The sequence below is a fragment of the Drosophila virilis genome, chromosome 5 (assembly GCF_030788295.1).
Source record: "Drosophila virilis strain 15010-1051.87 chromosome 5, Dvir_AGI_RSII-ME, whole genome shotgun sequence".
In the NCBI taxonomy this organism is placed as follows: Eukaryota; Metazoa; Arthropoda; class Insecta; order Diptera; family Drosophilidae; genus Drosophila; species Drosophila virilis.
This window is the reverse complement of record NC_091547.1, coordinates 8,118,631-8,676,343: the sequence shown is the minus strand read 5'-3', so window position 1 is coordinate 8,676,343 and position 557,713 is coordinate 8,118,631. Positions and strand designations below refer to the sequence as shown.

General features: G+C 41.8%; 58 protein-coding genes and 4 long non-coding RNA genes across 146 annotated transcripts; 31 read left to right on the top strand and 31 right to left on the bottom strand.

Annotated features, from left to right (window-relative positions):
* Positions 1–1,143: 1,143 nt before the first annotated feature.
* Positions 1,144–4,109, top strand: Jhe (Juvenile hormone esterase). Of its 3 annotated transcripts, none has more exons than XM_070210466.1 (6): positions 1,144–1,298; positions 1,854–2,080; positions 2,137–2,280; positions 2,358–3,275; positions 3,345–3,643; positions 3,703–4,109. In XM_070210466.1, the coding sequence occupies exons 2-6, from the start codon at positions 1,868–1,870 to the stop codon at positions 3,899–3,901; spliced, it is 1,773 nt and encodes a 590-aa protein (XP_070066567.1). In that variant the 5' UTR covers positions 1,144–1,298; positions 1,854–1,867; the 3' UTR covers positions 3,902–4,109. The 3 variants fall into 3 exon arrangements, with proteins under 3 accessions (XP_070066567.1, XP_070066566.1, XP_070066568.1); XM_070210465.1 differs by having other exon boundaries at positions 1,196–1,660; XM_070210467.1 differs by having other exon boundaries at positions 1,198–1,325.
* Positions 4,110–16,220: 12,111 nt separating this feature from the next.
* Positions 16,221–17,929, top strand: LOC6625004 (uncharacterized). Its single transcript, XM_002050639.4, has 3 exons — positions 16,221–16,965; positions 17,026–17,193; positions 17,256–17,929. Exons 1-3 carry the CDS (start codon positions 16,740–16,742, stop codon positions 17,501–17,503), a joined length of 642 nt encoding a protein of 213 aa, XP_002050675.2. The 5' UTR covers positions 16,221–16,739; the 3' UTR covers positions 17,504–17,929.
* spin (Protein spinster) lies at positions 17,780–31,414 on the top strand. Of its 3 annotated transcripts, none has more exons than XR_004304003.2 (9): positions 17,780–18,591; positions 25,040–25,397; positions 26,692–27,018; positions 27,529–27,790; positions 29,686–29,784; positions 29,850–29,996; positions 30,061–30,205; positions 30,294–30,462; positions 30,637–31,414. XR_004304003.2 is itself a non-coding variant. In XM_015174603.3 (8 exons), exons 1-8 carry the CDS (start codon positions 18,264–18,266, stop codon positions 30,669–30,671), a joined length of 1,701 nt encoding a protein of 566 aa, XP_015030089.1. In that variant the 5' UTR covers positions 17,783–18,263; the 3' UTR covers positions 30,672–31,414. The 3 variants fall into 3 exon arrangements, 1 of the variants encoding a protein (XP_015030089.1); XR_004304002.2 differs by lacking the exon at positions 27,529–27,790 and adding an exon at positions 27,137–27,398 and having other exon boundaries at positions 17,781–18,591; XM_015174603.3 differs by lacking the exons at positions 27,529–27,790; positions 30,294–30,462 and adding an exon at positions 27,137–27,398 and having other exon boundaries at positions 17,783–18,591.
* A 1,528-nt stretch (positions 31,415–32,942) lies between these two features.
* Positions 32,943–34,931, top strand: LOC6626339 (zinc finger protein rotund). Its single transcript, XM_002050641.4, has 3 exons — positions 32,943–33,115; positions 33,186–34,138; positions 34,191–34,931. Exons 1-3 carry the CDS (start codon positions 33,101–33,103, stop codon positions 34,222–34,224), a joined length of 1,002 nt encoding a protein of 333 aa, XP_002050677.1. The 5' UTR covers positions 32,943–33,100; the 3' UTR covers positions 34,225–34,931.
* LOC6626340 (uncharacterized zinc finger protein CG12744) lies at positions 34,730–37,074 on the top strand. Of its 4 annotated transcripts, none has more exons than XM_002050642.4 (4): positions 34,730–34,846; positions 35,947–36,294; positions 36,383–36,939; positions 37,000–37,074. In XM_002050642.4, exons 2-4 carry the CDS (start codon positions 36,277–36,279, stop codon positions 37,043–37,045), a joined length of 621 nt encoding a protein of 206 aa, XP_002050678.2. In that variant the 5' UTR covers positions 34,730–34,846; positions 35,947–36,276; the 3' UTR covers positions 37,046–37,074. The 4 variants fall into 4 exon arrangements, with proteins under 4 accessions (XP_002050678.2, XP_032292070.1, XP_032292069.1 ...); XM_032436179.2 differs by having other exon boundaries at positions 35,947–36,298; XM_032436178.2 differs by having other exon boundaries at positions 35,947–36,302.
* A 1,890-nt stretch (positions 37,075–38,964) lies between these two features.
* Sec24AB (Protein transport protein Sec24AB) lies at positions 38,965–46,352 on the bottom strand. The gene is made up of 10 exons (XM_070210464.1): positions 46,199–46,352; positions 42,042–44,719; positions 41,857–41,983; positions 41,299–41,798; positions 41,008–41,233; positions 40,325–40,947; positions 40,030–40,262; positions 39,867–39,964; positions 39,669–39,807; positions 38,965–39,611 (listed from the first exon to the last, which is right to left on the bottom strand). Exons 2-10 carry the CDS (start codon positions 44,682–44,684, stop codon positions 39,500–39,502), a joined length of 4,701 nt encoding a protein of 1,566 aa, XP_070066565.1. The 5' UTR covers positions 44,685–44,719; positions 46,199–46,352; the 3' UTR covers positions 38,965–39,499.
* A 146-nt stretch (positions 46,353–46,498) lies between these two features.
* Positions 46,499–57,557, bottom strand: LOC6626342 (oxysterol-binding protein-related protein 9). Of its 3 annotated transcripts, XM_002050644.4 has the most exons (15): positions 57,139–57,557; positions 55,099–55,227; positions 54,158–54,379; positions 54,015–54,092; positions 52,264–52,540; positions 51,434–51,557; positions 50,082–50,498; positions 49,870–50,021; positions 49,707–49,808; positions 49,472–49,646; positions 49,276–49,411; positions 49,122–49,208; positions 48,531–48,652; positions 48,330–48,435; positions 46,499–48,264 (listed from the first exon to the last, which is right to left on the bottom strand). In XM_002050644.4, exons 1-15 carry the CDS (start codon positions 57,259–57,261, stop codon positions 48,178–48,180), a joined length of 2,337 nt encoding a protein of 778 aa, XP_002050680.1. In that variant the 5' UTR covers positions 57,262–57,557; the 3' UTR covers positions 46,499–48,177. The 3 variants fall into 3 exon arrangements, with proteins under 3 accessions (XP_002050680.1, XP_015029108.1, XP_032292635.1); XM_015173622.3 differs by lacking the exons at positions 54,015–54,092; positions 54,158–54,379; positions 55,099–55,227; positions 57,139–57,557 and adding an exon at positions 52,614–52,799; XM_032436744.2 differs by lacking the exons at positions 51,434–51,557; positions 52,264–52,540; positions 54,015–54,092; ... (1 more) ...; positions 55,099–55,227; positions 57,139–57,557 and adding an exon at positions 50,702–51,025.
* Positions 48,743–50,093, top strand: LOC116651058 (uncharacterized). The gene is made up of 2 exons (XR_004304098.2): positions 48,743–48,913; positions 49,525–50,093. It is a non-coding gene; the product is annotated as an uncharacterized lncRNA (long non-coding RNA).
* Positions 52,907–54,016, top strand: LOC6626343 (uncharacterized). Its single transcript, XM_002050645.4, has one exon. It carries the CDS (start codon positions 52,990–52,992, stop codon positions 53,971–53,973), a length of 984 nt encoding a protein of 327 aa, XP_002050681.1. The 5' UTR covers positions 52,907–52,989; the 3' UTR covers positions 53,974–54,016.
* Positions 55,523–56,964, top strand: LOC6624815 (very long chain fatty acid elongase AAEL008004). Its single transcript, XM_002050646.4, has 5 exons — positions 55,523–55,671; positions 55,768–55,864; positions 56,093–56,186; positions 56,253–56,502; positions 56,565–56,964. Exons 1-5 carry the CDS (start codon positions 55,656–55,658, stop codon positions 56,915–56,917), a joined length of 810 nt encoding a protein of 269 aa, XP_002050682.1. The 5' UTR covers positions 55,523–55,655; the 3' UTR covers positions 56,918–56,964.
* Positions 57,558–57,691: 134 nt separating the features above from the next.
* On the bottom strand, positions 57,692–60,871 carry dpa (disc proliferation abnormal). Its single transcript, XM_002050647.4, has 7 exons — positions 60,668–60,871; positions 60,303–60,613; positions 59,319–60,241; positions 58,881–59,252; positions 58,459–58,825; positions 57,944–58,396; positions 57,692–57,881 (listed from the first exon to the last, which is right to left on the bottom strand). Exons 1-7 carry the CDS (start codon positions 60,738–60,740, stop codon positions 57,786–57,788), a joined length of 2,595 nt encoding a protein of 864 aa, XP_002050683.1. The 5' UTR covers positions 60,741–60,871; the 3' UTR covers positions 57,692–57,785.
* A 277-nt stretch (positions 60,872–61,148) lies between these two features.
* Positions 61,149–69,447, top strand: didum (dilute class unconventional myosin). 3 transcript variants are annotated; one of them, XM_002050648.4, is made up of 17 exons: positions 61,150–61,587; positions 62,202–63,015; positions 63,079–63,317; positions 63,378–63,866; positions 63,925–64,018; positions 64,076–64,305; positions 64,454–64,477; positions 64,580–64,693; positions 64,757–65,643; positions 65,703–66,247; positions 66,308–66,443; positions 66,573–66,670; positions 66,759–67,470; positions 67,530–67,661; positions 67,719–68,241; positions 68,312–68,536; positions 68,593–69,447. In XM_002050648.4, the coding sequence occupies exons 1-17, from the start codon at positions 61,558–61,560 to the stop codon at positions 68,728–68,730; spliced, it is 5,430 nt and encodes a 1,809-aa protein (XP_002050684.1). In that variant the 5' UTR covers positions 61,150–61,557; the 3' UTR covers positions 68,731–69,447. The 3 variants fall into 3 exon arrangements, with proteins under 3 accessions (XP_015030092.1, XP_002050684.1, XP_015030093.1); XM_015174607.3 differs by lacking the exon at positions 64,454–64,477; XM_015174606.3 differs by lacking the exons at positions 66,573–66,670; positions 67,530–67,661; positions 67,719–68,241; positions 68,312–68,536; positions 68,593–69,447 and having other exon boundaries at positions 61,149–61,587; positions 66,759–67,184.
* On the bottom strand, positions 68,841–71,176 carry mEFTu2 (mitochondrial translation elongation factor Tu 2). The gene is made up of 3 exons (XM_002050649.4): positions 70,594–71,176; positions 69,771–70,536; positions 68,841–69,716 (listed from the first exon to the last, which is right to left on the bottom strand). The coding sequence occupies exons 1-3, from the start codon at positions 71,011–71,013 to the stop codon at positions 69,517–69,519; spliced, it is 1,386 nt and encodes a 461-aa protein (XP_002050685.1). The 5' UTR covers positions 71,014–71,176; the 3' UTR covers positions 68,841–69,516.
* az2 lies at positions 71,153–73,268 on the bottom strand. The gene is made up of 4 exons (XM_002050650.4): positions 72,861–73,268; positions 72,725–72,802; positions 72,285–72,647; positions 71,153–72,225 (listed from the first exon to the last, which is right to left on the bottom strand). Exons 1-4 carry the CDS (start codon positions 73,218–73,220, stop codon positions 71,203–71,205), a joined length of 1,824 nt encoding a protein of 607 aa, XP_002050686.2. The 5' UTR covers positions 73,221–73,268; the 3' UTR covers positions 71,153–71,202.
* Positions 73,269–73,410: 142 nt separating this feature from the next.
* On the bottom strand, positions 73,411–75,608 carry LOC6625258 (uncharacterized). Its single transcript, XM_002050651.4, has 5 exons — positions 75,237–75,608; positions 75,017–75,169; positions 74,826–74,957; positions 74,396–74,761; positions 73,411–74,331 (listed from the first exon to the last, which is right to left on the bottom strand). The coding sequence occupies exons 1-5, from the start codon at positions 75,585–75,587 to the stop codon at positions 73,477–73,479; spliced, it is 1,857 nt and encodes a 618-aa protein (XP_002050687.2). The 5' UTR covers positions 75,588–75,608; the 3' UTR covers positions 73,411–73,476.
* A 93-nt stretch (positions 75,609–75,701) lies between these two features.
* LOC6625259 (zinc finger protein 41) lies at positions 75,702–77,710 on the bottom strand. The gene is made up of 3 exons (XM_002050652.4): positions 77,160–77,710; positions 76,749–77,102; positions 75,702–76,689 (listed from the first exon to the last, which is right to left on the bottom strand). The coding sequence occupies exons 1-3, from the start codon at positions 77,568–77,570 to the stop codon at positions 75,736–75,738; spliced, it is 1,719 nt and encodes a 572-aa protein (XP_002050688.1). The 5' UTR covers positions 77,571–77,710; the 3' UTR covers positions 75,702–75,735.
* A 13-nt stretch (positions 77,711–77,723) lies between these two features.
* PIG-G (phosphatidylinositol glycan anchor biosynthesis class G) lies at positions 77,724–80,981 on the top strand. Its single transcript, XM_002050653.4, has 7 exons — positions 77,724–77,961; positions 78,036–78,594; positions 78,660–78,790; positions 78,846–79,060; positions 79,117–79,331; positions 79,402–80,135; positions 80,204–80,981. Exons 1-7 carry the CDS (start codon positions 77,741–77,743, stop codon positions 80,979–80,981), a joined length of 2,853 nt encoding a protein of 950 aa, XP_002050689.2. The 5' UTR covers positions 77,724–77,740.
* On the bottom strand, positions 80,906–84,067 carry Orc1 (origin recognition complex subunit 1). Its single transcript, XM_002050654.4, has 3 exons — positions 82,617–84,067; positions 81,692–82,561; positions 80,906–81,626 (listed from the first exon to the last, which is right to left on the bottom strand). The coding sequence occupies exons 1-3, from the start codon at positions 83,914–83,916 to the stop codon at positions 81,025–81,027; spliced, it is 2,772 nt and encodes a 923-aa protein (XP_002050690.1). The 5' UTR covers positions 83,917–84,067; the 3' UTR covers positions 80,906–81,024.
* Positions 84,068–84,168: 101 nt separating this feature from the next.
* On the top strand, positions 84,169–86,100 carry LOC6625262 (zinc finger protein Paris). The gene is made up of 2 exons (XM_002050655.4): positions 84,169–84,446; positions 84,503–86,100. Exons 1-2 carry the CDS (start codon positions 84,186–84,188, stop codon positions 85,103–85,105), a joined length of 864 nt encoding a protein of 287 aa, XP_002050691.3. The 5' UTR covers positions 84,169–84,185; the 3' UTR covers positions 85,106–86,100.
* On the bottom strand, positions 85,237–91,518 carry Drat (Death resistor Adh domain containing target). Of its 2 annotated transcripts, none has more exons than XM_015173621.3 (3): positions 91,262–91,518; positions 86,274–87,110; positions 85,237–86,208 (listed from the first exon to the last, which is right to left on the bottom strand). In XM_015173621.3, the coding sequence occupies exons 2-3, from the start codon at positions 87,008–87,010 to the stop codon at positions 85,791–85,793; spliced, it is 1,155 nt and encodes a 384-aa protein (XP_015029107.1). In that variant the 5' UTR covers positions 87,011–87,110; positions 91,262–91,518; the 3' UTR covers positions 85,237–85,790. The 2 variants fall into 2 exon arrangements, with proteins under 2 accessions (XP_015029107.1, XP_002050692.1); XM_002050656.4 differs by lacking the exon at positions 91,262–91,518 and adding an exon at positions 88,145–88,410.
* A 204-nt stretch (positions 91,519–91,722) lies between these two features.
* On the bottom strand, positions 91,723–93,822 carry SmydA-1 (SET and MYND domain containing, arthropod-specific, member 1). Its single transcript, XM_002050657.4, has 6 exons — positions 93,567–93,822; positions 93,042–93,493; positions 92,553–92,981; positions 92,381–92,488; positions 92,140–92,324; positions 91,723–92,078 (listed from the first exon to the last, which is right to left on the bottom strand). Exons 1-6 carry the CDS (start codon positions 93,696–93,698, stop codon positions 91,837–91,839), a joined length of 1,548 nt encoding a protein of 515 aa, XP_002050693.1. The 5' UTR covers positions 93,699–93,822; the 3' UTR covers positions 91,723–91,836.
* A 210-nt stretch (positions 93,823–94,032) lies between these two features.
* Positions 94,033–97,948, bottom strand: Usp20-33 (Ubiquitin specific protease 20/33). Its single transcript, XM_002050658.4, has 5 exons — positions 97,597–97,948; positions 97,187–97,523; positions 96,377–97,127; positions 94,906–96,311; positions 94,033–94,846 (listed from the first exon to the last, which is right to left on the bottom strand). The coding sequence occupies exons 1-5, from the start codon at positions 97,675–97,677 to the stop codon at positions 94,542–94,544; spliced, it is 2,880 nt and encodes a 959-aa protein (XP_002050694.2). The 5' UTR covers positions 97,678–97,948; the 3' UTR covers positions 94,033–94,541.
* Positions 97,949–98,733: 785 nt separating this feature from the next.
* On the bottom strand, positions 98,734–104,744 carry LOC6626366 (ATP-dependent translocase ABCB1). The gene is made up of 9 exons (XM_002050659.4): positions 104,622–104,744; positions 103,247–103,466; positions 102,762–103,042; positions 100,754–102,701; positions 100,204–100,509; positions 100,008–100,147; positions 99,378–99,939; positions 99,167–99,313; positions 98,734–99,098 (listed from the first exon to the last, which is right to left on the bottom strand). Exons 1-9 carry the CDS (start codon positions 104,735–104,737, stop codon positions 98,898–98,900), a joined length of 3,921 nt encoding a protein of 1,306 aa, XP_002050695.1. The 5' UTR covers positions 104,738–104,744; the 3' UTR covers positions 98,734–98,897.
* Positions 104,745–106,275: 1,531 nt separating this feature from the next.
* On the top strand, positions 106,276–110,026 carry Snrk (SNF related kinase). 2 transcript variants are annotated; one of them, XM_070209883.1, is made up of 9 exons: positions 106,276–106,483; positions 106,796–107,078; positions 107,153–107,371; positions 107,440–107,615; positions 107,693–108,047; positions 108,105–108,224; positions 108,300–108,405; positions 108,464–109,108; positions 109,179–110,026. In XM_070209883.1, exons 2-9 carry the CDS (start codon positions 106,870–106,872, stop codon positions 109,905–109,907), a joined length of 2,559 nt encoding a protein of 852 aa, XP_070065984.1. In that variant the 5' UTR covers positions 106,276–106,483; positions 106,796–106,869; the 3' UTR covers positions 109,908–110,026. The 2 variants fall into 2 exon arrangements, with proteins under 2 accessions (XP_070065984.1, XP_015030094.1); XM_015174608.3 differs by having other exon boundaries at positions 108,279–108,405.
* Positions 110,027–110,477: 451 nt separating this feature from the next.
* Opa1 (Opa1 mitochondrial dynamin like GTPase) lies at positions 110,478–115,349 on the top strand. 7 transcript variants are annotated; one of them, XM_015174609.3, is made up of 14 exons: positions 110,478–110,636; positions 110,729–111,023; positions 111,087–111,222; positions 111,496–111,612; positions 111,726–111,788; positions 111,862–112,451; positions 112,513–112,886; positions 112,942–113,106; positions 113,161–113,348; positions 113,956–114,428; positions 114,487–114,605; positions 114,669–114,753; positions 114,820–115,024; positions 115,079–115,349. In XM_015174609.3, the coding sequence occupies exons 1-14, from the start codon at positions 110,608–110,610 to the stop codon at positions 115,141–115,143; spliced, it is 2,904 nt and encodes a 967-aa protein (XP_015030095.1). In that variant the 5' UTR covers positions 110,478–110,607; the 3' UTR covers positions 115,144–115,349. The 7 variants fall into 7 exon arrangements, with proteins under 7 accessions (XP_015030095.1, XP_015030097.1, XP_015030096.1 ...); XM_015174611.3 differs by having other exon boundaries at positions 111,726–111,800; positions 113,956–114,442; positions 114,501–114,605; XM_015174610.3 differs by having other exon boundaries at positions 111,726–111,800; positions 113,161–113,339; positions 115,079–115,348.
* A 405-nt stretch (positions 115,350–115,754) lies between these two features.
* Positions 115,755–127,406, bottom strand: LOC6626321 (monocarboxylate transporter 3). The gene is made up of 3 exons (XM_002050662.4): positions 126,653–127,406; positions 117,084–118,996; positions 115,755–116,993 (listed from the first exon to the last, which is right to left on the bottom strand). Exons 2-3 carry the CDS (start codon positions 118,987–118,989, stop codon positions 116,839–116,841), a joined length of 2,061 nt encoding a protein of 686 aa, XP_002050698.1. The 5' UTR covers positions 118,990–118,996; positions 126,653–127,406; the 3' UTR covers positions 115,755–116,838.
* A 1,391-nt stretch (positions 127,407–128,797) lies between these two features.
* LOC6626322 (ras-like GTP-binding protein Rho1) lies at positions 128,798–130,591 on the bottom strand. 2 transcript variants are annotated; one of them, XM_002050663.4, is made up of 3 exons: positions 130,345–130,591; positions 129,725–129,955; positions 128,798–129,643 (listed from the first exon to the last, which is right to left on the bottom strand). In XM_002050663.4, exons 1-3 carry the CDS (start codon positions 130,498–130,500, stop codon positions 129,434–129,436), a joined length of 597 nt encoding a protein of 198 aa, XP_002050699.2. In that variant the 5' UTR covers positions 130,501–130,591; the 3' UTR covers positions 128,798–129,433. The 2 variants fall into 2 exon arrangements, with proteins under 2 accessions (XP_002050699.2, XP_070066386.1); XM_070210285.1 differs by lacking the exon at positions 130,345–130,591 and adding an exon at positions 130,020–130,142.
* A 336-nt stretch (positions 130,592–130,927) lies between these two features.
* On the top strand, positions 130,928–132,227 carry RpS23 (ribosomal protein S23). Its single transcript, XM_002050664.4, has 3 exons — positions 130,928–131,053; positions 131,505–131,664; positions 131,886–132,227. The coding sequence occupies exons 1-3, from the start codon at positions 131,050–131,052 to the stop codon at positions 132,151–132,153; spliced, it is 432 nt and encodes a 143-aa protein (XP_002050700.1). The 5' UTR covers positions 130,928–131,049; the 3' UTR covers positions 132,154–132,227.
* A 331-nt stretch (positions 132,228–132,558) lies between these two features.
* Mgtor (nuclear basket protein megator) lies at positions 132,559–141,156 on the bottom strand. 5 transcript variants are annotated; one of them, XM_032436739.2, is made up of 6 exons: positions 140,879–141,156; positions 136,789–139,937; positions 133,761–136,726; positions 133,332–133,687; positions 133,132–133,265; positions 132,559–133,066 (listed from the first exon to the last, which is right to left on the bottom strand). In XM_032436739.2, exons 1-6 carry the CDS (start codon positions 141,027–141,029, stop codon positions 132,713–132,715), a joined length of 7,110 nt encoding a protein of 2,369 aa, XP_032292630.1. In that variant the 5' UTR covers positions 141,030–141,156; the 3' UTR covers positions 132,559–132,712. The 5 variants fall into 5 exon arrangements, with proteins under 5 accessions (XP_032292630.1, XP_002050701.1, XP_032292628.1 ...); XM_002050665.4 differs by having other exon boundaries at positions 133,132–133,262; XM_032436737.2 differs by having other exon boundaries at positions 133,332–133,690; positions 140,879–141,155.
* A 3,100-nt stretch (positions 141,157–144,256) lies between these two features.
* On the top strand, positions 144,257–157,734 carry Sox15 (Sox box protein 15). Its single transcript, XM_002050666.4, has 3 exons — positions 144,257–145,723; positions 154,950–155,632; positions 155,699–157,734. Exons 1-3 carry the CDS (start codon positions 145,671–145,673, stop codon positions 157,369–157,371), a joined length of 2,409 nt encoding a protein of 802 aa, XP_002050702.1. The 5' UTR covers positions 144,257–145,670; the 3' UTR covers positions 157,372–157,734.
* A 381-nt stretch (positions 157,735–158,115) lies between these two features.
* On the top strand, positions 158,116–160,621 carry VGAT (vesicular GABA transporter). 2 transcript variants are annotated; one of them, XM_015174614.3, is made up of 3 exons: positions 158,117–158,308; positions 158,785–159,057; positions 159,119–160,621. In XM_015174614.3, the coding sequence occupies exons 2-3, from the start codon at positions 158,867–158,869 to the stop codon at positions 160,413–160,415; spliced, it is 1,488 nt and encodes a 495-aa protein (XP_015030100.1). In that variant the 5' UTR covers positions 158,117–158,308; positions 158,785–158,866; the 3' UTR covers positions 160,416–160,621. The 2 variants fall into 2 exon arrangements, with proteins under 2 accessions (XP_002050703.1, XP_015030100.1); XM_002050667.4 differs by having other exon boundaries at positions 158,116–159,057.
* A 459-nt stretch (positions 160,622–161,080) lies between these two features.
* Positions 161,081–173,569, bottom strand: Sdb (SAXO downstream of blistered). The gene is made up of 6 exons (XM_032436775.2): positions 173,456–173,569; positions 171,355–173,066; positions 171,003–171,269; positions 170,864–170,931; positions 170,745–170,806; positions 161,081–170,681 (listed from the first exon to the last, which is right to left on the bottom strand). The coding sequence occupies exons 2-6, from the start codon at positions 172,888–172,890 to the stop codon at positions 161,260–161,262; spliced, it is 11,355 nt and encodes a 3,784-aa protein (XP_032292666.1). The 5' UTR covers positions 172,891–173,066; positions 173,456–173,569; the 3' UTR covers positions 161,081–161,259.
* A 3,871-nt stretch (positions 173,570–177,440) lies between these two features.
* On the bottom strand, positions 177,441–187,315 carry cg (zinc finger transcription protein combgap). Of its 25 annotated transcripts, none has more exons than XM_070209791.1 (13): positions 186,875–187,313; positions 186,607–186,720; positions 184,175–184,311; positions 183,883–183,971; positions 183,045–183,392; positions 182,329–182,510; positions 182,014–182,119; positions 181,589–181,913; positions 181,358–181,522; positions 181,143–181,290; positions 180,950–181,083; positions 180,290–180,878; positions 177,441–178,735 (listed from the first exon to the last, which is right to left on the bottom strand). In XM_070209791.1, exons 3-13 carry the CDS (start codon positions 184,309–184,311, stop codon positions 178,520–178,522), a joined length of 2,439 nt encoding a protein of 812 aa, XP_070065892.1. In that variant the 5' UTR covers positions 186,607–186,720; positions 186,875–187,313; the 3' UTR covers positions 177,441–178,519. The 25 variants fall into 25 exon arrangements, 22 of the variants coding, with proteins under 22 accessions (XP_070065892.1, XP_032292446.1, XP_070065890.1 ...); XR_011416880.1 differs by adding an exon at positions 179,237–179,607 and having other exon boundaries at positions 178,550–178,735; positions 186,607–187,315; XR_011416881.1 differs by adding an exon at positions 179,237–179,607 and having other exon boundaries at positions 178,550–178,735; positions 180,950–181,080; positions 182,017–182,119; positions 186,607–187,315.
* Positions 187,316–187,421: 106 nt separating this feature from the next.
* mRpS16 (mitochondrial ribosomal protein S16) lies at positions 187,422–188,130 on the top strand. The gene is made up of 2 exons (XM_002050670.4): positions 187,422–187,732; positions 187,787–188,130. Exons 1-2 carry the CDS (start codon positions 187,616–187,618, stop codon positions 188,069–188,071), a joined length of 402 nt encoding a protein of 133 aa, XP_002050706.1. The 5' UTR covers positions 187,422–187,615; the 3' UTR covers positions 188,072–188,130.
* ReepB (Receptor expression enhancing protein B) lies at positions 188,113–190,463 on the bottom strand. Of its 3 annotated transcripts, none has more exons than XM_002050671.4 (4): positions 190,239–190,463; positions 188,654–188,886; positions 188,483–188,582; positions 188,113–188,417 (listed from the first exon to the last, which is right to left on the bottom strand). In XM_002050671.4, the coding sequence occupies exons 1-4, from the start codon at positions 190,387–190,389 to the stop codon at positions 188,356–188,358; spliced, it is 546 nt and encodes a 181-aa protein (XP_002050707.1). In that variant the 5' UTR covers positions 190,390–190,463; the 3' UTR covers positions 188,113–188,355. The 3 variants fall into 3 exon arrangements, with proteins under 3 accessions (XP_002050707.1, XP_015029098.1, XP_015029099.1); XM_015173612.3 differs by lacking the exon at positions 190,239–190,463 and adding an exon at positions 189,478–189,740; XM_015173613.3 differs by lacking the exon at positions 190,239–190,463 and adding an exon at positions 188,949–189,030.
* On the top strand, positions 189,115–190,457 carry LOC138911338 (uncharacterized). Its single transcript, XR_011416883.1, has 2 exons — positions 189,115–189,306; positions 189,397–190,457. It is a non-coding gene; the product is annotated as an uncharacterized lncRNA (long non-coding RNA).
* A 194-nt stretch (positions 190,464–190,657) lies between the features above and the next one.
* LOC6626757 (solute carrier family 25 member 35) lies at positions 190,658–192,607 on the bottom strand. The gene is made up of 3 exons (XM_002050672.4): positions 191,995–192,607; positions 191,796–191,931; positions 190,658–191,579 (listed from the first exon to the last, which is right to left on the bottom strand). Exons 1-3 carry the CDS (start codon positions 192,240–192,242, stop codon positions 191,037–191,039), a joined length of 927 nt encoding a protein of 308 aa, XP_002050708.1. The 5' UTR covers positions 192,243–192,607; the 3' UTR covers positions 190,658–191,036.
* A 343-nt stretch (positions 192,608–192,950) lies between these two features.
* LOC6626758 (uncharacterized) lies at positions 192,951–195,381 on the top strand. The gene is made up of 2 exons (XM_002050673.4): positions 192,951–194,083; positions 194,144–195,381. The coding sequence occupies exons 1-2, from the start codon at positions 193,208–193,210 to the stop codon at positions 194,294–194,296; spliced, it is 1,029 nt and encodes a 342-aa protein (XP_002050709.1). The 5' UTR covers positions 192,951–193,207; the 3' UTR covers positions 194,297–195,381.
* Positions 195,382–196,392: 1,011 nt separating this feature from the next.
* On the top strand, positions 196,393–203,948 carry LOC6626759 (uncharacterized). 7 transcript variants are annotated; one of them, XM_032436569.2, is made up of 5 exons: positions 196,393–196,547; positions 196,772–197,115; positions 197,993–198,182; positions 201,729–201,899; positions 203,205–203,948. In XM_032436569.2, the coding sequence occupies exons 3-5, from the start codon at positions 198,095–198,097 to the stop codon at positions 203,591–203,593; spliced, it is 648 nt and encodes a 215-aa protein (XP_032292460.1). In that variant the 5' UTR covers positions 196,393–196,547; positions 196,772–197,115; positions 197,993–198,094; the 3' UTR covers positions 203,594–203,948. The 7 variants fall into 7 exon arrangements, with proteins under 7 accessions (XP_032292460.1, XP_032292466.1, XP_032292463.1 ...); XM_032436575.2 differs by having other exon boundaries at positions 196,772–197,219; positions 198,011–198,182; XM_032436572.2 differs by having other exon boundaries at positions 196,772–197,235.
* Positions 203,949–205,761: 1,813 nt separating this feature from the next.
* On the bottom strand, positions 205,762–207,167 carry LOC116651011 (uncharacterized). The gene is made up of 2 exons (XR_004304034.2): positions 207,051–207,167; positions 205,762–206,331 (listed from the first exon to the last, which is right to left on the bottom strand). It is a non-coding gene; the product is annotated as an uncharacterized lncRNA (long non-coding RNA).
* LOC6626760 (uncharacterized) lies at positions 206,278–208,174 on the top strand. 2 transcript variants are annotated; one of them, XM_002050675.4, is made up of 4 exons: positions 206,278–206,529; positions 206,589–206,738; positions 207,093–207,856; positions 207,985–208,174. In XM_002050675.4, the coding sequence occupies exons 1-3, from the start codon at positions 206,415–206,417 to the stop codon at positions 207,212–207,214; spliced, it is 387 nt and encodes a 128-aa protein (XP_002050711.1). In that variant the 5' UTR covers positions 206,278–206,414; the 3' UTR covers positions 207,215–207,856; positions 207,985–208,174. The 2 variants fall into 2 exon arrangements, with proteins under 2 accessions (XP_002050711.1, XP_015030104.1); XM_015174618.3 differs by having other exon boundaries at positions 206,811–207,856.
* Positions 208,175–234,517: 26,343 nt separating this feature from the next.
* On the top strand, positions 234,518–269,139 carry twz (BTB/POZ domain-containing protein twz). Of its 4 annotated transcripts, none has more exons than XR_011416933.1 (5): positions 234,518–234,658; positions 234,717–235,111; positions 235,269–235,385; positions 235,445–237,097; positions 257,974–258,036. XR_011416933.1 is itself a non-coding variant. In XM_015174620.3 (5 exons), exons 3-5 carry the CDS (start codon positions 266,912–266,914, stop codon positions 268,180–268,182), a joined length of 1,059 nt encoding a protein of 352 aa, XP_015030106.2. In that variant the 5' UTR covers positions 236,867–237,097; positions 257,974–258,036; positions 266,899–266,911; the 3' UTR covers positions 268,183–269,139. The 4 variants fall into 4 exon arrangements, 3 of the variants coding, with proteins under 3 accessions (XP_015030106.2, XP_015030107.3, XP_002050716.2); XM_015174620.3 differs by lacking the exons at positions 234,518–234,658; positions 234,717–235,111; positions 235,269–235,385 and adding exons at positions 266,899–267,006; positions 267,090–267,607; positions 267,737–269,139 and having other exon boundaries at positions 236,867–237,097; XM_015174621.3 differs by lacking the exons at positions 234,518–234,658; positions 234,717–235,111; positions 235,269–235,385; positions 235,445–237,097 and adding exons at positions 257,055–257,148; positions 266,899–267,006; positions 267,090–267,607; positions 267,737–269,139.
* Positions 238,251–238,865, top strand: LOC138911401 (uncharacterized). The gene is made up of 2 exons (XR_011416996.1): positions 238,251–238,316; positions 238,413–238,865. It is a non-coding gene; the product is annotated as an uncharacterized lncRNA (long non-coding RNA).
* Positions 238,703–240,467, bottom strand: LOC6627035 (uncharacterized). 3 transcript variants are annotated; one of them, XM_002050678.4, is made up of 6 exons: positions 240,314–240,467; positions 240,182–240,256; positions 239,561–240,125; positions 239,275–239,440; positions 239,037–239,209; positions 238,703–238,913 (listed from the first exon to the last, which is right to left on the bottom strand). In XM_002050678.4, the coding sequence occupies exons 1-6, from the start codon at positions 240,328–240,330 to the stop codon at positions 238,902–238,904; spliced, it is 1,008 nt and encodes a 335-aa protein (XP_002050714.2). In that variant the 5' UTR covers positions 240,331–240,467; the 3' UTR covers positions 238,703–238,901. The 3 variants fall into 3 exon arrangements, with proteins under 3 accessions (XP_002050714.2, XP_032292152.1, XP_032292153.1); XM_032436261.2 differs by lacking the exon at positions 238,703–238,913 and having other exon boundaries at positions 238,957–239,209; XM_032436262.2 differs by lacking the exon at positions 238,703–238,913 and having other exon boundaries at positions 238,957–239,209; positions 239,561–240,110.
* On the bottom strand, positions 246,005–247,360 carry LOC6627036 (CRISP/Allergen/PR-1). Its single transcript, XM_002050679.4, has 2 exons — positions 246,640–247,360; positions 246,005–246,570 (listed from the first exon to the last, which is right to left on the bottom strand). The coding sequence occupies exons 1-2, from the start codon at positions 247,278–247,280 to the stop codon at positions 246,405–246,407; spliced, it is 807 nt and encodes a 268-aa protein (XP_002050715.2). The 5' UTR covers positions 247,281–247,360; the 3' UTR covers positions 246,005–246,404.
* Positions 269,140–277,055: 7,916 nt separating the features above from the next.
* On the bottom strand, positions 277,056–325,397 carry Egfr (epidermal growth factor receptor). Of its 2 annotated transcripts, none has more exons than XM_015173609.3 (6): positions 324,488–325,397; positions 282,262–282,484; positions 281,003–282,183; positions 280,806–280,938; positions 278,517–280,740; positions 277,056–278,447 (listed from the first exon to the last, which is right to left on the bottom strand). In XM_015173609.3, exons 1-6 carry the CDS (start codon positions 324,603–324,605, stop codon positions 278,214–278,216), a joined length of 4,113 nt encoding a protein of 1,370 aa, XP_015029095.1. In that variant the 5' UTR covers positions 324,606–325,397; the 3' UTR covers positions 277,056–278,213. The 2 variants fall into 2 exon arrangements, with proteins under 2 accessions (XP_015029095.1, XP_002050717.1); XM_002050681.4 differs by lacking the exon at positions 324,488–325,397 and adding an exon at positions 292,010–293,405.
* On the bottom strand, positions 298,787–304,953 carry LOC138911397 (uncharacterized). Of its 2 annotated transcripts, none has more exons than XM_070210198.1 (2): positions 303,402–304,953; positions 298,787–303,324 (listed from the first exon to the last, which is right to left on the bottom strand). In XM_070210198.1, the coding sequence occupies exons 1-2, from the start codon at positions 304,652–304,654 to the stop codon at positions 303,219–303,221; spliced, it is 1,359 nt and encodes a 452-aa protein (XP_070066299.1). In that variant the 5' UTR covers positions 304,655–304,953; the 3' UTR covers positions 298,787–303,218. The 2 variants fall into 2 exon arrangements, with proteins under 2 accessions (XP_070066299.1, XP_070066300.1); XM_070210199.1 differs by having other exon boundaries at positions 303,380–304,945.
* A 372-nt stretch (positions 325,398–325,769) lies between the features above and the next one.
* On the top strand, positions 325,770–328,020 carry LOC6627039 (uncharacterized). Its single transcript, XM_002050682.4, has 4 exons — positions 325,770–326,256; positions 326,320–326,730; positions 326,793–327,191; positions 327,249–328,020. The coding sequence occupies exons 1-4, from the start codon at positions 325,854–325,856 to the stop codon at positions 327,917–327,919; spliced, it is 1,884 nt and encodes a 627-aa protein (XP_002050718.1). The 5' UTR covers positions 325,770–325,853; the 3' UTR covers positions 327,920–328,020.
* A 51-nt stretch (positions 328,021–328,071) lies between these two features.
* MESK2 (misexpression suppressor of KSR 2) lies at positions 328,072–344,843 on the bottom strand. Of its 13 annotated transcripts, none has more exons than XM_032436777.2 (9): positions 344,297–344,843; positions 340,038–340,303; positions 338,843–339,248; positions 335,486–335,581; positions 334,540–334,733; positions 334,341–334,461; positions 333,235–333,799; positions 333,087–333,171; positions 328,072–329,563 (listed from the first exon to the last, which is right to left on the bottom strand). In XM_032436777.2, the coding sequence occupies exons 3-9, from the start codon at positions 339,064–339,066 to the stop codon at positions 329,175–329,177; spliced, it is 1,674 nt and encodes a 557-aa protein (XP_032292668.1). In that variant the 5' UTR covers positions 339,067–339,248; positions 340,038–340,303; positions 344,297–344,843; the 3' UTR covers positions 328,072–329,174. The 13 variants fall into 13 exon arrangements, with proteins under 13 accessions (XP_032292668.1, XP_032292670.1, XP_032292669.1 ...); XM_032436779.2 differs by having other exon boundaries at positions 338,843–339,244; XM_032436778.2 differs by lacking the exon at positions 340,038–340,303.
* Positions 344,844–345,024: 181 nt separating this feature from the next.
* Positions 345,025–348,018, top strand: TAF1C-like (TATA box-binding protein-associated factor RNA polymerase I subunit C-like). 2 transcript variants are annotated; one of them, XM_015174622.3, is made up of 2 exons: positions 345,025–345,371; positions 345,427–348,018. In XM_015174622.3, exon 2 carries the CDS (start codon positions 345,451–345,453, stop codon positions 348,016–348,018), a length of 2,568 nt encoding a protein of 855 aa, XP_015030108.1. In that variant the 5' UTR covers positions 345,025–345,371; positions 345,427–345,450. The 2 variants fall into 2 exon arrangements, with proteins under 2 accessions (XP_015030108.1, XP_002050720.1); XM_002050684.4 differs by having other exon boundaries at positions 345,026–345,339.
* Positions 348,019–348,095: 77 nt separating this feature from the next.
* LOC6624768 (uncharacterized) lies at positions 348,096–349,613 on the top strand. The gene is made up of 3 exons (XM_002050685.4): positions 348,096–348,316; positions 348,373–348,892; positions 348,952–349,613. The coding sequence occupies exons 1-3, from the start codon at positions 348,096–348,098 to the stop codon at positions 349,216–349,218; spliced, it is 1,008 nt and encodes a 335-aa protein (XP_002050721.2). The 3' UTR covers positions 349,219–349,613.
* Positions 349,614–349,965: 352 nt separating this feature from the next.
* LOC138911398 (uncharacterized) lies at positions 349,966–350,306 on the bottom strand. Its single transcript, XM_070210200.1, has one exon. It carries the CDS (start codon positions 350,258–350,260, stop codon positions 350,078–350,080), a length of 183 nt encoding a protein of 60 aa, XP_070066301.1. The 5' UTR covers positions 350,261–350,306; the 3' UTR covers positions 349,966–350,077.
* Positions 350,307–351,144: 838 nt separating this feature from the next.
* On the top strand, positions 351,145–366,140 carry Fkbp14 (peptidyl-prolyl cis-trans isomerase Fkb14). Of its 2 annotated transcripts, none has more exons than XM_015174624.3 (6): positions 351,145–351,518; positions 354,005–354,188; positions 364,588–364,633; positions 365,250–365,292; positions 365,358–365,557; positions 365,754–366,140. In XM_015174624.3, exons 2-6 carry the CDS (start codon positions 354,007–354,009, stop codon positions 365,931–365,933), a joined length of 651 nt encoding a protein of 216 aa, XP_015030110.1. In that variant the 5' UTR covers positions 351,145–351,518; positions 354,005–354,006; the 3' UTR covers positions 365,934–366,140. The 2 variants fall into 2 exon arrangements, with proteins under 2 accessions (XP_015030110.1, XP_002050723.1); XM_002050687.4 differs by having other exon boundaries at positions 351,349–351,518; positions 365,358–365,545.
* Positions 366,141–366,656: 516 nt separating this feature from the next.
* Sara (Smad anchor for receptor activation) lies at positions 366,657–372,597 on the bottom strand. Of its 2 annotated transcripts, none has more exons than XM_032436027.2 (9): positions 372,491–372,597; positions 372,129–372,209; positions 371,275–372,065; positions 369,670–371,215; positions 369,244–369,519; positions 368,174–369,185; positions 367,988–368,108; positions 367,485–367,649; positions 366,657–367,418 (listed from the first exon to the last, which is right to left on the bottom strand). In XM_032436027.2, the coding sequence occupies exons 2-9, from the start codon at positions 372,181–372,183 to the stop codon at positions 367,266–367,268; spliced, it is 4,119 nt and encodes a 1,372-aa protein (XP_032291918.1). In that variant the 5' UTR covers positions 372,184–372,209; positions 372,491–372,597; the 3' UTR covers positions 366,657–367,265. The 2 variants fall into 2 exon arrangements, with proteins under 2 accessions (XP_032291918.1, XP_002050724.2); XM_002050688.4 differs by having other exon boundaries at positions 369,670–371,224; positions 372,491–372,596.
* A 129-nt stretch (positions 372,598–372,726) lies between these two features.
* On the top strand, positions 372,727–504,790 carry Sdc (Syndecan). Of its 3 annotated transcripts, XM_070210104.1 has the most exons (7): positions 372,731–372,876; positions 373,858–374,225; positions 476,014–476,121; positions 498,346–498,478; positions 499,097–499,687; positions 503,201–503,377; positions 503,448–504,790. In XM_070210104.1, exons 2-7 carry the CDS (start codon positions 374,106–374,108, stop codon positions 503,618–503,620), a joined length of 1,302 nt encoding a protein of 433 aa, XP_070066205.1. In that variant the 5' UTR covers positions 372,731–372,876; positions 373,858–374,105; the 3' UTR covers positions 503,621–504,790. The 3 variants fall into 3 exon arrangements, with proteins under 3 accessions (XP_070066206.1, XP_070066207.1, XP_070066205.1); XM_070210105.1 differs by lacking the exon at positions 499,097–499,687 and having other exon boundaries at positions 372,727–372,876; positions 498,346–498,760; XM_070210106.1 differs by lacking the exon at positions 499,097–499,687 and having other exon boundaries at positions 372,730–372,876.
* A 1,786-nt stretch (positions 504,791–506,576) lies between these two features.
* On the bottom strand, positions 506,577–509,611 carry Acox57D-d (acyl-Coenzyme A oxidase at 57D distal). Its single transcript, XM_002050690.4, has 8 exons — positions 509,378–509,611; positions 508,786–508,948; positions 508,438–508,730; positions 507,965–508,370; positions 507,392–507,898; positions 507,234–507,339; positions 507,010–507,165; positions 506,577–506,952 (listed from the first exon to the last, which is right to left on the bottom strand). Exons 1-8 carry the CDS (start codon positions 509,517–509,519, stop codon positions 506,692–506,694), a joined length of 2,034 nt encoding a protein of 677 aa, XP_002050726.1. The 5' UTR covers positions 509,520–509,611; the 3' UTR covers positions 506,577–506,691.
* A 137-nt stretch (positions 509,612–509,748) lies between these two features.
* On the bottom strand, positions 509,749–512,550 carry LOC6624763 (acyl-coenzyme A oxidase 1). Its single transcript, XM_002050691.4, has 7 exons — positions 512,313–512,550; positions 511,863–512,025; positions 511,512–511,804; positions 511,051–511,456; positions 510,488–510,994; positions 510,323–510,428; positions 509,749–510,260 (listed from the first exon to the last, which is right to left on the bottom strand). The coding sequence occupies exons 1-7, from the start codon at positions 512,449–512,451 to the stop codon at positions 509,844–509,846; spliced, it is 2,031 nt and encodes a 676-aa protein (XP_002050727.1). The 5' UTR covers positions 512,452–512,550; the 3' UTR covers positions 509,749–509,843.
* Positions 512,551–513,427: 877 nt separating this feature from the next.
* On the bottom strand, positions 513,428–516,351 carry LOC6624764 (acyl-coenzyme A oxidase 1). Its single transcript, XM_002050692.3, has 7 exons — positions 515,960–516,351; positions 515,459–515,621; positions 515,108–515,400; positions 514,647–515,052; positions 514,080–514,586; positions 513,915–514,020; positions 513,428–513,860 (listed from the first exon to the last, which is right to left on the bottom strand). Exons 1-7 carry the CDS (start codon positions 516,096–516,098, stop codon positions 513,444–513,446), a joined length of 2,031 nt encoding a protein of 676 aa, XP_002050728.2. The 5' UTR covers positions 516,099–516,351; the 3' UTR covers positions 513,428–513,443.
* LOC6624765 (acyl-coenzyme A oxidase 1) lies at positions 515,482–519,365 on the bottom strand. 2 transcript variants are annotated; one of them, XM_002050693.4, is made up of 9 exons: positions 519,166–519,365; positions 518,592–518,754; positions 518,241–518,533; positions 517,773–518,178; positions 517,210–517,716; positions 517,042–517,147; positions 516,828–516,983; positions 516,496–516,769; positions 515,482–515,621 (listed from the first exon to the last, which is right to left on the bottom strand). In XM_002050693.4, exons 1-8 carry the CDS (start codon positions 519,302–519,304, stop codon positions 516,509–516,511), a joined length of 2,031 nt encoding a protein of 676 aa, XP_002050729.1. In that variant the 5' UTR covers positions 519,305–519,365; the 3' UTR covers positions 515,482–515,621; positions 516,496–516,508. The 2 variants fall into 2 exon arrangements, with proteins under 2 accessions (XP_002050729.1, XP_032291919.1); XM_032436028.2 differs by lacking the exon at positions 515,482–515,621 and having other exon boundaries at positions 516,406–516,769.
* A 477-nt stretch (positions 519,366–519,842) lies between these two features.
* On the top strand, positions 519,843–521,478 carry eEFSec (eukaryotic translation elongation factor, selenocysteine-specific). The gene is made up of 2 exons (XM_002050694.4): positions 519,843–520,126; positions 520,184–521,478. The coding sequence occupies exons 1-2, from the start codon at positions 519,868–519,870 to the stop codon at positions 521,473–521,475; spliced, it is 1,551 nt and encodes a 516-aa protein (XP_002050730.1). The 5' UTR covers positions 519,843–519,867; the 3' UTR covers positions 521,476–521,478.
* A 142-nt stretch (positions 521,479–521,620) lies between these two features.
* bisc (TM2 domain-containing protein 1 biscotti) lies at positions 521,621–522,626 on the top strand. The gene is made up of 3 exons (XM_002050695.4): positions 521,621–521,976; positions 522,041–522,243; positions 522,305–522,626. Exons 1-3 carry the CDS (start codon positions 521,717–521,719, stop codon positions 522,388–522,390), a joined length of 549 nt encoding a protein of 182 aa, XP_002050731.1. The 5' UTR covers positions 521,621–521,716; the 3' UTR covers positions 522,391–522,626.
* Positions 522,627–526,544: 3,918 nt separating this feature from the next.
* On the top strand, positions 526,545–556,520 carry cv-2 (crossveinless 2). 2 transcript variants are annotated; one of them, XM_002050696.4, is made up of 8 exons: positions 526,545–528,240; positions 543,026–543,425; positions 546,215–546,300; positions 552,033–552,129; positions 552,193–552,375; positions 553,273–553,488; positions 553,563–554,008; positions 554,803–556,520. In XM_002050696.4, exons 2-8 carry the CDS (start codon positions 543,128–543,130, stop codon positions 555,799–555,801), a joined length of 2,325 nt encoding a protein of 774 aa, XP_002050732.2. In that variant the 5' UTR covers positions 526,545–528,240; positions 543,026–543,127; the 3' UTR covers positions 555,802–556,520. The 2 variants fall into 2 exon arrangements, with proteins under 2 accessions (XP_002050732.2, XP_032291945.1); XM_032436054.2 differs by lacking the exon at positions 526,545–528,240 and adding an exon at positions 542,758–542,879.
* The last annotated feature ends 1,193 nt before the right edge of the window (positions 556,521–557,713 follow it).

Genomic DNA, 557,713 nt, shown 5'->3' with positions numbered 1-557,713 from the left:
AGAAATAAAAGATGTATATTGTAAAAATGATGTGACACGCTGGAAAGCAATAAAAAGCTTATAAATTTGTTGCATATATATACTATAAAATATACTATATTATTATATTATGATATATAAATAGAATATCTATGCATACGAGCTCTAATTACAAATAATACGATTATCACTTGGCTTTGTTTTTTTTTTTTTTTAGGTGTTAATAATAGAGTTTTTAGACAACATCTGGCTGAGACAGATAATGCTCTAAGTAAGTTCAAGATGTACCTATAAAAATGCACATCGGTGTCTTATGCATATGTAAGCATGTAAGTGAAGCGATTTTTCTCACAAAAGAACAGTTTCTATAATCATATGTAAGTGAGGAGCCACTCAAATGGGTCGACTTATAAGTAAAAGCGGAGCTCCCCTTGCCATCAAGAGCCCAGGTCTTATCAGAATAACTCAAAAAAAAAGAAGATAAAAAAATTTCAAGTCGAAGTGAGTAGACGAGCGTGACCGACTAGAAGATATCCTGAATTCAACCGAAACTCTTCAGCTTTCTGTGCTACTTCTTGCCATTAATCCATACTATCTATAGGAAATGAGGCCTTGAATAACTCGGTTTTCCTTAGTCGAATCGAAATGAAATTTTGCGTTCTTAAATATGGAGTAGAAAAGTGTGTGTAAACTTAAGCGCCAGGCTCTAAGTCTAAAAATAAGTTTAGTTTCTCAATTGCGCGTGAAATCGGGGAAAGGTATCCAAGAAGTAAAATATATATTATTTTATATGTGCTTTAGGATAACCTAGATACCAAGTTTGGCGCTTGCAGCTCCTATAATCTTCGAGTTATGCGAAAAAGTTGTCTTTAGTATAGATTCTTATAGATATTATGAAAAAGTCTGTTTGCTTGTCATCGAAGAAATATAGTATATATATAGTAAGATATAGAATATTATATTGTTCCAATTTCAAGTCTCTAAAAAGACAAACATGTTCAGGTTGACTCGCATAAACACTTCAGCTGCCTTTGCTACCCCCTTTTTGCTCCATTTTTCCACGCTTTTAGGGTATCAAAAAAAAAAGAAGAAGAATAAAAAAATCAGCAAAAGAAAAGAATTGAATGCGAGTAGATATATTCGTTTGAGCAGACACTCGTTTATGCATAACACGGCCGCAAGCGAAACAGGATAAAAGTGAAAGTGAATCGTTTGTCGTCTCGTAGTGCGGCTTGGGATCTTCGCTAGGTCGGGTTCCAGACGCGCGCCAAGTTAAGAGCTGTTCGATTCTCGGATCGGATCGGATCGTATTGTATAGCGTGTGTTTTCGATTGAGTATACGCCGTGTGTGTGCAACAATTTGTTCGAGTTGTTTGAATAAATTTTTAATTGAATATCGACAACAACTTTGGATCTACATAAAAGCGTGACACACACACACACACACACACACACACACACAAGACACAACAAAGTTTTTCTTATTTATTCATTTTTTAATTTTTGTTTGAATAAAACTGAATGCTTTGGCTTACAAAGCCGTCAGATAAATTTTGTGCGCTGTCGCGTTAAAAGCTCGCGTCTAAACATTCGTTAGGGTATCCGCAGAAAGAGACAGAGCTAGAGCGAGAGAGAGAGAGAGCGAGAGAGAGAGAGAGAGAGAGAGAGAGAGTACATATTGGTAAGAGAAACCCTTGGGCTTGGCCAAGGAAACCATTTTGGTCGTGAAAACATTTATCTTATGGTATTTCCTAATTGATCTCGCGTTGAGATCATCGGCAAAAGAGAAGCTCATTTAAGGCCATAAACAAATGAATACATAAATTATCTGAGCTATGCATAAAATTAATTCGTCTTCGATTTCGGTCCAACAGAAGACACATTCGTCATGATTCATGCGGGATTCGCTTCAGTTTTCTTGCTGCCCCTGCTCCAACTGGCCGCCGGACAGCTGGTTACTAATCCCAAGGCCTTGCTTGTGTGCGGCAGCAGCTTGGGCTGCCTGAGGGGCATCCACATGCCGGGCTATCAGATCAAGCGATTCGAGGCCTTTCTGGGCATACCCTATGCCCAGCCGCCTGTCGGCGAGCTGCGCTTCAGCGTGAGTTGTTCGCATAGTCCATATCCTTTTGTTTTAAGCTCTAGGCTCGCTTCCAGAATCCCAAGATCATGCCCAAGCTGCGCGGCATTTACAATGCCAACGCCGCGAAGCCGGACTGCATACAGAAGAACTATCTGCTGCCTACGCCGATTATCTATGGCCAGGAGGATTGCCTGTACCTCAATGTCTACAGGCCAGAGGTGTGTGGGGAGGGGGGGGGAGGGTTAGGGAATTCAATTTTCTTCTTAATCCTAATCCAGCTTTTCCTAATCCGCAGCGTCGCTCCGGGCAGCCGCTGCCCGTCCTAGTTTACATACATGGCGGCGGCTTCTTCAGCGGCTCCGCTGGGCCGCTGCTCACCGGACCCGAGTACTTCATGGACACCGGCGAGGTGCTGCTGGTCACCATGGCCTATCGGCTGGGCGCCTTGGGTTTCCTTTCCACGCAGGACGCCGCCATGCCCGGTAACTTTGGGCTCAAGGATCAGCAGCTGGCGCTGCGCTGGGTGCAGCGCAACATCAAATCCTTTGGCGGTGATCCGCGACGCGTAACTCTGTTTGGACAGAGCGCCGGGGGCGTGGCCACGCACATGCACATGCTAAGCGCCCGATCGGCGGGCCTGTTCCAGCAGGTGATCAGCATGAGCGGCACAGCCAATGTGCCCTTCGCCATAGAGCCGGAGCCGCTGCAGCAGGCGCGCCGAACCGCTGCGCTCTGCCAGGTGGCGAATGCCTGGAATCTGAGCACGCCCAAGCTGGCGCGCGCTCTCCGCATTGTGGATGTGGAGACGCTGCTGAATGCCGGCGACGGTCTCAAGTTCTGGAACGTGGATCACATGGCCAACTATCGGCCCGTCGTGGAGCAAAGCTTCGCCACCGCCGCGGAGGAAGTGGAGCAGGAGGCGTTCCTCAGCGTGCATCCGCAGACGCTGCTGGCCGAGGGCAGCTACAGGCCGGTACCCTGGCTGCTGGGCACCGTGCCCGAGGAGGGCGCCGTTCGCGTGGTCAACATCATGGAGAACGCGACGCTGCGCCAGGATTTCAATGGGCGCTTCGACGAGCTGCTGCAGCAGCTGCTCGAGCTGCCCCGGGAGTTCAGCGCGGAGCAGCGGGCACACACGATGCAGCTGGTGAGCGAAAAGTATTTCCATAACAGGAACGAGCTCAGCGAACAGACAGTACAGGGCTTCCTCGATGTAAGCAACGGCAAGAAGTTTTAGAGTAAAAGAAAGAAAAGAAATGAAATCCTCTTCAACTAACTGCAGCTCGTCTCGGATCGAGGCTTCAAGCAGCCGCTTTACACTGCCGTGCGGCAGCATTTGGCCAGCGTTCACGTTAGCCGGGAGCCACTGTACTTGTACAGCTTCAACTATCTGGGCCCGCACAGCTATGCGTCCGTCTATACGAGCGCGAATGTGGGCAACAAATACGGCGTGGTCCATTGCGATGATCTGATCTATCTGTTCCGCAGTCCCATGCTCTTTCCTGACTTCGAGCGCAACTCGACGGAGGCGAGACTCATACAATCCTTTGTGGGCTACTTTGTGCACTTTGCCAAGTTCGGGTAAGATCCCAAATCCATTTGGATGCATCCCAGATCTGATTTGTTTGGATTTTCTTTAGTAAGCCCAGAAATGTGGAGTCGCTTAGGTCCTGCTCGGAAGCGGTTCTTCTGTCGCGGCCCGAGGGTATTTGCGATCATCATGTGTTCCAAAATGCGCCCAACGATCGGCCGCAGTTCGAGGTGAATGTTTCGCAAAGGTTTCGTGCGACAAGTGCCAAATTCTGGTCTAATTTATTGGCAGAACCAAAGCATTATTAGGATTATAATTTATTAAATATCTTAAGCTAACATTAAGCGCCTTTAGAAATACAATATAGTTTATGTATATATATACACACAAGCTGTGCTGATTGACTGATTGAGGAACGACGCACTGTCTTGAACTCCACTAAAAGGCGTGGAATATAAGTGGAAAATGTTACCCTGGAACTTTGTCTATTTAATGCGTAGAAATATAAACTAATTTTCATATGTTACCTGTGAAAGTTGTTTATATTTTTTTTATTTTTCTTAACTGATTGACTGATTGATGACCAATTTCCCTAATCCAACAATTACTCACGCATGCGTGGAATATAAGTTGAAAATGGACATGTGAAATATTGTTAATGCGTGCGAGCTACAACTAATTTTCATTATTGTACTTGTATTATAACTTGCTTACTTCTATTCAATTGTTGATTGACTGACTGACTGGGTATTCAAATCCTTGCATGGACGTGGAATATAAGTGGAAAATGGACTTATGGAATTTTGCTGCTTTAATGCGTGCGTATTTTAATTAATTTTCGCATGTGCCTTGCAAAAATGATTTATTTATTTTATTAACTGATTGATTGATTGACCAGCCAATTCCCTGCACAAGCAATATTTCACACAGGCGTGGAATATGCGTGGAAAATGGGCTTATGACACTTTGTTGCTTTTATGCCTGCGAATCAAAACGAAGTTTTCTTAAACCTAAAACCTGATGCTCTACTTTCCTTGAAACTAGTAACGATTTACGCAAGCTTTTGCCAAGGTCGAAACATGGGTGAAAATCGTATGATTAATTGCAAATAGTTTCAACAAGGAAATCCGCGCTGACTACTCGTTTTTTTAATGTTTATTTTTTTTTTGTTGTAATTAGTTCAAATTGCTGTCTGTGTAATTCGTTGGGAATTTCGCATAATAGTCGTCGCAGTATTCGCCCGATATGTGCCTTCAAAGTGTTTCACATTGATGTGGAACTAGCGCTGACACGTGTCCACGTTTCGGTCTGAACTTCATTTCTACAATTGCATTGAACAATATTATACACTATCTTATATATATATATATATTTATAAAGAATTTGGTTTGGTTTTGTTGCTTCTGTTACGGAACTGCTTGTTCCTCAGTGGGCCGCGCCGGCAGGCTCATCGGATTCTCTGGGTGTGGTCCCATCCCTGGCCCGCAGTCCGCACAATCGATAACAACAAAGCTACACGTCTGTAGCAAAACAGACTCACACAACACTACTCAAAATGAACCGCATAATCGATAACAAATATTCGGAACTACTAACTCATGAACAAAATACACAGCTGTAACAACTATGAAAATGTAAACAACAAAGGTAAGACACTCAATATAAATTAACAAAAAAAACACTATTTATCCACCTTACTCTTCCAGATCGGGCCCCGGTTCCGGACCCAGCGTACCCGCCCTACCATGAGACGATCACCTCCACTCGTCTCCCTCATTTTGGCCACCAAATGGCCTATATTAGCCCGTGTCGGCCATAATGCCCACTCTCCCCAGCAATATTATTTTAGCCGGACATGATTTCTTTCAATAGGTGCGTATAATTGGTTGCGTTTTCTTAAAATGTATAACAATCATAATCATTGCTTATGGCATTTATCTTGCAGCTGTTTAGGATCTCATGCAAGCGGATAATTCATTAACTTCACAGGTGCGTATTACTGCTGCATATACTTATACTAATTGACACAGCGCATTAATTCCTAAATTTTTCTCTTATCTTATAGAATTAATTTTTTTTATTTTTTTACAACACTGAATGGAACAGGCGACGAAACACTACAAGGATATTGCTAGTCGCCGCAAAAGAAACGCGCAATGAGGCACTTTAGAGGCAATCGTTGCCCCGATTTAGGAACAATGGCCCGCACAATTACTTAAAACTGGGTATGTCACGTATTGTGTATTGTATGTATTAAATCGCTTAATTCTACCTTACCCTACCTAAAGAGCTCTCTGGGGGTGGTAAGGGGCGATATAAATGCGTAAATTCAAATTAGGTAAATATGTGAGCATAGTTCGCGCAAGAGTTAATTTTAGATTTTTTTTTTTTTTATATTTTACAGGCGCAGAGGCGTCACCGTTGGAGTTTTCCTCACCGTTCGCACTCTAAAGTGAAGCTCGGCGTAAGTGCCTATGTATGTATGAATATATTTTATAAATACAAATTAACCAAATTTAACGATAAAAAAAAAAATCTACTCCTTTTCAGGGAGTGCAATTAGGAGTCTTCTTCTGACTCTGCCAGGGGCTCGAACGAGGATGGGCAAAACAATGGAACGGACTCACTCGGTGGATGTGGGCGGGGTCTCGCCTGTGGCCGCTTCTTCGTTGTTGGAGCCCGGTCGTTGGTGGCTCGTCTCGTCGCCTTCACGTTTGCGCCGACGCTTGCTGGCGGCGTCGCGGATATGGCTGGTTTGCGCCGCTGCACTGAATCCTGGCCTTGAATATTTCGTGGGCCTCTCTGGTGCGCGAGCTGGTCTCCTTGGTGCCGGAGCCGTTAATTTTTGGCTTATTTGGTTCGTCTCTCGTCGCACTTAAATTTTTAAGTCTCTTTTAATTTTTTTATTATATTTTCTTTGTGATTCGAGCGGTTTGATTTATGTAAATTTATTACATGGCAAAGAACACAAAAACAAAACTTTTATTCGTCTGTTAAGCCATTGGTATTATGTGCCGGCTTAATTTTTCAGAAGGGAAAAAATTTTACTCTGTCAAGCAGAAATGCAATGTCCAACTTTTTTGCTCACTTCGAGCTGGCACGCCCGCCGTTAACCGCTGAACAAATCCAACTCCCCCACATTTTTGGCAGCCACACCATCGGTGCCGAATTTCGGCACACGCATACATTTGCGAGGCGGGCACCGTTGCTGCTCATCTGCACAGCTGCATTTTTTTGGGTCAACGGCCCAAATGAAGGCCAAGGGCATATCCAAGGGCATGCGATCCACTCTCCTCGTATTCCCTTTAAGAGCGAAACGGGCGGCCAATAGCAATCGTCGCTTTTGGCGCCGTGGATCGCATGTCTGGCGTTGCCACCCTTCAAAACTTTGGGCTCCGCCGTGGGCCCAGCTTCACCCCGCATACTCCGACCATATGCCAAAAAGATATCGGCGTGGCCGATAATATCGCACGCAACCAACTGAGTAACCCTCGGTGCTGCCGATAACGTCAAATGCAACATCACCACGCAGATTATTGTAACGACATGAAGGACAGTTACAAGGAATCTGCGTGCGCATTTCATGGATTGACCCAGCCGGCTAATAACGATGCCCAACGTAGGCCACACCCACGACAAGTAATCTATATTTTTTTTTGCTGACCCAAAAAAAAAGGAGGGACTGGCGCTGCCGCCGCCGTTGCCTGGCAAGGAGGTGAGCAAATTACGATTATGTTCGTATATCTTTTGCGTGGAAGACGCCTAGCACGCGTCCCTGGAGATCTTCCAACTCGTAGGCGTTGGTTCCCACGGCTCGGACGACGCGGCTCTTCAAGAACTTCCGGGCGAACTTGGCATTGAAGGCTTTGCCGAAGCTGCTTAGTGCGAAGTTGCGCCTCCACACTTCCTGTCCCGGTTCCAGATGGAGCTGTCGCGCGCGGTGGTCGTACCGTTGGCGACTTCGCTCGTATGCGGTGTGCAGGTGGTCCTTGACTTGGCTTCGGATTACAGCCAGTCTGTCCTTTGCGTCAAGGTCAGAAATACTGTGGTCGGCCAATGATCTCAGCTTCCTGGCCAGTTTGTAACTGGAACCATTCAGGTACATCTGCTGTCCAAAGACCGCGAAGAACGGAGTGACTCCCGTAGCGCTGTGGACCGCATTCCGGATCGCCACTTCCACCTCTGGTAGGTACGCGTCCCATTCCCGATGATCCTGACCCAGGTAGGTTCGGATTGCCGACAGCACTGTGCGGTTCACGCGTTCGGCGGCGTTGCTCTGAGGCGAATACACTGGTGTGCGCAGGTGAGTAATGCCAAACGCCTGGACCATCGCATCGAACGACTTTGACACGAATTGTCGTCCATTATCCGAATGGATCACTTCCGGCACGCCAAATTTGAAGAACACCTCATGCACTAGGAAGTTCACGACATCCGCCGCGGTGGCTTCCCTCATGGCCTTCAGGAAGGTAAACTTCGAGAAGTGGTCTACGACGACGAATATCCACGCATGCCCTCGTTTCGACCGTGGATACTTCCCCAAGAAGTCGATATATAGCTTCTGGAAGGGGCGGTCGGTGCGCACTTCTTCCCCAATTCCGACCTGCATTCGGTAGTTCTGTGCCTTGGTCTCCTTGCATGTATCGCATTTCCGAACATAGTCCCTGACTTGTATGGCCATGTTGGGCCAATAATATTGCCTGCGCAGCGCGTGCAGCGTTTTCCTCATGCCTCCATGAGCTGACGTCTCGTCCGCGTGTGCTTGTTGGATGAGTCCTGCCGTCAGCGACTCCGGCACCCAGAGCTTCCAACTTGTGCCTTCGACCTCATCCTCCAAGCTCTCGTGCACGGTCCTCTTGAACAGAAGTCCGTCCTGCACTCTAAGGTCCGGCAACTTCCCTTGTTGGCTCATCACCTCTCTTATCAGCTCTCGATATTCGGTGCTCTCGAACTCCGGGGTCTGAAATCCCAACAGATCTTCCGGGGTCAGTTCGACCTCTTCCACGCTTCGGGACAATGTGTCTGCGACGACGTTGTCGGCTCCCTTGCGGTACTGCATGGAGAAAGGGAACGCTTGCAGTTCGAGGGACCACCTGGCTAATCTCCCGCTCAAGTCTTTGAGACTCATAAGCCACTGCAGACTCGCATGATCGGTGATTACCGTGAACGGCATCATCTCCACGTACGGCCGGAATCGATGTATGGCCAGTTTGGCGGCTAGGCATTCCTTCTCGGTCACCGAATAGTTGATCTGGTGCTTGTTGAGTTTGGCCGAGAAGAATGCGATCGGCCTTTCCTGTTGTTCGTCGTCTAGCTGGAACAACACGGCTCCTACTCCGTAGTGAGATGCGTCGCATTGGATGAAGAATGGTCTTCGAAAATCTGCGTGAACTAACACCGGGGCTGTGGTGAGGGCTAACTTTAAGCTCTCTATGGCTTCTATGGCCTCGTCGCTCAACACAAATCTACCCGTTCTCTTCTTAAGGGCATCAGTCAACGGTACCGATATCTCAGCGAAATTCTTTATGAATCGGCGGTACCACCCCGCCGTACCTAAGAAGCTTCGTAGTTCCTTGACCGTCCTCGGATTCGGGATGTTCCGGATCGCTTCTACCCTTCCCGGATCCATGCGCAGCGTCCCGCCGCCTATGATGAAACCCAGGTAGTTTAGGTTGCGGAAGCAGAATTTCGACTTCGCCATGCCTATGGTGAGGTTCGCGTTCCTCAGACACTCGGCCACCAATTCCAAGTATTTTAAGTGCGTTGGAAAATCTGCCGATATTATCAGCAAGTCGTCCAGGTATACGAATACGTTGGACCTCAGATTCGCCGGGATTACCTTGTCCATGAGCCTGCAAAGCTGTTGAGCGGCGTTGCAGAGCCCGAATGGCATGTGGCGGAACTGGTACAGCGGCCTCCCTGGTACAGTAAACGCCGTATACGCCCTGCTCTTCTCCTCCATCTCTATTTGCCAGAACGCGAACTTAAGGTCGACGCTAGAGATAAAATGAGTCTCGTCGATTCGCGATAGGATGCCCTCGATGCATGGAAGCGGGTACGCGTCTTTTACCGTTACACTGTTTAATTTCCTGGCGTCTAAGCAAAACCTGTTCTTCCCAGGCCTCATCACCACCGTCGTCCGGTTGCTCCAGGGGCTGTCACTCTCCTCGATGATGCCCAACTTTAGCATCTTATCCACCTCGGCCCACACGATCTCCTGTTTGGCCGGGGACAGCGGATAATGTCTGTCTTTCACGGGTTCTGCTCCCTCGATCAGCTGAATTCGGTGCTGCAGCAGGTGAGTTTTCCCTAGGCCATCCTTCTCAAATTGGAGAAATCTGCGCTTCACGCTTTCCAACTGACTCCTCTGATCGTTGTCCAGGTCCCACATTTCCGGATCCGTTACGCAGTCGTCGTCGTCCCGGTAATAAGCCACCTCTGGGTTCGCTACCGTTACCTCAGATGCCTCTGGTGGTGTTTCGGACTTTCTGGCCGGACCGAGCAGCTCTGGTGCGATCTCAAAGGCTCGCCAGAAGTCGATTCCCAGGTATAGTTCCTGTCGCAGGTCCGGGCACATGTAAAATACGATATCTTCCGTTCTATTCCCGTATTTCACAGGCAGAACAACGCGACCTAAAATTGGGCGATTGGCACCCGCCGCTGTCCTCACCATCGATTCGTATGGCCGCGCTTCCCATCCCAGTTTCTCCACTAACTCCCGGCATCCTTGTCCCAACAGACTGACTGAGGCCCCCGTGTCCAGCAACCCTTTCATTTTGGCTCCAGCGACCTCCACTTCGGCGAATACTCGTGGGTCTATACTCTCCTCCCGTCTCACCGCTTCGACGACCTGGCGCCTGGTAATCCTGCGTCTGCGGAAGCGCGCACGTGCCTTCACCATTCTCCGGGTGGCTAGCGTCATCCCCTCCAGCTGTCGCTCACCAAAAATTCTATTTCGGGCCGACATGTATGCCCGAACACGTTCTTCGTATGGTAAGCCCCTAAGTGTTCCTCCTTTGCTTATACTATTATTATAATTAGCCTTATCCTGATCCTTATTCCAAATCTCCGTCTCCTTTCCAATGATTATTGGCTCTGGTAGGTGCCCCTCTCCTGCTTTCCCGCGGTCGCCGTCCCGGAACGCGTCTGTCCCGCCATCACCGCGCTCCCTCTGGGGTTTCCCGGACAGTTTTCACACTGCGAGCAGAAAGTGTCCGGCTTTCCACACCTATAGCAGAATATTTTCCGCTCCTTGGACAGGCAGTCTCTAAAGACGTGGTCGAACTGTCTGCAGTTCCAGCATACAATTCGGGATGAGTTCCTGCTTCGCACGAATGCCTCCTCCAGTTCTCCCGGTGGCGTTTCTGTAAGATGCGGTGGAACTTCAACCTCGTGGACTACGGGCCTCGTTCCTTGTGGACAACGCGACGGCTGAAGGTACCCAGTCCGGCTTCTGCGACCCATGTGCCTCTCCACTTCTAGGCACTCTTGGCGCAGCTCATCCACGGTGAGTACGTCCATGGCATAAATATATTTCGCCAGACTTTCTTTTAAACCACGCTTTATAATCCTCACCAGCTCTCGGTCTCTCAGCGGCTTCTGGAATCGCGCGGCGAGTTGACGCATGTGGTGGATATAATCATCCACCCCTTCGCTGGCCTGTTGCTCTCGTTGTAGAAGCTCCTGCATTACCTCGTGTTCCGTCTGGTAGCCCCGGAACCTGTCCAAGAGGGCATGCCGCAGTTGCATCCAGCTGTCGACCCTAGAATGCCGCACGTGCATCCAGTACCACTCGCGGGCGCGGCCGGTCAGGAGCAGGTGGAAACCGCGCAGGACCTCCTTCCACGGGCACTGATACTGCCTCTGCAGGAACTCTAGGCGGAACACGAAGTCCTCGACCGAATTCATCGCGTCCTCGCCGTCAAACTTGACGTTCCACCGCTCGAGCTTCATGTACGCAGTTTCTCGCACGTTGGCGTACGCCTCCTCCGGTTGAAAATCATCCGCTCTCCGGTCCTCTACTCGGAAATGGCGGTTATTCGGGTTACGCCAGTTCCTCGACTGAGCATCTGCCACGTAAACTGGGCTGCTGGACGAATACTCCGCCCCTCGTGCGCCTTGCCTACGTGGCTTCGGTGGCACCGGTGGTGGAAATGCCTCGCGCTGGAACACTTCCCGTTCTTTCGGGATGGCGCCTGTTCGCGGTCCCGGCTCGACATGTCTTGGCGGCTTCGGCGCAGTGTTAGTCTCGGCGGTTTGGCTCCCTGGCGGCCTAAGCACATCAATGATGCCCTTCATCATTTCCATGAAGCCAGCTCGCATCTCCTCGCGGATGGACTCGCTGATGCCAGATGGCAGAGCATGCAGATATGTTTGGTGGGCCTGAGCGATCGCCGCGTTTGCCGCCGATTTGAGCACTGAGTCTTTCGGGGCTTTTGGGAACTCCAGGTTCCGTGGAGGTCTATCCTGTTGCGCCAATTCTTTCTCCAAGTCTACCAGGTGACCCTCTTTCGGGATCTGTCTCTCTGGAAATCCCCGGAAATTCATTGGCGTTCGCACCAGCCCTCCAGCTGGGCGCGGCGGTGGCAGAGCCGACGCCCCATCAGCGTCAGAAGCCCAATCAGACACCTGTTCCTCGGCCATACTTATCCCTTCTGAGAACAGTACCCCTCTCTTCTACAAGGCTTACAACCCTTATAAAAACTTTACTAATATTTCTAATAAATTAATAAATAAATAAACACCCACTAACAAATCTTACTAATAAAGAATAATAAATTAATACACATCGACCACAAAAACACTCACAAAATTAAATTTTTTTTTTCTTTCTAATTAATTTCAAATACTTGGGGGAGAGAAGACAAATCCTAACACAGGCTAAATAATCTACGCATAATCTGGACAGTGGACAACACTTAAGCATTCGTCCCATGCTCAGTTCGTCAGTTTGACTGACGGACGGCATGCAAGGAACGCTACCTTGAAGGCTATTTGGTTTCTGTCGCACTTCTGTGCACCCTTAGAGTATGCTGTGTGACAGGTGCGGCGCAGGATCGGCTCTATATCGTCCTGGGTCACCTGCCTCCGAAGCTCATTTAACTACGGCCAGCACACACCAAACGTTAACACAGAGTGGGACAAAACAAATAGAAAACATTAAACAAACTCTAGTCAGACCTACCCTAATATCACATTTCGTCACAGGTTATTTTGTCATGGCGGCTACCACCAGGCTACGATTGACGGTCGCGAACGTTCACCAACTAGCAAACGTGACTTACCGTCATCAACCGCGACAAGAAAACACCCCATGTCAATGGACACCATGGCAAGATCCGTCTCCGTCGCTCTTCTGGCCATCCTTGGGATATGCTGTGTGACAGATGCGGCGCAGGCTCGGCTCTATATCGTCCTGGGTCACCGGTCTCCGAAGCTCGTATAACTACGGCCAGCATACATCCAACATTGACACAAAATGAGACAAAAACAACTAATTGAATAAATAACATCTGACTAAACTACCCTAATATCACATTTTTTTTACCATGAGATGCCTTTGTCGTTGCGGCTACCACCAGGCGAACGATGGATAGTCGCAAATGTTTCGCCAACATGCGAACGGCCATCAACCACTACAAAAAAAAAACCCCTCATGCTTATGGATGGATATTCAGATAACCTCTACTTCCGTCGTGCTTCTCGGATTCCACTACACGCTGCGCGATTATGAGCTACCTACTCGTGCCACATAAGACTTCAGCGGTGTGGGTCCTGAAGCCAAGGGAGTCCTTTCCTCTGTACCTTCATTTTTATCGTATTTATTTTTCTTTGATTACACACCGACTTCAAAGAAGCCGAGTGCTTCTTCAAATTGGGCGCCATATTGTTACGGAACTGCTTGTTCCTCAGTGGGCCGCGCCGGCAGGCTCATCGGATTCTCTGGGTGTGGTCCCATCCCTGGCCCGCAGTCCGCACAATCGATAACAACAAAGCTACACGTCTGTAGCAAAACAGACTCACACAACACTACTCAAAATGAACCGCATAATCGATAACAAATATTCGGAACTACTAACTCATGAACAAAATACACAGCTGTAACAACTATGAAAATGTAAACAACAAAGGTAAGACACTCAATATAAATTAACAAAAAAAACACTATTTATCCACCTTACTCTTCCAGATCGGGCCCCGGTTCCGGACCCAGCGTACCCGCCCTACCATGAGACGATCACCTCCACTCGTCTCCCTCATTTTGGCCACCAAATGGCCTATATTAGCCCGTGTCGGCCATAATGCCCACTCTCCCCAGCAATATTATTTTAGCCGGACATGATTTCTTTCAATAGGTGCGTATAATTGGTTGCGTTTTCTTAAAATGTATAACAATCATAATCATTGCTTATGGCATTTATCTTGCAGCTGTTTAGGATCTCATGCAAGCGGATAATTCATTAACTTCACAGGTGCGTATTACTGCTGCATATACTTATACTAATTGACACAGCGCATTAATTCCTAAATTTTTCTCTTATCTTATAGAATTAATTTTTTTTATTTTTTTACAACACTGAATGGAACAGGCGACGAAACACTACAAGGATATTGCTAGTCGCCGCAAAAGAAACGCGCAATGAGGCACTTTAGAGGCAATCGTTGCCCCGATTTAGGAACAATGGCCCGCACAATTACTTAAAACTGGGTATGTCACGTATTGTGTATTGTATGTATTAAATCGCTTAATTCTACCTTACCCTACCTAAAGAGCTCTCTGGGGGTGGTAAGGGGCGATATAAATGCGTAAATTCAAATTAGGTAAATATGTGAGCATAGTTCGCGCAAGAGTTAATTTTAGATTTTTTTTTTTTTTATATTTTACAGGCGCAGAGGCGTCACCGTTGGAGTTTTCCTCACCGTTCGCACTCTAAAGTGAAGCTCGGCGTAAGTGCCTATGTATGTATGAATATATTTTATAAATACAAATTAACCAAATTTAACGATAAAAAAAAAAATCTACTCCTTTTCAGGGAGTGCAATTAGGAGTCTTCTTCTGACTCTGCCAGGGGCTCGAACGAGGATGGGCAAAACAATGGAACGGACTCACTCGGTGGATGTGGGCGGGGTCTCGCCTGTGGCCGCTTCTTCGTTGTTGGAGCCCGGTCGTTGGTGGCTCGTCTCGTCGCCTTCACGTTTGCGCCGACGCTTGCTGGCGGCGTCGCGGATATGGCTGGTTTGCGCCGCTGCACTGAATCCTGGCCTTGAATATTTCGTGGGCCTCTCTGGTGCGCGAGCTGGTCTCCTTGGTGCCGGAGCCGTTAATTTTTGGCTTATTTGGTTCGTCTCTCGTCGCACTTAAATTTTTAAGTCTCTTTTAATTTTTTTATTATATTTTCTTTGTGATTCGAGCGGTTTGATTTATGTAAATTTATTACATGGCAAAGAACACAAAAACAAAACTTTTATTCGTCTGTTAAGCCATTGGTATTATGTGCCGGCTTAATTTTTCAGAAGGGAAAAAATTTTACTCTGTCAAGCAGAAATGCAATGTCCAACTTTTTTGCTCACTTCGAGCTGGCACGCCCGCCGTTAACCGCTGAACAAATCCAACTCCCCCACATTTTTGGCAGCCACACCATCGGTGCCGAATTTCGGCACACGCATACATTTGCGAGGCGGGCACCGTTGCTGCTCATCTGCACAGCTGCATTTTTTTGGGTCAACGGCCCAAATGAAGGCCAAGGGCATATCCAAGGGCATGCGATCCACTCTCCTCGTATTCCCTTTAAGAGCGAAACGGGCGGCCAATAGCAATCGTCGCTTTTGGCGCCGTGGATCGCATGTCTGGCGTTGCCACCCTTCAAAACTTTGGGCTCCGCCGTGGGCCCAGCTTCACCCCGCATACTCCGACCATATGCCAAAAAGATATCGGCGTGGCCGATAATATCGCACGCAACCAACTGAGTAACCCTCGGTGCTGCCGATAACGTCAAATGCAACACTTCTGCTTTTAGTCAATTGTCATATAATTATTGACTTGTGCTTGATTAACATTCATTAGCATTTGCGACAAGTTGCCTGAGCTGGGCCAGAGGCTCTCTTTCTTTTTTTTTATCGAAGCGGTATTGATTGACTGATTGATTGATTGATTGATGCATTGCTGGTTCGCTTGCTTTCCAGCCTCCAACAAACAAAAAGGGGGCTAGACATATAAAGACGCTAAATGGCAAACAAAGGCACGTTTAGCAGAAAGCCACAAAATGACACGAGCGCAAACAAGTCTCGCATTGCGTATACGTCACCGGACACCTGCCGCCCATTGATGCAGGCGAACAAGTCAGAGAACGGCCAAGTCGACGCCGAAATACCCTAACCCACACAGTTAAAGTAAAGTATGTAAAGCTAGGAGAGCCTGTCAAAAATCGTTTCCTATTTTGAACTGCATTTTCTGCAAATTTAACTACAATTAAGCTTTAATTGAAAATTTACATTCATTATTTTATCTATTTTTCACTAGAATAAATTATTTAATATATAAAAATTTTTTAAAATTCTTTTTACTGTCTTGTTTTTATTTTAATTACATTTTGAAATGTTTGTTTTAAATACGAAGAGCCAAAATTTATGAACTTGAAGAAACTGGCTCACAAATCGAACTAAAATGTTGCCCGGTTCGAACCAGCGACCAACAATTGTGTTAACAATAAGAAGAAGAAACTCCAAGCTATGCGTTTGCATAAATTCAACTAACCCATGCTCAGATGTAGGGTATAAAAATGCGGTTACAATTTGTGCCAGCCAAATGTGATCCAATAAACAATTGAGCTTATTTACGGCTGCGTCTGTCTGAACTATAGTTGGATTTTTCAATATTTATTGGCATGCAGATCCGATTATATTAATAAACATATTAGCCAGACATTTCTAGTATTCTCGTCTTGGGGTTGGCATTTGCATTTGGCTCAAAGTTCAGTGCACTGTCCGGTCGGGGTTCATTGGCTGTTGGTGCTGGGCCCAAACATGCAATGCCCGGCGATTTATGCCAATTAAAATCAATATATTGCGGGTCCTGTGTGCGTCCTGTCCTGTCATATCCTGCGGCTAAATTAGTTGCATTTCGTAGCGCAAGGCGGCAAGTGCAGCATGAAATTGGCACGCAAACTGATTGTTTGGATTTTCCCACTATTTGTTTTGGGTTTTCTGCTCACCGTGAGCGAGGCCTATCTGAATAGCGTCCGGGTGGAGGAGATACCATTCAAGCGCACGCCGTCGCGTCCGGCCAGTCTGCAGGGCAGTCGAACGAGCGGCATACATTTGATCTCCAGCCTGGAGCATCGTCGCACTTTTCTGCAAATATTTCAGGTGCCCTGTAAGTAGGCTCGACTTTCTCTATTGATAGAGCCGTACGCTAATAGAGTCTTCATTTCAGACATCATGTGCTTCTATGCAGCGAAGGGTAAGTGGCCGTATGTGCCGGGCTTTCTGAGATCGCGTGTGGATAGCTCGGCGAGAAGTTTCTTTCTGCAGAACGACAGCTATATAAAGGACTTTTGCACCAAGTGGATACAGGTCAAGGAATGTTTTAGGCCGATTTTTGGTAATAATTTCTGCACAGCTTCGAGCACATTAATTTGTGTATTGACCCAGCTAAGATTTCAGACAAATCGAATAACTCGGATGTGGAAACTCTGGATGCCCAGACCTTAAAGCAGCGCTGCGATAAGCTGGTCGCCTCGGAACCGGTGGTGCCCGTTGTCTATTTTGACAAAAATCACATTGGCAATGTTAGCTCGGAGACTATATTGAGCACCATCGAGTTCCTTGAGAGCTTTTTACCGCCGCCCACCAAAAAACATAAGCGCAAGAATCGTGTACGTGGGCGCTTGGATGAAATGGATATTGAATAATATATATATAGTTACTAGCATTTAAAATTTTAAGCACCATTGTCACTTGATAAATTCAATAAATAACACAAAACACCTTTGAGCACAAAGTTTGAAATGTTCGTAATTCAAACATGGCGCCGATTTTGCACATATCGATAACAACGCGTTGCCACCTGGTCATAAATACAATTTCTGTTCAATAACAGCAGAGCTAATTGAATAACAGCAGACCTATTAACAGTTCAGCAAACTGTTAACGTTGGGGAATGCCATCGATTGAATAGTTGTTTAAGATTGTTGAACGAGTGCGGACGTGTTGCGGACAATAAAAGAACGAATAAAAAGAATCCCCGCAACTGCATATAAAAACCAGACGGACGCATTCAATTAGTGGACATATAAATGAAATAAATGTGTAAAGGTTGATTAATTGCCAATTGAAAAGAGCAACAAGTGCAGCGAACAAGTTATTTTCTAAAAGAATTGAAACGCTGCCAAAGTATTTAAAGCGAGCGAGCGGCGAATAGAAATCTGCCACCAACACATATTTTCACATTCTTGCTTCCTATCCAAATTCGTGCATCGCGTGTGTTTTACGCGGCATCGTCGACGTGTGTGTGCGTGTGTGTGTGTTAAATACAGAGAGAGCAAGAGAGAGACTGTAAAATACTTTTGCCGCAACCTCTTTGGTGCCTTAAGGAAACTTACGTACGTACGTGCGTGCGGGTGTGTGTGTGTGCGTGTGTGTGAGAGAGAGAGAGTTGTGCAAGGCACGTGAATGTCGCTGAAAAACCATCCGGCATATCAACCGCTACCGACTGCAGCGGCCGCAATGGACAATCCGGCGATGAGCAACAGCAGCAGCAGCAGTGGAAGCAACGATGATGTTGCCGCACTTGCTCAGAGCGGACTACCTGCGACATATTCGTCACAACAGCTAGTTTCATCGGATTCAGATTTGATGGAACGTCGCCACCTACGTGGAAATAGTATAGTCGATGAGCCCGGATCCCGTTTAGCCCGTATGGGGCACTTACAATGGTTTACTGTTGCAACACTCTGCTTTGTTAATCTCATCAACTACATGGATCGCTTCACAATAGCTGGTAAGTTTTCGGTTCGATTCAATTAAAGTCAAGAATTCCAATTGGACGCGTGACCCGCATGTTGCACCAGTTGTCTGACGCTGACAGCTACGTCACTTTCTCCAATTGGACCTCTTGATTCTATGTTGCTCTCTCGTTGATGTTAGTGCTGCTCTTAACTGATAACGCACAGCCACACGTTTAACTGTACGTCACGGCTGCTGCTGTTAACACTGTAAACATTCTGGCTCTGACGTATGAAGCAAATTTCAACGCTCTGCATATAAAACAAAAACAAAAATCGTCTGACTAATCACATTAGAATCATACGACCTGCGCTAATGTATTTTTTATCTATATTATTATTTTTTTTTTTTATTACTCCCTGCACCTAGGCACCTACTCAAAGTAGGTGCAAAGTAATCAATCAGGCATTTAGCTAATTTACATACATAATCTTAACACTTTTGTGCGAAATGTGCGCCTGACCTGGCGTGATAAAAATATTCCATTCATGCATGCCAAATGGGGTACAAAAGTACCAAAACTGGGATATTATTTAGTCAGTTTAACATATTGGGAAATCATAACCCTTTTACATTGTTTTCCTTGGTTTCTATACGAATAACAAGATATGCCTATATAATGGTACTTTTTTTCAGCCTGGTACATTTTAACATGTGCTGTAAAACAATTCCGTTCAAGTGGCAACTCCGTCTGCCCAACACTTATTTACAGGAACTTTCCATAGTGTGGCTCAGCTTTAACATGATCCCTTGTTTACAGTGGCTGCGAAATCTGAAGAAGCTTATCACACAGCGCAGTGTAACAGTATATTTAAACAGAGACGTGTTTACATGTAATTGTATTAGTTGCGTGGCGTGATTATTGCGTGAATCACAATCGTTGCAAGTGAGGCGATAAACAAATGTAAACTTGCTTACAGCGATAACAGCGCAGTAAAGGGGATATCAGGTATTGGCTAGTTCGCGATTCGAATTTAAATCAATTATTATTATTATTGGCCAATTGGCTTCAATGACCCATCCCTCAGTTCTATTCTTCATTATTTAAATTAGTATAAATTATTTATCTGCTGTTTATTCATATGTGAAATTTGCTTGACTTGCACTTTGACTTGACTTTTTAAGTTTATAACTACTGTTATGCATATAAATTAAACTTGGACTTTTGAGCTTGATCAGCAGTTTTTGCAATAATTAAACTTGTCACTGGCAACAGTGCGAGGCAACAGTGAAGAATCCAAGGGCACACGGCAGCAGCGTATGTTGTTAGCCAACACTGGCACAGTAAATTTAAATATGCACATTTAACATGCTGCTTAACACGGTTTCGTTTTTGTTAACTGGTTAACTGGGACGCACTCGTTATTCATTAATTATTATCAAGCTTGGCTTAGGACTTTATTGTCTGCAGCGAAAGCCATTAACCAACACTGGAACCGAAATCATGTAATTGCCCATTACTTTCACTAAGCCTGTAATGAGGGGCTACCAAATGCAGAAGTCGTATGATTTTTTAATCAGTTATCGGTAGGAAACTCATGACCACACTGACAGGAAATGGTATTATATTTAAATACGTATAAAAATACATAATATATAAACAAATTGGGCGATAAGTTTTACATACGGGAACACCAACGCACCCGATAAACGCATATTCGTCATGCTGGTTATTTGAACGCTTATTCACATTCACAATCACATTCACATTCACACATATCTCTTTACGCTCTTATGTGGGCGTGGGGCAATTAGTTAACATTTCTCCCCATATACGTTTATTTGCATTTACTCGCTTAGAGCTGTTTACTTGGGGTAGCTTCAATCAGTCGTAAACTGAAACGAATGATTATTTACTTGGCACTCGGTATTGCTTTTAGACCTTAACTGCTTGAGTGTGAGCAATGTGTACATTTTTGACAGATATTACGTGGTTTAAGTAAAATATATATAAATGAAACAACTTAATTTATGTAACAGAAGTTACAAATTTGACATATAAGAAAAAATATACTACATACAGGAAGATTTATTTATATATTTAGTCAACATACTAGAAGTTAACTTGGTAATTAGTGTAACATAAAGAAAGATATTTGCCATTAACAATTTAATGTAAGCAGAAGCGAGTTCTGTTGGTTAACATGATATACAAACACTGTTATTAGATTTGATGCAAGCATAAGGGAGTTCTGTTAGTTTTTGTTGTTTTAGCTGCCTTGTCGTTTCATAACAGATTTTGCGTTACAGCTACTTAACATGACATACAAATGTTAATTAAAGCGCACACTTAATACTGTTATTATAAGTTTATGTAAGCAGAAGGGAATTCTGTTAGGTTTTGTTGTTTCAGCTAGCTTGTCATTTGATAGCAATTAGTTTTGATGCGCCACCCACCTGATTACTACAATTGGCGATAACCGTTATCAGTGTAATTAGCAAATTATTTGCGCTTATCAGAGACAAATAAATTGCATTTCGGAGCCAGATAGTTGGGCTCGATTGCACGTGATTGAAACCACTTTAAGCCAATTTGCGAGCGCCATCGATTTTGGCTAAACGATAGCCAACCTTCATGTCTTCAAAAATTTGCAAAATGATAAATAAACGTTTGCCTTTCAATCCATTTCAACACGCGCTCATTTACATCAACCGTGAGTGTGTTGGGCAACCTTTAGCCATATTGTTGTACGACTGCGGCGTTTGCATGTGTGTTATATCGCCCGATGTCTGGCATGAGTTGAACCTTATGCATTTGCTTATTATGGCAGGCCAGAGCTGGCCTCAGTGTTGTGTTGTGACCCCAAACGATTCTGAAAACTTTCAATAAACATTTCTCACATAATGCAAAATTATCGCCTGATCATGTTTGCTTGGCTTTATTGTATTTGGTTTGAGTTTTGAGTAAATCACATAACAAATTTTTTGCTTTCATTCATGCAGAATCTGCTGATGCCAGCTGTTGACAATTGAACGTATAAATAAACCTATATATCTGCAGACATACATATATATATATATATACAATATTCGCATGTACTGAACTTTGTGCCATATGACAGGCGTTCAGCGAGTGTCGAAGAGATCCAATATATATTTGTACAAATTGTACATAAACATTTTATCTCAAAAACAGCCCTCTCAGAAGCTGGCGGCTGTTTTTCTTCTACGTAACACTTTGGCCACTTTCCAAGGCAAGGATCAGCCCAAAGAAATCCGAAAACTTAATCTTAGTACAATAATTTTCTGCAGCTTGCAGCTTTCGGAATTTCTGCTATGATTATTTACTGAAAACCCAGTCGAATGTTAAGCCAACGAAAATATTACGTGAGGTTTTGCTATTGACATTTTGAAGCGTCGTCTTTATATCTCTTTGTATCTTTCAGTTTGTGGTTTATTTTGCATATTATTCAGGTCTCTTTTACATTTGGCATAACAATTTATTGTTGAATTCAGTTTTAACGTATTGTACAAAGTTGCCAGCGCAAAACTTTCATTTTGTTCGCTATCAAAAAGGGGGAAATATTTACATGATCACGAGTAACATTTATGAAGATAGTCTGTAAGAGATTAGGAGAGAAAATTGGACAGATCAATGATAAAGATCGCCCCGATGGTCAGGAAAATGCCCTATAGTATTAAAATGGCACATTTCTGCCCATTAATATATTCTTGAGTGGGCATACAATTAAATCAAGTGATTGATTAAACAATTCCAACACACAATAATGTAAAAACATTCGACAGGTTGCGGTTCCGTTTACTTAATTTCCTCTCTTTAGCAGCACATGCACAATAACATTAACATAAATGTAAGAGCTCTGACGTTCCTTCCATGCTAATTCTTTACATTAAACTGCTAAGTTCCTTCAATGTACATATACATATAAAGAAACGTACGTACGCGCGCTGTTAGCTTTAGATCATAGGCCAAGCACATTTTGGTATTGTATATTTTGTCTGTTTATTGTCGCTTTCGCATTGCACAACTTGTCAAATGTTGTCGTTGATTTTGCTGCATTTTTGCATTATTTTTAGCGTTGCTTTTGTTTTCTATGTCAATGACCGGCGCAGGGTAAACGGCGACAGCAAAGTGCGACAGCGACCTGTAAAAAGCGCAAATTCAATTCACAATAACAACATTAACATAAGCAGCAAGCAGAAGAAAAAGAAGAAGAAGAAAAAGACGAGGTGTGAACAGTTAGAGAGGCTGTGTATGGAAGCTTTGCCTTTATGTTGTGTATTGATGCGCGCAGCTTTTGGGCGATTTCTTTTTTTCTATACTTCCAGCTTACAAAAGAAAGTTGCATTTACAAAGAGCAAGCTTTCCCAAAAAAATGTTAATTACGAAAAGCAAAAAAGACAAAAAAACACGACATTTTAACAATGCCATTTAATGCTGTCTGGAACATCTCAAAGTTGCAGCTCTTTTTGCTTGAAATTGCAATTCGTGCGAGTTTTCAAGGCCAATCACAACCGCTCTCAACTTGGCTGCAACCTCTTTTTTTTCATATTCACATTAATGAGACATACCGACGGTCCAGTATGTGCAGCAGTCGTTCTTCTTCTTAACCAACTGCTGCCAGACAAGATTCCTTCACTAGCTGGAGATTAATCAGTTCCCGTCTAGACGCGTCACAGCGTCAAATGAGAGCGTCATCGAAAGAGAGCGAGAGCGAGAGCGTGAGCGTGAGAGCGCAGACTGGTTCTAAAATTACGCGCAAGTTTCTAAAACCGGCAAAATAAAATTCCCGATCGCAGTTTTGTCGCCAACAACAACAAGCTGAAGCCAGTCGTTCGCTGCGACGTCTTGCCTCTGCTTTCGTGCGCTATCTGCAGCGCGGGCGCAGCGCCATAAACAACCGCAAAACCTTGCCAGCAATGTCTCTCGTTGTGTGTAAATAGTTGCTCTCTTACACACACACACACACTCACACATATATATATACACAACATAGATGTTTACAAAAATTTGTATGGGGCTTACACACCCCACATTGGATTTATCGCGTGGCGCTCGCCACTCACCGTTACGTCACTGGGCAAACAAACGCGCTGATTGGTCGAAAAACATCGTACGATAAATTTCTCAAAAGCGAAATGAGACACAGAAAACAAAAAAACAACAAATACACAAACAAAAACGTCAGCCGCACATTTGCGGCCTGCTGATTCACTTCGTTTGACTTCGCGCCACGTCGTCGAGTGCAGTGCTCGGCTTTTAGTAGTCGGTCGTTTCACGTTTTGTTCGGTCTCCACTTATTGAGTTTTTTTTCTCGGCCATGTATCGCTTTCCGCTTTTCGAATGCCGGCGCTTGCAACTTTACCCACCCCCGCTGAACTCCTCAGCAACCCTAGCTGATCATCTTTAATTTTTTATATGAATGTATTTATGTTGTTTGCTTTTTCGGCTCTACGGATCCGTTAACTGTTAACCGTTGCTGTTAAAGGCCAGCGCACGTATGCTTGTATGTATCTTAAAAGTTGCGACGGCCCCGTTAAATATAGGAAATGCATTGAACAGTTCAACTGTTGTTGGCTAGGTCGTGTCAATGTTATTATTTACGATGATTCTTAATGACTTGCATATCCGTCTAATAATTTGAATTCTATGTTTGTGGGCAAGCATGAGATAATCAGCTGGAAATATGCATAAAAAGAATGTCAGGGTTTTTAATATATTATTTTGGTTTCGTTCAGTTCCGCATTTTGCGTTATCAGCTCAAATGTTGCCAAAACAAAGCAAACATAATCTCGGTTACTTTTCATTTATCAAAAAAAAAAATTGATTAAATAATTACGACAAGCATAAGGTTAATTTCGTTTGCCTAGTTCTTATGTTTTTGTTTACATTTCAGGGCTTATGAAACCCAACTTGGTGATTCAATCCCTATATATATTTAGACAAATTATTCTAAATTAACAAAAAAAATACGATGTGTCAGTGTGACTATTAATTTAATACCCCTTTAAATACCGACAAAGGAAAAAAGTTTACTTTTGTAGTTTCCACACATTCTGATATTTCCTATAAACTTCAGCTATCTATAAATACTTTATAACAGCGCTGTTATGTTAATTGAACAGCTTTTGCTGTGTTGCAATGCTAGTTAACATTCTGTTGTCGAATATAACTCAATGTAATGTTTATTGAACAGCGTTAAGGTTAGTTCAATGTTAGTTAACATTCTGTTGTTGGCTCTAACTCAATATTTGTGGACCTATTTTTAAGCATAGAATCATGAGTATTAATAGCTTAGTTAATGAACTAACAGCCAGACCCTGGTTTTAACTTACGTAAAGATTTAAACGAGCGGATGCGATATTTGTTTAACCAATTAACAGGAGCAGCTGCTTTAAAAATCACGAGCTAGTCTCGAAAAGGCAACAAAATATATATCTATCATATATCGAATCTTTCGCTTTTGATTTCTCTCTTGCAGGTGTTTTGACAGAAGTGAAGGAAGACTTTCACATAGACAATGATAATGCAGGCCTGTTGCAAACAGCATTCGTAATATCCTACATGATATTCGCGCCCCTCTTCGGCTATTTGGGCGATCGTTATTCCAGGCGCTGGCTTATGGCCGTGGGCGTGGCTCTGTGGTCGACAACAACACTTCTGGGCTCGTATATGCACACCTTCGGCTGGTTCATCACGTTTCGCGCCCTGGTCGGCATCGGCGAGGCCTCGTACAGCACCATTGCCCCGACGATCATCTCGGATCTGTTTGTGAACAGCATGCGCTCCAAAATGCTGGCAATGTTCTACTTTGCCATACCCGTTGGCTCTGGTCTGGGGTAAGCTAAATCAACAGAAGAAGAAAACTAAACGGACTGCCGAAGTCGGGATAATACGGGGAAATTTTGAAATATGTCGAAAATCGATGTTTGGAGCTTGGGATATCTCTCAAAACAGGGAAGATATAGAAAATTGATTGAAACGATTATCAAATGAATTTTACTCTACCGATTCAGCTATAGTCCATTTGTAGAAACAATGTTTTCAAAGTTAAGGGAAACTAAAGTCTATTAAGATCTTAGGAAAATTTTGAATACATAATGAAAACTGTTAATGTTTAAACAAAACATGTTCAAGCGCCACAAATTGTGTGCCTTAATATTCGACTCATTGTGCGCATATCAGATATGTTATATATATGTGATATATAGCACAGAGTCGGTACTCGATTGAATATGATTCATGGCAAATACATAAATAATCGGAAACTGAATGTCTTAAAAATATATTCACAGACAGCCTTGGCTATAAAGAATCGGTTGTTGATAGAGCACAAATATATATATATATTTTTTTTTTATATATGTGCGTATATATATGCTTTACTTAGGCAACTGAACAATAAGAAGTTAGGAATAAGGAACTGAATTATCTGAATGAAATCATGGAATGGAATTTTTTTGATCCAATGGCCTAATCAGATGATAAAATCATATATGAACTATAAATGAAATTCTGGCATTAACATTAATAGCATTAACATCAGCATTAACATAAACATTTAGGCAGTAGCGTTAACAGAGACCTAACAGATTTTCGAGTTAGTTGAACTCGTTTGAAAAGGCGGGCAACTGTTGAGCTGGAAACAGCAGCACAGCTAGAGGGTCTAGCGTTCCATATAGATAGTGGTACAAGGTTATTGGGGTTTACTGATAAGAGCCGCAATCGTATCTGTGGCCATCGTCTGGGTCCGTCACGTGTGTGCGTCCATCAGATCGGCAGGCGATGGGTGCAAAGTTCGCTCACGCAGCAGCCGTGAGAATTGCAAAGAGAATTGTTGGCGATTCACCTTTTGGCTGCAGTTGAAAGTTTAATTGCGAATAAATGTAGTTTAGTTTGTTTCTTATTTTTTTTTTTTTGGTTATTTATAGAAATCGGCAAATCAAATGTAAATTTAAACTCAATTAAGGCGGCGGCTCTCAAGTGGGGTCAATTGTTCGAATCTGCTCCAATTGACAGGCAATTCAGGCCCCTATGTGCCGCATGCCTCACGCCACTTGCCACTTGCCACATGCAATCACTAATCAACGCATTTGTTCCCCCCTCTCTCTCTCTCTCTCCCCCCGCCCGCAGCTATATTGTCGGCTCGAAGACCGCACAGCTGGCCAACAATTGGCGCTGGGCCTTGCGTGTTACGCCCATTTTGGGCGTCATCGCCGTGATGCTCATCCTGCTGATCAAGGATCCGAAGCGCGGCGAAAGCGAGGGCCAGTCCGGCATGGAGCCAACCAGCTTCTGCATTGACATCAAGGAGCTGCTCAAGAATCGCTCGTTCATGCTGTCCACGGCGGGCTTCACGTGCGTTGCCTTCGTCGCCGGCGCTCTGGCCTGGTGGGGACCCACCTACATACATCTGGGCCTCAAGATGCAGCCCGGCAACGAGAATCTCCAGCTGGACGAGTAAGTACTCTAACTGAACTAACCGAAACGCTGCCCCCCCACACACTTTCTGATGTGGAAAAAAAGAACATTTAAACAGTTTTAGCTTCTTGTTGTTGTTGCATCCATCTTAAAAAAGTGTCTCCTACAAATTTGGCCTAATCGCAATGGCCGCAGGCCTAATTGGTGTGCCGCTGGGCTCCGTGTTGGCCCAATATTATCGCAGCCGGATCGAGAACTGTGATCCGTATATTTGCGCCATCGGATTGTTCATATCGGCGCCCATGGTCTTTGTTGGCCTGATAATACCGCGCATCAGCGGAACGCTCTGTTTCGTATTCGTGTTCGTGGCGCAGGTGGCGCTCAACCTGTGCTGGTCCATTGTGGCCGACATTTTGCTGGTAAGGATTAGCATGGATTCAACTGTTAACAGCAACAGCAACAGCAGCCACGCCCTAAAAATGTTAACACCTTTTAATTGCCAATTTGCCAAACTTGCATCAAAAACCAAATTGTTAACAATTTTTATAGCGTTGCATTCAAATTTGGCCTAATTACCATGATCGCTGGCGTTGTGGGCGTGCCGCTGGGCGCAATTCTGTCGCAAGCATTAATGAAACGCTGGCCGACCTCTGACCCCGTTATCTGTGCCATCGGCCTGCTGCTCAGCGCCCCGCTGCTGACCGGCGCCTGTTTGATCGTCTCTAGCCAAACGACTCTCGCATATATCCTTATATTTTTCGGCCAATTGGCCATTAACGTGAACTGGGCAATTGTTGCGGACATTTTGTTGGTAAGAATCAAAACGAATCGGATTGCAAACAATTCTCAAAACAAACGTTTTTTTTTTTTATTTTTCTTTTAATTTTGCACAAATGCACAAATCTTTGTTAAATCAAATCTTGTTTTGAGTATTGTAATTGGCTTTTGTAATTTTGCGCACACGTAGTTTTAATGTTTCGATAACAATTTGTATAAATTATTAACTATTTACTGTTATAACACGCACACACACACACACACACACACACGCACGCACATTCTAATATTGATGCTATAAATTCCTGTAAGTTTATAGCGCATTCACCTGGTGCTGGTCTCGCATTTAACACTTAAGTTCTGATTAGAATTGTGCCATAACAAATATAGAAAATAGCTCAAAATCCATAAGCTTTATATATATAGAAACTACTTATATAGTCAGACGAGTTCTATATAGTCTTGTTTTGTTAACTGTTCTTGATTCAATTTAACTGCCAGATCGTGTATATATATATCATTTATAGCTGTCTTAGAAATTATTGTTCGAAAATTGAGTAATAGTAAGAAAAAACGTCGTTTTAGAAAATCAAGAGTTCCAGAGCGTAAATATTTTATATAATTTAATACCCATTTTGCTTTGTTAGCTTTTAGATATATTTCTTTTCTAATTTCTTTTCTATACATTATTGAGAAATCGTAAGAAAAACTGCCTTTTCAACAATCAAAAGAGTTCAAACTCATATTTACCCAATTGTTGGGTTCTCCGTTTCATTCGCATCCTTTTGATATACTAAACTTCCTTTCTGAGATAGTCCTTTCATTTGTAGAAAGACAATTTCTGGCAAATTTCAAAAGAAACTTTTTGTTTGGTGTTGGTTTTTTAATGCTCTTCGAGCATATCTTATAAATTAACACTTGACTTGCATACAAATTCTCCAAAAATATCCTTGACACATCCTTTGCATTGTGAGACTCTGGTGTTGGGCTTTTGTCGTCACCCTTCCAACTGTTTGGCATAGCCAACCCCCAAAAAGCAGCCACCGAGGGTGCCCCCTTCCCACACTTTAGCCACCCCAAAGACCCCATACAAAGGGCTTAGGGAAATAACATTAAAGATGCCGGCTTTTTGCAACCCCAAAAATGTTCGATCTAGAGTGGAAATTCCCCCGCCCAGGCTTTTATTTATGTATCTATTTCGATCAGCTGTTGTACAAAAACATAAAAACATTTGGCTGCAAACACGTAACACAGTTTTCCGCTATGCCACAGGTTTCTATTTTGGGCATGAGAACAGTTCCGCATTGGCCACGGGGCGTATGAGAAATGCTCGCCTTCTGCTGTTCCCAGTTAATGCAAAGAACTGAAATCAAAAAAAAAATCAAATTTAAATTGGCAGACAAAAAGGGTGTTCAGGTAGATAACTTTTGATTGTATTCATTTTGCGATATCTGTTATCAGTTTTGCTTAATTTACTTCTTTTTTTTTTTTAATTATTATTTGTGACACACGACACACACACGCTGCACACTCGCCTGCTTATAACAGTAAACAGTTAATATAGTTGATTATTATATTTTTGTAATTGTAAAGAAATAGTAGAACAAATGTAGACAACAAATTGCCGCAGTCAAGTTTTGGTCGGTCAGTCGGTCGGTCGAGCGTACAGAACTGTTCCCAAGCGAGCAGCTGTTCCCATTTGCGATTCGGGTAATCTGGGACGCAAACCAGCGACTGTTGCGATACATTCTTAAGTGGCGCCATCTCTTGTGAGCTTGCGCCAATGCACTTGCACACGCACACCTAATACACTGCTTAACACTGCTTTTTGTTCTACTTGTTGTTGTTGTTGGTAACACTGCTTGATTTAGAATTGAATGTTTTTGTTTTTTAATGGACAACTAATTAATTCTGTTAACCCTTATGCAGTACGTGGTGGTGCCCACGCGTCGCTCAACGGCGGAAGCCTTCCAAATACTCATCTCACATGCGCTGGGCGATGCCGGCAGTCCGTATCTCGTGGGCGTCGTAAGTATCCGACATGGCTTCCTTGTGAAATTGCCTTTTAAATTTATAATTTATGTATTTTTCAGATTTCGGTGGCCATTAGAAAGCATCTGAGCTCGGCGACGACAAAGTTTATAAGTTCGAACAGCATGCAGAGCTTGTCGCAAGTGTTGGAAAATGCCACGGAGACCGTAACGGAAACCATCAAGGATATGTCGTATCTACGCGCAGAGGTAGACAATTAAGATTCTGCTCAAACAGAAATATCCTTAACAATGTATCCACTTTCGCTTGCAGGCCACGGATGAAGTCTTGTCCTTCGAGTCACTGCAGTATTCGCTGTTCTCGACGACCTTTGTGGAGGTGCTGGGCGGCATATTCTTTCTGATCACCGCCTGCTTCATAATCAGAGACAAGGCCAAGGCGACCAGCGACAGCCTGGGTAAGCATTCAGCAGCGATTTAGATACATGGGGTCAATGGGTCATAAACTCTATACTATAACCTTTCCGGCGCCTGTCTCAACAATAGGCAACGATTTGAGATCGGCGCCAAGACAAACCAACCCAAAACTGCTGTTCGATTCGGATTGCCTGGTCATGTGCACAGATATTGCGATGCGAGAGCGCGCGTGAGCCAAATATCTAATTTCAATTAGCCAAAATTGTATTTGGCCCTTTGTTTTTGGCCCTAACACTCGGTAGGTGAAGCGCACAGTAAATTGTGTTATCGAAATTCTGTTCCGTTGCCTGTGCGAGTCGAACTAACCCTTCATGTTGGCAGCATGTCCAGCTTTAATTGTTGTTGTTGTTTGTTTAACTTTCTTATCGCATCATTAACTATATTTGAGCTTCTTCTTCTTTGTGCCTTGCAGCAACGAATCAAGAGCAGCGCCATCGTAATGCCTAATGCCAGCCGTTGCCAGGCGATCCAAGGAGTTATTCGACGCACTCAGCGCGAACTGATACCGACTGAGAATCATCTATAAAGCCTATTTATAAACCCTGCGCATCTAGTTGTTAAAACTATATATTTTTTACAAGTGTATTGGCTTTGCGTATTTTGTTTTTTTAGTAATTAGAAAAGGGCGTGTTCCTATCACTCATACTGCTTCTATGTAAACATACAGAAACGTATATGGATATATATATATATATATATGCATATAAATATATATATATATATATATATATCTGAATATTGGAGCGGATAGTCACATAAATTATGCACTAAATCATCAAATTTTACTTATGTGTATTTACAATTTAAGCAATAACATTTGATGCGCCTCCTTTTAGTTGAAGGCCTCTGTCCCAATTAGATTTATAGATAACATTGTATATAGTTGAAGCATCTAAAATCGGTCTTAAACTCACGCTCGCCTATCTCAGACAAATTGTTTTTATTGGGTTACACACACATTAATCTATCTGTACATATTTTAGCACCCGGCCATAATTGTTAAGCGCGTAGTCCGTACATACATTTAATCGTACTATATATATATATATATATATCTATATAGATATATTTAATTTTAATCGTAGCTAGAGTTCTTAACAAATTGCTAAAGAAAAACAAGAAATCAGAGCAAATATGAAATATGTTTAACAAATAAAAGCGAAACCACAAATTGCATTATTCTTATCAAATGTCGACAAGAACGCATATTAAATTTAGGCTAACAATTTTAATTGATATTATTATTAATTTACGCACACATCGAATAAAACCAAATAATAATTGAATTTATGGTTCTTACGTGACTTTCGCATCGAGCTGTTAACCAAATAGAATAGCAACAAAAATTCATCTGCACAGCCGAAATACGACAAAATTTTGCTTTGTTGCGCTTTCGCTGCCTATAATTCTCAACTGGTTACAGCTGCGGACTGAGCGCAAGTCTCGTCGCTTGTCTAGAATGTACAGTTAAGTCTGCTGCATGATAAGTCCTTGTCCAACCTGCTCAATCGAGGTGTTGTGTAAAGGATCGGTAGGTTCTGGAAGGTAATTTTTTTAGGGAGAAACACAAACGTGTTTGTGCTTGATCCGCAACAGGTAAACTAACCGTACACAGTCGACGCCATTTTTAAAATATGTCAGCTTAGTGTTGGAAAAGTCGAAGATAGGACAAGAATTTGGGTTACAGAAGACTGGACCGAAGTAAACCCGATTCTCTTTGAGGTACAGTCACTGCGTTCATTTGCAGCCTGACAAAAAAAAAAAAAAAACAGAATAATGTTGTTGCAATTAATAAAAGGGTTACAAGATGAAAGCTGAGAAAAAAACAACGCCAGGGGTTGAAAGCTGTTATTTTTTTTTTACTAGATAAATTTTGAATAAGTGATAAGACGTGCATCCTTTTTAAAGCCAGTTGCGGTTATTTGCCTATATTTAAAATTTCTAAATCAGATAATTCCTAATGCCTACAATCAGTCATGTTTTTAAACAGTTTTGAATATTTGATGCTTTTAAAAATTAATTAACCATTTCAGCAGAAATTTCGTCATTTTGCAACACTTACGCAGCAATTAAATGCAGCAGAAGTGCGCATGCCACTTTTTATTATCTATGCAGATAGTTGTTTATCTCTTTATCTACAAATATTTGCAGACATTTGCCCTGTGCAGGTATTTGCTTAGATGTCCTTTTTTTTTTTTTTAAGTCAGCTACAACGCGAAAAGCTAAAAAACGACGCAGCAAACAGGTTTCTAACGTCGAGTGGAGACTTTAATAATCAGCGCGCGTCGGTTTAAAAGAAAATCTACAAATTATATTAATGTGCGGGTGTAGAAAGCGAATATCAATTTATAATGCATAATCTCGCCAAAGATCTGCGACTTGTTGCATGTGTGTGTGCATAATAATACACAGCAACATATCTATGCACACACACAAGCATGAGACGCACATTAATTAGTGTGCGTGCGTGCGTGCGGGTGTGTGTGTGTGTGTGTGGGTGGAGGGTTTGTTTTGATTTCGTGCATCGCTATGAGCGCTGCCCTTGCGTTTTTTTTTTTAGGTGTCCGTGCAATTGAATAGAACAGTTATAAAATAGCCGCTGCTGCGAAAGAAAGGAGAAACGCAAATTGCGAGCAAGAAGACAGATAAGGGGAATGAGTTAGAATTGAAACAGGACAGAATCATTTTTTCACACACACACACACACACACACAAGCCCTGGTAGCGTGCATGTGTATGTGTGCGAAGTATATAAGGAACGTTTGAGAAGAAATTCAACTCAGTTCGTTGTGAAATTTCTAGATGAGCACAACTCGAGCTTAGCATTTGGCCACTGTATCAGCTAAAGCAACGCACAGAGATAAGAACTTAATATTATGGATCACGAACTTGTAAGTTAAGCTTATATTTGAAACTAATTGACAGCAGCGTTTAATAATTAATTGGCATATTCGAAAACAGCTGAACACGAAATTCGATTTGCCCAAGAGTCCGGCGCCAACTCTACACAATGACGATAGCGATGATGTAGATGATAATGATGTAGAGTTTGTAGGCACAATAGCGCCACCTGCTGGCGAATGGCATTGGCATCCCAATCAGAATCTGGGCACAGCGCCGCCGCTTTTAGTCACTCCCCCACTCTCCCCGCTGGGCATGGGCATGCAGCAGCCGAACATGCCGCTCCTGACCGCAATCCTGGCCCAGAATAACGGCGCCTATCCCCCTCAAGGCTATATAGTGCACATACCCTGCTTTCTGTGCCAACAACCCTTCAATGACATCGACAGGCTCCGGGAGCACCTGACCATGCACGCCGCACAGCTCAACTTCCATGTGCGACCGCCTGCATTGGATGCACCCAATGCGTGCCGCCTGCCCCCGCCAGCCGGGATTGAGGTAAACGCCCGGCTGGCAAGGAATACGTCAGATCCACCGACACAGGGCAAGGCCAGGACAGAAATCCACTGTGATTATTGCCCGAAAGTCCTCAGATCCACAATGTCCCTGCAGGCACATCTGAGGCAGCACCGCCAGCCCCATGAAGCCCAGAATAAATGGTGGACCAGAAAACAATTGAGATGCCCCATCTGCAAGAAGAGCTACAAGCGTGACAGCTTTCTGCTCAAGCACATGGCCTACAAGCACGGCGAACAGTTGGATCAGACCCGTACGGAGTGTCCTCCATGCCCGCCACGCCCGGCACCAGTTGCCGAACGGGAACCGCCCAAACGTTGCGTTTATAGCACAAATCTATTGAATGCCGTTGCGGCGGCCAACTACAGCCCGGCCACGGAATCCGCCGCGAAATACGTGCCGCCCAGCGACTCGGCCCACTCGGCTCGGCAGCTGGATCCCAGCCTAAAGGCGCCGCCCAAGCAAAAGTACGCGCTGCGTTCGCCCTACTTCAATCCGTAAGTCCGAAGTATATTGATATGTTTCCACACTAATATTCACTCTTTTTAGAAATCTCTGGGTGGACCACGATGCGTACATATAGAGAGAGAGAGAGAGAGGAATTGCGCTCATAAGGCTATATAATATTATCTATAGATTAGATTCTTAATCCTAAGTTAGTTTTTTAATATTTAAATCAGTTCAGTTTAAGTTGAAGCTTATCGCAAGCGAGAGCTTTTCCTACTTGGCAGCTAAGCTGTGCAAATGTATGTATTTCCTTCCATTGTTCAGAGCATCTGAACAATCTAGTATATATAATGCCCATATATATATATATATATTCTTCGATAAGAACTCCTCGTTTAGTTCGTGAAAAGGCAAACGAATGCGACACCAAAACGAATACCGAACCGAACTGAAAATCGCAAAGTTGATCAGTTCTTTATTTGCCCAGCTCCACAGACTATATATGCTATATATGCACTATATGGAATGAATCTGAATGTGCTGATAATGCAAAAATGGAACTCTCCACGACTAAATAAACAAAACGCCGTTGATAAAGCTTGAAATGCGATCGGTCGTCGCTCGATTTATAAAAACAACATCAGCATAAAAAGTCTTAGCAACAATTGCGATCCATTCAGTTGGGAACCAGCCCTAAGCCGGAAAGCAACAGGGATCTCGATCATATTACATTTGCGTGTGGAATCGTTGAATGGATCGTAAGTACAGTCAATCGTATTTTAATTCTGTGTTAACAATAAGCAAAACGATGCAATATATATTATATGTTTCATTATAAAAGAACTCTGTTTTATTTCACTAAATATTTGCATGGGGTAAGTATTATGTCTTTTCCAAGCGATCCAAGCTATCAAGAATTTAATATATCTTTTTACAAATCTTTACATTGAATTGAATTCGAATCGTTCAATAGATTTCTTTTAAGAAAGACTATTATCTTTTTTAAAAGAATCATAAAGAACGTTGAGTTTGTTGAAGATATCTTAAAACGATTCTTCCATATATATATATATGAATATCTATAAATATTTTGCGAAGATATCTTTTACGATCGTATGGAATAGTCGTGAGGGGTAGAAATTAATGGCACATCTGGTGAACATGTGTTCGCAAGGGTTTTCTCATTTTGCGCCTCTCCAAAATAACTGTTATTTCGTTATATTTGGACGATTTGCTGGTTTCATTGCCAAATCGTTTCTCAGATTTGCTCGAATTTGTACTTAGTGATAAGATTAATGTTAATTGGAGTGGAAACTACGATTTTCTTTAGATAATCCTTAATCAGTTAGACTTTATCGAGGGAATCTTAAAGTAGACTTGAATTTTAGGAAATAAATTTTAAGTGAGGTTTTAAATTCAACAAATGAGGCTTCATTTGAAATTAGTTCTTAGCGAAAGAAGAAATTTTACCAACAAGGCGAGTCATAAGTGAGCTCAGCTCTTCAAAGACTCTCTTAGCTCGGGTTACGAACATAGGAACCAAAAGTACACAAATTTGTTTACATACATACATATTTCTATGATTTACCGTTTTTTTTTTAATAGTTTTTTCGTCATGAAAAATATGAGACTTTCAAAAAATTGCGGTAAAATAATTATGAGACGAGTTTTAAGCATGTCGCAATGCATACATAAGTACACACATACATGCGTATGTAAATACGGTTATGCTAAATTATACAGTTATACATAAGTACATACTGTACACACCACTGTTCGTAGCATAGATAAGAGCCAAAACGATATTTGTTTTTTGTTTTTTGTTTTGACTTTAACCGTCGTATTCTTTTGCCTTTAGTGTTGTACACACATGCACATGCATACACACTCACACCCACACACAACAGACACACACCCTTAGGATCTTACTATCGCATTGAAACGCAGTTCGGCTTTGCGCCGCTCGCAGTTGTATTTTTATGCTCGACAGAGACGGAGCTAGGAAAGAGAAACGGATGCAAAGAAAGGAAAAAAACAATTAAAACCTTAAACAACGCCGCAATACAATAATCCCAGAGGAAACAACTATTTAGACTTGTATACAGTTATATACACATACTGAGTCAAATAGAATATATAATATTTGCACACAAACATTTTGGGGCTTCAGCGTAACCTTGGCAGCAGTATGGCGTTTAACTTGCATGTATGTATGTATGTATAAGAGTTATAAGAGTTCGATCTCTACGTTTAGTATAAGTAATTAAGAAATTAACAACACTGACCTTTTGCAGCTGAGAGATATGCTGAACCAATTGTCATCGCTGTCAACTGATCAAATTCCTATCGAAGCACGAAATCAATTAATGTATAAGAGAGCAGCTGCCCAAATGGAAGAGAGCGAATATGACGACTGTCCCAATGTGGAGCTGGAGGAGGGTGGCATCAACTGTTTCCTCTGCCAGCAGCTGTTCACGGACATTGATGAGCTGCAGCAACACTTTCTGACTCATTTCGCGGAATGTCCCGCAAATACAACTACAAAATTCTTCGAATGCGATGTTTGCGGCCGAAGCTTACGCTCCGAACAGGAGTTGCATAAGCACCAGGAACGTTTCCATGCGGCACACCTGATTAAAAAGGATATCGAAACTCGAAATCGATTTCAATGTGAAAAGTGCAATAATGTCTACCTGAGCCTCGATTTCCTGGAGAGACACATACAATTGGCGCACAATGTGGGGCAGACGTTTGGCCAGGCTCCTCCTGCACAGCCGCAACAGATGACAGTTGTGTTTCTCAATCCACCTGCAAAACAAAAATATCCACCAAGGTCGCCCTTCTTCAATCCGTAAGTCTTGATTACAAGTTTTCCAACTTCATTGTAAATACTTTTTCTTTTTTTTTGTAGAAATCTTTGGTTAGACTGCGATGCCTATGTATCAACATCTCAATGAGTAATAAATTTCATTCGCACAAAAACATGCATATTTGGGATTTTCTTTCATCATGCGAATATCTAACTTTATCTCTATGTATAAAACTGTTTGTCCTGGCTGACTGGCTGATTGGTGATCAAGGCACAGTCCACTAGAGTTACCTTATCTGATTCAATCTGCTTCAAACAAAGTTCTACTTAAAAACATAATAAACACATGTTGCGGGGAATTTGGGAAATTTCACCCGCAACAGTGGTAAATTGGCGGAAAACGGTTGTACGAAAGTTTTCTCATTACCGTCCGATCGGTTTACAATCTTCGAGAAAATTTATTTGAAACATGCCACGGAAAAGGCCTGCCAATCATATTCTCGGTCAAAATTCATGCGAAAATAAACACAAGTATACATACATGCATACATATATACATACACACATACATATATATATATATATAGATATATATATATATATATATATATACATACATACATACATATATGCATGCATACATACATACATACACACATACATACATACATGCATACATACATGCATGCATACATACATGCATACATGCATGCATACATACAAACATACACACATACATACATACATACATACATACATACATACATACATACATACATTCCTACATACATACATACATACATACATACACACATACATACATACATACATACATACATACATACCTACATACCTACATACCTACATACCTACATACCTACATACCTGCTCCGCCCCCTTGGTGCTCCTCCGGCTCCTCAGCTTCCAGCGTTGAAGCCGCCTGCGCCTAACTTCTGGGTGAAATCTGCGACCCTTACTTAAATTTTTGAGAATCGAGGAGGAGAGCAGCTTCAACAAAAACGTTTTTTTTATTTAAATTTGCCGCGCAACAAGACAAATTGTTGTGCTATTGGTATTTTATGCGACAATATACATGCATACATATGTTACATACATATATACGCACATACACAGACGTACACACATACACACAAATACATACATACATTAATACATACAGACAATATCTCGAGTAAATAAATTCGGATTTTGAAGAGATATGCATTTTATGACTAATTCAGTCGCTGTAGAATAGAACAAAAACTTGATCCGGGCAGAGCCGGGTAATTGTTAATAGTATTTGGACATACAAATTATTTGCTTTATTTAAAATTTTATTTTTGCTTTCTATTTATATTATATATGATTTATAGTTTATAGTACAACATACGTTTATTTAATTTCGCGCGGAGTTAATGAATTTCAATGAAATAAATTGAATATTCGCAATTCCTTGAATCGTATAAAAGTTATTACCTGCAACTACTTTGCTTGTGTGTGTGTGTGTGTCACCTTGAATTACCTAAGTGTGTTTTTCAATTATTTACTTGCATTATTATGTATAATATATGTTTGTTTTTAAGCTTAAGACAAACGCTCCTTAAGCAGTCCATGCATTATCAAACAATACCAACTATATATATATATACCTACTGTTCCCAATACAAACATTGAAATAAGTTGGCTAACTACATACTTTAGAACGAACTAACTGCATACCATCGATTTGTCAATCCAATACCTTATAGATTAGACTATATAAAATTATTATTTGGAAAATAAATACTACGGAAAACAGCTGAAGCAAAGACAAAAAAGCAAAGCAATAACAAGCAAGCAATTAAATATTATAAATAGGAAAACAAATTGAATTAATCGCAGAAAAAAAAAATAATATGATTTTATATATAATAATTAAAGGCTTTGTTTTTTAGAAACGCAAAGCACTTGTGTGACTAAAAACAATATACAATTTGGGTTTATTGCTATAATAAATAACTTTGCTCTTCACTCTTCTTACAAGTATTTGCAGGCTATGAGGACTAACAAAAAAAAAATTGTGACAGCTTTTTGCCTTTCATTGTTTATTGTTTTTGTAATTATTTTGTAAGTTGTTTTGCTTCTTTTTTATTTTTAGTGCAACAAATCAACAAATAAATAAATATATGCACTTTTTTTTTTTAATTATCTATATCAAGGAGGACAACTATGTTTTTCTTTTCTCTCTTTTCTCTTTCTTTTTAGAACGAGCTACGATCTTCGCAATGTGCAGCTCTAGCTGTTACTTAGTTCTATTATATTAAACATTCTCATTCATTTACTTGTCTTATGCACTTAGTTTTACATATCTTTGTTTCGTGGAGTGGGGAGGGGGTGCTGGTTGTGGTGGTGGTGGTGGGGGATTTTATGAACATATGATGCGTATCTAATGTGAATCAGAGCTGGCTGCAGCAACTCCTCCTGCCTGGCCCGGCTTGTCTGTCTACCTTTTAGTCAGCAGAGTTTTTGTTAAATTTACTTTTTTGTTTAGTTTTTCTTTTTAAGTTCGGATAAACTCGTAATTATGTTGCATACAATAGTAGTAGGATTTTCGACTTATGTACTATTTAACCTGAGCCCGAATGTGTTGCAAAAATTCATAATATGACAAACTAGATTCACTGCGATCGTCCGTTAATCTCTCAATAAACTGCGCCTTCGCAGTGCTCGTATCCCTGCAAGAAGCAATTAAAATAAGCATTTGATTTGACAGGAACTACATTGGCACTCACCTGATAATTTGCACTAGCGGCGCGTAGGGCTTGTCGTAGTTCAGACGCTGTATAAAACGCTTGAGCGCATCGTTCTCGGCGCTGACCACGTTGGGCAAACCGTACACATAATCGGCCAGTTCAGAGGTCGAGCTAATGCCTGCAGATGAGTTGCGTTAATATCGAAGATAATTGGCACAATCATTGAAATTAATTTACCCAGCAAAGCTTGCAGCACATCGGTGGGCACATTAATGCCGACATAGATCATAATCAGCGTGCCGCAGTCCATCACAAATATTGAACGCGAGTCCAGGCTACAAGAAATTGGAGCCATTAGCGAGAGCTCAATCGATATCTAGGGATGGGGTTAAAAACTTACTGCTCCGCAGATAGTTGCAGGCGTTGCATTTCTGGCAGCAGTTCATCATCATCGTCGTCGTCATCCTGCGTTGTGCTCACATTGGTGTGGCGCACATGGTAGACGAGTGCATCGATTTTGTACAGCTCGGGATAGATGTACTTCATGAGCTGATCCAGTGGCATCGTTTTCATGTTGTCCATTGCGAAGACGCGATCATCCAGGCGCGTGCTGGTGCCCACGCGAAAAGCGGGCTACGGGACAAAAGAGCAACAATTAGATACACCAATTATGAGAATTATGGGTTGGCACTCACATGCTTGAGCAGTGCCAAAATGTAGAGGGGCAGCAGGGCCAGGCTTCGTGGTGCTATCAGTTGGCCACTCTGGCCGGAGGGCAGATTTTGTGCAATCTTAAATGCATTGAACACGTCGATGGTCGCATTGATGAAGGCGTCCCGTGCATCCGATAGATTCGATGCTGTCGAACGATCCACTGCCATTTTGGAGAGCAGGCCGACAATGGCTTCTGTGTCGGCGGCATGCATTACCTCAGGCAGGGACGAGGTCACCGGCAGGCACACAGTATGGACACGTATGCGTCGTTCGCCCTCGCTGTTCGTATAGAGCAGCGCCGCTTGGAAGCAAATGGTCTTGACATCGGTGAGGCTCTCCTCGTATGATATCTGCATGCCATAGCCGGCATCCGGATTGACATTGGGCAGCGACAATAGATCCGTGCTGCGCACAAAGAAGTTGCCATGGAATGTGTGCACCTGCAAGCCACGTGTGCAGCGTATACGCATCACCGCCTCAAAGCCGATCTTGCGGGTGAGATAGCGCTTGAAGCACTGCTTAAACGATTCCACCATATGCTGTTTGGTCCTCTGGTAGAGCGGAAAGTGGTGCACACAACCACCGCTGTGTTTACTAACGCCGGCTGCGCAACATGACAAAGGATTAGTTCACATCTATATTTCCTCCCTGGGTAGAGACTTACATATGGTGGCCATGTCGCTATACTGTTGATTCATCAGAAACAGATCGACTGCAATCTGATAGCCGGAGCACTCCAGAGCGAAACGCTTGTAGAAATCCGTCGCAGGATTCAGATGGGCCACATCTTTGGCCGAGCGATTGTTGGGATCTTCTCGCGCTTCCAGCGCCCCGGGTCCCTTGTTGGGAAGGCACGATTGAAATACGGTTATACGTCCGCCAGATGCTTGCTGTGTACGTGTAATAAGAATTATATAAATTAGATGCTTCAATTATATTGCCGCCGAGCGCTCACCATCAGCTTAAAGGCCACCTGCAAGGCCGCACCCAGGGCCGAGCCCGGATCATGGGTGTGCGCAAATCGTTTGGGCAACTGCTTGAGCAGATCCCTTACCAGTTCCTTGCACTCCTTGAGATTAACCAACAAACTGTCTGGGCGCGGCAAGAAGGGATCGTCAATATCCAGCAAGGTCATCTCGTGCGGCTGATTTAGACCCTCGGCCATGCTGTAGAAGTGCACAAAGCTATCGTAGCATATAAAACCCACTTGGGTGCGCGCATCACCCGGCATCTCGTCCAAATGGCGATTGAGCACCGAACAGGCTGACTCCAGATAGCCGCTCTGTTGCGCTATTATCGACACATCGAACAGAAACAGATACATGGCCGGCTGCGGTGGACGCAGCATGTACTCTGACGGCGCTATGAACTCGATGGTGCTGGAGCGCACCTCGGGTCGTCGTGTCACATCGCCATAGGTCTTCGTAGCCGGATCGAACTGGAAGTCCTCGGGCACTGCGCATTGGAGTACATTAATCAATGGGAATCTACTCATAAGCTTGGCTCAACTTACACTCATTGACGCGATAGCAGAGATTGCATTTCCACATTTTGCTGTCCACAAAGTAGACAAACGGATTAATATAGGTGCGGCACAGGCGGCAGCGCACGATATTGACGCACTGTATCACGGGCAGGCTCTGTGGAAACAGCTAATCGTTAACAATTTGTTAATTTGAAGAGATTTCAAGCACTTACGTTGACATCGCGAAACGGATGAATGACTATGCCGAGCGGCAGACGCGACTTTTGCAGCAGCGAATTGCTCTCCGGGATTTTGGCCAGCGTGCAGCGCATAATGCTCGGATTGCAGTTGATAGACTCGTGGAACTGATTGTGCAGCACAACCTTCGGCGGCGCAATCGTTGCCGGCGACAGTATATGCCGGTTCTGCATCAGATCAACGGTATCCTGGCCCCACAGACGACTGAAACCCTGCTGCGTCACACTCAGCGGTTGCTGCGCCACGCCCTGCGCCTGATACTGTAACGGCGCACTGCCCGGCTGCACGCCAAACATTCCGGGTGCACTTAACTGCTGTTGTTGCTGCTGCTGCTGTGGCAGCGGTTGCATCGCCTGTGGAAACGCTTGCTTATACGGATATTGCTGTGGATGGGGAAGCTGTTGCTGCTGCGGGATCTGTTGCTGCTGTTGCAGATGCTGCTGCTGCTGTGGAGGATGTTGCTGTGGCATTTGCTGCTGATGCTGGTGGAGCTGCTGCTGTTGTTGCAAATGTTGCTGCTGTTGCAGATGCGGCTGTTGTGGAGGATGCTGCTGCTGTTGCAGATGTTGCTGCTGTGGAGGATGTTGCTGCTGTGGATTCTGCTGCAGTTGCTGCTGTAGCTGTGGCTGCTGTTGCTGCTGTGGCTGCTGTTGCTGCTGCGGCTGCTGTTGCTGCTGCGGCTGCTGTTGCTGCTGTTGCTTCTGCTGCTGCTCCATGGTTGTTGGCGGTCCAAAGGGCGGCAGCTGCACCTGCGATGCCATACGCTGATTTGACGGCAGCGGCGGCGGCACAAAAGCCTGCGGCTTTTGCAGTGCAGTCGGCATGGCGGGCATAGCACCAGCCAACGGCTGCCACATCGGTGGCCGTTGCGCTGTTGGCAGCGCAGCGGCACTTTGCGTATTGTTGTTCTGCTCCGCGACAGCTGGTGCAGGTGCTGCCGGCACTGGCGCTCCCGGCACTGGCGCAGGTATGCCGTATGCCAGTTTCTGTCCGGTGGGCGGCATTGGCCTTGGCACCATCTTGGGTGCTGCCGAAACGGCGCCATACACGTTCGCTGGACTCCCGTTGCGGGGCACGGTGGCATTGAACGGCACAGCCATGGGATTGGGCAGGCTGGGCGCCAGTCCACTCGATGCCAGCAATGTATTGGCGCCGCTGGTGTCCAATTTCGGCACGGGCCCAGCCAGGCCCGTTGCCACGCCACGGTAATCCTTACGCGCAAAAGACGCGGCCGGACTAGGTCCATTACTGGGATTCAAATTCATGTTCTGCATTTGGCTAGCCATACTGGAGACCTGGCTGACGGGTGGTTGCGCCTGCTGGGACGGCAATGAGGCGCCCGACTGACTGGCCGGCTGTTGAGGTGGCGGCAACGTGGGACACGACTGGCTGATCGCTAGCTGTTGGGGCGGCATTGAGGCGCCCGACTGACTCGCCGCTGGCTGTTGTGTAGAACCCGACTGACTCATCGTTAGTTGTTGCGACGGTAATGGGGTGCCCAATGTGGAGCCCAAGTTGCTGGCAGACGGCGGCATTGAGGCGCCCAATCCATAGCCCGACTGACTGGCCACTGGTGAAGACGTGGAGCCCGACTGACTCATTGTTGGTTGTTGCGTCGTCCTTGAGGCTCCCAATGTGGAGCCCAAATTGCTGGCAGACGGCGGCATTGAGGCGCCCAATCCATAGCCCGACTGACTGGCCGGTGGTGATGATGTGGAGCCCGTCTGACTCATCGTTGGTTGTTGCGACGGCGTCGAGGCGCCCAATGTGGAGCCCAAGTTGCTGGCAGACGGCGGCATCGAGGCGCCCAATGCGCTGCCCGATTGACTGGCCGGTTGTTGAGGTGGCGACAACGTGGAACCCAACTGGCTGATCGTCAGTTGTTGCGACGGCATTGAGGCGCCCAAGTTACCGGCAGACGGCGGCATTGAGTCGCCCAACGTAGGTCCCAGTTGGCCAGTGAATGACTGCTGAGCCGGCGGCATCGAAGTGCTCGAGACGCCCTTCGACTGCTGCTGCTGCTGCTGCTGCTGCTGCTGCTGCAGCGATTGCATTGAGTTGCCCAACGGACCCGCCATAAACTGCTGCTTGGATGGCGTTACTTTTGGTGGTGCAGCCGCCTCCGCCGAGACCAAGCTGGCATTGCCACTGACCAGACCAGGCGATGCGGTGCGCGATGAGTTGGCGCTCAGTGCACCATTGCTGCCATTGGTAATGGGCGCAACTGGCGCGGCGGCTGTTGTGGGTCCGTTCAGCGTGGGCGGACGCAGATGCACGGGCAGATTGGTGAGCGGTGCCGTCGGCGCTGGAACATTGCTCATGGCTGGCGGCAGAAATTTGTTCTTCGCATTGTTATTGAATTGAGGTGGCAGCAATGCAGAGCCAGTGGGCGTGGCATTTATGGGATACTGCGTTGGCTGTTGAGGGAAATGATGGGCTGGCTTCTGCGGTGCAACGGGCTTTTGCTGCTGCGACGGCTGCTGTTGCAGGTAAATCTGCTGCTGCTGCTGCTGCTGGAGCTGTTGTTGCTGTTGTTGCTGCTGCGGCTGACCATTAACCAAGCTGCCGGAACTGCCATTTGGCGCGGGTGGCACAAAATTTGTATTGTATGCTGACATTCTGCGTTGGGCACAATTCAATTCATGGAATGCAGCTGAAAAGATAGAAGGAGGGAGAAGAGTAAGTAAGTAAATAGTTGAAAATAACAATTGTTCTTGCTTATTGGCAACTGGTAACTTATTTGCCTCCGTTTCATTAGATGTGGCTGAATAAGATGCTTTTGGTATGGAAATCTCTACGAAATATGGATGGCAAAATAGATTTTAAATCCAATTCCGGAATACCATGCCCATGTCTGATAAATGTATGGAATATCTTAAATTGATTGCCGCACGCAGTTGTCTAATTTGACGTGTTGGGTCTGTACGTGAAGGCCGCAGCTGGGGAAACTATTGTTGTTGCCTTATCTTATCGTCTCAATGGCAGAACCTTTATAAAACCAGAACTAGTTGACTCAGCTCTTTGCATAATCGCTGCCAAACGTGCTCAGATAACAACAACAACAACAACAACAACAACAAGAACAGACGCTATATGAACTAGATTTAACATATTTAGTATATTTGTTAAATATAATAGATACAAAACTTTATTTATTTAGCTGGCTGGCACTTTGCTTTGGCACCATTATTTTCCGGCACAATTCATTTGAATAATACATATATAGCCTAAATCAATAACAACAATAATCCGCTAACACCCAAAAACAAAGCGGGAACAACTTGAATTTTTAATTCACAACAAAAGCTGACAGCAATTGCCATTTGCATTGCACTTTGCGTAACGAATTTTTCTTGAACTTCTTGTTCGCTTTTTTATGGAGTTTATGCCCTATTACAGGGCAAGAATCTTTTCTAGCTGTTACTTTTGAGCTGTTTCGGCATTTGTTAATTTAACTAACCGCACAGAAGCGATTACTAAAGTGAATAATATTAATTATTATAAATTATAGATTTCATTCGATCGAAAAAGTAACTTTCCAACACTTAGAAATTCGAATTTTTACTTCTCCAAAAGTTGGCAACACTGTTTTCCAAAACTAAGCAAATTGTATGCAAACAGCCTAGCTACTGATATATATATATATATAGTTATTATATACAGTCTGTAAGGTAGGGTATTTAAAATGCAGCTACCCAAAGATAACTTTTCGTTTTTCACTGGAAGAATGTATCAAGCTACGTGGTATTCAATTTACACACTGCGAAAGCGAACAAAAGCGACGCAGATTTGGCTTTATAAAGTCGGTGGACTTGATAAAGCGTTTATTGAACTGGGAATGCGACATTGAAAGTGAGCTTAAGCTTTGTATGCCTTTACTGCTACTGGTGCTTCCTGCCGATCAGTTGCTGCTGCTGCTGCTGCTAATTATGCGCTCTAACAAAGCTGTTAAATATTTGTTGCGTTTTATCAACCGTAATTGGCCATGTGATAAGACTAACTACTATTTGCTGGCATAGTACAGAGCAAATTATTCTATCAGCAAACGTTGATGATGACGTCGTCGTCGTCGTCGTCGTCGTTGCCGGGCAGTGAACGGAGTGTAAGGGCATTTTCCTTTTTTTAAGCTTACCTTTCTTGTCAATGTTGCCAAACTAATGGGATCGCTGGAAAAAGGGCGTTGGAACGTATGTTTGTGTGTGTATGTGTGTACTTGACCAGCACTTGCACTTTGTAGTTGGCTCTTCTTCTTGCCCTGCGCTCGTTAATTGACTTCTGTAGCATGCACACACTTTTCACTGCGTTTTCGCCCAATGCTGTGTGTATTATTCTTCTATTGTGGTTGCAGTTGCAGTTCCAGTTGCAATGGGGCGTTTTGTATTAATAATTCCTTTGCAATTGGCACGCAACAAACGAAATTTCTATTTTTCTCTTCTTTTTTTTTTTTTTGCTGACAATGAACAACGGCGCTGCCTTGCGGGCTTCGGCCTCTATCGCACACACAATCACTCTCGCTCTCTGTTAATCAGTGAGCGATTTTCGCGTTTTCGCGTATGTATTTGGTGCGTACTTGTTGAATTTATTTAAACACTGTTCCAGCACCGATTCACCGTTTAATTTAATGGACCAATTGCGTGCAAAACTTTTTGCATTGCAATTTCAGCCTCTAAATACACCTAAACACTAAAATTTAGAGCCACGTCAATTTGTGAAATAAGCTGGCACCACTACTAAATGTCAAACTGCAGCGTTGCCACTGTTCACAAATCAGGTTCAAATGAACGAACTCCTTGGCGCGTAACTCACAAACTTTCAAAACCTGAACGTATGATATTTATTTGCACTAACAATGTTTATTTTGTAATAATAGTATAATGGCTGATTTATATTTTATGTGGGTAGTGTGTTTTATTTTTGTATAACTTCTAGGAAGAAATTCGTTAAAATATTTGTATGTAGGCATTTCAGTATTGCTTTCATCTTTTTTATTCATATGTGGCTGTCTGTATATTTGTGTATATTTGATTATTTTTAACAATATTAAAAGCGTAATATTCTTTATTCGTTTCATTTTGCGTTAACTTTGCGTGAGAGTATTCGGTAGTTTACAAAGAACAAAATATAGCTTTGCTGTGCGGTAGTTGAAATGTTGGCAAATGCCAATTAAATTATATGCTAACTATATTTGAATACTATAAATTGATTTTTTTGCCTTTTGCAGACATTTCGTTGGAGTTTTAGCTGCGGGTTTGTAAGTAAAGCTTTCTTCTTTATTATTGTGACAATGGAATTTAATAAAATATATAATACTAAAGTTAACGTTATTTGTTTTATTTGACAAAATCAATTGTGCTGTTGCCTAAACTTTTGAAAACAGGAATTAATTGTTAATAGTATTTGTATCTATTAGATATCATTTGTATTGTATTTCATCTATTAGAGTCTTTTATTTAAAAAATAGAATTTCTATGCTTAAATCTCTAACATTTTTCTGTAATCTACAACTTTCGTATTACATATCGCATAATGTGTTTTCATATCGTAAAAGGTATTCTTTTAGGTGTTCTCTGTTTTGCAGTTTACTGCGATTGCCTTTGAAACACGCTAGTACATATGTAATTAATAATATGTTGCTTTATACGAGTATGTTGCGTAGAGACTATATATTAAATTGTTTGCTCTCTATATTATTATTTATTGCAGTTTATATTAGATTTATTAAATTTCAACCATTGTTTCTTTAGGTGCTTACGTTGTTTCGTTCAACTATTGCTGCTTTTAACTGTCTACTTAAACTTGGCGTTTGCTTTTCTGTTTGTTATGTGTGTTATGTGTATAACTATTTACAATTATTAAACGGACACTAGATGTTTCCTTATCGCTTATCTCATATCTCATTATTCATTATACTGTAAAACATTAAGTTTCCTGCATATGTTACGTTGTATCGTCGTCAGTGTTTGTGTCTGGGGTTTGCGCACTTCAGGATATTATACAATTATTGAGGCTTCTCATTCTTGATATGAATCACATATATCTTTACATGGAAATATAGATATATATGACGAAAAACATTGGTGTTGGCGTTTCTTCTCGCTGCCAATTCATGCATTATCTTTTGGCCTCCTTTTCCTGCAAATACATGCGCTGACTCAGCGGCTTTGTATATATCCAATTATCGCCGACCGGTTTAAAGTGCTTTGAGTAAAATTAAGTTTATAAATTTATAATATTTTACCCCAAACAGCATAAATCTAGCATACCTTATGCTCCCAAGCTAAGTCGTATTCCTTGCGAACCTTGGCCTGATCACGCTGCTGCTGCTCCACAACAAATTTGGCATTTGTGGCGCGCTCAATGTCATTAAATCTATTTAGGATGGAGTTTAATATATTATTTAAATGTAAGTTTAATTTCTAAATAAATAAATGCAGCTAGTTAGTTATGCAAAATAAGAATTTTACTTGAGTCCCGCAGTCACTTCCTTCCAAACACGCCGCGATTCATATTCATCCTGCTCAACGATTGGTCGAACTTGTTTCTTAAATATGGGTATGCGATTTACGTCGACGAATACTTCGGTTTTCTAGAAAATTAGAGATTCACGTGGGTAGTCAGCATATGAGGAAACAAAAACACAGAGAGTCACAACATCTACACAACAATATGATGTAGTGGGAGTTCAAAACGTGGGCAGGCAGTTTAGTATTGGTTTTGGTTTTGTTTTGGGTTCAGGTTTAATTTTCTAGATAAACAAAGTAAGCACACACAGAGAAATGTGTTCCCAAATTATTTAAGAGAAAAGTACAAGTATCGCTAAAAGTAAACTGGAGCAGGTTAAAGATAGGTAGGTAAATAGGTGGATAGGTTGAAAGTTGGAAAGATAGTTAGATGTGGCTGCCAGCTCGTAGTGTTGTTCGAGGCAGCGTATAAGGCGTTTACAGAAAAGGATAGCCAAAAAGGGTTTTAACTTTAACAAGTACATTAGCAAAAATTGTTAAATATACAACTCTACACACAAGTATTATAACTTAGGTTGCCAACATGCAACTTACGTTCTTATCATGCCACTTGGCCTCCATTAGTCCGCTCCACTCGCCGGCAATCGAAACAAAAGGCTTCTTATCATTGGGCGAATAGATCTAAGTAGAGTTATATAACGCATTATATATTTGGGAAATTATATATATATATCTTTTTTTAACGCACCTCGGCGCTGACTTTGTTGCGCTTGCCGCCATAAAAAGGCTTTGTGAGAAACTCCACGTTGGCATAGTAGCCGGTCTGTGGGCATTTGATTTCGACTGAGCCGCCCAGCTCAATCCAAGGCACCGTTAAAATAGACCTTGAAAAAAGCGCAAGCATTTCATTAATGTTATTAATAATATTTTTAATTATTACATACCTGCCATAACCGTTTGGAAACGTAACAATGTACTCCTCGCTGCGGTCCACCAGGGTAACGACACCCTCGCCAATGTTGTGCACGCCAATGGATAAGCCCAGGAATTTCGATTTCGTCCAGACATGAGCAGTAAATGTTATTTTCTTATTGTAATGCTCTGCATAAAAGGCTGAAACTGTAAAGCAAAAATGCCGATCAATTGATGCTTACGGATTCGTGGCGAGAGTTAACCCACTTGGCGGATGATGCGACACTTGCTCTGCTAAAAATGTTAGCTGATCCCGCCGGCACCAGGGTACAGGACCGTCACGCACCTCCTTTTCATCTTGGGTTTCACCTGCAGCATAGAAAACAAATTATAAACAACGAATTGGGTCAGCTTATTGCTATGGTGCTACCTGGAATATCCCAGTGGCACTGAAATACTTCGCCCAGTATGGGATTGTAAGGCTTTTTGGCCACCGCGCTCTTACGACCCGCATGATAAGCGCTCATATACCAACGGCAAACCTGCACAATGCGATCGCGTGGGTCATCCAGCTCCGAGATTCTGGAAATAATTTTTCTTTAAGATAATTATTTTCTTTTATGAAATATAGAGCCAACTTACTTGAGAAACAAATCGGGATGGGCAAAGTAATCGGCATACATTTCGAGCAAAGAGCGGCGCTCCAAGATGAACGTGGGCAGCACCACCTTGGTGAGATCCATGCCGATCTTCACCTGCGACAAGAGATGCGTTATCATTGAACCGTGCGCTTCCATGCTGAGATCCATCTCCTCCTCCTCTTCGTATAGTGCATCATAATCGATGCCATTGTCATAGCTAGACGAGCGAGAGCTTGGCACTTTGCTCGACCCAGTCTCATCGATTTCCGGCAACTTCGAATGCCCAACAGTTGTTGTTGTTGTTATAGTTGTGGTAGTTGGTTTTGCTGCTGTGGCTCCGGCCAAATCGCCGGCGCCAACATAACTGTCCTGCGGCTTTTCGTGCGTGGGCGATGTCTCTGCAAAGCCGCGCGTGGCGCTGCAAATGAATTCCAAACTTGTTGATTAATATTCTGTACGCCAAATGACCTGGATCTGGATGTATGTAGAATTTAAATCTTTAAATGATGTCAGCCTTGGCACACGCACGCGGCTCTCAACGTGCCTTGGCTCAATTACAATTTATAAAACGGACACACACGCACACACTTACACACGAACACATTTGCAAGAGGTGCTTACCTTAGGCTAACGCGACGTACCCACTTCTTAAACATGGCAACACTAGCGATGCTGTCGGATGTGGATGCGAATGCAGTTTAAGCTGCATACGAGTCTTTAAAATGGCGATTGCAAACTTTTGTTTTGCCTACATTGCGGCGCCAGCTGTGCGCAACAAAGCAAACAGCTTATACATACACACCACATACACACACACACAAAAACCAAGGAAACACAATTGCATACACACACAGAAACATAAATCAAAGTGGATACTATGAGCAAATCGCCATTTGAAAGAAGGAACTAAATTGAAGAATGGCGCACAGTCAACAGTCGACGGTCAGCGACGAACGCAACTACAAACTGACAGGACGAAATCGTAAATTGCACGATGTACCCCGGAGGCCTGGGCAAAGGACGACAACAACTGCTTGTCAGCTGTGACGTGTTGGCGTTGCCAAATCGGCTGACGTTGCAGCTTGCAAAATTGCATAAATTATTTACAGGCGACTGACCAACTTAAGCACTATGCACGCAAATGTATGTGTTTCGGATACCTGTGCTGCAATTTGCATTGAGCATGCGCCCTCTGAATACAATTTTAAGAGAGGCACCTATATATACATATGCAAGCAAACATGTATGTATGTATATACAGTACATACTTTGCGGTTGTACGCATTTTTGTAGCCGGCATCCGTTCACATGGCAACGCTGGCAGATAACTGTTGTTTATCTGTGCACACTTACCATCCAATTGGTGAGCTACCCACACTGGTAAACGGATCATCGTAGGCATCATAAAAGTCTTCTTCACCTTCGCTGCTTGAATAAGAGGTTTCGGGTACGACCAGACCTAATGGCGCAGTGGTGGCTGTAATGAAACGAACACATGCATACATATATCAAGCAATTGCATTTTACGCAAGTTTCAATTGCCAATTCATCGATTAGCAACTCATTAACAAGCCACTGGGGCCATACATATGCACCCAACATACATACACACATACGTATGTGTGCGACCCTGAATGCATGTAATGGCATATTTGGTTCACCAGCACTACATACATAATGTGCATAAAATGCTTGCAGCGGCATACAGAAGTTTTAATACCCTATGGAAAATATTGCTCAGTATTGGACAATAAAAATGTTTACGTTAATTACCAGTCAAATTTAAAATGAAAAATGTTTTAGAAAATTATTTATATGAGCTCCGGAAAAAGCTTGAAGCTGTTATAAAAATTATAAAATGAATGTAAATAACAGTCTAGTGGATCTTTTCCATCTATCCTGTTCAATAAAAAAATAAATAATTCATCGGAAATAAATATGACAAAGCTTCTAGTAACTAAAATATTTTTCATAAACTGCTTACAGATAAACTGCTTCTCAAATAGTTATCCATGCAGAAACAAAGAGATAAGATAATAAAAGCACATGCAGATTATGCCATTGCAAATCCCTGCACTAATTCAAGATACCCGCTCTAAGTGTAAATCAAACACTCAAATCTAAAGAAACATGCAGCGAAAATGTGACCGTCAGAATGTATTTTACAGTTGGATGACATTTACCGTTTTCCGTTGCTGAATCATCCTCATCGTCGCCCGCCAATTCGCTCTTGAGAGCGTCGTTCGCCTTGCCGCTGCCCCCGCTGCTGCTGCTGCTGCTGCCGCCGCCACTGCGACCCATGGCCGCCGGTCCCGTTGCCGCTGCCATCAACATGCCAGACGTTGTTGTTGTTGTTGTCAGCGTAGTGGTGGGGCCATTGTAAATGCCATTGATGGGGTGTGCCATATTTTTGGCAATTTGTAGACTAACAATCGAGTGTTTGATATGATCCAACATGGCCTGCAAATGCAGAGCATCAAAACAAATCAAATTAGAGAAGAAATAAAAAGCCAAGGCGAAAAGGTGTCAAGACCTCGATTAAATAACCATGTCGGATGGACTGCACCGCCTTTCCGGCTGCCTGTTTATTATTTTTGTTCCGCAAAAACAGTTTGCCTCGAAGTTTGCCAAAGAAATGAACAGCTGGGTTGCGACTGCAGCTGGCGCGAGCTCGCAAAATTTCCCATACAACCACCTCATGCATATCTAATAATACACCCGGCTGGGCCCAGCTAAGGCTCTAACCCTGAACTTGCATTGCAAATCAATATTTCATCTGCTCGCCTGCCAAAACTGTGACTAAAAATTCCAAAACAACAAAAAAAAAAAAAATGTTATAAACTAATTGTAAAGCATTTCACATTGTTCACACACACACACAAAAAAAGGGGAAATTATTCTGGCTAAATATGGCTGAGGAGCTGCTTGATCCCATGGAGCATAGCATAGACGAGCTACGTGACCAGTTCGAGCGATACAAGATGCGTTGTGCACAATTGTTTAATGCGAAAGACGCCCAGGAAGATAAGTTACTCATGGAAAAGCAGCTGCAGGATCTACGTGCGGATTTAGAAGAGTTGCGCACAGAAATGACAATTCTGCAGATACGACAGTCGGAACTGATTGGTTGGCACGATGCGGATGCCATCGAGGATGGCGAGCAGTTCGAGGCCGACGCCAAAGCTGCCAAGCTGGAGCGAACAGAGTTGGAGGAGGAGTCGGATGGCAGGCTGATTATCAGCTGCGGCTCGAGCCCGTGTGTGTTTGAGCATTGCCGCCGACGCGTTGATAGCCAGCTGCTATTGCTGCACTACCTCTGCGATCACAATGAGACGGTCGCCTCACAGCGCTGCCACAAGCTGTGCGAGGACCAGCGTGTCGTGCTGTCCTTTGATACCCGCAGCTGTCACTTTAAGCAGAACCATGTAATTGGACTGCTCGCCTTTAGCGGCTCTCCGCTGCAGCAGCAGGAGCAACAGTTGCTGGCATCGCCGCAGGAGCATGGCCACCTGGCCAGCGATGTGCCCGTCGTGGTGCTCATTTGCAAGACGGCCGCCAATTCTGCACTGAGGGATAAGCAGCTAGGCAACCGCATTCTCACACATGCCAATCCCAAGGATCAGGTGTTTGTCATTTGGCTGGCAACGCCAAACGATCAGCTGCAGTTGAATGCCGCACTGAGACTGTGCGGACGCGATGCGGCCCTACAGGCTAGCACCATAGTGGCCGTGCGCCAGGTGCTTCAAAGCCAGGACACGTGCCACTTTATGCCAGCGGATGCCAGCCATTGGCGTCTATCCTTTGGCGAGTTGCAAAACATTTCGAATAACTTTCGCGACGAGCTGCATCTGGAGATTGCCCTAACTGAGCTGGGTGGCAGGTTGTTTGTTTAGTTATGCCTTTGGCTGCTTAATAAATGTTGCGTCTAACTCACACTTGCATTGTCCTGCAGCGCCTTGCACTTGGCCTGCTCCGCGGCGTCGCTTAGCTCGGCGATGCGTTTGTCCAGCGCCTGTTTTGGGAGTAGAACTCAATTACACAACAGTTTGGCTGCATATAAAAGACTGGCACACTTACATTGGTTTGGTCTATCATTAGCTGCAGATAGGCATCCGCTTCGGAGACACGTCGCCCCACCAGCTCCAAGTGATTGGCCCGTTTGCTGCTCGACTCCTTCGTGTAGCCGCCGGCAAGGTAGAAGGCGCTCTGACTGTCCCACAGACGCGAACGATTCGCGTGCCGTCTTATTGTGTCCTCCAGACGTCGCACCCACTGCTCACGCTCATCGCTGTGCCGAGCCTGTCGTTGGGCGGTTACGAGGTTCGGTGTTTGGTGTTTGGGTTTGCCAATAAGTTTTATCGTTACAATAAGTTTGAGCAGCGGCGCCAAAGCAAAAGGCGGGGTGCAAATGCAGAGCCAAAAACGAAATCAATGAAAATAAATAAATGAACTTGACCGAGAGTTTGGGTGTGTGTCAATCTGAGTGGGTCTTCAGAGTTCAAAATCATATCAACATTTATTTGGATACCCTGTAAAGCGATTGCAATACGTATATTCCATGTCTAGACTATTATAGCAAAAGAGAGGGTATTATAATTTTGTCATGAGTTATGTAACGCATAAAAGAAGACATCTCCGACCCCATAAAGTATATATACTATAAATCGGTTGATACAGTCATGTCTGTATGTTCCTCTATCTGTTTCTATGTCAACTACTCTCTCAGTTTTAAAGCAAAAGCAAAATATACCGTAAGGCAAATGTCTAGAAGGGTATCCCTAAAATCCATCTGGGTATAAAAACTCATCTCTAAAAGATCTGTGTAAAGGTTCCTTTCAGAAGTGTTTTACCCCCATCCTGTAGAAAACTGGAGCTCATCGATTCCGGCCAATCTCGTTTACAAACCTAAGCAAAAATCTTGGTACAAACAAGACCGAAATCGGTTTTTTCGCCAATTTTATATAGAACATTATTTTATACAAACAATAATTTATACGATTTCACAGAATGACAATTACCTGAAAGTGAAAGGTCTTGTGATCCACAGTTATGGTGAATGTATTATCCTCCTGATCGTCGATGCCAATGAGCGCATCCTTGAGACGAACGCAGCCGCGTCGCACGCCTTTCATCATCTTCTCCTTGGACTGTAAATGTTAAACATAGAAACACTTAAACAAATTAAAACAATTGTAAAAACTACGCAATTTGTAGCGGAAAAACTTTGAGAACGCATCGGTCTTGTCTGTGACGTGTGCCCGTAGGCCAACGTCAGGCAAGAAAAACAAAACACAAAAAAAAAAAAAAAAAAAAAAAAAGGCGAAATGGTCAACGACACAGTTTAAAATGAGTTGTTGTTGTTTTTTTTTTTGGTATTTTGCATAAATTAATGGTGTTTGTTACGAAGCTAAGCGATTAAAAATCAATGCGAGCATTTGACAATTGCCCAGATATCAGCGATAAGTCGGTCGCATTGCAACGTGAACAGTCTCGGGGCTAATCGGCACGGATTAATCCGCCAAATACGCAGGACTCTTAGAGTAAACTTTCACAAAAAAAAAAAAAAAAAAAAAATATGGATGCGCCAACAAGTGAGAATCTGGGGCATACTTGTTATTTCTTCAAGTGCTCAATTAAACTTTATACATGAATAAATATATATATTTATATATATATACTTTTTTAAGCACAAGATTTTGATCATCCTGCGGTAATGTCGACGCCTTGGTTTATGCTCGGCGCCTTGGCTATATATTTGCTATTAGTTACGAAGCTGGGACCAAGGTGAGTAGTATTGAATCGAGTTCTCAGCTATAAAATGTAGAATTTTAATACGATTTTAAGAATAATTTAAGCTCGCCCTCTACACTTTGTACATTGAAATAAAAACAATGGCAAGAAGTTAATTAACAATTCAATTGAGCTGTACTCTATTCGCCTAATCCGCGCGTAAGGGACTCAAATTCTAAGTTTAATCAAATTGGAACTTTTTTTGTTGTTGTATATTTTAAGCTATATGCACGCTCGAGCGCCGTACGAGCTGAAGAAACTGATCATAGTTCATAATATTGTGCAGGTCATATCGTGCATATTCGTTGTCTACGAGGTGGGTTTACACATGGCCTTTAAACTGGTATTCTTTTGAGTATTAGGAATTTGGATAACTTTGCAGATATTGCACATAACCGAATACACAATCATATACTTTTGGAGATGCAGCGTCTTGGAGGAGACGCCCGAGCGTATGAAGCGTCACTTTCGCTTGGCGTATTTCCTCTTTTGGCTGAAGCTGTCCGAGCTCATGGAGACAATGATATTTGTGCTGCGCAAAAAACAGAGCCAAGTGACCAAGCTGCATGTGTTCCATCATATAACCACAGTAACACTCATCTATATGCTGATCAATCATAATCGCAAAAATGGTGCGTGAACTGTTCCGTAGTTTTGCCAAGTGTATATTCATATGTGATTTCTCATCTTGCAGGCTGCGATGCGCTGTTTCCCATCCTGCTCAACTCCAATGTGCATATTATTATGTACATGTATTATCTGACTGCCGCCGTGGCGGATAAGTCCACGGTGCGTGCTTTGATGCCAGTTAAGAAGTCAATCACAGTTATACAAATGACACAGTTTATATTAATTATGGTCCATGCCACATTTGTATCGATGAATTGCGGCGTGGACAAGAAAGTCTTTATATATTTCATATTTGTGATTATGCTCATGCTCTACGGGTTCTACGACTTCTATCGCAGCTCCTACCAGAGCTCGCAGCGCAGAAAAAGCGAAGCAGCAGCAGCCGCCGCAGCCGCAGCTCAGGCAAAATTACGTTAAATAAATAAATGTATATATGTATAAATGTGTTCACACAAACAAACTCATGTGTATACGCATTTTTTGATTAATTGGCGACGTTGATTGCGGGAAGCGACTCGGTTAAATTGTCGTTGACTGGACAGATAAGATAACAATTAACGCAGCTCCAATTTAAGTAGATAAACGCCAAAAAGTTTCCATCACTTGTCAGATGACAGACAGAAGTGAGGATCACTTACCGTATAGTAGGACAGCAGGCCCGCATTCTCGTCCAGAACGAAGAAGCGATACTGCCAGCCCTTCATCACGTTTGTCCATTTGCTCAGTGTGCCCTCCAATGTGCCGGCCGAGGTGGATGCCATGTTTCAACTGCTGCTGGGGCTGCGTATGCTACAGCTAATGGGCGCCGATGGGGATGCCGTTGCCACTGCCACTGCCAATGCCGCCGTTGTCAGCTGATCTCCTGGGCTACCGTTTGGGCGGTGTTTGAGTGCGATGTTCGCTGGTGTTTATGCCTGGTGACGCAACAGTCCTCCTACTCGCTCGTTCAATCCAAACTTTACTACGCCTGTAGCAGGGCTTGGAAAAACAAAGCATTTATTGTTATGCCGTGATTGTGCCTGCTTATTAATGGTTCGCTTGTTGTCTCGCTCAATAGAGCGAGTGAGGTAATCGGAAAAAGGGTTGTCAGTGCACGCAAATTTCGCTGGTATTTTTACTTTCTTCAATGCGGTAACACTGTCTTTTTGTTTACATTCAATTAATCGGCGGCAAAAACTTATCGGACAGCACTTATCGAAAAAACTATGAAATTGTGAACTTTATTTAAAAACTGTTTTCTTACAACTAGGAATGAATGAATGAATGTTTTTATGCTGCAATGAAATTAACAAATTCGTATAGTGTTCTTGCCCATAACCACTATCGCGCCCTCATCTTGCACCTCTTTCAGGGCATCTTCAAACTGTTCGCGTGTAATCATCTAAAAATAAGAATGAAATTAATGTATTTATAAAGTAAACAGAATTTAAACAAAGAACTTACAATCTGGGAACCTTCCTTAATCTCCTTAAATAGCTTCTGGTACGGCACTGTCGGCACTTTACCCTTCTTTTTAAGATTCTCTTTGATGGCAGCCACCAGATCAGCGCGTTTCTTGCGAGCTGCTGTAGACAGGCCCGTGGTGAGGATGCCAACATCGATTTTACCCGACAACGGATCTGTTGCCGATTGTTTCAATGCCTCGCGATGCAGTCGCCAGGCCTCCTCAACATCTTGCAACTCGACGGCATTGCTTAGCCGCACCTTGGCGTGCGCCTCCGATAAACGTATCAAGCTCTCCAGTTGGCGTGGATAAGCTGAAATCTGACCACGACCAGCGCCCACCTTGCGCATGTCTACGTACGCCTGAATTAGACGCTGTTGTGCCTCATCCGACAACGTGGGCGAGAGGTGCTCTCGCGCATAGGCAATGTAGTCACGCAACACGCTCATATCCTGTAAAAAAACAGGGATAAATACAAACTGGCAGATGTGAGGTCTTAAAACTGAAGGCTTACAAACATGGTGTCCTCCTCCTCGTGACGGGTTACATAGTAAAGGGATACCAAATGGCTGGCCAAGCGCTTGTCGAAGAGCTCATCTTGTGGGTCCAATACCAGGAAAATCAAATCAAATCGGGACAGCAGCGTATGCGGCAACTGTACATTGTCGATGATATTTTTGCGCTTGTTCCACTGAGACTCGGCAGGATTGGCGGCGGCCAAGATAGAAGTGCGTGCATTCAGCTGACAAATGATGCCAGCTTTGGCAATGCTCAGAGTCTGCTGCTCCATTACCTCGTGCAGCACACTGCGCGTCGAATCGTTCATCTTATCAAACTCATCTATGCAACAGACGCCATTATCGGCCAGAACGAGAGCGCCCCTAATATATAATAGATATTTTTAATAAAGTTCATATTTGAATTCGCATTACGTACGTTTGCAAGACCAATTGACGTGTCTCCGGATCCTTGGTCACATAAGCGGTCAAACCTACAGCGGAAGAGCCGCGGCCGGAGGTATACTGGGAACGTGGCACCAGATTATAGACATACTGCAGCATTTGTGATTTGGATGTACCGGGATCGCCGCAGAGCAGCAGATGTATCTCAGATCTAAAGTTTTGGCGGCCAAGTGTCGAGTGCTTCTTCTTGGTGCCGCCAAAGAGTTGCAGCAAAATGCCCTTCTTGATGTCATCGTTCTCGTAAATGGACGGCGCAATGGCGCGTGCCAAGCGATCGTATATATCAGGCTTCTTCGACAGCAACTGCAGCAGCTCAATGCGTTCCGGTGGAAAGATGTGGTCCTTGCTGCAAGTAAAAATGAAATAATTTAGCCAAAATGGACAAATCAGTGGTAATTAAATAGAAACTCACCCCTCCTCCTCCTCGTACAGACGCTTGTTGTCCACCTTACGGAAATGCACCACATCGACGTGCGTCTTGTACACGCTCTTCACATTCGGTCCCTTACCCCTCAGGGGCGTGGCTCGATAGATGCCAGTGACAGTAATGCGATCGCCAGGCTGCACTTTGTCCACCAGATCGTTGTGTGCATATAGCAGGACATTGTGTGGTGTCTGTCCGGCAGCCATGTCATCGGGCGATTCCTGCAGCTTAATGAGCTGTTTGTCCGTAAACTCACTGCGATTGTGTATGATCCGGAAGCAGTGATTGGTGTTGCAGTTGGTGCACAGTGTTGGCTGCGCAATGCGTCCACGATCCACCTCGACGGTGGTGCAGAAGGAACAAATGTTGCACATGAAGAACGCCTCACGCATTTCCGGTATGACGTTCGAGGAGCGAATAACCATGCCGCTAATACTAATCAGTTGATCCATATCCTCTGGGTTCAGAGAGCGCATGTTGCGCGTCTTATCCGCATTGAAGGGACGTACCTGAATCTGGTGCTCCAACAGGGCGGCCGGATAACGCTCAAAGAACATCTCATTAATGGCCATGTCAAAGCCGGGTATTACTTCCTGGGGATAGCATATCAATTGTCGATATAAATCCTGATCGAATGTTTTTAAATGCGCGCAATTGAGATTTAGATAGGGCTCCTCCAGCGTGTGAATCTCCTCCAGCTTTTGCAGGTACAACGGCTGATTGACATCAATGTTTTCGGAAATTTCATCCTGCTCGGCGCTTGGATCGATGAAGCGCATAATAAACGATTTAAACTTGGACTTGCATTGGCTAACGACCACATTGGTGCCCCAGACGACCAGTTGTGGTGCTGCCGAGGACTCGGATACAGGATCTGTGGGCTCCGAACCCTTCTCGGCTATGGTTTCCAGCTGCAATGGTAAACAGCTTAGATACTCAAAGTCAAAGCAAATAGCTTATCCTGCTACTTACACCCGAGGTGCCACCAATGGCCACTTGGCGCATGCGCTTATCCGTGCGTATATCTGGGCGCGCACGCAATGGTGTTCCACGAATGCCGGAACGCGGTGTACGTATAGAGCCCATGGAGCTGGGGGTGCCGTAGTTAAGGGGCGAACTCAAATCAATCTCACTCATGCCGCCCAAGCCACGCGCCGGACTCGTGGCGGGCAAGCTAACATTAGCCGGCGACGTGGGCGGCAAACTAATGTTATCAGAGGGCCGACCGGGCGCACGACCAGGCCCCATACGCATCGGTGTTTCTACATCCTGCGCGGCAATGCCTGCATAGACATTTACATATGTACATGACAACTTTTGTAATCTCAAAAACTTACCTCTGGTGGGGGTACGCGCTCCTTGTTTTGGTGTGCCAGATCCGACATTGGGCGAACGAGCGGGACTTGACATTTTTTGTTAGTTTTATATGGGTATCAGTTTTACGAGTTCCACAACAAATAGCAGCACTTTTTAATCTGTTTGTTGACGAGCCTGTGGACAACGCGCCGTCTTTGGCTTTGCGCGGGAAATGTTGACAGTTGCAGCTGTGACGCAGACGCGCAGTGTTGCCAAATGGCTGCAGGTAAGTGTGCAGTGCTGGAAAATGGGTTTTTAACTGTTGCCGCGAAAAAGTCCAATTCGAAAATTCGATTTAAAATTGATATAGATTTAGAGTTTTAAAATTGTACATGCGCATTTTCAAATATGACACCAGTCTATCCATATTAAATCCCTACCATTTGTAACTTTGTTTACTCGGCCTAAACTGTGAAGCCATGTGGCAACCCTGCCCTTTTTGGCAACACAACATTTTACGTCAGTCAGAGTCAGTTTAGAGGCGGCGACGAGGCGAATTCTGTTTTTGTTAGCAGTGTCTTCTAAATTACCAATGTAGCTAAATATATGCACATCTACAATTTATTTTTTTAAATCATTCTGGCCCAACGTTGTAAATTTATAGTATTTCAAATTCTTAACAATGGCTCTATAATTACACAAAAGTGAAAAGTTGATAAAACCGAAAAAAAAAGAAAAATAAATAAGAGACTCTCTGACATAAAGGGAAAAAGTCAAATTTGCTTAACCCAATTTGGAATTGAGAAGACAAAATCTAACGGGTTTTATGCGCATATCAATCGCCTCGTTGTTACCGTTGCGGGAGTAGAGCGGTGCGTAGAGTGTATTAAGTGCCCGAAGCTGTACTTGGGCACTCGGACAGGCTGTAATCATGTCAAGCGAGGAGATGCTATACGCAAAGGTACATTTACACATTATATTGATGCCCCACAAGTGCATTGTTGGCAATTCCGCGCTGTTGTCGTCGTCGTCGAGCCCAGCGCTCCATAGTGTTAAGAATTGGGGCTTATAAAAACGCATACATAATAACAATAACAACGTGTGCTGCATGCATACGAGTGCATGTGCATGCGTATGTGTGTGTGTGTGTGTGTGTGTGTGTGTATGTGTGTGGTGCAATAATTTCCATTTTTGCATTTCTTAATTTTTTACAAGCACCTTGCGCGCCCGCTTCGTCTAAAACAGCCCCTATTGATGTCATGGCAGAGTCATGGTGCATTTATAGGCAAGAAAATATATTAGAAATGAATCACATTCTTATCAGAACTTTCGCGCTGATAAGCGCGTGTCTTGCTTGCGTGCGTTGGCTTCAATTACAATAGACAGCTGCATGTTTGTGTGTGTGCATGTGTGTGTGTGTGTGTGTTGGGTATGGGAAAGAGAGGAAGGGGGGCTAGCTCTGGCTTAAGGCGGCTCAAGTTGCCTGGCATTGAGCCGCAATAGTTGCAAACTTGTCCCAGGTCATGTTCAATGTTTTGATACACAACTCTCTCCTACTCTATGCTCATTTTTTAGGGTTCCAAGATTTGGATACCCCATGCGGAACAGGTGTGGGAGAGCGCCACATTGGAGGAGAGCTATCGCCAGGGTGCCGGCGTATTGAAAATTCAAACCGAATCGGGTGCCTTGACAGAGATTAAACTGAAACCGGATGGCAGCGATCTGCCGCCGCTGCGTAATCCTGCGATTTTGGTGGGCCAAAATGATTTAACCACGCTATCCTACCTGCACGAGCCAGGCGTTCTGTATAATCTGCGCGTCCGTTTCTGTGAGCGCTCAATTATCTACACCTATTGTGGCATCATACTGGTGGCCATCAATCCGTATGCGGATCTGCCGCTGTATGGACCAAACATTATACGCGCCTATCGCGGCCATGCCATGGGCGAACTGGAGCCGCACATATTCGCACTGGCCGAGGAGGCGTACACGAAACTGGAGCGTGAGAATTGTAATCTAAGTATCATTGTTAGCGGCGAATCGGGTGCGGGCAAAACCGTATCCGCCAAATATGCGATGCGTTATTTTGCCGCCGTTGGCGGCTCCGAGTCAGAGACACAGGTCGAACGCAAGGTGCTGGCATCTTCACCGATCATGGAGGCCTTTGGCAATGCCAAGACCACGCGCAATGACAACAGCTCACGTTTCGGCAAATTTACCAAGCTGCTGTTCACGAATCACATGGGCGTCATGTATCTGCAAGGCGCCACCGTGCACACATATCTGCTGGAGAAGTCTCGCGTGGTCTACCAGGCACAGGGCGAGCGCAACTATCATATATTCTATCAGTTGTGTGCGGCTCGTGCCAAGTATCCAGAATTGGTGTTGGGTAAGAAGTGCACTTTAACTTTTTGAAATCTTGTAGAAATATAATCTAATTTTGGTCTTGCAGATCATCAGGATAATTATCAGTTTTTGAAAATGGGTGGCTCGCCAGACATTGAACGCGTTTCGGATGCAGATCAGTTCAATGATACGGTACAGGCCATGACAGTCCTGGGCTTTTCCATACAACAAATTGCCGATATTGTCAAAATACTTGCTGGCATTCTGCATTTGGGTAACATACAGGTGTCCAGGACATACAAGGACGGCAGCGACGAGGCAGACACCGAATCGTGCGATATTTTTGTGAGTGGCCAGCAGCTGTACAAACAATTGCCAATTGTTAATTATTTATTATGCTTTTAGCAAAACGATCTGCACCTGCAAGTAACTGGAGATTTGCTGAAGATAAATGCTGATGATTTGCGACGCTGGCTATTGATGCGTAAGATAGAGTCGGTTAATGAATATGTGCTGATACCGAACAACATGGAGATGGCGATGGCCGCAAGGGATGCTTTGGCCAAGCACATCTATGCGAAGCTCTTTCAGTATATTGTCAATGTGCTGAACAAGAGTCTATTTAACGGTAGCAAACAGTGCAGCTTCATTGGCGTGCTCGATATCTACGGCTTCGAAACGTTCGAGGTGAACTCGTTTGAACAGTTTTGCATAAACTATGCGAACGAAAAGCTCCAGCAGCAATTCAACCAGCACGTCTTTAAGCTAGAACAGGAGGAGTATCTTAAGGAGGGTATTACCTGGACAATGATCGATTTCTACGACAATCAGCCATGTATTGATCTCATTGAATCACGCCTGGGCGTGCTGGATCTGCTCGACGAGGAGTGTAGAGTTAGTAGCTTAACTAAACTTTATTTATCTGCCGTAAATTACTTTTGTTGCTTGACAGATGCCCAAAGGCTCGGATGAGAGCTGGGCGGGGAAGCTGGTGGACAAGTGCAACAAATTTCCGCACTTTGAAAAGCCACGCTTCGGAACCACAAGTGAGTGCTGCACTAACTAGTTGAACTAGCACTAAATCGTTTCTAAAATATTTTAAGGTTTCTTTATTAAACACTTTTCGGACACGGTTGAGTACGATGTGAATGGTTTTCTAGAGAAGAATCGCGATACGGTATCCAAGGAGCTAACCAGTGTAATGGCACAGTCGAACATGCTGCTCTGCAAACAGGTCATGGTGCTCGAAGAGGTGGACACGCTCGGCACGGATGCGAACAAGAACACAACCACACTTGGAGGACGCGTTGTGATTAGCGCCAATCGCAAACAGGTTTGTGAGCCGATCGCTGGGCCACCAATAACTGCTTAAATAGGCTCGTTGTAATGTAATTTGTATTGCTACTCTGTATTTCCATACACTTGTTGTCCATCAACCACTGTCCACTGTCCAATGTACACATCGCCAACTGGGTCAACAGCAACTCAACGAGACGCGTCGAAGAGTTAGTTTTGTTTTTGTCTTATAAGCAACTTGAACTTTATGTGCTTTTGTGCTGATGCCATGTATTGTTTATGTTTAATGCTAATTTCTTTGACTTGATCAGGTGGTGCCCTCGAAGCAGCACAAGAAAACTGTTGGCTCGCAGTTCCAAGAGAGCCTGGCTTCGCTGATCTCAACATTGCACGCAACGACTCCACATTATGTGCGCTGTATCAAGGTATAGATTTATACTATCAAATTGTATGATAAACAAACAAACACTCATTCTATCTGATTGCAGCCCAACGATGACAAGATTGCCTTTAAGTGGGAGACGGCCAAGATTATTCAACAGCTGCGTGCCTGTGGTGTGCTGGAGACAGTGCGCATCTCAGCAGCCGGATTTCCTTCTCGCTGGCTTTATCCTGATTTCTATATGCGGTATCAGCTACTGGCGCATCGCAGCCAAATCGATAAGAACGACATGAAGCAATCCTGCCGCAATATTGTACTCAAGTGGATACAGGACGAGGATAAATATCGTTTTGGTAATACGCAGATTTTCTTTAGGGCCGGTCAGGTGGCCTATATGGAGCAAGTGCGCGCCAATCTGCGCAAGAAGTACATTACCATAGTGCAGTCTGTGGTACGGCGCTTTATTAAGCGACGTCGCTATCTGAAACTGCAAGGCATTATCTTTGGTATACAGCGGCATGCACGTGGCTACATGGCGCGCATGCGTGCCCAGAAATTGCGAGAGGCGCGCGCTGCTCTCATATTGTCCAAGTATGCGCGCGGCTGGCTGTGCCGCCGTCGTTACTTGCGTCTGTGCCACTCTGTTGCCGGCATACAGCAATATGCTCGCGGTATGTTGGCACGCAACAGGTTCTTTGCTATGCGGGACTATTATCGCGCTGTGCAGATCCAGCGCTTTGTGCGTGGTGTACTGGCACGTCGAGCCTATCAGAAACGTCGTCGCAGTATCATTATTTGTCAGTCGGCGGTGCGGCGCTTCCTGGCGCGTCGCCAGTTCAAGCGCATGAAGGCCGAGGCGAAGACCATATCGCATATGGAGAACAAGTACATGGGCCTCGAGAACAAGATCATATCCATGCAGCAGCGCATCGATGAGCTCAACCGGGACAACAGCAATCTGAAGCACAAGACCAGCGAAATTAGCGTATTGAAGTCTGTATACAGCCATTTTTATAGTAAATGTACCTAAGTATTCTTCTGCTGTTTTGTAGAATGAAGCTGGAGATGAAGAAAAACCTGGAGCACGAATTTAAGAATATAAAGGCCGCCTGTCTGGATAAGGATAAGCTGATCGAGGCGCTCAACAAGCAGTTGGAATCGGAGCGCGATGAAAAAATGCAATTGCTCGAGGAGAGCGGTCATTCGCTGGAGGAGTGGACTCATCAGAAGCAATTGTGGTGCCTGGAAAACGAAGAGCTGCGCAAGCAAGTGGACTCCATGATCGAAATGGCCAAGAGTGCGGAGGGCAGTCAACGCGACCGCGAAGAGCGCATGCTTACCGAAATTGACAATAAGGAGCTCAACGAAGCCTATCAGCGTGCCATCAAGGACAAGGAGGTGATCGAGAATGAAAACTATTCGCTCAAGGAGGAGCTCAGTCGCTACCAGCAGCAGCATAACGGCCTCAGTGCCTATGGCATGCATCACACACGCAGCGCCAGCAATGCGTCCAGCCAAAACGAAGATGATGTGGGCTATGGCTCCGCTAAGAACACCCTGGACGTACACAGACATCCGGAGTTGATGAATAAGAATGGTGCGACTCATGCATAAGCATAGTTTGAATTATAGATTAACGTATTTGTGTTGCCCGTAGATTCATTCTTCGATAGCACCAGCATTGTAGTCAAGCTGCGCTCCATACTCGAGGAGGAGAAGCAGAAGCACAGGAGCTTGCAGGAGCAGTACGTGAAGCTGGCAAGTCGAAATAAGCCTACGGAAGATTCATTCCGGTAAGTAACGCGCAGTTAGGCAATTGTTTCGAACGAACACTCGCACACACACAATCACACACACACACACACACGCCTATAGTTAGTCTAATTACAATTATGTATATTATTGCCACACACTTGCCATAGCGTCTCCGAGCTTGAGGTAGAGAACGAGAAGCTACGCAGCGACTACGATCAGCTGCGCACGAGCATTAAACACGGTGTTGAGATCAACGAGCTCAATGGTAACATTCGTCATGGGCCTTCATTGCAGTTGTTATATCCAATCCCTTCCCTTGCTTCCCCCCCTCTCTTTTTCCTTTGTGTTCACAGCACAACATGCAGCCCTGCAAGAGGAAGTGCGTAGACGACGTGAGGAGTGCATCCAATTGAAGGCCGTCTTACTGCAGCAGAGCCAAACGCTACGCTCCATTGAACCGGAGAGTCTACAGCTGCGAGGCAGCGATGCCAGCAATGTGCACGAGCTAATGGAAGCATTTCAGTCACAGAAGCTGGTCAACAGGCAGTTGGAATCGGAGCTGAAGGCCATTACAGAAGAGCACAATAGCAAGCTGATGGAAATGACGCAGGCCATCGAGCGGCTCAATAATGAAAAGGACGAACTACAGGAGGTTCTTTTCAAGAGCATCGATGAGTTCGATCAGGCCAATATTGATACGCTGAAGCAGAACGATCGTTATTTGCGCCTGGAACTGAAAAAGGCCATAACCCAGTACTTGCTGGTGCAGGATGAGCTAAAGCTGGCCAATGCCAAACTGAAGGCCTACAGGCAGGACGGCGGCAAGCTAGAGAATCAGCTGGAGGAGGAAATGATACGCAATAAGGCAGCCAACAGCAGCAGTAGCGACAACGATCTGGGCGCCAATGTAACCAAACAAAAGTCTCAAAATCCACTCGGACTGATGAAGTTCCACAACAGCGATCTGGACAAGATCTTGCAGCGTCTGCTGAGTAGTCTCACACCACGCACTGTGGTCGGTCTGCTGCCCGGCTTCCCCGCCTATCTTATCTTTATGTGCATTCGGTAAACAACTCAAAATTTCTCTGTATATATCAACTTGATCGATCTATAATTATTTGCAGCTATACCGATCTGACCAATGCCGATGAGGATGTGCGCGAGCTGCTCAGTAAATTCGTAATGCAAATCAAGAAAATGCATAGAACGCCCCATCCGATAGAGAATCGCGTCATTTGGCTAGTCAACTCCATAACGTAAGATCTTCACACATTTGCCAAAAACAGTTCTCTATAGTTTTCATCATTTTGCAGGCTGCTAAATTTATTAAAGCAATACGGCGATGTTGAGGAATACGTTAAATTCAATACGGAGAAGCAGAATCAGCAGCAATTGAAGAATTTCAATCTCTACGAATATCGACGCGTTATACTCGATCTAATTGTGAATCTATATCAGGCGCTCGTTATGCAGATACAGAGCCTGCTGGATCCCAAGATTGTGCCGGCCATATTAAACAATGATGAGATTCAACGCACTCGCCATGCGCATGGGATGCGTAATCGAAACACAGATTCGTCATCATCACCCGAGCACGGAAATGTGCCTGCCTGGAAGCAGCTAATTGGCCAACTGGAGCACTTCTACAAGCAGTTCCAGCACTTTGGCTTGGATAGTATCTATGCTGAGCAGATATTTAGCCAGCTCTTGTACTTTGTCTGCGCAGTCGCGCTCAACTGTTTGATGCTGCGTGGCGACATCTGCATGTGGGAAACGGGCATGATAATTCGCTATAATCTGGGCTGCATTGAGGATTGGGTGCGCGACAAGAAGATGGTGAGTAGTATGGTTGTCAGTTGTCGGTCAACAATCAGCTTAACTCTGCAATTTTTGATGTATCCTGCAGTCAAATGAGGTGCTGTTGCCATTGGCACCATTGAATCAAGTCTCCCAGTTGCTGCAGTCCCGCAAGAGTGAGGAGGATGTGCAAACCATTTGTGATCTGTGCACGTCTCTTAATACTGCCCAGGTGTTAAAGGTTATGAAATCCTACAAGCTCGATGATTATGAGAGCGAAATAACCAATGTATTTCTGGATAAGCTGACGCAGAAATTGAATGCTAGGGAAATGGTAAAGCTGAGCAAAATTCAATTCACACATTTACTCTAATACACTTTCACTTTCAGTCCAAGAGCGATGAGTTTACAATGGATCAAAATTTCATACATCCTTTCAAGGTGATGTTCAAGTACAGTGACATCAAGCTGGAGGAGATCGAGTTGCCGCCGCATTTAAATCTCGACGAATTCCTCACAAAAATATAAATTTAGTATGCGAGTGCGTTTCAACCAATTATTTTGAATGTTGCCATTTGACGTGACTTATTTTCTTTTGTATTATACGAGTCTTAGCTAATTGTTGTGAGAAGTCTAAGTTCAGTAGTTCCTGTTTAGTTTAATGAGAAAGGAAAGCCCCAACTATCGACAATTCAGTTCCCTTTTTCTTGACCCGTACTGCTAGCCATTTTTGCCAATTTTTTTTTTAGTTTTGTTGTAGCTAATTAAAGCGTGTTTAGAACGGGTTTGAACCAATGCAATATATGAAACTTATTTGTAATTATAAATGAGGGAGTAAAACTCCAGCAGAAAGCATTCCTAAGTTGCAATAATAAATTAACCTTGTACCTTAACTTATACATAAAATGAAAAGTAAACATATTCATATATATGAAATGTACTTAATGAACATTGAAATGTTACAGAAATATATGTATACAATGGCCGATTTGTTGCCTTAAACGTTTGGAATGTAGAGACTTGTTAAGATAATAAGTACATATATATTTATATATATCTATATATATATATATAAGTATATATACATATAAAGAGCGCTATATTTGTAAAGATTCTGTATTCGATTTATGTATTCTCATATTTTTTGTAAGTTATATGTATTAGCGTGTTTTGAAGAACGAGCCCCCAAACGTAACTGGGCTGTATTAAACAATAAAAAGTAAGCCTTGGCATTTGTTTGAAATATGACAAATTTATATTAAATACTCGTGTACGATAAAATTTAAAGGAAGAATTTGTACAATACAAGAGCTATTAGCAAATTACCGGCGCCTTGGATAGCTTATTCTTGGGCAAATCGAGAGATGGCAAACGGGTCGTTATCATGCCCGTTGCCACCGTTGCTCCATTCTCCCGTATTGTAAAGGCCTGACCCGGCGTCATGACCATTTTGCGCAACAATGTGACGCGCACCTGACCATGCTCGCCGGGCATCAACATAGATTCGCTGGGCACTATAAGGTGTTAGGTAGTGAAGGTACTTTGAAGTTAACCCATAAAGAACTTACCGATATCAATGCGTGCTGGCAGATTCCATGTCATGCTGAATAGCTGTTGTATATACTTGGATAGCATGGGCTTGGAGCGTCCACCCTCGGCACGAGACAACAAATACATGGAGCCTTCAAAGTGATTGGATATATCCTCAGAGCCGGACGCACATAGCAGCATGCCGCGCTCTACAGATGAAATCTTAATGCCACGCAACAGGGCGCCTACATTATCGCCGGCCAGTGCTTGCGGCACACTCTTGCGGAAGATCTGAATGTCACTGACGGTGGTCTTTAGGTTCTGGCTAAAGCCCAACAGATCGGCTTCGGCATTGCGCGCTATGGTGCCGCGTTTTATGGTGCCCACCACAACCGTGCCGCGTCCGGGCACCGTAAATGCATTATCAATGGGCAGAATAAAGGGTGCCTTGACATCCCGCTCGGGTGTCGGTATATACGTGTCGCAGTGCTGCAGCAGCTGCTCAATGGCGGGGACACCAAACTTAGACTGATCGTCGCGTAGCGCTAATAATGCAGAGCCGCATATCACTGGACTGTTGACGCCATCGAAACCAAAGTCCGACAACATTTCTCGCATTTCAATCTCAACCAACTCGAGCACCTCCTGGTCGACTAGATCCGCCTTGTTAATAAACACCACAATGCGTTGTATGCCAACCTGCTTGGCCAGCAGCAAGTGCTCACGTGTTTGGGGCATTTGTCCGTCCGTAGCGGCCACCACTAATATGGCTCCATCCATTTGGGAGGCACCCGAAATCATGTTCTACAATGCAATCAGATTGAGTTTGATAGCCATTAATGCATATCAAAAAAAACGTACCTTAATGTAATCCGCATGGCCCGGACAGTCTGTGTGTGCATAGGTGCGTTCCGCGGTTGCATAGCCAATGTGGCAGGCATTTATGGTTATGCCGCGGGCCTTTTCCTCAGGCGCACGATCGATTTGTTCATAGGGTATGTAGTCTGCCAGACCTTTTGTTGATAGGATTTTGGTAATTGCCGCCGTCAGTGTCGTCTTGCCATGATCCACATGCCCTATGGTGCCCACATTACAGTGTGGCCGTTCACGTTGACTGGGTTCCGGTGTCGGGTTGTCTTTAATACTGGTGGCATATAAACGGGAATTAGCCCAGCATCTGCTGAATGTGCGGCCATTGGCGGTGGTGGTCAACGCACTGTTAAGCCTCCGTAGAGCTACTGTGTCGCATTGACTCCACAGTTTAACCAGAAGACCTCTCATAGTCAGCAAATACGATGCACGTAATCGTTCGTCGTCAACTCGCACGCCGCGTAGTCCAATCAAAACAAAAGCAGCTGATTTCTTCGGAGCTGTTGCCGCAAATTTCAGTGTTGTAAAAGAGCCAAAGCCAAAAAGGGAATTTTATTCAAACTAAACTTTTCCGAATGGGAAATTTTTTGGAGTGTTTTTTTATTTATGTGAAACATCTTCTGATTGTGGGAATGTGTTTGAATACAATGCGGTTTCCGTTGATTCCACAACTTTTGAGCTATTTCGTATGATTTTATGCGTACGCTTCATATGAACTCCCAGGCTAACGCGCTCCGAAAACCTGGTATTGCACAGGCTGCACTGCAGCGTCTTCTCCTTGTGGATGTGACGATGCTTGACCAATGCATTTGCATTGGTAAACGCCTTTTGGCAGACCTCGCATACTTTATCACGTATATTGAGGTGCGCCTTGATGTGATCCTTGAGATCGCGTTTGGTTAGAAAATCCTTGGGACACATAGTGCACTTGAATGCCCGAATTTTCGTGTGCACAGCGGTTACATGGTTGCTCATTTGAATCTTTTGCTTAAAGGATTTGCCACAGAACTCGCACACAAACGGTTTGGCTATGTGCGTGTCGTCGTGGGTGCGCATGTGACTGCTCAATTGGCTGGAAAATGCAAAGCTGCGCTCGCACAAGCTGCAGCTGAATGTCTTGCCCATGTGCACGCGCTGGTTGTGCTGTTGTAGATGACAACGCCGCTCGAAATGATTCTCACAATAGCTGCACTTGAACCACCCGCCGTCACCCAGCTTATGGACCCTGTACTGGTGCGCCTGCAGGGCGTGATCCGTGCTGAAGCTGGTCTGGCACACGTCACACGGAATTTTTTGGCGGAATGTTTTCGTCCTGAGGAAACTCTTGCATGTCTCAATGTAACTCTTCTCAGCCTTCAATAGGCCGATCGTCTGCGTCTCTGTGAGACCTTTGATTTTGCGGGAATACCATTGCCGTAGATACAGCACACTGTCGTAAACATCATAGTGGGTAATAATGCCCAGGGGAATCTCTGTGGCCAGCAGCTCAGTCATTTCTATGTAGGCTGATCTGCGAACATTAAGATTGGCGAAATCCTTGTGCGCCGGATCGTACAATTGTGGAAACTTCGAGTACAGCTCTATAAAGTGTGTTGTCAGCCGATTCGTTTCTGTGAACACCAACTGTCCAAGAGATAATAGTTTTACGATAAATGCAAATATTCTCTTCAAGTTTGACTAACCTTAATTTTGTTGTCGCCACTTTCCACATCACTCTCCGCCTCCTCCATATCACAGCGTTTCCCAAGGAAACTATACATTTCATGATAATACAGAGGTAATTTTGTTAATTTTTTGGTACGCTTCTGACGGCTTATGGTCGCGTACTGGCTATGTAGACTGGCAATACATTTCTTAAGCTTGTACTGAGTGAGATGAACATTTATGGTCGTTTTTAGCTGATCAATTAATGTAGCATGGGCAGCTGTGCGTTTCTCCTTGTCCTTGAAGGAAGAGTGTTTGGGATCCCAGAGACAAGGATGTCCTTTATAGAGTTCAATGAATTGCGTGATCCGTGGATTGCGTCGATAAAATGTCGGATTAAACTAAATACATTTATATGTGGAATATAACTTTTTTAAATCGTTGCGTTTTTCTTAAGGCAATAGATTAAATTGCTTACTTTCACAGTTGGTGTAAAGCTCTTTTTGATGCATTCAGCGTCGGTTCTAGAAGCATCGCCCTGATATTCCAGTGCCATCTAAATGAACGTAAGTAATTATTTAAAATGATGTGTTTGAAGAATATAAAGGACTTACCTCCTCATCACACTCGTATTCGCTATCGTAATCGTCTTCTCTGTCGGTCGATGCGTTTGGCAAATCCACAAATGCTGCTTCGGCTAAACAATCCTTATTATCAGCTTCATTATCATCCTCGACGTCGGTTTCGCTTTCAATTGGCATTGACTCTGATTTGAAGTCCGGGCTGCTGTTGCAGGAAATTTTGCTCTCATCCGATTCCAGTTTGTGTACATTTCTTATATGATAGACGAATTCTTGCCATCTTTCGAGGCTTACTTCCACGTCGCAATTAGTTTTGCAATATGCACAGCTCAAAACAAACTCTTCGTAATTATTGCGCACCAGGACCGTACCACAAATCACCATTTTTAACATATTTACCACATTTATATGCTGTTAATTATTTAATACAAGAAATCATAAACAAATTTTAATAATTGCAACTTCAGATGGTTGATCAAAGAATGTGTTATCGATAAAAGTCATCAGCTGTTTAAGTGTTGGACAGCGACATTTACAATAAAATCCTTTAGAGACGCGCGCAAATGTTTAACACGGACGGATATTATTATTTTTATGTAATTAGTAATATTTATTAAGACTAAACAAGCAGAGGAGGAATGAAGATTTTTTAGCATAATTTTTGTGATTTCGTATTACTATGAACGGTCTTGCGATGTCGAGAAAGACTTGTCGGGCAGGTGAACGCTGCACCGCATTCGTCACATTTCTTATCCTTGATATTCAAATGGGCCTTCATATGATTTTTTAACTGGACTCTCTTGCGATATGTTTGATGACAAATATCGCATTCAAATGGGCGTAGATTCAGATGGAAGCCATTTATGTGGTAGTCGAGCAGAAGTTTTAGCCTGAAGGATTTGCCACACAGCTCGCACACATAAGGCTTTTCGCCTGTATGCACACGTATGTGTACATTGAGGTCATTTTTCAATGCAAATGTGCTATCACAGTATTCACACTTGAGCATCTTTTCACAATGCTGGCGCAACTTGTGCCGCTCCATGTCGTGGGCCTTCTCAAAACGACGCGGACACTGGGAGCAGAGATACGGCAGCTCGCCCACATCATGCACCTTTACCAGGTGCGCGCGGAGCAGATAATCGATAAAGAAACGCTTATTGCAGTATTCACAATTAATGACGAGGCTTTCCGACTTGGGCGGCAGGAAACTACACAATTGCAGATAATGCAGCTCCGTCTTGGTGCAAGCACGGCGCAATTCCTTCGACTTGACGCGACGCAGCGTCATATAAGTCCATTTGCGCAATCTCATGATGGCCAGATGAACCTCAGTTTCGTTGACACGCAACTCCGGCGCAAGCAGCTGCGCTATCTTAACATACGCTTCCGTACGTGCATCTAACGACTTGAAATCCGGCAGCGAACTGTCATACAGCACCGGAAAATTGGCAAACGTTTCAATGAAGGTTGTGGTCACATCGTTGATCTCCTTAAAGTTAAGCTAAAAGAAGATATGCAAATATATTTAATAAATAAATTTAATGACATAATTATATGCACTTCACCTGAATTACATCCGACTTGGACTCCTCGTCGTCGTCATCGCTAGCCCCAGAGTAATAGCTGTTCGAGAGGAATTTACATTTACGCAGATAACGTACAGCCATTCCGGTCAGTTGGTTCTTGTCCGCCTTTTGGGTGGCAATCGCGAACTGTTTGAACAACTGTTGTATGGATTTCTTTAATTCGATTTCGGTGAAAAGCACATTGACTTTCTTGTCCATTCCTTCAATAATTGCATTGTAGGCTTCTGTTTCAGCTTTCTCATTTTTATAAGATGTATCGTTTGGGTTCCACAAGCAAGGGTGTTTCTTGAATTCTTCGATGAAGTGGAGTACTCGTGGATTTTGCCGAATGAATGATACTTTTAACTACAATCGTTATATGTTAGTAGAATTAAGATTAATATATTTATTCTACAGTTAACGTTCATACCTTGCGTTTTATTGACATTGGATTAGTTCTGCTACGTCTGAGTGGCTTCCCCTCCGGTTCAGAATCAGATTCAGAATCAGTGGACTTGTCGCTTGCCTCTTCATAGTTATCGCTCTCATTTGACATATTATTCTGAAATTTATTCGAGTATTTAATACTTTATAGACATAAACATAATACAATTTACTTACCACTATTTCCTCCTGTAATTGACTTTCATTGTCATAGCTGTCTGCGTCCATTTTTTCCAAACAGCCATCTATGCTATTGTAGGAAGGGGACGTAGGTGCTTCCATTCGTATTGGGGATTGGTCATCCTCTTGCTTTAAGATGTCGATGGTTTCCTGTAAAATGCATAATGTCAAATGAAAACTGGCAAACGTTTTGAGGAAATATATGTATCTTGCTCACATAAAGTACTTCTTCCTCTTGCGGCCAACTTTCGCCCTCTTCTTTCACATACATGACATTGTCAGTGTCTGCGAAAGTCTCAAAGAGCTCCTCCGGGGCACATTCGATTTCATTTTCGCTTAGGGCGCTTCCTTCATCCGCATCATCGAAACGGTGAGCATTGCGAGTATGATACACGAATTGTTGCCAATCCTTTAGTTCGCTTTCAATCGAACAATATATGCACTTCAAGTGGAACTCGGTGTAGTCGGTATTGGTTAATATGCTGCCGCATATTTCCATTTTTAGCGGTTCAAGTAAGCGCACGAAAACGAATAATTTATTTACGTCAAGTTGAATGCAGCTGCTCATCTGCTTCTCGGCTAGTGTTGAGAAACATAGCGAACATTAATCGATTTATGTATACAGATATCGATAACATTAGCGTCTTATAGCGCTAGACTAGGAAATTTAAAAGGCAATATATTGTTTTCATTACTTTTTTTAATAAAGTGGTATTTCAAATGTCTGGAACGACAGTCTCGGTAGATTTTTGAACGTTGTTCCGGACAATGTTGTGCGTACGTTTCATGTGCGAGTTGAGGCCTACAAATTGTGAGAATCTGGCTTCACAGAGTTTGCAGACAAATTTCTTAATTTCCGAATGTATTTGTCGATGCCTGATGAGCGAATGGCAACTGGTGAATCCCTTGCCGCATGTCGTGCAAATCTTATCTCGTATATTTAAATGGCTCTTGATGTGGTCCGACAAATCAACCTTCTTTAGAAAGTCCTTCGGACACATGGTACACTTAAATGCCCTGATCTTGGTGTGTATGGCAGTGACATGCAGCTTTAATTGAGATCGCAAACGAAAGGCCTTGCCGCATTGCTCACAGAGAATATTATTACCGGTATGGGTGCGTATGTGGAGGCGAAGGTCTGAGTTAACTGCGAAAGTTCTGTCGCAATAATTACACTTGTGCGTCTTTCCAATATGAAAACGTTGCATATGCGTAGATAGCTCAGCGCGTCCCACAAAACGACGCTCACATGTTGAGCACTTGAAGGGCAACTCTCCGATGTTATGCACCTTGCACATGTGCGCTTGCAGCACATGATCTGAGGACGTCTCCTGTTGGCACAATTCGCAAATTAGCTTTTGCTTGAACATTTTGGGTGGCAAAAAGGCACAGGCTTTCAAATAAAACTGCTCCGACTCATTAGACGTTTTAATCGCATGCTTTGTACTCTTATAGTACCACTGGCGCAGGCACTGTATGGCGAGGTAAATGTCATCACAGTTGATGCCGCCACTATGTGGCACCACGGTTTCAGCTGCCATCGTTTCATAGGCTTGCTTGCGAGCCGCAATGCTTGAGAAATCCTTGTGTTTATTGTCGTAGAGCTGCGGAAAGTTGGCATACAGGTGTATAAAGTCTGTCGTGAATTGGTTGCGCTTCGAAAAGTTTAACTGCAAGGCGAAGGTGTCTTTAAAAACTATTTAAAAACATTATGATTTTTAAATGGTACCTGAATTATTGAATTTTTAAAGGCGTGCATTTGATCTTGACATGCTTTTAGGAAGGCACAGCTGGTGTAGTGATTGAAGGCCACCGAACTTGGCTTTTGGCTGCCGTTCAAAACACGCTTTTTAACTGTATTGTACTGAATGTGCAACTTGTTAATGGCTGCTTTTAGAGAATGCTCTGAGAACATGACCGATATTTTGGAGTCTAGCTCCGTTATGAGCTGTTGATATGCAGCTTTACATGCAGTTGGATCTTTATAGTTGCTATAGCCGGGATTCCAAAGGCAGGGTTGACTCTTATAGGACTCTATAAAGATCAGAGTGCGCGGATCTCGTCGAAAAAATGATGGATTGAACTGATATATAAGCAATTTTAGTAAATATATTCTTGCTCAGAAGACTTGTGTACTTACCTTGTATGTAGGCGAATATGATATGGATCTCTGTTCCTCGTCATCTTCCAACTGAGCCCTTAATTCACTCGCCGTTTCAACTGTGTCATTTTCGCTCAAGCTGGTCTCGGACAGCGATGAACAGGGTCTGGACATATCCGCCTCTGCAAGGGTATTGTATTCGCTGTCTACTTCAGGCTCTTCAATGGGTGCGCTCATGACATTTTCCTCAATACAGTCCTTATCCACAGCAATTTGATCTATTTCCAAACAAATTGAGTTGTCCTCAGGCTTTAAGCCGTGAGTATTCCGAAAGTGCAACACGAATTCCTGCCATTTGTCGATTTCCATGTCTATTGTACAATACGAGCAACGCATTAGAAAGCTTTCAAATTCGCCAACTCTGCTCATAATAAAGCCGCAAGTTTCCATTTCAGTTTCCAATATTCGTTTGGCATTTAATTAAAATTATAAACAATGCAACACACAATGGCTTGTAATCAGCTGGCTTGCAGAGCTGCCAGCTAGTTTTTCACGTCAAATAGGTAGAAATACGCAGCAGCTGGCAACTCTGCTACAGCTCTACAGTAGTATTTGTTTACATGTCAGGCGACCGTACGGGAGCTGGATCTTGTAATGTTCAAGCAAAACAAGTTGCAATGGACGAGCACAAATGTCGCCTTACATACACGTTCTATATGCTAACATTATTCCTGTGCGGCGCACTGCTCTTTCTAATAGGCTTCTTTCCGGCTTCATACTCCGTTGCAGAACAGGAAAAGACCGTGCCCATTGACCGGCCAACAACACTACACGGTGAAAAGTAAGTTGATTATCAGTAGTTATGAATACTTAAATTTAGTTGCCACATGTACTCACGCCTACGACTGCTTGCAGACTGAAGCCACCGCCGGCCAACTATGACTCTTTTATACTTTTTCTGATCGATGCGTTGCGAGAGGACTTTCCCAGAGAGTCGACAATGCCGGCGGTCCATGAGAGAGCTTGTCTCAAGCTGAGTCTCCACGTGGACATACCGACTGTGACAATGCCACGGCTGAAGAGTATCACCACCGGCACATTGTCCAATTTCATAGACATTGCGCTCAATGTGGGCCACACAGAGCAAGTGGAGGATTCGCTGCTGCATCGCCTGAAACAGCGCAAAGCTGTTGTTTCCTTTGCCGGCGATCACACTTGGGTTCATCTCTTTCCCAGTGAATTCACACGTCAGGCGGCCAACAATGATTCATTTTACGTAAATGATTTCAATGAGGGCGACAGAAATGTGACCAGTGTCCTAGCGCAGGAGCTGGAGAAAAACGATTGGAAGCTTTTGATATTGCATTACTTGGGCTTGGATCACATAGGTCATGTTGAGGGCAATGCCAGTCCCAGAATTAAAACCAAACTAAAGGAAATGGACGACGCTGTCAAAAAGATATTAGATCATAAGGTAAGTAATTTATGATAAGTATGTGCTAAGTCTGCAGTTAATCTAATCTTACATTTTATACACAGAATATGGCCAACTATTTACTTATGCTGACCGGGGATCATGGTATGGCCGATGGCGGTGGCCACGGCGGCAACACGCCCGCAGAAACCACGGTGCCACTATATTTGTATAGCAAGAACTGCAGCAAGTATGCGTAAGTAAAGAGCTACTTCTTATGGTTTGACCTTTGCAATAACCATATTTCTTAGGCCAAGCACAAAGCGCTACAATCAAATTGATTTGACGCCCACGCTGGCGCTGCTGCTGTCGATTGAGATACCGACCATGTCCATTGGCTGCATCATACCGGAGATGCTGCAGACGTTAACGCTGGAGCAACAAATGTATGCCTACTTCTACAATGCGCATCATCTGCTGAACAAGGCTCGAGTCAAATTCGGGCATGAGAACGTCCGTAGTAGTGGTAAGACATACGCGTATGAACCATGCTATCCAGTAACTAATTATGTTTATTCCTAGACTACTATCATTGGTATCAGAACGCTACGTTGCTGCACAAGCAGCTGCTGCAGCCACTGCGCATTGGGGACGGCAGCGGCGCAAGCAAAGTGCATTACCAGAACGCCAAGCTCAACTATTTGCGCGTTGCCCGTGAGATTTCCGGCCAGCTGTCCGAATCACTGGTGAAATTCGATTACGGATTTATTGCCGTGGGACTGGCGCTAACAACTGCGGTACGTCTCGATAATTATTCAGTATTGTATATTTTATTTAGGACGTACTCTTATGTACTTTCCTTTACAGAGCTCCTTGCATCTTATATTGAGCGTATTATTTCTGGACGTTGCTGCAGAGCAACTACATTTGCATAGGCTGAATGTGGTTCAGCTGCTGTTCTCTCTGGTCATCGGAATCCTACTGAATGTAGTTGCTCATTTAGTGGATCTAGTGCTGACCAGTTCCATGCTATACGGTCTTCTCTTACTGCTGCCCATAATTGCTTCCGTTTATTTAACCATTGATGTGGTTCAAGCACTGCTCAAGATCGCCCTGCCACCTCTTTACTCGCGACGCTTGAAGCTATCTATACCCTTGCCAATGCCGCTACTGGTGTGCTTTGCTATACGCATGTCCACGTTGGGCTCCTCGTCATTCATTGAATTCGAATACAAGACCTGGTATTACTTGGGCAGCACACTGTTGCTGCTGACCACACTCAGGACGCTGCGTCGTCGCATTACCAAAGCGAATGTGGAGCTGGATGGCCGGCATCTGCACAAGATTGCCTCGGCTTGCGTCTGGCAGCAACGCAAGATCTTCGTGGTGCTGATACTGCTCACACTCATGCGTTATCTGCATAGACTGTCGGCCATTAAGAGCACGCTGATGATATTCTCCTTATTTCTATATTGGGCACGCCTGCGCAAATTCACCGACACAACACAGACCGTATTCAAGGGTCTTGCATTTCTGCTAGTCTACTGTTTCCGTGGCCTGAACGGTCAGGTGCACTTCTTTGAGGTACCCGAGTATGTGGCGTAAGTTTTGCATATCCTATATACTTTAATTTATCAATAATCTAATGCTAATGTATATTCTACTGCAGCGCTCGCTGTATGTTACCCGTGCTGGTGCTCTTCTGGTGTTGCCTGGCGCTGGTCTTCGTCCTGGGCTACCGCACGGCACTGCCGCAAAAGAAAAGCGGTCTCAGTTTGCTGGATGAGCAGCCGCAGAGCAACCTGCTGAAGCTGCTGCAAACGAATATGACGTGTTCGCTGATGCTGGTGGCGCTGCTTTACAAGGTGCAAAATATTGTGCTGTTGCCCACGATGCTCATCACGCTGGACGAAACGTACAAGCTGTGCGATGCGTATGGCACCACCGCGCGCAAGTTCTCGGTGCGCATGGTGCATGTCTACAAGATAATCATGACCATATTTGTGGCCAGAATGTTTTACTTTTATCAGGGCAACTCGAACAGTCTGTCGACAATTGACCTGAATCCCGGCTATATTGGCCAGACTAGCTATAATCCCATCATTGTTGGACTCTTTGTAACGCTGAACACCTACAGCGCCGAAATACATTCCTTTCTGTATCTGATTGTGCACACCCTGCGCACGGATCTGCGCAGCGTTGGCATCATCCAGTTGCAGCCGCCATATGCTAAGGCAGCCGATTCGCTGGTGATCCCACTGTATGCTGCTCTGGTATTGCTGCCGGTGGCCATTTATCTGTGCCTGATGTTGGTCTTTCGCTATCATCTATTTATCTACTCCGTCTTTTCACCCAAAGTGCTCTACGACTGTTATACTGTATTGGTATTCTATTTGGTATTCCTATCAACGAGTTTGTACTTTAAATTGTTTAAACATGACGCTTAATTATTAAATAATTTAAAAGCTTTAAAACTTTAAAACCTTACTTCTAATTGCCCTCCACACGAAGCGCATAGTGTATGTCATCGGCGCTAACGTTGAGCAGAATCTTCTGGTAGAGATCATGGCGCGAGTGCTCGGAGATGATGAGACGCTCGGCGCCCAGTTTGGAGCATAGATGTAGAGCGCGTCCCGGCGCTGGCAGCGCCACGCCCATAAAAGCAGCAATTGTCTCGATCTGCGTGTAAACGCCCATAAACGTTGTCTCCTCGACGCCGGTGCGTGTCACCTCCGCTGCAACGGCTTGCAGAAAGATCTGCTCCAGTCGTGAACAGTTCTTGATAGCCTGCACCTTTGCACTGGCTATCATCTCGGCCAGCGCCTGCTGCACATGCAGCATAGTCACACACTTGGCTGCACCTCCTGGCTGAGATTCGACGCTGTCGGCAATTTCCGTCGCACGACGACAAATATCGAGGGCACGACGAGCATCTCCAGAGACGGCGGCTACTTTACGTGCCACCAGCTGCACAGCCTCGCCCTTGAATGCCTCGGAGCCGGCCAGACGCGCAGTGACAATTTCCTGCAGCTGCTTATGTGTGTAGGGCTGGAAAGTAAGACGTGTGAGTCCCAGACGTGACGTTACCTTGCCTGAAAGAGTATTGCAGGGATTAGCTACTGTTTACAGATATGCAGGAAGTTGCTTTAGTGCTTACCCATCAGCAAACGCTCGGGCAGATCCATTGTATTGGCTATGGTGACCACCACGAGCCTGGCCGCCGATTTTGTCGGCCAGTCGAGCAGATTGTAAACCACATCCTGGCGCCGATTGCACAGTATGTCCAACTCGTCCACCAGCAGCACCGTGGTCACGCGACGCGGCGCCGCCGTTGTAAAACGCTTCTCGAGCAGCGTGTGTGCATGCTCCCAGGACACGGTTTTGCCCGTCAGCTGCTTGTAGATCTGCACGTAGGCCTGACGCGGCTCGGTCAGACGCATGCCGTTAATCTCCAAAAAATCAAAAGCAGGCAGCTCATCCTGGGCAACCAGTCGCTGCAGCGTGCGAATGACGCCAGTGACCGTCGCCGTTTTCCCGGTGCCCGGCACGCCCGAAACGTACATACAACCACCGCACTGATCCTGAATTTTGCCTTCCAGAAAGCTGTAGATATTGTCAAACTCCTTTTCGCGACAGGGCAAGCTCTTGGGCACCACCGAAACGTGCAGTTGTTCGCGAGCCAGCTGCAACTGCGACTTGTGCCGCTCGTCCACGAGCTGATGACGCTGCTCCAGGCTAGGACTCAGCTCGCCGGCTCGTATCTTCTTCAGCTTCTGCGATGGCGTCAATGGAGCACTCTCCTTGAGTTTTGTAGCCGTTGGTTGCTTTGCGGTACCCGTGGTGCTCATGCGCCGCGGACGCGTCGGTGTCTTTTGGCTTGACATTTTGGGCACGTAATCGGCATCGGCCGCCTCATCCGTGAGTTTGGAGCGACTTCTCTTGGGCGTGGAGATGATCTCGTTGTCTTTAAATATGCGCTGCTCCACAATATTGGACAGCTGAATGCTGCGTCTGGGCGTGCCCTCGGCTGTAAATAAAATAGGATTAATAAATGCCCATGCACGGTTCGGTAAGTTACCTACCCAGGCGTGTGGTGGCAGACTTGAGAATGCTTTTGCGGCGCGTGGAGGGTGTCAGTTCTGTGCCCGCAAACTCGAGCAGCTCCTTGGACTTCTTTGTGGGCGTATGATAGATATCTCCAGTGCTGACACCCAAACGCTTGCGTCCCTGTTTGCTGCTTGGTGTGTCGCTGATGTTGTCAGCGGCCACTACCAAGGGATCAGCAATTATATTATCGTCCAACGATTCGAGACGCACCGATTTTCGTCGCTCGGAGATGCGCAACTTAATTTTCATGTCATTCGACGGCGTCTTGGGATCTGGCGTCTGCTGCACAATCGAATAGTTCAAGCAATCCGAATCAGCTGTGCTGTCGGCGCCCTTGTCCAGACTTAAATTCAGATTGCGACGGGCGGCTGATGCGCGCGACTTTGGTGTTGCAACTTTGGGATTCTTTTCGGTCAATGGGGAGGCCGTTAGATAGTTGGCATTGATCTCGGTCTCGACACCGTCAGCTGATGCCACTGCGCTCAGGCTCTTCTTTTTCTCGGATAGGCGTACCACGCTGCGGCCGCCCACAATTTTGATGGGCGACACCTTGTTCTCGCAATTGAAATAGTTGTTGACGTCAACGAACTCCACTGGAGCAGCACTGTCTGCGGCTGTGGAGACGCGTCTGCGCGAGATGGATTTGCGCGCGGAGCCCGCACTAGCATCTCGGGTGGAGCGTCTCTTGCGTGCCGAATCCGTTCCATCTAGCTGAATCTCCAGGGGAATAAGGCGATACGCGTTTCTTACCTTTAAGAATTTGTAGCGCGACACGAACATTGGACATTTATTGGTTACGTTGTGCTGTTTAATTATCTGCTGGGCAGTTTGCTGGGAACTGCCTTCCAGCACAAGACACTTGCGAAAAATGGAGCCCAAGGCCACGTCGTTGTCGTATAGCCGATGCTCCTCTATAACTTCAATGTCGAAATCTAAGGCCAAGCCGTCCACATCGAAATACTTATGCGGTATGGCCTGCGGGCGTGAGTACCACTGGACTATAGCGCGACAGGATTCCTTGGCGGTCATTTCCCGCAGCTCGTAGAGATGTAGGATCTTGGCAATGTCACAGCCCTCCACGGTGTCGGGCTCTGCTGCATCCGCGTTGGCAACCAAAATGTAGTCGCCCACAGTCAGTGTAAGTGGTCCATACACACACTTCTTATAAAAGTACACGTTTCTGTGCTCCAAACTCTTGACGGATGCGTCTCGGTTGTGGCTGCCGATCCAAATGACCTGCTGAACAGCGCTATTTTCATTTTCGTTATTAACCATCACGGTATATCGTGTATGTATGTCGTCAAATAAATGTTCTTAGTCAGCTATTGAAGAAATGGGTTGTGTTCTACTTTTGCTCTCTTTTTTTTTTATACAACAATAAAATCAGCAGTTTGCCGCGCTAGGCACTCGTTTTGGCGCAAAAACAAATTGTACTCGAACGATCATTAATTATTATCGATGCTTTCAACACAAGGTATCGATGTGTTTGTTAGTGTGTAGTGTGTGCAGCCCTGGCTTTGAACTTCTTCAACACTGAATAATTAATGAATCATCCGGAAGGAGGGCTTATGGAAGCACAATTCAAGGATTTGTGGACTTGCGGTTTCTTTTTGTCCAAGGAACCGTACAAGGAATTAGCCATAAGATGTTTTATGTGCGACAGATTGTGCTACACCATTCGAGAATTTCAAAAACACTTGGCGCTCACACATTTGAACAAAGAAGAAGAAGGAATAAATAAGCCGGTCTCAATAAAAACAAGTCCGTTGAATAACGATCCGTATCTGGGGCTCTGCGAAGTTGAGGTAAATAAATAGAATTAAATCATTGACATTAAGTTAGTAATCCGCCAAAATTATAGACTGCACTTCAGCTAGCTGAAGTTGTTAGTAAAATAAATACTTGCGACAGGTTAGAGGAGGAAGAGATTTCCTACGAGAATTATTGTGCTGAAAAACTTGAATACCCCATTACTGAATCAATTGTTGACTCTGTCCAACAAGCAACTACTCCAGCCACAGAGAATATTATTTGTGAACAGTCCAAAAAACAGGAGCAGTGCAAGAAATTCAAAAAGCGCGCCTCTAAGACCAAAAAGGATGACTTTGTGTGTGAGCAATGCGGACTCATATTTAAGGAGCGCTTTCGGCTACAGGAACATCAACGCGTGGCACACGAAAAGCTGCGTCGTTTCCTATGCAGCAAGTGCCCCAAGACGTATGCCCGCAAGACCCATCTAAATGATCACATGCGTTCCCATTCGCAGCAGCGCGACTTTGTCTGTAACGTGTGCGATAAGGCGTTCCGACGCTCCCAGGAACTGACCCGCCACAAGCTGCGTCACCAGCCGGCAAAGAACTACAGCTGCCAGCGATGCGATGCCAAGTTTCGCCAGCATTCGGGCTTGTATTATCATGTCAAGATTAAACATAGCAAGCACAAGGTAAAGGCTGGCGCATGTTAGTGGAGCAGCAGCTGGAGGAGAGGCTTGTACATTGGTATATATTGGTATGCGTATGCTTTTATTTATGATTACTGATAATTGAATAAATTGTAAGCTTTTTTGGGTACGTATTGAGTACAAGTATCAAGCAATTTGAATCAAACATTTTGCATTGCATGCATAACAATTTTTTGTTTTTTATTTATATAACATTTATTCTGAACGTTTTTTATCTCGCTTCTATTTTGATGGCCTGTGATTTTGAGTCCAATTAAATAAATCAACATTGAAGCATAAACGACACGTGAACTACATAAAAGTGTACGCAAATCAAGTCGTAAAAGTTTTTTTTGGGCTGCTTAAATTAAAATCAATCACAATCCATATATACATACAAAATATAATAATACTAAAAAATGCTTAAAAATTATGAAGTTAATGAAATTAATGAAATCACTGGTTGCTTTCAAGAGAATTGAAAACTTATTGAAGGACTAACTCAAACAGTACGTTAACGAATGCTTGCTACGAATATTAAGCACATATTTTAGTGTTTGGTTTGGGTTGGGTTGGATGCGGGATCAGAGGAGCCTGATCCGCTAATTCGCTTGAAAGGTGCGCCAAGTGTTTTGTGTGTGCGGTGTGGGTGAGTAAAACTAACAGAGATATTCATATAAGATGAGTTAATGCTTTTATAGTTGCAGATCTATTCAATATCGTGGAAGCGGAGGATGGCGCGACCGGGTATTTCGGAATTGCACAGTTTCTGTATGACCTCGGCGGCCTGCTCGCACGGGAATACCGAGTACGGTGGCGGCTCGATCTTTTTGTTTGCCACCAACTGCACCAGTTCGGCCAGCTGCTCGGCGGTGCCATTCGATATTGGTATTATTTCCTGCTGGTACTCATTCGATAGCCTGGAGAATTTCGGTAACAGCTTCTCGGCCACCTCCTCGCTAATCAGCACGACGCCGCCCTTGGACAGGCAATGCATGGAACGATGCAGACTTCTGGAAGTTGTGCCAAAATCAATAACCACATCAACAGCGCCGCCACACACGTCCTTGGTGCGCTCAATGAGCTGCGGCTCATACAGACACTCGTTCCACTGCACAACGCTGACACTGCATGCAAGAATTAATATTTAGTTTAGATAGTTGGCGATAAGTACGCGGCGTAAAATGCTCACTTCTTAATCTCTGTAGCTAAGCGGAAACCTTCGTCCCGGAGACTGGCCACCGTTATGTCCACATTGTGTGCACCAGTCGATGCAAAATGATAGGATGCAATACGCACCGCCCAAAGAGCCAAGCCACCTGTGCCAACGATTAAGATTTTACACTTCTTATTGGGATCCGTGGCGGCGCGCTGATTTAGTATCTCCGTGACAACAGCTTGCGCTTTGAATACAGCATTCATGGCCAGCAGTGCGCCTGTCGGCAGCATCGCTGCCTCCTCCATGGGCAGACTATCCGGGATCGGTACAATGTGCTTCAGATCGGGCACCACCAGCAGCTCTGCATAGCCGGCAGGTGTCTCATCAAACGGATAGACAATGACGCGCTGTCCAATGCGCAGGCCACAATTGTTTGCCTCTGTGATCTCCGAGCCCAGCGCCTCAATTACGCCGGCCACCTCGAAGCCAGGAAAGAATGAGCCCTCACGTATGCCCTGATGAGCCGGCGATGACATCGATGTCATCGATGTGCCCGACGGGCAGTAATCACTCAACTCCGACGAAACTGACGACACGCTGGTTATCGAATTGGAGCGGTCTCTGCGACGATAGCAGGCGCCAGCGCAGACAATCTTGATGCGAGCGCCATGTGCCGGTGTATCCTCAATGGGCACGAAAAAATTAAAAACACAATTCTTTACGCCCGGTCCGGGCGACTCAATTGACACTTGACGGCACAATTTGTTCATGTTGTGCGTGTTGTGATGATGATGTTCGGAATCGGTCGGCGGCAGAGCAGACGTCAAGGAGAGTGCGTCAAGCGACAAAGAAGAGGTATCTGTTGTTCCGCTGAAAAATAAGAAAATCACATTCAATTTAAGCATATATATATGTATTAATATGCGTGGATACTTATTTATACTTGTCGGGAGCACAAATTTTATTTGCAAAAATATATTTTCTAGAGATTTAGAGGTCGTACCAAGATCAAGAAGATATTTAGCAAAGAAATCAGTTCAGTATTGTAAGAATTACGAAAGAACATATTGAATACACAAAACTGGACTTCTAATTTACTATGAAATGTTCAAAAGAGCCTCTCGATAAGATAACAAATAATAAATTAAATAAATTATTTCGCCTAATATCTTAGTACAAGCATATGTAATGTTTATATCAAATTGCTTAGCATTTATTCTTTAGACGAGTTCGTACGCGCTTTATCGTTTACATAGCCCGATTTGGAACAAGGTCAATTTGTTTGCCTTTTGCTTTGGAAACTCATTTGTTTTTCATTACACAACAAAAATGCATGGCAGATTTTTAGAGAGCCATGAAATAATATTTGATTGATCCTCACATCATGATATTAAATTTATTTCTAAACAACTTCTCTTTGTTTCCTATATAGAATAATCTTAATTTCAATGTCAACCACAATAAAGTTGACTTTAATGTAAAACCTATTTGCTTTCTGTACACGATTCAGGTGGAGACAATGGGGGAGTAGCTTGTGTCTAAAATGTCAAGTGTACAGGTGTGCTTCTATATAAATATGCAATAGATCTTTATCAATTTATGCAAACAATTCGTTATGTTTTATTTATTGAGCATTTGGCATGACAGTATTTATGAATATTGATCAATTCACTTGACAGATTGATGTAAGTGTTTGCGCCCTGGCACGAGTATCCGATAATTACAGGTAGATACTAGATAATTTATATAAATTCAGCGTGTGCTGGATTATTTTGCATTTATCTCATTAAAATCACTTGAAAAATTTCTATTTTATTTTTGTTGCACTCATTATGAAAATCGTTTAAAACTTTAGTTTTATGACAGCAATTGAGAAAGTCAATAAAAATCTATATGGGCTTTACCTTATTGAGCTAATCATATTGTGCTGCTGACTGCAAATATCGACCGGCATTTTATTATTTTATTGGCTTTGCTTATTTTTTGTTTGTATTTTTATTTTTTAATTAGCGATAATACACATTAAAAATGTTATTAACTTTATTAACTATGCTTGTTTAGGTTCTTCAAACACTTTTTCACTGTCTTTACACAGAGTTTCACAGATTTTTCTTTTTTTTTTTCTTTTTGAATTGTAGTAGCTCTTTCCAGCACTGGACTTGTCGAGCGCAATTCCAAAGAACAACTGAAATTTTCCTGAGACGATGCACGCTCTAAAAAGCAAAATAAACCGGCAGCAGCGACGACGTCGGCGTCAGCAGAGGTGGAATGAGTTGAAAAACCAAAAGCTGCACACACACACAGTTACACACACATACACACGGATAGATACATAATACAAGCACGCAATGCATGCACTGAGCGCGTGTACTGAGAAACACATACAAACTAAATTTGTTCTAGATGCTTGGATACCTCAAAATTGCTAATTTTAATGGAATATTCAAAAACAAATGAAACCCAAAGAATATATTATTCAGTGCAAATATCAGGCGCCCACTTTTTTGTTAGATTTCCACTAGTTTATTTAATATTAGCTTTGATTTGAACACAGCAATTTTTGTCAGTGTTAGCAGCCAGTGTTGTTGTTTATCTTTTGTTTATATTCATTTGTATGTGTGCACATATGTCCGTTAATCGAATTAAAAATTCTGAACAAAACAAATACGGAGCGGTTCGTAAACATAATCAAAGTAAAAAACAAAAACAAACTGTATACTATATTCTATTTACCATAGATATATGTATATACGTACACATATTAATCGGGGTAAGCGGCAGATTTATGGCCAAAACAAATATAAACAGAACTGCGACGCGTGGTGGTGTTGTCAACCGGCCCTCAACTCTTATATTCTCGACATTTTCTATAATATTTTTAAAAATATGTTAATGAATTAAGAAAAACATCTTACGAAAAAACACTGCATTAGTCACGTTCCAAGTCGCTGCGTGTGGCATTACGTAGTAAGAAAGCTATTGAGATAGTACACTACTCATTGATTATTTTTATTTACAATTAAAAAATTGTTATTTATTGTTTGTTTCAACTCAAAACAAATAAACAACTTTGTACATACACAAACGCATCGATTATATACGCACACAAGCTTACACATGTACATACATATCCACACTTATCTAAGTGTGAGCGCTTTTTGTTTGCTAAAGCGAGCAAGAGAGATGTTTGAATGGAAATGAGGGTCAACACCAGTACTACCACAACAACAACAACAACAAGCACAATACAGCCAACAAACATGTGAGTGCTGCGTGATTATCACGCACTCAACGCGTGCAAAATACATGAGCCGGCAAACTGCTCGCTCTCACACACTTTGTCGCTCTCGCTCTCTCTCTCTCTCTCCCTCTGTTTCTCTTTTTCCATCTTCTTCTTTCTTTCTCACTCTCTGCAGCTCTTGTTTTGGTTCTCAATCTCACCCTCAACTCCGCTTGGCTGTGAAAAAGCGCATTGGCCGTTGGCCGCAAGCTACTCAAGTTATGGAATTGGTGCGCTAAAAACAGAATGTGGAGATAGAAAACGCAATGCACATACACATGTACACATGTACATAAAAACAAACAGACACATACTATATACATACGCACATCTTTTGTGCGTAAAGCTGTCTTTGTTCTTTGTTGCCAAACATGAATTTACGCCTTAATATCTTCGCATCCTGATAATAAAAATTTCAGAAATCATTTTGCAGCCTCGTGAAAATGCGATGAGGTCAATTTTTGACTGAGAACATTTCGCAACACTTAAAATGTAAACATATTGAATTATACGATATGCATATATGTATGTATGTACATGTATGTGTAAATACATACGCAGTGCTTTACGGCTGCAGATCGAAAAAAGCGAAAGTCCCATAAAATTGGACAATGTAAACCTTGCGACACACGAACTTATTGCTACTTCACATATGCATACGCACAGATATTAACATTAATTAAACTCAATTTATGTTATCAATAAAACTCTCATGTTCAATAAAAGAAATAATGCCAATGGCACAGTAGATGGGTCAATTGTTTGTGAGATCAGCTCATGAAGGCTCGTCAAATGCTAAATAATTGATTTATTATTATTTTGAGCCACACTTTAATTGGAAATGGAATTCTCCATTCAATTTAAATAATAGAAACATTCATTTGAATAATGATTGACAATGCATTTGTGGCGCCAACGTGCCTTAAAAATGTGGCCCACTTGCTTTTAACGGCATCCCACAGTTGCTCCGGCGGGCAGCTGATTTACATGCCGGGGAAATGTAACAAATTATGCATCAGTGAGATATTAAATTTTTATTGTATTTGCTTGCATTTAACCGGAATCAACTGTACACAGGCCGATGCTATTTTTAGGCCCTTTGTGTTATTGGCGATGATCAACACAAAAGACCAGCGTCCACGTTTGCGGCTTGTGATTATGATTTCTGATATGAATTTAATTTACAATCGTCGATTATATATGTCCATCTATATATACATATACACACACACACACATATATATATACTATTAGAATCTGAGTGCGGATTTCTTTTGTTTTCAATTTCAAGACTGGAGCACTTGCGTTGTCGAGTGGAATATCCAGGGACTGATAGGATGCCACGAGCTGCTTTTTTATTTACTATGCACTCGATGGTCATTGGAGAAGTTGTTTATGCATGATAGCATTATAAGATTACAATTTAAATATGTTTTTATTATGGTATACAAGAATATTATGTATGTATGTATTATGTTGGCTTGAATGTACATACATGTAGGTAGATGTATATGTGAGTGGGTTCACGCAGACGCCCAGTTTTGGCACGCCAGTTACGAATTACGCAGTAAATGTGCCACAGGAACACAATTTGCCAATAACACGGAAATTTGATACCCAAATCTGAGCAATCCTTGTTTTTGTAGGTTTTTTTTTTTTGCTAACGGGGTGTACCCAATACAATACGCCTCGTCCATATGTCATAAACGAATTGCGTAATTTTACTTAATTATCAGCTTACCTTATAAAAAATATTATTATAAATCGACACAATTTGTAGTTACTGGAAGGTTCTCCAGTTAAAAAATCTTCTTTGCTTTTATCAAAATAGTCCAAAATTGAATGTTAACTTTGTCCACGCTCCTAAAGCGCTTTTAAAAATGCAATACTTTTTTGCGCTACTTGTTTTTCTTGCAAATCCTTTTTCACTGTTATAGACAAACGTTGCCGCACGGCATACAACTCAAAGGAGGAAACGTTTGACTTTGAAATCTCCTTTGCTGGATACTAACAAAACAGCAATGTAAGTGTAAATATAAGAAACGCGTCTGCGCAGTTTAAGTGCCAAAAGTTTGCATTTCAAATTTAACTACCAGAGCTCCAACGTATTTAACAGCACAGCTCTTAACAAAACTGAGCAACACTGAATATTCCACGCCATTTAGCTGACTGATATGCACAGCGTGACAAAAAGCTGGCTACTCTAATATTAATTATTGTTAAGCGCGCCTTTATTTGTTGTGGTTTTTTTTTTAGACTTTCACCAACAGCACAAAAATCAATAGAAAAAGGTCAAAAATAAGTGTAAGTACGTAATTAAGATATTCTAATAACCATGCGCAATGCGTCACGATTGATTTTCGCCTGTTTTAAGATATGCCCCTCGACAAATATGTCCGATTCGTATTGCAAATAGTTGACGCACTTTTCCACATACAGCAAAGATTCCTCAAGCATTTCCCTGGGCGATAGATTCGATTGTAGCGCGATGCGTCGTGTATTCTCGGAAATAGCTGAATGCAGCTCAAAGCAGAGTGTACCCAGCATTCGGACTTCACCTATTTCATAATTTTAGTTAATTGCGAATACATTTTATATGAGGTTAACGGATTGACTTACAGGGCGCTAGAGTTTCATAGAGTTCAATCAGTTCCTTGGCATATTTCAATTTCAATTGCAGATGCTCATCGGATAGTATCATTAGCTCCTGCTGATCCTTAGCAATCAGCTGCACCTGCAGAATCTTAACCTCGCTCAGGTGATAATGTTGCGTGGGCAACCATTTCTCGTAGTGCTTAAGATATCTGGGAGTAACAATGAAGAGTTGATCGCCAGTTTTAGGAGGGCAACCTTGACTTACTTGAAACCATTTTCGGCCGTTTTTTCCATGCTTTGAATATCCTGACTGGCGCGCTCCAATATGCCGTCCACGTACTTTCGCTGCACTTGTTTCTGGCACTCGCGACAGCTGAAACCAAAGACAATTTCGATTTAATAATCTCGTTGGAAAGACGAACCGCAAAAACACAAACCGCCAGCTGCCATGCCAGTCGTCCGCCTTGATCGGCAACAAGAGGCCGGGACACTTGCGATCCTCGCACTTGAGGGCGCTGTAGTTGGTGCCCAGCTCGGTGACGTCCAGGCAGCGCTCGCAGCTGCATTTGAAGAGCTTCGTTTGCATCAGATGCCGCTGTCGATCGGCAGTGCCCCACACGGCGTCCGAGTAACAAATGCTCAAATGCGAGTTCTTTTTGATCTCTTTCGGGGCCCAGAGCATGCAGTGTCCGTGCTTGTTGAAGCTCTTGGCCAGATTTGGTACACACGAGTTTTCCGTAAACGAGGCCGTATAGAATACCGCCACATGTGGCGGATCCGATGTGGGCACCTCGTGTCCATTGATCTGCAGCGCACCAACGGCACGCATGATCTCCTCCTCGCTGAACTTCTGCGTGCGAAAGAATCTGTGCGGGGCAAATGCATTAGTGGAAATATGCACAACATGATTGCATGGATGCATGTACTTGGGTATGAACTGTCCAATGCTGGCCAGGTCAGCCTTCCATTGGTTCGAGCCGCGACGTGTTTGCTCCAACGTTTCCAGCTGCTTGAATTTCGCCGCATTGGCCGGATTCGTCTCGCCAATGAGCAGGCATCTCACCGTGCTGACGCAGGTGTACAGCGGATGCGGTCCATTGAACTCCTGCACGTTCACCTTTTGACCGCGCTCCTGTGTTAGCTGGCACTCGGCCCTGTGCTCGTCCAGCGCGTGGCACTCCGGCCCGCACAGCGGCCAGCCGCACTTGTCGCAGGTGATGTGATCGTTCGGCTCGATGCAGTTCAGGCAGCCCATGCAAACCGGCGCCGAGATTTGGGACGGGCCGCGCATCAGCGGCGCCTCCTTAATAACAATCTCATACGGTTTGATGTTACGTGTGGCCACCAAATGGCGACCCAGCAACTCGTTTTGCGCTATCTGCAATAATTCAGTTTTTGAGGTTAGAATGTTTAGGCAGCTAGCAATTGAATCAACAAAAGTTAATTGGAACCTTAAATGGATAGCACTGGGATTTGTGCGCCTTCCAGTCCTGCTTCTGATGCTGCACCGAACAGTATGAGACCTGGTTGCAGTTGGAGCATTTGTTTTTTGTTGCAGTCTCGCACACTTGACACGGATTCATTCTTTTTCGCAATTGTTCTCTGGGAAATGCCGCCACTCAAATTATAGATTTTCAATTAGAGATTTTCGACACAATGCATGTGCATGCACACACGTTTCCGTTTCACTGCCTCAGACCAGAGCAGCGCCGAGATGTGGGACAAGTGAGATGGGCATATATAGAGAGCATGTAGAGAGCCCGCACGGGGGGCTCTATAAATAGACCACACACAATTAACGTGGGGTGGACCAGTGCTGAGCACAATTCAGTTCTAGTTGGCATCCCAATTGCCCCGAACTAACAGCTGATGGGATGCCAACATAACAGATCCTAAACAGGAAATTCACAAATAACGTACAGTTCTTGAATCGTTTAATTAGTTTTGGTTTTGGCTTTTGTGTTTGTTACTTAAGTTCTTTTATTTTATGTGTTTGCACCATTGGAGGCAACATTATGTACAATTTGTGTGTCTGGAGGTAGTTAAGGAAGGGAGTGGGTTGGGCGGGGTTATTGGGTGTAAATGTACACAAAGCGTTACACTCGCTTTTTTTCATTTTAGATAACTTTCATTCATCTTATTTGGGGGTGGTATCTACAACAACAACTCGTATCTGACGAGGGCTAACGTTGTATGTGTATAATATTTGTTAGCAATCCATACGTTTCAATTTATAAATACAATTTTTACATAGTTTATATATATATAAATATATATATATATATATATATATATATAGCCTCCACCCCATTAAACAGTGAGGTATTTAACTATTTCTAATGCCTAAACTTTGCTTTTGGCCTAAACATCGGCAGCGATTGACACTCATAAAATGCTTCAGTTTTCCGTTTCGCACTGGCTGTCGATCATATATCAGTCTCCTCATTGGCTCCATTTGCCTCGCGCAGCATCACAAATTTCTGCAGCTTAACATTCTCTTTGTTGTTATGATTGCGCAGCTTGTTTCTCTCGCGCTTCTTATCCCGCGCCCCATTAACCTGGAAATTATCACTTTGGAATGGTATTGTGTATTCTGTTTGAAATGCAGTTCCTGTCTCCAGCGTTGCCGTCGCTGTCGCTGTCGCTCTTTGTTCCCTGTCTCGAATATCGTGGTCAGCCTCAGTTTTAGTCAATGCTCCAGAGGCAGCATCCGCTTGCGGATTATAGAGACCTTAACAGTTAAATAATTCTTTAATATTGCTTATAAATTTGATTGCTGCCCATATTTACCTCTCGCACCAAACATCTCGGAGTGCTGTTTGAGGGCATTGCGATTTCGGCCCCGCTTACGCATATTCATGCGCAAAGCTGCGACCTTAATGCTTCTGGCATTCGAACGACGACGCCTTGTGCTAATATTGTTGGTACTGGTTGTGTTGCCATTTGGCATCGTTTCTGTATATGCTGAATCGGGCTTTGTGGGCGGCAGATCCTGCTCAGCTGGCCGCATTTCAGGCCCTGGCGATGATGATGGCGTTGGACTATCGTTGTGGGCTCTGCCCAAATTGCTTTCCGTGTCCGATTGATTGTATTGGTAGATGTCAGTGGAAATGTCCAGATCTTCATCCTCATCCTCGTCATCGTCCTGATCGATTATTTCAATCTCATCGGCCTCATCATCGGACAACGCACTTCTCAGCATTATTTCGGGTCCACCGCCATAAATGCCGCGTAGAAATCGCCAGAGGGGCGCATTCAGCTGCGCATAGTCGGAGCCAGCGCGCACACAGCTGATCGCCGAGCCGTTCAGCAAATTGGTGTCGGCAATGCCCTCGTTGTTAATGGGTCCGGGCTCCTTGTGGGTTATGCCGCGCAGAAACTGCTGCCACGCGCGCAGCCAGGGCATGGCAATCGCATAGATGGCAGTCGCGTCCAGTTCACTTTGCTGCACATTGTATTTGGTAAAGACGGCCAGTTCGTATTGCTGGCGGCGATAGAGCACGTCGGCGGCACGCTTGCATATGTCGCACTCGAACATAATATTAACGGCCGGACCGCCGCCAAAACGGTTGTAGAGAAAGTCCCACAGGGGCTGCGGAATGGGCACGGCAATTTGACTAATTAACGATGCTTTGGAATGTAGAATACCACCGTGTGGGCACAGCATATCCTGATTGTTGATCGGACCCGGCTCTGAGAACGTGGCCAGCCGTGATAGCCACTCGCGTGTCACATAGAATTGTATATCGCCTTCGTATAACGGATTCGAGGTGGACAAATTAATGGCCTCCTCGCGCACCATTTTCATTTGGGGATTGTGTTTTTGGTAGAATAGCACATACGCCTGGCAGTTCTGTACTACATCGGGCGTAACCTCCATCACAAGCTGATCATCAAACTCGTACCAGCGTCCATTCAGAGCGTTGCGCGCATAGCACGTATAGTGACCGCCTCCGACAGTGCCATGGTGACAAATGACCGAGCATAGATTGTACGTGGGCACCAGCGATGTGCAATCCTTATGCAGATACGGCCGCATATCGAAGCCCTCAAGCGGAAAGTACACATGCGAGGATATCTTTGAGCTGTAGGAGAGATCGTGCCTGAAACGCTTCAGATGGATGCACAACACTTCCGGCAAGTTGAGCACACGCGAATACTTGATGCCCGTACGCAACTTGTTGCAGCGTTCGCAGCTGCAACGGAAAATAAATAGAGATTACATATTTGCTTTATATGATAATCAATTCGCCCCGTTTACCTGTACATATTGTCGCCCTTGAGCTCATCTGCGCTGAAAAAACTGGCCATGCAATCATAGAGCGTTACAGATGGACCGAATATCCATGAGCGCACCATATTCCACATCCAGGCAAGCCAGCCCTCATTGCTGCGCGCCGATGCCAGGTCGGCTGCATTAAGGCTCTGTACACTCAGGCTGTGTGTCTGGTGCAGCACATTCAGAAAATCACGGGTCGGTATGGGCAACGATAGATCCTGGAATGTTTCCTCGCGTGTAGAGATCCGATCACAAGTAAGGCACTGCACAGATGATAGCAGTTTGCCGTCGAATACATCGCTGATAATTGAATGTGCCGCCTCCACTGGCTTCGATTCTTGAACTGTCTTCGGGCTTTGCTGTTGCGTTGTGGATGTATCTGATATGGGATTGCTGCTGCTGTTCCGATGCGGCGCTATGTAGTACTCGGTCTTCATTAGAACTTCTGAGGAGCGCTCCGAGATGCTACTCTCACAGGTATCGTACTCGCTTTCTGATGCCGTGGGCGTATGACATGCCTTTGGTACCTCATCGTAATTCTCATCATCGGTTTCGCTTGCCTGCTGCTGCTGTTGTCCTTGTGGTAGCTGCGGCTGTGGCGGCTCCGTTAGCTCCTCGTGCAGCTGATCCATAAAGCATCGCAAGAATTCTTGTGTGTCATGTTGCTGATAGCCGCGAAACATTGGATGTACTGACCGAATGCCATATAAAATACCACGCGGCGCCAGGAAATCTGCAATAATTGAATATTAAATTGAGAAGCATTTCAAATGAGTTGCATATTCTAATTACCCTTTGGATCGTCGACATCCAGCCACATTTCCTGCATCAGGCGTTGATAGCTTTTAGCCAGACCAGCCGGCTTAGAGCGCGGCGTGCTTGCAATATGCTCCACAAGATCGCTGCAGTTGATAAAGTAATGCGTCACCGGAGATAAATTACTGAGCGCCTGCAGAGCCGAATTCATGTAACACGTATTCGCAATGTTCTGCAGGCCGACGAGGCCAGTGCCCGAGCCCGTGGCTTCATCATCGAAGTCATCGCGCCTGGCTAACGAATTAAGCGAACAGCTAAAGAGTTTTCCTTTATCCTGGTATCGCATGTTACGCATCGACAGGCTGTTTATCGTCTATATCAACAAGAGTGCAGGGTATGGGAAAAATTGAAAAGTCATGTAACAGAGTTTGATTCAGCTGGCTCACCTTTTGACCCAGGTCCAATTCGGTGCAGTGTTTACTTTCTATGTATGAGCATTTTTGTGGATTGTTGAAACTCAAACTCATTATATGGTTCGCTTTCGAATGATTAATATTACAACTTTAATTGAGAATTTTGATTAGAGTTAGTTTTTTTTATTTTTGTGGTGCTTTAAACGCTACGCTAGCGAATGTAACTACTGCATTGACCAGGCGGTGTACTGGAAGACCGAAGCTTCCAGAACATGCAAGTTGACCGATGGTTGTATCCACGAATTTTAAAGGACAAAAATCTACCACTTTCGCTATAAAAATAAAAAAAAATTGTTTTTATGCCTTCAGACAGTTCGCTCGAATATAGAGATGGACGATACTTACGCACTTGTTACTTTGTCACGAGTACATATTGCACAGTAGCGAATCGAGTGTAGGTCAAAACTGCCATATTGCTATTGTGACCCTTTAAAAAAAATCAAGGAATTCTCACTTAAGCAGGTTTTGAAACAAATTATTTAATCTATTACATAGGTTCTAGTGTCGGCTTGGCTGGAATTGGCTTTACATGGGTCTCAGTGGCGGCCAGTCGATCAGTTCGGTTGATCCGATAAGATAGTCGATATTTTGCTGTCCTTGGCTGAGTAAAAGAGCGTTAAAAATAAGTAGCGCTTGTTATTCCAATAAAATGTGGGCCTTTTAAGATTTAGGAATCGATTTGATTAAAGTCGCTTCTGTTATAGTTAGAATTTGCCGTTGTTATCGATTGAGCTGTAACCAGTGACCTGCTAAATTCAAAAATTCAAACAGATTCCTGTTAAACTATGAACTAAGACGCGATTTAAAAGAAAGAGTTCACGCTATTAAAATGAAAATCAGTTAACTTAGTTTTGGGCCAGTCACATCATCAAGCTAGCATCGGTTTTTTTTACCGTCTAGTTTTTGAACTTGGTTCCGGAACCGGAGCAATATGTTATTTGTGATCGCTGCAGAGAAAATTATATAATTACCTAATGTACGAACTGGAACTGAACTTCTTGAAATTAGTGTTGAACAATTTTGTTAAGCAATGAGCGGGAACAAACCAATTCAAATTATTTGTGTTTCTCAAATGATGCTGTCGTTACGCACGTTATTGTCGACCGTTGATGAATGTATATAATATTTTAAAGCTTTGAAATATTCAAATTTTCATTAAATTCTGCAAGTCTGCATCTTAACTACTAATATGTTAATATGGAAATGTGTGAATATATTTATATTACAATGCTAGTTGCGCTTTGATTGCAAGGCTGCAATTGATCGAAAGCCAACTACGTGGTGCCAGTTTGCAATTTGTGCAGTGTGTAGTAGAGTCCACGGTTCTGGAGAAGCTCTTTGTGGTTGCCGCTTTCACAGACGACTCCGTTCTCAAATACGTAGATAATATCCGAGTCGGCAATGGTAGACAATCTATGGGCTATGCTAATTGTGGTGCGTCCCTCGGCAGCCACATCCAATGCCTCTTGAACGATCTGGTTGGGTAATAAGCACGAATAAGCATTCAATATTTTGCATATAGCAAAAACAGTTGCCAACATACCTTCTCACTTTCCGCGTCCAATGCGGAGGTAGCCTCATCGAGCAGAAGTATTTTTGGATTTCTAATTAGGGCGCGTGCAATGGCAATACGTTGTTTCTGCCCTCCGGATAGCTGCGCGCCCTTCTCACCCATTCGTGTTTCATAGCCCTGGCAAAAAAGAAGGGACGCTATTATCATATACCTCAGCGAAGCATATTGGATAGAGACTCACCAGTGGCAAATTAGCAATGAACTGATGTATATTGGACTTCTTGGCCGCCGCTATAATCTCCTGGTCGGTGACAATTCGGGAATTGTCACCATAGGCAATATTTTCACGTATGGTACGATCGAATAGTATCGGTTCCTGCGAGACAATGCCCAGCTGCATGCGCAGATTTGAAATGGCCAATTGTCGGATATCGTGGCCATCGATCTGCACAGCGCCAGCGTCCACGTCATAGAATCGCTGCAGCAGCTGAATACAAGTGGATTTGCCGCAGCCTGACGGACCCACCAGTGCCACTTTCTTGCCAGTTTGCACCGCCAGAACTAGGTTCCGGAGCACCTGGACTTCCTGACGGGTCGGATAGCTAAATTGCACCTTATCGAACATCACATTGCCGTTACAGTGCCAGGGCTTCAAGGAGACGCCAGGACTGTCAGCAATTAGTGGCTTACGCTCCAGGAATCTCAGTATGGTCACCGCAACACTTATCCCCTTTTGCATGTTGGGAGCAAAGGCCAAGGCGCTGCCGATGGATGCCGTGCCTATGATCAATGCCTCCGATACTCTGCAATGGGAAATGTAACATACTTATAGGTTATTTTTACAAGGTTTGTTGAATTCGCTGCGGCTCACTTGAACACATCCCCGAACTTGAGACCCCGATTGACCACACACCAACCGCCGTAGGACATGCATGCCGCATAGGCAAAGAACATCATTGAGTTTGCCAGGCCGTACATAACACCTCGATAGTGCGTATTCTTCTGGGACGTCTACATAATTAAATGGGATTAATATATGTTTGTCGGAAGCACGAGAGTCTGCTCACCTTAACGGCTGGCGACAGCGTTTCGATGTAGCTGCGATGAAACATTTCCTCGCGTCCTAGGGAAACCACCGTGCGAATATTTGATACCACCTCAACGGCCAATTTGGTTGTGTTCTCCATTATTTTGGCATTGCCCATGTTCTCCTGTTCCATGATAATGCTCTGCATATAGAAGGAGATCAATATAAAGGGCGTAAACGCCAAAGCCACCAGGCCCAAGCTCCACTCATAGTACATGGACAGCGCGATGCTCAGCAGCAAGGTCGCGACCGATTGGATAATGCTGCCAATGCGCTGACCTGTCGCCTGCAAAGATAAATACAAAATATATAGCATTTTGTGATAGGGCCAATGTTCCTAGTAAGAATACCCATGTTAATAATCGATATTAAAAAAGACTATCGATAGGCAAGACAGACGAGGCATGGGCTATAAGTGCGATCTCTCGAGATATCGGAATAGCAGGGACATTGTGAAATTACAAAAACCGTTAAAGAGCCAAATGCAGTCTACAAATGTAATATTGCTTAAATATTTTCGATATACTTACGCCCTGTACAGCGGCTGCATCACCGGAAAGCCGAGCGCAAAGACTTCCAGTGCCGTTGGCACGATCATCAAACCAGGCTACCTCCTGCTTCAGCATGCTACTGAAGAGAAGACCTCTTAGGCGCTCCGTGAGGCGTTCGCCCGCAATGCCGAAGAAGAATATCTGCATAAATGTGGCCAAGCCAACAACAATGCCAGCGATCAGGAAGTACAAACTATACTGGGACGTGTTCTCCCTGACGTAATCATCGTTCTCGGATTCCATGACCTGCAGAATGCTGCCAAAGAGCATGGCGAAAACGGGCATCGCGAAGCCCATTATGATCGAACATATACAACCCACTGTGATTTGCATCCATTCCGGTTTGTTCAGCTTCATGATGCCCCACAAGATAGAACTCTTATTTTTGTCCTTCTTTGCTTTTTTCTTATTCTTTTGAAGTTTCGGATCTTCTTCCTCGTCGACAGCGTCGTGTATAATTTTAATTTCCTGTTCGTCCTCATCCTTTATATCGAGGTTCTTATAGATGTTTCCGCTGGGACTGAGAGCGCTGCCATCGTCATCCCCCATCTGCGTGGTTACCAAATTGAAGTAATGGCCCTTTATCATCATCAGTTCCTGGTGAGTGCCGGTCTCGACGACCTGGCCATTGTTCAGAACCACGATCCTGTCGGCACGACGTACTGTGGACAGACGATGGGCCACAATGACGGTGGTACGACCCTGACTAACCTTCTCCAGGGCTGCCTGCACCTTGGCCTCGCTGGCCGTATCGAGGGCGGAGGTTGCCTCATCCAACAGTAGTATTTCCGGATCACGAATCAGAGCGCGAGCAATGGCAATACGTTGTTTCTGCCCCCCGGACAATTGAGCTCCACGTTCACCCACCAGTGTCTCGTAGCCCTTCGGAAGTTTTTTAATAAATATGGCAGCATTTGCTGCTGCGGCTGCCGCCTCAATGTCCGCCCTAGTGGCATCCTCTCGGCCATATCGTATGTTCTCGTATATGGATTGGCCAAAGAGCACGGGCTCCTGGCCGACCACTCCGATGCGCTCGCGCAGCCATTTAATGTTGATATCCTTGATGTTGGTGCCGTTAAAGAAAATGTTTCCGGCCTGCGGATCATAAAAGCGCTGCAACAGTTGTATGCAGGTTGACTTGCCACATCCAGAGGGGCCCACCAGAGCCACCGTCTGGCCGCGATGGATCTGCAGATTAAGCTTTTGCAGAATGGGGATCTCTTTGCGTGTGGGATACTGGAACTCAACGTTGCGGAATTCGATGGTTGTCAGCGGCTCATTAAGGCTCTTGCCACGCGGCTGGATTGGATTGATAGTTGGGATCTGCTCAATGATGTGGAATACCTTGGCACAGGCACCCCTTGCTATGCCAAATGCCTCAATATACGGAGATGCCGAGCCTAAGTTCATGGAGCCCATCATAACCGAGAAGAACACTGTTATCATCGTGCCGGCCGTATAGTTCTCATAGTATGGATCGTGGCGACCGTTGATAACCAATCCAACACCATACCAGAAGGCCAGGCCATACGAGCCGTAGATTAGGAACCACAGGAGGCCGAAACCAATGCCGGAAAACATATTACGCTTAATGTTCAGATCCTTGGCAGCGACGACTTTCTCCTTATAGGCGGCGACCTCCTTATGTTCGCCCTCAAACGCCTTGACTGTGCGTACTCCGGACAAAGCTTCTTCGGCAACGATTGCGGCGCCAGCATACATATTGACCTCCTGCTTAGCCAACTTGGATGTGGCTATGGCGACAAAGCTCATGGCTATTAGGGTCACCGGCAGACTAGACAGGCAGACCAAGGAGAGCTGCCAGCCCTTGACAAAGGCAAGTATAATGGATCCAACGAACGCAACCATTAAATTCACAAAAATCACAACTTTTTCGCCTAGACCATTCTCCATCTTCGCTAGATCTCTGTGGAGTTTAAGAAGCACTATTTAAATCACTGGCAAATATTGGAAGACTCGTACTTACTCGTTCATTCGGCTGGCTACCTCGCCGCTCGGATTGATATCGTACCAGCCCATGTCCTGATGCAGCACAGATTGGAAAAACTTGGAACGTATGCTCATTATTTGTGAGTGGGCAGCATAATTAAAGCATGTGATGGCCATGTAACTGCAGAAGAGCATTACAAGCCCAATGTAGGTCACGTTCAGTGAAAACTTTTGCACCGCGTCCAACAGGGCCTCGGAATTGGAGGATTCCCTTGTATAAGTAGTTTCCTGTCCACGTCCACTTGAGTTAATCATGTCCTAAAATTTGGGAAATAAGAGAGCATTAATATTCCAAGCGAAATAAGGTGCGATTTAAGGCTCTTAAGAGAACTTTCTCTTCATATTTTATCAACCTATCGAGCTAGGTTTAGGGGAATTTCTAATCAACAAGTCAGATCACTAGGACTAATCTTCTGAGGAGATCTTCCCAAATAGGTCAAGATTGCATATTGATTTACTTACGTTAGCAAGATTTCCAAAGATCAAACTGTTTGCTGGCGTTGTCAGACCCATTGCAAGCGAGCAGAGCAGTCCGATGCAGTAGAGGATTCGATCCTTTTTTGATGCATAGCGGAACATCGTGAAGAAACCAACTGGCTTGATGTCTTCTTTCGGTTTCTCGTCCTCATCGTTGTCCGCCGGTTCTTTATGCTTGGAATTCTTTTTTTTCTTATTCGGTTCGCTATAATAATTATATGCCAGGTACACGCCATTTTTGAGATTAAATCAAACCTATTGAGTCCATAAGTTGGCAATAAGCCACACCCCCTCGCACGCGATTGGATCTTAATTTAATCTAATACATTTCTTATCGCTGACCCTAACGCCAATTTAGCAACAATTTGCTTGGTCATGTGAATATGCATACATACACCCACACACACACATATATATATGTATATATGCACACATTAATACATATACACATGCATGCATCCATACACACATGTATTCATACATTCATACATGTATGCATGCATACATAAATATATAAATACGCATGCGTATGCATACATGTAAGAATGCATACGCATGCATACATGCATGAATGCATACGCATGCATACATGCAGGAATGCATACGCATGCATACATGCATGAATGCATACGCATGCATACATGCATGAATGCATACGCATGCATATATGCATGCATACATTCACATGCATGCATACATACATACACATGCATGCCTGCATACATACATACATACATACATACATACATACATACATACATACATACATACATACATACATACAAACATACATACATACATACATATATACATACATACATACATACATACATACATACATACATACATTACTACCTACATATCTACATAGCTACATACACACACCTACATACCTACTCCGCCCCCTTGGTGCTCCTCCTGCTCCTCCGGCTCCTCAGCTTCCAGTGTTGAAGCCGCCTGCGCTTAACTTCTGGGTGAAGCCTGCAAGCCTTACTTAAACTTTTGAGAATCGAGGAGGAGGGCAGCTTCAACAAATACGTTTTTTTTTTTTTTTAATTTGCCGCGCAACAAGACAAATTCGTCTGCTATTGGTATTTTAGGGGACAACTTACATGCATACATATCTTACATACATATATACGCACATACACACACGTACACACATACATACATACATACACACATACATACATACATACATACATAATTACATACACAAATTTCAATTCTTGTATTATATATATTGCTTTAAGTGAAAATCTTATGCAATTGTCGGGCTTGTCGGAGCAAATTTATGATTTTATAAAGTTGGCACAAATGCACAAAACTTCAAAAAATCCAGGATAATTATTTAACTCACAAGCTTTTGCGTTCTTTCTCCTTGGCAGTAAAGGATTCACTCAAGACAATATTCGTTCTGTACTGCGACATTCGACTATCGTCGTCCTTGACGGCATTTCCGTATGATGCGGTCATTATATATGATATTAACTTTTAATATTGGGCACTTAGTTTAAAGGCCGAACTGCATAACACGACGGTTAGTAGGAGACTTGCGAAATTGGCCAAAACAATTGAGCTTATATATGTGTATTGTTGGGCCCTAACTCATATTTGTCGATATCGGCTCATGTTTATCAATTTATTGTGCCATTAACATGTTAAGAGTAGGCGCAAAGAGCATGACCACGGACTAAACTAAAACCAAACAGAAATCAAGTCACGTTTAAATAGAAAAAGCGTTAATTGTTTATAATCTAGTTGAAGTCCAAATTTGTAATTTTTTATTTCAAATTTGTATTTATATTTATTTGGGCGCAATTTAATGCCAATAAACCGCTTAACAATAAACGGAATTTAACGATTTACTTTTAGATGTCATCATTCATTTTTCAATCAACATTAAAGAGAGCGATTCGATTCTCACTCTCTCCCTCTGTCTCTTTCTCTCTCTCTCTCTCGCTCTCTCTCTCTCTGTTTATCCTTATCTCTATCGCCAGCTATCAAAGCCGATTACATATTCAATTTTCTTGTTAATGGCCAAAGCTTCATCAATAGAACGTGATTCCAGCAGATAACAGAATTTTACAAGGTACTTAAGAAAATTGTAATATGAAAATTAGAGAAATCAAATGAAATAACCGAAGAGCCGAAGATTAAATACACTTGCAGGCGTATACGAGTTTGCAAATATGTGTGAAGAATAGTAAAGCTCATAATTGCTGGGAGCTTTATGATAAAGTAGTATGATCTTGATAAGATTTGGCTCAATTATTTGGAGCATAGCGAATTTAATAAATGTTAGGTATGGTCAAGATATCTGGATACTTTGAAATGTTATCCGTATAATAATATAATTAAATCTTCAAAATCGTTTGTCTATTTATAACAGAATTTGAATGTAAAAAATTCGTTAAATAAATATTAACGAATGAACGCACCTACCCTGCAATTTAATTATCAGTATAATATAATAATAATTTGACTATATAATATAATTTGAATTGATCCCGCCCAATGCATCATAAAATTGTTAAACACTGAGTTCAATCAGTGACTCAGCTCAGCGCGAACTAGCAGTTCTTTTGAATAAGCTACTTTATGTTGGCTAATAATTAATTCGTTTTTTCAAAAACTATCCGATAAATCAGCTTAGAATTAATGTGTATAGTTTCATAAAATGTGTATCTTCAATAAATATGTATCCTATTCTTAGATAAGATGTTGTGGTGCAAGTCTAATACGTTTAGGTAAATTTTGTTCAAGATTGGCAACGGTGATAGGCAAGGTTATTTTTTAAATATATTAAAATCGTTACTAACGATTAAATTGTTCAATTAAATTATTCAGTTATTTACCACAACTTATTAATGTATGCTAAACAGAATTGGAGTGCCCTTATTAAGAAAGCGCGCTCGCCGTTAACAACAGTTTAGCAAATGTTAAGTTAGCTGTTAGCTCAGGGCAGCAAAAAATAAATGCGAACTAGAACTAAATGAACGACTATCCAGTTAGATGAGTCGTTCGATCGAACTTATTCCGAACGATTCGATACAGCTCTAGTATACACAAAAGGTTTAAAATAAGTACTTTTCTTGTGTGATAAACAGCAAAGTGTATTAAAGGACACTTTGAAACGCAACTTAAAAGCAAAGTTCGCAATAACAGACCGCAACATGGAGCCTACATTATAGTTTTGCGTGCATCGGCTGCTGGAAAACGGTAACAACAGCCCTGCCCCATTGCTTCCCCCTTGTTTAACGACCCTGTTCCCTAACTGCACTGCTATTCCTGCCTTGGACACAGGACACAAAAGTGAAAACTTTTAGACTGATTGGAAATCATATTAATAAATAGACTGTGCAGAGAATGAGCTCTAATGAGATTAAGTGTTATAAAACCAAATGAATTATACAGAATGAGTGCCATCATAAAATATTTAGAACATAATATTTCAATTTCAAGCTGTGTGCACCGCCTGTCGTTGTGAAGTACTGTACTAAAACGGGCCACTCATAAAAAATGCATTTCTAGTGGTTTTTCAGTTAAACTCAGAGAATTGCAAAGTCAACACCCAGGGCCAGTCAGTGGCAGAGATAAGCAGGATCATGACCTTGGAAACACAACCGGTTGGCGGGGGGTTGTGCGATGGCAAGATTGCTGGACTATATGATCTAGAGGAGACGCTCGGCTCGGGCCACTTTGCCGTTGTGAAGCTGGCCCGACATGTGTTCACGGGTGCCAAAGTGGCAGTGAAAGTCGTCGATAAGACAAAGCTAGACGAGGTGTCCAAAGCGCATTTGTTTCAGGAAGTTCGGTGAGCCACGAATTGCATTTGAATATTATAGCACACAGAATCTGACCAAGCTCATCTAACTCATCTCCGCTCAGCTGCATGAAGCTAGTCCAGCATCCAAATGTGGTGCGGCTCTATGAGGTCATTGACACACAGACCAAGCTATATCTGGTGCTGGAACTGGGCGATGGTGGCGATCTTTATGATTATATAATGAAACATGATGCCGGACTGAGCGAGGAGCTGGCGCGCAAGTATTTCCGGCAGATACTTCGCGCGATCACGTACTGTCATCAGCTGCACGTAGTGCACAGGTAGGCATAGATAATTTATAGAAACATACGCATACATTTTACGTAACCATTTGCCGTGACTCGTTTAGAGACCTGAAGCCGGAGAATGTCGTATTTTTCGAAAAGTTGGGCCTTGTCAAGCTCACGGATTTTGGGTTTAGCAACAAATTCTCGCCGGGCCAAAAGCTGGAGACATTTTGTGGCAGTCTCGCATATTCGGCCCCAGAAATTCTATTGGGCGATTCATACGATGCGCCCGCCGTAGGTAAGTGTATCTGTATGTGCGCGTTCGTTTATCACATGATAAGCTTTTTTTTTTTAATTATTGACATTATCTGTTAGATATTTGGTCACTGGGCGTTATACTGTATATGCTGGTTTGTGGCCAGGCGCCTTTTGAGAAGGCCAATGATTCCGAGACGCTGACCATGATTATGGATTGCAAGTACACGGTGCCTTCGCACGTGACACAAGAATGTCGCAGCTTAATTGCAACAATGCTGGTGCGAGATCCAAAGAAACGCGCCACTGTTGAGGAAATCGCATCATCAGCTTGGCTTAAGCAAACCGATGAGCCCGACTCTGTGGAGCATTCACTGCCACTGGTCAGCCGAGAGCAGCTAAGCGAAGAGGATCATGCCTTTATTATACAGAAAATGATAAACGGAAACATTGCGTCCAAGGAAGAGATACTGCAGTCAGTATACGTTCAAGCTTCTATTAATATTTTTACTAATGCAATATTTTAATGCAGAGCTCTGGATAAAAATAAGTACAATCATATTACGGCCACATATTTCTTGTTAGCTGAACTTCGTTTGCGCCGGCGGCGAGAGGAGGCACAGAAACAAAAGATTCAAGAGGCTGGCCTAAAGTGAGTGGATATACGTAAACATATATTTATATATACATATTGCTTATCATTTAGACTGGGTGACGCTAATCGCAGGCCCGTCGCAGATAAGCCGAGTCCAACGGAAAGTCCCAAAGCAGTTGTGCCTATTAGCATTAATGTGACGCCGGCAGCACAATTTGGCAATGATAATGCCAAGCCCGTAAGTTTTCAGCATACGAGCAACAAATTGATAACTCTTATTAATTAAATGTTCTTAGGATAAGCGAACTCGCAAATGCAGTATTGTGCGGGAGGAGGACGAAGAGGAGTCCGCCAATGAGGGCTGTGGCATTGGAAATGAGCTAAAAGTGGCTTCAACGCGACGCGAGTCCATTTCTGATGGACGCCTTAATCGCTCGATTCAGGAGCGCAGCAGCTCGTCAGCACCTGTACCAGCAGCCGATGTGCCAACAAATACACGCACAAAGATTGTTGTGTCCGTTGATACGACGCTTGCTCAAAAGCTAAAGCAAATGGAAAAATGTGCCAAGGTGGATGAGGATACATTAAGTGGCCTAAAAGAATTAGAGATTGGAAAGCTAAAGCCATTGCCCAGCAGTAGCAAGAATCCTGTGCTGACGCATCGCCGTACAAAGTTGAACAAGATACGTACGCCATCGTGCAGCAGCTCCGAGGCATCGGACGATGATACAAAGACACGTAACAAGAAGAAGATTAACAAATTTGTTGGCGATACTCCCATCAGATTTCGTATGCATCGGCGAGACTCACATGATGACTCCAGCGACTCGCAGGATCAATTATATCCGCCACCCGGCTCCAATAGCAGTGGTGCCAATTTCATTTCAAATAGCAATTCTGGCGTGAGTGGCAAGAAGGAGGAGCAGGGACAGTATAAAGAGGTAAATCGTGCACGAACAGCAGCAATAAGCTAATATTTAAATAAATTTCTCTCTCTTATTACTTTTCAAGCCAAATAAGTCGGAGGAAACACGCAAATCTCACACACAAAAGAATAGGAAACAGCATAAGGAACATGTTGATAAACATTCCCAAGCGGAAAAACAGCAATTGGCGGGCTTAGATTGTACCACAACAACGCGAAGACGGCGCATTCGCGAAAGCCAATCTCTGGATCGCATTACCGAGGCTCAGGAGTACGAACTGCGTCACCGCAGCAATATATATGAAGCAGCAGCCGCCAGTGGTGCAACAGCTGTGACAGGCCAACAACATATCGAGCAAAGAAATTCATTATTCAATTTAAACACATTCTCAGTTGCCGAAACTAAAGAAGAATATGACGAGGAATCTGAAAGCAGGCCGGACAAAGATACCACGGACCAAATTATGAATACATTGAATGCAGCCAAAGCAACACTACAGCAAAAGCAATATTTTAATGACAACAATTATAGTAAGAACTATAATATCTTTAATCATAACAACAACAACAACAACAACAACAGAAACAACAGTAGTAGCAACAATAACAATAACAGCAACACCAACACCAACAAAAAGAAATCCAACGAAACACCAAAAGATATTTATAATCTAAACTCAATCGAGGAAATCGATTTGATTTTGGAAGATAAAAGCCTTACCAAAGCAATACATGTTACCGGCTCTAAATGCTTTGTTACTATGAAGAAAATTCGTAGGCTCGGAAAGTATTTTCCGGTAGTGAACTTTTCTTAATAGTTATCGTTAAAAATAGCTGCAAAGTGCATTCTAAATCTTAAAACGTAGAAAATATGTAGGAAATATGCATGTACGTGTATGTATAACAAAAAAAAAAAAAAAAAAAAACAGAAAAAGGAAAAGCAAAAAGTTTATAAAAATACATATACGACAATTTAATATTAGCTGTAGAGTAATTTAATTTATTATGCAATCTTAAACTAGCAATAAAAGAAAGGCACATTTTTTGACATTATGCTAAACTCATTTATTAATGAGAACGTTGCCTAATCTCGAAACACCATTCGCACAATTAGTTTTCGTGCATTTCCGAATAAATGTTTGTATTCTATGGCGATAAGTGTGTGCGTACAATGTACAAACCAATTCAAATAAAGTCAATAATATAAACACCATAAAAAATGTTTAGAATGCCTAAAACTTAGGTTTCAACTTTGCGCGCCGCTTATACTTCAAATCGATTGTGTCTCGATAATCGATAATCGAGCTTCCACCAACTAGAGATGTGCAATATACTGAATTGTGGGTCATAAGTACAACTGTAACTGGTTACTTCTCGTTGCTTATGTTAAGTAACAGGTACGTGCATGGAGCTCATCACTATTATGAAATTTTTGTGGAGAAAAAATTGAAAATAATATTTAAAGGAATATAGGCATAGTAAACTGTGTGAAAACTGTAGCCTCAACAAGCAATAATGTTGCGCATCTATCAGAACACATACCGGTAAGCATTGCACGTGGCAATCTCAAGCCGGTGGCAATTTTCATACGCCGATTTCGTCATCGCCTCTCCCCATGTCGAATTCGCATTTGCAGGCGAACCGCAAGAAAAGCCGTTGTTTACTCCACCAAGGTGATCTGCTGCAATCATTCCACGCTATGCAACATCACCAGGCAACCCCGCCGCAACGGTGCAGGCGCTCAATGGGAGCAGCACCACAGTCGCAGCCACGAACAGTTTCTGCTTGCTGGCAATCAAGCGAGAGGCTGGACAATACCGCCCCACTCCCGCGGCTACGGCATGTTCGTGGTACGTATTCTAAAAGGCGCCCTCAAGCTGCGTTACCTTGTGCTGGGCGGTGCCATTGGCGGTGGCGTTTCATTAAGCAAAGTAAGTAGTAAATCTAGCAGCCCATTGTTATATAATGTGCAAATTGCAATTGTACACGTGCAGAAATACGAGGAATGGAAGGAGGGGCTACCCGATATGAAGTGGCTAGAGGTTGCACTGCCTCAGGGTGAGAGATGGAGTCAGTTCTCTCAGAATCTCATTGAAATGGGCAGCGTAGTTAAGAATGCCATTGACATCGGTGAGTTTCTTCTACGCTTATAATCTATGCCTAATCTCTCACTTTAAATTGCCATAACAGTTAGTTGGTTAATGGGGTAGAGGGTTAAGAGAGTCTCTATCGATGCACCATAATTCGCATATACTGTTTTTCGTAATAATTTATTCACTCGCCTGCTTTTTGGCCGTTTGGTTTGGTTTTTGACATTTGTATATTCAATACACTTCGCTGGGGCATATTGCTTGAGTTTGGCCTGAGAATGTTGTTATTGATGATATTGGGGTTTGCTTGTAGATCCGAGGCTCAAGCAGCTTGGCGAAGATAAATTGTCGGAATGGCGCTCGTGGTTCGATTCTCGCCTGGACGATGCAATTGAAGCGGCCGACTATCAAGGAAATCAAATTGTCGAAAGTAGGTTACACATTTCAAATCAATTTGCCGAACATAATGCATTTAAAGTGAGAGAATTTATGTTCGCCCAACTGTTTAACTAATTAATACACCTGCTTCAAACTCAATTGCAGCCAAGGAGGATATCAGGTCCAAGACAACGGTTGCAGCCCTGGGCATACCCGCAGACGAAAGTCGTAAGAAATATGGTTAGATATAGAGTTTTGATGGCATACACAATATTTATTTTACCCATTGTTTATTTTTCAGAGAAACTGCAGAGCCAAGTGGAAACGCTTCAGACTGAAATTATGAATGTGCAGATCAAATATCAAAAGGAGCTCGAGAAAATGGAGAAGGAGAATCGGGAGCTGCGTCAGCAATATCTCATACTTAAAACAAATAAGAAGACGACGGCAAAACGAATTAAGAAGTCGTTAATTGACATGTACTCCGAAGTGCTGGACGAATTGTCCGGCTATGATACGGGCTACACCATGGCCGATCATTTGCCGCGTGTTGTTGTTGTCGGTGATCAGAGCAGCGGCAAGACATCAGTGCTAGAGTCTATAGCCAAGGCGCGCATCTTTCCACGTGGCAGCGGCGAAATGATGACTCGTGCTCCTGTCAAGGTAACGCTTGCGGAGGGTCCCTATCATGTGGCCCAGTTTCGTGACACGGATCGTGAGTACGATTTAACCAAAGAGTCTGATCTCGCTGATCTACGTCGCGAGGTGGAGTTCCGAATGCGCGCCTCTGTGCGAGGCGGCAAGACGGTGAGCAATGAGGTGATTGCGATGACCGTCAAGGGCCCTGGACTGCAACGCATGGTGTTGGTCGATTTGCCAGGCATCATTTCGGTACGTAAGTAAGGGATTAAATCAAAGAACCCTAACTTAACATTGTTTCAATTATTTTTAGACCATGACAGTTGATATGGCATCGGACACCAAGGACTCCATTCACCAAATGACAAAGCATTACATGAGCAATCCAAATGCGATTATACTGTGCATTCAGGATGGCTCTGTGGATGCGGAGCGCAGCAATGTCACCGACTTGGTCATGCAATGTGATCCTTTGGGTCGCCGGACAATATTTGTACTTACCAAGGTCGATTTGGCCGAAGAGTTGGCGGATCCTGAAAGAATAAGAAAAATTCTCTCAGGTAAACTGTTTCCCATGAAGGCCCTGGGCTACTATGCCGTTGTCACGGGACGTGGACGCAAGGATGACAGCATAGATGCTATAAGACAGTACGAAGAGGACTTTTTTAAGAATTCCAAACTATTTCAGTAAGTAGCAGGTGCTGAGTGCATGATTGTCTCTATATCTTGATTATCTTTGCAGTCGACGCGGGGTTATCATGCCACACCAGGTGACGAGTCGAAATCTGAGCTTAGCCGTTTCCGATCGTTTCTGGAAGATGGTGCGCGAAACCATAGAACAGCAGGCGGATGCATTTAAGGCGACCAGATTTAATCTGGAAACCGAATGGAAAAACAATTTTCCCAGGTAAGACAAGTTACAGATTTCGAAAATTTGATATTTATGGCATGTTTGTTATAGACTACGCGAATCCGGCCGTGATGAGTTATTTGACAAGGCCAAGGGCGAAATACTGGATGAAGTTGTTACACTGTCACAGATCTCAGCCAAGAAATGGGATGATGCACTCACTGCCAAGCTGTGGGAGAAACTATCGAATTATGTCTTCGAAAATGTTTACCTACCCGCTGCACAGTCAGGTTCTCAAAGTAATATTTTGTATATATAAGTATTAAGTTCTAAGCCAAGCCCAACGCTTCGATGGGGGGCAGAACCATCCACCATTTACGTGTCTGTGTTTGTGTGTTAGCAGGAAATTCAGATGAGGGAATCACACGCGTACACAGCGAAAACGAAACCAGTTTCAATTCGCGCATCTCCTTTCCATTGAATCATGTCTTTAAATATAATGTGTGTGTACTTCCCAATTCCACTTTCATTAGCGCCATTTAATCGGGCATATTTCCGAAAAAATGTGATTCAGCGAGTTTTTTGTTTTTATTTATATTTCTCGGAGTCATGTGCGAATAAGGCGCGTACTTGCCGGAAAGTGTGATTTCAAGATTTACGATAAATACCGAATTTTGACGCGAATCTTGCCAAGGAACACGTTTAACCCGATATTTTAATTTAAACAGCGTTAATTTGATCAATGAACACACTAAAAAGAAATTAATTAGGCATATCTTAATCATTGGCCGAGTTTTTACCAAATGTGTTTTTGTCGTTTTGTTGATCATTTTCGCATCTATGTCTATGCTATATAAAATCACAGTTTATCAGAGAGACTTAACTTCTGCAATGTTGTTCTTCTAGATTCCTTCAATACCATGGTGGATATTAAGCTGCGGCAGTGGGCAGAGCAGGCATTGCCCGCCAAATCAGTAGAGGCTGGCTGGGAGGCACTCCAACAGGAGTTCATATCGTTGATGGAACGGGCAAAGAAAGCGCACGATCACGATAATGTATTCGATCAGCTCAAGGCGGCCGTTGTGGACGAAGCCATACGTCGGCATAGCTGGGAGGACAAGGCCATAGATATGCTGCGTGTGATCCAGCTAAATACATTGGAGGATCGCTTTGTGCACGACAAAACGGAATGGGATCAGGCGGTTAAATTTCTGGAGAACTCTGTTAACACCAAGCTGGTGCAAACCGATGAGACATTGTCCCAAATGTTTGGACCCGGACCATGGACGCGTTTCGCGCACTGGAAGTCACTTACGCAGGATCAACAAAAGCGTCGCAGCGTCAAGGGTGAACTGGACAAAATACTCAAGAATGATGTGGTGCGTATGGCCAAGTAAGTTGAGTCCTTAAACTATTCAAGAAGTTTTTTTATTGTAGAAACATTTACCCAGCCTAAGTTACGATGAGCTGACGACGGTGCGCAAGAATTTGCAGCGGGATAACGTGGAGGTGGACACGGATTATATACGTCAAACATGGTTCCCAGTCTACAGAAAGTGCGTAGCTCACATTATCATTTGATAGCACTTATCTTATTTAGATCCTTTGAATACCATTAGACACTTCCTGCAGCAGGCGTTGCAGCGGGCGAAAGAGTGCCGCAAAGCGTACTATTTGTACACACAACAAGGCGCCGAGTGTGAGGTGTGTTTATGCTCGGTAATAATCTATCCCAGCCTTGCCTAATAATGCTTGCTTGTGTCTCCACAGGTATCCTGCAGTGATGTGGTACTCTTCTGGCGCATACAGCAGGTCATCAAGGTGACGGGCAATGCGCTGCGGCAGCAGGTTATCAATCGGGAGGCGCGACGCCTGGACAAGGAGATCAAGGCGGTGCTGGATGAGTTTAGTGACGATGAGGAGCGGAAAGCTCATCTGCTCACAGGCAAGCGCGTGCAGCTGGCCGAGGAGCTAAGTAAGTAGATACTCCCTCGTGTATTTGTGAATATTCTAAACGCATTTCTTGCAGTTAAAGTGCGACAAATTCAGGAGAAACTGGAGGAGTTCATTAATTCATTGAATCAGGAAAAATAGGCTATTTGGTGTGCCATGACCAAAGACACAACTGCGTTATCTATTTAATGTTTTAATTTAAGCTCAAAAACAACAAAACAAAACAAAACAAAACGAAACGTTTATAATCACAGTCACGACTTGTTCATAACGATTTTCCTTATTGTTTAGTTATTACGCTTATTTTGTGCAGCAATGAGTAATAAAGGATTGTTAGTTTGTATTTAAAAACAAATGCGTTTCATTATGGATCAAGGCAACCAAATTCCAAGCATAATTGGGCCATCTTCAGGAGACTATGAGAACATTAAACTGGAAATTCCCAATGTTTTATAAAAGTATTACAGGCACGAATTGAGGATCACTTTTTAGGAATTTTACCAGGAAGCAAATATTTGAATGAACAGTATATAGTTCTAATCAATTTCTCGAACATTTTGCTCCTGGATAGGTTTTAGTTTTACATAGTATCTGAGCTCTTAAAGAATATATGGCATATATATATATATATATAGGACACGTGAAATTCTAAAGTTAATCAAAATGTTATCAAAAAGGAATATTTATCCGTCTGTAATTAATTTATAGCTTGATATAAAATATATATTTTAAAATAAAAACGCATAATTCAATTTTGTAAATTACTTAAATGTTTTTTTTTTTGTTTGTTGTAAAATGTATATAACTGTTAAACTAGATAGATAAAAGATAACTACTCGTATAGTCTGCTGTGTTGTTTTCTTCTCTTGTTTTTCTTTCTACTATATATATAGTATATTAGTTCATGTTTTTACATAACTTGCTTGAGTATGTGTATAACTATCTATCTATTTGTGTATATATATTTATATGTGTGTGTGCCAGAGCAACACACATTTTCCAGGTTTTGTTTGTTTTTCATAATCAGCCAACGAGGCGTTCTGAAGTTGGATTTGGATAGTTGGGTGCAATGACCTCAACAATAACAACAACAACAACAGCAAGGTGTGAGTGTGTGTATGTGTGTTTGGCTTACAAACTATAACTTAGATATGTACAAACTATGTAACAAGTCTGGAGCAGTAGCTAACAATTTAGTTAGTCGAACTTATTGAATTAAAAAAATGCAACGTCCTCATCTCTTAAATTGGCAGTCGAATTGTGGCCCAGCCATGTGCTCAGCTGCTAAATATGATTAAACATACCTCATCATCATCATCATGATCATCATCATCTTAGTTTCCCGGCACACCCATCAACATGGTGAGCACTTAAGATTGAACATGTTATAAATGTGTTATAGTATATATAGAAAAAATGTTTAGTTACAAATTGATCAATCTATAATAAAGTTTGATCTAGGCATGTACTGTGTGTGTGTGTTGGTGTGTGTTGGTGTGTGTTTAGATTGAGGCGAGGCACTCGATAAAGCAAAAGGCACAAACATTACACTTAGACTAAGGCTACCTAATCTAGATCTAGACAAATACGACATATCAAGTACATGCTTCAAGCATGTTCGCATTTCGCTGCTTTTTCAGTTACTTTTTCAGCTGGTTTTTCAGCTACTGCTACTGCTTCTTCTTCTCAACTGCTGTTCAACAAGATCGAGTGATTGGCAATTAGTGTTAAACTAACCACTTAATGGGACAAATGGAGCGTTATCATTTATTGTCGCGCCTCCAATTGTCGCCTGGGTTCTTTTTTTTTTTTTTTTGCTGCTGCTGTTACCATTTTTTAGGCCGTGGGCAGCGGCTCGTGCTTGGCATTGCGCCGCTGCTCCCAGTTGGAGATGTAGGTCAGCGGATAGCACAGGAAGGCGGACAGCAGGATGAGGCCGCCGGCAAAGTAAAAGGCCACATTGTAGCTATTGGTGGCCGCATACAAGGCGCCTGCCATGAGAGAGCGAGAGAGAGAGAGAGAGAGAGTGGGAGAGAGATGAGCAATCTATTTGGATTCACTTTCGTACCCTGTTGACTTACCCGCTATGGGACTGCCGATGGTGGCGGCGAGACCTTGGAAGAGCATCAGGAAGCCGAATGCATTGGTCAGCTTGTCCAGGCCAATCAGCTCGACGGCAATCAGGGAGCGCAGCGCCGAGAAGCAGGCAATGCATATGCCAAAGAGCACAGCGAACGACCATTGGGTGGTGGCATTGATGACCACGCCGCTGAAGATGGTGGCCAGGCCGCCGGCGGTGAGCGCAACATTGTTGAGCCACAGCGGCTTGACGCTGGGGAAGGAGCTCATCGAGCCGCAGACAATCCTGGCGATGGTGTTGATCATGCCAATGCCGGAAATGACAGAAACAGCCGAATCCTTGTCCATGCCGCCGGCAACGGCGCGATCCGTCAGAAAGGAGAAGGGCACAAAGAAGCCCATCATGGTCAGGAAACCACTGAAGGCCAGGCACATGAAAGCCGGCGACTTGAGCAGGCTGGTGTCCAGCATGGTGGAGAGCGTGCGACGCACTGCCTCCGGACAGATGCGGCAGCCCTTCTGTCTGTCTTCCAGCATATCCTGCTTGGTGGGCAGCCGGGTGACGGACATGTGGTAGGCTAGCGAGGTCTGCGACTGGTATTGCGGTATGCGTGTCAGCGAGCCCGTAAAGAAGATGTCATCTCTGTACATGGGACGCGACGAGGACTGCGACTGGCCTGGATGATGGGCATGCTCGTGGGCGCCGCCAGCGCCGCGCTTGGCCAGATCCTGGGGCCGACGGCCCGATACGGTGTGACGGCGCGCCTGTATGCTGGCCGGCTTAGCCTCCGTCTCCAGCAGATTATCGTTCTCGGCCTCCTCCTCATTCTCGCCCACGGTGGTCAGCTCCTTGTGCAGATTGAAGGTCAGCTGCTGTGGATCTCCATTGGGCGTGGTTGGCTGCGACTTGCGCAGCTGCTTCAGCTCGGTGCCCTTGCTGGCCTGGCCCGATGGGCGACGCTCCAGATTCATGCCCTTAAAGATCTCGGCCGCCGTCGGGTAATGATGACGCTGCGAGGCGCCCATATAGGTGTTGTGCGCCGAGTTGGGCATCGAGTAGGCGAAGCGACCCTCCGGCAGCGGCTTCGTGAACGCCGCCTGATGCAGCTGCGGTGTCGGAGCCACCGTATTGCCGTGGCCATTCAGCTTGGTCTTCTCCTCGTCGTCGATGACGGTGCCGTCCTTGGTGACGCCCAGCGTAATGGGCTGAATGGGACGGAAGGCGAGGCCAAAGATGGCGCACGACAGGATCATCAGTCCCTGTATGGCTAGCGTCATGCGCCAGCCGGTCTTCTGGAGCAGCACTTCGGTCAGCGGGGCAAAGACAAAGGTGCCCACGCCGGAGCCGCAGAGCGCCACACCCGTTGCCAGTGCGCGATACTTCTCAAAATAGAAGCCAATGATGACCACGGCGGGTATATAGACCATGCAGAAGCCAATGCCGCCCAGCACACCATACACGATGAACAAGAACTCCACACTGGTCGCATAGTACGAGAGACCAAAGCAGATCGAGGCAAAGATGGCGCCGGCAATGGTCACCGGACGGAAGCCAAAACGATTGGCCAAGGCGCTGACAAACGGACCGGCCATCAGATAGCAGCCGCTGAGCAGCGAGGAGACGAAGGTCACATAGAACTTGCTCACATGGAACTCGTTGATGAGGTCATTCTGAATGATGGCCGAGCAGAAGACGATGCCATCGATGACTGTGCAGCAGAGGAAAGAGGCAACCATTACCACCCAGGCCCAGCCGCTGTCCGGCGGCACCACAACCGCTGCCGTATCAATATCCTCTTCCTCCTCCTCCTCGCCAGCGTCCGCTTCCGGCTTGTTAGCCGGATGCTTGGACACGAGCGCATTGGCCGCCGCCAGCTCGTCCTGCGATCTTGTGTGCTGCGTGGGCATTCCCTAGCTGCAATATATATATATATATATATACATACTATATTAATATACTTATTAATAATGAATGTCGCGATATAATTGTTATGCGAATGTATATTTATCAGCTCGCCCACACAAATAATCGCGGTCAACCTTCACACAGATTGCGCATACGCCCCCTTAAACGCAAATCGACTTTCCCTTTCAATAGATATACTATATATGCGATATTATATTTATAATTAGTCACGTGTGTGTTCTCTTGCGTATTTATCATGCATTTGTATCTGTATCTGTATCTGTATCTGTATCTGTATCTGTATCTGTATCTGTATATGTATCTGTATATGTATCTGTATCTGTATCTGTATCTGTATCTGTATCTGTATCTGTATCTGTATCTGTATCTGTATCTGTATCTGTATCTGTATCTGTATCTGTATCTGTATCTGTATCTGTATCTGTATCTGTATCTGTATCTGTATCTGTATCTGTATCTCTTTCTCTATCTTTAGCTATGGATATATCTATGCTTAGCTTTTGTTTATTTCAACGACGTCAATTGGTGTGTTGTGCGTGCGTGTGTGTGTGTGTGTAGGGGGGTGGGCGTGTATGGAATGGGGGTGGGTGTCAAACGTCAACGTCCTCCTCCAACTCAATTTCAGTGCCAGTGCCAATGTCAAGCAAACGACAACAACAACAAACTGCGTCAAAAGCTGCTTAAAACAATCGCAACGAAAAAGCGAAAACAATTTAGCAAAAAACATTTATAGAATTTTCAATAATTATGCGCCCAGCTTGTCCGTCAATTTTCCAACAATTTTCTCAGACAAACAATTTGGCATTCTTATTTCTTAATTTTTTTTTTAAATTTGTATATTGTTTTTTAGCACTCGTTTTCTTTGCACCCGCTCAAAAGCGAACGACCTTGATGCTTTATTTTTGGCCTTATCTAATCTGCTGCTGGATCTGGATGCACGAGCTATTTGGCTTATGGCTGCCATAAACTGAAATATACTGCAACATTTTGTTGCGACACATTTATTTGGCTTACAAAATGTTTGTTCTGTCCGCCAAAATGTGCTCAAATGTTCGCTGACTTTTGGCTAGACTACTAATCAAGATAGAGATGAATTTGTTGGGCTTACAAAAGGTTTTAATTGTTTAAATCAAAATGAGATATGATGAGGATGAGATATGAGCTATATATGATGGCCATTTCCATAAAACTTGTTGCCTTGCTGACAAGAAATTTCCTCAGCTAGTTCCACAATAATTTACAGACAAGCCGAAGCCCTGAATACCAATTTATATTAACCTTAAAGGCAAATCCCAAATTAAACTCCAATTAAAAACAATTATTTTAAACTAAGCTAGACTAGAATTTAGCTAGTTCTAAAGCATAAATTACTATAACTTCAACAATTGGACTTATCTAAGCATTTTTCGCTAGATGCCAATTTTGGATAGAGATCAAATATAGCCCGAATCATGTATATGAAAATATATATGTCTTGCAATATTTTCAGAACAAAGGGCATTTCTTAATTGAAAACTAAATTGTTTGTTTGAGTCCTATCAAAATATGTGTAGCAACAACGTGTGCTCAAAATTTACGAAGCGAGCCAGGCAGCTGGTTCAAACTGTCAAAACAAATATCGACTATTTCCAGAGTCTCTAGGCCAAATTTTGGACTTTTGAATCGCTTGGGCTCTGACAAAGTTAGCTGCTAATGAAAAGTCGCGCCTATTTACCCGCTTAAACGATGTACTTATATATATAGACGATTTATGCTATATTTTATATAGATACGAGGTCCTGATACGAACCAATCCCTATAATCCATCCATATAAGGCTAGACTAGTTCCTATCTCTGGGCAGATAGGCGAAGATTTACGATGCAAGAGATTTGTTTTATATGCAAATTAACAAGCACTTCATAAAAATGAATTATTCGAATCATTTTGTGCACACGACAACCCTGAACCGTTTTTTATTGCCTGGCAACTCCGGACGTAGGTTTTTTTATTTAAACAAAAAAAGAAGAAGAAGACAAAACTGGCGATTAGCTGCTGATTAGAGGATTGTAAATAGTTTACTATCTGCCGAAAAGCAGCTCGTAAACTGTGGCAAATATTATAAATACCCTAAAGTTGTGGGACGTGCGGTGTAAATCAATTGATTTGACCAGATTTGCTTTGGGCCAACTATTTGGGTTGCAGATAAGACGGCCTTAGCCGGATTTGTGGCCCTATCGACGACGCATACCCTGATAATGCCTCAGCCACTTGGCAACCCGCTTGGCATGTGACTTTTCATAAAATAATATTCGATAATTTGATTTCCTTGATTATTGTTGGCGACGGTTTATGGCCTGCCATATATATGCATATATATACAAGTCCGTCCGTCTTTAACACTTTTGTTTATTATGCAATATTATTATTATATTGAAGAGCGGGTCTCGTATTTCATGTGCCCAATGGCCGCCCCTAGGAAATGGCTCAGCACATTGCGCAAACTGTGCCCAAAGAAGCCGGTCAAGTGCTTCGACTTCGGCTTCGTCTTCGGCTTCTGCTGGGCTCTTGACTGGCCGTGCAGCTATCCCAACTATAAATAGAGCCCGTTGTCAACTTGTTGAACGAAATCGAACCATTTGTGTTATTTTGTACCAAGTACTAACCACTTGTGGACAGCCGGGCACGCCTAGTTCCATGTTTCAGACAATTGCCCAATGCCATTCCAATGCATCGACTCGCCGAATACCCTCTAATCAAACAGAATGTGCTGTCAAGACACTTTTGCTCGATAGGAACAAAACGATATCAACTAGAATTAACCAAACTATTTCTCTGAGTGTAGCTGTTGTAAAAATCAAGGCATCACTTTATGTGCCTCATAAAAATCTTCACTAATACGACATAAATGACATTTTCTTGTTGGTTTTGCATACCTCATCATATGATTGTTGAGCTTAACTCTCTTAACAGGGCATCTGCTAGTCGTGCAACTGCAGAAGAGACAGGCTCGTTTTCTTATTTGCTTTGCCCTGCCGCCCGTTTATGTCATTTGTACAGCAGACAGTAGATGGTTGTGGCCTGGAGCTGTTATCCTTCGTCTGGTTGTAAGCTAATCCCGCTGTGCGCAAACACAAGCGCCCATCCATCAACTGACCCCCATCCGTCTCTCCCCCTTCCCCACTCTAACACACACACTCTGCCCCTCGTGCCCCTTGCTGCTGTTGCAGTGGCGTCTACCGAACAGTTGTCAGCGCCAATTGTGACTGTTGACAGCTCTTAAATTGATGCCCGTCGATTGAATTAATAAATATTATAGGTAAAAACATATGGACAGAGAGAAGAAGAGAGAGAGAGAGAGAGAGAGAGAGAGAGAGAGAGAGGGGGAAAAAGTAGCGTTTCATGTTGTTTTTCCTGTTGCTGGTTTTTCTTTTTAGCATAACTATGCGTACACATGTATCTGTATCTGTATCTGTAAATGTATCTGTATCTTTGTATCTGTGACCATTTCTGTATCTGTATCTGTGTTCTGTTTGTTTGCGTATCTCATTTATATAACATGCGTTTGTACATGTCCGGCCGTCTTTTCCGTCCATCTTTGCTTTACCTTTTCATTCTTTATAGCTACATGTGGCATGTGTCTGCGTGCATGAGTGTGTGTGTGTGTGTGCGTGTGTGCGTTTAGCTACATTGTGCAGCGATCATTAAACGATTTTCTGCTCAAAATATTAATTAGCTGACGCTTCTGTGCTGGCGGGAACGGCAACCTGTTGTCTGCAGCCAAATAAGGCAACAAACAGCAATTGCTTTTTGGCCCAAACGAATGGCTAATTGTGTGAGCGCCACTTCAAATAGTTGGCCCAAATTCTGTGAAACACTTTAAACAACTGTCGCTCGTGGCTGCTGTTGTTGTTGTTGTTGTTGTTGTTGTTGAATTTGCTTTGAAGTTCATTGAACGGCCTTTCACCCAGGCCCACACCCAAACCCAGACCCAGACCCAGTTGGAGCCCGTCTGACTTATAGCCCAAAGTCCATGAGTCGCGCATGCGCAACCGAAGTGCAGAAAGTTGGGGAAAATAACATTTGCTTAATTTTGAATGCCATGTGTTCCTCATCGAGCTTCGACTTTAACAGAACATATTAGCATAAAAGAGAGAACCAAAAATCTTAAATGAGAAATCATTCATGAACTAAAGCTCATTATCTCATTATCACAAATGAAATATCTTAAGAACTTCACAAATAATCTTATCTTTAGTTTAAGAGAACTCAATTAATTTATTTGATAAGTTTATTTCCATGGGATCTATTCCATGGGATCGCTTAAAGCAGATAAACAAATATTTCTTTTATAGAAAAGTTAAAATAGAAAAACCTCGTTTTGTTATCATATCTAAGCCCATAACTAATTCAAAATTATGTGTTAAAGTTGGACTATATTCATTTTGAATAAAAATAAAAATACATATCCCTTTATGTAAATATTTGCATTCGAGCATCTTGGTGCTAAAGTCCAACTCTGTCTGCAAGTGTATTTAAACTTTGGAACACGTAAGATAAGTTCTTCATCTTGTTACAGCTGTGGCATAGATTATACAGGCATTGTTTATAAAGTTGATATAGCATATATGTGCATATATGTTATATATACTGTATAATATAGCAATACGCACTTTATCAGCTATTGTTGCTGTTGTAGCTGTTGTTGCTGTTGCTGTCGGCACTATCGGCATGAACAAAGGCTTGTCACGGCTCTGTGTGTGCTGGCCAGTGTCAATGAACAATTAGTGGAGCGATCAATGGTCGCCCGGGTCTATGGTAGAGCCCGAACCCGAACCCGAACCCGAACTAGAACTGGAACCCACCCAAAATATAGCCGAGCGCTCTTTGTCGGAAGTGGAGCATGCGATTCCAAATCAATTAACATGTTCAAATTATGGAAAATACAACGAAAAGTCAGCAATTATTGAGGAAGCTGCATTTGAGAGCGAGAACGAGAGAGAGAGAGAGAGAGGAAGGGAGATGGAGAACTGATTTATAAGTTCGTTTGTATGCATATAAAAATCAATTATTAATTGGGTTATCTGCACGTGCCCAGTTCAAGCTGTAACTAGGCACAGATACAGATACAGACACAGACACAGACAGAGCCACAGATACAGATACAGCTGCTCAGTTACAGATACAAGTGGAAATTGGTGACCCGATCGCATTGACATTGGCGCCAAAATGCTTTCGAAATTGTAAACCAAATCTGATAACAAATGCGCAAATATAAATATATAATATAAATATTAAAAACAAAAACAAGACTAACTGCAGTTGCATTCTAAAATTGTCATCCATCTTATCAAAGCTATCAATCAACAGCTCGGCAGCAGCTCCATAAGCCATAATCAGCTGCGAATATGTAAATATTTTCTAACTGATTAACGCTGTTTTTTTTTTTTTTTTTTATTTTCCATAAGCTGTGGAAAGATTTTTTGTGCTCAATTCGAAATAGAAAAATAAAAGGTACCACACGCAAACGCACTCGGGCATATCCAATAAAAAACCTCTAAAAAAAACCGCAAGAATTATAAAAAAAAACCTCAGTTATTTGGCAATGAATGACTGAAGGACGGACGGACGGACGGACGGGCGGACGGACGGTCTGTCTGCGGTGCATTGTAAATGCGAAAAACTTGTTTACTGCACATAAATAACTGATATAGTATATATATTAACAATCTTTAGTTACTTAAACATATTCCATTCCATTTGCTGCTTAGCCTGGTTAGCCTTTGCTTTTGCTTTTAATTAATCAAACTATTTGCCACACAGCCGCTGCTTTAAACGTAATCAGGCGTCTTGGCCAATTCGGGTCAATATCTGAATCATCTGAATCATCTGATTCAGTCTCAGTTACAGCTCCGACGTCATCTCCGACAGTTCTAATGCTTCTTAAGCTCGTGCCCATGTCATAATTGTGGGCAAATGTTGGGGTCAGCCAAGCGGGTTGCTATTGATATATATATATATATATATATATATCCAATTAGATATCATCTGTCAATGATTAGTATCCTAGCTGCATAGTTATCCATTTCATAAAAGATTTACTTGATTTCGAGTTTTCTTTTTGTGCTCATAGCTAAGGAACTTGCCTATGTATCTAAGCTAAGATCTAAGATCTTAGAGTATTTGAGCATATCTTGAATATTGAAAGAACTTTAAGAGCTAAATCTTAAAGGAGTCAGCTCCTAATGTATTGAGCTCTTATAAATAACCTAATCTATCTTAAAACTGTATCTTAAAGTCTCGTCATTGGCTACAGGGTATCTGCTAGTCGCACCCGAGCCAATTGAATCACTTTTACTTATTTGTCTTTATCTTCAAGTATTTTCCTTATTATAATTGCATCCGCATCTTGATATGATTTCGAGCAGTCACTTTTTTCTGCGACATTATCTATGTGTTCTTTATCTTTGAGTATTTCAACATTTGTTTCCCTCTATTAGATTTTCATTCACAAATTGATCAACTTGAAGTTGATCAAAATGAAAAATGATTAATATAGTTAATTGTTTTTGCTATTTTTTTCTTTCTGCAACCCATTTATGCAAATCGAGTTATCAATAACGGATCAAGCTGCAGCTGACTTTATTTTTTAGGCGGCAAAAGAAAAAAAAACAAAAGGCCAAGAAGTTTTCGCGAGAGATCAAAGCCAGAGCAAAAGGCCTTGAACAAATGCCAACATATTTAGTTTCTTTTTCCAGTTTGCGCCGCATTGATGGGCCTTCGATGGGTGAGTCAGCAGATAAAGAGTTAAAAAAAGCAGGTCGAAAGGGTGTGTCGCACTATTTTATTTCATTTATGTTTATTTTTGTCCAATTTTGTGGGTTTTCCCCAGTTTTTCTTTTCTTCTTTTTTGGTTTAATTTGCCTGGTAATTGCGGCGGCAATTAAGATAAATGCAGATTGCTCGAATCGGTTCTTGCAGATACATTTGCATAACTATCTGGCAAAGCTACGCAAAAGTATCTCGGTTCGTCTTTTAAGTGCAGGCTTATTATCGATCGATTCTTAAGCTGATTTTCTTCCGTTGTTGTTCAAGTTCAGGAAAGAAATAATGGGACGGGAAAACAGAATACAGAAAACAGAAAAAAAAAAACAGCATCGGTAACAACGTCAGCGAAATACGCCCATAAAAGGCACTCGAAAGCCGTTTACGTGTTAACGTGTTTCTGGTTCCCGATTCCTGGTATTGCCAACATGATGAGTCTTCAGGCAAAAGGCCAAAAGACGCAGGCGGGCACATAATATATGTATATATATATTTGTTGTATCTTTTTTTAAGTTAGAACATTAAAATTGTGACTAAGGTCCCGGCCGGTGTGCGCCGCGTCTCTCAATTGGAGTTTGTTGGCAGACGGCGCGACGTGTGTTTATTTCTTCTTCTTCTTCTACTACTTTTTTAGCCAAAAAACTCGTTTCTGGCCGCGCCAGGGGCTGGGCTGTGCGACGGGGCGCGGTCATGTGACACAGGCATAATGCCAAGTCTTTTTAGCCATTCATCTGTATCTGTATATTTAGCTGGCCGCATGTGCGACTGTGTGTGTGTGTGTGTGTGTGTGTGTGTGTGTGTGTGTGTGTGTGAGTGTGCGTGTTGGCCCTCTTGTGCTTACCTTTTGATGTTGACGATGTTGTTGTTGTTGTTGTTGTTGTTGCTGCTGCTGCTGCTGTTGTGTTTGGCGCGTTGCGGCGTCTGTTGCAGCTTTCAATTTGTTGCGTTGAGTATTTGAATTTTGAAAACAAAACGGTTTCGTTTAGATTGGAACCCGGCCCGCTGGCTTTTCAGTTTTTTGGGCTATTTCTGGCGCCCGATCGTGGGCAGTGCAAAGAATTTCTTATGCGAGAAAGCGAAAGCAAATGTGAACGCAGCACACAGCAAAAAAAGCGAAAGTTAACTGTAAAAAGCGCCTCAATTTAGAAACTGAACTGAACCGTACGCAAGACGAAGAAGAGGAGAGCGAACGCGCTTATAAATACTTCTAGTATATGTATCTGTATCTGATTATCTGTAGCGGTTTAGCAGCTGTTCGTACGATCCCCGTGTGCTCTTATGAGTGTGTGTGTGTGGTTGTGTGTGTGTGCCTATATGTATATTATACTGCATATGTGTGGCATATGAAATGTGCGACCTGCCTCCGAATGCGAAAGGCACGCGTTTCAATAAATTCGTTGTGATTCGTGTATGTATATACATATACCTATTTATGTATACATATATATTTATTCAATTCTATTCTATTATTTTTGTTATTCTGTTTTTGTGTTTTTAAGCTCTTGTTTTGATATTCTGTTCTCAGCGGCGCTTTGGCCTTTTTTTTTTTGCGTATTGATCGCGCGCTTACCGACCGATCCGAGCGACTGACTAAAGATAACTAAAGGGAAATGGAAATGTGTTGGCAGTATAAACCACAAAGCAGAAAGCAGCAGCAGCAGCAGCAGCAGCAGCACGACAGCAGCAGCAGCAGCAGCACCAACAACACTCCGTCCGCACAAGCAGCACAAAAACAGTACGCAGCAGGCTGCTTCGCGATACGAAGGCACCTTCACACGAGAACTCACACACATGCGCTCAGGCCGAGGCGTGTATTTGTATTTGATGTTTGCTTGTGCGAGTGTTTGTATTTGCTTTTACATTGTTGTTGTTGTTGCTGTTGTTGTTGTTCGTGCTTGTTCGCGCGTTCTTGTAAACGCACATTATCAGACAACACAGAACCGCCGCGCTGCGCCTCGCCTCGCACCGTCCACCCACTTGACTCGCTCTATCCGCTACGTTATCGTTCATGCGGCGTCGTGAATGAAAATGACACAACAACTACAACAACAACAACAACAATAGCGCCAGCGTCAGCCAACATTAAAACAGTTACAACAACAACCGGCGTAACTATAAAAACATGGCGTGCTGCCCATGTCTAAGACGCTGCGCATGTGTGAGTGTAACTGCATCAGTGTGTATGTGAGTGTGTTGGCCTGTGCGTAGGGTACGAACTTGCTCACGCTAAATTGCTGAGAGTGTAAGCTCACACACGCTCACTCTCTCACTCACTCACGCCACACACACACACATCTCTCTCTCTATTTTGACATACGGCCACTCTTGTTGTCGCCCTCACCCTCGCTATCGTCTTTGTGCTCGCCATACAAAATGGCCTGCCAAAAAAAAAAAAAAAAACAGCAACAACAACAACAAGCGCACACACACATTGTACGTATACGCAATGCGATTTCGATACCGAAATCAGCCAAGTTGTTGTTGTTTGTGTTTCTTCTTCCAGAACTCTAAAAATTTCGATGCTCTTCTTTGACTTTGTCGATGGCTCATTTTGTTTCTTTTATTTTTAAGTTTCGTTTCACAGAAAATAAGAAGTTTTTTTCTTCATATTGAATACGAGGCGTGTTTGCCTGTTTGCCCGCTTGTGTTTATATTTGTATTCGTAATTATGGTATATTCAGTGTGTGTGTGTGTGTGTGTGTGTGTGTGCTCTGGCTTTTTCCACTGACAAGATATTTTGAATGAGATCCATTCACGTTTTCGGGCTAAAACTTATCTTTTTTTCTGATACACACACAGACACTCCTTTTTGGGCGTAATAATTTGAAATAATTACCAGAAATTATGAAATACTCCAAGCCAAATTAACAGTGGGCTGGCATGATTGGGCATAAAATAGATCTGCAAAAACGCAAATCACGAGAATTCGGAATTCGAATTGGAATTCATTAAGCGTTCTATGAACTTCAAATAAGAGTTCTTTCTATTTGTTTTTTTTTTGTTTGAAGTGGGGAGGGGGGGATTATGCTTATCGCATGGCATACTTTTAATTTGGTTTTGGGCAATTCTCGAAATTTCTGCGTTATAATTATGCATTCGACTGTGAACTTATCATATATATGGGCATTTTAATGCCATATCGTGTCTGGCACGTGACGTGCAGAGCCAAATCTGAAAGCCTATCAATTTGTTGAATATGCTTTCGGTAATTTTGAGTTATGATTGATAAGCCGCAGGGCCAAGCCAGAAAAAGTACAACTGCAATGACAAATGCCCAAAAATTGTTCTAATATTAAATTAGATAAGAATATTAATTTGCCTTCAGCTGTGGCAGACAGAAAATACCCTCGAAAATAGCTTCGGAAATACCAGACAACTATCCAACTAGATATATTCCTCGAATAATATGAAAAACCATTAAAGAAACCAATCGAATTTGATTGAGTACTTTTCCATTGAACAATCTGAATTTAAGCGGAAATTGTTTTTTTTTTTTTTTGTTAAATTGATAATATCAAAATATAAATGGAAGGCGGAAGTGAACGCAAGCAGCATTATTTTTGTTTTTGTTAAAACCATGCGATAAACGTGAAAATTTCAAGAATAATCATAATATTATAATTTAAAGTAGCCTGCACGATAATTGCAAACATCTCGCTCGCTTCTTCTTCTTGTGCACCTGCAAAGAGGCTCTGGTCGCCGTTTCGAACACCTCGCGCACACCCTCCTGCATTTTGGCCGAGCATTCGAGATAGGCAAATGCGTTGACTATTTCGGCCATGGTAAGCCCCTCCTCGGCCGTGACGGTGTGCTGCTTTTGCATGGATAGTTCCTAAAAATTGAAAAATGACAAAAAAAAAAAAGAATAGCTTTGTAGCTCAATGTAAATGTAAGCCTGGAATGAAGCACTTGCCTTTATGGTGTCGGGATCATGGCGCAAGTCGCGTTTGTTGCCCACCAAAATGATGGGCACATTCGGACAGAAGTGTGTCACTTCGGGTATCCATTTGTCCTGTATGTTTTCCAGCGAATCCGGCAGATCAATCGAGAAGCACATGACAATCACATCCGTATCAGGATAGCTTAGAAGCCGCAAGCGATCGTAATCCTCCTGCCCGGCCGTGTCCCACAGCGCCAGTTCCACCTTGAAGCGAACAGAAATCGATTAAATTATAGGCAAATCGATCGTACTACATATGTGTATATACATATATGTATGTTGCCCCATTAAAAGCAACAATTATTTAAAAAGCACTTGAGCAGCGAGCTGCTGCTCCAGAAATCAACAGCGAATGCGAACAACCTCGACGTGATTCATGCGCCAAATGGGGGCCCAGCCTGGGGCAGGCACATAGTGCGAGTACTAAAATAAGATCTGTACTAAATATCGCAAGGTATACACACATGCAACACAACCATATAAATACATATAAATAAATAAGTGCGTGCAATTGTTAGTGCATATTTGCAGCTTTGCTCATGCACAGAAACAAAGGCGCAATTGTTGGCAAATACGTAAATAGTTGTGCAAACCTGAGATCCTTCAACTTCCACATCCGCAACATATGTTTCGAATACTGTCGGCACATAATCCAAGGGGAAATTGTCTTTGCAGAAGACAGTCAACAGGCAGGTCTTGCCACATGCCCCATCGCCTACAATTACCAGTTTCTTGCGAATAGAACTCATTATATTAATAATAACCAATTGATGGCACTAGAAAAACAATTGTTTTTTTTTTTTTTTTGTTAACTCTACACGTATGACTGGAGGAAATGCTGTTTGCCAAGGAACTGTGCGTTTGTTTAGTGATGGAGGCGATGTGAAATACCTTTTTTGTTTATGAATACTGCGCTACAAAGAAAATACCATGGCATATGCATCAGGCAATGATGTGCTCTACTGCACATTGCATAAATTAAGGAATTTACATTCTTAAGCAGACACTTATTGTGCAAGTAATCTAAATAGAAATTCTAGTAACAAAATGTGTCAAACATTTGTAGGGTAGCTAATGTTCGAATAACAGTTACGTTCATGTCGTAGTTTGATGGGCAGCACTTTGGCACAGAGTTGTTCACGTAAATTGGCAGTTCCGAAAACTATCGTACCACAAATGTTGGCGTTTCGATATATCGATAGCATATTATCAGCCCTACAACATTTGCAAAGAAGAAGAAGGAAAAGGCTCTTCCTCTTTCTTTTATTTCCGCCATTGCCTGAGATAGTTGGAAAAATATGGGTGAGTCGTTGAAAAAGAGTGTATTTTGTGAGAAATACGCAAATTGCGTCGTTAAACAAAGTGCAAATCGAATTAAAATAGTTCTGCAATGGCAAGTGTAAGTGAATTTAAAAGCACCGGCGCTTTTTTATGTTTTAAACCTCGCCCTCACTCAAAACTTGCAAAACTTCGGCTGCAATTTGTTAGTTGCCCAAAATCTATTAATACCAAAAGAATCGTGCAATATTGTATGTCAAACGTATGTTTAACATGAACATTAACATGTAGCACAATTATTGCAAGTGTTATTTGTGAAAATTTTTGCACACAACGCGCAATTCACAGTGACGTATTCAAACTAACCTAAAAGTGCCGCCGCTGCAACGGCCATTTGTTTACATTGTGTTTGTTGTTTTTGAATTTAATGAAATATAGTTAAACTAATTAAAACATGTATTGTTGTAATCAACAGGCAAGCCTAGAGGTCTGCGCACTGCCAGAAAGCATGTGAACCACCGTCGGGACCAGCGTTGGGCCGACAAGGACTACAAGAAGGCTCATTTGGGCACCAGATGGAAGGCCAATCCCTTCGGTGGTGCATCCCACGCCAAGGGTATTGTGCTTGAGAAGGTGTAAGTAGTTGCTTTATTTATTTATTGTTATTTTAATTTGTAGCCAACGCATTCGATGTCTCGCAGTATACTTTTGTGTTTTGTTTATTTTGAAAATCAAATCACAGGATTATACTGTGAGTTATCGGCTGTAGCAACAACAAAAATCCATTTTAGACACAAAGCTTTATATGAGTCCACGGCAGAGACTAATCGAAACTCTTTCTTAATTGCTCTTGCAGTGGCGTTGAAGCCAAACAGCCCAACTCTGCCATCCGCAAGTGCGTGCGAGTGCAGCTCATCAAGAACGGCAAGAAGATTACCGCATTCGTGCCCCGTGACGGTAGCTTGAACTACATTGAGGAGAACGACGAGGTTTTGGTTGCCGGTTTCGGTCGTAAGGGTCATGCCGTCGGTGATATTCCCGGTGTCCGTTTCAAGGTCGTCAAAGTCGCCAACGTCTCCCTGTTGGCACTTTACAAGGAAAAGAAGGAGCGCCCAAGATCTTAGATGACGATACATCTATCATTTTCCAGAGTTAGGGTTTTACAAAACTAAATAAACAAGAAAAAAAAAAAACAAAACTGACACGCTTTAGTTCCTTTGCAAATTGACGTATGTAGTAAAACGGGAAAAGATCGGCTACCTTCGATATATGATATAGTAGCTGGTGGGACTTGACCCAAAAAGTTGGGAGTAGTTACTGGTAAATTGCTTAGTTGAGTTAAAATATCTTAACTGAAAGTTCTCAGGTGAGAACGACAGACAGTTCCTTTGGTAACAATAAAAGGAAATGATTTTCTTCAAAATTAATATAAAACCGGACGGATGCACTAGATGCTTATACTGCTCAGGATTACATATTCTTTAGAAGATTACAAATGTTTATAGATTTCTCTTGACAAAGTTAATGTATTGATTTTTCTTCTTGAGCATTTAATATGTGTAATATGTATTTTTAGTACGCGGCTTATTCATAATAATGTATATATAATTATATTTAAATGCCTAGAGCCTTATAAACTAGCAGTGTGGATTAAAGTCAGCCTGTGCCAGACTCTTCGCTCGATCAGGGGTAACTACCTCCGCCGCCGCCACCACCGGCATTGAAATTGTTTGGTCCAGGACGACGCATGGGTCGACGGCCGCGGGAACGATTTGCAAACATGCGATTAGAGTTGGGTGAGCCGCTTGGCATATTTGGATCCTGGTTACCTGGATGCCCGCCGCGCATATTGCCCGGCTGTGAGTCGCGCTGCCAGACAATGCGTGCCGGTCTGTTTGTGTTGCCGCTGTTATTGTTATTGGAATTGGTGCCGCGCATCAGGGAACGACCGCCACGGCGGGTGGGTACCGTGCTGCGCAGCGTGCGAAAGCGTGTGTTCTCCGAAGGGGATGTGGCCTCGGCTTCGCGACCCTCCTCCTGGAAAGGAACACATTAAGTTGTTATTTGTGTACACACACATGAATATATTTGGAATAGCTTACCTCAACTTCGACGGCCTGTTTTTCGCCCTCTGACGAGACGCCATCGGCGCCCTCGTTATCCTCGGAGGGCCCTTCGGCCTGGTTATCCTGGTTTTCCGTTTCCACCGACTGACTTGTACCCACATTGGGATCTGCTAAAGATTAATGGCTTATTTATTATATTGCCGCTGCAGTGGACCCCCCCACTCCACTCTACTCACTCTCATTGCTCAGCTGCTGAGACTCCTCCGCCTGGCCAGCGGCGACTGTCTCTTCGGCGAAGGCTTCCTCTGCCTCGCTTGCATTCTCCGCGCCCGTTGTCTCACTTTCATCCGGTTTGTCTTTGGCCTCGGTGGCCTGGCTGCTGCTGCTGCTGCTGCTCTGCTCGGCGGCCTCATTTGGTTTCTGCGGCGAACTGGCAACGGTAGCTGTGCAATCGACGCTGGTGCCGGCGGCGCTCTCATCCGCCACTGCCGCAGCAGCCTCCGCAACAGCTGTGCCGTCGACCTCCGTTTCCACGCATGTGGGCTGCTCGCTAAAGTTGGACACCTGCGGCGAACTGACAATCTCCACGGAACTGCTGTGGGGATACACACGGTAAAATAATAACCATAACCTTTTGGATGAATTTAAGTCAGTAGCTAGCTCACCTCTCAGTGCGACGCGCTGCAGCCGTTGATGTGGATGGCGCCTGCTGCTTCCAGTTGACCTCGGCCTGTGGCAATTGGAGTCCGTTCGATTCGCCGCTGCCACTGGTTATGGCCTGGCTTTGGTTATTCTCCTGGGTCGAGACAGTGGCTGGCGAATCTTCGAGCAGTTGGCTCTCGGCCTGGGCCTGTATCTGGACTTGTTCGATATCGACTTCGTTGTGTTGATCAGGTGCATCGGCGCCTTCATTGTCCTCCATTTCGTTGTCCTGCTCGTAGGAATCCTCGTAGCCCTCTTCCTGCTCGGCATCGCCGCCATCGATGGGCCCCAGCACATCTTCCTCCTCATCATCGGAGTCCACGACCTGAATATCATCCTCCTGGTCACGTTGCGAAGATGTCGGCATCTGGTCCACATCCATGCCGGAGTCGCCAATGTGCCCGGCAGACAATTCGCCGCCGTGCATGGGCGTACGCAACCGTTTCGCCAGCTTGACAATCTTCTCGGGCACGCCCTCCTCCGCATTGGTAGAGGAGTCGCCCTCGACATCGCGGGGTCGCTTGGAGCAGCCGGCCTGGGTGGTGGTCACATTGCTGCTGGACGGCGTGTGGCGACTGTGACTGCTGACCACCGTGGACGAGCTGCTGCTGCTGCCCGATGTGCTGGGCTGCTGTTGATTGCTGGCATCCTGTACGCTAGGAACCGTTGGATTCTGTGTGGATGTCGATGTGGTTGTGCTGGTCGACGAGGACGACGACGAGCCCTCCACACGCGGCGACACCAGCGCCACCACCTGCTGCTGTGCACCGCCGACAAAGACCTGTGCATCATTCTGTTGCGGATGCTGCACACTCTCCGCCTCCTGGGAGCTCTCCGCCGCTGCTGTGGCGCCCATGGGCGGAATTGCAGCAACGGCCACAGCTGCCGAACTGGTCGAGGGCATATAGTCTGTGTGTGATGATGTGGGCGATGAGGAGGCCATGGACTCCAGCGTCGCGCTGCCCGTGGTATGCACCTGCTGCTGTGGCGGCACCAGGGCCGTGTTGCCCACAGCAGAGGAAGAGGAGGAGGAGCTACTGCTGCTGCTGCTGCTGCTACCCGAGGCAGCGGCAGCCGATGATGAGGTGGACGTCGATGTGGAGGTTGATGTGGAGGCGCCTGGCTGCTGGCTGGTGGGCAGTATGGCAGCTGTGCGACTGTTCTGCACGGAAATGGGCCGGATGCTGGCCAGAGGCGTCTCGCCGCCGCGCCAGGGCGTCACCGTGGCCGATTGCTGCACTGTGGCTGAGCCGGACATGGGCTTAACGTTGGCTGTGCGCGGCGAGGACTCCGATATGTTGCCCTTCTCGGCCATGCCCACCGAGCTGGTTGAGGGCTTGGTGGACTGCTGGGAGCCCAGTTGGCGCTGCAGCTGATTGATTCGCATGTGCAGTGATTCGTTTTCGCGCATAAGACGCGCATTAATGTCCTTGTGGCTGGTAATGTGCTCCTGCAGCTCCTTTTCGAGACGCAGCACGGTTTCGTCGTAGCTGGTCTTCGTGCCGGCGAGCGTTGTCTCCTGGTTGGCCAGCTCGGTCTTGGTCACGGTCAGCTCCTGCAGCAGCTTTTCGATCTTCTGCTTGGACTCGCCGCTCTCCTGCTCTACACTTGAGCGCGACTTGAGCTCATCATGCTCCTTCTGCAGCTGCTCGTGCTGCTCTTTGGTGTTGCGCAGCAGATTGTTCAGCTCGTCCAGCTCGGAGCGAACCTTCTCCAGCTCGGCAACGGTATCGTTGCCGCCGGTCTGAGCCTGGAGGCCCGTGTAGTAGTCCTTGTAGCGCTTGGCCAGCTTGCGCAGCATCAGTTCCTTGCTGTCCTTGTCCTGTATGACCTTGTCCTTGGACTCGAGCTCCTCCTGCGCCTTCATCAGCTCCTCCTCCTTCTGCAGCAGGCGGTTCTTTAGCTCCATAATGTCCTGTGCCTGGCGCGTGCTCGTCTGTTTGAGCGCCGTGGCCTCCTCCAGCTGCTTCTTGCGCGCCTCATCCTGCAGCTGCAGCTGTTTGCTCAGCGCTGGCAGCTCGTTTTCAACACGCGCCTTAAATACGGCCAGCTCGTCGATCTGCTTCTTGCTCGCATCCTTTTCAGCTGTAAGCATCTTGGCCAGATGCTCGCGTTCCGCCTGCAGGCGCTTGAATTCCTCGGGATTCCGGTTGCTCTTCTCGACCAGGGCATTGGCACGCTGACGCCACTTGATGGCCTCGGTGCGTAGCGAGGTGTTCTCCACGTTCAGCTCCTCGATCTTGGATGTCAGCTCCTTGTTGCTGCACTGTAGCGGGAACAGCTCCTTCTCCACGCTGCTGATCCGCTCCGTCAACTCGGCGACGCGTTTGGTCAGCGTGTTGCGCTCCTCGCGCAGAATGCGATTGCTGTCGGTGATGGCATTGAGGGTTTCTATTTTGCGCAGCACTGCCTCGTGCTTGGATGCGGAGACGACATCGGTTTCGCTCTTGGAGCGCTCCTGCTTGAGGTAACCGTTCAGCTCGTCCACCTTCTTTTGCAGAATCGTGTGCTCGGAGACGAGGCGTGCGTTCTCGGCCTTCAGGATGTCCAGCTTGGCCGCATACAGATCCTTCTCCTTGCGCAGGAACTTGATAATCTTCAGCAGCTGCTCACTGTTCTTAACCTCATCCACAGACGTCGAGCTATTGATATCGAATGTCGAGGAGCCGTCAAGCAGCGATTCGTTGAGTGTCAGCGATGAGGTTTGATTGGACGCAGATTGGGCGAGTGCGGCCAGCTTTGTAGTCAGCGCCTCGATCTGATCGTGCAGACTGGAGTTGAGTGCGTTCAGGTCGGCGACACGTTTCTCCGACTCCTCCTTCTCCTTTTGCAGCAGACCCTGCGCCTCGGCATTTGCCTTCTGGAGTTCATCGTGTGCCGCTTGCAGAGATTCGCGTCCACATTTCAATTGATTCAGTTCGTCTTGCACCTGGTAACAAATTTAAGAGTTATTATTGAGTTTCTGAGAATCGCATAGAGGAGCCCACATACCTTCAGGAAGTCCGCCTTGAACTTGGTCAGCTCTTGAATGTCAGCCGAGTGCAATACCATTTCATTGGCATACTTCACCTCGACGGCATTTAGGGATTCGGCCAGCGTGGAGTTCTCGGCGCGCAGAGTGCGTATGGTGCGACCCGATTCGGTTAATTTCTCTAGGACATTCTTCAGCTCCTCCTGGGCCACCTTCAGCTGGTCCGATTGATTGGTGGTCTTGCTCTGTTCGGTGACATTGGAGAGCAGCACCTCGGCCTCCAGATCGGTGACGCGCGTCTGCAGCTCAGCCTCAGAGTTCTTGAGTTTCTTGATCTCGGCCTCGGATTTGGCCACGATTTCGGCGTGCATGTCGTGCAGGCGCTTGATTTCGCTCTCCGCGGACTGGGACATCTTGTAGAACTGATCGCCGTGTTCGCGTGCCTTGGCCAGCTCCTTGGTGAGGGAATCGATTTCGATTCTGGCCTGCTCGTAGCGCAGCTCGAACTCACGCGCCTTTTTGTTGGCAGCTGTGATGGGATTCTCGTCCTTGGATGGGGTCAGGCTCTCCTGCAGCTTCTTGCTGAGATCGTTTACCTGATTGACCTTGACGGCGAGCTCCTCGCGCACACTAATCAGTTCCTGGTGCCACTTCTCGGCCTGCAGTCGCTCCTCCTCCTTCAGCTTGTTGGCCGTCTCCGTTTGGCGCTTGAATTCGTTGACCGTTTCGCGGAACTTCTCCTCCTCCTCCTGGAAGTGACGACGCTGTGCGGACAGTTCGCGCACCGTATCATCGAGGCGCTGTTCTAGACGCAGGCGTCCCTCTGTCTCGGAACGCTCCAGATTGGCTTTGATGAACTCCAGATTGTTTAGCAACAGCGCCTGGCTCTGGTGCTCACGATTGTAGCCTTCCTTTTCGGCCTGCAGACGGGCAGTTGTCTCCTTGAGCACGCGATTCTCGTGCCGCAGGCTGTGCGTCTCCGTTTCGGAGGCCGCCTGCTTGCGATGTGCGGTCATCACCTCGTCCTTGAGCATGTGCACGGTCTGCTCGTGCTTAATAATTGTCTTCTCGTAGTTCTTGGTGCGATCCTCCAGCGCAGCGATTTGCTGTTTGTAGGTGGCGATGCCCTTTTGCAGTAGTTCCATTTGCTCCTTTTGGAACTCGGAGGCGTTCATCAGCTTGCAATTGACGGAGGTCAGCTCGCGCACCTCCTTGCGCATCGAATCGAACTGATCCTGGACGAGTGCATCATTCTTGCGTTTCTCGCTGGTATAGTAGTCGTAGTTCTCCTTAAGAGCGGCATACTTCTTGGACTCATCCTCCAGCTGCTGTTCCAGGCTGCGTATGCGTCGCTCCAGCTTGGCCTCCGCCTCCAGCTTTTGCGTGTTCTCCACTGCCTTCGCTTGGTCCGCTTGCGACTCGTCTATAAGCACGGTCGAGTCGTCCAGATCTATAATCTGACTGCCCAGCTTCTTTTGGGCGTCGAAATAGAACTTCTTGTAGCGTTCGCACTTGGCCATCAGGGTGGATATTGTGTTGTTCTTCTGGTTAAGGGCCTCCTCCATTTCGACCAGACGCTTGGTGGCCTTCTCGAACTTCTCCTCGTACGCCTTCAGCTGCAGCTCATCATTCTTTAGCTCGTTGGCCTCCAGTTCGGTGGTCAGCTCGCGGATTAGCGACAACAACTTGACATTTTGCTCCTGCAACTCGACAATGGACTCGAAGGTGACCAGATCTCGACTGATGGCATCGCTTGAGTTGTGTATGAGTCCGGGCTGGGTTTGGTTGCGTGGCCGATTGACACCAGCACGTAGGCAATTGAGCTCGTCGAGTAGCAGGCAAACCTGGCGACTCAGATCGACCTGGGACTGCTTCAGCTTCTTGTTCTCCTTGACATGGCGCGTGACATCGAAGTGCGTCTGCTCCAGCTCCTGCTCGAGACTCAGCTTCTTGTCCACCAGTTCGTCGCGCTGCTGCAGCAGCAGCTGATGCGCCTCGGTCAGTTTGCTGTAGTCATCGTCCTGTTTCTTGAAGACTGGCGCACGCTCATTGATCTCCTCGACAATCGATTTGATTTGCAGCTTGAGCTGTGCGTTCTCGCGATTCTTGGCTTCCAGTTCTTCTGAGTTTTTGGCATACAACGAGTAGAGCTCGGTGAGCGACATGTCGGAGCGCATCAGGCGACTGGCAACAGCAGCCGTCGGCGCCAGCTTGCAAATGGCGCTCTCCAGGCTCTGCTCCTTGGCCTCCTTCAGCAGATCGTTGGCATGTGCAATTTCTGTTTTCAGTGCATCAATTTTCTTATTCATGGAGTTCAGTTCCTCGGCATGGTTCTGCTTCGCCAGCTGGAACTCAGTCTCCAGCTCGCCGTACTGATCGGTGGTTTCGGTCAGCATGCGCTTCAGGTCCGAGATGCCCTTTAGCAGCTCGTTGCGCTCCGTGATGTTCTCGCATTCGGTATTTTTGTAGATCTCGACCAGCTTCTCTTTCGTGTCGAGTTCCTTTTTGAGCGTGTCCACAAACTTTTCGGTTGCCATATTGTGCTGGAACATTGTCTCATTGAGAGCCTCGATTTTCTTGTTCAGATCCTCAATGGTCTTCGAATACTGTGCGTTCTGGCCTTGGAGTATTTGCAGCTCGTCACACTTCTCCTTGAGCCGCACCTCCAGGTGCATGATGTTCATGGCATGATCACGGCGCAAGTTCTGTAGCTCGGCATTGTTGCGATTCAGATCGCTGCTGAGCAACTGAATCTCGTTCTGCAACATGGAACGCTCGCTCTCCAGCCGGCGCTCCTTGATGTCCAGGGACACCTCCTTGCTTTGCACCTCATCGAGACGCGCTATGGCCTCACACTTGGCGGTGATGGCCGCACGCAGCTGCTGTTGATAGGTTTGCAGGTCCTGCTTGAGCCGCTCAAGCTCGCCATTCTGCCGCTCGATCACTTTAAGCAGCGAGTCACGCTCATCGACAAAGGACACCTTCTCCTTGCGCAATGTGGACAAGTTTTGATCGTAGCTTTTCACAGATTCCTGCAGCTGGTCACGTTCGGCAGACACTTGATCCAGCTGGGCGCGCAGCTCGGCTACATTTTGCTCAAGTTTGGTGAACTTTACCTGGTTATCGAGTATTTGGCTTTGCAGCTCTTCATTCTTCTGTTCTGTTTCACCTGAGAGAAGGAAAGAGAGAGGTGATGAGGGCAGGTCATATGCAGTGCAGTTGTGTAGAAGTAATAAATATTGCCTATAGTTGTATATTGATGCCCTAACAAAGCCACTTTACTCACTGAGACGATGCGCGGCGGCACGTTCTTTGCAATATTCGTCGAAAAAACCATCTATATAGGATTTCAGCTTTTGCTGCACGCCGGTTGGTAGCTGTTCCAGCTCAGCCGGCGCAAATATCTGTTCCAGCGACTGTGGACCACTGAGATCCATGTTTGGAATGCTTTTATTTATTGTACGCAATATTCAATTGTCAAATTTTTTCTTAACTTTGTGTGCAAAAAAAATAGATTTGCAAACGACGCGACGTACTGTGAAAATTGCGATATACCTGGCAAGTGTGTACCTATCAACTGGAATTGTGTTATTCAATTGAACAAATGAACATATTCAGTTATTTGTGAACGAACCTGTTCAGTGTTTCATGAACCATTGCAGCTGGATTGGTTTTGTTAAACACATACGTTTGGTACTTTAGGTCTTAATTTGCACATCAAAACAACCTCATTCATTAATACATTAAGGCAGGCAAACATTATTGCTTGAATTATGCTTTCATAGCATATTTGAATAATTTCGTGACGCAGCAATTTCTTCTCGTGAACTGAGAGCACATAACTTGGAAAATCCTAGCAATCGAGAAACTGAGTAGCTATATAATGGCATATAACAATTAAATAAATACACTGATTTAGCTAAACACTTTAAATTCATGATTTAAAAATGTTTACCACAATGAACTACAATGCGCAACGCTGACGTCAGTGTGTACACACTTGCTGCGGCTTGATATTTTTATTGCTTTGCACAATTCCTACTTTCATGTGCCGGCTTTTTTAACATATGAAATAAAACTCATATAAACAAATGAAACTGCTGCACTTACTCAGGCGATTTGCAGCGGCACGTTCTTTGCAGTATTCGTCTGAAAACTTCTCGATGAAAGCCGACAATTTTCCCTGTATATTGTCTGGCACTAGTTGCAGCTCCTCCGGTTGTAAAATGCTGTTCAACGACTGTGTGCCGTCAAAGTCCATGTTGTTAATAGCAAGTGTAACACTTTTAAATTGTTTAATTTATATTTTAACACAATTTCACAATATTATTTTGTCAAAAAAAATCCGAGCGCGACTCAGCGTTCTTCACCATACCGACTTAGCGATGTACTAAAGAAAATTAGAGACATCGATTACTACATAGAGGTGCTAATCGAAAATAATCGGTATACCGATACATCGTTAAACGCATGTTAGTGCTGCATATCGTGTAAAAGTATCACAGCTGGTCATTTAACAGCACTGTTAAGGCGCGAAAATTTAAATACTACTGTAAGGTCTCTGGAATTTAGGTTTTTATAATTTTACAGCCTTGATAAGTTTTCATTGCAGGAAATGCCATTTTATAAATATAAATTAAGTATTTTCTGTGTCATTAGTACATTTCTTTGTTATAAAAGCTATTTATTTTACGTTATTCAAGTGGGTCTTTCTTTTACCTACCGCAGCGGCTGCCAAGCCATGGCAGCTATTGCACACAGCGACCTCATCACATTATTGGCTTACATAACCCGAAACGTTGAGGCAAATCCAAAACAGACAGCAATCAGCATCAATGTGTGCGCTGCAGCTCTTCATTCAACGACGACAGAGGCAGAGGCAGCGTCTGGACCAACGTGTGCCGCCGCGCTTCATCTCTGATAAGCGGCAACTGCACCTACAGCGATATGTTTTCGCGATCACCAGGTACACTGGGAAAAATCGTATGGCCGCCAACCAAGCGGCTGGTTGTGTGGCCAACAGAGAATTTCTTGCAGTGCAACGGGCGGGCGATCTGCTTATCAATAATTTGTTTTCCTTTATTTTTTGTTTTTGCTGCATTTAGGCAGAGATTTGCTGGCGATAACGACTCAAGTGTCACACGCCCACATTTTTGGAGCAGCGGGCCAGAGGTTGCCGTTGCCGTTGCCGCTGCCTGGACCCATGCCCATGCATTTAGCTGAAGCCATTTGCACATGCGCCACGCCAATAAACTTGTACCCACCACCGAGGCACGCTTTGATCCTCATCCACAGTCTCCGACTTGAGCTCCAGCAACTCAAAGGGGGTCGGCACACGCTTGCCGCGTTTCGTTTTCTCTTCTTTGCTTTTGCGGTCTGGGCTGTGTTGCCCAGTCTGCCGCCGTCTCCTGTCCTGGCTTGGCTTTCTGGCCTGGGCTGGCCTGGCCTGGCCGGGTCTGGGCACTGCGCATAAATCGACGGACCCAGCGAGCGCCGGCGGCAATTATCGCGATATGATAAACAAATATTTTTGCATCTAACCCACGTCGCCGACTGAGGACCAACAGTTTCTGGCATTCTGGCGCTTAATTATGAACTCTGTGCCTGGCTCTTTTTTTTTTTTTTGGAGGGTTTTTCTTTTTTGTAATATGTGTGTGTAGTTAAGAGCTTTACGCGTGGCCGAATGCACTTTTACCTGGCTGGCAAAGTACCTGGCACTGTCGAGGGCTTGGCCTGGCCCAAGTTGTTGCAAGTATGCAATTTAGAAGCTTATCGCTCTTCGGATACGAATCGGTCGGCGTTTTGGCTGCATGCGAAGTGGGTGGAGGAATGATATAAAAATTAAATATGGCTCTATTTGAATATTAATATTTGTATACTCTAAAAAAGGGCATATTAACTATGAAATGTGTGTGGCAGCTAAAATAATGCCGTTGATTCTATAATGTATTTATGATCTTGGACAATTTGAAGCAAAGCTATTTTGTTAAAACTCTGCATAGATTGTTTTTGTTCTAGGCAGCGCATATGCCGCAGTCATCAGGATCGGATGACTACTATATCATATAGCTGCCAAAATATTTTGCGATATATTCTTATGCTTTTTTTTATAAAGATATTTTAATCAAACAGAGCCACAGCTAATTATGATACACTCCCAAATTATAGGCCACACCTAACTTATTGGTATATTATTTAAATTATATTTAATACTTTATATATATATATATATATAAATAATATGGTAAATTCTATAGGAACAATTGTTCGGAAAACAAGTTTTTGGTTAAGCAAACATTTTTTTAAGCTTAGTACAAAAATGTGTATAATTAGTATAGAATTATGCAAGGGTATTTAAACTTCGTCAAAACGGTTTTTTTTAAGGGTGGCTTTTGGCTGCAATTCATGAGTTTTATAATCAAATTGCAGCTAGTATTTACCTATTTTATGAGATGGGTTTATTTTCAAATTTGTACTCCTTATTATGGCATTAAAATTTAATTAACATAAGGCCTATATTCATTGTCTTTAAAAATTAAGATATCGCCCGACTAATAGCAACTAATATTGTGCAGGCGATTCGGGATTTTTTTTCGGAATATTTGGATTAATTTCAAATAGAATTCATAAATTGGAAATCAAATTTCTAAAAAAAAAATCAAAGTCTATGATCTTACAGATATATATTTGTTATTGGATATATATTTTTGTAAATATTTAAGCTTTTTTTATGGCTTTTATTTATGTAAATCCATTCTGGAGCACTTTTGGATATTAACTAATTATTTATTATATTTTTATGTAGATAAAATAAAATATAATAAAATACTTTCAAGTCTTTTATCAAATGTGCAAAAGGAAAGATACTCTGATAACTTTATATATATATATATATATCTTTATATATATATATATTTAACTTGGCTACAAAGGTTCCGCATATTACAATATTTGCATACGCTGCTCTGTGTGCGCGTGTGCTTGTGTGTGTTTGTGTGTGTGTGTATGAGCAAGCCATGTATTTGGGGCTGGCACACACACCAACACACACAGCCATTTGTGTGTCTCCACCAATTGAAACAAACCAAATGCAAAGTCGTCTCTCCCACAACACATTAAAAGCCGAGAACTGGTTTTCGTGCTTTCAGTGTATGCGACAACTGTCCAGAGCAGCAGCAGGTGGAGAGCAGGGGGGAGAGGGAGAGGGAGAGGGAGAGGGAGAGATAGAAGCTGTCGCAGCTCTCAGCTCAGCTCAGCTCAGCTTAGCTTTGCTCGGCGATCGGCGATCGGCGTCTATTTAAAATACTCGCAAAGCGGCAAACAGGAATATTAAAATAAGTCTGTTTCATTTGATTCAAAAGAACTTGCCGCACACACGCCTGCCGCTTCGGCTCGGCTCCGGTCGGCTCGGGCACACACTTGCCCCAGAATGAGACTGCGTTCGTTCCGCTTAGCTGGGCAGCTGACAGTGCCACTGTCAGTGCCGCTGCCGCTCTCTGGGGTCGAAGCTGCTCAGCTTCAAGCTGGGCCAAGACTGCGCAAAAGGTTTTGCTCGTGCGCTTTTTGGCCTTATGCATTCGACTGCGACTCGCGGCGAGATCTCAGTTCCGTTCACAGAGGAAGAGAGGGAGATAGAGAGAGAGAGAGAGAGAGAGAGAGAGAGAGAGAGAGACAGTGTGGCCGAGGGAGTGGGAGAGCGAGAGCGAACGAACCTAAGCCAAGTTTCGCCAGTTGCCAGTTGCCTGTTGCCAGTTGGCAGTTGCCAGTTGCCAGTTAGTTAGCTAGCGGTTCGTCATCGGCGTGGTTCATGTGTCTCCTCTGACTTTTGGCTGGCTACGTCTACGTCGTCACCGTCGTCACCGTCGTCGTCGTCGTCGTCGACTCCGGCAGCAGCTGCGTTGCGCTTATAATCATAAATATATCTACATACAGCGCGCGGCGTGTATCTGTATCTGTATATCAGCTATAATAGTATATAGGCCCGCTTGTGCATTTTCCCAAGTGTATTGTAAACTTGTGCGCCAACAACAACAACAACAACAACATCAAGCAGCAGCAGCAACAGCAACAGCAACAGCAACAGCAACAGCCTGCTCTCAGTTTGTGTGTTGTTTTGTTTTTTTTTGTGAAATGTTGAAGCCCTTGATTTTAAGCACCAGATACGTTCATTAGTCGTCGCAAGACTTTTCGTGATCGTAAACGCGTTTTTCGCCAACCTCTCTTGATCTTGGCTAACGTGAGATTCCAAAACCAGCAACAGCAGCAGCAGCAGCAGCTGCCAGCGGCAAAACAGTTAACAAAAAGCAATCCTTAAATCCAATATAAATTTCAATAAAAATGTGCGAAATACAAAATAAAATTCTATAAAGCCACAAAGTGGCCCAAAACAAAAAAAAAGTGTTGTTCACGAGCTCTGGGCTGATTTGTAATTAAGAAGAAAAAAAAATATCAAGCTAAAAGTAAAATCATTGCGAAAATTCTCAAGTATGGAGTGCTTAATGTGGGTTAGGGCCTAAACTAGCACAACAAAAACACACACACACACACACCCGCACAACAAATAGACACAAATTCACACATGCCAGTTAGAAGACAACAACAACAACAACAGAGACGAATGAGCAAATTTATGGCTGGTTGTTGTTACTCTGGGCCAAATGGTACCACGGCCAGCAGTCGCTTAGGGAAAAAACTAACGGAATAATGCAACATTAAGCAAAATGCTGCTGGCCCTGCTAAAGCTAAAGCAAAGCCCAAACCAGCAACAACAACAACAACAACAGCAGCAACAACAACAACAACCTGCAACCATCGTCGCCGCCTTCGTCGTCGTCGTCGTCGTCGTCGTCATCGCAGTCACCGTTACCACGAAACGTAGCTGTAGTCGCTGTTGCCGTATAAAATGGAACCCTCATATGATCACGAACATCCACATCATCTGCTAACAAATTACAAGTAATATTTACATTTTTCCCATGCTATAAAAAAAAAAAAAAACAAAAAAAAAACCAACTCTAACTACAACATTTTTTTTTTTTTCTCTCGCTGTTTAATTATATCCAACCGTAGCGAAGATACATATCTTTCAAGATAATAACCATAATGAAAAATGGAAAAATGCGCTGGTATGGGTGAAGAAATTCTCTAGTTGTCTCGTATATGTCGCTGGCTCTCCTAAATACATATATATATATATATATATATATATATATACATAGTGGTATATAAGCACAGACTACGACTATGACAGCCCAAGGTGGGGGGAGGAGGGGGCTGGCGCATTGCAAGTCTTAGTCACACACTAACGGAAAGGGGAGCCGGGGTATGGCTTGCCTTATATGTCTAGATATTTACAAAAGTTTTGCTTAGATTTAGAATTTGTTTCTACATAGCATGGCCACACTTAAGCCACCCCCTACCCGCGCTCCACCTGTAGAGACTCTTCTGCCAAAGCACTTGCACTTGTGTGCGTATGTCCGCTTTGCGTTTCACTGTGTGCGTTCTGTGTGAATATATGTAAATGTGTTAGTTAGTTAGACCTAGAACCAAAATGTCTTGACTCGCTCTCAGACTCGGAGTCGGACTCGGACTCGGAATTGGTCAAGTGGAAAGTAAACCAAGAGCGCCTCTCAGCATGGTCAGCAAGAAAGTATGAGAAAAACCATAAAAAAAAAAAAAACAAAACAAAACATGAAATAAATAAATAAAACAACACTATATATAAGTCGGGTAGAGAGGTCACCATGCGGTTTCGCTCATTAAAATGATTTAGTTTTGATCTAAACTCTCTGATAGCTGTGCATGATATTAACATAGCATTAGGCCAAAACATTTAAACAACCTTACGTTGCGTCCGGTTCAGATATCATTTTATATATACGGAATATATTAGGAAAGAAGCATACATACACACACACACTCATATATACTTGTATATGTGTACTTTTTAGACTTCTCGGAAGGCTGGCTTAAAGGGCAACATATTTTACGCAAGTCTGTCACATATTTTGTCACATTTTTGGAATTTTGTTTTTTAAGGTTTTTCTGCGCTCTTTGATCCTGATCTATAAATCAATCCATCTAATAGGTAGACACATCAATTTAACCCAGCTTCGAGGCTTCAACTCAATTGATTTGCATTTTCTAAGTAATTTTTTTTACAACTCCGTTTCGGACAATGCCGATTCATATAATCTTTAATTTAATTTCCCATTCTAAATGAGTTCTTAAACAAATTGGGTGCTAAAATATTTCAGTTTCCCTTCAAACTTGTTTACACAGAATTGAATATAAAAAAAAACATGATTACTTTCTCATGCTTCCTGCTAATAGGCATATAAATCAAGAGTCGACAGCTTAATTGTCGCTGAGACTTGGCTAATAAGTTTAATAAGTCCCTCTCCATCATTTTTACTATATCGTAAACGTTTAATAAAGGTTAATTCAGTGTTAACAACGTGTTGAAATATTTTGCAATTATAAACCAGGAGAGAATAATCGGCAGAATGCTAGGAAAGATAAATAATCAATTAATGAGTTAAATTGTTTAATAAGAATGTTAGAAATTGATAAAATTATTCAAACACAGTGTAATACAAGCTATCCTATTGTCAAACCCCAATTTCATTGAAAAGATAAGGTAAAAGCACCATGATTAAGGTTAGTCTAAGAACCTTTCATTTCCACAATCGGAAAGACTTTGCCAGCGAATGTAAGTCCTGGTTCCTTTCCGACACAGCTTTAACTGGTTGAGAATTGCAAGCGTCAAGCCAAAAATAAACAGCAAAGCGTCCATTTTCGGCGATTTTCATAAGACAAATATCAAAAATGTCTTTCAGAAGTTCTCAGAGATTTAAATAATTCAAATTACTTAAATTTTTCAAGCTTTAGTTGAACGCATTTTGCAAGCCAAATAACTGCACAGCATTTAAGCCCGATCTATATATATCCAAGCTATATATATATATATATATATCTAATTTTATGGCAGCCAAGCGCTGCGAGGGAGTTTTGGTATGTGCGTGATAAAATCCATTACATTTCAGTACATTTTTCTCGAGTCTTATTTTTTTTGCTGTGTTTTTTTTTTCATGCTCTTTAAATGGCTTTTGTGTGTGAGAACTGGGTCTTGGCGTTGTTGTCTTTGACGACGGCTGAAAAACCTCATTAGCCGAACCCATTCGCAGCCGCGTTCCGGCTTCGGCTTTCGGGCGCTTGGCCATTCGTGGATCTCGGGCCCTACCAGAAGAGAGTAGCAGCCCGCCTACCCCCAGGCCCCACACCAATGCCTGCTTCATTAGCTTAATTATGCACGAGAGTAGGAATCTTTAGGCCATATGCAACACATCGATCTCTCTCATATGTGAGACCCGAGACCTTAGGGCTCAGACCTGGTACTGAGCACGCGGTCTCAGTCTCTCTGTCAAGATATTGCCACAGGTAGCTGCGTTCACCTTTTGAGATTATGTGGTTGTTGTTTGGTTCATTAAAGCAGCGGCAAACGCGCTAAGATGGCGGTTGCCCGGGCCGGATGCTGTAGCTGTTTATGCTTATTGGTCAACAACAAGCAGCATCTACATACACACACACACGCATACACACAGATACACGCACACGCACACACAGGTACGCACACGCTTATGCATATGTATGCATTGCGACTGCGTCGTTAAGTTATTCCAGTACATCACACCTGGGCCGCAGTCGCCTTGGCACCACACAGCCAACCATCAGCGACAACAACAACCACACACAGGGCCAGCTCTTGGCCTGTCCCCTTCGCCCCGTCTCCCCGTCCACCCGTCCCCTGCCCGTAGCCAGACTGGTTTCTGTAAAGGCAAACTGAAATGAGTTGAAAAACAAATGTATTCGGGTTTTGGGGCGCCTGGCACCAGCAGCCAATAGACTCTGCAAATGGAGCAGAGCAGATGCTGCAGATCTTGTACACAGGCCACACCCACCCAGAAAACCAAAATGGCTTTTATTACCACAACTTTACAAGCCTCTGAACTGAATATGGCCGGCAATGTTGGCACTGCTCTTAATTAATGGCATCACCAATGAGCCAAGCAGTTGATTAGTAAACAAATATGTAAATGCAAAGTAGCAAATGGATAAAATGTAGAATCATCAAGAAATATAAAGAACCATTCGAAATAATTAAGTCTTAGCAGCCTTGATTTTGCAGTAGTTCTTTTGTTGTCGCTAATTAGTAGCTGATAAATAATAATATATATTGCTTGACAATAATCTATTGAAATCGCAGTCCTCACTAGATGAACTTTCTAGTAAGTCAGACATTAACGAAAGGAAGGAAGTCCAAAGTTTCCTTAAATACATGAGTTAATAGCTTGCAACTACAAATTCATTAAATACATGGAATAATGACTAATATATTAGCAATGATAATAATAAAAATAATTATTATATTAACAATATATATATAATAATAATAATTATATTGATATGAATTTAAATCATAACAATAATGATAATGAAAATAATAATACTGGCAATAATAATATTAATAACATTAATAATCACTATAATAATAAAAATAATAATAACAATACTAACAATAATGTGTAATGACTGATAATACAAATTTATAATAATAATATGAGTAACAACAATAATAATAATAATAATAATAATGATGAGTAATTTCATAAAAAATCTTAATTTATAACATGAATGAAAATAATAATATTGATAATGAATAATAATGAATAATGAATAGTAAAATTGATAATAATAATATAAATAATAATAAAAATATTGAAAACAATAATAAAACGAAAATAAGTATGATATGAATAAGTATGATTCGTATTATTTAACGAATTTCTAATAATAATAGTAATAGAAACTAATTACTTAAATATAAAATAATAATAATATCAACAATAAAAACAATGACAATAATAATATGTATACTAACAATAAAAATCATATACTTAGTCGAAATCCTGATCAAATTCAAGCCAGGCTAAGAAGAAAGAGCGAAATCCATAAAAGAATTTCTTTTAATTATAGCTGAAGCCAAAAATCGTGAAACCTGTTTATATATCATGGAGTCGTTAAAGCCTACCTATTACCAATATTATTGTTGTCATTGCTGATAGCATAAATATATAGTTTATGTTATCAATTTTTTTTTATAAATAGTTTTGGTTAAGAATTAATACTTTTCTGAGACTCGAATCCGGAGCTAAAAGGTCTTAAAAAATTAGGTTTTAATTATAGTGGGAATTACACGCGGTAAATGATAAGGTATTTTACTACGAAGCTTTCAATGCGAATTTTTTCTGTGTAATGAATTAATTTTTAATTGAACTTTGGACTAAAAGTTTTCACGTAATAATCGAAGGGGAAGGGTTGTAAACAAAATAACAAACTTACGATAACGTTTTCTAATAAGCTTTCATAAGATATTGACAAATAATTGTCTGTTTGGCTTTCAAATATTTGCAAAGTTCAGACTCGAAATTAAATGGGTTAGGTTTTGATACTAATTTCAATATTTAATAATATTATCATAATATATAATATAATTTTGCAGATCTTTAAATACTTATAGACATATTCGAAAAATATATATAAAATATCTATTGTTATATGTATTAAAGATAGTAGCATATTATTGAATGAGAAAATCAACTTTCCATTTGGTAAGAGAAAAAACAAAATGTCTAAAAATATAGTTAAGTTAATGCCATGTTCTCACGTGCCAGATATCTGTCAAACTATATGTTTAATTCGAAGAGTCTGCCATTAGAAATATTTAGAATTTTCTCCAGTCACAGTTTAGACTAGAAAGCAAATGCCCGACAGTTATTTGGAGCGTGAGAATAAACAATTAACTGCCAAGTTGCATGTGAGGGTCGATCGACTAGACGAGCTTGTGGCAAAAGCTGCTCACTTTCGCTTGAGACTTGAGATTAAATGAAATATTGAAAAAAGATTCTTGCTAATGCGAACATAATTAACACAGTATAATCAAAACTCTTATGTGGACTGTGGCAAGAAATGGCGACAAAACGCCGCCGCCTCTTTTTTTTTTTTGCTTTTTCCTGTTGCAAGTTTGTCGTCTGCGCAGCTTGAGGGGGTTTTAGGGGGCAGCGACGCGGACAAAACTTAAAAGGCTGTCTTCGCGCAGCGACACATGAATCACAATATGCTAAAGGGCTGACACTCTCTCCAGATCAATGCGGCTTCTGAATGAAGTTTTGCGGGCTTGTTAAGGCCAAAGCCAAAGTTGCCTACTTTGCGGCAGCCGCCAAGTTGCCAAGTTGCCACAGTTGCCACAGTTGGCGGGTTGGCGAGTTGTCGAGTTTCAGCAAGCGGCGCAGTTGAAGCCACCAGCAGAGTCGCCGTTGCGGTTGTCGTAAACAAAACGTTGCACGGTCCATGGTCCACGGTCCACGGTCCACGGTCCAAAGGCAAGCGCGGACATTCAGTACTTGGACGGAGCAGACAGCAGACAGCATCGAACGCTGGACACTGGACAGGGAGACAGGGAGACAGAAGGAGAGAGACAGCGGGCAGAACGAGTTGAAGACAGAGACTGTGGCGGGACAGAGGAGCGCAATGTGGAATATGTGGCATTTTGCAAAGATGTTGACATTTTGCGCGCATAAAAATGCCAACTTACCGGCCACTGTATGTGTCCTATTTTAAAATCAGGGCCATGGCTAAGAAGCTGCCACAGCCCCGGCTCGGACCAGAGCAGGGGCTAAGCCAAAGCCAAAGCTAAAGCCGCAGCCGCCGCGTCGTCGTGGATCGTGAGCGCGCGCTTAGGATAAAGCAGACCAAAAGCAAAGCAAACCGAAGCGAAGCCCAACTCAAAGCCAGGGACCAGTTGGACAGGCGTACAGACCAGGACGGTATAATTTTGTGTAGCTTGGCAAAGTATTTAGCAGCAGCAGCAGCAGCAGCAGCAACAGCAGCAGCTCAGCGGCAGCCGCAACCGAATATCAAAAACGTAACGATGTCACCAGGAACCCTCAATAAATTATCCAGCTGTAGCTGTAGCTCTGGCTGCAGCTGAGCCTGGGGCTAGGTCTCAATGCTTTTGGGCATGGACCTTAACTCTTTCAGTTTTGTCGGCCTGGGCGCTCTTGGCCAAAAGAAAGCCTGAAACTAGAGCGCCTAGTTGCGCCAAGGTAGCCTGGCCCCTGGCCTGGCCTATGTGCTGGAAGCTAACAATTAGGCCGATCTCTTGTAGCCGAGGCCCCAAAGTTGGTAGGCAAAGGAGCAGACGACAACGGACAACAGACAGCAGACAACCTGGCCCGCTGCCTGGGTAGACAATAGACCAAAAGTGTAGTGGGCAGCAATAAATTCAAACGGTAACAAATCGAACTTGGGGCCAAGACAGCACGCACACACAGGGAACGAGAGCCAGAGCCACAACCAGAGCCAAGCGAAATGAGGAGCATCGGATTCGAGCGTCGGGCGTCTCGGGGTTCTCCCTTAGGGAGCCGAGTCGGAGTCTGGGGCTGAGCTTTGGTAATATTTAAACTTGTCTCGTTTGGCTGCCGCTGCCGCTGCTGCTGCTGCTGCTTTGGTTCTGCTTGAATTCCTGGAAGCCGAATTACTTTGAAATGTGTCGATATGTCGCAACTTTTAAAAGTTATGCATAAAGGTCTGGGGCCCCCGAGCCGGAGCATACAGCTCCTGCTACAGCTACAGCTTCTTTGCTTACTCTGGCAACCTGGCGACTGTGACTCGGCGGCGCGGCCTCCTTTGATAATACAATAGCTGCACGCGCCCAATTTACATTTATGTCCACTGACATTAAGGAACGCAAACGTTGCAGCATCCCAGCCTTCCAGCCTCGAGCCTGGTCCAGTTTTTGGCCCTGCCCCTTGGCCCTCGTCCACCACCCGGCATTCGCCATTCTCCGATTCTCAGTGGTGTCTGCTATAAACGCAAAGTTTATACCTTTTGTTTTTTTTTTTATTCCTTCCTTTTTCTTTTTTGTTTTTGCGTGCCAGCAACGTGAAAATTGTCAACGTATTTAGCGGCGATTTTAAATATCATTATAAGGCGGGCTCTGCCGACATTTTATTCTGTCCTACGTAATTTTCAACAGTAGCTCTCATAAACACACAGTAAAACATGCTTAAACGATTTCATCTCTAATTAGGAACCGTCCTACCTTTGCGGATAGCGTGCTATCGAGGCAGTTTATATGCTTGCCTAATCGTTTCTAAAGATATATTTTTTAATCTTGATTCAAGCCTTAATTACTTGAACATATGTTCTCATTTAAAAACATATATATTACATATATCCATATATAACATATGCACATATGCACTGCATAGAGTACGCAGAAATTATTATTTTATAGCCATGTTTTAGAAACCGGGTATACGTACATAAGAAATAAATACTGAGCAGAGATAAAGATTATTAGATATATATAAACAAGCGTAAAGCATTAAGACTTAAAATTATGAGAATCGCATAGAAAGGCAACACCTCAAAAGGCTCCTTTAAATTGAAGCAAGAAGATATTTATGTTTATACATAAGCATATATACTCATGCACACATTAACATATGTACATACATATGTATATGTTTTTTCTACATATACAAATACACAAAAGCATACATCCACATACGCAGATGCACATACATTTTTAACTTTAGATAATTGCCGACATAACACATAACAACAAATATTACTTCTAAACAAAGCATTACTCCTGGCCTTAATTAAATTAATGAGAATCGCAAAGAAGGGCCCTATTTATAAATATACAAATTGCAACGCCGCGAAGGGAGTTATCAAAGTTAGATTAGATCTCCAAAACATCACTTATTCGCCAAATTTCCACTCGTGGATTAACTTAAATCCAATTCTTACAGCATGAGCTGCGCGTTGATTATCAATCAGTAACAGTATAAAACAGTCAGTTAAGCTATATTATGTGCTGTTGGTTCAGGTTTAAGCATCTATTGTGAATTATTTCAAGTAAACTTAAGGTTTCTATGGTTAAGGTGAAAATATTATGGAATATTGTCAAAATTATGTATATTTATTATATGGTGCTTAGCAATGAGTGTAAGAATAATGCGTGTCAACTAAACTTTCAACAGTCCGTACCACATTATGCCAATCGAATTATAGGCTTTCTGTCTAAATACGAAAAAGCATAAGACTTTTGTGAAACATAGCAGAAGGTGATCAATTTTTTAATTTTTAGAAATATAAAGTTCGATTGAACGAAGTCTATGATTCATGTAATATGAGGATCGAAATATATATATATATATATATAAATTCCACGAAAAACGAATGATTTACATTTTGACCTGACTACAAACTTTGAGACACATATCATTTATAAATGCTCCTGTATAAGTATTTTATATTTTGTTTTGAATATTTATTAAAACAAAAAATAATACTATTTAATCTTAAATCAATTCCAAAATCACAAAATAGCCCCGAAAAGGAATCCTGACCGCAGCCATAATTTGTTCAAATGAAAATCGTTTGGGAGAGATTTAGCTTTAAACATAAACGTCCATTTATTGGCTTTATTCAACCATATTTGGTTAATGCCAATTAACGGTAGAGATCAAATTTAGCCCGAAATTTCTATATGAAAATATTTACGACTCGCAATATTCTCAGTAGATCGGGCAATTATTTGTTAAAATTGAATAATTTCAATAAAGTTTTGTAAATATATGACAAATCTGAGCTTATGGATGTGGAAAACTAGACTCACAAAACTAACGAACAATATATGAGAAAATTGTATATCCTAATTTTCAAACTGTAAAAAAAGTTGTTTAATTTCTTAAATAAATTCCTGTGAATTAATTGACCTACTCAATCTTGATTTAATTGATAATTTACTTATGGTGTCTGGTAAACAATTTTTGTTTAGAATCAAAATCAATAAATTTGTTTTTTTTTAATAAAAAACTCTTGAAGTACTAAAACTTACCCGATCTCCTTGCCACATGTCCATTAAATTTTCTTTTTTGGATTCTTTCTTTCTCGTTACGTTGCATGCTATTTCTTTTAATTAATTTCCGAATGCAATCTGAGCTTTAATTGAATATCTCGAGAATTAATTTGAGATCGGTATCTGAAAAAGAATTTAGATTAAATAAACTTTTTCCAACTTCTAAGACATTTTCCTCTTACATTTCAGTGCTAAGAAATATCCTCATGTGTCCCGAACGCCGGAATATAGCCACTCGACCGTGGGCAGCGATTATCCGGAGCATGGTGTCTATCTGTCCGACGGAAGATTGCTGCACGACAGCCCCAGCGATGGCATCTACCATGTGAGGCAGGGCAGCGAGCACTCCTCGCCCAGCTTACATTCACCAGCCATACAGAGCGCCGGCTACGACAATGAGCACTCGATGAACGAGGCGGCGCTCTCGGTGCACAGTCACAGCCACTCGCCGATGGTGTCCAGTGCGTACAGTGTGGGCGGGAGCGCATCCTCATTGATCAGCAGCAATATACCCCTGCTGGGCGGAGGCGGCAGCTCGGTGCTGAATAAGTTCTTGTCGCATCCGCATGCCAGCATGGTGGGGGCACAGGATGAGTGCGGCGGTGCCTCGCATTCGCCAATTGAGCCGGCGTCCATGTGGAGCTATGATTACAAGGGCGACATATGCGCGCCCAATTGCGGCTATCTGGACCGGCACAAGGCGATGGCCAGCGATTTGAAGTACAGACCAGGCGGTAACCAGTCAAAAAGTGCCAAAGAGTCGCGCATCCGCCGGCCAATGAACGCGTTCATGGTGTGGGCTAAGATCGAGCGCAAGAAGCTGGCCGACGAGAATCCCGACCTGCATAATGCAGATCTCAGCAAGATGTTGGGTAAGTACACAGCTCATTCTAGTTGGTCGAACACTTCCATCTAATGCCACTGTTTGCGCCTTCCAGGCAAAAAGTGGCGCTCCTTGACGCCACAGGATCGTCGACCGTATGTGGAGGAGGCGGAGCGCCTGCGCGTCATACACATGACCGAGCATCCGAACTACAAGTACCGGCCCAGGCGGCGAAAGCAATCCAAACTGCGCACCCTGCAGCCGGGCAAGGAGCAGCAGCAAAGTGAGTTGGCCTCGCAAACAGGCGCAGCGGGGTCGTCCAAGACAACGCCCAAGCTATCGACGCCGCCGCTGGCGACGGCCACAAGCGCCAGCTACAACACGCCCACCGACGACAGCCGCAACTCGACGCCCCATAATGTGGGCGGCCTGTACGAGCAGCCGCTAAAGCCCAGTTACTCGCCCAGCTCCGTGGACTGCTACAGCAATGCGGACAGCACGGAGCAAATTGAATCTCTGGCTGCCAGCTGCAATGAATCCTCTCCAGTCGCAACAAATACCAGCTACGACAGCTCACTGCTGTTAAAGAAGCTAACGAAGCCGCCGACGCCGTCAAGTCGTGCTAGCAAGCAGCGCAACGACAAGCACTCCAAGGCGGAAGAGAAGTCCAAGGCACAGCAGCAGCAGCAGCAATCTTCGAGCCTGTATGCCTCATATCCACTGACCAGCTCCGTGGCTGTGGTTGCAGCGCGCGGCATGTATGTGACGTGCAACAATCGCGGACTGCTGGATCATGGGCACTCGGTGAAGGGCACCTTCTATCCGCCAGTGTCCAGCGCGGATGATGATGCCAGCTGCAACTCTATGCGCGGCAGCAATTCCCTGCAGCAGCAGCAACAGCAGCTGCATTGCAACACCAGCTCCAGCATTTGCCCAACCAGCTCCAGTGCATCGAACGTGATGGCTGGTGTCAGCGAGCAGCTGAGCAGCTACACGGTGGCCATGGCTGAGAGCAACAACGCGAGCAGCCTGCGGCTGAGCATGAACGAGCTGGGCGCCGTTTCCAATGATTATCTGTCCGGCGTGAATGCCAATGCGTATGGCATGCAGTATGAGGATTTTCTGCGCTATCAGACCAACGAGATGGACTACGATCAGCTCAAGGAGACAACGGACAATGGTGCACAGAAGTGTGCCAAATATCCGGATACCAATCAGAACTATGATGATTACGAGGCGGAGGCCTATAACAATGCCATGTTGCTGGCGGCGCCAGCGCCGCCTAGTGGCACCAGCTACTACACCCAGTTGCCTTATCCGCTGACCAGTAGCGCCTGCACGCCCAGCGGCCTAACCGCCTTTCCGCTGCAGCTAGCGGTGCCGTTCCAGCAGGCCTCAACGCCAGGTGGGGCAACTGCCTACGGGCAGCCCATGCAAAGCAGCTATCTGCACTATGGCAGCTACTATGAGGCCAATGGAGCAGGAGCACAGCTGCTGCCACAGCAGACGCCAGCAGCGCCACCAGCCGCGCAGACAGGCACGGGTCCTGCAGCAATGGCCATGCAGCATCATGGACATCCACACGCCCATCATCATCATCATCACTTTGCGACCAATGGTGCCGGCAGCTCTGCTCCGGGCATGGTGGGTGTCGGTGTGGGCGTGGGCGTCGGCGAGATGCTCTTCGAGCAGCAGCAGCATCCGCAACAGCAACAGCAGCTCCAGCGCAAGGATGATGAGATTAGCAATATCCTGGCGGGTGTGCGCAAAACCTGCTACAGCAATTGACGGACGCAATTGCATCTGGTTTGCCGCCTGAGTTTTTAATACTCGCGCGCAGCTCCTGAAGTTTGTTATATTTGAATGTAGAGTTTAGCGCTTGGTTTACGGTACGCATAAGTATTGCCTCCCGCTCCCCCGTTCTTTATATAGTGTACGATATTTAGAGTTTTTCTATTATTATTCAATCATATGAAATATGTTAAACTTAAGTTAGTTTGCATTGAAATAAAATCAAATTCGCTATGAACACGTACCGCGTTTTAATTTCCGAACCTGTTGTAAAACTGTAAATTTGACAGTCGCCAGGGCTGCCACATGTGCGACACATGTACCAAGGCTGCCACTTGAAACAAAAATGCTGTACCAAGGAAACGTACCACAATGTATTGGTAATTATTATTCGAGTAAATAAAGATTATTTCGAATCAGAATTATTCCTAGTTATTCAATACATTCATCTTTCGAATTGTTTAACTGAAGCAACATAATAAATACTTTGAGATTGTACATAAGCGCGGTGAAGAAACTTTGTACCATTTTCTAGCAAACAAGGTACTGTGTACTATTTAAAAACTGGTACAGTTTGGGTACATTTGTACCAAATGTGGCAGCCTTTCAAATGGTACACTTCAAATTCAAATTCGAGTGGCAACTTTGCCAATGACATCTGACTCTGTTCCACCAATATATACAGCATCTGCCAGCCAGCTAGCGACTGCGCAGTCGTCCACAGGAGCAGGTTGTACGGGGATAAAGAGGAAAAGAAATTTTCTTTTCTTGCTGTGGGGTTTGCTGAAGGGCTGCAGGATTTGCCTGAAACGTTACATAAAATTACAATAATTTCATTTTAAATTAATTCCACACTGCGTCCAGACAGACAAGAATGCAGCTATTGCGACCACGCCTCCAGTTCCAGATCGAGTTCCAGTTCGAGTTAAGCTAAGTGAGCAAAGATGTGTAAAATTCAGAAAAACGCATTCGCATAGGGCGCCAATTTGTGCGCTGTATAAGAAAATTTTGCTTAAAGAAATTTCCAAAAGAATTAATTTCCAACAAAAATTCAGTTATTCTTTTTAGTTAAATGTGTCTTAAGTTAAGTTCGTCTATGTGAATAATAATCAGAAATTGAACGGCCGTAATTCGACAACATTTCAACATTCAGACAAAATCGATAAGGTTCAGCATCCGTACAATTCGCACTACTTGATAGCCACAGAGGGGGCCGCCGTCATCCACCCAACCACCAACCACCCACCCACCACCCAGCAGGGGCAGCAGCATTCGCATCAACCACCCCACCTGATAGTATTCTCTCGTAATCGCCATCAGCATGTCATTCATAACGAAATTGAAAGCGACACCATTGCCGCCAATGCCACCATTGAAGAATATACTCAATGTGGCCATGCAAACGGCCAGACAGCAATTTCCAGAGCGCAAGGATTACCAGCAGCCACCCGGATCGAGCGGTAGTCATCCACAGCAGGGTCAAGGTCACGGCATGTTTCCGCCAGCCGATGCGAATGCCGCGAATGGCAGCGATCAGCCCACAGAGATGAGCTCGAATCCCTTTCGCAATGCCACAAGCTGGTCGAACGAGGAGGCCGAGGGGGACTATAAAACCGAATACCAGAGCACATCCTTTGTGGACAATGAATACGATGGCAGATATCAGCAGACCGATGGATTCAGGTATGTACCCGAATTAAATGCGTGAAATGATGCAGTTGCTCATGGTTTCGTCGCTTTGCAGGCAGGGCAGCATCGCCTCGGAGGCCAGCTCATTTGTGTGCGAGGGTGAAGGTGGCGGCGGCTCCAAGATCGACGAGTTCCAGGCTGCCTGGAACGTAACAAATGCCATTCAGGGCATGTTCATCGTATCGCTGCCATTTGCCGTGCTCCATGGCGGCTACTGGGCCATCATTGCCATGGTGGGCATTGCGCACATCTGCTGCTACACGGGCAAGGTGCTGGTGCAGTGTCTATACGAGCCGGATCCCAGCACGGGCCAAATGGTGCGCGTACGCGACAGTTATGTGTCCATTGCCAAGGTATGCTTCGGTCCCAAGCTGGGCGCGCGGGCCGTCAGCGTTGCCCAGCTGATTGAGCTGCTGATGACCTGCATATTGTATGTGGTTGTCTGCGGTGATCTCTTGGCGGGCACCTATCCGCAAGGCTCGTTCGATTCGCGCTCCTGGATGCTGTTCGTGGGCATCTTTCTGCTGCCCATGGGCTTCCTTAAGTCCCTGAAAATGGTATCCACGCTGTCCTTCTGGTGCACCATGTCGCATATTGTGATCAATGCCGTCATCCTGGGCTATTGTCTGCTCCAGATTGGCGACTGGGGCTGGTCCAAGGTGCGCTGGAGCATTGACATGGAAAACTTTCCCATTTCCCTGGGCGTCATTGTCTTCTCCTACACCTCGCAGATATTCTTGCCCACTCTGGAAGGCAATATGATCGATCGCTCCAAGTTCAACTGGATGCTCGACTGGTCGCACATAGCCGCTGCGATATTCAAGGCGGGTTTCGGTTACATCTGCTTCCTCACCTTCCAGAACGACACGCAGCAGGTGATAACCAACAATTTGCACTCTCAAGGCTTTAAGGGCATGGTCAACTTCTTCCTGGTCATCAAGGCCATTCTCAGCTATCCATTGCCATACTATGCTGCCTGCGAGCTACTGGAGCGCAACTTCTTCCGCGGCTCGCCAAAGACCAAATTTCCGACCATCTGGAATCTGGATGGTGAACTGAAAGTGTGGGGCCTGGGCTTCCGCGTGGGCGTCATTGTCTCCACCATACTTATGGCCATATTTATACCACACTTCTCGATACTAATGGGTTTTATTGGCAGCTTCACGGGCACAATGTTAAGCTTTATTTGGCCCTGTTACTTCCACATCAAAATCAAGGGCCATCTGCTCGATCAAAAGGAAATGGCCAGAGATTATGTCATCATAGGGCTGGGCGTGCTCTTCGGGGTTATTGGCATCTATGATTCCGGCAATGCCCTGATCAATGCCTTCGAGATCGGTCTTCCATTTTAAATATTTAACTCCCAATTGTTGCAAAAACTATTCATAGATCAGTTAACGAAAGCTCTAATCAAACTGGTTACTACCAATACCTAGGTATACATATATTTGTTGGGTTTGTGGGATTGTATTTTTGGCAAGTCTTCCAAAACTATCCAGTTATCAAAAACAAAAATGCCAAAATGCAGTCCACGATCGAAGTAAAAAAAGTAAAGAAACGTGTAACAATAAACTTAGTCTATAAGAAATGAAACGCAAGTCTTCCAAAACAAGCGAACAAATGTCTTCCAAACATTGAAATATATATAAAAATCCTAAGCTAATTTAAGTAACGAGTATTTAAAGAGATTATATAGAGGGGAAAACAAAAACCAACTTCCAAATGAAAACAAAAATAAACCAATATACAAATCGAAATGTATGTAAATCTATTAAAAAAAATAGATAGAACTCATTGATTATTTATATACCAGCATATAGTATATATATATATATATACATATATATAGTTGAAAACGTTTTTTTAAACGATATTAATTATACAGTTACTGTACTTATACATACGATAATAGCCTTTAAAAAACGACACACTAGCATCTTTTAAAAATTCTTAAATAAAACCATCATCTCAAGTTGAACAAGCATCTCCTTTTAGCTGCAAGAGTAAGGATTCTAATTTTTTTGACAAAAATGATATGCTCTTTATTGGTTAATCTTAAAATTGAATATTTTGTTTTTTTTTTCTTTTCAGGTAATTAGTTATTGTATAAAAAAATATTGTCATGGAAGCTTAGGCGCTACGTGATATGTTATGAAGACAAGACAAGACGTACGTTCAGACGATTTCATGTATTATTCAGTTAGAGGTTTTATAAAATTTATGATCGTGAGTACTTCTGGTATGTTGGAATGCACCTTGTTTAATCTTATGCACAGCACAGGTTGTTGTTGTTGGGGCAGTTATGTATTCGCTCTTGTAGAGACTGGAGCCGGTAAACTTGTCGTTGCCCAGACTAATCGAGGATTGATTGCCGCGACGCGAGGTCACAATCCGTTCGCTCTGGCCATGGGCATTGTAGGCGGATGAGGAGGGGAAATCGATGCCGCTGGACAAATGCTGGCTACCAGCGCTGCGATGACGTGTCACAAGACGCTCGCTCTGAGATTGGGATGGAAAATCAATGCCGCCCGATGCGTATGTACGGGTGACCGTCGATCTCTCCAGGTTCGATTTGTTGGTATCAGCACCGGATATGATGCGCGACATGGATGAGGAAGACGAGGAGGTCTTAATTTGATGTTCCTTGTTTTCCTTGTGTATGCTGCAACTGCGACGATCCGTGGCGTAGCCAGTATTCAAATCCGATTCCCGATTCTGACGATGGATGCTACTATAGCTCTGGCGATCACTCGAATGGACATTGCTACTCGGCACCTGCTCGTGCAGGTTCAGAATACTCTTGCGCTGCATTTTTCCGTTAGAGGTTAGACTGCCGTTGACCGCACTCGAGTCGGATGTCACGTTCTTGCGATGGAATACCGAGTTAGACACATCAGCCTCCGAGGAAAACTCGCTCTTTCTGTGATGGAAATGCTTCGATGAGCTCATATGCGAAGTTGAGCTGCTGGTCGTGTTGTTGGTCACCGAGCTGCTGCCACCGACCACATGGGACGTGGATCCATTGCTAACATTATTCGTAGCTGTGTTGCCCGAGACTATATGGGATGTTGAACCTTCGGTTTCAGTTGCATTCCTGGTAACTAGCCTGCCTGAGACTATGCGAGCCGTAGATCCTCCAGTTTCGGTCACGTTCCTGGTAACTGTCCTGCCCGAGACTACGTGAGTTGTTGACCCTTCAGATGCTGTCAAGTTGTTGGTATCTGTTCTGCCTGATGAAACTACATGATGTGTTGTGCCTCCAGTTTCGGTCACGTTGTTGATCGACGTGCCACCTTGGTTTGTTCGTCTTGTTGTTGTGGAGGTCTGAAGGGCGCTGCTGTCATCCGTTGAGCCACGGATTTGCTCTGTTTTGAGTGCACTCTTCTCCACAACATTGAGATTTCTTTGCATCGACGTTGTTTCCTTGTGTACGTTTTGTGTGTTTTCAATATTTGTTGTGGTCGTATTTTTGGACACATTTTCAATAACATTTATTTTAGCTGGTCGCTTCACATATTCGGTTTCTGGCTCCTTTTTGGTTCGGCCACCGACAACAGTTGTTACCTTTTTCGTTGAAACAATAATCAGGCCATCTACCGGGGCTTGGCTGTTGGAATCCACTTGCTTTATTGCATCCTTGCCGGACACAAAGTTCATCTGGTTCGTTGTCTTTAGTATTGTAGTATCGCTACCCAAGCTGATGGATGAACTGTTGTGCTTGTATTTCTGTGTACGCTGAACTCGGTCGACGGCGGTTTTATTAGTGGTTGATTTGTAATCATCCTTTCTAGTCACTGTCATGGAACCTTCTAACTTTAAGTTATCTACCGGTCGCTTGGCAGGCTCTCGCTTCTCTATTACCGTTTTGCTATCGGTTTCAGTTCTATCAGTTCTTTTGTAAAATTCACCTTCTGTCTTCAAGTTGTCCTTAGGTTTCTTTTGAATTGGTCGTTCTGCAGGCTTGAAGGTCGTCTTCTCCGGCGTATAGAATTCTCCTTCAGACCTTAAGTTATCGCTTGGCTTCACTTGCTCGGGTCGCTTAACGTGACGATAGTCTTCTTTTTTAGTGAACGTCATTGACCCCTCGGTCTTTAAGTTGTCCTTTCTTATAATTGTTTTCACCTTTTCAGCTGGTTTAAATGATTCTTTTTCTGGAATATACATTTGGCCCTCAGGCTTCAAGTTATCTACATGTTTCTTTTGCTCAGGTCGATCTGCTGGCTGGTATTTGGGTTTTTCCGGAGTAAACATAACACCTTCCAAAGGTTTTAAATTATCTTGTGGTTTCTTCTGCTTAGGTCTTTCAACGGGCTTATATCTAGGTTTCTCTGGAGTATAGAACTCGCCCTCTGGTTTCAGGTTATCCTCTGGCCTGACTTGCGAGGGACGCTCACCTGGGCGGAACTGCGGCTTTTCGGGACTGTAGAATTCGCCTTCAGGCTTAAGATTATCCGTCGGCTTCACCTGTTCAGGACGAACAACATATTGGTACTCTTTCTTTTCCACAAACGTCATTTCACCCTCGGTACGCAAGTTATCCTTTCGGATGACCTTTTCCGTTTTTTCTGCCGGTCGGAACACTTGCTTTTCAGGCGCCACAAACTCGCCCTCAGGTTTAAGATTGTCCACGGGCCTCTTTTGAACTGGCCGCTCTGCGGGACGATATCCAGGTTTATCGGGAGTGTAGAACTCGCCCTCTGGTTTCAGGTTATCCTCAGGTCTGACTTGCGAGGGACGCTCACCTGGGCGGAACTTCGGCTTTTCGGGACTGTAGAATTCGCCTTCAGGCTTAAGATTATCCGTCGGCTTCACCTGCTCAGGACGAACAACATATTGGTACTCTTTCTTTTCCACAAACGTCATTTCACCCTCGGTACGCAAGTTATCCTTTCGGATGACCTTTTCCGTTTTTTCTGCCGGTCGGAACACTTGCTTTTCAGGCGCCACAAACTCGCCCTCAGGTTTAAGATTGTCCACGGGCCTCTTTTGAACTGGCCGCTCTGCGGGACGATATCCAGGTTTATCGGGAGTGTAGAACTCGCCCTCTGGTTTCAGGTTATCCTCTGGTCTGACTTGAGATGGACGCTCACCTGGGCGGAACTTCGGCTTTTCTGGACTATAAAATTCGCCTTCAGGTTTAAGATTATCCGTAGGCCTAACCTGCTCTGGACGCTCGGCTGGCCTGTATCCAGGTTTATCGGGAGTGTAGAACTCGCCCTCTGGTTTCAGGTTATCCTCTGGTCTGACTTGAGATGGACGCTCACCTGGACGGTACTTCGGCTTTTCTGGACTATAAAATTCACCTTCAGGCTTAAGATTATCCGTTGGTCTGACCTGCTCTGGACGTTCGGCTGGCCTGAATCCTGGTTTATCGGGAGTGTAGAACTCGCCCTCTGGTTTCAGGTTATCCTCTGGCCTGACTTGAGATGGACGCTCACCTGGGCGGAACTTCGGCTTTTCTGGACTATAAAATTCGCCTTCAGGTTTAAGATTATCCGTAGGCCTAACCTGCTCTGGACGCTCGGCTGGCCTGTATCCAGGTTTATCGGGAGTGTAGAACTCGCCCTCTGGTTTCAGGTTATCCTCTGGTCTGACTTGAGATGGACGCTCACCTGGGCGGAACTTCGGCTTTTCTGGACTATAGAATTCGCCTTCAGGTTTAAGATTATCCGTAGGCCTAACCTGCTCTGGACGTTCGGCTGGCCTGTATCCGGGTTTATCGGGTGTGTAGAACTCGCCTTCAGGCTTAAGATTATCTGTTGGCTTAACCTGTTCAGGACGAAGTACATACTGATACTCTTCCTTCTCCACAAAAGTCATTTCCCCTTCGGTACGTAAGTTATCCTTTCGGATGATTCTTTCTGTTTTCTCAGCTGGCCGGAACACTTGCTTTTCTGGCGCCACAAACTCGCCCTCAGGTTTAAGATTATCCACGGGCCTCTTTTGAACTGGCCGCTCAGCTGGCCTATATCCAGGTTTATCGGGAGTGTAGAACTCGCCCTCTGGTTTCAGGTTATCCTCTGGTCTGACTTGAGATGGACGCTCACCTGGACGGTACTTCGGCTTTTCTGGACTATAAAATTCACCTTCAGGCTTAAGATTATCCGTTGGTCTGACCTGCTCTGGACGTTCGGCTGGCCTGAATCCTGGTTTATCTGGAGTGTAGAACTCGCCCTCTGGTTTCAGGTTATCTTCTGGTCTGACTTGAGATGGACGCTCACCTGGGCGGAACATCGGCTTTTCTGGACTATAAAATTCGCCTTCAGGTTTAAGATTATCCGTAGGCCTAACCTGCTCTGGACGCTCGGCTGGCCTGTATCCAGGTTTATCGGGAGTGTAGAACTCGCCCTCTGGTTTCAGGTTATCCTCTGGTCTGACTTGAGATGGACGCTCACCTGGGCGGAACTTCGGCTTTTCTGGACTATAGAATTCGCCTTCAGGTTTAAGATTATCCGTAGGCCTAACCTGCTCTGGACGTTCGGCTGGCCTGTATCCGGGTTTATCGGGTGTGTAGAACTCGCCTTCAGGCTTAAGATTATCTGTTGGCTTAACCTGTTCAGGACGAAGTACATACTGATACTCTTCCTTCTCCACAAAAGTCATTTCCCCTTCGGTACGTAAGTTATCCTTTCGGATGATTCTTTCTGTTTTCTCAGCTGGCCGGAACACTTGCTTTTCTGGCGCCACAAACTCGCCCTCAGGTTTAAGATTATCCACGGGCCTCTTTTGAACTGGCCGCTCAGCTGGCCTATATCCAGGTTTATCGGGAGTGTAGAACTCGCCCTCTGGTTTCAGGTTATCCTCTGGTCTGACTTGAGATGGACGCTCACCTGGACGGTACTTCGGCTTTTCTGGACTATAAAATTCACCTTCAGGCTTAAGATTATCCGTTGGTCTGACCTGCTCTGGACGTTCGGCTGGCCTGAATCCTGGTTTATCTGGAGTGTAGAACTCGCCCTCTGGTTTCAGGTTATCTTCTGGTCTGACTTGAGATGGACGCTCACCTGGGCGGAACTTCGGCTTTTCTGGACTATAAAATTCGCCTTCAGGTTTAAGATTATCCGTAGGCCTAACCTGCTCTGGACGCTCGGCTGGCCTGTATCCAGGTTTATCGGGAGTGTAGAACTCGCCCTCTGGTTTCAGGTTATCCTCTGGTCTGACTTGAGATGGACGCTCACCTGGGCGGAACTTCGGCTTTTCTGGACTATAGAATTCGCCTTCAGGTTTAAGATTATCCGTAGGCCTAACCTGCTCTGGACGTTCGGCTGGCCTGTATCCGGGTTTATCGGGTGTGTAGAACTCGCCTTCAGGCTTAAGATTATCTGTTGGCTTAACCTGTTCAGGACGAACTACATACTGATACTCTTCCTTCTCCACAAAAGTCATTTCCCCTTCGGTACGTAAGTTATCCTTTCGGATGATTCTTTCTGTTTTCTCAGCTGGCCGGAACACTTGCTTTTCTGGCGCCACAAACTCGCCCTCAGGTTTAAGATTATCCACGGGCCTCTTTTGAACTGGCCGCTCAGCTGGCCTATATCCAGGTTTATCGGGAGTGTAGAACTCGCCCTCTGGTTTCAGGTTATCCTCTGGTCTGACTTGAGATGGACGCTCACCTGGACGGAACTTCGGCTTTTCTGGACTGTAGAATTCGCCTTCAGGTTTAAGATTATCTGTTGGCCTAACCTGCTCCGGACGTTCGGCTGGCCTGTATCCGGGTTTATCCGGTGTGTAGAACTCGCCCTCTGGTTTCAAGTTATCCTCTGGTCTGACTTGAGATGGACGCTCACCTGGACGGAACTTCGGCTTTTCTGGACTGTAGAATTCGCCTTCAGGCTTAAGATTATCCGTAGGCCTAACCTGCTCTGGACGTTCCGCTGGTCTGTATCCGGGTTTATCGGGAGTGTAGAACTCGCCCTCTGGTTTCAGGTTATCCTCTGGTCTGACTTGAGATGGACGTTCACCAGGACGGAATTTTGGCTTTTCGGGGCTATAGAATTCGCCTTCTGGCTTAAGATTATCCGTCGGTCTGACCTGCTCTGGACGCTCGGCTGGTCTGTATCGAGGTTTATCGGGAGTGTAGAAGTCGCCTTCAGGCTTAAGATTATCTGTTGGCTTAACCTGTTCAGGACGAAGTACATACTGATACTCTTCCTTCTCCACAAAAGTCATTTCCCCTTCGGTACGTAAGTTATCCTTTCGGATGATTCTTTCTGTTTTCTCAGCTGGCCGGAACACTTGCTTTTCTGGCGCCACAAACTCGCCCTCAGGTTTAAGGTTATCCACCGGCCTCTTTTGAACTGGCCGCTCAGCTGGCCTATATCCAGGTTTATCGGGAGTGTAGAACTCGCCTTCTGGTTTCAGGTTATCCTCTGGTCTGACTTGAGATGGACGCTCACCTGGGCGGAACTTCGGCTTTTCTGGACTGTAGAATTCGCCTTCAGGCTTAAGGTTATCCGTCGGTCTGACCTGCTCTGGACGCTCGGCTGGCCTGTATCCAGGTTTTTCGGGAGTGTAGAACTCGCCCTCTGGTTTCAGGTTATCCTCTGGTCTGACTTGAGATGGACGCTCACCTGGGCGGAACTTCGGCTTTTCGGGACTGTAGAATTCGCCTTCAGGTTTAAGATTATCTGTAGGCCTAACCTGCTCTGGACGTTCCGCTGGTCTGTATCCAGGTTTATCGGGAGTGTAGAATTCGCCCTCTGGTTTCAAGTTATCTTCTGGTCTGACTTGAGATGGACGCTCACCTGGACGGTACTTCGGCTTTTCTGGACTATAAAATTCACCTTCAGGTTTAAGATTATCCGTAGGCCTAACCTGCTCTGGACGTTCGGCTGGCTTGTATCCGGGTTTATCGGGTGTGTAGAACTCGCCCTCTGGTTTCAGGTTATCCTCAGGTCTGACTTGCGAGGGACGCTCGCCTGGACGGAACTTCGGCTTTTCTGGACTGTAGAATTCGCCTTCAGGTTTAAGATTATCTGTTGGCCTAACCTGCTCCGGACGTTCGGCTGGCCTGTATCCGGGTTTATCCGGTGTGTAGAACTCGCCCTCTGGTTTCAAGTTATCTTCTGGTCTGACTTGAGATGGACGCTCACCTGGGCGGAACTTCGGTTTTTCGGGACTATAGAATTCGCCTTCAGGCTTAAGATTATCCGTCGGTCTAACCTGCTCTGGACGCTCGGCTGGTCTGTATCCAGGTTTATCGGGAGTGTAGAAGTCGCCTTCAGGCTTAAGATTATCTGTTGGCTTCACCTGTTCAGGACGAACTACATACTGATACTCTTCCTTCTCCACAAATGTCATTTCCCCTTCGGTACGTAAGTTATCCTTTCTGATGATTCTTTCTGTTTTCTCAGCTGTCCGGAACACTTGCTTTTCTGGCGCCACAAACTCGCCCTCAGGTTTAAGATTATCCACGGGCCTCTTTTGAACTGGCCGCTCAGCAGGCCTATATCCAGGTTTATCGGGAGTGTAGAACTCGCCCTCTGGTTTCAGGTTATCCTCAGGTCTGACTTGCGAGGGACGTTCACCAGGACGGAACTTCGGCTTTTCGGGGCTGTAGAATTCGCCTTCAGGCTTAAGATTATCCGTTGGTCTGACCTGCTCTGGACGTTCGGCTGGCTTGTATCCTGGTTTATCTGGAGTGTAGAACTCGCCCTCTGGTTTCAGGTTATCCTCTGGTCTGACTTGAGATGGACGCTCACCTGGACGGAACTTCGGCTTTTCTGGACTGTAGAATTCGCCTTCAGGCTTAAGGTTATCCGTCGGTCTGACCTGCTCTGGACGCTCGGCTGGCCTGTATCCAGGTTTATCGGGAGTGTAGAATTCGCCCTCTGGTTTCAAGTTATCCTCTGGTCTGACTTGAGATGGACGCTCACCTGGGCGGAACTTCGGCTTTTCTGGACTGTAGAATTCGCCTTCAGGTTTTAGATTATCTGTTGGCCTAACCTGCTCCGGACGTTCGGCTGGCCTGTATCCGGGTTTATCGGGAGTGTAGAATTCGCCCTCTGGTTTCAAGTTATCCTCTGGTCTGACTTGAGATGGACGCTCACCTGGGCGGAACTTCGGCTTTTCTGGACTGTAGAATTCGCCTTCAGGCTTAAGGTTATCCGTCGGTCTGACCTGCTCTGGACGTTCCGCTGGTCTGTATCCGGGTTTATCGGGTGTGTAGAAGTCGCCTTCAGGCTTAAGATTATCTGTTGGTTTAACCTGTTCAGGACGAACTACATACTGATACTCTTCTTTTTCCACAAATGTCATTTCCCCTTCGGTACGTAAGTTATCCTTTCTGATGATTCTTTCTGTTTTCTCAGCTGGCCGGAACACTTGCTTTTCTGGCGCCACAAACTCGCCCTCAGGTTTAAGATTATCCACGGGCCTCTTTTGAACTGGCCGCTCAGCAGGCCTATATCCAGGTTTATCGGGAGTGTAGAACTCGCCCTCTGGTTTCAGGTTATCCTCAGGTCTGACTTGCGAGGGACGTTCACCAGGACGGAACTTCGGCTTTTCGGAGCTGTAGAATTCGCCTTCAGGCTTAAGATTATCCGTTGGTCTGACCTGCTCTGGACGTTCGGCTGGCTTGTATCCTGGTTTATCTGGAGTGTAGAACTCGCCCTCTGGTTTCAGGTTATCTTCTGGTCTGACTTGAGATGGACGCTCACCTGGGCGATACTTTGACTTTTCTGGACTGTAGAATTCGCCTTCAGGTTTTAGATTATCCGTAGGCCTAACCTGCTCTGGACGCTCAGCTGGTCTATATCCGGGTTTATCTGGAGTGTAGAAATCTCCCTCTGGTTTTAAGTTATCCTCCGGCCGGACTTGAGATGGACGCTCGCCAGGTCGGAACTTCGGTTTTTCGGGACTGTAGAATTCGCCTTCAGGCTTTAGATTATCTGTTGGCTTAACCTGCTCAGGACGAACTACATACTGATACTCTTCCTTCACCACAAATGTCATTTCCCCTTCGGTACGCAGGTTATCTTTTCTGATTACCTTTTCCGTTTTTTCTGCTGGCCGGAAAACTGGTTTGTCAGGTGTTAGGAACTCGCCTTCAGGCTTTAGATTGTCCACAGGTTTCTTTTGAGTTGGCCGTTCAGCTGGCTTATATCCAGGTTTATCTGGAGTGTAAAATTCGCCTTCGGGTCTTAAATTATCTTCTGGCCTGACTTGTGATGGACGCTCAGCAGGGCGGAATTCGGTTTTTTCTGGACTATAAAAGTCCCCTTCCGGCTTCAAGTTGTCCGCGTGTCGCACTTGGCTTGGGCGATCTCCCGGCTGATATTTGGGTTTTTCAGGACTGAAAAATTCGCCCTCTGGCTTCAGATTGTCTGTAGGTTTTACGTATCCCGGACGTGTCACATATTGATATTCCTCTTTTTCGACAAACGTCATTTCTCCATCCATACGTAGATTATCTGTGTGTATAATTTTTTCGCGTCTTTCGCCGGGCTTGTAGGGCTCTTTTTGCGGAACTAAAAACTCCCCTTCGGGCTTTAGATTGTCTTCTGGTTTTTTTATCACTATATAGTCTACAAATATGTCTTCGTTGTTCTTAGGAATGTTATCGTCTTTCTTAGACCATGTGTTAGTACGTATCCTTGAAAAGCTTTCGTCGACGTTATCTAAGGAAATGAACAATTGTTTAAAAAACTATAGCAATTGTTGAATAATTTCATGGCACTCACCATCTATTTCCACAATTGTCGTTTCTGTAGATTTCTTTGTGCTGGTAGAGCAATGATGACGCCTAAAAGAGAGAGAAACCTTAGTACACAACCTTTGACTTGGATAGATAAGTACTTACCCGCAAGTACATATCTCACAGATGCACCTCTCACTGTGTGTTGTTGTCTTGTTTTTATCGACTCCGCGCTGGGAAGAGAGACATAATCCATTTAATCAATTAAAATTAATTATGATTAATTTAAGATCAAGCTACTTACGGTTCTTGAATCGTCTAAGCGTTTCTTATCGGTGCGCACATAATCGATCTCATCATAAATATTCTCTGTAATATTTTTGTGTTTCGATGTCTCGTTCAGATTCAGCGTTATATTCTCATTGTTCTCCGATATTGATGTATTCTTCTCGATTTCGACAAACTCATCCACATATATGGTCTTCTTGGGCGTCTCCACAATCTTCTCAATGACATCCGTGTGCACCTTCTCGTCCAGCACACGCCAATCATTAATGCTCGCATCGAATATCTGAAGGAACACAATATAATTAATATCAAGAGCTGCCCAAAACAACCCCCAAAAGGAGGTGCACACCCCAGCCGTGTCCACTCACCTTTGTCACCTCCGTGGTGGTCGTTATGTTGGCCACATCGGTATTATCTTTCTCGATTTCACGGGCAATGTCATTGGGCACAAAAGCTTTCGTATCGGTATACGATTTCTCGTCCACAACAGTCCATTTGCCGAGCTTTGTGTCGTACACCTTGGTCGTGTATGTTGTGGTTGTTGTATTGATGACATCATCAACTATTTCGGGATAGCCCACATCGTTGACACTGTCCACGGTCCGTTCGTCCACCACGCGCCATCGATTGTTGCGCCTGTCATAGATCTTCTTCTTGTATGTGATTTTGGTGGTGCCATCGGAATCCCTGCTCACATAACGCTCAAATGTGGGCACCTTCTTGTTGCTGGCATGCGTGCTGCCATCGCTAAGCTCGCTCCAGGTCTTCGTCTTCACATCGTACACCTCCTTTTTCGAGGCAGATGTCGACTGCTTGGTGCTGCTGCGTTTCAGTGTGCTCTCCTCGCTGCTGACCTGCTGGCTACTGGACTTGGTCGTCGACGAGGTGGCTCTGTCCACAGCTGTTGTGCTGCTGCTGCTGCTGCTGCTGGCCACTTTATCGAGCGAGGCATTCAGCACAGTCGTTGATGACGTCGTGCCGTTTGTTGTGGTCACAACCGGTTCGTGCGACGTCATCGTTGTCGATGACGAATCGCCGGAGACACCCACAGCTGTTCGCAGCTTCGACTTTGGCACGCTCTGAGATTCGCTGGTGTTGGTGTTGGTAATGTTTGTGTTCGTGTTGGTATTGGTGCTATCTGTGACAACCTGTTCGGCCACATCAACATATTTACTGCTCGATGATGTCATACCGGTAGCGGCTCTCTCGCTTGCAATGAGCGTTTCGCTGGCATCGCTGCGCTGTTGGCTGGAACTGGTTGTCGACTCGTAGTAACTGGAGCTGCTTGCCTCCTGGCGGCTACTGGACATTTTTGATGTGGACGCATACATTTTGGATATGCTGCCAGAGCTGGCGGACGTTATAATGCCAGGCGTTGTGATTTCGACCACCTCGATCGGTACCGAGAAGACCGGTTCCTTTTTCTCGCTCTCCAGCAGATCAATCGACGCAATGATCTTCTCGTTTGCGTAATCCTTGGAGATTTTGGCACTGCTCGTGCTGCTGCTGCTAAATAGCTTCGACTGCTGCGACTGTGATTGCGTTTGACTTTTCGCCGTGTACGAACTATAGCTTTTCCCACCGGCTGCCAGCAGACTTTCACCTTTCCGCTGCACCTGGACGGCAGCGGCGGGGGTGCTGCTGCTGCTGCTGCTGCTAGCGGTGGCAGGCGCCCCGCCGTACGAGACAGATTCATGCTCCATTGATGTCGAGCTGGTGTTGGTTGTTAATGTTGCCGTCGCATTCGGACCCAGTTTTTTGGTCAGTTTCGTCGCTGACGCCGACGCCGATCTGGTTGTGCTCGATGTGTCTAATGGCGGTGGCTGCGACGGCGACTGCGACGCCGACGGCGACTGCGACTGCGACTGCGACACTTGTTTTGTTTTATTGCTTTTTGATACCATTTTGTTGGTTTGATTTTCACACAGATGAGGTAATCACTGACTTTGTGGAATGAATAATGTTGCACTTGCTTGTTTATGTATATTAATTGTTATTAATTTTTTTTTCGTTCGGATCTCGTTATGGTTGTTGTTATTAATCACAATTATCGCTGGGTTTGCCACTCAATTTTTTTTAGCTATAAGTATAAATGGGTTGTTTAGTAATCTGTGCGGTGTCTCATAATTTCCACCGGGAATGTCGAAATACTTATTTTTAAATAATGTATTTATTATACTTGCACGACAAACAGACGCACACACACACACACATACGTACAAATATATGCGCGAGCCACAGTTCAAGTTGAAAATGACAAACGGTGGCACTGGCGCACGCACACACAAACAGACACAAACAGACACACACACACGCACACACACACACAAAAAACGGTGCGACGTAACGGGCGACACTTGAACGTGTGAGCTATTGAGCGCCACAGGAGTGGGAGCGAGAGCGTAAGCACAGACACAGACACAGACACAGAGAAACAAACAGTTAGACAAGACAAGAAGAGACACAGACGTTTTATTCGCTTAGATGCTCAATTGGGCAGATTCGTGCATATTTCGTATTCGTGGGAGCACTTGAGAAAGATCAGCAACCGTCGCGAAGCACAACTCAAAACGTACTGATCAGCGCTGCGGTTGTCTGGAACCGCTTTCGACCGTATCTGTTGCGCTCTGCCAGCCAAAAAAGCGACAGCGCCGCAGCAGCGCGTTCGTGGGCTTTGCTCCATCGCGTTGGCAGCGTATGCACGCGTGCGTGCGAGCGAGCGAGAGGCACTGTGCGCGCAGAGCTTCGCCTTCGCAAAAAGCCTGGCCAGATCGAAGCTGCTCGCGCGTAGGTTGCCATTTGAGCGTTTCGAATGTGTGTGTGTGTGTGTGTTTGCGAGTGAGTGTGGTTAGAGAGTAAAATGCGTAGGCTTAGCGCTGCTGAGACGGCACCTTCTTTTTTTTATTGCCACGCAGCGAGTTCAATAAGCCAATAAAAACAATATGAAAACAAGAAAATTGCTCATTTCGAAAGTGGCCACAAACAAACCAAAACAAACAGCGGCGTTTTCTTCTGCTATTTTGTTAATCTTAGTTTTTATTACACACACACACACACACACACACACACACAGATGCCGGCCAGAGCTTAGCTGAGCATCTGCGAGTGTGTCAACGGATCTCCAGAACGGGCCAAAAAATTAGCGCTCAGACCAAAATTGGCCGGATTAATGACAGTCGTTGTATTTATCCGGCGGATGGATGCACAATTAAAATATAAATATGTAACAGATATATGTACATACATATGTGCTTATATCGATTAGTCAGCTTTGCATGTCTGGCTCAACGGATACGTGGGCGCATCCGTGCTTGTAAAGCGTTCGAATAAGCTCAGACTAGATATACTCAGATATATTTTATTGTGCATTCGCGAGAACTGATGCTCAATTGATTTATAGCGGCCTTAGGTGGGTGTTACTCAAAATTATGCTGCGAGTTGTTCTGCCCATAAAAAGAGCTCTCAGCTCGCAGACTAACCTTTATTTAAGTACGTACGTATATATGTGCTATGGCAGACAGACAGCCAGGTTGAAGTTTAAACAATTCGACCTCCAAAATGCAGCGTAGACAGGCGCACACAGTTAAATCTTAGCAAGAAAACTAAACTCAATTGTTGCTTAATTCGCAGCGACAGTCAACTTATGACGTCATCAGCCAAGACTCATTTTCATGCGAGGCTCTCGAGCAATCAAAACTTGTTTGCCGCGCCGACACACACACATACATATAAAAAAAATTTAAAAAAAAAAATAACAAAAATAGACAACAAAATAAAAAATAACAATTAAGTGGCAAACAAAAGTCGCACTGTGGGTAAAAAAAAAAAAATGAATAAAAACAAATTTGAAATTCAAAGCACAATCGCAAAATTCGACCCGAATTCGCCAACTGGATTAAAGACAAATGTGTCCAATTGGAAAACCAGTAGGAATTTGGTGCATTCGCCAATTTAGAATATTTCGTATAATGTGCAGCGTTCAGTTGGGAGTATTTGTTTTTTCTATTTGGAGGGATGATGACATCTTTTGCCATGTCACGGACTTTTCCTTGGAATTGAATTTGAAATTCAGAATTGCGAAGGCAAACCACGAAATGTTTATACGCCACTTGTGCAAGCACAATTAATTTTAATTTAATGCTCAAGAAAATGAACAAAAAATAAATGTAAAATAAATAAAAAACGAAGACAAGTTAGCGAGTGCCCATGTCAGGCCCTTATACGGTTTGCATGCCGAAAATAAGTACCCAACATGTCCGGCAATGCACTTTTAGGGCACAATATTTGGCAGGCTCTCAATAAGGTCGACAGGATGATGCAATCCCAGGCAAGAGCCTCACGTAATTGTATAATAATGCATATTACATGCTATACGCCAGTAAGAAAAAACATAAACAATTAACAAACTATTGAAATTATGAATGAGATGTGACGACTTGAGGGCTGTGCATGTCAAATGTTTGATATGTACGTGCCTTCCCTAGGAGCGCCATATGGTCAAATCGTTTTGGGTTTTTCGTTTGTTTTTTTTTTGGTTAGTAGCTTCGTGACTTCATGTAAAAACAACGCTAATTATTTTTTGCATTAAGTCAAAATGATTACGAATAGTTAGCAAGCGCCGCAAGGCGAATAGCAGACCTAGCTATACCCTGTACTACGTACAATTCTGCATAACTCGCGTAATTATCAAGCGATTATTGTGAAAGTTTCAGAATCGTTCCTTAATATGCTCAAATATATCCATATCAAATCTCTAAACAATTACTTCACATTTGTGCAAGTTATCTGGTTTTAAATAATTCAGATACTGGAGCATTGAACCTTGAGATACATTATATATACGTAGATTTGTCTCAGTTTTAAACATACTTTAACCCTTTCACAACTGGTCTAGACCACGTTAACTCGTTTAATGGGTATGGCTAGTAAAAAATGCTAAACATTTTCGCTTTATCGCACAACAAAACGAAGCTACACACATGTTTGCTATGTATGGGTATTTGTATCTTATCTAACTGGGAACTCAACATGTATTAGGCTGAGTAAAATTCCTGAGAATGTTATACATATATTAACTTATTCGACTAGAAGAGAACTTGCTTGGCTAACCTGTTTACTTATTACCTAACAATGAAACGCTTTAAGTAGCTGCCCGGAGAAGAGAACGAACTCGGATCAAGCCAACCGCCGGCTGATTCATAATTCACAAGGCACAATTCCATTTTGGCTCACAATTGTTCTGTTTGTTTGTTTAATCGGCCAATCTATAAATAAATTATTAAAGCATTTGCAGGCAACATTTCTTTTGGCCAACAATTGTTATTGCAGAAAGTGAGGCCTCTGTTATCTGAGAAATATAAACGATTTGACTAATGTTTTTACTTTGCTGCCAATTTGCAATTATGTATGACATCAACATGAACTGAAAGATACTGCCAAAATATTCGAAAGATCCGAGGCGACTTGTTGGACTCATTGGAGAACAGTCCAATTAGAATAGGCATACCACACTTACATATGTTCGGCTTTAGTTAACAAAGTTAATACAGAAAATCAGAATATTGGCAGAAGTTTTAGGTCTAATTTAGCCACACTATTTAAATTAAGGATATCTTCAATAGGGATTCAAATTAAGGATGAAAACTTAGTATTTAATTACAAGATATGTTAATTTAAAAAATTAATAGTTTCCTTTTTACATTTCGAATCAAGTCTAAAATAAAAAAGAACATTTTAATGCTTTTAAGCAGGCGCAATTTCATTTTGAACAAAAATTCAATTGAATACGGTCACACTTTGATTACGTACAACAATTAATTGAACGGCTTTGTCAATAATTACAGTTACACATTCTTTTTTTTTTATTATTCATAGTCGTATTTTCTTTAAGGCTTACATATTAAAATATACGCTTAATATTAGGTTCATCTATTTATCGGATTATGTTATCGATTTACTTGTTGCATTTATTTGAACGCATTCCTAACGTTAAGGTATAAGTTGTTTGTTTTCTTTTCTTTTCTTTTTGTTTTTGTTTTAAATGTATTTTTACAGTTTTGATAATAGATTTGTTTGTTGGTTTCTTTCTTTCTATCGCATTTCATCTTGCCACAAAAAGCGTGCATTTATTGATGGAACTGTGTGTGTGTGTGTGTGTGTGTATGCGTGTGTGTGTGTATGCGTGTGTGTGTGTGTGCGTGTCTATAAACTAATTGTTTTTTCTTTTCAATTTTGCATTATTTACGGTTGTCTATAATTTTGTTACACAACTAAAACGTTACACTTATCAACTATTTATGCTTCTATATTTATTTTGTTTTTCTTTTTCCCTCTGCTTTCCGGTCGTATTTAAAGTTTTTCTTTAGTTATTGTGCCAGGCACCTATTCCAAGAGTCGCCTGTGGGCGTGGGCGTGGCCGCCCCCAACCGAACCGGCTACACTCATTGAATATTCATTCTTTTATTTTAAATTTCAGTTTAGACCTGTTTTGCATTCACTTAAGTTCTAGTTCTGGTTACACGTTGCAAGTTGTTTTGTTTTTTCTTTTCCTTTTTATGTACAAGCTTGAAAATGTTGTCTGTCTGTGTGTGTGTGTGTGTGTGTGAGTGTGCTGGACAAACGCCCACGATCACGCCCACAACAACATGATCGCGACGCAGAGTGCGGTTCGCAAATGTACGTATTCATTGTAATTATAATAATTATAATTATAATAATAATAATAATAATTGTTAATTAGCGTGCCTAAAACTAAACGTAGTTGCAGTTGTTTTTATGCTTAATATTTATTTTTCTCTTTTTTTTTTTAATATGTATACATAGTTTACAGTTAGGCGTTATATGTTTAGGCATATGCCATATACATACATATATATATATATATATATAGATAATTCTTTCAATTTGTATATATATGTGTGTATATACATATGTGCGTGTGTGTGTGTTAAAAGTTACAATTAAAATGTAATTAGATAAAAACTTTTGCAACTTATGACGAGGTTCTTGTTTTAGATGCGACCAATGCATCACAAAGAAATTATAACAGAATATCTATAGTTACAGTTACAATTGTATTTGATGTACATATGTGTGTGGGTGTGTGTAGTATTTGTGTGTGGTGTGTATAGCTAGGTGTCTATTAATAGCTAAATGGTAACTAAATTCATAAAACTAAGGGAATCGCTTAACTCTCATATACGCTCCAGGATCTCTCATTCACTTTTAGCTGTGTGTGTGTGTGGGTGTAGCCTGTAAAAGCTGCCCTCTTGATAAGTTCTATATATCTGTATATATATATATATATCTATATAATTCTGCTTGTGTGCGTGGGTGGGTGTACATATGTGTGTTTGTGTGTGTGTGTGTGTGTGGGGAGCAATCTTTTGCCGCGCAATTGCAATTGCACAAATTGGCTTTGTATATTTACAAAAAGTTACAACAAAAATGCTATAAAATTAACTGCGCTTATCAAATTTAATCAACTATCTCTCTCCCCCTTTCTGCTCCCTCCTCTTCCTCCCTCCTCCTATCTTATTCAGCATGCATGGACGCCTGCTGCTGTTGCTGCTGCTGCCCCGCCTGCTCCTCCTGCAGCACATTTCGACAGATCTCGTATTTGATGACCTTGGCATGGCCACCGGGCATTATTTGCACCTCCACCTGGGTGGACTGTTGTCCCGCGGCGGCAGCCGCAGCGGCCGCTTGTTGTTGTTGTTGCTGCTGCTGCTGCTGCTGCACGTCAGCCTCCTGCAAAGAGTTCAAGGCTTTAGCAAATCTTTTCTGGCTCAACAATAAAAATAACTTAAATGTATTCATATATGGAAAATGTATTTATAAAAACTAAACTAAAATTACGCTCAAGCAAAATTGAAAAAAAGGGGCGTGGAGGGGGAGGGATGGGTTCTAACGAAATCGAAACATTTCAAAATTGTAGTTTGCATTTGTTTTTGATTTTTCTTTTTTGGGAATGAGGGCACATTTAACAAAGAGCACAGAAAACTAGGGTATAGCTAAATAGGTAAATACACAAAAAACAACAACAACAACAACATACACAGAGAGAGACAACAGGCACAGACACGCAAAAAAACAAAAAAAAAAAAACAAAGAAGATAATAATTGTACATAAATAATTATAGGACACATTGCTAAATACACATGACAATAATACGTATGTTATAGTATTTGATTATTGGGACAATTTGGAATATATATTTTTTGTTTTGTTTTGTTTTTTTTTATACACACCTAAAACGCGCACAGTGAAGCCTTTATTTTGCGTGCACGTATTACAGAATATTGTAACGTTTTTACTGTAGTATTTTTGATCTATGTTTTATTTTGGTTTTATTGGTTTATCAAGTTTTTCTTTTCAAAGAGTCTGCCACACACACACACACACGCACAGACACACACGCACACACAGACAGACGGCACTTTACAAATAGAATTTGCTTTGGTATTTACGAACATTCAGGCTGTGTGTGTGCGTGTGTGTGCATATGTGTGTGTGTGTGTGTGAGTGTAAGTAGTTATCTTTAGCTTTTATTATTGTTCAGTTGATCTTGTTGATCTATTTCTTTATTGTTTATTTAGTAAGAAGTAGTTGGTACAACAAGCTGCAAGTATTCGAAGTTAATTAATTATCATTTCGTGATTTTCATTATTGTTTTTGTTTTTGTTTTTCTTTGTTTTGTTTGTGATTCATTTTACACAATTATATATTTCAAATAAAACATTAAGAAACGCAACACAAGAATTTCAAAGATATGTTTGTATGTAACTAGTTGCTGTTATTTTTATTTATATTAAACTAATCGGAAAATAAACTTGGAATAGAGTTCAATGGAAAAAGAAATGAAAGTTTCTCAACAGACCGACACAAAAGCCTCGAGATCTACCTACAACATTTAACTTAAAGCATTTAACTGCTGGTGTTTTTAATATTATTATTATTGTTATTGTTGATACTCGGTAACAATTGCTTAGTTCGAGTTAATAGCTAAATTAAATTGCATAGCTTAGAGGCTAGACTAACTGCTCCCACATAATATAAAACTAATTAAATTATATGTTAATCTATGCCAGTTTTTAAATTTATTTTTCTTTCTTTTCGTTCTTTTTTTTTTTATAAATCAAAGCAAATTGAAAACACAATAATTTAAATTGAATTGAATAATTGAAGATATATATATATATACATTTATATGTATATATATATATATATGTGTGTGTGTGTAGGTAGTATCTATGGATTGGGTGTGGGGACTTGTTGGGTCTTGGGCTGGGCACTTAGCATACCTGTTGCTGCGATATGGCTGGCTTTGTTTCCAAATGCTGGCGCTGATGCAGCATCAGATGGTTCTTTTGGAAGAATGCCTTTCCACACTCGCAGACATGGGTGCGCACCGTGCAGCCGCCGTTTGGATGTCGTCGATTGTGCTGCATGAGGCCGTGCTTGGCGGCGAATCCCTTGCCGCAGCTGGCGCAGAAATGCGATTTTGGCTTGTTGGCCGGCGATACGGTGACCACATGCTGTTGCTGCTGCTGTTGCTGGATGTGCTGCAGATGCTGTTGCCCATGGACGGGCATTGTGGGCACGGCTGTGACAACCGCTTGCGGATGGGTCGAATTGGCGGCCTGCACCAGCGTGGTCTGCGACATCACCTGACCGGTGGATGATATGATTTGCACCGGCACCGGACTCTGGCCCACCAAATTTGGATTGGCCGTTACCACAGTGCCCGGATTGAGGCTCGCCGTGCTCAAAAAGTGACCGGGCAGCGCTGCTGTCAAAGCGCACAGATCGGTCATAAGGCTCTTGTCGCCCGTGTGCAGTCGCAAGTGCAAGGCGAGCGCCTCCCGGCTGTTAAACGCGCTGCCGCATTCGCTATAACGACCAAAAGTTTTATTATTAACAAAATGTTAAGTAAGGAATAACAGCCATATAATTAGTATTACCGGCAAACGAATTGTGGACGCGCAACGCCATTGGCATCGGTTGTGGAGACGGTGAGCAGCGTTGAATTAGCCGGATTGCTGACAACGGTGATCGTCTGCGGATGTCCTGGATGATGATGCGGCTGTTGTATCTGCTTGAATTTCAATTTAATTAAACATGATGCACCAATTGAGTTTAACTTGTTAAGCATACCTGTTGATTGGCTATAATGGTGGCACTGCTCGTATTGGGATTGACGCCGTTGTGCGCCGCACGGACATGCTGATGCAGTTCCGCCTTGGTGAGGAAACCTTCGCCGCAGCTGACGCAGGGATGCGCCTGCTCGCCGGTATGTACGCGCCTAAGAAACCCCGAAAAAAAACAAATGTTATTAAAAACTGAGCTTGGAGTATAGACAGACGGCTTACCTCATGTGGGATACTAGGGTGCGCTTCTGTAGAAATTCTTTGCCGCAAACTGTGCAGGAGTGTGGTATCTTGCCGTGTATGCGTCCGTGATTAACCAATTGAAATTTGCGTGGAAACGAGGCACCGCAATCAGCACAAACAAATGGATTCAATGAACCATGAAAGCTGCAAAACAATTTGCTTGCTTTAGTTAATGTATTAGGTAAGACAGAGTGTGTCTGCGCTACTAACCGCGAGTGCATAATCAGGTGATTCTCCTGTGCGAAACTCTCACCGCATTCCTCGCAGACGTAGGGACGTTCGCCGGCGTGAAATTTACTGTGCGTGACCAGATGACGCTTGAGGGGAAATGCACGTCCGCACTCCTGGCACACAAATGGCCGCTCCCGACTATGGACACGCGAATGCGTCAACAGATGATGCTTAAGCGTAAAGCTCTTCTTGCACTCCTGACACTGATATGGCCGATCCGTCGAATGGAGCAGTAGATGCGTATTTAGACAATGTTTGTGCGCAAAACTTTTGCCGCAATGGGTGCAAATGTGTGGACGTTCGCCTACAGAGTGAACAGATACAAAGAGAGTGTGGGGAAGAGAGTGTTGGGGGGTTAGACCTGCTCGCTTTAATAATGGGTATGTGCTAGGAACAAGAACAACCACCTGTGTGCACGCGTGCGTGTGTTGTCAAATGATGTTTGAGCAGAAAGGATTTGCCGCACTCGTCACAACTGTACGGGCGCTCCTTTTTGATGGTGGCGTCGGTCTAAAATGGAGAATAAACAGAGACGACGGAAGAGAGAGAAAGGGAGAGAGAGAGAGAGAGAGAGAGAGAGAGACGTTGATTACTATTTATTTAACGCGAGGAATATTTAATTTATAAATATACTATTCTTTTTTTTTAAATTAATTTATTTGATTTGATTTGATTTGATTTGTTTAAGTGTTTTTGTGTAGCATAAATGTTGGGCTTACTTCGCTGAAATGCATTGATTCCTGTAGTTCGGTCTTTGGGGACAATTCTAATGTGCCTGGCTCCAACTTTAAGTTGGGTGCGTCGCCCTGCGAGTCCTCGTTCTCTTCGAGTCCTTGTATTACTTTCTGTACTTGAACTGAAATACCAGGAAGTATGTCACCTAAGAGTGTTGTTGCACCGCCAACGGAACAATAACCAAATGGAATTCAAAGGAAGATATCAAAAATAAAAGAGAAGATAAACAAAGAAAGAAAATCAAAAGTACGAACCGAACACAAACTCAACAGAACGAACAGAAAAAAACAAAAAAACCAAACAAAAAAAAATTAAGAGAAAAGAAAATAAAAATATATATATTTTTTATTTTTTTTTTTTGTATATTTTTAGAAAACGAAAACTAAACTAAAAAAAAAAAGAAAAGAAACAAAACAAAACAAAATTCAATTTTGAACCGAAAAATAAAAAGAGTTGTATATACGGTAAGCAGGGACGCAAAACGTAACGCAACGTAACGAGACATGATGTAACGTAACGTTGCGTAAGCGCATAACGTAAGGTGACGCAACGGGTAAGCAACGAGAATACACCGAATACCAGTGCCAGAGGCCAGAGTATAGCAGTAGCAGTAGAGCAGTAGAGCAGTTGAGCAGTTGAGGAGAGTTGTAGGAGGAGAAGGAGGAGATATTCGAGCACAACACAGATTTGAGATGCTTACTTGGTGTCGCGCCTGGCGCCGTCGAATGATGGTGGTGGTGGTGGTGGTGGTGCGCTCCGTCGCCAGCGGTGATTGTGTGCGTCTGATGGTGGCCGTGGCCGGCTGCAATGGCGCGCTTGATTAAGATCTCATTGCATTCCTCTTGGGTCAGATGCAGTGCACCAATTGAGCTAAAATGCGATTTGGCCGCGGCCGCGGCAGCACCCGATGTGGTCAATACCGTTTGTCCAGTTTTGGCATCAACAATGCTGCCATTTGTCAATGTATGATGATGTGCAGCAGACGCCGGATCACCTCCACCTGCTGCAGCCGCAGCTGCTGCCGCTGTTGCCTGATCGACCAAAAGATCTAATGCGCCACAGCCCGCCGCCCGCCGCCCGTCGTGTGTATTATGAGTGTATAGAGAGTAGGTGAATGATGTGGAAAGGGGCGGGGAATAATGAGGGGGTGGGTGGTAGTGGTAGTGTTGGTGTTGGTAATGCGTGACAGCAATACAAGAGCAAACACAGCGACAACAGAGAGAGAGAGAGAGAGAGAGAGAGAGAGAAACAGAGTTCCAGAAAGTGAATATTACATTTAGTGGGGGGGGGGGGGGGGGGGGGTGTGGGAGAGTACAGCGAGCGAGCGGAAAGTAGCGAGTAGAAACAGAGGAGTAGAGAGATAGAGAGAAAGAGAGAGAAGAGAGAGAACAATCGATTAGCGAAAACCCCTAACGATCGATTATTCAAATCAAATCGATTACAACACATCAACAACGCGTGCAACACTAATTGTATTTGATTTCTCAAACAGATTTTCGTTTGTTTTTAAAAACTGATTTTTAACGACGAACACTTACAGTTCTTATCGAGCGAATTTATGCTCAACACCTGTTGACCAGAGTCCTGTTTTTTGACCACCGTCGATGCGGAGCCTGTGGTAATTACTCTGTGGATGGATAGAGATAGAAAGAGAGTGGGAAAAGAGAGAGAGAGAGAGAGAGAGAGAGAGAAAGAGCGCATCGAAGCGGACGAGAAAAAAACGAGGCTTTATTTTAGCTTTTTCTTGTTTTATGGAACTTTTTTTTTGTTTATCTTTTTTTTTTTATGGTGAGATTCTGATTGTTTTAAGTTTTGTCTTTGAAAACGCACCTTTGTGTTCCGGGCGCAAATGAGGAATCGTTCACCACGAACATGCGCCGAACGACATTGCCCTTATTGCTGCTGAGTGCACCTTTAACATCCTTTTGTACGGCCAATGATCCATCCGTGGATAACAGATAGGGCATCTAAAACGGGTGTGTACACATTGTTTTCAGTATAACTCAGATGCACCAAAAAGTCTCCACAAATACGATTCATAACGGATGATGGATGATGTTATTTTGATAGCATTTTATACTCGATTTGTTTTGCTTTTGATTGTTCATGTCTGTTGTTAGTTTGTTTGCTTGCTTGTTTGATTGATTGATTGATTGACTGATTGATATTGATTGATTGATTTGTCCCCAAAAACCGAACAGATTACAGGAAATGCAAGTGCAAGTGTTTTTCAGCGTTGCTCAACACTGAACGCCGTTGCATAACACATTAATTAATCCAATATACATAGTTTTGGGTTAGGTTAATTAATCTAATTCTATGCTAATGATTAGTACAAAAGTACAGTTGCCACTGCAATTATCGATTCATAGTAGTATTTTTGTATTTTATGTTGCGCTTTGTTGTTTTTGTTGTTCATTTTGTCTTATTAACACGCTACACCTGCGCAGCGCATTGGCGCAGCAACAGTTGATAAAAAAAAAGAAGAGAACACTATGCCAAATGAAAGGAATGCAAGCAGCGGTGGCGGTGGCGACAGCGGCAACAGCAGCGGCGGCAGAAGAACAAGAAGAAGAGCATACGAAACAGCGACAGCAAAGCGCGCGCTTTTTCCACTGCGCTCGAGCAGTGTGTGTGTGAGTGTGTGTGTGTGTGTGTGTGAACGTGTGTACAATTGGACTTTTGACAGATTGTTGAGCGCCAAAACGTAAGCAAGTGTAATCAAAACACACGCACGTACCGCACGCACACTAATGTACCGAGAACTGGGTGTGTATGCGTCCGTAAGAGAGCGTCGTATTCAGGTGTGCGTGCGTTGCGAGTGTGTTAGTGTTGAATATTCAACGAACGGCGAATTGACGTCTGCCGCACACATGCACACAAAATGGTCGCCAGAACACGGCGGCGAATTCAAACACAACGAAACATCGTCTGCGTGTGTAAGTGTTCACAAACGTGCGCAAAGAGGAAGGCAGAAACACAGCGAAATAGGGTTGCACTCTCATGCCAACGAAAAAATGTACTGCCAATTGTATAAGAAAAGTTGTTTTACAAAAACAAAATGAACGCACAAAATGAACAGAAACGCAACATAAAAATTTATGATTAAAAACCAATATGAAATAAATTTACAGTAAATTAGATGAATGGAAAAATATGCTTATGTATATATATATATATATATGTTTATCGATTATATTCGATTGCTTTTGCCAACGCCATACTATAGTAGATTTCGCCTACCACACGTTTAATAATTAAACCATATAGTTTAATTAAATTGCCTTATCACGGGAGAATGGGAGTTGCATTGAAATCAGCTGCCGCCGCGTGTTGCAGCGCAACGTGCGTATTTTTGTTTGTTTGCATACAATCAAATCTACATGCATACGTATGCTATGTATGTACCTTACGTACGCATACTTTTTACAAATACCAAATTATGAATGTTTACGAATGAAATGGAAACGAAAAAATTTCGTATAAATGTATGGTAAAAGAATTCTAACACACTCGCTCGCATTCGCATGACCAACGCAGTTACATAAAAGTATATGTAGCTGGTTTTTTTTCTTGTATTTGAGCCTTCACGTATGTATGCATATCGTATGTGTATACATACACGCGCTCAACCCTGCGTACGTACATACACATATATATGGCCGATGCACTTATACATACAGAGCGCAAAACCAGCGAGTGAGCGAGCGAGCGAACGACGTAGCTGTATCTGTATTAGTGATGGGAGCGTGACATATAATTTTGTCAGCCAATAACAATTATGTCGTGCTACATGAAAATTATATAATTTTAAATTGAGAGATAATTAAATGTGCTTTAAAGCTGTACTTTGTATGTGAATAGCAGTAGCACTTTTGACACTTTAGCAGAGAATTAATGAGATTTAAACTCTAATCGTGTTATTCGTGTACACGACCACCATTAGGTGGCCATCTCTAATCGGTGTGCTTGTGTGTATGTGGCGCTGTTGTTAGGCCAACAACAACGTACAAAAGGGGAGCGGAGAGAAGACACAACACGATTCGCTGTGGGAAAGCAACAGCAACATATATTACGTGGGTGGCTGGAGGGGGGTTGGCTAGCTAGTTCGTTGGGTCGATTGGTTATTTAGCAAAGCAGCTTGCACTTGCAAAAGCACTCGCATTCGATATAAGGAAAGAAACAATGAAAAAAAGAATAAAACAAATTGATATGCAACGAAGGAAATTCGAAGTATACATACAAATTGAGACTTCACTTACCGATTCCCCACTGACAGTGTAGTTAATATTTGGCGATATCTCCAAAACTGATTCTGCGGCACGATTGCCGTTGTCTGCAAAACCCCAAGTGTAGCCGAAGGGCGGCGGATTGCTCTGTGCAGCGCACATTATAAATGAGGCAAAGCAGAAAAAGGGGGAGGCGAAAGAGAAAAAAGCGCAAAATTTCCAAACGCAAATGTAATTGCACTTTTCTGTTGCTTGTATTTGTATTATATGTATATGTATGTAGTTATACAAAATCACGTACAAAATACTAGCCTCCTGCTGTACGTCGACGTCGCGTTTTTGATGCAATTTGCAATATTTCTCTCTTTTTCACTATTTGATCGCGACAAATATGCGACGAAAACGAGCGACGAGTGCGGCGACGAACTACACACACCGAAAAGAAAGTCAACTTGCTTCTGTGGCTGAGGCGGGCGCCATTTTTTTCCGTTCCCTCGAAAAATTCACTTCGTTGGCGCTGGCGTGCTTCTTGCTGCTGCTGCTGCCTCAAATTCAATTCAATTCATTGATAAGCGCACTTTTGAATTGGTGTGTGTTGGTGTGTGTGTACGCGCTATGTATTTATGTGCCGTATTTGCAATAAAATTTATAAACAAAATAAACGCACACAGTTTTTTTTACCCCAAATATAAATTCACAGACACAGACACCACTGAAAAATTCCTTAGTGTTCGTGCTCGACTGCTGACGCCATTTTGTATGAGTGACCAGTGTGTACACAAAGTGCACAGCACACAGAGTTGCACGAATACAGTGTTATTAAATACATCCACGTCACTTTACAGCGTACATTTGGTCCTTCGATTATGGTCCTGTAATTAATTTAATGCTCTGCTATCAATCTTGCGAGTCAAAGGCTATTCGATTTCTTTAAATTAATATTTCGATAACAGCTAACTTGTTTGTTGACTATCGATATCGTTTGTCGGTCTGTTTTCATAACACATTTTCTTGTTAAACAAAGTTTTGAATAAATCCTGAAATGTCCCTGTCACCTGCCAGTGGCATTGGCCGCTTCTATAAGCACTCGGCCAAGATAATACGTTTTGTGCGTCTAGGCTGCACGAATCGTCCATTCTATCACATTGTTGTTATGGAGGTCTGAGTCTCACTTTCAAGTTCCATAACATATCTCACAAATCCGTGCTTACAGCGCCGCAAGAACCAACATCAGCCTGTAATTGAGCAAGTGGGCTCCTACGATCCGCTGCCGAATACATCGAACGAACGTTTGGTGGCCCTCAATACGGAACGCATACGCTATTGGCTGGGCAAAGGCGCTCACATGTCCGAGCCGGCGGCCGAGCTGTTAGGCATCGCGGGCTTACTGCCCGTTCATCCGCGCACCTACATGACCGCCTGGCGCAATCGCAGGGCAGCAGCGGCGGCAACAGCAGGAGCGGCCACTGAAACCACTGAGAAAGTCGCGACGGCGTAGTGTGTTGCATTATCCATATTCATCTACTCAATAAATAGTCATTGTTTTTTTACAATTTATGTGTAACAAGCCGAGATTTCACTATAAACACATCTAATGCATGTATAATAATATGTATCATCAATTGGAGGGGTTTTCAAAACCACGCGGCATGTGCCATAACAATCAAGTATAAATTTACAAAGTATGGACAAAAGTGTTCGAAGATAAAATTTGGCGTGAGGCCCTTCCTGGATGCGGCAGCTACAAATGCTTAAGGAAGCGAATTAGTCCAAATAGCGTATTTAGTCATTTTTTAGCACACTGCCCGCCTTCCGCATGCCATCATCAATGATCTTGTCGACAGCTGAAAGCGTAAATATTTAATTAACAATTTGATTTATCCCAGATTTGAGGTCATATATCACTTACATGCATGATGCTTAAGAAAATATGGTCGCACCAGCTTGTTGTAGATGATAACCGATCCATTATTCTCCATAGGAAGCATGCACCAAATAAGGAATCCACACTGGCGAAGAGAAAGGCGATAAATACGATTAATGCCAATATTAGTTTACATGTAAGAGACTTGGAACTCACTTTTAATAGCCAATAGAAGGGTATGACTTGGGTCAGAACGTGGGAGAAGAACTCAATGACTGTGAATATGCCAAAGGTTACCCAGTACGTTAGCCATTTGGTGTCATCCTGCTTGGTACTTGATTCTATGGCATGAATGGACACATATGCCGGATACATAACACCAATAATATTGCACAAGAGCTGGGCACCCCAGCCAAATATCAGATAGAGCGCACAGAATGCGGCGGCACCTAAAAGAAATTTCAATTTAATATCCGTTAAGTGTATAAACTTTGACTTATTGCTAATCTACCAAAGCGCACAATCGGATTCTCTTTGAAGAGCTCAACTAGCTTATCTTCCAATGCCTCGAACGCCATGAGCTCTGATCTCAATCTGGCTGTGCTCTGTCGAAACTATCAAATGCGATTGCCCTTTTCGGTTTTTGCATTTGCAGTGTGGCGCATCTGTGTGGCTATTATTAACCTTTTAGCTCTTGTCATATCTGCACTTGATATCTGGCCACGCGCGATTCGCCTATAAATTATAAATGTTTTGTACCTCAGCATTGCCATGATCCAAGCCCAAAGAAAACCCAGCGGCCAGTGTTGCATTACCTGCCGGTTCGAGCGGACGGAAGGCGACGAATAATTGATTCCCAATTGGAGAAGGTTTGCAATTAATTATCGTTAGTGACGTCACATCCTCAACTAATGTATTTCGCGTACATTTTCTGTTATGCTACTGTACCGTGTCGACAGACGAATCACAAGCATCGCACACACACACACACACACACATGCGCACACGCACACATGCACAGACAACGGGCGGCGACTCACCTGAGCCAATATAGACCACGGGCACTCGAACATTTCGACGCACCGCCTGCCGCTGTTTTATTAGCATAATATAATCCCAAAGCCACATTTAAGGCTTTTCGGGTAGGGCTTTTATCACAGCTGTGTTGTTACTTTTAAAGCATGACACACACACACACACACATATGTATGTACGTTTGTGTGTTCACCTGGTCGCACGTCTATATACACGTGTACAAAACGCCACGAAAGCACACTACGCGGTCAAAGTCGAAGCTGAGCTTGACCTTTTGTGTTGCCAATTAAAAATATACGTTTGTGTAATATATTTTTTTTTCCTGATTTCGCGAAAAACTCAAGTGTTGAATGTGCGCCACAATGGGCAAAATGTACGCTACTGCATTTGTATGTGAAGTAAACAAAAAAGAGCAAAACGTTTATGGAAAAATATACACACACGCATGTAGGCTGCTCGCATATGCATGGGTGTGTGTGTGAGAGCGAGCATTGTGTGTGCGCCTGTGTGTGGAGCTGTAAAAAGTATTTAGTTCTAACAGTAATCCCAGCCTGCTTTTCTAGTATAACAATTGTGCCTATTTTGGCGCCCGCATGACATGTTCGCCTTACTGCATTATAACAGATTGCGATTGCTATTTATAAATGCTGAAAATTCCACTTAGTCATGATGCGTAGCCACGTATTATGCAGTCGGCGGGGGTGCGTCAAGGTCTAGTCCTGTTCGATTGTGAAGGACGTTGAGTTTTGATGGAGACGGAACTCACCAGTGAATATCTTTACTCTATCGACGCCAGTCCGTTGCTCCACGAGATCGAAGCCTTTGGTCCATGGCTTGGCGGGGTCACGCAGCGCTCTGTCCACGGACACCTTTGAGTTGTCCAACCATTGCGTTACCTGGGACAATTGTGTGGCCATTGTTAACTATTAATTTCAGCAACTAATTGATTTAATATGCGTCGCCGACTAGTTTCATCAGTGTTGTTCCAGTTTTTCGATAAAGATAATCTGTGAAGTCACCGCAATCGACCGACCGCCACAGCGACTCAAATTTGCGCTTGCAGCCAACTTCACGTGACGCAAACATGGCGCACCAACATCTTTTTAATTGTGAAATTCAACCGGTTTACTAATTTAATTTCTACAACTCCTACAGTACTTATATAATAAATTATAGAAAATTAAATGAAAATATAAACAAAATAACGCGTTTTATTAAAATAAAAGTATTGCACAGTTATAGTTACTAGCTACAGGATACTAACAGCTTAGCTAAGTCCATTTCTTAAATTTGGTTAACTTGTAAAGCTAACGGATTTGCAAATATTATTTCTTTGCATTTCTCTCTTCACATTTAAACCGTCCATTAAGAAATTGGTCATAAAGACGCAAGTACAGCTGCTAATACTAATTAGACAGCATTGAGTGCGCTTTAGGGAGGGGGGCGGGGGGACGATTGAGTCTGGGAATGGAGCAATTTTGGTCATATCGGTTTTGTTTGAACAAAACTAGCAACAATTATACAAATTTGTACTTAGCGTTAGACAAAAAAGACTAGAACAGCACTAGGAAGAGTGCGCTAATTTAGGTTGATATTTCTCCCGTAGGTCGAGCAGTTCGTCAAAGAACATTAACACCAAAGTGGAGTGCGGTGCGATACGCAGATAGTTGGGCCAGAATCCCTTATACATACCGTATATGCCCTCGGTACGCAGGATCTTTATGCAACAATCCAGCCAGCCCTTGTACTTAAGGCCCTGACCCTGCGCATCGATGCCCTGATTATACATGCGCGTACTAATCACATCCGGCGGCGTAATCGCTACGGACATAATGGAACCGGCAATCAGACCAGAACAGAACGAGTTCAATGTGGGCTGCGTGACCAAATCGTATTCCACCAGCAGCGTCTTTGTCTTGCCAAAGGTGGCTATCTGGGCGCCAGAGCCGACAGCGGCTCTTGGCAAAGCGGCCAGGGAGCCGCGCCAGAGACCGGCAATGCCGCCCGTGCTATATATATCCCGGAAAGCGCCGCTCATCGATGTGTGGGCATGCTGATGGCCAACGGCAATCTCTCTGACAGCCTGCGACTGTAGCTGCGTCTTAATCTACAAGCATTGTAAGAGTGGGGAGCAGATTATTAGACGCGTGTTATCAAATGTAATTATGGTCTTATCTAAGCCGAAATCATGGCATTGCTTGCTCAGCAATACAAATTAGCGCACATGATGCCGCGCGTCAAACAATATTTGACATTGGGCGAACATATAGATAAGTTGTCTAAATGGGGCATGCTTTATGTAACAGCCTCGCGCTTCGCTTACCATGAAAAACGGACTAGAAAAGTAGGAGCCAACGATGCCGCCCACTGCGCCCCAGACCAGACCCAGGCCAAAGGAGACCTCGCCCTTCTTATCGTGCATCCAATGCATGTTCATCGCTTTTGTGTAAATGCTCAACCTGATGATGAAATAGCCAACTTTGAGTGAGAATCAAGCAAGCAGCCGCCCGATCTTTGCTTACCTGAAGGAGTTGATGATGAACTGAAAGTAGAGCGCCGGCGTCAGGCCCTTCTGCAGGCCTCTCAGTCCGTCATTTTTGGCGACTGTGATGAACGCCCGTAGGACGCCTCTATAGGGCTCCACATAGGATCCTCGCGCCGCCAGCTCGCCCTGCAGCTGTATGCGCGTCTTGATAACCTCTATGGGATTGGTGAAAAGTGTGGCGCCCACAGAGGCCAGGCCGCCCAGTACAAAGTCCGATGTCGCCATCAGTTTGCGTTCACGTTGAGGTTGACTAGAAATAGCTCAGCAGGATTTTTTTTGCGTGACGGCAACGGCCGATCAGGCATATTACGAGGCGGCAACAGCAACAACTGCTCAGTGCACAGGTGTTCTAAGAGATTCACAATTAGGTAAATGATTTTCAGCGTTCGATTTTGCTCCTTTAACAACTGCCGGCGTCTACTGACTTATTAGAAATTAAATAAATATAAATAATGTTGCTCGGCGCGCGGGGTGCTGCAACCGTGTTGTGTGTGGTTGGTTAATGTAATGGGCTGTGGGCACCCTAAAACTTTAAAATTTGCTGCACTGTTATAAGCAGCGCGGGCTAATTTGCTACTACAACAAATGTTGTTACTCGCCTGTTGGACTTGCTAAATATAACTAACTAATACGGTCGATGCACGATAATGGTCTGAGACATGATTTAATGGCCAAAAGTTGTTTTTAACGGCTGTTCAAACACAACAGCGCATGGCGCTTTAAATGTTATTTAACATTTTAATCGCAGAGCTTTCAAAACAGCTGTTGCTTAGTGTTATCTATCGATTGTTACGATACTATGTTTACTAATTACTTTTTAGACTCAAGTAAATTTGTATAGAATTTAAAATACAAACAATTGAAATTGTCATAAAAAGAAATCCTAATCTAGAGCCGTCGCAACCGTTAGCAACAATTGCAGGTGGATATATTGATATCGACTATCAATACGCCGATAAGTCTAACAATTTATTTAAGTGTACAGCCCTGGCTAGCCTTGGTAGTCTGGCAGCCCTGGCACAGATGCAAAACAACAAAAATTCGTGGAATATTTTAAACATTAACAATAAAAAGAAACAAACAAACGAACGTGTATGTCTGCATTTACATTGAGGCACATATAGCACGCACGCAGGACGTGCCGCACAAACAAGCACGGACGCACTCACGCAGGACGTGCCGTTAACAAAATGAATAAATGCTCCGTTTATTCCCTGCTCAAATTGACGCTTGCAATTGCGTTCTATGCGCCAACTGCAATTGTTGGGTACAAAATTGTGCGTCTGCAGGATAATCTGTGCTCGGATAAGCTCATCTATACGCTGGCCAAACCCTTCCGTGGCGATCCAACGCTACGGCTCACCGAAGATCACGACTCGGGCGCCATTATAACACAAACTTGGAATGTGACGCTGCCCAGTTTTGGTCATTCGGCAAATAAAATCAAATACGACTGCCAGTTCCGTGTCCAGACCAACGATCGTCCGCCGCGTGGCATTTACACAATCATCACGCGGTTGAAGTTCAGGATCGATCCGGTGACCAAGAAATGCATCGACTACATTCAATTTACGAGTGGGAATCGTTCGCCCAGCGAACGCATTTGTAGTGATATCTCCATTGATGGGCCCGCGGGCCGTTTGATATTCGATCAGCGGGATCGGGATGTGCATGTGCATATCTTTATTGATCGCGATCGGCATATATTTGGCGATCCACTGGAGCTGCGCATGGTGCTGACCGCCCATTCCGAGTGTCAGTTTGCTGGTGACTTTTTATGCAATCCAAAGGATCAATACTCTTGCATTTCGCGTCATTTTGTGCGTGACAATATCACCAACTGCATGTATCCGTGCCGGGACGAGGGCACCTGCTTCCACGATGCCATTCCGCCCGAGGAAATGGACACAACGAATGTGGCTCTATCGGCCATAACATCCCTCATCTTTACCATGCTGGGCGTCGGCTTTTGTGTGTGGATCTGCTGGAAGTATTGGAACTGCATCACAGTACAACAACATGCCCATGAAGCGTCCGCCGCTCGCTTCAATCAGCGACGTCTGCGGGTAAGTACATAAATTATAGCTAAATTAATTATGTATTTAACGAAAATCGGTTGCTTTCAGTCCGATGTGCCCACCATTGAACTGCCCACGGCGCCATCATATGATGAGATGCTGCCACATGATTTATCACCAGGATCGCAGGATCATCAGCAGCAGCCGGCAACGCCCAAAGATTTGCCACCCAGCTACGAGTCACTCTTCCCCGACAGATAAGGGCTGCCGATAGTTAATTAGTTGATTGCTCTGCTCTGTGCCAGACGATAAGAACCAAAATATGTTGGCGCCAAACTCACATTTAATGCAGCACAATTGTTGTAACAGTTCCATTACTAATTAGGTATTTTTCCAATTACATAAAGTAATTGAATGTAATTCCACAAAACAAACGAAAACAAGTAATTAGCAGGAAGTTATGCAATGTAAATATGCACCATCGTTATAGTTGTATGCGCTGATTTTATGTTTTCGATATTCGATTAGCTTTAGGCCAAAACTAAGATTATTGTTTTATATACATAAGATCGTGGATAAATGTGTTCAAACGCTAACTAATCAAGTACAACCAACTACAGCAGCTAAAATTTTAATTATGCGATTCCCTCCCGTTTGTTTATGTTTTTTTTTTTTTTTTTTGTATATATACGCGAAAATTATGTTTTTTTTATGTTGATATAATAATTGTTGCTAAACAGGTTTTTATGTCAAAAGCTCTGTCGTTGAACAAATCTTGTAGTGTGGCATTCCGCAATCTCAATCAAACTCAAATAGAACTCGAACACTAATGAAATCTCAAGAAATTAGTTACACACAATTCTACCAACTAAATGCGAAACTACAATTAAAACTAGTTAGCGAAAATTTTGAGATTCCATTGAATTAATTGTAATATAAGTATTAATCACTGATAACTCTATGTATATGTATTAGCTGCATGGTAAATCCACAGAATTAGCGGCATTCCATCTAGTTGTACCTGTACCATATACATACATATATATATTTAACTATATACAAAATGCTTTTGTGAAACAATGTAAACAAAAGACAAAATACTACATAGAAGAAAAAAAAGACATAAATTATGTTATTGTGCGCCTTGGTCGTCAATTGTTTAAACAAATCAATAAGCGATATTGTATTATGTAAGCAACAGTATATATTCGAAATATTTAATTGCAAAAAAAACCGATTAAGTATAAACACTAACGGTCAATTTAAAGCACACACACACACACACACACACACACACACTCACATATACGTATACTAACTATAAATAAACGAACTAAATGTTAAAATTGAACTCTTTTATGGGCCAGGGGCGCGGGCGAGCTACACCAGTTTACATTCAACTTTTATTTACCAAATGCCTGCACCTGGTTTCATCACCTGGTGACACACAGAGCCAAAAACCAGATGATTCAGCCACGGGCTCCCCAAAAATACAACAACAACAACAAAAACAAACAAACAGCAAAAAAGAAAACCAGTTACAATCAGCAAAGATTGGCTCGGTATATGCTTTATTTTTTTTTTAAATTTATTTTTAGATCTAGTTAATTGCGCGTGGAGAAAGTTTTAAGTGGTGTTTTTCTACCTAAACTCTTGATTAGTAGAAAAGGAATTTTTGGTTCTAATCGCGATTTTGTACACATATTTGTTTCATTACATTTCCCTAAATAAAAATAAAAAAAAAAACATTTATTTAAACATAATCAAATAATAATTATTGTACTTATACTAATGCTCTCTTGGTTCTTTCTTAGTTCCAGTTTCGGTTCACGGCTTAGAAGAACCGGAACTTATGGCTTGAACCGGTTCGTCTTAACATATAAAGTCTTCACGTCTGAAGTCTTAATTTGACACGCAATTTTAACACTTATACTTGATCTCTTTGGCTACTGTACTGAACAACAATTAATCATATAAGGCTAACAATCTGATTGCAACTTTTGAAAAGCTTTCAATGCCAGTGTCAAACCTATCTTAAGTTCAGTCGAAAACTGGACATTGGCATTGGGCAAGTTCAACGCCAGGTAGCTGAATAAAGTAAATCAATTATATGAAACTACAAAGAAATCAATCAAATATGTTTAATTTAAACAACCATTCATTTTTTCATCAACCAACAAGAGTCAATGTACGGCCCTTTGTTGGGATCAAGTTCAGGGCCAATCTCGGAACTAGCTCAATTTTCCATATGTTGCTTTATTTGTACCTGTCGCCAATTACAAACTTGTTATAGTCTGTAATCAGGCCATTAATTTGTGTTGATCACCTTATTTTTTTAATGTTCGGCTTTATCTAGAAGAAGTCTGTTGTCAGATAACGTATCGTATATAAACAGTACAATCGTGTCGGCTAGAACGCAATTGCCGGGCCGACGTTAATTAAACTATGTCCACATTGGGAATTAAGTCATTTGAGAATATACGAGGAATGGACGCAAACCTGTTTCCAAGCTGTAAATATGAAATGACAACTAATGACAGATGCCACAATCTCGATTGTTTCTAAGTGAAGACAAAAGAAGCGTGAAAATTGTGAAATTCACGTGGTTTCTGCTTTTTGGCTGTCTGTCGAGGGCATATCGAATAGATGGGCTCACTTGAGACCCTTAGCTTTGATACTTGATTTGTCGCATTCTAAAAAATTTCAAATTCAATATAATGTTCTATTTTGTTTCAGCTTGGGCTTACTGGTTCGGCAACTGGTTCGCCAATTGGTGCGGCAACTGGCTCGGCTTAAAGTTCGATAGGCGGTTCGATAAAAAAAAATGAATTCCTGTTTTAGTTCTTTTCGGTTCGGCTTCAATCCTTGCTTAAAATAATTACATAACTATATTTAATAAATTTTTAAAGTTCGTTCTGATCAACTTGTAGTCATTTGTAGGATATTAAATGTGCAGCTGCTTTGCGATCAGCTTGACGGGCTTGTTAATTTTATAATTTTCCAATTAGCATGTCTGCGGGCCCAATAAGCATATCAATATATGCTTAGGGCCACGCCCTCCAGCTAAACTGTAAAATGCTGTGAGACACACTTTTTATTCTCTTCGTTTTATTTTTAAACAGAATTCAAGAAATGTGCAAAATAACAAAAGCGACAACAGAAACGAAAATGTTGGCTACATGAGGTGCTATTGTGTATATGTATGTGTGTATGGGTATATAATTATAAATTACACCAGTGCGTGTGTGTGTGTGTGTGCGTGCGTGTGTGTGAAGTGCAGAGCAAAACGCGCGCGGCAATTGCTCTGCAGTTGCCTTTTGCATTGCCGGCTGCGACGGTTGTTGTTGTTGTTGTTGTTGCTGTGCCTGCTGTTGTTGGTTTTAGCCATTTGCTTGGCTTTGGTCAGTGGCTGCAATTAGCCATGTTACGCTAAGTAAAAGCAACGACAAAACGCAAATTGTTGAAATTACTTATTGCCTAGAAAAATTAAAAAAAAAAAAAAACGAGTTGAAGCCGCGCCGCGATCAACGCGCAACCGGTTCTCCGTGTGTGTGTGTGTTGGTGTGATTCAGTGTGTAGTGTGTAAGGTGGCGGAGGGGGGGGGGGGGTAGGTTTTACCCATACCAGCTCGAGTCAGTCGACAGCAGCTGTCAAGCAGCAGTTGCTGCGAGCTGCGCTCAGTCGGCAACACAAACCTGAACCAGAAAGATCAATTCGCGGTGTCTGCAAAGCGCGTCGAGTGCCACTGAACTTGCGGTAAACGTCAAATTGAGGGAGGGGGTCAACCCGAACAGCGAACACCGAATACTATTACTGCGCGTGTTGCCTCAAATTCGAATTCGAATTAGAATTCGAATTCAATTGAAAGCAAACGATTTATTTGAAATATTATATGCAAAATATTTTATTATTGATTGTCAATTGTCGTTGTGGAATTCATTTGATTTTGTTTTAAAGCCAACGCGGAAACGTTAGTTTACTTAAGCAGAAATAGCAGAAGGTCGAATACAGTTTTATGTAAAACATAAATAAACAATTTGTGCCCGTGTCTAAATATAAATGCATAAACTTTACTTGAGTTCATATAAAACATTCACGAATATGACGACTGCCATTAAAGAGCACAAAATGCTGTTAATTATTGCACGTAAGTTAATCAAAAATTCAATTCAATTATTTTTAATTAAGATTGGAAATGTTCTGGACACTAGTTAGCAAATTTTGTAGTTAATTTGTATTGGAAATTCCCCTGCTAAGCAGAATTTCCCTTTTTCGAATTTCCCTTTAACAGCTTTAACAGTATGCCATTAGTTAACAAGGTGTTTAACTTGAAGTTAAATAGGAAGTTTTTACCATGGGCTTAGTTTTAAAAAACTTTGCGAATATTTTACCTTAAATTGCGGCCTACGTTTAGAGTTAAACTAAAAGCGAAGCATGTGAATTATGTGGGTTTAGTTTTTATTATCATATTGTTGTTATTGTGGATAGTTATTTAAATGTAATCCGAATAATGCAATTGCTAATGAGCTGTACTTCGTACTTGACTTAAATTATTCATATAGAGAATATGCATGGGAAATTTCCGCGGTAGTTCTCATTAGTGAAAAGGTTGAGCAGCTACACAATACATAAAGGCTTATATCTCCGCAGCTCAATGAAGTCGTATGGGCGGGCTGTCAAAATATCAAAGGTGTCTTCCTAATACACTAAGAACTTGTTAACATTTTGGCAGGCGAATCGCATCGCATATCATATCATAATTTATGACGAAATTTGTGCATCAGCTGATAAAAATGTTTGGCTAGTCGCGCAGGCTTATATGAGTGTAATCGTGGCTAAATGCTTTATGGGCTCGCCAACATCTGTATAGAGTATGAAGTGCGTCTGTTTTATTGGTGGACTAGACAATATCGTATTGTCACAGCTTATCGGGCCCATAAACAACGCTAACGATGTCTATAGATAAACGGGCATGTGATCTACGGACACGATAAATATAATTTAATCAAATCAAGTCAAGTCTTCAGTTTCAGTTTCAGACCAACAAGTTTAATTGAATTATAAGCCGTAGTTCGGCATTGAGGGAGCTCTCACCCTCTCGCTTGAAACGGTTTAACGGTTAACCGGTTCGGCCTGCACTTTATGCTAATTTTCACACAAAATTCTGTTTGGCTTGTCAACAAGGCATTGGACTCCCCTTGTGATCGGCGCAAAAGCTATGCAAATTACGGTCCCCATTCCCACACTCCACACGCCCCTCCCATCCATACACGTATGTGCGCCATGTCGTATACTTAATACTTATTAAATCGAGTATACGGCACGTGACCGCCTGCTATTTGTTGTTGTATGCAAATTGAAAGATTCTGTAAATTGTGAAATGCGTACACTGACCCGAGAGAGGGAGAGAGCGTTAGAGAGAGAGAGAGAGACAGAGAGAGTGGGAGAGTTGCTTGGACTATGCCACGCGCCTTGACTTTAAATTCAGTCACAAATGGGCGAAAAGAATGTGCAAATAGATAAATTTGACTTTAGCACGTATTTGCCATTAGACATTTAATTGTTCAGCTTGTGCTCTTATGCTCTTGTACAGGGTATCAATGGTGTGTCATGCACAGAAGCAGACATGAAAGAGTCCATAATGTACATATATATTCTCGATAAGTATCAACAGCCCAGCTATAGTTATATAGGAATGATCGCTCGAGAATTGAGTTCTTTTATGAATATCTGTTTCTTATTCAAGAAATCTTTATCAAACTTGGCATTTAATTTAGTTCTATTATGAAGCAAAGAAGTAAGCAAAACTGGTTTGGGTTTGGCTTTTTATATTATAGAGTTTCAAAGGGAAGAATTGATAGGAAAATATGTACGGAAGACTTTTGTGTTTATTAAGATATCTTGTTTTAGCTGTCTACTCTTAACATATTCGCAAACTTTGATCGCATCGGACTACTATATCAAATGATTCCTATAGGAATTGATACCCTGCCCTAGGCGTTTCGTTCATTCTGGTCTTTTCTTTTTGTTTTTGTATAGTCAGACACTGGCCTACGCGCATTTTATTATATTATAGCATATTATATATTATTTTCTTATCAGCTGCCGCATTTTGCGCTCTATAATTAGCCCCTGGGCGCTTTTAAATGATTTTATGATATGCTTAATTGTGTGCTTAACGTACATCAATCTTCAAATTGAAAACGAAAAAAACAAAAAATACAAACAAACTTGATTTTTTGTGAAGTATTTGCACTTCTAATCGAGCTCGGAATGAATCAACAATACGGCTAAAGTGCTTTTTAAGTGCCACTGCGGCATTTGGCAATTTTATCAAACAAATATAAAAATAAGTTTTACTTTTCTTTTCATTTTTGAATTCCAGCTTGCCAGACTGGCGGCTGCCACGTACTGCCCAATTGTTGTTGAGTCAATTTTTTTATTTCTTAGATTATTATTGCAAAATGCACAAATCCAATATTTGTATATATCATATACGCGACAGCTTATTGGCGCAGTTGTTGTGGCTTTCTGTGGGGCTAACTCAGGTGCACACAGCTTGGCTGGCCTTGGTTCCGTTTCAGTTTTCTACAAACGTTCGATGATAAAGAGAGTTTGATACAATGCGTCTTCAGTTTGTCTGACACCATTTTGCGGCAACGGGGCGTATGCATAATATTATTTTCATGCAAGTAGACGTATTTTGTATTTAGTGTGAACACGAGTACCTGCTGCCAGTTGAGCCTAGGGCAACAATTACTGTGTATGCCACATTTGCAGCCACATTTGGCGTTGTGAAATTGATAAAAGACAAACAAAAAAAAAATGCCAGTTATCAAATGTCAAAAGCTATGGAAGTGCCGTGTGCTGTAACATAAAGATAGGCATGATTGACTCTATGATGACGAGCAGATATTTATGTCGCTGACACAAGTTGGTTTCTAAGCGCTGCAATTTGCCAGACAAGCTGCAAACTCATCGAATCGAATGTTCCGGCAGTCTTTGCTTGCAAATGACACAACTCACAAACAATAACAAAAGCTCAAGAGCACACTTAAACAATAACAAAAACAGCATCATAAACAAAACTAATAACAGAATCTTTTGTGTTGTTTTGCCTTTGGTTTATTATATTTTTTTGCACCAGCAACTTGAGTAGTTGGCTATTTTTTTATTAGGCAGGTGCTTGAACAGGTAATCAATTTAGCTGCCATCAGACGAACCGACGCCAAATGCTTATCGGCAATCCGCCAGAGAAATTAAACGCTCTCCCATTATTTATGTTTTTACTGTTGCCCAATTATTTACCCATTTATCGCTTTATAATGAACAATTTCGCGCGGCTAAGTTCTTAAAAAACGCGCCCAATTCTGGGCTATATTTAGAAAGCAAAGAGACATATTCCTTTTTATTGGTCGTCAAGTGTTTGTCTTCGTAATTTGCGCACGCCCAAAATGAGGAATGGCCGCGTACATAGATAATATAATAATATACTATATATTTATATATAAGCATAGGGGGAATCATGTCCATTGATAGCTTATCTGTACGATCGTTCGTAGTAAAAAAAAATGCCATCAGCATTATTTCGTTTTGATTTCTTGTTACTGTGTGCGTTATGTTTCTTGTTTTATCAGCAGAATGCCCGGCTCTATAATATTTTGTATTCAATTTTTTTTTTTCACCATTTCAGTATTCAGTGTCTGTGCGACCGGAGCACATGCTCAGTCCTATCTGTTAACCTTGGAGAACGTTCTTACGCGCCAGCTGCCATATAATCTAACGACTGTGAATGGTACAAACGAGACGGATCTGTTTGCCGAGCAAGTGGATAATAATACAAGAATATTTGTCTACAAAAATAGTAAGTATTTCGATTAGAGATTGATAGAGCTTAAAACGACTAGGGTTTACTCTGAACCTTCTTCTGCCTATATTAAATGCAGCTCGCACAAAGGTTTGTTAATGGGATACCTTATGTGCATATGCTATTCGAGCAGCTACTTGTCAAGTTTGGAGAGTCTAGCTTATCGAAAACCAAAGAGATTTGCTCAGAAATACGGACATTCGATATCGATTTTTATCGATCGCTTGGTAATTGAGCAAGTAATCGATGTGGACCTTAGTTAAACATTTCAAGTCTCTAGCTGCTGAGATCCACGCGTTCAACAGATGGACGGACATGCGGGCGGGCGGACAGACAGACGGACGGACGGAGGGATGGACTGACAGATTGACAGACAGACAGACAGATAGATAGACACAGATGGACACAGCTAGATCAACTCGACTATTGATGCGTGTCACGAATATATACATATACTTAAAGGGTCGTAGATGCTTCCTTCTGCTTGTTACATACATTCACATAAAAGCAATATACCCTTTTTAACCATTTTCATTTGCTACAAATCCCAGTAAGGAAAGTTGAGAGTAGAATTTCAGTTCTGAGAATAAACTTCCCTGTCATAGGCATCGTTGCATTGTTGCAAATACAATTATCGATCTATATACCATATTTAATTCATTTCAAGTGTTTTCCTGTGAGTTAGAAAAGGTCTGTTACAAGGCATACAAAGTCTACAGACACATCAAATAATAATAATATATCAACGTTTTGCCGTTATTAACCATTTGCAGTCGTAACTTACAACTTAATAATTGGTTGACAAACAGGTTTCAATAAAAGCGTTTAGCGTTCAGTCCAGCTGGGAACCAGACAGTCCCCGCGTATCAGGTGCTCGTTGGACTGTGACGCGTTTCACAAAATCGAACTCTTCTTGCGTCATCAACTGAATGACACATTTAACAATTGTCACTTAGATACAGTGAGTTTTAGGGGAGGGGGGGAGGGGTATCTATTGGGCTAAAAGAACATATTGTATAATATGCTTTAATAGGGCTTCCACGAGTGTTTTCTGTACTCAAGAAACGCAAGTCGAATCGATTCAGATTATTCACTCGAAGTAAAGTGATATTTAAGAGTACAAAAGCTTATCCAATTGTCAAATTACCAACTGTGCCACATAAAGGAACTTTTTGGGCTTAAAAGTCCTTCCGTTTCACAGAGGACGCCAGAGGAGCCTTGCCTTTTCAGCTATCAATTTGTCGCTATCCATTTTAATTGACTTTTCGCTAAAGTTTGTTTTTGATCTTTATTCGATTTCAGCAGTTGTTGAGCCCAACAACGAACTATCTCAGACGGCAATGGATGTGATTACCATTGTGTGGTATGTGGCCACATTTCTGGCACTGGCCGCCTTCTTTATGCTGATGGCCTGCTCGGATCGACGTTGTCGGGATATGCGTGGTCGTCAGGCGAATGCCACGCCCAATGAGACACAACGTGCACCGCCGACGCCGTCGCCATCGTACAGTGAATTCGCGCCACCGAGCTATGATACGGTTATCAAAATGCAACATGCGGCCAAGACGAGCATCTTTGTGATACCCTTCAACAGTGAGGGTAAGGGCAATGATGAGCCGAATGCGTCGCCCGTATCCCCCGCACCCGCCAGTATCTACACAATTGATGAGCGGCCAAAGCCGCAGAAGTGATAAAACTTTAGCTTTTATCCGTATGCGGGTTGTATAATTAACATCTCTGTGATATTTACTGTGCATGCACCTGGTGCCACATGCAAAATGCCCTCGTTTTGGCCAAAAGCGAAGCGAAGCGGACATTTTTGTAGTGCAGTGTGAAATGTATTATAATTAAATGTATTTTGTAGCAATTGTTAAAGATTAACTGTAAGCGATATATATATATATTACTATTAGTTGAAATGTTAACAAAGACTGAATGACAGAATATGCATACATATTTTGCAGTAGTCCATTTATATTTAGTATTTACTTTGCCTTTTCAATTACATTAATTCTAGCCTCTTGTTAACTAATAAAATGTATAAATTTCCATTTAAAAGCATGACGAATACTTCTTTGATTCTGGTTTGGGATGAGTATGCAAAGATGTGAGATTTCGCAGGAAAATGATTCACACGTTTGAAAAAAAACCGAATTTTTAAAATTTTTCCCAAGCAGTGCAAACAAGGGCTGCACATAACAGCAGTGCAGCACTGTTGAGGCATAACAAGCAGTGTGTGTACACGCAAACGCACAGCCTAGCAAGCAGTTTGAGTGGTTTCACCATACAAGTAGCTGGGACACAAACCATCAGGGCGCATTAAATGCATTTTTCGAGAGAGAAACTTTTTAAATTCCGATATTATCTATAAAATCGAACGCAAGTACACTATATACAAAAACAATACGTTTTCAATTTGTTATTGTACACTCCATTCGTAACCGTGATCCAAATATCTACATACACACCTCAAGTAGTTCATCTCCAGCTGTCGTTGACAGGTGTTCAAGCTGAATTAAGCAATTGTACTTCCCACCTTTAAATCCATTATTTTCCAGATAAGAACGTCAGTAATGTCAACAAGCTGCTGTTCTCTATTTGCTTTGCACGCAAAACTGAACGTGTTCAACATAAAAAAGTAAATGTTATCAGTTCGCGATGACTAAAGTCGGGGATTTTCAATGAAAGTTCTCGGCACACTGATTATTGTATCTCAGGGTCAATCAATAGTGATGATTACTTTCAAAACTGTTGCGGAGAGCATCCGTCAAGTTCATTCACAGTTTAGTTTCGTGAGCGAAACACACGTTTTATATTTTCTATACTAATTTGCACAACTTACAGCAATCCGAGATGCAGAGTACAGAGTACAGGGTATTTTTGTCTTCTAACATCAGCTCTTGGGCGTTTGTTTGTCTGATTCGCTAATGATGATTGTTATTAACTGGGGTCAGCCATCTGTTTAATGGAGAACATTCTTGCAGAGCATCACATGACGTTCTTCTGTTTCGTTCTTGCACATTTTGCTGAAATTGAATTTGTTTTCCAAAAAGACAAGACTTCTGACAGACGGACCCAAACACGATCACGAAATCCATGCGAGCTGATAACAATTACAGATTGTTTCTACATCCACACACACACACACACACACACACACACACGCGCGCGCTTTGGGAGCGCCGAACCAGATCATTTGCTTCAAAATGCAGTTAAATCACGTTACGCCTCGATAAATGCGGTTAATCATAAAGAAGTTTTACTTCTTGATTGCTTTATGGGCTGGCGCCTCCTCGAATACCCCGTAAACAAAGAGATGCCTAACGGGCTGTCATGCGGTTCTGCAAGTGTAATCTACACTCTCCTCAATGCGAAAAATGGAATTCAATTCGTTTCATATTGTTTTTCATCCTTTCTAGAAATCAATAGAAATTAAATATTAATTACAATTTTCAGGCAATTTCAAAAGTTCAAAACAGAAATGTACTCAAAGATAAGAACAGTATATGGAATACCCTAAAAAAATGAATCTCTCATTAAAATTAATTTTCTAACACTAAAAGATTTATAAATTTAATCCAAGTTCTGCTGTACAACCAACCAATTAGAATGTTTCATGTTTCCTGACAAAATAACAGAAAAGTGAGTCAAAGGCACTTAACCAACACTACTAAATGTACTCTTTTTTAAACTAGATTTTCCAACACTTAATACAATCCAAGTTGTTCTCAAGTTTTTTTCAAAGCATGTAGGTTCTTCTATTGCTTCCAGCACTTAATTTAAAATGTTTACAGGGTAACTAGCTGGCCGAGCATTGCTCAGCGCTGCAGCTGTTCAATAAATAAAAAGAACTCATAAATACGACTTGAATCTAAATATTTGATGGCCCATTCATTAAGTTATTGGCGTGCTTTTCAGAGCGCGTGAGTACATCAAATGAATTATGTTTTTATTTGGTTCGGGTTCGGGTTTGTTGTTGTTGTTGTTGTTGTTGCTGATGTTGCTGTTGTTGTTGTTGTTGTTGTTGCTGATGTTGCTGCTGCCGGCTGATCTTTTATGCGCCGCTCGTCGTGTTGGGTTTTCCTGGTGTTGTTTGCAAACGCGCCAATATTATTAATGGCTCTCACGCTCTTCAATTGAACTGAGCGCCCGCATACAGCACTATCTGCTATGGCTAGCAGCCCCCCTCCATATGACAGCCCCCCTTTCCCCATTGTACCACTGCCTCTGTCTGGTTGTCTGTTGTCGTCTCTGGCTCTCTGGCTGCCTCAGAGTCAGCCTCTGCCGCGTCGCGCATTTGTCGATCGTTCGTCGAGTTGTGCAAAACAACGTTTCGTGGTTTCTATTCGACAAAAATTTTTGTTGAAAAGCATCTGGAACGGATTTGGAGACGCTCAGTGCTACGCAAACCGTGCTATCGTGTGGATTACTTTGTATACGCAGTGATCAAAAAAATAAAAAATAAAATAACAAAAACTCAATACAAATAGAAACAAAATAAAAGATAACAATATGTCAAATACAATCAAAGTTCTTGGCCTGTGCCTGGTGTCGGCCCTAGTGCTGCAATTGGTCTGTGCGGATATCGAGACAAACGAAGTGAACGACAATAATAGTCCCGAATATAGTAAGTGCAGCTGGACACAATATAAATGGATTCCATAATATAATATAATATTTATGCAGTGCTTCAGGGCGTGCGTGTCTATCCCAATGATCGTCATTGTGTGCTCGTCGGAGGATTGTGTGTGCACACCAGCGATTGCAATCTGCCCACAACGAACAAGGGCCTGTGCCCCACCAGCGCCCATCTGGGCGTGGAGTGCTGTTACGAGTGTGAGTATGGAGCATATGAATAACTATTAACTGGAAATAGCGCCTTGCTTATAACGCCTTAACATCTCACAGTTATTTATCCAAACGCTTCTCGCAATTCCTAAACAAAATTCCCACCCAAACTACTATTTCCTATATTAATTATTGATTAATTGGTATTACTTGATGTACTCATCTGTTGTTCTTGTTTTCGTTTACGCTTTTCCCCACATCATCAACTGTGCCCAAAATATCTCTACTAACCACGTTCGTCTATCTTCGCCTATTGCTCCACTGTTCCGCCCCACCTACCTATCCCCCACGTTAACTCACCTGTAACTGCATTCCTTCCCCAACATCACCTGCCTGTTGCAGTGCCGGTTAGACCAGCGCCGTGTGCGCAACACCTGGGCGCCTGCATGGAGTACTGCGGCCAGGCACTGCAGAGACCTGGAACGGACTGCAAGAACGGAGAGTTTTGCTGTGTTTTGATCTAGACTACGTTATGTAATATAATCTATAAATCAATGAGCATCATTTGTCAACTGTAGACTATATTTAACGATACTTTAACTTATATATTGTACGAATAATTTTTATATGAAATATTTCTACTGTTCTAATAAAAAAAAAAACAAACACTGTAAATATTTTGAAAAAAAAAAAAAACGAAATGAATTTGAATTATTCACATAAAATTGAGAGTTCTGCTTAATTCATATCTGCTTATTTATAAGATTCTAGAAATTTGTCAAATGGGTTCTACTTTTTAAGATTTCGCTTCTCTCCAGGGTAACTTCTAGTCGAGCTTATAACTATGCTTGGCACTTGAGAATCGATCAGCTGAACTATAAAGCGCCGGAACGGAATGGGTTTTATATTATTTACAATGCTTCACTGTTTTACGAAATTGAGTTTAACTGGATTTTGTACGCCTTCCTGGTTGGAACTTATCTAATTAGTCTCTCTTAGTAATGATTGCTATTTAAACCTCGACCTGATGTCGCAGCAGACTCTGTTCAATATGTCAACCAAGAGGAACCTCTTATGTCTCGGCCTGGTATCAGCTCTAATGCTGCAATTGGTCTTGGCGGATATTGACTCATTCGAGGGAATTGATAGCGATGCTCCTTACACAAGTACGTGAATTTGAACTTATCCAAATGCTTATCGCATTTGCTAAACTTATTCAAGCAATTTCCTATATTTATTATTGATTGATTTATTGTTCTCGTGTTCACCTGTAACTCCACCGTTGCCTTCGAAGAGCCATGTCCTTCAAATCTGGCGATCTGCATGACGTTTTGCGCGGAGGCTCTGCGTATACCTAGAACGGACTGCGAGAATGGAGAGTTTTGCTGTACCCTGGTATAGTTTATATAGCTATAAATCAAAAGTTTATTCTTTAAATGATTATAACAAAATATATATACTTTTCATCGATATAGGCTCATATACTTGCTCAGATTTTGTTATTCATTTTGATATGGTATATAACAGGGTATCTTCTAGTCGAAGACATTGCTTTGCTTTTGTTGTTCAATAAACAATTAGTCTCATAAATTTCAGAGTATTTCAGAGCACGTGAGGAGCGTGCGCGTCATATGATCGGATGAATTAATTGGGGCTTGGGCTCGACGGGCTTCTTCAATGGACGAGCTTTAATGGAACCCAACGTTGCGAAGGCCGCTAAAATTATAAATAATTCTTAACTGAATATTTACAGCTTTGCTGGGTGGAGCCCATTTAATTAGACTCACATTCAAAGGCTTCTTCTGTCATCAGCCTTTGTCCATGGATGTCAGAATAAAAAGAGTTAACAAAAGGTAAGTTAGAATAAATGGGCTCTTCAGTATAAATATTATTGAAATTTGCTTTGCTAGCCTGTAAAGTTCTTCCTGATTTGTTTGCTAGTTAATTTTTAAGAATTTCTTTAAATATACTTTCAGTTTGTCGGCCAGCATTTGCTTTAATAAACTTTGCGTTTCTAAGTTCTATAAAATACCTCCCCATACCAGAAACAATTTAAACATAAATATTACACTCATCTTTTGAGTTTCTAGAAGAAAACCAATATACCCATAGTCTGTTTTGTGAACAGAGCATGAAAGGCCACATAAATTCTAATTGATTTGAAGTATTTGATGGTCCATTCAAATGATTTGCTTTGAGTGCATTGCAGAGCGCGTGAGTCGATCACATGTTATTGGACTCTTTGGTTGGGTTTAATTGATGCTGATCTAATTTAATAATGCTCCATCTTTAATTGTCGTTGGGCTCTCTCCGGCATCCAAATGCTCCTCTAATGATGTCGTGTGATCTGCAGATAATGTGAAGGCCTTTCATTAGAGCCCAGTAACAATATTCTTTGATACATCTATACGAAACACTTCAAGCATTTGATACTCTGTTTAGATAGTGAAAAAGAGTATATTGGTTCCGCTGCCCACCCAGTCAGCTGATGGCTGGACTAATCTCTATATGTCAAGCTGACATTATTAATAAATTTCTTCATGCGACAACTGTACGAGTAATTGTTGTGAAATATTTGAAGGGCTGTAATGAAATGCTCTGTCAATATTTTGAATTGTATTTCGAATACTGTCTCTCTCTCTCTCTCTCTCTCTCTCTCGCTTTCTCTGGCCGCTCACATGACTAATGTGTAAACATCGCACTGATTATGTAAGTGCTCGACGGGCTGAATCATAGCCAAAGAAAGAGCCACAAAGGTTGTCCACCAGGTCACTCAGGCGGTTCTTATCAGCGAGCCGCTCTCTCCGGGATGATATAGGGGCCCATGCTGATGATGATGATGATGATCATGATGATGAAGATGTTGATCATGCTGATGATGCTTGTGTTTGGCTTTGCGAGTGTCACGTGTCCATATATCAATGCCTGTACAGTTGTGTGGCCAGAGCTCTGCTTCAGATCAATCTTTAGCGTAATCTCTGTTCTATTTTGCCATCTATATATATGTATATATGTATATATAGAGAAGGAACTTTGTTATATATACCTTAGCGCGTATCGCCCCGTTTTGGGTTTCAATGTCAAGTTCAGCGCTGGTTCAAGCTGACAAGATTCCGATTCCGATTCCGATTCTCGTATATTCCATAGCCTCAGGCCTTTTTCAAGTGAATCTTTTTTGGAATCTGTGCACACATAATATTATAATATGATTTCTTGATTTTAAAAATAAACGTCCTTGCTGAGCATTCGCGTTCGAAACATTTATCAGACAACAGAGGCACGTACTCGTGTCTGGCTCTCAGTTGTACGTTTAGCTTTTATTATTTATGCTTTATTTATGTTGATTCAGTCTTCTTTTTTCTTTATTTTCTCTAAATATTTTATAGTTGCGCGCGATTTCGCAGCAAATTTTTAAATCTTTATTTCATGTGGTTATTTATAGTTGAGTTTTAGTTGAGTGGGCGATTGTCATATTGAAATCGTGCTGGACGGTTTTATATTTTTCTCGTAAGTTGAATGAATTGAGCCAAGGCAACATATTGAGTGAGTGGACATCACTTCAATATTTCTAAATAAATGTGCTCTCCATTTACTCAGTTAATCGCCATCCTATGTTGAAGGTGTTGCGGAAGGCAACTATGAAAATAAGGATTCAATAGGGCAACTAGTAATTCTTGGATTATTAGTTTTTACTCAAGTCTGAAGTGTTAATCACAGAGAGAGTTAATCAAAATGAGAGTAGTCATAGTAGAGATAAATCCAATTAAATCATCGTCAGCACAAGTCTTCTTATTAAAGCATAAAAATCATCAAGCCTCACTTGAATGCATGAGAATCACATAGAAGGGCTTAATTTAAAAATACGTTTCTTTTTCAAGTTTGCAGCGCAGCACAGTAAAATTGGGGTTGCGTTTGCTATAAGAGAACATATGTAGGGGTTAATACCCAGCAGAGATAAGCTTTTATCGTTAGTAGGTCAGTTTTCTAGATCCTCCGTCTACTTGACAGCTTACAGCCAACGGAGTCGGCTTGCGCAATCAGCGATTCCCCTTCATAAATAACATTTTGACAAAGATGTCTTTGAAGTCAATCGGACTAGACTAGGAAGCGCATCTTCCACATAGCGGATGATTATGGCGAAAAGTGAAAATGTGATTGAGAAGCTAATCGTACACAAAAAACAACATTTGAAGAGAAGTGTGCCTGCGCGCTGTGCTTGTCGCAATTCCTGAAAAATTTAATTAATTCCAGAGGTTTTTGTTTTAAGACGCCTTGAGAGATCTTGAGATCTTGAACGATGTGCAAGCTAACCCAGTTATGGCATGCATTACTTGGTATCTATGCACATCTTATACTATATTGCAATTCCTCAATTTGCACAACCTTCTCCAATGCCAGTGAAAACGACAAATGGCTTTGAACATGAAACGGCGGCCTTGTCTGGTGGACATTGAAACAGTGTAGATAGTCTGTGGGGCTATATAGTCTAGATGACCATGAAATCTACAACATAGGCCTGTTTCAATTGAGTCGAATCATTTAACTGCGTCTTAGAATATACAACTTGAGCTGTCTGTCTTGGTCGGGTCGCGGGGGGCAGGCGCGAACTATTCAATTGCGATTTGAACTTTTTCAAGTTGTTTTCATCGTTTTTCTTAATTTTTGCACAAATTCGCAATTGACTTGAGACAAATTTAGTGAAACAAAACACCACGTAATATTATGTATATAGAATCTTATAATTATTTGGTATATTCTCTATTTTTTGTTGAAACGTTCTTATCAGGCTCGGCTCGGCTCATGTCAAACAGTTCGTTATTTATGTGTTTTTGTTTACGTTTTCGGTTTCGATTCGAAAATTCGCTTGAACTATGAGCTAATTGTAGACTTTAATTTGCATTTCTGATACCCTACAACAATTGACAATGGGTATAATATTTTTGTGGAAATATATGTAACACACAGACCGCATAAAGTATAAAGGTATTTTCTTGCTCAGGACGTCGAGCTGAGCCGTTCTCGCGATATCTATTTGTCTGTCCGTTTGTTGACTTTTTCTAAATCGTATGCAGTATCAGTATATCGATAACATTTGATTTTCTCTTATACCATATCTCCCATTATCATAATATCGATTCATATAGATTTTCCACCTATTTTACACGCAGAATAAGCTTAACTGATTTTCCGACATATTCTGCCATATTCATAATATCGATAAATATCGATTTGAAAATAAAGGTACATGAATTACAAACTCTTTTATATCTTACTCATTCCGCAAAGAATAATGAAAATAGTCATTTTAATAGGTAGAGTAAGGCCACAATGAATCCCTGAAATTTTCTGCGCCGTACAGCTCAAATATTTTTGATACCTCACGCAATTCTCCACAGGGTATCTCTTGATGCAGCACTTTAAATCGGAACGCTCTAACTTGCATTTTTGTTATCGTCTTATTTTATTTAGATTTTTGTAGTCATTTTCAAAGCGCACTAATAAATGCTGCAGTGGATAGGGGTTGATGAAGGATGGGAGGAGGATTGGAATTGTGGGGGAGGGGGGGGGGGGCTGGTTTGTTGTATTTGGGATGCGCTCATATTTCATGTCATAGTTCGCACTCATTTTTCACTTGACATAAACTGCGTCTCATCGCCGCGGGCGCTGCAACGCAATTTGCATGCACGAAGCAACTCGTGTAGTTGCCATGTCTTTTTTTTTATATATATATTTTGCCTTTTTCATATTTCAGTTTTAATTTTTATTTTGCATGTGGCTGCGAGTATAAAAGAAAATGATTTTGTGGCATAAATTAACGCCAAGAGGCACACGAAACACTATTAAAAAATACACCACACATGCGCGAGTCGCACATCCTTCAGCCTGCCTGCCTGCCTGCCTGTATGTGTGTGTGTGTGTGTGTGTATGTTTGTGTTGTGCTGGGAAAGGATGCGAATGTGGACGCAGATGAGCAAGTCAATGGCTTATAGAAAAGCCAGGATATTCAGTGCTCAGTGCTTCATACGCCGCGTTGCCATCGCCATTTGCCGTTGCCGTTGCCACATTCTCATGATGCTATGCCTTCAGCTTCGTTCAGCTATCTATCTCTATCTTCCTCTCGCTCTCTCTGTTGCTCTCTCCCTCTCTCGCCTCATACAATTAATCCTTTTTTCTCATTTCCGCTGTGGCACCTTCTCGCTGGCTCTTTAGCACGCTGTCTGCCTGCAAAATGACTTTTTAAGTTAATTTCTTATATGTGCCGAGCATGTTGTCCCACAACATGGCCAACACTCACACACACACACACACACACACACTTACTCTGTATGGCTGATTGGCTGCGCAGTAATCACAACCCAGCTGAGCTTTAACTCTGTCCGTTTTGCATGCTATTAATATTAACTGTTAAGACGCAAATTCCCATTCAAATAAGTAAATATTTTTTTTTTAATTTTAACAGTTCTTGGCAATTGAAAAGATAAATGTATATATATATATATAACTTAAGCAAATTTTATCTAATCGTTTATTTCCTTCAAATGCACGCTTGCGTATAGGGCAAGCAAGCAGTTCAAATGAAAGCAGTGCAAACATGACTTTGATCGCGCTTCATTAGTTTACCTTTTTACAACACTGTTAACGGACAGCTGATTTTTCTGTTAATTTGAATTATGACATTTACTTGTGCTTCAATTGTTATTTAAAGAGAAATCATTAACAAAAAGGCGTGCACTAAGTAATGAAATTTGGTTTGTTCTGTTTTTATTGCCAAAGAAATTGCTGAGAGTTTAATAGGATTGCCACGAAACTCATTAAAAGCAACAAATGAAGACTCTAAAAATTTATATAATTACACAGAATGGAATGGAATTTGGTTAAGCTGCCAAGTTTGTTTGTTAGTTTATTTCATTTAACATCTTTGAAATTCGCTTTTTGCTTTGCCTGACTCTTTGCACGCCCTGCCAAGTTTGTGCTACACTTTATTTAGCGCTGTTTCCACCTTTGCTTTTTACTCTTTCACCTTTAGCTGGCATACAATGTGCGTACGTGTTGAAAATGAATTTCCTGCACACAACAAGCTATAATTTTTATGCAAATTGAAGTTCAAATGGCATAAAATGCAATTACTTAAATTTCTTTGACAAATATTCACGAGAGGCGCTTGGTACGCCCCCCTTCAGTCACCTGAACTGGTTCTGGCCATGGCAATAAAACCCATTAACAACATGCAAATGAAAGCAAATTTTGTGGCAACCCCTTGCGAAGAAGGTGTTAAAATTTTGAGTCTTTTGAAGTGACACACAAAAATTCTTGTCAACCAACAAAATGACATAATAATTTCGGGGGGGACCTAGAGCTGGAGCGGGAGACACGACCAGCGGTTCAAGCGGCCGGGGGAGAGTTGAAATTTTAACAATTAGCAAAAAATGTTGTGTTGCCAACATACTAAATACAGAAATTACAGCAGCCCGCGGTGCTTTCTCCAACTTCTTTGAGATATCATTTTTTTTATTTACTGCCGTTCTTTATGCCGCGCTGCTAACGGGATTAACCGCAATTTCTTTAATTAAAATTTCACCCCCCAAACCAGGTGGTGACGGGGGGGAGGGGGTGCGGAAAAAGGATTGTAAATTACGCTGTCAGTCAGTCGTCTGTCAACAACAATTAAAACGGGAAGCAACATCACAAATTAAAAATTCATCTTCCGCTGCGGACCTGCAACACACAGATAACTCATGTTCTATTCTACAGCAACAACAATTTTCTTGCTTTCCCTTCATACATATATATATATATTTTGTTTTTATACTTTTTTCCCCCTAACTGTTGTTGTTGTTTTTATCTATGCTAAGCATGTCTACTTGATGTGCTACTGGTCCCTTTTTAATTTGATTGGTGTGGCTCTTCTTCGTGCCGGCGTTTCCGGTTTTTCCTGCTGCCACTTACCTTTCCAGCTTTTTGATTGGCATTGGGGCGCAGCAGCGAAGCAAAAAAAGGGGTTAATTAATTTGTGTTTTGGCATATTTGTTCTTGGCACAGACCTGACAAAGTCTTAAGTTTATTTCTGTGCAGTGGCAACGACTTGAGCGGGGGACTAAAAGAAAATGCTTTAAGTAGCTAGGTGCTAGTGCAAAACTCTTATGGTAATATATTCCATGGGAAACATGGTATGCAGGCCGTAGTAATAGTTTAATATGCAATAGAAATCAGTTTGGAGCTGTGTTTAGAAATACCTTAAAAGCATCTGTTGTAGAGTGAATTTTGATATTCACAAATAATAGAGCTGGAATTTAGCCCGCATTTTGTTTACGAAAATATTTACGACTTACAATATTTTCTAGCAAAACGGGCGGTTGATGGAACTGTCTAATTGTTTTATTAACATTTTTAAAAATTATTTGAAGCTAAAATTAAAATCTGATTTTTAAGATACATTAAACTAGCTTCACGAATCGAACCAAAAGGCGGCGAGCTGGCTAAATGACAGGTATATAAAAAAAAAAACAACGAATAAGAAATAATATATCACAGGCTCTTCAAGTCTTTGATAATATCTTACAAGCAATGATTTCTCGCTTGCCAAGTGGAACCCCTTTTGAGAGCACTTTTTTTTTACCCTGCCAGTGTTGTAAGCTACAAATGTAACAAACTTGAAGTTAAATTTCAATTATAGTCGAATTTTTTTTTGGCTTCAGTTTGATGAGCCAACCTTTTTCTTATTTTGGGTCGGACGTGCCTGAGGTACATTGTATTGCTTGTTAACGAGTTGTGTACTTAATTGAGTATTGGGTTAGGCCTAATTGGAATGTAGTTGCACTTTGTGCCGAGAAAAAAAAAACAACTGGCTCATCACATATAGATTAATCTATATTATATTCATAATACATTTATATTATATTTATATGGAGCGTATTTATTTTGAAGCCCTGTCAAATTGCGTGGTTTCGGCAGGCAAACTTTTTGTGACTTTTGTTGCGTGTGCAAATAATTTGCAGCTCGTTTGTTGCATCATTAACAATGTTGGGGGGTGGCAAGGCAGAACTTTTATCTAATTAATGGAAACTTCAGCACAATGCTGTGCTGTGGCATGAGTAGATCTTTTGCTTTTGAAGCGTATCGTTTTGTTGACAGTGAAGCGACGAGCTCGGCGTACAACATGGCGTATGATTGCTTTTGTGTAAACAACGATGAGGACAGACGGATGTCTATGGCAAAAATGGTTGAGAGAGGGCGACTCAGGGGGGGGGGGGGGCAGGGGATATACTTGGCATGTCTTTGGCAGTTTTTTGCCACTCTTCTTTTTGAGCTGCGTAAAAGTTTTTTAATTAGCAACAAAAGTAAAGGGGTTAATAACGCGACTCGACTTGAGCTGAGTCGTCGAGTTTTGTTGGCTGTTGCCAAAAGTTTGGCAAGCTAACAATTAAGTTTCGGCTATGTGCGGCTGACATGCGAGGGGTGCGGGCGCGGGCGCGGGCTGGCGTGTGGGCGTGGCCACAGATAATGGGCATTAAGCAACACTTACTGACAATTAAGTTGAGCCCGCGCCAGAGAGCGCGCGACTGCTATCCTTCGCCCCATTGTTGACTTTTTTCGGGCTGTAATTACGCTTAATCGCGAATTTGCAACACGCTGCATGTGGCAGGCAGGCAGACAGCCAGGCTGGCAAGGACCTGAATATGCGTTGCGTTGCGCGCTGTGAGAAGCTGCTTAAATTGTGGCAATAACCCGCAGCAAGTGCCGCGTATCGTTTGCTTGACCAGATGCATTTTGCACAATCTGCACAATTCAAACAGTTGAAGCGGCCAGATAAGCTCAAAATATTCATGAGCTTGGTTTTATGAAGTGCTAACAATGCGTAAAGCTACAATCATAATCAGGGGAGGCACTGGGGCAGGAGCAGGGGTGGGCTAGGGCCACACTTAACAGCAAAAAACGCAGTCGAACACCTTTTGTGGCAGCTTCTGTGTATGTGTGTGTGTGTGTGCCATCTAGTTGCTGTCTGTCTGCCATTGCCCCACAGAAGTTTTTCCATTTTCCTCTCTGAACATGGTCATGCCCTATGCTAGCATTTTTTTTCTATTCCTCTACATTTTTTCTTCTTCTTTGCCTTTTCGCGTTGCTTTCTTTTCCGTGCTTTTGCTCCCTGGGCTGGGTAATTTTTCACTTTCGCAAGATGGCAGCGCATTTTAATGAGCCAACCAACAACAGGATATGCGGTCAGCCAAGGAGTAGCAGCAGCAGCAGCAGCAGCCGCAGCAGCAACTGACAATAGGACTCAGGACACTGGACACTGGCCAGGACACTCGCTGGATAATTTGTGTTGCATTTGCATTTTCATTGGTGCGATATGTTAATGACTTTGCTTACTTTTCCCCCTCTCCAGCTGCTGCTCATCGTGATAATGTTGTTGTTCACTGTCTGGACAGTAAGTTTTCTCTGTCTGTTTTCGATAGAAAATTATTCTGGGTTTCCTTTTGGATTTGTTGTCTCGATTAGCATAGGCAAACGACTAGACAACACCGAAAAGTTTTATCCCATAATTAGCTGCATCATTTATCATTCAATTGTGATGCCAGACGGCTTCAGATAGTTCCCAAACTCTGTTTTAAATACATGCATCGGGGATTTACTTTATGGCATATTTATCATTTGGGGATATTTGACAGTGGCAATTGGAAGAAAGAGAGAGAGAGAGAGAGAGAGAGAGAGCAGATAACAGCATAGATCAAAGTGTTTGGCTTCAGGTGAGTCGTATCAGCTACTATATAAGTATTATAGGATCTATTATGATTACATCTTCTTCTACAAGTCAATAAAAGTTAAGTCCTCTTTTTTATTTACATGAATACCAGAGCTTAAACTAAAAAAAAAACTGAATAAAAGACAGAAATAACTAAAGAAAACTAAAATTAAAGTTGAAGATAAATAAATCAAATAAAAGCTGCTGCTTCAAAATTTTTAAGGAAAAAGTGCAAAGTTAACTCAATAAGTCATTTAATATAAAGAATTGTGCATGTTTATTGTAAATTTATATGACAAAAAAAAAATAGACGCAATTTCAATTAACCGTATCGAGAGCTCAAATAAATGTCCAAATGCATTTGATTTATTGGCAATTGCCTGAGCTACATATGTAAATAGTTGAAATCAAATTTACATTGTCTATGATAATAATTTATACACGAATTTTATTAAACGCTTCAAATACGACAAAGACCGAAAATACGGGCTGTTAATTATTGTAAAAACTGTGTGAAATTATTGTAAATATCATGATATTTGCCATCCTGCGTGTTGATATCGAACAACAACAACAACAACAACAACGAACACTTGCAAACTGTTTGCCCAACTGTCTATTTATTTACATTTTCCGGTGCATTTTATTAAATACAATTTTGTACGTTTTTGCCACGATAATATTGCCAAATGTGAAATGAAGAGAAAAATTACATTTAAAAGTCAAAAATGCAAAAGTCGTTTAAAACATACAAAACTCAATTTCGCATCCATGTGTGTGTGCGTGTGCGTGTGCGTGTGTGTGAAAAACATTAAAATAATTGTTTTAAAATCCTTTTGTCAGAAAGTAAAGTAAATTATAAACACACACACACACACACACAGAAAGAGAGACAGACTGCACTGCGAGTCTGTGGAGCCTGGCAGGATAACGATAACACGTCACAAGTCACAGGATTTCACTGAGCCATTAAAAACGTTGCCACACACACACACACACAAGCACGCACACACACACACACAAACAGAACGTATGCCAGCTGCATTTGTATCTGTTCAACTGCAAAAACATTTGCGAAAAATTAATTTTATACAAAACGTTATGCAAATTTTTATGCACAAAAATATATAAGAAAATCTATTAGTGCACACAAAAATAAATGAAAATGAAAATGAAAAAAAAGAAGGAAAATACTGCTCGACTAGGCTATATATATTCGCTGTGGGCACAAATAGTTGCTTAGCTATACTTGAGAAATGCTTGATAAACCTTTAATTACTGAAGATATTCGGTGTATACCCTAGAAGATACATAGACAATAGTAGGAAATAGGAAAGTGTATCCCCTGGAAGATACATGCACGATATTGGCACTCATTTAAAGCGAACAATCATTTAATTTATTCTAATAAATGTTGAAGTCGCAAAGTCTATATAAAAAATTTCAATGAACTATCGCCATATTATCTTCCTGGCGATAGAGTTACCAGTCAGTGGTAACAGGGGTTCTAAGCTTTTGTCAGTTTGGTGTGGAACTAACATGGAACCACACGACTTTTATGAACAGCTCTTTCTCCACACCTTAGGTAGGCGACCCGTTGTAGAGTCACAGTTGTTTACAGAGTATATCAAAAATGGGAGCCAATTGCTGGTAATATTTTGATAGTTGCAAATTTCAATATATGCACGATACGCATATTGTTTGTACATTTGCATACAACATGCCACATGGAACATGCAACATGCATTTTCCATAAAGCTTACCTCATCAGGATATGCTGGAAAATGTTTCAATTTTATTCATTGTACAGCAATTTTTCAAGCAATTTCGTTTGCTGTTTTTCCTATATATATATCCATTTTTTTTTTTTTTTTGATATTTACCCTGCTCCGGCGCTGGGTGTGAGTCTGAAGTGGTTGGGCAGGTGAAAGTCGACTGCTTTTGTAAGATGATGTTGGCCGTGCCGCCAAAGTAAAGAGCACTTTTTGGTGCAGCTGCCTTCGGTTGGGGGTAGTTGGGGAAGTTGAAGCTCATTTGGATGGCTTTACCTTTGGCGCTGGCACTCAATACAATTGTACAATATTTATTTAATGTAAATGAGAAACGAGAAACGAGCCACTCACGTAGTGCAGGCCAGTTCAGGCCATAGTCAGGCTCATGTGGCCCCGCCCCTCTTTGGCCAACCCTCGATATGCAAAATGATATTGAACATTGTGTCGATGTCGAATTGCCTCTCCTCTCCCTTTCTCTCGCTTTCTGTATGTGCCCAATGTGCCAATGCATTCAAGCAAATTAAAATTGGAAATTAAATGTTTACGAAGTACGAAAATTTTAAACGAAAAAGTAATTGCTTTTCATTCTGCCTTGAGAGGCTGCTGTGCACCGAGTCAGCGGAGGGTAAGAGCCACACATATATGTGAATTTGGCAAAAGTACAACTTAAGGTTAGTTTCCTGAGATTTTGGCTTTAGCTTTCGATAAAGTGTTTCCTAGCCGGATTGCCTGCAGCCACAATAAAAAAGCTAAGCATGTATCACAGGCTCAATTGTGATTCTCTTAACCTAATATTGTTGATAAAAACAAGGTAATTAAGTATTAGCTGGGAAAGTAATAACAACAATTTTGCAATGCTCCCAAAACTCTAATAAGCCATAACTAAATTTAATTGAACTTTCATGCAAATTGATTTGTAAATGAATAGACATACAATTGTTTAATTTAATTTCGCGATAGTCCAATTGCAGTTATTATTTTCTGATATTGCATATAGTAGCTTATAATACCAGACGAAGGAAAGGGAAAAAGAGAGAAAAAAGAGAGAGAAAGAGTGCAAGAGACATAAGTACAGTATGAGCAGCACTTAAAAATTAACTTGACGTTAAGGACTTGGTATAAATATGCGTTTGCTTTTGAAATGACAGCTCAGCGTAGAACTTATCAATTAAGGAAAGTAAGCCTGAAATTCATATGATGCAGTGCATACATACACACATACGTACGTACGTACGTACATACACACACATGCATACATGCATACATACATACATGCATACATACATACATACATACATGCATACACACATGCATACATATATACATATATACATACATACATACATACATACATACATACATACATACATACATACATACATACATACATACATACATACATACATACATACATACATACATACATACATACATACATACATACATACATACATACATACATACATACATACATACATACATACATACATACATACCTACATACCTACATACCTACATACCTACATACCTACATACCTACATACCTACATACCTACATACCTACATACCTACATACCTACATACCTACATACCTACATACCTGCTCCGCCCCCTTGGTGCTCCTCCTGCTCCTCCGGGTCCTCAGCTTTTAGCGTTGAAGCCGCCTGCGCCTAAGTCATAGGTGAAGCCAGCCTTGCCTTACTTAAAATTTTGAGAATCGAGGAGGAGGGCAGCTTTAATAAATACGATTTCTTATTTAAATTTGCCGCGCAACATGACAAATTTGTCTGCTATTGGTATTTTATTAGACTTGCATACACACATACACATACGCACACACACTTACATACATACATACATACACACATACATTCATACATACATACAAACATTCATTTAATATTCACTTATATGGATTTTAGGAAAATAAACCCTAGATGACAAAATATATAGATGGTATAGCTATAGATAGGAATCGAGTGCAACAAGTGAGACAAGCTGCTTTTTATTTAAGGCATTCAGCGCTTGCTGGGGGGAAGGGGCCAGGCTTTTGTCTGCGTTTCACCTGAAGCAGGTTGAATGAACAGCCGTTAGACACATGCTGTATTTGCGATTGGACGAGCTCTGCTGAGCTAAAAGGATGTTGCGTCTGCCGTCGTTGTCGTTGCCATCGCTGCAGTGCAGGCAACGTTGTTGGCAGCGACTTTTGCCATTTGCAGAGGGCATCATTATCCTGGCATTCAAGTCCTTGGCTAAGGCTCAACAGCCCAACAAGCATCGGCAACCAATGAGTGCGCTGCCATTCGCTACGGTTGAGGTTCTGTCAACGTGAGATGGCGACGATGATGTGGCCGGAGCTCGAGGAAACTGCAGAAATGATATCCTGTTTTCATATGCGGCGTGTGTATGTGTCTGTGTGCGTGTGTGTGCAACAACTGCAAGTTTTGTTTGAGTTGTAGCCGCAGGTTTCATTGTAATGTGCTGGTATCTTGTTGCCAGCCAGCCAGTCAGTCAGCCAGTCAGTCAATCACTCAGTCAGTCAGTCAGTCAGTCAGTCAGTCAGTCAACCAAGCCGAGCTGGTTACGGTTATGGTTACGGCGGAAATGGCTATGGTTTAGTGGTTCCTCTGCTGTTTTCTTTTTCCACTTTTTAATTTCCGTTTGCATTGCCTTCGGGTGGCCAGCGCCAGTCCGTCTCCTGAGCTGAATATTGTTCTTGTTGCTGCCGCATGACTCTGGCTCAAAAGTTGGCCACAGGTAAGCGGAGCCAGAGACATGCAGTTCGAGTGCTTCGCTTGCGTTCTCCTTGCTTGGCCACATTCTCGTTGCCAAGAACAACATGAGCCAACGAATTTTCGTAGGAAACGCCAATGGCCAATTGGATATAGTTGTTGCTGCTGTTGCTCCTGCTGCTCCTGCTGCTCCTGCTGCTGCTGCTGCTGAGCCGTGCAAGAATGTTGAAACCTGCTCAGCAGCAAGCCAAACAAGAAAAGGTCCGGCACAGCGTAAATTGAAAGGCGAGCGTTAAATTCCCCATTGGCCAAATACTCGCAGCCACTTGCTATGTATTACAGCCACTTCCGGCGGGCATGACAAAATCCTTGCCCCCACGCTGACCACCCCCTCCACACACATACGGCCGCCCATCCTGCCTGAAAGTAGCCCCCGGCTGTGCGCGTGTTCGATTATTCAATCCTGGTTTTTGCCCACTTCGATTCACAAATCATTTAAATTCATGTAGTTAAAATTATGAACATGCAATGTTTACTTTGTTGTCGCTGCAGCCGAAACTAATTAATATTAAAATATTACAAAAAAACTGAATCCAGCCTAAAATTATGCAACGTTTTTTATTTGTCGCTTGGCCTGCGGCTAACTATTAATTAACATGTTAATTACAACTTTGCAGTTGGTTTTTTTTTCAGTTTTCTTTTTTTTTGTTGCCTTCTCTGCTGACATAAACGAAATGCAATTTTATAAAATGTCGCCATTTTAATTTTATGCATGATACACACACCACACACACACACACACACACCCAATTGCGGGTGGGGTGGCAGCTCTTTCTAATCGAAAGCTCGCTCAGGTGTATTATGTCGCTTGGGTAACACGCCAATATATATATATATATATGTATTTATTGCGCAATGGCTGGAAAAAACCATTAATATTCTTATTTGCTTAGCCGTTGATGGCAAATTGGTAGGTGCTGCGCGTTCCCTGCATCTCCGAACCGCTCACCCTCGTTCTCCCGCTCGCAGATAGTTCCCTGCAATTGTCAGAATGGGTCACAAGTTAAGCATGTACGACATGTAGAGACATTCGCCTGTCGGTATTAGGTCTGGACTTAAAAGTGATAAAAAAAAGGTCATCCCATCTTCATGTCACATATGTTCAGCTCTCATTTATATTTTCAATTTAAGGTACAGGGTATCTCTCGGCTGACAATTCTCCCATTTCTACCTGTAGTGCTCCACTTTTTGATTGGCAATCTAAAATGCGCTGGAGCTTAGTTTCGGGCAGCATTTCGTAGCTCTATATAAATAATCGAACTGCATTTTATTGGACAGCGGACGCGTCCACTTTGTAGTCCGGTTGAGCTGGTCGGGAACAAGCTGTTCCGGCTGTTCCGCCGCCAGCTAGAGCCGTACACCCGGGCCGCCGTGATTGTCAAAGGATGGCGGCTACGAAAATAATTAAAAACTCCATTTAAATGCAGATTAGCTGGCACATTTTGTGCACAGCTATAAAATTATATGGCCACACGCTATGCACACACTTTAATAGAATCAAAATCAACAAACGAAGAGGTAAAAGCCTGGTGCCCGCGCCTAAAACTATGCAAATCGCAGCAACTGCCACGCGGCGGCAACATTAGAAATGCATGCAACGAGCTGTGAAACGCGCGCCCCTCCCCTTCCACTTCCTCTGGCGGTTTCTGTGCTGCACATTGGCGCGTTACATATTATTTATTTATAAATATTGTTTGTAATAAAATCAAAAATAAAATTTATATAAAACTAATCAAATATGTATTGCCATGTGGCATGTGCAAAAATGTACAGCGATATAGTTGCAAATTCTAAGTTTTGTTTACATTGGGCATGTGTGTGTGAGTGAGTGTCTGTGAAATGATGTATTTGAAGTTATAAAAAGGTATTTTACCGTTGCAAAAATAAGCTCTTTTAGAGCTTTAATATCAACGTTTGTTAAGTTGCTTCCAATCCTTTTGGAAGCTTTTACGTGCTTTCAAAGTTTCTTGGAGCACAAAATAGCTTTGTAAAGTTTGATTAACTGTCTGCAATCTCCAGCGAAGCTTTCATATGCTTTCAAAGCTCCTTATGGAACGAAGTGCATACTCAATATGCCCATTGTATAATAATTTTATCTACTTTAATATGATTTTCCCAAAGCTTCTTACCTGATTAATCAAATTTTACAAGATAGCAAAAACTTGGAAGTGTATATTAAAAGCTTCACAAATATATTAAGTGAAGCTGTGTATTTTTAAATATATTTCTCAAGCTCGACTTTGGAGAATATCCAAATTTTTAACATATCAGGGTAACATTAACATTTAACATTTACAGGGTATATCAGTATCTTTTACCTTTTCCATTATGCAGATTGCATGTTATTTATAATGCCAACTTATTCATTACACTAATGCATGTATAAATCAGATCTATTCAAAAAACCCTTTTCTGTACAGTTTCGACTGCCAATGAATAAATTATTTTAGGCATATTTTTTATAAATGCATATAAGCCAATATCGCATATCATTGTTAAAGCTTCCATTAAATTGTGAGCCTCTATCGCACTCGTCTTATTTGCACTCTTAACATTACTCATACGACATGTCCGCCCGCCTGAATTTCCCACATTTTTTGGCCACTGATATGGCCCGCTGTCAATCAGTGTAACAGCATTTAAATATATGTACGGCTACTCAATTTGTATATGTTGCACAATCGGACGCAATTTCATGCATTTTTATAAATATTCTGCGGCGTCAACAAAAAGAAATAAAATAATAAAAAGAAGCAATTGCACCGCTGGGACAAGGCCGGGCCAACGGATCAGACATCGCGTTGCAAGTCATCAGTTTTTATGCTCCTGCAGTGACATTTTGCATGGCACATGAACCTGCATGGATATTGCGAATTGTAAATGTTCGCAAAATCCATACTCGACTGCAGTTAATAATAATGCAGCTGCCTTTGCTTTTTCCCCATACTTTTTGTACATTTATTTTTGCGAGGTACAGAAAATATTGTACCAAAAAACTGACAACTATTCAATCACCCAATGGAATTACTGTGCTTGAGTTATGTTTGCTCTGAAAGTCAAATATATAGTGTTTAAAAATTGGAATAATTTAAAGAAATAAACAAAAATATCTCCAAGTGTCCTTTGAGAAGTCTGTTATCGAGCTCGATTCTGTTGTTCGAATTAGGAATCTTCTTTTTATAACATTAGTAGGCTTAAGAATCCTCGAACTTACGATTGCCATTCAGAGATTTTCAGGCTTAAGCCTTTTAAAGAAGTTTTTCTATTGTCGTTATGGTTAAAAGATTTTCAGCATTCCGAAGAATATTAAATTTCTTAATTTCTCACTGAGCTGAAAATATGACAAAGGCTTCGAATGGGATTTGAACAAAACTCGAACACATTCCAATAAAACATAACCTAAGTGAAATACTTGTAATAGTACTTTTAAGGTATGCCTGTACACCTTATCTATTTTACCTGCTTTTCTTTGGGGTATTCCGCGCTGGAGACGTCTCTCCCAGAGCTTCCGTTCTGGCCACTAAATCAACATTTACATCAAATGGCAATTTACAGTTTATGGGCCTTTGCAGATGAACGCGTCCGGTTTGGGCTGATAACTGCCTTCGTTTTCGTAGCCCAATTTTTAATGCCATCCGTTTGCCAGAATATATTTTACTGTCGTAAAATGTGTCCTGTCCAGTAATATGCACAAAAGCTTTGATGAAATCAAAATACGGCCGAAGTATTTTCACAGCCAGACACAGAACACTCGCACACTCGCACACACACGCACACACACGCCGAAAAACTTTACAGCTCGTTTGTGAGGTACGCAGCGTGTGTCCTGCGGCATCCTTTGGTTTCACCATTTTTTTTCTCTTTTTTTATATTTTTTGTTGTATAAATTTCATTTTTGGTATGTTTAGAGGTTTCCTGAATGGCCAGCGGCATATTTTATGTACAACTTCAACACTGTAAGTATTCATGTGTGTGTGTGTGTGTGTGTGAGCGTGTGCATGTGTGCTCTGTTATCGCACTGCATTTATGTATGTGTGCGTGCGTGTGTGTGTGAATGTGTGTGCGTGTGCGCCGCGCGGTTACTTAATATACAAAGGCCTTTAATTTCGACTAAAGCTAAATAAACTTTGTACCCTTTGGTATCTCTCTCTCTCCCCCTTCTCTCTCCTTCTTTCCTGCGCACCCCCAACACATGCCAGAGCCCCCTTTACATACACCTGCGGTCATGCCGCCACCAGAGGACAACGTATGCGTGTCTGTGTGTGTGTGTGTGTGTGTGTGTGTTTGATGTTCGGCCTGCGTTCTTCGGTGCGTTGTGTTTTGATGGTGTGTCTGTTGCTGTTGTTGTTGCTGTTGCAATGTCCTTGGGCGCATATTTGCATGTTTTATTGTATCTGCTCTCAGTTTAGGAGCTCTCCCTGCCACCTCTGACCCACCGCCCCCCGACCTCACCCCCTCCTGCTATGCGTGTACCTATGTTTTTAATTCTTTACATCGATATTTGGCCGCTGGCATGCCAAAAACGCGAGCCGCTGCCAAAGGTTGATTGCGGTTCGGCGGTATGGGTGGGCGGCTCATTTCCATTGCCTGGGCGCTGTCGGTGGCGGGGTCGGGGGCAGGAGGCCTGCCTGGGCAGCGTTAGCGGCAATTTTACTCTCGAAATATGCATGATATGTGCTACACCTTTTGTTATGCATTTGTTTTGATGTTGAAATGTTGCCCGCTGGCGGCCATTTTGTTGCCTCAACGGGAATGAGTTGCTTCAAGTGCCGCCCCCTTAAAATACCCTGTAATTAACAAAATTGGAAAATAAAGTGTTGCGCGTTTTACTTAGCAGAATGTTTAAACATCTTGTTTGCTTAACTGTTGTCTGCCTACCCATCGATTGCTGTCAAAACTTGTGCAGGGTACCTAGTAGTTCATACAAATTCATATATTATAATATTTGCTTGGCGAAGCAGTTGCTGTAAGGCAAAAATAGCGATAATTGTTGTTGCAGCTTAGAGTATTTAAAGGGGCTCGAGGGGGGCGACCCTCGACACAGGGTATCTTCCAGTCGGTACATAATTATTGCATTTGGCAATTCGGTTTGTAATTCAAGCTGATCTCCTGGAAAATTGTATCTTAAGTGAGATTGCTGTTGTTATATAAGCTAATAAAATATATTATAGGGTATCTGAATGTCGACTACGTTTATTTGATGTTCTTCTTGTATAATACCTATAGAAGATAATCGAATTTCAGCTGCAAAGAAAAGCTAATATATGTGCAGTTACCAAAGCTAATTTAAATTAAGCGCACTTAAGCAGACAGGGTATCTGCTAGTCGAATATACTTTTATTTTTAATAATTTCTTGTTTTAATTTAAAGAGTTCGGCTGCTAAATTAAAGCTGAAATATGTGCTGTTGGCCAGGCTAATTAAAATTGGCTTCTGCTAGCGCAAGAATGCGTTGCATACTTTCAGCAGCACACACACACACACAAGCACACGTGCACACACACACACATATACACACGCACACACACAGATGCTGACTGGTATTTATACGCTCACATATTTACACGTTAGTTTTCCATTACTTGACATTTTCTTTGCCTCGAACGCGGCTATGGCAGTTGGATTTTTTAATTTGCGTTATACGAGGAGTTTCCTTTTGAGTAGCTTGCGGCGCCACCCACACACATACACACACGCACACACACACGCACACACACTGACACACACACACACACATGTGGAAAGGGCAAGGAGCGGCGCAACGTAGCGTGACAACCGCCAGCGTCGAGCAAATGTCACGCTTGACTCATTTCCGTCCCATGATGTTGCCGGTGCCGCAGTCGCAGCTCCTGTGGCTGGCTGCAACAGCAGCCGCAGTGCAAAGAAAGCCACATGACAATATTGGTTGCTTGGCGGCCAAAGCTGGTAGGCGACACTCGGTGAGTGGGTGGATGGTTCTCTCTCTCTCTCTCTCTCTCGTCTCTTTCACTCCGGGTGGAGGCAACCTCTCAGCCGGAAGCACTTGAGAACTTGCAATGGCCGTCGGCCATTTTGCGGTCTCGTGCGTCACATCGCATCGCATCGGAGCAGCAACCGGCAGCGGCAGCTGAAAATTCCCTTCGTTTTCATTATGTTGCGGCTATGTCCTTGCCTCATGCACCTCCTCAGCGGCAGCCTCAGCCTCAGTCGCAGTCGCAGCCTCAGCCTCAGCCTTCTCGTTATGTTTCTTTTCAGTGAGGAGCCACGTCATCATTATTATGAACACCGTTATGGCCAGCAGCTATATATTCCAATTTGTTGTTGTTGCTGTTGGTCGGTGCTGCTCCCACTCACCCGTCCCCACCTCCTGCTACCCCTTTTAGCCAGCGGTTGTTGCTTTGCTTTTGTCTGGTCTTCAGGGGGCCAGCTCTTGGGTGTTCTTATATGACCGCCGCCAAGTTATTGTAGCCAGCGCTTGTTATATATACCCTGTAATGCATTCAAGAGATTAAAAGTGGGTGTTATGCAGCTGTGAGCGTGTATGTGACAGACAGAACAAGTCACGTTTAAGGCTTCAAGTATGGTTAATTATTGAAATGGGTCGATCTACAATAAGTTTGGGACATTTTATTTGGAAAGCAGCTGATATATTGCATCTACAAAATTGATCTCTTTTAAATTTGCTTTTCTTCAAATGCTTTATCTCTCTTTCTAATTGATTTTGTACCCATTTCTCTCACTATGACAAATGGAAATATATCGATAAATTGTATAGGGTAGCTGCTAGTCGCTAACAAGCCTCCTATTTCAAATTTCTTTCTTCCCATATTCTGGAAAACTTCAATAACTATTTTCAATGACAATTTGCAATGTATGGATAAATCTTTTTAATTTCTTAACTTCATTTTTATATAGAATATCTCGCCGTCTTGACCTATTGTGCGTCGAGTTCTCATTTGTTATTGTTATTTATTTTCAGCGCTTTTCAGCGGCTCGTTGACAAAAAGTCTTGCCTGCTATTTATAAGCCGCAACAATTGGAAATGTTATGTGAGCCGCCTGAGATACCTGAGGCACTCGCTGCACTAGCTAATACCCTGGCATTCTACTTACATTTTAGCGTCCGCTTTTCATATGCAAATAATGCAGCTGGCAGCAGCGGCAGCCACAATAATAACAATAATCGTGCCACATTTAGATAGCGCACACAGAAAATACCAAAAAAAAAAAATAAATAAATAGAGAAAAAAATATATTAAAACGCTTTTAGCCAATTGAAGAGTTTAAACATTGGCCAAGTATAAAATTTGTTTGCATACCAAAAATGTTAAGTTGCCCGCTGCCAGCAGACGCTGCCTCAGCCTCAGCCTCAGCCTCAGCCTCAGCCTCAGCCTCAGCTTTCAACCTCAGTCGCTGGCTGTGCCGCTTATCTGGGCGCTGCTTGCAACATTTGCTGCGGGCCTTTTTACTTTTGGTTTTTCGATACGAGAGGCCGCCTGGATAAGGTGCAGGGTGTGGGGGGAGGGATGGAAGCAGCAGCAGCGGGTGTGCTGCATTCAGTGTGTGTGAGTGTGTGTGTGAGTGTGTGTGTGTGTGTTAAGTTGGTCGCATATACTTTTGGCCTCGCTTGGTGTCGGTGCCTTACCGTTGCTCCAAGCCATATTGTTGTTGTTGTTGTTGTTGCATTTGTTGCCTTTGCTGTTGCTGTTGCTGCTTTTTGGCATCTGCTCCTTGGCCCTAAGCTGATTGTTACTTTATGAAATATTTGCAAGCAACTTTATTTACAATTTTTCGGTTATTTATTGTTTGCAATTTATGCTTGAATATTCGTATTCGCATATACGAGTATATTCATTGTTGTTGTTGTTGCTCTTCTTGTTGTTTTTTGTTGTGTATTTGGTCAAGTTTGAGTAACTGATTTATCGCATCGCATTTGCGTCGGTGTGAGTGTGCCTGTGTGTGTGCGTGTGTGTGTGGGTGTTGCCATATTGAAATGAGCGCCAAAATATAACATATCCATCCACCCACACACACACACACACACACACACACATACAAACATAAAAAGGATGTTTGCCGCAAATATTTGATAATATTTTTAAATTTTTAACGAATTTTCTAAGAATTGAAGCTGCGTACTTCCTTTTATTTGCAATGCAGATATTTTAAGTATATTTTAAGTCTTATTTTTATGATCCAAAAAGCTAAAACAAGTATCAGTTACAAAGGTAGATATATGATTTCTATTGAAGTCGTATGTTTTGGTATGATAAGCTGTTCTTCTTTTTAATTTTTATATATTCAAAGAATATTTATATGCTAGTTGTTAGCATTGAGCTTCAAGTTATCGCTTGCTTTAATTTAAGTGTTGCACAGCACTTTTCCAAGTTTTTAGCCCCAATCAAATCAAACTAAGACTACATTTTCAATTACTTGAATGTAGTTGCCCCACCCCATTTTCCCCACAGCACTGCAAATACAGAATATTTCTAGAAATTTGTGCATAGATCATTTAGCATTTCGGCTTTTAATTGCAACTGTCTAAAATATATACGAGGCACAGCCTGTGCCTGTTTTGGTTAGACTCTTTTTTTGCTGTTGTTGATGGACAAGGCGCAATTAAAAATAAAGAAGAATATGAATTCCGTTTGGGCCAAATTGAACATGACATTTGTGCTGGACTGTTTGAGTTTTGCTAATGAAGCAGAGACTCATATTGTATTTGTTTTGTTTTGTTTTGGTCGGCTTGGCTTGGCTTGGCTATGAATTGGATTGGATTTCCATTTTCCAAAATTGAGCAATTCGTAATGAAACAGTTGCTGTCATTGGCAAAATGACTTAAATTGCAAATATGCAATGTTCGAAAGGCTGCAAAATGCATTTCCCATTGACGAAACGGGCCCCATCAAAGAATTTCTCTGCATTGAAATGGTCGAGGAATGCAATTAATGATCCCAACATAAAGTGAAGCGAACTCGAAGCTGCCTCCTAAATTCTTTATATTGTTGTCTGTCAACTTTTGAGTTTCTTGTGGAATGCATTTGCCTAGCTTAAAGACACTGCGTTGCTTGAAATTCAACGCTCAGCTGCATTTTTGATAAAGGAGCATAAAAATCAAATTTCGCCTGAGGCTCAACATTTGAGCCAACATTTGTTTGCTTGCAAATAAATTTATATGCTGTGTGTTGTTTACTTAATGCCAAAGCTAGTTAATAAAATCATTGAAAAATATTGTTTTAGTCGAGTTTTTACTTAAACCAAACTACGCCCCTCGACAACTATGAAATGCAATTAAAATGCAATAATCTGTCGCAGCGCTGATTCCAATTGCTTAACTCGCTGTCAGTCTCTGGTAGGGAAGGGGGGCAGTGGAACAGCGGGCGGGGGCTTGGGGCTTGGGGCAGGGAATTGCTATCGATATTTTTGCATATGGAAGCGGGCTTGTGGTCTATGTTGCCGGTGGTCAAAAGGCAACTGCAATCAAAATTGCAAATACAATAATATGAAAAGCACAATGAAATAAATTGAAATACCTCAAGCTATGTAAATGGGCAACCAGCCACATGGACACACGCACAGGCCGACCCCGAACACACCACACACACACACACACACACACACGCTTGCACCTATGTAGAGCTTGGCAGAGCAAATATGAACGAGACAACAACAACAACAACAACAAGAAGAAGAGTGCGCACTGGCGAGTGTCACAGCAACAACAACAAGAACAACAAAGAAAAAAAGTTTACTCGCCTTCCCTACAAACTCCTACACCTACCCGAGGCACCAATGGGGCACCATGTCAGCAAGCTCTTGCTGGTAATAGGAACAGCTGGCAATATCAACGAACAATTTACCTATGCTATATAAATCAGAGCAGATACTATATAAATCACATTAAATGGATTTTGTGGATATACTTTACGACTCTCCGGTATTAAAAGTATATATCGATCCATGGATACTTATATCTGTATACAGATAAAGACGGCGGGGCTCCATATTCAGATATAGAAAGTCTTATACATATAGAACAAGACAAGTGGAATGGCTAGAAGCCCAGAAAAGGACTTTTGTTATAAAGATAAAGATAGCCCCATGACCTAATGACAGTATTAATAATATATATAAATATATATACATTGTTATATAGATAATGTCAAGACTTTTTTTAAGTGTAGTTCCATATATCTTTTATTTAGTTTCATCCACAGATGTATTCAAATGTATCAATCTATATTATTAAGTGAAGTATGTTATATTTATGTACTTTCCAAATGTCCACCAAGTAAAACCTATTCTCAAAGAATGTATAATAAGGTGTATGTGCTGAAGAGTTGACTGAATAAGTCATGTGCCTATGGGAATTTAAGATATATAAAACAATATATAAAATAACTGATATTTTTGATTTACGAAAGGGTATATTAGATTCGTGTATCTGCCTGTTTTTTGGCAAGGAAATGGAGAAGGGCGCGTCTACGTAATCAGCATTTGTGGCGCTCGAGGTCATCCGCAAAGTCTTCAGGCGACATCGTGTTGCATGCGGCATAGCTACGTTCCACAACGACAACAACAACAACAACAATGAGAGCAACAGCTACAACAAAAGTTCCGTGTGGCTGCGGCCCAGAATGACGACGACGCCGCTTCATCTTCCTGCCTTGGCCGTTGCGGCAACTGCGGCGGCGGCTGCTTGGCCTGGGGCAACATTTTGGGTTGGCTGGAATATTATAATTACAAGCGAAACAGGCCCCAGAGGTGCCCAAAGCAGCGCCCAACGTTGGTTGCCCATGACAACATTGCCAACGACTGTGATGCCCAAATGAAGCTGAAGCTGAAGCTGGAACCCAAGCCGAGCAAGAGAACGAGAACGAGATTGGGACTGGGATTGAGACCGGGACGAAGGCAGAGACCGGGTGAGGCGCCTCAAACGACTGAGGACGCAGTGACAGTTCCGCTTTTAGCCTGGCCCGGCTGTCAACCCGTGTGTGTGTGCGCTAGCCAGTTGCATGCAACTTGCAGCTGCTACCGAGCTGAATGCTAGTTGAGCTCTGACTGATGGGCCCGGCGAGGATGGCTCGCTTAGTTGGCCAGCTGCCGCTGCTGGGCACAAGGCAGATGTGGCACCAGTTCTACTCGCAAATTAAGACACAAATGACTTAACAGCCAGAGCCAAAAACGAAAAACGAAAAATGAAAACCTAAAACAACTTCATTCAACTGATTTTCGTGTGAAAATTATTGAAATACATTTCCTAAAGCCAACATCAAATGACTCGAGCAACGACTTTGACTGCAGTCCATATACATGATCCCATACCATTTGGTATTTCGTATTTCGTATTTCGTATTGGGCCTAAGCACTTTCCTCGTCGTCATCGTCGTCGTCTCCGTCTACCTCTAAGCGGACATTGGCGATTATCTTGTCCACGACTGTGAAATAAATGAGCGTCGTAGTCCGTACTAAGGATAGCCTCAGGGCCATTGTTGGCGCATTGTTGCTTCAAAGAAAAACAAAAATACCAAAGATAGGTTTCAATTTATCAGTGTGTGTGTGTGCCTGAGTGTGTGTGTGTGCGCCAGTGTGTGTGTTTGTTGTGTGCGATGTGGTTTTGTCTTCAAGGCAAACTGATTAAGAGCCAAAAAGTTCCCACATTTCATATGTGTGTGTATTTAGCAGCTTGTGGGTGTGTTAGTGTCTCACTCTCTGCATGTGTATGCCGATGTGTGTGTGCGTGTGTGTTGGTGTTGGTGTGTGCATGGGAATGCCCTTAAGTTCATTTGGGCCCTTCGAGCGCATGAAACTCTCTGCGTCTGCGCATTCAGACGCAACCTTTTGTACAGTTGACCCCATGTTTGCATAGATTAAAGATTAAGTCAAAAAATATTAATCTGATCCTTAGACCTTATGTCCTTGGCACCCTTTTTAAACAAAATAATAATGTATTCTACCGGAAATTAGCTAGGAAAATGAATTTAACGAATATTTCATGCAACTCGAATTTATCCCAACATATCTAATAAACAAATATAGCTTATAGCAGGGATTTATGTATAGATATATGGATCATTTAGACCATTTATATAAAGCATTATTTGCGCTGCATTAGAATTAACTTTAAGATATTTTACAGTGTCTATAAGCTCATTGACCTTTCCAACAAAGAGCTATCTTAATTTAAACACTAGTTTTTTTCTACAGCAGCGATAAGATTATGGCAAGAGTTTAATCAGAATTGGCAGCGATTGTGCACCCAACAATTCGATCGGGGATTGGCATTATCTACCTATGGTATGCACACATGTATATATTGATATGTATACTATATACATGCACTCATAGGCCCATACACATTCTTGAATTTCCATTATGAATTCATACTTGCAAATTATCTTATAATATCGTTTAAAACGTGCTGTATACAAGTTTGACAATCAGATGTTAAAGTACCCTTATCTATTTCTAAAAATAAGTAACTACACATATTTGTTAAACGAATTCATTAACTTTTCAACTGTGCGGCAAATCAGTCCATTGAAATGTCTTTGATCCAGACTTGCTACAACGAACAGGAAAAATGTTGGTATGGGCCGGAAAATGGGTTATTTAGCGATCCCAAAATATCCATAGGCGAAGTGGTTTACCAAGCGCTCAAGACGCAGCCAAAAAATATATTTCAAGTATGTATGCGAAAAAAAAAAACAAATTAATAATTAAAATAATTAAAATAATATGTAGATGTCCCATGATAATGGACAAGTTGAGAGCAATGCGGAGGCTTTGTCTGCAGCTGTTCGCATAGCCCAGTTCCTGAGCTCGCAAGGACTCTCGCACAAGGACAATGTCGGGCTTATAGCTAGAAACGACATTCATGTTACTCACGTTTTGTTGGGTTGCCTTTTCAATGCCACGCCCTTCCATGCCGTCAATCCGCAGCTGGAGACGGAAGCCATAGCTGCTCTGTATGCGATAACAAGGCCAAAGCTGATATTCTGCGATGGCGGCGATTACGAACTCTTGAAATCCCTAACTAAAGACTGGAGGCCAAAGATTATAACGCTGATCGATCATGTTGGGAATGTGCCCAGCATTGAGGATCTCTTGGGATCAACCAAAACGGCAAAGAACTATGCGTAAGTAGAATTCAGAAAGGGAATCAATTGGTAACTAAACAGAATTAAATAACTTAAGAAACTTACTGCATGCCAGATGGTATGGGATATATTTCCGATAGCTGTCGGATAACAGATATATCTAATTATATTTGTAACTTATATAAACATTTTATAGACCCGTAAAACTTGTGCATGGCGGCGATCAAACCATGGCCATTGTCTGCTCCTCGGGCACTTCGGGCTTACCCAAGGCTGTGACAATAACCAACTCTCAACTATTGCTGATAGCACCGTGAGCTTCAACCTTCCAGATGATCTTTCTTGCATATCTAAAACCCTATTCCATTGCAGCGTCAGCGGCATTAATGATGTGGTGTACACAACCGCTGGCTATGATTGGTTGTCCGCCATAAAGTGTCTGCTGAGCAGCACCCTCAACGGAGCCGTTCGCGTTGTTTCGCGTCAGCCCTTCAGCACGGAGCTGATTGTGGATATTGTCAGGAAATGGCAGGTGACTTACTGTTATCTGTCGCACTGGCAGTTCAATGAGCTGTTCACCAGTCCGTTGGCCACGCCGGAGCATCTGTCCAGTCTGCAGTTCGTGCAGTACAGCGGGGGCTGGGTATCGGCGGGCGTTGTGCAGGCAGCTCAGCGCATCATCGAATCCACGCTCTTTGTGTGTGTGTACGGCACAACGGAAACGGATGGCATAGCGGTGTGCATAAATCCGGAAACGGAAAATCTGGTGGGCGCTTTGCTGCCCGGCATTACGGTGCGGATCGCGAATGAACAGGGTGACAGGCTGGCGCACAACGAGATTGGCGAAATACTGATAAAGACAAACCAGAACTGGAATGGTTACTATGGCAATCCGGCGCAAACGGCTCAAACGCTCGATTCCGAGGGCTGGTTCCACATGGGTGATCTGGGCTACTTTGATAAGGATAATAGGCTTTATATAGTGGATCGCAAAAAGGATTTGCTTAAATACAAATCCATGCACTACACACCCAACGAGATTGAGAGGATCATCATCGAGTTGCCGGATGTGCAGAAGGTCTGTGTGGTTGGCATTAAGGATCGGTTATATGGTGATGCGGCTGGCGCATTAATTATCCGCAAACCCAATAGCCACTTATCCGAACAGCAGGTCATCAATCATGTGGCCGAACGTATTCCCGTCGAGTACAAGCAGCTCCATGCGGGCGTTCGCTTCGTGGACAGAATTCCCGTCAATGCCAATGGAAAGCTGCTGAGAAATGCAGCTAAAGAAATATTTAAAACCACTTCAAGAATGCCCAAAGCTTCGCTTTAAGTTCTATTAAAAATGTATCAATCCATTTATTAAGATTCTATTAAGTATATCATTGTATATCATTTTTATCCAGAGAACGTTTATCCGGACACTGGAGAGAGTGGATTGACAGACAACAAATGAAAGCAAATAGTAGATACGTCATTACTGCTTTTGATCCCGTTTTATATTTGGATTGCATGCGTCAGCTTCTGACAGAGAGTGTGGATTATGAACGGCATGAGCGGGTGGGGTAATTCATATGTCCACTGCGCTCGCGCCATTGGTCGTCTTGCTTTTGATCCCGTTAACTGAACGAACAGTGTGCAAGACGGATAGCCCAAATGTCGCTTCGGTGTGGGCGCAAGCATAATTACGCATTTAGTATGTGCGCGTCTGCCTAATTGATCGTACGTGTTCTCCGCGCGTGTGTGTCAAGTTGTTTTATAAAAAGTATAATTAACTAGCCTCGAGCTAAATGCGGTTACTTAGTGTGTTGTGCATGTGTAAGTCCAATATATTTGTGATTCCATAGTTTAAAATAGATAAAATAGTCATCAAAACGCAAGCTGTTTAGTTTTTGTTGCACACTTTTTGCAATGAAAAAATGGAAGCAAATTGGCGCATTTTATAACTGCACACACAACCAGAGAGAGTGGAGCACAAAAGAGAGAGAAAGAGGAGAGCATTCCAAAGCTTTTCTTAGGCAAGTAAGTAAGGCTCAAATAATGACATGTTTATTTCCATGGGATAAGATAAAAAAAGCTCATGTTCAACAAGCTTTGGATAAGCGAATAAAAATAAGTTTAATGCATTATAAAAACCTTTAGTTGGGCAAATTAAAAGCAAAGAGTTGCCATTCGGATCAAGTTTTGTTTCGTTTAATTTGCTCCCTGGGTAAGAATTTCTTATATATATATATATATATATATATTTTTTTTTTATAGTCTTCATCTAGCCATCGGCTGCATTTCATGTGAAATATGTATTACGAAAAGGAACAGAGCAATGGGAAATTCCCTTGCGGCGATTTATTAGTAAAAAATGTTTCGTGTTTCGGCGTCTGCGCGTCGCATTGTTCGTCGTGTTGTGTTTACGTTGTAAGCTGTTGCTGTGCGTTGTTGCTGTTGTTGTTGTTGTTGTTGTTGCTGCTGCTGCGTTTGCCTTTTGGCCATGATAATTTAGATGATGTTGTTGTGATAACAATACACACACACACACACACACTGAGACACGCACGCCCTAGCTAAACCCAAAGCCAAAGCCAAAAACTGCACGAACAAGTTCGATGTTCGCCTCCTTTGTAGGAGTCTCAGGGGTAAACTGGAGGGGGATTTCTTTCGGTTTCTGCCTGACTCTTGCCTATCGCTGGCCTACAAGAATTTATGGTCAATGTGAAAGTAACCTTGATTTATGGCCCCCATCAGACCATCACCTCAAATAGGTTCGAATTATATAAATTGTGCCATATACATAGGTATAAACTGTGCAGGTGCCCTGGGCAAAAAGGATTAGCTCGCTGCAGGCTATGGATACATCTATTTGTTGCTAAGCTCGTGTCCCAAACGGTTGTCAGAGGCGGCGGCAGGGGGTAGGGGTGTGGTCAGGGTAAAGGGGTGTGCACTAAGCATAATTCACATCCCACTCTCGTATATCAAAGAATTGTTAAATTACTTAAAGGAGAAAAAATACGCATAAATTTAATTAAATCAATCAAATGAATGCTGACAAATGGAGATAACATAACATGAAGATACCACGATACATCTATATATATATATATATAATATAAATTTAAAGTATATCTTGACATCTTTCAAATAGAATGACAGATTTAAAAAAATGTATTTTTTCCCAAATCAACTCAAATTGGATATCATAAAAATCGTGCATATTCTGTAGAAATATTTACTATATCTAGATGCTTGAGTGAGTAAAATATATTGTAAATTTGTGTAATCGATTTGATATGAAAATGTCTCTAATTTTATTTAATTTATTTTTACTTTCCCCTAATGCATCCAGAGCGAGTGTAGCTGGAAAATCGGAAAAAGCTTGAACAAATTTATAATGCTATGCACATAGAAGTATATTGAATTTGGTTTCGCTTTGACACAGGACTGATGTTTGTATTGGCATATTTGAATTTCGATTTGATGGTCAAAATTGCAGTAGCCATAATATTTTTCTAACACTCGCGCAGTTTAAATTTATGCATGGCGGCTCTCTAATACCATTTAGAATAACAGAAATAATTTATTATTTTTAACACTTTACAATTTCAGTATATTGTGCGATATCGTTTTTATTATCGTTGCTGTTGTTGTTGTTGTTGTTGCTGTTGGTACTGTTATTCTTGCTGTAGGTTTTAGTGTTATTTGGGATAACAACAAAAGCGAATTGTTTATTTTTCATTTGGTCAAGCGGTGCTCAGTTTGAGTTGGGTGGATTGGAATGGGATGGACTGAGGTTTCGGCAGGTGGAGAAGTGAACGCGTTCGAGTGCGTGTAGATTTCAACACTTATGCTGAAAATATACATTTATAAATATTTAACAATAAATTGGGCAATAAATGCGAATGGAGTAAAATTTTATTACTCTAAAACTGGAAAACGGAACTCTAAAGTTTGCAATTTAAAATATGGGCACCTTTAGCAAGCGCATTATATAATAAAAGCATTTCACCACAAACCCAGCCGATTGCATTTTAGCCAAATATCGTCGCTCCTCACTCGCATATTCTGTAATGTCATAACCCAGCATATAGCCAAGATAGGCTAAAGTGCACAGAAGCAAGAGAATTGTATAGGTATTCCAGTCATCTACAAAATTAAGTCCAAAATAGAGCGTCTTTTGTTTGTCTAGGTATAGTTAAATTTAGACTTACCAAAAAATTGAACTGTGCGTTTGGCTCTATCGACTATTTTGCTGAATTTGGTGCACTTGTACCGTTGAAAAGGACTCACTAGTAGGATACTAGCATTAATCTGTGGTAATACATCCCGTTGAGGCTCGGCAGCGTGCTCCAAGTATGGCTTGTATGAGAGCGGTTTCTAAGAAAGGATTGCTAAAGTAAACAACCAAGCAGTTAACTGCTTGTGGTCCTCCCATTTACATACTGTTAATTACCGTTAACAGCTATGCGAGCCACATAACAGTATGTTAAAACTTACCTCTACTCTGCGTCGCTTATATTGAACTGATTTTCGGCTTGTGTCAGCTGTGTCATAGCAGCTTTCATCTGTTGAACAATCGTTTTTCTTTTTCTGATGTTTAGTTTTCTTAATTTTCCTTGGATTTATTTTCTGCACACTTGGAAGTGGCATTCCCTCTTCCCTATGATCAGGTTGTTGTGGCTTGTGTAGCTTAATTGTCGGTATACCATCCAGCTGTTTAGTAAAGTTGTTGGCTTGCTGAGTAAACTTGGAATCGTTTGTATGTGCCTGCGTTCTTATATCCCAAGGATACACATGTTGAGGTAATCCCATTTTGTTTTCCATGTGCTTTTGGATTTTTTCATGCGCTCGGCATTCCATTTCGTTTTCGCCAAGTAAAGTTGACAGCTTGAATAGATCCTTGTTGGCTGAGACGGCACAACGCTCCTGCAGCCCAGGAAGATTGAGTTGGGCCTGCAAATGACGATCACCGACGTGGCCAACAGTTTTGGTTGTTATCTGACCATCAGCCGTTATTATTACAGAGCTGGCACACACCGAGTCCAGCCTACAAGTACGTGAACTACACTTAATCACATAATTTCAGAAATTCAATTAAGCAATTAAGTAAAAACTTACGATTCGGATACAAAATCATTGTTTCTGTATAACTCAACTACCTCAGGAGGAGCGCCGGACAGTTGGTTGTGCTTGCTAAACAAACATTTGGCTAGCTTATTTTCGCCGGCTGTTTATTTGAGATGTACTCACTGTGCGGTCGACCACATTCTTCACAGTTGAAAACCTATATAAAATTTAAAAAATAAAATACAAGGCTGAAAAAAGTAGAAAGAAACTGTTTTCAAAGTCTTAATAAATTGAATAAGGAGTGAGAACGCTTTGCCTGCCTAGAAAGCAAAATTCCGACATATGTGTTACAGTTTAATATAGATTAACATAATCAGTTAACAGTAATTTGCTGCAGTACAGATATGTTAATTCAAGCGTGCAAGCAGTAAACTGCTTGACATTAATATTGTATACCAAATAATGATCTCACACATGAAATATATATGTATATACACAAGCATCACATAGCATACATACATATATTTATTAAGTTTGCCAAGCGCACAAATTATACAATTTGTCCCTTTGGGGATTTAGTTGGCAAATAACAGAGCGGAGATTGAAATGTTGCCACATGGCCACTGGCTTTATAGACCGCTGTTGCTGCTGTTGTTGTTGTTGTGGCTGGCTACCTTTGAGCTGCGCAGGCGCAAAACCGCAGGCCATTTGCAGTACCCACTAGCCGGTCGCACACACACATACACACGCACACACCCCCCCGAGAGACTCCCCTCCATGGACATTGCCTCATGCGATCTCGTCTCGTCCTGCCACATTGTCCTTGCCGTGCCTCGTTTTGTCCTCTGCTCGCTCATCAAAGCGGCAAGGTCCTGGGGCAACATTAGCAAACCGAAGCGAACGGCGTCGCTGCCGCGTTTCTGCCGCCGGCTGTCGAGTTTTTCACGCAGCGACGCTTTTTCGCCGTACAGTCAACGCCCGCTGCCAGCATCCGCAACTCCTTCAAACCTGGGCTGGCAGTGGGTGGCAGCCAGCTGTACATAAGCCTTTGTATATACCCAGCGCCTGTTTCTGTATTGGTAAGTGTGTTTGTGTGTGTGTGTGTGTGAGGGACTATTCTGTGTGTAGCTGGCGGCCATTTCGTGCGGCGCAACTAAATGCACTTGTTGTTGTTGTTGTTGCTGCTGCTTCCTTTTTTAGTTGCTGCTGCTGCTGCTGCTGCTGCTTAGCCGTTACTTTGCCATTGCCGGCAGCTATTTGAGGCTGGAATGTGCCTGCCACAGGCAACGGCAACGGCAACGGCAACAGCAACAACAGCTGCAGCTGACTGACTTCTACTTTGACTTTGAGTCGCCAGCTTTCTTTTCTCTCTTAGCTTTAATTGACTTTAAAGCTGCCAAAATAAAAGCATATATAATCTAGGATGAAAACCAATGTGAAGCTGAACCGCCTCAAACACAGAATTTCATTTGGGCTTAGTTTTAATTATTAACCGAATCTTAAGACAAATTAAAACATGATTTATATGAAATATTTGTAGCATATTGAATTTTGGATTTGTTCCATTAAGATATTGAAAATATCTAGCAATTCAAACCTGAGTACAAATCGGTTCGAACCGCGAACCGAACTTTTTTTGGTTTGCCTTCCTGCATATAATATATGTATAGATACTCAATCAGAGTGGGGCAATTATTTTGCACATACCAGTGGAGGCAGAACAAACAATTTGATTTTGTTGTGCAACTGACAGTTGCATAATTTCTGCATGAATGCCACTTTCAAATTCAATGCACACACACAAAATTCGTTTGTTGTTGCCTTTGTGTGTGTGTTTGTGTGTGTGTGTGTGACTGTTAATTAAATTGTGTCTAAACGTGCCGCCGTCATTTGCGTTTGCTCTGCGATTGCTCAATGAAGCGCATAATTGCATAGAAAATAGAAAATTGATAATGCTTTTGAAAATTTCGTTTATACCCAATTCTCATAGATATCAAAACAATCTCAGCGAGTTTGAGATGAGCAAACGGGATTAAACTTCAGTTTAACCCTACCAAAAATAAGCACACGCCTCTCAGGCATTAATAGGCACACATAAAAGGGTGCAACTGTGTTGGAAACGGGCTTAATACATTATCCGAAAGGTGTTGTACTCTACAGCGCTAAACGAATTAGCTTTTAACAGACTTTGATTCCTCCTCATGAAGTGTGGTTAATACTAACATTTCAAATTTTCTGTGTTGGAAATGTCTAAACTATGATTCAGTGTTGTCTAGCGCTGAAACAAAACTGTAATTTAATTCATTGAGTAATAATTCAATGAATTTAATTTTAGGTACGCATTGTCTACTAATCTAATAGACATAATTTATATTCTAGCATAACATCTAATTTCTATAAATGTTGTATACTGACATTAAAAATTTCCAATACTAAAACAAGTAAATGATTCGTTTTAAACAATCTTTTGTGCAGCTTCCTCTAGAAACCTTGTCTAGTAAATATAACATATTAGATGCAGGGTAGCGCACAGTCGCCCAGTCTTAAATGGGCTAGAAACTTATGCCGCAGCATCTTGGCATAAGAATGGTGCACGGAAATGCCGGCATAGCTTCCGTTATGCCGTTTGCTTTAGATTCGTGGATGGGCGGAGAGCAAAAGGCTGTGCGGATGGGCGTGTGGGGTCTGGTTGGGAAAACCGCTTCAATGCGACGTTCGGTTAAACAAAAGCAGCGCTTGCGATGTGGCAAACGGGAAATTAAACGTTGCAGAGTTGCTTTCGTTGATGTTACTGTTGTTGTTTTTGTTGTCGATGCGGCGTATGTGTAATATTATTGGCACACAGCGCACAATGCGACAGAATGCCATATGTTGTTGTTGCTGTCCGCTTTTCATTCAGCATTGCAATTATGTATGAGCAGCAAGTGCTGATAACAGCAGCAGCAACTGCTGTGGCAGCAGCTGCGGCAAGTGCCACCACGTTGGCCGCACAAATGTTGGCAAATAACAATTGCCATTTGGTCATTAAGTGTCGTTTTTAATGGCTATTTCCCTGAGTTGGTATTAAGTGCACTGCGAGTTATCTTCAAGTCACATAAATTGTCAGCTGATAAACGCGGCCAGAGCCAAAAAGTTGGCTAAAGCCCGACCGAAAACTAGCTGATATAAACGACGGTTGCCCAAAAGAAAATTTTAATTAAATGTCGCCGCAAACGATGCGGTAATTCGAGCTGCTAGATGCAAAGCCACGAAAACTACAGACACATTCATTCAAGCAGCAGCAGTTGCAGCCACAATTGCACTTGCATTATTTTAGCAATATGAAAATTATTTTGGCTGCCGGCAAGCGGCTCAATTTATCACAAAATGTACCACACTTCAGACTATCCCCAGCTTGTCGCCCTCACACACTCTTGCTCTCTCTCTCACTCTTTCTCTCACTCCTTGTGGCAGGTTGCACATGTCAAGCGTTTCGGATTGCACTTAATACCCATTTTATGTTGCCATTGCAATTGCATTTCCATGTGTCAGCAACATTTTTAGGCGCCTTCGAGCGCTGTGCTTTGCGCTATTTCTGATGGCTAATTTCTAGTCCATAAATAACGAGGCCGCTTCACTGTGCTGCATATTTAAATCGGGCCACATTTCAATGTAAACAGCGAAAGAAAGAAATCCTTATTTATACCCTATTCAAAATAACTAAAAAGGGTATAATTAAAAAGTAATTTTTTATACCCTATTCAAAATAATTGAATCGTGTATCGTACGAGTGCATGGAACAGGCAGAAGGCGGCCTCAGGACAATGAGTTTAGTCGATCAAGCCATGCTGGTTGGTCCTTTGGAATGAACCCGTCTATATCGGACGGGTTTCCCATTTTCATATTATCGATTATTATCGATATTGAGACGGGGTTTTTATCAGAACTTAAGATTTATAGGAGCTTTATACACCATACCTTGCATATAGGTTGTCGTATATTATACACAGATTAAGACTACAGAACGCCCTCGCTTAAAGCAATTCTTGTTATACCTAACACCTAAAATTCTAGCATTGTCTCAGTTGACTTTTAGCAGGACAGTAGAGTGAAGATCGCTGGCCTTAGAGTATCTCCAAGTCGGGCAGTCCTCATTAAAGCCTGCTTGTTTTTATTTCGGATAGTACCATAGAACAGGTAGCATACCAAGGCATAGAATCAAGCACTACGCAGCGCTGGAGGACATGCGGCGAAGGCCACAACAACAACAAGACCAACAACAACAGCAACAACAACAACTGCACAGCACGGTCTGTGTCTGGGCACTTTTGTTTGGCGTTGGCGTTTATGTGGCAGACATTACTGTACGAGTAACCCACACGCCAAGTTCAAAAATTCATCATTGTTGGCGTTGGCTGCATTGTTGCTCTGCTCTGCGCTGCTCTGCTCTGCTGTCCTCTGCCTGTTGCCCCCCTGTCGCACTCTGTATGCTTCAGCCTGCAACAAGCCGCAAACGAAACTGACGCTGATGCCCGGCAGCTACTTTTGGGATGAAATATTATAATTACAAGCGAATAGCCCCAGGCCACGGAGCAGCAGGAGAGACAAGAGGCAGGCAGAGGCAGAGGCAGAGGCAGCAGCCGCAGCAGCAGGAGACCAAAATCAGACCGAACCAAACTGAACTGAGCGCTCGAGCTGCAGCCAGTTTGAGTATAGCCCCAGGCGCGCTCCCAACATGTTCGTGCGGAGAACGTTGAGAAGCAGGATGAGTAGCAGCAAGAGGAAGAGAGGCAACTTCGTTGTGTTTACATATATGCGACGCTCTGCTCGCACTGCTCTTCTCAGCTGCTGCTGCTGCTGCTGCTGCCGGCATTCGTGATAATTTAGATGCGTTTGCAGTGATAAGACTTGAAACTGGTTTGATCCGAGGAGCAGCATGTTTGAAGCCAACTGACAGACTTCGATTGCAGTCTGAGTGAGAGGACGAGACAAACTTGGCGTACAACTGTTGTGCGTGGGTTGACTGCTTGATACAAAAGACAAAGAGAGTGAAAGGGGGAGGTGAAGAAATGGAATGAGGCAAAAGCCGTTATTAATTGCAACTTAATTGCTTGAAGCTATTTATTAAGTTTTTGTTTAATTTATAAAGCGGACAGCGGACAACTACAGACAAATAAATACATACATAAGTACGTAATATTATTTGTCCGTGTTTGTTTTTGTATTTCACTCGTTTTCATTTCAATTTACTGCACGTCAAGCACAAAAGAACACACACACAGTGTGTGTGTATGTGTGTGTGTTTGTCTGTGTGTGTGCGCTTTCCTCATTTTACATAGCTGTCAGTTTTATTGAAAATTAGCCTCCAGTTAATTTTGTATACCATTAAATTTATACATGTTTGCCTCGCTACCTTTCTCTCCTTTTCCCCCACTGGGCTTGTGTGTGTGTATGTGTATGTGATATATACATATACAAAAAGTAATGCATGCAGATTATAACTTAAATATGAAATGTCACGCATTGACAGGCAGTTTTGAAAAGTGTGCAACAACAACAACAACAAGACATTAATACACCGACAAGTTTTACACCTTCGGGGCAACTGCGCCGCTGCCACTCCATTTATGAGGCAGTGCCAGAGCCAAAGTCACAGTCCGAGTCCGAGTCCGAGTGGAAGTCGAAGCACCACCAGCATCATCAGAGCAGCCAACCACAAAAGGCGGCCACAGACCAGAAACAGGAATTGATGCGGCTCTGGCATACCCATCAATAAGCAAATCTCAAAGGGTCTATACCAAAACGTAACACTCAGAAAGAGTTTATAGAGAAAGTCTATTGATTATGTTTCAAAGGAGTATTTAAAACTTTATGAAGAAACGTAAATCAAGTCAATTATCCAAGTTAACTCCTCATTTTACTCATTATTCAATTCAGCTGTTGAAAACAAAATGTTATTTCAAACAATGTAAATATCAAATATGTTCGTTTAAGTGCATTTTCTAGAGGGCATTTGCTAGTCGAACATTCTTGTGGCGTACCCGGCTTTTAGTATTTGCTTTGAGGCGAAAGTGTGCGCTCTGGGATGTGGTTATTCGGGCCAGATATGATAAGGGTCATGTAACTCTGCCCAGCCGGCTGAGGTGTGTGGCAGTTGGGCTGTGCCCCGAAATGCTTGGTATGTAATCAGGCCATGTCTCTTCTTCAACTGATATACCCAAATTTGTCAAACTGCTGCTTAAGCAAAAGGCTTTTCAAGTGCTTAACACGTGCTTAATTGGATAAGTGGAGCTCCTTAGAGTTTCCACTCCACATATTTGCAGATTCTTTTGAAAACCGAGTCCAACATCGGAAACATGTGTGGACATTGATATTCCTTGGGCTTTATTCGGATTAAGATCGTATTGTTGCTATGAACATGTGGATAGTAATAGCAAATCAGGCTGAGACCATCGATGAACCTGTCGAAAGCGATGAAAACAATTAAAGTCTGATTTCGAATGGAATCTCGCAGTCTCTGCGACACTTACATGGCATAGGAGCAGCCCAGTTGATAGGTTTGCGGCTTAATCATGCGCGTAAAACTATTATCACCAAGAATCCTATAATACTTTTGTTTCTTGTGTTCAACCTTTTGGGGGAACTTTAGTTCAATATGCGTCTCGTACCAGCTGCTCAAGACGAACGGTATGAAGTTTGTGGAATAAATGTTCTTCAGAAAAAAGCTACTTCGTGCCACATCGATGTGTTGGCCTCTGACAACTTTCCTATATACTCGTGGATCTAGTCCTTTTCCTGACAGATTGGCTACAATGTCACAGTCTATTAGGCGCTGGCAGTATTTGTGATGGCGTCTAGCCAGCTCGGCCAGATTATTGTCCCAGGACATTTCCAGCATGTCGCAGGCATCCAGCTTGATGGCCAGCCGATTGCGCAATCCATTGTGGCCAAAGAGCAAAAGTTTCTTGATTTCCCTGTATTCCCTATCACGAAGATTGTAGATATTCATCAGCGAGGGGCAAGCTATGCGTGCGCCGAGATATTCGAAATTGCCATCACAATTCATTAAATTATTATCTTCTGGCGGTATAAACAATCGATTCTCATCAACAAAATTATTTGTTGCTACACTGTGCAAAAACAGCAGCACACAAAACCACAGAAGCGACATTTCCCAATTCAAATAGAATTGTGTTGATTTTCAAAGTGTTTTCTGTGTCATAAAATACAAGTGTTGTGTTCTGACTTATGTTTGTGATGTGAATCATCTTTGAGATATTTTCGAGAGGCTTCTTAATTAACAAAGTAATTTCAACTGGGTAAAGACCAAATTCCATTTTCTTTATCTTTATAAATGCATAAGCAAATGCTTACCTAACTAACGTAACTTTCTTAATTATGATCAAATTTAATTATAATTAAGGCGTAGTTCGTTCTTGGCTCTTCCCACGCTACCTTACTTCACTTATGCTGTCTTTAAGTTGGCTCCAACTATTCGCACACTTATTTTGGCCCACTTCTCAGCACACTTAACGCTTTAGTTGGGTTTGACTACTGTTCAATTGTAAGGCTGGAAATGTTTTTCACACGTTTTTTCATTTTGGTTTTTCTTTTTTGCACTGTTTGTTTTTTCCATTTTTTGTTGTTGTTGTTACTTTGTTTTTTGCTGCTGGCCGTTGACAGGTGCCTAAAATGCATTTGCACCATTTTTCAGCGTGCGAATTTTCGCTTCACATATGCAACAGCGAGTGGGCGTGTGTGTGTGTGCGTGTGTGTGTGTGTGTGTGTGGGTATGTGGGTAACACATGTCTGCAAATTGCTTTACTAACTGACTGACTGACTGTGACTACTGACTGAATCGACAGTTGTGGCTGCTGCTGTTGTTGCTCTTGTTTTTGTTGTTGTTGTTGCTGTTGACGGCACTTGGCTGCTGTTTGGTTTGTGTCTGCCAAAGTGTTGAGTGTGTGTGTGTGTATGTGTGTGTGTTGGCACGCGTGTGTGTGCGTGTAACTGCATTAATGTGAGCATATGCTTCGTTGAGTCAGCCGCTGTCCACAATAGGGCTTGCTGCTGCTGCTGCTGCTCCTGTTGCTGCTTTTGTTGTTATTGTTGTTGTTGTTGTTGTTGTTGTTTTGGCTGTTGTTGTTGGCATAACATTACAGACAACTCCATGGCCATATCATGTGCATTAATGTCCATAGCTGGACCGCTGTTCACCGGTTGCCGTTTAACGCAACAATTAAACAAACAGCCGCGTGCAACATAAACACACACACAAGCACACGCACACATGCACACCGGTGAAAATGCCTTACTGCCATATGGGCAGCCTATGATGGACTGGGCGTGGCACATCCTGGGCGGCCTATTAAGTGATTTTAACACTTTGCGCATGAAAATTGCAAAAAGGCAACGCCGTTGATAATTATCCCTTAATTGTTTAATGAGCGGCACTTGAGCAGAGACCGCAGCAACAACACCAACAACAATAACAACAACAACAACAACAACAACAAAAGCAACACCAACAACAACAACAACAGCAACAAGCGAAGCATCCTGCAGGTTGTGTCAGCTTAATTAATGTCAATTTAATTACACCGATGCACACAGTTGCACGCATAAGCTCTGTGCGCCATAAGGATACATAAGTATGTACACACACATGTGTGTGAGTGTGTGGTGGGGGGATTATAATGGGCTTAATGAGTGGCACACACAACTCGAACTGTGAGTTCGTAAAAAAGGAATTCATTATTTGAAGACGGAATTTAACTCAGATATGCAAGCCTTTTAAAATTATAATTCTCTTAAAGACAATATTTTAATTCCTCTCAAATGGTTTGGTTAAAAAGAAAACTTTTGAGAAAGATCTTGGCTCAAAGTATAAATAACTTCGACCCCAATCATTCCAAATATCTAACCAAATTTGGTAGATGCCAATTTTAGTTAGAGATCTAAAGTAGCCCACAATTCGTATATGAAAATATCTACGAGTTGCGATATTTTCAGTATAGCGGGCATTTGTAAAATAAAAAAAAAATTAAATTCATAATTATATAAATATAAAAACTGGACTGAAACTTAAAGCAAGATTTTGGATCGAACCTTAAGCCGAAAAATCCACAATTTCTTTTGGTATTGCAGCCAACAATATTTGTCACAGCTTTATGGAGACAATTGTTTATAGATAAAAATATACTATATGTATAAATACATAATAAAATAAATTATATATAGCAATTTTTAGGCCACTTTTAATGGGCGAGAAAGTTAATATTAATTCAGGGACATCCGAATTCGTAGTCAAGCTCTACTTAAATCTCCTAAACTATTATTATAGTGCCCTCAATTTATAACCTTTTCTCGTATTAATCTTAGTCTTATTTCCGTAGTTAATAGAGTTGTCTTAAAAAAAAAAGACATCAGTCAGTTTGGTTTATTTGACTTTGTATCATTTGCACGCACTCTCTCTTTCTTGTCTATGTCTCTATTAGCCAGCTCTGTTAGGCTGATTAATGTTCAGCTGCAAACGAGCTAGAAACTGGGAACCGGCTGTTGGGAGCCGAGCACTGTGTAGTCGGGCTCTTTAGCAGTTGGAGCCTAGACCCCCATCAGTGGGAACAGAACTTGGTCGCTTGTCAGTGGCAGTGTCTTTTACCCTTTTCTCTAGTCAATGGCCAGCGGTCATGTGTTGTTGTTGTCGTTGTTGTTGTGGTTGTTGTTGTTGTTGCTGTTGCTGTTGTGTGAGTTCAATTATGATCTAATGTTGTTATTGCCGTTGCCACTGACGGACCAATCTAGAACCAATTCAATTGTATTAGCCATAACAACGCGTTAAATTTATATATTTAGGAGAATTTCAGTGGTTTTTCGCATTTGTGCTGAGACAGAGATAAAGTGTATATATTACATATTTATATATATATATATAAAAGACAAATGGTCCGCTATATACATACATATGTATTTATAAGTATACATATATATATGTATCTGTGTGGCATATAAAATAGTGAATGTAATTTTATTCACATGTATCGCCTGCGGCCAATCCGTTTTGCCCCCTGGCCACAAATTGCACAGCGGCAGCAGCCAGCAACCCCGGAACCCCAGAGAAGGCGCACCTCGTTGCCACAGCCCAGGCCAAAACCAGCTGGGAATGTCTGTGTATGTGTAGGTGTGTGTGTGTGTGTGTGTGTGTGTGTGTGAGTGTTGTATGGCATATTATATGGCAAAGGCGGCAGAGTGCGGGGCAGAGAGTTGAAATCCATCATTGGCGCATGGCCGGCGGCAACATTTGGGTTGAAATATTATAATTACAAGCGAACGCCTCAGGGGCAAGGGTAGGTGAGGCGCTGTGGCAGCAACGTTTGCGAGCGTTGCCATCGCGTGCCTGTCCGTCTCGCCGTCTCTCCGTCTATCTGTATCTCTATCTAACTGAGCTAAAACTCAACAAAGCTGCGGATATGGATACTTAGTTGCTGCTGCTGCCTTTGTTGCTGTTGTAGCTGTTGTTGTTGTTGCTGCTGTTGCCATCGCCTGTCGCTGTGCGTTGTTCGGTTGTTGTGTTTACGTTGTGGCTGATAATATGGCGCGTAGTCGCAACAGCTTGTTGCCTCAGGCTTGCCGCGATGCAGCACGTTCGAGCTGCAACATGTTCGATGCAACCGAATTAACCAAACGCAATTTTGGTGTTAGCCATGTCCTTTAGACAGCCATTGTCCTTGCACGATGGCTGTTTGTTGTGCGAGTGTATTTGTGTGTGTGCGTGTGTGTGTTTAGTTTTTGTTGTTGGCTGTGTTTTGTTTGCTCAGGTGACAGCGGCGAACGGGAAGCAGGTGAATAACATGCAATGCAATTTTTTTATTGTCGTAGTTTTTGCGGTGTCGTAGCTATATACCCTGTAAATAAACTGTATAAGGTGTCTACACACATATATGTATGTATTTATATGAATAAACTTTGTGAAATGCAGCTGTAAGGCAACTTTTGATTTGAGCTCAAACCAAATTGTCAAGAACCATTCCTTCTGTAACCCCCAAGCAATTGATTCATGCTCAAAATAATATTTTTATATTAATAAATATCACAACCATAATCAATTACCTGTTTAAATAGATCTGCTTCGCAAACCGGCTCTCACCAACACGTGGTATCCAACTTGCCCACTTGCCATTAGAGCTTTGCCGCGTGTTTGGCTTGGTACTTGTTGCACTTGTGCGTGTGTGGGCGTGGCAAGCGAAGAAAAAACAATAACAAGCGGCGCCCACATTGTTATTTGAACAAGTGTTGAAGGCAGCGAAGTGGGCCAAAATGAGCTGCACATATGAAATTAGTCAAGAGCAACAAAGACAACGTTGACAAAAACTTGCCACACACACACACACATGTTGCACGCATACTGGCAGCAGTGGCAGCTGTCTCCGAAATTACAGTGCATATATGTTATATGTATGCACATAAAGCATAATTTAAAAATAACAAAAAACTGGCCAACCTTCGACTACGGCCTATAATTATGTTTGGATATACGAGTCCAGGCGAGTCTGTGGCAGTGCCACAATCACAGCTCATAATTGTCCCCGAAATGGTTTGCTGGTGTCCAGTGGCAGCGGCAGTGTCTCTGGCAGACTCTGGCAGTCTCTGCTGCGGTGGTTGTGGCAGCAGCTGCCAGGTGACAAGTCCTCAACGGACTTCAAGCAGTCTGCGTACCCTCATTATATGCAAAATGCCAAAATGCGGCCTGCAGCTACTTAAGTTTAACTTATTTTTAACTTCTACATATAATTTTTTTTTTGCTGCTGCCGCTGCCGCTGCTGCTGCTGTTGTTGTTGTTGTTGTTGCTTTTGCCTTGGGGCATTCTTAGTTGCATGTTCGACGCAATCCTTTTCCGTTCCAGCATTCAGAGTTCTGCAGCAAATAAAGAAACTGGTCCCATTCATAACTGGCGGCAATTTTTGCATTTTGCATTATATTTCCCTCAGCTCTCATTCCGATTCTTCGTCTCAGTCTCGCTCTCTCGCACACACACACTCTCTCTCTCTCTCTCTCTCTCTCTCTCTCTCTCTCTCTCTCGCCCTCTCTCGCTTACTCTCTAGAATATCAACTGTCAGTTTTCGAGCTGAAAGCGCCAGCGGGCTAGTTTGTAAATCATTAAAAATTATGCACACACACTATGTACACACATGTGTGTGCACACACACGCACACACTGAATCGAAGAGTTTTGCGAGAAGTTTTAGACACCAATGACAACGAAAACTGGTTAGGAATTATTCAGTTTAATGGCAAATGTCACGCACAACTCAAATATATGATGAGTCGTTTCTATGTATTTGGCTGGGATCATTTCGAGACTGGACTCTTATATTATGTGCTTGGCGTGTTTAACTGTCATCATATAATATCATTCTTAATGGCATCTACTTTTGGTAAGCAGATGTCAAATATATATTTTAAGGAAGCTCAAGCTGGGATGTTGAGGCTTAATCTGGAGAAAATTATAACCAACGATACGCATTATGAATTTGAAAAGTATAACAGTTTAATTAAGAGTTGAATGGTTTTTAAAAGATTAACAGCTGGTTTAACTTAAACTTACAATTATGTTAAAAGTGTTGGATTAGTTGAGCAGGGTTCATTGTGATTATTGTGAATCCATCTCTAGCCACAGTTCAATTTAACGGAAGTGTGTAGATCCTGTTGATTCAATACAGTTTCTGATCTTGGCCAAGTCAGAGTTCCTTTTTATGAAAGCACTTTTTATAAGCCTTAGCCTGCCAAGAGTTTTCCATGAAGGATTGAATTGCGTACCAGGATCTTTTGTTTTCTTTAAAGTTCTAAGAAGACATGTTGCCCTGAACATCTAAAATAGAGATTTTCTAGATTTTTTTACGATAGTCTGTAGTCGATAGACTTTTAGCTCGGGTTGTCATTTAATGGGCAGCTAAGGATTATTATTTTTAGCGACCAGTTTAAAATAATGCTCCTATATATTATGTTTATAATAAGGGAATAGTTTGATCTTATATCCCATGCTCTTAACATATTTGCAAATATGTTGATGTGTAATGTATAATTTGTGAAATATGAGTATTGCCTTTTGCTGTTTTCGACTTGGTTTATTTTGTATTTTTTTTGTTTGTTTGATATTTTAAATATTTTTTATATTTTTTATTTGTAGCTGCAGTCAGTCGTGCGTTAAAAATTAAACGCGAATTTTTCAGGCCGCGTTGGCAGCGCAAAAATGGCATCATTAAGTAAAAGGCCTTAGGCCAGGCATTGTAAATTTTATGAGCCTTTTTTTGTGTCGTTAATAATACAAAAAATATATATGTGTTTACACACACAAATGTTTGCAAGCTGTGTGTGTGTGTGTGCCATATATAAATAATAATAATAATAATGATGCGTAAAAAGTGCGGAAATTCTCAGCCAACATATGTTTGGGGGCTTTCGGGCGAACCATTTTCAGGCTCATCGCAACCATTTTCTGTTTGTTATTATATATTGATTAACACGCAAAATGCACAAACCATGGCATGGAAAAAAAAACTACATACTTGAATAAATATGCATGGGCCAAGTTGGCGTGGCTGCGGGGCAGGGGTTGGCGTTTCTGCGGATTGTGTGGATTGTGGCTACTTTAAAAACCCATCAACAATTATTACTATGAGAGGAATACATCTGGCTGTCGACGCTGATTTTGTAGACATGCCACATACACTCGCACACACACACGCACATTGGCATTCATATGTGTGACCACGCCCACGTTTGGCCCCCTCTACCCTGGAGCATTCCAAACAATAAAGCATAAAGCGCGCCGCGCACATTTTGTCGAATTATTTTGTTGCCAGTTGCTGGCGGCTAACTGCAGCAAATTGGCTTGAAATATTGGTATTGCCATATGTATGAGTTCTCTCTCTCTCCCCCTCCCCCTTTCGCTCTCGCTTGCTCTCTTTTTCTCTGTGTGCACGTACAATACGAGTGTGTGTGTGAGCTTGTGATTAAAAAAATATTTAAAATGGCAAAACCCAAAGCGACGTCATCGCAACCAAAATAAAAAAAATAAATAAAAAGAAATGGAAGCTCCGATTTTCTCTCATATGTGTGTAAAGCTTTGCCTCAAAACTGAAAGCGTAGCCGAAAGAAGTAATAAAGGAAGCCCAAGAGCGCGACGAGACAACAAGATACCCTATATGGCGCTTCTCAATTGGTTTTAATTCAATGTGGCTGCGGCAGTGGGGCAGTGCTCATTGCGAGAGCTTAGTTAGAACTTCGTTTGTATCGTGTTTAACTCTAACTCCGACTAAGCATACCCTTTGCAGCTGACAGAGAGAGTATTACAATAAATGGACTCCCCTTTGCCCAGTTCCGGCCTACGCCCCGCTTTCACAATGAGTGAAATGAGCGATAAAATTGCAACAATTTCCACTGGCAACGTCCTCGTCCTCGTCTGCGTCGTCCTCATCGTTGGCGTTAGTCGCTGCCGTGCCCCCGTTGCTCTGATAAAATATGAAAAATTGAAATGTCACTGGGCAGCGAACAATCATTGGAATCGCTCACATGCACACACACACACGCACACACAGAGTGACAAATATGCACCCACATATGCAGCTTGCAGTTGTTGTTGCAAGTTGCAACTTGCAACAATGGCCACTTGTATGCAAATAGCGCAATAATATGAAGTATGTACAAAATTAATTTCGCCTGCGGCCCAGTTGCAGCTCGGTTAACAATTGCCAATGAAAAATGATGTGACATAAATGCGTGTCGGTTGTGTGGAGCGGTGCGGGACGGGGCGGGGCGGGATTCTGGTTAAGGGAATTGGTTTTTGGGTTGGGTAGAAAAGGGCTGCGGCTTGTGACTGGGCGTTGTTTGGGGGCAAAAAGTTGGCACTCATTTTAATTACAGCTGCCTAACTGCACGCCCTTCTCTGCTCCACTTGCTCCCTTCGACTCCTCTCTCTCTCTCGCGTTCTCTCTGTCTCTCTTGCTCTCTGGCTGTTTTGAAATTCGCCCGGCGGCGTATTTATCACAAGTTTTTCTTTGCACAGCCTTGGGGCAACTACGAAATATTTCAGCTGCCCGACGTAGTCGTCGTCATCGTCTGGAACTGGAACTGGTTCGCCTCAGGCGTTGTTGCCAGCGACGTTTCTGCTGCTGTTTCTTTTGCCAACGCGTCAAAGTCTCTGCGACGCTGGCGCTGGCGCTGCTGCTGCCGCTGCCGTTGCCTATGCGCACAAAGTTTCATTTCGTTTTGAGCCTTCCGGCGGCAACAGCAGCGTTCTATGCTTTGTCATTAACACAAACACACACACACACATACACACACACACACACTCATACGCAGAGAGTCAGAGCGAGAAATAGAAAGAGAGAGAGGGAGAGAGTGTGTGCAAAAGAGAGAGAGAGAGGGAAACAACCGCACATGCAAAGCGAAAAAACGGAAGTTGTAGCCGAAGTCAGAATCTGACTTTGACACTTGCAACTTATGCATGTATACACATTACAGTGCATAAGTATGCTATATATAAATGATCGTAAGGGTCAGCTGAAATATACATGCTACAAATTGATTAGCTTCAAGTTACTCGAAAAAGATGCACTAATTTTGATGATCTTTGAATATCGAGTGCAACAAAGCTAAGACTTGCATTTCAAGCATGAGTAAGATATACTTGTGCTGACAATACATATATATTATAGTATATAATGTATATAGTACATAAATATATACATATAAGCTTTCAATATAATATATTTAAATATCACTTTTAAATACATCTCCTTAGCTCCGTTTCTTACACAAAGATTGGTTGTTTTAAAATCTCAATAACATTTCTTACTATAAAGTTAAATGTGGATAGCTTAACATTCACGGTAGGAATGTTGTGTATGCTTGGATTAACATATATTTATGCACGGATTTGTATGTTTGTTGCTGCATTGATTACCCTTCAGAACAATCAAAACTGTCGCCATTTCACACGCCACACGCAAGTCCAGTTATAAAGTTAATTGCGGCAGCTTAGTTGCAAACAACAACTGAAACAGCAACAGCAACAGCAACAGTAACAGCAATAGCAATAGCAACAGCAACAGCACTTAAACCGGAAATAGACTATTAAACGTTCACATGCACACACACACACACACACACACATAGACTCACACAATCAAACACTTGCAACTGGCAGTCATATGGTGGGAAAAGTCAGCAGCAACAACTAAACAATCGTTTGTTGTAGCCACTTGTGTTCTCTCTCTCTCTCTCTCTCTCTATCTCTCTCGCTAAGCATCTCCCGCTGATGCTGCAGCTGCTCTCTCCAAGGTCGCCATTTGCTAAAGACGTCAAACGTCAAACATCAAACACGAGTTGCAACTCGAGCCGTGCTCGAACACAACAACGACTTACAACGCGAACATTCTAATAAGCTAATGTAAACAACAATTTCAAATTAGTTAAATGCTTGCAATTCGTTTTTAATTGCTGCTTAAACATTTATTTAATTTCCTTTATTTCATTTAATGTTTGCTTCAATCATAAACGAAATCAAATTTAACTTGATCATAAAACTTTTTTAGTTTTGATTAGTTTAGGTGCATGTTAGCTAACATTCTAATCAGAGACATTCCGATAAAAGGGTAGAGACATGATGCTAATTAGATAAGTGACTCAGAGCACAAAAGTACATAGCAAAGATATTTATTAGAGGCTTGAAAAGTAGATGAGTTTTTTTTTTAAATATTAAGTTTTAACGGAAGAAAAATACGAAAAATACAGAAAGAAATTAACACACATCACTAAAATATATCCTTCAGCTTACTTATAGTTAGTTATATAATAATCATCTAAATAAAGATAAAGATAAGTTTCTACCCCAAGTCTATAAAAGAACCTTTGCAGTTGGCATAGCCTCTGGTCAAGTGTTTTGGCTTGAAGGCAACATGTTTGACACGGAGTAAAAACCAGTTGGATGTCGAACCACGATTCAGTTCACAGCGAACGCTCGGCGCGAATGCAAGTCAGGTAAAAAGCAATTGAAAAGCGCTACAGAGATTAGTAGGCAACATACGGCGGGCGCGACAACAACCGGAAACCGGAAGTAAACATTTTAAGTGATTTGCAGTGTGTGTGCGGCGCCATTTTGCAATTAGCAATGCGTTCAAATTGAAATTTAGAAACATTAGAAGCGGAAATTAAATGCTAGCTAAATAAAACCAAATTTTAATATAAAACAAACTAACTCTTTTTTAACTAAAAGAAAAACGTTATAAATTTGTTGTCTACGCGCGCTGTTGCATATAAAATAGTTAAAGTGCATTTCCTAAATATACCGACTTTCTTGTGAGTTCCAATTGCATTGTATGTGGAGTGTGTGTGTGTGTGTGTGTATTTGTCTAGGTCTATGTTTAAGTGTGTGTGGATTGTGTGTGCGTGTCGTTAAGATGCAACAGTTTATTTTGATTTGTTTTATACCTAGTCTCAATGCGTTTTTTTAAAAAATAGTTTTGAAATATTTATTATTTAATTGTATGCAGGATTTTGGAAAGTTGCCCAGTGGCAGCTCTTGGGAAACATTTTTATTTCTGTGTCAAATTCATATTTGTTATGCGGGCGCCGTTGGGCTCGGCTCTTGTTAAGTGGTTCAGTTAAGAGCTCTTTGGTAATGATCTTGGCCACACACTTAAGTATTAAAATCCTTATCAATTAAGCAAGAAATTGTCTTTATTTATGTTGCCAGGGATGATCCTGCATAATTGTATGTCTCTTTATTAGACAACTATCAACTATTAATGTAATATTTAATCTTGGCACCCAGCAATAATACAAATATTTCTTTTTACCCCTTAGAACTCCATTTGTTGCATTGGATCAACGATCACCATTGACGGTGGAGTCCTCCTGCCCCAAACGGTGAGTAAATCTCAATCCAAGCAAAACAAAAAACCAGAAAAGTCTCTCATTCGCGCTCTCTCTCTATGTTTATCTCCCTCTCTGTCTCAGTCTCTCTCTCTTTCTCTGTAAGCTAATAAATTAGTTCAAAAAAGATTCTGTAATAAACGAATTTTGAGCACGTAACTGAACACAGGCAACGACTCCGGTTGCATGCCACAGAGAAACCTCTTTAATATTTTTTTTTTTTTTGGTTTCCCCTTTTGTTGTTGAGTTTTGTACTTTTTTTTTGTGGCCTGGGCCACACGCGCCTGGGGCTCAACTGATTTTCGTCTCTCCCACAACTGCGGCACATGCCACGTCCACGTCCACGTCCAAGTCCAAGTCCAAGTCTTAGTCCGTGTCCGAGTTCGTGTCCAAGTCCGAAAATTGTGTGCCATAAACGCAGACGTTTTAAAAATTTGATGCGCCTCAAGTGCTGCTCGGCCCGCACCAAAGGAGAAATAAACAAAAGTACGAAGAACAAAACAGAAAAAAATACAAAATACAAAAAAAAAAAAAATTGTACCACGCCGCGGGCTTTTTTCGACAAACTTGGCCCGCAGCTGAGTTATGTGTGTGGTGTGTATGTGTTTGTTTGTGTGTGTGTGTATGGTGTGTGTGTGTGCCAAAAGATGACGACGACGACAAATGATGAGGAGAACGACTGCGCGGTGCGGTTAGGTCGCATTATTTTTTGTTTTACCTTAAAGGCTATAAAATACATGGGCTAAGGAAGCTGCTCGTGTTGCTGGAGGGGGCGTGAGGGGACCTGGGGGGGTGGTGCGATTGACCAGTTGTTGTGATTGTGGCGGCGGGTATGGCCAAAATGCCCGACAGGCTCCAAAGCCCACATGCAGCAACAACTACAACAAATTGCAAAGTTCAAAGCATGGCCAAAACCAAAATCACAATGAAATGAGGCAACAACAAAAAAAAAAATAAACAAAAAGATCTCAAAAGCAGCCGCAACAACAGACAAAAGAAGTGGCAGAAGTTTTGGGCGACCTTCGACAGACGCGACACTGCGACAATTGCTGCCAAACAGTTGCTCTCTCTTTCCCTCTCTCTCTCTCTCTCTCTCTCTCTCTCTCTCTCTCCAACTTTGTGTCTGTCAGTATTTGGGGCAAGCAACTGGTTTAAGCTTGAGCGAAGGCGGAATCGCTGGCAAAGTCAAAGTCGTTTGTTTTGTGGCATTAGCGTAACGTAACGTAACGTAACGTAACGTAGCTGTGTGGCTGCCTCACGTGCTAATGCTGCGGCAGTCACCGCTGCCACGAAATTTGTTTTCTCAATTGGCAATTTGTGCGCGTTGTATTTAAAATACATTTGCGTTCGCCCCAATCGCAAGTGATTGCCATTACAGACCAACAGTCAAAGGATGGATGGCAGTGGAACTGGCAAATGGCGAATGGAAATGGGAAATGAAAATGGGAGTGCATTTGAATGCCCATTCAAAATGCTCTTGTTGCTCTTGCTGCTGCTGCGGCTGCGGCTGCGTTTGCGGCTGCTGTTCCACACAAAGCGCTTAACGCGCTGTGTGTTAATTAAGCTGCAATTGGGCATCATTAGCAGCAACAACATTTGCCAACATTGGCAACATTGCCAATTGCCAGTCGACAGGCGAAGGCCAACAGGCAGCTGACTTACAGCCAGCTCAGCTCGACTACGTAATGCCCTTTCTAACATAAACTCAACTTAAAGGGGCAACAAGGTATGTGGCCTTTAAGATTTAAGTTTTCTTTCGAGTGTCAATTAAGTTCATATATTTTATTATATATATCGGAAAGTATATAATTTGATATATATAGATATATAGCTTTTAAGTAAAGTCTATTTTGTCAGTTATAAAGTCGAATATAACTGAAAAATAAATAATAAGAAAATCATGAGTATAATCTTTGAATTTCTTATTTTTATTTTATAAGAATATAGTAGAAATGTTGAGCAAATTCTATGTTCAGACTGCAATAATAGTTTATTGTAGCTGTAGCTCGGCACAAATTCAATATGCCCTCTTAAGTATTTTGCGTATAGGGTATAAGTGAAAAGGCAATTGTTGGTGCTGCTGCGGGTCGCTGCACCTGCGCCTGCATTTGTTTCACTTGCTGTCGATTTGCTTTGTGTTGCATCTGCTGCGAGTTGTTGTTGTTGCTGCTGCTGCTGCTGCTGCTGTTGCTCCTGTTGTTGTTGTTGTTGTTGTTTCTGCTGTTGTAAATGCTGTTATTGCAATATGCACACGCAAATTGCGCCAATTAGGAAATGCGCATTGCCTGCTGCCAGTTGCGAGTTGCCCGTTGCAGCAATGCATTGCAAGAGGCATTTGCCACTTGAATGGCTGCCGCATGTAACTGATGCTGTTTGAGCTGCATTCAACTGGAAGCCTTGTTGTTAATTTTTATGTGCACTTGATTAGGCCCCAATGAATAAACGAATGAATGCCGCCGCAACAGAATGAATCCGTAAATGAATCAACGAATCCACTTTTCAATCGCCCAAATTGAGAAAACAGTGCAATTCAATTGGGCCTTTGCATTTTCTAATAGTTGTCTATATTGTTGCTGTAGACCAGAGTTTTCTATTATCAATCAATCAATCAGTTTTTTCTCTTTTTTTGCTGCATATAATTGACTTTACCTATGCACAATGCGGCGTATGCGCAATTCTTTTTGTGTCTACTTTGTTGCTGTTGCATGTCTTCTTCTTTTACTGCTGCTGCTGCTGCTTTACTTGCAATTCAATTTTTGAAGATTTAGCTATAAAAACACTTGAGTGGGAGTTGTCTGTGTGTGTGTGTGTGTGTTTGTGTGTGTTGTCTGTGAGTTTTGTGTAATGTTTGCTCTGCAACGCAGGCCAAGCAATCGCATGCTGCCAGCTCTCCAGTTAAGTTCACATATATATAAACATATATCTATCGCTATATAGCAACTGGCATCTGCCACATGTGGCATACTCTGGGCCTGCCTGCCACACACTCACATTCATTCCGTGCTGCTTTTTGGCATATGCAGCGCAATCGTCGTTTTTATTTAATATTTTCTAATAAATTTTTCAAAGTTTATTTTTGAAAGCCTCGCAGCGTTTTAATATCTGCTACACTCGACTCGACTCGACTCGAACTCAACTTTTGCCACACACACATACATATAGAGCGCATATATTTGTACAATTTGGCACACACACACACACACACACACACACACACACACATACACTCGCAGACATTCTGCAACTTTTGCTAGCAAATTTTCATAGGACTTGCGACTGATTTCCCATATGCGCCGGCGACTCCCTGCAACAGCTGCCTCAACGGCAACGGCTTCAGTTTTTCGTGGCCTTTTGTAACTTGCTGCTGGCTAAGCAGAGGAAGAAGCAGCACAAGTTTTCTCATGTGCTGCTTTATGTGTGTGTGTGTGTGTGCAACAAACTGAATCCTGCTGCTTGGCTCTGGCTTTTGCTTTTGGCTTTTTGTGGCGCCTCCCGCGTCCAACCATAAAAAAAAAAAAAAAAATAGAAAAAACGAAACAAAAAAACTTTTTCATTTGCCTGCTCATCAGCGTTTTGATTTTGGCCGCCAACTCCAGTTGCCAGTTGCCAGTTGGCAGTTGCCGGCTCCCCAGTTGCTACAGCTGCCACAGCTGCCCCAGTTGCCTGCTCCCCAGTTGCCAGTTCGCAGCTTCCACTCGACACTTGAGGCATTGGATTCTTCTTAAAGTGTCCTGCGGCCATTTGCGTGATTTGTGTGCGTGTGTGTGTGCGTGTGTGTGTGCGTGTTTGCAGTGAAGCATATAGGAGCACTTTGTGTTTGTCTTGCCAACATACACAAACCTGGCCCAGACCTGCCCCAGCACTGGGCATAGAACTGCCAGCCCTTAGTTACCTTTTACCCAATCCAACCCGAGCTCCTGCCCTGCCCTACCCAGCCCACCTTGCAGTTGGCTTTTTGTCTCGCAATGCCACTGGAACTAATTGAAGCGCATTTTGGTGGCAACTGTTGTTGCAACTAGTTGTTGCAGCAACGCGATAAATGCGCCTCAAATAAGTTGCATGCAAAACTTGGTGGCATCTACTTGGCTTAGCCACAAACACACATCGCCCCCTCATATGCGCTGGTCTCCTGCTAGCGAGAGAGTGCAGCAGGGAGATGCAGAGCGGGTGGCGGAGGCGGGGGGGCGTTTTTGGGCGGTTGGCAGCCAGAAGAGGAGCCAACGCTTGGGCCGGCGGCATTTTAAAATTGAGATAAGGTTTTGCCTCGACAAACTTTCGTTTCTGGCACTGGGAACTGGCTGAGGATTTGGTTGGTGGGTTTGGGTTTGGGTTTGGGTTTTTGGGGCTTTGGGGCTTTGATTTCTTCTTCTTATTCGCTTATTTTCAACTGTTGTTGTTGCTGTTGAGCTCTGTTTTATGCGTTGTTTTATGTTGCCGCAGGGAGCCGCAACTTAGGTATGATATCTTTAAATGCAGACACACACACACACACACATGCACACTCACACATATGTGTGTGTGTAAGCCAAAACGGACACCCAACTTACCTCTAACCAAAGCCCAAAGTTTTCCTGTGTGTGTGTGTGTGTATATTGTTTTGGGGCAACATACACAGAACAGAAAGCAGAGACCGGAGCCGGAGTCGGAGTTGAGCGTGGAGCGTGGAGTCGCCTTGTCGTGGTTACAGCCAATGCTTCATGCTCTTTTGTTGTTGTTGTTGTTGTTTGTGCCTTTAGCACTGCAAGGATAAATGAATGAGGAGGCGAACACACATACACACACTAACACACACATGCAGCAGCCGCCCTAGGAGCCGAGCAATCCACACTCCACCCTTCTCGCAATATGACCATACCCAATCTCCGAGCACCTTTGCTATATATGAGAGCTCCTCCTGCCGCTTGCTTCGACTGGGTCCACCTTGGCTTGGCTTGGCCTGGCCTGGCTTGGCTTGGCTTGGTGTTGCTGTTGGTTTTGGTTTCGTTTCGTATCCATCCATGATTTCCGCACTAATTCCAAACGATCGCCGCTGGCGAAGACGAGCGTTTTGCCCTTTTTCGTCGAGCTGCTGCATACACTGAAGGTGTGGTGCGGGGGGGAGGGGCGTGGGCGGGTGCGGTTGCAGGTCGAGCATAGCAGAGCAGAGCACAGGACACACTGTCTGGCTGGCCTTTGTGTGCGGAAGGTTGCCTGGCCGCAGGACATTTTGTAGGGGTTACATAGTCAGCGTCAACGTCAACGTCAACGTCGTCGTCGTCGTCGTCATCAACCTCTGATGCTGCCGCTGTCGCTGCTCTGCCGAGGTGTATATCACTGAAGCTGTATGTTGATCTATGTGTGTGTGTGTGTGTGTGTGCACTTTAGCTCATTTCTTGGCTTTTGTTATCGCTTTTATGTGGGTTTTGTGTTGAGGGGGCGAAGTAAAACAAGGAGCACAGCAGAACTGCAGGACTATAGCCAATTGCTGGGGCGCCCATGTCGCATTGAGATTGAACAGCTTGCGGCCGAGGGGCACGGCGACATGCCAGGCTGGCCAGTGCTGTTGCAGCTCTCTAGCCGGCGGCTAATTTTGTCTATGCTACGGACTCTGCAAAATTATTTGAGCCCGAGGCACTGCAGCAGCAGCAGCAACGACAACAGCAGCAGTTGCAACTCGATAGTTTTGGCCAAAATCTGAACAATGCCAAATAATAAGCTGTCTTTTTGCACTGGCCAGCCATCTCTCTCTCTTCCTCGCTCTCTGTTATGTGTAAAACAAAACTCAATTATGGCCCAAAATGCTAAGCAATATTCATGTGAAGCAGAGCTGAGTTAATGGCAATGCCATTAAAAGGCAAACCAAAGATGTCAGTCATCAAGATTCCAGCTGACGGCGCAGGCTATGTGAGACAGTGGTGGAGGAGGAGGGTGGTGGGTGGAGGGTGGCATTGGCAATGCAAGGGGGCGTATTCTGGTAGCCACAACAACGCCCACTCGAAATGCAAATGCAGCACCAGCAGCAGCAGCAGCAGCAGCAGCTTGACAGGCACAGGCCAAAGCATAGGCCAAGGCACAGGCTCAGCTCTTTTAGACGGCAACAACAACAGCAACAACAACAACAACATTTGGCAACAGCAACTCTTCAAAATTTCATGCTAAACTGAAGTGTAACCAAAGGCGTTGCAAACAGCGTTTGCCCTCTTGCTTCCACACACACGCACACAGCAGCTGCTCCGGCTCGCTCTCGCTCGCACTCTCCCTTCCTCTCTCTCTCTGTCTCCCTCTGTCTCGCTCCGACTCGCGCTCTGCCTGGCTGCCTGTTGTGGTCCCTGCTCGGGCGCATAGAAAAGATAACGCCTGGGGCGCTATTGGACTAGAATAGGTTGCAAAACTGCAAAGCTGCAGTGTGTGTGAGTGTGTGTGTGTGTGCCTGTGCTTATATACAATGCCGTTAACAGTGGGTGGGTGTGTGTGTGCACGTATGTGTGTGTGTGTGTGCCTGCTGCACCTGCTGCTGCTGCGCCAAGCAGCCAGACTGCCAGCCAGCCTGCAACCTGCCTCAAGTGGACCGCAAAGCAATTGAAATTGAATTGTTTTGTGGCACAGACCTCCAGCTGCAAGCTGCATATGTGCCTCTCATTCTTCTTCTTCTTGTTGTTGCTGCTGTTGTTGTTGCTGTTGCTGTTGTTGTTGTTGTTGTTGTTGTTGCTGTGGCATTTAAGCCATATTCATTGGCCATGTTTTATTGAGCGCACTGCTTACGCTTTTATAATTGTTGTAAATTAATAAAAATGTGAAACCCACCAACGCGAGACAGCTGCACACACACACACACACACACATACATTCAGTCACACACACACACACACACACACCCACAGAGACTATGAGAATTGCCCCGCGGACATTTTCTTTAGCAATTCTTTTTTTAACCCTGTTTTTTTTTCCAACGTCGCTTTGGCATTTTTTCGTCTTGAATACGAATACGAATACAAATACTCGTACTCGCACTCGTATTCGTATTCGTATTGGTATTCGTACTCATACGAATGCGAATGCGAATGCTCATGTAGTTAAAGTTAATCAAATCGTAATTACCCGAGCCATATAGCCCAAGGGCTAAAAACATTTTAAAAAGCAAACTTGTTTAGTAAATACGCTCAGCTCAGCTGGAAGAAGATGCGGGCAGGGGGCGATCCAGCTGGGGCCGGGTCATAGACTGTAGAGTAAGCTGCATGCAACAACTGGGTGTGGTGAGGGGAGGGTGCTGAGAAGGGGTGGGGGAAGGGGTAAGGTTAACTGCCAACTGGCAATTGGTCTGTGGCCTAATGCGCATAACAGACAAACAAAATAAAAAATGGGCAAAGAATTGGTAGAAAAATGTTTCAGTCACAAGTCGACGACTAGCAGATGCCCTGTAAAAAGCGGCTAAGATATTAACAGCTTTAGTTTTGTGGGAAAATGTAGGAAGAATAGTGAGAGATTCTTATAATATAAAATATTAAACAGATTTAATATAGGTAATTTACACTAAATCGACAACTAAATCCTATAGCTAGTTGCCAAAGGAACGATCGTTATTGAAGATATCTCGGCTCTTTGTTGTTTTATCTTAAATCTAGCAAAGTGTTTGCATATTCCTTTTGCTTACTATAACTAGGGCCCATAAATTAGGCATGTGCTTAAGTTGTGATTCGTAAATCGATATTATGTATTCTATCTTAAATGAAATTGAAATGCAAATGCAAAAACCTATAATACCCTTTGAAAATGTGTACAGGGCATATGTTTGCGACCCTACTAACTGCATGCAATTGGCAAAGGCTAAGGCGACGAGGCAAACGGACGTGGCAAAGGGGCAGGTATTTAACTGCACGCCCGACCCCTAGTCTATTACAGCCCCCCCGTCCCCCTTCTACCCCCGCACACGTTGATTGAGTTTTATTAATTTGTTGTCCATGACGACTGCTAATGATACGACAGCTAAGCGAGCTGCTGATGAGAGAGAGAGGCAGAGAGAGAGAGAGAGAGAGAGAGAGAGAGAGAGAGAGAGAGAGAGGGGGCGGCAGTGAGACAGGGATAGGCTTGATGCGATTATTACGCAAAACGCGTTGGCCGCTTAGCCGTTGATTGTGGCCGGGATAACACATGTGGGGCACACACAGCTTGACATGTCATAATTAGCGTGCCTGATGCCGCGGCCTGTGTTGCATGCAGTTTTGTTGCACGCGCTGGCTGCGTCTCGGTTCAGTTTTGTTGCCATAACGATGCTCAAATCAACGTGATTTTCGTGTGAAAATCGAGGCGCATGCCCAGCGGTCAATTTGACTGTGCAGCCAAAGCCAAAGCCGAAGCCGCAGCCCTGCCCCCGCCTGCCGCTCGCTCTTCGCTTTTTTTTTTTGTTGTTGTTGTCGTGGCTGCAACTCCAGCTGCAGGCAGCATGTGCGCGCGCGCGTCTGTGTGTGTGTGTGTGTGTTGTGTGGGGGTTCCAGCTCTTGGCATAAGTGAGTTAAACGCAATGAAAAGCCAAATATTCCCACACAATCATATGAAATACTTGGCGTTATATACAAAACTCTTAGCCCTGCTGTGCGAGGCGAATGCCTCGCAGCCATTTGCCTGGGCCATTTGCTTTGTCACGTTTGTTGTGCCCCGCCACCTCCCTCTCAACCGCTCCACCTCTCTGCCTGTCTCTGCCCTGTTGACTGCCTGTAATCGCGCTGCAGTCAATTTCTGTTGGCCAAATTGGTTCTCATGCTGCGACCAACTTACATAAGCTCATCAAGCTGTCTCTCAGACCCCCCCCCCCCGCCCTTCTCTCAGTCGAAGCCCTGCGACTACAACTAATTTGTCTTATTTAATCTGATTTTATTGTAGCAAAAAATGCGATATGGATCGAGAGCGCGAAAGAGATGCAAAGGGCCTCGAGCCGCGCGATTTATCCTCCACGGGCCGCATCTATGCCCGCAGCGATATTAAAATCAGGTAAGCGCGCCCTCCTCCCGTTCTAAGTTTATTTTAGTCTTACATATATGGATAATTTATTTTGCCACGCCCATGCCCGGCAGCGCTTCGCCCACCGTTTCGCCAACGATCTCAAATTCCTCATCGCCCACACCGACGCCGCCCGCCAGCTCCTCCGTGACGCCGCTGGGCCTGCCCGGCGCGGCGGCCGCTGCCGCTGTGGCCGCTGCCGCAGCAGCTGCTGCGGGCGCCGGACCTGGTGGTGGCGGCGCCTCGGCCGGGGCCAGTTCCTATTTGCACAACCACAAGCCCATCTCGGGCATACCCTGTGTGGCGGCCGCGTCCCGGTATACGGCGCCGGTGCACATCGATGTCGGCGGCACAATCTACACGAGCTCTCTGGAGACGCTTACCAAATATCCCGAATCGAAGCTGGCCAAGCTCTTCAATGGACAAATACCCATTGTGCTCGACTCGCTGAAGCAGCATTATTTCATCGATCGGGATGGTGGCATGTTTCGCCATATACTTAACTTTATGAGAAACTCAAGACTATTGATTGCCGACGATTTTCCCGACCTCGAGCTCTTGCTCGAGGAGGCCCGCTACTACGAGGTGGAGCGTAAGTATTACCCCCTCCCATCTCTTTACCCATCACTAAACACATTTAACCTGTTGCTAATTTGACTACTCCCCCCTCTATCTCTCTCTCTCTCTGTGTATCTGTCTCTGTCTCTGTTGCCCACGGCAGCCATGGTTAAGCAGCTGGAGAGTATGCGCAAGGAGCGCGTTCGCAATGGCAACTATTTGGTGGCGCCACCCACACCGCCAGCACGTCACATTAAGACCAGCCCAAGGACCAGCGGTGCGCCCGAGTGCAATTATGAGGTGGTCGCGCTTCACATCTCACCGGATCTGGGTGAACGCATTATGCTGTCGGCGGAACGGGCGCTGCTCGACGAGCTCTTCCCGGAGGCCAATCAGGCAACGCAGTCGAGTCGGAGCGGCGTCTCCTGGAACCAGGGCGATTGGCGCCAAATCATCCGCTTCCCACTCAACGGCTATTGCAAACTGAACTCCGTTCAGGTGCTCACACGGCTGCTGAACGCCGGCTTCACCATCGAGGCCAGCACCGGGGGCGGCGTCGAGGGGCAACAGTTCTCCGAATATTTGCTGGTGCGTCGCGTTCCAATGTGATAGGCTCCATGTCCAGGTCAACGTCTGCGTCAACGTTCTGGGCACTGTGTAATCGTAATCTTTGTGCGAGTTGCGCACTAATTGCTGCCCTTTAGGCGGCTCTTGGGGGTTTTACACGGGGGGAATGGGGCGGGCACGGGCACAGTAAACGGGGGCGGGCGTTAAGCAGCGGGTGCAGGATGCGGGGTGCAAGGTGCATGGGAGGGAGCGGTGTTTTTTGCGCAAAATTTTTAAAATCCAAATGTTATTTAATGTTTATATCAAATACGTTTTTGCTGGCAGTCAACCCATACACACAAACCACCCTCCCCATCCACCCACACACACATACTCACACGCGCACACACACAAACACACACACGCGCACACCATATACGTGTATTTCAATAGTATTTTAGGTAGAGCCCAGAGCCCCCAGCACTGATTTGTTTATGGCCTAAGTTCGGCATATTTAAAATAGTTTCTGTTTTCCTTTTTGTAGTACTTCCAATACGGTTATAATTAAAATACTTTCGGTTATTTAATTGCATAAAAAAAAACTAGCCAGACGGACAATTGTTGAGAATTGTCTTAAAGCATAACTTATATAATACGAGGCACACATATGTAGCTATCAAAAGAAAACAAAAATCAAAGAAAACAAAGTAAGTAAAAGAAAAACAAAAACTATGCAACTATATTGATTAAACTAACAGCAATAGTTTTGTAGTACATAATTGATGTAATTGAACTTTTATGAATGTAAACTATGGATTAACTTTTCAATATACATACATATATGCAAATACATATACATACATACATACCGACAAGTTCTACAATATGTGCAAAATATGAAAAATACTCAATCAAAACAAAACAAATAAATAAATTTTAAAAAACAGTTTGCGACTACTTCTAGCAAAATCCATTAAATTGTCTAAATGCGTACATTCAAATAAAAGAAAATATAAATAAATACAAATTATTTAAAAATAACCACGTTTTATTTAACTCAATAACGGCTAGAATTTGATTAGCGCCATCTACCGGTCAGTACTTTTGCACAACGCCATCTAAGTCGCACAAACGGGTTTCTGCGTCAACAAGAGACAAACAAACAAATACTTCAAGGATTGGGGCTTATTTGGCCAAGTTATAACCATTTAATGTTTTTGACTACATTTATTTACATAATGTCGTTTCAAAACGACATAACACCGCCATGATAATGGTTATGTGGGATTATGTCGTTTTGAAACGACATATCTCCAGCGCTCTAAAAACAACATTTTAACAAGAATTTTTGCAAAAATACCAGGCGAACAGAAATGACTAGCAGGTAGATGCACAGAAAATTTCCGCGGAGATATGTCATTTCAAAACGACATAACACCGCCATGATAATGGTTATGTGGGATTATGTCGTTTTAAAACGACATATCTCCACCGCTCTAAAAACAACATTTTTACAAGAAATTTTGCAAAAATACCAGGCGAACAGAAATGACTAGCAGCTAGATGCACAGAAAATTTCCGCGGAGATATGTCGTTTCAAAACGACATAGCTCCGCCATGATAATGGTTATGTGGGATTATGTCAAAATTATGTACAAAAATACCAGGCGAACAGAAATGACTAACAGGTAGATGGACAGAAAATTTCCGCGGAGATATGTCGTTTCAAAACGACATAACTCCGCCATGATAATAGTTTTGTGGGAATATGTCGTTTTAAAACGACATATCTCCACCGCTCTAAAAACAACATTTTTACAAGAAATTTTGCAAAAATACCAGGCGAACAGAAATGACTAACAGGTAGATGGACAGAAAATTTCCGCGGAGATATGTCGTTTCAAAACGACATAACTCCGCCATGATGATAGTTTTGTGGGAATATGTCGTTTTAAAACGACATATCTCCACCGCTCTAAAAACAACATTTTTACAAGAAATTTTGCAAAAATACCAGGCGAACAGAAATGACTAACAGGTAGATGGACAGAAAATTTCCGCGGAGATATGTCGTTTCAAAACGACATAACTCCGCCATGATAATAGTTTTGTGGGAATATGTCGTTTTAAAACGACATATCTCCACCGCTCTAAAAACAACATTTTTACAAGAAATTTTGCAAAAATACCAGGCGAACAGAAATGACTAACAGGTAGATGGACAGAAAATTTCCGCGGAGATATGTCGTTTCAAAACGACATAACTCCGCCATGATAATAGTTTTGTGGGAATATGTCGTTTTAAAACGACATATCTCCACCGCTCTAAAAACAACATTTTTACAAGAAATTTTGCAAAAATACCAGGCGAACAGAAATGACTAACAGGTAGATGGACAGAAAATTTCCGCGGAGATATGTCGTTTCAAAACGACATAACTCCGCCATGATAATAGTTTTGTGGGAATATGTCGTTTTAAAACGACATATCTCCACCGCTCTAAAAACAACATTTTTACAAGAAATTTTGCAAAAATACCAGGCGAACAGAAATGACTAGCAGGTAGATGCACAGAAAATTTCCGCGGAGATATGTCGTTTCAAAACGACATAACTCCGCCATGATAATGGTTATGTGGGATTATGTCGTTTTGAAACGACATATCTCCACCGCTCTAAAAACAACATTTTTACAAGAAATTTTGCAAAAATACCAGGCGAACAGAAATGACTAACAGGTAGATGGACAGAAAATTTCCGCGGAGATATGTCGTTTCAAAACGACATAACTCCGCCATGATAATAGTTTTGTGGGAATATGTCATTTTAAAACGACATATCTCCACCGCTCTAAAAACAACATTTTTACAAGAAATTTTGCAAAAATACCAGGCGAACAGAAATGACTAACAGGTAGATGGACAGAAAATTTCCGCGGAGATATGTCGTTTCAAAACGACATAACTCCGCCATGATAATAGTTTTGTGGGAATATGTCGTTTTAAAACGACATATCTCCACCGCTCTAAAAACAACATTTTTACAAGAAATTTTGCAAAAATACCAGGCGAACAGAAATGACTAACAGGTAGATGGACAGAAAATTTCCGCGGAGATATGTCGTTTCAAAACGACATAACTCCGCCATGATAATAGTTTTGTGGGAATATGTCGTTTTAAAACGACATATCTCCACCGCTCTAAAAACAACATTTTTACAAGAAATTTTGCAAAAATACCAGGCGAACAGAAATGACTAGCAGGTAGATGCACAGAAAATTTCCGCGGAGATATGTCGTTTCAAAACGACATAACTCCGCCATGATAATGGTTATGTGGGATTATGTCGTTTTGAAACGACATATCTCCACCGCTCTAAAAACAACATTTTTACAAGAAATTTTGCAAAAATACCAGGCGAACAGAAATGACTAACCGGTAGATGGACAGAAAATTTCCGCGGAGATATGTCGTTTCAAAACGACATAACTCCGCCATGATAATAGTTTTGTGGGAATATGTCGTTTTAAAACGACATATCTCCACCGCTCTAAAAACAACATTTTTACAAGAAATTTTGCAAAAATACCAGGCGAACAGAAATGACTAACAGGTAGATGGACAGAAAATTTCCGCGGAGATATGTCGTTTCAAAACGACATAACTCCGCCATGATAATAGTTTTGTGGGAATATGTCGTTTTAAAACGACATATCTCCACCGCTCTAAAAACAACATTTTTACAAGAAAGAACAGAAATAACTAGCAGGTAGATGCACAGAAAATTTCCGCGGAGATATGTCGTTTCAAAACGACATAACTCCGCCATGATAATAGTTATGTGGGATTATGTCGTTTTGAAACGACATGTCTCCACCGCTCTAAAAACAACATTTTTACAAGAAATTTTGCAAAAATAGCAGGCGAACAGAAATGACTAACAGGTAGATAGATGGACAGAAAATTTCCGCGGAGATATGTCGTTTCAAAACGACATAACTCCGCCATGATAATAGTTTTGTGGGAATATGTCGTTTTAAAACGACATATCTCCACCGCTCTAAAAACAACATTTTTACAAGAAATTTTGCAAAAATACCAGGCGAACAGAAATGACTAACAGGTAGATGGACAGAAAATTTCCGCGGAGATATGTCGTTTCAAAACGACATAACTCCGCCATGATAATAGTTTTGTGGGAATATGTCGTTTTAAAACGACATATCTCCACCGCTCTAAAAACAACATTTTTACAAGAAATTTTGCAAAAATACCAGGCGAACAGAAATGACTAGCAGGTAGATGCACAGAAAATTTCCGCGGAGATATGTCGTTTCAAAACGACATAACTCCGCCATGATAATGGTTATGTGGGATTATGTCGTTTTGAAACGACATATCTCCACCGCTCTAAAAACAACATTTTTACAAGAAATTTTGCAAAAATACCAGGCGAACAGAAATGACTAACAGGTAGATGGACAGAAAATTTCCGCGGAGATATGTCGTTTCAAAACGACATAACTCCGCCATGATAATAGTTTTGTGGGAATATGTCGTTTTAAAACGACATATCTCCACCGCTCTAAAAATAACATTTTTACAAGAAATTTTATGTTTTTTACAAGAAAGATATGTCGTTTGATAACGACATAACTCCGCCATGATAATAGTTAAAACGACATATCTCCACCGCTCTAAAAACAACATTTTTACAAGAAATTTTGCAAAAATACCAGGCGAACAGAAATGACTAACAGGTAGATGGACAGAAAATTTCCGCGGAGATATGTCGTTTCAAAACGACATAACTCCGCCATGATAATAGTTTTGTGGGAATATGTCGTTTTAAAACGACATATCTCCACCGCTCTAAAAACAACATTTTTACAAGAAATTTTGCAAAAATACCAGGCGAACAGAAATGACTAACAGGTAGATGGACAGAAAATTTCCGCGGAGATATGTCGTTTCAAAACGACATAACTCCGCCATGATAATAGTTTTGTGGGAATATGTCGTTTTGAAACGACATATCTCCACCGCTCTAAAAACAACATTTTTACAAGAAATTTTCCAAAAATACCAGGCGAACAGAAATGACTAACAGGTAGATGGACAGAAAATTTCCGCGGAGATATGTCGTTTCAAAACGACATAACTCCGCCATGATAATGGTTATGTGGGATTATGTCGTTTTGAAACGACATATCTCCACCGCTCTAAAAACAACATTTTTACAAGAAATTTTGCAAAAATACCAGGCGAACAGAAATGACTAACAGGTAGATGGACAGAAAATTTCCGCGGAGATATGTCGTTTCAAAACGACATAACTCCGCCATGATAATAGTTTTGTGGGAATATGTCGTTTTAAAACGACATATCTCCACCGCTCTAAAAATAACATTTTTACAAGAAATTTTATGTTTTTTACAAGAAAGATATGTCGTTTGATAACGACATAACTCCGCCATGATAATAGTTATGTGGGAATATGTCGTTTTAAAACGACATATCTCCACCGCTCTAAAAACAACATTTTTACAAGAAATTTTGCAAAAATACCAGGCGAACAGAAATGACTAACAGGTAGATGGACAGAAAATTTCCGCGGAGATATGTCGTTTCAAAACGACATAACTCCGCCATGATAATAGTTTTGTGGGAATATGTCGTTTTAAAACGACATATCTCCACCGCTCTAAAAACAACATTTTTACAAGAAATTTTGCAAAAATACCAGGCGAACAGAAATGACTAACAGGTAGATGGACAGAAAATTTCCGCGGATAATAGTTTCCATGATAATAGTTTTGTGGGAATATGTCGTTTTAAAACGACATATCTCCACCGCTCTAAAAACAACATTTTTACAAGAAATTTTGCAAAAATACCAGGCGAACAGAAATGACTAGCAGGTAGATGCACAGAAAATTTCCGCGGAGATATGTCGTTTCAAAACGACATAACTCCGCCATGATAATAGTTTTGTGGGAATATGTCATTTTAAAACGACATATCTCCACCGCTCTAAAAACAACATTTTTACAAGAAATTTTGCTAAAATACCAGGCGAACAGAAATGACTAACAGGTAGATGGACAGAAAATTTCCGCGGAGATATGTCGTTTCAAAACGACATAACTCCGCCATGATAATAGTTTTGTGGGAATATGTCGTTTTTAAACGACATATCTCCACCGCTCTAAAAACAACATTTTTACAAGAAATTTTGCAAAAATACCAGGCGAACAGAAATGACTAACAGGTAGATGAACAGAAAATTTCCGCGGAGATATGTCGTTTCAAAACGACATAACTCCGCCATGATAATAGTTTTGTGGGAATATGTCGTTTTAAAACGACATATCTCCACCGCTCTAAAAACAACATTTTTACAAGAAATTTTGCAAAAATACCAGGCGAACAGAAATGACTAACCGGTAGATGGACAGAAAATTTCCGCGGAGATATGTCGTTTCAAAACGACATAACTCCGCCATGATAATAGTTTTGTGGGAATATGTCGTTTTAAAACGACATATCTCCACCGCTCTAAAAATAACATTTTTACAAGAAATTTTGCAAAAATACCAGGCGAACAGAAATGACTAACAGGTAGATGGACAGAAAATTTCCGCGGAGATATGTCGTTTCAAAACGACATAACTCCGCCATGATAATAGTTTTGTGGGAATATGTCGTTTTAAAACGACATATCTCCACCACTCTAAAAACAACATTTTTACAAGAAATTTTGCAGAAATACCAGGCGAACAGAAATGACTAACAGGTAGAACCACAGAAAATTTCCGCGGAGATATGTCGTTTCAAAACGACATAACTCCGCCATGATAATAGTTATGTGGGATTATGTCGTTTTGAAACGACATATCTCCACCACTCTAAAAACAACATTTTTACAAGAATTTTGCAAAAATACCAGGCGAACAGAAATGACTAACAGGTAGATGGACAGAAAATTTCCGCGGAGATATGTCGTTTCAAAACGACATAACTCCGCCATGATAATAGTTTTGTGGGAATATGTCGTTTTAAAACGACATATCTCCACCACTCTAAAAACAACATTTTTACAAGAAATTTTGCAGAAATACCAGGCGAACAGAAATGACTAACAGGTAGAACCACAGAAAATTTCCGCGGAGATATGTCGTTTCAAAACGACATAACTCCGCCATGATAATAGTTTTGTGGGAATATGTCGTTTTAAAACGACATATCTCCACCGCTCTAAAAACAACATTTTTACAAGAAATTTTGCAAAAATACCAGGCGAACAGAAATGACTAACAGGTAGATGGACAGAAAATTTCCGCGGATAATAGTTTCCATGATAATAGTTTTGTGGGAATATGTCGTTTTAAAACGACATATCTCCACCGCTCTAAAAACAACATTTTTACAAGAAATTTTGCAAAAATACCAGGCGAACAGAAATGACTAACAGGTAGATGGACAGAAAATTTCCGCGGAGATATGTCGTTTCAAAACGACATAACTCCGCCATGATAATGGTTATGTGGGATTATGTCGTTTTGAAACGACATATCTCCACCGCTCTAAAAACAACATTTTTACAAGAAATTTTGCAAAAATACCAGGCGAACAGAAATGACTAACAGGTAGATGAACAGAAAATTTCCGCGGAGATATGTCGTTTCAAAACGACATAACTCCGCCATGATAATAGTTTTGTGGGAATATGTCGTTTTAAAACGACATATCTCCACCGCTCTAAAAACAACATTTTTACAAGAAATTTTGCAAAAATACCAGGCGAACAGAAATGACTAACAGGTAGATGGACAGAAAATTTCCGCGGAGATATGTCGTTTCAAAACGACATAACTCCGCCATGATAATAGTTATGTGGGATTATGTCGTTTTGAAACGACATATCTCCACCGCTCTAAAAACAACATTTTTACAAGAAATTTTGCAAAAATACCAGGCGAACAGAAATGACTAACCGGTAGATGGACAGAAAATTTCCGCGGAGATATGTCGTTTCAAAACGACATAACTCCGCCATGATAATAGTTTTGTGGGAATATGTCGTTTTAAAACGACATATCTCCACCGCTCTAAAAATAACATTTTTACAAGAAATTTTGCAAAAATACCAGGCGAACAGAAATGACTAACAGGTAGATGGACAGAAAATTTCCGCGGAGATATGTCGTTTCAAAACGACATAACTCCGCCATGATAATAGTTTTGTGGGAATATGTCGTTTTAAAACGACATATCTCCACCACTCTAAAAACAACATTTTTACAAGAAATTTTGCAGAAATACCAGGCGAACAGAAATGACTAACAGGTAGAACCACAGAAAATTTCCGCGGAGATATGTCGTTTCAAAACGACATAACTCCGCCATGATAATAGTTATGTGGGATTATGTCGTTTTGAAACGACATATCTCCACCACTCTAAAAACAACATTTTTACAAGAATTTTGCAAAAATACCAGGCGAACAGAAATGACTAACAGGTAGATGGACAGAAAATTTCCGCGGAGATATGTCGTTTCAAAACGACATAACTCCGCCATGATAATAGTTTTGTGGGAATATGTCGTTTTGAAACGACATATCTCCACCGCTCTAAAAACAACATTTTTACAAGAAATTTTGTGAAAACAAAATTTCGTTGCATACGCGCACGGGGCAAGCCGTTAAATTTCAAATGCAACCAACCGCCGAGCTAAAATGCTCGTTATATTTAAAAAAGGTTAAAAAATCTATCTACTTAAAATCTTCAGATTTTGAAACACAATTAAAAAAGACGTAAATTCTTCAAAAAGTTGCGAAAATCGGCGTTGCCGTATATAACAAATTGATAATAAATAGGCTGACTGGCAGCAGTTGCCCTTTGTCCTAGCGTTGAATAAAACATAATTAAGAATTTATTTTAAAATCGTTTTATTTACTCGTATATGCATAATTTTGCGTAGGTACTTGTAAACTAATTGCAATTAAATTAAATTAAATTAAAATTTATATGCCAAATTGTATATGTGTAAATATGCGTACAAGTTAAGCTGTTAATTGTATACAAATAAGTATTATAATCGCATTGATTGTGTATATTATTTACATATATCTTTGATCAATATAAAATAGACTAAACATCTTAAGATTATATTTCAGTTTCAACCTTAATGTGCCAACAAATTTTTCGAAATCTTTAGGAGAATTGCATAATCAATGCATGGCACGCTTGGGATTTATTGTTTTGTGTTTGTTTGTTTGCTTGTTAATCGTTTTTCTTGTTTTTTTTTTTTCGCAATGAAATCTGAACTATTTATCGAATTGATTTTGAAACTAGGCCCCAAAACTGTCTAAAGTAAGATCTGTGTGGCTATTCATAGAATTTAACAGTGGCCCACGAGTTTGTTCACAAGTAATTTAAAAAAATCTTAATTATAGAGAATTGCCTAGGAACTATATCACAGTTGGAGACTATTCACTAAAAGCCTATAACTCGTATTAGATATATATATGATATAGATAGATTGATAGATAAGATATTGTTGGATACGCTGCTTGAACTAGAAATAACTTTAGCTTAGTGGGGCGCCGCATGCAATACCGAAAAACCTGAACACAAGCCAAATGGATGAACTTGGGTTCAAGTTTCATTCTTGGCTTCTTCGCAGGGCTTCTAAGAAATGCACTATCGGTGTTTTGTTCTCGTAATTACATTGAATCTACAAGCGCTATATGAAAAAAGTACACAACTAGAGTTAAATAAGTATCTAGAGTTGTTCTTAAAGGGGGTGTGAGTGGGGGGAACTAAGTACGCTAGACTATACAATTATTGGAAGGGGGTTGTTTTTTACAACTACAGACGAATGGGTTTTGTTTTTGTATCTATGATAACAGCATTCAGAAGGCACACATCAGAGCAACTGCGTCCGCAACTGGCAACCGACAACTGGCGATGCCTCCCACAAGGCACTTGGGTACTACGTGGCAAGATTGATATCCAAAATTAACTCATTTCTTCTGGCAGTGTGTTCTCTCTTTCTCACTTTATCTCACTTCCTCTTTCTCTGTGCAACTAGACTCGCGTCTCCGTGCTGCGACTGCGCAGCAGTTGAAGCGGCTGCAGCTCCCGCTGCGTATCATTGTAGTACTCATGGTCGGAGCTGGTGGACTCGCTGCCAGGCATTTTCACCTCCATGGTGCCGGGCACACCCGCAACGGGTATGCCAATCGTCTGTGTGGGCATCGGCGCCTCCCCAGCGCTGAGTGCGTTCAGCAGATACTCCGGATTGTCGACGCTAACGGGCACCTGGTTGTGGGACAGAGCAAGAATTGGATTAGTATTCGCCTGTTTATTATATTCCCATCGTTTACTTACGCCAATGACATCGATGTAACCGGTGGCTGCGGCTGTGGCCATGTTGTTGTTGGGATTGTTGCTGTTGTTGTTGTTGTTGTTGTTGTTGCCGTTGGGATTACCCTGTCCCGTGGGCATCAAGTAGTCATCCTCGTCAACCGGCAGGTCAAGGCGCAGATTTCCCACGCCGACTTCGCGTGCATTGGAATCGGTTTCATCGTCGCCGCCGATGCCGCCGCTGTTTGAGTTCTTGTTGCTGGGATCTTTGCAGTAGCGATTGAGTTTGGGTATCTCATCGGTGCCGTCGGTGCGATGGCTGGGACCCGGTGCCGCCTTTGGCTGCAGATAATCGTCCGCCTCGACCATGGGCTCCGAGCCGTCTGTGGTGGGCGCCAGCTTGCGTATGAGATCCTTCTCGTCCTGGCTCGTATAGGCGGGCAGGCGCGTGAACTTGTCGCCGGGTATGGCCAGATAGCGGCCCGGATCGCGTGCGAATTCGGCAAACACATTGGTCAGTTGCTTGAAGGGCGGACGCAAGTCGGCGTCCAGCTGCCAGCAGGAGAGCAGCGTGCAATAAATGTCTAGGGAGCAGATCTCGGGCTGTTCCAGCTTCAGGCCCATCTCGATGAGATCGGGTATATCCTTTGCGAGTATATTCTCGTGGGGTCGCTGGCCAAAGGTCAACAGCTCCCAAATGGTCACGCCGAAGGCCCACACATCCGACTTGCTGGAGAAGACGCGATGCCTGATGCACTCGAGGGCCAACCACTTGATGGGCATCTTGCCGCCAGCTGCTTTGTACTCATTCGAGTCCAGACTCAGCAGCTTGGCCAGGCCGAAGTCCGTGATCTTCACCAGGGAGGGCGTCTGCACCAGCACATTGCGTGCGGCCAGATCTCGATGCACGAGGCGCCGCTCCTCCAGATAGGACATGCCCTTGGCTATTTGGGTGGACCAGTTGAGCAGCGCCTTAGAGCCAATCTTGTCGCGATTATTGCGCACATAGTCGAGCAAGCAGCCGAGCGGCATCAGCTGTGTTATGAGCATCATTTGCGAGGACATGCAGACGGCCAGCAGCTTGAGGAGATTGCCATGCTCCACGGTGGCCATGGCGTAAGCTTCGTTAAGGAACTCCTGACTGGACTCGGCGCCAGATGTCTTGAGCAGCTCCTTAATGGCCACGGGTATCTTGACATTCTCGCCCTCTGGCACCCAGACGCCCTTGTAGACACGCCCGAAGGCACCCATGCCCAGGACGCCGCCTTTGCGCAGCTCCGCGTCCTTGACAATACGCAGCTTGCTGAGATTGGCGCCAATGTTGGAGGGGCGCAACGGTTCCGAGTCCTCGCAGCCGAAGAACACCTTGGCCAGGTCGTCCGTTTCCTTCTTCTCCTGTTGCTTCTGCCGGCAGATGTAGATGATGACACAGAGCACGCAGATCACGGGTATAAAGACGGCCACAAAGATGATGATAATCATGTTCACATTCAGGCCGGCGGTCAGCTTGGAGCCACGCGGCGGACTGGACGCACAGTGGGGTCCGATGAAGTGCGACTGATAGTTGACATGCGGCAACTCCGGCGGGCACTTGGAGGTACAGTTGAACAGGGTCGAATTGTCGTACACCTCGCTCTCGGCGAAGAGCTTGAAGTTACGGCAGGCCAGGCAGTCCTCGGAGCCGGGTCCAGTGCAGCCCTTGCACTCCGGATGGCACTCGAAGCACTCGCGCTTCTCCTCGTCCGCATAGTGATCCGCCGGGCATTCGTCCTCGCACTGCTCGCGTCGCTTGTAGCCGGCGCACTTGGAGCACACCTGCTCATGGAAGCCGTAGTTGGTGCACAGCTCGCAGCGCGGATGGCACTTGCGGCAGATGGCCTTGCCGGCCAGCGGCTTGAGCGAGCCCTGCTCCTGCGGATGCACATACTCCCAGTAGTAGCCGTCGGGGCATTTGTCATCCTTGCGCAGGCAACGCTCCACCGTGGCATCCGCATTGATAATGGCCAGATTGCACGTGTTGCAGGCGCCGTGTCCAATCGTATTGTTGGGTCCCGTGCAGCCCTCGCAAGTCTCGTGGCACCTGCGGCAGATGCCAAAGTCCGAGTACTTGTTCTCCGGACAGACGGTCACGCAATGCTGATCGTCGCGCACATGGACGCACTCGTCGCAGTGCTCGGCGCCGGGTCCCGAGCAGGTGCGGCACTCCGGATGGCACTTCTTGCAGGTTTTCGCATCGAACTGGTAGGTTCTGTGAAATAAAAGAAGAAGGCGTTAGCAAGATTGACAAGCTGAATGGGTGAGTTGGACACTTACTTGGTGACATTGCGACAGTCGGCGATGCAGGTGCCATTGTAGTTAAAGCTCTTGCAGTTCAGACACTGGTCCGGGCCGGCGCCCCAGCAGCCGTCGCTGTTGCATTGATCCGAGCAAACCTGACGCGCCTTGCCTGCGGGGTGAAAGAGATTGACTTAGACCCGAAAATTCAATTGCTTGGATAAGCAGCTACTTACGGCACTCGGAGGTGTTTAGGTTCTCGTTGATGTACTGCATCTGATCGTTGGACTTCTGCACCGTCGACCAGCGTATGTTGCTCACGTAGCAGAGCTTTTCGTTGTGCTGGATGACAATGCTGCCGGAGTTGATGCGCTTCAGATTGCGAAGCTCCAGGCTGGAGAGTGAGGACTTGACAATCGAGAGCGCGGCAAAGAAGCTCTCCATGAGCTGACGGCCGTGAATGACCTCCAGATTGCGAAAGTAGGACAGATTCTTGAAGTGCTGATGCACACCCTCAATATTCAGATAGCCCGTGATCTCTTTCACCGTGGAGAACACCTCCAGGCGGTCGGGATGCATGGGTATATAGCGTGCGCCCATCGTATAGTTCGAATTGATGTCCTGGTAGCCGGAGAAGGTCTGATCCAAGACACGTATATTGCCCTCAATGACGGTGCAGTTCTTGAACGAATCGATGTTGCCCGAGTTGAGAACTGGCACGCCGGGGCAGGTCTTCGGGCAGGGCCCATTGCAAGCCACGCACTCGCCATCCTTGGCCATCTTGTCGGAGGGACAGCTGCGCACACAGGCGCCGTTGTCCTTCAGTAAATGGCCGGGACACTCGCGCACACAGGTCGCACCGTAGGCGTACTTGCCCTCGGGATTCGCCTCCAGCTCGTAGTTGGTGGGATTGTATTTGCGCATGGGCGGGCACTCCTCCTTGCAGACGCCATCGTCAAAGAAGTTCTTACACGCAATGCAATCCTTCTGCGTCGGTCCCGTACAGCCGCCGGCGCAGAACAGATGACAACAGTCCCTCGGGCCCTGGCCAAAGCAACGACCCTGGGCACACTGTGGGGCGCAGTTGATTTTGCTGAACTTCTGGCAATTGTGCGGTCCCTCGCCCCAGCAGGCGCCTCGCTCGCAGGACGGGTCGCATTTGGGGCATGTGCGCTCCTCGGCGGTAAAGTTGTACGTGTAGTTGTAGTGATCGTTCACCCCGGACAGGATCTCGCGCCAGACAATGGAGCGCGTGTGGCACAGATTGTAGTTGCTGAAGAAACCCACCCAGCCCTGCAGTATGTCCCGCAGCTCGGGCATCTCCAGCGTGTTCATCTTCGAGTACGCGGCAAACAGGGCATACTTCGCCTCGTCGACAGTTAGGCTGAACAGCGTGCGGCCGCGTATGATTTGAAGTCTGCAAGCAAACGGACATTGGAATCAGGTTAGTTTCCCGTACTTCCAGAAAAAAGCCTCGGTGACCTTCTCGACTTACTTTGGAAATATCACTTTGGTCACGTCCACATGACTGATCAGTATGTAGCCCGTCACCTCGCGTATGTTGGCCAAAAAGCTGAGATCCAAATTGGGATCCTGCAGCCAGGTTAGCTCCAGATTGCCATCGACGTAGGTGCAATTCGTGTAACGATCGCGCAGATTGCGATAATGATGATCCCGATTCGAGGGCACAGACAGGCGACTCTTGGTGCCAATACAAACTGTAAGGAAGACGCAAGAGTTAAAATTTAGCTAAGATGAATTTGAGTTGGTTTAAGGAACATTCCTTTGATTGGGCGGGAGAAACAATTTATATAGGTTGACTTAAAATAGATTGGAGCTTAGAGCTAAATATTATTTGATAGAGGAAAACTCGATATAGATTCGTTTTCTGCCCGGATATAGGGTAGTTAGCGTAAGTTTCAATTGGCTGCGGTGAATTTTGTTAAGAAAAATTAGGTCGCCACATGGCTGGGGCCAGAGGGAAAGTAAAGACATTTCATGCTTGATTTCAGCGGAACAGCGCATTGTGTGTGGGCTGTGTTTAATTTTGAGAGGTTGTCTAATTAGAGCCAGAGGTAGGTGTTGAATTATGTGCTACAGGTGAATGCAAATGCTAAGAAATTAAAATTAAAATCAAAATGAATTTCGTTTGAATTATAAACGGAAATAGCAGAGCTGGAGCTGAGCGCAAGTTTGTTGCCTAAGTCTTTTGTATTTAACGCTCGGAAGCAATGAAAACAACTTAAACAAAAAGTTAAATAACAACAACAAAACAAGTGGGCGCTGCCAAGTCGCAGTTCAGTTGGCGTTTTCAATAATTAGCAGCCCACGCAGACTCAGACCCAGACTCAGATTCAGAGTCAGAGTCAGAGGCAGAGGCAGAGTCAGAGACGGGCCCGACTCCGACGGTCGGCTGTTATCATTAGTCAGCGACCTGTTTTGGCTGCCAGCCTAAACAGAGACGTTTCGTGTGCATCTCCCAGCATTTGCATGGCCAACTACTAGGCTGATTATATTCTATGAAAGGGCTACGTGGGTCGCGGTACGGGTCGTGGTACGCGGCCGTCCGTGTGGGCCGCAAAAGTGTGCCATGTGTCGAGAGACAAAGCTGGAGCTGCAGTTCGAAGACATAGACACCCACTTGCTGTGGCCCACGGGCAACGGGCACGCCCACCACTTACTCGGCTAATTATCGAAAAGAAGAAAAGAGAAGAAAAAACAAATATCGATAGCCATAAATATTGCGCATTTTATTGATTTCGTTTCGTGGAACGGCAGCACGTAAAAGCGAAAAAATTTCAAAATAATTATGAAGAAAGATTCGCAACGAAATATTGGCAGAAATATTTTGTTTGTCGCCAAAGCGAAATGCGAAATGCGAAATTCTTGAGTTTGCCTGGGAAACGTACAAAAAAAAAAAAGAAGACAAAAACTTAAATGCCTGCAGTTATGCGCCGCAATGCATGCCGCGGGCCCAACAACACACTGGACCAGGCTTAAAAGACAACAACAACAACAACAACAGCGGCAACAACAACAGCAGCAGCAGAATAAAAGGTGAGGCTGCAGTTGACATTGGGACCTGGGTCCCGAAGCGGCGCACATTGATCAAAAGCGCGGCTGCTGGCAAATCGAAGCGCAAAAATTTTCGTACAAATTCTTGGCCTTTGTTTTTGTCCTCAACTGTTGCTGCTGCTGATGATGCTGGCACGAACAGTGAGAGAGAGAGGGGGGAGAGGGAGGGAGCGAGAGCCGCTGGCCAGTCTACTCTTTTGCCATTTCTCATGCCGAACGCCGCATGAAACCCTTTTCAAGCCGAACTGCGACTCCGACTGCGACTGCGGCTTTATCGCGCACAATTTATCAGCAGAGTTTTTCATGTTGCTCCTTGCCTGAAACTTAAGACACGAACTGCGAGCGGCAGCAGCAGCAGCTGGCGGTGGGGCTGTGGCAGGGGGGCATGTTTCTTGTGAAATGCCTCAGAGATGTTGCATATGCGATTTTTCTTTGCGCTGCGGACACGCCCGCATTAACTGCCTCTCTCTCTCTCTCACTGTTTGTGTGTGTTTGTGTGTGTGCTTGGCTGTGGCAAAAAGGCTAATTTGTAATCCTTAGGCTAAGCGTCGCGACGCTAATGAGCGACCGACTCTTTCCCTCTCTCTCGCTCTTAATCTGTGCAGCTATCTCCGTCTGGCAACAAATCCAAGTCATAATTCAAGCGATGTGCTCATTAAAACAAAAGACTTAGGCAACGAACTTGAATGTACTATAACATTTAGCAGCTAAGTGGGGTAGAGCGGGGCGAAGGGGGCCTCATTGTATTTGTTTATCGATTGTATTTGCTTAGCCATCAACAGAACAAAGAAGATGATGATGATGACGACGACGACGACTCGTCTTCAACTTCGCCCTCTGCCCCGGCCCTAGCTAGCCCCCTCCCCATGCCCCTGCCACTGCCACAACGTTAACCCCTTCGTTGTATTGCTGACGCGCTGATTAATAGACCCAACCGCATTCCAAGCTTCGCTGTGCTGACTTTCTAAATATTGTGTTTTTCTTCGACTCGGCTTCGATCTTTTTGCTGCTGGTGAAAAGGCCACAGCGTGTTGGCAAGCGGGGCGGGCTAAGGGGGGGCGCTGAGGCTGAGGCTGAGGCTGAGGCTGCACGACGCATTTTCGTGTGGCAAGTCAAACGGCTGCATAATCGATTTGAATGCTGCAACGACTAGAACTTGAGAGGGAGAGAGAGTAAGTCTAGGCAAGGAGCAGCAGACTCCAAACTCGAGACTCGAGTCACAGTTCTCGCTACTCGCTTCTCTCGCTGCTCAGTTCTCTGTTTCAGACATGAGACTCGCTTAGCCGGTTCTGTCTGTGTGCTGTTGTTGTTGTTAATGTTGTTGTTGTTGCGCACGTTTATGTGCCTCGCCCCGCTGCGTACCTCTTCATCATCAACAACATCGTCTTCAGCTTCGTCTGCCGCTTCTTGTTCTTTTTCCCTCGAGCTGTCTGCTGTGTCTGTGCGTGTGTGTGTGTGTGTGTATTTGTGTGTATTTTCATTTCGTGGAAAAGATTTTTAACTCTGTGGCCGAACCATCTGGATTGCTGAGTTGTACCTTTGCCTAAGGCTACAACAACAACAACAACGGACCATAGATTCTTGTTGTTGTAAAATAACAAAAGATTTAAAAGGGCATTAAGCATGCTTTGTTTTTTACCTACATAGAATTTATGTTTGCTCAGCATGCCCCATAGCCCCCCCACCTCCCTTCACCATAGCCTTTTAGTGGGCAGATTCTGATCAACAAAATTACAAGGCGTCGGCCGTTATGGCCGCAAGCTGTTGCCACAATTCGAACTGAGACACAAGTACATTGATCTCTGAACAAAAAAAAACAAAGCTGCGGTGAAAGTTCGTCATATATCGAACTATATATTTATATATATATATATATATATATATATATATATGCAGATGCAGCGCCATGTGCCGCCATGTGATTAGGTGTCACAGATTAGCCGTGCGCCTGTGTGTGTTTGTTGTGGCAACAATTTTGCAGTTGCTGTGGCAGCTGCCCCGCAACGTTGCCACATAAATAATTCATAACTGTTTTGCGACAATTCAGTCGCGGCACGCGTTCAATTTACAATGAAATTGTGTAAAAGTGCGCTTAATAAATTCATTTGCGACTGCCCATTAAATACACGCAGCTCATTATGGGTAAACCCGCACCCCCTCCCCCTCTTCATCACCGCAGTCGCCCCTCCTTCTCCTCCTTCTCCGTCGCTGGCCACAGGCCAAGCGGCAACTGCGCTGATCTGGCGCTTGGTTACGTGCGCGGATTTCGCAAACAATTCTGCGGCGCGGCAACTTTCTTTCATAAGTGGTTGTTGTTGTTGTCAGTTGTTGCCCAGTTGCTGTTGTTGTTGTTGTTGTTGTTGTATTCTATGTCGTGGCGTCACGAAGACAAAGGCAAATAAGCGCAACGAGCTGCGGCCAAGCTGCAAATCTTTCGCAGAAAACGCTGCAAGCGCATCTTCAACAAATTTGCAGCGCCAGATCATGCAACACAGCAACAAAGCACCGCGACAGGGCCAAAAACAAAACAACAAAAACAACAACAAGAAAAACAGCTAAGAAGCTAAAGACCTCAAGCCACAAAATGCTGGCCCTGGCTTGAGGTTTGCTGCGCTTTTTGTTGCCCATTTCGTGTTCGATGCGCGTTCATTTAGTTTTGAGCACAACAATTGGGCGCAGGTCGTGCCTCACGACAACAACAACAACTGCGAGTGGAGGCAGATGCTGCAGCTAAACAATGCGGCCATTAGATAAGCCCGCCGATTGCACCGATTGAGCCTTGTGCAAAGTCCAAGCGAGAGAAACCGCCAGCAGCAAAGCTCAGCTCCAAAGCTGGTTTAATGAGCACGCCCTGGCGCTATTTTTGGTGCCAAGTCGAATGCTGGACTCAAAGCATATTCAGTACATCAACATTTTAGCTATTTTTAGGCATAGAACCAAGCGCACAGCCAACAAATACGTGGGCAGAGGCACAGTGGGGTCGAGTCAAAAAAAAAAAAAAAAACAACATTTACAAAATATCAATAAATCGAATTTAAACAAAAAATAAAAGAAAGAATGTCCTTACAAAGGACTCTCTCTCTAACAAAAATTGACAATGTCTGCTGCCTTTAAGAAATTATGATTTTGGCAGCGAAAACGTGCTTGGGTCCCACTGTGCGTAGTTCGTATCTGCGGAAGCTGTTGTTGCTGCTGCTGTGGCTGTGACTGTGACTCTGGCTGCTGCAAGTTTCGAAATCGAAACGCCCACACAGAAAACAACAACAACACAAAGAGCAGACTGTAGCTGTGCCTAGCTTTTAGGGTGGACCACAACAGCAAGACACAGCATTTTGTAAAGCGACAATTGAGAAAAAGTTAAAGTGCAGTCTCCAAAAGTTGTCAAGAAAAAGTGTCGTAAAATGTGTAAATTCAAGTGTGTGTGTGTGTGTGTGTGTTTGTAAGCAGAGAGCAAACAAAAGAGAGCAGAGCGAGAGCGAGAGAGAGAGCTGAGAGCTGCGCAGTCGCAGCAGCCAGCGCAACGCTTGCAACTGAGCTCTGCGTCTAGCTGTGTCTGTGTGTTTGTTGTGTGTGTGCGCGCGTGTGTGTGTGTGGGTTTAGAAAACCAGTATTTTTATAAAGACTAGGTACTGCGCACTCTATACTATAGTTGGCTTGGCTAAAACTAACTAACAACAACAACAACAACAAAACTGGCATTAAAGTTCAACAGCTCAAAAATATAAAAACTTGCAATTGACGTTTTGCAGTTTATTTTCATATTTTCAGTATATATGATGTCTTAATCGGGAATTATAGAAATGCTATGCAAACTAGGCAGCACACAGCTGCAGCTACACACACACACACAACACACACACACACACACACAGTTACAGTGAGCGCGTGCCTGACGCTGTAATTAGCCAGAGCTTACAGCATTTTATGGGGCTAGCTCTCAGTGGATGCTGTTGTTGTTGTTGTTGTTGTCGGCACACTATGGAATGTGGTTTTTCAAGCACCAACACACACACACACACACACACACACACACACACACACACTCGCACACTCGGCTAGAGTTACAGGCAAAGCGCGCTTGTGAGACCTTTCAGTTCGGCTAGAACAGAGCGCATTGGCTCTCAAATCTTGGACTGGCCAAAAGGCATTCGAGTGCAGCCCCAAAGCCAACAATAAACAAAGAAAGCATAGCAACAAAGCAATAACTATTTACAATTACCTCAAACATTTTTAGTGCCCATGAAAATGAAAAGAAAATATGCCAAAGTTGTCAAAGAATGTTCACTTTTGCGGATAACTCAAAATTGGTTTCTCTCTGCCAATTGCAATTTGGTTGCCAAATTGGTTTTCGCTAACTAAAATTAGTTAAGTATTCACTTTACTTAAATAGAAAACTGAGATATGCAAAGATTATACGATACTTATGATATAGGCAGCACTTCAAGAAAAATAAGCCAGACCCATTGTTTGTCTATTCTGTATGGCTTACACAATAACAAACTAAAGTCCACTTATGAGACTTGTATCCCATTTTACTTTACTTTAGAAAAGGCCAAAATAAATATTATGCACATAGGATCGTGGGTTGATTGCTTCTTGATTTCCTTTTATTGGATCTATGTGATAGTGTCTTAAAGTAAGCATATTAATGCAATTATTCAATGAACATCGATCTCAAAAGTAAAATTCTGTTAACTAACATATTCTTCCACTGTTAAGGCGAGCTGCGTATGTTAACTGCTTGTTTTGGGTGAAATAGCTTTGAGCTGTGTTTACTTTAAAGTTTCCCGTATCGAATCAATGTAAATATAGTTATGTTCTGCTGCCCCAATATTTGTAGTTATTGCAACAATAATGCCCGTTGTCCTCGTTAGTTTTGCTGTTAGGGATCGCATTCGGTATTTATTTTCTATATTGCACGTGCGGCTCTTGGCCTGGCATTTATTTGCATATTTGTTGCAGCTGTGCTTATTTACAGCCACGACGACATGTCATAAAATCGCCAACCGCTTGGCCCGACTCCGACTTTGTAGCTGTGCAAAATATATATATATATATAATAATATGGTGGCAGCAGGGCTACAGATTCTACAGAACCGACAACTGGGCCCCCAAAGGGCACTCAAACAATTGCCAATTGGTGTTGGAGACCCTAGGGAAGACATTTGCGTTATTGAATGCGGCTTATCGGAGGCAGCGGCAATATTTATGCCCAACTTCTTATCTGGCCATATCCGGGAAAGAGAATACAAGCATTAAGCTGGATCCATTAGCATACGGCATTTGTGTAACTGGCGATAGCCCCAACTGTTATCTAAATATTTGTTCAATTGCGGTCCGGGGGCTACATTTATTAATTTGCAGCTACAAGATCACTGAATATCGACAACGAGGGGGAACGGAGGCGAATTGTTAACATATTTGCCCGCCAAATGCAAATATTTGCACCAAAGTATTGCGCAAACAAATGTTTTGCTTAAAGATACAAACAAAATAAATGAGAAAAAAAAATAATAATAAAAACGCGCAATACGCTTTTTGCTATTACTTTTCGGGCCACAGCAACTTGGGGCAGGGGCAACCGTTTATAATGTTAGATAATATTAGAATACGAAAAGGTTTTTGTAAGCTAACTGTTTCTGGATCTTAAGTGGAAAGGCAGAATATGTTGGCTGTACACAAAAAGAAACCTTGAATTCAAATTGTTTCCTATTCACAAGAGGAGAGTTTAAATATAGTTAGGTTCATTATCTAAAATCTATTTTAGATCAATTTTGTGTCAAGACTTAGTGCTTTTAATAATTTTAAAAAATTTTCATATAACCTGTTAAAGCTCATCTTTTATCGAGTATAAAACTCAATATTCGAATTGTTGAAAATTATTATCAATCAAGTATTAATATCTATTCAATATTAAATTAAATTATAAATAAACATTATTAGAGCCATAAAACGCAATTAAAAAACTATTCAAATTAATTTTTTTTGCTTTAATTCTAACTTTCAATCAAGTTATTCCCTTTAAACATAAAAAATTAAAAAAAAATAAAATCATAAAATCAGACAAACGTTTTCTTTCTTTTCCGTATTCCAAATTCATAATATTCCAGTGAGATACTTTATAAAACAATTCTCAAGTTTCAAAATGCAATAAAAAAAAAAAAACTTAAAAAAGTTATAAAACGATATTGATATTTGGGATCAGCTGCCATTAGAAAGCTTGATAAAGTTGTCAGACTCCAAATAAACATATTTAAACAAATAGAGCAGTAAAAAATGGTTATAAAAATGTTTAACAGTTAACGGGTTAGCGCTTAACGATCTGAAAAGCATATTCAAACTCATATCTAGCTGTGGCAATAATCATTTTAAATATCGTTTACATATTGAGCTGCCCTCGTCTGTTGGCTGTTATGGGTTCTCATTAATTTTCGAGCTGGGCAAAAAGCAAACGCGATACTCGCGGGTTGCGAGTCGCGATACTTGCGATGTCAACAAATTAAGTCGCCATTTTAGTTGGAAATTGTGTCGCCCATTTGTTGTTGCTGACAAAGAGAAATGGCGAATTTGCTTAAAAGTGCAACAGCAACAACTGCAACAGCAACAACTTTAACTGCAACAACAAAAACAACAACAACAACAATGTCAACGCGTCGTATGCGCAACAGCAGCAGCAAAAATTGAGTTTCGAGTTGGTTACGAAATGCGCACAAACAGTGGAAATTCTTACAGGGTTTTGTGTTTGTAGAACGGATTGATAATAAAAGTACAATAATAAGTTAAAGTTAGCTACGCACCAGCACAGTGGCGGGTGCGTTTGGGAGTTGGGGGGGTCGAGCGCCCAAGTCAAGAGGTTGAGGCCCGAGCAACGGCCAACTGGGCACAGGTAAAAGGTATGAAATGCCAACAAGGGCCCAAAACAAAAAAAAAATTGAAACCCAAACCATAACCAAAACCAAACATTGGTGCACTGCAGCACGTACGATAAGATAAGCGGAGCTGCATATCAAGTACACACACACACACAGATACAGATACAGACACAGATACAGATACAGATATGAGTCGAGGTAAATACGAGTATTTTTTGGGTATTTTTGGGGGGCTGCAGTTGCACTTATTCGGGCCAAATGTCTTGATATGATTATGATATATGAGCAGGCAAATCTACATAAACATCAGGCATATAACATCATGATGGATGCACACATGTGTGCACATGACTGATGTGAGAGAGTGTGACAAAGCTGGAAATAAACTATATGCATATGTATATATAAATATACATTAAACAGGTTCAGCTTGAAGTTTGTTGTTCTACTGCATGAATAGGAACGCATTCAATTATAATTATTTTCAATATCCATTGGCGACCTTGATCAAGTTGTGTTTCCCAACTGACCGAGTCATTAAAGCAAATAAATACGACATGGTTCCGGGTTCAAATGCCCAAAGGGATTTAAGTAGCCTTTAGTTTCAACCAAGTTCGTTTATAAGTTAAGTAAGCTGATCTTTCGTGGAAACTGGCTTGAAATGAAATATTATACTTATAGAAATATATTCTTCACTTATTCCTCTTATTAATATGGATTTGTCATATTTTGAGGTCTTGTTTGTAGATTCAAACCCGTCGCTTGTTTTCTCAATTTTAAACATCTTTCTAATCTTAAGAGATCAATAATGAAATACAATTTGATTTGATAAGATCTACTAACAAATTGTTATTGACAGTAGAAGCTCATCAATAGCCTAATAATATTATTTGAATGTGGTATTGTCTCAGCCGAAGGCCGAATTTGCCACTACTATTCAAAAAGTAAGATTCAAAGCATTTAGTATTTGTAAATATAATAAAAGAGATCATCTTTTAAAAAGTATGGCTTAATATTCGATATTTGTAATTATAGTTCAAGGCTTGCGCAGCAAACGCTGTCCATTATATTAACAGCACACTGTTAACATAGACTTAACATGCCACGCACTTTAAAAAATATAGCTTAGTATTCCTTTTTTTACATTTATATATATATATATATTTGCCCAATGGACAGAACATTCTATTAACAGCACATTGTTAACATTGCATTAACATGTCCCACAAATGTTAAACATTCTCTAAAGCATTCCATTTGACGCAATTCATTTCTTTGGCTTTGATTGACACTTACTTTTGCCTTTGGGAAACGTGTCCTTGTTGTGATCACCGACAACGCCACCGTTGGCCATGATGGCAGCGTTGCCAGCCGCTGCCGCAGCCGCCGCGGCTGCAGCACGCTCGTGTCCACCGCCGCCGCCGGCAGCACGATTGCGTGCACGGCCAGCAGCATTGCTGCGATAGGCATCCTGATGGCGCTGCTTGGCGTTCTGGCGCGTATAACGGTCCCGGGCCGCCGAGGCGGGCCACACGCAGACGCAGTGCGCCAGCAGCAGCAACAGCAGCGGCAGGCAGAGGCCGCTGCCGCAGCGCCGAAACAATTTGAATGCGCGCATCGCGCAGCGATTGCAACTGGGCCACAAATTCGTATTAAGATCGTGCGCCTAAGGCCAGTGACGTCATGAGCGTGTCTTTGTTAATTTCAGAAACTGGCAACAATTTTCAACTTTTTTAGCTGTGCTCGTTGATATTTTTTTAAACACTTTTTGCCGCTTTGCGCGTGTTGTTTTTCGCGTTGTCAGCTCAAAGAAAAAGCAAAATTTTGCTACGTTTTGCGTGCCAAAAATACAACAAAATTTACGAACTCTTTCACTGCGTTTTATTGTTGTTGTTTGTGTTGTTGTCGCTGCAATTGGTGTGCGTGTGTGTTGTGTATGTGTGTGTGTATGTGTGCATATGTAGCTGCTGCTGTATATGTAGCTGCTGCTTGTTTTTTTTTTTTTTTGTATAGGAACCAGTTTCACATTACGAAGGCTTTTGTTGTTGTTGTTGTAGCTTTTTGTTGCTGGCAGCTTTTCAGTTCTCTTTTTCGAGTTCGACTCGCACAGCTTTTGCTCTGAGTGTGTGTGTGTGTGTATTTTGAGGTTAGGGAACGCGCGCGCAGGCGCAGGCGCAGCCTTTTTAAAAGCTTAATGTAAAGCCTTTTGCTGTCGTTGTTGTTGTTGTTGTTGTTGTTGTTGTTGCTGTTATTGTTATTTGGCACAAACACTGAGCCATTTTCTGGCTAACACAAATAAAAACACACACAGCTGCAGCTGCACTTTGAGCCGCGTCTTTCTTGTCCCTGTCGCACCAATTAGCAGCGAAATCACAACAAATATATTTTCGAATATATATATATATTTCACTTAGCTGCTGCTTCTTCTTCTTCTTGCAGCACTCGCTAAACAACAGCTACGCGATAGATAGCTCTTTATTTGTTGTTATTTTATGCCCAAGTATTATATTCGATTAGCACTAAATTAGCGGCAAGTCGCGGCAACAGCGAAGGGGCGGGGGGCAGCGATGCGAGATACGAACTGCTACTTTTTAATATCGAGTGAATCGTTGCCTGGACTCGACTCTCGACTCTCGACTCTGGCAATTCGCGTCTGCGCAGCGTCACGTTGAACTCGAAACTGAAGCCGAAACAGACGTCGCGCAATGCACAGCGCAGAGCGAACAACCAACCAGCCAACACCAACACACACACACACATGCAAGCATAGAGTACTCACGGCGAGTTAGGTAAAGAGCGAAACGTCTATAAAAGAATACAGGTAAACGGCGTTGGTAAAAGGTGAGCGGCGAAGATCTCTTGGCGAAGATCAGGCAGACAAAACTAAAGCAAAGCAAAGCAAACCGAAGCGAGGCAAAGAAATGCTTCAACAGCCTGTTGCTTGTGCAGCTGCACAATAGATTTGTACACACACACATATACGCTCACACACGCACACACACAACAGCACACAGCTCGACTGGCAGGAGGCACACGAATGCTAGCTAGTGCAGCAGGCACAGGTAAAAACCAAAATGCAATGTAAGGCAATTTTATCTGAAAAGTCAGCCAAGTAATATAAAACTATGAGAATTTAAATGCCCCCCCCCCCCCCCCCCCCCCCCCCCACCCTTCTCCTGCAACAATTGCAATTGAATACCCTACACTTGACGGAGCCTAAAAGATGTCTGATCTAACTAAAAGTAACTAAAGATTGTGTTTAGATCGACTCGATTTAAGAATAATAACTTAAGCTATACATTCGACCGAGCATCTGGCATTAGACTTTGATCAGATATAATTGATTAATGTATTGTATGTCGGGATAAATATATCTCAATATTGTAGGCCTGCATTTCATTTCTTCTAATCATAAAAGTGTGATTTGTCATATGACACTTCTTATGATTTTATTTTATATAACTACGAGTAAAAAGTTTGGGGCAGGTATATCTTAAAATGATACATACATATTTATAAATCTGTGATTTTGTTAGATGCATATCTATTTATACATCTGCCAAATTGTTCGATTATATAAATAGAAATACGTATATGAATCATTCAGGAAATATCCCTATAAACTCTAGCGAGACTTCAAATCAAGGCTGGGAATATATAGAATACTATTGAGAATATATTTAGAGTACCCAAACTGAACAACGAGGAGCAGAGCTCCAATTCTGGAAAAATTTATAATAACATACAATAACATATTTATTATAAAATAAAATTCCCTTTGTTCTAAATTGTTTTCGATTTTCCCAAATATGGGTTTCAGCTCATTAAATAATTTGCCATATAATTGAATACCCCTATCGAGTGCATATTTGAATAGATCTCTACTCGACGCAATCCTTGCGCTTATCAATAACTGTTTAATCCTAAGCCCCTCTTGACTTCCACTGACAGCTGTCCTCTGTATGTGTGTGCTATTGCGTGTATGTGTGTGTGTGTGTGTGTGTGTGTGTGTGTGTGTGTGTGTGTTGCAGCGGCTTCACGAATTCGTTGCGAACACGAGCAAAACACAGGTAAGTTCGTATATTGTGTATGTACCGAAATTCATAGCTGTTATTATTCTTCTTCTTTTTCTCCAACATCGCTTAAATGCGGCGAATTCGCGGCGAAGCATTTAAACAGTTGTTGTCGCACAGCCATGAGGCTCAGGTAAGCGCGCACGATCTCTCTCCCACTCTCGCTCTCTCTCCCGCTCGCTTGCTCTCTGTATGAATGTGTTAATGTGTGTGTGTGTGTGTGTGTGTGTGAGAGAGAGCTGCTTGGCTTGTGTAAATGCTGCCTTATAAGCACTCAAGTTCGCCGCTTGCCTTGTGCGCATGTGTGTGTGCCTGTGTGTGTGTGTGTGTGTGTGTGTGTGTGTGGCTGATCTGCGTGGGCATCGAAACTACGGCGCTTTGGCTTTTGTCTTTTGGCCAACAGATTTTAAGACGCGCTGTCAACATTGTGTGTTTGAAAGATATTTGTGTGTTGGCCGGGCAATGAAAACTAAAAACTATTCTCTCACCTGTTGCCGCACAGCGTATGCACCGGGGTATTTACGCCAGCGGGCAAACAGGACTCGCCGTCTTGGCTGTACAGGTAAAAATTAGGCGCATACTTCAGACGCACAATGTTGTCGGGCGGGCCATCATAAACCATAAATATTGTGCAGCAGGATTGCATAGATACAAAAGATGTGTGGCACGAAAAGCGCAACAGCCGCAGCTGCATCAGCTGCCGAGTCCCACGCTGCGAGCTCAAGAGGCGTTGCTTTGTCTTACAGCTTGCAGAGACTTCTTCATTGTTTTAAACAACATTTTCTATTTAGTTCTTGTTTTTTTTTTTTTTTGTTTGAGCATGAAAATACATTTGAAATTTGAAAATCGTTTTAAAAGTTTCGTGGCACACGAGCCAAAGCGCCTCTTGTCGATCGCCTGAGTCGCTCTTTCGTGTTGATCTCGAGTCTCGAAGCTCGAGACTGCTTTTCGCTTGAAATTGATGTCTGTAATCAAACATATTAATAGCTGTCTATGCAACAGTATCGGACCTCAATCACGACCACAGGCCACAACCCGTTCCACAAAAAACCCAAAGAGCGAAAAAAAAAAGTAGAAACAAAATCATCTGTCAAAAATCGAAGAACATGCAACTGACAAGAACTCGAGAGAAACCACTTGAGGGGGCACTCCATGGCCATAGCATCATTCTCACTCCACGAGCAAGCACTCCAAGAGCTGGCAGACAACAGGTAAACGAAGGTGTAAGAAATTGGTTACAAAACATTTTCCATGAAGCGTACAAAATGCCAGTGAAAATCTCAGCTGTATGACGGTCCGCACCCTCCACGAAAGAAAGCCTCTGACACGACCCTTGAGACGTTGCTGCAGTCACCTGCTGCTCCTCATCATCGTCATCGATGTGTGGATGACTTTGCGCCTGACTGCGGCTAAAACTCTGTTCGGATTAATGGTAACAAAAGGTTTCCAATTCCAGTTCGCCGGCTCAAGTGTTTCGCTTAGCTGATCCTAAGTCGGGTAGCTGCTCTCCCGTTCCGATCTTGCCTCCGCCAGCACCCACTGAGCGCCGTTTCTCAAGTGTCCGGAACGAAAGTGTGAGGCGTTTTGCACATTTGACAGCTGAATAGGGCCAACAGCGAGGAGCCACTGTACAGTCTGGCGCCGGTGCCAGGCACCTGGCTTTTTTCTACAGAAACTCAAAATATGCAATTCTTAACTGAAGTCGATCTGTGCTTGATTTAAGTACCTGTACTGTAAGAACTTCATGCCACAGCTTAGCTTAAAGTATCTTCTTTCGAAAAGACATTTTTTCTTTGCTTTAACATATTTCAACTTGTTTCAATTATAATTTTCTTGGCTTTTTTTCTGTACTCGGCTTTAGTTAAGTTTCAAAAGCATTGCAATTCTTGACTGAAGCAGATCTATGCTTGATTTAAGATTAACTTTATGCTTATAACAAGCACCTTCTTTTCACAAGACATTTGCTCTTAGCTTAGGCATTTTTCAACTTGTTTTAAGTCTAATTTTCTTAGCATTTTTTTGTCAGTGCCTAGTTTTAGTTAAGTCTCAAGTCTCTGCATTTAATTTAAGCACGTGCTATGAGCCCTTAACGCTAAGCTCCACACACTAATTGGATTGTCTGCCCTTTGGCGTGTTGCTCCGTTTCAGTTACAGGCACAAGTAGACCCCCCCCCCCCCCGCCACCTTTCCCCTTCTCCATGCTGTAAGTAGTTGGGAAATAGATCGATCAACAAATTGCTACATCAGCATCAGCTGTCACACGTTTCGTATCTGCGAAATCCGCTTAGAATTAAAGCTAATTGCCAGGGCTTTCAAACGTGATGCAGCACATTTTTTACTGTGTTTTTTTTTTTATATCTGCTTCTTGCCAAGATCTAGCCCAATACCAGGGCCAGTTTATAAGCATGGCGTTGCCTTTAACCCCAGCATGCAAATATCACGCTTCATTTGTTGACGCTGAAGAGGCTATGATGTGTTTTTTTTTTTGTTTGTTTTTTGTTCATCTTTCGATTTGGACTTCAACTTCAACTGCGTCTTTGGCTTCCACTCAAATTCACATTTAACTGCCAGTTCGCATAAGTATTTTTCTTTTATTTTGTACATTTTATTGGTTGTCGCCATCAGCCAAAGCTGTGTGCCTGTACCCTACACCAAAAGGAGCAGCAAAACGAACTGCCATGAACTTTAACTGAGCTAGCATAGCATTACCAATGTACATCACATATGTACATCAAAGATTGAATAATTGAAAGTGATAAAAATGCGGTTTAAAAGATGCATATAACAAACTGTTAAAATTCCCAACAAGCTTAAACGCAAGCTGTCTAAGCTTAGCTCCTTTTGGCTAGGATACTAAGGTGTTCCTTGTTACGGCATCAATGTAACCAAGCCAAAATGTGGTAAGCTTTAAGCTATTCGGGATACCCCTAACAGAAGTTAAGGCTGCGCCTACAGGGCATCCCAAAGTCGCATTCCTCATTACTACAGCATTAGCATGCCTGCTTGTTGTTGTTGTAGCTGTTGTTGCTGTAGTTGTTGTTATTGTTGCTTATGTGTATCGTCGCACGACTCACGTTTCAGTTCAAGATTCAGAAACGTCTGCGTCTGTGTTGTTGCTATTGTTGTCCTTGTCGTATTCGCTTCGAGCTTAAGCTTTGAGTGTGTGCGCGCGCGCGCATGTGTGTGTGTGTGTGCTTTTTCGCGCTGCTGCTGTTGTTGTTGCTTGGGCTTTTTTTAATGTCTTTGTAAACATAATTGCAACAACTCCAATAACAGATTGTTTGCGCGACTTTAATCGCTTTGTCGTGAAGTGTGAAATATGAGCGGCCGCTGCGAGCGAAGCCGAGCCGAGCAGAGCCAAGCCAAGCCGAAGAAGCGTGGCGAGGCGAGACGCAGCGCGACGCGGCGAGTCCACGGCTAAGCCGAAGAGACGCCGAGGCGCGGCGAGGCGAGTCTCTGGGGAGCTTTTTACTTTTGCGGCGAGGGCGAAGACGAAGGCGACGGCGATGCTTTTTATTGTTGCGCACTGGACAGTATCTTGGAATTTTGTTTGTGGGTGGGCGGGCGTGCGGTGTGGCGCGGCGTGGCGCATTTAACAAAATAACAGACACTCATTTTTTGGTTTAAAAATACACACAAAATGTTGTTGATTTTTGGTTTATGCGTTTTTTTTTTTTTTTTTTGGTACATTTTGTTGTGCATAAATATTTGCGATGCGACTTAATATAACATATGGCCAGGCAACAAACTTGCGCTTTGTGGTTGTTGCTGTTGTTGTCGGCGGCGGCCATTTTGTCAACAAATAAGCGCGCAAGAAGAAGCAGCAGCAAGTTCAATTAGCGCATCGGCCGTATGCGCGCTTCGATTTGCTAAATTTAATCCAAGCATAAAGCACGAAAAAAAAAAAACGCAGATTGAAAAAGGGCAAAGAAAAATAAAATAAAATAAATAAAAAAGATAAAACAGTGCCAAGCTGGAGCGGACGTTTTAGCAACGCACACGTGTCCCCAGACTTGACTGGACTGGGCTGGGCAGCGGCAGCGGCAGCGGGTAGCATGTCCAGGGCGCCCAGCGACAAGATGTTGCAACAACACTCGACAGCAACCTGTGGAGCTAGCCATTAGCCCATGAAGCATGAAACAAACGACGATTGCAGAGAGCCCAAGCGAAGGCCTCGGCCACAATGCATTTGCGATAAGTGCGCGGCGAGGGCAGCAGAGAGGGGGAGAGCGGGCAGCAGCAGCAGCTGAACAGTGTTGGCAAACTGTGAAAAGCAAGAGAGGGCTAGTTCTGGAGGGAAAAAAGCTGCAACTAGAGCTAAACAAATTAACGAAAGCTCATTTGTTGGTTTTCGAAATTTGTTTATAATTAATAATATATATAATCGACTGGGATCAGGTCTGCAATAACTGCACTCTATGAAATACAGTTCTTTCTTTCTATTTAACTATAATGTCCAGAGATTGATCAGTAATTTCTGATCTGTGAACTGAATGATTGACACACAGCTTGAAGTGTAAAAGCTAGAAAGCTGATTCTTTCATGATGTTTAAGCTTGCCTGCAAAGTAATTGTAATGCAAAATTAAGTGTTGGAAAATGCTTGTCGAAAGATGTTGCACGTAATTTTATCTTCAAGCTTTGAAACACAATTAAAGATTCTTTCAAATAAATGTTTTTTAACAAACGCCAAAGTTAACACTCTTAAGGTTGTTCCGCAAAAATAAAAGCCAGTTTTGACGGTGTAATAGTATGATTTTCTTCGTTGATTTAACTTATGTTCGGGTTGCCTTTTTATTTTTAACAACACGTCTTCTTACTGCTAGTACTGTAGAGAGACTGCCTTCCACTTCTTCTCTGCAGCCGCTTTTCTTTATCGATATTTACTTATCGTACTGTTATAATTAACATAGATAGTGACACTATAATACTCTGGCTAGGGTTACCAATGATGCTCTTATCCTATTACAACTCGGCCATCCTGACAAAGAGAGCTCCCGATCTCTGTCTTTTATATGTGTATCTATCTTTATAACTAATGCTTATTGCCTATTTTCGCATCCAATGCTTAAAGTTTTGGCTATTCCAGATACCAACGTACGGGTTGCGAGATAATTGAAAGCCTTCTACATCCTTTAACAAGTATCTATCATTTTTTAAAATCTTTTCTATACTATAAGGCCCTTTATATCTTGGTATTAACTTTTTTGAAACTCCTGGTGTGCTATCAAAATTTTTTACCATGACATAGTCACCTATTTTATATTCTACTGATACTTTCTTCTTTTTATTAATCCGCTCTTCATTTCTGATTTGAGCTTCTTTTTGATATATTTCTCCACTCTTTCTTATATTTTCTAAATTTCTTTTATCACACGTGTTCACCTGTGTAAACTCTTCTAATTTTTCTTTTAATTCATCAACAACTTTTCCTTTCTGTTGTAATCCGAATAACATTTCGCTTGGAAATTTCTTTATGCTTTTGTGTTGTGTGTTGTTTATTGCATATTCAACATTTTCTATAATAACATCCCAATGTAAACCATTTTCTGGCTCCGCCATTTTTGCCATCATCGGACCCAAGTCTCTATTCAACCTTTCCACCTGACCATTTGCTTGCGGACAACCCGTTGCTATTTTAATATGCGTTACTCCCTCATTTTTTAAAAATTCATCAAACTCTTTTGCAGTAAAACAACTCCCTCTGTCCGATACAATGAACTTAGGTCTACTATACGCTCTGAAATAATCTTTTAATGCCTTAATCGCTTCTTTCGTACTTGTTGTCTTTGCTGTATATAGTCTAACAAATTTTGAAAATCCGTCAACCACCGCCAATATATATTTATTAGCCCTTCCTGCATTAATTGGTCCATAATGGTCTATATGGATCATCTCCCACGGTTTGTTTCCTTTCGGTATGCTATGTAATAGTCCTTCACTCTTACCCGTCTTGGGGGCGAAGGCAATGCATTTTAAACAATTCCCTATATGCTTTATTGCTTTTTCCTTAATATATGGGAACCAGTAACTCTTTCCAATGGCATCGATCATCTTATCTCTCCCAGCATGTCCCAACTCATCATGATATTTGTAAAGTACATGTTCTTCCATATCCTTTGGTACATAAAAAACTAATCTGCCATCATTTGTTTTTCTGTAAATGACCCCATTTCTCATTTCGAATAGCTTGTGCTCTTCTTTTTCTAACATCTTTCTAATATCTACCAGTTTGTCATCTTTGCTTTGGCAAATAACTAAATTGTCCTCAAAACTATTGGATTCAATAACTAAAATGTCCTCATAACATCTGCTTAACGCATCCACATGTTGCATTTGCTTGCCCGATCTATGCACTAACTCAAAATCGTAATTTTGTAGTTCTAACGCCCATCTAGCAATTCTCGGATTTAAATCTATTTTGTTAAGCGTTAAAGTTAAAGAGTTGCAATCTGTCATTATTTTAAATCGTTTTCCCTGCAGATATATACGAAATCTGCGTAATGCGTAAATGATGGCTAGCGTTTCTAACTCAAAACTATGATATTTAGACTCTACTTCGGTTGTTCTTTTAGAAAAATAAAAAATCGGGTGTAATTTCCTATCTTCTTTTTTTTGAAATAAAACAGCCCCAAATCCCACTGCGCTGGCATCACAATGTAGTTCTATTTCTTCTTTGTAATTATATATTGATAGTACTGGCGCCTCTAACAATTTATCTTTTAACATATTAAAACACTTAAACTCCTCTTCTCCAAACTTGAATTTCTTATCTTTTTTCAATAAATCATATAAGGGTTTAGCTAATATAGAAAAGTTTAAAATGAACCTCCTGAAGTAGGAGCATAACCCTAGGAAACTTTGTACTCCCTGAATTTTGTTTGGTATTGGAAAGGATTTAACCGCTTCTAACCCTTTTTCATCAGCCCTAACGCCTTTACTATCCACCACAAATCCTAAATATTTAACGCTGCTTTTAAAAAATTCACACTTATCTAATTTCAACTCTAATTTGTTTTGCACCAGTCTTATAAACACTTCCTTTAAGGTCTCCATGTGTTCCTTTATGTTTGTACTTGCTATCATAATATCATCCATGTAAACAATTACCTTATTATCTTTTATCATATCACAAAATATGTTATTAACAAATCTTTGAAATACATGTGGCGCAGTTTTTAAACCCATGGGCATCCTAAGAAATTCATATTGTCCTAAAGGGGTAACAAATGAAGTGTATTTAATAGATTGCTCATTAACAAAAACATGAAAATACCCGTTTTTTAGATCCAACTTTGAAAATACTGTTTTTCCGCATAGTCTGTCTAATAAATCGTCGATCAATGGTAGCGGGTAGTTGTCTCTACATATAATTTTGTTCAGTCTTCTAAAATCAATACATAACCTCATGTCTCCAGTTTTTTTCTTCACTAGTACTATAGGTGATGCATACTCTGAACAACTTGGCCTAATGATTCCATCTTTTAAATAGTCGTCTAATAATTCTTGCAACTTTTCTTTTTCCATATAAGATAACCGCCTAGGTGTACAATTAAATACTTTGTCGTTTTCTAATCTTATGCTTAACTCATGTCTTAATTTTGGCTGATTTGGCCTTTTCGCTTTTACATAAGTATTTTCAAATAAATTTTCAAATTCACACTTTGTGCTGTAATCAATATCTTCACTTAAAATATATATATTTTCTCTTTTGTTAGAATCTTCCCAACTTATTGTTAAGATATCCTTCTCAAAATTCTCTTCTAACACTCCCATGATTTCGCTATTCACTGGCGCTTCATTAACATGATTATTAATTTTAACTGCACTGTTTCCTATATCTTCTATAATCACTTTTTCAATCCCGGTTTGATTATAGATAATTTCATCACTAACAACTTCTTCACTATCAGGTTCGAGCTTAAGCTCTCCATAACTAACTATCTCATCACTAACAGTTTCGATCCCAATCACTTCATTTCTAACTATTTCACCACTAATTATTTTATTTCTAACTATCTCATCACTACCAACTTTATCACCAAGCGTTTCCGGACTAACAATTTTCTCACTAACTAATTCATCACTACCAGTTTCATTACTGACTATTTCCTTATTAACGATTTTATCATTTAACAATATAGTTTCATTTTGCTCGTGTTTGATATCTTCATCGTCCACTTTTTTTTGTTTTTCTTTGTAGCTTGTAGCTATGATATCATTTTTACCATTTTTCTGGTGATCAACTTTATGCCCGTTCACAATTTTTAATGTTCTTAAATCAATATTTAAACCAAAAGAATCCATAAAATCTCTACCAAGCACAGCGTCATACCTCATAGACTCATTTGCCACAATTATAACATTAAAATAAACATTTATTAACTTTTTCTTCATAAAACATAAAATTTTTCCAAAATTTTTCAATTTACTTTCATTTAAACCTACATACGAATTTGCATCTGGCATACGCTTTACTTTTAATGGCACAAACTTTTCCTTTAAAAATGAAATAGGGCTGCCAGAGTCTATAAGGCATTCTGCAATTATTGATTTGTTAAATGAGTTACTAAAATGAATTCTTAAGTATCTTACATATTTGTTTTCCATATCATACTTTTTATTTGGACATCCTGCTATTAAATGATCCTTTGAGCCGCACGCATAGCAAGATCCTGCCTCCCGTTTGGGCTTTAAACAATCTTTGGCCCAATGGCCCTTAACATTGCAATTGTAGCAACGTTGTTGTTTGTCCGCCTGTGCTTCCTGTGCAGTTTGTTTCACTACATGGTTTCGTACCCGTTTAATTGGCAACTTTATAGCTGCAAACGCACGTAAAATTTGAGCCGGATTGGTAAAGCAATGCATACTAGCTTGAGTGCGCAAGTTTTCGCAAGGTATGCCTCGAATAATACCCTCCATTAACTCCTCTACATCAATGTTGATGTCCTGTGCCAATATGCTTTTTTCGCTAAAATATGTGGCGAACACCTCATCTGGTTTCCAAACCCGATCCTCGAACTTCTGTCGTAGTTCCGACTTCGAAAATCCTCCCCCGAAGGCCAAAACCAATTGATTTAGCATCTCGTCAATCGGAGCAATGATGCGCATAGGGTCTGCATGCAACCACTTCAAAGCACCGCCTTTCAATTTGCTTATACAAAGCAAGTGCTGTTGCATATCATTTAGTCTGTAGATCTTGGCCACATTGAAGAATTGCATTACCCATTTACGCACCTCACTTTCTCCAGTAAATTCTAATAAAATTTCCTTGGCTAACATCATCGCTCCAGTTTGGATGCAATTATTTAAGTTGCCTCCGACAGCGTTGCCACTTTCGTCGATCCTTCCAGCTGCCCCAGCGTTGCCCGCTGCACCAGCGTGATCAGCTGCACCAGCGTTGCCATCCGTTCCAGTGTAATCAGCTGCACCAGCGTTGCCATCCGTCGACCGTGGTCTTTCTTCAGTGTGACCATCCTCTAGCTGCAATAAATCGCCGACCTCACTTTCTTGCTCTCCCCCGTCGCTCCCGCCGATGTGCGAGTTGCGGTTCACCGTTACTTGAAATTCTTCTAGGAATTTTCGAGACGCTTCAATTTCGAGACGCATCAATTTCAGCATCTCGGCGCCATTTGCTATTTCGTCACGCTGTTGTTGCATTATGTTTTGCAACTCATTTTGAGCCTCAATTGTCTGTTCCTTGTTACGTTGAACTTCAAGTTCCTTTGCAGCATCGTCTCGGATATCCACTGGTACCTTATTTAATCTCGCCATCAGCTCAGTTTTGGTACCCTCTGTTGGCAAATTTAGTAATGCCAACCAACTTTTCAATGTCGCTATTGACACGTCATTTATATTTATATTTTCCATTTTGTTGTGTTTTTTTTTTTTTTTTTTCTGAGTCAATCCCACTTCTGATATTGTAATAGTATGATTTTCTTCGTTGATTTAACTTATGTTCGGGTTGCCTTTTTATTTTTAACAACACGTCTTCTTACTGCTAGTACTGTAGAGAGACTGCCTTCCACTTCTTCTCTGCAGCCGCTTTTCTTTATCGATATTTACTTATCGTACTGTTATAATTAACATAGATAGTGACACTATAATACTCTGGCTAGGGTTACCAATGATGCTCTTATCCTATTACAACGGTAAACAAGCTAAATTGACAACACTGCAGCAGAAGCTGCGACTGCGACTGCGGCTGTGGCTAAAGGCCCTTAAAAGCGAGTCGACGACGACGACGGCGACCAAGTGAAGTGAAAGATTTGCGCAGTGAGATAGCTCATTTTGGACTTAAGGCTGTGCTGTGCCGGGCTGTGCTGTGCTGTGTGGAAGGTCTTTGGGTCTCGGAGTCTCCAGTTGAGCTGAGTCTGGACGGGTTGTACGTTGCCTTGGCTAATCGGCGGCTATGTAAGTTGGTTGTTAAAGCCGCGTACGTGCGGCGACAGACGCCAAGATTCAAACGAACGTGAGATGTTGTTGCCAATTGTTGTTGTTCTTGTTGTTGCTGCTCGGATGGATGTTGACACAACAGCAACAGGCAGCCGCAGCCGCAGCCGCAGCAGCAGCAGCAGCAAGCAACAATCGAACCACAGCCGCATTCCAATATGTAAGGATTCTTCAGCGTGCAGCCACCCAATTGACAAGCCGCAGTCGCTGCGGCAGCCTCTGCTGCTGTCTTCTGCCTCCATCCTTGCAGTTGTGGCAAGGTCAATAGATTGCCAGCTAAGGTCACAGATACCAACTGTCTGTCTGTCTGTCTGTCTGTCTGCCTGCTGCTAATCGCACATAGATAGACACATATACATATAACCGTTTCGCTGCATATTGATTAGCTTCTAACAAACAAACTCCATAATAATATTATAATTAATTTAAGCATTCCCCCAATGCTATTCACATTTATTTTTTTCTCTCTCCTTCATTTGTTTTTAAATGAAAATTATAAAAAATGCCAATAGCTGTATTAATTTTGGGGTCTCTGCTGCTGCTGTTGTTGTTGTTGCTGCTGCTTTACGGATTTCATTTGTTTTTTTAACTTTGTTTTTGTTGGTGTTTCTATAGAGTCAAGATTCGAATTGGAACCGGTTTGGCGCTCAACAACAACAACAACAAAAAAACCGAAACGATGGCCGTTACCAAAGCTTCCACTTAGAGAGTGAGAGCGAGAGAGAGCGCAATAAAAATTTACCTCATGCGCAAGTGTGTGTGTGTGAATTTCCTAAGAAAACGGATCGCTCAGCATCCAGAGTGGCACAAGAGGGCACAAAATGCTGGCGCAAGAGATAAATTACTCCCGATTATAGTACTTTTCTGCCATTTGCAGGCACATGCAGCACAGCAACACTGAACATATTTACTATCGAGCATAATGACCATAAGAGAAGTTGTTGCATATTTGGCTTAAGAGCGAGCTGCAACCGTCAAGACACATACACACACACATACACGAATGATAAGTGCGATCGTGTGTGTGCATGTGTTTGGTATTTCCGAAGAACAACAAACATTCACACAGTGAAGGTGACATGGCTAACTAGCAGGGTGTGTATCCAAGATAGGCATATTACGTTAAGTACGATCCGGTTCGTAACATTACTAATGTAGCAAAGTTTCAAAACTTTTATGTTTAGGTAGGGAAATAGCAAAGACACACATTAGAGGCAATTTATGCAAGTCGCACAACCAAACAGCATTTGAGTAAATACACACACCTTAATGGGAAATGAAAACATTGGGTAATGCACAACTGGGAAATAAATTGGGGAAAACTGACAGGTAAAGATAACCTTTTAAGCCATTGGTTGAGCTGGACTCAAATTATTTTGATGCTCATAGTCCTTAATGTGCATATAGAAAATAAGCAAAGACATGCACCTCGGGAAATTTAATAATACAGACGTACACCAGATTGGAAAAAAGCAGTGCAAGAAGAAAAAGCCTTGCAAAACCCAAACCATTTAAACATCACTTCCAGTTGGGATATTATAGAATAATAACGTTAAAGAGTTTGATATGCCGAACTTTTTACGCAGAATTTCCAACTGCGATTAAAAACTGATTTTATTAAAATTAATTTTATTATACTGGCTCTTTTATAGAGTTGTATCGTCAACATAGTCACAGCACATCATGTAAAATTAAGGTAATAGCAGAGACACACACCCCAGAAACGAAAATAGTAGAGACACACTCTTTAGTGGGAAATGCACCTTGCTTTGAAATGGATATGATAATGGGAAATCCATATAGCGAGAAAAATGGCAGGAAAAGGGAACTTATCAAGCCAGCTTGTGAGCTGGTAGCAAGGGTACATTGTGTAAAACTATTAAAAAATATAAAATCATATCAAAATACATTAAAAAAATGCAATCTACAATAACCAGGACACACACCAAGGTGCTAAGTAAGCAGAACGGGCAAAAACACAGCTAAGAAGGGAAATTAGTTTTCCCCAAAGAGAAAATTCTTAAGACGAACTGTCTTCAGCCCACATTTTAAGCGGAGCTAAAAAGTTCAACGTATTTCAGGAATGAAAGAAATACTATATATATATATGCGGCTGGGCTCAAATTGAGTTGTACTCGTTATAACGGTCACAGCACAAAGCACGCCCATTGTCTGACATGAGGAATTTCTATTGTCCAAAATGCCGATAACTAAGCAAAGGCACTTCAAACGAGACCAAAGCTTAGAGAGAGAGAGAGAGAGAGAGAGGGGAAGTGTGTGTGTGCGTGCTTTAAGTAATGGCAAATGTATTACCATTATTATTAACCCTTGGGTTGTTGCACAGGTCATATGCCAATCTGCTAAGGTGTGTGTGCCTGTGAGTGCGTCTGTGTGTGCGTGTGTGTGCATGTGTGTGTGTGTGTTGGCGCATGCGCACTCGTTTGTATCGCTCGGAGAGGGGCAAAGAACACCCGATGCGAGATCAGCGAGCGGCGTGCAGCCGCGCGTGAAGTTTTCCAACTTCATTTCGGGCTCTGCTTTTGTTATTGTTTTGTTCAAGCTGTGCTCACGGGAGGGGGAGGTGGGAGTGGAAGGGGGAGGGGGAGGGGGTGTAGTTTTGTCAGAGACACAAACACACACACACACACACACACAGAGACAGCGGGCAGTTTAACTGAAAATGAAACGCATGCGTGTCGGTGTCGCCACCAGCAACAACAACGGCAGCAGCACGGGCGCAGTCAGCGGGGGTGTGAGTGCAACAATTGGTTGCAAGCAGCGAGCGGCAGGCAGCGAGCAGCGAGCAGCGAGCTGTGCTGAGTGCCAGTTCGCATTTGTTGCATAGAAGTTCTTGCATTTGGGCTTTGCCATAAAACACTTGAAGCATAACTCTTGCCCAGCGTTGCCACGACAACAACAAATGCAACAACAACAAAAACAACCACAACAGCAACAAATGCAACAACAACAACAACAATTGGCGTTACGCTTTGCCGAGGCTTGGGCTGCAGTTGAAAGTTGAATGCAGCTATTTTTTTGGGTTTTTTTTTTTAATGGGCTTTTAATAAATTTCCCATTGTTTGGCAGCAGTGATTCGCTCTTAATTTTACCATTTTTTTTGTTTCGTGGTACAGACCTTAATTAAATTGGCGCGTGTTGCGTTTTTTGTTTGTTTGGTTTTTTTTTTTTTTGTGGAGTCGTGCCGCAAAGTGGGGCACAGCTGCCTAATTGCCGCACAGATGTACTTGTGCTAGGCGCATAGTTACCTTTAATTAACGAATTTAGAATTACACGCCAGCTGCACAGCCGCAGCAAACTCACCTGCAAAGAGACAGAGAGAGAGAGAGAGAGAGAGAATGTTAATTGTGATTGGTTAAATGGCTTTTGAGTCAGAGTTAAGCTTAAATGCACAGCGAGAAATATTATGGACTCAAGAATTTGCAGCTTAAATGGCAACAGGCAAAGGAAAAATGTTAACTAGAGCACAATTAGGCACAAATACACACACACACACACACGCACACACACGCACACACACGCGCACACACACAATTTTACAGTTATCGCGTTGCCTTGCAACACTTTCGCTTCGTTTAATGCGCTGCGCGACATAGCCGCACAGCGAAGGCGTCAACACAGCAACATGGGCGTGGCACTCGAACTGGCACTTTTCAATTTCACACGCTGCGCGACCAAACGCGAAAATTCTCACGACACTGAAGCAACAGCAACAGAGGCAACAACAACAACTGCAACAACTGCCACATCGAACCAAGAGAACGGCTTCGAATTGATGCCAGAGTCTGCGTTGCTGCCACATGCAGCAAAGTGACGCGTCTTTTTTTTTGTGCCCCTGCCACTTTCTGTGGCGCCCCACTCACTTGCTTTTTTTTTTTTGACTGACAAAAGCCGCTGCGCTGCAAGCTGCAATTGTGACACATGTAACAGCAGCAGCTCAGCAGCTGCAACAGCAGCTTGCCACTTGCAACATGTGTCGGCCTTTGGCTAATTGTGGGTTAGCATCTCATGATTTACAAAATGTGCCACTTGGCCAAAGGTCAAGGCAACACATTAGCTGCCGGCATCTGCGAAAACTAAGTTCACAACTATTTTTGCCTCTGACTAAGCGACAGTTGGACTATAAAAAGTCTAGACTATTCCAAGAAATATGTGCTCCACTTTTCATAGCTGCAACTTTTTACTCAATTCCAATCTTCCGTTTGCCTTTTTTTATGCTAGTCCCATTTGATTCGCTTTCTTTGAATGGTTATCTTAAACAGAAATCCTCACACAATCTGCATCTATATAAATATATTTAAAAATAGAAATATATTTCAAATGATCGCATTTCACTTCAAATATGGTTTACATATATTTCATATCGTATTTTATTTTTCTTTATATATAAATCTCTTTGATAAATGTTTCTTCATTTTATTACACACTTGAGCAGTTACATTTCTTGTGAAATCCCCTCGAGGTGTGTTTGCCTTTAAGATAATAATCAAGATAAGTTGAGGTTGAGCGATGACCAAACAGTTCGTCACAAATCCCTGAGCCCAACTTGAAGTTACGAAAAATTATAAGACTTTCAGTGCAAAACCTTCAGCTAAAAACAATTTCAATTAACTAGCCAAACCAAATACTCGCTTATAATACTAAAGAAAGCTGAAGAATATTAAAGCTCAAACTTACGGCTCAAAGCTCATTTAACAAGGATCACAAGTATTTCCCAGTATTAGGTATTTTCGTCTTTTCTAGCTGGGCATTGTTGCAAATTTCAGGGAATTCCCCATGTTAATGTCAAAAATATGCTAATCAAAACTCTTCTTCTTAAAATCCTGAACTAACATCAAGAAATCAGAGCAAAATACGTTCAAGTTTTTAACGGGCGATTTCGGAAAATCGTGGCTTTAAGTGTTCCATTGGACTGGCCATAAACAAATGTCTGTTTAAATATATATTTTGTATACAAATGCGATACGATAATAATAATAATCGTATCTATAAATTATGGGCATAGCGAAATGAGCTTTGTGGGCGGATGTGTTGGATGAAATTTGATTTGATGGCGGCATTAAATATATTTGCGCTCTTTATGCTTGATTATTATTGTTGTTGTTGTTGTTGTTGTTGTTGTGTCTGTTGCAGCTTGGGCATATTGTTTCCATCAATGTGCGATGTCCGATATCTGTGTGTGTGTGTTCTGCTCTATATACAAAAGATACATATACCAAATTCTGCGACTATGCAGAATTTTATGTAATTGTATTCGCATTCATATATATTATACGATGGCACTTCTCTACGTTAACGGACAATGCACAGACGGATCGCAGGCATTATATATTAAGGCATATGCGAGGGTGGATTAAATAGTTTGTGAAACATTTTGCTTATATTTATAAAGATATATATTTACAAGAGGGAGAGAGAACAATGCACGGACAGATGGAAGAACAGACAGGGAGACGGACGGACTGACAGAAGCACACACGGACATATATATATATATAAACTATATCAATTCGAATTTTGATGCTGATCTGGCATATATATGTACTCTATGGGATGGGAGCTGCCTCTTTCTCTACCCTTGAAAAGGTTATACAAACTTATGATTTGTTTCGAATTTTTGTTTTAACATTCGCTTGAAAATCTTTGGATATCTATATTTAAGTTATTATTATTTTTATTGCAACACGCGCCTTCATTGAAATCAGAAAAACAATTTCAACTTCGCAACTTTCTGTGAATTTTAAGGCGGGAATTACGTTAAAATATGAACAAAATATATAATTTATAACTTTGTCAATCAATTGCTAATTAATGTTGATTTCTAGTTAACTGACAGACACTCAGACGCGCTTTTTTCTACTTAGTAATCAACTTTATGGTAATTAGCACACTTTCAGCAATAAATCGAACGCAATCAAATTGAGAGTCAACTTTTCTCCCTTTGCCTTTATACCCTCGCTGCCAGCAACCCCCTTTGGAACAGACAAAGTCCGTGTTGCATGATGCTGATAGGCATGCACTGGACGGCTGCTATTATCAAATGCTCGAGATTTGTTGACGCTGGCCGTGTCAAAAGTTATCGCGGCTGCTAAACAAAAATACAAAAACATTCAATAAAATAATAAAAAAATATATATGTATATGGAAATATGCTGAGGCAGCGGTCGCAACTTGGCCACAGCTCGTGTTCAACCCCGGAGACAAGAACAGAGACGGAGACGTGTCCGGAGACGTGGTCGGAGACGTGGACGGAGTCGAAGCCGGCGACTCGTAATTCAGCTAAAAAACATGGCGACAACAAGCGCGCCCGTTTCCAATGAAAAAAAAAAAAAAAAAAACAAAAAACCCAGCCACAAAAATAATTGAAAAACAAATTAAAAACAACACACAAAAACTGAGCAGAAAAAATAATGCTCAAATAAAATATGAAACGTTGGCAATTAATGAAAAAAAAAAAAAAAAGAGAAATAAAGAAATGAAAAATATTATTATCTGTATATGAAAAGCGAACTATGCTTGGGCTCTGCTCGTTCCAGTGGACAACTGGACAACTGGGCACGGCTCACTGAGCTGGCTGCCCGACAGACTGGCCAAAGCGAAGAGCAGCCGAGAATGATGAGGCCCAGCCGGGCAATAGCTACAGAAATTAATCAAAACTTACAGGGCGTATCGTTGAGTTGCGGCAGAGTTGCAGCTCGTGGCACAGTTCGAGTGCTGCCCATAGAGGAGCCCATTGTAGGGCGGGCTCAGCAAATGCCATTTATGACAGCTGTCAAAAGCAATTTGATTGAATTAAAACGAAGACCCAAGTCGTAGGGCAGCTAACATGGCAATGGACATGCGATATTTATTAATCGCTACTTCTTACTCCTTTGTAATTAGATACTTTGTCATTCGCTTGTCACAACTAGGCACTCGTTACTCGTTCGTCTTAGCTGGCCACTCGTTACTCGCTTATCTCAACCAGTCAATCGCTACTTGTTTGTCTCAACTTCCACTTCTTATGCGTTACTCGTTGCATTTTACTCTTCAATCGCTATTCTTCACTCTCCCCCTCTCGCCACTTGAAACTCGCTGTTCGTCAGCATTTACTCGTTGCATTTAAATCTTCAATTATTTATCCCTTACTAATACCCACTTATTGTAAGTCTTCGTTAAAATAGAAGACCAACTTCTTGACAGCATCTCTCTGGCTTGTCCGGCAGGCACATCTCTGACAGAGACGGCAACTAACAGGACTGGCGCAGCTGATGGCACACATAGGCGCTGGATATGGTTATGGAGCAGCCTTTTGAAATATCGGGCTCCACTTATGGCAATTGCCAACCAACAGCTTGGCTTAATTAAAAACGCAGCCAAAGTCGAAGGGTAGCTCACAACTCGTTGCTCGTCACTCGTCGCTCGTCGCTCGTTAGTTGTCTTGCTTAAAATGGATGCTGGATGTCGAGGCATATGACCAACTATGGCCACGAGCTGGCTGTGTATAGGATGCGCTCTGCGCTGCCAATTGATCAATTATGTCGCATTGACCATTTTCGGCAGCAGCTGGATGTTGATGTTGCCATCCTCGCTGCCGTTGCCGTTGCACAGTTGAAGTTGCAGTTGCAGCGCTTGCAACAGCCATATTTGCGGCAGGTTTATGGCTTTGCCCGCCCGCATTGGCCAATGCGCACATCATTTTCTGTTGTTGGCGTTGACAAACGTTTTGCAATTCGGTCAATCGAATGGCCAAGATGGGAATGGAGCCATGCTGCTCATGGAGAAAGTTCAGTTCGAGTCGCCCAACCACAAGAAAAAACTCAACTTTAACTTGGCCAAAGCACTCGCGTCTAATGCATAGATTCTGTTTTATGTTTTATGTTTTAGCGGCCAACAACAGACACACCAAAAAAAAAATGTACAAAAAACAGGCATTAATTACTTCCGGAGCGAACAAAAAGCACCAAGCTGCGACTCAGACTGAGGCTGAGCTGCTGGAGCAGCAGATACCGGTTCTTCAGAGATCCACAAAGGTTTTTCTCAGCCTTTTTTTTTTTGTTTTTTGGAGCGCACGGCGGGTGTTCATCAAAATTCAATGAGCTCTACGTACTGGCAACAGAGTTTCATATTGGATTCGTTTTTTTTTTATTTTTTTAATCTTCTTTTTTAGCATATAATGTGAAAACGAATGCCTGTATGGGCATTAAATTCATAATGGTTCGACGACTTTAAAATAACACTGACTTCAGCATAAAATTCTGCTATTTGGCATTCATATACGTTTTTATGCTCTGTTCGCACAATGTGCAAGACGAGTTTATGTGTTTTGTCTGTCAATTGAAGCTATCCTAGGAACCGATCGCAGCCTGCCGACTGCACTTGTTGACCCTTCAGGAAAATGTCAGTACGAAAATCTCTAAATTCTGCATCTATCCACATCAATACCAAATCTATTAAATTCCCAAGATTACAGTTTAAGGGTCACCGTTCAACAGTTTTAGATTCGCCCACTAATCAACCAAGTTTTAGAGTCATTGTTAAACAGTTTTAGAGGCACTTGGCCTTAAAGTCAAGTAAACTCTAAGGTTAAAGTTTAAGAAACACTGACCAATAGTTTTAGCCACCTAATCAACATTGAAGTGAAATCTAAGGGCACAGTTTAAGAGTCACTCAACATTCAACAGTTTAAAAGTCACATATTCAAAAATCAAGTCGACTCTCAAGTCACTGCTTAAGAGTCACAGTAGAACAGTTTAGAGCAGTAAATTCCCTTTTAAATTAAGTCAAACGTTGAGCACTCCGAACAGAGTATTGTGCAGTCGTTACTACGCGTTTGCAACCGCCTTACTGGCTTTCTTCTTCTTGAAGTTGGGGCTCTACAAACGTGCTGAGCCTAACAATATTATTTATTGTTTGTAAGTTCTGCTCGCCTTTTCTTTAAAATTTTCGACTGTCTTTTGAAATATTTTAATATTTTTATTGTTGTTGTTGTCGTTGTTGTTGTTATTGTATTTTTTTTTTTTGGGTTATGATAATATGTGCCTACATGTGTACACGTTGTACACGTTGTTTTCGTAGCTGTCATCTATTTCTGAGGTGATTTTTAACGCTGCAATCAGCAGAAGTCAACACAAAGGTCGCCCGAGGTGAGCCACATGCCAACGGGAGCGGGAGACGGGGGCGGCAAACAACTCTCGACTCGCAGCTGTACTTGCACTTAGTTTACATGTAAGCGCAGAGATTGTAACAAGCTCAATGACAACGGCAACAACTGCGGCAACAACTGCGGCAGCAACTGCGGCAGCAACTGCTGGCATTCCCATTGGAAATCTGCTGCAATGGAGAAGTTTGAGAATGCGTTGTGCCTTCCAAGAAATGTCGAGTGCAGCCAATGCCAATTGGGCGCCCAGTTGTTGTTGTAATTGTTGCTTGTATAGTTGTTGTAGTTGTTGCTACGTGATCACCATGGCAATTTCTCAATTGTATTTTTATTGACTAAAATATTGGATGGCATTCAAGCGTCTGATCGCGTGCGTGTGTGTGTGTGTGTGCGTGTGTGTGGGTATCTGTGTGTGTGTATAGAATTTTCATTGGAGCAGCGCCGTCTCGTCGGACACTCCCAGAATTTGTGTTTTTGTTATTTGGTTCATGTCGCATGTAAAATAATTGTGACATTACGCGACAATTGTTGCCTTTTTTTTATGGTTTACTGTCGATAATTTTAGCTCAGATTGATTTGGGCATTTGATTTGGTCTTGGCATTAAGCCCGAAAGTAAACTAGAGTTGAGTTTTTAAGCCCAGCTTGCGCATATTATTATCATAATGAGTTTTTGGTTTTATGCAAATTGAAAGGGCTTGGGTTTTTTTCTTGATTTTGTTTTAAGTGTGGGAAAGTGTCGTGCTTAAAGGGACGGAAATACGTAAAACTAGTTATTTATCGCAACATGTCCGGCCGATAATGTGTTAATTTCTTGTTGATCTCACAGATATGTAGATCAGCTTTCTTTAGCCACTATCAAGCAGCTTTGCGATTTAAGATATGTATTAACTATTATTATATTCTATTACAAATATGGCATAAGATATAAGCTAAACGAATTTATATTATATTAAATAAAGAGCACAAAAGATAAGCTGAAAGAAGCTATGCAAGGATTCATTTGAATAATGTTTAAGTATTTTTATGTAAAGAAGCCTTTTTCGGTTAATTTAAGAAAGAAATTATACTAAAGTATATGAATGTTAAAATGCCTAAGTAAATCGTATTTATCGATTGCCCAAAAGATAGAACTAAATATAAGTTAAAAAGCGTTAAGTTAAAATATAAGATAATAGGTAATAAATATTCCAAAACCCAATTTTCAGTTTTCAAATCAATTTCTGCTTAATTTCCAATTAAAATGTGAGCTGAAGTCCATTTGAATTTTCACTTGCTTAGATTAGAGAATAACAGTTTGAGCCAAAGTGTAAAAACCGCTAAAAACTAAATAGATCTCGAATCGGTAAATACAAAAACCACAAAACGCAATAGATATGTGTATAATGACAGTGTATGCATGTGAATGTGCTCGACTATTTATCGCAGTGTGACGATCTGAGCAGCGGCATTTTGAAATTGAAAACACATTTGTATACAATTTGAATTGTGGCTGTCAACCCATTGTTGTTGTTGTTGTTGTTGTCTTTTGTGGCTTACGTATGCGCAAGTCGTACGCTTTGACGTTGTTTCAACATTGGCTTTATGGGTGCAGCAGAGCCCCAAAAGTCCGACTTGGACTTAAAGTGCAGTTTTTCATTTGGGAAAGTCATTCAAGTGTGTGCGTGTGCGTGTGTGTGTGCGTGTGTGTGTTAGTTAACTAATGACTTCTGGGAATGGCAGAAGAGCTCGACTTTTAACACTTTACGCTGACCCAAACGAGAATTAGCTATTAGCTATTAACCCTTGTGTGCCAGCGCCTATTAACCTCGCCGCCAACTGCAGCAGCAGCGGCAGCGGCAGCAACAGTGGCAGCATCACGCAGATCACAGATCTAACCTCAAATTACTTCCGCTGCATGATTCCGATTCTGTTGCAGCGCACGCACACAGCCAAAACAATTACTCAGCAGACACGTACAGGCGCGCACTCGTGTGTGTGTGTGTGTGTGTGTAATCTATATAACCAATCTGTGCAGAGGTAGGTAGATAGGTACACGAGTGCAAACCGCGCCTGTCGCACTATTCCATCAACAGGTGTAATTAACGCGCGCGTCTGGGCCGCCACTTGCAGCGGAAATTCCAGGCAGGAAAATTGTAATGTCAGCCCCTCGGCCCCAGACCATAACGATTTGATTTTCAGCTTAATTACCGCTTCGCTGGCAATCCTGCAATAGCAGCAACGGCGGCAGAACCAGTTACCAAGCACCGGATGATGAACACCGGATGGGGCGGCCTCTGGTGGGTTGGCCAAGAGCTATTACTAGCTTGGGCTATTTTGTCGCCAATTCGCGGCGAAATCTAAAAAGTTTTGTTATCACTTTGGGAGCAGGCCAGGCAAAGAATAACAGGAAATCGAACCGGCTGCGCAACTGCTGCTAGGAAGAAAGCGCATAGGGAGCGAAGCAGCAAAAAACGAAGCACACAAACAGGCGAACCTGTTAAGGCAGCAGCAGCAGCAGCAGCAACAACAAGCGCAACAACAGCAGCAGGCGCTGAGCATAAATCAAACTTAATGTAAGCTTTCTTGCTGAGCTCTTCGCTCTGCTCTGCTGCTGCCGTTGGCAGCGCCTGCTTAGCAGCTGTTAAGCCGCATCAAGGCTCTGCTCTGGCGCTGTTAATGCAAGCTCCTGCTCTGCTTTCGCTTTGCTTTGGATATTTCGCTCTGGCTTTTTGCTGCCTGCAACTGCAAGTGCAAATAAGAAGAAGAAAAAAGCTCTCTCTGCCGCCCCCCCCTTAACCAATATTTGCAGTTGAGCGCGTCGGCATTTTGGCGCAGCTGTTAATCCCAATTAACCGCAATTAATATTATACAATTTTAATGTAAGCCCTACAGCTCACATGCTCTCGCTCTCACTCACACACAGACGGACGCTCTCTGGCTCTCTTGCTTCACACGACCCACATTTAACGGAGGCAAAGTCAAAACCTTTTCGCTATGCGTGAGAGACACTCAACACAACAACAGTTTGGTGCTGGATGCCGCCCCGATAGCGCCTGCTGCTGTTGTTGCGCCCCTCTTCCTTCTGACGCCTTAATTGTTTTTAATTAACGCAAACGCTTTGCCTTTGCCTTTGCCTTTGGCCTGCCACATTCCAATTTTCCAATGTGCGGCCCGCTGCACGCTGCCCGCTGCACGCTGCCCGCTTTGCTCCCCCCTATAGCCAGATCTTCGTCGCAACTTTCGTCATCGTTTGACTTTTTGTATTGAATTTGAAATGATTTTGAAAGCTACAGGCAAAGTGGGGTGCGGTCTGATCATAAATACACACACACACACACTGAGGCGCACTTACACATATGTAAGCATTTATGAGAGCGGCAACTTCTTGAGCGTTGAGTGATGCACGCGGCGCTTCATAAAAACTGTCAATGATTCACATTGTTCTTATTGTTGTTGTTGTTGCTGTTCTTATTGCTCAGCCATTGCTGGCTGTGACCCGCAGTCATCATAGGGTTAAACAAATACACACACACGCACACACACATACACACACAGGGCTCCATACAGTTGGAAAGCGCGCTTCCAGTGCTGAATGCCAGCGATTGTCCATCATCATTCGGGGGCCAAACCTTTTCATTTCTTTGCCTTTATTTTCATTTCTTTTAGCTACGTTTCTTTGCCAGTGTCAGATCTGCCGCTCGGACGCGTCTCTTTGTAATTATGCAAGATCATTGCCAGACGACGTTGACCTTTAGCAACGACCGCCTGCCGCCTGCCGCCTCTGCCTTATTATGTGCCCAAACGTTTTCCGGCCAAAAAAAAAAAAAACCTTTCTTCTCAACTCGTTCGTCCGGCTTGACTCAAACAACAACAACAACAACTACAGGCGCATAAATCTTAATGCTAATTTTAAAAGGGGCAGTGAAAGGATAAATATATTTTTTAAAAAAGCAATAAAAGTTTAATTAAAATAAAAAGTAACCAAATGCAAGCAATATTTGAGCTTTGCTGAGGGAAATTTGAAGGGATTTTTTAACATTTTTAACAGTTAAAAGGAAAAAATGCCTAGATAGAGTAGGAGAGAGAGAGAGAGAGAGGGGGGAAGAGCGAGGACAACTGCTCATAACATTTAACATTAACTGTAAAATATGGTTAAAAATGAATAAAAGAAAAAAATCGAATTACTTTTTAACATTAAATATTAACATATTTAAATTGAACACAAATGTTAATAAAGTCCTTATGTTAAAAAGTCCTAACGCAACCAAATCTAGAAAAGTACCGTTATTAGCTTGGAAACTTGCAAATAAGACTTAGATTATTAATTTTAAAATTTAATTTCAGCCATTTTCCATTTTCAAATTCCAAAAAAAAAAAAATAAATTATAAAATCAATTAAAATAGTTTTTTTTTTTTATCAATGGTTGACAAGAATATATTCCAGAAGATTTGACCTAGATTTCGACTCGGCAACAATTAAAGCGTATAAATATTGATAATATTGAAAAAAGATCGGCTGAGTTTTGCGCAAAATGAAGCATTAAATTAAAGAATATTCAAATTGAGCATAAATCTTAAATGAAATATGCATGAACGTCTGGACGGGATTTGTAATAGGGTATCGAGAAATTAATGGGTATCAGTAGTTGGCTTAATGGTAATTCGATGCGTTTGGGTAGGCTCAGTTTACAATGACATATGGGCCGCCCACGCAAATGCCGCATGATGATGATCATGATAATGATTATGATGATGATGATGATGATGGTGTTGGGGATGATATTGCAAAGGCCTGCAGCCCTTCACTAATTACAATGTGTTTATCTCAGCGCCTGATCGTCAGGCCGCAATGTGGCGACAGACGTTTTAATGTTTAACCAGAGGAGTGCACAGAATTGAGAGGGTAAGTGTGTGAAGGGGGAGGGGGAAGCAGCTCGTTGAGATTGTAAGGCGACAGCTGCACGCTGCTGGCGCATTTATTATTATTTGGCCAACTCATAAACCAAACAAACTGCAGAGGCCAGAGAAGCTGAAGAAGAATAAACTGTAGCCGACGCATGCGTCATGGGGGCAGCCAGCAAATGTAGTTGGTGGTGGGAGCTGGGGGGCACGTTGATTGGGCCAACGTTTAACCTCGCTCGGCTACAGCTGCAGCGACAATCAATTGAGCACGAGGGCTGCCGCTGATTGGCGCACAGCTCGACGGCCAATGGCCAATGGCTGTCAAACTGTGCTCGCGCTCAATGCAAATGAGGCAGCCAAATGTGCGCAAATGTTACGAGAAATTCAACAACAACAACAACAACAACAAAAGGCATACAAAAAACAAACAACAATAAAGACAAGCAAACAATAAGCAACATTTTACAAACATTTTAAACGGAATCACAGCAGCTACCCCCTCGCTCTGTCCATGTCCATATGCTATTCATACATTTCTGTCAGTTTTCATATCGCATTTTCTCACAAAAAAAAAAAAAAAAAACAGAATTGAAATGAAAATCCAAAAAAAAAAAAAAGAAAAACTTGCACTCGCATATGGCACCGCTTAAGTGCGGAGCGATGGGAAACATTTTGCTGCTGCTGCTGCTGCTGCTTCTTCTTCTTCTTCACAGGAAATTGATTATTATTTATGATTACAACAGCAGGCGGGTGGGGGGGGGCGAGTGCGCTTTGCATACGTGAGAAAACCAAATCTGCGCCAACAACAACAATAGCAAGATTCTCTCTGACCCTGAACCCTAGAGATAATGCAACATACGTTCGACATGGAAAATAAAAACCCTTGAAGAGTAGCGAGAGAGGGAGGGGGGAAGGGGAGAGAGAGGAAGACGCCGTCTGGCAGCTACAAAGAACCGTTCTTAAGTGGGCGTGCGCCCTCTTCAATAATTAGATACACTTTTCTTTTTATTCTTCTTTCAAGTGTTTTTTCCCATCTTTTGCTCAATCATATTTTTTTTGTTTTTTTTTTCGTGTCCATATCAATTTTTGTTCCAGCTAAACGTTTGAGGACTTGCATATGGGAAATCTGCTCCCTCTCTCTCTCGCTCTCTCGCTCTCTCGCTCTCCCTCTCTCTCTGTGTGTCTTTTTTGAGTGCATCCGCCAGCAGATATCCTTATGAAATTTGATACTTTTGTATTGTTTTAGGCAGCCTCGAACCTGAGCCTGTGACGTGGGCGTCCACGTCCACGTCCCTTACCCTTACCTGCCACCTCAAGAGTCAGCCGTCGAGTCACATGTCTGGATTTTGTTGTTGCTGTTGTTGTTCCCTTTGTAAGTACCGTTTTGCTCCTTTGAGCGGCGGCTGGCCATGTCGCGTGATTCGATCCTGGCTGCACAGCCACTTAGCATATTCCTAAGTCCTGGCCATGTCGAGCACTTTTTCACTGGAAGTGCATCGGTCAGCACTTAACGGCACTTGCTCGAATATCGTTATTCGTGTCTGTCATACCCTGTACTGCGCGTGCATAGGGACTACACACTTGCCATATGAAATTGTCATTTTCAGATGCTTCACCTAAAGACTTTGCCTTGATTTCTGGCATGCAAATGCAGTTAAATACACGTAAATACTTAATTTTAGTATTTGCTCTTGTGTTTTTTTTTCTAAATACACAATTCTATAGCCCATTCAAGCCTTGGACATTGCTTATCAATCGAATAATGAGCGGCGAAGAGGGTAGAGGGTATTTGACAGTCGTGCAGTCAAATCGTCAAGTGCACCTGGACTTGTTTTTCCTTGGGTCTTAAGTGAAATGCATGCGTCAGCTAACAGCTCCTGAGTCTACAATTTCAATTTTCAGCGATTTCTTGGTAAAACGCATTATCAAATTCGTGTTTTGTATTTTTGTGAAATGCATGTGTAATTGTGTGTGTACCCCCTGTCTGTGTCTGTTATCAATGCGCCTGATAAGAGGCACGTTGAGACTCTAGTTCTTTTTAAATGGATATGCTATAGCTATATACAAATATATATAGCAGGCTGATTCATGCGTAGCCTTTGTCTGCGATATCACGTCAACTTTCCATTTAGTTCTAGTGCTCGACGCACTTTGGCTTTTGGGATCGGTGTGCTATATGCGTTTAATTAGTTTTCTGCACGTTTCAACGGATTTACTAATCAAAAGTTGCACTTTTATAGCTTATTATTGTGTAGATTATCATATTGCATGAAATACATCAAACACACAATTGGATTCGACCTTTAACTACTGTGTTTAAGTCATAAATTAGTTAGACTTGCACCTTATCCAAGGGAATCTGTCCGAGAGCATGTCCCAATGTTTGTTGTTCCTTAATCCATATCATTTCTAGAAAGTTCCAAAGCTAAATTCTATCTATCTACCTTTACGAGATGCAATCCTTATCCTAAATCCAATCAATGTCTAGGCAGTGACAAGGTAGAAACTACGATTAAAAAACTGTTTGACTAACATTTTGGTATTACATATAAAGTGAACATGGAGCTGCTTTGGGCCAGGGCAGCCCAACTGAGCCAGTTCGAATCCTAAATATCTATTTGTTAACCAAAACACATTTGACCAAGGCTTTGTTCCAAAGTTTAAATGACTTTGGCCCCAAACCTAGCCAAGTTTTGGGTAGTGTTCAAATCTAGCCCGCATTTTATATATGAAATTAGACACGACTTGCAATATTTTCAAGTACAACGGGCAGTTAAGAATTAAGCATTGAATTGTGTACTTAAAATTTCGAAAGACTTAAAGCAAATTGGGTTATAGATGTAAAGCTGCAAGCCAGATTAACACTAAGAAAGGTCTAAGTTAAATGCTAAATATATGAAAAAATAACTAAAAATAATAAAATAAGAATAAATAATAAGAACGTGAAGGATATACAACTAAATAACTCACTCGAACACCCTATACAGTTGACCTTTAATTTATGTAAATATGTTAATGTTAATTTTATGTTAATGTTAATGCACGCCAATTAGATGATCCCAAGCAATCAGGATTGTAGCATGATTGTAGTATGAAAAAACAACTGCGCCTTGTTTTGGCCATATCACAACTGCAAAAGAGCCAAAAACTGAGCGTAACTTATAATTTATAAGCTGGTTTCCTTGTTGCCGTTTCTTATAGGTCTTAAGTATGTGCAACGCGTGTGTGTGTCTGTGCAAAACACCTGCAAGTTGTGGCAGCAACAACAACAACAACAACAACAACAGCAACAACAAGCGTCCAAGTACTTCTACTTTTTTGCATGAAATAAAATCTCACGGTTCAGATGCGTATAAAGTTGGCAAAGACAAAGAGCGAGGCGAGACGAGACGAGACGAGGCGAGCAGTTGTTCGAGCCGGGGGGCAGGTGGTAGGAAGTCTGAACAACAACAGAAAAAAGATACGATACCAAGTGGCGCAGGCGCAGAAGGCAGCCAAAGACCGAAAGGGATGGCAACAGAGTGCGAGCGAGAGAGGCAGCTGCGACGATGCATGTGGGTTTGTTTTTGCAAGAAAGACATTAAAAACATGTAAGAGGCTCGCATCGAGGATACGCGACCAGCAGATACCCTGTACTGCTGCTTTAACTTAGCAACATATTATGAGACCATATTACTTCAAGAATTTCTATGATTATTAAACTTCAGAACTTAGAGATGCTATTTAGCATAAATTTGAAGAATATTTATCGATATATTCAAGAGGAATTATCGATGATAAAATAAAATGTATCAAGAACTTCTTCTATCTATATAAAGTCCCCCAATCGTCTATTTATGCTGACCAAGAGATGCCCTCCTCTGTCCATTACATTGGAACAATTGCAATATACCCTTTGAATACCCTTTACAGGGTATAAACAGCACAAGTAGGTAAAGAGCCAGAGCCGGAGTCAGAGCCAAAACAGGTTATGTGGCTCATATTTTGCACAATTGCGGGTGTACAGAGGGGGGCAAAGGGGCATCGGGAGGCATTGGAGCTGCCCTTTGCGTAGCCAAAAAAAAAAGACGAAGAATCATGCAAATGGCATAGAAACATTTTTGGCACAGCGCTTGCCATTTGCGCCTTCAAATATGGTCCTGATCTTAACGAGCCAACGTCAAAAGAAAATAAGAGCAGAGAGAGGGGGAAAGAGAGCGGAAGAGAGGGAGAGAGAGAGAGAGAGAGAGAAAGATGAAGCGAGCAATCTGTTGCCGTATCTGTACTTCATTCATATTTACCCGAGCCGAGATACAGAACGAACTGACAGGCGGACGGACGGACAGGCGAGAGATGCTTAATGGGCCAACTAGCTGCTACCTGGGGCACAGGTAAATGCTGAGGTAAAAGCAAATCCAAACACACACACACACACACAACAGGTAGAAAACAGTTCTTTTCTGCTCCTTGTTTGCCTTTGCCATGGGAAATCTGTCGCTGCTGGAAACCTGTTCACAAAAGGGCAACTGAATGAACAGATGTACAATTCATATGGAGATACTTCCTCCTCCAATCCAATGAATTGAATCTCTTTTATCAAAAACTGATGCCTGTTCCACTGTCTCAACTGTCTTTGGGTGCCCAGCGTAATCTCAGTTGGCATTTATTAGCTGTAGCCTGCATTGCGGGCGTTTATGGCGTAAAATACCCTGTAGAAACCCCATTGAACTCGGCTGGTATGAGCATGGACTTTACCAAAATTGATATATATGATATCATAGTAAATTAACTTAAATAAATGTCTTAAAATAAATTAAAATTAGCGCTAGGCTTAATTTTGTATATACATATACATAATTGAAGCTCTATCTTTCTATGGAACTCGGGAAATATTGGCCCTAGACATACCAAATTTGGGATTTAAACTCGCTTAAAGCTTCCTCAGCTATATCCTAAGGCTGACTGCAATCGCTTGATAAATACAACAGTTCCCTGAGGTAGGAATTTAATAAAGCCGCGCAGCTGGAAGCTCGATAAAAAGCGATATCAAACATAATGTTATTAGGCAAATTAAAAGACTTTTGAACAGATAAATTGATAAGCAGGGTATTTGCCAGCAAGTATGTTTAACTGTTTTTAATCTTTGCAGTTTACGTGCTGATTGTTAATTATTTCGTGACTCTCTGTGCGCCTGAGTTGGCACAGTTATTGCTGATAATGTGAAATCGCTTACCTTTCGTATCTCCGTGGTCAACATAGCCGGCATTGGCCGTTGCCGAGGCGGCTGCCAAGTGGCTGGCGCAGATCAGCAGAAGGCCCGCTCCGATGTAGATAATGCCGGATATAGACATGTTGCTGCTGCTCCGGATCGGGTGAAGGGGTGGGTACGTATCCAACACGCGTTTGTTTATTTATTTAAAATCATAAATCGCATAAATATGAGAACGTGATGGATTCGATGGGCTGCGATTCGATTGTTTTGCACAATCAAACGATTTGTTTATTTTCCAAGTTTTTCTAAACCCGCAACTCCCCGCACAATATTTTGTAGAGAGAGCGAGAGAGAGAGAGAGAAGAGTGGGGTCTATTCAAGCGTATCCAAACTCCATCTCGAAAGCCGAGCTTTGGCCAAAGCTCGCGATGCAAATGTGTTGCGATGCAATCCGAGAAATTTCGGTTTGATTATTTTGCAAATTATATATGTTTCAGCAGAAAAGCTGTTTGTGTTGAAACAACAAAAATAAATAAGCGTTGCGACCAATTCACGGAATATTATAATAAGTAATACAATATACAATAGCAATAAAAAGCGGCGATCGCGTCGAACCTCGGCGTTAACGGGGCCGACAGCGAGACGGCTGAAACGAATGGTGAACACGATCCAGAGAGAGAGAGAGAGAGAGCGCGCGCGCGCGGTTGTGAACTTTTTACTGTTAACAGGAGAAAGAACCGCCTTTAATCGCCGCGGCTCTACTTTGTAATGATAGTTAAGCAGCCACAGAATTATTCGTATTCGTATACTTTATTAGACTTCGTTTAACACACAAAACTCTGTTTTATTATTTTTGCGAATATGAATTTTTGTTAACGTACTCCGTGCACCGAAACCGACGTAGCGTCAGCGCCAAACGACCGTCAATAATAAGATTCAGTTGAAGACTGTGTGACCGTTCACGCGCAACTCCAGAAATGCCACAAGTGCCTGATCGATAACAGCGTGAGCGTGAGTATCGAATTAACATGGCGCAATTGATTTGCACATTTGAATTTAAGCAGCTATAAGAGTCACTTCTTTCAAAGAGCTAGCACGCTAGACGGCATATTATTTAACGAAGTTTATATGCAGAGCATTGAGCAATTAATTGCATTAAAAAACAGCCAACTATTGAATTGACAGCATTCAATCATAGCAAGTATGTAAATGCTGCTTGCTGTTCATAACATTTCAGCAACTGTTAACTGCTTGCCACTGTTATGCACGCCGTTCACACTAGTTCGCACTGGTTCCAAACATTGAACAGCTGAGCGAACTAAGAGATTTGACTTTTGCCAAAAAGCGCTAGAAACAGAAATATAAACAAAAAGCTAAGTTTATTAAAATGACAACATTCGATAGCAATGGCTGGAATGTGGATGAAACAGTTACGCTAATTGGCATTATAAAGTCCCTCAAAGAAGTCAACGGGCCGGGCAAACTGGACTGGCAGCATGTGGCCAACCAACTGGTCGAAAGCAAGACAACACCCAACGGACTCAGCAGAAGCATTCTGGAATTGCGCGACAGATTCAAGAAATTGCGAAATGATTACTTTACGGCACGCTATCGAAATCGTTCCTGTCAGTACTATAACTATCTGAACGATCTGCTCAGCGACGAGCTGTCGCCGCGCAAGCAGCGGGCCGAAACGGAGGAGGATGAGCCGGAGGAGCAGGAGCTGGAGCTGGACCCGGCCGAGGACATTAAAGTGGAGCACAAATATGCGCACACCTTGCAGCTGGAGTGTAGGCTATACTGATCATATATCTTACCTGGTCTTATAACCCATTTGCTTTTTGTTTCATCAGGCAACGGCGACACCACAAATCCGGGCTGCGCGGTTAAGGTGCCGCTGCGCTGCAAGTGGGTGGAGGGCGAGGTGGAGGCATTTCTGAACATCATCATCAAACACAAGCTGCAGGCGCCGCTGCTGCGCAAACGCAATGCCAAGGTGTTCAAGCTGCTCGCCCGGGAAATGGCCAAGCGTGGATTTGTCAAGCGGCCGGATCAGCTGCGCGTCAAGTACCACCAGCTGCGCCGACAATATGCAAAGGCCAAGAACGGCGGCGAGACGTTCGAGCATTTCGAGGATATGCACGCCCTGCTCAATGGCTCCGTGCAGCATGGCGAGAGCAGCGCCGGCGAGGGCGAGAGCGATTCAAATGACAGCGGCGAGGAGGATGTGGATGCTGCCAACGGCTCGGAGAGCGAATCGGAAGGTTCATTAAGCCGTCAGTCAAGCAAACTGCCAAGCTTTTATTTATGCTTTAATTCCTTGCAGGCGCCTTGGTGAGTGCCGCAATTCCCTCGAATGCGCGCGTCAAGTGGGCAGAGGGCGAGGTGGACGTATTCCTGGACATTATCACCAGCATGGGACTGCAGTCGGCGCTGTTGCGCAAACGCAATGCCAAGATCTTCAAGCTGCTCTCCAAGGAGATGGCCAAAAGATCGTTTGACAAAGCGCCCGAAAAGCTGCGCATCAAGTTCCAGCATCTCAGGCGGCAATACAACAAGGCCAAGAACGGCACCGGCGAAAGTTTCGAGCACTTTGAGGCCATGCACCAGCTGCTGAATCCCGCCAAGAAATCGAGCGCCGACACTGAACCGAATTACAGCAGCGGCTCCGAGAGCGATTACATTTACAGCGACGACATCGACGCGGAGACAACCCGACCCAATCGTAGGTGCACGGCATTCGCCAAGTTAAGATACTTTAATTGATCGGTCCGTTTTGCAGGCCATCCCGATACCTATTACTGGACGGATCATGAGGTGGATGCCTTTCTGGCCATCATCAAGCAACAGAATCTGTTTCGCGCCCTGGACGGCTCGAAGAAGCGCAACTTCAAGACCCTGGCCTACATCTCGAACATCCTGGCCAAGCAATCGTATCAGAGAACGCCGCATCAGTTGCGCAACAAGTTGCGCCTGCTGCTGCGTCGCTATCGCGAGGTGAAAAAGGATGGCATCAAAAATGTGCGCATGCTGCCGCGTCACTTCGAGATGTTCGACGATCTCATGCAGAAGAAGCGCACCACCAAGACCCAGGCAACTGGCAGTGTGACAGCAGCAAGTACAAATCAGGCTGGCACAAAGTCAGCGGCACTGGAGAGCGACAGCGATGCGAGCAGCTCCGGTTCCAGTTGCGATCTGTTGCGTGCCGCAGCCGAAAGCGAGGAGTACGAGGATACATTCGAGTTGCCGCCGGAGCCAACGCCGCTCGAGGTGCTGACCAACATAAGCGAGGGCCAAAAGCAGCTGCTGTCCACGCTGACCGAATCCCATGAGCGTTTCCTGCGGCAGCAGCGGGAAATGCAGACACAGTTCCTCCACGAAATGTCCAACATAATGCGGCAGGAGCGCGAGGCGACATTCCAAATGCTGAGAGAGTTGATCCAACCCAAGTGACTGAATAGTTAAATTAACTATATAATCCCATAAGTAGAATAAACACAGGCACAAACTTGTTTTAAGCTTCTAAAACTTTTATTAAATTGAATTTGAAGTTATTTGCAAAAAGTTCATTATTTATCTGTGTGGATCTCTTGTGTATTTAGTTGTTGTTTTTTTTTTTTTTTTTTTTTTTTTACCTAAGTTGCCTTTGTTGTTTGTTTTTGTTTTGTTTAATGCAATTCAGTATGAATTTCAATTATTTAGTTTTTTTAATAACTATTTAAGTTTATGTAATTTTGAGAGCTTCGTTTTTGATATGCTACATTGTTTTTTTGTTTTTTATTTATTTATTTTTTGCTCCTGGGATTAAGTTAATGTTGTATTTAATTTGTTTCAGTGTCCTTTTAACATTAAGCTTGTAATTATAATTTATTTATAATTATTTGTGTTTTGTTTTTAATTATTCTCACAACAACTAAGCAAGCTCTTCATAAAAAATACACGTACTTTTTTTTTATTGCATAATGTCTAGAATAGAAATCAAATCTCGCGTAATATTTATGCATATATTTTGTTGCTGTTGTTGTTGTTGTTGTTAATTCAATTGTTTAACTAAAAACCGACAACATATAATTTAATATAATGTATCTATGTGTATTTGCATATTTAACGCTCAGGCACAAAGTGTAAATTACAAATATTTCAATATTACTCGGCAATATATTGTTATTTTCCCTTTTGTTTTTCTTTTTTTTTGTTTCGTTTTGGTTTTGTTTTTTTTTTTGTGATTTTAATTAAAACAGAAACTAGACAAATTCGAACGGCATTTAATTCATTTGTATGTTGTTTGAGTAACATAAGTAGATAAATATCTTGTATAGGTAGCGGTGTCTTCGTTTTATCTCAATTGTTTTTTTTTGTTTTTATTTTGTGATTTTTCAATTTAATCTCTTGGAGCGCGGCTCGGCTTAAATCTACATTCAGGCGGCACTTGGCTGCTCTGGTCACACTGTCACAGTTGCTGGCGGCTAAAGCTTTGCTTGAGTTGGCGTCTGAGGCTGCTGCGCGGCTGCTGCGCGATTGCTGCTGCTGATACTGTTGATACTGCGTTTAGGTGTGTGTTTGTTTTGGTATATTTATACGTAGTTTATAACAACAATAACAGTGTGTATGTGTGTGTGTGTGTGTGTTTGTGTCTCGTCTCTTGCTCTCTTTGTTTGTGTGTGTGTGTGTGTGTGTGTGCTTGAGTATAAGAGTAGTTTTTAACAATCTAAGAGCTAATCGGCTCGGGCAGTGGATTCTCAGTGATGCGTATCTTGTTGCTTTGTGTGCCAAAGTAGAGCGTACCGGATGTATCAGTGGTCACATATGCCCGATTGCCATTCCCGTTGCCATTCTCCACATCCAGATCCTCTTCGCTATTCGGGTCATTTGCATTGTTGTTGCTGCTGCTGCTGCTGCTCATGCTGCTGCCACTGCAGTTGATGGCCGTCTCTCGCAGTCGATTGCCGACGCGCAAGCTTAGCTGCAGCTGGCGCTCTCGCTCTCTTTCCTGGGCGGCCTGCAATTGTTGCTCACGGAAGTTGGCAAAGAATATCGATGAATAGGTGTGATATTTGGTGCCGCAGGGAGAACTAGCCGGCGTTGACAGCGGCGTTGCTGTTGTAGTTGCAGTGTTGTAGTTGTAGTTGTAGTTGTAGTTGTTGTTGTATATATATTTTTTGTGGAGGGGGGGAAGGTAGTAGTAGTTTGGCTTTTGTTATTTACGTTACGTTACTTTTGGGCATGTTAATTGTAGTTGTAGTTATTGTTGTTGTTGTTTTTTTTATGGGTGTTCTTTTTACACGTTCTAAGGATTTGCTGCTGTTTTCATGTTTTCGTTTGTAGCGTGTAATATGTGTGCGTGTGCGCGTGTGTGTGTGTGTGTATTTGTGTGGGTGCATTGATGATGTTGCTTGGCCATTGTTTATCACTGGATGTTGCTGCGATTTGTTGCTGTTGTTGTTGTTGTTGTTGTTCTTGTTGTACTAGCTGCTGATGAGCTTTTTGATGATGATGTTGGCGAGGCGTTTATGAGAGATGTTGATGATGAGAGCGAGACAGAGAGCGCGCTGCATGCACTTAACTGATTGGTGAGAGTAGGGCGCCACCTGCTGTCAGCTGCTGTGAAGAGACAGAGACTCGAAAAAACCAGAAACAATAACAGAGGGAGAGAGAGAAGAAAGAGCGAGCGAATTTGTGCATTTGCTCAGCTTAAATGATTTTGGATTTGGAAATCGTTGACTTTGTTCTTTTATTTAGAATTCAAATACACAACAAAAGCTTACAATTTGTGAAATTTTTGCATAGCTCCATTTAAGATAATATATATATTGTATATAGTATATATATCTTTATATATTGGTATTTTTTGTTCATTTTTTTTTGTTGTTGTTGTTTTTGTTTAGTTTTGTATATAGCATTGTCTTGTATGTATATTTGTATATGTTAGGTATAAATATAAACTTATTGCTTTAATATATTTACGCATTGCATATGTCTGTGTGTGTGTGAATGTGTGTTTGTGTGTGTGTGTAAGTCTAAGCAACGAGCGCCCAAGTACAGCTCAACTCTTGAGGCATATGAAACAAATCAAGAATACACACAAAATAATATGTGTAATGTTTTTATTTTAACAACTGTATTTGTTGTTAAATGTATACAACAATTTACACTTATGTATACCTCAGCTATATACATACATACGTAATAACTAAATGTAATAATAAAAAAAAAATGAATAACATAATACACAATATAAGAAGCAACAATTAGAAGTGAAAAGAAAACGGAGAATTGCAGTTAATAAAAAAAAATACATACATAAAAGCGCCAAAAAAGCTAAAGCTTCAACTTGTTGCTGTTTCTATCAGTGTGGGTGTGTGTGTGTGTTTCCTTGTTTTCATAGATGTATGTATATGTGTGTGTTGGTCTCAGCGTGCTGTGCTTTCATCTTTGTTTCAGTGTCTTCCAATTTCTCTCACTCGTGTTTGCCCGCGGCCACGCCCTTTCCAACTCCAATTTAGGCGGCGGACTGCTCTCATTGCACGCAAAGCTCAATTTGCGTGGAGCTGCTCCGACTGGCCGCTGAGATTTTGCGTGCCAGCTTTTGCAGTGTGCCCACAGCTACGCATTGTAAATGTTAACGGTTTATATCATTTCAAATATTGCGTGTAAATAAACAAAACAAATAAAACATCAAATAAATTGAATGTACGTATATGCCATGTATCAGGAAAATAAAGGTGCTTTGTGTGTGTGCAGGAAATAAACGAAATACTAGTTGCAAACAAATAAAAGTAGTGAGAAAAATATAGAGCAGCTGCTGTACTGTTTAGGGTAGGGTATTCTATAGAACTCATAAACCAACTACGTGTCGCATTGTTTGTCACTTGCAGCCGAAAGCTTTCACACACACACGCATTGACAACACGCACGTGTCAGAGTCAGCGCTTCCCATGCCGCATTGTATGCAAGCTTTTCAAAGCTCACCAATACTAGCGCAGGCAAATGACAAACAATTTTATAAGTATGTGTGTGAGTGTTAAGCATTGCCTACTTTTTGTTATATATATATTTAATTTTTTTTATCAATTAATTAGCTAAATGCATTTCAACTATGTTTTTTGATTTTGTTTTTTTTTTTTTGTTGTAGCCATTTTCTACTGAGGTTTCTCGGAGACTATTTGCCATGGGAGTTTTTTGTCAGTTAGTTTGTTGTGTGTGTGTGTGTGTGTGTGTTCGAGTGTACAAATATACATACCATATATTAATATAGTTTATTATTGTTGCATTTGATTATCGATAAGAGAAAATTAATTGAAGAAATAAAAAAAGATAAATTCAAAAATCGAATTTAATGATGCAGAAAAATTCGACATCGTTTTAAACATTCAAAATGAATTTCGTTTCGATAAAAAGGTTATTATTATTATTTTTATTGAGGTTCATATCGGCGCCCAAGGTCATGTGCATTATGGTATTCAGATGGATGCATGACAGGAGAGGCAGGCGAGAGGATGTTCGGCCAGGCGTTTTACAAGATATTTTCGTATGTGTGTATTTTTTGATATTGCGTGTCATGTTTTTTGTTTTTTGTTTTTAGAGAGAGAGGAACAAATTTCATTGTTGTTTTTGTTGTTGTTGTTTGTATGTTGTTTAGCAAAAAACAAGCAGTTTGGAGAAAGGAAAAAGAAATGAAAAACAAAGTAATGAACATATTGAAATATCTTTTCTTCGTTTTGTTTTAAATTTTTGTTGTTGTTGCGAAAATGCATTTGTTACGTATTCTGTTTTTTTTTTGTGTGTCTTTTCGGGGTCTGCTCTATGTGAAGAAAGTCTTTAACAACAAATTTTGGGGCACATGTAAAAAGTAAACGCTTGATTTTCAACAACTTTTTTCAATTTTTATTTAAATAGTTTTTATTTATTTATTTTTTTTTTTTTTTGATTTTTTTTAAGCGTACAAATATTTTGGCTAACAAACATATTACGAATTAACTTCGTTTTGTTAATAACTTTTTTTTTATTTTGCCAATTCATAATACTTATATAAAATTTTGAACAATTTTTATAATTTGCTTGTTTTCTCAAATTTGTTTTTTTTTTTAGTAGTTGAAAAGCTTTTGTTTTTACTAATGAGATCTTCAATACGCAAACATGAGGCTTTAGACTAGGTTAGTTAAAGTATTTGGGAAGAGAAGGCGACTTTGTGTAACTCTATGGGAAATATGCTCTAGTGTAGGCTCTGGAGCTGCACTTTGATTGTGATGAGTGGAGTTTTTCTATTGGAGAACAACTTTGCGATTGTCTGAACGAGAGAGCGTCTTGAATACTGCATGGAATTGAACTGAACTGAACTGAATAGAGTTTTTTTTTTTTTAGTGGTAGCAGCTATCTTATAGATATTATTGATTTGGCTCATTCGTTTTTGAGGTTCGAATTGAGGTTTGGTATTGAAACTTTGACTAGAGTAGAGTAGCAGTTAGATTGTAGTAGGTGGTAAGTAGATTGTTTATAGTAGTAGATTTTTTTAGTTTGTTGTTGTAGCAGATAGGTTGAGAGGGGTAGGGCGGGTTGGTGTTGTTGGTGGTGGTGGTTCAGTTGTTCAGTTTTTGTGTGCTATTTAGTCTCTAACACTTACCATAGCCCTCGCCCTGCAAGAACAGCCGAAAGGCCTCAGCCAGCTTAGCCGGTTGCTCCTCCAGCACCATGGCGCAATCCGAGATCTGTGGCAAAAATTTCATTTAGTTTTCAGTTCGATTACAAATAACACTTTTGCACTGTTGAACCTTCATCCAGGATGAGTTGGTTGGATCCAAGCGGCCATTGAATGTCACCGTATCGTCCACGTGCGGCGAAAGCGAACCGGTTATATTGATAACCGGCATCTTAAGCGTGGTCGCTGCCGTCTCTGCACCAGGTGTGCCCGGAGGTGTGCGCGCCAAATGTAAGTCGTTGCGATGTATGTACGCATTGATGAGCATGGCCAGGTTAGTGGGATTGACGCCGCGCTCGAAGTGCTGCTTGTACATCTGCACCAGATCGTGATTGCGCTCCTCCGGATTGCGGCCGAAATGATGCCACATCAGATAATCGATGACGCCCTGTGTCATGCCCTTGGTGCGCAAAAAGCGCGCATTGAAGCTCTGATAGCCCCATTCGATCCAGCCCGATTGCGTTGACACACAGTTGATTAGGCACAGTGCGCCCACCTTATCCGGATTACCATGAGCGAAACGTGCCAATATATTGGCGCCGGCACCAACGCCAAAGCCAATCACCGACTTCAGCCCGAAATGCGAGAGCACAAACAGCAGCTGTGCTGCCAGCTCATCCATGGTTGGATACACATAGCTGCAAAGGCGAAGATATCGATTTAGATAAGATTATGAAACAATGACAGCAGCTTTAAGTGAAAGCTAAACAATAGGAACTTGTAGCTGCACAAGCTTTCAGCCTTAACTGAACTTGGTCGAGTAGGCTTACAATACCCTAGAGCTTCCATGAGCTTCAAAAGCTTTTCAATGCTAATTAGGTAGTTTTCTCTCCTAAAATAAATCCTTTTATAGTCTTGCATGTGCTTTCAAAGCTTTTTTGAAACTATTTTAAATTCTATTCTATTCTACAATCACAATCACAATAACTAATATAGTTGCTTCCTGTGCTGTGTTGCTAATTGCTTTCGTTTTGGACAAGAAAACACAACAGCATTTTATTTAATCTGAAGCTTTCACGTAATTGTTAAAAGTTGCCTCAATTAAAAAGGAAAATTAATTGCTCTTCACATTAATTTTCATACACTTTTTACGGTATTTCTTTGTTGACTTTTTGCATAACTTTGTAATCGGTCTCTAGAGTGTAAACGCCAACCTGGGCAATTATTTGTACAACTTACTCCTCTGGCAATGTAGGCGCGCCCTCCTCCTGTCCGGGTGCCGTAACATGATACACACAAAAGTTCTCCAGCAAACCGCGCATGACTGGATAATTGAAGAAGCCAGCGAAACTGGTGGCATCTGTTTGAAGTCAAAATGAAAATGAAAATGAAATATGCGTTGGCTCAGATGCTCGTGGCGTCAATTGTGAGAACTCACAGTTGAGTCCCAGATCGTGGTAGGTGACTATGGCCGGCTTTGAGGTGTCGCCCTGTATGGCGACATGTATGTCGCCCTTGTCTGTGGGCACACGTCGCTGTTCGCAGGCCTCCAAAATGGAGCCGCGTGCATTGGGAAATTGCAGCTGCACCGAGCGCAGTTCGATGTCATCCATGGGATCGACGGGCATGGTGCTAAATATGAACAAAATGTATAGAAATAGATGCAGTTTAGCACAGATAGTTCAGTTGCTTAACATATTAACTATGCATATGAGTTTTGTTTTTTTTTTTTTATTATTATTCATGTGAATGGGTCACTCGTAAACTTGCATCCGGCGGGCCGCTTGGTTCGGTGCTGGGCATCTTCGGGCTCTACTTTATTGGGCTCTAAGGCTACAAAAATGAGTTGAATTTGAATCACACGCAACGCGTCTAAAGGCTACGTAACTAAATTACAAATTGCAAACGAAACTCAGGTAAATACTATAAAGAATTTTATGCAATATTTGTTCAACATTCAAATTATGTACGAGTTGCGGTTTCACAGAGATTGAGATTGAGAGAGAGACGGGCGGATGCGTTTGTTATTGTTATTGTTATTATTATTTTTAATAACTATAATTATTATTTGTTGTTAGTTTTTTTTTTGTCAAACTCAAAAGTTATCGCTATGCAAAATACTTACAATTACTTTAAAGTAAAACGAAATGAAGGCAAAACACAGTCTAAAGTGAGTTATGCGTAGGTATTCAATTTTCTTAAATAAAAATAACTATATAAAAGAACAAAATTTGTGTTACTTGTTTTTGGTTGTGTAGCGTGAGGGGCGGGGCATTACGCGGCATATATAATTATTATATATATATATATATATATAAATATCTTACACATGATATGGGGAAATCGGGTTCGTTAACGATTTGGCTGTTTGTTGTGTTGCTTACCCCAGCAGATGTGCCTCCTCGGCAGTGTGTGTTGGTGCTGATGGCATCTTGGTGTTCAGTGTCTTACCAGTTTTGTCGCGGTCTCTGAAATAAATACTATGAGCATGCAAGCAAAAAAAAGGAAACAAACGAAAACACGAATCGAGATAGAGAGATAGAGAGAGAGAGAGAGAGAGATAGAGGCGATTCGCTTGCTCAAACAAAAGAAAAACTTATTTTTCATTTTTCTCAATATTTCAAAGAAAAACAAAAAACAAATTTCATATATGTACGATTATAATCAGCTAATTACACACTAAGTATGTATGTCTGGTATATATATATATATGTATATAGACGAGTTTGTTCATGTTAAGAGAGTTGTAGTTTGCCCAGAAGAGAAAGAGTTGCGAATTGTGATAAGGCAACGATTTGTTGTTATGAGAATGCCTTTTGATGAGATTCGAGTTTAAGATTGAGCATGAAAATATGAAAATATAGCTAGACGAGTGCTCGTGCTATACAAGTACAACAACAAAAATACACAGTAAACACTTTTCACGTTACGTAAAACTAAATAAATGAGTCACGCAATGCCACACGGAGTAAAATGTCGACGACAACGAACAACAGAAAAACAGCAAACAACTGGCGCCACAAATATGAGCTCTCCCAAGTCCTACCTCACCTCACCTCACCTCACCACGCAGAAACAAACTAATTCCGCTGAGCTTAATGCCTAACCACCAGACCGTGTGTCTAGCTAACTTGGCCCACAGCATTTTGGCCAGCCTGAATACTTATGCTTATACTATATACGCACACAATTCTGTGCTGAAAACTCAATTAGCTGTTGCACTTATGCGAGCCTCTAATCCTCTGGGGACCAGATTATCCCAGCTCTGTGCACACATCCTGACTGTTAAGCATCTTTAAATAAGCCATGTGCTGATTTATTTACTAAAACTGGTTTCATTAAAGCTGGAACAAAGCTTATCTAACCAAGCTTCCATAGAATATGGGCAAGAGGCTAAATCTTATCTGCATCGGACCTATAAAACATATAGCTGCTGTGGAAACTGGATAGAAAAGGCGAAAGAGAAGAGTAACAGCAAGCAGACAAAGAAGAGAGAGAGAGAGAAGACATCAAAGAGCAAAGAAAAAATGGAGCGCAGAGAGAGAAGAAAGAATGAGAGAAAGAGAACGGAGAAAATAGAGAGCACAGAATGAATAGAGCAGAGAAAAATAAGAGTAAGAGTGAGAGAGAGGGAGAGAGAGAGAAGAGTAAGAGAGAGAGAAGAGTAAGAGACAGAGAGAAGAGTAAGAGAGAGAGAGAGAGAGGTATGAGAGAAGAGTAAGAGAGAGAAGAGTAAGAGAGAGAGAGAGAGGTATGAGAGAAGAGTAAGAGAGAGAGAGAGAGAGAGAGAGAAGAGTAAGAGAGAGAGAGAGAGAGAGAGAAGAGAGAGAGAGAGAGAGAGAGAGAGAGAGAGAGAAGAGAGAGAGAAGAGAGAGAGAATAGTAAGAGAGAAGAGTAAGAGAGAGAAGAGTAAGGGAGAGAGAAGAGTATGAGAGAGAGCGAGAGAGAAGAGTAAGAGAGAGCAGAGTAAGAAGGGAGTCAACTGAGAGGGAGCATAAGACACTTTTTTCTATCACAACACAATTTAACACACACACACACGTATAAGCACTTGACTAAAATTCGGCAAAATTGCCTAGCCCCACTTGAATTTTTGAGAATCGCATAGAACGACCCTAAACGTCTTACTTCACAAATACACACAAACACCTAGGCTGCAGGCTGCTTTCCTTAGTCAACGGCTGCGATGCTATTAGATTTAACATTTTCAGTAAAACTTCGGGTTCATAACCATCAGTAGCACAAAATACCAAATCGAAGCCATTTTCGAGGTAATTGGAACTATATAGAGGTAAGTTTATGGCATTTTTAAGTTCGGTAAAACAAAAACAATCACTAAGAACAACAGAACCCAACTGCTAAAAACATGCAAAATCTGAACACCTATAGCATATATCTCCGGTAGCCAGGATCAGTTAGGCAGCTTTATTTCTGCTTAGGTATTTAGGACTTTTCATTAAGCCAGCCCCAAGCACGATTGGGCTTAATGAAAGTCGTGGCGGCGAGCAAAGCCTCTCTATAATAACAATAATAGCTCACAATCAGATTAATTGAGCGATTTAATATTCCACGAACTATGCGTGTACGGGCTGTACCTACATACATATGCACTTTCCAAGGGGTCCTATTAATAGCCTGCCCCAAATCAGCGAACACAGTTTAAAGCCATCAAAAATTCCCTTCGCTTTCCGAGTTAACACGCAATGCTCTGCAGGAGGGGGTAAGGGCTGGCTGTGCCCGGTAAAAATATATATATATATATATATATATGTATGTATATAAATAAACACATACCGTTAATCAGAAGTTTGAAACTTGCTGTTGCTTTCTACAGTTGCTTAAGTGCACTCGCGTATTATTTGCTTTTGGTGCTTCGCTTTAAGCGCACGGCGCCAGACTTGAAACGGTCAGCAACAGCAACGAACCGGTTAGGACCGGTGAGACCCACACAGAACCTGAGAAATGCTGCACAGCGAAAAGTGCAATGACTGAAGTGTAAACAGAGCTTTAACTCTTGAGCTTTAGTCGTTCACACACACACACACACACACACATACATATGCATGCGTTAATTGAGTGCAATCTGTGTGGGCGTGCGTGTGTGCGCTGTGTCACCGTTACGGAAACATTAATTAAAGCACTTGATGATGATGATGGCCGCAATAAACATAAATAAAATTGAAAAGAACGAGTACTTAAAAGAGTATCTCTTGCGGACAGAAATAGAACAAAAATCAAGCACAGTTAGCGGTTGACTAAATTACGGTACATCGTTGCCGTCCAATTGTCTGACTAGACAGCGATTTTTGGGAATTTGACTGCACTCTAAAGCTTTGGCATGTTGTATTGACAAAACTGCAGGCGGGCTCTGACCTTGAGCCAGGGCTAACTCAGCAATAAATGTGAAGAAAGTTCCGCCCGTGTTGTTGTTAAATTGATGATGTAACTGAGAGAGCGAAATGTGAGCAATATATACATACGTATACACAGTATAAGATAATAATACACATATTTATAAGAGTACATATGTACATTTGTGCACTTTGGACAAAATCAAAAGTATGCAAATGATCCTTACGCAAACACAAAAGGCTCTCACGCACATGCATCGCAATTAAAGCTGTGTGCTCGAAATAACGTTAAAGTAACGAAAAGCACATCAACAACAACAACAACAATGATTAGTAGTAGTAGTAGTAGTAGAAGAAAAGAGTATAAGTTTGTGCGCTTGTTTCACTTACCTGGCACCACCACCAACAATGACCACCGGTCGCTCCATGCGCACCAGCTCCTCGCTATCGCTTGGCGAGGATTTGATCGCCTGACCAATTGCACGTTTCATGCTTTCAAAGACGGAGGTGGGCGACGCTGCATGTGGTTCTGTGGTGGACTGATAGATGGCGCTGCCATTGCCATTGCCATTCGTTGCCGGCAGCGACACATAGCCGCCCTCTGATTGCGGCATTGTTTGTGTTTTTTTTTTCTTCTTTTTTTTTTTTGCTTACTTTCTTTCGTGTGCTCTAGTTGTGCTCTTTATATTACGTATATATGTTATGTGTGTGTGGGCCTGTCACTCTCTCGCACTTCCACAATACTTAGCCTGCTCTGTGAGGTTTTCATATGCAGATAAAACTCTCAGTGCGCTGTCTGTGCATGTAAGTGTGTTTGTATATGTGTGCGTGTAGGTGAGTGCATGCAATTTGTGCACGTGTGTGTGTGTGTGTGTGTGTGTGTGTGTGTGTGTGTGTGTGTGTGTGTGTGGGTACATTCGATATGTGTTGTTTTTTTGTTGTGGGCATACAAATCATATAAACAATGCGTTCGTTTGGTGAATTTGTCACGTGATTCATCAGCAGGCAGTCACAGGCAGCAGGCAGCCGTTGTTGCCACATAATATACACACGCATATAATACATATATATATATATTATATGATATATACAAAAGATATCCATTCGTCAGTTGCAGCAGCACGCACAATAAACATAAATCAAATAAATCAAGAAAAAAAAGAAATAAATTATAATCTAAAATAACAATCAACGATATCACGCAATACAATGTTAAGCTCATGTTCACTCTTATTAACAGTAGAAGAGCGCAGCCATTAACAGCATTTGCAATTAACATACACATGTCGTGTTAGGCTAAATGATCAAATTGAGAGCAAATTGAGTTAAAAATGCAGTTATATTCTTTGTGGTAAGAGCATAATGAATACATTATGATTGAGAAAAGCAAACACCTCAATGTGGTTAGTAAGTGTGGAGCAGAAGCAGAAGCAGCAGCAGCAGCAACAACAACTACAAGAACAATAATTGTATTTGGCGTCAAAGTTCGTACTTGTAACAAGATATGCAGGCCAAACCAAGGCTCAAACACACGCACACACACATACAGATATGTAGAGAGAGAGAGTAGGAGAGAGACACTCACACACACACAACGACGCACACATGTTGCAGTCTGGCAACCACCGCAGCACTCAGCTACTCTCCGCTCTGATTACCCCCGCTGGCTCGCTCGCTCGCTCGTTCACTCAATGTGCATTACATTAACCCAGTTCCAGTTCTATGCGGCAAATGGTGCTGCTCTGCGGTTTGCCCAAGGGTCTCTTCTCCAAAAAGCTCTGGTCACATGGAATTTTGCACAGCAATTCAGAGATCTGGCTGCTGATTAAATGCGTCACCGAAATTTCAACACTTCAAACAAGCAAAAATTAATACATTCCAAAAAAATAATAAAAATATAAATAAAGCACAACTGATAATCAAAAGCCAACACGATGACGTAAACTTGACGACATGAAACAAAATATAAAGCATACTATAAAAAAAAAAAAAAAACTCGGCTATGAAAATATTGCGTCTTAGCTATAAAAAAAAACAACAACAACAACAAAAAATGGCTGCAAATTGAGAACTTTTAGCCAGGTCAGAACCCATCAAACAAAAGGGTTGGGCAACTGTCCGAAATCCAAGTGTGAATCCGAAGGGATAACATTCACACACACACACACACACACACATATGTGTGTGCTTGTGTGATTTTACAGTTAGTTATCTATTTATTATGCAAAACTAACGACGTCGTTTCTCATTCTGGTTCACATTGCTGCGCTTAGTTGTTGCTGCATAAATTTATAATAATAGCAATAAAAAAAAACAACAAAAAACCAAAAACTTTTTCCATAAAAGTCAAAGCGAAACGCAGATTTAAGTAAAGCAAACAAAGCGCACAAAACGTTGATTGTATCTCGGGTACTTGAATAACGAGTCATTCTGCCATTCTGATAAATATGTACATACATATATGTCGAAACATTTTCTATTGCTGCACTCACAAATACCCTGTACTTTACTATAAAGAATATATACTTAATATACTAAATAGATACCAAATTGTATACCAAATTTGATGGTACCTGCTTTAGATTTGCCAATATACATACAAATCAAAACAGTTTTATTGCTGCACTACAGATACCCTGTAATTTTAACTATATTCAAAAACGATGCTTATGGAAATTGTATTACACATTTTGTGACTTTTGCTATAGATTCAACGATATGTATCTATATATCGAAACAGTTTTATTGCTGGACTAGCAGATACCCTGTAATTACGTCTTTAACTATATTTAAAAACGATGCTTATGAAAATTGTATAACACATTTTGTGGCTTTTGCTATAGATTCAACGATGTGTACCTATATATCGAAACAGTTTAGTTTCTGCGCTAGCAGATACCCTGTAATTAAGTCTTTAACTATATTAAAAAACGATGCATTTGGAAATTGTATACCAAGTTTAACAGCGCTTGCTTCAGATTTGACAATATGTACCTATATATCGAAACAGTTTAGTTGCTGTACTAACAGATACCCTGTAATAAAGAATTCTGTTCTGTTCTGTATTTCATATATCAAATTTGCTAGCTCTACCAATATCTCAGATAGCACAGTTTATAGATAAATGTATATGCCCATTCCATACAGGGTATGCAAATTATAGCATACAGTCAGAATCCCATTGTTAGTTTCTAAGTGCAAGTCAATTTAACAGCTGTAATCTCAGCTGAATTCATTAATGTTGCTTATCAATTACAAAGTGGGGCGAACAAGCTGATTGTCCGAAAGGTAATTAAAAAAAAATATAAATATATATATAATTATATATAAAGCGAGCGACAAGTAAGCGTTACTTAATTTCGTTGATTTAATCAGAATTTCCTTGAATTACTTTTTGAGTAAATTGCAGATTGTAAAACAAAAATTGAGCCTATATAGAACGCAATGCACAGCAACCTTTGACCTTTCGGCCTGAATTATGGCTGCAAATCCACTTGGAATGATTTTATGGGCAACGGAACGTAGCTATAAAGACGACGGCCCCGCATTCCGCACCCTCAGTCAGTAACATTTGCATATTAGATACTATATGGACTTTATATTGGCCTTGTTTAACTGGGCAATCGGGCCAAGCCTGCGGGTTCTACACAATGGCAATTCCGATAATTGCCACGAGCGGAGGTCGAGAGTGTGCGCCATTTATGGCAAATTATTCATAATTACAATTGCATCAGCGAACATTGTGAAAAATTACCAATTGGCAAAATGGGCGGCAGCTACAAGAGTTGAAGCTGGCCAAAGACAAGAAGGTGAAAATGTGCACTGAGCGAAAAAGATGTGCACAACTTTTGTCTCTTCAAACTCTTTAGCTTAGCTTGACAATTGCATTAACTGCCAGTTAAATGTGTACGCGTTGACCAACACTGTTGCAGTTGCAGTGTTGCTGTGTTAGTGTGCTATAACTTTTAATGTTAGCTGAAGAACTCTTGGCTGGGTTTCCCTGAACAACATTTCATTATCAGAAATATCAATCAGCTGCTTGATTTGTTTGTTGTTTTTCCAATAAGTGTGAAGAATAACTTACAGCTTGAGAAAAAAGTGTTGTATAATAATATAAGAAAATACTATTTGCTTGCGACTGTCAAGAAAAATGCTTTTCCGCTCAGTTAACCGCGATTGGTCCAACTGGATCTTGCCTTGAGCTCTTTTCGCTTAAGTTAGTTGGCAATTTCGCGCCGTGTATTTGCGCGGATATCGACAATTTGGCAGGTCGCCATGGCAACCGTTGGCAGGTCAACAGCAATCGCACTTGCAACACGCGGCAACAACAAAGCCAAATGCGTGTAGACGATTGCCAGAGAATATAACGGAGTTGCCTCCAGCCTGACCAAACGGGCCAACGGATATTGTTGGCCTGCGGCAACGGCAATTGCAGACGGCCAGCAAATATTTTTGTATAACATAAATAAATTATATCAATAAATTCAAGGATATTTTGTGTGACGTGTCCTCTGCTGAAACAAATTGCAGCGCACAAGTGCAAATTATATTCAAATAAGTGTGCATGGCGGCAACTGAGTGGGGTGGAGGGAGGGAGGGGTAGAGGGGCAGGTACAAAATCCCATAAAGGAAATGTCACGCTACATGGCAAAAGCCGCGGGGCTTACTGTAAGCGCTGCGAACGTCACACTTACACAGACACACGTATGTGTGTGTGTGTGTGAAGAGCAGGACGAGAACGTCAACAACGTAGTTCCTGGCCATGTGTGTGTGTGTGTGGGTGCAGGTTGCTTTACTGTTACGTGTTTGCAATCGATTTGAGAGTTACATAAAAACACAGCAAGGCAGCAGGAGTGTGTAGAAGAGAGCGAGAGAGAGAGAGAGAGAGAGACGGGTAGAGCGAAAAGCAATTTGGCAATTTGTGATGGACTCGTAAAGTTAGGTTAACTGACCTACGCGCCATATTAAATATGCAGGCAAGTTAAACAACAATGTCAAATAAAAGCAACGGTTATTTGTAGAAGCCGACAACGACGACGAGGGCGGCGGCGGCGGCGGCGACGCTGGCGCCGCAGTGTTAACAGCGCCCAATGGAGCCGCAGAAGCAATAAAACTCAAACAAACAACAGCAAGGAGGAAGCAAGGCGAAAACATCGAGTGAAACTTTCTGGGTCTGCGTTACGTCAGAGTCATTTGGGGCTTGTCAAAATTAACAGCATAAAGCAAATCAAAAGCATAACAGTAGAAAAAACTATAAGATGCATTGCTAGATAAATGTGGCAAAGCAACAACAACAACAACATGCACAGCAACATTAACATGCAATGTAATGTCTAACAGGCAAATGTTAACTACCGCTAAAAGCTCAAAGTTCAGCTGCGAGAGAGCTGAGTGTGTGCTAATTAAAAAAGCAAAAAAAAAAACCAACAAAAAGATGAATGCAAATGATAAAATTGATGCAAAATGATGCAGCGCTTTGTGAATAGAATGGGCGAAGAGAAACTGACGAAGGGGGGCATAGTAATAGTTGCAGTAGTAGTTTGTGTAGAAGGAGCAAAAGTGATAAAAGCAACAACAGCAGCAGAGCAAGATTAACAGGCGGCGGCAGTGGCAGGTAGCGGGGGCTCTTCACGCGCCAGGCCGTTGTATGAGAGTGCATGTGTGTGTGTGCGCTTTGTATGTCGTGTGATTTGTCTCTGCCTGGCGCAGTATTGGGCTGTTGTTGTTGTTGCATTTATTTTTTTTGATATTATCACTTTGACTGTTATTAGCATGTTGTGTCGGTGTGCGTTGATATACGTGTTTCTGTGTGTGTGTGTGTGTGCGCTGGACACCAAGACTCACCTGACGTTCGTTCTGCTTGTGTTTCCTTTTGTAGAACTTCCAGCGAACAACAACAACAACAACAGTTAGAGTAACACAAATCAAGTGGTTCGGCGGGGGGTAGACGGGATCTGGGCAGCAGTTTAATTACAAATTTGTGGAAATTTACTGATGTGCGCGTTTGTTGTTGTTGCTTTCAGTTTTCTTGGCAGTCTTTTTGCTTATTCTTTTGCCTTAACAAAACTGGCAACTCGGTGTATGCGTATGTAGTTAACTGGCACGCACAACAACAGCAACAACAATAAGAAGAACGAATACTCGCGGTGCCCTTTTCTATGAAAAAATCAATATTTGTTTGGTTTCGCGTTTACACTTGTGTAATTTGATGCTGTTTCGCGCACGCCCACACACAGACACTGTCGCTATGCTGCATTGGATTTATTAAGCTGTTTGTTGAACACTAATTCGTTGTTGTTTGTCACAATAAGAGTAAATTTAAATTAAAATTTTTGTTTGACTAAACTGCGAACAACTCAACTCGATTATGGTGCACGCGCCAGTGTGACCAGATTGCGATTGCAGAAAAATGTGCCGATTCTTTTCATTCGGCAAATGCTATCGAATTGTGGTGGCTGCTCGATAACAGCAGGGCTGGCAACAACTCATGCGATGAAGTATCGAAATGGCTGCGACCAATAATATATGTAATTTATATTAATTTTGTTATATGTTGCTGCTAATTGTAATTGTAATTTGAATGTACTTAAAATGTAATTTACATATAGTTACCAGTTGTAGAAAAAAAAAGCACCAGTCTGCCATAGCACAGAATTTGGCCAATCAAATCTCGATCAAAGTACCCATCTCTAAAAGTGCTAAGCAAAACATGCTTGTCCTGTTTTAACAAACTGCCAGTTAGTTTTTGGATTTGTGTGTGAAAACGTTGCCTTAACTAGCTAGAAATAAGGCTGGAGTTACGAAAATAACTGGCGTATCAGCAGTCAAGCGGATAAATTTTAAGAAAAATTAGCACATATCCGGCGTTATTCAAAGCGAAAAGACAGGTTTGCTGCCGTTGCGCAAATGCCCGCAACAAGTACACAAAAAACCAACAAAAAAAAACATAAATTAAAAACTTTACAAACTTGTAGATTGAGATAACCAGCTCCAACAGCATGCCCCGTAGATATACAACAAAGTTACAGCTGTCGAAGCTAAACCAAACAATCGAATCACAAAAGTCCCAACAACGCAGCGAGGCGGCAACTTCAGCCAGCGATTCGTCGTCGTCGGAGGAGGAGGAGGAGGCGGAGGGGTATGGTTCGCTGGAGGATCAACGCCAGGGCGTACCACTGCGCCATGTGCTGGAGAATACATCACATTTCACACATCCCGAACTGAACACGGGCCTGGGCCAGAACGCTGTGCCCGAACGGACGCTCAGCGTTTTTCCCAGCTGCGCGTTCACTGTGGCGCTGCCCGTGTATGTTTCCGGCCAGTCGACGCCCATTGTGGAGCCGTGCTTTCAGCGCTCGATCGCGCACGTCGAGTGGATGCGCAATGTGCACGTCTACAAGGCCAAATATCTGAGCCAGACGAGCAAGCAAAAGCAGCGCGAAAAGAAGCACGCCAATCACATATACAACATTCATTTGTACGACATGGCGGAGCAGATAGCCATGCAGGACAATACGTACTTTCGCGACAGCTATGATTATTATTATACGGGCGGCAATCTGAATCTGTTGTCGTACTCGGCTGCTGGCGTTGTGCCCAAGACGCTGGCCATGCACGTGTCCGGCGAACGGCTGCAGCACTTGAATCTATCCCAGGTGGGCGTCGAGGCGGAGCTGTGGCGTCCGCTGCATGGCGAAACGCTGGCGGGCATGTCCAGTGAGATCTTTGAGCTGATGCCCATCAGCAGCTTTCGCGTTAATCATGGCAATATGCTGTTGGCGCGTATGCTCAACGACATTGTCATCTACGAGCTAAAGCAGCTGGACAAGGAGGATGAGGAGGATGAGGCGGAGGAGGAGGAGCCCAAGTATGAGCTGTGCTGTCAGAGTAAATACAGCAGCCAGGACGGACCGTTCATAAGCGTGGCGCAGGCCATAAACAAGCCAAATACGCTGGCCATTGCTTGCCAGGATCACAGCGTGCGCTTCAAGGATATTGTCACGCAGCAGGACATCTCGAAGCACGAGGTGTGCATACTGAAGGGCATAGGCAAAACGAGCACCTGGGCACAGATGCGCGCCAGCCAGGAGCACTGCTTCCACTATGCCTGCCAGTCCGCTCTGCTGACCATCGACCTGCGCTGCGCCAATGAGGCGATTAGTCCGTGCTTCGCCAGCAGCGTGTACTCGCCGCACTGTGAGAGCTTCTCCTGTTTGGGTCGCAGCTTGAATCCAAATCTGCTGTACGTGGCCAGCAATCATAAGCTGCACTGCCTGGACATGCGTTGTCTGGGCAGAAAGGTGTCGGATCGCTCTGTGGTCACGTGGACGCATCAGATGAACTACTCGCCCACCTTCATGGATGCCATTGCGCACAATGGCAGCGAATTTGTCGCAATGAGCAGCGCCTTGACCAGCGATCAGCGTGTTTGCGAATTGAAAGGTGTCCTGGCCCAGAGCTGTACCGAGATGAGCTCCCCCTCGCTGCCCTATGAGCCGCCGCAGCTGGAGGAGGCGCTGCTGAATGCACGACTGCAGGGCTCACACGTGGACATCTATGCGGATCTCGCGGAACGCATCAAATGCTGCACCACGGGCATCAAATTTCACAGACTGGAGTACGCCATCGATGGCGCCTTTGCCCAGCTGCTCACCGCCAACAGCGTGGGCGACATTTACTGCCAGCGTGTGACGCTGCGCGATGAGCTCGAAATGCAGCGGGAACAGCGAACGGGCGGGCACACCAACGAGGCAATACTCTACTATTCCCAGCTGGTGCGTCATCATGTGACCAAAAAACTCGGCTGTACGACTGTGCAGCCGATGAGCGTGCTGCGCGAGATTATGAAATCCGATGCAGAACGTGATGTGGAGCAGGAGAAACCGCTTGTCATCGAGGATGTGAATATAGACTACGGTTTTCCAGATTCTGACACGGAATCGCTGACGGAAAGTGAAGCGGAGGGCGAGCAGCAACAGGCCACGACTAGCCAAGTGGTTGCCCAGGAGGAGACGCCGCCTGAAGATACCAAGCCAGCCCAGGAGCTGAAGGCCAAGAAGAAGGCCGTCAATCGCGGACCCTGGCAAAAGTCGGCCTACAATCTGAGCCGCTTCACAGATGTGATCAGCACGCGCCTGCTCAGCATCTGGGACATTGATGAGTTCGAACTGACCCGGGATGTGCACATCGATATGATCGACGAGAAGCTGAAGGTGGACAAGAACGAGGATGCGACCGAAGAGCGCACAGCAGCCTGGTTGCAGCAAATGCTGCAGCCCGCCCAGCTGACAGCCGATCGAACGGATGACGACGAGAAACTGGTGCCGGGCACCAAGCTACCCAAACGCTTCGAGGCATCCTATGCCGACTACAAGGAACTGATAACGGAAACAATTGAGCTCGACATCCTGACGAGCACCAAAATCGAAAAGGACATATTCAACGAAAGCCTTGCTGCGCCCTCCACATTGGCGCCGGGCGAATTCACGATCATCGAAAGCACGCCAAATGTGAATCCGACGCCGCCTGCCAAACGCCGCAAGACCAAACACGTCATGGGCTTCTAAAAGCAGGCCTAGCCTAGAACACACCACAATCCACACAAAATAAACAATATGACCAGCACCTAATCCCAAATAGTACAATGTACATATATTTTACAGATCCGTACAGAGAGTTCGTAAACATGAATTCGAGTTCACGACGTCAGCGTTCCCGCATGCCCAACTTTACCATCGGGGAGGAGAATGTGCTGAGAATGCTGACCGCCAAATACCATAAAGAGATCGAGGACAAGGCGTCCAATGCACATGTCTGGCGTGCGAAAAATCGGGCCTGGGAGAGCATTGCCGCTGAGTTTTACAAGTGAGCTTCGTTTAACTTGCTGATCAATGCGTTTCTATGCGAACCTCAAATCGCAGCAATACGCAAATCCAACGTTCGGCCGTAAAACTGAAATCCAAATACGAGACAATGAAAAAACAAAACAAGCTGCTGAATGTGTTGGTAAAAAGAGAGCCAACACAGGAAGATGCCTCGCCCAACAAAACGAACGAGCAGAGGAATACGCTGGAAGAGTCCAAGCGGCATGTGGATCAAGCTGAACAGGTTGTGATCGTGGAACAATTTAAAGCGGAAACCCAAACGGATCAGGTTATGGCCGAGGCGGAACCAGGCCCGATTGCAGCTGAAACGCGCGCCAGCGAAGGGGATCAGATCATGTCGAATGCGGAGCAGGCTATGGTCGATGCGGATCAGATCATGATCGAAGCGGTGCCGGAAAATAAGCCCATGGATGGCATCGAAACGGTTTTGACTGAGCTCAGGCCAGACTACTCCAAGATTTCAGTGCGAAGCCGCAGATCAGATGCCAATATATCCGCCAATATTGATGTCGAACGAGTGCGCGAATTTCTGCGGCAATACAAGAACCTAAACCAGGTGTGTTGCTTATCGTAGCGCATCCAGCTGTCGGCTTGGGCATAATATCTATTCCACAGGCACAACTAGCTGCGGCCAAAAGCAATGCGCCGAGTCCGGACATCGAAAAAGCAGCCCTGCATTCCAGTGAGCAGGACAACAACGAGCTGGTAAAGGAACTCAGCTTGACCCAGAGATCTTTGGCCGCACAATTCAATTATTATCGCAACATGGATATCCGAGCACAGCAGAAGCATCTGGCCGAGCTCAAGAATCTTGAGATACAGCATCAGATTTTGGAGATCGAACTTCAGATCAAGCAAAAAGAGTTGCAGAAAAATAGCTAAAGCTAATACTAATTATCTAAGGCAACTTTTGTGTGTTTACACGTGTGGGGATATCATGTATTTGTCTTGATGCATTTATTTTAATTATTATAAGTAAGCCCTCTTTTTTTTTTTAAATCAATTTCATATAAGAACTGTAAACTTAGTTTATCTACGCATATTTACACGTGCATGGATATCATGTATTTGTCCGGGATATCATGTATTTAATCTTAATGCACTTCTTTTTAAAAAGTCAGTAATGAAGCGGTTATTTTTTTTTAATAAATATGATATAAATAAGTTTACATGAAAATGTAACTCATGAATGTAGGTTTACACGCTCAGGAATATCATGTATTTAGTCTTAATGCATTTTTTTATAAATATGAACTGTAAAAAGGCCTTTTTTTAAATAATAAATAAAATGAAATATACTATAAACTGAGTTCTTTTGTTTATCTAGCATGCTTACACGATATGGAGACATGTGTAAGTGCGTTTACACGTGCATGGAAATCATGTATTTAGTCTATTAATGAATTTGTTTTAAATACGATGAGTTTATAAGGCTTTTGCAGATACGAAATTGAGTCAAGCTAGTTTCTAATGCTCATTTTGCTAGTTTACACGATGATGTAACTCTAGTATGTATGTTTACACGTGCACTGATATCATGTATTTCGTTGATCACAAATTTCTTAATTTGATTTTAAATTTATATAGAAATAAGGTCTTTTTGCCGAGTTCTCTGCAAGCAGCACCGCATGCAAGTTTACACGATGAAGTTCAAGACTTTGTTAAAAACTTTTGTTTCTTCCAAAAGGTGCAATTGTTATTTTTGTTATTATTATAGGTTTCCACTTGTATATGATATACTCTATACTCGCCATTTTGATTGGACATTGCGTTGATTGGTCGCTCGGCTCTCCGATTTGGCATCCCCACCCGAGTCGGGCTCATAGGCCGGATTAATGATACCCTCGATGCGTTCGACCACAAATCTGTGATCTCGACGTTTCAGGGCGTAAGCCTCCGGAGGATTCTGTAGCTCCTGCAGCATTTTTCGATTCGATTCGATTCGAGAAAAAACAACCGACGCGCTGCGATTTAATTTACAACTGGCAGCTAATTAAATTGATTTCGCGAAATTCTAATTGATTTGCGATGAACAATCGCATTCATTGGGGCGTAAAATGACCCCTAGAGTAATGGGTTTTATTTTTGTCGGAATTCGTGGGGCGCACCCACGTTCGCATAGAGATAATATATACTGCGGACTTATCCACCTATATATATATGTTAAGATAATAGAGATTAGAGTTAATAATATTACTTTGAATTTAATTATTGACACATGTTTTATGTTTAACTGAAAAACATGAAAATTAATTGATTTTAGCTCCGCCCACTTGGCTCTAGCGCATGCGTCTTCGGGGGCGTGGTTTTCGTGAAATGCTTAGCAACATGCATGTCGGCTGCCCAGCAACATGTTGCCAGCAACATGCTTGCAGCATCCTTGTCGCAAACGAGCTGCCCAGCTAACAGTTAACATTGTAGCTAAGCGCGAGCAGGTTGTGCGTCTGATCTCTATCCTAATTTCGTTTTTGTTTCTGGTTTTTTGGAAACTAAAAATACTTTTATACAAATATTTCATATTCGTTTGTAAGAAGAAACATCAATGTAAGTTTAACGATTTTTATTTAAAAAGCAAATCAATTAATGTGTTATATTATTTTAAATGCAGAGTTTTGCTCTCTCGCGCTCTCTCTCTCTCTCCCTCTCTCAAATAAACACTTCCGAGTGTGTTAAAAGTCAAACTTTTTCAGAATATTTTCTTAATATCCTTTTATTTTCCAACATTCTGTCGCTTTATGCCATTCACAACACTATTCAAGTAATATAACAGTTTGCTGTCACAGTTGTTAAAAATTCGGCCCCACAATTAAGAGCGCCCAAATTATATCGCTTACCGCGAACCGCTCGAGTGCTGCGCGAGTTGCTTTGATTACGTGGACAAGTGTTTGGCTGCGGCGCGCTCTCGCTATCTGTTGCTCCGTCTCGCTCTCGATCAGTCGGTTTTTGGTGCAGCTGTATTGGTGTTGACGTCGACTGCGGCAGACCATACGCTGCGACACGCTCGCAAAGCTCTACGCTGCATATAGTAAACTGCGACGCCGTCGTCAAAATTCCAACAGTTGCCTTGCGCACATCGATCGTAGCAGTTGTGCCCGTTGCTTAGCGCCGTTTGCTCTTTGCTCGCCGTGTTTATATCCGGGACTAATTGAGTGGAATACACAAGTAAATAAGCAAAACAAAAGGTATAAACAAACTTAACTATTTAATAGACAATGTGTGACTGTGTGTGTTTGTGTGTGTGTGCGTGTGTGCATAAAAAATGCAGTTAATTGGAAGTAAAACGCAAATGATACAAAATGAAAGCGTGTACTTTGGCTAGCTGGCGTGTCTTTTTCATTCATATTCACATCGTGTTGTACACATCAGCGAATGTCGCGGCACAGCGGAAACCAAAGAGAGCGATCGCACATAGGGCAGGGGGCGGGCGCGGTGTGAGCCACGAAGACGTTCCAGCCGAAGAAAACTTAACGAAACTGAGCATAAAACTTAACTCAACAGCGCTTATCTCCCGGCCGGCCTAAAAACGGTTGTCGCTGCGACTGTTGTTGTTGTTTTTGTTGTTGTTGTTGTTGTAGCGTTGTTGTCGTGTGCAGCTAATCACAATTTGTTTGTTGTTTTACTTAGTTGCTGTTTTTTGCTTTTTACTGTCTTATGGAAAAACTCATGACGTGTGCCCCTTGCTGTTGTCAGCAAAGTTTTCATCTCATTAACGTTCAGTTGCAAATTATTTAGTCGAGTCATTGCATTTGCCCAGGTGGGCTAACTAACGGTTCGGGCGACAGTTCAACGAACCAGGCTTTAAAATGAGCTCTCAAATCAAACAAACCAAAAAAAAAAAAAAAAAAAAAACAAAGTAAAAGACAAGAGCAAAGCAACAAAGACAAGGTGGCAACACGCAACTGGTTTTGCTGTAAACGCCCAAAAAAAAAAACAAAAAGAAGAAGAAGCAACAACAACGAAACACGAAAGCAGAGGCTAATTCCCCAAGCCGAACATTCAATACGCTCTAGACTTGCATTCAATATATAAGTTTTGTTTGTGTTGGATGTTTATTCTTTCGAAATCTTGGATTTCTCGCTATGATAAATATTTGTAGTCTAAAAGAAATGCTTCCGATATTAAAAAACTTCCCCTGAAATATGAAAATTTCATTTCTTTATTTCTATCTTCTGACCCAGTCTTATAGCTATTTTGAAGTATTTGTCGCTTCGCTTCCTTATCAGGTTTCAAGCAATCGCCACAAATGAGAAGATAAAATATACCATCTTGTAGTATGAGAGAAGAACAACTACACAACTTTTGTGTAAATATTTTTACCAAAGATTTTGGCTTTGCATATATAGAAGTTCTTTCCTCAAAAAAAAAACTTGCTATAATAGAAGAGCCTATCAGAAAGTTGAAATGAATGAAGAATTTAACTAAAAGATCAACTGAGTATGTCGACATATTAAAGATTGAAGTACACACTGCACTGCATATTCGTATAACACTGCTCGTAGGGCATCTAAAGAGAAGTTTAAAAGCAAAGAGCAAACGCAGAAGCGATCTAGAAGAGAGTCAAGATGTTAATTGTGCCGTTACCATCTCGGCCCAATGTGCGGTCTTTGATTAGTGAAAGTTTTGTATCTCGAGTTGTTGTTGCTGTTATTGTTGTTGTTGTCATTCATAGAGCTTATTTATTGCAAATCATTTTCTTGAAAACGCTTTCTTCCAAAGCGCATAAATCTTTCGAATGGCCCATTGAAAATGCCCAACTTGTCCAATTCCCAACTTTCATTTGCAATTTCGAAACACCTACACAACAAAAAAAAAACAAACAAAAAAAACAAGTAAAAAAACAACAAAAAACAAACAAAAACGAACTATTTAAAATGACGAGTTTTCGAAATCGAAATGGTGCTTCCCATCCCAAGCCCCATTATGGTCATCGTCACCTTTTGCGATTTGCGGACATTACGCATACGCACCGTTAATACACACACAACACAACACACTCAACACGCTCACACACACACACACACGTTCACAGCAATAATTTGCAATTTTGGCATTGCGTAATCCTCTGCAATTGGATAAAACCTGAAGCGAGCTTCAGATTTGCATAATATACAATTTGTTCACTCTTTACTCATCTGTTTTTTTTTTTTTTAATTATTTCAACTTTACACTGTGTGCACCTCTTTTTTAATTGGCGCACAGTTTTCAGCTCTTGATTGAATTGTGTAATCTTTAATAATTTGTGTAACCAACTTTGCTCGAAGCTTGAACTAGTTCATATAGAAGTTCAGCCAATTGTAAAGCATGTAAAGAAGTGCAACTCAATTGGGTCAACTCAATTTTCAAAACGTCAAAAAAGCTAAGAGCTTAATAATATAGATTTACTTAAGCTTTTTTTTGATATTTAGTCAAAAGGTTCGCTCTCAGCATTAATGAGCTTTAAGCATACTTTTATTCCGATTAAATATTAATGAGTATTTACTTAAAATTGCTGAGAAAAATGCCCTTAAAGCTTTAATGAGCTGTCAAAGCTCCCCTAGAAATTCTTTTAATTTCTGAAAAAAGCTTTCTTTGTTGTATTTTAAATATTTGATTAAATGTGCTTGAAGCTTTAATGTGCTTTCCATGCTCCGTTTTGCTCTATTAATTGTATTTCCTTTCTCACTTGCAGCCATGTTGAAGTCAATTGTTTTCTCCTGCCTCCTGGTGGCCTTCAGCGGCGTACACTGCAGCGAACTGAAAGTGGATGTGATCAGCAAACCAGAGATTTGTGATCAGAAAACAAAGAGTGGCGATTCCCTCACCATGCACTACACTGGCACCCTGCAGGCCGATGGCAAGAAGTTTGATTCAAGGTGAGTTTCACAACACTTTTGAATGCCACGAGTTCAGGCAAGTTAAAGCCCACAGCTGTTAAACAACACTGTTAAAACTGTAAACTCATATTTGCATGCACGTACACACAAGCACATAAATATGTAGCACACACACACAAACACACACACGCACGGCGGGGATTAAGCATGTGCCGCATAGGCCTCGATGGCGGCTCATTGTCGTAAATTAGACGCCAACTGATAAGCGATCTCAATTGTTGGCCAGCATTTTGAATGCGCTTCTTTTTTGACCTCTGTTGCATGTGGCTTTGTTTGTTGCTGCTGCTGCAGCGTCACGTCCACCTCAATTGTGGCCGCTGCAGTTGTTGCACAGCTGCTTCTCTTGCGCCCCATAAAGACAGAAATTCATAATAAGTACACATTATGTGCCTGATAGACACATGTTGAAATATTCGACGGAACAGTTGTTAACTCCAAAGCGTTTGCTCTCTAAAGAGACTGTTTTACATTCCTTTTGTGCACCATCCTTAAAGGTTATGTATGGATAGAAGCATGCACGTCTACCAAAAGAAAGAAGCTAGTTAAGTTTCTTTTTGTACATTTGAACAAGCCATCCTTGCAGTTTGTTATTTCTCTCTTGGAGAGTGCTAGTTTTTCATTTCTTCTTTGTACCTCATCCTTAAACGTTTTAATACAGCAGACACTTATTTTCCCTTTCTCTTTTAACTAGATGTAATTGTGGTTCCACTCTGTCTATATATATATATTCTCCTTAACTTTTGCCTGGTTTCTTGTTAAACACGAATTTATTCTACTTTATTTAAATTGAGTTCTAAAGCTTGCCTTATTTAAGAGCTCAATTTATTGCCACAGGCAAAGCCAATTAAAGTCCAACTCTTTACAGAGTATAAATTTTCGCTTCAACCTAAGTACTTGTGGGCATACCCCGTTTTCACTTCCCCCAACCCCGTTGAATGCTATTTCTATATTAAGAATATAATCAATTTCGGTTGCCGTTGCAATCGCTTCATTATCAATTTCATTCTTATCGTGTTAATATGAATAAACTAGCAGAAACAATAAAAATAAAAAAAAAATAGAAACAAAATCTGGTTCAAATACAATATGTGTCATGTTTTTTACATATACGAGGCGGAGATAAGCGTAAGTTGAGCTCAACATTTTGGGCTCGTTTGATATTTGTAGAATATTAATAAATAAATAAATAAATTGTTGTGACAGAGCGTTAAAATGATTAACAAATGGAAATATGTGACATCATAGTTGACTCTTCAAATGAATGCCTAATTTATGATTGGGATCTGACTAATTTGGCAAGTTTTTAATTTTATTTTGTTTCCCCAACTCTAAATATATATAGTTATATAGTGAAAACGGATAAATATGTATTGTATATAAGTTCGATAGACTTTTTTAATGTTTCGAAATATGAATCTTGAGAAACTTTTCCCACTGATCTATCATTGCGAACTATTCGAACTGGGAGACTATCGAAGGCCTTAAATTTTGGTATGTGGACTTCTGCAAATATATTAGAAGAAACTTTTGTTTAACTCTGTCCATTAAGATTAAAACCTTAAAACTTTAAGGTATTTTTCATTTGATTTTATGCCTGGACATAATAATATTTATTTTGATTTGCCTAACAAGGTCAAAATGGAGTCTTTTGTGCAGGAAATCGTTTTTATAATACGATTTTAGCACATATGCTAAACAAAATTGTGAATGTCTAGTTCTGTTTTTACCTGGCCAAACACACACACACACACGTGCACAGCTGAAGTGTGCGAGTCACAAATTATGTGAAAGTTTGTGCCGAAAGTTTGGAATTGCTGTTTAATTTAGCGTGCTGCCAACTCGGCTCTCGACCCGAACACTAACTCAATCAGTGCTCAGTCAGGGCTGTTCCCACAAGATGTCCTTTTTTGTCACCCCACGCACTCGTCGACCCCCTCGCCCCCTCCCCTCCCCTCCTCGCCCCCTGTGCAGCCAGCCACTTGTTGCTGAAGTCAACATTTTGCTAAATTGCGCCCATACTCTGGACTTTCATTTTGGCTTAAATGCCTCGCCGCACTTAACCCAAGCGACAGGCACTTTGCCAGCCCCGAGTGCAGCCGGCGAAGGACGCTTTGCCAGGACGAACGACAGCTACCAGTTGTGTATGCAAAAATTCTTTGGCAACAGTGTAGCCTGAAGCGTTGAATACGCTGCTTAACTTAAGAGTTTTTTATTATTTTTTTTTGTTCTGTCTTTTATTTTCCTGCGAATCTCTGTTGAGCCAACAACGCCGGAAATTAGCTACCTGCTAGCTGCTTGTGGCGCCTGAGTGCTTGCCACGGCATTCTTTTTTCAAACCCAACCCCATCTGCTAATTAAGCTGCAGATAGCTAAATGAAAGGGCTTAAGCTTAAGGCTGGCAGATATAGACGCTCGCTCTTTGTGCATTTGACAAGCGTCTAAATGGCAGCTCAATTGCCCATTGAAGTGCCATTTGCAGGCAGCAGTTGAATGCTTCTTTATGCCCCTTGAATAGCATAACATTTTTTGACATGGAGCAGATGTAAGGTATTCAAAATTGTTGCTGCACTACGAGATGCTGTTTGAGCTCAGCTGAGCTGAGTCCTTATTTAAATGAACAAAGTGAACCACCTGTGAATCGGTTCATTCGAAAAAAATTATGTAAATATCGGTTCGACTGTCAAATACTCTGTAGTCTAAGTTAGTTTTGTCTGCAGACCAAATTTCAGCTCTATCGCTCAAGTATTTGCCGAGTTATAGGTCTGTGAACCATTTGTGAACTAGTTCCTTGATTGCAAAATGTATTTAAATCCATGAGAACTGCAAACTGTTGCTCGACTGAGATCTAGTTTCAGTTTATCTATCTATATACCAAGTTTCAGCCGTATTGGTCAAGTATTTGCCGAGTTATTGGACTGTGAACCACTTGTGAACTAGTTCTTTGCCCTGAAAATGATCTAAATATGTTGCTTGACTGAGAGCTAGTTTTTAGTTAATCTGAGCAGAGAGAAGGCACAAATCAAACATCAGGTCTATATCTATGCTATTACTTTTTGGGGAATCAAGCTGAACCAACGTGAACTAGTTCATATACTTGATTGTTTAATGATTTTTATTATTATTTTTGGCACTATATTATAATGGAAGAAAGGGAGAGTTTTGAATAGTAGAGACCAAGACTGCCTGAGTCCTCTCCATAAATTCGAGACCGAATTCTCGTTGTTCAGTTCCCTGAACTACTAGATCATTCTGATTGATACTGATTCCAATTGAGTTCTCTAATTGTTCAAAAAAAACCCCCTGTAAAATAATCGAAAATGTGTCCAAAGCACACACAGACAGATTAAAACGTTCTTCAATTAGAATAGGTTTCATTATGGAAAAATAATTGTAGCGTACAGTTTGTGTCCTTATTGCATACGTGCCTGGCTGGGCATAAAAAGGATTATATGGTACAGGGCGTTCCTTGGCCCAACTAATTTCATTTGGCGACTTTTCTTTGAGCATCTTTTAAGGTACACTGCAATTAAAATGGCCGCAGTTGCTGCGCATTTGCTCAATAAGTTATTCAATAATGAGCGCAGAGCGAGTCCTGTCACGTGCCTGCCGCCTTTTATTTTCATTGTTGCAGCCTGACATTCAGCCTGGTCTGGCGTCCAGGAGTTACCTACTCGTCCACCTGTCATTTGCCACTGCCTTGTCACGTGCGCCCACACTTTGTCAATGGAGCTGTTGCTGCTCCTCTTTCTGTTGCTGCTCCTGTTTCACGGCAGCACAAGCACGACATCTACGGCGACCAGCCTTTGACCCGCAAACCTTCATTTGGCTGGCATAAATAATGCAAACGTCCCGCTATATTCTAATCAGCCTGACGCGCAACATGAGCAGCTCACCCCTCGCCCGCCCACACTTATGATATATGTGCTTATGTGGAGCAGCGTTGGGTTCTCACAACTCTTGCCACGCCTATTTTTTTTTTTTTGGTAAGCCAAACCCTTCCAAGAGTCACATCGCACACTCCACTCGCGAGACATTGTTGTCATTGTGCACGAAAAATTAATTTGTTAGCTGCTGCATGCAAAATTTGATACTTTCTTAAAGTTGTTGGCAACTAGAGCTACGCAAGAGTTGGCTAGCAAAATGTTGAGATACGCTTGCCAAGACGAGAATTTCGCTGAGGGACGTGCTTCAAATGAATTATAATAATGTAAACCTTATACGAAATTCTATATTTAAAGAAATATTATGAACAACAAAAAGAAGTTAGATAAGTCAAATGCCAGACAGACAGAAAGGAATATCTACTTGCACAATAACTGCCCAATGGCAAAGTAGTTTCTGCAGGTTTGTTTGAATTTATCGCGCATACGCCGCGTTGCAGCTCAAACTGCAAATGGAAGCGAGAGAGAGAGAGGGATGCGGCAGGGTTTTTTTTTATAACTGCAACTTGTGCAACGGATCGCATCTTGTAGCCCATTAAAATTGCAATTTGCAACTGAAAATAAGGGTATACACAAGCACAACGGCAAACTTGCAGCATGTTGCACGAACATAATTTGACAACAGGCAGACAGTCCGCCCGACCAGCCCCCCCGGCGTCTCACCCAATCTTTTATAGTCATATCTTAGGCGCTGTCGTCGTCGTCGTCGTCATGATTTGTATGTGGCAGCAACGTTGAGTGCGTCAAGTGCAACTTAATGTCCAAAAGCGGAGCGCATAAAAATAAGGAAAAAGAGCTGAAAATGAAATAACTCGAAATGCTGCGAAGTGAAAGTTTTTTTTTAGGCGCAAAGCCATTAGCCAAGGCAGACAACCTTGACTGTCACCAGAGTCTCCAGTTCGTTGGAGCTTCGCTTTTTTTGCGCTCCACTCGACAATTAGTGCGGCCAACAGGAAAGGATAGAAAAATGCATTTGGCCCTGACGCGCTTCCACACAACGCCGCAATCTTTTGAGCTCGAGTGGAGACGATCTGTTGCCCGCCTTGGCATCAATTTGCAGAGGAAACACTTATGACTGCTTAATGATCGGTGGTTCAGTTGGGGGTGTGTGTTTGAGTGTGGGCAACGACTTTATCTACATGCATGCCACTAAATCTAAAGCTCATTACCATATGAAGCAATCAGTTAAAGTTGCTGTGCAGCACAGTCTGCCGTGTGTGCACAGTGGGCCGAATTGGTTTTCCCTGCCTCAAAATTGTGGAACTATAAAAACAATCTGATATTTAAGTTTAGTTGAACTTTGAGCTTGTGAGCTTGGCGGGCTTTTAAGCTACTGCCAGTTGTGCCTTGGAATATAAGTATTTTGTGTGGTTGAGCTTTGAGCTCTAAGTTTTTCTTTTTAGTATCAAGCACACTAATTAACTGTCCTTGAATTGGTATTGCTAAGCTTTTAAGTTGTTGCAGGTTAAGCTTTCAAGTGTTTGTTGTGCGTAGACAAATGCACGGTCTACAGTTTGTGAAAAGTGGGTCGGCAAAGCTTTCCTTAACACAGAATTTTGTAAATAAAACAGGGAGATAACCTCGATGTTTTAGCGAGCTTTAATTGAGATTCAATTGCTTTTGAGGTTCACTTAAAGCTCTCATGAGCTTTTCAGCTAGCTGAATAAAAAGCTTAGATATAAATCAAAATTGTATGCAACAAATTTGCGTGCTCTCAGCCCACTGTGCCAAGTCATGCCCCTAAGGGGCAGCTGCTGGAGACGCGCCTGGCTTTTCGATTTCTTTTTTGCAAGCAAAAAAAAAAAAAAAATAAGAAGAAATTGCCAAACGTCTTCAGTTGCTGCGCACATTCGTAGATAGCTTAAATAATTAATGTGCCTGCTGCAAAATGTACTTGCACAATTTTTTGTATTTTTGTGACTGCTTCAAAAATGTACAAGCAGGCTGCAACAATTCTTATAGGTGGCACGTGATGCTGCCGCGCACAGCAGGCGCATAAATTTTGCGCCACCAAAAACTTCACCAGCTGCGAATTGTTCGCACATTGACCAAAACCCCAAAGAGTCCCAAGAAACCGACTCTGACATGTTGCGCCATGTTGCAGCATTAATCGCTGGGTTTGCCGCCTCGGTGGCAACTTGTCGCTTGAGGTTTTCTTTTTTACTCCTGCCGAAGAGTACGCATATTTGATTTTATAACTTCGGACAACGACGCACATAAAAACGAGGTCATCAATGGGCCAAACCACCCGGACAGCAGCCAAAGGATTCAATTTGATTGGATTGAATGTCGGCAAAGTGTGCAGCAAGTGGCTTGGCATGATTTACCAGCCCAAGAAACACCAACCCTACGCTACCCTCGCCAGGCAGTGTATCGGGCTTGGGAATCACGTAATGGTTAAAACGAATGTTTTTTTTTTTTTTTGCCTACTCTCTCTACGCTCTTTTTTTTTTTCTGCCCATTGAGCTGCATTTTAAATGCCCATCGAATGCATAAAAATTCCAATGGCAATGCCCGTGGCTCGCCATCCGAATGAAATCGAAACTTATTAAATATTTAGTGATACCTCCAGCTCCTGCTACAGCCAGCCGACAAAAAAAAATGAGTTTACATTTGTTGTTTGACTTTATGATAATGTGCAGCACACCAAAAAAAAAGAAAAAAGAGAGGCAAAACCAAAGTCACGCAAATCGGCAACATTTACGCAACATTTGTTGCACAAGTTTTCAGTTCTTGTTGTAAGCGCCTGTTTGTTCAGTTTCTGGCAAAAAAACACCTGTGCCATCAGGTGCTCGCTACTCGCCCGTCATTTCCACTGGTTCAAGCTGACCTTTTGTTTGGCATTGCATCAGTTGCGGCGCATCATCAATTTTGCATGCCTGGGGACAGTGTGTGTGTGCAGGCGCAGCGGATACGACTACGGATCTGGACATGTGTATGCGAGTTGACTGGAAAAATCAACACGTTTAAACGATTTTATTAATTTATTTAACGCACGGCGCAAACTCTTAAACGCTTTAATTGAAGCCTAATGATTTGTAAAATGTCAACTGCAAAGGGCCTTAAAGCTGTTCAGAGCTAACAAATCGCTAGGCCTTTGAGCTATTAAGCTGAGTATTTGAGCAATTGGTATATTATTTAATATCATTTGTAAAACTCTTCGAAATAGCTAAGTTTCTGCAAGTTGTGTGAGAGTATAAAATGTAAATTAGAAGGAGAAGTTAGCGAATTTTAATATAGATATAGATTCTAGCTCAGCATCAACAGCCGAGTTGTTCGTCTGTTCCTCCGTTCCCCTGTCTATTTCCATGTGAATCGGTCTCTCACTCTTAAAGCTATCCTCTTGCAACCTTGCATAGATCCAAAGGGACGATCGGTTGAAAAGTAGCTTCTTGTATGCAAAGCGGTTTGTTCAATCAAATATCTTGACCAAGTTTCACTTTGCTTCCCACATATATATGAAAAATATTATTAACATCGGACTATTATAAAGCATAGCTTCCATAGGAATAATTGGAGCAAAAGCAGCTTCTTGTTTGGTAAATATTCAAACTCATGCATTTACGAGCTTCACTCCGCTCACCCAACTGCAAGGGTATTAAATCTACAAACATTGGAAAGTAGCTAAATTCATTTAGTCCAACTAATGTGCTGTATATTATATTTTTTTCTAGTATCGTAGTCGAGTTATATGTTTGATTGCTTCAGCTCAATTTGCGAATAGCTCAAATCGCTTTTAGCCTTGAGCAAATCCACTTTTTCCCTGCCTCGCCTCCATGCATAACAATTAACATTGATCAACGGCATAAATAAACGCAAATGTGTAACATTTATTGCCGTAAATCGCATAAATTAGCCGGATACGCAGCAGGATCCCAATCCCAAACCCAAACCGAGAAAAATCCACAATCCTCCCAATCACCTGTGCGTGCTGAGTCAGAGCGGGTCTCTCCCCCTCTCCCTCTCTCTCTCGGCCTCTCGACAGACACATGTGAGGTGCTATAAAATTTTCACATATTACTAGAAATTCATGGAAAATAATGCAATAAAAATTCACAGCCAAGCGTCGAGTCGCGGCTACGTTTGTGGGGGGGACCCCCTGACTATGTCTTAAGGGTCGTAATCCCCCCCGCCTCGACACACACACACACACACACATGTGAAGTGCCCGGCGTGTTGTGTATTCCTGCTTGACATTTGGCATCCTTTTTGTGCCCTAAGCGCGAGAGTATCTGGAATTTGTTGTGTGATTTGTAACGCATCTTAGTTAATGTAATCCCTATTTGTTAAAAGTTAATTTCTTAAAAGACGTTTGGATATTTAAAATTGTTTATCAATTACTAAAAAGATGTTTAATAACATTTGTTGTATATTTAATATTTGAAAGAAAAATCATAAGAAATGTTTTTCATATTTTTTTTCCAACACTCGACTTTGTTGCCTGCAAGAGCATTTGTCCATCGGCTAGGCTTGGCCTTGCCTGATTTTTATTTTTACATGTTTACCCAGACAAATTTTGTACGGTTTTTTATTTCATCAAGAGATTTGCAGCACTTGAGCAGCGCGAAAGCCACAAGCTGTCGGCCGGGTGGTTGGGTTAGGGGTAAGAGACACAAGGGCGACGAGGACGAGGACACTTTGGTTACGCTCCAACTCCTTGGCGCACTTGAGGTAGCACTTTTTCGGTTGGTTGGATTATTCCGCGGGCACCGCCAATCCGCATGCCATCATCATGAGCCGGCACAACTTGTGATTCCCAAACAAACAAACAAACAAACAGAACATGTAAAATATGTAAAAATGCTTGCAAAATGCCCAAGAGATGCACATAAAATATTTAACAGACAACAACAAAACAAGCGACTGTTTGCAACACGGCTTGGATGGGGAAAGGGGAAGGGGGAGAGGAGGGGCACAGGGATTGATGGGCGCAAAGGCATTTGTAGAAAACTTTTGTCAGCCCAAAAGTGTCGTCATGCGGGTATCCTGCATCGCCTTGTTAATCATTTGTTGTGCTTGTTGCAATAATCTATAACACGCCCCCTTCCGGCGCCCCTTTGGCTCATTAAAAAATGATCGTCAACTGGGGGGCATACGCCAAAGGCCATAGAGGGTAACGCAAGTTTCAACAACAGACAAAGTCGCAAAGTTTTTCAAATACAAACAACAAAAGACATACTGAAAGTTTCCTCAGGCAAGGCCCAAATGACGCATTTTCAATGGCAAGTTCGTATCGCCAGGGAATACCTGGGTTGGGAGGAAGAGAGAGCGGGAGGGGGGGGGGGGCATATATTATTGACTTACAAGCGAAACAAAATCAAAGTTAAACTTGCTCAGAATCTGCATAAATTAGAAGTGACAAAAAATTACAAGACTTAAAAATTGCATTTTGAATCGCATTGAAATCGTGATTTTTGAGCAAATCTCCTAAGTTTTAAGAGCTACTCTTTAAATTTCTAGAATAATATCTTTAAGTTAAAAGTATCTTTCATTTTATAGTTTTCGCTATCGCGAGCTGCAACTGTAGGTTCAGGGTATTCCCTAGTCGAAAACTCCCGACTAAAAAAAAAACCCATATATATATATACAATTTCAATCTCTACAATCTCTGCGCTTGCCTTTCTTTATAAAGTATATCGGATATTTCTGTATTAAACTTCTCCTCTTCTCTCTCTTGATTTCCTACAACTTGTTCTCTGCCTTTTGACTGTCTTTTGTTTATATTGAAAGCCAGCCTCTATATATTCCATATTCATGTTTAGCATTACATTTTCTAATGTTCTACTTTAAAACCCATCCATATTGCCCTCACACTCGTAAACCGGATATAATAATCATCAAATGATCTGCCTACTTCATTGCAACTGTGCCACATCATACATCATGCTCAAGTCTCCCCCCCTTGTGGGTAGGGGGGGGGAGGGTTTCATGCATACCTGAACAGCTGATTATGATGAGTCGGATAGGGGGCAGGGGGTCTGTTATTTTCCATTCGCCAGGAATGTCCTCTTTTTATTTCTGTGCGTTACAAATTAAAGTAATTCGCTTAACTTAAGCCGTGTCGTGAAACAGGACCATCAAACAAATAATTTCGCGAACGTTTTTACAACCCATGCCACGCCCCCCGCCCTGCGCCCAAATCCCAAACCCGCGTCCACCCCAAGCAGACATAAAAAATGATGTATTGTTTTAAAATGTGTTTTTTTTTCTCGCGCTGTGGCTTGCCTCTTGATTATGTGCGAACTGCAGCCAGTTGACGGTGTGTGTGTGTGTGTGTGTGTGTGTGTGTGTGTACTCCTGCCAGCTCCCTCCCCTCACCAAAAACAAAAACAAAAAAAAACAACAAGCTCCACTTGAAACTTTGCGACTAACAAGCGTCTAACAATTTGCCTGCGACTCTGCTCATCTCACTCGACGCTTCTCTCTTTTTATTACAGCTTCGACCGCGACCAGCCCTTCACATTCCAATTGGGCGCCGGCCAGGTGAGTTGAACTGTTCAGTTGAATGCCACATTTGGGGCAAGCACTGTTCCTATAGATACATAAATTGGGCACAAAAGAAATCCGATTTTGTTAGACTTATGACAGTTGAGCATTAGAGAGTATATGAAAAAAAGGATAAGTTAAGCGCTATAGAAAACTATTTAACAGAGGGCAGAGTTTACGATTTTAAAGAAATATATGTACATTCAATTTTTTAAGATTTTTAGAACATATTTTTTGTATAATTGTAATATAAACATCTCTATGAAGGTATACAAATTAGACTTTTTATCTAGCGCAATAGAAATTATTTCAAAAAACAGAGAGAAGAATTTCTTATAATAGTATCTTTTCAAAAAGTATTTGTATCCAGTTCTATAATTTTTCTAAAAAGCTTCTCGTACTTTCTCTTGCTATAAACAAATAGATTATTTAAAATTTTAATTCATGCTGAAACTTAAGTTAAGCTAAATAGGAAAAAGAAGAAAGTTTGAAAGTGAAGCAAGTTAAGTGTAGAAATTCCTTTTGGAAAGACTGTTTTCTAGGATCGTCTAAATATATTCTCCATTTTCATCTTAAGTAATTTTAAATCTAATAATATTATTCCCATTCACAGGTGATTAAGGGCTGGGACCAGGGTCTGCTGGACATGTGTGTGGGTAAGTTCTCTATAAATATCTCTATTAAGTATCCCCTATAAATCTGAATTTCCTTTGTTTGTTAGGTGAGAAGCGTAAGCTGACAATTCCGCCACAGTTGGGCTATGGTGATCAGGGTGCTGGCAATGTGATTCCACCGAAGGCCACTCTGGTCTTTGAGGTGGAGCTGATCAACATTGGCAACGCGCCGCCGACCACAAATGTGTTCAAGGAGATCGACGAGAACGCCGACAAGCAGCTGAGCCGCGAAGAGGTAATCGTCTATGTATGGATCGCACTTTTATCATTTTATTTATACTACACTCTATGTATATATATATATATGTGTATATATGTGATATATCCGTGGGTATCGGTTCGTTACTAACCTCATTCTTCACTTTTTTATTTTTACTATTTTTTAAATCATATTCCTAACTTGTTCTTATTACTTATTTTTTGCACTTAACTCACCTGCTCAGGTTAGCGAATATCTGAAGAAACAAATGACTGCCGTGGAGGGCCAGGACTCCGATGAGCTGAAGAACATGCTGCAGGAGAACGACAAGCTGGTCGAGGAGATATTCCAGCATGAGGACAAGGACAAGAACGGTTTCATCTCGCACGATGAGTTCTCCGGTCCCAAGCATGACGAGCTCTAAGGCTGAGGCTAGGACAAGTGCTTAAGTTATATCTATCTATAACTACCTATGTATAAATATCACAAACAACAACAACAACAACAACAACAGCGACACGCGACACATCAACAGACAACATTAACAACATACATATTCAAAACTAAGAACGAGTGGACTGATGCCCCTTGAAATACAGCCCCCCCCCTGAATAGGGGCGCTTTTAGTATACCCTCCCTCTCTCTATTTGGCAACATCATTCATATTTGTATATACATAAAATATCATATGTATAGAGTGTTAGGCAATTTGTAAAACAACTCTCTTCCACAATTTGTCGATTCTGTGACCCGGTTTATGCACTCTGGGTGAATGCTCAAAATACCCTTCTTCTAGGCCGTAGTTTAAATAATGTAAGGTACACCAGCAAAATGAAGGGTAGAATATGCGTTATATATCTTTTTTATATACATTTATAGGTTGTTATATTAAAGTTTGTAACTTATTTGTGTGTGAGTGTTGTGTCTGCCAACTGTGGATGAAACAATTAACATTTTTAAAAATTGTGAGCACAAATGGAACAGAAAATTAAATAAACAATTATCACAATAATTTAACAACCAAAATTGCGTTTCACTTTACGGGTTATGGTTCAGTCATTATAAAACAATCATTTTTATATATCCAATTGCATCTATACAAAACTTATAATTCCCAAATGGTTTTAGATTAAAACAAACAATACAATTTGAAACACAAACCGATTTTAACAGTTATATATAGTCGTTATTTATATTCAAATCGAAAATATACAGGAATATAATAAAGCACATCATATACAAATATGTTTTGATTTTACAATACAAGATTGAGAAAAATAAAAAAAACACTTTTGAACGTGAAAAGGCTGCCAAACGCTGTCACAGATTATTATACAAACATTGTAAAATTACAAAAATGTTTGCGTCGGCTCGTCAAGGAGAGGGGGCGCTAGGCGAGAGCGGGCGGAGGGGAATAAAAACCAAAAAAAAAAAAAAAAACACCCATGATATATATATTTATCATGTACTAATTATATATATATACACAGTAACTGCGCCATCAAACGATCCCATTGCAGCCGGCGAAGAATAGGTATTGCGATAAGCTGGGGGAGGGCGGGGAGCAACACATGATCACTTTATAGGCTTACGTAGCTAGAGGCTTGTTTAGAAATGTGTGAAAGTATTCAGCTGTATTGTATAGCATTATTATCTGTTCCATACTCGGGTAGTAAGGGAGGGGGGGGAGGCGGTGTGTTTCCATAAAGTACTAGTACCAGCAATTGCACTAAGGCTCCAGCGAGAGAATTGCATATTAGGCGTTTAATATATAGAAAACTAGCTCCAATATAATAGGATCCTGAATGCCAGACGATTCGCCATGCAGCGTGGCTATCAGATGATTATCGAGCGCATTCATATAAATCGGTGGCAGCTTAGCACCACGTGCGCCCGCCTCATAGCCGACCTGTTAACAATTTGAACATCTGTTAATTATCAGCCAACTATGTGGTTAGATTGTGGTTGAGCTTACGTTCTCCTGGTCCAGTGTGGCTCGCAGTGCCAGCTTATTGATGCCCGCTGCGGCGAGCAGATCTAGGAATGGTAACAGCGCCATTGAAGCGCTTCTGGCCAGCTGCTCGGCGATGCGCGTGATGTCCGCATAGTTGGTGCCATTTGTGGCATACCAATCCTCGCACTGTCAAACGAAAGCAGAGAAATGTGAGCTTAAGTTTAATCTTGGTGTGCAGGGATGAGCTTTAAGCAATCTTCTTTGAGTGCAGCAAATGTAAATTTTGAGCTTTAAGAGAGCTTAATTGATAACCATCAGCTAAAAGCCTTGTTAAAGCTTTGTTAACAAGAGCTTTTTGAGCTTTAATAGTAATTAGTTTAAGCTAATTAAAGCTTGAGTTCTTAGGGAGTTTGTTTATGCACAGAAAATTGTCTTAAAGAGCTTTAAGCTGTTTAAAGTGCCATTAAGCTCTCTGCCCGCATATCATGTGCTTTGAAAGCTTCTTAAATAATCGAGTTACGCACTTTGACAATAAAAATATCGCTCAAACGTATCGCATAATTGGTATTGGAATAGTTAAAGCTGGCATGCACACGCATATTGGCCACACCATCCATGGGCTTGTCATCTATGGGCGACTTGACGCTGCAAAACATAAGAAAATATAAATCAGATTAGTTGAGAGACTCGAAACCGATTTGACAACTTACCCCACATTGATCTCGCGATCATTATCCACCCACTTGATGCTGACAATTTCGCTTTGCTCCTCGCTGGCCGCGATGGGCCCACAGACGATGTCGATGTCGGTTTGATTGCGCAGCGCTTGACGCACCTCCTCCATTTTGGCTGGCATAATTTGGACCATGAGCCCGTCCTCGACAATGCTGCACTTGCCAGACAGGCCGCTGCTGCTCTTGAGCGCCTCGTTGAGCACAAAGAAACTGGCGCCCGTTATCTTTCTGGGCTGGCCCTGTATATTGATCGCCTGCGTGGAATAGGCATACATCTCGGACCGATCATCGTTGATGTTCTGCATGCAAACCAAATGACCGTCGGCCACTTTCGAGAAGTTGCCGGCAAATGCAAGTATATGATCCGTGGCATTGTTAATGGCCTTGATGACATCCGTTTGGCGATAGCGTGGTATAATCACCGTCGTCTGCCGCTCCTCCATGTGTATGTAGAGGCCACGTATGGCCGGCAGGGAGTACGTGTAGTTGCGAAAATCCACCAGAAAATTGATAATCGTCTGGGCTATCTCCCCATAGACAGACTCACGATTGCGCACCGAGATCAGCGGGCAAGGATAGTAGCGATACTGTGCGCCCAGGCGAAGTATGAGCCGCAGCGGCAACACCTTGGCCCAGGGCACCTCGTGCCGATGGATCAGCACGGCCACCAGATACGGATTATCCGGCACAATGACGCCCTGCAGGCACTGATATGTCGGCCTAATGTAGATGAAGCCGCCGTGCTCGCGCGAGCCCAGAAAGTTGGCGCTGCGTGGACTGGTAAAGGCCAGCTCCTGGGTGCTGGAACGTGCATGCTCTGCCTCCACATAGACCTCGTACAGATGCTGGAATATATCGCGCGGCACTGTCGGACCGCCAGCTGCAGGCGGCGGCTTGATTTCCAGCAGTATGATCAGCTCATCGTTGCCCACATGATGCAGACCCGATGTGGTAAAGTTCAGCACCCAGCGATTCATGCAGCAGCTCACTGCAAGAATTCAAAGGATTAGCTTCAGCTAAGAGGCGCACTCGATTTGGCTACTCACTGTTGACCACCTTGACCAGCACATAGAAATTGTTCTTCACAATGAACTTGAGCGTCTCGCGCTGTAAACGCTCTAAAAGATCCGCATCGTTGCGCACCTCCTTGTATTCCACATCACAGATGTTGTTGCTGTTACCGCTGCTGCTCACACAGATGGGGGGCAGGGCATGCTCCTCGTAGGGTATGAAACAGCCCTGAGCATCGCTGGGTGGCAATTTGCGGGAACGCTGCGGTTCCGTCTTGCGACGCGGCGAGCTTTGCGCTGTATTGCGACCAGCTAAAATAAGAGTAAAAGCAAACATAACATAAATGTGTGAGAATCGCATAGAAAGGCGACATTTAGTAGAGAGAAAGAGAGCGATAGAGAGAGCGAATATAAATTTAAAGCTTTACTCGAGCACAATTTGGTGAACCCTGCACGACTTACCGCTTGTCGCTTGGCTGCCCGCTGAGGCCGCTGTAAGCGTTGCCGCCGCCGCGCTGGGCGGTATGGAGCCACGGAATAGCTGCGCCACCAGACCCATGGTATTGTCAATACTGCTTGCGCTGCCGCCTCCGCTGCTGTTGGCGCCGGGCGTGGGCGGCTTTTGGCCGGCGCCGCTGTTGCTGCGCATCAGGCCGCGACGCGCCTGCTTGGCCTCGCCCCACTGCTGCTCCATGGTGCTGGCCAGCTCGCTGCCGGGTGCAATGCCATCGCTGAACATGACGCTCTTGCGCTTGCGCCCCTTCTTGCTGTCGGAACTGGAGTTCGACGAGCTGCCGTCGGTCTTCTTCAGCACGCCCACGGGCACAATGACGCTGGGCGGCGGAGCACCGGCGGCCGCCACCTGACGATGCGGCGGTATAGTTGAGCAATACTCCATGGGATTATTTGGATTGGGTGAGCGCATCGGCGTCGGCGGCAGCGCAGCCGGCGGTGCGCCCGCATACATATCGGAGACGCCGCCGTTGGCCTGCCGCTCGGTGAGTATCATGAAGCATTGCACGCAGACGCGCGACTCCGGCTCATTGGCGAACTCCAGATGGAACCGTTGCGAACAGCAAACGGAGCAGAGGACCTTGCCGCAGGCGCGACAATGATGCCGCCGCTTGATCATGGTGAACTTCTGCTGGCACTGCATGCACTGGCCGGCCATGTTGTCGGGCACCCAGATGGGCGGCACCTTGCCGAGATTCGCGTGCGGATCACTGTAGCCGACGGCCTCATAGATGGGACTGTCGTCATCCTCATCCTCGGCGCCAGCTGCTGGCGCCGCTGCAGCATTCGACTGCAGCTCTGACTGATCCGCCGCCTGCTCGGCGCCCGGCGGCGGCGTCTGGCCCGCATTCGTCTGGTAGCCGCCGTTCAGATCCAGCGTTTGCGGTCGTTGCGGTCGCTGCTCCTGCGTTTCCAGGGCATCCGTGCCGACGCTCTCCTCGTCATCCTCCAGTTTGCGACCGGACAACGAATCCGTATCGCTGGCCGTGCTGCTGAAGGATGAGGGCAGCTCCTCGGCTGTGGCTGGCGCCGCCTCGTGTGCGCGCAGCTCGGCGAATTCAACTGTGGATGCCTGTGAGAAGTTGTCCACATTCATTTGGTCCGCCGAGTTGGTCTCCTGCTCGGAGAGTATGCGCACCGATTCCTCCTCAGTGACTGGCGATTCGGTGGCGCCATCATCATCCTCGTCGTCGTCGTCATCATCATCGTCATCGTCGTCGTCGTCATCGACCTCAATCATTTCGTGTATCGGGTGCTGGCAGGATTCGGAGGAGGAGCTGGAGGCAGCAGCTGGCTCTGGTTCCACCTCAATATCCACCTCCACCTCCTGCAGCATGCTGTCCAGCTCCGTGTCCGAGATCTCATCCATGGTCGAGCAGAAGGTCAGCGGCTGACTGCGCTTGGCCGCCAGCTCCGCCTGCTGTTCCGGCTGCTGCTGCTCTGCCTGCAGCTGCTCCTGCTGCTGCTGCTCCTCCGCTGCTGTCAAAGTCTCCGGCTGAGGCACCTAACATATTGAGCATTAGGTTTAGCTTGGATATTGCTGCACAGACTTACCGCTGGCAGAATGTCCGTGCCAATGTCCTTGTCGGCGGCAGCACGCGCCTGGCTCTGCGTGTTCAGCTCCGTGCTGCTCTCCTCGGACAGTTCGTTGAGCACCTTGTCCAGGGCCGAGGAGGCGGTCACTTCACAGGGCAATATGGACTGCGATTCTGTTGTGTTGGTATTGGTTAGGGATATGGAGGAGAGACCCATGGCCAAGTCCTCCACAGCAGCCGATGCCTGTTGCTGTTGCTGCTGCTGCTGCGACGGATGCGACTCCGGCGCCGGCTCGCCGTTTGCCTTGGGCGGCAGTTCTAGAGCGCTGGGCTTTTCGCTTTCGGGCGGTGTGCTCAGCTCCTGTTCGTCCGAGTTGCTCACAGCGCCCGGCGATGGACCCGAGGAGAAGGTAGAACAGGAGGAGGTGGTCAGCGATTCGGTCGAGACGTTCAGCTCAGCGGCTTCCTTCAGCTGCTTGGCCTGCGACTCGCTAAACTTGTTAATGTCCTCGTGCCGGGCCAGCTCCTCCTCCTCCTCCTCGTACTCCTCCTGCTCGGGCGGCTGCTCCTCCTGCTGCGCTGCCCGCGCTGCCTGCCCCTCTGCCGTCCAGTCGTAGCTCTCGTGCGCCTGCAGCTCCGTGGCCAGCGACTGGACATTGTTGCGGTAATCGTTGAGGCTGTTGAACACCTGAGAGACGCCCACAAAGTTTTTGGCTGCGCCCGCGCTGCCATCGCCCATGGGGCGTGACTCGCCGCCCACACTTACAGTTGCCGCCGCGGCCGTTGCATTGCGGCTCAGCTGCTCGTCCGCTGCAAGAGTTAATTGTTAATCAAAATATGTGCACAGTTGGCGGCAGGTGGGATTGGGCGCACCTTTAAGCTCAGCTTCCAGATTGTCCAGGACCTGATCGATGTCCACCAGATCCATAGTAACTAGTCGGCTAGCATTTAAGCCTGAAACGAAAGACGTAATAGACGTTGAGAGCAGCTTGTTTTGGGTGAAAATTTTTCGCAAAGTGCGTGGGCGGACGGTGGAATGAATAGCGGGGTAGGGGGGATGGCTATTGGAATTGCTGAGGGGGAACGAACGTTCCCAGCAGAGACGCAAAAACAAGACAACAGAGCAAATAATGATTCATAGCGCTAATAGATGCGAGCTGCGTTGGCTGTCGATCAATTGTCTTATCAGTGTTTACGCTGCACATCCATTTTCGGTTGCAAATTATTGGAATTACCTTATTTACCCACTTCTTTTTGTTTAATTTTTCTTGCAAAATATGTTCGAAATGATTGAGCAGTCTGACCGTATTGCGATAAGGGATAAACGACAACTACAGATGAGCAGCTATGTTAAGCACCATGCATTAACATGCATTTTGGTATTGTTAAGGTGATTTTTAGTAATACCAAAAGTGTAGACCATGGTCTGCCCACCAAGTGCAGACGCTGTTAGTTAACATAGCCCGCTAACATTAGTCGAAAAAAAACCGTTGAAGGTGTCGGACGCGGGAGTATTGCGCGTTGTCAGTTCAAGTGTAAAGAAATTTAACAATTTGTTACAACGAATTTGTTGTAATTGTAATAAATAATGCGGCATACGATGTGCAATTAAATAAATAAGGTGCCTATTAGCGCAAACGGTTGAATTCGTGCGAAACACAAGCCAAAATATAAATGAAATATTTCGTTTAGTGAAGCAAACGCAAACAAGCAAAAGTAAAAGAAGAAAAACATAAAGAAGCCGCCACCGCTATGAACTGTGTCTCTCACTGTATGTGTGTGTGTGTGTGTACGCGACGAGCGCGCCTGTGTTTGTTGCGTGTATGCATGTGTGTGTGTATGAGTTGTCTGTGCGTGTAGGTAGTGGTGTGTATGGTGGGCGGAAAATCAAGTTAAAGCGCCCTCTACGCAAAACAAATTGCAGCTAAAAACGTTTTCGTTTCACACATTTAAATGCAAAAGCATTTGTATTTATTTGTTGTATTTATGTGCTTGCTGCTATTGTAATTTAGTTCTATGCTCAGCAACACACACACACACACACACACACGCACACACATAGACAAACGCTCAGGCAGCCATTCGCTGCTGCTGCGCTGCTGCCTCTGCTGGCACCTTTTGGTTGCGCTCTTGTCGCTCCGCTGTCTCATTTTATCATTTTTGTTTTGTTGCGTCTGTCTCTTTGGCTGTGCCTTTGGCCAGCTGCTTCGTGCAGTAATCTTGTTGTTTATTCTCTTTTGCGCTCTGCTCGCGCACACCTCCCAACCGCGGCCGCCTCTGCCGTTAGTTGCTTTGATTTAGCCGCGCGCGCACTAAAAATTGCTGTTAATTATTGAAAATTAAATGAATAAATGTGTTATTGATGATAGTCTATCTCTCGCTCGCTCTCTCTCTCTCTCTGGCACACACACACACACATGTGTTCGCAGCGCGCAATTGAATTGTTTTTATACGCGTTTTGTTTGAAATTCAATTGATAAATCGCGAATGCTTGTTCCATTGCCAAAATGTTTCAGTGCCTGTGTCTGTATATATATCATATATGAAAGCATAAATGAAATTTAAAGCGCGTGTTTTATTTAATTCATTTTTTATTGATCAGCGTGTACCAGTTTCTAAATTGCATTTACAAAATATACACAAAAATTTTTCAATAAAAAAAAAAATCTAAACAAACGCAATCGAATTCAAGAAATCGTTTTTGCTAAGCTCTTTATGCTGCCAATCGCCGCTAAATAAACAAATCTGGCATCAATTTCTCGACAACTGCTGCCGCTGCAACAACCCAACAACAACAACAACAGCAACAGCAACAACAATAACAACGCCGCCATCACCCACGCCAGTAAAATGAAATCAAAGCTGAAAGCTGCGCAGCTGACGTCGCCGTTGTCCAGCAACGGTAAATGGATGCTGGTCTCAGCGCTGCTGTTAGTTCTGCTGGTGGCCGCCACCCAAGCAGCTGAAGAGGTAAGTGCCAATTGAAAATAAGCGGAAATGGAACACCCGATCTTAATCGTAGGCAATTAAAGTGCGAACAGTTAAGTGGGAAGACAATTTTAACAGAATTGAGTTGAAATAAAACAAATAATACATTTCTAAAAATAACATGACAAGAACTAAGAGAGGCTGGAATGCAACAGATCGCTAGCATAACAGAGCTGTATACGCACTCTCTTTTGCTGTTAACCAAACATTTTTATGATCGATTTTTAATTTGCGAGGCTAACTTTTAAGTAATTACGAATTCATTAGGAATTTTTTAACCTGTAACGGTTTCAGTTGATTTTAGTTATATTTTATTTATGTAAATTGGATGTGGTACAGCGTAAATAATTGAATTATCACGAAACGTTGAAAACCAAGTATTTTCCTTGGTATATAAAACAATCTTTTCGCCTGCCCTTCAGTTTGTGGTATGCGAATAGTTTTTATTCGAAAATACTCGCTTCGCAGAGTTGCCAGATTTTGAATATTTTAGCAGTGCTGCCGGGTTTTGTTGCTTCGGTTTAAAATAACAAAAATTATTCAAAGTCCTGCAAAATGTTTATAGAAATGATGCAATTTGAATAGTCAATTGTGCTATAGTTTATCTTACAGGGTATTACAGGGTATGCCAGACTACAGGGTATTTTCTAGTCGACGGCATGCTTAGTTTACTCCAAATCCATTGAGCTGCTGTTTACAGGGTGTCTCTGGGTCGACTAACCACATTCAATTCCATTCCATTTGGAGTTTTACTTATTTTCCCATTTGATTGTTATGAAATTTCCTCTCATCGCAAACAGTTTGAATTCAATTTCTTGAGATTATGAACTACTTTAACCTCAAGTTGACCGCCTATTTCGCACCTGCCGTCGCCCCCACACCCCCCCCCCCCCTGCTCACTTAGCCTGGCGCTTTGCAAGCTGTTGTTTGCGGCTTGAGGTTTGCTTATTGCATTGCCAGCTGCTGTCTCTTTTCAATATCCCCCCCTCCCCCCCCTCTCTCTCTCTCTCTCTCTCTCCCAAGGCTTTTCCCATTCGCTATTTGCATTTGCCACTTAGTATGCAAAATAACAGAGAAATCTCTGAACTCTACCGCAAACTAATCAATATATGTTTATATGTATGTGTGTATGTATGTATGTGTGTATGTATGTATGTATTTGTCTCTATGTAACAATGCGCACTTTTTGGCTGTCTGGCAACGCTTGATGATATTGATGACACGATAATGAAGAGTGCAAGATGCTGTAAAAAGACATTAAAAGCGTCTGCATTGCTGCAGCGCATAAATATGGCAACATGTGCACATGTGTGCGTGTGTGCGTGTGTGCGTGTGTGTGAGTGTGTGTGCGTTATTCTGTGATGAATGTTGCACTCGCATACGCATTGCCCATAAGCGACTTATGCTTCATCTGCCTCTTCTCCTCCTTCTCTTTCTCCTTCTGCTCCTTCTCATTGTGAGCGTTGATCGTTTGCCAAAGTGTTGGCAAAAGGCATCCGGCTGTTGCCAATTGCAGTAGCCAGTTTTGTTTGTTTGTTTGTTTCACTGTTTGTGTGACTTATTGGCCCAAAATGTGCACACACAACTCACACACACACACACACACTTGCTCATACACATAAATAGTACATTGGCCCGTTTCGACTCGACCACTAGGCGCTGCTGTTGTTGCTGCTGTTGTTGTTGTTGTTGTTGTTGTAGTTGTCTTGTTTATCGTTCCGGTCCGGTCCAGTCTCGCCCGTTCCATTGCGTTCTCCTTTTTGTCTGTTTGTCACTTGTTTTTGCCAAAATTGGCCAAGTTGCGGTTATGGCTGAAGCTCTTCATCTGCTGCTTCTGCTTTTCTTTGCAGTTGCTGTTGTTGTTGCTGTTGTTGTTGTTGTTTATGCTACTCCTCGCCAAAAACATTTTAAGAACGTGCACAGTAAACCTGATGAAGAGCTACAAGCAGCCGGCAAGCAGAGAGAGAGAGAGAGAGAGAGAGAGCGAGCAAGAGCAAGAGTTCGAGTGTGGTCAGAGTTTTTGAGTGTGCAGGATAATGTAATGATTTGTGTGCGAAAGCGGACAGACAACAACACAAACACACACACGCACACATATGTCGCACAGGGAATGAGCAAGAGAGTGAGAGAGAGAGAGATGGAGGGGGGGGGGGGGGGCAGCCGCCGCCTGCTGCTTCTTTCTACACCCACAATACAAAGTTTTGTTTTTGGCTCGTTTACGCATTTGCGCTCATTAGCATTATTGGCATGTGTCGTGTTCGTGACATTGAGCGAGAGCAACACATTGCGGGAGAGTGAGAGCGCGCGTTCGAGTAGTGGGAGAGAGTGAGTTAGAAAATAACGGTGCGTTTAGAGGTGACCAGCCGCGCGTAATGCGGATTTGGCTCATCTTTGGCACATCTTCACGTGCTGTGCAACGGGTCTGTTAATGTGCTTGTGTTTATGGATTTCTGGGAAGGCATTTGTTTGGGCCAGACACGAACGCACAGCGATAAAGTGGCTTATATTGTCAATATTGTGGGTTTTTCTTCTTTTTTTTTTTTGATTTTCTTGTTTGGCCTGCCCGATGCTAGGGCTGTGCCATGATAACATGCAGGTAGCGAAATCAGCTGTTTGACACGCTGACGTCACTTTTATTTTGAGGTACATTTTAGCAGCGTTGCTAATAAATATATATTTCTTACGGCGTACACATCAGCTTAACGACACTTAATTCATTCTCACTCATTACACACCTATACCAATACCAGTTGCAGCTATTTCACTCGCACGCTCGTCTCAATTACTCACACATGCGTGTGCGTGTGTGTGTGTGTGTGTGTGTGTTGCTATGCACACTCGTCTTGCATTTAATAAGCAGTTGTTGCTGCTTGCACTTTGCTACTTGCTCTCACCTTCGCTGGCGTCGCGCTCATTGACGCCGAAAACGTAAACGCAGTAGACTTTGTTGTTGGCGTCGCCGTCGCCGTCGCCGTCGCTGTTAATGTCAAGATGTTATCAACAGCGTTTGTTGTTTCTTCTTTGAAATGTATTTTGCAAATGTCAACGGTACCAATACACCATTAACATACGCACACGAACTGTACATTTTCTGTTTACATTGCCCTTTAATCTCAGTTCAATTGAAAAGCCCCACAGATAATCAGCGCAAAATGCAATGATGGAAACGTTTTACGTTTTACACAAACGCGAGATAATTACAAAAAGCCTAGCAATCACCTACACACACACACACACACACGCACACACACACACACTTAAAAAACAAGATCACGTTACGAATGTCAGTCAGCGAGTCAAAGAGCAAGCGCTTAAGAGAGCGCGTCTGTGAGAGAGCGCTTGTGCGGATCAATTACACATGTTGTCTGACATGTGCATAAAAACAAAATCCAATTAGTAAATTTTTACATGTCAAGACAACATAAAAGCAAAGGCAATTGCAACAAAACCCAAAGGGTTGCCGCAAATAAACCAAAAGCAAAAACATTTGCGGCATCCGCGCAGCAGGCAACAGTCGAAATGTGAGGGCGCGATTACAACAGAGCGAAAGAGAGAGGGAGAGAGAGAGAGTTGTAAGAGAGCGAGCGAGGTACAGCATAAAAATGTGTGTGCAGGCGGCGAAATAAACACAACACAGCAGTAAACGAGCATAAAATGTAAATGTGTGTGTGAGTCAGTGTTGGTAGGCAGCAGACAAAGTTGAAGAAAAGAAGACAGCGACAAACGACGTCTCGGCGTGGTGGAGTTTTGTGTAGCTCCAACAGCAGCGTCAGTGGCAGCGACGCAAGCAGCAAAGTTGAGGGCTGTTGCTGCCTGCTGTTGTTGTTGTTGTTGGTTGGCTCTCGTTTTGCTTTGGTTGAAATTCAGTTTCTGCTGAGGTAAACAACACACAGTCGTGGCAAAGGCGGAGGCAGGGCCAGACCTGGCCGTGCCGGCAGTTTCAAGACCTGAGCGTAGACAGACCAAACAAGCAGATTGAACTGCTGCCGTCGTCGCCGTCCGTCGCTGCCTGCAAGAAGGGTAACGCAATGTCAATAATCATGCGTTGTTGCCGCTTTTCATTGTCGTTGTTGTTGTTGTTGTTGCTGTTTCATATGTTCGACTTGGGCTTGTTTCATTTTGCGGTTTGCTTGCGACAAGTTGTATCTCTGCGCTCGACGCCTCTTCCTATCGCGCTCCTTCTCTTTTTGGTTCTTGCAATATACATGCGTCCGTCCGTCCGTGCGTGCGTGCGTGCGTGCATGTTTGTATGTATGTATGTATGTGTTGTGTGTTTTACTGCTTTATTGGTTTTAAAAATTTTTTATTTCTGTTGTCCCACTGCGGATTTTAGTAGCTGTTTCCTCTGCGCTGAACACTATATGTATGTATGTATGTGAATGTGTTGGCATGTGTGCGTGTATTTTTAGGTTAATATATTAACTGCAATTTTCTTTGTTCAATGGCCGGGCATATGGCATATGGTGTATAAATTCTGCTCATGCCACTTCTATATAATTTACACTTGATTTGTTTACTGCGCATTGAGTTTATTTTTGTGTTTTAATTGCAAAAAATAGCGGCACACACACACACACACACGTACACGCACACGCACACATACATACGCCCCACACACTGCTCTTCAATTGGTTTGTCTTTGTGGCCTTTTCTCATTGACGCAAATCGCGCGTAAAATATTTTGTTATGCTGATTTTTGTTGCTTCCTCTTATGCGCGCTCTCTCGCTCTGGCTCTCTCGCTGCGACAGCCCTTCGGCCCCTGCTGTTGGCTGTATGGTGCGTATTTCCTGTGTGTGTCGTTTATTGTTGTTGCATTTTTGCTAGTTTATTTTATTTTATATTTTCTTTTTACTTCTCGGCTTTGTGCTTGTGTTTGCATATCATTAACATGGAAAACGTAAGCCGCAAACAATACCAAAAAAAAAAAAAAGAGTTAGCAGCCCACGCGGCAGCTGAGACAGCTGCACTTTTGACTCACACACACACACACACACGCACGCACACGGACACAGATAAACCCACGCACTTGCATACTTGTATAATTATGCAGTATTTTTATTTTGTTTTTGTTTCGTTTTCACTCTTTTTTTTTTTTTTTGTGATGTTTTCGATGCTTTTCCAATCAACTTTTCACACAATTTTCAGCTGCTGCTCATTCTTTTTCTTGTCTCTTTTTGTGACTTCTTTCCATTTTGGTTTGTTGTTAGCTGCACATTTTATGCCATGTTTCGCCCCTCACCCCCTCTGCCTGATTCCGTATATTTGTTGATTGCCCACGCAAACGCCGACGCAAATTCTTTGAATCAAACATAAACACGTTCCCCCCATGCAATTTGTTTACACATTCAAATTTATACTTTATTGTTTAATGGCAGCAAAAGAAAAAAGAAAAGAAAATTCCATTTTTGAATGTTTTCACTTGAGGTTTTCCTGTGAGATGCCTGTGGCTCATAATTTTAAACAATATTTTTATTGGCTTATTTTTCATTAACTGTACACTGTGTATAATAATATAATATCGAGTAATATTTTAGGAATTTTCTCTTTAGAACAAAAAAAAAAAGAAATCTATAAATATATTTCTATATGTACTTGGTTTCATTTTAATTTGCCCAAGCAAATACCTTTTGCATTCCTTTTTCGTTTACGGGTTTTGTTACAAAAAATTTAAAAAAAAAACCCCTTCAAAATTCTCTTGAACACAAACTAATTAATTGATGAAAAACAAAAAGTAACAAAAAAAAAAATGAATTGAAATAATATAAAAAAAAAAATATAATCAGAGCTTAAGGTCACATGGTCACAATTGCGATTCAAAAGAATTATCAAATCAGCAATAATACTTGCTTTATTTAAATCAAAATACGTATTTAATGATTAATTAGCTGTTTGCTCAAGTAAATGAGATCATTTCTGTTTCAATAACGTGCAGCTGATATGTCTATAATGTCTATATATGGAAATATAAGCACGTTTGTACTTAAATATATAATGCATAGATAATATATATATTTTATTGTTTTCTAGACACAAGATACAAGATGCATACGTACATACATTCATGCATACATGCATACAATCATACAATCATACATGCATACATGCATACACACATGCATGCATACATGCATGCATACACACATGCATGCATACATGCATACAATCATACAATCATACACACATGCATACATGCATACATACATGCATACATGCATACATGCATACACACATGCATACATGCATACATACATGCATACACACATGCATACACACACATACACATATCACTCAACCCTGGTTACATAGTCATTTACTCACTTTAACATAAACATTAACATTAAGACACTCTGTTATATTAACATTAACATGTCTTGTAACATATGAGACATAATTATAGAGCTTAAGAAGAACAGGAAGGAGCAGGAACAGGAGATTAAAGCATTTTGGTCTTCTCAACTAATGTATATAAATTTAGGATCTTTTGATCTCATTTAAAGAGATCTCGATCTCTGTAATACCTTTAGCTGCTCTTCAAATATCTTTCAGCCATTTCAGCTGATTTACAGCCAAAGAGTTGCAAAGTGTTTCGAGCTTAGCTCTTGCAATTGCTTGTTTACCATTTCCGATTCGCTTTCAACTTCCGATTACACGCGCTGAAACACACACACGCTCACACACACTCGCTCCAAATTCCAATTGGAATTGCAATTTTCGCTGTTTCAATATCGCGCGCGCGTCTGAAAACGCCCACAAAACGCGCGTAGGTCGCTTCGCTTGGACTCGGCACAGCTGCTGGGCCATGGGCAATAGGGAAAAAGGCAGCCCGATGAGGAGCCAAAGAGAGGGCGGAGGCAACTGTTGCCGGCTGCTGCCCCATGTTTGCATATGGAATGGAACGTTCTTGTCATTCCTGTACTTTGGAGCAGCATTGTTTGCCTGACGACGACGACGACGGCGACGACGACGACGACGACGACGACGACAATAACGATGATCATGATGTTGATGATGATGTTGATGACGTTGCGCCCCGCCCCTTTAGCAAAGTTGTACTCATCGTCATCTTGGTCCCAGCTAGCTGCTCTTTTAGCAGCAACACATCCAGAAACCAAATACTCATTACGGTCAAACGAAAAAAAAAAACTAAGAGAAAAAAAACATATGAGAGCGGGACTACATGACCTTGAAATACCCTGTAAATAATGCAAGATTCCTCTTGCTGTATATATATGTGCATGGAGAGATGAAGATATATATTCCATTTAAAGTTAAGATAGGGTATATAGAATATAGAACATTAATATATTCCGAGTATATACATATCTATATAAATATTTCAAAACTAAAAAATGCTTCCAATTTTAAGGGTATTCAAGAAATCACATAACTAAATTGTCTAATCTTCGCTCTTCGAATCATTGAGAGGAGAGCCTACTTATATAGGGCTACCAACATATCATGCCCATTTCAAAAACTTCCAACTTGTAGGGTATTAAAAAAACACAAAAAACAATTACCATGCCATACGGGGGCGGGTGCCATGTGGGTGTGGCGCAAACAAAGTCTGCAACAGATTGCAGCACTCGAAAAGTTTGGCTTTTATTGTTGCTGCCACAGTTGCCCGAGTTGCCAGAGTTTCCAGAGTTGCCAGAGTTGCCTGCTCTCCAGCGGCCTTCGTTGCATGCGTGACAGCTGCTGCTGCTGTTGTTGCTGCTGTTGCTGCTGCTGCTGCTGTTGTTGCTGCTGTTGCTGCTGCTGCTGCTGCTGGTTGCATCCACATCATCTTCTTCTTTATCTACACTTGATGCTGTTGCTCTGTTTTGCTGGCCGTCAGGTTATTGACACGAGGCTTAAACTCAACTCAAATTTCGTGTTTTATTAGTTTGTTTTTGTTTCTGTTTTATTTTTTGCTGAATTGCGATTAAATTCCATTGGGAGTTCATCAAAACTGCCCTTCAGCTGATCCCAAATGAGAAAAGTTGAGTCTTTCTCCAATCCAATACGATTTGCTCACTTTAACTTTTGCCTACATAATGTTATCTTAATCAAATATATATATATATATATTTGGAAGGTAGTAGATCTCAGACCCCAAGATCAGGCTATATATGTCTTGGGTTTATATTCAAAGCAACATGTGTTGGCAATTTTTTGACTAATTAATCACTTTTTAATATCTCATTTCTCAGAAATCATAATAAATTAATTGACTAACTTATTTTGAAAGCTTTTTAGAGATATAATATCCATTAATTTTTTTTTTATTTAAAACTTTGCATGTACAACAAATTAAACGTTTTTAATTTCTTTGTTTATATATCTAAAAATTATATAGAGATTTTACAATATTTCAGAATTTCTCTGAAAAGTTCATATTTTAAAGCAACAATTGTTTCGTTCAATTAACTTAATCGAAAAAAAAACAAACAGACTTTTTATTTGAATTTAATTTCAACAATAAAAACTCATTTAAGCAAAAGTAATTTGTTTCAAGCCCACAAAATATATGCCATAAGTTACTAAAAACAATTTAAAAATGCTCACATTAAGTATATAAATAAATATATATATATATATAGATTTATTTGCATTATTTATATTTTATCTTTGATCTTGTTGGCGCGTGCTAAATTTTTCAAATGTCGCATATATTTTCATATATCTGCTATTGTGTGTGTGTGCGTGTGTGTGTGTGTGTGTGTGTGTGTGTGCCATAACTTTTTGTTTAAGCTTTTGTTGTTGGCCACGCCTCTGCATATACATATGTGCCTACGTCATAAATTTGTTGTGCAAATCCGCTAAAATTTATGCATAATTCGTCTTTTTCCACTTTGTGGCGACTTTGGTTGTTGTTGTTGTTGTTGTTGCTTTTATTGCCCTCGACATTGAGGCTTTAATTGTTAGCAACAAAAAAGAGCTCATCATTTGTGCCATTTATGTAAATATTTGCATAAAATTATGCTTATATATCACATTAAATAATTTTTGGTATCTATACCTCTCTCTTTCTCTCTCTCTCTGTCTCGCCCTCTCTCTCTCTCTCTCTCTCTGGCTGAGCTTTGAATAATGTCACGTATTCAGCTTTGGGGCCCGTCTTCAACGGTTTTGTATTTCCGTCTGCTGACTCAGAGAATTGATACTGAGCGAGACGAAAGACAAGAGGGGAGTGAGAGAGGGAGAGAGAGAGTGGAGACGGGAGACCGAGCGACACGCGAGCCAAGATTGATAATATAGTATATTTATGTATATATGTGCTCTCGACTTTATTACACATGGCAGACATTCGAGTTTCATCAATATACGACGGAAATATGACTCAAGTCCCAATGGCTCGACGCAATTCGAGAGATTTTTGTTTCTTGTTTCGGTTTCAAGCATGCTTTCTATTAAATGTTTCAATTTGAATTGAAAGTGGGCTTGGAATGACTTGAAAATTGAAATTTGTGTTGCGCATAAATTGCATACTCGTTTATTTATTGCACAAAATATCGTTTATTGGGCAATTTGAAATGTTTAATTGTCTAGATATATTGCCTGAAAGATTTGATGTGGCAAATGTTTCAAAACAGTTAAAGACATTAAATCAAGATCATTTCATAGTTTCTATCCCTTATCCCTATCTTTAGCCCTTTATAGCTCACCATATACAGATCTAAACTCCATCAAAATTGTGGTTCTATTAATTTGGTTTTTTATATAGTTTCCTTGGGCATCATTGTTTGAAAATTTGAACAGTTCTTCAAGCACTGATGTTCTTCTTTGTCTGATTGTAATTAATTCTTAGTCAGTTTAATTTGGGCCTTGTTTCTCCAACATTTGCCTTTTACTATTGACACATTCCCAACAATTATACAGTGTTAAATTGTGTTTGATTTGTCATCAGCCATCAATAAATAACAATTCTAATTCGCATAGCTTGAATCACAAAGATGATTAACGTTTGATTCGTCAAGTTCTCTCATCAAATATATGTATTTATGTGAAATGATCAATCAGAGCAACCTTAGTTCGAAAAATCGCACTCCCTCTAGATTAATTTATCACTATTTTAAGTCGAAATTTAAGTGAAAATGGCAACCTTCAAAATCCTAAATATATAGACATGTGTAGGTAAAAATTTTCAACCCCATAACTCCGTCCAATCTCATTCGATTTTCATAAGCTTTGACTTTGTGTTCATGGTTTGATCTCTAGAAGCAATTTGGCAACTAAATCTGGCAACATTATTTTTGATCGAAATTCATGTAAAAATGGTACATTCAATTGTTCTATATAGATATAATTCAAAATTGTCGTACCTCCAAAACTTCGTCAAATCTCATTCGAGTTTGTTCATTGTTTGATCTCTGGATGAAATATTCGATTTTAGCATAAGTTTTAATGGATCTGGTCACACTGTGCCATTGGAATTTTGTTTGTCCATTTCGCTATTGAAAATTGACTTTTGCTCAGCAAATTTGCGCGCTAGCAAAATTTTCAAATTTACTTTCGATGCTTGAGTGAATTTTTTGCGCAAAATTTTCAATCGTATGTGTGCGTGTGGAGATGGGGAAAGCAAATAAGAACAAGTGTGTACATAAGAAATATTGAAACGAGAATAGTTTTTACTGCGGTGTTCTCTGTACCCTATTTGTACATGCACCAGCTCGTGGCACACGTGGCACGCCCCCGCTGCCGCCCTTTTGGTATTTTCTTTAGCCGCACGCCTTTAAGCGAATTTACATTTTCATTTACGCCTGAAATGAGCACGAGATTCGCCCACAATGTGGGCGTGTGTGTGTGTGTGTGTGTGAGGGTGTGCGTGTGTGTGGAAAGACCTTTACAGTGCTTTGGCATTTGCTGTGTTGTATTATTTACACACAAACTACATCGCAGCCACACACATCACCCACCCAACCACCCAGCCACCAAACCAGCCAACCACCCCAACGAAACGCCGTTAGCGCCACCGGCTGCTCCATGGGGTCGTTGCCGCCTCTCCTCCCTGAAGTTCCCTTCTATGCGCATCATATGCAAATACTCGTAATATTTTTCAAATGTTGTTTGCTTTGGCGCTGCACACAAGTTTTTTTTTCTCTCTCTCTCTCTCTCTATTTTCCTTTTTTTTTTTTGCTTAGTCTGTGCCTGCGTGCCTGCCTTTTCACATTTTTCAATTTTCCACGTTCGCTTTGTTGTCGTCGCTGATGATACTACACTTACACACTCGCACACACACACACACACACTCGCACACACACTATATACACTCTTGTATTGAGGCTTTGTGTTGCTTACATTTTCATTATGTGATTTTTTTTTTTTTTTTATATATATTTTTCATATATATATTTTTTTTCTTCTTAACAATTCTCACTTTGCTCTTGAGGCTCTGCGCCTGCCAAAAGGAAGTTGTCCTTCCTGCCACACCCCCCTGGCCCGTATAGGGAGTCCACCATGCTCCCCTCCCCCCCTTTGTTCATCACTTTGTTTGCATTCTAAATTACCCATGGGCCAATGGACTGACTGTGTTGCCCCTCGCTGTTTTGTAGCTGACTCTTGGCTTCTTGGCTTCTTGGTTTCTACTCTTCCGTTGTTGTTGTTGTTGTTGCTTTTATTTTTTGCATATGGTAAATGGTAAATGGCAACTGGCAATTGGCAATTGGCAACGGCAACGTTGACAGTTTTATGCCGCAGCTAATTAGATTTGATAAAGATTGAAATGCAGCCAATAACAACAAGAAACGACAACAACACATGTCGATTTGAAATGCTCCAATAAACAAACATCAAATAAACAACAAATTCAATTTCAAACGGTTCGCGATTCGTTTTGCCCATTCAAATGCCGCATACAAAAAGGGGCTACATATTGTTGGGGCAGAAATATATGTAGAAAAAAACTTACGCAGTAAGAAAAAGTCGTATGCTTCTCTTGGTAAACATCTTGCGAATATTAAACGATTTTCAAAAGGGTCAATTTGAAATGTGCAAAAAATTAAAACATTTAAAAGAGGGGAGAAAATATTTAAGTGGACAATCAAAAAGCATTTATTACATTTTTTATACCCTGAACCTATTAAAAATGGGTATATGTATGTAACAGGCAGAAGGAAGCATCTCCGACCCCATTAAGTATATATATTCTTGATCAGCACCAATAGCCGAGTCGATCTAGCCATGTCCGTCTGCCTGTCCGCCCGTCCGTCTGTCCTTCTGGGTTCAGGGTATCCCCTGGTCGGGAGCTCCCGACTAGAAACTCTTACTTGTTTGATTCGTGCAGAAGTGAGTAAATGAATGAATAAATGAATGGTTGAGCAAATGAATAAAAATAAAAATAAATAAATGTGATTATTAGTCGTAGATTCAAACAATTTAATACAAAACGAGAATGCAAGAAATTTGATTTATTTAAATGTATTTATAAAAATACTCGAATTAATTACAAATTAAATACATTTATTTTTGGTTTCTTTTTTGTTTATGTATTTGTCAAATTATTTGCCTCTCAAAAATATTCAAAAACGTTTTGTGTTCTTGTTCTTTTATTGACTCTGGAAATGCTTAAATTATATTATTTATTCACTTATTTTGTATTATTTGATTTTGTGTATTTTGCTTAAAAGGCATTGTTTTACATAAAATGTGTAAATATCTAGTTTTCATTTCATGCACCAAGAGAACATTTGCGAAATCTAAAATATTTCAAATATTTTTATGCCAAACTGTAATCAACACTTTTGGTATTGTATCAATTCGAGCTAGAGTGCTTTTACATATGCACGATTCTACTTCCTACACTCTCTTCCCTCCCTCTTTTCTCTAAGCCCCTCTCAATTGAAATTTAGGCCAAGCTGTTTTGTCTATTTTGGCTGCTGTTGCTGCGCTCAATTGAAATACGAAACTGAAATTATAGAGAAGCTTTAGCTACAATTTTAATGGCAGATGTGCTGCATTTGCAGTTGTTGTTGTTGCTGTTGTTGCTGCTGATGATTTAGCTGGGAAATTAAAGTGCATCTCTCTTGATATATCTCTCGGTACGGCTGTTTCTAGCTCATTTCGAGATTGATTGATGACAGGGTCAGATTAAAGCTGCTGGGATTTCGATTTTGTAGCACAAATATATTCTATATACGAAAACCCTTCAATCCACACTTTCGAGCCCCCAAACTAATTACTTATTTAAATACATGCAAGCGCAGACAACTAAGGTGGTTGTCAGTTGGGTGGTAGCTAGGGGGGAGGGGGATGTGTGTGTGGGAGTTCGGGTTAGGTTCAGTCAAAGTGCATAACAAATGTGAACACGAGTCTACAGTTTCGCTTCTCTCTCTCTCTCGCTCGCTCTCTCTCTCGCTCGCTCTCTCTCTCTGGCTGCATACTTTGTGGCCTGTCCAGGCTGTAACCTAAACTACACAGGGCGTTCCCTCCCCCTCCCATCCTGCCGCCCGCGCTCAGCCCCAGCTCTTCAGTGTGGCAGCCCACAGAGGCTGATGAAAAATTTACATAAATTACTGCAGACTGGACGAGAACAGGAACAGGGCCAAAACAACATGCGAGACCCATAAGCTGAGGCAACAAAAAAAAAAAAAAAAAAAAAACAAAAAATCAAAAAATAAAAAAAAATGCTGAAACATATAAAGCGAGCGAGCAGCATGCAGTGAGAAGCGAGAAGGGAGAAGCGAGTAGGGAGCAACGACGTTGACGATGACGACAACGACAACAAAATTAGCATAAATGTGTTGGAGTTTCATTTTGGCACAGTATATATAATAAGCATTATGCATTTGCGTGTTTGTTGCTGTTGTTGTTGTTGTTGTTGTTGTTGTTGGGCATAGTTCTGAGCAGCGCTCCCCAAGCGTGCGACATGAAATGTTTTGAAAACTGCGCTGAAGGCCAAGTAATAATAAAAAAAACAAAAAAAAAAATATATATATGAAAGCAAATGTTTTTGTGCTAAGCCTTAATATGGGCTATGCTTGTCGAGGCTTAAACAAACTGAACAAAAAATCTGCAAAATCTTTTTAATATTAAATTATTAAATTGAGCTCTTAAAAAAGAGAATATAATATAACATAAAAGAAAATGTAATAAATGTGTATTGTTGTTCATTTTGAGAAAAGGCGTTCATCTTACTTATAAACTAATATTAGTCATATTTTCGAAATCCTCTAGAACTTAATATTCTTTTTAGATCTGAATCTTATCATTTGCACACAATCAATATTTCACTAATTCGCATTACCCGCTTGAAACCTAATTAAAGAACTATTAGCATACATTTCATAGGCTCTGTGCAAATATTTATGAAATATTTTCAAATAAATTAAAATGAACAGCTGCTCGATATTCGTTCGGTCGACTTTTTTTTTGTTTTGTTGTAAAATTGTGAATTTTGCATGAAAATCTATTTTCTTTGCATGCACACAAAATAGAGAGATTCTTACTTCTGTGGCATGAGCTTGTTATTAATATTTATGTACATATCAAATTATATTTATTTAGCATATTTATCTATACAAAAGTATTTATTTGCCAAAGCTTTGTTTAACAAATGATAAAAATGCGCCAGTTAGTCTTTAAATCGAAATATGCATTTCTAGTTTATTATTAACGAAATTTGTTATTTTGGATGGATTTTTGCTTAGCTCAGTTATGCCTCTCTTTCTCTCTCTCTCTCTCTCTTAATCTATATATATTTTATCAAACATTTTTGCAATTGGCAAATGCCTTTGAATTCCTTTAATAATCAATATAATTTTGCACTTGCCTCATGCCAATTGTTACGGCTTAAGTCCACAATTATTTATTTCAAATTATCACACCACATACGCAATTATCTTTTGGGCGATTTTAAGCTCTTGATAGCGGGGTGGTGGGTGGTGTTGGGGCTTTTATGAGGCGTTCCATGTGGCGCCTTTAATTTCATTCTAACGTATTAAATTTGACACTTTTGATGAATCGCATTTGCGATTATTGAATTCGCATCGATTCGCGGCTCAGCTGTGCGGCTTTAGATTACAGTAAAATTGCTGTTGTGGCATTTGCTGGGCGAGTTAATCGGGAATTTCCCTAAGTCTCTGCCCCCTGCCCCACATCCGCCCCTACTCAGCGTTTCGCTGGCTTCGCCCGCACCCCGCGCTGTCACGCCTCAGTCCGAGTTTAATGACCAGACCCAAGTTTCGTATTCGTGTTCGACATGCCGGGCTCGCCAATTACATGAGAGTCCAATGCAGCTAGGTTTTTCTGTCCCGCAGTGTGTGTGTGTGTGTGTGTGTGCGCATTTTTAATCATGTGCTTGCCTACTTACGTAGAGTCCAACGTTATTATAGGCCAGGCCCATTTGGGAATAGCGCAATGTGCCACGTACTTAGTTGCTAATTCTTTATGTGCACACGAGCATTTTTATAGTCCGCCTGCCTAGCCCCAGGCTGGCATTACGACTCGGTCATGAATTAGGCAACATGGCGCATTAAATTGTTGCAATTTTAACGGGCCAGTATGTCTATATGAATAAATTAGATAATTCTGCATATAGAAAATGTTATAAAGGAATTCTAAAGAAATTAAATGCTATTAAATAACAATTTTTAATGAATTAACTGCACTGTGTACTGATTCTGATGTCAGAGAAACGTTTAAGAATTTCGTGCAAAGAGTATAAAACGTATTAGAGAGGCATATAACATATACTTTAAGCCAATCAGAAATTTAAAAAATCAAAAATCAAATAAAACGTTTAAGAATATCACACAAAGCGGAATTGAAAGAAAGCTCTTAAGCTTTTAATGAACATGCTAAAAAAGCTGCCAATACAACAAAACAAGAAGAATTCAAAAGAAAAGGAGTGTATCTTTGTAGCTGTAAGGGCATAACGAATTCGTTGTTCGGCTAAATTTGTAGTTCACGCCCGTGCTTAATGTGCAAAGTGCGCCCCCGAAGCGAACCTTTGAAAGTCCATTGCCATGCGAGGCACATAACCATGCTCATATAAGAGTATATATACTCTACTCGTATTTGAGTGTGTGTGAGGTATTGTATGCGTGTATGTGTGTGCGTGTATGTGTGTGCTTGTGTGTGATGGAACGGAAGTGCACAGGTACAGTAAAGGCTCATAAAAATGTGCAAATTCGACACTTGGAATTCAATGTCAACGATGACTGTCTCATAGTGAATAAATCGATGCTCTTCTTTTTTTTTTTTTTTTTTTTTTGTTGGGGTTCAATTAAAAGCAATTGCCAGAGTTGCCACAGTGCATGCCAATTGATGCTATTGACGACAGTGCGAGGGTTGCCTTTGCATAGTTCTATGCATTGGTATGTCATATGTGTGTGCTGTCTAGATCGTATGTAGAGCACATTTCACATTTGGCATGCTCTGTGCCATTTTTGTCGCTTGGTCGAGTTGTTTACTTTTATCATAGATGTTGTTGTTGTTGTTGTTGTTGTTGCTGTTTTCTGACTATGTGCAAAATTCCAATTTCACAAATGTCACTGCATAGTTTTAGGCGTTTAGCAGGGCGTTGGCTTCACACCACACAACATGGGTGTATTTATTGTGGCTCATCATGCCCAACGCTGGGCAAACAACACAACGGCAATGTGCATGTGTGTGCGTGTGTGTGCGTGTGTGTGTCTGTCTAAACACATAACATTTATAAACGTGTTTGAATATCATCGCCATTGCCTGTGTGTTTGCTTGTATATTTTTTTATCTACTCCATTTCATAAATTTTGTCGTGTTTTCTTTATTGACGCTTTGGGCGAAATACGAGATGTTGAACGCGTATTATATACATACATTTACTCATGCTGTCTGATGTCATATGTCATTCATATGTTGATTTTTGAAAAATATGCATACAAAATAGAAAAATTCCTGATTTTGGTAGCTTTCAATGGTGTAGGCTTTAGATTAAATGTGATTATAGCGCTTTGGCAGTGCTTTTAATTAGTTTGAGCTTCTAACGTCAAATTAGAATAATTATATACGTGATCTGATTTGGTATATAGAATTCACCTTTGCTCCTTTGGATATGATAATCAGGGTATTTAAACAAAACCTTGAAAAAAAAAACCTGAAGCTAGTCAAAAGCCAAGCCAGATCAGCTCGTAACAAATTGAAATGGAATGGAATTGAGAGATTTCGGAATAACCGAAAGAAAGCTGGTCAAAGGAAATGTTATCGAGTATAAAGTAAATTTCTTTATTTTTACATCCTTGATATCCTTGCTTCAATAATAAATATAATATTTAAAGAGTTTTCTCACTTTGCTGGGCATCAGGTTTCTACCCCGACCCTTAAATGCCTCTCTTTTTACTCAAATTGACATTCCGCGACATATTATCCGTTGCCCACACTTTTTGACAGCAATAACAATGACACCTGTATGTGTGTGTGTGTGTGTGTGTGTGCGTGTGTGTGTGTGTGTGAGTGTGTGGGTTGGGTGCATTTTTTATGCTTTAACAAATATGAAAATTCCTTTGGCTCACGTCTTGTCAAAGCTGCGAGACATGAAGCCTTTGACTTTTAGCACTTTGTGATTTTGAGCGGAACTTCAAAGTTTTGCTAAAAAAGTTGCTTTGAGAGGTGCAAAAAAAAAAATTGTAGAACGAAAAAGCAGAAGAAGAAAAACGGGGAACTTTGACAGCGAACAAAGGCAGGGCTCAACAAATTTTACAGTCAAAATGAAAATGAAGCATTTGCGCGGGTCTGTATGTGTGTGTTTGTGTGTGTGTGTGTGTGTGTGTGTGAGCCTGCCCACATCCTGCATAAGGAACTAGAGTTAGATAGAGAGAGAGAGAGAGAGGAAGAGCGAGGCAGCGTTTGAGCGAGTGAAACAAAAGCTTGTGCAGCAGTTAATTCCCGTTGCTTATCAGCAGTTGGCAAACTTTGCATTGACTGACACACACACACACACACAGGCACACACACACACACACACACATATTGGCAATCATGCAAAATGTGAATACAATGAATATCCACAAACATCTGGACAACTTTGAGACCCACTGTGCACACATATCTAGCGGATGCGGCTGCGAATGCGAATGTGAATGCTTTGGCCGACTGCCTGCCCGCCTGCCCCTTGCCCTCTTGCTGTCCTGCTGTCTCTTTGGTTTCTGTTTAAGTATCTCTCTCTCTCTCTCTCTCTCTCTCTCTCTCTCTCTCTCTCTCTCCCCCACACCCCCTCGTCTGTCTTTAGCTGACATCATTGTCTTGCAATGCGCTCTGCTTGGCGCTCATTTGAGGCGACTGCATCTAACTGTTAAGCGCGGTGGCGCCGAATACACGCCCACTTCTTTTACGCCGCCCATTTGGCCGGCACACTGCAATAGGTATTTGTGTGTGTGTATTTCCACTTCCCCTCCCCTATTTCATGTGCTGCCTGCCTGCATGCTCCCATTTTCTTCATTTTACACATTTTTTCACCCGGTTTTTGCCCTTTTTTACTCGCTTTCCTTTTTTTTTTTTTGTTGCGACAGCTTTTGTGCTTGCGCCTTTAATTGAAGATTTTTTGACAGCAAACGTCGTCGTCCAACTTGTTGTTGCAGCTCCTGCTGCTGCTGCTGCTGTTGCCTGTGCCCATAGAAAGTCAAGATAGATGTAGAACAGTTCCAGCCGAGTTCGTAGAACTTTGTGCAGTTGCTGCTGGTTGCGGCGATATGCGGCAACTCTGTATTGGCAGCGACAGCGACAGCTCTGGCTGCAATGTGCGGCTTTACCTTTCACTATCGACAACAGGCTTTGTTTTCACTGTCCGACTCACACACACACACACACACACACATACCTGTCAGGACATAGTATGCATATTTAAGTATTTATTTGTCTTGGCTTGTTTTTGTTTGACATTAAAGCAGAAATGTGTCTAGCTCTTAGACGTTGCTTACACTGAACAAAAATTAAGAGAACTCAACAAATAGATATTAGTTTTTCACACCAGGGGCTATGTTTGAAAAAAAAAAAGTCCAAGCATACGCGATCGCAATTTCACACACACTCCTGCTGTAAACATATGGCACAGAGCTTTGATTGTGCGCGAAGTAGCTGCTGATATCGTTGCTGCCACATTTGTATGCCACATTGCAAGCAAAAGTTTTCAATTTCGCATGCTTGCAACAAATCCATTTGCAACTTGGCACGTGCAACTCGACCTGCAGCAGGAGTCGTCGCGTCGTGTCGCGTCGAGTCGAGTCGAAGTCGCGTGTAAATAAATTGGAGCTCACGTGTTTTTTATTTGTTCTCACCTTATCTGCTGCAATGGCGCCAGCTTCTCGTTTCTTATTACTTGTTTCGCTACGTTTATATGTTTAGCAAAAACTGTGATTTCAGCTTTATGCATTTTTCTGTTACTTTGTTTTCACTGCCAACCATTCGAAATTAGCTGCTCGTTGACTTGACCCAACTGCATTTGCAGTCGATTGTAAATCACATTGGCTCACAATTATTGCATATTCATGGACATTGCGCCAGGAACAGAAATAGCCGCGGCAATCATGAATATTGATAAAGCAAATTGTTTGTTTGCATTTTGGTGGTTTATTATTTCGTACGCTGCGAAATTTACAAGAGCTGTGCGCTGAACAAAAACGTCAACGAAATGTAATTGAAATATACTTTGTAATGCACAAATTTGTGATACTCTCTAAAATGATAACATACGAACGAATTGTGATCGATAAACTCTCAGTAAAGAAACTGGTTCGAGGAAAAAATTTTCCTTTGGATAAATATTAGAGATAATATTAAAAAATAATATTATTAAGAATGAAAGCTTTACAAGTATAAAAGCTTTAATATTGTATAATAGCTTCGCATACAATTTGTATTTTATATAACATTTGTTTATAGCTGAAAATAATATTCAAAAAATAATTAACTATCAATAAAAATTTGTTTATATCAAGCTCTTTTGTTTATAAAAGCCTTTGTGCCTTAATTAATAAGTTTGTTTAATTTGAATAGATTTTTTGAAATGTGTATTTAGTGTCTTTGCTCACTTGCAAAAGTGAGATACTTGCTGTTAATTATGACGTTCTTCAATAGAGTAGAGGGAAGCGCAATATTTCAAGTGTCAATATGATTACGCGTCATAAAAGCGTTAACAGAGTATTTATTTAAAAAAAAATCCTTGACTCATCTGTTTTTAATTACCGCTGAATACGTAAAAAACATATGAAAATTCGAGCAAAATGTTCAACAAATTGAGCAGCGTATTTCGAATTATTAATTTGTAGCCCTTTGAAGAATGACTTAACAAGCTACTTGCACGCTTTTCACATACATATACAAATATATATGCATATATTGTGCGTATGTATGTACGTTTACCAATGATTCGATTTAAGTTACTTGCACACGGAAAATCCAGTGAAAGGTAAAAGGAAAAACCGTTGCAGCAAGGTGCAGAAAATCGATGTTGTTGGCTTTTTCCACGGGGTCATATCGTGTATGGCGCACATTAAGGGCCTCTCAGGGTTGGGGCAAAGTGCTGTTGTGGGTTCGAGCGTGTGTGTTGTGGATTTTTTATTTCGGATATTCCCATTGAGTATTGTAGAATTGTGCTGCTTTATATGTATATACCAGCCAATTATACACTGCGCAAAATAATAATAAAAATTAACGTTTGCGGCCGGGCATCACCAATAGAAGCTGACCCAAATTTGTGGGGTGAAATGTTTTTCAGTTCTCTTATTTGAATGACGCAATTTGATTTGGCAAAAACATTGCGGAATTCTTTTGTAAACCCAAATATAAAATGATGGTTTTTGGCGTACTCTTTGATATGCTTGATTCAAAACAATTTCGTATTTGTTTCAAGTTTTGTTTTTGATGTTCCAAATGTTTGCCAAACGGGCAACATGCTATTTAGAAAATTAAGCATTCTGAATATGTTCGAAAAGCGAAAAACGATTTTACGCCAGGAGAATTACAAAGAAGTAAAAACTTGGGCTGCAATTTTGCCAGAATAAAAGTGCGAGGTTTTTAAGAAAACATGCAAGTTTATTAACATAAGGTCTTTATTAATAAGTTTGATATATAAAAAAGTTTTATGTTTAAATTAAATACGTTAAATATATAATAGGAACGTACAAAATCCATGTTTTTATAGAGATATGGCTGGCAGAATTAGTCGGAGAGATCATCTAGGAGAAGTTTATTATATAAAATATAATTTGGGAACCCTGAAGCCAGCCAGAAGTTAGGCAAATCTGCAATGCATATGGTTAAATAAAGAGGATAATAACATAAAGAGGATTATGATCGGTAATTCACAGTGCAGTGCACAGGAAGCTGGCTTAAAGGAAGGCGTAAAACAGGCTTAAATAAAATTTAGGCTGTTTTAATGACTGATTTTAAAATTAGTCCAATAACACAAATGCAGCGCACAGTCTAAGCCCATTTTGCATGCATTATTATGCATATATATATATATGTAAATACATTTGTGTATATATATATTTATATTTCTAATTCAATGCCAGTTCGAACGTCGAAATAATTTGCATTGTTTTTGTTTGCATAATTTGTTGTTGTCACTAATTGCAATTTATTGCAATTGACGCATTTGTTTTTACAAAATTGTTGCATACTTTTAAGCGTTCGCATTTGTGCTTGAATCAATATTTGCCGAATCGCGTATTTGATTTGGAGTTTTGTTTTGTTTATTTTATTTATTTGATTTAACGCAATCGTTTTTTCGCTATATTTTTTTATTTTGCATTATTTTTATATTATTTCTCAACGCGCACATTCAATTATTTGTTGATAAATTAAAGCAGCTGCTGCAATTGTGTTGTTTGCAAATTTCAGCATTTTTTTTTTGTTTTGTTGCAAGCGCGAAATTTAAATTTCAGGTAAACAAATTAAACACGTCGAATAATGAGGAAAACATTTTAATTGTGCGTGGCTCGGACTAAATTAAACACGAAAAGAAGCACAGAAGGGTGCAGAATGGGCACTGGCAGCCGGGAAAAGTGGAAAATAAAAATGTGCAAAGAAATGTACAAAATGTTGCCATGGCATGCACCACCCAACGTTGCAGCATCACTCACACCACCCCCCACCCCCATCCGCCCTTAAGCAGCACGCCCCATCGCTCAGTTCGCGTCCCCGAGCGTCAGTTAGTGCGCCCAGACTGACTTGTGGCATATGCTAATGAGCCCTGTGCGGCGCTCTGTGTCTGTCCATCTGCCTGTCTGTCTGCCTGACTGTCTGTCTGTCTGTCTTTTACTCTGTCTATCTCTATGCCCATCCCCGTGGTCCTGCGGAACTCAACTTGTCGGGAAGATAATTCCCAGCCTGCTGCTGCACGGCAAAAAGCAAACCAACTGCTTGTGCATTTTAAGCTGCTTGTTAGCGCAGCTTTGCTTTAACTGTGCTGCACGACTATCGCGTGTGTCATAATTCTAGCATTATATACCCTGTAAAAACATACAAAAAATATGCTAAATATGGTACATGGATTATGATGTAATCATTATGGCAGGCCTTAGAGTCAATGAATAAGTTCACTAAATACCCTGTAGAAGGAATATAAAGGGGTTTACTTTAGGCATAGCAGTTATAAGTCACATTATAATAGATCATCATTAACAATAAGAGTTATCAATAGAAGTATGTGGCAGGCATTGCAACAATTCTTCTCCAAGTTTAACAGAATCGACCTGACAAATTATAAAATACCCTGTCGATTATATTCAAATATAACAATTGTTAAATATATTCACAAGATAAATTAATAAATACATTGGATTCCTGTTAATATGGTGTGTCATTTAATCACAATGAGATCTCAGAGTGGAAATTATGTAGTTATTTTAAGGATTTGTCACTCTCATTTATATTTCTAACATAAGAGGTCTTTCATATATTGATTATATCTAAACTATATAGATTTCCATTGCCCACTTTCATGTGTATATATGTTTAAAAATTCCTTTAATTAGATTCCAGGGTATCTCGATAGTGTAACCTCTTGCCTGTTATTCTTCGAAACAGTTTTTGCATTTCCTCTGCAAGTGCACTGACCATGAAAAATGCAGTCAAACTATGACGCACAAAACAAGAGACGAAGCAGAAAAGAAAAAAAAAAAGAAACGAATTAAAAAAAAAAACTGAGCATAAGATTACAAAAGCCGAAAGACATTTGCGGAACGACTCTTGAATTTTGCCTCCCCCTCGCACAAGTTAATGAGGAAATAAGCTTAGATAATGCGACCAGACATCATGTTGGCCACAGCCTCGTACGAGCCAGATACAACAGCGGGCACTGAAGGGGTTAAATGAGATAGAGGTAGAGGGGAACTCTGGGGACTCGTCTCATATTCTCATGTTTGCGGTTGTGTCACTTAAGCATTTTGTAAATGGTTTGTTTTGTCTTGCAATTAGTTTGAAAGGGTTGCCCAGACCCTGGCCAACCATATGCAAGCATGTGTAGACCGAGAGAAACCACTTTCAGACAATGACCAGCTTTGTTTTCTTTGTTGAGACGCCACAGCTTAAGGCGTGTATGGAGAGGGGGTTAGAGGGGAGGGCGTGTTAATAATAATAGCATATCTCGGATCTCGATTTTGCATACCAGAAACGAAAGCCATAATTGACCCGTTGACTCAATTTATTGCTGATTGATAAGTGGTTTATTTTTTTCTCTTTTCGACAAGCCAAAGAGAATTGTGAGTCAATGTAAAAATACATTATTTCCTGAAGATAAGACGCATAAAAACCTCTATTGCGTTTCAAGAGCTTTATAAAGGCGGGGTCGTGAAGTTGTGTAGAAGTTTGAATTTGTTTACATTTCTTTAACGGCAGGAAAATATTGCAAGTATATGCAGACAGATCATAAAAATATCATTTATGAATGAAGTAAGCCTAAACTCTTGGTGATAACATTTTCACAGGGTTGCCACATAGTTTAAATTACATTTTAAATAGTCTTAACGAGAGGTTAAGAGCTTATGAGATCATGTGAAATACTAAAATAGACTACATTTATGATCTATTCAATTCATATTTTTTTTATAATTTTCTTGGCATTTAGTCAATGCACTTTTCCACGACAATTTGTTGGCTGCATTTTAAATTTTAATTACAATTTAAAATACTCTATTTAAAGATTATGACAATGGCTGCATATAAATTTGACAGCTGGTTTTATAATGCGCATTTACAATGTTGCTGGCAAAGCGTTTAAATTGATACTTTGGCATATTGTTAGAAATTATTAACCCAAAATTGACGATAAATCGAAACGCAGTTGACATTTTGATGGGGTTATGCCGCATCAAACGTCAAATGCCAAAAGCAGACTAATTAATTTTAAATACTTCATATATAAGCCAAACATTTGTAACAATAGCACAAAGAGGCGTTGCGGGTTGGCAGCGGCAAACTTTGTGACATTAATTATGCAATAAATTACAGGTTTTATGCATGCAGCAATATAATAATAATAAATGTTTGCAATTGCCCCCAAACAGCGTAGAATTTAATTAAAATGCCAAACGCATCATAAATATTCCATATATTTAGACAGCCTCAGGGCGAGTTTCGCATAAAATGTAATCAAATCAAAAAAAAAAAAGGAAGTTAACCTTTAAAGTGTTTCACATTTGCTTTGAGCTCTTTTTTTTTCTATTCTATTTGATGAAAAACAATTTGACAATTACTTCTAATCAACTTTGAAGCACTTGTGAATGGGCCAAGTTCATAGGCATCATTTGAATAATACCCAAGGACAATGACAAATGAGCTGCTTTTGTTTTACGGTTCCAAAAAAGGATCAACTTTGGTAAATGTGTTAACAATGGACACAAAAACTCTGTGCGTTGCGAGTGTACGTCTGTCTCCCCACGTGTGTGTGTGTGTGTGTGTGCCTTTGTTTTGCTGCCCTTTTACCACATCAATTTGCCTAAAACAATGTCTGCCCCCATAAACATATATTTGTCTGCCTGCCCTATTGTGCCTCACCTTTATTTGCATAAAAGAACTGCGCCCCCAGCATTAGGTTAACATATTGACGTATTTTCTGTGAAATGGGTTCAAACCTAACTTTACCAAAATGTTATTTTATTAGTCGACGAACATTTTTTAAAGCTCTTCCATTTTCTAAGCATAAAGCTGCCAAATAATTTTGCTTTGTGGCCCCAGTGTTTAAATGTTTAAATGACAAAATGAGCAAATTTCGTTAAAAATTGATAGAAATGTTTGCTTAATTTGCTTTTCTAATGTTTTGGTTATTCTTTCTCTTGAGAGTGGAGCTTTTCTTCGAGGGAACTGTTGATGTATTTTGTTATAGTTTTATTAAATTCTTTAGCTATTCCTGAAGACTGACTGTATGAAATTAAATTTTGTTTGCATATTTCTAAACTTTGCTTTTTTCTTCTCTTTATTTCCAGGTATGTACAACCGTTCGTATTAATTGAAATTTAATAAACCAATGAGTAAGTTGTCTGAAATGAATTTGGCTTATTTGCTGCCAAAAGTAATTTGTGGAATGCAAAAATCTTCAATGTCAATATTTATATTTTCATGGAATTTACACTCTAAGGCCAATTATTTCCGTTGTGTTATGGTTTTGGGGCTGGTCCGTAAAACAAAATGAAAAATATTAAATAAAAATACAACCTAAAATTACAAAAATTGCTCCATATATATATATATTTATATATATATGCGCTCTCTATGCAACGTTCCGTCAAAAGTAACCAACGAGTCATAATTTTACGGCATCCATATGAATGCAAAAATACCGGCATGCAAAATATGTAAAATACAGTCAACTTTATTGTGGTTGCCTTGATATATCTACGTTGGCTTATTTTATGGACGGTGGCACTGTGGTGTAGACGATATTGATCAAGAATTAAAAACGATATCTGATATGAAATCAAGAAGATTTTTTTGGAAGCTCCAAAATAGAATTTTAAGCCTTTGGAAGCTTCCGTGTGTATAAAGTTAAATTAATAATAGTCTACTATTAATCTGTATAGTTAACTTTAAAAACGATTCGCGCATCAAATTAAAGTATTATTTTATTATGAGCTTTAATGAGCTTTTGGGAATCTGGCTGAAATGCCTTCTCATTATCTGCTTTCACAAGTTTTCTGTTAATTTGCCTGAGCTTTTAAGAAGCTTTTTGGGCTTAAACAAATTGAATGCAAGGCACTGTGCTCATGGGCTGCAATATAAATGCAAATATAAAAGGCGGCGGTTTGATGAATGCGCGCCGGATACACTCGCCAGTTATCCAATCCATGTACACAGACATATGAATACAAACATATATATGTCTGGATGGATGTTTTTATATGACCACAAAAATAATTTCGTTTTTACTGTGCAAACATTAGATAATCATTTTGTGGCAACATGCTACACACCATTTTGTCGTTTTCTGTCTGTGTGTGTGTCTGTGTGTCTGTACATACGTGTATGCATGTCTAATGTTCTAATGTCATGTGCAAAACGTGTATTCTACCTTTTTTTTTTGTTGCATAGCCTGAGGCGCCGCTTGCTGGCCAAGGTAATAAATGCTCGCCTTTGTGTGTGAATTTGAGTGTGTGTGTGTGTGTGTGTGTGTGTGTGTGCGTGTGCCTGCAATGACATTGTGAATATGTTTTAGTCATTTATTATGCAAAATTAAATTTCATTTGACTTTGCCAACTAAGTCTCACACACCCACACACATACTGGCTGCTCCTTTGTTAACCGGTTGCCATATGAATTCCTTTCTCCTCATCCAACTTCCAGCAGCAACAACAACAACAACAACAACATTGGCAGCACTTGACGCCCGTTTTATTATTTCCTCGCAGGATATGTGAGAGCCAAGGAGTGCAGCACCGTTCAACCGAGTTGCACTTGTCGTCGTCCTTTAACGTGTCTTCATACGTTTTTTACAGTCATAAACTTCCGGTTGGCTGCCTGCGCCTCCCCCACTGCCATCCTTTCCCCCCACACTTGCACCTTTAGCGCCTCACTTGCCATCATCATACGCCATCCCTCAAATTTTCTTTCGAATCTTTTTTTCGTTGTTTTATTGTTTTTTATTCCTGGTCCTCGGCGTTCATTTTATTTCAACGCTCTTTGCGCACTTTTCCATCTTTTACTTTGTTAATGAATCCTTTTGTTCGTAATTCCTTCGCAAGTTTCCCACTTTTTTCTGCTCATCTCTCAAACAGTATTGTTTTATTTTGCTGGCTTCATTTGTGCGCGGGGTATATTGCGTTTAACACAATTTGTTCTGATGAGGCTTAACGGGCTTCGAGGAATTTACGATCCTCGTGGTGTAAGATATGTATATGTAACTTGTGAAATAAGCGGTTGGCGTAAACAGTAAGGCAAAACAGAAGACAGGCAGAGTATGAAAACATTGTTTTTATTAATTATTTGTTTAACCTACAAAATGGGACCATGTGCTATTGGTTTGCTTTAATATGAAATATAAATGAACTGTGAAATAAATATTGTTAAGTGAAACTCGCAGCATGAAGTAAATATTTATTCGCTCAAGTAAAGGCGAAAAGGTTACTATGAGTAAACAAAAGTAAAAGAGAAATAGCACAACGAGAAATTTATATGGATTAGGGAAAATCGTGAAAATTGGCCCATTTCTAAGAAATATTTGAATTTACACAACCTTTAGTAAAAAGTATACAGAGAGGATAAATAATACTTTGTGGGATTTTTCTCAAATATATGTAGGAATTGACTTTCTATAGCCATTCAATACGTGCTATCTTGTATCTGTATATATTGGTTTTTACTACTTGATTAATCTATTGACACAATGATACATTTCTTATTAAAGTCAAAAAGATCGCAGGCATATCTCTTCGATTCGAACCCAACTCCCTACTGTTATGGTATACTCGTGTTATTATGCCTTCTGTTACTTAACATATGGTTAACATTTTCATTTTCATCCATATTTACATTAAGCAGAGTTGCCAGGCCCACATGCATTTTAATTTCTTTATAAATGAATCAGGGAAGACACGTTGAATTGAGTGAAAAACGAAAGACTGGCGGCTTTATATATATTTTTTTTAATTTATATCCCAATTAATTAAATTTAATTCAACCTTTCATGCGGTAAACACTTTTCTACCTTAAATTTCAAGAGTTGCGTTATCTGAAACAAAATATATAGTATCTTTCGTGGTGCGCTTTGCAAATTGTATTCCTTTGGTCGACTCCTGCTGCTGGCATGCCCCAAGTGGCAAACCGCGCTCATCAAGCACACTTTGCACCACTCAATTTTTTATTTCGTCCTCTTTTTTTTTGAGCGCGCGCTATTTCGCTATTTTTTTTATTTTGTCGCGCTATTCGCTTTGCCCAATTGCGAAATTTGTTGCTGATTGCATTTTGGCTTTGCAATTTAGACCGAAATGCATTGCGCATACGCACTGTGAATCAGCGGCAAAACTGAAACTTGAAAAGTCAACAACTTGAGCCTGGCTGCGGCTGCGGCTGCGGCTTTCACTGCCAAATACTGTATTTTCTTAACAAATATTGAGACAGCGTGAGCCACTGGCGCAACCAAATTGCAAAACTAATCCTTTTAGTCGGGCATTTGTTTAGCTGCTGCAAGCTTATTGTTAACTCGACTCTGGCTTTTGGTTAAATGCAAATTTCTCTTGAATTGCGTGCCTTTGATGAATGCAAAAGGCAAATGGCTAAACAATCATGAGTGCAATCCGACTGTGAATTAGCAACTGTTACAGCTACGGCTACAATATAAGCTCAAGTGCCCACCCAATTTAAATAAGACGTTAAATACTGTATTTAAAATGGCTTAAAAAAGCTGAAAGCAGCTAAAAAAAAAAGTAGCTAAAATAAACTCGTTGAAACGAATCCTAACTGACAATAATATGTATTAAAAGCTACAAAAAACCAACATAAATAGCCACAAATCCGGGCTTTTGTATCTTTCAACAGTTTTCGTCTGACGTCTTTTGTAAAAGAGACACATTTGGCTGGAAAAAAGCTGAATTGCCAACTCTATATAAGCAGTGCTCGCGCTGCTCACATAAATCTAGAATCTGACGCTCTATACGCTTGACATTTATCGAAAATGTTTGCGGCGTCCACTCGACTGTTTAGTTGCGAGCTTGTGGGCGGCAGCGATTGTGTGTGGCTGTGTGTGTGTGTGTGTGTGTGTGTGGATAATATTTCTATTTATATATATTTTATGTAACAACAAGCAGCGAGTAGCGCTTCTGCTGGTCAGGACATGCGATGCTTCTTGCTATGTTTAGCTGTTACAAATTTGTTGCTGCTGTTGTTGCTGCTGCAGGGGCAACACATGTTGCTAATGTGCCCGTTGAGAGTTGTCTCGAAATTACAGAGGTCGCAACTGTCGTACTCGGGTCAGTTTATGCAACGTCTCAGTTGTTGTTCGTTTGCTTTCTATGTAGGTCGCTTCCACATGCTCTTTCTTTTTTACTCTTAGCCAAAAGTTTCTTTTTGCCTCTTATTGATTTTGTGACAGTTGTGCGGCTCAGCATCGCCCTCAGCTACCCCAGGCCAGTTGTTGTCATCGTTTAGGCCCTGTATAATTCAATTCAATCAAGCAAAACAGCTTGCCAAGTGTCTCCAGTGGCGTGTACTTGATTCTTGACTGTTGTCTTTTGCTTGTTGCCAACTGTCTAACTGATACGCTTTATGCTTTCTTTACATTTCTCCTGCACTCTGCTATGCATAGCTCTAGCTATAACTCTGGCTCCAGCTCTGGCTCCATCTCTATGCGTAACATGTGCCATATTTGCATGTCTTCATGTCACGCACTGATGTTATAAACAAAAAAGAAACAATTCTTGACTTTGTCTCAAATTAAAGTGACAACAGCAGCTGACGTTCATTTTGTCAAGTGCAGGCAACATTTTTATTTGGGCCAGGAATCCCAAGAAGTTTGATGTCGAGAATTAAGTAGGAGCTACTAGTAGCTAAAATATTGATATCCATCTGCTAGCTTACAAAGAGTTGGATTGTTAAGGCGCAAAAGTAAGTCGCTTCCTTTCGATAAAAGAGTCGATAGTTAATCGATATCGCCGAAGATATCGCATTCCTGTCATCTTCAATAACATTTGTAGGTTGTGTAAAAGTATAATTACATACAGAATAAAGTTTTTAGTATCAAAATTAAAGAGCTTAATCAACTTACTTAAAGAAAAAGCCTAAGGCTTGGTCTTTTACTAAGAGTACTTAAGACTTTCAACTACAATGATCAATCGGAGGAAAGATCTCACGATGTTGTCATGTTGTATATGTGAAGTACTACAATATCTGCTATCTATCGTATACATATTTGATCTCTAAACTGTTTTCATGCCATTTTATTAATTTGTACTTATTTTACCATTTCATATCCTTACGCTGACATCTGTAAGAAATCCACATATGAGTTATTAACACACGGAATGACATGAATGTATGTAATGCCTTTTGACTTAAGCAATCATCCTGCTCCGACACGAAATCACTTCAAGTGATTCCCAGCGCAACCCTGACTACCGGTACTTGTGCCCTGATGCCCCTACTCCAGCCTACACACACACACACACTCACACACACACACTCACACTCGCACACACATTAGGCAGTGCGTTTGGTCGTCATTGGTGCCAGCCGCCTGTCATAAATTGCCTAAGCTTCTGCTTCTGCTTCTTGTTCTCGTATTGCTGCACCCACTCACTCACACAGTTACCGGCTGTCTGCTTTTTCCTCACTATTTTTCCGTCTTTCTATTTGTCTGTCTGTGCGCTTTCCTGTCGCCTGCGCTTGTCCTCGTTTTCAACGTGGGCAAAACGTGCGCCTGCCATGTCGCCATTTTTTATTTCAGCTTTTGCGTTTTTCCTGATGATTTCCGTGGCACACACAAATACACCGTGTGTGTGTGTGTGTGTGTGTGCCGCACGTGCAGCTGACATCAAAATAAATAAGAGCGACTCTAAATGACAGTTTTGCATTAGATTTTTGTTCCGAAACTTTCCAAAAGTTGCCCATGGTTGAACTTTGGTAGCTTCTTTTTCTTTTTAAATAATATTTCTTCTTGTTTCTTTTTTGCATTTCTTCCTCGATTCACTTTCGTGCAATTGTTGTTGTTGTTGCTGCTGTTTCAGTTGGATTGCATGCGAGCTTACACTTTTGCTTGGTGTCCCTTTCCTTATTGATATCAAAAGTTTAAGTGCAGCTTTGGCAGCGCTTACATTTTGCTTTGACTTAGCTCAGAGCGCTTATCCCCCGCTTACAAACTTGCCGACTCGCTCAAACACACGCACACAGCAGAGAGCGCTGCAGCGCGAGTATAGAGAGCGAAGGAGAGCGGCGGGCAGAGTGGGAGAGTGGGAGAGCGGCAAAGCGTTTGCTGTAACTGAAAAAGCTTGAACCAAGTGGGTTGAGTGAGTCGTGTGTTGAAAGTTTTGAGCCTGAGTGCAGAGATTTATAAATAGCTTAAATAGCATGCGAAGGTCGATTGAAAGAGCGGCAGGGCAAACCGAGAGCGTTAAATAAAATGTCTGCCGCCCAAACAAATTTAGCTCGAAATGCTTAGAGTAGGAGGGGGCAGCAGAGGGAGAGCCAACAAATAAATTTCATTTTATTCGAGTGTTTTTGCATCCGACATGGCAAAGCTATGATTGTATTGAGCAGCAAGATTTCCGCCTTGTCGCGTTGCTTACATTCTGAGCCTACATTTACATATACATATGCCAAGCACGTGTATGTGTGTGTGTGTGTGAGTGAGTGTCTGGCAAGCTACCAGCATTTATGCCATTTCAAGTTTTGCCTAAATTGATTTTCTGTTACAATTTCAATTCATGTGTGCGAATGTGCATGTGTGTGTGTGTGGCAGAACATTTTGGCATTTGATTGTTTTACTTGGCCATTTGCTTGGCCCTGTTTTATATTTGTATAAACCCACTCTGTACATACATGAGTGCCTTGTATTTCCTTGTATTTGCTCGAAACGCGTCTGGCATAAAATCTTTTCTAATTCGGAGACTGTTGCAAACAAACACACTCAAAAGAAAAAAAATAAACAGTTTCAGCCATAGGCAAGTTACGAGGGTCGTTTACTAAGTAATCAGCTCATTTATGCGCTAGCAATCGCACTAGTCAAATAAATTATGCTAAATTAATGGGCTTGTTTTCTTGATTCCATAAATACAATAGCTCCAAAATCGAGCAAAACAAGAAACTAAATTGTATTCATTGAGCTCGCTTAATTAGTTTGCTTAGTCCTTTAGCTTAGCTTGCGAAAATATATTCTGTTTTATTTTTCTTTGTTGAGAATTTGAATATGAATAAATTTACATTTTTTAGGAATTCGATTAATATCTAGCTTTTATAAATAAAATAACTATTATTCGTAAAATTTAACCACAGCTCGACCCTCGGGCTATGCTATTAAGCTACTTGTTTTTAGGAAGCGGGTTTTAGAGGGTTTCCTGATTTCCACATCCTTGCCAGCGTGTGCTGTGCTATATTTGCCCAAAAGTTTTTCAAGTTGCAGCTGCGGCGGCCAAAAGGCAAAAATTGTACAACTTGACAGCGCCTGAAGAAGCGAGCGTGGCAAAGGATATGCCTCGCAGCGGCAGGACAGCCAACTAAAATCTGTTTTAGTTTGCTTTTCCTGTGTGTTTGCGCCACATTTATTTGCTGTTTTCCTCCTTTGACTCTCGCTCTCTCTCGCTCTCTTTCTCTCTTTGGCCCAGTCTCTGTGTTAGTTAGTAGTACTTGGCTGCTGCTTCCTGCCCGCATATAAATATTTGATTTGATTGTTTCTCGGTTCGAAGTGTCTGTCTGTGAGTGTGTGTGTCTGCTTTCCAGTTGTTGCATTGTCTTTGTTTTAAGTTGGTCTTAAGTGGAGCGCGAGCAAACAATTTTAAACGGAAAGCGCAAATGTCCGAACCAGATCGTAATTGATGCCAACAATGTTATGAACAAAAGTACAAAATATGTTTCACAAGATTAAAACAAGCTCCTTTTTCAAATAAAGAAACTTACCATAAAGCAAAAAAAACTAATTTCGCAAGACACACAGTTCAAATGGTTTTGATGCAGCAGCAAAGCACATTAAAAACTTTCAAAGTTTACGTATTTTTATTCAAAACTAAAAATGTTTACCCAGCATTAAAATACTTGTACGCAATTTCTGTGCTGTGCGCTTTTAGGAGCACGCTTTGTTCAAATGTGCTCTGATAAGTATGCTAAAGAGAATGTATTAAAGCAGCTCAACTATTGTCCAACTCGTGCTGACTGCAATTTGCCTGTCAAGGTGTAATTAACTAAATATAAATAAATTACTTTTGCGCTGCCATTAAAGGTCGCACACTCGGAACAAAAGTAATACATATTTAATTTGGCATTTTGAGTGCGACCATTTAATTGGATTTATTTAAGCTTTTATCATGGCAAAGACAACATTTTTATATACTATTGAAAATAGATTTTTGTTTTGTTGTTGCTGCCTTTGCTGTTACTTTTGATTTTGTTGCCGTGCACTAGAAAATCGTTAAGCGTTAACATGGCCATTGTTATTGTAGCTGTTGGCCACATTGTTAAAATTGTTGTTGTGATTGTTGTTGTTGATTTTAGCTGATTGTTGCTGTTGCTCTCGTGACTGTTGCCATTCCCATTGTGCTCAAATGTCAGTGGGTCAGACTGACCTGAACTCTAGGGGCTGTTGCCCAAAAACATGCAACCGGTGCATGTGGCACATGGTTCAAGTATTTTCTATAGTTCCATTGTCAACGCCAGAGTGTGCCACACAAATATGTTGCTAGAAATAGGAAAAGAAAAAAAAACAAAAAAAAAAAAGAAAACAACTAACAATGGCTACACAATAGATGCCCTGGCACAATGTACAACGCGGCGTATGCGTAATTATAATTTATATATTATATTATCTAAGCTAATCTGTAATTTGTCGCAGTGGCAGTGGCATCAGCAGCGGCAGCGGCAGCGGCAGGCACATTTACGGAAAGACAACCAGGGGCAGATGTTAATGAAATTTATGGATAGAGTTCATGAACCCGCAACAACGATTTTGCAGCATTCGACTCGAGGGCCAAATGGCAAAATTGCCAACCTCTCTGGCAGCCATGTTGCCATTGCCAGAATGCCTGCTGGCTGCTGCCTGACAACCTGGAAAATTTTGCCACCTGAGCGGCGCGAACAGCAAATGACAGCAGCAACAACTGTGTCTGCAACAATGACTACGCCTGGCCGAATAAATTCTCATTTATGACACTTAAAAGCCGACACCAGACAGCACCAGGACTCTCCAAGCACTCGTCCTCATGTAGCCTTGTGGATTGCTGCTGATGCTGCTGTTGCTGCTTCTCGTTAGCTGCTGCCTCTGTGCAAGCATTTGGCTTGCAACAGCAACAGCAACAGCAACAACAAAAGCAACTTGTGGCAGATTGCCACGCCTGCGGCTGAGTATCAAGCTGTGCTGCAGCATTGGCACTCGCACATGCAAAGGCAAACAGTCTGGATATCGTATGCATTCCGACAATTGATAAGAAAATGCGTTACAAATTAGCGACAACAACAACAGCAGCAACAGCAGCAACATCAGCAACAGCAACAGCAGCAACTTCATGGAGTATCAATATCGACATTTCCCACACATATTGCAAGCAATGACAGTCGACAGTTGGGTCTTTAGATCTTGGGTATATTGCCTTTCTAGTTGGAATTTTGCCTAGTTTAATAAATGCGTGATTTTTATGCTCATAAGACGTGTCTTAGTTCGATAATTAAATATTAAATACATTATATAAGGCATTATTGTCAAGGATAAACGCAATGGGAATTGATATCTGTTACAAACCGTAAAGTTCTTAACATTCTTCTCTACTTCATGCCTTTACTTCTTCGACTTCTCCTGCTTTTAGTCTTCATCTTCTTTTACTTTTCGTCCTTGACTAGTCCTTCTTTTCTTTCTCTAATTGCTTTCCACATAGCCGCATCTATCGCTTCTTCCTTCGCTTTTCCATAACTACTCGTATCTCAATTTTCATCACTTACCACGAATTCTCGCTTCTTGCTTCGTTTCGCTTTTCATTTATCGTTTCGTTTGATAGTTGCTCATGAGTTTAACGCTATTTTTCTCTTGGCTTCTTTTCACTTAATTCTTCTTTAATCATCATTTTCCTTATAGCTTCTTTCTCTTGCACTTGCTTTTCACCTTGATTATTGTTTTTTTTCTTAGCTAGCCTTGGCATCATATTTAGCATTTTGCTTAACTTCTGTTTGCTTAGTTTCTCTCGTTTTTTGTGTACTGTCAAGTATATTGTTCTTCGCTTCTTTATTTGCTTCTTGCTTTATTAGTTTGCTTCTAGCGTGGCCCACAGGTTCATTTATTGCTACTTGCACTGCTTTTTTGTTCATTTCTCAACTAACATCCAATTAGCTTCTCGTTATTCGTGTTTGCTTCTCCCTTTTAATTTGTAGCATTGCCTCTTGCTACATAAAATCTTTGTTTTTCACTACGCTTCGATTATTATCGTCAGATGTCGCTTTTCCTAATGAATGCAATCCTCCCTCTTTTTCATTTTTGTAGTGCAGGGTATCTGAAAAAGTAGTTCAATCAACTTTAGTTTTTATACCCGACTTTTTTTCGGGCAGTCATTAATGACATCATGCGTGTCCCTCTCTTTCTCTCGCTTCCTATTTCGTTGTCTCTCTCGCTCTCTCTTTGTTGTCTCCTGCTGTCAGTGTGTAACGCACGTCCCGTTTTGGATTACAGGTGATTAAATGTACGCGACGGTAAAAGTTTAATTGACTTTTTGCCGATGTGAGTGCAACAACAATGTGTTGTGTTTGCCTTCGATTTTTTATTATATATTTGTTTTAATTTTTTTGATATTTAATTTTTTGCAAGTGTGTGTATTTTTAAGTGCCACTGAATTTTTGCGCGTAAATGTTATTCATATTCATTTGTATTCATTTCATTTTGGCGAGAAGTCGCCGTCTGCCATTCGTATTTGACATATGATAAGTTTAATTGATTTTCGCATCCAGCTGCTGTCTTTTTCGTCAGTTGTCTTTGGCTTTGCGGCTGTCGCAATTGGCGCTGCGAATCAATTAAACATATTTGATGGTTCAATGAACGCGTCTTGTGTTGACCCACTTACTCGATTCTTTGAGATATTGAGATTGATGTATTTCCATGAATTTTTCAATCAGCATGCAAGAACGAAAAAATGTTACTTTTATGAGACCGCAGACTGAGTAAATCGCCAGATATACATCTTGGCATCTTGTATGCAAATGTATTCCACGAATAGACCAATTTTCTTGTCGAAATAAAGCGAGCAACGAACCAAACCCAAAATCCCTCCCCAAAAAAAAAAAAAAAACCGAAATCTTCTCGCCGGAGCTTAAGTAATTGTAAAATGCTAAAGCGATTTGCGTATGTTTAAGTTGTGCAAAGCCAAAAGTGGTTGGCTAGATTTAGAGGGAGGGAGGGGGGGGGTTGAGTAGCTACTAACTACCTAAGCCATGTAGTTGGTTTACCCTTGCAAAGGATGATCAGTCTTTGCCATGAATCAAGATATGCTTTGCAATTATAAGTAATATAGTTATCATAATTTATATATATATACTTGAATATCTTTTGTAATCTGTCAGAAAGGACCCCTATATCATTATATTTTTATATCAAATATATCATAAAGATATACTCAACAGATTCCTTATTTAATTTTATAAAAAGCTGCTAATATTTGCGCTTAGCGATCCAAATGGATCTTGGTCTAGTATATTGTATGATCTGATTGGATACTGTTTTTCAAATTATATATACTCAACAGATTTTTTATTATATTTTATTATGATGCTTCTGTCCTGATCAGAATGGGTCTCTATAATAGATAGTTGCCCTATTTGAATAATTCCGCAAAATCTTCGTAATAACTGTTTACTTTTTGTAAAAGCTCAGTTCCAAAGTTCATACTTATGAACTGTTTGTTATATATTATCTGCCGCAAGAGCATAAAAATTCGGCGTACTCGCAGCTAACTTTGCTTTACTCGATTTTTTTTTTATCCATGCTAAACCCAAACTAAACAGAATTCATTTGCATGTGCTACAGAGTTCCTTTCTTTTTTCGCTTTCCTTTTTTGGCGTTTGATTTTTCATCTAATCCGTGCGTTTACATGGAAAAAGCAAAGTCCAACCCACCCACCCCTTGCACGGGCTGTGCATTGACTGAGTGAGTGAGTGAATAACTCGCCGTGCGTGAATGTGTATATGTGTGTGTGTGTGTGAGTATATAACGATTAGGTTCTTGTTTTTTATATTTTGTCAGGAAGGGCTCACTTTTATATCAAAAATGGCTGCGCACAGTTCGTTTAGCATGCGGATGTGTGCGTGTGTGTGTGTGTGTGTGTGTGTATGAGCAGCTCAGAATTTCAAAATGGGTGAAAGCCAATTTTCACACTCAACTAAATTGGGTTAGTTGGGCTGTGTGTATGGGGTGTGTATGTGTGTGTGTGGGCGAGCTGCAGGTGCACGTTGCACGTTACGTTGCGAAAACGCTGAAAAAGTTTTTCCTTTGCATTTTCTTTTGTTGATTTCATGCGCATTTCGATATGATTTACGACGTGCAAATTGTATGCAGCAATATTTGGGATTTTGCTCCATTTCAATTTCTCACTCAATCTCCTCCCCTCTCTCACCCCCTCACTCTTACATTTTTTATTCGTGATCTTTGTGTCATTGACACGTATGCAGATACGCATGAGTTATGAGAACTTTTTGAATAACCGAATGTGAGAAATCAAATATGGTTTATGACCTTTTCCTAATGTCTTTAACTTGAACTTGTCAGCTAGTATATTTATATATTGGTTTCTACGTTTATTACTTTGTTGCAAGTAAGAAGTTGCTCGACATTAGATTTAGTAGTAGTAGGAACAATTTGCTTGGCCAGGATTTAGCTTAATTTAATCTATTTATAGGGGAGTTAAAGTTTAGAGAGTACTGTATTATAGTAAGAATTTATTAAAAACCTATTTACATTATGATACTCAAATAGCTCAAAAGAATAATTGCAATTCTGATTAAGTTTTCATATGTCAACTTCAATCAATTTTGAAGGCTTATTTATTTTATAAAACCTTTCACTAATCAAATTTAAATCTTTTTTACTTGCAGGTAAATACAAGTTCTTTTATATGCTAGATAAAAGCATGTCGTTGAAATCGTTGTAAGTAAAAGAAAATGAAAAGCAATTTGTGCAAATAGGCCTGTGGTTCAATTAACTCTTGAAAGTTGAATCGCTTCTTTTATACCTATTTTTTTTTTTTTTTATGAGCGCGACAGCTGAACCTTTTGCGGGTTAGATTTACTTAAAGAGAATGGTCCATTATGGCGCTGTGGCAGGAAATGAGGGCTAGCTGGAAACTAAAGCTGTTGCCGTAAACTCAAAAGGGTCCAATGTAGCAATTTGCTCTCGGCACATCCTCACGATATGGTCAACAAACCGAATCGTTACGGCGACGCGTAATGAAAATTAATGCTGACGATCCGTAAACGGAAAGTAGGAGGAAAAACAAAAGTAAAAGTCGACAACGAGTCGCCTTTGGGTTGTTGTTGTTATTGTTGTTGTTGTTGTTGCTGCACGATATGTTGGCAAAGCCGGGCGAAAATTTAACGAACCGTAAAGTGATTCAACCTTGACGCTTGTCGCACACATTCCGCAGGCCCATTAATACACACCAGTTTAATGCAGAGTGTTAGACAGAGATAGGCTCTTATTCAGTGTGTTAGAGCGGTCAAGGCATATAGGCTGAATAAATTATATGTTGGCAATAAATTAAAATTTAACAAAGTTTAACAAATACGCTGCATACGTTGGGCGCCACCCACGACCAGGCCTTGAGCCTGCTGCATTTTTAATGCCCCAGAAAGTATGCTAGGACATAATCAAATTTCATGCGTCTGCTAACATCACCTCCGCACACCCTGCCTGGTTATCCTGCTTGTTGGTTAGCTTGTTTTTAGCTACGAATAATGCATGAGCTTATGCTCTGTTGGAGCGAACTTTGTCCAGTTCTAGTTCAGGTAATGGACAAGCATTTTATTAAAAACTTGTTTTACATAGTTTTATTAATATTTCAACAATTTTTCACTACACAACTTTCAGGTTTATGAAATAAAATATTATAATTTGTAGGCAAAGAAATGTAATAACAAAAAAGTCTAACTTTGGAGTTTACTGTAATTTGTACAAAATGAGGGAGAATTAAAAAAAAAAGAATAGCACAAAGATAATTAATTTTTATTATATTAAATTTCTCTTGTTCAGAGACCTTAAAAAAGTGGAGTAAAAATTGCGCATTGTAATTCCCAAATGGTTTAGGCACAGGCTTAAAGATAAGGTTGTCGTTGAATAGGAATCTACTAATTCGTTCGGTAATGAACATTTATTTATGAAAATTCGAAAATACGCCCCATTTGCTTCTTCTATCTAGCTCTGATGCCAACCCCCTGCCCTGCGCAACTTTTCAAACGAACCTCCATATATCTGTACGCGGCGTCATAAAATAAAAATCAAGTGAAATGCCTATCTCTAAATTGCCAACCGGGTGACGGGCATGCCAAAGTGTGGGTGGGGTGGGGAGGGGGGTAAGGCAGGGCGGGAGCTAGGGTAATGGGGCTTTTGTAAACTTTTTTTTTTTTGTTGCCCTGCGCTTGCTCTCTTCGGGCATTGCCGCTTGATTTAACTTGAAACTTGGCTCATTTGTATTAAGTTCGCCACTCGCTGCGGTAAAGGCCGCTAAAAGCAAATGAGTGTGTTGGGCAAAAGTTTGTGTTGTTTTTGTTGTTTTTCTTGTTGTTGCGGCTGTGGCTGCCACTGAAGCTGCAGGATGCCGGAAGTCTGAATAGGGGGCAACCGAAGGGTCGCTGTCTTAGCTGCAGGCAGCTCTGATCAAATAATCTTGTTTGATGATGAGTTTGCCCACATACAAACACACACTCGCACACACACTCGCACACAAACACACACACACATACCCACAGCTGGCGTTGCAGATAAAACGCCAAAGTTTTCATTCTATTTTCTACTTTGGAGGATTTGTGTTACATTTTGTTAGCAAAATAAAAAAATATATAAAAAAAAAAATTTGAAACTTGTGTTTGAAGTTTTACTGTCTGTGTGTCCGCCTGGCTGTCTGTCTGTGTGCTTATCTCTCTGACTCTCTCTCTCTCTCTCCCTCTCTCTCCTTCTCTCTCTATGTGTGTGTGTTTGTTGGTGTGTGCGGCATTTTGATTTTTCGTACTTGAAATTGGTTTGGCATAAACCATTTTCGTGGATATTATCAGCGCCGCTCGAAACTTTTTGCCTCTGAACTTTTGCTGTCTCAAGTTATAAACAAATTAAAATTGTATTAAAATGTCAGTGCATGTGCAAATACGATGATTGTGGAGCTGTAATATTGGACTGAAATTATCCTGGCACACGCCACATGCCACACGGCCACAAACACCAACGGCTAGACGTGTCCAACGCCCACAGCCACAGCGCGTTCGTGCAACAAATACAAATTTAGACAGTGCGGTCGACCAAGATGTTACCCTATAAAATGTTTAAATCTTTTAATTTAGTTTTTTTTTCTTATGAATGAAGATGTTAGTGAAACAATTAATAGAAATCATATGAGCTTTCCAAGCTAAAGGTTGGCAATAAATCATTAGCTAGGTGACTATTCTGTAGCATACTTTTGGCGGTCTTTATATTGGATAGATTATATGAACAGTATTTGATGTGAAATGCTTGTGAATAGCTTACCTCTATCGCAATATTCAGCATACCGTGTGCCAGTTAGTAGTCAGTAGTTGGGTATATTTAAAAATGAGTCTGGGTAATTGCAGCGCATGTCTGCGGTAACAAGCCCTCAGGTTGAGCGTTGAGCATTCAGATTTTGGCCGTGTGCCGTGTGTTGTAAACTTTATTATGAAAATTTCATTTTAATTGAGCGAGTTTTGATGTCGTTTAAGCTGTTGTTTTTTTTTTTTTTATAGTTGTTGCTGTCGTTGTCTACACCCAGTAATGCACATTTTATATGCATTGCACTCATTTCGGGTGCCTAGTTTTTTATGCTATTTATATATTTTTCAGAGAGATTTGTTTGTGCATTCTATTTGCATGCAGCTGACAAAATGACAGTAAAATTAATTACAACTCTCTTTTGGAGTATGCGGATTTTCTTCTTTCACTTGCATTTTTTTTTTTCTTCTGCTTGGCATTGTGGAACTTTAAGCGACAATGGTTTTTGTTAGTATTTTAACAATTCATATTTCTGTATTCATTTAGTCAAAAAATAAACATTTTTGATTAAAATTAATTGCAGTAAGGTCTTAAATTATGTATTGATTTATTGATATTAGGTCTGTTCCTAAGTCACATGTCTCAGATTTAAATGTATAAATTATTTGCCTCATTACAAAAGGAATAGCATACAAATTCTTAACTTCAATTGGCCCTCTACAAAACTATTTCGAATAACACTTTGTTTTAGATATCAAACCATGATTGACACTGCATATTGAAAGAGTTTGCAGTCAATCTTCTGCTCAATTACTGCCTAATACACTACATGCAAATGCGCTTTGCAACAATTGAGCGATGTAATGTGTCATTACGAGGTCAAATAGTTTCTTTTCATAGAATTTCCTGGCAAAATAAATAAATGTTTCGCAAAGGGAATGTGCCTCTGTCTCTCTCTCTTTCTCACTCTCACTTTCTGTCATCTATTACATTGAAAAGTTCTTAAACCTTTGAATTTCAGTCAGTTTGGGTCGGAGCGGAAGCTGGTTGTATCTCTAGCATATCATAAATAAACAAAATGGAAATAAGAGCATTTTCTAATGCCACTTGACACCATATGGCGACTCTGCTAGCTAGCTGTCAGGCATTTTGCAGCTAAACAAAACTCACCTACCCAATCCGCTCTACACTCTCGTGATCTCAGCACTAGACTACACTCGACTCTCTTGTCATTGTCAGATGCATGCATTAAAATGCAATGATAACAAGCAGCAGCGACAACAACAACAGCAACAACTTTTGCTCAATAGTTTTGCCAGTAAAAGTTCTTTGTTGTTTTGATTTAACTGAAGAAGCAGCAAGATGAAGAAGAAGCAGCAGCAGCAGCAGCAGCAGCTTAAGCTGAATATTAGGCGAAAGTGGCTTGGAAAATCTAAAAAGCCGCAACAACAAGCGCTCAAGTGCTGCAGCTACAGCTTTAGCTTTGGCTGCGTGGCTTCAGGGCACAACAACAAGCATCAACAACAACAACAACAACAATAGCCACTTGTGATGTCAACGCCATCAGCAGCTGGGGCTATGTCGAAGTTCGCTTGTCGCCAAGCACCACAAAGCAGCAGCTGTCTGCCCCTCCCCTTGCCAAACGCCCTTAACCCCACAACAAACAAGAACAAGAACAAGAACTTCACTTGCGTATTTCATTAATTTTGCATAAAATCTGCAACAAAATTGTTCGAAGCTGCTTTTTTGGTTTACTGCGTGCTCAAGTGCCGGCTTGTCCAATTGCGCATAGAGGGCGTGGCCAAGGGGGCGGTCCGTTTGCAACAAAAATGCACAGAACAGAAAATATTCATAAAATGACAGACTTGAAATGTGTACAAACAAAATGCTGAACAAATAAATTGAATTGAAACTAGACAAACTGCGGCAACAGCCGCTGCAGTAGCAGTAGTAGCAGCAGTCAACTAATCAATTGAATTAGCGACTAGTCTGCTCTGAATAACCGCAGCACACTTTTCGCTCTTTGTCTAATCAACGCAAACCCACCCAATGTACCTCAGCACTGGAATGCGGCAACGTTTATGCGTGCGGCGATTTGATGAACAGCAAACAGGTTCAACAAGTAAATAAAATTTCGACTGAATTTTTGCCAAAATTTTCGAGTAGAAATTATATATATATATATATATATATATATATATATATATAAGTGCTGCCACTTTGTTGAAGTGTGTGTTGGAGCATGGCATCTGGCAGCTGGCAACTTTGATTTGTGTGCTTCACGTCTTGGAAGTTAGCACGACAAAATATATTTCAACAGTAATTAATTTAATTTCAATTTTAGCAAAGGTGCTGTCCACTTACTAAAATGGAAAAAGACAAATGCACTAGACAGTTGGCAAGGAGCTGCAGTAGCTTGGCTTAGACTGTCAGCTAGAGATATGACAGAAGCATGAAATAAAAGCAAAGTAATTAAAACAATGCCGTTTTGAGTAATCAATTAATTAAGTCGAGTGCCAGGCATATTAATAAAGTCCGATTAGTGCTGCCAACTTGTTGTAAAATATGTGTCCCAAACACACAAAATTTAATTGATATGCCCAAAAACGTAGAGTTACAAAAGTCGTTTGTTATGTGCATAAAAGATCTGCGAAAAGAGGAGCAAAATATTAAACTGTGTTTAAAGTTAAATTTGATGAAAATGTTGGTCGTTTGAAAATTGAACTCTAAGCTTCGATTTATCAACCAGCTACACAAAAATCATAGCAATTAATGCCGCAGGGGAAAGGGGGGGTGGCAGCTGCCCTATGCAAAGCTGGGGAATTCTTCGTGTACAAGTATGTACTAAGGCTTCACTTTTTTTATATTTTTTTTGCGAGGGGATTTGAACAAATGAAATGCTGTAAACTTAATGCTGTGGCCCCAAACAAAGCGGAAAGAAAAGAAAATTCCGGCTGGCTGTCAAGTGCCAGCCAAGCAGCTCAGGCATATAAAAAAGGCGACACGGCAATTGCCTGGCAGGCGGGCGCTTATTTTGTGATTGCAGCGGGAACTGTATGGTGTGTGTGTGTGTAGGGGGAGTGAGAGGGGGTATAGAATGGCAGAGGAGCGTCAAATCGATAACAAGCGGAAATGGGGTCAGTGCACCCAAATGCCCAGGCAAAAGCAATCAAAACTCATTGCCAAAACGAGTAAAAAGTTTAAAAAAAAAAAACACAGTTCTTGGTCAGTTGTGTTAAGGGTTGGGGGGTGAGAGAAGTTTTGGGCCGCTTACAATTCCAGCGGCAGCAACAAAACGACAATACAAAGGGTGCAGCCCAGGCAAGTGCTTCAATTTTCCGCCCTGCCAACCTGCTGCAAGCTGGCAAATGCTGCCAAGCGTCGCTCTCGCTCTCTCTTTCTTTCTCTGTCTCCCTCTCGCTCTCGCTCTCTCAATTGCTGCCCCGGCCAGGCAGCAAAAATCTTGTGAATTATCAACGTTTTAACTGAAATATCAGTGGCTGCAATTGCCTTGCCGTGCGCACTTAATCAATATTCGATTACAACAACCAGTCACACAGACACACACACACACAGACACACAGACACACACACACTAAGTTGGCAGCACCATTCAAACACTCAGGCGCACTAGTTGGCAAGGCCAGATCCAATACACAAGCACATTTTATAGTAACAAACATACGTATTGGCAATTGAATCATGTTTGGTAGCAACAGTCCCCTCAATCAACCTCCTCTCTTGCGCTCGGTCACCTTTTGTGCGTTTACCAATGTACTTTTTGCACAGCACAGTTAGTTAGCAATTTGCCTCCTCTCCCAACCATCGCCGCCCACCACATCTCTTCGGGCTGTTGCTCGTTGTGCGGTTCGCTTGATCTGCACAGCTGCCAATTACAGTTCTGGACCTGGCCAAAAGTCAAACGCCAAGCAGACCATTACACGCACGCAGCAACATTGTGGGGGATACGTCGGGCAAGGGGATGTACCCCCCTCTGTATGCACCACTCGGGCGTATGAGTGTTGTGTAATTTTTGTTCTCTTCTTTTTATCGGTTTCACTTTGTGCCTCATAACGAACTGCATTTCATTTGCGTGCTTAAGAGATTTCAAGTTGTCCAAACAATTTCAAATGTTACGAAAATTTAGGTATTTTATAACACTACAGTCAGCTACAGGTGTGTGTTACACAAACTCTGAATGGGACTTTATTTGGGAAACTTTGGCTGTGCAGAAAGCTAAGCAGAAAGTGGACAGCTCCTAAACGAAAATAAGCTAATCTATGTACTTATATACAAAAGAGTTAGCATAGCTGATTGACTGACTGACTGATTGAATGAATGACTGACAGACTAGCTGGCTGATTGACTTATTGGTAAGAACTACATATTGAAATTCCTAGGGACTTTTTCTTGGATAAATTTAGAATGTGATTATTATGAATATGAACATAATTATTATGAATAATTACGAATTGAATATATCCTTTAATATTTAGCATTAAATTAATCTATGTAATTGTAATACATATTAGTTATTTTAGCTGTTTTTAGTTTTACACTTTCTCCATATCTGAATACATTTCAGCAATCTCTGCTAATCATTCATACTAGTATTTTATTTTATCTATTTAATTTAGCAATTCCAATTTGAATTTTACCTGTCTTTTATTGCTTTTAATAGTTTTAATTGGTTTCCATCCACAACTACAATCTTTATTCTGATTCGCACAGCTACGAGCTATTTCACAAATTTTCATTTATCGTTTTTCTACAATTTTATAATTGTTTTACAAAATGAAACATTTTTCCATTCGTTAAGCATTCGAATTGATTATCATTTTCAACAATTCGTTTATCATCTTAAAAATTTACTGTCCTTTGGTTTTGTTGTCTTCATTTTGTCATTTTTGAATTCTGCCATTTGACAATTTTGTGGTGAAGCATCGAATGTTATACAGTTGACCTCATGTTAATTGTTGTAGTTGTAGTTGTTGTATATTTATTACAATGGGCCTAGACTTTATTCTAATGCCAATATGCCATTAATTTCTACTAAATTATCAACCATATTTGTTGTTCATTAAATTGCATTTCAATTATATAACTCGAACTCTGCTGCAAGTAGCCCTAATCACTGGTCAATGTTCTATGTGGGCTTACAACTATTTGTCATTGCATGTGTGTGTGTTTCTCTCTCTGCGTGTGTGTGTGTGTGGCTGTGTGCAATGTGGAATGTGTGTACATTTTACATAATAAATCACGTCATGTTTCAAAATGCTGTCATGTTTAGTTGGTTAGCCAGGCAAATGCCTGGTCCGGCAGGCATTAAAGACAAGACCCAAGCATTTGTTGTTTTAGCAGCTGCTGTGGCTCGAGTAGTGTATACTTAGAGCATATTCGACTACTTCGTCAATTTCGAATAGATTGTGCATGCAAATTTTTCTGCTACTAACTGGAGGGTAATAGTAACTAGAGGCTCTTAATAGCCATTATTAATTTACTATTTCTTTCGCATGATTTGCCTTTGATCCTTCTGAATTAGTTTGGATTCTTTCCTAGTTTTTAGCAGGTAAATACTGGGTATTTTGTGTGCACGTCGCACATTAGGCCGACAAATGATATATATTTATGCTAAGTAAGCATTTTAAAAGTTGCAGGGTATTTATTAGTCTCGTGCACTTAAGTGTTAACCGTACAGTATGGCTACAAATAATGAATCTTGCATGAGTATTGAATGCATCCCGTGTTAGTTTTTGCTCTTACAAATTACAGGGTATTTCATATGCTTATCTCCATAAATTGTTTTGTACAATAGCCGCAAATTTGCTGACTGCTGTTGGTCACAGGATATCTATGAGTCTATCACACCGAATTAAATTTAGCCTTCTTATGTTTTGTCCGCATGTCTTGTCTACAATTTAAATGAAATTGTCAGCTTGCAATGTGTAACATGCGGCCAGGCCACAAATTACGTAGCACACAATGGCCGACACACACACACAGACACACACACAGTCACACACACACACACACACGTGAACATTATTGCATATGTGCATGACACGTAAATTTCTGTTCTTCTTCTTGTTCTGCTCGAATTGCTTTGCAATTTAATTTTATGACTTGTTTATTTCGGATGCGTGCATAAGGTTAAAGAGAAACAAATAAATATCCATAATCAAAATAATCTGAATACACTCAATTTTTAAGTCATAAAAACACAAGCTTACATAATGTGATAGAATAATTTTAAAGTATGTACAGTATGTATATTTGGGGGCAATCTTTGGGGTCTAATTAAGCAGTTGAATGCTGTGCACAGACTTGAACCCATAATTACTCAAAAGCGCGCTGAGATAAAGCACGAGTTGCAAGCAAATCGTTATCAGGGAAACCGAGCGAGATGAAGTGGGTGGCAGGGAGGTAGGGTGGTAGACGGAGCAAGGGTGGGGTAGCTGCCTCAACGCCCTTAATGCCACATCGCCTCAATGGCCATGTAATTAAACTTTGATTACGGTACTTAGCCATCGCACTAAGTTTTTTTTTGTTGCAACTTCTTCACCTCAGACTCTGTTGTGGCGGGATGCCTGTGTCCCTATGCTCAGTCTGCTCTGTCTTCCTTTTGAAGTGTTTCGAGTTGCTGTGTGGCAACTGTGAGAATTCCCCAACTGAGAATACCCTGTATAAATACACAAAAAGGCATGGCTGCTGCGATTCAGCTCAAGAAAAGCTCGCTTAAAACTTGCACGTGATGTACACTTAACGCTCTTAATTGTTGGTTAGGTTAATTCTCATTAAAACAATGTGCTTTAAATAAGCTTCTGTGGCCAGATTCCATGTCAAGTTTGTTCGAGTGCTTTCATAATTCATATTATCTTGAACTAAAATTATAAACGGAAGCTTTAATATGGACTTAAAAATTCTCTAGCTTGAAACATTAAGAAGAGCTTATAACTTCTGTTCTCACTTAAGAAGCTTTTGTACTTGAATGTCTGGCAAATGTACAGGGTATAGAAATCGCAGCATTGCTGTGGCTCAATCCCACTTTACGAGTGCGCTGCTGCTTGCCGCATTCTTCGAGGCTTCAGCTAATGACACTGCGCTGCATATAAAAGGAAGACGTTAAAGCACAGCCACCACATAATATTGCCCCCGCCATCAGGCAGCTTCCCATCTATGGCAGCTACTTAGGGTGCCGAGTTTTTATTTTATTTTATTCTTCTTCTTTTTTTTTGCCATGCAACAACTCAACACTTTGAAAATGCGAAAGCTTTAATGCCCAATGCTGCGGCTGCTACTTTTTCTTTTTATTTTCTGTTGCATTTTTTTATTGTCTGCAATATGCAATTATATTTATGACATTTTTATTTGATTTCCTAAAGATTTCTTGCGTTTAGCATAGCATAAAAAACAACAACAACAGCAATAAGGAGGCAAAAGAAATGTTTGCATAAGGCACATTTATCAAGCACAGAGCTGAGCTGCCAAATTGCCCAGACATACATATAGCGCATAGATATGTATATATATATATATATGCTGAATATCATTTGTTGTTTGGATTGGAGTTGTGGTCGGGGCTGGGGTATCTTGAAGTAAGCCCACAAGCCATATAATGTGCCATAAATATTAAAACGTTTTGACTTTACGCGCAACGCCTTTCGCCCATACGCGCCTCGAGGTTAGCCAGTGCTACCGCATACACCCGGACCTGGTTGAGGCACGAGCGCCGTATCCGGCTCTGGTCGGGGCCCGTAAAGCGCTAGCAAAATTATTTGCATTTTTTATATGGCTGAGCTGAGACATCAACAAAAAGAGGAACAGCAGCAGAAAAGTCGCTTTGAGCATAAAATGTAAAAAGTGCAAAGAATATTTAGCCCCAACCGCCATAACCAATCCCCCCCTTCCCCACACACTCACACTCACACATAAACACACACAACAAGCCGCCTGAAGAAGAGCAGCGACAGATCGGAAATTTTTATAAAAATATATTTTAAGCGCGCCGCTGCTTGATTGAAGTCAACGCGGGCTAAAGTGGGTAGGGGAGGGAGTTGCCGGGACACTTGGGGGCACCAATGCTGGGGCTAAAGCTATCAACGTCGGCTCTTTGCGGCTGCTTAACGTTGTCACACCGCCAGGCAAATTGTGGCCATGTGGGCTGCGGCAGTGGGCGTGGCCGGATAAAGGAAGCCAGCCACAGCAGCGCAGCCGTCGTTGCGGCAGCTACAAAATGAGCATGTTGCAAATGACTAAAACGCAATTGAATCAAATTCAAAATAATAAATTGCATTTATTTTGCAATAATTTGCATTTATTTACCAAGGATGTTACATAATTCAATGCGCCAGCAGCAACAACAGTGGCAGCCCGCAAAATGTGTCCTATATTTTGGACGAAGAAAACCCGAAGGATTTAGAAATATTGTATTGTGTAGAAATTTAACATAGGCTAGTTGCATAGTATTTGGTAATCCTTGGATCACTTTTAATGATTATTCTTGTGAATCAGGGCTTATTAATATCAGTTGAAAATCATTCAAATGACCTAAAATAATATCAATTGAGCTGCCTTCAAATTATAAGCGAAACAGAAACGACACCAGGATATATTGTTAGGTTACGTGTTTGTAAACTTGCTGCCATACTTGTAATTCCCAAATAGTTTTAACTTCGAGCAGCATATAGAAGGGCATACATTTTACTTAAATCCTAATTCGGAATTTTAGAAACATATTTAGGTGCCTTTAACACAATTAATTTGCTTGTAAGACTGTAAACTGCCAAAATTAGTTTTTAGTAAAAGTAGCTCAAATTTGTTGCTTGGATCTAACTTTTAATTAACACACACTGCAACAAAATATATATGAAATATGTTTGTTTGCTTGTTGTGCTGCGTGCACCTATTTTGTGCTTCCTTTAGCGAAAAGCAAATGCATGCTTTAAACTTTTTAATTAAATATCAACATTTTTGGCAACATACGACCCGCCCCCCATTCCAACTGTCTATGACAATTGCCTGGCTAAAAAGTTTTGTTTAAAAATAATGAATTATATTTTACAATTAGTTTGCATTGCATCAAAGCAGCGTTGCAGAATAGCAGAGCAAACCACAAATTGTGCCACTTTTGGCAATTAGTAGGCTCATTTCATAATCCAACAAGGCAAACAGCAACAACAACAACAACAACATTAACAACAATAACAATAGCAACAGCAACAGCAACAAGTTGGATGCTTAGCTAGAATAAAGCCTTTATTCTTAGCATTAGCATTTGGAACATTTGTATCAGCATAACTTATCCCTTTCATCAACTGTTAGAACATTGTTTTGTTTGGGTTTTCAAAAATAATAAACATCACTTTTTACATGATTTTTAGCTCGCGGGCAAATCGGTGAAATGTGTTTTGATTACATTTGTTTAAAAGTCGCTCATGTGAAAATTGAATTTTTGTCCAACAAAGTTTGTACTGTTATTTCCGGACGGAAGAGGATGCATTTACTAAAATAGATGTATTGAGAGATTTTGTTTTTGCCGAAAACAGAATACGCAATCTAAATCTGTTAACATTATTCTTGGTTAAAATGTATATGTAATTGTTACCCTGAAATATAGAGATAGGTCGAAATATCCCACGCGTAAACACGGTCAAAACTCATCCGAATTTCACGAGGCTAAATCAATTTGTCATTTGAATCTGGCAGAATTATTTCTGGTCAAAATTCATGTGGAAATGTTACCCTCAAATAACCGAAGTATATAGACATAGGTCGAAATTTCCCAACGCCATAATTCGGCCAAATCTTCTTTAAATTCGAAATGTCTTTATCTGGCTGTTACAAACATTGCCACACAGCTGGTTTATACCCTTCGAACAGGGCGTGTACAGGGTGCAGAGACTAAAACAACTGCTAACATTTGCAATTTGCGGCTGCAATCGGCATGAGCAGCATCCACCAAGCTACATACGCCTGTAAGGACCCTCTGGCCATCTGGTCAATTGCTTTTGATTTGACTTGGCCACTTGGTCTAAGAGATGCAGCAGCAGCAGCAGCCATGATTGGGAATCAATAGTTGATCAACCGGAAGCGGATGCCAGTGATGAGAGACCAGATGTGGCTGTGCAGCTGCTGCCATAGCTGCAGCTCCCTTGCTGCGGGCAAGTGTTAAATGCTTTGCTCGCTGACTCCACTGCCTACCGTCCTGCCCGCCTGACTCCTGCCACCTGCTCCCTTCGGTCTGTCTGTCGCTTAAGCTCTCTGTTGAGCGTATGTCAAAAATGCAAATCCAACATGGCCTAATACCTTGAGCGTTGTCATGTTGACGCTGCCCACAGAGAATGGGCATTGCGACGGCTGTAGCTACTTACACGCCCACCATTTGGGGCGTAGCCGCAGCCTGTTGGCCATATAATGAATGTTTAAATGCTTTGGCACGTGAATTATTGTGGATTTAATTGTGCGCTATTAATGACTGAGGCTGTGACAGCCCTTGTTGTTGTTGCTGCTGTTGAGCCGTTGCCAATGAGCGCTCATTAAAATGAAATTTGTTGTGCGTGTATGCGCTGCTGTGTTGTTGGTTGTTGTAAAAGCCGAGTGGCACTTGGCTTAAATGGCAACGCACAACACTTGAAATGCTGCTGCAGACTCTGCTGGAGCTGCTGCAGCTGTCAGTGTCACATAATTTTGCACTTTGGACAGGCCACAAGCACTCGAGCCTTTCGGTTTGCGTGTCAAATACACACACACACACACCCTCCCTCCCTTGCAAACACAAACAGCCGCAATATTTGTGCGGCGCCGCAAATTTTTCGTAGCATATTTTTGTGCGTTTGCACAAAACTGACGCAACTTAAAAATAAAATAATAACGAACCAAGAAAAAAAAAATGCCCGATGACGGCCACGCTGTGATTTAAAATAATATTGTGCCACACATATTTAAACTGCTGCATTTGATTACTATTTTATTTTAATATTTGTTTTTTACGGTGTATTCAATACAACTGCACAACGTCGTCGCGTGTTGTCGCGCGCAATTTGCAGCCAAAACCAATTGCAATCAAAATAAATAAAACGAAGTTGTAATTAAATTGAAAAATTCACAAACAAGTTGAACTGGTTAAGTAATGTATATGTAGTTTTTTTTTTTAAATTTGCGTGTGCTCTTATGGGCATTATATATATATATAATTGCGGGTGAAAATTTCACATAAATTAAATTTGTGCAAATAAATTGGTTGTATACATGAATGATATAGAATAGCGGCAGCAAATTAAATTTTCAAACTAGACAGATTGTTAAGTTTTGCCAGCAATTTTTATGACATGTGATTAATACCAAAGGCTGTTTACATTTTTTACGTACAATGTGTTAATTATGCTTATTAAGCCTGTTTAATGGGTTCATTGAAGCTGAACATTTTAATAAGTTTGCCTTGAAACCATATTGGAAATTTAATTATAACTAATATTAAAGTAGTTTCTAAAGTCTATTTTATTTATTTAATTAATAACTCGTGCAAAAAAAAGAAATATGGAACTTGTCGACTCTATATATCTAGTCTTATAATTAGGCATAGACAACAGACATTAGAACTAAAATCAAAATAGCTTTACTCTTTACTCAAAAATAGTCCAAACAAAGCGTACGATATCAGCCAATGTCATAGCACATTGAGCATTTATTTTATATCTGAAAAAATAAAATTTTTTTTTGCATTTTATAATTCATTTAAGCTGCAAACTCTGCATAAAGTCACTTCAGACTTATGCAAATGAACTTTATTGACTTCAGACTGAAATTGATTGGCTTTCGGCAGCATGATCTTTTATTTATGATTTTAAAGAGCTTTTTAGCTGGCGGCATATTCAATATAAAATTAAAATACATCATAAATACATGCTCGCACAACTTTCCTCTATCAGGGCTATACGCAAATGTCCTAGAGACAAAAAATCGAAATTTTGCTGCGCCTATGTGCACTATTTACTCCTAAACACACTCCTCTAATAACTTTTTTATTGGCTGGCTTCTCACTTATTCTGCATTAAGTTTAAACGCTTGACTTTCTCTTCTTCTCAATCTCCCTCCCTCTCTCTTTGTCTGACTTTGCCCGGCTTTTAGTGAAATCTTTTTATTAAACTTCTCAAGAATATCCCCCAAGTTGAGTGTAATGCAATTGTTGAAAAATGAACAGCGATTGTTGAAAACTTTTAGCTGCTGTATTTGCAGCTCAACTTTTGCGGGATTGATAAATGTTCCTTTACGTTCCGTTCCGCCACAAAATCACGCAACGAGCAGCGAGCAGAACAGCAAAATATTTGACATAAAACCATAGCACGTAAGTTTCAATATTGGCACTCGTGTGTGTCGCTGTGTCTCTGTGTGCGTGTTGTGTTGTGTTTGTTGTGTGTGTGTCTGTGTGTTTTTCTTGATGTCGTAAACCGAAGCTTGAAAGGCAAGGACGCGCTCAACTGCCGCGTACGTGTCAGCTGTCGCAAATGTCTTACAAAATGGCGGCATTGACGCCATTTTACATGCTGTGTGTGTGAGTGTGAGTGTATGTATATGTATATGTATAACTATTTGACGGTTTAGCAGCTGCTGTTTTGTCAAAAGTCAAAACCAAAATCCAAAAATGCGCCCGTCACATGTGAGCGTCTGGATGGGAAGACCACCCCCCAGGGAGGGGGGGGGGGGGTAGGGGGTGCTCTGCCTGGTTTGGAGCGCATGTAACATGCAACAGCCGCCATTTTTAATTTGCTTGTCGAAACTGATGTGCTTCTTGTTGTTGTTTTTGTGTGTGCAACGCGTTGCCTGTTTCCGTTTCCGCTTTGGCGGCTGCAGCCGCTGCTTAAATCGCTGCTGTTGTTGTTGATTTGCTTCCCTTTCTATTTTTATTTCTGAATGTAAATAACAAAATGTATCACTTCCGTTGGTTGAGCACACACACACACACACACACACACACACACACACACACACACACATCAAATTGCAGCTGCAATGCATTTCGGCTGCATTTGCCACTTGCCACATTTCGCAGCTATTGCAAATGGCGTGCGATAACAAAAATGGCCGCCCGCTCAGTTTCCGCTTTGTTTGGTTAGCTGCAGTTTGCAACCATTTCTGTATGTATGTGCGTGTGTGTCGATGTGTGTGTAAGTTGCCTTTTGTTTCCACATTTGACGATACAGCGCAACTGCAATTGTTAACTTTGTTAACATGTGTCGCAGTTTATCGGCCTGCGTTGTTGAAAGGCCCGATAACCTACCCACTTTTGCTAGTTCGCTGCCCTCCGCCTACATCACACAACCCACCACCCTTCGATTTCTCTGCCACATTCCATTAGATGCCCGCACAAATGTTTTTGATGTGCGCACTCAAATATGCAAATATTTGTGCATATCCATTTTGGTTTCTATGCCTCTTTGAGTTTCTAATTAAAATCTGACTGCCAAATATTCCATGCACACTAACACACATACACCCACACACACCAACGCACACACACACACGTCCATAAGTCTAATGTACATATTTCCATGCCTGAGTTACTTAGCTTTTTCGTGTACTGATTGCCTTTGTGCCCACTTGAATGTTAAATCCATTAAATCCATTTTATTAAATTATTATTCTAAGCTTAAATAAGTAGAGCAAAATAACAAGCAATAGATATTATTCTTATTATACAATGCATTCTTCATATAGACAATAATTGATACAAGACTTGTTGTTGCATATTATAAATATTTAGTTCAAAGAATTGCAGGCGCTTTGTTGTCCTCAAGGCAGAGAAGTTATGAAAACAACATTGAAATTTCCTAGTAAAGCAGCTTTTATTGTCAAACTAAGACGAGCTATTGTCATTTATGAAAAATTTGCATTAAGAAACATTTTAAAAGAAACCTTTAAATGATGAACAAATTAAAAGCTGCGCGACCCTAATAGAAAATAGAAAAAAAAAAAAAAATAAGACGGTAACAAAGTGAGACTTTGAGGAAGAGACGATAAAAAGTCGCAGCAGGTGCAGAAGTTAGTCAAAGTACAAAAAGATAGAACGTTGAACAGCGAAAAGAGTTTTTGGAAGTGTTTTTAGAGGAGTTTCTTACAAACCTTAAATGGTAAAGAGCTTATAATATTGAGTGCCTCATTGGTAAAAAAGGGTTATTTTTATTAATCAATTTAAAAGAAATATATATAGCAAAATATGAACTGATAAAATGCATAAGATCATATTTCTTCCGTTCTTAGTTAAATACTTTACTTCTTTATTTACTAAATCCCGGTGCAGTAATATATAATCTATAGCTGCTGTTATCAGCACAAAACTAAATGTTATTCTCACAGCTAAGATAAATTATAAGTATATATACATAAGTCTTTTACTAGACAGCAGCTAATTATGTAATTTAGCAAAGTCCTGACATGAACTTTTTGCTGCTGTTCCTTTTGTTGGCCAAGGCTATCTCGTAATTGACCATTAGTGGAGATACTAAAATTGCTAATTGCATTCGCACAGCTGACAATTATAAATTGCTTTTGGCACTTTTCAAGAGAGTCGCACAAGAGAGGGAGAGCTAAAATTGAGCGAAAGAGTCGAGTGCATACAAATTGTTCACAAATTTGAATTCAAATGTGCATCGAAAAGGTGCAACAATCAAATCAGCCAACAAATTAAGTTGCTCACAATGGAGCCTGCCGCCCGGGTCACATTATTATGTTGGGTGACAGACCCAAATTGACAGCCATTTAAAATCGATTTGTTGTTAATTGCAGCCGGTGCTAAATGTGTTGATTCGATTAGTTAAACAGCACTCGCAACAAACACACACACGCACACACACACTAATGATTTGTTGTGCTTGTTGTCGTGCCAAACCAAATGCACAATTGTTGTTAAAAGTGATTATGTAAATTTCGTATGGCCTCACCCTGTGAAATGGGTAAAAAAAAAGGGATTCATCAAATAAGAGAAAATTCGGCATTTCGGGCTGAATGGACCTCTCTCTGTCGGAGCTCGTAAAGTTCATTAAGTTCGATTACTAATTTTGATTGTTGACATATATAACCCATTGTCTTCTAGCTTATTAAATCTATAAAAAGTGTAATATAATCTCTTAAACTTGATATTGGTCTACTTATAGTATATGAAGTTCCGGAGCCATTAAATTAACACTATCTTCTTTTAGTTTAATATCTGAATGCATAAGTTCTTAACAAACTGGTTAAATTGATTACGAATTGATAAATTAGTTGAATTCCATTCCAAATACACTCAACAAGTTCACACATATGTGTCTTCGCTCGAACCTAACTCCCGTCTATTACTGTAAGCTCCAATTACTTAGCATAGCTTCGGTTATTTAACACACATTTAACATTGCATCGGCCACCACAGGCGCTCATCATTGTCATCGCTTTCTCTTTAACTCATTTGGATGCTTAAACTCAATAGATACAGAAATCGGGACTTATAGAGGATATATTTCTGGTCAGCCCACCCTCTAACCCGCCTCTTATTTTGTGCTTAAAAAATTCTCATTCTAAAAATGTAAAGTTATTTCGATAAGGACTTGCCTGAAGGGTATTTAGTAGTCGACTCTTTCCTGCATCTAAATTGCATTTGGGGTTAGTTTTAATTGCAGCCGCAACACATTTTATGCATTTCTTTTTGATTTCAAAAATAATGCAAAAAAAAAAATTAAATGGATTTTTAATGTTTGCGGCACACGTGCGGCGTTTGAGTGTTGCAAGTGGATGTGTAAATGGGCGTGTCTGTGTGTGTGCATATCAATTGCAATGTTAATTGCATAAATTGTATTTAAAACGCCATTCAATATATCTGTATATATAATTCTGTCTGCGTGTGTGAATCATGCAAATTAGCACAGCTCGCGGTATTTGACGCGCTTCTGTTTTCTGATTGCTAACTGACCCAACACATCGCCTCTCGCCCGTCGCCCCTCGAGCCACACAATATTCGCGCTCGCAATTAAAAACTTTAAACTTTATGAAGCGAGTTTTTGCGCACTTCATAGAGTTTTTCAACACTGGCAAAAACTTCGCTCCCTCATCATTGTGTGTGCGTGCGTACGCTGTGTGGATTAGTAACTCCTAACTAGAGTCTAACCATCCAGTAAATTGAGCTTTACGTTTGCCTCTAAAGGATTTGCCAGCTAACTACGCGCCCTGCGCTCCCAAATGTGCCATTACAACATGACCCACTAATTAGAATCTACGCCGCACGCCCCCCATAATTATGGCATGTTTCGGCACATTATCCTGCCCGGCTCCTGATTAATTTTGCTGTTAATGAGTACTCGCAACCATGAGATATTCGAGATATTCGTATCAGGCCGGCAGGCAAACTGACATTTGTGTGGAGACAATTGCTGGCACAGCATGAAGGAACTTTAATGTGAATTGAAAATGTAGAAATGAAAATAGGATTTAGTTAACTACACAGATAACTATAAACCAGAAATATTTAAAATTTTGAGTATGTGAACGATTGCAGACAGAGGTAATTTTAGCTATAAAAGTCGATTGTTGACCCAGCTAAACCTAAAGGCTATTAGAGGACCTTTGCACATATCACACTGAACTGAACTCAATCGGATGCCATATTTGAGATATTTTGCCACCCGGCAAAGAAATGTGACAAAACGAAATTACTTTAAAATTATTAAGGCAATTGAAAATGTTTTTTATTGCAGTGCAAACGATCAAAAGCAATAAGTACCAAAATACGTAAAAGCCTACGAATGCCCAGCAATAAGCAAAAAAAAAATATTGCTCTTAAGGCAACAACTTAAACGGCAGCAGATTATTTCTGATTGAATCACTTTGGCTAGGCAAATCTGTTGCCATTTCAATTGGGGCAACACAAAAAAAATGAATTGGGCAGGGATTTCATGAGGCTGCATGCAAAAGGAAGCAACAAGCATCACTGTCCAGCTTGGACATGGCCAAAAGAAAATGGCGGCCTGACACAATCTCCAATCCATTGCACAGTTTCTCAGTTTCTCATAGCTTGTAATGCTTACTCTGCTTTGCTCTGCTCAGCTCTGCATAAAGCACCTGCATGGATATATGTTCGCTCTGTCGTTGCGTTTACAACAATAACAAAGTCAGCAGCAACAGATCTTTTCCATTTTCCATTTCCGGTTGAAGTTGCAGTTGCAGCTGCTTTTTCCACCTTGCCACACAACAGTTACAGCAACAACAACAGCAGCAGCAACAAAAAACAACTAGAGAAATGTAGAAAATAGAATTTCTCAATTGTTTTTTTTTTTTCTTCTCACAATTCATTTCATTTCCTTTTTATTTGTATTTTTTGTTGTACTTTTATTTTTGCTCGTGCGTGTGCCCTTTGTTTCACAAATTGAATTGTTTTTGCGAACAAGTTTCTGATTTCCTTTCAAGAACAATTCCCCAACAGAAGAGGGAGGTGCATGTAAATCAGCCTAAAAGCTTTTTATATAATTGAAACATTTTTGAGTAAATGAAACATTTTTGTTGGACAGACACAAGCAATCTGCAAAATAATGAAGTTATTTCCGAACATCAAACTGCGCCACACAGGGAAACTTGTCACATTAATCGCATTCTTTCTCCTAATTGGATGTATGCATTATACGCTATGCTTGCCCGATAAACTTTAAATGAAGCTATTGACTTGACCTTATATTAAAGTAGCCGCAAAATCAATAAGATTATAGTATACTGAGAGTTTCTCAAAAGGCAGTCTACTAACTTTGCCTTGTTCTCAGCTCAAGAACTGTTTGCGAATTATAAGATGACTCAGTACAAAAATATAAGCTTTTTACTGCTTGCAGTGAATTTATATATATTTTTTATTTGTGCTCAACTCTCATATATTTGGCTTACTTTTAATTCATTTTATTTTTTATGGTTTGCCGGAAAGGCTTTGTGAGGTAGCTATGACATGCAATATTACGCATACGCCATGATGGCAGCTGTCATTTGGCATATTTGTCAAGCCAGGAGGCGGCTCATCAGTTCGTCAGCTCTTGCCGTTACCAAAGCAACATTGTATTAAAAAAGTTAACAGCTTTCTGCTAGACTAGAAAATTCCCTGTGTTGCTTTAACTTACAGCAACTTACAACTTGTTTGTTACATTGTGAAAAGTTTAGTATTTACAAATTAAATGCTTTGAAATTAAACTTAATGTCTAGAATACACAATGCAAATTATGAATAAAAAGGAGTTATCCTAGAGAACTTTATAAATGAATGTACCCGTATTTAACCACACTTTCAAATACTGGGTATGTCAAAATGTCAGGTATTTACTTTGGGATGCTTTTGAGTGTTCTGTAGAGTTTGCGCAGTTGCAAGAGCGCATGTGGCATAAAGCTAATCGAAATGTAAAGACAATGAACCGTTCGACGATACAACTACCTGACCCCATAATGGGTTACGTGCATTGAACTGTCGGCATGGCTGGATGCAGCTCATTTGAAGTGCAACGCACGTAGAAAAAGCACATTCCCAAACATGCAGCAAAACATATTGGTAAATATTTAAATTATAAAACAATTGGCAACAAATTGCCAAAAAGGGTCACTCACTTGTCAGGCTGCACGCTTAGCAATTGTCAATTATACGAAAACTTTTTTGCCAGCACAAAATACCAAATACAACAACAACAGAAAAAGGGTGGTAAAAATGGGGGACCGGACGAATACTTTGCAATGCAAAGCGAAGTTTTAACAAAATGCGACATAAAAGAGAAAAATCGAAAGGAATAAAAAAAGAAAGCCAAATGCTTGGGTCTGCGTAAAGCGGCTTAGCAAGCTGTTCAGTTCACCTGCTGCAGTTAGGAGGAGTCACTGGCGAAGGGTTTGTAAAATTGTGCGCACAACGTGGCTAATAAACTGACTGGGTTGCTAGCTGGCATAGAAATAAACCTAAATAAAAACAATTCAGGCTTGATTACTGAAGACTACATACCCTAGCTGTACGATTATTTGCAACATAAAAAGTTAGATAATGTTATAAGGTATGATGTGTGGTAGGTAGGCTATGTCGTAAGATTCATTAGAATAGCCAGTTATAGTAGTCAAATTTGTATTATTAGCTGACCATCTGGTATGTAACTATTTTCCTATATTCAATAATTAGCCTTAATTTATCCTTAATTTTTGGATAATACTTAATGAAACAAACAGAAACAATATATAAATAATATTTAAATAAGCAAATATTTATTTTTGCTTAACTGAAATCCTGTGGACGCCACTTGTTTAGTTAATCCGGCGTTTATTAAGTCTGAGATTTTATACCTTGAAAGGGTGTCCCATTTCGTGCAATACGGATAATACCCTCTCAGCTAGAGCATACGAAAAAAGGGGCGCTAACAGGCAATTTACCTTTAAGAAAATGCTTATGCAACAAAACTTACAAAACGACAAACTTAGAAACCGACAAACTGACACAACGGACAGACAAAAAGGCAGTCGTCGCAACACTGCTAGGCATTTATAATTAAAAACGCAAACCCTTTAAACAACATTTTACTTGGGGCAACAACGGACGTCGCGACGACAACAACTTGCGACTGTCTCTGACAGAGGCGGTGGGTGGCAAGCGGCAGCGGGCAGGGGCAGCCAGAAGTCAAACAATAAAGCAGACAACAATAATTTCAACAATAACATGACAAATTGTTTCAGGGCAAACAAGCAAGAGTGCGCCTACTGTTTAGCTAGAGACTCAGAGAGTGTGGGCGTTAGAGTGAGAGAGAGAGAGAGAAATAGAGGCACGCAAAACCGGGGCATTGCTAAAAGCAACCTTAAAAAATCGTTTACTTATTTATGTAGGTGTTGCAAAGTCCTTTCCGCTTGCCACTAACCAAGTCCAAGTTGGTGGCATAAACTGCACGACTTGCGAGTAGCAGAAGCGTTCATTATTAATAAGCTAGACAGTTACAGTTGAAGCAGCTGCAATATCAGTTTAATTTATATGGGGTGCGAACTGCAATTGAACTACATTTGAGTGACCTCATTGACTTAAGACTTAACACCCTTTAAATCGGATTGTAAATATATAGGATTTCAGATGGTAGATTGAGAATCTACTCATCAATTCTGGACAAAATAATTTATACATTGAAATATTGCTGCAATTTTAAGCATAATTGGATACTTTCTGAGAATAATATAGTTCTGGATTTGTCAGGAATTTATGGTTGATAAATTAAAAAAAAAATTTCTAAAATATTTGATGCCAATAAATTGACTACTCAATTCGATTGCCATCTTAGATTCCTCCAATTTTTGGTTTCTTTTAAAAGACGCCTGGCAAATCGATAGCAATGATTTGCAAGGTCCCGATTTTGTGTCTCTTTCAAAATCCGACGTTCGCATGTACCAGACAGCTTGCGAATATAATTACTAACATGTTAAACTATTAAGAAGACCAAACTCTAGTTTTAGACAAGCCCAAATTTAAGTTATATTTTAATGAAATATTTGTTTTTATTCCAATGCCGTATTTAAGTTATTTTAATGCCAATCACGAATTCTAGCTGGCTTAACAATTGATTTGTTTGCGTGCACGAGCTTTTGTTCCTTGACTTTATGGCCAATGCAATATCTGCAGATCTTTAATAAACCAACCTTGAGTTAGCTTTTTGTTGTGCGCAAAGTTACCGTGCAGGATGATAAATTTGATTGCAACATGCGCATTTTGCTGTGGCATGTGCAACATTAGCTGGCGACCGTACAAGGGCCACCCACAAACCGAAAATACCTTTGGGAAAAATGCGCCATAATTTTTGGTTGTTTTCGTTATTTTATTTTTGCAACGCTGCCGACGGCATAAATCAATTTGAGTGCTCACAAAGCAATGCACGTAAAGTGCACGCAAAAACATGCATTTTTGGTTTTTTATTAAATAACTAGAGAAAAATATTTGTAAATATAAATTTCAATGATTTATGACAATAATTCAAGTCGTATTCAAATAAGTTAGGAGAAAGCAACCGATGCGCAAGTTACAAATATTTACGCAGTTCATATTTTTTGTGCACTTAATTGCAAACACACAAGAGATAAATATTTTTTCATTTAAAGAAAACCTTCAGCCGAATGATTGTAAACTAGTTGCCTGTTTTGGCTGTTATTTAAAGCTGAGTTCTTCTGCTGCCCATTTTTAGTTGTGTTGAATCTCACTTTCATTCATTTGAAATGCTTTTAAGGCTTTGATTTTTACATCACTCGGTAAAAACAAAGCGAAAGTGCGAAGGGAAAGGACAATAAAACTAAAGAAAAAATAAAGTTAGGGGGTAGTAGGTTTGGGATCTGTGTGTGTGTGTGTGTGTGTGTGTGTGTGTGTGTGTGTGTGTGTGTGTGTGTGGGGTGTGCCAGTTTGTGTGTGTCACTCGCTTTGGTCGCATGTCCCACATGTTCCAGCTTGAAGGACATTCAATGGCTATGCGCATTATGTTAAGCCCTTTCAAATGACCAACCAGCTCCAGCGGCGAGTGACAGCTCCGGCAACAGCAGCTCTATGGTTGCCACAGCCACAGCCACAGGCAACCCTGCTTAGCCTTCCACAGAAACACACACACATACACAAACTAACACGCATCCGCACACACATAATGCGAATGTTATTTTTTCTTTCTCTTTCATATCCTGTAACTGGTATTTTATAAGCTGTATAACATTGTGGACTTCTAACGACGACCTCGCAGCAGTTTTACTAAGTCACATTTAACTGTCTCTTTACAATATACCAAGCTTCAGCTTTATATCTGAAATTCTGCCGGACTTATAAATCACTTTTTGAACACTTCAATGCTGTCCAAATGTGTTTTTCCAGAAATTCAAATCTTAGATAAATAGAATTGTATAAAATGATTTTATTTAGATTTTAATTTTTTGTGTAACTTTTCCTTTTTTGTAACAGGAAGTTTCAATTATTGCCAATTCTTGATTTATTGGCATTTATCTATTTTAAATCGAACATCTTGTAAATTTTAGTCTGAAATATTTATGAATTTTTGGATTTATTGATATAAATTTGTTCACATACTTGTCCATCAAAATGTAACTTACTTTAACCTTTTGGCGAACGGAGTTTAAGGAGTAGAAAGTTCAGATTAATTTCCTTTTTTCGATTACTAATTATGGCTCTAGTGATCTTCTTTTTTGTGGGTATTTTTTCTCAGTTAGTGCTAAACCTGAATAATATTTTGCAGGCATAGTGAACATTATATATGTATATATTCGTTTACCAATCTTTTGATCTATTGAGTTTTCATCTCTAAAACAAACGAATCCTCATTGCTTGCTATCCCACTTTTACAGGGTATCTTGCAGCTGACTGTAGGTAATGCATCGCTTTCCTACTTGTTCCTATTTGAACTGGTGTGTTTTTAGCAAATTCTGTAAGTGCAAGTGGCTTTCATGCAGCCATTTGGTGCAGCGCTTGAGCAAACAATAAAATATAATGAAAGTGTAAAGCTATTTGAGGCAGAACCAAGTCTCGAGGCAAACCAAAGTAAAGTCTGGCTAACCCCAAAAAAGGCGGTCAATTGCCAACGCGAGTGCCACAAAAATGCACATAAATGTGATAGATGTGTGCCAGCAGAGGCTGCCACTCCTGCTGGCACTGCTACTGCTGTTGCACCCACTAACTGCTCTTGCCAGGATTCAGTTTTTTTTTCTCCTGCAATCAGGACTTGCAACAAAATAAAATTTAATGCCAGCTTTTGTCCAGCAGCTCCTATTCCGATTTACTTGTGTCAGTTGCATGTTGCCAGTAGTCGCTCGTTGCAAGTTGCCAGTTTCCAGTTGGCCACAAAAGCATGAGAAATGGCTGCGTTTTGTGGCAAACTTTGTCATTTGTTGCGTGCCTGCGCTTGACGCTTCCATCTAGCTGCATGTTGAGTAAATTTTTAACATTAAATTATGAACATGTCATTGCGGTAAGAGGTTTATGAAATGACGCACGAAAAGGTCGACCAGGAGCATACAAATATATACACAAGCTCAAAAAAAGGTGCAGCCAAAAAAGCAGAGAAATGAATCGAAAAACTGGCATTCTTTCTTTTATTTGTATTAAAAATGAGAAAAATACTACAAATGCAATTTTCAACTGAAAAATTGTATACATTTTTCATCAGAATTAACTGAACAATCCAACTAGCCTCTCGGAACTCAGGAACTTTAAAAACAAGAGATAGGAAATTTGCCGTTTACAAATCCCAATTGTCTGCACATGTAGAAATCGATAAAAAAAAATAAATTAAACAGTTGAGCATTGAGTAAATAGAGGGCTAGATAATTTCATAGCATCTGCATGCTCGTATATCAAATTAAATGTGCGCCGCAGAGGCAATAAGCAGACATTGCTCATACGCCGCGTTGTGCGCAAGGTATACTTCACATACAAACCGACGGCCAGGGACAGGCCTCCCCAAGCTATTTTTCATGCCATGCCAATCGATAATTCTTTTGTTCATTAAGAAGTTGATAAATCACAGAAACGCTGCTGGGTACGTAGGTTCAACTAAAGCTAACGACAGAAAATGAAAGGAATTTCATAGTTTAACTTGGGCCAAATTGCAAACTCAATAAGCTGGTCAGACTAGTGTCAGTGTGTGTGTGTGTGTCAGTGTGTGTGTGTGTGTGCTTGTGGCTGTGTATATTGGTGTGTGCTAGGGTGATTGCAAGCGTGACTAATGTACTTCAAATAGACTTTGACACTCAAAGACACCCACAGAAAGCCAGAGAAAAAGTGTGGTACTTCATGCCTCACCTGTTGTTACTTTGTCCCATCTAGCTGGAAATTAACGCATCGGTAAAGCTGCAGCAGTTAAGCTGATTTCCTCTTTACACGGAATCCTACATTAAGCAGTAACAATGAGGGTCTGCACTATTTCTGTGATGGGGGAAAATTCGTGTTGAAAGGGAAATTACATAAACTTATTTTCCTATTTTATTTGTCAAATTATTTCTGGCGATATTTTTCACTCGACAGTATAAAAATTGTTTTTTGTGGTGCATGCTTAAAGGATACTTACACTCTAGCCTAAAAGCGCACAGTGCAAGCTTCTTCACCATCTACTCGCGGCAACACACTAATTTTTTAATTCTTCCTTGTATTGCATTCTTAAGCGCCGCACTGACTTTGGCTGCATTTACTCATAATTATAAAGCATTTGCATGCCCGATGATCCATAGCTTTTCCCCTTTAGCATCGAAAAGTTCGGTCTGTTTTGTTTTATTCTTTATTTATTTCAGATTATGTGCTTTAAACCGTTTGTAACTGATTAGATTTAGCGCAGCTAACTGAAGTTGCTGTCAAAAGTTTGTCCATAAATTATCGCTGGATCGCTGGCTCGTTGGTTGCCAGTTAGCTGCGAGTTGTACACCTGCTGCGACTATTTAAACATTTTAATTGTATTTTAATGAAATGGCTTTGCCATTTTGTGCGCGTGTTGTGCCCTGTTGTGCAATAAAATTATGTTTAGCATATATTAGGGCGACATTTTGTGGCACTTACAGTGTGCGCAGACGTTGCAGAAATTAATGAGAAATTATATACGCCCACGTACACTCGCACTCAGACAGGGCTGCGGGCCGAAGCAGTTCAGAAAAACTTGAGTTGAATGCGCCAAATCGACGCACAAATTGTGATTGCAGTTGGTAAAGTGTGTTGCAGACTTTGGATATTGTAGCTATCTTTCTATATTGTACTTTTTGATAGCTTTTGTTGTGGCTTACCAGCTCTTGATTATAGTTTTTTTTTTTTTTTTTGCTCTTGTTTTTGTGGTATTGGCTTAAGTTAGTTACAAACTGTTTTTATATTTTACGAATTTTGGTGTAAGCAAGTTTTGTATTAAAAAAGTTTCTTATCTTCTCTTCTACTTGCAGGTAAAGAACGTAAATTTTTAATTACTAACTGGGAAAAACTTGTCCTCGGCGTGGTGGTCGTCAACATCGTTGAGGAAACTTTTCATCATTCAGTTGCTGTCAAGTGTCAAGTGTCTGTCGGCTAGGCCACAACCATAGACCGGTACCGGGACCGGCGCCTTGGCAAAAGTTGGATGAGACTCTGTCATGCCCCATGCAGCTGCAATATCCCCAAAACAATTGGGGATAAAACTGAAATGTTGCAACACAAGTTGTAGTAGGCCCCCCTCCCGGGCTCCCTCTATTTTTGGGGTTAACATGGATGGATAGACAGTTGAATAGAAGAAATGATTGCTACACGCCTGCTGTTGGCAGCAAATAATCAAAACGTGGGTGTAGAACCGAAATGCCTGCCCCATATCATTATGGTTAGATTGAAAAGTATGTAGGTGTGTATGTTATGTGTACAAATTTTGAGTTCAGTTTGGATTATGGTAGACCGCAAAGAGTTGCAAAATCAGAGCGTGCTGTGTTACATCTACAAATTAGCATTCAACGCATTCATTTCGCTCATTCAGGCTTTGCTTTGCGCTTTGCGTTCTGCATTCCAAAATCCGAAGAGAAAAAGAAACAGAAGCTGCCGGATACGGAAATGTGCTTGGCAGACGAAATTATCATGGGAGCCAGGCACGGCAAAAGGAAGTGTTGCTATACGACCAGGCCATGGCGAAAGCGGAAGATGTAATTAGGGTGAAAGCAAAATGGGAAAATAATTAACACTTGAGCATAATTAATTGCACGACAAATGACAAGTGCCTGGGGAGCGGCTGAGCTGAGCTGGAATTCCACTGAAGATCCACCAAGTTATTCAACATTTTCTTAACGCTCAACTAATTCCCCGCTATTCCCCGCAGTGTAAAGTGAAATATTGTTGCCTTCGAAATGTTCTCTATATAATCCCATTACGCATACTCCATTTGCCATTGATAAAACTAAAGACATTCTCCATTCTCTAGTTGCCATTTGCCATGCAACATGCCACATGCCACATGCCGCATGCCACAAACGTGAAAAGCAACACTTAATAGCATTTCTAATCGGATTATACGCAAATTTGATTTCAAATCAAATTGCATGATAAAATTTCACAAAATTTCAATAGAAAGAAATATCAAAGTTATTCGATTGCAATGCCCAAGCCATAGTTGCTACGATACGTCATGCGAATGCTGACTATATGCAAACTACGTGTGTGCAACATTTATTATAGCCTGCACGAAGCAAAAAGTATATTCTTATTTATATTTTATTAAGTTTGACAATAGTTCTCTGTTCCAGCCCATTTCCATAGGGCTTCAAACTTTGTGATGGTTTATAAAACTGAATTTGTACAGGATATTTTAACATTGAAGAACTCAGACCTTTTTATTTTTATTTTACTTTGGCTATACTGGCTATCCATGGAGATTTCCGATTTGCAGCTCCTGTGAGCCAGCCCATACATTGATTGTGACATTGATTGTACTAATTAAAATTAAATTGATTTACTGTTAAATTGAAATGTTGCTCAATACACACAACTCCACAATACTCGGATATAAAAGATTCCATTGTGGTGAGCACATTTCCATATACATGCGAACATTTCAGTTCATTTCACAATTCTGTTCTGGTAATAAATTACAATAAACTTTGGCAATTCCCACTTGTATTTGATGTTCGCACTTCAGCAGCTCGCAATGCCAAAGCCGAGGCTACACTTCAGCCACTGGCATTGGCATTGGCTTGGAGTCTCATTGGTTTTTCGTTGGCTTTGTCCATATGGAAATCCAATAACTGGCAACCATGACAACCGTTTGGAAAATTTTTTCACACTTCGGACTAGTACCAATTGCTGAACAAAATATCTGTCGATGGTTTGCATAACTGCATAACTCAACTATCCAGCTTTGATGTATTTGATGAAGTAGAAAATGATCTGAAGAACATTGTCTAGTGTGCGCTGCCAATTTGTGGATTAGTTCCGAGTTGGCTTAAAGCTTATATTGATTTGGGTTTAAATTGTATGTATGAAAGTTTTAATTAAACCCAGAGTCTGCGTTTGGGTGGCGTTTTCGAAGGGTTGTTGCGCAATGACCTTCAGCGATTTCGGGCCAACATTATAGCTCGGTTGTTTAATTTTTGGATTTTTTTTTTCGCTTTTAATGCCCAGGCGCTTGCCTATTAAGTTGAATAAATGAAACAAATATTTATGTTGGCGCCTGGCGTCGTGCTGTATTTTTATTTTTTTTTTCTTTCTGCTTCTCCTTTTTTAATTAAAAATATACACACAACATTTTGATGATTTTTGCGCATTGTCATCAGAACGCGCGCCCAACGTGGGTCGTCTGTGTTTGCTTTCGGGGATTTCAATCAGTGCCAGGGCAACAGCAACACCAACAACAACAACAGCAACAACAATCACCACGCGAACAACAATAACTAAAGCGCTTCTCATTTAATTTAACTGGTACTTCTTTTCCAGTCTGTTGCCGGACAAAGGCACACAACAATAACAGGGCGATGTGGCAGAATTTAAGTGATATTCATTTAGCATTGCGCCCATTCTCCATCCATATAGCTCGCTGGCTATCTCAATGCTATCGATTCCGAACTGGTCGTTGTTGTCGTTGTCGTCGTTGTCATGGTCATCGTCAATCCCAATCAACTGCATCCATCGATGATGATGTTGATGATGATGACTGCCGTCCGGTTTCTTCGCCCTTTTGTTATGACCGCCTCGATGACCAATGAATGCAATTCTTGTACGTGGACGTGCCTGCGGTTGCACAAGGAAATGAACCCACTGTCTCTCTTTCTCTCAGTCTCTGTGTGTGTGCCTGTGTGTGTATTCAGTTCTGGATTATGGACTACGTATGTAAGGGATAATTCCTGAATATGTGGCTTGAAATTGCATGCGAAATTGAGTTCAATGAATTGAGCCTTAAATTACAATCAAGATGCAGCGCAAATTGTATACATTAATAATATGTGGAAAAAATCAGCAAGGAAATCAAATGACGTAAGGAATTTTTCAGACTTAACTGCGAAAAATAAGAAAATTATTGAATATAATTGGTTTAACTTGGCTAATTGGGCAGTCAATAATTGGCAACGGCGATTAATCTTCTCGCCAATATAATATTAAAAAGTTTATTCGTTCTGCCATAATTAAGAAAATTATTTAATTATTTTATACACAGGGTATTAAGGACTAAATCTCTATGGGGATAGCATACAACATATGTTTATTGAATAATGGCTTGTAATTCCCAAAATGTTTAGGTTCTTAATAGTTGAATGGTTGCATAAGGAATGCATTGGCAAAGGTCTTAGACTAGAATTAAGCTTGTTTGTCCTTAGCTATATTTGCTTGTTTGTTTTCTGTCCAATTTGCAACTCATACCTTTGAGCCATGTTTTCTTTTGGTTGAAATGACACACAAAGCAAAAGCCAAAGCAATTATTTTGCAAATGACACGGGCAAAGCCTTTAAAATTGTTGACCTACTCACAAATTCCAAAAAAAAAGGTGTCGGGCTTCTGCTGCACAAATTGTCAAACTGTTTGCACAAGACACATGCACACAATTACATACAACACACAACACACACACGAACGTAAACAAAATTTACAGCTAAAAAAAAAAATGCTGCAAAATATATAAAATAACAATTTAGCAAACAACAAGTAAAAAAACAAGAAACTTGCATAATTTCTTTGCTGCTCGTACCACAAAAAGCCAAAAAATTTGTGTGCTGCAGTCAGAGAAAGTCCTTATAGTCCAGCTAGTCACACTCTGTATGTGCGTGTGTGTGTGTGTGTGTGTGTTGTTTTGGCATTTTATTACAAAAGTTTACATGACTATGCAGACCTTTTGGCCATTCTTGTCATTCTGCATGTGTGTGTGCATGCATCTCTGTCGCTGTTTTTGTCATTTTTATAAGCCTTAAAACTGGTCTCAAAACAGTTTTGCATAAAATGCCATAAGAACTGAGTCATTGCATTTGATATTTATAAGGTGCAGCGACAGCAACAAAATAGCAAGCCAAACTTTTGGCATACCCTTCCTCTCAATCTCGCCCTCCCGCTGCTGTCAGTGAAAGTTCGACAATTTGTGTACACACTTGACTTTTTAATAACATTTTTGTTGTCACTATTTTAGCTTTTTTTAAGGACCAAGTTAAGGTCCAGGCAGCGGTTTGATTACCTCGAAATATTTTGTGCCACAAATTCAATGCGGCTGCCAATTGTCAGCACAAGTTTGGCCAGCAAACAAACTGACAACAACAAGCGCTGACAAACTCTACCAAAAAGAGATAGAAAGCGCAAGATGAAACAGGATTCACAAATGGCTCGACGGATTTTGAATGCCCTTGCAGCCAGTTAAAGAATGACTTAGATTTTATTGCTTGGTTTCTTTACTTTAAGGTAAAAATATTGCAAAATATTCTTACATCAGCTTTTTAATACTCTCCGGTAAACAGGAACTCCACGCCTTCTATACAATTGTTATTTAAATAGATCACAAGATAAACTATAATCAACATACATGTTTACGTTATGTTCAAGAAAACAAATATATATAAGAAGGGTATTTTTCATTTTTTTTTTTTGTCAAGCAATTCTTCCACCCATTTTCCGCCAGTTAAAGTGAATTACTATTCCATAGCTTTTGTTTACCCAAAAGCACACATAATAACCTCTCTGTAGTATATGCAGTCTGTGGAGGGAAACAGAAACCTCGCACTTGCTTTACAAGCAAAATGCATTAGAGAGATGCGAATTGTGTTGGCAACCAAAACTATCGCAACTAGAATTGAATTAAAGCACAAAGTTTTCCAATGCTTTCGCTGCTGTTGCTTCTGCTTCATCTTATTTTTTTTTTTTTTGCTGCCGTTGCTGTTGCGGCTTTAGTTTGACCACGAGTAATGCATTACAACAGCGTACAACAAGCTCCGGAACATGACCAATGTCCAACGTAATTAAGCAACTTACAAGCAACAGCCACAACACACACACACACACACACACTCACACACACACACACACACGCACACGCAACACACATGCTGGTAGACACGCATTTAATATTAGTCAAGCATGGAAGCGAACATATAGTACCATATTTAATATGCGATTTCTGACACCACTTTTATGGCGCTGCGCCCCCGTCTCCGCTGGCCCCCTTGTATCCTGTGGCGTTGTCCATTCGATGGCCGAGAAGATAAAGGGCGATGCTCATTTATGTGACTTACGCAAATGGATGGACGTGTGTGTGCGCGTATGTGTGAGTTGGCTGCCCAAATAAATGGCAGCTCATAAGGTCCGTCTGGCACACACACGCACACACACACATACACACGCACACACGTGTCATATTTTTAATGAAAGACCGTGTGGACTTTTGACCAAAATTAAGAGCCAACATTGAAAGCAGCCGGAATTCGGCTATGTGCAGCCGTTTGCTATGGGATTTTAATGCGGCACGAGTTAAAGTTAAGAAGAGACTACATATATATGAGTTACTAGCAAAAGTTATGATAGCCGTAGCTATATAACGAGATAATGCAGCATATACGAGCAGATGGAAAACTGATGTGTGCGTGATTTAAGGGGATAGTAAATAACTTAAATGAAGCGGACTGTTAGGCTTAAAATAAAATAATGAATAAGCATTAAAGTGACCATCAAAGACTAGTAAGAAATTCTATATACCAAAGACTTACCATAATTGATGGAATTATGATTTAATACATCTCGAATATTGAGTAATAATATATATAATATTGAGTAATATTTTACTTTCTACTGTACATTTTGTACACTGTGTAAGAGGAAACTCGAACTCAATCTATTTTTATAGACATCCAATCGCAGCCAACTCTAATTGCAATTGGCTTTTCCTTCTCACCACCCATTTTGTGCAGTGTATTCAGCAAATATATTTTGCATTCAGCTTTGCTGAGCTGCAATTAAGGCATTTTAAAACCATTTTTGAGCGCACAAAAGTATGCAGCATTAAGTAAACATAATTATAATCCACTCTTTGTGAGTGCCGAGTACACAAAACCAGTTAACATCAATTGCTATCCGGCAATCATTGGTCAATTTCTGTCGGGCTGTTGGCCCGTTTGCTGTTGACCATTAAATAAGAATCGACATTTCATGTTACAATTTTTGGCATCTGCGGTTGGGCGGTGGAACATTAATGAAGCCTTTTTACCGTGTTAATTTGCCGTTGTTGCGCTGCGCTGTGCGAAATGTGACCGCGGATAACGTTTGACGGCTTAATCAATAATTACACACATGCACACACACACACGGGCACACACACTCGTTGATTTTGTGAAATGCTGTGGCGGACTAAGCTAAAGCTTTCAAAGCTACGAATAATCAGGCGCCAGTTGCGGTTGTTGTGCTGCCTTCATGTAATTTAAAGCGCACGCGAGTGACCAAAACTAACACACACACACAGATACACACGCACATGCACTCAAAATTCCTGCGTGGTTAGCAATATTACGAAATTTTGTTATGCCACCAAATAGGTGGGGTTCACCCTGATGTGATTGATGTCAGTTTGAAGCCAAAAGTCGCTACTAAATCTATACATAGTTACGGCAACTTCCGGCCACAAGCAGCTGCCACACACACACACGCATACATACACACATAACGACAACGACGACGACTTCGCTGACAGGAAATGCGCAAGCAACGACGCCATTTTGTGCAACATTTTGTGACGCTCACGTGCGAACGTGTTGGCGTTAGCGTTTGCAACTATTTCGCGGTGATTTTTAGCTCGTTTATTTATCGGAAAAGCCAACGTCCTGCACGACGACAACTCTGCCAAAAGTCAGCGCGTAAGTAGAAGAGCTTACGGGGTTGGCAACGCTGACAATAATGCGCTATGGGTGCCTGCCGGGTAACAACCCGCTTGTTGGCTACATGTGATATTTACGTGATGCTGCTAAATGTCAAATATTTTGTCATTCACATACAACCAACGACAACAACAACAACAACAACAAGAGCAGAAGGCTGCATGATGGAAGGCCGTTTGCAAGCGAGCGATGGCAATCGCATTTCCCTGACAGCTTGACGAACGATTTTTAGACGTTCGCCGACAAATAAGACGACTACAAAACTCCGGATATTGCCGTCTCTGTATGTGTGTGTGTGTGTGTAGTGTGAAACGACTATACATTTCACTGCTTTGTTAGATCAATGATGGAATTTATAAATGAATTAGGGGCTGTTTACAAACTTGAAAATTACATAATTTAGTTAGAGTGGTACGAAGGTTACTTTTAAATCCATTCCAATGCAAGAAGTAAATTACATGGAATGGCTTTGATATTATATATATTTTTTTCATTTTAAAGTATTTCATTTAAATTTTTGATGGTGGGATGGATAAGTGTGGGTACATTCCAAAGCTTTCAAAATGTTGTTCGATTCTTTATAGTTACTTACAATTTTTTAAGGTAGCTTGAATATGATAAGATTTCTTTTAATTTTATGTACATTATATATATAGCATAATTAGTTACGGGATAATAATTTCAACTAATTTTTTATATTCTGTAAATATCTGCCTATAAAATGTAGGCAATATGTTTGTGTGTTGGATAGTTTCTAAATAATTTCTGGTATACTTAGAATCGTATTCAAAATCTTGCCAGTAAAATGTTATCTGTATCATTCAGCTAATATGCTCGTATACTCTGCAAGGTATGGCCAAAACAAATTGTTGGTTGTAAATTTGTGTGTTGGAGAGTGAATTCAATGCAGACAACTGCCATTTGTTTGGCAGCTGGTTTCGGCCCGTTGTCAGCCAAGTTGAGATAAGAGCGACAGCCGCAGCAGCAGCAGCAACTGGCGACAGGCAATGTGGCACGTGGAGTCAATTTCAGGTGTCGGTCGGACATAAATTACAATTTGAGTGGGCACTCGAGACAGAAAAAGCGAGATGGGAGTCGGGAGAAGGGTGTAGGGTGTCGTGCAGGGACATAAACAACAGCTGGTGCGTTATAAACTGCACTTGGCTCACATTTTGATGAGCGCAAAACTATTTAAATTGCCGCGCCGCATGTTGCCTTTGCTCATTTGCATAAAAAGTGTGAGATCACACTCACACACAAACAAACACACACACACACACACACACTCAAGTGCGTGCAAGTGTTGAAGCATTCAGTTAACCTGAGCTTGTTGGCAGTGCTTTTAGATCTGGTTATTGCCGGCAGCACGCAATTAACAACTTTTTGATTAGTTGGTCAGCCGCGCGCAAAACTTTTGACATCGTTTTGCAGTCATTTTTGCAAAAGTTATTTTCCAACACTAAGCGTCAAAATTTATTTAAGCTAAAAACTAAGCCACACTCAAAGTATTTACCTCTCGCTCTTTCGAACTCCCGAATTCTTTCGCTCCCTCTCTTTGTTCACTCTTGTTACAATTTACAGTTGCATTTATATGCAGGTGTGTGTTTGCGAGTGTGTGTATTGCACAGTTATTTGTGCAGCTTAAAACTTTGCTATCAACAAATGCGTAAATCCACCCAACCGAAAAAAGCGCAAACTTTACAATCTAACAAACACTCGAACATGTGTATAACTGTATATGTGTGCGAGTGTGTGTGTGGGTGTGAATGTGAGTGTGTGTTCGTGTTTATAGAGCTGTCTAACTTTTAGACAAAATATTTATGATAGCCAAGAAATCGTTTAACAACCTGTAAAGTTCAACGTTGTGTGTCGCAAACAGTTCAAATGGTTGCCATAAATAATGCATTCAACTTTTTTCACTCGCATTGCCACATCATTTGTCCAGATCAATTATTCTCAACATTTTTCTGAACACTGTCAAATGGCTAGTACTTTAACAACGGAAAACTTAATATTTATATAAGAGTCTCCTATTTGAGCTTTCAATCTACTTATTTCCTATTTGCTACCTAATTATTTTCCAGTTTATTTTTTCATTTTCTTCTAATTGTTTTTCTATGTATAGCTTTGAAATTGACTTAAAATTTCTTTCACAATCTTTGTTAAGAAAGAATTTAGTATCACATATTATGTTTAATTATAATATAATTAATTTAATAGCATAGTTTTCCCATTGAATGAAACTTTATATATTGATATTGGTATTCAAATTAATTCAAAGTGCCATATTACATTTAAGTTAAGTGACTCGATTCATAATTTCAATCAAACTGATTTCCATTTGTTAAGTAATTCCTGGAAAGGTTTGGCATAAGTTAATTTACGGCTTCTGGTCAAGAAGAAGATTCCCTTAAATTGAAATTTATTTGGAAATTTATTCCATACAATGGCGAACAACATTTAAGCTGAAAAACTTGGTCGTAGCCCATTCGAGGGACAGCTAAGTGGCTAGACATTAGGGCGCAGACAGTAAGTACGTGTAGGTTTACAAAGTGAGCTGCCATTTAACAGTTATGTTGTCGTCCTTGGCCACAAGTTACGCCCACTTAAGAGTCGCCTCAGCTGGCACAATATGGGGGGCTCGGACTGGGAGCAAGTCATCAAAAAATTTTCATTTAAGTGAAAACTTTTCAGCCTCTCGACGAGCGCCCTGGGCATAAGTTTGGGTTGGGTTGGTAATTTTTATTTATTTATTTATATATATATATTTTTTTTTTTTACTATTTTGACAAGTAGGTTGGGCTTGTTATAATGTGTGGGGCCACGTAAGTGGTGGGTTTTTTGGTACTTATTATCGATTACCCATCAGGTGAAAATTTGACGCTTTTCAACGCTCTGTTTTCAATATGCTGCGCACACGCTAAGCTTTTCTATTTGTTGCAAAACTTTGCCAAACGAAGGCGGCAAAGGATAACAATGTTGATGTGACAGTTAAGTAGCAAACACACCCACACTGACAAATACACACATACACACACCTATACACACACCCTTAAAACTGTTGACGTTCGTGTGCCATAAAACTTTATCTAAATGGTTAAACCAAGCGCACGCTCATTCACGCTCATTCACTGAGAATGAGCAGGGTTGAGGAGCCTGAGCTTGAGCTACAGACTGAGGAGGATTGGAGTGTAGAGTGTAGCGCAGACTTTCATTACTTTCATTATTTAGCGCTGCACACGCAGCACAGCGCAAACAGAGCGATTTAGTTTAATTGAAAGGCATTTGATGAGATTTTAGTTGAACGCATTTAAGGCGCTTAACTCTCTGGCCACACAAAACGATACTTGAGATGATTTATCTCGCAAATTTAATAGAATTTTATGCAGTTGCCTTACAAAACATTTTGCAAATGTTTTTGCCTTTATCTTATTAGTACTTAAACTGCAGCTGGCATAGCATGAAAAGTAAGTAAACAAAAATTTGTCTTATTAAATTTTTGGTAAAACACAAAAAACCATCTTTAAAATGCACTCAAACACCATCTGCTCGTCGCAAAGATACCCTGTTGCTATGGCCATTCTCCCCTCTACATTTTCAACAATTCATTCTCATATAATAGACTATTTTGGCTTTCATAGTTAAATGTGAAGCTATCGCCTGAGAAGCAGGATAGATGATGTCAATGTTATTATTATATTTATAATGATAGACTGCAGAACTATAATGGTCCTAGCCTATATAATCTAGACTACACAGAATCTGGTTAAGGGGTTTTCTTTTTCAAGTATCAACCTTTTCAAGCTTTTAATTCCAAGTGGCCAATATAAAGCAAACTCCTTTGCCATTTCCATGACTAGAGGGTATTAAAAAACGCTTTCAATTTGCTTGGCTGGAGTCCCGAAAAATTATGCAACACTTTTGCGCTTAATTAGGCAAGCAGCAAACACGAAATGAAACTCAAGAATTCATCAGCATCAATTTGTCAAGCAACAAAGTTCTTTCTTTCATTTATTTTTAATTTTTTTTTATTATTTTATTTTTGGGTTGACTTGTCTTCCCGAGTTGTAGTAGGGTTTTACAACATTTGGATGGGGCCAGCTCATGAGCCTGTGGGGTTTGCTGCTGTCTATTTTGACACGTTTCGCTGCTCGTTTGCCACGCCCCGCGGCCGTCACACGCGCTGTTTGCCTTGTTAAGACGTCGACGGCATTTTGTGCGTTTTAATTATCAACTCCTCGACTGCCCACAGAACAAGACTAAAATGAGAATGCGTAGCGTTAATGTTGTTTTGACACAAAAAAAGAGGAAAAGAAAAGAAAATGCCTTAACCAAATTGTATTGAAGGGTAGGCAACCGAGGCAGTTGCTGCCGTCGTCCTTAAAAATGTTAAAATGCGTATATTGTGTCTATTTTTAAGCGTGATTGCCTAGAGCGCGGGTGAGCTTAAGCAAAATCATTTTTAGCTCTTCTATCATTCTATATATATCCAATTTATTTACGCATTTTCTGGTAACCAAGCGTTAGCTGCAAAATATATTAACGGTATAATATGACATAGATACTTTCCCATTTTTTATGCGCTTACTGAAAGTATTCCGCAATATTGCTATCTTTTAGCTTAGGCAGCTATTAACGCAATTACAATTTGTTATATTATGATACATGCACAACAAATTTATTCCAAACCATTTACCTAGTTTCTTTAAAATAACGCCACAGTATATTCCTGACAATGGAGCTAACGAAAACGTTCAAATGTTAGCTGCTTGAATTATTCGTATTCACAGCATATATTCTGCTGCAAATCTACTAAATTATCGCCACACTATCTTCCTGGCGATAGCGATAGTAGGAAACACATTAAAATTTTGGAATATTCATAGAACATTTTATACAGCATACTTTTTAGCTGTCAGACGCACAGAATTTCGCGTACATCTAGTACATCTAAATCGTGATTAAACATTTTACAGGGTAGTGTGTAGTCGGTTTGCTTTTGAACTTCCACCCTTTTCGTGTTGTTTATTGACAAGCATTCTGCGTGAGCGTCTGCTTTTAATGAGTTCCGCTGTGTGAGAGCTGCTTAGATGCCGCCAACTCTCAGCTGCTTGACAGACGAACTGAGGCTGAGGCAAAAGTTTGTGCCAGGAACTTGCCAGTAGCATTTTGCCTTGACCAACTTACAGCTTTTAAATTAATAAAAAAACGAAAAATAAAAAAAAAAAACAAAATAGTGTAGTAGAAGAGAAACATAAACAAATACTCCTAGAAAATGGCGTAAGTTTTGTGCGGCCAGAAATGTGCCAAATTGGCAGTTGTTGCGCCTCAGTTTTTGAGCCAAAAGTTTTGGCTGCCTTTTCCGACAGCTTTAATTAAGAAAATTTGTGTATAATTTATGGCTGCTGCCGCGCGCCAGTTTGTAATTATATTGCAACATACAGTTGGCCACCCCGACATGGCCCGCCCACCGCACGTTGCCAATGCTGTCCCGCAATCAGTCAACAGAAATTCGATGTGAAATAAGTTGGTAAAAATTAATCGAAGTTGGCAACTGAAAGATTCTGAGTGGTTGGGGGAGGGGTAGGTGTAGGGGAAGAAGCACGGCAACTGGCAAATAAAATTGTTAAGCAAAGCGACAACGGCAAATGGAATTTTAATTCAATTTGAATGTGTCGTGTCTGCCTCCCACTCCCTATCTAGTGCGCCCTCTCTTTCTCTCTTTTTCTCTCTTTCTCTCCCTCTTTCTCTATTAACACAGGCATCCTGCGGGCGCGAACTGTTGAAGTTGAAGTCCTTTTTCTGTCGCTGTGTGTGTGTGTGTGTGTATTTTTATGCCATTTCGCAGATTTCTTTGTTTTCGCTTTGCTCCATTCTCTGGCGCCGTCGCCATTTCGTGTAATGTAATTTCATTAAGACCGGCGACAGGACGAACAGGACATGTCTCGAATATATGTTTAATTAACGCAATTTGCTGGCCGTCAACAATGCAGATAGCATGAAATTCACGCCAAGAATCAACTGAAACCTGTTCACAATACGGTAGCCATTGACAATTGAAATTCAGTTGTTGCAACAACAAGCCACCTGCTGCTGCTTTTGCTGCAACTTGCAATGACTGCTCCCCCAGGCGCAATTGTCTTGCGGCCCCCTGCTGGTAGCTTTTGAAGGTGTAAATGCATGCGGCTGTGGCACTTGTCTCTAGTTGTCCCACCCCTCCTCGAAGGCAAGACTGCTGTCAATTGTGTGTGGCAGCGAGTCGAGAACTTAAACTCATTAGCTGTCGCCATGGGGCTTAGCCAGGCAACCGCTGTCCCGACCAAGTTGTAAGTTGCATGCCTCTGGCAGGCTCAGGTTGCTTTATGCATTTTTCAGCTGCGTCTGCGATGCCAAGTAGCTTGCCACAAATTTGGGTCAACTGCAGCGCTTGACTGTTGCCTACCTAAAGAAGAATTTCAGCCTGCCACACGGTAGGCGAATAGACGTGCAGGGAGGGGTAGGCAACAAGCTATGCGTTGCAGCGCAAAATTGCCTTGTTTCTTGTGACCATTCCAAAAGAAAAAAAATAAAAACGAAAAACAAGCTAAATCGCTTTCGTTAACAAGTGAAAGCACACAAAATTTCACATATTCCATGCGTGTATGTTAGGATTTTTCACCTTCCTCCCAACTCCCCCCCTCCCTCTGCCTTTCTCTTGAGCATTGCAAATTTATAGCTGCATTCTTTTCAGGTGCCCCACAAGCTGAATAAAAGCTACGCATTAATTTTGATTTAGACTTCAAGCAATTGTTTACAGTTTGTCTCACGTGTTGTACAGCGTGCTAAAAGAAGAAAAAATGTGTGGCATGTGTTGCACAATGCTCGTTTAAATGCTTCGCTGCTTTAAAGGCAACAATTATTTTGTTTTTAAATAAATTGCATTTTATTTTACCTTGCAGCCATTAAAAATTGTCAACTAACGCAAAATAATGTTGAGATCCTTTTAAGAATATTCTTTCTAGTAGATTGTTTAAGAATACAGCAAATGACATGCAACCCACTCCAGGCAATGCATATATTTATAAAAGCTTATAAAAGTTTTTAACTACAAGAGAGCTTCACAAATTTATTAAGTATTTTCAGCATACAGTTCATTATAAGCTGAGTTCACTGTGGTTGCTTTCTTTTCGTGCTCAACTTTGTGGGCCACAACTCGCAGTTGCTTTCTGGTTCTGCTTTTCGCCTTTTACTGCCCTGCTGCATGCAACGCGGCAAGGTTGCGACGTTGCAGCGTCGACTGTATCGTATTTGGCCGTGTGTTGCAGAAAGTAGGCGGATTTAAATAAATGTTAAATATGTGCGTATACACTGCTAAGTCGGCACAAATTAATGAGAAATTATTGCGCTCATACCCTTGCATGTAAATGCACTCGAGCTTCTGTAAATTTGTGCAGCTTACATGCAAAATTCTAAAGGGCAAATAACGTGTCTCTTTTTTGGGTTACGTTTTGTTTGCTGCCATTTAATTGGCTTTGGCAACTAATTAAAATCGTGGGAATTTCAAGAGGATTGGGCAATGGCAAGTTAAAGCTACAACATATTCTGAATTGTTGTTGACAGTTGCCAAAGTAGGCGGCTAAGCAGGCCAACGACAATAGAATAGTCAGCTCTTGCTGCTATTTCAACAAACAAACATGGCCAGAATCGCTGGCAAATACAGACAGTCGTTACAAGACGCCAGACGGCACGAGAGTCAACAACCCTCACACGGGAATCGAGCAAATCAAATGTAAACAGCATCACAAAACACACATACGCACACACACATACACACACACTTTTATATACACACATAGTATAACATATACACAACCATGTGTTGACAGCAATTGCAATAAAAGGGAAAAACTTTAGAGGCTGCTTTTAAAGAGTACTTGACTGAAGTTTACCCTGTAGAAAATTGTTAATTCAAATTTGAAGAGATTAACTTAAGTATTTTCAATACAGACAGTCTAGAAATATTGTGAAGAATTTTGAAACAACAATTTTTAAGTGGTAATTAAACAATGCAAATAAATTAATAGCTGTTAACAATTGTAGAATCTAACAATTGTAAGTTTTTGCTTGACATTGTTAAGATTTTGGAAAACATATCCATAAATATGACTGATTAGATTAGATAGAAAAGAACTTTTTTGGAGTTATCCAACAGCTTACTATCTAACAAATCATAATATATATATATTCGTGCGGCCGTCCTTCTAACAGAAAACCATACTAAATTTCTTGATCATATGATGTGCAATGAGTATAAATAGTATTATTTTTAAGGATACTTTTTGGCACTTTTCCCTAAAAATACAGAAATGCACTGTTTTTAGCTTAGGTAAATTAAAAGAAACTAAATAAGACACACCAGTTTTGGCCATTTGGCTGATTTTTGACGCTGTTATTTATTGGAAAATCGTCAAGCCACATTGGGCAAATGCTCAATTCTGCCCTAACCTAGTCATAAAATAAAGCTCCCTATGCGAGTTGCTGGGTGTATAAGAAGAAGAACAGCAACAAAGGCGGCAACTTGGCTGTCTAATGGCCCCAACAATTCCTGATGCTGCTGTTGCTGTTGGGACTCTTGCCTGTGCGTGGCAAGAAGCATTGTGAAACATGCAACACGCAGCAATACGTTACCCCCGTTAAGGGTCTGACAAATAGCAAGAAGAAATGCTTATTTTATTTGCATACATTTTAGCATTTTGCCAAAGTAGATACAAATGCAGAGCGGCGAGTGTGTGTGTCTTGTATGTGTTGTGTTTGTGCCAGGCTCAGTTGCGCAGGGTACAATACTAAGAGATGAATGCAGCAGGAAGCCGCACATTTGCCATATATGTTCGCATTTATAAGAAATACACAGAGCACACACACATATACATATATATATCTACAGCGTTGTATGCGTGTGTGTGTGTGTGTCTGCGACTTGACATTTCCATGTCAATTAGTTTTAAATTTTCCAAATGCAGCTTGACATCAAATGATAAGAAACATAAAGAATTGTATTGACAGCAGCTGAAAAGCAGCTTATGAGCGGGCATGGGGCTGGCAAGGGGTCAGCTGGGAGGCAGGCGCAGCGCGTGGAAAGTAGGTGTTAATGTGGCTGACATCACATCGAGTGCAACTGGCAGCGAATGCAAACAACTCCAGGCAGCTAGGGCATGTTGTTGCAGCTGCTGCTTGTTGTTGTTGGTGCTGGCGTCACTTTTGTCATTGTCTTTTGTTGTCAAATATTATCCACGATGTGCGACAATATTGTTCAGCAGTGTTTGTCACGTCTGCTCTTGTTCTTCATCTCGCTGTTGTTCCCCTTGCTGTTATTGTCGCACTTGACAAAAATGTTCGTAGCATACCTTTGTGCGCAGCCCAACAACAGGCAGCAGGCTCAACTGGCGCACGTATGCAATTGCCTGGCAGGCCAACTGTGCACTTGCTGCTGTCTGCTCTGAACCCTCCCACTGTGTCTCGTTCTCTCATCGGGTCTATCCATCGCTCACCATGCAGCCGCCTGCTGCTGTGTCCAGCTTTTGGCACATTCTTGGCCAGCTTTGACTGAAATCAATTTCGTTCATTGCCGCTGCATAGCAGATACGCCCAGCAAGTGCAATTATGACTTTGTGTGTGTGCATTGTGAGAGCCCCATGTTATGCATACCATGCAACCGCTGGCGCCTTTTGTTAAGCAACTGCAAAATATTTGCCAGCTCTTGCAGAAAATTGCAAAAAAAAAAAAAAACAAAAAAAAGAAAGGATAACAGCAAAAATGCATTTTCATATGTAAATTTGTATCAAGAAAGTGCTGCATGTGTGTGCTTTGAGTGCTTGCTGTTCGCCTGATAAAAGTGGCAAAGTGCATTGAAAATTTGCAACCTGCTGTTGCACAAACTGCTCTCGAGCTGATCATCAGTCATGGCTCAGTGTCAGCGTCAGCGTCAGCGTAAGCGTCAGCGTCGTCATCGTAATCGATCAATATTCAATTACAATTACAATTACCATTACCCGAACAGTAAACGGCACGAAAAGTGAGTGGCAAACATGCCCGCACCACCAGAATTCCCCTACAAATGACAAACTGTACGCGACCTGCCTCAAACTGGCTGCCTACCTCTTGTCAGCTGCGCAATTCATTTGCAATTTTCCTCACAGAACGGTGCGAGTGTATGAGTGCGTGGGGGAGGGGGGATTGGGGGTGGGGTAGGTCACAGCTTGGTCATGTCTGAAAACTGAGTTTATTTATGCAGCTGACCCCATTTACCATGGGCTAACAACACGTGTAATTCAATGCACTCACTAAAGCTATTCAGAAAAATGTCGACAAAAACATACGAAATTTAATTGAATTTGCGCCTTGCAACTTGCGTCGCAATGTTGCAAGTTTATGTCGCCTTAACATGTTTTGTGGGGCAGCTTGTTGTTGGCCGTTAGCCTTTTTTTGGGCTAAGCCATTTTTAATGAAATTTTCAGCATTGCTGAACTTGAACTCAGACAGGCGAGAGACATGCACGAGGTCTCGCATAGAAAGCGACAGGCGAACTTTGCCATAATTGCAAGTGAGTGGAGAACTTTGAACACATTAAAGCCACAAAACTTAACCCGGATGTCAACTTTGGCATGTTGTTGAGAGATGCTTTCTACTCGGAAGAAGCTTTTAAGCGGCAAAATCTATGCAGACATCAAATCATTATGGAATCTGGCTAACTTTTAAAAGCTTTAAATATCGGAAGTTTGACAATATCTTAGAATGGTGAAAATATTAAGAGATAGATAAATGAAAAAAAAAAAATAGCTACTTAGAAGTAAAGAGACCCGTCATCTGTGCGAGTATTAATTCTTGTAAATTATTTTTGTTCTCTTTTATCAGCTAAAGTAAATGAATTAGCAAGACGGCAATTACCTCTGACTCATTGATTCAATACATTCGGTTTACTAGAGAGATCAAAGGAAAATTTTGTCTTGATACGAATCGAGTCAGAAATGATTGCACAAAAACTCTTGAGCTTAATTTTTTTTAATCAATGAACTTTAACAGCTTCTGCCCACTTTTTAGTATGCCTTCAGGCTACAACTACATAGCATATGTTTATGCTATGTAGTTGCAGTTAGCTTGCAATCGGCCTTAAATGCCTTGTAATTCCTATTCATATGCATACATCTCTCACACAGTTTTGCGGCATTAATTACATTATCTGGTTCTATGTTTAGTCACTCTGTGTCTATCGAACATAGCTTGGTTAACTGGGCTAGTTGAGAGAAGGGAGTTCGGAGTTGGGGTTTTGCATTGGCAACAAAGCCAATCAATGGCCGTTTTCATAACATGGTTTGCAGTGGCAGCACTTCGATTGTTGTTGCTAATAACAATTTTTCTAAGCTCTCTTGGAGCACACGCATAACTTCATTATGCTCGAGTTGCCACATGCAACTGCAGCCGCAGCGGCAGCGGCAGCGGCAAAGAGTACAAGGGAGGGGTGCTGCAGGGCTTGAAGTTGTGAAGTGCACAGCTCTCGCGTTTTCCGCATCCGCGTTGCTCAATGATCCGTGTAAGCACAGAAAACTGCACGGGAAACCAGAGATAAACAGATATAGAAATGCGAAACGTTCGCCTCTACCACCCTTTCATACCCCTTTGCCGCCCAGTGGCATCGAGTGGCTGTGGCTGCGGCTGTGGCAGAGACAGTTGAACTGAGAGAGCTGCAGAGCCAGAGGGCAGGCCAGGATGGAGCTGCAGTCGCTATATTGATTGTGATAAATGTCCTTCGGCACGGTTTGCTTGTTCCACTAGCCACCGCAAAGCGAGCGAAGGGCAAGAGAGAATCTGAGAAATCGTGTGGTTGAAGCTCGAAGCTGTTTTCTTCTTCTTCAAGCATAAATTCTGTTCACTTTCTGGCAGCGATATAATTTCAGACACAACTCGTTAAATATTAAGCACTTGTTTAGCAGTCAGCCGGAAATTTACACAGCTATTTAATTACATGTGCAATTTATTGGCACACACACCAGTTCCAGTACACACGCACGCCCTGACGCGCTAGCAAACCAAACAGCATCCAATTTTAATTAATAAAACCCAATAAACCCCCAAAACACACACACACACACACACACACACACACACACTTGAGGGGCCCGTTGTGTGGGAATTATGAGCGCTAAATGAACATAAAAATAAGAAATTATAGAATGATATAAGTAAGGGTATGCAACAACAGATTGATAGACTAGACAGTGCCCTGTAATTGCATATGTTTCTGTATTTGCAGCTATTTCTATAAACTGTATGCATATATGTATATAGCTACTTTTAGAATTAAAGATGCTCTGCTGTCTTAAATACTGAACCACATACTTCGTATCTAGATGTGTGTTAGTTTGTCGTATATTAAATTTTGTATATATACTGCTATATAATGCTTGATATTCAACTTGATCAGAGTTTGACTATTAAATTCTTCTTATGATTATTATAAATTCACTTCATGCAGGGTATGTAGAAGAAACCCCCACACACACACACCTACACACAGTTGCGCGCAAAAGTCAAAATGTGCGCCTGAAAGTTTTTGCATAATTAATGCAAAAATTATGTTTGCTCAATGCTCATTTCCCAGTTTCTACTCAGTTCGGCAGGTCGACTCACTTCACCTGCTCAACATATTAATTAGTTTTTTTCATATAGGAAAAGTTGTTTTATTTTTTTCTCGTTTTTTTGTTCTTTCTTTTCTGTTGCTTAATGAACAAAAACTGGCAGCACAAGTATTCAACTCGCATTTGACAGTTGACGCTGGACGCCGGCAATATCTGATGGCATATTTCCAAACCGAAGCCGAATTCCGATTGGAATACGAATTCCCTTGGCCTGTCAACATGTCAAATAAAAATCAAATTTCAAATGAATAAATACCCAAAAGAAAATGCGAAACGCAATGAAAATAAATTATAGAAAACTTTTGTAATATAAACTACGATTCGAGCTGTGTACCAAAAAGATGATAAAGATGATGTGGATGGCCAAGATGATGACGGCCACTCGAGCATTTCATTTTGCAAGCAAATCGCTTGCACAATTCCCGAAACTCCCAAAACGAAATGAAATGAATGACACAGAAAAGAAAAAGAACGAAAAATAAAAGAAGAAAAACAATCCTATACTCTTACATATTTTTTCCAATTCTTATTGTAGTTGCCTTTGCCTCTGAGTCTGAACAATTCAGTTGTGTTTATTTGGGGTTTCTGTTTGCCCTCGGTGTTGGCTCATTTCACGGCTATGCAGCAGACACTTTTGGGTGTAGTTGTTGATGTTCTGTTCGTTCTGTTGTTGCTGTTGTTGTTGTTGCCAAGAAATATATTTACCATAAATCAACATCAAAATGTTTGATGATGCGATAAATAGCAAAAGAAAGCAAATGGCGTCAAAAGCAAGCAAGAGAACACAACGCCACGAGAATTCATCAAAGGCAAACTTTAAGATACATTTCAAATGTATCAAATGCGAACTAAAGATACATATATATATATGTATATATATATTTATTAAATGTACGTGTCTGTATGTATTGATTTAATCCCGTGGATTTGTCTGCTGGCCCAGGCTGTCTTTAATCAACATTTAGTATCATCTTGTGCAACTTGTGCACGTAACTTTTAATTACTAAAAGTGTCATAATTTACATAAATTTATTATCTTTGACGTTACGGCAACATGCACGAAAAAAGAAACCTATGCCTTAAACTTTTAATTAAATTCCAACTTCGTTTTCTGCCTCTTGTTGCTGTTGTTATAAGCCTGAGGCCAAAACTGTCTATGCGCTTCATACACCCTCATTCAATCCTCAAAAAGTCAAGTTTACACGTCAACAGTTAACGTGATTAGTGCCGAAAGCTGACAACTTATCTGCTAATTGCTTAAATCTATTTAAGCGTCAAGCTACACTAAAGTTATTAAATATCATAATAAATAGCTATTTCGACAAACACAAGTTACTTTTGTTTGTTCTGAGTTTTAATACATTTTTTCAGTTACACGTATCACACACAATTTATTTAAATCACGTAATTGACAACGTGTAAACGTCGTGATAAAAAACTTTCGAGTGTCGCTCTCTAATTAAATTGTTAAACCCGCCCCTCGCACCGAAAGTAGACAAATAAGGCTAGACGTGTGAGCATGTGCCAGTTGATGTCCTTAGACGCCCACTCACACCCTCACACACGCACACACACAGACAAACAGACACACACACACACGCACCTGTGCGCATCTCAACCACACTGAATTTGACATTTGTAGACTATTAATTAGCTAAACGCCAAATTCATGACCTTTAGACAAATTGACACTCGCGATAATCAGAGGTGAAGTGCGTTTGGTTAGGAGTTAGCTACTGGCTAAATAACGATGTCAACTACCATAAGCTCTACGTGCCTGCAAGTGTATGTGTGTTTGTGTACATAGTAGGTGAGTGTATTAGTATTAAAGTTTATTACATTCACGATATTGAAAATTCCATTTTTGCTGCTAGTTTCTCTCACTTTATTTATCTCTATATCAACTGAGCTAAGTGAATAATTGAGCCATTTTTGATTTGCCGAAAAATTCTGATTTTTTACCAAATATAATTTGAAAAATTATAGCTTGTTAAAACTCGTAAAGCTGCCTTTAATACCTGCCTTTGAAATGCAAAACAAATTTTATTTAAAATTTAGTCGCGTGTGTTTTCATTCAAACAGCAACACAGCAAAAGGTGTAAAACTTTTCTAATAAAGAGCTTAAAACATACGAACAAAACATTACAAAAAACCCTACAGTATCAATACCCTGTATGGGTTAAAAGGAGTATAATGGATAGTATTGTAAACACTGAACCCATTTAAAATGAGGAATAAGGTCATAAGAGGTGGATACTGAAAATCCATTCTCCGGATTCCAGTTCAGAAATCCTGCATCTACTACATATACATTGACTTCTGAATTATATTTAAACTCCAGAGTATCTCATAGTCGAACAAGACTTCAAGTTTAAAGGGCCCTGAAAGAGGTTTGAATTTGGCCACTGGCAAAATGTGGGCTACTTGTAATTTTCATGTTGTTTACAATGTGCGTTGCACAGTTTTTTAATCAAGTCGAACGTGCGTGTATGTGTGTGTGCTTGTATGTTTCTGTGTCTGTCTGTGTGTGTGTGTGTGTGTGTGTGTGTGTGTGTGCGTGCGTGTGTGTAAACAATAAGAAATTTTGCATAAAACGTTTATGTTGACGGCAACGTAAGTTGGGAGAGAGCAGTGCTCTCACATGCATTTATAAGTGCACAACTTTTGAGGTTAAGATGCTTGAAAAGAAAACTGTAAGTATATGAGCACATGCACACACACATTGCCTGCCACACACACACACACATGCTCAGGCACCGGTATAGGCAGCCAGGAACAAAAGTTAACGTTTGGCTGCTGGCGTTAGGCGCGTCAAGTTAACTTTTTTGTAGCATACATTTCAGCGCGAGAAATATTCAAGTTTTCCAACAGCAATCGCTGGTAATTGTTGCTGTTGCTGCTATTGCTGTCAAAAAACTTTTAAAATTGCAAACTTTAAATATATGCCGCAAATAGGCAACAAAAAATAAGCAAATAAACAAACAAACTGTGCAAAAATAATACGAAACAAAACCCTCAGAGGAGGGCGCAACTGCAACTAAGCAAGGCAAAAAGCAATACAAGTTTGTGTAGGTGTGTGTGCTGTTGTTGTTGATTGTGTGTACAGAAATGTGTGCGCTCCTGTGTGTATGTGTGTGTGTGTGCTGTGATATGCTAATTGCCAACTCATTAAAACAGCTTCGTCTTCATGCACTGACAGCAAACGTTGCCACAGCTCTGTCGCTGCCTCTCCAATTGCCTGTTGCCGGCTCGCTCGCACTCTTACTTTGTATGTGTGTGTACGTGTGAGAGCATTGCATTTACATGCAAATAATGCTAGCGTGTGTGACTGTGTGTGCCTGCGCATTCTAATTTAATCAGACTGCTAAATAATGAGCCAACACAACAAGAGTAGCAGCATCAGCACCAACAATAACTAAAGCAGCTCTTCAAGTGAAACAGGAACCGAGAAGTCTCCCTCCACTCCCGTCTGTCACTGCATTGTCTTATTTACCAGTGATACCCTGTATACCAATAAATGTGTGTTCGGGAAGTGTCTGTCAGGAGCCGAAAGTGTGTGTTAGTAACTATAAATTTCATCTGATTTCCAAACAGTTTAAGCACTGACTTTATAATACAACCAATAAGTAAATTTAAAGAGATTTTTAGACATTGTGAGCACCGTCCATTCGCTCAGATGTTGCGTCTACGTTTAACTGCCAACTAACTTACCCCATAACAGGGCATTCTTTTAGTCGTATACTTTATTTTTCGGGCTGCTGGGCAGTCAGTTGTTGGTTTTGTTTTGCTGACTGAATTCCATTCTTAGCTAAATTAAACGCATTTTGTTGTGGCCAAATATTATTTTACAAGAGCAGAACTTCTGCTAGGCAACTGCAATGACAGCAAATTCTGAAAAACTTGTTGCCAAATAAAAACACTGACTAATTTGTACTCTCACTTACTCACTTACTCACTCACTCATCCTCTCTCTTTCTCTTTCTCTCATTGCAGGTAAGCTGATGTTGGAAGTTGCCGCTGCCATTGGCATAAAACTTTGTTAACAACACGAGCGTAAATACCCAAAAGGCTTAGCAGCTACATTATTTATGCCTAAGCCTTATCAAAACCCGTGCATACTCCACTCACAGATACATATATATACAGGGCCTGATTCCTCGACTCTCCCTTTTAACTTGGCAAATCTTCTATAATCGTTTTATAAATTTATGCGAGCCTTGCCACAACAAAAAGTGCTGGGCACATGTTTTGTGGCTTCTAAAGCTGAGCAAACCTTATGGGTCTTAAAGTTTTCTTAACGTAGGTGTGAGGGTATGTGTACGTCTGTGTGGCAGCCACTTTGTAGTGTTTCATTATCACAAAATGTGAAGGGTCAACAGGCTGGCACAGTGCACAGTTATTTACGATTAAAAGTGAAAGCTCTTAACCTCAACAAATGTGCGTGGACATATTTTTCTAGGTTATTTCATACCCACACTGAATAAGATGCTTCAAAGGCAAGGGCACTTGCATCAAATAACACTTAAATAAACATTAAACCCAAAGGCGGGGCTGGTTTTCCTTTGGCCTTTCAGAATACAAACTGTTTTTGTTAAGGCCTGCAGTACTTTGCGTACATATGCTGTTTGATGGCTTGTTTCAAAGATATATGTAATAAAAGACAGTAATCTTAAAGAAAGTCAAAAAGCTCTTAGATAAAGGTTCAATATAAGAGCTTGAGAAAGCGCATTGAAGCTTACAGCATGATTGTGTATGTGAATATTTCTTACTTCAGCTAGTTAAATGATAAAAGACTGGAACTGACGATAAAATTATGTTACAAGCAATCAGGCTGAAAAGCTTTACTGTTAAAAATCTCTACGGTTTTAATACAATAAAAAGCTTCAACAGCGAAGGCTAACCCGTTGCTCATTCACAAAGTGGTCCTTGCCTTAAAATACAATCTCGCTTGCGTTCCCGTTTTTTAACCCAGCAAACCGAACTCAGCGTAAAAGCTCCTTAAAGCTTCATTCCGTTTACCATATGTAATCAAGCAGACTTAAAACTAACAACTCGTCAATTGAACCACATGGTGCCCACATTATCCTGATATTATTCCCACTGGCTCTTAACTCTTCTCATTTCAACCATTTCAATTGTTAAGGAGCTTTATGTTCGCACTTGCAGCCAGTGTCATTGACACCAAACAAAACGTGCGATGGCAAAAATTTCGAATGATGTTCAGCAAATTTTTGTTTTTGGTCCTTTGCCAATTTGTGTAGCACACATACAGACTCACATGTGCTTTAATTGCTGATCTGTCTATGTGGCGGGAGTTTTTGGTTGGCATAAATACACATTACACGTCGCATGGATTGCATACGGCCATACCTATTAGGCTGAGGGGTTGCGAGGCATGAGCTGATGTAGGCGTGGTAGTGAGCACATAATGAACTCAAACCGGGGAACTCAAACGAGCGCTTAACTTAATTAAAAATGACATTCTAAGCGCGTGGCAGCAGGGCATAGCCAGAAGCCTCCCGCCCCCCCTTCCACAAAACATTCAGCAGCTTCGAAATGCATGTGTGTGCGTATGTATGGATGCGTATGGGTGTTTGTTGTTAGTGTGTGGATAAATGCTTCACATATTTTACCGGCAAAATATTTGCAGTGCGTTGCAAATTGTAAAATTTGCTTGTTGTTTATGCGGCGCCAGTTGGTTCTAACGTTTCGGCAAAAGTTTCGTCTATTACCCATATTTTAGACGAGTTCATTGCGTTCATTTGGCGCATTGCGTATACGACGAGTTAGTCCGTTAGTGCGTTAGTTAAACGCATCAATATCCAGCAAATAATATTAATATGAAAACAACAACAACGAGCACAAAAAAAAAATAGCATCAGCAAAAACGGGCCAAACACCAAATTAATTACTTGTTTTATTACACGGCATTCGCAAAAAGGGCAAAGAGCACAATTTATGCATATCAATTTAATTAAATAACTTATTATACATTTTAATTGGATATTTGTTTTTGCAAATATTTTACACTTTAATCATATTGTATACCCTGTTCACGTAAACGAAATAGGGTTGCATGAAATCATATAAATAAATTGTTCATTATATTCAAGTGCCTAGTTTTCTGCTCTTGAGGAGCTTAAAACCTAAATATAGCGAACATCGTATTATTTTATTTTTAAAAGAAAATGTATAAAACAAATTTTGTTAAGAAAAAAATACATAGTTTATTTGGCTTATGCTAATATTTTTGAACATTTAAATGCACGCTAAAATTAAAATTCGGTGCATTTTCGTTTGCTTAGAAACAATTTCCTTTAATAGTTAAAACTGTATTCAAGTTGTGCAAAGCCAAAAATGAAAAGGACCAAAAGGAGATGAAATTAAATGAACTGAATTTAAATTAAAGTCATTAAAGCTAGATGTTGATCTAAGTATGAGGTACTTGAATTTTAACATAGTTATATATATCTATATATTCATTAAATATATATTCATTTAATATACTTAAAAATCGCTCAACAATCAGTTAAAAAATTCAGAAATTCATTAAATGCCCGGGGCATATTCAAGTCGGGGCACTTCGAACATAAGTGCTTGGATAATTATGGTTGCCTTTTTCCTGTTTGATTATTTTGTTGTATTTTTTTTTTACACTCTTATTTAAATAACTTTTTTTCTTCATAACCAAATAGTATAAAGGGTTTTTGAAGAAAAAATTCAACAAAAAAAAAAAAAATAAATATTACGTGTCATATGCGGCGGCGGCTAATTAAATGTTGAACCTGCGAACCCGGTTTATGGCATTAATTTGTGTAAATTGAATTGTTTTGCCGGTTGGCTTTTAAATTAGCATAAATCAGACAACACCTTGCTTTATTTTTTAGATAAATAGCAATTAGGGACAAACAGATAATATTTTTCTAATCTCAATGGGGAAACATATTTTATATGAATTTGGAATTAAGTTGATTTGGCTATGCATTTAAGGCTTAGTTAAGGCTTTAAGCTGGAAATGAAATAAAACATATTTCAATCATTGAAAAGCTTTTTGTGCGCGTCTCCCCCTTACCCTGGCAATCAGTCCCCCTGCCCTGCGCGCTCATCTCTAAACACGTTTTAATTGCTAACAACAAGCGCTCTAAAGAGAATTACTTATTCAAGTCATTTGCCGGGCTCCTGGCCATTCATGAAACTATTATCGAAATATATGTACAAATGAAACATTCAACATTTAAATGAAGCAAACTCTATGGAGCTGCTGTTCATCTTGTTGGAGGCCAAGAGCCTCCTCAGAGCAACTCATGCGTTTGGCTGTTCTAGAAGTCTTCAACGGGCGGATATGAGAATGAACGTTTAGTTAAGACTTGCACGAGCCAATTTATTCCTTGCTATACACAGCAGCAACAAGGCTAAGAGAGTGAGAGAGAGAGGGGAAAAGAAATAGAAAAGCGGTTCATTTGTTTGTATGCCCTGTAAAAATAGATCTTGTTATAACTCAAAGTTGTAATACATTTCTTAGAGGGACTTACTTACACTCACCTGTAAGTAGTCAAAATTAGAAATAGCTGTATTAAGGCAGTACAGGGTATCCTTTATTTAATAAGTTTGGGCTAGAATTAAATTATTTTGCATTTCCAACAGGGTATCTGCTAGTTGTGCAAGCTGTCGCTAAACCTTTAACGTTAACTCTTATTATAATAGCCCAAGTGAATCATTTATCATATTACATGCTTTATGCATTGTGCATGTGTGAGTGCAGACACACATTCACGCACACACACACACACCCAGACACGCACACGCACACGCACACAAACATTCGGAAAGCTACTGTGGCTACCTGAAGCTTAGTAGTCGGGTGTAAATTGTTAGTTAAGTATTTATGCAGCTCTGTCTGTATTTTGGCCAATTGGAAATTAGTTTTTAGCCAATTTTCAAATGCAATTCTCATGCGACGCCTGCTGTGGGTCAATTTATACAGAATTTATGAAAATGCGCGTTGATTGAATTCGGCCCAAAACATTTTGGTCAAATTCAATTTCGGCTCATTAATTTTTGCTTTGTTCGCTAACTGAATAAACTGGCCCTTCATATGTATGCATATATATATATATAGACGCTAGTTTTATGGACTAGAGTCTTTTATCACTCTTATGGCCCTTGCTTCACTTCCGGCTGTCTGCTTGTTGCCTGCGACCCGCACCACTTTTTTTTGGCCATTTTATTTTACCCACTTTGCACATTGCACAAGCAATTAAAATTGATTTATGCCGTCGAGACAGAACCAGAACAGTTAAATGCACTTCGCCGACCCGTCGGGTCATATATCTCCCAATAAGAGTATCAGTAAGAGCTCTACAACAGACACCCAACTTTCCCTTTTCTGTACCCTTTTTTTTAATATATTTTTTCTGTTTTATGTTCTTGCAGAGCCTTTGTAACAGTTTGTCACAGAGGATGTAACATAATTAAGGCTTCTTCGGTTGGCCGGATCGATGAAATATATCATAAATTATTGAAACCGAAAAAAGTTCTTCCTTAGATCCAATTATGACTCATATTAATTTAATAAAGGGTATTTGGTTCGCGGTCTTTTGTTGATTTCTTTTCTAACAACCCTAATTCTTCTTGACTATTCAAATCCCACCGCCTTCTGCCCTCTTTAAGCCATACGTGAGAGATGTGCATTTATCAAGAAGTCGGCTCGGGCCTGTCTTCTGTTGCAAAGCTTGTGTCAGCGCGGCTCTCTAGCTGCTAATTAGATGAAAATAATTTATTTTTATTGCTTGGCCGTTACGCAAATGTTGCACAGACCACAAATAATGTGCGTGTGTGTGCGGTGTGTCTGTGTGTGTGTCTTCTTTGGGAGCTTACTTTTAAATTGCAATTAAATGAACTTAAAGTTTCGCAAAAGCTCATTTAAGCGATTTAAACTTGGGCTGTTGCTTGTTTCGAGTCCTACGCACCTGTCAGCACCCCGCTCCCTCTTCTGCCTCCCTCGCCGTAGTCCGCTCCAAATGAACCTAATAAATAGCCGGTGACAAAGTTGAAAAATGTAAAAAGTGACAACAGCTAGAGAGAAAGAACGAAAGCAACAGCATCGCGCGGAAAATCATTAAAAAGTATTAAGTAGATGAAAAATGTAATTTATGGCCCAAATTAAACGAAACTAATAGGAAAAGCCAAGCGGCAAAGCCAAAGTCCAGCAGTTGGTCCGGCGACGCGTCGTGTCCTTTTGACAAGCACCTTCCGGTGCCTTGTTTTATGAAGATGGACACTTGTAATTCATTCTGCGTTCTGCGACAGGCGCTGAATCAACGGAAATGAGATGGCAACGAGGCAACTTTTTATTTCTATTTTTTTTTCAATTGTTGTTGCTATTGCTGCTGCTGCCGCTGCTGCCAATGATAATTTTTCTTCATTCTCGAATTCGTTGCTTTTTATCTAAAGCTTACAAGTCGTGCGTTAAATTTGTTCATAAATTGCACTTAATAGGAGTTGTTTCCTTGCCCTTTGTTTTTCTCCTAGCTAGTCCAGGTGATGTTAATTAACAGTATAACTTATACACTGTACGTAAAGCGACTTCTATTGCAGCGACATCTATTGTAGGGAATTGTAGCACTTAACAGCCTGGTGTGCTGTTAGTTAACTAATGTTTTACAGTGGAATGTTGATTGCCGTTTGCAGGGCGACATCTACTGAATGGCTGTTGCATTTGGTTGCACCGATGCGGATAGAAGCCAGTTAGTTAACAGTAGCAAAGACACACAACAGCTAGAATATCCTATTGATTGACAGCGGGAAAAGGATATTAAGTTTTATAAGATTGGTTGATGCACTCACTTAATTTTACCATAAGCTTTATGGTATATCTTTATAGTATAAAGCCGAACAAATATCAGCTTAAAAACGACTTTCAGTGACAAATGTTATTACATATTGGTGCAACTTTAAATACTGCAGATTAAAAACTGACGCTTTTAAAGCTTTTTTCCGGATAAAGACCGTATATTTAGTTATAGCAACAGCTAGTTTTTAAAATGCGAAAGTCAGGCAGCTACTGGGTGTTTCCTTAGCTAAAGCTCAGTCTTTATTTGCCACTATTTAAATATAATAATTTAATATTTTCGCTGATTATTTTAAATATTGTCAATTAGTTTGTATTAGATAAAATCAGTTACCGTTTGATGAAATAGAACTAGTAAACGAACTTAATATACTAGTCATGTTTGGTTGCTGTCTTAGCTAGAGAGTGTCTTTGTTTTTAGGCTACAATTTGTGGGTTATCGCAAAGTATATCAAATTATGCTGAATCTGTTGATCAATATTAACATTGAACTATTGTTGAATGTTATATCTGACTCTTGAGTACTTAAATATATGTTAATCGGCGGTAAATTTTCGGACTGAAAAGCATTCTGGCTGCTGTCTTAGCTAAATCAGTTATTTTTATAGCAACTTGTATTGTTTTATAGCTGTTGCCTGCAGGGTTGCGGAGCTGACTTTTAGTTTTGGCCAAGCTTTGTATGCTGCGCAGGATGCGCAGTGAGCGGCCATTTTGCAGCCTCCCATCAACAACAAACAACAACAAGAACAGCCACAACAGAAAAACCGACCCAATTTCAAATGCCCGCCCAATCTCCACTGGACTAAAAGCATTTTTGGCACCCCATATTTGTCTCTGCGCCTCTGCATGCGTGTGCATGTGTGTGTGTGTGTGTGTGTCTCTGAGGGTGTGCTGTTGTGTGTTTTTATCACAACACATTTAGCGCTCTCTTGCAGCCTGACTCGACTCCTGGCTCTTGGCTAGCAGGCGGCTTAAAGATAGCGTCTGCCGTCAGTTCGAAACCTTCTGCTGAAGTGAGCGGTTGTTTTAAAACGCAGCGCTAGGGCGCATCTTCCACTTACAGTGACAATTACTGACGTCTCTCAGTGTATGTGTGTGTGTCGTTATTGTTGTGATAAAAAGCCCCGCCGACCCACAGACATTAAATTCGCGTAAAGGCGCAAAAAAACAAACGTAAAGTGCTGCTAGCTTTTAGGCGCGCGCACTTGGCAAACGTTCCAAAACGCTGTGTTTGCGGCACACGTAAGTTTTTATATTTTATATTTTGTATATTTCGCAATTGTGAGCAGAATTGGTCACCTGGCAACACTGTAGGTCAGTGTTACACTGTGCAACGTGTACGTGTGTGTGTGTGTGTGTGTGTTTGTGTAAATGTGTGCTTCATATTTGTGGCATACTTTTGAGCGTTGTCATTTTTGCCCTTTTGCATTGTCTCCTGTCTCTTTGTGCCGTCTTGTCTCTTTAGTCCGTTTAACCTGCCAACTGTCAATTCAGATTTGATTGTGGCCGCCTTCCAACTGCACCCTCAAGTGTCTGTGTGTGTGTGTGTTAGTGTTTGAGTATGTAAATAATTTCCGTTTTTGGCTTTGTGTCAAGTTCTGACAGTTAAACACTCATGACCGCACACACCTCAACATACCGTTTACACCTATTTACATGTGCGCGTATTTGTGTTTAGTAAAACGCAACGCCTACCCCACACCCTTTTCACATTTTCGGTGCCAATAATTTAGTCTAATTGCATTGTTTATATTTTGATCTAAATATTTGTTGATCATTAGCAGCCATTGCATAAATTAAATTATGGTATTGTCGTTGTCGTTGTCATTGTTGTTGTTGTTGTTGTTGCATATTTATCTGCCCCTCGAGGTATGAAATAATTTTGCTGTTCAATTAGTTTTATGCACAAATTCGAGCGGAAAATGGCCATCAGGTCTCATTTTTTCTTCTTCTTCTCTTGTTTTTATAGCTACTATAAACATAAAAGTTTTCCCCAGTGTGACACACATGCCACCCACACACGCACACGCACAGTCACAGATTGTGCACAAAGCCTACCCAAAGGCACACACACGCACATGTGTGTGCGTAGCATAATAAGTTTTGATTTGCTTTTATTTGCTGAAGCCCAGAGGCCAAAACAGTTACCCTCAACACAAACACACACACAAACACACACCTGAATGGGCAAGACGCACGCATGGCCAGGCGGTCAAGGAGTGAGTGGGCGTGGCAGACAGACATACGCCCTAATGAAAATGTATAACGAGTTGGCAAAGTGTCGACGTATTTATATTTTATTTATGTATATTTTTTTGGCATATGCCAGCTGCTTGACTGCGTTTTAGCCTAACAGGACAGCCACAGACAAGTAGCTGCTGCTGCTGATGCCGGGCTCTGTTCTCCCTCCCCCACCCTGCTGCTGCTGACCTGCCACATTATGTGTGCGCCTTGAGGCTAATGCCATGGGGTTTGGCTTTTTGGTTTGCACTGCTCAGGACAGTGTACACAGTACACTGGCAGATTGCATTTGCAATCGATTCAATTCCATTGCCTACTTTGCGGCGCCTCTCAGTTACGCTCCTGTTGACGGCCCGTCGGCGTTGCTGCCTCTTTGTCTGCTTGTCTGTCTGTCTGTCTGACTGGGACAGCTTGAATGGCGCTCCTAGCTTTCAATTCAATTGCACAACTGACAGCTGACACGCCCCACTAACTACCCCCCACGTACCCCTCTCTGCATTCCACTATTGTTGCTCATTTTGAACAGTTTAACGATTGCAACTGACACTCGAAAATGCGCAACAGCAGCTGCAGAGTCTAAAAATTCTATTTATTTATTTATTTTGTTTAAATTCCTGCAATTTTATAATGCATTTTTTTCTTTCATTTATTTCATTTGTTGTGTTTGCAATTTGTCGTGCAACTTTCATGACATTTTTGTATCTAATCTGCATTTATTTGCGGCTGACAAAATCTATGTTGAATAGATTAAAACCCTGAAGGCTTAAATTGAAATGCCTGCAAATCGGATATGCCGAACTGTCAATTAATTAATTCAAAACGTAAATGTTGTGGAACTAATTAATTGACCACTTTTCAGCTATTAAAATCGCGGTTTTTCTAGAAATTTATATTGTAATATATCAAAATAATATTTAAGCTGTTGTTTAAACTGATAAATATTTGTTTTGTCAACTATCTGGCGGCGCCAAATAAAACTAATATGCCGTTAAGTTAGCTATAGTCCATATAATTAATATACGTATACGCAGATAGAGGTCGATCGGCTCAAAAGCGTCGAAGAAATATATTTTATATACTAAGAAAGTTTACTGCATGATACGATATTGCATTGCGGTGCGCTATAAAGTTGAATTTACTTATTTCATTAAACAACAGCTTTAGGTTATCTGGCAACGCCAACTTGGCTTATGTGCGTATTAAGTTGGCTGCGACTGACCTATTATTTAATTTAAGCTCAAAACGCAATAAAAGTTCCATATTAATCCCATATTAAATTAAAAATTACACATTTTCGCCTTTCTCTTTTTTTTAACATAAAAAGGTAAAGGTAATTGTAATATGCTTGGAAAAAACCATCGCAAATAACCCACAAAAAAGTCAAAACTTGCCACGCTTTTTAATATTCGTCAATTGGGGAAAAGAAAATGAAATTATTTGTTTTCTTTGCGCAGCTTTAGAGCAAGCAAAATTAATATTATTCCGGGTACATAAAAAATGTCTTTATTTATATATTTATGCATACATATTCACGCCCAGCCCCGCCCATGCACATATGTAGCAACTGTAAAACTGTCAATATTTGTATTGATTTATCGCCTGGTTGGGGCTTCATTTTTAGTCCCCACTTAAACGAAAAAAAAAAACGGTCACAAACTGTTGTTTTCCTCTATTTTTGTTTTGTTCTTTTTCGTATTTATATTTGTCAAAAAGTGCCAAACAATATTTTGCGTCGCTTTATTTTGTTGCTGCTGCTGTTGCCCGGCACAATTGCATTTCAATTTCAGACCCCTCCCCGCCCCCACTCATCTATGTTTTACTTTGACAAATTGTTGCCAGTTAAAATTCATATAGAAAAATTCATATGAAAAATATGCGAAATATGCTGGGGCAACACATCCGGAGGAATTCCTTTGGGACCAGTCCCACCCAAAACTAACTCGGCACACACTGCATAAACGTTACAAATTTGACAAACATTTTTCTGCTCCCCAATGGCGAAAATTACAAAAAAAACTGTTGGAAAAGTTGTTACCAATTTACTTCAACTATTTTTTTTCTTTTTTGTGCACATGCTTCAAATGGTTTCCAACTATTTTATAGCAAAGTGAAGCGAAGAAGTTAAACGAGAAGTCAATTTCATTTGCACATAAAATGTAGAATTAGAAAACGGATAGCTAAGGGAATCGTAATGAATTTCAGGACTTTTAAATGGGAATCCCATACATTTCTTGCGTAAAGCGTGAGTGTGCATTTCACTTTTGTCTTTGGACGTGTGTCCTTGGCATCGATATTCCTTTGATTCGCTTTCCCTCTTTGAATGTTTTCCATTTTCACATTGCTTTTCAGCTTGATATCGTTTACACCTCGTTTTCACGTCGATTTCCATTAGCTTCTCACTTAATTTTACAATTTTCTGCTTTCATTATTTGTCACTTAGCTTCTCCAGTTTTTTTCCGTTTGAATCTTACCTTTCGTCTCAACTCGCATTTCGTCTCGCTTTCTTCACTTTGATTCTCAAATTGGTCAGTTCGCCTTTCTGGTTGGTTCTTGAATTTTCCTTATTCCATTGCATTTAATTTGCCTTTGCTCAGTTCGCTTCGATCTTCTCCCTTAGCTTGTCTCTCTTTTTGAGGCCTGTTTTTTCTTTTTCCTCACTTAACTTCTCGGTTAGTTTTGCTTCTTAGTTTGGTTCTGGCAGCTTTCTGTGTTTCTTTAAGATAACTTTTCGCTTTCCTGCTTCCTTAAAGTATTTACTGACTTACCTCCAGCTATTGAGTTGCGTCGCGTTGATCAGTCCCACAAAGTATGTTCGTAATGAAGGACCAAACTTTTAAGTCTGTTACGAAAACCCAACATAATAATAAATAAATGAGTAAATGCAGTTCGTTGTGAGGCCAAAGACACGGTAAATGCATTTTGCAAGCCATTCAACTTTTGCCTACACACACTAACACACACGGAGAAACTTCACAAGAGCCGCCAAGCAACAAGGTTCCGTAATAATGCAAAAGTCGCCTGTCCCGACCTGTCCCGGTCTGTCCTGGGCCTGTCCTGAGCCTGTCCTGGGCCTGTCCCCTGCTCTTCCGGAGCCAAATGCAAAACTTGGCAACTCAACTCGAGTCAAGCCGAACCCACCCAGCCACAAAGCTGCAGCTGAAGATGAAGTGTTTATCTGAGGTTTTTATTATTTCTTCCCTTTTTTTTTGTTGCTTTATTCATTTTGCAGCGAGTGCGCGGTTATTCACACCTATGAGCCAAAACGTGAATGAATGACAATGTCAGGTGGGGCAGTGTGTGACTCCACCTCACCCCACCCCACCACACGCAGCGGTTAGAGCCGGCGGTTATTCTTCTAGTGGTTGCGTCTGCTAAAACTATGACTTTTGCTAATCTGCAATGCAGCGCGTTGAATGTTTAAACTTGCCCAAAAGGGGATTATAAAAATTGGTTTATGCTATGATAAATTCATGCCTTCACTTTTTTGGCTTGCACAGTCACAAACTTTGCTCAAGTCGTGACCCTAATGAGAGCTGCACAGGTCCCGGCCCGAACAGGGAAGCATTAATTATGCAGCCAGCAGCTGTTAATGGTGCCCTAAAATACCCTGTAGCCCTAAAAGCGGGTGACCATCCTGTAGCATAATAAGTGATAAAGGGTATATAGACTTGCAATTGGAAATAGCAGTTGGGATGTTGCAATATGAAATATATAGAGTTAAAAGATAATAAGTAACTGTCTGATTAATCTGAAAAGCTTAAGATTCTAGATGGAAGGAAATTCCAGAAGTGATATATATTTATACAGTATATATTTTTTTCATATTATATTTTATATTTTAATCAATCTATTTCATCAGGCTACTACATACAGGATATCTGCTCGTCGAACATTCTCAAAAGCACATTAAATAAAGCTATTTTTTTCATTGCGCGCCATCTGCGTTGCTTGCAATGAGCATTTTTTATAGATTTTTTCAGTTGCATCATTAAAAATGCATTTGTTAAACAATTGTTGTTGTTTTTGTTGTTGTTGTTGTTGTTGCTCTTATTGTTGCTGCATTTGCATTGTTCTTAATTAATTGTTTTTTGCGGTGACAGGTAAATTGTTTGCGGCCAGCCCAAAGCGTGAGTCGAGGAAAAAATCTATAAAAAGTGGTCAATGCTGCTTTTCCGCAGGCCTTTCACAAACATATTCAATATAGGTCCAGCAAATGACAATATAAATCTCGTTTTCCTACTTTAATTAATGAAATGCAAATATTTCCATGTAGTATATATATATATATATATATGTGTAGAAAAAGAAGACAAAGAAAAACTTGGAATTTGCTGCAAACTAAAAACAAGTTTTCGTCATGTTTGATGCGAATTTTTCCGTTTCGTTCTTGTTTTTTTTTTTCTGACTTTATTTCTTTATTTACAGAAATCTGTGAAACCGTCGGCGACAGCACCCGCATCCGTATCCTCCACATCAGCGAACCGAGATGAAATTTATATCGATGACGATGAAGGCTCCGGCGGACGTGGCGGGGTAAGTTTCAATTTCCAAATTCAAATCTCGATGCCGAATTCAAATGAATTAAATTGGGCAACTCGTTGGAGTCTAATCTTGATCTGGGTCAAAAAAGTGTTGCTCAAAGAGCTGATTTGGCAAGTTTTACATTTCGATGAGCAGCCATTGATAAAAGTTACATACACATACATACGTATACATACATACAGAGGAGCCGTACTTCATTTCCGTCTATTATTATTAAATGTATTTTCATTTTGTTTTCCTGTTTTTTATTGCATTTGCATATTTCATGAAGTTGTGCGCATATTAAAATCCCATTTGTACACAGGCTATGAAAAACTTATTGTTATGCAAGTAAGCGGTCAGTTTTAACATTTGAGGCACACCCACTCACACACACACACACGTACACCCCTTTTTTATATATGTACACAGCTGCCTGTTTTTTGACTACTTTTTTATGGCATAATTCTCGGGCGTGGCGCCAAAAAACGCGTTTTATGCTTTTCATTTAACAGCAGGCAAAATTATGTGCGTGAAACCAAAGCAAAATATGCAAATTTTAATATACCAAAGAGCTGATATTCTCTGTCTAAAATATTTGAATAAATATAAACAAAAATGTTAAATATTAGCATAGCAACAATTTAAAACAATTGCTGTACATTGAGGTTTGAATTTTGGATTTTAGCCAGCAAAATGTGATCCATGTTGATGCCCAGTAAATTTGTAGATGGTAAAAGGGATTTACTTTTGAAATCTAGTTAGTTTTTGATCTACGAAGTGCTGGAAAGTTTTTCACAATGTTATGATTATTATGCGCTTGAGTTAATTGTGTATTCAACATCTTCGTTTAATTCATCAAATATGCAAATGCAATGAACATTTAACACATAATACAAAATGTATTATATAATGTATAAGTATATATATTTACGATTTGCACCTAGTCTTTATCACTAAGAAACTCAATGCTTATATTTAAAAGCCAATTTCAGCTGTAGTTAAGCTATACAGCTGTCAAGTATGCATAAGGCATGTATTTAGGTATGCAGGGAATCAATATAATAACAATAATATATTATTAGTCTAACTAGTAGCATGTTAAAAGTTTCCAATAGTTTTAGCAGAATAAAATATTTAAAACTTCGACTCTAGCTAGATTCCTTTTTGGCCAACAAAGCAATTGAATCCATTCAAAGAGCGCACAGGAAGTTCTTTTGCTGCCTTTTTTACACACACACACACACACACACACACACATATATCAGAAACTTGAGAACAAAATCGTGATGGCCTGTGTCTAAGTTTAAACAAAACGAGAGGTGTAAAATGTGCACGTTTTTGGCCTGAAGTGGCAGCTTTCATAATAAAATGTTGGCGTTGAAAACACATTTGTTTATGCGCATAAAATGTTAATGCAGCAAATACATGATTTGTTCTTGTTGTTGTTAGACACAGGCGCACGGCCTGCCACTTGTGTTGTGCCTCTGTGTGTGTATGTGTGTGTGTGTGTGTGTGTTTCTGACATGTGAGCGACATTTTGTTTGAAAGTTTTTTGACAGCCGCTGCTCGACATACATACATGGTTAATACACATACACACTCACACGCACGCACACACACACACACACAGAAGCTGCGTCAATTGTTGACGCAGACTTTTTTGATTTGTTTTTAGTGCGCACGCACACACACACTTTTTCACGCTCACACACTTTTTCACGCTCACACACTCCTACGCACACACACACACACACGCAAAAACAAAAAATAATTAAAATACGTTGCGCTGTCATTCGCCCGGCGCAGCCCTCATTTCGTTTTGCACAGCAACAAACAAAACAAAAAATAAAAAAAATAGCTGTGTATAAAGTTTAATTAAATTCTTTTTCGGTTTCCGATTTCCTTTCTATTGCCCCGCTCGAATTTAATTAAACATTCTGCCAATGTCGCCATCGCGCTTTTTGCCATTTTTATTTTTGCGCTTCAACTCTCTAAACTCTCAACTCAAAGAAAGGGCTGCTAACACAAATAAAAGTTGTATGAAAAATAGAATTAAATAAAAGCCGTGCAAATGAAATTAAAGCAAGGCGCGTAATTCAATCTCTCAGCGATGCGGGGCACGTTGTCGCCCGACCGCTGCTCCTGTTACTAAATCAACACGAAATGTCCTGTCCCAATGTCCGTCGCATGGATTTGCATAAGCGCACGGCCCGGAAAAAGGAGTTGAATATGTGGCATATTTGGCTATTTGTTTCAGCGCTCAGATTGGGCCAAAAACAAAATAAAACGAGCCAAAACTGTTGCCAAAAACTTGTCTGTGCTTGTTGTTGTTGTTGAGCCTTGGCCAAAGCAAAAGCTCTACCCAAAGCGTGTGTCAGTCCAGCTAACTGTCTGTCACACACACACACTCCATCTCTCTCTCTCTATCTCTCGCTGTCGCTAGCTCGAAGTGTTTCTTTTGCTCTGCCCTCCTGCTGTTCTGTATTTTCGCACTGTGGCATTTTCTAATTTCCCCTTGCCGCCTCAGCTCTGACGCTTTCTTTCTGCGCCATTTCCGTTGCGGCGCTGCATGTCCTGGCTGAGTTGGCATGTCCTGCCTCGTATGAGTTGGCATTTTTATGCAACTGACAAACGCCAACGTCGCCTCTCATGTGTATATGAGCTGACAGTCCCGCTCACCCGCTGCCCGTCTTCCAGTTGCCAACTTGAAGTCAGCCAAATGCAATTTATTACACGCTCCGTTGCCCCATTTGCGGCAAGTTGCAAGCAGATGCCTGCTTTAAAGTAATGAAAAGCCACCTTGCTAGGCAACAATTCCTAGGTTATTTCTATTTTTTATACTCGAGTCCAAAATTATGCTTGAAAATATTGAAATACTGTCTCAAATGTCAAGCAACGTTGCCTGTCAGCTGCTTGATTTTCCGCTGGGTTTCATTTTGGCATAAATCAGACGAGCTAAAAGTCGCTTCAGCGCCATGAGCATAATCTCGAAAGCAACTGTGCCAAGCTTGCCTGACTAGGGCATGCACCTAACCAAGGTCTGATTTGACGTAGTATATACATATAAGTTGAAGAACACACACACAAAACATAACAAAGATCATTCGAGATCTTGAGAAGCGCATAGAAGGAAGGTACTTAGAGAGATGTAAGTGGAATGGATAGCTCTCCCTCTATTTTTTTTTTTTCTTATCTCCGAGTGAGAAATCCTGAGAAGCGCATAGAAAGGCGCATATTTAAAGAGAAGGCAATGGAAAAAAGCTACCTCCTTCGCCCTTTATCTTTTTCCCTCTAAACGTCGAGTAACTGAGAAAGAAGGAGAAAAAGATGAACGAACGAATTTAGAATATTTTAAAAACATATATCAAGATATCAAGTGCTTGAGTATGTTCCATAGTCAAACTTCTTACATAATGCAAAAGTTCCAGCGCTTTCACGCTTAGCTCAGGCCCGTGTCCTTATTTCAGGCCGTGGCATTTGTCCTTTAACTGTATAATTAATGATATACAATGAAATGCTTTCGCCAAGTCCTTTGGCTCGTGCTGTCTGGTGCCGCTGCGTCTGTTTATAAATTATGATACATTTTCGGCAGCCTAATGTGTCATTTCACATAGTTGTTTTAGATTAATCAGTGGAAGCCAAGTTAATCAACGCATATGCCGCATGATTTATGATTGCCTGCGGGGCTGCCTCTTGCCGCCGCTGCTGTGTCACATTTAACACATGTTTCACAGCCATCGAGAGAGTTTGGCGGCCATTTTCGAGGCGTGTCAACAGGATAATGAGATTTTGTTGCAGCTCAGCAAATATGCAAATATCAGCATAGCTCAAAGCCAACCTGACACACAATGCGGCAGGCATTGGTCCAGCTGCAGCAAATGCTGTCCCTGCTGCTGCTGCTGCTGAATGTTGTAATTTGTGTTCTTCTTGTTGTTGTTGCTGCTGTTGCCGTAATAAGCCGCATTGCATTGCATTTACAGTCACAGCGGCAGCAACATTTCTGGCACGTTGCAACTGCCTCTGCCTCTGCTTCTGCTGCTGCGGCTGCCTCGCTGCATGTGGCATATGCAGCTCCTTGTTGATTAATAACGGGCACATGGCGCACGTGTTCCAGCAAAAGCCAGCTACAGTCTGCACACCATACTATTATACTCAAATACGTGCACACACACGCACATGCACACATAGTGGCTGCTCAGTTGGTATTTGTGTCACAAATGCCACACATTCGGTAAATGCGCATTGACAATAAATTAACATCGATTGACATGGCCCGCACAGGAGACGCATTAGCTGCGAATAGAGCCCAAAGCAGAGCTTATGCACGGAGAGAAAAATATGGTTAGAATAGAGTAGAAAGAAAACAACATAAAGAGCTCTAAGGGGAATTTGTATTTAGACAAAATGAAATTGTAAAAAAAAAATGTTTGAATTCCAATAGCTAACTATATATGAAACTCAATAAAACCTAGTCTGAAATAATTTGAAGGTGGTAACACAAAAAAAAAAAGAAACTCTTATTAATTTATTTTTCATATAAAAGCTTTATTACTAAATCTGTAAACTATTCATTTTGAAAATGTCATATCCTTTTTTAACTTCTTGAATCACGTAAAACATTTATACAAATATAAATAGCCCTTCAAGCTTTCAAGATATCACTATTTATGCCAAAAAAATCTTAAATGAAAGCAAACATTTTGATTATTTCTCCTTCATCTTTCTTTTTTTGGTTTGGGTTAAAAGTCTTGTCAGGTTTTCATAATTTGTGCACCCTTTTTTCGCTGAGTGTCTCTGCAACTGAATCAAGCTGACCAAAAGTATGCAACACACTCTAACGATCGCACACACACACACACGCACACGCGCAGCTTGTGTGTGGCAATCCAATGTGTTTATGTAAACAGCGGGCATCTGTTTTCTATGGACGGTGTGAATGGGCGCCTCTCTGTGCTGTATCCTGTAAATGCTATGAATCCTTAGTCCTGTGGTGTTGTTATTGCTCTCGCTGTTGTTGTTGTTGTTGTTATGCTACTGCTGTTGCGGCAGCTCCTGCTTTTAAGTACGTGCATATAATTTTCAGAGTTGTCGCTGACTCTTCTACTCGTGCTGTCAATATCACTTGCTTACATGGGAATTTATTGTTGACAGCGCACATAATACATAATGCATGGCACACACACACACATACGCACACACGCACACAATCGCACGCACACATACCCACCAGTGCGAAAGTATGTGTGCTAGGGCTTAGAAGCTCTACATTCGATAGACATTGAAATTTATTGTGATTGTAATGTTAACCAAGGCAGGCTCAACAAAATGGAAATGAGTTTACAGGCACGCCCTCTTCGCCCCCTTCAAGCATTTGTTAGTGTGCCTGTTTGTGTGGGTACGTGTGAGTGTTGACTTTTTTTATACCCTATAAACTTAAAAATGGGTAAGAGGCATAATTTGTATTTACTCAGAGTTAAAGAATTAATTGCACAAATAGATATCAATTTTCTTGAAGAACATTTAAAGTCGCGAAAACCTAAACCTCTTATTATCATTATTATTATAATTATTATTCTTCTGATTTCCAAAGTTAATGCAAAAAATAACTTTTGTACTGTAAGAGTATTTTCTATTTTTGTAATAGGCTATACGAAACTATCTGCCAGCTTCTTTTACCAGCATTTCTTTTATCATTTATACAGGGTATTTACTAGTCGCACTCACCGGATTTGTGCATTTTTGTATATTTTGCAATGCCACACAGCGAGTTATTTGTGGATCTAGACTTGGCATAAAGCCGCTTTTCTGCCTGCATTCATTACTCAATGTCCTCTCTCGGCCTCTCCCCCCTAGCTTGGCTGCATTATATCACTAGCTTAATTCCAACACACACACACACACACACACACACACGCAATCCCACATACACACACACATGCGCAGGGACTAATCCAAATTAGGCTGCACACAGACTGAAATAATATTAACAAACCAAATTTTTTTTGTGTGTTTGCTTGGGACTGTGTCCTTGCAGCTGGTTGTTCTGTTGTGTCCTGTTTCGTTTGCTCGTCTGTTTGTCTGTTGGTCCTGCCGTATCCTGTGGCATATTGCGCATACGCCCTGTTATGCCACAGTCGCAAAGCAGAGAGTGAGATGTTTGCGACAAGCATGCAGATTGAATTAAAGATACAGCAACAACAAGGCTAACAACAACTGCTACAACAAAAACAACAACAACAACCACACTCGCCATATCATTTTTGAAGTCAAGCGAAAAGTCACTGTCAAAGTTGTTGGTTTCGCCATTTTGTTTGCGACTTGCTGCTGAGTTGTTGTTCTTGTTGTTTTGCTGAGCTGTTGTTTCTGTTTTTTATGCGCATTGTTTCGGGTTGCCCTTTTCGGTCCTTTAGTGGGGTTCCTTTGCTGCTGCATAATTTATGGCAATAAATTCGCTTAACTTTACGACAATTTGCAGCTGCAAAGTGTGCCATAAACTTTGAAAGACACCAACTCAGACCCGGGCGTAGACAGGCAGGCCGTAAGCAGGTTTAATTTGATTTTGGTAACAAACACACGCCCGCACCCAAGAAACGCCTTTAATAATTGATTTGGCTTCACTTTGATGTGTGTGGCTGCGCCTAATGCTGCCGATTAGCGTGAAATTTGATTTGCAGTTACGGCTCTGGACGGCATAATTAAAAACAAACAGGGCACTGTTTAGGCCCCTTGTTGAATAAGCGCATTGGTGCGGCTGCAGCCACTTCAATTAGTGCAACATTTTGTGGCACTGGCTCAGCAGCCTCTTGAAGCCCAAAACTCGAATTGCGTCTGCAGCTGAAAAGCCGACAGCGTTTTGAATTGCTAATGCCACAACGAACGTCAGGCAGACAGTCTGTCCGTCAGGTAACTCTCAAAGATAGCTGGAGAGGATATAAGTATACACCAGCTGGCAGATCGACGCCATTGACGAACTGACAGCAACTTTGACTTTGCCTTCGACTTCAGCTTGGCTTAATGCGAGTGCAGTTCAGTTGTTTCGCCAGTTGGCTGCGTGCTCAAGAAACTTGTCTGCGGTCGTGGCTGTTGCTGCTGCCACGGCTGCTGTGGCAACTGCTGCTGTGGCAACAATTTAAAAGTTGAAATACCGACAATATATTTATATTTTCAGCCGCACTCTTCTGCTATTTGCGGTAGCAAAGATTTCCTTAGAGTTCTATCGAGTAAAGATTGCATTTGAATAGCAGCTCTTAATTATCCTTGAAATATGCCTTTTGGGCAGACATTTTAATTATTTGCCCAAATTTATCTCTGCTTCATTTCGGATTACATTTCGGATAGGAAATTTACAATAGGAAATATTGTCTTGTTAACGAAAATATATATTATTGGAAAATGTACGAAATTGAAACGGAATCAAAATGCGGAAAATAGAAAAATGAAACGAAACAGAAACAAATAAATAAACAATACTCTGTACTCATTTGAATTGAATTGTAATTTAGTCTAGTCACATTATAAACTGGGTCTATAAAAACTCACATTAATCGACTTCACAAATTTTTAAACGAAAGATCTTTTATAGACAGGAGAACATGGACATATTCTAGATTTGGCTTCCGATATTCCTAAATTCGATTCCCCTCAAATCTAGTGAAAAGTAATTGGCTTCTAAATGATTATTGTTCTTTATTTCTTTCTGCTTTCTAGCAAAATATTTCTTATTTAATTATTCATTATCCATGTCGAAATAAAATTGGGTTTTTTAAGCAATTAGTTTAATGCCACCAAAAAGAAAATGTTGTCAACCAATTGTCTAAACTTTTACTCAGTATTTACTCAAGTTAAAGCTTAAGGGAATACAACCCTTTAATTAAACATAACTTGGGGAATACACCTATTCAACTATATCCCTTACTCCGCAAAACCAGAGCCAAGCGTATCCTTTCCTTCAGTGCATACCCTATAAACATCACATGAAAGCGTCTATACACACTTAATTTTAAACTACAAAAAGTTGAAATTAAATGTTTATCGAAACCTTATAGCCAAGCTCAGGCATTTAAACTTCTTAGTTAGCGTTAGAGGGTATCATATGGTCCTGCATCTTGTGCTGCTCTCTCTCTCTCTCTCTGCATTCTCTGGTGGTCGTTCATGCATATACTTTGGACAGGCGCTCGTTAGTCTCTGCTTCGGCTGTTGTTGCCTCTCGTTGGGTTTCTGCTGCTGCTGCTTCTTGTACTTTTAGTTCTGTCTCGCCTCAGAGGACTCACTTCCTTTCCCTGGGCGACTATTTCTCAGGCTGTGGAAAATTCTTATTTCTTTCCCTTTTTAACTGTCATTTGTCGTTCTGTCAGCGTTGCCACGTTGCAATTTGACTTGCAACCGCACACTTAACAGTGTGTGTGTGTCTGGGTGTTGCATGCTTTTAGGCGCAACGTGACGCAGTTTGTTGAACCTGCAGGCATTTGCTTAGCTCTGCTGCCGCTGCTGCTGCTGATGGTGCAACCTTCTTAAAGGTTCCGCTTGGGCCGGGTCAAGCAACTCGTCTTAATGCCATGAATAATTCAGCTCAGTTCCCCCAGCTGCTTCAACATGCCACAAAATGTTGCTGTGGCTTTGCAAGTTAATTACATTTGTTGCATACGTGCAGCGAGCGTTGATTGCATGGGGCAAGCACCTGATGCTGAGCCAAAGCCGCTGCCTCTTGTTGTTGCACTCTGTGCTCTGTGGCATTCTATGCGAATGCAACCGCAGAGCACAGAGCAATCGGGAACCAAAACAGAATACTAGAGCATTTTGGCTGCTGCAGTATACCACACACACACGCACACACACGCACACATCTATATAAATTTATATTTATAGCTATCAATATATATATATATATATATGTAGATGGCAGCCACAACAATGCGGTTCACATTCATCAGTCAAACAATTCGCTGTCAAAATATTTGCTTGAATAATAAATGAATGCAAATTGATGTTGTGTTTGTGGTGTGTGTGCGCGCGTGTGTGTGAATTTGTAGAACATTCTCACACATATTTGATGCATCACAATACAAATTTCTATTTTAATTATGCATATTTCAATAGCCCTATTGTGCGGCTATTCGTTAAAGTGGGCGTGGTTGTGCTCATTTGAGCGATTGTGGCCTTAATATAATACGCAGCGCCAGTAATGAGCCTCCTTGTTACCTGGCACCCCACATGGCCACATTGTAAAAACGCACGGCAGCGAAACCAGATTGAAAGGCAAAGCGACATAATACCGCTGGCATATCTCTTGCCTGCGGAATTTATGTTTACTACGTTATTAATTGTCTGAATGGTTGGTTAATTGATTCCAAGAAATAATCAATAAAAGTTGTACAAAAATACAATACTTTATTCGGAACAAGAGACCGACAACAACGGTATGTTTTATGTTAAAAAAATAATAAAATTCTTGGTTTCTAGATGACCTACATATCCTTGGTTATGCCATACCAACGATATAGTCCTAGTAAACCTAGATAACCGAATTCTAGAAGAAAAAATGTAAAAGAATATGGTCAATGGTTATGTATGTTTTTTTTTTTCAGACGCCCTCAGATGCAGCCCCTCCCCCTAATGATTCCCAGTTGACACACATATCCTTGGTTATCTCATACCATAGATACAGTCCTGGTGAACCTAAATGTACAATGTGCGTATACATAAGTGTTATGCATTTTTTTCAGCCGCCTCCAGCAACAGCCACGTCTCCTCGATGGTTTCCAGTTGACCACCATATTTATGGCTATACCATGCTATAGATATAGTCCTGATGAACCGAAACGTCCAACACCCAAGAAATTCGTATTGAAAACGACCGAAAACATGCATGCTTTCTCTTTTAGCAATCCTTTTAGCGGCAGCTGCTGCTTAACAGTCTGTACAGCATGCCATTAACATGGCCTGTCGATTAGCAGACGTCTGTACTGCACACCCTTAACATTCCTGCTGCTTAACAGCCATCTGTTAGCGCCCCTTTAACATGGCCTGCTAATAACAGCAGACTGTTAAAACTTAACAGTTTTGCCCATGCGGGTATGCAATGAAATTTTTATTCGCAAAAATTTTTGTCTACCTACTGTGGATTTCTGTTCGCCTGGTACTTCAGCCAAATTTTCGTTCAAATTTCGAGCGCCAACCGCCGCCACCGGCGCCCCGTGCGGGTATGCAACGAAAATTTTCGGCTGCTGATTTTTTCAGCTGCCTTCTAGCCATTTCTGTTCGCCTGGTATTTTTGATGAAATTTTATAAAAATTAGGTGACCCGGCGGTCGGCAGCGTCGCCCCTTTTGGGTATGCAATACAATTTTCGAAAATGACAAAAAACAGGAGTTTGCGTATTTGTTTTAAACAATTTATTAATTTATACTAAAATTTACAATTTTTTTGTTTAAAAAATGAAATGTTATTAATTATAGCTCTTAAAATTATACAAATACAACTAAAATCATAAAATGTTTCTCATTTCATTTGAAATATCGCTAAAAATAGGGAAAATTTAGTCAGATACTGCAGGAAATTGCCTAATTTGATCCGTGAAAGCCCATAGAATTGATCCTTGCTCCTTGCTCCTTACGTTCTGTCAATCTGAAAAGATAAAAACATATTTTAATTAAAAAAGTCAATATATATAAAAAGGCATTTTTGGTTATTTAAAATGGCCATAACTCGGCCATATCCTTGCAGATTTTTAAAGGACTCGGTGCGTTAGGATCGTTGAGACCCCCTGCATCGATCTGCATTTAAAAATTATGGGGTCATCTAAGAATCATTAACTTGGTAAATTTTCAGTCGCCGGCTGCAAGGGAAATAGGGTGAAAACACAAAATCCTTGATATCTCCGAAAGTACAAGGACGATTTCGATGCCCTTTGGCCAGTTGATAGTCCTTGACCATAGAATGTTTTTGACACAGGACTCGTCAGGATCTGCAAGGATACGGCTGAGTTATAGCCTATTTTCTCTTAACAATTTCGTCCTTAAAACTTCCGTGTTTGAAGGACTATCGTCCTTGTTGTTGTATATTATTGAATGGGACGACAAGGACAACATGTTGGCCAAAGGACATCCCGATAGTCCTTCAAATGGCGAAGTTAGTCCGGATTTTTTCGATTTTGGCCAAATTTGTGACCAAACCCCTAGGAAAAATTGAGGTGAAATTTTTGGTGGAATCCTGGAAATCCTTGAATGCCAATCGATAGTCCTGCTCTCTACGAGTTCAAAAATGTATATCATTCCGATATCCTTCAGGATATGGCAGAGTAATGGCTATAAACAGATTGTCCTTTTTAGACATGTAGCCATATCTTGGAAACTACAAGGACGATTGCGATGTCCTTTGCACAGGTGAGAGTCCTGTTACATACAAATCGTTTGGCACAAAAGTCCTTAGGATATGTCAGGATGCGGCCATGCTATGGCCACTGTTTTGTAAAGATAAATATCCTCGTAACTCGGTTCCATGAAGGATTTTCGTCCTTTCTATTCCGCATTATAGATTGTGAGACCAAGGACTATCGAGCAAAGGACATCAATTGTCCTGGAAAGGAAAGATTTAAGGATAATTGCACTTTTTAGAAAAATATCCTTACCTCGGTTAACCTCGAATATAATCAAAGGACGTGGTGCGTTAAGAAATCCTTGTATGCCAGTCGATAGTCCTTCTTCCTACGAATTCAAAAATGTATACAATTTTAATATCCTTATGCTATGGCCGAGCTATGGCTATGAATTGTCCTTTATAGACAACGTGGCATATCGTGAAAACTACAATTACGATTGCGATGTCCTTTGCACAGGTGAGAGTCCTGTTTCATACAAATCGTTTGGGACACGATTCTTTAGGATCTGTCAGGATGCGGGCATGCTATGGCCACTGTTTTGTAAAGATAAATATCCTCGTAACTCGGTTCCATGAAGGATTTTCGTCCTTTCTATTTCGCATTCTAGATTGTGAGACCAAGGACTATCGAGCAAAGGATATCAATTGTCCTGGAAAGGAAAGATTTAAGGATAATTGCACTTTTTAGAGAAATATCCTTACCGCGGTTAACCTCGAATATAATCAAAGGACGTGGTGCGTTAAGAAATCCTTGAATGCCAGTCGATAGGACTTCTTCCTACGAATTCAAAAATGTATACATTTTTAATATCCTTATGCTATGGCCAAGCTATGGCTATGAATTGTCTTTTATAGACAACGTGGCATATCGTGAAAACTACAATTACGATTGCGATGTCCTTTGCACAGGTGAGAGTCCTGTTACATACAAATCGTTTGGCACAAGATTCCTTAGGATCTGTCAGGATGCGGCCATGCTATGGCGACTGTTCTGTACAGACAAATATCCTCGTAACTCGGCTCCATAAAGGATTTTCGTCCTTTCTATTCCGCATTCTAGATTGTGAGACCATGGACTATCGAGCAAAAGACATCAATTGTCCTGGAAAGGAAAGATTTAAGGATAATTGCACTATTTAGAAAAATATCCTTACCGCTGTTACCCTCGCATATAATCAAAGCACGTGGTGCGTTAACAAATCCTTAAATACCAATCGATAGTCCTTTTCCTAAAGAATCGAAAAAAGTGTACATTTTCAATATCCTTGAGAATATGGCCGAATAGGGTTGTGAATTGTGTTTTTCAGAAATTGAGAAACATCTTCGAAACTGCAAGGACGCTTTCGATGTCCTTTGTACATGTGATATTCCCGTTTCATACAAGTTGTATGACACAGGATACGGCCATACTATGGTCCATTTTCTGTACAAACAGATATCCTCGTAGCTTGGCTCCTTGAGCGATTTTTGTCCATTCTATTACACATTCTAGATTGATAGGGCTAGAAAAGAAAATAAAGAACATTAATTATCATTGAAGTGAATACTTGAGTAAAAATTGTACTTAGAAAAATATCCCTAACGTGGCTAGTCGACTATTATCCGAGGACATGGTGCATTAGAAGCATCACTCGCCATTTAAGGATCTAAGGATTAAACCAAAGTCTTCTTATTCTTATTTTGCAATTAGATAACCCTGTTATTTAACTCGCTGCTAATAACAATATATTGAGAGGGGGTGGCAGCAGTAGAAGGACAGCTAATGTAGTCCCCCAGCCCGTGTCCTCACCTTCGCCGGGAGCTGGCACCTTCGCCAGCCTGTCCCTTAGCCCCGGCTTTTTCATCTAAATATGTTTGTATTTTATTAAATTTTCTAGAAAGTAGTTCTGCTAGATAAATACGAAAATGTGTTTAGAAAAAAACAGTCGGAGCTTCAGAGCATTGGAGCGCGATGCTATTTCAATATAATCCCTGTTGCCAAAGCGTCAAATAAGGATGCGTATCCTTGGGTTTACAGCTCATTTCACCTGTGCAGCGACTTCTCCAGCTAGTTTAGCTTCTATCTGCAATTATTTACAGCTCATCTCACAGTCGATCAGCTGCCAGCTGCCAAAGGACGCTCTGCCCTGTCCTTTGTACTCAAGGATACATTTGTAAGCGCTGAGCAGCTGCTTAAGTCGCGCCCATTGCATTGTCAGCGCGCGGACGGTGAAGGGAAGGAGGGAAGAAGGGGAGGAGGGCCGAGAGTGCATTGAAATTTTAATGATGTGTTGTGGCAGTCAAGTTGCCAAGTCTTCTTTGCACACGTGAAAGCTCCTGTGGGTGTGTGGGGGTGTATGTGTGTGTGAGTGTGCTGGTCTGTGCCTTGAGCTGCTTTCGGTTCAGTTGCTGCAACGGCAGCGCACATTAAGTCGCGTCTCTGGTGTCGCAATTAAAATGCAGCAGCAGCGACTTTAACATGCGGCAAATGGGGAGAGCATCTCCAGAGACCACGCCCATAAGCTAGCAAGTTTATTGCTTGGCTTAGCTCATCAGGGGAGTCAACTGCAGCGGCAGCGGGAGCAGCAGCAGAGTGTGCAGCGGCTTATAAAAATATTGTCTTATTAGCTGCAAAGTGTTCTAAGCTGCATAGTCTGCAGTTTATAAGCGGGATTTACCACCCGACACTCCCCACTCCGCCTCTTTGCGTAGCATGCAAATTGCCTGGAGGGGCGCTACACATTTAAGCTGGCTCTTGCAACATTTATAGATTAAGCTATTAGCCGCCAACTTTGGCGCCTTTGATGATTTTTGATAAGCGGCACAAAAAAGGCAACAGCAGCTGCTGCCAGCCCTAAGACTGTATTTTATGCTGTTGCGGTCAAGGGTTCAGTTTGTTGGCTGACCCTTAAAGAGGATTAATTATGCCAGCAGCAGCAGCTGTTGTCTCAATTAGCGCTGAGCCAAGAAGTTGAGAAGCTTTTCAACAACAAAATATGCGCCATATAAATTGCATTTTATGCGCCGCCTGCAATTAAACGCGCGGCATACTTTTAGGCGCCCACTTTAAAAATGTAAGCAGCTGCGTATTGCGTGTGTGTGTGAGTGTGTGTGTGTGTGTGCGTGGGGTGGGGTGGGTTGGTATTTATTTGCTTTTGCTGTTGTTATCTGCTACGCAGCTTTTGCTATTTGCGCTCATAATTTGCTTTTGCCTAATGCGATGCGACGCATATATAAATAAAAAAAAAAAGAAAAAAAATTGCTGACAGTCATTTTACGAGTGTGAGCGAGAGAGGTGCGAGACAAAATGGGCACTGGCCAAAGCAAAAACAGAAGAAAAAAAATGACAAAAGAAAAACAAGTAAATAAAATAAAAGGCAATGCCTGCGCTCTGGGTGCGGTTATTGATTTTCTGTTCACTGATGAGCAACAACCAGCCAAAAGCAAAGCAAATGATGCTGATGATGATGCTGATGCTGATGATGATGATGCTCATAATCATGTAAATGCTGCGTTAGCAATTTTTCGTTGTTATTCTTGTTGCTGTGCTGCCCAGAGTGGGGGGGGGGGGGGGGGGTGGCGGTGTGGCAAGGGAGGTAACAAATCTGTACGAAAATTGCGTAAAGCAACACGAAAAGCGCATTAAAAGCTCAAAACGAACGATTAAAGCCGCAAATTTCAAGACTCGACCGTTAGCAAAATCCAGCAGACAAACAACACACACACACACACACACACACACACACACCAAAAACAGACATAGAGAAAGGAAGAGGGGGTGAGAGAGTGAGAGATATATCAATTCTGCAGCTCATCAGCAGAAGAAGCTGAAGAGGAAGCAGAGCAAGAAGAAAGAATATGCATTAAATGCGCAAATTTGCGTATTTCCGTTATCCGGTTGACGTGCCAGCCAAAATAAAGAAGAAAAAAAAATTAATAAAACAAAATGCGTATAAATAATGCAATGGTGTTTGTGTTTGTGCCTGTTGAAATAAACACGCACAGCAACAGAACCAAACAGAACGCAATACTACAATAAACGCAAGCGACAGAGCCAGAGCGAGAAGAAGAAGAAGAGCCAGCAGGAGCCAGAAGGCAGCCAAACTCTGTGTGCGCTGACAGCCAGCCTGATCTTGATAAATGTGCCCAGAGCGGAGCAGAGCAGGGCAGAGGGGCAGGCGGGCAATGCAAATGCAAATGCAGAGGCAAAGGCAAAGGCAACAAACTGCCAATTAAGTGCCAAATTATGCCAACGCACAGCAACAGTAACAGCAACAGCAGCAACAACAGTAACAGCAGCAGCAACAACAGTAACAGCAACAGCAACAACAGCAACAGCAACAAGAAGCTCTGGAATACTGTTGAATATACGCTTTGCCTTTGTGCGAGATGCCCAAAAGGTACTCGACTGCCAGATACCCAGCAAATGTTAAAAAGCTATAGAACAAATGATTGTTATCCTGGTCAGAACAAGTTGAATAGTGTTTACTCTCGACTATGCCAGCAACTGTTGCAGTTGCAAGGCCGCGCCAACAAAGCACACATTGTTATCGCAAGTGGAGCAGGAAAAGTAAAAGTTTTCTAAAGCTGGCCCCAATGTAAAGAAACAACAACAACAACAACAACAACATGCAACACAAACACACAACTTGGTGAACTCTGAACATGCAACTGATATTTAGGTGTATTTCTTGGCTCAGAACTTGGTCGAAAACTTTTTCAATTTACTGCGCGCATTTAAAAAGCAATCATTTGCATAGCGAGGGGGCAAGTGGCTGGGTTCATAATGCAAATTTAATGTAAGCCAAATGAGGCAGCCCGAAAACCCTACTGACATATATATATATATATGTATCTGGGCATATATGCTATTCGTGCTGGTCATTTGATTGCATTACGCCTCAATCTAAATGTAAATGGGCAATTGGCAAAAAGGATAAGTGAAGAAAACGAAAAAAAAGTGGGCAGAAAGCAATGTTAACTGGGCCAACAACTGAACTGAACTGAACTGAACCCTGAGGCAAGGCCTGCGGACACAGAGAAAGTGTTGGAGGTGGAGCTCAGCTATGCTTGCCACAAATGCGTTGCAGCTGCTGCCTGCCTGCCTGCAACTGAGCTGGAGCTAAATACATGTAAATAAATTAGAATTTGATGGCCAAGTGGCAACTGGCAACCGGGCCAGACTACGAGCATTGGCTATAATTGAACTGCCCAAATGCAGAAAATAGCCATTTTAAAAGGAAGCCAAACGCACAACTGGCTTGCGGTCTGCTGCTGTTGCTGCCAGGATACTCGGCCCGGGGCTACGACCACATTTGCAAGTTGCACAAAACTTTTGCAACATGAAAAAAAAAAAACAAATAGAAAACAAGAACTGGCCACTTGGTCTGGTCGAAGAAGAAGAACAACAATTTGAAAATCCGGCTACAGTTGCAGTTGTTGATGTTTGTTGTGGCTCCCGCTGTTGTTGTTGTTGTTGTTGTTGTTGTCGCAGCAAAAAATGCATATGAGCTGCACAAACAGACTGAGCAACTGTTGCAACAACAATAACCATGCCCATTTGCTGGTCAAAGCGACAATTTACTTGTTAGGCATGCCGTCTGGCAACTCTGGCAACGGGCAACTCTGGCATTTGGCAACTGACAACCAAAACTTTGCACGAAAAGTTTCCTGCAGCATTTCTGTGCGTTCAGCTTACAAAATGGCCCAAACAAAGAACAACAAAAGCAACAACTGAGAGAAAGGGAAAGGGAAAGGGAAACAGAAAACAGAAACAGTCGCAATTGAAAACGCCTTGTGCTTAACCTCAATTTATTTTCGTAAATCTTTTCATGAGCTCAGTTGGCAAAGGCAGAAATGGAGGGGGGAAGGGTAGTTGGTAGAAGGGACAACACGCGCCTAGTTGAGCCAAGGGTGGCCAATTTTTGTGTGTGTCTCTCCCACACATGAGATAGAGAAGAGCGAAGCGAAACAAAACTCAAAATTGAATTTCGCCTGCATTAATTATGCAGAAGGAACAAGTTGCCCTTTTGGGCCAAGCTGTGGACTGGGCAAGTGGGCTGTGGGGGCTGTGGGGGCTGTCAGCTGTTTGTGTACATGTACATGACAAGTGCTCGGTTAATGTTTGCCCAGGCCAAAAGTAAAACGAGCCAAATGTGGCAAGTAAGCTTAAAGAGCATGGCCGAATACGCTGTCAGCTATGCGAGGCCTTTAAATTCGTCTCTAACCTGACCCAACTTTAATACTGAATGAGATTATCATATTATAGACATATTTAAACGAGTTGGCATTTGTTTAGAATTATAAATGAGATATTGAAGAACTCACATACCAAATTTAATATCTCTAGTTCTTATAGGCCCTGACTTCTAGACGGATTAACTTTATAGGGCCATTTTGGCTTGTTTTCTGAGAATATGCAATCGAATATTCACTTTGCTTACAATTCTATTTATAACTGAGCCTAATATGGCTACAATTTATAGTAGCCCCATCTTCTGCTTATTACTTATTTAATAAGCAATTAAATGCCAAATGTGAAAACTCTATCTAATATATATATAACTAAGACTGTGCATCCTTCCAACTCTTGTATTTCATTTAGAATCTCCAAAGGTCACAAAAAGCTACGTTAGCAATTTAAAAGATATAGCACATAAATATGCTTAAGTTCAGCAAAGGTTTACTCTATGTAGTCGCGGATTCGCCCCTTTTCCACCCTTCAAAGTGAAACTAAGAAGCTACCTACTAAACTTAAAAGCTCTTGCTCCTGTTGCGAATAGCTGGAAGTGCACTCGCATATACCAAATTTAATACGTTTTTCATTTGCAGCTCCTGTGCTCTACCTAGTATATGGCTATAAACGTATTTTATTGGGGCTGTACGTGCAATTTCTCAGCTGCTGGCGAGCCTGGCACAACTTTATGATACCCTTTTTTATGTGTTGTTTTTTTTTTTTTGATACTTTTTTGGCTGCACTGCTACTTGTTGTTTATGCATAACCGCCACGCCCCCCTCCATCCCTAGGCCCACTGAAAATCATCTCAGCTGACACAGTTTTCCGTGCTCATTATGCTTGAAGGTTGTTGCCCGTTTCTTTGCGCACTTTTTTTTAAGTTTTGCTTGTTTTTAGTTATTCCGCAGCTGTTTTTTGTTGTTTTCATTAAGAGCACAGAGCATTTTCTTGTTGTTTGGCTTTGTTTCTATTTTTTTCTTTTTTTTTTTACCAAGTTTTGCGCTTGACTAACAAAACTTTAAACTGCTGCAAGCTGCAAATTAAACTTCTGAGCGCTTTCACCTCTTCGACAAGAAGAAAGCAAAGAAAAACTCTATAAAACATTTTAGCTGCTCGATATTAACTTTGCGTAAAGCGCTTTTATGTGAGCATTTGCATATTTCATATTTGCCAGAGGAATAGTTGTGGGCGGGGCCAGAAGGGCAGACGCTTTGCCATATATCACAAATGGTGTCAAGCATACGCCGTGTTGCCCAGCCAGCAGCAGCTGCAAATGTTGCAACAGTTGCCACTGTTGCTGCTGCTACTGCTGCTGCTGCAGCAAATGCAAATTTAATGCGAAAAATATTAAAGTCAGCGCCATTAAGCGGACTGCAAAAGGCAGCTGCTGCCTTTTGCTGCTGCTGCTGCTGTTGCTGCTGTTGCAGGTGCCAGCATTCGGCTGGTGGCACGTTCAAAAGACATCATTTAAATTCATACATGACCCACATTGCAGCATCAACTGCATGGGCCCAATGCCTCGCCTTGCCTCGCCTCGCCTCGCCTCGCCCGCTGCTCATGTTTTATTAACAAAGCAATTTATTGCATAAAATTCGCACAGTTGCAGCCGCAGTTGCAACAGTTTATCGATTGCCCGTAAGTTTTGGGGCCGCATTTAACGAGGCCAGCGGCCAACAGCCAAGAGCAAAGAGCCATGGCCAAAAGCTGGCGTCTAAGTAAGCGTAAGCCGTAAAAATGAAAATGCGATTCGGTGGCAGTTTGTTCGCTGAAAAGTAGGCAACAAATGTGGCCCAAAAGTGCAGCAGGCGGCAACATGGCAATTAAAGTTGCAATAGCCACACGTGAGCAACAGCTCGACTGCAGCAAACCGCCAGCCAGTGAGGCGTGGCACGCCCACTAACAACGCCCCGCTACTAATTGCTGCATAAATCAAGCGGCAACAACGACAGCAAGATCCGAAGCGAATGGGTGGGCACGGCCATGGGGGCAGGCGAAGCTGGCTAAAAGGGCGTTTGAAAAACGTTTTAAATAAACTGTGCAGCCAGATGAAGAAGAACAAGCAGCAAGTGGCAAGTGGCAAATGGGCGAGCAGCAAGGATATGTGGGGCACAGCCCCAAAGCAAGCAAAAAGCAACACACACAAAAAAAAAACTGGCGAGCATTTTGTTATGCTTTATGAGCCACTTTTGGCCAAATGATTTGTGTATACAAATGCGCAAATGCAGCAAATGGGTGTCTGTATAGTGTATATGTATGTGTGCCGCACACACACAAACACACACACGGACAATTTATGTGCGCCATAAAAATTGCGGGCCGCAGTGCGTATACGCAATAATACAATTTTTCCAAACGCCGTAAATATTTTAATTAAATTGCGCAGCAAACGCGTGAAAAACGCAAAGGAAAGCGAAGAGAAAACGCAGAAACGAGAACAAAAAATAAAAACCAAAAACGAAATACAAAATTTTTGGCCATAAGCGCATTTAATGTTTAATTTGTATTGTATTTTGTTTCGGCTTCCTTTTTTTCTCTCTCATTCTGTGTGTGTATTTTTTCGTTAAAGTTGTTAAGCCGGCGGCTTGTGTGCTTTCAATTTGCCCCTGTATGAGGGTGTGTGTGTGAGTGTGAGTATGTTTGTGTATGTGTGTGTGTGATTGTGTTCTTGTGTGTGTCCAAAACAAATTACAATACATTCGCGCTAGCTTTGGGCGCGCTTTACTGCTGTCTAAAAATAAAAGGTATATTTAATTAGATGCCGCGTTTCTATACCCTGTTTTTTTTTTTATGCCAACATGCGGTGGACTTTGCGCTAATGTTTTATTAATGCGATTCAATTTGGGAAGCTGCATTTACCTAAGCTGTAAATGGCAGAGCATGAAAGCTATAAGAATAACATGTTATGTTTCGACATGGGAAGCTTCTTTTTATTTATGATTTTTATTAATTTCTTGTATGTTTCTGCCAATTTGAAATTTTGGAATGTGCATTTGCACATTCAAGAAAGGGAAAAGAAATTGAATATAAGGCACAGCTAAAATATTCAGAAAATCTAATGCCAATTTATATAAAATATCTATATTAGCAATCATTCAATAAAGAACCCAATGCGAATTCTATAAGAAGAGCCTAGATAGAGCCTAATTCATTCACAAGATCTTGTGTGGCAAAAGAAGAGCAAAAGTAGTTAAGACTAAATGGCTGCAATCCGAACAAAGGGATATTGATTAGGAACAGCTTAGTTGACAAAAACCTAATTTATTTTAAAAACTATTTACATGCATTCACAATCATTCATACATGCACTTTAAGAAGTGTGTCATAGGGAACAAACCTTATCTAATGAAACCCAAACCAAATTCAAATTCATAAGCTAAAAATTATTTATGCAATAAATGCGATTTGTACAAAAGAAGCTCGGCTTACCCCAACGAGCGGCGCTGCAGGGTATAAAAGCTAGAAACTCGATAAGAGAATGCAAAAGCAAGAATTTGAGTTAATCCACAGCGTTTGCAAAGTGGTGCAGAATTGTGGTTGCGCAACCTTAAGCAGAGAAAATTAGTTTCTCGAGTCGATAGAGATGCAGATAAAAATGCTGATGATGATAATGATGCCTGCTATTTGTGCTAAAGGTCAACTCTTCAGCAGCAGGTATATTCATTTATTGAGCCAAGTTCGTTGTGGTTGGAAGGGAGAGGGTGAGGGAATGGGGCAACGAATTCTCAGTATATCTCATGGCCAAGCAGCTGCGACTAAACCGCTTACTTAATGGCCAAAATGCGAAAGACAGACAGACAGCTTCTCGTGCTTGGCATTTAGCGAACCGCAGGTTGGGTTTCGAACAAGTGTCTCGGTCATAGTCGCATTTTGTACATACTTATAAAGATAAACGTAAACATGTTAGCATTTCATAACGCGTGAACAAATTCAATTAAGTTGCCACAAGCTACCGAGTCCTTGGGATCTGAGACCAGCTTCCAGCTCCCTGACTTGCTCGTCCTTTGTCTTCTGCTGTTTTTATGGGACAAAGCAAACGGCGACAAAATTAAAGTAAATAAACAAGCGTCGAGTGCGGCAGCCTCTGTGCGAGGACAATTGGCATTGGTCACAGTTTGTTGTGCCTTTGTGTCTCTGTCTGTGACTGTTTCTGTGTGTGTGTGTGCGCGGTTGAGTGTGCTTCGATGTTTTTGTTGCGCTGCCCAAATAAACCGCAAAAGCCACACTGACGGCACAAAAGCCACAACACTCGCAACAGTCAACCACTGGGGCTCGCTGTCAGACAATGGCCATATAAATGTGTCCCCAGTGTATGTAGGGGTGGGCGAGGGGCGTATGCTCATTGTGCCACGCCCACAAGCACTCTACCCACCTCACTCTGGCCACTTCACAGTGGCCATTGTATGCGCTGCTTGTCAAGGACATGGCAGTCGCATAATTTTCAATGCAAATCGTTGCCATTTGTTGCGCCGCACAAAGACGGGCAACAGTTCTCTCAGCTACTCCCTGGGGTTAGGGAAGGGAGGGGAGTTGCCACAAAAGCAGGCAACAGCTTTTAACTTTGTTTTTTGTGTGTTTATTGTTTACCTTAGGGAATTGTGCTCGAAATGCCTTATTTAACTTTCGCTTCTTGTCTGTTCTTTGCAGATACACGATGATCTAGAAAGCGATCCGAACTCTTCTGGCTCTGGCTTTGGACCCGATGACGAGGACGCCGACGTAACCGATCGTCATTCGAGCTCACACAATACGCGTGTGCAGAACGTGGCCAATACAAATAGTAAGCATAATACGAACGACTACGACGACAACAACGACCTCATCTCGAGTAGAGTCAACCATCATAATCAAATCGACATCAACAACAAGAACAATATCAATAATAATAACAATAACAATATCAATAATAATAACAATCATCAAGCGAATAGTGGCACAATCATTGGTAGTAGCACCAACAACAACAACAACAACAACCAGAACCTGAACCTGAACCAGAACCAGAACCTGAATCAGAACCAGAATCAGAACAACAACGGCATCATCAGCAGTGGCACAATCGGTAAAGATCAAGCTAGACTAACTACAACAAACATAGCCAATGCCCACGTTAATTCATCTAATTCCAATAACCAATTCACAAACACAACAATCACAGAAACAACAACAACAACAACAACAACCACTTCCAATAAATCCAATTTGAACACCTCAAACCTAGCGCCCCTTTCAGATAAACAGACAAAGCCAACAATAACTTTAATTAGTTACAACAACAGCCACAGCAACAACAACGCGAACAACAACCACCACGACAACAACAACAACAACAACAACCGTCATATTATTGCCATTAATAATAACTTACACACAACAACAACAACATCTTTATATCCAGCAGCTAACACGCCAACACCAACAACACCAACAACAACCACAACAACACAAACAACAACAACCACAAGCACCACCACCATCAAACCCCAAATCAACAATGCGCCCACTGTCATCTCCTCAGCAGCGGAGCCAACTGGCACCACGAACTCCACAACCATATCCAGCACACCCTCAACTCCTGCCATTAATCAGTCCACGCCCACAATTGCAACGGGTCGGCAGCCGGTGTTGCCCGATCGGGATGAGGATGATTCCTTTGATCTGGATGACACGCAGGCGGGCAGCGGCGATGGTGAAGATGACGACGATGATGACAATACTGATGATAATGATGATGATAATGGTGATGATGATGATGCCGAGGATGATGACGATCAGTTAGTTGATCCACATCCCGAGAGCGAAATCAGCCAAACGAGACACACAAATCTGGACAAGTCCAATGTGGACACAAATGAACGCAAGCCCGTTGTGGATGATGACGAGGATGGCGACGATGGGCGACTCATCGATTTGGATGACAATGTGGATGAGGACGATGTCTACACAGAGATCAGTGTCAACAAGGATGTGACCCACACAGCCGGCGGATGTCAGTGGTTCTTTCATTTTGATTTTGTTTATTTGACATCTTCTTCTTATTCTTCTTGTTTTTCTGTTGTATTTTATTGTGTTTTACTTTGTATTCACATATCCTTTGTGCTTTTTGCTTTGTTATCGTTGCGTTTCCTTTTGTTTATCTTGCTTTATACATTGTTGCTTTTGTCTATCTATTTACTATTTACTTTTATGTTCTGTGCTTTGTTTGTTTGTCTATTTTATGCTTTAAGTTTATGCTTTGAGGCATGTTTCGGGTGTGCCACAAAAATCAGTCGACTGCCGGCTACACTGCGCCAAAAGATTGGCTTTAAAGTGGGCTACGAAATGTCGTCCAATTGGATCAAAATTTGAACAACTTGGCAGAATCTTAGCCCAGCTGCAAGCCTACAATATTTTTTGGCAAATTACAGTTTATATATTTTAGCTATGCCATTTTCTTGCAGTGTAGCTGATGCGTGCGACTGGCTTTTGTGGCTTTTCGGCTACCAATTTGGCAAAACTTTTGACAGCAATGACGTCACATTTGCCAATTGAATTGCATACCTTGCGGGGCTTGCATAAAATTTGCATTTGACACTGCCATTGCCATTGTTGTCGGTTTTGTTGGTGGCCGTATTTATTTATTTATTTAGCAAATTGCTTTGCTTTATTGATTATCTTGTTATGCAGCTTAATTAATTTTACAAGCACTTATTGTCTTCCGTTTCCATATAATTATTATGTATTCCCTTTGTTATTATGCACACACTCAATATATATGTATTTGTATCTATATTAACCCCTTGGGCAGCTTATTTATTTTGTAAGTCGTATATTTGGTGCTTTTATTTGATTGACAATTTAATTTCGAGTACACATTGAGTTTAGTTTTAGAGGTCATCACGGCTGCTGCAAACTTTCTCTACAACTTTCTCTCGTCTCTACGCGTTGTCCTTTGTCTCGGGTCTAGTTTCTCTCCACACATAATCCTAGCATCAACTAAATGTACATCCAACAAAGTTACAATTTTCAGCTATTTTCCAGATCAACTTTCACATATATATATCAATCATATCATTTGTCACATTCATGCCCACATTCATTAACTCATTCTTGCACTTTTGGCTGCTTAAAGCTGGCCCAAGGCTTTTAGCTTTAGATTGGGTTCGAATTTTTGCTATTTTAAATTGAAAGTTCGGAGATTAATTAATGACTATTGCTGTCATTTGAGCTGATAAGTCCGAAAAACAAACAAACAAACGATTTGAGTGGGCTGCTCCCTTAACCCCAGCTGGCTATAAGAAAAGCCACTCAATCAACGGCTGCCATTTTGCTGGCTTTTCGAGCCGCACAACACGCTTCCCAATTGTGTGTTGTAAAGTTCCATTAACACACACAATCACACACACACACACACACACACACACACAGACAGGCCCTAAGCATTAGATTTACTGTCTGAACTTCTACAGCGTCGAACTTCTGAAGGTACTCGGTAAGCTGCGCTGTGATTTTCCACTGGCAACGAGTGGAAAACACTTTACATGAAAAATCACGGCTGTCCCAGTATTGGACCAGAGTGGGGGTGGGTTGGGGTAGGGTAACACGTTGGCAAAGCAACCCGGCGATCTGTTAACCATTCCGCCAACGCCCTTGGAGTTCGCTTTGTGAGCCGCTTACTTGTGAGGCAGTTGCCACATTGTTTGTTGCTCATACGACGCATTGGCGTTTACAGCCTGTGTGTGTCTCTGTATGTGACTTGGCTTTGACAATCAACGTTTTATAGTGCCTCTGGCCACGCCCACATCAATATAAGTGGGCGCACGCACGCAGGCAAACAAAGACAAGCATGTCACAGCAGCACTCGAGCGGGAGAGGGTCTGGGTGAAGGGGGATTGCAAAGTGCATTTTTCAATCAGGCAACAGTCAAAGAGTCTCCTGTAACTCCTTTGATTTGCATTAGACAACAGGCAGCAGCAGCAGCTGGCTGCAGTTCCCTGTCGATAGCAAATACTATTTATAGAACCTGCTCGCAATGCGCCCTAGCCACGCCCCTTTGCTTAACATTTCTCACATTTCCGTGGCTTAAAGCTAACCTGAGCTCAACCTTAAGTACAAATACGCTCAGTTCTCTTGAAATATGCTCATTAATTGGCTTTTTTTCCGAACAGGTTCACAGGGTATACGAAAACAGCATATGCCTCGAGCCTTGTTTATTCTAATTAATATGGCGAATCGTAATTCAATATACGCGTATTTAGCCAGCACACGGAAGCTGACAAGTCAGCACGAGGGCAGTTTCATTAGTTTCAGAAAATATTAGTCGAAACTTAAGTGAAATCTTTCTACATAAAAATGGGTTAGTTCCTGATTAACAAATGGCTTGCGATTAGGTTTAAGGAATCAGTCAACATTCACTTACCTATAGGGTTTTTATGTATTCCCCATACGAAACATATTTCCCATGCTAGATGTATGTTGAATATATACAAGATAGATCCATTGGTATAACTCGGGATCGATGGAAATAGCGGAAGTTGTAGACGTGTTTGGGATAAAGACGATTATGGTTTTCTGAAAATGTTATATACATTTTTTCTATCAATCAATTTATATAAATTAGTTTCATAATTGATGAGTTTAAATATTATAATCTCCCTAATTAAATTCCGGCACTTATCAAGCAGCCCTCGCCCACACACACACGCGTGCTTGTATTTGTGTTGACATTGCGAGTACGATACAAGGGCTAAGCAAGCAATATGTTTGTTCGTCTGTTTGTTTGTTTGTTTGTCTTAAGCTCGTTTCAACCCAACCTTTGGCCTGTTCCTGACATGTGCTTGGCGGGGCAGCAACAACAACAACAACAACAATAAAGCGCACACATGCCGCCCTGCGGCAAAAGAAATGTCAATTAAATTAATTAAAAATCATTTGTGCCAACTGCTAATTGGCATTAAATTTGCGCATTCAGGTGTTTACGAGCGAAAAATGAAAAAGTTTTCAAGCTATCAAAAATTGTAGTTAAATTATGCAAATGCGAGTCAAAAAACCTGCCAACTGCCAACTGGGTCAAATTTGGGCTAAAACTAATGCTATCTCTCGCCTGGGTTGGGATATAAAAACCAAATTTGTGAAAATAGTTTTTTTTTAGATTATAACAGGGGCAAATATTTTGCTGCGAATTAATTTATAAATGGAATTTCGCGTAGTTGCAAAAGCCATCAAAATTGTCTAAGCGCAGTTAAACTAACTAACTAACGTAGTATTACTCTAAAAGCCTTGTACATATTGCATCTATATAGACTCACACTCACACACACATAGCTCAGCTCATTAACACACACACATGCATACACACACACAACTGAACATACACGCACACGAACACACACACACACACACTGGACACACACTGGTTTAATGTACTACGTAACTATTTGTGTTTCTGCACGCCATATCTCGCATAACCTCACAAATGTTATAGACATTACTAAAGTGTGGACATTCCGTCAACTTCTTGCAGCGGGCGGCAGCAGCGGCAACAGCAACGTCCAGGAATTGGACCCGAATACGAATATCAATAGCCAGCCCACAGATACGAAGATCATCGAGCACAGGCCCGGCGGCAGCGGGGAGGTGGTCATCATGAGCGAGGAGGATCGCACGACAAGTTTCTTTGCGCAGCCAGGCATCTTGGCTGGTGAGTAGGAGGCATACATCCCACTTTTGGCATGTTTCCAATAATTGTGATATCTGTTTCGCTTTTGCAGCTGTCATTGGCGGCGCCGTTGTTGGCCTGCTGTGCGCCATTTTGGTTGTCATGTTCATCGTTTATCGCATGCGGAAAAAGGACGAAGGATCCTATGCGCTGGACGAGCCAAAGCGTTCGCCCGCTAACAATTCCTATGCGAAAAATGCGAATAACCGTGAATTCTACGCCTGAGATAATGGCCAAGCGCGCAGGTATTAAGCTGAATGGGAGCAGCAGACAGGATGTGACAGGGCGTGGCAGTCAACAGCAATTGGCACGGGTTCGAATGCGATTAAATAAGCTCAGCTCAATACACTGCGCGAAAATAGCCCATTTGTGGCAACAACAAACTAACAAAACAACAACAGAAACAACAACAGAAGCAACAGCAAACAATTCTTGAGAAAACACACAATTTATTCGTGAGGGGTAACATTTAAACATAAAAGCAAAAACAAAAGAAAATTCGGAAAATTTTCAAACTTACCTGTAAGTTAAATGCGTCACACACCCAACCACCCACACACACACACACACATACATACAACAAGCAGTGTGTGCGTGCGTGCGTGCGTGCGTGCGTGCGTGTGTGTGTGCAAACTTTTCTAATTAAGTAAGTTTTAAGCAAATTGTGTAATACAACAACAACAGCAACAACAACAAAATATCAAATATTATATACAAGCAAAGTAAATCATGCGAAATTTAATATATAAACAAAATTATATATAAATAAATATATAAATAGTGAAGAAAAAAAAAAAAAACAAAATTAAAAGAAAACAAAACCATTATAAGGGCGGGCAAAATTAAGCAAATTAATTATGAATATAATGAGTAGAGCAAAAATTAATAACAAATAAAAATTAATAACAATAATATTAACAACACACACACACAGACACACGCAACTACATAGATGTAAACGCAAAAGTTAGACGAAGAAGAAGAATGCGAGAACTTTTCGTGCATATTGAATATTATTAAATATTATATGTTAGCTGAATACACAACACACATTTAACTAATTGGATGTCACTCGAAAATAAACAAAAAAAAAAACAAATAAACAAACCTTTAAACAACAAGCGCCGATTTGTAAAACACATAAGAATATGTTAATTTTTAAAATTAAATCGAATTACCACAAAGCCCAATTAAAACCTGAATTAAAATAAAAAACAAAATCCGAATTATCTGTGTGGCACATCCGAAATATTGAAATCGATGCATAAATGTTTTTAAGTTTATATACATATTATACATAAGCATAACTATGTAATTATTAGTGTAATTCCTAAACAAAAAACGAAAAAAACTTGAAATAAAAAAAATTACAAAAAAAAAAAAACAAAATAAAAAGCGAAAACAAAGCGTAAAACATTTTCCTGGCAAAACAAAAAGAAAATAAAATTAGAAAAAAAAAACAACACACAAATTTCTACTATTTTCTAAACAAAACAAAATATAAGAAACAAACTTAAGGAAAATATTTATTGCAATTTAAAATGAAAAATGAAAAATGTAATGAAATAAATCTTAAAGCAATTTGTATAATTTAATTAAGTTACGCCAGCCTAACAACAACAAATTGATATATCGTTTTTTACTGCGCTTCACTTAACTTGAGCTGCTTCTTCTTCCATGGCTAAGAATCAAAATCAAAATACCGCATGCAACAATTGTGCATTTATTTAGCTTTACGTTCAAATTGCGCTCTTAAATTGTTTATAATTTTACAAGCAAATACAAAAATAAATATAACATAAACAAAACAAAAAAGAAACCAACACGCAATAGTAAAAGTCTATTATTGTTAAGTTTACAAAGAAAACTCCTGCCCCAATAAATACACACACACATACACACACACAAAATACTGTTAAAAAACCTACACACACACACACACACACACAGACACCCATTTGCAAAGAGAAAACTTAAATGTAGCCGCAATATTTGTTCAAATGTTAATCGAACCCAGCAGAACCTTCACTTTTAACGCTCATATGCCATATTTTCATTATGAAAAGAAAGTTATAAAAATAATTATAATAATAATAGCATAAAATTAAGCCAACTAAATCAATTGTGTGTGTAATTATCATGTGTAAGGCATATATAATTAATTAATTAATATGTAACTAATATATATATGCATACAACTACAGCAGACAGCATAGAAATGTTTAAACAAAAACTATCTCGAAGTCTCATCAAAATACCACGAAAATAAAAAATTAAAAAAAAAAAAAACAATCCACACACGTAAACATACACACACACACACACACACCTAACAAGATGAACAACTGAATGCATTCTGAATACGAATACCAACTTTTTCTACACTGTAAAAAACGCAACTGCAACCTTTTTATACACACATACAATACATATGTACTCGTAGATGTACTACAATTGTTTCACTCACTCTCCCTCTCTCTATCTTTTTTTCAAAACATTTTTTTTATTGCTATTATGTAAGCGTTTAGTTTGTTAGTTTTTTAAATGCGCTGAATGTACTGAGAAATTGGTTTTGATTTGCTAAATAAAAACGGTATAAAACTAATTTAAACAAACCGAACAGTTGTTTAAATCTGGGCGAGGGATAAACTGCAATATAAATCAAGGATAACTTCTTACATGGAATGTATCCCACCTTAAACGATGCTAAAGTCGAATTACTCAACACTGGTGCAACTAGTTTATGGCTAAAGTCAATTGTCTAATTCCTGACATCCCCACAATTTGATATCGACAAAATATATTCACATCTCTTTCATAAACTCTTGAGAGTTACGTGAAGAAAATAGAAAGAAAAAAAAATAGAAAGAAAAAATATTTAATAATAATATTAAAAGTTTACCTGAGAATGCCTGCATTCCTAATGTTTATCCTAATCCCTCGTTGTTGATTATGAATTTGAAGATGTAAAGATGAATGCGAAGATGTGAAGATGTATGTAAAAATGTAAGCGTGTATGTCAAGATGTCAAGATGAATGTGAATATGTTAAGATGAAAACGATGATGTAAAGATGAATGTGAAGATATTACGTTGAACGTCAAGATATAAAGATGCATGATGTAAATATGAGCGTGAATTCGAAAGAATGTGATGTAAGTTGTTTCAACTATTCAATTCCGTTTCGCTGCTCAGTCACTGACTTCGTATATTTTAGTTAAGTTATTTTAAGTGCATCTTTTAACAGTGGAAATGGGATCTTTGGGCCTTGTTCACCCATCCTTGATATGTGGCCATTTACAAATTGGCCTTCATCAAGGGCTTCAGGTAGGTTTCGAATGACTTTTGCACGGGCTTCTGGTTCATCGTGCTGCGCTTGGCCGCATCGAAGAGTCGTGGATAAACATTGCCGTCGTAGCTGCCCAGCACAGAGTTAAGAACGCGATCATGGAAGTCAAAGCCATCGCAGACGGCCACCGCATCCGGGCGGAATTTTTCCAGTGACAGCTCCAAGCGTTTCTGCAGAGATCGCAGATCCTCATCGGTCAGATTGACAAACTAAAAATTGAATAACATGATTATCCAGCTTTAGGGGAAGTACTACAAACAGCTTACTCTCAAGATCTCGTTCAAATTGTTGAGCACAGTCTGCACCAGAAACAGTTCCACCACATTTTCCAGCACCTTGTTTAAAGCGGGCGAGCGTTTCTGTGCCTTGGGTCCTGTAATTTGCGCAATAAACGTTTCACACACAAACTGACGACCATGGAGCTAAGAAGTGGAATTCAAATGGATTAGTTGTGGGAGAAAATAGAGAAAGCTTCACATTTGAAACTTACCTCGGCGGCGCGTGTCAGTTCGATGCCCGTGTTGTTGGTAGCCACAGCCTGCGACTGGCCAGCGGCAATGCGCTCCGATAAGTTCTCAAAGGCGATGCGGGTCTTACTGTAAATACAAAGGTCAATCTTGCTCCAGCAAACGTAATTCACACACTTACTGGGCGGCCGTGTACTGCAGCGCCTGGACAATGCACTGCCAGGAACCAGTCCACTTGGGAAACTCCTTTAGGCGCATGGATGACTCGAAGTAGGCATATGACGAGGAGGGCGTCTGGCCCTGCTTATAACTGGCCCAGGCCTTGACCAGAGCGCGTCCAATCTGTAGCAGCAGCACCGTGTTCTCGCCCTCATAGGTGTACGCAGCGACCGCATTGCCATAGATGTTGCTCAGATTGGCCGCAATGTGATAGCCATGACCGCCCGTGGAGAGACGCAGACGCTCAATGCCCGCACAGCCGTCGGTGGTGCAGAGGACCTTCAGAGCGCACGACAGGATGTGCATGTCGGGCAGGCGGTCGAATTTGCCATTGTTGGCATCCAGCACAGTCTGATCGTACAGCTCCCACATGTGCTCCGCGGCCAGGTGATAGGCCATGCCGGTGGCTATCTCGGGAAACAGTTTCAGGCGCTGCGTCACATGATCTATGATCTGCGGCTCGGGCTGACTGTGCGAACAAAACAGGAGATAGTCAGAAATAGTCGAACCAATTGCGATTCTTATAGTTACTCACTCCGGCTCAATGGGACTCTGGCGACGCACGGCGGAGTAGCGTGTGGCTATGGTGGCCGCTTGTAAAAGCAGCGTGGAGTTCAAGTTGACAATCAGGCAGCGCGTGAAGACCATGGTCAGATAGGTAACCTTCGAGGCGGGGCTGGCGGTGAAGGTGCCATCGCGATCCACCTTGGCGTATTTCATCAGCATGTTGGTGCGTGGAATGCGCACGTTCTTCAGCCCCAGAAAGCCCTGGTTGACCGCAGCCATGCCCAGTTTCTTGCCAATCTCACCAATATCAATGCCCGGCAGCGGCATGTGCGTCTCCGGATCACGCAGCGGCACAATAAACATCTGCACGCCCTTGTGCTTGCCAGCGATGTACAGCTGGGCAACCACCATGGCGTGGTTGGCCGTGTGACCCACTGCGAAGTGGATAGATACATTAATATTAAGATTTATTAGCGTACTCCGTGGAGGTAAAGCACTTACGGCCACCGGGCCACCACTTGTAGGCCTCCAGGTTGGGTGTGTTGAGCACAAATTCACCAGCTCTGGGATCATAGTCAGCGCGCGTCTCAATGCCACGCACATTGGTGCCATGGGCCAGTTCGGTTTGTGCATAGGTGCCAATTATGTTGCAGTTCTCGGCCAGGCTGCCCCACTTCTCCACCTGTTCGGGTGTGCCTTGACCCTTGATCACGTCCACGAACATGGTAATGTGCGTGGCCAGCGGATGATTGGCGGGAAACAGGCCATGGGCGAGCACCGAATAAAGGCAGCCACTGTAAAGGCGTAGGTAAAGAATTACAGGGTATAAAATAGTTGTTTGTAACTTACGGCCAAATGTCTTTGCCGCCAGGATTCAGTTTCTCCTGCAAGGCCTTCAGCTTGGGCGCTGCCTCGGCGACCTTCTTCACAGTCGAGTTGTAGAGATCCTCGTGGGACATGTACTCATGGTTAATGCCATAACCATCCTCCAGATCACTAAACACGGCCTGCTCTAAAGATATAAAAGGTACAAAAGTTAATACACTTTCACTATCTGGCTTCACTATCTGGCTCCAGACTTGCAGGAAGCAAAGTCTGATTCGGTGCGGCCTTTTACACTTTGGCTTGTTGTTTATCGAAAAGTGCAATCGAAAAGGTAAACACAAATCGCACTGATAAAAGCGCCAATCAACGCAAATGAATTCATAAAACATTAGAAGTCATTAGAAGCTTATCAGCCACGCGTTTTGTACACGTGAAAGCAGTAGATATTTGATATAATCTCATGGACTTTGTCGGCACTGCGAGTCGCTGGTTAACAAACCGTTAACTTGCCAAGCAGCTGGTCACGTATGTACGAATATCGAGCAAGAAAGAGAAAGAGAGAGAGAGAGAGAGGGAGGGAGAGAGGGGGAGAGAGAGAGCATTGCGCTTCACTTACCGATTACCCGTTTGGTGTTTAGTTTATCAGCTCCGCCTTGCCACCAGGCAGCGAATTCATCAACACTAAAAGTGGCCGCTGTGCGCTCCTTTTGCAGATCAGGATTTACAGTTGTTGGTATTAAATTCTTAATTTGCGACATTTTACAGTTACAATTTCACAACACGCACAAAACAAAACAAATTGAAAGCCGATCGATGTTGTCGCTCAGAGCCACAAAACCCAACTGAGCAATGTGCGCACAGAGCATCGAAGAGGAAAAAGCTTTTGGGGGCAAAGTGCAAAGCAACAACTCGCAAAGCTTAACGCGCACTACACGCGCTGAGAGCGCGTCAAAGAGAGCGCAACTAGAGAGTAAAAAAGCGCCAATATAAAATGTTATCTTTTAAGAAACTGTTACAAAGCAATTAAGAGTTTAATATGTACAAGAAGAGATAGCATTAACTGACCAATAAGAGAAGAGCGTTTATATGTTGGACTTCATAAATGGTCCCAGGTGCTCGTGGAAGCTCTTTGGCACCGACTTCTGGTTCATGGGCGCCTTCAAGGCCGCATCGAATATTCGCTCGTAGGCATTGCCATCGAAGGAGCCCAAAGTGGAGTTCAATTGCTCATCGCAAAAATCGAAGCCATCCACGATGGACACCGCCTCGGGCCGCAGTTTGCTCAGCGCCGTCTCCAGACGTGCCTGCAGCTGGCAGAGATCCGCGTCCGTCAAGTGGACAACTCGCAAAATATTACTCATATTCTTCAGAGTGATATTGACCAGGTACAGCTCCAGCAGTTGCTCCAGCACGCGGTTCAGTGCAGACGAACGCGCCTTGGACTTTGGCCCAGTTATCTCGGAGAGGAAAGAGTAGAGCACAAAGGCGCGACTATGCAGCTAAAGAAAACAAGATTATATGATAATCTTCAGAATGCTGAGAATAGGTGACAATAACATACCTCAGCTGCCTGGGCTATTTCTATGCCCGTGTGGTTGGAGGCCACCTCCTCGGACTCGCCATTGGCCAAACGCTTCGCTAGGCTGTTGAAGGCGATGCGTGTCTTGCTGTGGAAGGCAAATACCAGGTAATCTCTTGAGATTATCCACGCATTTTAACAACTCACTTGGCGGCAGCGAATTGCATCGCCTTCACCATGTTCTCCCAGCTGCCTGTCCAGGTACCAAATTCGGGATTCCGCTGCACGTCCGCCAAGTAGCTGGCGGTGGGCGCCAAGGGAGCGCCGCTTTGTGCCGCTCTCCAAGATTTCATCAGGAAGCGACCGATCTGGAGCAGCAGCACCGTGTTCTCGCCCTCGTAGGTGCACGCGGCGGTTGCACTCGCATAAAGATTGGCCAAATTGGCCGAGGCTAGATAACCGTGACCACCACACGCCAGTCGCAGTCGCTCGATTCCCTCAGTGGAATCAGTGGAGGAAATCACCTTCAAGGCGCACGAGAGTGCGTGCAGCTCGGGCAGACGCTCGTATTTGCCCTGGTCTATGTCCTTGGTGGTCACATTGAACAGATCCGAGAGATAGTTTGAGGCCAGGCGATGGGCCAAGCTAGTGGCTATTTCCGGGAACACTTTAAGCTGCTGCGTAACGTGATCTATGATCTGCGGCTCGGGCAATCTGCAAGGCAGGAGTTGATTCATTTATGTGAATGGATTAGGCTTAGAATGTTGTACTTGGGATCGATGGGACTCTGTCGGCGCACAGCGGAGTAGCGAGTGGCAATAGTTGCTCCAATGGCCAGAAGCAGAGCCGCGTTGCGGGCAATGATGCAGCGCGTGGAGACCATGGCAAAATAAGCGAGAGCATCCACTGGACTCTTTACATAGCTGCCATCGCGTTGAACCTGGGCGTGGCGCATCATCATGCGGCTGCGAGGAATGCGCACGTTCTTCATGCCCAAGAAACCGTTGTTGACGCCCAGGAAGCCCATCTTCTTGCCAATCTCGCCAATGTGCACGCCCGGCCTTGGCTCGAATGTGTCCTCTTCGCGCACCTGCACGTAGAACAAGTGGGGTCCCTTCAGCTGGCCATCGATATACAGCTGCGCCATGACCAGGCTATAGTTGGAACTGTGACCCACTGAAAGAAGAGCAGCATTAGACATTGAGAAAACACTGCTTTGGATAGTACTCACAGCCGCCGGGCCACCACTTGTAGGAGGAAATGGTGGGCGTGTTCAGGACAAACTCATCCGTTTCGCGATCGAAGTCGGCGCGTGTCTCCAGGCCTCGCAGATATGTTCCATGACCCAGTTCCGTCTGGGCATAGGCGGCGGTCACTTCGAAGCGTTCCAGACGCTTGCCAAACTCCTCGTACTGCTCGGGTGTGCACTGTGCCTTCAGAGCTTTCACTACCATTACGTACATCACGCCAAAGGGATTGCCAGCCAGGTGCAGGCCCCACATTTCCGGCTCCTCAAAGAGAGTGCTGCAGCAAAATGAGAGAAATTAAAAGAGAATTTACACATAATTTAACATTTACTCACGGCCAATATTCGTTGCCGCCAGGATTTCGCTCTGCTTGCAGCTGGCGCAGCTTTTTCGCCACGTTGATGCTGCTTTTGACGGCGAATTCACACATATCCTCATGCGACTTGTAATACAGCTGGGCGTACTCAGCGCGATCAATGTCCTTATACATATACTCTTCTACAAATAGAAAGAGAGAGAGAGAGAGAGAGAGAGGGTAAAAAAGTGCACAGTCAGCATTAGTTGTAATCTTAAATGTGCACCGAACGGAGACATATCTTTTTTTTTATATGTTCCCAGACCTAATCAGTGCGAAGAACAGTGAATATTTAATAGTGCTTCAAAGGCCACTTGCAGATTATGTATAAGATTCAGTATACGTTAGATTCATTTGTTAAAAGTCAAGCTTTGTGTATAAAAGAGCAACGGGCACATATTTTACCAAAGCTTTTTTCACATCAACTTACTGACGCTTCTCTTAAAGTTTAGTTTATCTGCGCCGCCCGCCCACCAGGCCGCAAATTCTTCGCTGCTGAAGCTGGCCGCATCGCGTTCCTTTTGCAGATCTGGATTAACTGTAGCAGGAATTACGCTTTTTGAAGACATATTTACTGCAGTGTATAAGAATTAACTTTCGGTTTTTTTTTTGCACAAACTTTGCTTTAAATATCAACCACTCGCCACCTGCTGCGGATCACAACTGACGCCTCTTGCAAAAAATTTGAACTTATATATGAATTCCACCAAACTTTGGAATCTGTCTCTCACTCTCTCTTTTTGGCTTTCTCACTGATAGGAGAGTCTAAGAGTTGTGCTCATGACATAATTATTGGAGCAACAGCTTTGCAGTCAAAGAGCTTTTAAGATAAGGCAACAGCACGTGCATTCCCATACATATGCAAGTATGCTTATGTGTGTGTGTATATGGATGTGCGTATGTTATTAATCTGTTCGCTTGCTCTATTGGGGTAGGTTGCGTATGCAGTTGCTCTGCACTGTGGCGCCACCTAGCGTTTTTGAAATGCAACTGTGTTGACAATTCATTCAAAATAAAACCGTTAAGCACCATCAATAAAATAAACTTAAATGGAAACGTGAAAGGGTTATCTTCGGCACGCCGAAGATTTAATACCCTCGCAGAACCAACCTTTTCATAATGCTCATTGTGCTTTACCCGCATCTAAGAAGTACAGGGAAAATAGTTAATGCTGATTATCTTCAAGATATCTTGAAAAACAAAAAATTTTCCATACAACTTAATTTTCGACCGATCGTTCCTATGGCAGCTATATGATAAGCTGGTTCGATGTTAATAGGATTTGGCAGACACATGGGGAGCTAAGTAAAACTAATAAATGCCCAGTTTGGTCAAGATATTTAAATATTGAGTGCAACAGAAAGGGCCACTTTTGTCAGTTTCAAAAACAGGTTGCTTTAAAACTAAGACACTAGTTCGCATAGAAACAGACAGACGGACTGACGGACATGTCTGTATCGACTCGGCTATTGGTACTGATCAAGAATATATATAATTTATGGGTCTCCTCTGCAAGGGTATAACAAAATTAAAAAGAAATAAATATACCTTATTTTAAATATTATATGTTCGATTTCATAAACGGACCCAAATATTCGTTAAAGCTTTTTGGAACCGATTTTCTGTTCATGGGCGACTTTAAAGCCGCATCGAAGATCCGCTCGTAAGCATTGCCATCGAAGGAGCCCAAAGTGGAACTCAATTCCCCATCGCAAAAATCGAAGCCATCCACGATGGAAACCGCCTCGGGGCGCAGTTTGCTCAGCGCCGTCTCCAGACGAGCCTGCAGCTGGCAGAGATCCGCGTCCGTCAAGTGGACAACTCGCAAAATATTACTCATATTCTTCAGAGTGATATTGACCAGGTACAGCTCCAGCAGTTGCTCCAGCACGCGGTTCAGTGCAGACGAACGCGCCTCGGACTTTGGCCCAGTTATCTCGGAGAGGAAAGAGTGGAGCACAAAGGCGCGACTATGCAGCTAAAGAAAACAAGATTATCTTCAGAATGCTGAGAATAGGTGACAATAACATACCTCAGCTGCCTGGGCTATTTCTATGCCCGTGTGGTTGGAGGCCACCTCCTCGGACTCGCCATTGGCCAAACGCTTCGCTAGACTGTTGAAGGCGATGCGTGTCTTGCTGTGGAAGGCAAATACCAGGTTATCTCTTGCGATTATCCACGCATTTTAACAACTCACTTGGCGGCAGCGAATTGCATCGCCTTCACCATGTTCTCCCAGCTGCCTGTCCAGGTACCAAATTCGGGATTCCGCTGCACGTCCGCCAAGTAGCTGGCGGTGGGCGCCAAGGGAGCGCCGCTTTGTGCCGCTCTCCAAGATTTCATCAGGAAGCGACCGATCTGGAGCAGCAGCACCGTGTTCTCGCCCTCGTAGGTGCACGCGGCGGTTGCACTCGCATAAAGGTCGGCCAAATTGGCTGAGGCTAGATAACCATGACCACCACACGCCAGACGTAGTCGCTCGATTCCCTCGGCGGAATCAGTGGAGGAAATCACCTTCAAGGCGCACGAGAGTGCGTGCAGCTCGGGAAGACGCTCGTATTTGCCCTGGTCAATGTCCTTGGTGGTCACATTGAACAGATCCCAGAGGTAGTCGGAGGCCAGGTGAAATGCCACACTGGCTGCTATTTCCGGGAACACTTTAAGCTGCTGCGTAACGTGGTCTATGATCTGTGGCTCGGGTAATCTGCAAGACAGGAGTTTTGTTAGTTATACATGTGGCTGGATTAGGTACAGAATGCGGTACTTGGGATCGATGGGACTCTGTCGGCGCACGGCGGAGTAACGAGTGGCAATGGTGGCGGAAATGGTCAGCAGCACAGCCACTTTGCGGGCAATGATGCAGCGCGTGGAGACCATTGTAAAGTAGGTGAGAGCATCTACAGGACTCTTAACGTAGCTTCCATCCCGAAGCACCTGGGCGTGGCGCATCATCATGCGGCTGCGAGGAATGCGCACGTTCTTCATGCCCAAGAAACCGTTGTTGACGCCCAGGAAGCCCATCTTCTTGCCAATCTCGCCAATGTGCACGCCCGGCCTTGGCTCGAATGTGTCCTCTTCGCGCACCTGCACGTAGAACAAGTGGGGTCCCTTCAGCTGGCCATCGATATACAGCTGCGCCATGACCAGACTATAGTTGGAACTGTGACCCACTGAAAGAAGAGCAAAATTAGAGATTGAGAAAACACTGCTTTGGATAGTACTCACAGCCGCCGGGCCACCACTTGTAGGAGGAAATGGTGGGCGTGTTCAGGACAAACTCATCCGTATCGCGATCGAAGTCGGCGCGTGTCTCCAGGCCTCGCAGATATGTTCCATGACCCAGTTCCGTCTGGGCATAGGCGGCGGTCACTTCGAAGCGTTCCAGACGCTTGCCAAACTCCTCGTACTGCTCGGGTGTGCACTGTGCCTTCAGAGCTTTCACTACCATTACGTACATCACGCCAAAGGGATTGCCAGCCAGGTGCAGGCCCCACATTTCCGGCTCCTCAAAGAGAGTGCTGCAGCAAAATGAGAGAAATTAAAAGAGAATTTACAGATAATTTAACATTTACTCACGGCCAATATTCGTTGCCGCCAGGATTTCGCTCTGCTTGCAGCTGGCGCAGCTTTTTCGCCACGTTGATGCTGCTTTTGACGGCGAATTCACACATATCCTCATGCGACTTGTAATACAGCTGGGCGTACTCAGCGCGATCAATGTCCTTATACATATACTCTTCTGCAAAGAGAAAGAGAGAGAGAGAGAGAGAGAGAGAGAGAGAGAGAGAAGAGAGAAAGAGAAATCAGCATTAGTTGTAATCTTAAATGTGCACAGGAAGGAGACAAATCTTTTTTTATAAGTCTAGACCTTATCAGTTCGAATCAGAGCGGAAGGGCAGTGTCTGCACCTAAGACCGGATACCTGAGATAACGGTTATCGTTGAATTTATTTATCGTGAATATTTAATAGGGCTTCAAAGGGCAATAGCATGTTATATATAAGATTTAGTACGGCTTACGATGAATTTGTTTACATCGAGCTTTGCGTAAGGAAGAGCTTAATTCACATAAACTTACTGACGCTTCTCTTAAAGTTTAGTTTATCTGCGCCGCCCGCCCACCAGGCCGCAAATTCTTCGCTGCTGAAGCTGGCCGCATCGCGTTCCTTTTGCAGATCAGGATTAACTGTACTAGGAATTACGCTTTTCGACGACATTTTTAAGCAAGGATATAAAATATAACTTTTGTTTATGTTTTTACAAATTTTGCAACCACTCGCCACCTGCTGCGGATCACAACTAACGTCTCTGGCAAAAAAGTTGAACTTATATGTGAAATTCAACCAAACTTTGGAATGTCTCTCTCTCTGTCTTTCTTTCTGGCTCTCTTGCTGATAAGAGAGTCTAAGAGTTGGGCTAGTTGTGCGTATGTTATGAATCTGTTCGCTTTCTCTATTGGGGTAGGTTGCGTGGGCAGTTGCTCTACACAGTGGCGCCACCTAGCGTTATTGAAATGCAGCTGTGTTTGTTGACAATTCATTCAAAATAAAACCGTTAAGCACCATCAATAAAATAAACTTAAACGGAAAACAAATTGAAAAGAAAGAAATATACCTTATTGTAAATATTATATGTTCGATTTCATAAATGGACCCAAATGCTCGTGAAAGCTTTTTGGAACCGGTTTTCGGTTCATGGGCGACTTCAAGGCCGCATCGAAGACTCGCTCAAGGACATTGCCATCAAAGAAGCCCAAAATGGAATTCAATTGCTCATCGCCAAAATCGAATCCATCCACAATGGCCACCACATCGGGTCGCAACTTGGTCAGCGCCGCCTCCAACCGTGCCTGCAGCTGGCCCAGATGGACATCCGTCAAGCTGGCAACCTGTAAAACAAACGAAAATGAAGCTAACTTCGTAAGGAGCAAGGAGATTGGAACTCACTCTGAGTATATCGCTCATGTGCTTAAGTGTACCATTGACCAGGTACAGCTCCAGCAGTTGCTCCAGCACGCGGTTAAGAGCGGAGGTGCGTGTTTTGGACTTTGGCCCAGTTACCTCGGTCAGGAAATTGTGGCATACAAAAGCGCGAGCATGAAACTATACAAAAATGTTAGAAATAAGTCACTGATATTGCCAAGATTTAATGGAAGGGTACCTCAGCTGCCTGGGTGAGCTGAATGCCCGTGTGACTCGCGGCTACCTTCTCCGATTCGCCCTTATCCATGCGATTGCATAGACTCCTAAGGGCCAGACTCGTTTTGCTAATGAATACAATAAAATACAAGTTTACAAAGAAGATTAGCCAATAGCTTCCACAACTCACTTGGCGGCAGCCAGCTGCATCGCATTCACCATATCCGCCCAGCTGCCTGTCCACACTTTGAAATCGGCATTTTGCTGCATGCCAGCTAAGTAGCTGGCGGTGGGTGCAAGAGGAGCGCCGCCTTCTGCTGCTCTCCAGGATTTCAGCAGAAAGCGACTAACCTGGAGCAGCAGCACCGTGTTCTCGCCTTCGTAGGTGCACGCGGCAACTGTATTCGCATATAGATTGCCCAAATTGGATGCGGCAAGGTAGCCAAGACCACCGCAGGCCAGACGCAGTCGCTCAATGCCCGCGGCGGAGTCGTTGGAGCTCATAACCTTCAAAGCGCATGAGAGTGCGTGCAGCTCGGCCAGACGCTCGTAGTTGCCCTGGTCTATGTCGCTGGAGGTCACATTGAACAGATCCCAGAGGTAGTCGTAGGCCAGGCGAAGGGCCAAGCTAGTGGCTATTTCCGGGAACACTTTCAGTTGCTGCGTTACGTGATCTATGATCTGCGGCTCGGGCAATCTGCAAGGCAGTAATTGGGTATATTTGCCAGTTAACTTGGCTTCGGGTTGCGGTACCTGGGATCGATGGGACTTTGTCGACGCACCGCCGAGAAGCGAGTGGCAATGGTGGCCGCCGTGGCCAGCGACAAAGTCGTGTTGCGTGCCACAATGCAACGTGTGGCAAGCATTGAAAAGTAGGTGAGTGCATCCACTGGACTCTTTACGTAGCTGCCATCGCGTTGAACCTGGGCGTGGCGCATTAGCATACGGCTGCGTGGGATGCGCACGTTCTTCATGCCCAGAAAACCATTGTTGACGCCCAGGAAGCCGATCTTCTTGCTCAGCTCGCCAATGTGTATGCCCGGCCTGGGCTCGTGTGTGTCCTCCTCTCGCACCTGCACGTAGAACAGGTGAAGTCCCTTGAGCTGATCATCGATATACAGCTGCGCCATGACCATTGCATAGTTGGAACAGTGACCCACTGCAAGAAAATCAGGATTATAGGCTTAACAAACATATTAACCAGCTTCAAATTGCACTCACAGCCGCCGGGCCACCATTTGTAGGAGGAAATGGTGGGCGTATTCAGGACAAACTCATCCGTGGCTCGATCGAAGTCGGCGCGTGTCTCCAGGCCACGCAAATGGCTGCTGTGGCCCAGCTCCGTCTGGGCATAGGTGGCGGTCACTTCGAAGCGTTCCACACGTGCGCCAAACTCCTCGTACTGCTCGGGTGTACACTGAGTCTTCAAGGCACGCAGCACGACCATGAACATCACGTGGAAGGGATTGCCTGCCAGGTGCAGGCCCCACATTTCCGGCTCCTCAAAGAGAGTGCTGCAGCATATTAAGAGAGATTAAGAGAAAATTAACATATAAGGAAACGTTTACTCACGGCCAATATTCGTTGCCGCCGGGATTTCGCTCCGACTGCAGCTGGCGCAGCTTTTTCGCCACGTTGATGCTGCTTTTGACGGCGAATTCACAAATATCCTCATACGACATATAAAACACTTGAGTGTACTCATCATAGTCGAAATCCTTGTACATGTACTCTCCTGTGAAAGAGAACAGTTGTCAGTGGATTGTGCAAGAGAATATTTCCTTCTATTACTATAACTGTAAAAACTAGCCAAGAGCGAGATAGAGAGTCTAAAGATATGTATATGGGCAAATGGTTCAAGTTCAAGACTTATTTGATTTATTCAAAGTCTAAGTTTACGAGCATGAAGAATGGCAAAAATAAAAATTAGTTTTCGATCATATTTCAAGTTTATAGCGTTTCGGGATCTATGCAGCTAAATATTTGAGAATATATTGAGTATTGTCGGTATCCTGCTTTGTATCCAAAGCAAGATTATCATCAAATCATATCCGATTGCCTTTGCAATTAGTCTCCGCCGGGATTACATTTAAGGTTATGCTTCGGTTTTGACCAATTCCCTTGATATAACATAGATAGAACTTACTGACGCCTCTATTGAACTTGAGTTTCTCTGCACAGCCGGCCCACCAGATCGCAAATTCTTCGCTGCTGAAACTGGCTCCGTCTCGTTCCCTTTGCAGATCGGGATTCACGGTTTTGGGTATAATGCTTTTTGATGGCATTTTAAGAATTGACTTTCAATAGGCCTCTTAAGTGCAAGCGCTCGACAGCAGCTGTCGATCAGAACTGAAGTCGCGGCGAAGTGCATTCAACTTATATACAAAATTGCAGCTTTTTTTTTTGCTCTCTCTCTCTTTCTCTTATACGCTTCATCAGTGGAGTTGAGTGCAATAAAGTCTTATACTCAATGTATAAGTCCGAGCAGTGCGAGCTTTGCGCTCAAAATGGTTTAAAATATGAACACATACATGCACACAATCGTATTAATACTTCATTGTGGTAGGCTACGTTTGATGCTAATAAACCAAATGCACACTTATAATCAATGCCTCGAGTTTTCCCTAATCAGTTTCCCAATTCGTTTTTATGTTTAGATAATTTAGCATATTTTGCCTGCAAAATTATTAACCGTTGCACTGCACACGCCATCTGGCGTTAATTTCGTGTAGCGATATTTGAGCGCTGGCCCAGACACGAGTAGACTTGCATGAAACCGATGTACAATTTGACTGTGTTATCAAGCGATTGTATCGTGCGTGGGACTTACTTGAGTTATTTGTAAACAATGGCAACAAACTTCAATGTCGGGATCCTGGGGCACGTGGATAGCGGCAAAACCACATTGGCGCGTGCGTTGAGCTCCATATCCAGCACGGCGGCCTTTGACAAGAATCCGCAGTCCGTGGAACGTGGAATAACACTCGATTTGGGCTTTAGTGCACTTGTCTTGGAATCCTCCGCTGGCCCGAACGATGGGCAACAAATGCAGTTCACATTCGTGGACTGTCCAGGACATGCATCCCTTATACGCACCATCATTGGAGGTGGGTGGTGATCAGCTGCCGGCACGAGATTTGTGCTGAAGCATCTCATGTTTGCAGGCGCACAGATCATCGACCTGATGCTGCTCGTGGTGGACGCACAGAAGGGCCTGCAAACGCAGACGGCGGAGTGTCTGGTCATTGGCGAGCTGCTCGACAAGAAGCTGCTGGTGGTCATTAACAAAATCGACGCACTGCCGCCGGAACAGCGCGCAGCCAAGCTGGAGAAGCTGCAGAGCAGGCTGCGCAAGACGCTGGCGGGCACAAGCTTCGGCGACCAGGTGCCCATCTACAGCGTGTCCGCGCTGGCGGGCACAAACATCGCGGAGCTGCGTGCCGGTCTGAGCGCCGTCCACCAGATGCCGCAGCGCCAAGTGGATGCACCGCTGCTCATGTATGTGGACCATTGCTTTGCCATCCGGGGCCAGGGCACCGTCTGCACGGGCACGCTGCTCCAGGGACGCGTTGCCGTCAACGAGAATGTGGAGCTGCCGCTGCTGGGCGAACGGCGCAAGGTCAAGTCCATTCAGATGTTCCGACAGCCGGTGCAGAGCGCCCGTGCTGGCGATCGCATTGGGCTCTGTGTGACCCAATTCAATGCCAAGCTAATGGAACGCGGCATCGTTGCCCAGCCGGGCTATCTGAGATCCGTTTACGCCGTGTGCGTGCGAGTCCAGCCAATACGCTACTACAAGCAGGCGATCCGCTCGAGGAGCAAGCTGCACATCAGCGTGGGCCACGACACGGTCATGGCCAGCCTCACGCTGTTCCGGGACGAGGCCGCCCGCCCGGACTTTGACTGCAGCAGGGAATACGCGTACGTGGAACAGCTGTTGCCGGCGGAGTCAAGCTCCAGCGAATGTTGCTTTGCGCTGCTGCAGTTCGAGACGCCCGTGCTGAGCATATTGGGCGGCACGCTGATTGCCTCCAAGCTGGACATGGATGTGCACAGCAGCAGCTGCCGCCTGGCGTTCTGGGGCCGCATCGCCTGGCAGACGCACAGCGTCAACTACCAGAGCGAGGAGCTGCCCCGGCTGCGCATATACAAGCGCAAGGAGAAGCAGGGCCAGGTGCAGCGCGTGGTCAGCAACAGCGAGATCATCGTACAGAATCTCTTCAAGAAGGAGGCCAATCGCGACATGTACGTGGGCAAGCGGGTGCAGCTCTCCTCGGGCGAAACGGGCTGCATTGAGCGCACTTTTGGGCAGACTTCCAAGGTGTGCATTGTGTTCCGTGATGGCATATCGAGTGAAACGCTGGAGCGGCTCAAGTCGGAGCAGGCCAAGGAGGTGCGCGTGTTGTTGAATTGCAAGAAATATATATTTAATAAACAGGCGGGACTGTTTCAATAAGAACTAATTAGTTTTTATTTCACAAGTTATTTTGGCGCAATTTTTCGCTAGCGCCATCTGTTGAAAGTTGATCTAAACGGTCGTCAGTCTGTCATTTTGCAACACTGCATTTATCGACCGACCACCGCAAAGTTGAAACAAGAAGAAGAGCGTACACAAACAAAACAAAAGTTCTATGCAAAATTATAAGCATAGTTGCTTAAGCATTGCCATACAATAGATATATATACAAAAATTCAAAATGTTATGGTGCATAGTGTTGCTGCTGCTGCTTTGCAGTGCGGCAGAAACAGAACCCGTCACTGTGGACTGCAGCGAGCTGCTAATGGGGCAATTTATGTGCCCTGATCCCGCCAAGAATCACATAGATCCCAAGACACAGCAGCTGCGCGGCTGCACCAAGCAGAACAGAGCGCGCGTCTGGTGCATAGCGGCCAATGAGATCAACTGCACCGAAACGGGCAACTCCACCTTCACGCGGGAGATGCCCTGCAAGTGGACGTAAGTGTAAACAACTCGAAATTGCTAGCCGGCTCCTAGTTTGATTATTTTATTTTTTATGCAGCAATGGCTACCACTTGGACACAACCCTATTGTTGTCGGTATTCCTGGGCATGTTCGGTGTGGATCGCTTCTATTTGGGCTATCCAGGCATCGGTCTGCTCAAGCTGTGCACGCTGGGCGGCATGTTTCTGGGCCAGCTGATAGACATAATATTGATTGCGCTACAGGTGGTTGGACCTGCCGATGGATCTGCCTACGTTATACGTATGTGTACACAAATAGTTGTCAATATTGTACAGTCGATATATCTTTCAACCATTTTCAGCTTACTATGGAGCTGGGATCAGCATTGTGCGCAGCGATAATACGACGTATCGCTATTGCAATCAACTCTATTGCATGCAGCAATGAAATTAGGGAATGCTGGTTTAGCTATGCCAGAGCCTTTGGTCATAGCTGAAGATCAGCCTAAACTAAGCAACGACTGTTGAACTAGAATATATTTACCAATTGTAGTTATAAATCTAGACTATTAGCTTCAAGAATTGTTGTATTTTTAACTAAACATAAGTCTACTAATGTAATAGTAACATGTACATATATATAAACAAATTGTTGGCAAAAGCAACGCTAAACTTAAACCTGAATTGTGCTGGCAACTTTCAGTGATGTCGTTGATGATGATTTCGGGATAGCAGCATGCGGCAAGGACAACAAAAATAATTGGGCAAACTTGTACTTTGATCGCTTTCAACATGAACATTCGCAGCGCGTCAGAGCTTAGTCAACGGACGACTCACTGGCGCAGACTCCGTGCAGACTGACTGTAATCAACGCAGATGGCGGCGACTGTGGCCCCGGATAGGGGCAAAGCGGGCTGCGAGTCGCGATTGCGATTGCGCATGCTGTATGTACGTTCTGTGGGCCTTTCATCTGATTGGCATTTCCGAAATAATCAGCAACATTGCATCGACAACGGCACGAAATGAAGAAAACAGAAAAACAACAACAACAACAAGTTGCCTGAAAATGCGTCGCTTGTTCGATTTAATTGCCATGGCCAATGTTTGGGGTCGCGTGTAATTCAATGCCTTTTAATTAGGCACTCAATTAAGGCAGATTCGCGACTTCAGAAAGCAAAAGCAAGACCCAAAATATGTTCAATGAAAGCAAAAAAAAAATAAACACCATTGCATGCAAAATGTATGTAAGGCACAGTCACAGTTGGCGAGTCAGTGGCTGTCAAACTGTAGCATATTGCTCATACGCACGGTGGGTGGCTCATTGTGGCTTATTGTGGCTATTGTGCTAACAATCATGTGTTGTTTACTTACACAGCCACGCCCATACTCCCGCCCTCCCCCCCTCTCTCTCTCTTGCGCTCACTCCTTCTGTCTGCTTCGCTGCCCTGCCACTTGCCCAGCAGCCCCTTCTGTCTGCCTCTCAGCATGTGTCCAGTTTCAATTAGCCAACTTGACAGCCAGTTGCAAGTCTGTTGTTATATGTAGCTATTAGCTGTGACTATTGTTGTGTTTGTTGTCGTTGTTGTTGTCGTACATCTATGTAATTACAGCATGAGACTTTTGCCGCCTGTGTAAACAAGAGGCGCTTTGATCTCCGTCTGACAGGCAGACGCAATAGTGGATACTTGGCCAGTTGGCCGAGCTGGGAGTAGCTAGCGGTTGCCTTTGTTGGGACAAGTGCTCGGCTTCAATCTAATAATGGTATCGTTTACTGCAGTCTCTTTTGTATATTTTTTTTGTGTTTTTGCAACTGCAGGCAAATGAACTTTGCCAATGGCCATTAGAAATTTGAGCAGCTTGTTTGCAGGTTTCTTAAATGCTTCTGTTTTGTTTTTGGTTTTTTTTTTTCTGCGCTGTCTGCAGCGGCGGCGACCTTATGGAAAATGCCCAAGAGCTACGCACTTGGTGCCGCGAGAAGTATGCGTCGTATTTGTATTTGGTGGGTGTTTTGTGCCTATTTGCCTTAAGATTAGGCTCGAGCCTCACCTGAGGCCGGCCGCAGCCGTGTTTCAGCTAAAAATATAAAATATAAAACGCAAGCAGCCAGCACACAAATTGCTAAGCACACACACCTCTGCCAGCTACAAAGTTAAGCCCGGCAAATAATGGCAAATTGCAAATATTTACAATTATGAAAATAGCATCGAAAAACTGTTTTATATATAGACCCGAAGAGCCAGAAGATTGGCGAGCGCTGGCTCCACCATAAAAGACGCAATCACGACGAAACCAAAACCAAAAGTAGGGCCTAGGGGTTGGCATTGGTGGGTTGGCTTGGAGGGGGTGGGAAGGATTGTCGTACTACTTGTGCTATTTGCATAGCGCTTAGAAGCTCAACGGCTAATTACGCTCAAGTGGCGTGGAAAATTGTGGCTCGCCCGGTCGAGGCAGGCGAAACGCCCCCCTTTATGGCCAGCCCGGCTACGGGCTGCCAATGACGTTTATGCCAAATTGCTTTTAAAATTGTTTACAATAACACACACACACACACACACACACACACACACACACGCACACACAGTTAAAACAGATAGGAAAATGAACTCTATACAAATACAAGTAATTTAATGAAGCGCAATTATTGAATTTTCAAAAGTAAATCATAGACTGCGTCAGGGCTTGCCACATGATGCCGAACCACAAGCATGTGGTTGCATGCGAGGCAGCAACATTTGCAAATTGTTAGCTGGCTGCAAGTTCTCTTTTGGTAGTCTCATAAATAATGGCAGCCGCTTGTGACAAAATGTGCGCCTGGGAAAACCAAAAGCCAACTGGCAGCTGGCAACTGGCAACTGGCAACTGCATTCGTGATAACTGCTAAGTTTTCCATGCGCCGAAGTCTGGCCTGGCCTGGCCTGGTCTGGGTCTATGCCTATGTCTACCTAATCTTATACAATGAGTGCATAAATCATCTCTTGCTGCCTCCCCCCACACTCAACCCCGCTACCCTTACCTTCCTTGTGACTGCATTTTCCATGGCATTTGATTACTTTGCCGACGCTTTTCCTCAGTTTCAGCGTTCAGCTGCAGCTCTCAAGTCTCAAGTCTCAGCTCTCAGCATAAATGTCAAATGCTCGCCAATTTGATTTGGCGTTTGGCTAAGTATAAATTATGCCCAGGCCAAACACCTGCCTACCCCTCTACCCCTGCTCCCTCTGGCAATAGCACTCCTTGCCACTGGCTAAGTCAAAAGTTGTCTTTAATTTGCGTTTAAGCCAACAATTTAGCAACTTAAGTGTTATTATCGCATTTGAAACAAATGCCATAAAAGATTTGTGGCTTTTGAACAAGTGCGGCTAAGTGCTAGTCGCTGTATTTAACTGTAAATACAGTTGTTGTTGCTGTTGTTGTGATTGTAATGCATGTGCTGTTGCATTTAGTTAATGCATGATTCCAAATGTTATGCGACTTGTAAATGGCATTTACAATTTGTTTGTTCCAACTCATTCGAGAAAAGTCACAGCAATATTTGCCACAACTGTTTATATTTTTTATATTACTAATTATTTACTTACCAGTTCCTAAATCTCCTTTATCCAGGGATCTGCAAGAAAGGAAAACAAAACGAGCTTATTAATCAAAGTCTATTTGGCTGGCAAGGAACTAGGCTCTGCATATGCATACGCACACTTAAACATTTTGGGAATTATAAGTGAATGTCATGTGCATGTTAAACTAACATACTTCACGTGACACACTTTCTGGTACTTGAATCTTATCTGTGAGCATAAGGAATCAAATTTCTTAATAGATAAACTTCAATTGTCTTTACATATTTTGCGCTCCATTCATAAAAGTGCCGCAGTTATCGCCGCTGATGATTATTTTTTGGTTAGGTATTTCCTATGGTATTTCCCTTTGCCAGCGCAATATCGGAGCAAAGAAAACAATGTTTGTGGCATATTAAAATGCCAGTTGACAAATTCTAATTTGCAGCGCAGAATTCTGAGAAGCGCATGTAATTGAGAATTGAGATAACATTATTAGCTCGGTTTGTTTAAGGGCGGGGACGGTGCCAAATGAGCCATTCACCTGTGCCTCAGCACCTGTTAACAAGGTGTTCATTTGCACTCTGCGGAATGCGCACAATTGTTGAAAATTATATTTCAATTGCTGCAAAATATCGGGCAATTCGAGCAGCAACCAAAATTTAAGCCATGAAACGGGAAAATAAATACTAGCTAGGGCTTAAATAACCAAAGAACAGCAATTTCATATTAAACAAAATATTATATTCTTGCAAGGTATGTCGATGGCGAGCTAATGCATGTTTAGTCTGGGTAAAATAATGCCAAAACTAGTTATTTACATAGCTAAAATCGTCAAGAATGAGCCATTTAATTTTGTTTTCGATTGGAACTACAAATTTGACAGAGATAAAGAAAGAATAAATGATATATGTACATCAAGTTAACATTAAGTCTAAGTCTAAGGCTAGATTGAACAGAAAACAAACAAAAAAACAAATTCCCGCAGCAATTATATATTGAATCATATAAAGTATAATCTCAAATATAGCTATTAGGAAAACTATAGATATGCCCAACGGAATGGTAGCACATTATGGCCAATACTCGTTTCTATGGCATCCTCAGTTCAACTTGACCCCAAACCAATTGCTGAGCACCAGTTAACGGTTCGAGCCCCCCAAACAGAAGAAAAACCAATCCGCAGCGTCTGTTGCTGTTAACAACAACAGCAACAACAAGAAGAAGAGCAACAACAACAAGGGCTGGACTTCGTGTTCGACTCGTTTTTCGGGGCTCGTATCGCTGCCTTCGGTTCGTGTTTCACAGCTGCGGCTCTCCCGAGTCGCGGCATTCGCTGCCTGCGTTTCGGACGGCGCTGGGCCGTTCAGTTCTCGTTTAACAGCGCCGGCGAACGGTCAGAGAGTTGCGGAAAAGCGCTGAGCCGAGTGGAACTGAGCTAAGAAAATTGCCTGCGCAGCCAGGAAAAGTTTGTCAGATTGTTGGGAAAGAAAAATTCGCGCGCGTTTCTACGTCGCATGATCGCTTGACAAAAGAAAAATTTATTACACAAAAAAAAAAAAAACATAAAATTTAATTATACTACAAAAACAGCATAATTACAAAGCTCGTAAATCATTTATTTATATATAAATATATATGTATATATATATATATATATATAGAGGGAGAGAACTGAACCCCCCGCGCTGTCTGCAACAGCTTGATCTAAGCTTTGTTATCGCGCGATTTTTGTGTGTGAAACAACAAATATTTAATAAAAGTATAAGAGCATTTAAATATGAATATAAACGAAATGTTTTGAAATACGCCTTAAGGTAATCGACGAAAGGAAAATAAACATAAGAACAAATTGGCGCGCAATTGGCAATTGCATATGCGCTGCGGCTGGCGTTGCGTTTTACATAAATTGCAATCGTATTTGCATTTGCAATTTGAATTAAGGCAAGAACAATAAACAAACACAATCAAATAATAGACAATAAATAAGTTAAAGCTAAGCTCAGCTGAGCGCACGGCCAAGTTCAGCTGCGGCACAACGTGGCGTATGCGTAATCTGTAATTTTACACATCCTGCGGAAATAGCGCGCTGTGACTTTTGAGTGTGCCCGCGCGCGCCTCTGCGTGTGTGTGTGTGTGCGTGTGTGCGTGTGTGTGTGGCACGTGGCGCGAAAGCTATTTTCTTTATTTGCCAAAAAGGGAAAAACGGAAAAATTGAAATGAAAAGCGTGCACGTTGCGTGTATTCTGAGTGCTGCCCGTTGATGTTCTTCTTCTCATTGCCGTTGTTGTTGTTGCGCCTTAAGAAGCAAACAAATTGAAATAAGAGGCCAAACAGACACTGGACAGACACACGTTGAGCCGTTGAGCAGCCGCACAAAGCAATTGAAAAATGCGATTCATATCGACAACAATAACAACAGCAAAAAAGAGCAACAACTAGTAGACAACGACTCCGCCTCCAGCAGCACCTCATCCACCAACATCTCCTCCCGTTCTTGTTGCTTCTGCTGCTGCTGCTGCTGCTCCTCGGTCCGGCAACATGTCAAGCATAATTAATTTTCGATTCTGCCTGGGCCGCCGCCAATTTCAAACCGTCTCCAGCTCCGTTGCCGTCAATATTGCCATCGCCGCCGCCTCAGCCTCAGCCTCAGCCGCCGCCACCTCGTCTACGTTCCTGCAATTGTGCTGAAAGTCAAGTCGATTGCCTCCCGCCACTGCCGCGCCGCCAGCTGGAAGTCGATTCAACGGGTAAACTTTGCCTCTTTACTTTTCTTTTGTAATTAATCTTTTTTTGTTTTTGTTTTTGTTATTATTGTGCTGCTTGAGTTGTTGTTTGTGTTGTTGTTATTGCCTGACAATAAGTACGTGTAGCGCGCGATTTTGTTTTATTATAATGAGAACATACAAACGTTTTGCTATCTGCCTGCCGCGTGCGCCCATCCCCGCCCATACCCCCGCCGGCTGCCTCTTTGGTTGTTTCAACATTTTGCGAAAATTGTTTAATTGTTTGAATACTATTATCACATTTTACGAGAGAGCGAGAGAAAGAGAGAGAGGGAGACAAATTGAGTGGGAGAGTGAGAACGAGAAGGGCAGACGAAGGCTTCTCTTACGTATGGCCTATCTCCGTACGCCCCTTCTTCACCCACCCCTTCTCCCTTCTACTCTGCGTTCAGTTAAAGAATTTATGAATGTACGTCGTGTATTCAATTGTGAAACGAATCAAGTTTGAATCAAAGCAGCTCAAATTACTATTCAAACATATGTTTGCCTTTTACCTACTTTAGCAATTAAGAAATTTGCATAGCCTTTTGTACGCACAATTTATAAGGCTCAAATTTACAGTTAACTTTACTTCTAGGGCCTATTCAAATTGTCTATTCAAAGGTCTTATATGATAGCTCTACACAAATATGATAGTATATCCACAAATGTGCACACACGCATAAGATAGCTATATTTAAAGAAGTAACCCTAAAAGAATCAGAAAATGTAAAATAAAAAAGAATTTGAGTTGGCAAAACAGAGGAAAACGAGAACTTTTTTTTTCGACACTAAGTTGCCGCCTTTCTATGTGATTCTCATAAATACAAGTAATAAGTAAAATTTGTGGGAGAGTGGAAGAAAAGAAAGTTAAAATGATGTAAAATGTGAGTGAAGGGAGTAAGAGATGTGACACAAAGCAAGTTATAGACAAGAGATATCTCTGCTGTCGCTGATATTTGAATTATTGCCTCAAGAAATGCATTACATCAGGGAAATAGCATTGGGCATAAGGAAAATTGTAAAGAAAATCCTCTTCTAAAGTCATGTGAACCGTTGTAGTCAGCAGTTGAATAAATTTTAAAATACCTTGTATCTTTGGCTTTAAAAATTGTTTGGTTATGAACAAATTTGTTCAATTTTTATTTTGCCGGAACTAAATGTTTTTTAAAAATAGCGATTTGCATGGGAAAGTACAAAGTTTTCCATGCATACTTTGCGACAAATTCAAATCTTGAAGGCATTGAGAAAATGGGCCTTAGAGACCTTAGCAAAGAAATAGCATGTGTATTGCAACAGCCTCTTCATGCTGATTCAGCAGACACTGAATTTAATTTATGGCATCACAGATCTTAAAACAAATTCCTTCAACATACTCTAGAGATTTGAAAATTGAATCAGTTTCAAACAATTCTGCCAATTCGGCAACAATATATCTTAAATAAACGCTTCATTCATGGTCCAAAGTTCAAATCATAATCAAATTGATAATTGATGTTGATAGTTACTTTATCACGATTGGTATTTGATAGCAGTACACTCATAATTCAATAGCTTAACTAGTATATTGTATTGCGCAAAGAGACTAAATACCTTGCTAATAGATGATATCTGTCATTTGAATTTCACAATTACAAGGTATTCACAGCGCCATAGCTCAATCACAGTCGAATAGTATTGTTCGTTCGACAACTGTATATGAGTAGGTTCTATGAATCATATTGTTTATCTCATTAGTAACGATGTGTCAAATTTAGCATGCCCCATATCCATACGTATTCATATCTATCCGCAAAATATATCTGTCATAAGTGACTGAAGATCACGTTTCAAATGCAATTATTTAGTTATTGAAGTTCAATTCGCCATATAAAATACTTAATAACATAAAAATGTATTAACAATTTCCTGTCGCCCATAGGTATTTTTTTATTATTATTAAAATGTTGCTCTAAAACCTCAGGAATTACAATGCATTCATTAAAGACAACAAAGTACGAGAGAATTACAGCAGGAGCAAAAAAAGAATGAACAAAATGACATCAAGCAGAGACAAACAAATGTAATAAAAGAAAAAAATTGAAAGAAATGTTGGTTATAACTGCGTACGCAGTTACCAGTAATATCTGAAAACCGTGCAGAGTGAGGGATGGGACTCGGTATGTGGACTAGAGACTGGAGACTGGGGACTGGGGACTGTGGCCTGCGGGGGCTTTACATGGCGTACGAAGTAAATATGAATGCAGACATTTGCTGGCATATCTGGCCAGAACAGACAGTCTGGACAACCCAGACATGTATATATATATATATATAGAGAGAGGCCACATTGGCTAGCTGGACAGTAGGCAGAGTTGGATGACAGTCAGCCGGGCTTAGACGACAACGACAATTGGACAGGCTCTCTGGGCCTAGGTGTTGCTTTTTACTGTTGTTGTTGTTGTTGTTGTTGCTGTTGCTGTTCGGTTTATGGTAAAAATGCAACTATACCTGTTTTGCCAACACTGACGCACACTCGCACACACGCACACACAACAACTTAACTCGTTTGCTCAGTTGCAGGCTCAACAGTGCAACTGCAACTGCATTTCAGAGTTTTTTACACCCTTTCAATGAGGGTATTTTCCATTCGTTAAGACATGAGTAATTCATTGTAAAAGATATTCGAGGCCTTAAAATTGATCATCAGAACAAACTCTATATATACGCATAGGCTAAGAGCATGCGAATCAGTCAAGTTATATTTGTAAATATAGAAGTCGATTCCCGGAGCTGGCAGTATATGTATTCAATATAGTCTAGTTCTCTGAGAATTATATAATCCTTAATTAAAATTCTTATTTTTGTGTTTCAAGCATTAGTAAAGGAAACTTAAACTAATCGAGTTTAAATCTGGTTTTTATATTGTGCGCGAATTTCATTAAAACCCTATTTAAATATAAACTTGCCCTTCAGAGAGAATCCAACTTAATAGATAATTCATTCGGTTGTCTTTTAAATTAATTAAGTATGACAACAAATTTGGAAAATATACAAATTTAAGATAAATATAACGCAACCAAATGAAAACTTGGTTAAGCTACAAAGAAAAGTTAACTTTTTTTCTAATAAATGACAGGGTATTTAAGCTGCGTCATTTCGAAACTTTAATGCACTTTCTTGTTTTTGTTGCCTTTTTTTGTTTTCGTTTTTTTTTTTTTTTGGTGCACGCACCTGTCCCAGCATAGACATAACCAGAGACAGGCGGTCTGCAGGTGTTTTGTTTGCTTTGGTCTAGTTTGCAGTCGCAGCTCACACGAGTTGGAGCTGGAGTTGGGACTGAGGCTGGACCTGGGACTGGCTGTCTGTGTCTCTCTGTGGCAGAGTCCTCAGCATAATAATAATCCGGCAATTAAAATATGATCGCATAATAACTCGGCACTCGTGTGTCTTCCTATGATTTATGGCGCTTCTTTTGGCTTTTGGCTTATTTATAGACTCGCTCTCTAGGGGTAATTGTGTTGTTGTTGTTGTTGTTGTTGTTGGTGTTGTTGTTGTTGTTGACTACTTTTTTACGCATACTTTTGCATTCGCTTAAAGGTAAATTGCTGTCGCCAAGCGGCAAGCGCCAGACGCCGTCGCCGTCGCCGTTTGCCGTTCGCCGCTCGAAACGCGTTCGCCTGGGCCGGCTTGGCTCGTTTGACTGGCAAAACCCAAAGACAAGAGCCAGAGCCAAAGCCAACAGCGCTCCTCAACAACAGCAAAAATAAAAACAAAAAAAAAAACAGTGCAAAAACGAACCAAAACATTTGATACGCCCCCCCGGCTCGCCGACTTTGTCGCAGCTCCCAACCGCTAGCTGCAGCTCCCGCTGGCGACTCTTTGGGCCTGGCCTGGCCTGGCCTGGCTTGGCCAGCCTGTCTGTCCGGCTGTTGCTTCTAATAAATAATTTTAAATGCTGACTACAAAAACCCCAAATGAATGGCCGGCTGACGGGCTGACTGACAGACTGACGGACTAGCAACAGCCAGGCGCAAGTTGAAGTGTAACCCAATAGCCAAAGGCGCGCTCTTAATTGACTGCGTGGGATGTGAACGTGGATGTGGCTGTGGCTATGGATGTGGACGCGGTTGTGGATGGCTGCACAGCTGGTAGCTGGTTGAGGCTGAGGCTGTTCGGTGTTCGCTTCAAGCTGTTAACTGTAATTGCTAGCTTGTAGTTGTTAGCTGTTAGTTTGTGTGTTAGTTGCCAAGTGTTGGGGCAACTGGGGCAAGTGGCAGTTGCCATTTGGTTGTCTCGATATTAAACGGGTACCCGCATATTTGGGGGTAGTTCTCTGCCAACAGCCTAATGACGTCAGCTTTGTCGCCATATGTCTCTATGCCTCAACTACACGCACACACACACACACACACAGCGGCCATGCGTCATCACGCAGGTTGTCGACGGCGATGTCTGTGTCTGCATTGCAATTTCACCATGCCCCCCACTCAGAGGCTGTCTGCGTCATGCACAGCATACACACTCATACACTTACACTCCCACACACACACACGCACACACACACACATAGATGGCAGACACGGCGTTCTGGTGATAATTTCGCCATGACACGCAAAACTGAACCAATTTGTTTGCCTTCGCTCTCATTTTTTTTTTCTGTTTTTCTTGTTTTTGTTTTTATTGTTGTTTTTGTGCTTGTTGCAATCAAACACAAACTAATTAATATTTACAAAAACAATAGCAAAGCCAATGAAAATTTCGCCGCCGCTCAGATAAGCCTATTAATAGCCCACAGAAAAACAATTTGTGGCAGACTGTGCGGCGTGCTGCACTTAACGCAATACACATAGATACAATGGCTGTGTGTGTGTGTGCGTGCTTGTAATGGTTAATGTGCTTGTATTAGTGCACTTTTATCTAAAAAGCTATATGCGGCATGCTAGGCACACGCTGTGCTTACAACTTAAGCGGCATTAGAATCAGGAAAGTCTAGGCATGCTTTTCACAGAAATTTATAATATAATAAAAATAGACATAAAATTGTTATGTTCAATAAATTGGAAAATAATTGCTTAATTGCTCTCAATTAGTTATTTAGTATTTAGCATGGCCTTTTGCTAAGATCCTGGGTGTCAAAGCTCAAGCTTCGTGGACTAGAGTCCGGATTCTCGTTAACCAGCTGCCCAAATGTCTGAATCATATAGACTACGTGCTTATAGAGTATTATTTATAATGCTACCTAGCAACATTAGTAAACCCTTTCCACGGAGGATTCTTTCTAATCTTCTACTTTATATTGACATATTGCGTAAACTACCTTCGCACGTGATTGGCCATACGCATAAACAAGAACTGTATCAGCTTTGTTTTTTCATTTCTAAATTATTAACAAAAATATGCGGGCTTATATGAATATGTTTTTTATAGGGCACAGTCACGCGCACATAGATACATAATTTAGTTTGTTTATGACAGAAGCAACGGCAGCAGATTTGATATTAACATATGATTATCACGAATTTTTGCTTCCATTTTGATGCTTTAGTTTTATAAGTTTCATAAATTTTGCATAAGAAATACATAAATGCCCATTAATATATTTACATATAAATAACGCGACAGTTGCCAAAATGAAACAACTAAAAGCCACAACAGCGACAGCAACAGAACCTTCACGCCTAAGTTTAAGACATTTTTACAGTCCGTCAGCGTCTGATCTTTGTCTCATCAACATTATTTGTGTGCCTACTAATGCTAAACAACTAGCAACATCAAGTTGTTTAAGTCACAGCTGCTTTATTTCATACGATTTCTATGTGCAACAACTCAAAAGCATGATGCACAGGTGCTTAGTGAAAAGGGATCTACTTGAAATCAGCCTGAGCAGATATAGTGTAAGCAGAGCAAAACCCTTTTTATATATACAATAAACTTAATCCGCGTAAGGCTGAGACCCCACAAGCCACATTTGATATCTCTAGGCCAGACCTTAAAGTAACTAAGATAAAAAAGTTTGTATAGACAGTTATTGCAGACGTTTAAACAGAGAGAAAAGCCCAGTTCGACTTAAAATTAGTAAAGTTATTCTCCTAATAGGTATATTTAGCTATTTTGTGTATACATAGACACAATATTATATTTATATTGCAAAAATCGAGAGGGTATGCCAAGTAAACAGTAGCTTATTAATTAAAAAATAAATAAAATTGTACTGAAATTGTTTGCATATTTTTGTTTAGCTTTTTTATTTTTATTATTGAATGCCAAATGTAGCTGACATTGTCGAAACGGGCAATAAGAATGCGTTAGTAAATAAATAAATGAATAAATATTGTAAACAAATGTTCTTGTTTGCAACGCACATGAATTTGCTGTTTGCTGTTGTTGTTGTCGTTGCAACAAATGAGCTTGTCAAGTTAAATGGCACACACAACATGCAGTCCGCACTGTGTGTGCGTGTGAGTGAGTGTGTGTGTGTGTGTGTGTTAGTTGCCGCCATTTTGTCTGGCAAGCTGCTGCAATGGCAGCCAGTAAATAACTGACAACATGCACATAACATACAAGGCACCACGCGGCGTATTAGCAATCTTAATCAAGCTTGACTAACAGCAATTGCTATTAAAGTAACGAGCCAAGATAAATGTATATTTACAAGAAGCAAAAACACTTGAAGAAACTTTACATGACATGAAATTAAATTGCAGACTCTTTGCCAACTAAGTTTTCGACGTGCTTCAAAGCTGCACAAAATTTAGAACAGCAAGTAGATACCGTTTAAAATAACTATTCTTTGAAAGAACTAAATATTTATCGCAATAAAACAATTATAAAACAACGCTTTTATGGGCATATAGATAAACAGTGTATAGAATAGATATTGACTGCGAATTTACACTATTTTAAAACTATTATTCACAGAATATTAAGCACTTTTTTCATAATAAACTCTTTAAGTGTATATCTTTCGCAAGAAACAAGTACATAATCCATTATCCACCCAGAGCATAACATAACACCCGATATACATACGAAAAGCTTGATTTTCTGGATGATTTAGAATTTAGAGCATACACCTGATTCAGTTAACAGATTTCGGTTATTGTACGAATAGCTGTAATACACATATATAATTAACACGTCCATGACGATGTCAATGATGATGATGATGATGATGTTGATGATGCTCCAAAATAAAAAGTAGACAAACTCGGTGGCAGGTTCAACGTCACGTTGAGCAAACTGCCCTCGAGTAGAGGTGCAGTTGCTGTTGCAGTTGCAGTTGCAGTTACACAAACAGCAGCCAACAACAACAACAACAACAACAGCAATTGCTTTAACAACTGCAACACGTTTTCACATGGTACCTCAAAGTGGTCACTGTGCTCGTTGTCACAAACAGCCGGTCACTTGTCTGGCGTTGGGTCTACTGGTCTCGGATGGCCGTGCTTCACGCTTCACCCCAGCCGCTGCTCGCCTGCCGAGGTCCGAACATGAAATCGTAGCACAAAAGATATATGAGCACATCAACGTGAATTAACAGACACATTAAGCGATACGGATCTGTGTCTGTGCGGAGTCGTCCACACAGCTAAATACGAGACGAGAGGCGAGCTAAGATAAAAAAAATAAAATCATACCAAAACGAAAGACTCTGGCAACGAACCCAGCGTGCTTCTATATTCTGCATGGCTTGTTGGCCGATTGAACGGGGTGAAGGGTGCGCGGGGGTTGACTGCACTTTGAACCCGTTGCCGCACGAAAACGGAAGTGTGCAAGCACAACTGAATCATGTCGCTGGAATTTCTATACTTCACGCTTAGCATACTTATAAGTAACATTTTATGGCATATCCAATTTCAGCGAGAGAGCGAACCAAAAAAAGCGACAGAGAGCGAGTGAAGAGAGAGAGTGAGATAGAGAGAGAGAAAAAGAATCCGAAACAAAACAAAACATAGAACACGCCCGTTCCTTTCAGCTCTTCTTCGATCCATTATCCAGTATCTGTGTAGCTCAGTCTCAGTCTCTGTGTATCTGTCGATTTGTGTGTCTTGATGTTGTTTGTCTTTTGGAACACAAAACGAAAATATGCAAACAATTCGCATTTGCGTGTTAATCAATAAATTTGACTGTGAAAACCATTTCGATTGTTGAATAATATCTACATACTATAAATGTCGACGTCATATGCCTCAAACACTTACACACACACACACACACACACGCACACGGGCATTTAAAACGAAGACACCAGATAGACAACAACAACAACAACAACTATTTAGAATTGAGCTTGACCTAGTCGAGAGTGGCTAGCCGAAAGATACCCTGTAGGCACACTTGAAAATTTGGCGAGCCTTATAAGAAATTAAAGTTAATTCGTAATTTATAAGCTCATATTTAATATATACTTATTATTTATTAAGTTGCAGGTTTTATAAGGAAGCTATCGATCAAGTTTTTCAGTTGACGTAAAATATTATTTCCTTGTCTGCAGCAGGCTTTGCCATAACTCTGTGCTACCCTTTCGCGAGATTTCCCCCGTCTACAGGGTACAGGAAAAACATGTTTTTTTTTTTATTTAATGTTTTTATTTATAACATGCGATGTTCGGCGAAATGCCATAATACAACATATTGGTAGTAAATTGTTTCTAGACAATTTTTCTATTCGGTCAGTTGGCATATTTGTGCATAATTTAAAGAGCTGCTGCTTTTGTGCATTGTCATTAAACAAATGTGCCAGAAGCGGCTCGCAAAATACATACATTTATACAAAAACAAAAAAATTCAATAATAAATACTAATACAACGGCAAAATTTCGGGTTTGTCGCGTCACACGCTGGAATTCCCGTATATCGCCTAATTTGTTGTTGTCTTTGGTATTTTGTTTTTCTCTCTGTGTATTTCTAAAACTGTTTACAGCCGATTGCTGTGGACGGTGCTCATCTTCCAATCAATAAATCCGGTTTCGAAAAAAATACATTTTTTTATATATATAGGTTTTTTGATTAACTTTCGCCCGAAAATAATTGCACAATAAATACAAAAATTGTTTGAAAACCGTTTGTTTTCATTATCTCAGTTCGTTTCTCAAGATATCTTTTTTTGTCAAATGCTATAGTGTATGTGTGTGTGTGGAATGTTGTGCCAGCTGTGGCGCCCCTCTAAAAAAACTCTCTAACTTTGACTTTGGCTAGGCATTTGCTGGGCTTCCGCATAAATGAATATTGTCAGCTGGCTGATCCGCCCTGATCCGAACCGGGCTGCCTCTATATAAATATGAAAACTACGATACGACTTTATACACTGTCTGTGTATCAATTAATTGTTCTGTTCTATTTATAGAATTTGCGGTAAAATTGCTAATAATACTCAAATTTCAACAACGGCTTCTCAAATGTTGAGCATTTCAAATGAACTACATGAGTAACTGAAATATTCATAGATACAAAATGTGTGTGCGTGTATGTGCGAGTGTGACAGTTGCTGTGTGTGGGCTTTGTGCAATATTCAAATTTAGCATACAAATATGGCAAAGTTGGACCAGATTGCGACAATTGTGCAGCTCCCATAGCCATGACTAAGTAAAAGTTCATGTATTGCCAATCGCCAATTGTCAATTGCCAGTCTGCCCAAAACAGGAAACTCTCTTGAGTTTGTTCTGATTCAGCTGCGATCAATCAGTTATATTCAGATACATGCCATATCAATAGATATGAATGTACAAGTAGCAGTGTTTATTTTATGCAGATTATCCAATGTTTCCGGTTAGCATTTCTCTAATTAATAAGTCAGTTTTACTTTTCTAGCTGACATTTCGCGTTAACCGGCTTTACTTTTACTTGCATTAGCAGGAAAAACAGTAATTTAATATAAATTTATTGTTATATTAAATATTTAGATATTTAATTTTAGTTTAACTCAACATATTTTTCATATACTATAAATTTGTAATTATCATATATGATAAGATTGAATCCTAAATTATAAAACAACAATTTGTTTGCTGCCAACAAAGAAAGGAGAAAAGCTGCATGTCAAATTATGCGACTCTAGCTCGTATAACAATTTTTAATATTTTTTCTGCTTGAGTTTTTGAAGAGTTTTAAGGATTGGTTGAGCTTAAAAAATGTACTTTTAGTTTTTGGGTGATTGAGTGTTTGATTATTGCATAATATGACATCTTAGAGATATGCCCAAGTACTCACTTACATATGAAGTGTAAATTGAGTCTGACACATTTTAGCCAACATTCAAGGCTTGTTGACTATTGTGTGAGTGTGTGGATCAAGTGTGTGTGTGTGTGTGTGTGTGTGTGGCACAGATTGCAACAGCAATTGCATAAGGAGCATGGCTTATGGCTGTGATAGGGCCGGGGTTATGGGCCACAGTGACGGCCATAAAAACAAAGACAGGTTCTCAGTCGGAGACGTCAGAACTCACGCTTGTTGTTGTGCTGCATTATGCTGTATTCAAGCTCGAAATGCGGTCGTGTGGGGCAGGCAGAGGAGCCCATTTATAGGGTCTGTGGGCATAAATTTCGTTAACTGTTGCAGCTGCTGTTGTTGTTGTCGTTGTCTGTTGTTGTTGCTGCTGCTGCTGCTTCTTGGGCAATCGTCAACGTCTTCGACGTTGTTGTCTTCATTTGCCGTAGTTGTAAACGCCGCTTGGCGCATTTAATTGTACCAAATACTCGTAACGTTGCATGTTGCTGGCCCCGGAGCTGCTTTTGGCCCTGCTCTCAGCCCCAAACAACGTTGACAAATGTGCGTTTTAGCCGTCTCATTGTTGTGGCAAACTGACTTCAATATGCAAATCTATTGAAATTAGTTGCCAAGTTGCCAAGCAGAGCCAACTCGTTGATCGGCCGTGTTGTTAGCCTGATACGAATCGTGTCTTGTGTTTTTTATACACCCTTTTAAGAGGCATTACGATTCTGTCATGGAACATGTCACGCACTGGAGTAAACATATTTCTACTCTTTTAAGTGTATAACTGATCACGAGTCTATATAGTCACGCGTAAATTATCTATTAGTTGCTTATAAAATTTTGCATGTGTTCCCCTTTCTATTGCAGACAATAATCGGCCTAATCGGACGGCTATGGCTACTATGGGAATGATTGCTGTTATTTTTTGTTTCTCAATTTTGATCAAACAAGAGTATTTAGTCATCGGCATTCCCAAGATGGGCCTTCTTTCTTGTTGTAGCTGCTGTTGTTGTTCTTGTTGTTGTTATTGTCGTGCAATTTGCATGATTTGCCAAAGTTGTTGTTGTTGTGGCGCCATTTGTTTATTATCTGCGCACTGTCCCTCTGGCTTGCGACTGATCTTGGGCTTCAATGCTAAGATCCGAATAAAATTCCACAGTTAATTGAATTAAAGGCGGCGACAGGCCCAGGCCCAAGCCGCGTCCCAGTAACAGGCCCAAAACCAGGCTAAAAGGCAGCCACCACATATCGCGTAATTGGCAGCAACAGTTGCAGCGCGCCTAATGGCCAAGTTTTTAAGTGGAATTCTGTTGAGCTGCAGTGTGTGCGCGATAAGCCTGCACGCACCTTCTGCCACACCGGGGCACAGTTGGGCTACCTACGACATGCCTACCTACCGCACATCGTTAGACCTGGTCTAGACAGAGGTCTGCGTGCCCGGCGTGAACCCTTTTCTGTTCTCTGTGCTTGTTGCTGTTGTTTTAGAACGCACTCGGGCAATTTGTTGCGCCCCCTTGAGCTGTTCAAAAGGGACAGGCCGCAAGTCGCTTACCTTAATTGCCAGATTGACGCCAGCTTGACGCCAGCTCGACGGCATTAGAATTCCTCCCACCCCGGCTCAGTTGCAAACTGTAACCGAAACCCCATAATCAGTGGCCAACCCGCCACGGCCCGATGTCTCCGCTGGCCCTTGCAATTAATTGGCACGACTCTCGCGACGCGTCGTCATGCAATTGGCCGCTGGGCGGTCAATTAAATCAAAGCGTTTATAGTAACTTGTCTTAAATTAAAAAGCCTCGCTAATTTTTATCCAGTTGCCAGCTTTATATCTATTTATAAACCGGCTCATGCCATGACAAGTGCTCTCAAGCGCACATCAACCTCAGTTTCAAATATTTTTCATATTTTTTTACATCTTTTTTTTTTTTTTTTTGGGGGGGCCACACGATAAGCACTAAGCACAAGGTTCTCGTTGAGGTTCTGGTTAAGATACGAGACAAAACTATCGCTATTTTGTTGGGTTTCGCCACTTCAGCTGCCAGCTCGTGTGTGCTGAAGTTCCCAAGTACAAAGAGCACCACAAAAAAAAAACCAAAAAACAAAAAAATTCGTAGTCTTGAAAGTATTTTTTTAAGATTGGCTTGACTCTTGATGTCTAGAGTTCGTCTTGTTACAATAATTTGTTTACTTAACAATGGCGTTCTAATTCGGTTGATACGCAGTACTTTGAAATTATTAAAGAATTTATCAATTACTTAACCACTTTGGTTTCTATAAGTTGGAGGACAAGTTATTTATATGGTAAAAGTCTCTATTTGATCCAGTGTTGAGGACTTGCACAATTGTTGCTTGTAATATGCTTTATAAATTTGGATACGGGATCTGCTGTTTGAAATGTAAACGTAATTCTTTTTGAACTCAGAGCTATATTAAATTTTCTTTAGATATCTATAAACATTATTTGTTTAGCCAAACATAGGACAGCAATATTAAAGTTTACCTAGTATTTATCCTTTTAAATGATACAAAAGTGTAGCTCCAAAGGTTAGACAAATACACATAACTTGTAGACTCATAGGATATATATATATATATATAGTTCTTTGTTTTCTGGTATGATCAAACTGCATTTCAAATATTATTAAAAGTACATGCGATGATATGTTTTAAATAAATAAAGTATATTGATGGCAGCCAAAAAGATCCATATGTCTTAACGAAAGCCAAATTTTAATTGTAGGCTTTAAAGTAAATAGAAAATTTTTGATATAATAAAAGCTAGACAGATTAAATGCGACCTTAACCAGAGCATCGAATGCTTTGTCCTGCTTAAATATACCCCATGGTACGTTCAAAATGGGGCACAGTATACAAAGAGTTCTATAAAAATAGCTGCATAGCATGTATATAGTTCTATATATATATATATATGCACATATAGAAATACATGTGCATTGTCCTTGTCAACAGCAATGCAGTGACAAATTGCAGCTAATCAGCAATGGGAACAACAGCAACAGACACCCGAACAACGTTGTTTCCAGCAGCTCAAATGAGGTTTCGTTCCGTTCCGTTGTGTGTTCTGCGAGGTGCGTTGTCGTCGCTGTGAATCTTATCAATTGCAGAAATTAACATATACAAACACATATGCATATATATATATATATATATAAATGTGTCTATATGTTCTTTCTATAGCATATAGAATCTTATCAGTTTGTGTGACAATTTTTTAATTGGGTGTCTGTTATAACATTGTTAGGTCAAGCACCGCTTTTGGCATGACAATCTTCCAGTTCGGTGCATGACAATGCAGCTGGCAGTAGGGTCCGTCATGATAGATCACACAGAGAGAGAGCGAAAGAGAGAGAGAGAGAGATTGAGAGTATATCTATATGAAGGCATACGAGTAGGATGTAGACAACAACAGAAGACTGATTCATCGATGGGCTTTTCATTGCGATAGTTAAGCGCTAGTTTATAATAGCAGAGCCTAAGAAAGAGCAACTTTGTTTAAATAGGTTGAAATGTATAGTTTATTGGGTGATTTGTGACTGATTCATCGTTTATTGAGATCGAGTTCAAGTTCTATTTTAGCATCCGCTTTCGTGTTAAGAGCGGCAAATGTTGGCGCCACTTTGAAGCGAAATAATCAATAAACTTGGCCAAAATTTGACGTGGATTTTTTGTTTGTTTTTGTTTTTGATTTGCTGCTGCTCAAGTCAAATAAAAATAATAAAAATTATGCGGAGAGCAACAAAAATGAAATTAATTATAAGTCAAACAAGCATTACAATATTGCCTGGCGCCAGACGCAAAAATCATTAACATTTTTATGACCCGGCGTACAACAAAGAACACCACACATATCTGTCAGCTGGCGTTACCTGTACCACACACACACACACACACACTCGTACACACACACACACTTACAGAGTCGGACACGCACACTTGATCATAAATCGCAACTAATAATGTCCGAGTTGTCTAACACCTATGAGCCGCCATAAAGACAAATTGAAAGAGAGAGATATTCGACAAATAGCCAATGGCCAATGGAGTTTACCTTTCGGGCGTACGTGCAAAATCGATGGATGTTGACCAGGCCAAAGATGATTCGCAGAATTTTGTGTAGTAAGTGAAATGTGTGCCCCTGGCCTGGGCTGGCCTGGCCTGGTCTGGCCTCATCTTGATAGGCATCATAAAATTCGAAAACCGAAAACCTCGAAAAACCAACAACAAATCAGTTAGCAGCAAATGGTTTCTGTTTAGACCTTAGGCGGCAAGTGCAAATCATTTGGCCGGATCAGAACCGTCTCACTGACTGACTGACGACCAGCTTGCATTAATTTATCCCGAGCAAATTTATCTCACAATTTTTGAAAACCAAAACAACAGCAACAACCACAATAACAAAGTCCACAAGTTGTATGAAACACCTGCACGGGCAACAAATTCTAAACAAAACCAAACCAAAAAAAAAAAAATGTTTCTATTTTCAGTTCTATCTTGGCGCCTTCTCTGTATATTTTTAAACTGACCGGCTTGATCTTTTTTTAACACTATATTTTCAGCAATATTTCAAGAGCAGCAGCAATCCCACAACAACAACAACAACAACGACAACAACTGCTACCAGGAATACAACAAAATTCGTTTTCTAGTAATAAAAACTGATGCATATTTCTGTGAACTTGCGCCAACAAATTGCGAAAATGTGTTGCAAATCTAACGCCATGTGGAAATGTTGTACGTCTTCGATTGGCCAGCAACAACTGCAACAACAACAACAACAACAATCCGTGACGATAACAACACGCAACACAGAATATCACGGCCAAGCAAAAAGGCACAGAATTAAAAACAAGAGCCAACAACATTTTCTAGGCAGAATTCAAATCCTCGTGTTTATTGTTATGTTAGTCCTGATTCAAATGGAATCTGTGGCAGCTGGACTTCGAGAAGGCCTTTCAGGTGAGTCGAAATGTACAGAATTTATGAAGAAAATCCTGCCTTGAGTGGGCAGACTACCTCAGTTGCTTGAGTTGGTAGATATATACCTGTGTAAATGGCTGCTCTTGGGGGTTTTTTATTCTTAAATAATTGTTTTTCTTGTATGTTAATTTTGAAAAATATTTAACTGACTTAACTGAGTCTGCTAAAAGCCGATAAGTAGATAGCCTAATTACTTGAGCTAGGGGTGCGTTTGTTTGCTACTTTTTGTTTGATAATATTATTAATAATGCACGCATACAAATAATACATATTCCCAAAACTACTTTTATCATTAGACATACGAATGATATAGGTATTATATAAACTAATTATATTATTATTAGGACTATAGACAGACAGCAACATTACAAATAAATCAGTGAGCTAGGTAAGGCTTTGCTTCGACAGCGATTACAATGTAATTACAAGCAGGATAAAGACTCCATACCTTGCTTGGAAATGCCTAAAATTCAAAGCCTATGCCCCAAATTGTATTCTAAGGGAATTAAATATGATACAAATTTGAAATATGACCGTGAAAAGCAGTAGAATTATTCTAATTAACTTCAAGTCTTAGTCAACTAGCCATCATTCGGAACAGACCAAAAACACAGACAATCTGTTCAAGAATTAGATCTTTAGTTTAGTGGCATTTAATGTAACTAGTTTTTAGTTTTCTTTGACAGATCAGAGCACATAGTTAATCTAGTTTTCAGTTTCAAGATCATTTCCATAGAATGGAAATCAATTAAGATTGTCAAGCGAGTCACCTGACGCTCCAGCAGAGTTCTGTTTTGACAGTTTCACCCTGCAACTTGTTAACCTTCACCTTTACACACCAGCCACAGCTGCTCTGTTACGGGCTGCTGTTGCCGTACGTACGTACAGTCGGGCGTATAGGCTGCCCGTTACCGCTTGCCGCTGCCCATGCCTTTGCCCCAGCTCACCTTAGCTGTTGGCCACACGTGCCGCTCTGGCGCTCCCAACACGTCGCGCTGGCGCTTAATCTGTGATTGTGATTAATCGGACGACGCCAGCGTCCGGCGTCGCCAGCTGTCCGGCTGTTCGGCTACTGAGCGTATTTGATCGCTGCCAGTTTTTAGTTTTATTTTCTATTTTTTATTTTTTCTAATTTTTGTCGTGTTCTTTAAACATATTGAGTGGGTTTTTTATGGCATTTCAGTGTGTGTTAAATGAAATAAAAAATCGCATAAATTAGATAAACGTATTGCAATTTCGATATCGGGTTACTTGAACAAGGTTCATTAACTGCCGCCCGCTCGATGGGCAGCCAAAAGAGAAGGGAACGCTCTGCCACCATGTATAGAAAGTTCCAATAGGAACTAAATAACTTTTCCACTTCATTGGAGCGCCAATGGATTTGTTTATGAATGAAGGTGGTCCCAAAAAGGGCACAGCAGGATACAAACGCATAACAGGAAAACGAATCGAACAACAAAAGCCACAACTAGCTACAACAATAAAAATCACTTTGTGTAGAAGCTAAATACCAAAGAGATACAAAACGTTGATAATGCCGAGTTGGGCCTAAAACCGAGCAGAGCCGCCCACAAAGGGGCCACTCGCAGCCACGAAGCTGCTGCATCTGCAATTGTATCTGTATCTTCGTATCTGTAACTTTTGAGTGTGTGTCTTTTATGTTCCTTATGCATCTGTGCGTGTGTAGCGCCGGCGTCTTCATTTATCAACGAACACACTGAGTCCATGTTGTATGTGTGTGTGTGTGTGTGTGTGTTTATCAGCACATTGCAGGTGGTCCCACAAAGCCAGCCCCGGGCATTGGTACGGGCCCTGCAAGTCAGCCTGGGGTCGCTGTGCCGACGTTTCCGTTTGCCTTGTTGCGTTTCATTTTTGTATCGTTTCGAATCGTTACTTTGTAATACCCTGTGCACAATAATTTGCTCAAAAAGGGTATGATGAGGAGGAACTTAGATCTCTGTCGGCTTACAGACATTTCAAAATTGGTATTTCAACTTTGTTAAAAGTGTTTACTATCAAGATAACATATCATTTGGAAGATCTAGGGTTAGGGCAAGATCTTTACTACTATTACTATCTCATTATGCATAAAATAGTGTAGGTTGATGATATATCATTATATCATATCCGTCTAAAAATGTTCAGCACAGGGTATTTCTGAGTCGAGTCGTTTTTCGAACAGCACTTTTGATTGTTCTTTTTGTGCTGTGCTGTGCTGTGCTGTGTTCTGGAACATGTTTAACATGCGGCGCTTGCTACTTTGACTTAGCGCCAGTGCCAGAAGAGAAAAAGGTAAACCAAACAAAGAATAACCCAAAATGCAAGCAGCCCAAGGAGTTGAGGGAGGAGAGAAGCAGTAGGTGAGGTAGAAGGAGGTGTGTTGCTATAAGATCATCATCTGGCAGGGCATGTTTGGTTGCACACACAGGTACACACAAGCACACTGAATGCTGATAAAGTGGCCTAATCTCTTTGACCTGTTTGGTTTTTGGTTGGAAGAGCGCTGCGGGTCACGTGCTGGATAACATCTCAGTCAGTGGGCAATTTCCGGCTATGCATGATTGTAAATTAAATATTTGGTTATTTGTTATTTGGTTTATTTGAAAAGCGTCAGTACTAAAATAACAGGAAATTGCAGTTGTCGAGAGACGATTCTAAGAATTTATGGCTGACAAGTTTGTTTTGGGCATTCTTGAACAGCAGCTCGAAAACAACTCAAAACGAATTGCATTCAATAACAATATGTTCTGCCTCTTTCTTGCTTACAGGTGATATGGAATCCTGCGCCAATGAAGGCGAAGAGGTGCAAATCAAAGGCATACAAAACTCCAAATGCTTTAAATGCACATGCCAGGTGAGTCCACAAGGAGATCTTGCTACCAACTAAGTAATTTCCTGCTCAATCTAATTTTGAGAGATTTTCCTTGCTGCTGCTCAGCAGGCAGGCGGCTCCAAAGGGCTGCGCCAGCCAAAACTGGACATCCTTTGACCCGAATAGAACTTAGACCGAGCAATCTATGAAATAAAATACAAATACTAAATAAATCTTATGCGGAGCCTGTCGCTGACGCTGTCTGGTGCGCTGCATGAGCGACGCCAGTGTCCAGCCAGGACATGTGCGGAACGGATGCAATGTGGATGTGGCCATGTGTCGCACATTTCGCAACGCCTGCCAGACGCCGGCCCCGGCAAAAAGTAGTCGTAATCCCCAAACCCCCAAAAAAAAATATTTCAAATATTTACATTCGACAGACAGCAAATTGCGGCAGCAAACAAAAATTGCAATGCCAAAAGAATGTTCCGAGAGGCAGGCCGCAGGACAGACAGGACATCTGTGCACATAAATAAGAACATACTTCTTTGCAAATGTTGAAGATAACTGTGCGTATGCGTAATTTGTCTAGCTATGGTATTTAACATTTGAAAACCCAAAACTAGTTTGACTCTGGCACATTATGGAAAATTTTCGAACCGAAAAGAAACGGCAAGCACACATCAGACGATTTTTATAGGGATTATAACGAAATAGTTTTGTTAAAAGAAAGTAAACCGAAATAGTTTGGTAAAAGAAAGGAAAAATTCTTTAAACGAAAGTTTTTTCAACAAGAAAAGTAAAGTTTTAAGTAAATAATAATCCAAGGTATATAATTAATGATCAATTACAATAGAGAAGTCAGCAAAACAAGAACGAGTCGTTACAGTCGATTTTCAAATTATGTGTGTAATTCCCAAGCAGTTAAAGCGCTCAGTTTATTATAGCACACTTGACATGTCAAACGCTAATAAATAGCGCTAATGAGGGTTGCCAGACTACTTTAAAATATAAGCAAAGCAACGTTAATTATGTATTTGTTTGCACTTGCTGGGCATAAAATGTTTGCTGCTTTCTTGGCTTTGGTTTGCATTTGTTTGGCTTTGCTTTTGTTTTGTTGCTTTGTTGTTTACAAAGCACAGGCCGCATCTTGGAGTTCGCCTGAAATTGTTATGATGCAAGGTCGTCAAACGGGTTTGCAGCGACATGACAAACGTTAACCACAGGTTAGCCGATCGTTTGACAAACACTTGGCGCCGTGTTTTTTGTCGCCGTCAACGGCTACCGCTACCGCGACGGGGGCTAACGCAAAGCTCTGCCCGCGAAGACGTCGTGTCGTGTCGTCATTAAGCGGCGACAGCAGCCGCCGCCGCAGCAGCTGCGGCAGCGGCAGCGGCAGCGCGTGCTGTCGTCACTGGCGTTGCCAGATCGCGGCTGCATGCCCGCTGCTAATTTGTGCTAAGCGCTGCTAAACGTCGCTGCTCCAATTTGAGCGTCAAGAAGCTTTCGCGACGCCGACTGCGACGCGATCGATCGATTGTTATATAGCCTCAAGTCATGAGCTGATGCTGCGACTGCTGCCGTTATTGTTGTTGCTGTTGCTGTTCGTCAAGTGGGCGTAACCAAAAAAAAAAAAAAATTTAAAAAGAAAAAAGGAGAAAAAATAAATGTTGGCGCCACCTCACTTTAAGCTGATGGCGCCATGCGTTGCGCCTGCTCTAACTGAGCTACCTGTCCCGCTTGCCTACTGCCGCGCTCTGCACTCTCTCTCCCACTCTCTCTCTCTCCATCTCTGTCTGTTTCGCACTCTGCGACTGCGCGCGCCTTTAAAGTTTATAATGGCATCAATTGAACGCATTTGCTTTATTTTGTTGCCTGCTCTTTAGGCACAGCTCTTAAAGCACTCTTAAAGCTGTGTGAAAGCTGGGCCATGAATTGCCCTGCAAATGCTTTGCTATAATTCGGTTAGACCATAAAGCACACACTTTATGATTACTTCTATTCATGCTCCAGCTCTTGTGTGTACACATTCATATTCACAGCTCGCACTCGCTTTTCAGTCCCATTGTAAGTAATATTTGCAAACGCGTTTGGTGATTCGCTGATATTTTATGGCTGACGTTTATTATCTTAAATCTCTTAATATATATCGCATATTAAGTACAGTGTGTTCTTTCCATCCCCGGGCAAGGACAATCAAACAAATTGTCTGCCCGCTGTCTGCTTTTCATCTGCTTTCGGGGTGTGTTTTTTTTTTTTTTTTTACCCAACTGAATTTGTTAACAAATTTGGTTTTTATGTGAAAATTATGCTGAACACACGCATTGCTTTCCGAATAGCCTTTGATTTAGGCATATTTTGTGTTCTTCTTTTTTATTAAATTTTTTATTTTATTATTTGTTTTTTTCTTTTCTATTTTTGGCTTGTCTAAGCATTCTGCCAGTTGATTGAGCAGGCGATTTTTTACGATTGATATTTGCAAATTCCATTTTTTTTCTTTGTTGAAAGCATTCAAAAGACTGGGCTCAAAAGTTGTAGGTGGTCCGTATAAATAGCTTGTTTGGTATGAAACAATTCTTTATGATTATTTTATTAACGTGATGACTCAGTTAGAGCAGTTAAAAGGACGCAAAAAGTATATTAATATTTATTATTTGCTACGTTCAGCGCATTAAGGAAGTAGTTAAATGTTTATGTTCTTGTGAAACCGCTTTAGAACAGTAAAGGTATTCGGGAAGAATGAATAAATTAAATAATAAATATTCTATAAATATTTAGCACTCCTGCAAATACACACAATGTATATAAAAGAAACCCTACCCAGACCCAGATGCAAACATCTGTTTTCCACACCGATAAATTATTTTAAAACTGCTTTTTAAAAAGCACAGTTAAAAACTACTTAATAACTTAATTGGTTTAGTTTAAAAATAGAAAACAACTTAATAGCTCTACATACAGGATATCCCACATTGCTTTAGGAATTTCAACAACTGTTAATCCAAATGAAATTCCAGCCACAGTTGCAGCCAGCCAAAAGCCAACTAGCCAACAGGCGATTTCAACTAGCCCACAAGTGACAAAATACACATATGAACATAAAAAAAATATATGTATATATATAAAAAGCACAGTTTGTCATTACCATATTCTATGAGGCGCAGCAGCGAGCCAAGTTAACAGAGTCTAGAGTGTCTACAGGCCGAGTCTTTGGCTAGAGCATAGTCTTGGCCAAGTTTGGCTAGCAAACGTTTAGTTGCTCAACAGGCCAACAAGAGCAAGCGACTAGCGAGCGGTTTGAGTGTCTCACTTGGATGCGAACGTTGATGTGTGACGGCGGCGTCGGCGAGGGGCATGCGGGGATGGAGACGTGGCGGCTGCCGAATGGACGGTGTTAAAACTGATCATGTTTTGTCAAACGCAAGGTCGTTGGAGGCCGTTTGCAAATGTGGTTCTGCCACTGTGGCACACATAGATACACACACACACACACACACACACACACACACACACACACACACACACACACACACGCACATGTGCTTTGGCATTCGTGATTGCCGCTGGCAAACAACAACAACAACAACAAAATCTCAGCCTCTACTTAGCAGCTTGTCCGTTGCCGGGTCCGGGACGGTTGGCTGCCTTCGTGGCGCCTTTTCTTTTTTTTTTTGTGTTTTTTTTTTTAATAGCAACCTTTGCAAGCAGCTACTAGACAACATTAAACTAACAACAACAACAACTACGACGTCGACGACGACTCCGGCGATGCTTAACTTTCATGTTGTCTGAAATATTTCTATACCGGTTCCAGATTAGAAAGAAAGAATTTCAAAGCATAAAACAGCATCTGAAAATGCGTAGAGAGCATCGTCGTCTTCACAGACATTTCAATCTCTCTATTTTTCAAGAGCATTTGTACTTTGTCTGCCTGCCCCTTAACTTACTCTAACGTTTTCATTTCCAGCCGCTGTCAACATTTTGGATTTGTTGTCCCTCTGTTGTTGTTGTTGTTGCTTTATAATGCCGAAGTGCTTTTCAATCTGTCAGTGTTTATTGCATTATGGCACTGAGAGTTACGATGCCCGCACTAAAGGTGCCATTAAAATTCCAACTAACAACTGCCATTAAACTAATACGATGATAAAAATCTCGGAACCGCAAAAAAAAAAAATTAAAAAAAAAAAAAATACCTCTCGACTCTCAACTCTCGACTCGACGCCGCTCGACACAATTTTCATAACAATTGCAAATTTTGCACGTTGCGACGTTGCGGCCCCATCCAAATTGAGATCCAATCTGGTTTGCTTGCACTAAATTATACACACAAGCACACACAACAAACACACATCATACACACACCACACACACACACACACATTTGAGCGGCGACATTGTTCAGCCGCAACTGCATACAAATTAGTAAAATATTTTGCCTGTTTTTGGTACGACATCTATCTAGATTTATAGATACATTTACAATTAGCCCCAGCCTCAGAGCAGACACTAGCACTAGACTCCGTCTCCGGCTCCGTCTCTGTCTCAGGTCTAGAGTTGAGCTGAAAATGCTTAACCTGTCACTGGCATCAAATGCACACAAGGGTTAAAGCCGCCCATTGATTTGAGCCAGTTGGCTTGCTCGCTAGCCATGGCTGAGTGTTGCATAAGCTGCCAGAGCCTTGCCACAAGCTTTTTGACTTATGATCGACATCAATTCTAATGCACCGCTTGCCGCTGTCAACATTGTCGTTAACAAAAAACTGTGCAAAATTGTGCAAAATATGCGAGCACGAGGCAAAAAGTCGCACATAAAAAACAACAACAACAACAACAACAACCGGCCGTAGTCTAGGCCAATTGGACAGGTAAAGCCGCTAGCTGCCCGTTTGCCAATCAATGCAATCCTTTTTTTCTATTCAACTTGGACTTGTCTAAATGCTACTATGAATGTTAATAGCTTAAATAAGTTTAATGATTAACCAAACTTGGTTTAAGCCGTAAACTGCGTCCTATCATTTCGAGGCATTATCAACTATTTGCAGTCTTCGCACAATCCATCATTTAAGCCTTGATGTCTGTCCAGTCTAAACACCCAGAATTGGATAATTTCTGAGGCGCTCCTGTTCTTTTTATCAAGTCCTTCATTTGCATCCTTTCTGTGATACTCAACTTCTTCTACATATTCATATTTTATATTAATTTCAAAAACAAAGTAGCGGTTCTTTCATGCTGAACATGGGTTTTAACACTTTGATGTTATCCCTTCATGTTTTGTATGTTTTTTTTTGTACCTTAAGGTATTTCCTCACTAGTCCTACTCTTTTCCAACCTCTCCATATACATACATCAGCATCTCCATTCAACATGCCCATCCCAAAAAAACTTCACTTGTAGCGCATCTAAGCTGTCGGCTATGGCCCGGTCTGAGCTGTTAACCACGCCCTAAAATGTGCACTCAATTCCATATAATTTTGACTCGTTCGCATTCATAAATTATAAAAGACTGCTGAAGGTCAGAGTGCAAGCTGCCTGAACAAATGCAATTTATGTGAGCGACAAAGCGAGTCAACAAAAGCTACGCCAACTGCAGGTGCAGCCACCGCGCGGGAGGGCACGGGAAAGAGCAGAAGGGTAAACAAATCCGCTGAGCACTTGACAGCAAGCTCTCACATGGCTAAGCGCATAGGCCACATGAGACTAGGGGGGGCTAACGTGGGCTTCGAGCTTCGTCTAATTTATGTGGCTAACAAAAATGATGTGTTTGCGTTTTGCAGAATGGCTTTGTGAAATGTGACAAGAGCTGCCCGTCAATTGATGATTGCTTTCTGATCGACTCCAATTCGAATGACACCTGCTGTCGCAAGTGCAAAGGTAAGTGGAACGCATTTTTTCACACTTCATTTAAACTGGAACTAACTATTGGCCATTAAATAGGCTGCATGTATCGCGGTGTGCCCTATGCGAGCGGCGCTGAGTGGAACGATCCGGATGAACCCTGCAAGACGTACAAGTGCATCGCCAGTGTTGTCACCGAAACAACACAGATTTGTTATTCACAGTGCGACGATAACCAGCTGACAGCGCCACGCCCCGGCGAATGCTGTCCCACATGTCAGGGTAAGTAGCTGGCCCCCAACTGTCTGTCAACAGGTTCAGTCCATTCAACCAGTTCATTTGGCATCAGTCACTAAAATTAGCCAAAAACTAACTAATAGTGCCTCTTAATTCGTCAGATCGTCTGACAAAATAGTCCAAAAAATTCGATCTGTGCACAGATGGTCAACGTTTTTTTCCCCCTTTTTTTGTATCTATTTTGTGACTATGCACGATTTGCTTATTTATGGGCTTTAAATTGTCTATTAAGTCGACAATGTCGCATTGCGTTCAGAAAAAAAAAACAGCAGCAAACTAGCAGAAATACTTGTGGTCGAATTGTAGATACCCTGCAATAAATAGTTTTCTCAACAAATTTCCTTACATATCGAAATTCTATGAAAATCGTTAAGAATGTTCTGAACGATATACAGAAATATTGTGAGAAACTTAGACATGCCCTAGAGAAATTATTCTTAAATAAGATATAATATCTTATACTACACTTTGACTGAGAGGTATGTCAAAAATCCAAGCTATGATATTGAAAGGATCATTATTTTACATACAAGAAGGGCGTCTAGAATTAGGTGCTCCGAACTTTTATAGACTCTGGGGTGCATGGACTTAGACAGACAAAATAATATACATTTTTGGCATGAATTGTCACAATATTATGATACCCTGTCAAACCGACTTTTATGCGTGTAGGGTATATTTGGTACGCACGGCCCTCTGCCTATGCAAATAGATCGCTTGGAAACCCGTTTAGACATGTGGAAATTTTCTTGGCTCTCGCCCAATAACAAACACACAAAAAAAGAAAGAAAACAAAAAGAAGCAGAAGAAATCATACGCTTTTTAAACCGTTGTCTGATGAAAATTGTGTTGTTATTGCTTTTGTTGTTGCACACTTTGCAGGTTGCAAGATCAATGGCCAGACCGTTGCCGAAGGCCAAGAGGTTGTCGCCTCGATCGACGATCGCTGCTTGGTCTGCCAATGCAGCAGCGGCAACAAGCTGAGCTGCGCCAAGAAGACTTGCCCCACACTGCAGTGCCCCAAATCGAAGCAGAAGCAGCTGCCCAACGAATGCTGTCCACGCTGCACGGTGCAGCGCGAGTTTCGCGCGGTCAAAGGTGAGTCGAAGCAGAGCCTAGAATTTGGTGATGTTAGCTTTTGCTCACGAATACGCTCTCTTCAAATTCGCCAGGCAAGTGCATATTCAACAACAATCTGTACTATGACAAGACACAATTTACGCCGGATCGCTGCACCAATTGCACCTGCCTGAACGGCACCTCGATTTGCCAGCGCGCCACTTGCCCCATACTGGAGTGTGCGCCCGAGTTTCAGGAGGACGATGGCTGTTGTCCCCGCTGCATTGTGGCCGAGGTGCGCAGCGAGTGCTCCCATCAGGGTGTGACGTACATGAACAACGAGACCTGGAACATGGATCCCTGCCGCAGCTGTCGCTGCATTGCCGGCAACATACGCTGCTCCGAGATGCGCTGCCAGCCGGTCAAGTGTCGACCCAACGAGGAGCTGAAGCGTCCGCCCGGCGAATGCTGTCCCAAGTGCCTGGAAACTGCCGGCACTTGTACAGTGTTCGGTGATCCTCACTTCAAGACCTTCGATGGCAAATTCTTCAGCTTCCAAGTAAGTTCTACTTTCACAACAACAATAATTATTGTATTGCGATAGTTAGCGTAACCCGAATCGACATTTATGGGCATATATAAATAATCCATTTGATTTCAATTGATATATAATTGCAATGCTCGTCGTGCTTATAAAACTAACGTATAAATTACTCGTTTAACACAGACTTTTATATGGCCATTTGATTTGCATAGCCAACTTAAGTTTATGGCCCATTCACATTAGCTGAATTTGCTGCCTCCGATATCGACAGCTGCAGTCAACTTGACCACCCGCTAAGTGCAAACATTCTGACTTTTATGCCTGATAAAGACTAAAGCCCTGATAGAGTGAAGCTTTGTAGAAGCATTACAGCTTCTTGAACTAGAAAAAAAGTCCTAGCAATTCAAATTCTGAGAGCCAGGAAATGTAGCACTAATAAACCTCGGATTTAATCATGTTTCTCAAAGATCTAAAAGAAAATTCAATTGTTTCTTAAAACAAACGGACGTGCTATAATTGATAAATAATAGAAAATAACCTTCCACAAGTCGCATAAAGTTAATTTATAATCCATGAAAGCCATGACTGAATGGAAGTACGAATACACGAGGACGTGCAAAACGAATCTCGTCTAGTATTTTCTTGTGTAGTGGACGAGGTACCAGTCTATGCTACGACTTCTATATCACGAGTGTCAGTTGATCTTTCCAGTTCGAAAGAAACTTGCTTTAAATCATAGTAAAACATAAGCTATAACTTTGGTACCCGACACATTTTCTCAAGTATCCCATTGCTTTGTCAAATTTCAGGGCAGTTGCAAGTATTTGCTGGCTGCTGATTGCTATGGCCACAACTTCTCCATACGCCTCACCAACGATGGGCGTGGCACGCGGCACTCATCCTGGCCAAAGACGGTCACACTTAAGCTGCGCGGGCTGCGCATCAATCTCGGCCAGAAGCTGCGAGTTAAAATCAATGGTACACGTGTAATGCTGCCCTACGCGGACCACAGCGGCAACAGCAATGGACATGGTCATAATGTGAGTATTGAGCGTCTGGCGGAGGGCGGCATCATGCTAAGGACGGAGCTGGGGCTGAGCATCGAGTGGGATGGCAACAACTTTCTGCAGGTGTCGGTGCCGGCGCAGTACAAGGGTCATTTGTGCGGACTGTGCGGCAATTACAATGGCAGCGGACGGGATGATCTGACGGGCAGGGATGGCCGGGCGCATGGCGACAACGAGGTGTGGCACTTTGCCAACTCGTGGAAGGTGGGCGGACCCAAGTCGTGCTCGCGAGTGAGGGAGAATGTTGTGGCGCCGCCGACGTGCAACAAGCGTAAGCCCAACTTCTACTGCCGGCCTCTGCGCGTCTCGGAAGTATTTGGAAACTGTGATAGTAGACTTAATCCCAACAACTACATCGCCTCCTGCCGCATGGACGTCTGCGAGTGCCCCACGGGCAGCTGTCACTGCGACAGCTTTGCGGCGTATGCCCACGAGTGCCGTCGCCTTGGCGTTCAGCTGCCCGATTGGCGTGCCGCCACCAATTGCCCAACAACCAGCTGGCGTCGCAATGCCACCGAACTGAGCTATGTGGGCAACAGTTTGTACGGGGATCCTAGTTATCTCAAAGGAGGCGGTGGCGGCACATCTAAGGCGCGACGCCGCAAGCAGCATCAGCATCAGCTGCAATTGCAGCGACGCCAGCAGAACGAGCTGCAGGAAAATGAATACATCAAAAAACATGTACCGAATAAATTTTTAAGGCCGCGTGCGCCGGATCGCACGCCGCCGCCAATACACTAAGCACTGAGCATGGATTTAATTATAATTTAGTTGCTACTCATACACACGCACCTATATACACACACACACACACACACACTCTCTCTCATACAGGCTAATGCAAATGCATTGCTTACTTTAAGGACCAATGACACGGGCTGAACTTATGCGCATTGCATTGCATTTAATCTAAATAGTAAAAGCTTTGCATCTAAGAGCTTTAACAGCTATTGAAAGCTTTAAGCTAGCTTTGAGTGTTTGTTAGAAAATCTTCAAGCTCGCTGAACGCTTTTTCTTAACCCCAAACAAAATGTGTCTTCAGTTACAGGATTAATTTCAACTGGTGTCATTGGTCCTTAGGGTAGGCATAGTAAAAAAAAAGAAAAAAGTTCCAGATACGAAATTTGATTGTATGTACTTGTAGTTTAATTGCGCATTCGCACCCATGACAGCACCAGTATTAAGCTAAGCATTATCCTCCCAGATCGTACATCGTCAAATATTAGCGAACCATCTCATGCTTGCCTTTATCCATACATTCACCAACTGCATTCGTTGTCGCCATTTTGTTTAGTTCGTTAAGCCCTATTTATTTTAGTAGCTAAGTTATAAAGAAATTTTTAGTGCCCCGGCCTAAGTACTACTCGAAAGTATGTTGTGTATCTGTTTAATTTTTAAATGTATTTGTATGTGTGTATTATCGGTTAAATAAAATTATATGTACTACTCGATAACGATAACAGCATATTTATATAGAATATTTACTACTATCCGTAATTTTAGTAAAATAAATTTTAGTTTTGCTTAAAATTTAAGCTTTAAACATTTATGAAAATTGCACAAACAGTATTTTTGCTTAGTTTAAATCCCACTATAATACTGCAAATCAGCTACAGAAGGAACAAAATGGGCTATTATCCCGAAACTAAACCCTAACTATCTTTCTCTAACCTTTTAATATCTCTATTCTCTCTCTCTCTCTCTCTTTCTCAATATCTTACTAACTCGAACCTTACACTTTATAAAATTCCGTTTATGTCAATAAGAATACTTGGAATCCACATTTTTTGTATGTCCAATAAAACGAAAATCAAGTAAAATAAACTGTGTTAATATTTATAACGTTCTTTCCAAGTTACACTTAACAACAAATATTACAAAAAACAAAATATATATGCCATTTTCCAATATTTATAATAAATGTATCAAGTTTAATTAATGTAATATGGCTGGATCTGTAAATGTCTGACAAAAATATGCTTAAAATACAAAAAAAAAAAAAAACTCAAAATACAAATGCAAGAAACAAAATAAAAACCTGAAAATTTTAAATGCTGCATTTTTAATGCTAACAAAAATGTCATATCGTGTGTAAAATTGATTTACCAACAATGGTAGGGGTTGCCTTCTATTCTGTAGAACTTGGCAACACTAACAAATGCGATTTGTCGTTTTTATAGTGAAGAGTTCCCTAAAATATTTTATGTAGACATTGGTCAAAATTTCCCACCCGCATAGCTCGGTAAAATCTCATCTGTTTTTCACAAAGGTTGGGACTTTTTACATTATTTGGCATCCGGATCAATTTGACATTTAAATCTGGCAACATTATTTTAGGCCGAAATTCATGTGAAAATTATGCCCTCAAATATCCTATATAAACATAGGTCTAAATTTCACACCCCCATAACTCGGTCAAATCTTATCAGATTTGTACGTGGTTTAGCTCTTTCTTCGCGGCTTGGCTTTAAGATTCATTTGGCATCTTAGACTGGCAACATTATTCCTGGTCAATTTTCTTGTGAAAATGGTATCCTCAAATATTTGTGTAATTTGATTCAAGCTCTACATAAAAACATAATGAATACGTTTTACAGCGATTTGGAAAAAAAAAAACAGTTTAAAATTGTTAACGTCCGATCGGTTTTATAAT

Bases quoted from the DNA above. Each gene is read 5' to 3' on its own strand.
- Jhe (XM_070210466.1), top strand. From the start codon at position 1,868: ATGATTCATGCGGGATTCGCTTCAGTTTTCTTGCTGCCCCTGCTCCAA. The intron at 2,281-2,357 runs GTGTGTGGGGAG...CCTAATCCGCAG, and splicing joins TCAATGTCTACAGGCCAGAG to CGTCGCTCCGGGCAGCCGCT. The intron at 3,644-3,702 runs GTAAGATCCCAA...GATTTTCTTTAG, and splicing joins GTGCACTTTGCCAAGTTCGG to TAAGCCCAGAAATGTGGAGT.
- LOC6625004 (XM_002050639.4), top strand. From the start codon at position 16,740: ATGAAATTGGCACGCAAACTGATTGTTTGGATTTTCCCACTATTTGTT. The intron at 16,966-17,025 runs GTAAGTAGGCTC...TCTTCATTTCAG, and splicing joins GCAAATATTTCAGGTGCCCT to ACATCATGTGCTTCTATGCA. The intron at 17,194-17,255 runs GTAATAATTTCT...CTAAGATTTCAG, and splicing joins ATGTTTTAGGCCGATTTTTG to ACAAATCGAATAACTCGGAT.
- spin (XM_015174603.3), top strand. From the start codon at position 18,264: ATGTCGCTGAAAAACCATCCGGCATATCAACCGCTACCGACTGCAGCG. The intron at 27,399-29,685 runs GTAAGGATTAGC...ACCCTTATGCAG, and splicing joins TTGTGGCCGACATTTTGCTG to TACGTGGTGGTGCCCACGCG. The intron at 29,997-30,060 runs GTAGACAATTAA...TTTCGCTTGCAG, and splicing joins TGTCGTATCTACGCGCAGAG to GCCACGGATGAAGTCTTGTC.
- LOC6626339 (XM_002050641.4), top strand. The intron at 34,139-34,190 runs GTAAGTCCGAAG...CACTCTTTTTAG, and splicing joins CGTTCGCCCTACTTCAATCC to AAATCTCTGGGTGGACCACG.
- LOC6626340 (XM_002050642.4), top strand. The intron at 36,940-36,999 runs GTAAGTCTTGAT...TTTTTTTTGTAG, and splicing joins AGGTCGCCCTTCTTCAATCC to AAATCTTTGGTTAGACTGCG.
- Sec24AB (XM_070210464.1), bottom strand. From the start codon at position 44,684: ATGTCAGCATACAATACAAATTTTGTGCCACCCGCGCCAAATGGCAGT. The intron at 40,948-41,007 runs GTAAGTCTCTAC...CATGTTGCGCAG, and splicing joins TAGCGACATGGCCACCATAT to CCGGCGTTAGTAAACACAGC. The intron at 39,808-39,866 runs GTAAATTAATTT...ACTCATCTGCAG, and splicing joins TGTGCTGCAAGCTTTGCTGG to GCATTAGCTCGACCTCTGAA.
- LOC6626343 (XM_002050645.4), top strand. From the start codon at position 52,990: ATGGCTGAGGAGCTGCTTGATCCCATGGAGCATAGCATAGACGAGCTA.
- LOC6624815 (XM_002050646.4), top strand. The intron at 55,865-56,092 runs GTGAGTAGTATT...GTATATTTTAAG, and splicing joins GTTACGAAGCTGGGACCAAG to CTATATGCACGCTCGAGCGC. The intron at 56,503-56,564 runs GTGCGTGAACTG...CTCATCTTGCAG, and splicing joins CAATCATAATCGCAAAAATG to GCTGCGATGCGCTGTTTCCC.
- LOC6626342 (XM_002050644.4), bottom strand. From the start codon at position 57,261: ATGGCATCCACCTCGGCCGGCACATTGGAGGGCACACTGAGCAAATGG. The intron at 50,022-50,081 runs GTAAGTTGGCTC...AATTATTTCCAG, and splicing joins CATCCCGATTTGTTTCTCAA to AATCTCGGAGCTGGATGACC. The intron at 48,653-49,121 runs GTAAGTTGCATG...CTAATTTTCTAG, and splicing joins CCAAGTGGCATGATAAGAAC to AAAACCGAAGTATTCGTCGA.
- dpa (XM_002050647.4), bottom strand. From the start codon at position 60,740: ATGTCAAGTCCCGCTCGTTCGCCCAATGTCGGATCTGGCACACCAAAA. The intron at 60,242-60,302 runs GTAAGTAGCAGG...TTACCATTGCAG, and splicing joins CCATTGGTGGCACCTCGGGT to CTGGAAACCATAGCCGAGAA. The intron at 58,826-58,880 runs GTACGTAATGCG...ATTATATATTAG, and splicing joins CGTCAATTGGTCTTGCAAAC to GGGCGCTCTCGTTCTGGCCG.
- didum (XM_002050648.4), top strand. From the start codon at position 61,558: ATGTCAAGCGAGGAGATGCTATACGCAAAG. The intron at 61,588-62,201 runs GTACATTTACAC...CTCATTTTTTAG, and splicing joins AGGAGATGCTATACGCAAAG to GGTTCCAAGATTTGGATACC. The intron at 67,471-67,529 runs GTAAACAACTCA...AATTATTTGCAG, and splicing joins CTTATCTTTATGTGCATTCG to CTATACCGATCTGACCAATG.
- mEFTu2 (XM_002050649.4), bottom strand. From the start codon at position 71,013: ATGAGAGGTCTTCTGGTTAAACTGTGGAGTCAATGCGACACAGTAGCT. The intron at 70,537-70,593 runs GTACGTTTTTTT...ATTGCATTGTAG, and splicing joins GCCATGCGGATTACATTAAG to AACATGATTTCGGGTGCCTC. The intron at 69,717-69,770 runs GTAAGTTCTTTA...AACACCTTATAG, and splicing joins GCCAGCACGCATTGATATCG to TGCCCAGCGAATCTATGTTG.
- az2 (XM_002050650.4), bottom strand. From the start codon at position 73,220: ATGTTAAAAATGGTGATTTGTGGTACGGTCCTGGTGCGCAATAATTAC. The intron at 72,803-72,860 runs GTAAGTCCTTTA...ACGTTCATTTAG, and splicing joins AATACGAGTGTGATGAGGAG to ATGGCACTGGAATATCAGGG. The intron at 72,648-72,724 runs GTAAGCAATTTA...AAATGTATTTAG, and splicing joins GCTTTACACCAACTGTGAAA to TTTAATCCGACATTTTATCG.
- LOC6625258 (XM_002050651.4), bottom strand. From the start codon at position 75,587: ATGAGCAGCTGCATTCAACTTGACGTAAATAAATTATTCGTTTTCGTG. The intron at 74,958-75,016 runs GTAAGTAAATTG...AATAAATTTCAG, and splicing joins AATTACAGGAGGAAATAGTG to AATAATATGTCAAATGAGAG. The intron at 74,332-74,395 runs GTGAAGTGCATA...ATCTTCTTTTAG, and splicing joins CCAAGTCGGATGTAATTCAG to CTTAACTTTAAGGAGATCAA.
- LOC6625259 (XM_002050652.4), bottom strand. From the start codon at position 77,570: ATGGAAACTTGCGGCTTTATTATGAGCAGAGTTGGCGAATTTGAAAGC. The intron at 77,103-77,159 runs GTAAGTACACAA...CTTATATATCAG, and splicing joins CATATTCGCCTACATACAAG to TTCAATCCATCATTTTTTCG. The intron at 76,690-76,748 runs GTACCATTTAAA...TTCGCCTTGCAG, and splicing joins TTAAAAATTCAATAATTCAG to TTAAACTTTTCGAAGCGCAA.
- PIG-G (XM_002050653.4), top strand. From the start codon at position 77,741: ATGTCAGGCGACCGTACGGGAGCTGGATCTTGTAATGTTCAAGCAAAA. The intron at 78,595-78,659 runs GTAAGTAATTTA...TTTTATACACAG, and splicing joins AAAAGATATTAGATCATAAG to AATATGGCCAACTATTTACT. The intron at 79,332-79,401 runs GTACGTCTCGAT...TTTCCTTTACAG, and splicing joins GACTGGCGCTAACAACTGCG to AGCTCCTTGCATCTTATATT.
- Orc1 (XM_002050654.4), bottom strand. From the start codon at position 83,916: ATGGTTAATAACGAAAATGAAAATAGCGCTGTTCAGCAGGTCATTTGG. The intron at 82,562-82,616 runs GTAGGTAACTTA...TTTTATTTACAG, and splicing joins GTCTGCCACCACACGCCTGG to CCGAGGGCACGCCCAGACGC. The intron at 81,627-81,691 runs GTAAGCACTAAA...ATACTCTTTCAG, and splicing joins GCCCGAGCGTTTGCTGATGG to GCAAGGTAACGTCACGTCTG.
- LOC6625262 (XM_002050655.4), top strand. From the start codon at position 84,186: ATGAATCATCCGGAAGGAGGGCTTATGGAAGCACAATTCAAGGATTTG. The intron at 84,447-84,502 runs GTAAATAAATAG...CCAAAATTATAG, and splicing joins TGGGGCTCTGCGAAGTTGAG to ACTGCACTTCAGCTAGCTGA.
- Drat (XM_002050656.4), bottom strand. From the start codon at position 88,194: ATGCCGGTCGATATTTGCAGTCAGCAGCACAATATGATTAGCTCAATA. The intron at 87,111-88,144 runs GTAAAGCCCATA...CTTATTTTTCAG, and splicing joins AATATGATTAGCTCAATAAG to CGGAACAACAGATACCTCTT. The intron at 86,209-86,273 runs GTGAGCATTTTA...TCTTGCATGCAG, and splicing joins TTAGCTACAGAGATTAAGAA to TGTCAGCGTTGTGCAGTGGA.
- SmydA-1 (XM_002050657.4), bottom strand. From the start codon at position 93,698: ATGAATCCGTGTCAAGTGTGCGAGACTGCAACAAAAAACAAATGCTCC. The intron at 92,489-92,552 runs GTTTGTGTTTTT...CTTTGGTTTCAG, and splicing joins GACTGGCATGGCAGCTGGCG to CTGTCGCGAGTGCCAGAAAC. The intron at 92,325-92,380 runs GTAAGTCAAGGT...TGTTACTCCCAG, and splicing joins ACGGCCGAAAATGGTTTCAA to ATATCTTAAGCACTACGAGA.
- Usp20-33 (XM_002050658.4), bottom strand. From the start codon at position 97,677: ATGAGTTTGAGTTTCAACAATCCACAAAAATGCTCATACATAGAAAGT. The intron at 97,128-97,186 runs GTAATTAGAATA...CAATTATTGCAG, and splicing joins GGATGTCGACGATCCAAAGG to ATTTCCTGGCGCCGCGTGGT. The intron at 96,312-96,376 runs GTAAACGGGGCG...TTTCCGTTGCAG, and splicing joins AAGGGCGACAATATGTACAG to CTGCGAACGCTGCAACAAGT.
- LOC6626366 (XM_002050659.4), bottom strand. From the start codon at position 104,737: ATGACCGCATCATACGGAAATGCCGTCAAGGACGACGATAGTCGAATG. The intron at 100,148-100,203 runs GTGAGCAGACTC...TTAATTATGTAG, and splicing joins CGCTGTCGCCAGCCGTTAAG to ACGTCCCAGAAGAATACGCA. The intron at 99,099-99,166 runs GTATGTTGGCAA...TTACCCAACCAG, and splicing joins TGGACGCGGAAAGTGAGAAG to ATCGTTCAAGAGGCATTGGA.
- Snrk (XM_015174608.3), top strand. From the start codon at position 106,870: ATGACCTTGGAAACACAACCGGTTGGCGGGGGGTTGTGCGATGGCAAG. The intron at 108,225-108,278 runs GTGAGTGGATAT...CTTATCATTTAG, and splicing joins ATTCAAGAGGCTGGCCTAAA to ACTGGGTGACGCTAATCGCA. The intron at 108,406-108,463 runs GTAAGTTTTCAG...AAATGTTCTTAG, and splicing joins GCAATGATAATGCCAAGCCC to GATAAGCGAACTCGCAAATG.
- Opa1 (XM_015174611.3), top strand. From the start codon at position 110,608: ATGTTGCGCATCTATCAGAACACATACCG. The intron at 110,637-110,728 runs GTAAGCATTGCA...TCGCATTTGCAG, and splicing joins ATCTATCAGAACACATACCG to GCGAACCGCAAGAAAAGCCG. The intron at 114,443-114,500 runs GTAAGTTGAGTC...ACATTTACCCAG, and splicing joins GATGTGGTGCGTATGGCCAA to CCTAAGTTACGATGAGCTGA.
- LOC6626321 (XM_002050662.4), bottom strand. From the start codon at position 118,989: ATGCCCACGCAGCACACAAGATCGCAGGACGAGCTGGCGGCGGCCAAT. The intron at 116,994-117,083 runs GTAAGTCAACAG...CTCTCATGGCAG, and splicing joins CATCGGCAGTCCCATAGCGG to GCGCCTTGTATGCGGCCACC.
- LOC6626322 (XM_002050663.4), bottom strand. From the start codon at position 130,500: ATGAGTTCTATTCGCAAGAAACTGGTAATTGTAGGCGATGGGGCATGT. The intron at 129,956-130,344 runs GTTTGCACAACT...GTTCGCTTCAAG, and splicing joins TGGAAGTTGAAGGATCTCAG to GTGGAACTGGCGCTGTGGGA. The intron at 129,644-129,724 runs GCAAGTGCTTCA...TTCAATTTTTAG, and splicing joins ATGATCCCGACACCATAAAG to GAACTATCCATGCAAAAGCA.
- RpS23 (XM_002050664.4), top strand. The intron at 131,665-131,885 runs GTAAGTAGTTGC...TTGCTCTTGCAG, and splicing joins GGTATTGTGCTTGAGAAGGT to TGGCGTTGAAGCCAAACAGC.
- Mgtor (XM_032436737.2), bottom strand. From the start codon at position 141,029: ATGGACTTTGACGGCACACAGTCGTTGAACAGCATTTTACAACCGGAG. The intron at 133,266-133,331 runs GTGAGTAGAGTG...ATTAATCTTTAG, and splicing joins TCAGCAGCTGAGCAATGAGA to CAGATCCCAATGTGGGTACA. The intron at 133,067-133,131 runs GTAAGCTATTCC...GTTCCTTTCCAG, and splicing joins AACAGGCCGTCGAAGTTGAG to GAGGAGGGTCGCGAAGCCGA.
- Sox15 (XM_002050666.4), top strand. From the start codon at position 145,671: ATGGAACCCTCATATGATCACGAACATCCACATCATCTGCTAACAAAT. The intron at 145,724-154,949 runs GTAATATTTACA...CTTACATTTCAG, and splicing joins CATCTGCTAACAAATTACAA to TGCTAAGAAATATCCTCATG. The intron at 155,633-155,698 runs GTAAGTACACAG...TGCGCCTTCCAG, and splicing joins AGATCTCAGCAAGATGTTGG to GCAAAAAGTGGCGCTCCTTG.
- VGAT (XM_002050667.4), top strand. From the start codon at position 158,696: ATGTCATTCATAACGAAATTGAAAGCGACACCATTGCCGCCAATGCCA. The intron at 159,058-159,118 runs GTATGTACCCGA...GTCGCTTTGCAG, and splicing joins CAGCAGACCGATGGATTCAG to GCAGGGCAGCATCGCCTCGG.
- Sdb (XM_032436775.2), bottom strand. From the start codon at position 172,890: ATGGTATCAAAAAGCAATAAAACAAAACAAGTGTCGCAGTCGCAGTCG. The intron at 171,270-171,354 runs GTGAGTGGACAC...GTGTTCCTTCAG, and splicing joins CCACCACGGAGGTGACAAAG to ATATTCGATGCGAGCATTAA. The intron at 170,932-171,002 runs GTAAGTAGCTTG...CTCTCTTCCCAG, and splicing joins GCTTAGACGATTCAAGAACC to CGCGGAGTCGATAAAAACAA.
- cg (XM_032436555.2), bottom strand. From the start codon at position 186,735: ATGTGCGCTGCACAGAGCAATCCGCCGCCCTTCGGCTACACTTGGGGT. The intron at 183,393-183,882 runs GTAAGTGTTCGT...GTGGCGCATTAG, and splicing joins AAATTCGCTCGATAAGAACT to ATCTTTTGGTCGATCAGGCA. The intron at 181,914-182,013 runs GTTGTTCTTGTT...TTCACTCTGTAG, and splicing joins CGCACGCGTGCACACAGGTG to GCGAACGTCCACACATTTGC.
- mRpS16 (XM_002050670.4), top strand. From the start codon at position 187,616: ATGTCCCTGTCACCTGCCAGTGGCATTGGCCGCTTCTATAAGCACTCG. The intron at 187,733-187,786 runs GTCTGAGTCTCA...CCGTGCTTACAG, and splicing joins ATCACATTGTTGTTATGGAG to CGCCGCAAGAACCAACATCA.
- ReepB (XM_002050671.4), bottom strand. From the start codon at position 190,389: ATGGCCACACAATTGTCCCAGGTAACGCAATGGTTGGACAACTCAAAG. The intron at 188,887-190,238 runs GTGAGTTCCGTC...AATTTCTTTTAG, and splicing joins TAGAGTAAAGATATTCACTG to GTGCCGCCGCATTCTGTGCG. The intron at 188,583-188,653 runs GTGAGTTCCAAG...TCTCTTCGCCAG, and splicing joins CCTTCTATTGGCTATTAAAA to TGTGGATTCCTTATTTGGTG.
- LOC6626757 (XM_002050672.4), bottom strand. From the start codon at position 192,242: ATGGCGACATCGGACTTTGTACTGGGCGGCCTGGCCTCTGTGGGCGCC. The intron at 191,932-191,994 runs GTAAGCAAAGAT...TTTCATCATCAG, and splicing joins TTCATCATCAACTCCTTCAG to GTTGAGCATTTACACAAAAG. The intron at 191,580-191,795 runs GTAAGCGAAGCG...CAATGCTTGTAG, and splicing joins TTTCTAGTCCGTTTTTCATG to ATTAAGACGCAGCTACAGTC.
- LOC6626758 (XM_002050673.4), top strand. From the start codon at position 193,208: ATGAATAAATGCTCCGTTTATTCCCTGCTCAAATTGACGCTTGCAATT. The intron at 194,084-194,143 runs GTAAGTACATAA...GGTTGCTTTCAG, and splicing joins TCAATCAGCGACGTCTGCGG to TCCGATGTGCCCACCATTGA.
- LOC6626759 (XM_032436569.2), top strand. From the start codon at position 198,095: ATGCATAAACTTTACTTGAGTTCATATAAAACATTCACGAATATGACG. The intron at 198,183-201,728 runs GTAAGTTAATCA...TCACCATTTCAG, and splicing joins AATGCTGTTAATTATTGCAC to TATTCAGTGTCTGTGCGACC. The intron at 201,900-203,204 runs GTAAGTATTTCG...ATTCGATTTCAG, and splicing joins AATATTTGTCTACAAAAATA to CAGTTGTTGAGCCCAACAAC.
- LOC6626760 (XM_002050675.4), top strand. From the start codon at position 206,415: ATGTCAAATACAATCAAAGTTCTTGGCCTGTGCCTGGTGTCGGCCCTA. The intron at 206,530-206,588 runs GTAAGTGCAGCT...ATATTTATGCAG, and splicing joins CAATAATAGTCCCGAATATA to TGCTTCAGGGCGTGCGTGTC. The intron at 206,739-207,092 runs GTGAGTATGGAG...TGCCTGTTGCAG, and splicing joins CGTGGAGTGCTGTTACGAGT to TGCCGGTTAGACCAGCGCCG.
- LOC6627035 (XM_032436261.2), bottom strand. The intron at 240,126-240,181 runs GTAAGTTTTTAC...GATTAAGTGTAG, and splicing joins AATGATTTTGTATCCGAATC to TTCACGTACTTGTAGGCTGG. The intron at 239,441-239,560 runs GTAAGTTTTAAC...ATCCTTTCTTAG, and splicing joins ATAAGCGACGCAGAGTAGAG to AAACCGCTCTCATACAAGCC.
- LOC6627036 (XM_002050679.4), bottom strand. From the start codon at position 247,280: ATGTCGCTTCTGTGGTTTTGTGTGCTGCTGTTTTTGCACAGTGTAGCA. The intron at 246,571-246,639 runs GTAAGTGTCGCA...CGCTTTCGACAG, and splicing joins CTGGGCTGCTCCTATGCCAT to GTTCATCGATGGTCTCAGCC.
- twz (XM_015174621.3), top strand. From the start codon at position 257,096: ATGTCGAACCACGATTCAGTTCACAGCGAACGCTCGGCGCGAATGCAA. The intron at 267,007-267,089 runs GTAAGCGCGCCC...CATGCCCGGCAG, and splicing joins CGCAGCGATATTAAAATCAG to CGCTTCGCCCACCGTTTCGC. The intron at 267,608-267,736 runs GTAAGTATTACC...TGCCCACGGCAG, and splicing joins CCGCTACTACGAGGTGGAGC to CCATGGTTAAGCAGCTGGAG.
- Egfr (XM_002050681.4), bottom strand. From the start codon at position 292,331: ATGCGCGCATTCAAATTGTTTCGGCGCTGCGGCAGCGGCCTCTGCCTG. The intron at 280,741-280,805 runs GTAAGTGTCCAA...TTTATTTCACAG, and splicing joins GACTGTCGCAATGTCACCAA to AACCTACCAGTTCGATGCGA. The intron at 278,448-278,516 runs GTAAGTAAACGA...TCCCACAACCAG, and splicing joins GTTACATCGATGTCATTGGC to GTGCCCGTTAGCGTCGACAA.
- LOC138911397 (XM_070210198.1), bottom strand. From the start codon at position 304,654: ATGGAAAATATAAATATAAATGACGTGTCAATAGCGACATTGAAAAGT. The intron at 303,325-303,401 runs GTATGATATGGA...CAATAATTGCAG, and splicing joins GCAGGATGTCCAAATAAAAA to AATGCCTTATAGACTCTGGC.
- LOC6627039 (XM_002050682.4), top strand. From the start codon at position 325,854: ATGACAACATTCGATAGCAATGGCTGGAATGTGGATGAAACAGTTACG. The intron at 326,257-326,319 runs GTAGGCTATACT...TTGTTTCATCAG, and splicing joins GCACACCTTGCAGCTGGAGT to GCAACGGCGACACCACAAAT. The intron at 327,192-327,248 runs GTAGGTGCACGG...TCCGTTTTGCAG, and splicing joins GGAGACAACCCGACCCAATC to GCCATCCCGATACCTATTAC.
- MESK2 (XM_032436777.2), bottom strand. From the start codon at position 339,066: ATGCCGCAATCAGAGGGCGGCTATGTGTCGCTGCCGGCAACGAATGGC. The intron at 333,800-334,340 runs GTAAGTTGTACA...TCGCCTTTGCAG, and splicing joins GCGCCTACATTGCCAGAGGA to CTATGTGTATCCAACCATGG. The intron at 333,172-333,234 runs GTTCAACAGTGC...TTTTTGCCACAG, and splicing joins CCAACTCATCCTGGATGAAG to ATCTCGGATTGCGCCATGGT.
- TAF1C-like (XM_015174622.3), top strand. From the start codon at position 345,451: ATGCCCCGTAGATATACAACAAAGTTACAGCTGTCGAAGCTAAACCAA.
- LOC6624768 (XM_002050685.4), top strand. From the start codon at position 348,096: ATGTACATATATTTTACAGATCCGTACAGAGAGTTCGTAAACATGAAT. The intron at 348,317-348,372 runs GTGAGCTTCGTT...CTCAAATCGCAG, and splicing joins ATTGCCGCTGAGTTTTACAA to CAATACGCAAATCCAACGTT. The intron at 348,893-348,951 runs GTGTGTTGCTTA...TCTATTCCACAG, and splicing joins AATACAAGAACCTAAACCAG to GCACAACTAGCTGCGGCCAA.
- LOC138911398 (XM_070210200.1), bottom strand. From the start codon at position 350,260: ATGCTGCAGGAGCTACAGAATCCTCCGGAGGCTTACGCCCTGAAACGT.
- Fkbp14 (XM_015174624.3), top strand. From the start codon at position 354,007: ATGTTGAAGTCAATTGTTTTCTCCTGCCTCCTGGTGGCCTTCAGCGGC. The intron at 364,634-365,249 runs GTGAGTTGAACT...TCCCATTCACAG, and splicing joins TCCAATTGGGCGCCGGCCAG to GTGATTAAGGGCTGGGACCA. The intron at 365,293-365,357 runs GTAAGTTCTCTA...TTTGTTTGTTAG, and splicing joins TCTGCTGGACATGTGTGTGG to GTGAGAAGCGTAAGCTGACA.
- Sara (XM_002050688.4), bottom strand. From the start codon at position 372,183: ATGGATCTGGTGGACATCGATCAGGTCCTGGACAATCTGGAAGCTGAG. The intron at 372,066-372,128 runs GTGCGCCCAATC...TAACTCTTGCAG, and splicing joins TCTGGAAGCTGAGCTTAAAG to CGGACGAGCAGCTGAGCCGC. The intron at 367,419-367,484 runs GTAAGCTCAACC...AATTGTTAACAG, and splicing joins CCACACTGGACCAGGAGAAC to GTCGGCTATGAGGCGGGCGC.
- Sdc (XM_070210104.1), top strand. From the start codon at position 374,106: ATGAAATCAAAGCTGAAAGCTGCGCAGCTGACGTCGCCGTTGTCCAGC. The intron at 476,122-498,345 runs GTAAGTTTCAAT...TGTTCTTTGCAG, and splicing joins GCTCCGGCGGACGTGGCGGG to ATACACGATGATCTAGAAAG. The intron at 499,688-503,200 runs GTCAGTGGTTCT...AACTTCTTGCAG, and splicing joins GACCCACACAGCCGGCGGAT to CGGGCGGCAGCAGCGGCAAC.
- Acox57D-d (XM_002050690.4), bottom strand. From the start codon at position 509,519: ATGTCGCAAATTAAGAATTTAATACCAACAACTGTAAATCCTGATCTG. The intron at 508,731-508,785 runs GTAAGTTACAAA...ACGCCTTTACAG, and splicing joins GGCGGCAAAGACATTTGGCC to TGGCTGCCTTTATTCGGTGC. The intron at 508,371-508,437 runs GTAAGTGCTTTA...TCCACTTCGCAG, and splicing joins CAAGTGGTGGCCCGGTGGCC to TGGGTCACACGGCCAACCAC.
- LOC6624763 (XM_002050691.4), bottom strand. From the start codon at position 512,451: ATGTCTTCAAAAAGCGTAATTCCTGCTACAGTTAATCCAGATCTGCAA. The intron at 511,805-511,862 runs GTGAGTAAATGT...ATTTTGCTGCAG, and splicing joins GGCGGCAACGAATATTGGCC to CACTCTCTTTGAGGAGCCGG. The intron at 511,457-511,511 runs GTGAGTACTATC...CTCTTCTTTCAG, and splicing joins CAAGTGGTGGCCCGGCGGCT to TGGGTCACAGTTCCAACTAT.
- LOC6624764 (XM_002050692.3), bottom strand. From the start codon at position 516,098: ATGTCGTCGAAAAGCGTAATTCCTAGTACAGTTAATCCTGATCTGCAA. The intron at 514,021-514,079 runs GTGAGTTGTTAA...TGCCTTCCACAG, and splicing joins ATGCAATTCGCTGCCGCCAA to CAAGACACGCATCGCCTTCA. The intron at 513,861-513,914 runs GTATGTTATTGT...TGTTTTCTTTAG, and splicing joins AAATAGCCCAGGCAGCTGAG to CTGCATAGTCGCGCCTTTGT.
- LOC6624765 (XM_002050693.4), bottom strand. From the start codon at position 519,304: ATGCCATCAAAAAGCATTATACCCAAAACCGTGAATCCCGATCTGCAA. The intron at 518,534-518,591 runs GTGAGTAAACGT...AATATGCTGCAG, and splicing joins GGCGGCAACGAATATTGGCC to CACTCTCTTTGAGGAGCCGG. The intron at 516,770-516,827 runs GTGAGTTCCAAT...TTTGTTTTACAG, and splicing joins ACATGAGCGATATACTCAGA to GTTGCCAGCTTGACGGATGT.
- eEFSec (XM_002050694.4), top strand. From the start codon at position 519,868: ATGGCAACAAACTTCAATGTCGGGATCCTGGGGCACGTGGATAGCGGC. The intron at 520,127-520,183 runs GTGGGTGGTGAT...TCATGTTTGCAG, and splicing joins TATACGCACCATCATTGGAG to GCGCACAGATCATCGACCTG.
- bisc (XM_002050695.4), top strand. From the start codon at position 521,717: ATGTTATGGTGCATAGTGTTGCTGCTGCTGCTTTGCAGTGCGGCAGAA. The intron at 521,977-522,040 runs GTAAGTGTAAAC...TTTTTTATGCAG, and splicing joins GAGATGCCCTGCAAGTGGAC to CAATGGCTACCACTTGGACA. The intron at 522,244-522,304 runs GTATGTGTACAC...AACCATTTTCAG, and splicing joins TGGATCTGCCTACGTTATAC to CTTACTATGGAGCTGGGATC.
- cv-2 (XM_002050696.4), top strand. From the start codon at position 543,128: ATGCATATTTCTGTGAACTTGCGCCAACAAATTGCGAAAATGTGTTGC. The intron at 552,130-552,192 runs GTAAGTGGAACG...GCCATTAAATAG, and splicing joins CTGCTGTCGCAAGTGCAAAG to GCTGCATGTATCGCGGTGTG. The intron at 552,376-553,272 runs GTAAGTAGCTGG...CACACTTTGCAG, and splicing joins ATGCTGTCCCACATGTCAGG to GTTGCAAGATCAATGGCCAG.